At 50.7% G+C, this 442,557-nt stretch overlaps 5 protein-coding genes and 1 long non-coding RNA gene across 10 annotated transcripts; 2 read left to right on the top strand and 4 right to left on the bottom strand.

Moving 5' to 3' along the window:
* Positions 1-1,852: 1,852 nt before the first annotated feature.
* RASAL1 (RAS protein activator like 1) lies at positions 1,853-32,222 on the top strand. Of its 3 annotated transcripts, XM_042961967.1 has the most exons (22): positions 1,853-2,433; positions 3,208-3,413; positions 7,532-7,588; positions 9,731-9,844; positions 9,983-10,044; positions 14,946-15,075; positions 17,138-17,219; positions 17,300-17,431; positions 19,080-19,168; positions 19,872-19,989; positions 20,113-20,266; positions 20,639-20,703; positions 20,973-21,085; positions 22,073-22,265; positions 25,264-25,401; positions 26,227-26,368; positions 27,534-27,703; positions 28,666-28,803; positions 28,889-29,024; positions 29,791-29,911; positions 30,785-30,861; positions 31,121-32,222. In XM_042961967.1, exons 2-22 carry the CDS (start codon positions 3,349-3,351, stop codon positions 31,258-31,260), a joined length of 2,436 nt encoding a protein of 811 aa, XP_042817901.1. In that variant the 5' UTR covers positions 1,853-2,433; positions 3,208-3,348; the 3' UTR covers positions 31,261-32,222. The 3 variants fall into 3 exon arrangements, 2 of the variants coding, with proteins under 2 accessions (XP_042817901.1, XP_042817902.1); XR_006209838.1 differs by lacking the exons at positions 1,853-2,433; positions 27,534-27,703; positions 31,121-32,222 and having other exon boundaries at positions 3,071-3,413; XM_042961968.1 differs by lacking the exons at positions 1,853-2,433; positions 3,208-3,413; positions 7,532-7,588 and having other exon boundaries at positions 8,215-9,839.
* A 686-nt stretch (positions 32,223-32,908) lies between these two features.
* On the bottom strand, positions 32,909-66,420 carry DTX1 (deltex E3 ubiquitin ligase 1). The gene is made up of 9 exons (XM_042961969.1): positions 66,150-66,420; positions 49,807-50,515; positions 36,585-36,646; positions 36,077-36,238; positions 35,754-35,815; positions 35,114-35,272; positions 34,876-35,037; positions 34,690-34,779; positions 32,909-34,043 (listed from the first exon to the last, which is right to left on the bottom strand). The coding sequence occupies exons 1-9, from the start codon at positions 66,406-66,408 to the stop codon at positions 33,819-33,821; spliced, it is 1,890 nt and encodes a 629-aa protein (XP_042817903.1). The 5' UTR covers positions 66,409-66,420; the 3' UTR covers positions 32,909-33,818.
* A 19,411-nt stretch (positions 66,421-85,831) lies between these two features.
* LOC102952232 (2'-5'-oligoadenylate synthase 3) lies at positions 85,832-133,193 on the bottom strand. 3 transcript variants are annotated; one of them, XM_042961509.1, is made up of 21 exons: positions 132,991-133,193; positions 129,768-130,050; positions 127,996-128,171; positions 126,461-126,699; positions 125,270-125,423; positions 124,503-124,847; positions 123,120-123,402; positions 122,615-122,790; positions 121,548-121,798; positions 120,996-121,140; positions 120,096-120,269; positions 118,489-118,774; positions 117,263-117,438; positions 116,721-116,959; positions 115,812-115,959; positions 99,447-99,620; positions 94,319-94,601; positions 91,724-91,911; positions 90,419-90,657; positions 88,883-89,036; positions 85,832-87,984 (listed from the first exon to the last, which is right to left on the bottom strand). In XM_042961509.1, the coding sequence occupies exons 1-21, from the start codon at positions 133,165-133,167 to the stop codon at positions 87,901-87,903; spliced, it is 4,374 nt and encodes a 1,457-aa protein (XP_042817443.1). In that variant the 5' UTR covers positions 133,168-133,193; the 3' UTR covers positions 85,832-87,900. The 3 variants fall into 3 exon arrangements, with proteins under 3 accessions (XP_042817443.1, XP_015391938.1, XP_042817442.1); XM_042961508.1 differs by lacking the exons at positions 85,832-87,984; positions 88,883-89,036; positions 90,419-90,657; ... (1 more) ...; positions 94,319-94,601; positions 99,447-99,620 and adding an exon at positions 112,371-115,636; XM_015536452.2 differs by lacking the exons at positions 115,812-115,959; positions 116,721-116,959; positions 117,263-117,438; ... (10 more) ...; positions 129,768-130,050; positions 132,991-133,193 and adding exons at positions 101,150-101,291; positions 102,011-102,246; positions 103,257-103,435; positions 106,621-106,891; positions 108,575-108,753.
* Positions 123,291-131,397, top strand: LOC122232360. Its single transcript, XR_006209728.1, has 3 exons — positions 123,291-123,375; positions 130,764-130,916; positions 131,038-131,397. It is a non-coding gene; the product is annotated as an uncharacterized LOC122232360 (long non-coding RNA).
* A 6,275-nt stretch (positions 133,194-139,468) lies between the features above and the next one.
* OAS1 (2'-5'-oligoadenylate synthetase 1) lies at positions 139,469-152,319 on the bottom strand. The gene is made up of 6 exons (XM_042961510.1): positions 152,053-152,319; positions 149,718-150,006; positions 147,060-147,244; positions 142,119-142,351; positions 141,188-141,341; positions 139,469-139,976 (listed from the first exon to the last, which is right to left on the bottom strand). Exons 1-6 carry the CDS (start codon positions 152,236-152,238, stop codon positions 139,818-139,820), a joined length of 1,206 nt encoding a protein of 401 aa, XP_042817444.1. The 5' UTR covers positions 152,239-152,319; the 3' UTR covers positions 139,469-139,817.
* A 9,157-nt stretch (positions 152,320-161,476) lies between these two features.
* On the bottom strand, positions 161,477-442,301 carry RPH3A (rabphilin 3A). Its single transcript, XM_042962164.1, has 23 exons — positions 442,135-442,301; positions 441,269-441,402; positions 263,829-263,949; positions 228,895-228,983; positions 215,739-215,885; positions 200,862-200,991; positions 199,395-199,481; positions 198,722-198,887; positions 195,320-195,358; positions 195,085-195,237; positions 189,949-190,035; positions 188,583-188,645; positions 186,652-186,891; positions 183,978-184,057; positions 180,796-180,870; positions 179,274-179,383; positions 176,016-176,142; positions 172,302-172,358; positions 171,444-171,598; positions 167,742-167,823; positions 164,480-164,576; positions 163,534-163,679; positions 161,477-161,897 (listed from the first exon to the last, which is right to left on the bottom strand). The coding sequence occupies exons 4-22, from the start codon at positions 228,963-228,965 to the stop codon at positions 163,549-163,551; spliced, it is 2,097 nt and encodes a 698-aa protein (XP_042818098.1). The 5' UTR covers positions 228,966-228,983; positions 263,829-263,949; positions 441,269-441,402; positions 442,135-442,301; the 3' UTR covers positions 161,477-161,897; positions 163,534-163,548.
* Between the last annotated feature and the right edge of the window lie 256 nt (positions 442,302-442,557).

The following is a 442,557-nucleotide window of genomic DNA, read 5'->3' as shown; positions in this document are numbered from 1 at the left end:
ACTTCTCTTATCAGATTTTCTCCGCTGAGATGCAAACTTCCAGATTCCCCCTGCTCAGCAACCTGCAGCCGCCCGCAAGTGTGGCTGTTCCATCCCTCCCTGGAATTCGGGGTGGGGCCTGGTGTTCCACGGGCCACATCCTCAAGATCCAGCCTCAGAACTCAGCCACCCAGTGGGGCTCAATGTCAGGCACAGCAGGGGGTCAGGAGGTCCCATGGGCACTTACTGAGCCCTTGCTGTATGCCAGGCTGTGCTAAACACCTGATGTTTTTTCCATCCAGTCCTCACACCCAGGCTATCAGGTGGGTGCCATTATTATCCCCACTTTACAGATGAGGAAACTAAGGCCCCCAAAGGGTAACCCACCAAGAAAACCCAGCTCAGAAGTGTAGGTGCCAGGACGCAGTCCCGGGTTGGCTTGGCTGGATGCTAACACCTCTGCTCTTAACTCCTGAGCTCAGCATTTCTTCCCGCTGATGGGTTTAGGGAGCCCTTGTGGCATGCACCCCATGGGTGCTAGACCATGTAGACAGTGAGCAAGGAGATGATCATGGGCTTAGAGGAAAGGGGAAGGGGAGGAGGCTAACCATTTCTCAAGCACCTACTATGTGCCAGGAATGATGCCAGGTGCCCTCCACCGCCTCTTGATTACCTCTCACAACAGCCCGTGAGAAAGGTGAGCCCCTTCCACATGACAGACCAGGCTTGGGTGCTCATGACCCACGCTCCCCTCTCCTAGCTGGGTAGCCACCAGTAGGTCCCACACTCCTCTCGGCCACCGTCACCCATTGGCCCCTTGATAGGAGCTGCCCTGGGAGACCCCAAACCCTATGCCAGTTTCAAGTCAAAGCTTCTCACAACAACAGGAAGTGGCCAAGCCATTCGGAAAGTTTGAGGTCTGTGGCCACAGCCCCAGGCGCATTTCAGGGTCCAATGCCGGATACTGGACAGGTGACAGAGTTAGCTCCCTGGCGGTCTGGCTGGCATAGTCCGTAACCTTCATAACCCCCCTGGGGGCCTGGGGAGGGGTGTTCGGGAATGTGACTTCCTGCTCGGCTCCGGAAGACTGGCCGAGATGGCTGGTGGCAGTTTGGCTGGCATCCCAGGTGGCCCAGGACTAGGTCCCTCAGGTTCCATCAGGGGTCCCTGGGGGCTGGATAGCCTGTTTGAGATCTCTGCAGGGTCTCAGAAGAAAAAGCGTTAGCCAAAAGCTCCCCCCCTAGGTGGGGGTGGGAAAAGAGCCTGTCTTGAAGTAGGTCTCACGAAGCACGTACCGGTTTCCCCTGGTGAGGATCGGGGGTGACCGGTAAGGCTCAAGAGTGGGGAGGGTGGGTGTTTAACACTCCCCTGGGGCTACTACTGCTCTGGATCCAACCCTGGATCACCTCTCGTACCCCGCTGTAGGATGTTGCAATACTTCTAAGCCCGGCTAGACCCACATCCCAGATGGGGTAACTGAGGACCTGTCTTTGGAGGTTGCAGGACTCAGCAGATCGTGGCCAGCTGGTGGGGGGAGAACTCCAGGGATCTGAATCCCTTACCAGCCCGGCTGGAGTCGTGGGTGGGAAGTCAAGGAGGGAGCTTGGGAGGCGGATGGCTACTCCGGTGGCCGGGCAGGGCTCCCCTGGTCCCACCGGTCTGGGCGTTGGCTGCTGCAGTCATTCCGTGGGGGCCTTCCCATTGGTGCCCAGCCCTGGGCTGACCCAAGTGAGTCAGGCCTGGTGCCAGCTCTTCCAAGAACCCTTAGGCGGGTAAACAACAAACTCCTGGCGGGGGGGGGGGGGGGGGGGGAGGCGGGGGGAGAATGGGGGGGGGGTGAGAAACGGTGTGTGTCAGGCGCTGCCCCGGGACAGGCTCTTCCTGTCACATTGTTTCAAATGTGCTTTTCAAACTGCAAGTTTTAAGACTTGAAAAATGTACCAACCTGAAGCTGAGGAGCGGAGAAAAGAAGAAAGCCTGTGTCTGGGGTGGTAGGGCATCTTGGAAGTCTTCCTAGGAGGGCTGATGTTTGAGTCATGCCTCGGAGGACAAGAATAACGACAGCAAGCCCCTTCCGGATGCGCCCCTTACTGTTCTGAGACCTGTGTCTGCTGCTTCCACAGGTGCTTTATCTCACCTAATTCTCGCAAGGCTCTGGGGGCCAAGTTCTATGTTATTCCCACGGAGCAGATGAGGAAACCAGACCGAGGCGCAGAGAGGCTAAGTGACTTGCTCAGCGTCACGGCTACCAAGTGGTTGAGTCAGGCTTCAAACCCAGGAAGGCAAACCAATTACTGACCGACGCCTTCATGGGCCGTCTCATCCCTCTAACCTGTTTCTTTATCCATAAAATGGGGGCAACGGGGCAACGGTACTCAGTGCGTGGAATCATCACGGGGACGGACGACGACGACAGACTGCCTGCAAACCGCTTAGAACAGCGCCTGGCGCACAGTAAGTGTTCCAACGATTGGGGACGACTTGTCACCGCTGTCGTGGTTGTTATCTTCAGGCCTCCCCTCCCCCTCCGGCCGCGGCTGCCTCCCCCGCAGTGCCAGCCCGTGACGTGGGAGCTGCCGCTCGCACAGCCTGGGTTTAATTGGAAACTAAACGACAGGGAAGGGGATGTTCGAGGCCCCTCCCTTGACTCTGAACGGACCCCCCCCCCCCCACCGGGAATGTGCGACTCCCTCTCTAGCGACGCCTCCCGCCGACCGCGGGTACTGCTCCCGGACAGGACACGGAGGTGCGATCCAGGAGGTGGCGCCGGGATGGTCGGCAAGGAAGGGCCGGGGAGGTGCGAGTGTGTCGGAGGGAGGACAGGCAGGGGACCTACTGTGTCTTCTGGGCCCCATGCCAACTCACCGCGAGCCAGCGGCCACGCCCGCCGTGGCCGTGGGCCGTCCCCCACCTGGCGGTCCCAGCCTCCGCGCGCCCTGGTCTCCGCCGCCGGTGCGCTCAGGCGCGCTTGGCTGGGGCTCCGGCAGAGGGCGCGCGAGGGGGCCCGGGGACGGGCGGGGGACACGCGGGAGGCGGGATTGGGGGGAGGGCCCTGGGCTGCCCCTCCGCCCCCTGCCCGCCCTCCCGGAGCTCCAGCCTACGAGGCGAGAGCCGCCGGTGGCCCCTGCGCGCTCTGTCTCCTCAGCGCACAGCTCCTACCTGTAGAGTCCGAGGGGCGCCCCCTCCCCGGACACCTATTCTTCTCCCTCGGAAACCTCCCCCCCCCAGCTACCCGCGTCTCGGACAGGCGGCGCTGGGTCCCCGAGACAGGGCGCCAGGCTCGCAGCTGCTGACATGTAGACGCCCCCTCCGCGGTCCAGCCTCGGCGCCTGGGCACCCTTCTGCCCGTAAAGTTTGGGGCTAGGCGCCATGGCCAAGAGCAGCTCCCTGAACGTCCGCGTGGTGGAGGGCCGGGCGCTGCCTGCCAAGGACGTGTGAGTACCCTGGGGCGGGTCACGGGTGAGGGGCGCACCGGACATGGGATGGGGCGGGGGAGCACCCGTTCCGCATGCCAGGGAGGGTCGGTGACGTGGGCAGGGGCTTCTTGTCTAAGACACAGTGTTGGGGCAGATCCGCCTTCACGGGGCGAGAGGCCCCATGGCCAGCGCTGTCCTAGTGGGAGGGGGTGCCCAGACTTAGCAGACGCCCCACCCTGCCCCCAGGAAGAGGGATGTCTTTGTTCCTGGGATGTGCTATTGGAGCGGGGGGGGGGGGGGGGGGGGGGGTTGGGGGAGGGTCTCTTCCTTAGTGCCGGCAGGTGCGGGAGGTGGGGCTTCTCCAGGCCTGGGTGGGTGCCTATCAAAGGAAACCTGGGAAGGAGGCCCAGAGGGCTGGGTGGCCTCAGCATTCTTCTGTTCGCATCTGGTGGTATCAGGTGGCCCATCAATCAGGCCTGAGGGAAGCTGGGGTCCTCTTAACCCAGAGCCCTGAGCTCCCCAGCTACGAGTTCCCTGGATGCTGAGCGGCTGGAGGGGGCACCCCCTCCCGGGAGCCCCCTCCCCAGCCAGGTGTGATGGGGCAGGAAGACCCTTGGGCTCCCCTTAGTACCGGTCCTTGGCTATGCTTCCCCCAGGGCTGAGTCAGCAGTTGCCAAATCAGCAGAACGGCAGGAGGGGTCCCCCTCCTGCTTGGCCAGGAGCCCAGAAGGGGCTCTGAGGTGTCAGCACCTGGACAGGTGTGGGATCCTTGGCAGGATATCAACTGTGTGACCTTGAACCTTGTTCCTGTTGGGTCTCCATTTCCCACCAGGGCATAGGAGCTCTGGCCAGGAGGCGCCCAGCCCCATGCAGCCGTGGGGGTGGGGGACCTGTTAGGATGTCTCCCGTGGCCAAGGTGAGCCGAGATCTGGATTCCGAGGCTTTGCCCAAGTTGAGGTTGGGGCTTAGCGATGCCCTGACTCCCCCAGCTGTGGGTCCCCAGTGAGGAGTATCCTGCCTTTGATTTCGCGAACCTCGCCCCTCCCCAACACTGGGCTGCTTAGAACAGTTGTAACTTCCCCTCATCCTCATCAGCCACCCCAAATAAACATGCACCTGACATAGAAGCAGAGCGCTCGCTGTGTGAACGCAGCATCTGGACAAGCCCCTGCTTCCCTCTTTCTGGGACACCCTCTCAGAGCCTCCGAGAATGAGATTCTGGAACTGTGGGGGCAGCGGGGCTAGAGTGGGGGCCTGGAAACTGCTGAAGGGCTGAGGGGGGCCCCTCCAGAAACCAGGCGTCCATCTCACAGTCCTGAACGAGGGCCATGAGGGAGTGGGGGGCACCGCCCTGGCCCCTGGACGTGCCTCGTGGGGCTCCTTCTGCCTTTCCTGCGGAGGAAGTTGACTCATACCTGGTTCCTACATCTCTCGGCCACGCCTCCTTCCCCAAGTTCCCGGGCCAAGGTGAGCCCCAGAGCAAGGGGGGGAAGGAGTCACTAAGCCCTCATTGGGGATCCAGCCACCCTGCCTCAGTTTCCCTGGCCGTTGACTCCCTTCGTCAGAGAGGTTCTCTTCAGAGCATGCTGGGATCTCCAAGCCCACGGAGACGCTTAGGTGAGATGTGTTCTCTCTCGTCTCTAAGAGAAAGGGCCCAGACTCTTCCTGAAGCCTCGTCAGGTTTGAGGGCAGCGTGCAACCTGACTCTGGAGAGGCCTCAACTGATAATTCTTGAGTATTACTATTATTTTTTTAAGTTTACTTATTTTGGAGAGAGACAGCGAGCACAAGTGGGGGAGGGGCAGAGGGAGAGGGAGACACAGAATCCGAAGCGGGCTCCCGGCTCCGAGCTGTCAGCACAGATCCCGACGCGGGGCTCGAACCCACGAACCGCGAGATCGTGACCTGAGCCGAAATCGGACGCTCAACCGCCCAACGGACTGAGCCGCGAGGCGCCCTTGGGTGTTACCATTATTACTGATAGCAACTATGAGGCTTCCTCCGGGCCAGGTTCTGCACTTAACATTTTCTGTAGGTCCTGTTAGCAATTCCATTTATAAATGGGGAAACTGAGGTCCAGAGAGGCAAAGTCTCTTGCCCAAGGTCACACAGCTGGGATCTGAGCCCTGACCGCTCCCACGTATAAACCAAACTGGGCAGGCAATGGCTGAGAGGACTTCTTTCCCACACTTGGGTCGGGGCAGGGGCCACGGGAGAGGCCAAGGGTCTGGAGAGATTGAGGGTCGAGGGGCAGCCTCCTGCCACTGCCGCCTCCTACCTGATGGGAGCCTGATAAGGCCCTTGTGCGTCAGAGCTGTGGAGCTGACGTGCGAGCCTGGCTCCCAGGAGGGGCCCCAGGGTCATGTCTGGTTGACAGAAGGGGCGTGTCTCCCGGCTCTTTGCTCCTGGGATCCCAGCCAATCTTCCTCCGAGTCTGCGGTTGGGGAAACTGAGGAAGGGGACTCCACTTAAAAGCAGCTCGAGGATAGAGAACCCAGGGAGAGAACTGAGATACAGGGGTTAACCCAGCCACAGGCATCCAGGGCGGTAGAACCAGGTCGGGAAACTGAGGCTCGAACCCAGTGCCTTTGAGATAGATTCAGAAGGGGAGACTGAGGCCCGGGGCGCTGCTCGGAAGGGGGTTCGGAAGTAGAACCCAGGAAAGAATGCCGGGACACAGGCCACCACCCAATCTGAGGTGTTCAGGGATAGAGGCCAGATAGGGAAATGCAGGCACTGGAGCACCCACACAGAGGGAGTTAAGAGAAGGAGTCCAGAGAGGAAACTGAGGCACAGGGAAGGATTCATCCAGCAGATAAGGCTCAGGCTGGCTCCTGGTGGCCAACATCCCCTTCTCTGAAACCCTGTGGTATTTGTGGATTAGCGACGTGCTGAGCTGGTTGGGGGTGGCAGGGAGAGAGGGTGGGGGCTGGGACATCAAGAGAGGGGGCCACCTGGGGAAAGGATTGTGAGGTGGGGTGGAGGTGTCATCGGTTAAGAGCATGTGTGCTGAGCCCCATCGACCCGGGTTTGAATCCTGACTCAGGCGGAGGATAGTGGGAAAGAGGATACAGGTCCTCCTCCAAAGAGCTCACAGTTCAGAAGTTTGGCGGGGGACAGATACTAAATAGAGAAACGGGGGAGCAAGATGCCTTCAGGGGCTCAGAGGGATCGGAGATCAATTTTACAAAGGACAGAGGTGATCAGGGACTTTGGGGTGGAGGTTTGAATGACAGGACAGAGCCAGCCATGACCAGATCGGGGACAGAGTGTCTTAAGCAGACATCGACAGCAAGTGCAAAGGCCCTGAGGTCAGACTGAGCTTGGTGGAAGGCAAAGGAGGCCTGTGCAATGAGACAGAGGGGAGATGAGGGCCCTAGTGGACAGCTTGGGATGTGGCTGCTAACTCTTATTATGAAGGGGGGATAGAGCGGGTGTTGGTTGGCTCGTGGCAACTCAAGGGGCTGCAGCATATCTGTGCTATTGGTTGAGCTTTGAGATCTGGGTGCCCTGGTCTATGCCAGCAGAGGCCCATCCCCACTGAAGGCTGAGTGTTGGGAGTCCTCTCCCCGGCGTAAGCCTCGTGGAAATGAAAAGCTGGGGAGGGCAGTGCCTCCCCCAGAGGGTGGCGTTAAGGCTCCTGGGGGAGAGCTCGGGGGTCAGCCCGTGATGCATCTCACCGCGCATTATCTCCTTTAGTCCCTCCAACTGCCCCAGGAGGTGTGTGTTAACATTAGAGAGTGGAAAAAGCGGCACCCGTGCGGTTCCGCAGCTAGTGGGTGGTAAAGCCCGGATGCCCCCCCCCCCCCCCCCCCGCCAGCCCAGCCACAGCTCCGGGCCTCCTGAGATCAGCCCTGGGAACTTTCTGGCCTCATGCCTCAGTGTTCTATTTCTGTGAGTGGAAGCCCAGAGAGCCCGTGCATGGTGACTCAGGCAGGCAGCGGGTAGGCTGTGCACCCAGGACATCGCCTGCCGGGCCCCTGCCTTCTTAGCTGGACCTGCCGTGTGACCCTGGGCCAGTCCCCTCCCCTCTCTGGCCGGCAGTTGCTGCCCTCTGTATGTATAATGAAGGTGGATCGGGACCCCCGCTCATGGCTGCCCTCTCAACCTCCTTCCCGAACCCCCTTCTCCTGCAGGTCTGGGAGCAGTGACCCCTACTGCCTCGTGAAGGTGGATGACGAGGTGGTGGCCAGGTGAGGAGTGGAGGGGCCAGACCCGGGGAGGGAGCCACAGGGCAGGGGACGGAGGAGGAACTCCTTCTAGACCTGGGGAATCCAGGCACAAGAGGTCACGTTGAACAGGAGCTGGGGGAGGGCAGTGCTTACCCCGAGGGTGGACACGCGGGGCTGACGGAGGGTGCTTTGTGCTTGGGCCCCTCTGGGGACAGACAGCTCCCCTCCCCGTCCTGCCCCACCGACGGGCCGACACCTTCCCCCTGGACCTGACGATGTCCATGCCGGTGTCCCGGGGCTGACTCAGCGGCTGGCGGCCTGTGCCTCCCATTGTGGCCTCCCCGGAGGCGGGCATCTCACGCTTGGCCGGGCTGGCTGGTTCCAGGCCTGCTGGGTGCTGCGGGCACCGGTGTGTGTGTGTGTGTGTGTGTGTGTGTGTGTGCGCGTGTGTGTGTGTGCATGCCCAGCTGGGCCTGCTTGTGAGTGTGCATGGGGGTGTTGGAGGGCTGGACGTGAATGCCTGTGGCCACACGTACATGTCCCCGGGGGTGTGGGGGGGGGTTGGGGGGCTGCCCTGCATATACCCGTGAGCACCGGTGCCCGTCTGGGTACACGGGCGCCGTTGTGAACATTTGTGAGGATGTGAGGGTGTTGGATGCAGGTGAGTTTTGGGTGGGGGTGGAGGGACACGGGGGCTGGGCCATGGTTGGCTCCCACCCCCACAGGCCGAGGGACATCTCTCAGCCCCTGCAGGCCCCGGGTGGGTGGCTGAGGCCGGGGTTCCTATGGAGACGGCAGGATTCAGGATGCTTCTGATGTCAGTTACGGTCCAGATGGGCTGGGAGCTGGGGGCGGGGAGCCCGCGCGGAGGAGGGTCAGCCTGCGGCACCCCAGCTGACCCCCCCCATCGTTCTCTCTCTGCTCGTGCTGCCCCCTCACCACATGCTGTGATGCTGCCCCCAGACCCACACGCAGATTTTCTGTGCTGTCTCCCCGTCCCTGGGCTCTGAAGAGGGACTTCCAGCCGGGAAAAGGCCCGGGCAGGGGGACGAGGGTGTTTGGGAAGAAGGGTCCCTCTGGTGGCGGTGCCCTGGCCTGGAGCCGAGGGCAGAGCGTGCATCTGCGTGTGCGTGCGTGTGTGCGTGTCCACGCTCTTTGCTGGGGAAGGGTGTGGGGAAAGGGAACGAAGGAGCGGCAGGCGTGTGACCAACTCTCGCAGCCGTCGATTCGGATGTGTCTTCACTGGGCAAAGTAGGCTCCCTGTTCCCTGCTGGGTAAAGGGAAGTGCTTCTGCAGGGGGGTCAGGGTCAAGATGCTCCACGTGCCTGTCTGTTTCTGGGCTTGTCTTGGTCCCTAACCCTCCTGGGACTCCCCTCTTGCTCCCTGAGTGCTCTGGCCCCTGCTGACTTCGTGGTCTCTTGGCCCCTCACTCTTCCCCGTTTCCCGTCCAGCACCTTCCTGTTCCTCGGTCTCACCGAGCTCATTCCTGCCTCAGGGCTTTTGCACGTGCTGTCTCAGCCATCTTGTCCTCCTCTTCTCTTTCCCCCCTTTTTGCCTGACTAGCTCCTGCAGGAAGCCCTTTCTGGCTCTTGTGTCCACACCCCCCAGACCCAGCCAGGCGCCCCTGAGCCAACCCCGATCACGGGACTTCTCTCACTGTGTCATAAGAGCTCAGGAGAGAGCACCCGTCCACTGAAGGGGGCTCTGTGGGGGCAGCAACCTTGGCACCTCTCCCTCTGATTCTCCACAGCCCACGAGGCTCGACACACAGGGTGTTCGTGGAGTGAACACATGAGTGAATGAGTGGAATTGCGCGTGTCGTCGCGTTTGTGGGGTTCCGTGTGCGTGTCTCTGCCCTCTCTCACCGCCCGTGTGTGAGTGTGTGTCTGGGCATCTGTGTGAACGTGTCTGTGTTCCTGCGTGTGTATCTGCATGTGTCTGTAGGTAGGAACACAAAGATGTGTCTTTCTAGAAAACCTTGAGGATGCACGTGTGTATCTGTGTATGTGGGGATGTGTCTCAGGCTTCCTTGGTGATCCGTGAGTGTCTCTTTTAGTGTGTACCCTTGTGGGAGTGTGTGTGTGTGTGTGTGTGTGTTTGGGTCCCCAGGCGTCTGCACCTATGTGGCCCACGGGTCCCCAGCCCCTGTGCCCTCTGTTGCAGGACAGCGACCGTGTGGAGGAGTCTGAGCCCCTTCTGGGGAGAGGAATACACCATCCACCTGCCCCTGGATTTCCACCATCTGGCCTTCTATGTGCTGGACGAGGACACGGTGGGGTGTGTGTGCTGGGGACCGCGGCTCGGGTACCGGAGGGAGGGTGGGCTGCCCCGAAGCAACGTACCCACCCGCCAGCCCTCGATGCCTGGGCCCGCGACTTGATGACGTGGACCCTCACCTTGCCTACCTTGCCACAGGCATGATGACGTCATCGGCAAGATCTCGCTGAGCAGGGACGCGATTGCGGCTGACCCCCGAGGTGGGCGAGGGCAGCAGGCTTCAGCCGGGCGGAGGGCCTAGGGGTGGTCGTGCCTTGGCGGGGCGGGGGTGGGGGGGTATTTGCAAGCGCGTAACCAGAGGCGCAGGGAGGCACGGGGCCTTCAGTGGAGAGTTATTTCAGTTGATGATTTTTTTTTTAATTTAATTTAGTTTATTTATTGAGTGCTGTGTGCTGAACACTTTCCAAGTGCTCTTACAGGAATCAGCTCATTTAATTATTGCAATAACCCCGTGAGGTAGGTACTCTCATTGTGCCCACTCCGTAGGTGGACATACTGAGGCACAGGGGATGGGTTATGGGGCTTGCCCAGGATCACAGAGTTATTCAGTGGGACGTCCAGGATTTGAACCGAGACTGGCCAGTCTTGTGCTCCTGAGCCCGCACTGTGTGTGTTTTGTTCTCTGCTCACAGGAGTGGTGTCCTGTTATTTTCACTGTACCGTATTTTGCCTTTCATTCACCATGTACCTGGGAGATCTTTCCGTATCGGTGCCCTAAGAGCCTCCACATTCTTTGGTCTTTGACTTCACGGCACTCTGCTGTGTGGACGCACCATCATTTCTTTGGCTGGTTCCTTGTTGGGTGGCACTTGGGTTGTTCAGTATCTCTCCCTAGTTCAAACGATGCCGCAACGAACAGCCTTGTACAAAGACGACTTCACCCATGCGCGAGTTGTATCGATCAGTCTGATAAATTCCCAGAAGTGCATTTGCTGGGTCATAGAGTACCCCCATGAGCACATCTGAGAGTTATTGCTAAGTTACCATCTATGGAGGAGGTAACAAGTTGCCCACCCTGTACCTTTGCCAACGATTACCAAACTTCTGGTCTTGTATCTGATAGGTAAAAAAATTTCCTCTTCATGTAGGTTATTTTGTAGTTCTCTATGATTGAGACTGAAAGCCTCTTTACATATTTAAGAGTCACTTTATTTCCTTTTTTGTTTGTCATTTATTTATATTGTATGTGCATGTCCCCCCTGCCCCACACTGGGTTGTTTCGTTTTTCTTATTGATGTCTAGGAGCTCTTTACATATTAGGCAAATTTAACTCTTTGCCATAGTAGCTGCAAACATGTGTTTCTCCCTTTGTCACTTATCTTTTTGCTTATCATTTCTATCTATGTATAAAATGTGTTTCTTTTTCTCTAGTTAACTTCGTCTTTTTTTTTTTTTTTTTTTGGCCCTTGATTTTCTGTGACCCCTAAAAAGGCCTTCCCAAATCTAAGGTTAGATAATATTTTTTGCATGATCCCTTCTAGCAGTAATGTGTTTTCCTTTTTTACATTCAAGTCTTTGATCTATTTGGAACTTACCCAGATTCAAGGTATGGAGAGGGATTGAGCTTTATTACTTTTTATCTAGGCGACTACTAGTTGTCTCAATATCAATAATTGAATAATGTCTTTTTTTCATCAGTGGGGATTCGTTGAAAACCTATGTGCTAATCACGGCTCCTATTAATTGAGGGTGTACTCTGTGCCAGGCATGATGCTAAGAACATTGTATTTAGTCCTCACAAAACCAAGTGAAGTGTGCACTAGAATGATCTCGAATATATGGCTGCTGGGAAATTAGGTTTGGAGAGGTGAGGAGGGCCCTTGCCCCTCCTAGAAGTTGCAGCGGTGGGAGTTGAGTCCAGGCTGTGCCTGCTTCCAAAGTCTGTGTTTTCAACCTGTCTGCTGAGCCGTACCCACTGTGCCCCAAACATCCACCCAAGAGGGTGGCGTTAGATGATCGAAGTACGAGGCCAAGCTTCAAGGAGCTTATGGGCCAGATAGAAACACAAAACACATTCACGCAGAACGAGGGGCAAGAAAAGCAAGGGAAACGGGCCATGCGTCTGCATGTGGGTGCTTTTTATTCTTTTTAAACAGGACAGAAATGTAGGGGTGGAGGCATGTGGAATATCACCGGCTTGACCGTGGATGAGGATAAGAGGGCAGTGAAGGCTAGTGTAGTCAAGGAAGCTTTCCTGGATGAAGGGGAATGAGTTATTTCTTGTTTTTAATGTTTATTTATTTTCGAGAGAGACAGAGCATGAGTGGGGGAGGAGCAGAGAGAGAGGGAGACACAGAATCCAAAGCAGGCTCCCAGCTGTCAGCACAGAGCCCCACACGGGGCTGGAACCCATGAACTGTGAGATCACGACCTGAGCCGAAGTCAGACATTTAACCGACTGAGCCACCCGGGCATCCCGGGAATGAGTTATTGCTTAAAGGTGCTTTGGCAAAGGCACTAAGGTGTGTCTCTAGATTCTCTCCTGGGGCTGGGCCAGATGGAGTACTTGGTGGGTCTTGACTGGAGGGGGCTGAAGGTGCCAGGCCAGAGTCTAGACTTTCTTCTGGCGGCACTGGGGAGCCACGGATGGTCCTTGAGCAAGACAGTGAGGAGACTGGAGCCGTATTATCAGAGGGCGGAGTGATGGGAGAGATTAGACACATTTTCACAAGATCTCTGTGCTGCTTTGTGGATATTGGATCCCAGTGGGACAGGAGTACATGTGGGAGATCAATTAGGAGTCTGTTGCAGTACTCCAGCGAGAGGAAGTTGATGGCATCCTGGATTTGGGGGTAGCAGTGAAGCTAGAGAGAGGTGAGGTGGAACTTCCATTTCTAGCAGCGTGGGGCATTGGATCCTCCTGCAGCATAATAGGGACGTCCTGAAAGAAGGAAAAAGTCTCACCATTCTCCACTCTCCCCCACCCCAACCAGGAGCTAAAACCTGACAGGGAGTGGGGAACAACAAGCAGGGAGGTGGTAAGGAAAGATTCCTCTGGAAGTGAATGTCGGCATCACATCTAGAGTCAACAGAGAGACTGAATCTTGGACCGGGGATGCGGCAGATGTGACCGACCCTGAAATGTTCCCATTTGATTGAGGCCCTTAAAGTGTCCCAGAGTGAGCTCCAACAGACATGACTTTGCAGTCAGAGGTCACCACACACACAAGGCAGTGGGCCACCATGAGCAAATGTCAGCAGAAACAGTAACTACCGGATTTGAACCCACAAGGGCTTTAGATTTTGCAATTATGATACACAAAATTTTTAAAGGAATAAGATATTTAGGGGCACCTGGGTGCCTCGGCTGGTTGAATGTCCAACTCTGGATTTCTGCTCAGGTCATGATCCCAGGGTTGTGGGATTGAGTCCTGTGTTAAGCTCCAAGCTGAGTGTGGAGCTTGCTTGGGATTCTCTCTCTCTCTCTCTCTCTCTCTCTCCCTCTCTCTCTCTCTCTCTCTCCCTCTGTCCTTCTCCCCCACTTGTGCTCTCTCTCTCTCTTTTGCTCTAAAATAAAATAAAAACACAATAGCAACAACGAAAAGGAATAAAATATTTAAATAAATGAAAAAAGGCAACCACCAGAAAGGGCCAGCAATAATCATATTAAATGAAAGCAATACATTAAAAAGATAGGGACACCTGGGTGGCTCAGTCGGTTGACTGTCTGGCTCTTGATTTTGGCTCAGGTCACGATCTCGCTGTTTGTGAGATTGAGCCCCACGTTGGGCTCTGTGCTGCTTCTGCAGAGCCTGCTTGGGATTCTCATTCTCTCTCTCTCTGCCCCTTGCCTGCCTGTGCTCTCTCTCTCAAAATAAATAAAATAAACATTTTAAAAAAGTTGATTGGAAAAGAACTAGATCAAAGTTTTGGAGATAAGGAGTAGTCATTGAAATTTAAAACTGAGTGGCCGAGTTCAACAACAGAGCCAGAGCTGAAGGGAGAATTAGTGAGCTGGAAGAGAGATCTGAAGAAATGATTGAGACTTTAGCCCAGGGAAACAAGGAGGAAAATACAAAAGAGAAGCTCAGAGACCTAGAAAATTGTGGACAAGGTCTGACGTCCATTTTAATTGAAGTCCTATGAGGAAAGAATGGAAAAAGTTGGGGAGCGGAAGCGATTAAAAGAAAATGATGACCTGGAATTTTCCAGAATGCAAGGAAGGACATGATTCTGTACGTAGCAATGGCATGACCTGCACTAAGCAGGACGAAAAACAACAACAACAACAACAACACACACACACACACACACACACACACACACACACAAAACCGTCCTTACGTACATATGTGGTGATATTGCAGACCGTCAAATACATGGTCCTTAAAACCAAAGAGAAAAGGTAGCCCATTTACACAAAATCAGTTACCAGGCTGAAATGACTTCCCAATAACTACAAGGGAAGCTAGAAGTCGGTAGCTGATCTCTTCAAAGCGTTGAGAGACAAGAGAGACAGGGAGGGAGGTTGAAATTGACTTGACTGATTCTGGCAGGGAGTTGCCTGGACGGGGGCTGAGAGGTAGGAATGCCCAAGATCTTTTGGAGGGGAGAGTATGTTGGGATTAAATGACGGAGGCTTTGGTACACCAGGGTGAAGAGTGTGATAGTACATGGTTAATGGCATTGAACTTTACTGCTCGCATTCAAATCCTAGCTCTGTCCCTTACCAGTTGTGAGATCATGGGCAAAGCTCTTCGTCCGCTGTGCCTCACTTTCCTTCTCTGGAAGTGTGGATAATTACAGTACCTACATCAGAAGGCGAACATGAGAAGCCCATGGCTTAATATATATTTCATGAGGGTTTTTTTAATGTTTATTTTTGAGAGACAGAGACAGAGAGCAAGATGGGGGGCAACAGAGAGAGAGGGAGACACAGAATGCAAAGCAGGCTCCAGGCTCCGAGCTGTCAGCACAGAGCCCGACGTGTGGGGCTCGAACTCATGAACTGCGAGATCATGACCTGAGCCAAAGTCGGACGCTTAACCGACTAAGCCACCCAGGCGCCCCTCCCCATGTTTCACGTTAATTGAACTTTTAAGTTAATACAATGCCAGAACCTGGCAGGTGCTTAGTAAACGTTAGCGCCTGTGCCCTCCAGGAATTGACAGCTGGATCAACCTGAGCCGTGTGGACCCGGACGCAGAGGTGCAGGGTGAGGTCTGCTTGGATGTTCAGATGCTGGAGAACGCGCGGGGCCGTTGTCTTCGATGTCACGTGCTTCAGGCCAGGTACGGTCGCGATAGGGGATGGGGTGGGACTGGTCTGAGAATGAGCAAGAATTTGCCGGAGAGTCCCCCCAGCCGTCTTGGCTTTTGAGACCACCTCACTCCTGGGGTAACGACCCCAGGGCTCACGACCAGGATCCCTTGTGGGCAGACAGCCCCAGGGTCGCCAGGTTGGCCAGTTCCTGGGGTCAGAGCACAGGCAAAATCCTTGCTGGGTCCCCAGCGACTAGCAACCAAAGGCCAGGCACTCAGGCTGGCCAGGGTGTGCGTGAATAGGATTGTAAGTGATACATACCCAATTCACGCCAGCTTAAGCAGGTTGGTTTATATTAATGACGAGTGGCTTCAGGCATGTCTGGATCCAGGTGCTCAAACGGTGACAACAGGAATCTACGGACACCGATTTCTCGGCTACCTTTTGTGTTAGCTTCGTTCTCAGGGAGTCTCTCTCCAGGTGTGGGCGAGCAAAGGTGAGGCCAGCAAGTCCCAGGGCCTCCTACCAGTTTGGCAGGTCCAACTGACTTTCTCCTGTCATTTCCAGCCGATGTCCTGGGGCTGATGTTTATTGGCCCAAATCTGGGGCACGTACCTATCTCTGAACCAAGGGCGTGGACTCGGATTGGTCAGGCCTGAGTCCCGCACCCATCCCTGGAGTGGAGAGGTCAGCCTACCTAACTGATGTGAGCTGGGAGCGAGAGAGGGGAGGTCCTGTCGCAAAGAAACAGGAGAAAGAAGACGGATGCGGGACCGGCGAAACCCACAGATGACTGTCCAGGGGCGCCAGCTCATGGGATGTCCATCTTCCTTCCTTCCTGCCTGTCACCCTGCAATCCCCTTCTCTCTCCCTCAGCTCCCCCATCATTTGCTTCCTTAAATACTGCCATCCCCTTTCCCCTCTCATCTCCCGTCTTGCCTTTCTGCCTTGTTTTCACATCTTACTCCCACAACCCTCCCTCTTGGACCGCTCCTCGCTCAGGTCGGGGACGATCTCTATTTCTAGTTTGCTGTGTGACCTTGAAGCCTCTTCTTGCCCTCTCTGTGCCTCTCCCACCACCTCCAGATTTCTGTCTCCAGCTGGGGCTCCCTGGGTCTGGATGGAGTACCAGGGTGGCGGAGGACAGACAAGAGGGCTGGACATGGGACAGGGGCTCCTCATCTGCTTTGTGCTAGTGGCCTCCTCCCCAGCCACAAGGCTGTGCAGGATCCTTGCGAGCAGGAGAGGGACTGATTGCTGTCGCTTAGCAACTGGGCCGGCTCCTAGGAGACCAAGGAAGGCTCTGGATGCCAAGCAGGGGTGGGAAAGGAGCAGCAGGAAGAAACAAGCAGCCCCTGGTGGGGGCTGTCACTGGATTTGGGGGACCTCAGTAAGGAGGGGTTGGGGCAGCTGACGGAGGTGAGACTTTGGGGTTGTCATGGCAACCAGAGACTGGCGATCCTTGCCCCATGCCTTTTCTTGGGTCCTAGGCAAGGCGTGGGTATGAGTATTTGTTGAATGAATGAATGAATGAATGAGTGAATGAATGAATGGGCAGAGCACTCACGTCCTGCCAGCTGCTATGCTAAGCCTTTTATATACTCAGGTCATTTAGACCTTGGCCCTCTGAGGTTGGTCTATCATTATTTCCATTTTCTAGATGAAGAGACTGTGAGGCTCAGGGAGGCGAAGTGACTTTTCTCAGTGTCACCCAGCCAATGAATGGCGGAGCCAGGCTTTGAACCCTGGCATCCAGTCTCCTATCCAGGGGCTCCAGGGAAACTGAGGCTCCCTTCCCACTTCCCACGACGTCTTCACCTCCTGGGCTTTGTGGTTCGGGACTCGACCTTTTGGCGCCTCCATTTCCTCATCTGGAAAATAGGGGCGCAGGGTAGCCCTGGTCAACAGGAAGGGTTTGGAAGGGCAGGATGGGGGGGTGTTCCTTGCTGGGTCCCTACAAGGGGGCAGTTCATCGCCTTGCAAGCCAGAGGCATCTGAATGGTCTGCCCTGAGCCCCTTTTCCAAGGTCCAGCCTGGGTGTTTGTCCTTGGGGGTCCTGCGGCCCTCACCCCTTTCCTCATCTGTCTCCAGGGACCTGGCCCCCCGAGATCTCACCGGCACCTCTGACCCGTTTGCACGTGTGTTCTGGGGCAGTCAGAGCTTGGAGACTTCAGTGAGTGGTGGTGTGGGTCCAGGGAGGGGCGGGCCTCAAGATGGGCCCTCCTCAGCCCTCCCTCACTCCCCCTCCCCCAGACCATTAAGAAGACCCGCTTCCCACACTGGGATGAGGTGCTGGAACTTCAGGAGATGCCAGGTGCCCCGGCCCCGCTGCGGGTGGAGCTCTGGGACTGGGACATGGTGGGCAAGAACGACTTCTTGGGCATGGTAAGCAACCCCCCCCCCCCCCCGACACCCTGGCTTCCCTCCGCCTCCAAGAGGGAAGGGGAGGGGAAGGGGCCGCGCATCCCGGGATCTGGAAGGATAGATGTGAAAGCTGTCTCGACTGGCTCCTTGGCCAGGCCTGAGCGATGGAGTCCCAGCTCCCCATCGTACAGGTGAGGAGACTGAGGCTCTCCGAGGGGCAGGAAACTGCCCAAGGTCACGGGGCAGGCCCAGATTCTCATTCTAGGGTGAGGGTACCCAGGATGACCGCGTGCTAAGTAAGTACTTCCCCAGCATAATCTAATTTCCGTACCGGTAGCGGCCACCCTATGAGGTGGGGACTATTGTCTTCATTTCATAGATGGGGAAACCGAGGGTCATTCAGAGAGTTGAGTGGCTTTCCCCAGGCCCTATGAGTAAGAAATGGCAGAGCCGGGACCTGAGTTCAGGTTTCTCTGACATCACACTCTCAGCCCTTAACCCCTACCCCTGGAAGCCCTGGGCTCAAGGTCTTTCTCTTGGAGCCTCAGTTTCCGCATCTGTAAAATGAGCGCGATTGTCCCTGCCTCTCGGTGGTAGTGCGGATATAGTCCAGGCTGACAGTTTTTCAAAGGAGACGAGATTAGAGCAAGTTACAGGGAGGCTTGGTTGCCCACAGCCATGGAGGGGGGAATGTCAATGGTGCAGCTGCTTTGGAAAAGAGTCTGGCCGTTCCTCAAACGGTTAAAGACAGTTGTCACATGTCCCGATGGTTCCACTTCTAGGTACGCACCAAAGGGAAATGCACGCATTTGTCCACACAAAAGCTTGCTAGTGACAAGCAAGTGTGGAAGCAAAACCCAAATGTCCATCCCCAGGTGAATGAATAAATCAAACGTGGTGTATCTTACGAGGGACTGGGGCCCAGCCATAAAAAGGAAGGGCACACTGGCCCCTGCGACCTCGTCGATGAATCTTGAAAACATGCTAAGGGGAAGAAGCCAGGCCAATAAACCCACAGATTCTATGATTTCATTTCTGTGAGCTGTCCAGAGGAGGAGACGTAGAAGAAAGTAGATCACTGGTTACAGGAGCCGGGGCTGGGGTGGGAGCTGGGGAGGGACATCTAAGCCTATGGGTACAGGCTTTCGGGGGGGGCGGCTGATAGAAAAAGTTCTGAAATTAGTGATGATGGTTGCACAGCTCCGTGAGTGGACCGAAAACTTGTATGGGGTGCAAATTATATCTTTATAATATTTTAAGAGAGAGGGGGTGGGGCTCGGGGGGCCTCCCGGGCTGTCTTTAAGCCTCTTGGCAGATGTGATTTGTGTCCCCAAACAGAGCGGAAAAGGCTCTCGGTCCAGGTATGTTGCCTCCGGCAGCTGTGTGACCTCGGGCAAGTCGCCCCGTCTCTCCAAGCCTCAGTTTCCCCAACTGTAAATTAAGGGTCCCGTGGAAGCCCTCAGGGTCCTGGCAGGAGCTGATGATTTGGGACTGGGGGAGGGAGCGTGGCTGCCGTTGCGCTGATAGGGTATGGTGGGGGAGAGGCGGTGGCCCCTGCCAGGCTGTGCCTCCCCTCCTTGGGTGGGCAGCCCGAGCCCTTCTAGGGCTGGGTGGGGCCTGGGCCTCGGCGGGCAGGGCTCAGCTGAAGGTCTGTGTGTCCCCCCTGCAGGTGGAGTTTCCCCCACCGGTCCTGCAGCAGAACCCTCCCCGTGGCTGGTTCCGTCTCCTGCCCTTCCCCAGAGCCGAGGAGGATTCTGGGTAAATGTAGGCTGAGCTCGTGTTGAGTGCTGTCTTCAGCTTGCGGGCACGTCCTCACGGGTGCCCCGGTCCGCCCACAAGCCGCCACCACGTCCCTTCGTTCACCCATTTGACAAGTGTCTGTCTCGCAACGTGCGTTTCGTATGTGCAGATGGGTTCGCCGTATACCCATCCACGTGTTTGCGTGTGAACGTGTCAGTCCCCACCAGTCGATGTGTGCTCGGAGCCCTGGGTCCCTCCACACCTGTCCACATCTTCTGTTCTTGTACACTGTGGGCTGGCCACGCTGTTTTTATTTTAAAAAAATTTTTAAGTGTATTTATTTATTTTGAGGCGGGGAGGCGGGGAGAGGAGGGGCAGGGGGAGAGGGAGAGTCCCCAGCAGGCTGGTCAGCGCAGAGCCTGAAACGGGGGTGGGGCTGGTCCAAACTCACGAACCCGTGAGCTCATGACCTGAGCCGAACGCAAGGGTCAGGTGCTCAACCCACTGAGCCACCAGGCGCCCCGTGGCCTCACTGTTTTCGTTGACTGTACCCGTCCCTTCCTCTCTCTCCGTGTCACTATCCGTTCGCACCCGCCCACATCTGCCTTGTTTGGCTAACGTCCATGCTCCTTATATCTGTGTTCGCCCCTGCCTATCCTGGCCATCTGCCCCTGTGCACACCCGCCTGATGCTCTTACCCCTGTGGCCTGACCCCGGTCAGGGGGCAGCTGGGTGCCCTGCGGCTGAAGGTACGCCTCATCGAGGACCGCATCCTGCCTTCCCATAACTACCGGCCGCTCACGGAGCTGCTCACGGAGGCTGTGCGGGGCCCGGCAGAGGTGGGTGCCTCAGTCCCCCCCGGGACCCGGCACCGAGGCCTCTCCCTGCTTCGGAGATCCCTACCTGGGCTCTTTTGCCCTCGGGGCCCTGGGCCACCTCTCCTGCCTCCTGTCCCTGCCCAGGAGGATGCCGCTAGTCCCCTGGCCGTGCTGGAGGAGCTGACCTCAGGGGACTGCCGCCAGGACCTTGCCACCAACCTGGTGAAGCTCTTTCTTGGCCAGGGCCTGGCCGGGCCCTTTCTGGACTATCTCACTCGGCGCGAGGTGACCCGGACCAGTGAGTTGCCTGCATGAGCCCCAGACGTCACTCCTCAAGGAAGGGGCCGGCGCAAGGTCTCTGAGGGAGAGACGGGGAGCCTCAGGCCGAGGCCAGGGGCTCCTATGTGTGTGGATGGGGGGGGTCCCTACGCTGTGCACCGCCAGCCAGTGGGGACGCAGTCCCCGGTTCGGGCCCCGGTTTTGCCGCTCTTGAGCTGTGTGACCTTAGGCAGCTCATCTAACCACTCTGGGCTCCTCTACTGTGCATGAAGTTGATAGTACAGCTCTCCTTGGTTCCTGAGGCGGGAACGTCATGACTCCCTCCTTGGGTGGGCGGGGTGGGGTGGATCCAGCCCCCGATCCCAGCGGACACTTCCCTCTGCCCTCCCAGCCGACCCCAACACCCTCTTCCGCTCCAACTCCCTGGCATCCAAGTCAATGGAACAGTTTATGAAGGTGAGCAAGAGGCCTGGCGGGGCCCAGAGGTGGCTCCTTCGAGGGGACTCCCGGGACCCCGGAGCTGGGGTGGCCGAGCTGGGGTGCTGGTGGCTGGTGCCTGGCCCTGCCCTGAGTCGCACCTGGAGAGCGCCCCCCCACCCGCGCTCTTGGGCCTGCCTCAGTCTCCCTCTGAGCCTCTCCCCGCGTGCTGCCCCCCGCCCCCGGCTCATGGGCACGGCTTAGCCTCATCCTCAGCCCCTGCCCCACGCGGCGCCCCCTGCCCTCAGCTCGTGGGCATGCCTTACCTGCACGAGGTCTTGAAGCCCGTGATTAACCGCGTCTTCGAGGAGAAGAGATACATCGAGCTGGACCCTTGCAAGATAGACCTGGGTCGCACCAGGTGAGCGAAGCCCGAGGGGTGAACCGCGACCCTCTGACAGCCCCCTTGTCCGCCTGGGTCTGTGCCGACCGCCTCCCCCTCCCTCTGGCCCGGCCGCTGGGGAGCCCTGCATTCGGGCCGAGAGCCTCAGCCGTGAGCACCGAGCTCCTCCGGCTGGAAGGGGTAGTGGTCGCGGGCGGGCCTCCGAAGCTGAGCCCCCGGGTTCAGATCCCGGCTCTGAGGTGGGCGAGACGGACCCTACACCTGTGTGGGGACGAGAAGGAAGGGGATAAGTGCTGTCCCATCGCCCCCTCGGCAAAAACAGCTGCCGAGAACCTACTAGGCGCCAGACCCTGGCTGAACGCTGATGCCCCGCGGGGAAGAAGTGGATGCCAGTCCGTCTTCTAGGGGGAAGTGCATAATCAACTAAAGAAGGTTATTGAAAGTGATCGGTGGAGTGGAGGAAGACAGAGCAGGGGAGCGTCGTGGGAAGTGCCGGGAGCAGGGGAGAGGCTTGCAATATTCCCTAGGGTGGTCACAGGGAAAGCCTCACAGAGAAGGGGACTGTTTCAGCAAAGACTGGCAGGAGGTGAGGGAGGGAGGCGTGCACAGATCCGGAGGGGGAGTATCCCAGGCAGGGGGAACAGCACGTGCAAAGGCCCTGAGGTGGGAGCGGGTGTCCGGCATGTCCACACTGACAAGGCACCGAACCGGGGTGTGTGATGACGTGTGACGGGGAAGGGATGGCCTCTTTGAGGCGGGCACGCTGAAGCTAAACGTGTGCACAAGAGTGTCCCAGGCAGAGGGGACAGCATGTACAAAGGCTCCAAGGCAGGAATGAGCTCAGCGTGTTTTTTAAGCAGCAACAAGAAGCCGGGTGCGAATGGTGGGAGGGGAGGTTATGGGGGTGGGAGGGGAAGGTGGGTGCTCTGAGCTCGGTGGGGGCTGGCGGAGGGTTTTGAGCGGACAGATGCTGGGCTCTGAGGCACGGCCACTCTGTTTCCCCAGGAGAATCTCCTTCAAGGGCGCACCCTCCGAGGAGCATGTGAGGGAGGCCAGCCTGGGGCTGCTGACGGGCTACCTGGGGCCCATCGTGGATGCCATTGTGGGCTCCGTGGGGCGCTGCCCGCCTGCCATGCGCCTCGCCTTCAAGCAGCTGCACCAGCGCGTGCGAGAGCGCTTCCCCCAGGCGGAGCACGAGGTGGGCCACACGTTCCCAAGGAGCAGATGGGGAGACTGAGGCTGGCGAGGGGCAGTAGCTTGTCCAGGGGCGTACAGAGAGGCGGGGCAGAGGTGGGACAGAATCTGGGTCTGTGGGTCTGGGATCCAGGGGCAGTAATAATGAAAATGATAATAATAATAATAATAATAATAATGGCAGCAGCGAATGCTGTATCTAGTCCTTACCCTGGGTGGGACCTCCTCTTCCTCTCGCATTACCTTACCTCGCCTTCCCATCCACCCTATGGGGTGGGTACCAGTATTCTCCCATTTTACAGAGGAGGAAGCAGAGGCCCAGAGAGATTAAGTCAAATGGCTAGGAAGGGGTGTTGCTGGGATAGACACCCATCCAGGCACCTGGCTGCTGAATCTGCTCGAAACCACCAAATAATAGAATCTGGCACAAAGTAAGTGCTTCTTAACTTCAGCGGTCAGAGAGACAGAGAGAGAGGGCATGTCGGCCCACAGTAGGCGCTTCGTAGCAGACGCCCCAAGTGGTCTAGAGATAAATCCCTGCATGTGTTACTGCTTTGCCAATGTTAATATAAAAGTTGCGAGCGCTGCAGGCCTCAGGAAGGTGAGATCAATGAACGAAGCAGTCAAGGTGTGGGGCAGGCACTAGGGCGTCGTAGGGACTGTGGCAAACTGGAGCCCCCACAGCTTGTCTTAAGGGGGCAGCTGCAGAATTCAATCACTTATTGCCAGGCGGGAATGGGGACCCGGCATGGCCAGCTCTTCAGAGTTTGCTTTCTTTCCTTTTTTCTTTTTTTTTCTTTCCTTTTCTCTTATTTTTGAGACACAGAGAGACAGAACACGAGCAGGGGAGGGGCAGAGAGCGAGAGGGAGACCCAGGATCCAAAGCAGGCTCCAGGCTCCGAGCTGTCAGCCCAGAGCCCGATGCGGGGCTCGAACCCCTGGATCGTGAGATCGTGACCTGAGCCAAAGTGAGCGCTCAACCGACTGAGCCACCCAGGCGCCCCAGGGGTTATTTTCTAAAGCCAACATTCTGGATTTTATGTGAGGTCGCTCATTTTTAAAACGTTGACTCCGGGGCGCCTGGGTGGCTCAGCCGGTTAAGCAGCCGACTTCGGCTCAGGTCACGATCTCGCGGTCCGCGAGTTCGAGCCCCGCGTCGGGCTCTGGGCTGACAGCTCGGAGCCTGAAGCCTGCTTCCGATTCTGTGTCTCCCTCTCTCTGACCCTCCCCTGTTCATGCTCTGTCTCTCCCTGTCTCAAAAATAAATAAACGTTAAAAAAAAATAAATAAAAAGATACCCCCCCCCCCAAAAAAAATAAAAGGTTGACTCCAGTTCACCTAAAAACAAGAACAACATGACAAAACTTTGAGCCAGTTACTATGCGTTGGCGGCTGGCCTGGCCTGTGGGTTACCAGTTTGAGCTCCCCTGGTTTAATGGTCAGCGTGCCTCCCAAGGTGGCTGTTGGCCTCACTTACAAATGACATCAAATCAGGCCAGCTCTTAATGGAGCGCTGATGTAACGGAAATGTGGGCGGGGCGGGGGTTCACTCTGCCGAATAATCTAAGACCTGCTAAATGTTGGAGAGGTAACGGCCCAGTCCCTAGAGCTTGAGTTAAGAGCCCTTGATTATGCCATACTTCTCCCCACTCTCTGCTTACAGATGGGGAAACTGAGGCCCAGAGAGGTTAAAGAGCCTTGGCCGAGGGTGGTGGACTCAAAGTTAGGCCTCTGGTCTCCCCAGCGGGGGTCCCTTCCTTCTCCTCTCAGCCTCCGCTGAGGAGTGAGCTCTCGGCCTCCAAACTGGGACGTCGCTTGATTTACGCCCCACTTTGCCAGGCTGTCGCCTGGACTGGAGGTGCTAAGTGGGACAGAGCTGTGACGGGGGGAGGGAAGGGGAGTGGGAGGCCAGACAGCCTGGCCCTTGTGGGGAACCCAGTATCGGTGACACCCAAGTGTCCCCCGGTCCTTAGCTCCCACGGAGGGGCGGAGGCCATGGCACGGAGCAGGGACTTCCTCAGGCCCATGAGGGTGGATGGGGTCATGGAAACCCAGGGGAACCCCTTTCTCTGCCACCCTGACACCCGTTCCACCTTAAGAAAGGAGGAAGTCAAAGAGCTGATCTCGAAGACTAAACTTACCCTGGAATATGGCAGTTGAGGGGGTGGTGGCCTCGGGGGCAGCTCAGGGGTCCAGAGGAGCGGGGCTGGGGGCAGAGACCCCCCTTCCGGGCGGTGTCAGGCATCCAGCTTTAGGCAGGGTTCACCGTCAGCGCAGAGGAGACGGGGAGAGTATTGTCTCATGTGTGAATGCAACCCCTAAATAAATACCGGAGCACATTTTTGGGCTAAATACAGCTGGGCAAGTGTGAAAGGTGGGTGGGGAGTGATCTGGGGAGAGCCAGAGGCACCCAGGATAAAGGCACGCCCTCTCTCTGCTGGAGCTGGAGGAACCAGCCTTGTCTGCGGGTGGGCCAGGCCCGGGACTCACACAGAGGGGCCAGCCAGACCGGGTTCTCTCCTGAGCCTCCGCTTCCTCATCCACAAAATGGGGATAATAGCACCTACCCCCTAGGACTGTCGCTGGTTCAGATCAGTCCCGACGCTCAGCACAGTACCGGGGGTCGAATGCCGGAGGGTGCGATGGAGAGCTGCGTGTTCAGATCCTGCCTGGGTTCAAATCTCGGCCCTGCCACTCCCAGCTGTGTGGCCTTGGGCAAGTCACTTGGTGTCTCTGAATGTCTGCTTCCTCATCCGTGAGCGGGGAATGATGATGGTGCTTCCTTCACGGGGCTGGGCCCTTAGCACGGGGCTCGCAGTGGAGGGTCGGTATTGTTCCTCTGCTTTCCAGGGGAGGAAGCTGAGGTCCAGAGAGAAAAAGCCGTCTTGGCGGACCAGTGTGATCTCCCGGCCCATCTCCCATCCCACTTGCCCTTGCCTCAGTTTCCCCATCTGGGATGTGGGTTCTGGGGGGCTCTTCTCACCTGCGGCTCCTCTCGGCAGGATGCGAAGTACCTGGCCATAAGTGGCTTTCTCTTCCTGCGATTCTTTGCCCCTGCCATCCTCACCCCGAAGCTGTTTGACCTCCGGGACCAGCATGCGGATCCCCAGACCAGCCGCTCCCTGCTGCTTCTTGCCAAGGTGCTGGAAAGGGAGTCCCACAGCCTGGGTGTTCTTAGCCAGGGAAAAGCACAGGAACGGAGCCGGAAGGCCAAACCTGCCGAAATGGTTTGAGACCCAGAGAAACCCGTCTGAAACACCCATTAGCCCTCCCTCCTGAGTGTGAAGGCGTTCATTCCATTATCCAACTTCTTCTCTTGGAACGAAAATTCTGCCCTTTCAGGAGGAAAGTGGGAAGCAGGCTAGTCGTCCTGTGCGCCTTAGTATGAATTAGGCCATCATTTGCGAAGTGGCCATATTTTGAAGTTCTTTTCCTTTTTAGGTTTTTTGAAAGTTGTTATTCATTTAAGCAATCTCCACAGCCAACAGGGGGCTCGAACTCACAACCCCAAGATGAAGAGTCGTGCCCTTTTTTTTTTTGTCCTTAGAGAGAGAGGGAGAAAGCACAAGTGGGGGCGGGGCAAAGGGAAAGGGAGAGGGAGAATCTCAAACAGTCTCCACGCCCCGTGCAGAGCCTGATGCAGGGCTTGATCTCACGCTTTTCTGACTGAGCGAGCCAGGAGCCCCATATTTTGAGGTTCTGATGGGTTCCAGAGTGTGCATGAGAGGGGTCAGGCGGTCCTGGGCGGGGGAACTGAGCTCCGGAGGGAACAGTGTAAGGGTGCTGGGGGTGCGTATCTGTCCCCAGGGAGGGGTAGGTATGACTCCAAGCAGGTGCTGCTATGAGTCTCCTTTCACTGAGCACTGATTTGGGAGTTAGGACTCGCGCGCTCCGTTCTGGGGCCACGGAAGGCCCTACCCCCTGAAGTGACCTTGGCCCTGGCGTCCCCTGCTTCTCTGTGCCAGGCTGTGCAGAGCATCGGAAACCTGGGCCAGCAGCTGGGCCAGGGCAAGGAACTGTGGATGGCCCCCCTGCACCCCTTCCTGCTGCAGAGCATCTCACGTGTGAGAGACTTCCTGGACCGGCTGGTGGATGTGGACGGGGAGGGTGAGTCCCTGTGTTTCTGCCACATCTGGCCTGTCACTCTACTTGGCCCTTGGGACCCGCCCTTGCTCTACCCCTGCCGGCCCCGGCACTGAGACTGTGGACCTGTGGGTCAGCTCGTCAGTCAGCTAACACTCCCTGGCCCCTTCTGTGCCGGGTCCCAGAGATGAACAGAGCTCAGGCCCCGTCCTCCAGGCCACCGCGGCCAGTGTGGTGGGTGGATACCATCACGTGGTGTCGCGCGACCAAAAAATATCTATTAAGTGCTTACTGGACACCGTTCCAGGTGCCGGGGAAACGGCAGTGGACGAGACAAGAAATTCCTGCTCTCGTGGAAATTTTATTCTCACGGGGACCACAGAATTTGAGTTAGCAAATAACATAGTGTGTTGGGGAGTAAGTAGAAAAAACAAAGGAGGGAAGGAAATGTCGGGGTGGGGGGTGGCAGGGTGAACTTTTAGGTAGGATGACCAGAAGCGGCCCCACTAGGGTACTATTAGAGCAAAGAGCCGAAGGAAGACCGAGGGCAAGCCATGAAGATCCCCGGGAAGAGTATTCCAGGCTGGGAACCGCATGTGCAAAGGCCCTGAGGTGGGGGACAGAGAGCAACAGTGAGGCCCCAATGTAGAGGAATGAACGAGGGGGAGCAAAGGAGAGGTGGGGGCCGGATTGTGTGTGGCTTCGGAAGCAGCTGGAAGGATTTGGGCCTCGATGTGGGGTGAAATGGGGCATGGGACACGTTTCGGCACAAGAGTTGGGGTGAAGTCTGTATCACGACGTGGGGCCCACGTCAAGAGACAGCTGGGTGTGAGTCACACAGGTGCACCGCGTCAGAAGGCGGGGCCCTGGTTGTGACATAGCAGGGTCCTTGTGGCTGGGCTCCCCAGGCGGCTAGATCCTGGGCCCTCCCTGGACTGACTTCATAAGACGTGCCCCCCACCCTCCCACCCCACCCCCACCCCCACCCCCGCTGGCTGCCTGCCCCACTGTCTGTGGGGCTCCAGGGGAGGGCTTCCCCAGGTCGACTTTGTGCTCCCCGCCCCACCTTCAGTGACACCCCTCCTCCCGTTCATCCCCCTGCCTCCGGGCGAGCAGAGAATCCTGCTCCTGGGCGCACTGGCAGGGCAGGATATGAGGGGTTCACTGTCCCCCCCTCCCCGTTTCCCAGAGGCTGGGGGCCCAGCCAGGGCCCTGGTGGCCCCCTCGGTGATTGTTCGTGAAGGTTACCTGCTGAAGCGCAAGGAGCCCGCCAGCCTGGCCCCACGCTTTGCCTTCAAGAAGCGTTACTTCTGGCTCAGCGGGGAGACTCTCTCCTACTCCAGGAGTCCTGAGTGGCAGGTGGGGCCCCAGCCCGCAGTGGAGGGGTCTCCCTCACAGAGCTGCCTCTTTGTAGGCAGGGGGAAACGGAGGCCCGGGAACGGGGCAAAGACTTAGCAAGTCAAGCTCTCAGGCCAGGCTCTGCTCACGCCTTTGGGCCGGCGTGGGCCCAGGACAGGCACAGGCCCTGTACCCGCACACGCTCCCCATCAGACGTGGGCACGCACGGGACACGGACCATGCTTAACCGCCCTGAGATGTTCCCGCCCAGAGGCACGTGCCTGGCCGTGTAGGCACGCACGGGCCGACATTCGTTCACTCAGCCACTCATCAAACATTTGCTGAGCGCCTACTGTATACCACACAGCGTTCCAGGCACTGAAGTACAGCAGTACACAAGGCCCAACGTCCCTGGTCTCACGGGGTTGCCGTTCAAGTCCAGCACCAGCTCGAGCCCGTGCTGGGACGCGTTTCTTGTCCGCACGCCCATAAATGATGGCGAACGCTGGAGAGGGTGCGCAAGCGTATCCTTCCTACTTTGTCCGCAAAGCATGGATTCCAGAGTTCAAATGCCTGGTTCCCAATTCTGCCTCCACTGGCTGAGTGGCCTCGGGAGGGCCAAGTGACCTCATCTGCACACAGGCTCAGCCTCAGACATTGGTGGCCGTTGACAGGCTGGAGTGCGGGAGGCACGCCCCAGCTGCTGCGCGGGTGGTTGCTCTGACGTCTGGTGATGATGGGAACTGATGCCCAGCGAGGTGGTGGCTTACCTAGAGAGTGATGGGGCAGGGCTGGGGGGGTACTCGCGGCACAAGAGCGCGGACACACACGCACAGATCGCAGATCACAGAGACGCAGGCTTGAGTGTCCCCCCCCCCCCCCCCCGTCCCCGTCCCCATTCCCTGATGCACGCCCCCAAAGGAAAGCTGCCCCTGGGCCCCCCGCACCCCGGCCCACCCTGCAGCCACAGCCCTGTCTCCCAGATGCGCTTCTCCATCCCGGTGTCGCACATCCGCGCCGTGGAGCGCGTGGACGAGAGCGCCTTTCAGCTGCCGCACGTGATGCAGGTGATGGCGCAGGACGGCGCCGGGGCACTGCGGACCACCTACCTCCAGTGCAAGGTGAGGCACCGCAAGGATGGGGACGGAGGGCGTCCCTTGGGTCCCCCTCCACCCCTGACCGCCCCCCCCCCCCGACTCCCTGCAGAATGTGAACGAGCTCAACCAGTGGCTGTCGGCCCTGCGCAAGGCCAGCGCCCCCAACCCGGACAAGCTGGCCGCCTGCCACCCGGGTGCCTTCCGCAGCTCGCGCTGGACCTGCTGCCTGCAGGCCGAGCGCTCAGGTGAGGGGGCGGGGCGGGCTCAGGTTCCGCCCTCCCCAGCCGTCAATCAGCGGGTGCCCCGCCCACACCCCCCCTACGGCGGGCGGGTTACTTAACCTTTCTGTGCGCCTCGCTCTCCTCAAGCGGGGAACAGTGGCTGCCTCCTAGGGTTGTGGTGCGGACTAAGTGTGTGTTCTCAGCACTCAGAACGCCGACCGGCACCTAGGGCGCATTGCGTGTGAGAGATTTTGTAAAGCACCTTCTATGGGCCCAGCATCCGGTGGTCAAGGCTCGCTCTCAATGAAGACCGGTGGATAACCAGACAAGTGTCCCACGGTCTTATAAGTACCAAAATGAGGCTTTTGGGGCTCCAGAGACTGCCTCTGAGCCGGCCGCAGGGTTGGAGATCAAGGAGGGCTTCCTGGAGGAGGTGCTGTTGAGACATGACCTGAGAAGAGTAGGCGATAAGCAGTGAGAGACTGGGATGGGGTCACGAAGTGTCGTAGGCAGAGCAAAGCGCCCGAGCAAAGGCCTGGAGGGGGCGCGGGGAGGGCTGAAAGGTCGAGAAGGGCCTGTGGGAGGAGGCTGGAGGGAGGGGACGCTCCTGCTCTGCTGAGCCAGGGCGGTGGGGGGGGGGAGCGGGGGGGGAGGCAGCGGGGCTTGAAGGAAGTAGGAGGCGGGAAGAGTGATTTTAGACGCAGAAGGGTCTGGGCCCGGCGACCCTCTGCCCCGGGGACTCCCGGAGGGGCGGCGGGAGGCAGTGCTGACGGCACCGTGTTCCCCTCAGCTGCCGGCTGCAGCCGCACGCACTCGGCCGTCACCCTGGGGGACTGGAGTGACCCGCTGGATCCCGACGCTGAGATCCAGATGGTGTACCGGCAGCTGCTCCTGGGGCGGGACCAGCTCAGGTGGGGACCCCCACCCATTCCGCTTCCCCCGCGGTGACCAGCCAGGCCAGCTCCGCGCCCCCCCCACCCCCTCCCCCCAACCCTCCCACGGCCTCCCCGACTCATTTATTCATTCTTTCCCTGTGCCATCAGCTGACTTCCTGGCCGGGCAGGGCGTGCGGGCCCCAGGCGAGGCGGGGAGGCGTCCTCAGGCTGGCCCTAGTGCAGAAGTGGGTCCCGGATCTTTTACCATCCCGGGCTCCTGGGACACGGGCACAGACCGTGGATGTGCTCCTTTTCCCCCCTGGGTGGCATCACCACCGGTCAGTGGCAGAGATCTGCTCCAAGTCCTTAGAGAGCGGGTTCTGAAGCTGGCCTGACCTGGGTTCGAAGTCTGAGCCAGTCGCTTACTGGCTGTGTGATCTCGCGCCCGTGGCTTACCCTCTCTGTACTTGTGTCTTTTCATCTGGGAGATAGGGACAGTCACAGCGCCTGCCTCTCGGACTTGTCCCGAGGGTCAAATGAGCTAATACAGGTGAAGTCTTTTTGTCGATGCCTGGTCGCAGTTAGCTTTCGGTAAATGGTAACAGTTACTATGCTGTGCAGCCTTAGGCGAGTGCTTGACCTCTCTGTGTCTCAGTGGACTGTATAATGGACCCAATAGTAAGTACCTACCTCAGATACATTTGTTGGGATCGTGAGGTGAGTTAATACACGGGAAGGGCTGATAGTAGTGTCTGCACTCTGTCTTTGCTGTGATGACGACAATGGTCGCGGTGGTGGTGACGACCGGGAATCCTTAACGCCCCCTGCAACCAGCAGAGAACCTCTGGGGTAGAGAACGACATTGGGGATCGGGGACCAACCTGGTCTTTTCTCTCTTGCAACTTCCAGGATGAAATTCCAGGAGGATTTCAACATAGATACAAGCCCGGAGGCAGATACAGTGAGGGCCTCGGGGGCCAAGGAAGGTAAGGGGTCAAGGGGCTCCCTTTTCTTTGCCTTCTCGGCCGCCTCCTACAACTGGTCAAGCACGCCCCTATTTCCTCCCCCCACCCCCGCCGACTCCCCCTTTGCCGGTCCACCAGCAGGTGCGGTGAGTGGGGAGGGTGAGTGTGTGGGTTCTTGGGGGCACAAGGCCGGTCTGGAGCCTGAAAAGCCACGGGGACTGGGCTCCGGGAGCCTGCCCTGGCCCGGCTGAGCCCCCGTGGCCCCTTGTCTCCCTCCCAGGGGCCTGTCCTGAAGCCCTGGCCCGGCAGAGAGAGGCAGCTGGCCGCCTTCTGGAGGTGCTGGCAGATCTGGACAGAGCCCACGAGGAGCTCCAGCAGCGGGAGCAGCAGAGAGCGGCCCTGGGTCCCCTGGGGCACTGAGGAGATGCCAGAGCCAGCCTGGAAGGAGGAGGAAGGAGCCATCGGGCCCCTCTCAGGGCACCCCGGCCCCTCTCGGCTGCCCTGTACCTCGTCGATGCCGCGGCGCGGACGCTTCTGGAGACCTCCCAGTCTCTGTGCCCCAAGTCCAGAAGCCCAGGCACGGAAGCCCTCTGGCAGGGGGCTGGCCTTGTACTGAATGAGTCTCAGTCTCTGGGCTGAGGCAGCTGGGAGTGGACGGGAGAGAAGGAGCCTGACTCATCCGGTTCAGCTGAAAGTCTCTGCTAAACCGGACCGGCCTCCGCTCACACCGACAAGGCCGTGGCCCCGAGCTGCTGGATACAGCCGTACATGAATCCCTGATGCCCACGTGGCCTTGTTGCCCAGACAGGCACAAAAGAGGCTCAGCCCTTCCTGTTTTCACGTCTGCCGATCTGCGTCACCTCACGGACCCTCCTGAGCCCTGCCTTGGCCGAGAGTCCTAACCGCAAGCTTCCGGAATCGGGTTCCCTTAGGAATAATGGGGGCTGGGAGCCCAGTGCGCCAGACTCAGACCCCTGGAGCCTGGGATACCTTGGGCTAGGCTCTTGTCCCCTCTTTGAGCCTCAGTTCATGCTGTATAAAATAAGGAGGGAGTGTCTAGATGTGTGGCTGTCAAACTGGGTTCCACGGAGGTGGCTCGGGAGCCAGGGAGGGGTTTCTCAGACTGTGGTCCAAAGCTCAGCCCCTAGGTTGTCTGCTAGCGATGCAGCTGCTTGGACCCCACCAGCATCTGCTGAATGAGGATCTGAGGGAGTGTGGGAGCAGGGATCAGGATTTTTAACAAGTTTCCCAGGTGATACGGATGAACACAAGATTGGAAGATCACGGGGCCGGGAGATTTTGCATAGTAGGGTTTGAAGTGAGATTTTGAGAATGAATCACAGAGGGTAAAATGAGAACACCCACTCTGGGACAACCGGAAAGGCTTCCAAGATCTCCTTTCTGGTTTTGTGTGACTAGAGGGTGGGACAGAAACCAAAGTATGTATGTAGGGATAAGGGGGACCAGGAAAGATGCAGCGCTATCCCGAGAGTGGCCAGCAGGTGTCGCCTGGAGCCGCCGCAGCCGCCGCAGTCACCCGGCATTCTGGGACGTTGCTGAGGCTGATTGGAAGCGTGTTGCAGATCCCGGGCTCTGTCTCTAGACAGAACCGGGCCCTCCTCCCTCCTCCTGGAGCGCTGGGGCTCCAGGAGCCGATCACGATGTCGCCCAGCTCCTCCGTGTTTTCTCCGAGGCTCTCAGCCCCCCAGCCCAAGTCCCTCATTCCTAGTATTGTACCAGGCAGCTGCTGTGGGCATTGCCTTGGGCTGTGCTCGAGAAGAGCACGTTCAGCCCTGTCCTCTTGGGTACCCTCTGCCTCGGCCACCTTCACACCCGCTGCGTACCCGGGGACAAGAGAATTATGGAGCCCCTCCAACCCCAGCTGCCCGAGACTGAGAGAGGCAATGGTCCTGGGGTCCTCGTTCTGTTGCAAGCTCCCCGGGAGGGTGGGCCAGAGGCCCCCCCAGGAACAGAGCCACCCACCCAGCCCCCGTCTCGGCAGGAAAGAAAACTGAGTGAGGAGGAGAAAGACCATTTATTTCTCCACCCACAGTGGGACTGGTAGGTTTTCAAAAGAGCAGTCGCTGGCGTCCCTTTAAATCTTGGCTGACTTCCACCGTGGCAGCCAATCAACAGAGGCGGAGCTGGTGAGTTGCCTGGGCAACAGGCCCCTGGTTGGCCAAGACCATCAGCCACCCCACTGCCCACTCCCAAGAAAGGGAAATGGACTCTTTGCTGTCCGGTCTGCTTTTTTAGACCGGCTGGCCTAAGCTCGGCCTCATCCAGCCTTTGGATCTCGGCGTTGGGAGCGATTTGGCGGAGAGGACAGGATGGGGAGGAAAGGAGAACAGTGCCTTTATCTGGGACAGACATAAGGCCTGGGGACGGGAGGGGAGAAGAAGGAGGCGAGAGTCCCAGAAGGATGAAGAGACACAAGCACAAAACAAGGTCCCTCTAGTCCCCCCTCTCTCTGGCCTCTGCCCCTTTGCAAAACTGCTGACTAACTTCGGGTTCTACCCCTGGGCCCACAAGTGCCCATCAGTGGGTGGCAGAGGGGGGCCCCTTTCCCCCAGGCGCTGGAGCTGAATCGAGACGCGGGTGGGAGTCCACGTGGAGGATCACAGGGGTCTTCCGTCTCTTTCCCCCCAGCCCGGGGGTAAGTAGAGGCACGTGGGTGCGCGTGCGTGTGTTCAACAGGACACGTGTGTTTGCGCGAGGGGGTGGGGCTCTGTCTTTTCCGTAGGGAGGTTACTGTGGTTCCGGTGTTCTCTCCGCCACCCTCTCAGGGAGCTACGGGTCGGAGCCGGCTGGCCTGCCATCCTCCTCCCATCATTCCAACCGCCATCAGCCAAACCCCCAGGACGCTTCTGGCTCCTTCCGCGGGCTCCTGAACCCGGGCCACCAGGACGCGCCTGGCAGAGGGAGGCAAGTGCCGGACCAGGGGCAAAGCAGGAGGGAAGGTGGGCCGCCCCCGGGCCTCAGGCCTTGGCTGCAGCCTCGGACACGCCCTGCGCTGTGAGCTCGGCCAGCACATTGTCTAGGTAGCTAGCGTCCGGGTAGCCGTGGCCCGTGAGGTTGGATCCAAACTCGGTCTTGTGGTGGATCTCGTTCCACACCACGGTGTCCGACTCGCCTGTGGTGTTGGACGTGCCGATGGTGAAGATGAGTCTCCGCTCCCAGGCGGTGATGAGCAGCCTCAACACCTGGGGGACAGGAGTGGGGACAGGAGGGGGGGCTGAGCGGAGGGCGCGGGCAGCCCCGCCCCTGTGGCTGGAGCCCCTCCCGCCCAGCCCCCCTCCTTCCTTGGCCGAGCTGCGGCCCTCTCACTACCTGCTAAGCCCTGCGGCATGCCCGCGGGCGCCCAGCCTGGCCGCTTCCTTCCCTAGAGGGACCCCCCCCCCCTCTCCCGCCCGCAGTGAGAGCTCTTTCCAGGCTATCTGCCCGTTTCATCTGGGTCTCCAACTGAAGGCCCTCGGCTGTGTTCGGTTGACTACACAGCCATCTTGTGACTTCTTTGGCAATATTCAAAGGCCTGGGGATTTCACGTGAAAATCAGAATTTCTTGCTTCTCTTGAAAAACAAGGGAGGCAGACGATCCGTAGTGTACCAGCTGTGTGATCTTGGGCAAGTCACTTGCCCTCTCTGAGGCTAAGGTTCTTTATCTGTAAAATGGGGTCAAGACCTTGACCTCCTCAAGCTGGAAATGAGCCCAGGTGTGTGAAGCCACCTGGCGGGGCTGGACACGCACTAGGAGGTGACGGTCAGTGTCGGTGCGGGCAGGAAACAGGGACTGGGGGTGAGGGGGGTCCCCGGCCTGCTCCCACACCCCCGCACCCTCACAGCACCCACCTTCCGGCCCTTCTCGTTGTTGGGCAGATAGCAGTGACGCGGGAAGCCTCTTGCGGTGAACTTCTTGCCTGGGTTGGGGTGCTCAGGGCCCTGTGGGGGGCGGGCAGCAGAGGCTTGAGCCACGGACAGGTGTGGGGGACCTGTGCAGGGTTCCGGGGAGGGGGGCCAGGGGCACGGGGGCCTCACCTGGATGCCTGTGGGGATGTCGTAGACGATGCGGATGGTCTGGGTGTCGGCGAAGCCAGGCAGCGAGTGCGGGATGAGGTGGAACCGCATCTTCCCGGGCGGCTGGGTGCCCGTCTTCTCTCCGTAGATGGCCTTGCACGTGGGGCACTGCAGGCTGCCGTCCTGGGGCAGGGGAGGCCGGCGGTGAGGCCCCACCCCGCGGCGTCCCGGCCCCGCCCCCTGCCCCCGCGCCGCCCACCTTGTTGCCATTGGAGTACATGGCCACGAGGCACAGCAGGTGGTACATGTGGCCGCAGCGGCCCAGGCGGCCCACGAGCTCGGGTCGCACGCCCTTGTGCCGAAGCACGCCTTCGTAGCCGGATGCTGTGACCAGCCGCTCCATGCAGATGGTGCAGTCCTGACGGAGGGGGCGCAGAGGGGACACTGACGACGGGCCCCGGGCACGACACCCTCGGGTCAGCGCTGCCCCTTGGCGGGAGCCAGACCCCAGGCCACCAAGCGTGGCGGACGGCCCCCTCTCCGGTGCCCCCTTGTCAAAGGGAGGGAGAGAGAGGACACCCCCATACACTGGCGGCACACGGCAGAGGTAGAGATGACCCCCCACCCCTCTCCGGGGGGATGAAGGCAAAACTTAGAACGTTGGGTGGAAAATATGGGTGCAAATAAGATTCGAAAGCCGTCAACCATCCAAAGATCGGTGAATGTGATTCTATTAAACCTAAGCGTTTCTGTCCATCAGAAGACACTGTGAAAAAGGGAGACGGCCAAGCCGGAACTGGGGGGGACAGACTGTAACACACGGGGCCACGGGAGGAGAAGGGAGCTCAGGGGCTGGGCCCTCGGTCTGCCCAGGCCAGTACCCTCCGCTGGGGGCTCACCTCATCGGGCGGGTTCTTCACCTTCTGCATGTACCTTCGAACCACATCCTCGGGGTTCTTACCTGCAAGGACACAGCGGGTGGGCTGGAGGGTGCCCAGGGTCTCCGCCCTGAGGGCTTGGCTGGGGGGGGGGGCACAGAGGGGTTGGCAGGAGTCACATGCCAGCGGCTGATGTAATCAGAGTTGGCGGCGGAGGGGGTCAGGGGCAAGGGAGCGGAGATCAGGAGACGGAGGTGGAGGCCTAAGTCCTAAGAACAGATGGGAGTTGAGGGGTCAGGGTCAAGGGTTAGTTAGTGGGGCCAGGGTCGGCGCGGAAGGCGTACTCTTCTTGAGGTGCTTCTTCTTGGTCTTGCGGCACACCCCGGGCACGCCGGGCACGGGCTTGACGTCGCTCTTGCTCACGGGCGGCGGGTGCAGGATGGGCTTGGGGGCCCGCGTCAGGCACACGGGCAGGCCGGCGGCACACAGCAGGATCCCGGTCATCCCTGGGAACGCGGCCGGGGACGGTCAGGGGGCGGAGCGCTCTCCCGGCCCCGCCCACCCAGCCCTCCCGCCGGCGGGAGGAGGCCGCAGGCCTTCCCCCAGGCCCCGCCCACCTGCCCCTCCCCCGAACGTGGGGGCCCCCGGGTGGCCCTGGGCCCCACCCCAGCTGGAAGCCGAGTGGAGCGCCTTCTGCGGGCCCCGCCTACCCCGGCGTCGCGGTCCAACGGTAGGGGGCGTTTCCTCTGGGCCCCGCCCACCAGCCTCGCCAAGGGGCGGGGCCACAGGGCAGACAGGTGGGCTGCCTCCTCGTGGGCCCCGCCCTTCTGCCCCTCTGGGGCTGGATCTCACCTGCCAGGGCCGGATGGACGGGCCCCGTACCATTCAAGTTCTTCACCGGGAGCGCGGGGACCCTGAGGGGAGAAAAGAGGCCGCAGCTGGACTTCAGCCCCACACACCGGAAGATCCGAGGGCTCTGGTTTGGCTTCTGGACATACCTGCACCTCTGTGTCATTTAGAATATGACCGCCAGGGACATAGACATCCTTCTCTTATGGGGTGGGGTGTCATTGGGACCGCTGCCCCAGTTACAGTGGAATGAGTACTGACTCTTCCCTACTCCCTTGTGAGAGCTTGGGGGCCAACAGTTCCCTCCCACTGGCCGCTGTGCCTGAAACCCAACTCCTAGTGATGTAGCCATTCTAGCATTTCTCCAAGTTTCTTATATGGAGCACTAGTGCCTATAAAAGGTTCTGGGAAAGAAGGATTCAGGGAGCACATGAGTTATGAAACACTTCACTGCCTGCTTGGAAATTCACAACATATATGAGCATCTTAAAGGCTCTGATAAGTCCTGCAAAAGGAACTATGATTAGCAAAGATGAATCCAGGTTTTCCAAAGACATTTCACACGGAACACTTTCGTCCCCCCTCTCGAAGATCTACCGATGACAGTTCCTGTAACTAAGGCACTGTCCCCTCCTCAGATGAAAAGGCCCCAAGAAAACATAGCCTGCCTCCCCTCTTCGCCTTCCCCCACCAAAGAGCTCTCTGGCTTTTGAAATCAGCCAGAGCTGCTCTCATATCTCAGCTTAATAAGCACTAACCGTCTGGGTGACACGCAGCCCATCAGGCACCTCTCATAAGCCCGTTTCCCATCTATAAAGCAGCACCTCGTGTTTGCCCTGAGGAGTCAATGACATTCTGCCTGTCAAGGGTCCAGCAGAATTCCTGGCACCTAATAAAGACTCTAATGGCGTTAACCACCACCATCGCCCCGTTGACGTGCAGGCCTGGCTGAAGAGTTCCACCTCCCCGCACCTCGGCCCACTGAGTCACGGAGTGTCTTCTCTTCACCTGGGAGAGGAAGCCGTGCAAGTGTTGCAGTGACGAGCCTGGGCGAGTCACTTAACCTCTGTGGCCCCTGGTCTCCCTACCTGTAAAATGGGGATAACGATACTTCACCCCCAGGGCTGTTGGGAGGGCTGACTGAGAAGATCCGCGGTGACCTGGACAGTGTGCCTGCCTGCGTCTTCGTGACTTCAGTGCTTGGACACGCAGGTGAACTACTGTCTTGCTGTCGACGGGCACAAAACGCTGGATGGATGTCTTGATGGACAGGAGTGTTCTCAAAGGCAGGGACGCCAGAGGGGCCTGGGGGGGGGGGTGTGCCAGGAAGGGACGGGGGCCGCGACAGCTGGGAAATTGCTGCGACAACCCCCTCTGCCTGGCTGCTCAGGTCTGAGCCTGGCCGGGGCTGCCTGGTCACCTGCCCCTGGCAGGCACAGAGGATACTAGGGAGCTGGCTGGGAAGCATCTTTTAGCAAATGGTATGCTTGGCAGGCTTGGGTGCAGCCGCAGTGGATCCAGAAACACACACACACACACACACACACACACACACACAGACCACCCCAGAGGCATGCACACACACACCTCCACGCAGACACACAAGCACGCGGACACATCCACACGCTAGGGAACACAGGCGTGGGGAGCAGATGTCAGGGTCCTTGAACACTATGGTGACCCAAGGCCACCGAACACCGCTCCTGCACGGGTGCTACTGGTGGGCGGGCACCGCGGGACCCCCAGCGCCTGGCCAATCGAGGTGTGTGCGGGGAAAGGTGCTGTGCCTCCGTTTCCCCACCTGTAATGGGCATAAAGCCTTGTGAGGGTCCAGTGAGGTGAAACACGCAAAGCTCGTAGTTTGGGGGCAGGGCTGTGAGTGGAGGACGACTTTCTCCTTCTAGCAGCCTGCTGGGAGCCCAGAGATGGGGCTGAGTTTCCATCCGACCCTCTCGGGGTCTGTCATAATCCTCCAGGACCTGCCTAAAGGGTATCACCTAATCTTACGCCTCCCCATACTCTTCCAGGAAAGCAAGGAGGCACGTACCTCAAGCTTCTCCTCTTCCCTGCCCTGTCCTTCAAAAGAGTTCTAGTGTAGACACTCTGTTAAGGTCCTCGATAGATTTAGGTCTCCCCGACCTCCTTCCTTCCCCTTCCACCTCATGGGAAAAAATCCTTTTCTCCAGGGCTATCCGTAAAACGGGGGGGCGCGGACAATATGTAGCGTGCAAAGCACTACTCCTTATCGCCCACCTGCAGCAGACATCACTAATCCATCACTGCACGCTCTCAAGCTGAGCAGAATCCTTCAGGTCAGGACAGCCCCTACCGATCAGTGAGGACGGTTCGCTACCCGAGGTTTACCTCACACCCAATGTCTGGTCCAGCTCATGCCCCTGGTCTTGCTGAGTCTTTGGCCTGGGAGTTAGGGAGCGGTGGGGGCGGGGGGGAGTGCTCAGAAAGGGAAGGTTTTAAAAATCTCAGCTGCCCTACAATTCCTGACACCCCTTAAAAACCACAGGGCTCGATTTACAAAAATGAGACTTGTTCCCAAGAAGAAGGTTGTGAGTAGGCTGTGACGGGGGGGGGGGGGGGGCTGTTTTTTTATTTACTCATCAAGAGCTGGGGAACAGTCTCAAGGCAGCCCCCAGCCTCTCTTGATGTGCAGGCCCCCCTGAGAGAACCCAGGGTAGCAGGGTTCCCACGATGCCCGAGCGTGGGAGCCACCCGGGGCCTCCTTTTGATGTGGGATGCGCTGTTTCCTCCCAGTCAGCAAGAACATCCTTCTGTCCTGGACAAGAGTCTGCTGCCCGCAGGCCTCCCGGAAGGGGGGTCGGCCCGCACGCTGCGCTCCACCCTCTCGGGGCCCAGCCTGGCAAAGGGTAGGAGGAAGCCGTCAGCACCCCCTTGAGATCTGCTCTGACCAGGAGCCAGGCCTGGCCACCCCAGTGTGGAGAAGGGTCCGCTGCCATGCTGGTTTCCCTGCTGTCGCACCTACCTCTGCCTCAAGGCCTGTTCCTCCTCTGCCCTCAACCTCGTTTGGCTCCTACCTTGCTCAGAGAAGAATCCGACCCCTTTGCCCTATGTGAGCTAGCCGGTACCTAGCCCTTTGCCCTGGGCTCACCCCCCGCCCCTTCTCCCCCAGCCCCCCTGGTCTCCCTGCTGTTCTTCGAACGCGCCGGCCATATTCCCACCCCAGGGCCTTTGCACCTGCTGAGCTCTCTCTCCCAGAATGCTCTTCCCTGGATGTCCTCAAGCCTTGATCCCTCGCTTGACACAGGTTTCTGCTCGGATGTCACCTTGTCAGAGACCTGCCCTCCCATTTTACTCCAGAGAAACCTCTGTCTCGGCCATTACCTTATTGATTGATTGACTTAGCGCTAACCATGACCTGATTATAAAGTCTGGTCTGACCAGGCCTTCCCTGCCTCTGTGACCTCGTCTCCTACCCACTCCATCTCTCTCCCCCGGACACATCTGCCGTGGCTCTAACATAGTCTGAGGCTTCTGTCAAGGCCTTGGCACTTGCTGTGCTGTCTGCCCAAAGGCCCCCCCACCCCGATGCTGAATGGCTCACCTAGGTCCCTGCCGCAATGCCACCTCACGAGAGAGACCTTCCTAGGCCACCTGACTTCAACCCCAGTATACGGCACATAGCAGATGCTCCATAGAGCCCTGTTGCACGAAGGGAGGAGGGCGGGCTGAATTTTGTGGGAACGTCCTGCGCGGACGACTCACGTGTACGCGCTCAGGCACCTTCTCCCTGTGTGTTCTGTGCCCACGGGTGAAATGAGCCTGGAAGCACACGTCCCAGAGAGACACCCTCTGTGGCCTCCAGTCCCCTGGAGGCTCTCTGCCAGCGCTCCTTTTAGAGTGAGCGTGCTCAGTGGGCACCCTGCACGACAGCACAAGCAAACCGACAGAGTCCCAGAAATGCTCCGCGTCCCGCCCGAGGGCAGAGGTTCCCTGGCGCGGTTCCGGGGAACCCGGGCATTACACGGAACCGTCTTCCTGAATGTGCCACGGACAGGCGGGCGGGGGGGGGGGGGTGTTCTCCATGGTCAAGAATTCCAGGTACTCACTATGTGCCTGGCATCATTGTCACAGTTCACTTCCTCATCTAATCATCCCCTAACGTCTGTGACGTCCCGTCTAGAGAGAGGGAAACTGAGGCACAGAGAGGTGAAGTAACTTGTCAGGGGTGGGACCAGGATTCCAGCCCAGGCTGTCAGACTCCAGGGTCTGTGCCCTTAACCATGCCACACTAACCCAAGTTCTCTCTCCATGGCTTGGGGCCTAAGCAGGAGGCTCTGTCTGAGAAAGAAAAGAAAAGAAGAGAAAAGAAAAGGAAAGAAAAGAAAAGAAGAAAAGAGGAAAAAGAAAAGAAAAGGGAAGGGAAGGGAAGGAAAGAAAAAAGAAAAGAAAAGAGCAAAAAGAAAAAAAAGAAAAGGGAAAGGAAGGAAAGAAAAAAGAAAAGAAAAAAGAAGAAAAGAGGAAAAAGAAAAAAAAGAAAAGGGAAAGGAAGGAAAGAAAAAAGAAAAGAAAAGAAGAAAAGAGCAAAAAGAAAAAAAAGAAAAGGGAAGGGAAGGAAAGAAAAAAGAAAAGAAGAAAAGAGGAAAAATTAAAAAAAGAAAAGAAAAGGGAAGGGAAGGGAAGGAAAGAAAAAAGAAAAGAAAAGAAGAAAAGAAAAGAGCAAAAAGAAAAAAAAGAAAAGGGAAGGGAAGGAAAGAAAAAAGAAAAGAGAAAAGAAAAGAAGAAAAGAGGAAAAAGAAAAAAAAGAAAAGAAAAGGGAAGGGAAGGGAAGGAAAGAAAAAAGAAAAGAAAAGAAGAAAAGAAAAGAGCAAAAAGAAAAAAAAAGAAAAGGGAAGGGAAGGAAAGAAAAAAGAAAAGAGAAAAGAAAAGAGGAAAAAGAAAAAAAAAGAAAAGAAAAGGGAAGGGAAGGGAAGGAAAGAAAAAAGAAAAGAAAAGAGAAAAGAAAAGGAAAAGAGGAAAAAGAAAAAAAAAGAAAAGGGAAGGGAAGGGAAGAAAAAAGAAAAGAAAAGAAGAAAAGAAAAGAGGAAAAAGAAAAAAAAGAAAAGGGAAGGGAAGGAAAGAAAAAAGAAAAAAGAAAAGAAAAGAGAAAAGAAAAGAAGAAAAGAGGAAAAAGAAAAAAAAGAAAAGGGAAGGGAAGGGAAGGGAAGAGAAGAGAAAAGAAAAGAAAAGAAAAGAAAAGAAAAGAAAAGAAAAGAAAAAAGAAGCAACCAGAATTCGCCTGAGATACAAGGGATGGAGGACGTGGCTTTCCTCCTTGCCAAGAAAGGACAAGCAGAGATGCTTCATATCTGCACTGGCTGGGAGGCGATGTTCAAAGACAGGAGGAGATAATGTGACATTTTCCTAGCTGCTCGCACTGTTCCTCACACTGTTCCCTGCCCTTTTCCTGCCTGGGTACCTCTGCCACACTGTTCCTCCTGCCTGTCCATACTGTCTATTCCCAATTCACATCTGTCCTTTGAAGACAGGTCCAAAGGCCACTGTCTTTCTTCAAGAGGCTTGTTTTAATCTACCTCAAGTGGATTCCCATCTACCCCTTCTTTTAATTCCCTAGAGACCATGGATGATGTTTATCTTTTTTTCTTTTTTTTAAGGATACAGACATTTTCCATCTCGCTTTCTAGTTGTGTGGTTCCACGCCTACCTCCTCCGCCAGATTGTGAGCTTCTAGAAACGTGTCTGAACCAGCCCTGTGACCCTGGGATGGCAGATGAAACTCTGCGCACATGGGTTCTCAGGAAGTACTGAATAGAGGAAGAAATTGGTCTACTAGCTCTGTGGCCCCTTCGGTGGGGCGGGGGGGGGGGGGCGGTGCCCTTAGAAACAGCAGTTCTAATACCAAATGTCCCCCCGGACACAAGGTGGACACAGGGGCGGCAAACGCATGACGTGAGTGCTACACTTCCGCACCCACGGCAGGCATCACCAATCAATCCCGGCACTCCCTTCCACTGAGCCAAAACGCCACTCCAGACTCCTCCTCAGGAGTGCTCCAGGAAGACGTTAGTTACCATTCAAGCGGAGATGGTGCATGAGATGAAATCTGTTTGTCATCTGTTTTGAGGGACCGAGGCCAAGAGAGGGGAAGTGACTTCACTAAGGTCACCCAGCTGGTTAGTGGTGCACCTGGCACCAGTTCCTGGAATTTCTGAGTCAGCGGCCAGGGCCGACCCCTCCGGGCTGGTCTGCGGGGCCATCTGGAGTTGAGTGGGCTTTCTGAGCCCACTGTGCCCTACAGGCGGGTTGAAGTTTTTGACCGGGGCCCTGGAGCTGGCTCAGGCCCAGGGAGGCTCCATCAGCTGCACAAGTGGACCCATCTGCTTGCTCTGGCCACTCCTCCCTGTCCCAGGAATAAAGGGGCTCAGGACCCCCGGGAGGCAGGAAACCACACGGACACGCCCTTTAGCGCAGCCGAGTTTCCATCTCTCTGCCCACATCTGGCTCCTGTCCTCCCCCGGCCCCCATGGCCAGGGCAGGCCCCAGGCACGTCACATTCTCTGATGATGGTTTCCAGGTCCCATGACTGGCCTCAGGTGCCCTCAGGACACCTGGCACTCGCCCTGGAGTCCCTTGGGAGGCTCCAGCCTCAGTCATTCGGGTCCAAGTGGGTGACGAGGGGGCAGAAGTGAGAGTGCCATGTCACGGGAGAGGGAAGTTGAGCAGCACGCGGGGATCACCCACGTTCCTTGGGCCTGCTCCCCTCGCCCGCCCCCATTCAGTGGCCCACTCCACCTGCACCCGACCCCCTGATGCCCACAGTCCTGGGGCCAGCCACGTCCCCACTCTCACCACCTCTGCAGGGCTTCAGACATCGAGGACATCACAGTGAGCTCCGGGGGCCCCATGGGCCCAGCAAAACCCACAGGCCATCAACGGCTGCTGTGTGGAGGCCTTGCTCACTTCCCCTTTCTGCCTGGACAAGCCTCTGAGCTTCTACGGGCCTCAGTTTCCCCTCTGTCAAATGGGACCCCTCATCCCTGCCCCTGTCCACTCCTAGGGGAGAAAACGGTGCAGAAGTCCCCTAGAGAGACCTTATGAGGGGTGGCCGCCATTTAGGGCCAGATTTATCCAGGGGCCTGGGGGCTCAGCACCACCCTCCTTCAAACCCCGGGTCCCCTCAGGCCCCCAGAGCAGTGCTCTGTCAGGGGAACCCAGGCAGGGGGAGGGGGACGGGGAGGGGAGGGCTGGCGGTTCCCACGGCCTGGGGCTGCCGCTTGCAGACAGGAGTATGTGGTTTGGCCTCCCAGGGAGCGGGGCAGGAAGTGCTTCAGGTCTGGGGCTTGGGGGTGTTGGGTTTGACCTTGTGGTGAGGCGCCCGCCGGGAGGGAGGGAGCGGAGACTGCACACCAGCGAGGCCAGGAAAGGGGGGAGGGTGGGCAGGCCAGAGGCCTAACGGGGACACGGGGACACGGTGAGGATGAGACTTTTCATGTTGTATCTTTCAGTCCTTTGGTGTTTTTGAAGCACTGAAATGTAATGCCTATGAAAGAGCCGGAGAACGAAATACGAATTCTTTAAAATGAAAACACAGGGGCGCCCGGATGGCTCAGTAAGCATCGGACTTCGGCTCAGGTCATGAGCTCACGGTCCCTGAGTTCGAGCCCCGCGTCGGGGCTCCGGGCTGACCCTGCTTCGGATTCTGTGTCTCCCTCGCTCTCTGCCCCTCCCCCGCTTACATTCTGTCTCTCTCTCAAAAGAAATAAACACTAACAAACAAATAAATAAGCAAAATGAAAACGTAAAGTCACTGCTGCAAGTAAAAAAAAAAAAAAAACAGGAGGAAAACACCCAAATACACGTATATCGCCCAGACCGTCTCCTGTCACCCCAGAGGAAACCTGTTACAACAAAGTCACAGCCTGCTGGCTTCCATTTCACACAGAATAAAAGCCAAAGTCCCCCCCAAACCCCACCCCCGGCCTCAGGGCCCTATAGGACTGGCCCCATTTTCATCTCTGACCTCTTCTATCACCACTCGCCCTCTGCAGCGCAGCGTCTCTAGCCACACTGACCTCCTCAAACATAGGGGGCCTGCTCCTGCCTCAGGGCCTTTGTACGAGCTGCTTCTCTGTCTGGAATGCTCTTCCCCCAGTTCTCCGCGTGGCTTGCTTTTTAACCTCCTTTGGTCTTTGCTCAAATGTTACATTCTCAGTGAGGCCTCTTCTGACCTCTTTATTTAAAATTATATCCCTGTCATCCGTGCTTATGTGTCTTCCGCTATTTTTCCTCTGCAGCAGTTACTTCTCCCTGGACCATGTTCTAGAATTTATTTACTTAGTTTATTGTTTGCCAGTCACTAGACTGTGGTTCCGGGAGGGTCGGGATTATCTGCCTTATTCACCCTTGCCTCCCCAGGGCCCCAAACAATGCCTGGCACATAGGAGTTGTTCAATACATAGGGGGTTAATTCATTAAAAAAAACCAAAAAACAGATGAACGTAGGGTATAAGGAAGGTAAAAAGAAACAGCAAACTGTGACAGGTAAAAACATGACGGATAAAGGGTTAATCGGCTTCATGCAGAAGGAGTGTGTGCAAGTCAATAAGGAAGCAGCAAATAGCCCAAGAGGAGGCGAAGCAAAGGGAATACACACGTAATTGGCAAAAGAAGGAGCCACCGGTGGCCAGAAAACAGGGAGAGGTTCTCAGGCTTACCGAGAACCAGAGGTAGGAAAATGCCACTCGGGCGGCACCTCTGTGGCACAGCTCAGGTTGACGTGATGTACAAGTCTGACAGGCATGGAAGGGAGCAGCACGGCTCCCCACCACTGGCGGGTGGTGTAGACGGTGACGACTTGAAAACGCAGGCACTTTGACACCCGGCCTCATGCTGGACAGCGGCCTGGGTTGCCGGCCCCGCTTCACAGGTGCAGACACTTGAGGACCAGAGGGGACAGTGAGTCCCCCTGGGGTCCCACAGGGAGAGGAGGTGCCGAGCCGGGCCCGTCTGAACCCCGGGGTTCCCCGACACCCTGTGGAATCAGGACCGGGTCTCTGGGGCCCTGGCAGGAATTCTGGGGTGGACAGACGGGGAGGGGTCAGGCACCCCGATACCCTGGCCAACTGGGGATTTTGAATCACAGTCCTGACTGGGGGACCCGGAGCGAGTGTCAGCCTTTTGGAGCCTCGTTTCCTCACCCGAAGAACGGGGGAAATCGGACTTGCCAGGTTGGGTTTCTGTGGGCATGAAGACAGGCAATGCCTGTGTGTCAAAGGCGAGAAATGAGGCCTGGGACAAAGCAAGTGCCCAGTAAATGGAAACAGGCCTGCAGCTGTCCCCTCTCCCCTCCACCATGTGGGGTGGAAACTCTGAGTCTGCCCCACAGCTGTGTTCCAAAGTGCTGGACGCTGCCCTCTCAGGAGACAGGGCGGATCGTCCCCACCCCTGCGTGTCCCCCAGGCCCAGGCTGCCAGCTGGCTCCCCGCCCCGTCACAGGGGCAGTGGAAAAATACCCAGGCCAGAGGGACACTCTGGCCCCACTGGGCAAGTCGGTGCCCCTCTCTGGGCCTCTTGCCCTGTTCCCCACCCAGGGCCGAGATGCGGGTGTGAAATGATCCTACGGGGTGGGCGACTTCAAAGCTTTGCATGTCACGGGCCCTCCGGAGCCAGCCAGCACGCATGAGTGGTGGCAGTTTTTAGCTCCGTTTGTCAGATGGGAAAACTGAGGCTAGGGGAGGGAAGCCATGCCCCCAAGGTCACTCAACCGGGAAAGGACTAGACTCTGGGTTCCTCTCAGTCCTGAGGGACAGAAGGAGGTGCAGAGGAGAGAGCGGAGAGGAACAAGAAAGGCAGAGAGAAGGAACGACAGACAGACAGATGGACGCAGAGACACAGGGAGCCACAGAAACACTGTTACCAGTTGAACCGTGTCCTCCTAGAACATCTATGTTGATGCCCCGCCCAGGCCCTCAGACACTTTGGAGACGGGGTCCTTGGAGAGGGGACAAGAATGAGGTCCAACAACGTTAGGGTGGACCCTAACCAAGGACTGGTGTCCTCACAAAGAGGAAGCCGGACACATAAACCCAGAGGCAGAGGGATCATGCAGAGGGCCGTGAGGGCTCTGGGGTGTGGGGGGCCAGGGCGGGGCTGGGGGGGGGGCTGGCTGCCTGGCTCCTCAGAGACCCCCATCTCTCCCCTCGTAGGCTCTGCCTGGGCCTCTCTTGCCCCGGCAACGGAGGCCTCAGCCTGGGGGAGCCAGGCTCTGCTCCCCTGTTCACACGCCCCTCGTTCCCCCTCATTCCCAGGCAGACTCCACTCGGAGCCAGAGTGTTTTTAGCCGGGGTTCCTCGGAGAGGAGGCCTGGGGGCCTTGACACAGGCTTGTCTGGCTGGGCAGGGTCTGTGTGGCTGGGGACAGATGAGAAACCCCTCGACAGTTCGCACACACCCCCCCTTTCTCAGCCAATGTCTGTTCTCAGAGAGGGTAACGACCGTTCCAGGCGGAGGAGGAGGGGGGCACGTGGCTGGGGAGACCGGAGGACATGTTTAATGATCAGCACAACACCCCCAGGGAGAAATTCTTCTTGTCCCCACAGCCCTCTTGAGCTCAAGCACACTCTATAGCTCCCCACTTAGGCAGCACCAAGCCCGGGCTCCCCTAAGGCCCCCACAATCTGGCTCTGTAACCCCCCCACTTGGGAAACATCTCACCCCCTACTGTTCCAGCAGGAAACCCCCATCCTCGTATGGTCTCCAGAACCTGCTGGATTCATTCCTACCTCCACTCCTTTGCACCTGCATCTGCCTGAGATGTCCTGCTCCTTCTGACCGGCCCCTCGCACCTCCAGCCCTTCCCGGCATGTGCCGTGTTCTCCAAGCCCCACTGAAATCGCCTATGCTGTTCCCTCTACCTGGAATAGCCTTCCTCGGATCTGGCTCCCTCCTCAGAGGGGTCTTCCCTGACCGCCCCCCCCCGCCCCGTTCCCTCGCCACCCTACCGCCCTGTCCCACTATCTCCCCGGCACTTCCCTCTCTCTCCAGCCACTGTGTTCATTTACTCATTTATTTGCTTGCTGCATATGCCTGTCTCCCCACCAGTCTGGGCCCCATGTGTCTTGCTCAGTTCTGTGAACACACACCCTCGGTACATATTTGGAGAATTAATATCGGGCCATCAAAGCTGAGTGATGCCCAGCCTGCTCTGGAACCGTGGATGGTACGAATTTCATCAGCGGCTAAGATGTTCACTTCACCTGGAAACCCGCTGAACACGTGTAGGAGAGTTGCACAGGGTTCCCGGACCAGTTCTTATGGTCACTGTGTAGGACACGTGCCACTATTTTCTTTTCTTTTCTTTGTATCCTACCCTATCCTATCCTATCCCATTCCATTCCATCCCGTCGCAAGACAATTCTGGTTGCAACCTTTCGATTTCATAACCCACTACTGGGTTATGACAATACAGCCCCCAAGAGAAGGTTCTCAAATTCTTGCTGCAGAGGTCCCTGAACCTTCCTGGTCCTGCCCCTCCCTTCTCATAACAGAGCCACAAGGAACGCTCCAGTCCCACGACCCCTGGTGGGTGAGTCCCTCCTGCAATGCCTCCCCAAGAGGACTTCTTGACCTCCTCGGGGCTCCTCCCTGTTGGCACCGGGCCTGCCTGAGGCTGGGGCCGCTCAGGGTGCCCCTCTGCCTGTCCCCATGGCTCACGCCCTCCCCCCAGAGGCATGACCCGAGCGGAGGGGGCAGGGAGGCAGGCGGCCACTGCTGCAGTCTGCCTGAAGAATTAGGAGGCATTCTCGGCTCCTCTGGCCCCCGCACCGACCCTCTCCCTGGATGACCAGGGTCCTAACTGCCATTGCCGCACCACTGCGATGAGCAGGCGCTGTGTCCAGGTACATGGTGTCCCCACGCAGTGGAGATTCCGTTCGCATTTGCCAGATGGGGAGGCTGAATCTCCATGAAGGCCACGCCCCAGACCTCACAACTCAAGTGGCGGACAGGGGGTCTGAACGTGAGCAGTCACTTTCAAAGGGACAGAAGGCGGACAAGGCAGACAGCTTTAGGGTCTCTTCCCTTCTCCAGGCCTCAGTTTCCCTTGGTGAAAAAGGAAGCCTGGATGTGGTGACCTCAAAGGTCGTGTCCAGATCCGACCTTGGCTGGTCTTGCCTGGGCCACCCCACAGGGGTCTAAGCAGAGCTGGCACGTCTGGGGCACCACGACCCACACCCCAACCTGGTCTTCTGGTCTGGTCTTTACTCTTCCCCACTCTCTCAGGCTGATGGAGACGGGGCTCTGGGGCCGGGAGCTGACCCGCTGGGTCTGGGGGCCTGGGCTGCCTTCCCCGGAGGGTTTCCATATGTGGTATGACGGGGGTTCCTTTCCTCAGTGAAATCCTGCTGGGAAAGCCAGCAGATTCCAAAAAGGGTTGCTCTGGCTGAAACAAGAGCAGAGAGGCTGGCTCTGGTGCCCCTGACTTCTCCCGGATCCGCCACCCCCCCTGCCGCCACCGCCCCAGGTCACCTGGGCCTCTCCCGAGCTGCGAAACACCACATTCGCCCAAAGTTAACGGTGCCATTTCAGGCGCGGCCTATGGGGAAGATATTCTGAGCCAGTGGCTAATGCTTGCTGGGGCCTCGGGGCGAGATGGGCCTAGTCTAGGGGAGGGGCTGAAGCCCTCTAAAAACTCCAAGACAACACGACACAGACTCTGGAATCCTCCGGCTCTGAATTCCACGCCCCGCTCTCCAGCTGGGGGACCGTCAGGAGGGAGCAGACCGCTCCCAGCCTCAGCCTCCCCAGCTGCAACACGGGCCTGGTGGAGCTGTCTGGGGGTAACAGACGAGGCGAGGCAGACAGGTTAGCAAGCGAGGCACAAGGAACGCACACCGCTCTTGCTGCTGCAGCCCCAGGGCTCGTGAACTGTTACGAGTTATCCTATCCTATCCTATCCCCTTCCATTCCATCCCGTCGCAAGAAAATTCTGGTTACAACCAGAGTTGTTACGAGTCCTCCCTGCGCTTCGGTTCCCTCGGCTGCGAATCGGGGCTGAGGGCGGTACCTACCTCGTACGTAGCGCCCCTGCGCGTGGACGTACACCAGCGGGAACGCGCTAAGGTGCTTTAATCACTGCCTGGCACCAAGCGAATTATTCACTAGACGCTAGAAATCGCTTACGACTGTTCTAAGGACTGTGACCGTGCGCTCGTAGCCCCGGAGGGCAGCCACCCTGCGCCCGGGGCCCGTCTTACCCGGGCGGGATGGAGGCGCGTGCGCTCACGCCGGTGGCGCGCTGGGGCCCGGGCCGGTTGAGGTTGTTCTGCCCCGGGGTGGGCGCGCCGCCGCCGCCGCCGCCTCCGCCGCCGGGGGCGCTCGGGCTGCGCGGGGACGCCCCGGGGGGCTGCGCGGGCTCGGCGGGGCCGGCGGCGGGCGCGGCCCAGAGCGCGGCGCCCGCGAAGGTGGCGCTGGGGCGCACGGCGAGCGCGCCGGGCGGCCCTCCGGGAGGCGGCGGCGGCGGCGGCGGCGGCGGGGCCGCGGGGGGCGCCTTGCGGCGCTGCGAGGCCAGGATGGCGTTGGAGGCGGCGCGCGTGCTGTTGACCAGCAGGCACTGCTGGCACGAGCAGGGCTGGCCCGAGCTGGCGCCCACGGGCCACGACTGCGACTTGGGGATGGAGCCCACGGTGAGCGGGTAGGCCAGGTCCAGGCGGCGGCGCAGGCGGCGGCGCCGGCGCGTCTGGCGGTTCATCTGCGACATGCTGTTGAAGTAGATGAGGTAGCAGAAGCCGAGCGACGAGAGGTCGAGCCACGGGTGCTGCTTCTCGTAGGCGTTCTGGATGGTGATGCAGATGTCCATGTCGTAGGCCGTCCACGCGCCGCCGTCGTTCTCCCACTCCCACACGATGCCCTTGCCCGGCGCGGACGACGGGTCGTAGAAGTTGCGCCGCACCGGCCGCATGGTGCCTGCGCTCACAAGGGGGAGGGGCGGTCAGAGCGGGGGGGGGGGGGCCTCCCCCCACCCCCACCCCCACCCCCACCCCGGGGGCGGCACAGCGGGGGGGCCGGGCCGGGCGGGCGCGACGGGACGGGACGGGCAGGCACCCCCGCTGCCCCGGGGACGGGAAGGGCCAGGGCGTGGTGGGGGTGGGGTGGGGACTGTTCGGGCCAGTGGGGGGCGTGCCGGGGCCCCCGGCCTCCGCGAGCTCACCCATCCCAGACTGCCTTCACCCATCCCCCTCATCGGCGCTCGAATGCCAGCGCTAATTCCTCTCCTCCATCATTCTTCCATTGGCTCCTTCATTCATTCATGCCTTAGTTCCTGCACTCCTATCCTCCTGGGCTCGTTCACTCGCTCCTTCTTTCGTTAGATCCTTCTCCCAAGCCTGCAGCCATCCCGGATGCTCCTCATTGATACTTTTTTTTTTCTTTCTTTCCTCACTCGGTAATGTAATGCAAGCATTCAGTCATCCCCTCATTTACCGCCACCCTATTTAAAAATGTGCCACCCCTCCACATCCTTCCTTTTCTCTCTCTCCATCCCCGCTTGGCTTTCTCCATCTGGCGTAAGTTATATTTTACCTATTTATCTTGTCTTCTGTCTCCTCTCGCTAGAATGTCACCAAGGCAGGGACTCGGTTTTACTCCCTGCTGTATCCTCGGCGCCTGCGCACAGTAGGTACTCGGCAGATATCTGCCGGATGCATGAGCGCATTCACTGGTCCAGACAGCGATCCGTGTGGGGGTTGGTTACTCCCCCTTGCATTCCTCCACGCCTTTTGCTAATTCCTGCATCTGTCCATCCCTTCGCCCACCAATCCTTTTGTTTTCCACTCATCTGTTTGTTCATTTGTGCCTTCCCTTAACGCGCATTGGCCCACTGCGCTTTCGAGGGCTCCGCGCTGAGTGCTCATTCAGAATGCACATGCCCGCGTGATAACCCCAGCCAGGTGAGTGTCTCCCAAAGCTCTAGGCGATCCCCGAGAGCCAGGCTCCACGGGACCCTGCGCGAAACAGAGAGAAGGCAAGGTCCGGGCTGCAGGACTTCTCAGAGGCTTTAGCCTGCTCTGCGCCTCGGGACTACAGTGGAGGGATCGTTTTGCTGGGTTCACTTGGCACACCTGTGGGAAGGCTGTGCGCTCGACTGCTCCTCAACTGTGGGCAGGTCCCTTCAGCCTCCCTACGTCCCGGGGGGGGGGGGGGCCCATCGCGAAAACGAAGGTGCCGCTAACCCATGACCCACCCGCCCCCTCACACAGAGCTGCAGGGAGGATTCGGCGAGAATAGCCACAGAGCCCAGGGTCTGGGTTGGGCTCCAGGGCCGGGAGGCAGACAGACTTCATTTCAAGGCCCAGCTGCCCAGCTTGCCAGCTCTGTGACTGTGGCCAGGTGACTCAACAGCCCTGGCTTCGGCTTTCTCATCTCCAAAATGGGCACCAGCAAAGCCCAGCTGATTCCTTGGCCCCTTCCTGTGGCGGTCCAACAGGCGTCTCAAACTCAGCTCTGCTAAGAGCAGGGCTCTGATCCCTCCCCGCCCTGCATCTGCTCCCCACGAAGTGCTCCCCCTGGCAGTTGCCGACAGCCCTGTGCTCCCGGCTGCCCCCAAACGCGGACTCATCCCTGACTTATCTCACACCTCACATCCAGTCTGTTAGTAACGCCAGTCACCTCCTCCGCCTTCAGACAAACCCCACACCCGACCACTTCTCCTCCCTGCTTTGATTCTACCAGGTCTAGACCGCTGGGTCTCTCCTGCCTGGACTGGTGCAGTAGACTCACGGCTGGTCTCTGCTTCTCCCTTTGCCATCTGCAGTCTGTTCCCCACGTGGCAGCCAGCGGGATCTTGTTCAATGCCAATCGGATTACATCTCCCTCCTGCTCAAAATCCTCTCAGGGCTCCCCCCTCGCTTGGAGTAAAAGCCAAAGTCATCGCCATGACCCGCAAAGTCCCACGTTGTCTACAAAGCTCCTACCAAGCCCCGTGAGGCCACAACGTCCCGTCTTCCTGTCTGACGTATCACCTACCGCCTCCCTCTCTCTCACTCCACTCCAGCTACCCTGGCCTCCTTGTCATTCCTCCAGCGCCCCAAGCACTATCCAGCCTCGGGCCTTTGTGTCTGCTGTTCCCTCCACCTGGAATCTGACTCAGTGGGTCCCAGATGTTCTCATAGTTTCCTTCCTTTCAGGTCTCTGCTCGGATGTCACCTCTTCAGGAAGGCTTTCCCAGACCACCTTTCGAACACGTCTTGTTGCTTTCTTTTTCTTCCCAGTACTCGGCACTGCCTGATATGATAGGTTAATCTGCATACTTTCTTTTTTCCTTGTCTCTTCCCACTAGGCTGTCAGCCCAAGAGGTCGGGGATCTTAGTCGACTGCTTTGCTCACTGCTGTATCCCTGGCAAGCACTGAGCCTGGCAGGCAGTAGGCCCTCACAACATGGAGGGCATTTCCACTGTTAACGGGCGCAATTCCAAGGTGCCTGGCCCAGGGATCTACAACCAGATGGGTGGGGATCCCCCGTGGACCTTCCTGAGGACCCCCACGTCCCCCTGCCTTGTTCAGGCTTCCCTCTCCTGAGCTGTCCGAGGGATCCTCTATCAGAACCCAAGGGCTATGGACTGACTACCCCTGCCCGGTCAGACCCTGAGAGCTGGGGAAATCGAGGCACAGAGTTGTAGCCACTGACGTGAGGGTGATGTCCCTGGACGCCTATATTGGTCAAGCCAATCATAGGCAAACCTCCCCCCGGGGCCTCTCGGGCTGCCTCACTCTGATGTCTGATTTATCATCGTAATCGAGTGCGTGCATATTGATTTTTTTCCCGGACAATGGTGTTCCTCTAGGACAGGCCTGAGAGGGGTTGTAGGAAACCTTTCTGGATCCTGCCCCTGCTCTGCTCCTGAGTGAGGGCTCACGACAGATGATCTTCGGGTCTGATGGGCCTGAGGCACCACCGTTAGCCTCCTGGGAGGGTTGAGGCACCATACCCCTGGGATGGTAAAGGAAAGGATGGGAACTTGCTTTATTTAACCACCCCTGTGCATCCGTGACTTGGGCGGGGCAGGGCAGGGGCAGAGGTGGGAGGTGTAGAATTAAGTGGTTGAGAGAAACAACTCAGAAGTCTCACAGGCCATTGCAGATCCTGGCTCCACACATAGCCTCAGTGTCCTCATCTGTGAAATGGGCGTATTAATACATACGCCAAAGAATCACCGTAGGACAGAACAAGACAATGCCTGTCCTAGGGGCTCAGCAGGATGCTTGGCCACAGTAAGTGCTCGGTGAATGTTACCCGAGACGGCTGTTATTATTACATCACACATTACCCCCATTCCCCCTCTCCCGGCCCTTGTTCCCTCGGTGAACTCCTATTCATCCAACAAAACCCTCCATGCGTCTACCTCCTCCTGGAAGCGCTTTTGTGTTCCTGCCGCTGCGACTGGGACATGCAGCTGTATATTGCACACCTGTCCTTGCGCTGTCATTAATTCGTTTTTGTGCTTAATCTCCCTCGCCGGTTGATGACCCTCAGGAGGACAAGAACCAGGTCGGACCCACGCCTGCGTTCCCAGCGCCAGGCACAAAGCCTGGTGCAAAGGAGGCGTCTGCAACAGAAACAGGCAACCTACTTGGCACGAGTCAGGGAAAGAGGAGGAGAGAGGCTGGTTTTAATGGAGGGGGAGCGGAGGCTTCAGGAGCCAAAGCGCACCCGGGGTCCCCGGGGAAGGGGGGGGACAGGGTTCCAGAGGCCAGTGTTGGCCAGCTCTGCAACAAAGGACTCCGACGGCCCCTCCCAGCAGGTCAGGACCAGCCAGCCCAGGCATCCCTCTCTCTAGGGCTCTATTTACCAGGTATCGATTTTCCTGCCTGTTTACTGGTAGTTATTAAAGGCTGCGTCCCTGGAGTCCTTTTCAAACGAGATTGGAACCTGGAGAGCGGGAGTAATTAGGGCAGCTGCTGTCCTCCCTGCCGGGCCCTGCACCCTGCGGCACCCGCTGCAGCCCGCCCGCCCATCCGTCCACCTCGGGCTCCGGCTGGCCGTGGACCAGGCCGAGGGGGGCCGGCTGGTTCCCCAGTGACCCGTCTGGGCTGCGATCTTCAGATTTCCAAGGGAGCCGGAGTGCTTCTCCTGCCCAGCGGCTTTGGCCTAGATTTTTGGCCAGAACCATGGGTCTAAGATGGGGCCCGAGGTTCTTCAGCCTGGGAAACTGGGGGCCTGGAGGCATAGCTGGGCCTTCTCGAGCAGACCGCTCCCCTCTTGGGTCTCCAGGGCACCCAGCTGTGCCGGCCACGAGGGTCTGTGCCCCCGTGGCAGTTTAGGAAACTGTGTCAAGCTTGGACCATTTCTAGGCCTGTTTCTGTGTGTCTGCTTTGGTTACCTGTCCCCCAAACTCCACTTTGTTTCTTAAGAATGTTTGATTGAGGGGTGCCTGGGGGGCTCAGTCGGTTGAGCGTCCGATTTCAGCTCAGGTCATGATCTCGCATCCGTGGGTTTGAGCCCGGCTTCGGGCTCTGGGTTGACAGCTCAGAGCCTGGAGCCTGCTTCGGATTCTGTGTCTCTCTCTCTCTGCCCCTCCCCTGCTCATGCTCTGTCTCTCTCTCTCAAAAAAAAAAAAAAATGAATAAACATTAAAAAAAAGAAATTAAAAAAAGAATGTCTGGTTGAAAAATTGCTGTCTTCTTCCAGCTGAACTGAGGGGAAAGGGGCCTTGGCCATGCACTGAGGCTGGGCATGGGGGCGGCCACGGCCACTGCGGCCCATAAGCACCTCATGCCTGGGACAGAGGCCACGAAAGAGATGGAAACACAGAGCAGAGCGAGAGACAAGGGGGAGAGAGACACAGAGAGACAGAGAGAGAGAGAGACACATGCCCAGAGAGACTGCCGTAGGGAGACCAAGATCGAAACGGGAAATGCTGAGGTGGGTACAACGAGAGGCCGGGGGTGGGGGGTGGGGGCAGAGAGGGAGGCCGAGGGTGAGAGGCGTAAAGAAACAAAACGCCAAACCTAGACACTGAGACAGTCAGGGAGAGTCAGGGGAGACAAGAGACAGGGGAGAGCAGGGAGCGGAGAGGATGGGGGCAGACGGTAGCTACAGCCAGAACGACAGAGCTAGCATTTATTGAGCACCCACTGTATGCCGGATGCCGTGCCCAGCACTTTCCTTCACTAACTCGTTTTATCCCTCCTTCCAGGGAGGGACCAGAATTATTCCTGTTTTACAGATGAGGCAAGGAGGCCCAGAGCAGTGAAACCTCTGGAGGGCCGGGACTGATGTTCCATTCGTGAAGTAATGGAATGGCCAGGTTACACCGGTTCTCAGGGGTTCAACTCAGCTAAGTGGTAGCCCCGGCCTAGGATACCTCCCACGATGGGGAACTCACTACCTTACCTCAGCTTCACTCACTGTGTTTAGCTGTGCGAGGTTTCTGCCCCGAGAACGTGGTACTGATCTGACCCCCTTCGTGGAGGTGGGCCGTGTGGGCATCTCAGCACCCAGCGTTTGGCATTAAGAAGCAGCTGACTCTGTGGAGAGAAGGGAGGGCCCCATGCCCTCCTGCCTACCCCTCAGACTCCAGAGGGTTCCTCCCTGGACTGGGCCAGCCCCAGGGGCGGGGGGGGGTTGGAGGTGGCTTCCCGGAGGGAAGTGATCTCAGGGTGGGGGCACCCAGACCCCCACGGGAAGGAGGGCTCGGTGGGAGAGGGAGGTAGCCATGGGACTTCCTGTCCGGCGGAGGGAGTCCTGCCCCAGGCTGAGGCCTGAGATCAGGGGTTGGGCATCGGTTGAGCCTGAGTTGAGCACCCACTGGCTGCCAGGCCCCAGTGAGGGACTTTACTGACCCCTCCACCAACCCAGAAGTAATCCTAACACCCCTAGGACCCAGTCAGAGAACACACTCGCATGGCCCAGGTTCACGTCAACTTGGGTAATCCTCATGACGGCCCCATGGGGTAGGGATTTTATTACCCCACGTTAGGGGTGAGGAAGCAGAGGCACCCAGTGGCTTAGGAACATGCCCCATATTCCATGCAAGCGAGTGGTCTAGCCAGACCCACACCCTGACTCCCGTCGCTGCCGCCTTTACTGCCCTGCTCCCACCAGCCCATTTTCCAGAGGAGGAGACTGACGCACGGAGGCTGGGCACGGCACGCGGCGGAGGCTCCAGCCTGCCGTTTGACCTTCCAGGATAGAGGTCCTCTCCCTTGGCCCTCCCCGACTGTCCGCACGGCTGGCCAACTCCCTCTGACAAGGCAGCTACAGGCGGCCCGATTTATCCAGCTCCTGTGCTGGTGGTTTCTGTGCACCACCCCGTCTCCACGGCAGCCTTAGGGCTTTCGAGCACTCCCATCAGCCCCCCTTGGAAGATGGGGAGACTCAGGCTCCCTGGGAAGACGAGGAGGCGTGGCTGGGGCAGAGGCCTGGCTGGGATTTGAACCCCCGGCAGGCAGGGGCCCCAGGGCGCCCCGCCCCTCCCCTCCCACGCTGTGATCGATAATCCCGCCGTGTTCTGTTTCCCTTCAAACTCTCCCAGGGGACTCGTCAGGCTCAGCCATGGCCCATTAGCGGTTTCGGCACGTTTGAAGCTGGCCCAGGCTCCCCAGGGTGGGCCGGCAGCCAGGCCAGGGCAATGGAGAGGAGAGGGGAGGGGTGAGGAAGGCCGAGGGGCCGCGTGGCACTCAGGCTACTGCCTGCGAATCGATTTCGAAAGGCCCTTGTCCCAGAGGCTGCTGGCAGCTGGATGTGCCCACGTTATGGGCCGCGTGCGGGGCCTCTCGGTCACCCGGCTTCTAGCACACTGGGGTTCAGACCCCCTGATACAGCAGTAAGAGCTGCATGAGGGGACAGGGAACGGGAAGGAGCAGTCGGCATCTCCCAGACCGCTGTGTGGCCCCGGGGGACTGACCGGACTGCTCTGAGGCTCTCCTTCCTCGTCTCCTTCCTAACCTCGTAGAGGTTACTACGGCAGTAACCTCTGCCCCGTGTCCCAGCTTCCGCCGCCTGCACCCTGCAACGCATTCTCACGTGGCAGCCAGAGCCAAACTCAAGTCTGACCGCATCACTCTTCTGCTCAGTACCCATCAATAGCTCCCTAGTGCCCTTAGGAATCAGTCTAAGCTCTTCAGCTCATCTCTGACCCATCACAAGCTGTCTGTGCCGTCTCACGCTCTCGCCACACCCAACTTGTAGTTCTTTTCTGAACACGTTGTGCGTGGCTGTGCCTTGGAGTATTTGCATGTGCCATTTCCTCTGTCTGGAATGTCCTTCGATTGATTCCCCCAGCCCATTTTCCTCCCTGCCGGTTCAGCGCAAGCACTGTCCTCCTGGGATCTTCCCTGCCATACTGAGGGAGAATCACACCCTTCTTGGGGCTCCCACGGCACCTTGCAGCTGCAGTGCCCCCATTAAAGCACGTAGCTCGCTGAGATATTGAGACTGCGTTCCCTCCAGCCTGGGCGCCTCTCAGAAGCTGGGCTGGCTTTCAGCCACCTTAGCATCCCCTGATAGCCGGGAACACACGCATAGGCCCTTGGAAAATGCTAGCTGAGGGAAGGAAGGAAGGACCGAATAAATACACACGAGTGAACCTAACTGAATGCTAGAAACGACTAGCCTGAAGATTGCAAGTTAGTGGTGGATGTGTTTGTTGTGGTCGGCATGCTATTTACATTGAAAAAAAAAAAAAAAAGAAAAAAAGAAAGACAAAAATGACCCGCCTTTGAAAACTGGGGTAGACTCACTCAAGTCTGGGTTTCAAACATCCCAAAATATCCAAAGATGTGGCCAGAGGGACTGGCCTCCTTGGCAACCGTTAGCAGAAACCGAGTCACGGTCACCGCATTCATGCTTTGTAGTATTTATTGAACACCTACTGTGTACCAAGCACTAGAGAACAGCGGTTGGAAACCTTTGCCTTCCCAGCCACCGCACACACTTTTACTAGCTGCCTGGACTCTGTAAGCATCTGAATTTTCAGCCACTGTCAAGAAGGGGGAACTGGGTCCCAGAGAGAGACAGGGACTTGGCCCATATCACCTAGAAATCAGAGCCCAGACCCTTCTCTTACTTCCACGGGACCGGGTGACTCACGCGTTGGCATGAATGAACCTTCGTTCCCTAGAACAGAGGCGCCTAGGAGGGCCCCATAATGGTGTGGTTCCAGGTAAGCTGTATGCTTCCTCTGGTGAGTTCTGCTTACAGCTGGAGGGAGAGGGGACAAAGGCCTGTCACCGGGAGAAGAGGTGGCCGTGCTGCAGCTGCTGGCAGGACTGTCCTGGCCGCCAGCACTGCCTCCTTTGATTGCCTTGTCCTTTGTTCTGCATTTCAGGGCATTCAGCTCCGGGGCCGGGTGCCAGACTCCCTCCCATACCCCGTCGGCCTGCTATTACTGCCTGGGCAGGTGGAGGTGGCAGCCTGGAGCCACTCCAGAGCCCAGAGAGGGAGAGGAGCTTGGCCAGGGGAGCAGAGCAAGGACACAGCCACAAAGGATCCAGAGGAGACTGAGCCCCCAGCCTGGTAGCTCCTGGGGGCCCAAGGTCAGGAACAGCCCCACATCCTGGGACCTCCGTGGTGCCTGGCCTCCTGTGTCACACCAGACAGAGAAGGGCCTTGAGGAAGAGGGTTTGTCTGTCCTGTTTACTGCTGCATCCTTAGGGCCTAGGACAGTGCCTGGCACATAGTAGGTGCTCATGACATTCCTACTGCATGAATGAAGGAATTAATACTGACTGCAATCCCATGTGATAGGTACTGGTGTCGGGCCCCACATTCCAGAGGAGAAAGGGAGGCTCAGGGAGAAAGTGCAGCTTACCCAAAGTCACAAGCCTGCACCCCACCCCCACTCCCAATATCAGAGAGCTGCTGGGAAGGGAACCTGGAGCCCGGGCCTCACCCGCAAGGCTCCCTGAGGCAGCCAGTTCCAGGTTTGGGGCCCCACGTCCTCAGCCGGCATCAGCCAGGGGCAGCCAGGGGCTGGTGGGGTATCTGTGTCAATCAGGAGGCCGCGGGGGGCTGGAGGCTGTCCTGGGAGGGGCTACCTGGGGTGTGATGCGGGAGTAGTGGGAGGGGAGGCCCTGGGAGACACAGACGTTGGGGGAGGGGAGGCTGGGAGGGCCCCGGGCACGCTCCACACCCTGAGAACTCCACCCTGGGGAGGGGAACTAGGGACCCCACCATCCACGGCTTGAGTGGGCACCGCTGCTGTGACCAGTCCTACCCCATCACCTCCCCACCCTGACCCTTCCTTATTACCTTCCAATCGCGTGTTCTATCACCTCCCCACTAGAACTCCCATGCCTCCCCCCTCACTGCTTATCAGCTTCTTCCCACCCTCCATCACGGCCGACGGAGCCCCTGTCACCCCACCCCCTCCCCTCCCCAGGACCCAGGACGGCCACCGTTACCCTCCCTGAGGGTTTCATCAAAGCCCCGCCCCACCTTACTGGTAATAGAATAGCGCCAATCGGTCTCATCCCCTCCCCCGCCACAGCGCTCATCACCTCCCTCACCTCTGGGTTAGACTCCACAGCTCCCTTGGAAAGAGGAGGCTGGGGGGTTGGGAGAAAGCAGGGAAGGATGGAGAGGGGTGAAGGAGGCGCAGGGGACAGGAGAAGAGAGAGAAGGGGGCTGGCCGTGAGCGGGATCCGACTCAGGATCCCGGGGACAACCCCCCACAGGCCTGGGCAAGGCGCTGCTGGCGCTGTCCAAGGTGCTAGGGCCGCCCGGCCTCGCATGGGGTGGGTGCCGCAGGCCTGGATCTGAATGTCCCTCCGTCTCTTCCGAGCTCTGGCAGGAGGCTCCCCACCCTCTGAGCCTCAGCTTTGCTGTGTGTAAAATGGGGTGACGCCCCCTGGCTGGGTGGAGGGAGCCCGATGGACTGTAAGGATATGCTTGCATCAGCCACCCTCCCCGCCCCAGCCCCAGCATGCTTCAGCTCTGGCCTCCAAGGGCCCATGATTAACGAGGCTGGTCCTTCAGCATGGCTCTGGGTCCCCTGGGGCCCGCCCGCTAAAGGGCAGCAGCTGGCAGCCTGGCGATGCCCAGTGGGACCCAAGAGGCCTCCTTTACCCCTCCCCTCTTCCAGCACAGCCTCCCTCCTCCCCCCAGGCCTGAGGCTTCCTCCAGGACCTTCCTGATGCAGCTTCCTCCACCTGGAAGTGCTCCTCAAACAATACAGACTCTTTCAGGACTCCTCCTCGAGGAAGTCCTCGCTCTCAGAGCCCCCAGGCACACGCTGCCCGCGTCACTGGCCCAAGGCAACCCGCACCTCTCCTATGAAGCATGTAACCCTCTGTCCTACTTGAGTGATAACTGCGTCCAAAGTAATATTCTTCCTGCTCTTACCTATATTATCTCATTTAATCCTCACGCCAGCCCTCTCAGGTAGGCACTATTGTTACTCCCCCCCCTTACAGAGGAGGGAACTGAGGCTCCCAGAGGTTAAGAGGTTTGCCCACGGTCACCAAGCTAGCAAGGGGCCAGCCTGCAGTTCAGCTCTATATATCCGAGTCAGAGGGTTCGACCGCTATTCCCATGCTATGTGTCTGCCTCCGCCTTTGCAAAGCTCTGAAACCACTCTGGCAAGGGTCCTGTCTCTCTCTCTCTCTGCCCCTCTCCTGCTCACTCACGTGCACGTGTGTGCATGCTCTCTCTCGAAATAAAGAAATAAAAAGAAAAAAAAAGAATCAGCAGCTCCTGAAGCCAGAAAAGCAGCCAGGGGCCAGGGGGTGGGTCCGTAGCGGTGTGAATGTGGGCAGTGTGACAGGTGGTAATGACAGACACCCATGAACAGATTAGTTGGACCTGCTGCTGCCATGGGATGGACCCCCCCACCCCCGCCCAAACACACATCATCCTTCTGGCCTCTGCTGTCAGGCCCAGCCATAGGAGCCCCCCCCCCATATTGGCTGGGAGAGGGTCCCCAGGGGTCCTGTGACTAGGGAGCTGGTGCTGGAGGCCTCTGGGGTTACATAGGCCGTTCCCAGACAACAAGCCCCAGCAGAGCTCTGGAGGGAGAAGGGGGAGGGGACTCTGTCAGCCCGGCACCGAAGGTCACCTTGTTCTCCATCCCTGAGACCCGTCCGAGAGGCCTGGGTTCCACGCTGGGGCTGGCTGGCTGTGTGACCTCCGGCCCGCCTTCTCTGGGCCTCAGTCTCTCCATTGACAATAGCCTGCCTAAGAGTCTGATTTCTGGCGGTGCTTGCCCTGGTGATGGCTGCTTCCCTCTCTGGGCGGACCCACTGGTTTCCCACAGCCTAAGCCTGTCCTCAGATAGGACATCCACATGAGGGCAGTGAGCAGGGCTGAGTGGAGCCCAAGCTACCCAGAGAAGGAATGATGTGGGCTTGGTACCAATCAGCCAGAAAGCTGGCCCGTCCCTCTATCCCCAGCCATGGAGGTCCAGGGAGGAATCTGGAAGTTATCTGGGAAGTGGCTAAGTCATATCTCTGTCCAGCTGTGGGGACTGGGTGGAAACTCTTGGGTCTGGGTGAGCTGTCACCCTGACAGCAGGATGGGGGCCAACGAACCTTCAGGGAAGCTGTGGCCTTGCCAGGGGGGCAGCAAGCGGTTCCCGAATTATCTCCGGGCTGCCGGCGGGAGCCGACCCCGGATGGCTCCCGGGTCCAGCTCTGCCACCGGATGCTGCAACCACCCGGGCGAGCCCACTGACCTTGGCTTCGCATTTGTGAACGCCTGGTTTGCCTGTGGCAGGGGGCAGCTCAACACAGAGGAAGATGAGGAAAGCTGGGGGACACAGCACGCGATACAGCAAGAAGGTCAACATACTGCGGAGCACACACCTATGAAGAGGGCGCCCGCCTTGTGCTTTGCCTGACTCTGGCTCTCCCTTCCAGCCTTGTGCCTGGGATGCCACGGTGACTGCTCGAACATCACGTGGCCCAGGGTTACAGCATCCCCCCCCACACGTGGGCTTGGACCTGCAGGGCTTCAAAGGGAACCTCACCTCCCGCGGGGAGTGATGAAAACAGCCCGGCAGGAAAGAGGTGAGGGGGCACCGGCTGAACAAACAGCAGCCCCCACGGGACCGGGCCTGGCCTCTCTCCTGTGGTCCAAGCCTCACACCTGGGCTTCCTTCCGCCGGCTGCGCGACAGGCACAGAGACAGGGCGTTTGGGCGTCGGTGGTATACAAGCGGGTTGGTGCCGTGTGGGTGGGTGTGCACACGCGTACGCACCTTGGCCCACACTGCGAGGCGTGTATTTCAGTAGAGGCTCTGACGGGTGTGGCAGGGCTGTGTTACCCCATGGGCAGGTTGAGAGCACAACAGGGCAGGGGTCGGTGGGGTTGGTGAACGGTAGCCCGTGGGCCAAATCCGCCCACGGCCTGCGTTTGCACAGCTCGCGAGCTAAGAGTGGTTTTTACACTTTTCAATAGTTGGGGGGGGGGGGACGAAAGAATATTTCATGACTTGTGAACATTATACAAATTCCAGCGTTAGGGTCCATAACGAGTTTCATTAGAACGCGGCCACAGTTGTTCATTTGCTGACTGTGACTGCTTTTCTCTCACCAAGGGAGAGGGTGGTGCCTACAACAGAGACAGTATGGCCCGCAAAGGCTAAGATATTTACTGTCTGACCTTGTCAGAAAGCCCATCGGCTCCAGTGTTAGGGCACTGGCAAAGCTGAGGCACACTGCCCCTTCCCTCCCCCCAAAATTAAAGTTCGGCTTCAGGGAGCTTATCAAGAATTTTACAATTAGAAAATCTAGATAGAAGCTGTGTTCATTTCAGTACATGTACGTGAGCTTTTGGTTTTATAGCTTTATACTGTTTTGCGCGTGTGTGATGGTGGGAGTGGGGTGGGGAAGAGAGAGAGGCGGGGGGGGAGAAAGTGCATGCGAGGGAGAATCATAATCTTTTCCAAGATGGAAACTGAGGCCTAGAGAGCTGAGGACACCTGCTTGGGGCTCTTTCCTGGGCCATCAACAGTGAGGACAAGATGTCCTTTCTTGACTTGTTTTACTTCTGGGAGAAGTGGGGAACACAGAATAATGTGTCTGCTGGGGAGGCATTTTGCCCCTCCCTCCAGCAGCTTTCCACAACCAAGGTGCCCCCCTCCACCCCACAGGTTTCCAGGCCTTCCTCCCTTACTGGGGGGTCTTGGCAGGCTCCCAGGAGCCTGCTGAGGGACGAGTGGTTTTTTCCCTTTTCCGGCAGACAGGGGGTAGGTGTGGGTGAACAGCCCTGGGGAGGAGGCGTAGGGAAGTAGCTGAAGCTGCACTTCTGGGGGATTCAGCAAAGCTGAACCATAAACGGGCTGCCACTGAGACTAAGGGGCCTGCTGAAAGGGGGAATGGAGGGAGTTTGGGGAGCTAGGGGCCCAAGTGGGGGTGCTGGGATTAGGAAAGGAAAGGGGCCCGAAACAGCGGGCCAAGGACCAGGGGGCCAAAGTGGCAGCCTTGGGTGGGGTTATCCCTGCCTCCAAGTGCCCGTCCCCACCCCCAGCCAGGCCCTGGAAAATTTCCACACCCGGAGCTGGCTCTGAACCTGCAGAAAGCCAAACACCAAGCCAAGGAGAAAACCCACTTCCTCCTGATGTCAGACCCCTGCCCTCCAGCAGAGAAGGTTAGAGGATAAACCAGATGAATAGGGCAGGGAACGCCTAGCATTTCTCACTTCTCCATCTGGGGCTCGGAGCCTCTCTGGAAGAATGGGCGTGAGGGTTAATGGTGATTTTCTCTACCGTCAGGAGAAAATTCAAAGCCCTTTTCACGGCCGTCCAGGCTCTGCTCCAACCTCGGCTTGCACCACTTCTCCCTCACTTACTGCACTCTTAACACAGCGGACTTGAATGTACTCAGCTCCTTCCTGCCACAGGGCCTTTGCACGCACGGCTCCCTCTGCCTGGAACACTGCCCCACTCACTCATTCTTCATATTTCCGTTCAAACATCACTTCCTGAGGTTAATCTTCTGTCACCCCCCGTACACGGGGTTCATCTCATGTTCTCAGACCTGCAACCGCTCATCTGTGCGTTACGTGACTGCTCGCTCCCTGGGACCTCCAGTGTGGGTCCTCCAGTGAACCTCTGCCCGGGACCCGGTCTGTCTTGCGCCATGTGTTTTTCTAGTGCTTAGCACAGGGTCTGACGCCCAGCGAGATCAATAAGTGATTGTATGACAGCATGAATGAATGCCTGGCACCACCAGTGACCACACTCAATGCCTGGAGCTGTGGAATCACAGATGTGCCGAAACCACGTATTATGAATTCATCTGCGTCCCCACACTCGGTTAGCACCAAGCGATGTTCTAGTGCGTAGCTACCCACTAGAACTTTCTGTGACAATGACGGTGCTCTGGACCTATGCTGTCTGTCCAATATGGTAGTTCTGAGACACACGTGGCCACGGAGCACTTGAAATGTGGCTGGTGGGACTGAGGAACTGAATTTTAAAGTTTAATTTTAATTAGCATACATTTAAATAGCCGCATGTAGTTAGCGGCTACCGTCTTGAACAGCTCTGGAGGGCAAGGAAGTGTCCTACTATCTCCACGGCTGTTACGTGCGGTTCTGTCGCGCAGGGATTCGCAGGAACTCCCCCAAACCTCCCTCAGCCGGTCCCTGGGGTCAAAGGTGCCAAGGATTCTCTGGCAGCTTCCTTGAGGCAGGCACTCACCACCCCCCACTGCCCACCAAGCTTGTCGGAGACCAGCGAGCGACGACTCCCAGAGACCTCCACAGGGATGGCGTGCTTCCAGAACATGAATGCTGAGCGTGGACCTCACCATTTTTGTCACTATCATTACCTATCACACGACCACCAAGACGGCCACCAACCTCATTCTCTCCATCATTATTGCCCCATCACGCTACCCCTCCCCCCCCCAAGACAACCACCAAGTCCACAGTCAATACTATCATTGACATCGCCACCGACGCTGTCTCCATCACGCCCACCTCACCCCCTCCCTCCATCATTACCAACCGCCCTCACACCCATCCCAACACCACCAACACCTGCAGCCAGTACAGGAAACCAGCCAAGAGTGTTGGCTCTGGAACTCAATTGCCTGGGCTTAAATCCCCGCTCTAAATTTTTAAATCACTTGGTTTCTGTGAGACTCAGTTTCTTCATCTGTAAAATGGGACTAATAATAATAATAATAATAATAATAATTCAATCGTAGTAGGATCTGTGATTGTTGGGAGAGAATCCAATGAGGAAGTGCATGGAAAGCCCTTTCCCGGAGTGCTAAGGTTTTCTAGGTTCTGGGCTCAGTGAGCGCGATTTTACTCGATCCTCACACAGCTGTGGGAGACACTGACCCACCAATTTTACAGGCGAGGAAACCAAGGCTAAGAGAGGAGCTGGAGTTCAGCCAAGGCCCTACCACGCATAGAAGAGGCTGGACTGGAACCCAAGTCTTGAGCTGGACTAGGCGAGGCTATCCCTTTTTGGGGGGAGGTGAGCAAGGCTGGGTCAGCAGAGCAGTCTCCCAGGCTCCCTCCTCGGGGATGCCGCGGGGATTTTAGCATCCCACCACCACGAAAGGCGGTGTTTCGCAACGGTGATGGTGACACTGTCGGTCTCGGCCTGGCCGGCCGGGTGGGTGGGGCGGGGTGGGGTGGGGTTGCTCACCTGTGTCCTGGCGAAACTGGTGCATGGACTGCAGGTCGATGATGTAGGGCACCAGCTGGGTGTCCACCTGCCCCAGGACCACAGAACCACGGGCGTCCTCCTTGAGCACGTTCTCGATGTGGTGGCACACGGTGGCCGTGTAAGGCCGCCAGCGGCTGTGCTCATTTAGCCACTCCCACACCACCACCCGGGCCACATTCTGCGGTGGGAAGCCCAGCCCGTTCACGGGCATCATCACACCCTGGCCTGGCCTTGACATGGCCACTGCTGCAGCCGCAGGGGCCGGGACCCCGAAGGCCTCCTTGCGAACCCGGGGTCCTCTGTGAGGCCCAGAGGCCCCAGTTAAAGGAGCGTGGGGTGGGGTTCCAGGCCCCAAGGACCCCCGCCCCCAGCGCTGTCTCAGATAAACGGTGCTGCTCTGGACAGCAATCGCCTTTTTCAGGATGGGGAAACGCTGCTCTAAATTCCTTGGTCCCTGGGGCTCAGCAAGGACAGCGAGGCAGCCGCCCCTCCTCTAGGTCCAGTCTCTTTCCTGCAGGTCTCCAGTCACTTCTTCCCAGCCAGCCACGCAGGGCCTGTCACCCAGGAGGCCCGGGCCAGCCTGCTGGCTCTGCGGCGCCCAGCCGGCCCTCTGCGCTCCCAACTGCGTCCCAGACCCTGAGCCTGGCTCCTGCGGGGCTGCTCGCCTGGTCTCGGGTCCGCCCCTCCGACGGCTCCTGCTGAAGGGGGCGTCCCTGTCCCCCCTGTTCCTGCTTCACACGGCGTCCTGGTAGGCCTGGCTGGCTGAAGAACGCACCGGAGAGGGTGCGCCGCGGACCCCTGGCCCGCCGGCCCGGCTGCGGCTCCGGAGCTGGGCGGGGGGGACGAGGGGGGCGGGGGCCCGTGGGCACGCCCCACCCCACTCGTGCTCGCGACCTGCCGGGAGACAAGAAGGGGAGAGGGCCCTTTAAGAGGAGAGCGCAGCACCCCCTCCCCCTTCCCGGGAGAGCGATCGGCTGAGAACAATGGGGAACCGATGGGGGGGCTGGCAAGGGGGGCTCGAGGGGTCACCGCCCGCGTTCCCTCGGGGTCGGCCCGAAGGGAGGGCACGGGCCGCGGGCGCGATTTTCCGAGGCTCCACGCCTGCGGCGCCCCCTCCTCAGCTCCCCGAGCGCGCCCCTCCCCCGGGGCCCGCGCCGGGGCCGGGATGCAGGGCGCGCGGGGATGCGCGGGGATGCAGGCGCGGCCCAGGGCCCCTCGGGGGTCGCGTCGCCTCGCAGGCGAAGCCCGGGAGCCGGATGGTCGCGGCTTCCCGCCCTGGGGGTACCAGCGCCCCCCTTCCCCAGCCCAGCCCTCCCCCGAGCGCGCGGCCGGCCCCCCGCAGGAGCCGGGGGTGGGGTCCATAGGCGCCCCGCGCTCTCACCGCCTCTCCGCTGTGCTGCCTCCTTCTCCGCTGGCGCTTCAGCACCGCCGCCTCCTGGGCTCCCCCCGGAGTGGGAGGGAGCCGCGGTCCCGCCTCCGCGCCCTTTCCCTCCCAGGCCCCGCGGCCGCCGCACGCCGGGGCGCTGGGCTTTCCGCGCGGACAGACTACCCGGCCGACCGACGGACGCACGCGCCGGCTCTGGACGCCGGGATCCCGCGGGTGGGAGGTGGCCGCGGCGGAGCTCCGGGGAGGGGCGGGGAGGGGGCGGAGAAGGAGGAAGGGGAGGAGACAGGCCGGGCCCTAAGCGCCGAGGGCGCTGACAAGCGCAACCCGGGGGGGGGGCCCCCCAAATCCTTGGCTAGCCCCCCCTCACTTTGGGACCCCAGGGGGTCTCCTGACCCCATGCGCGAAGCCAGGCTGGGAGAGGGAGGTGTCTGTGGGTCGCCTGCTTGAATCCTAGTCGCCTTCACATTCCAACTGCCCAGTCCAGGGCCTGGCACCCAGTAGGTGCTCAATAAATGCTTGAATTAATGAATGCGGTCTGCCTGAAGGAAGATCTTTGCACATTCTAGGGCATAGCTTTCTCTTCTCCTCCCATTATTCCGGGGGAGGGGAGCGGGGAGGGCTAACAAGGCCCATTTCAGAGCCGAATGGAATCTTTGTGGAGTGGGAAGTGTAGATGCGGGAAGACTGAGGGCCAGAGAGGACAAGGAACACGGCCAGGATCACACAGCCGGTTCAAGCAGTGCCCAGACACCAACCCGGAACTGACTCTTCTTTCCGCACCCATTAGCTGGTTCAGGGCTCACTTCCCCAAAACACCCACCTGCTGCGGGTGAGTGGGATAGCAACAGCATCTTGCCCCCAAGGGGGGTTTAGGGGCCCCAGGCCGGGAGGCAGAGACCTTGGAGGGAGGTAAGATGGGGCCCTCCACCATCTCCTTCACAGATGTCTGCAAACAATAGGTGCTTCATAAATGCTGGGTGAAGGTTGGCCGGCTGGAAAGGAAGGCCAGCTCTCCTTCCTCTGGCAGGCTGGATGCAGCTGAGGACACGCATTAGCGGCGAAGGGGGTGGACCACCCCTGTGGCCTGCGGGTGTTTAGATTAGGGAAGATAATGGATGTGTCCGGGAACTCCAGCCAGGGGGCGGCAGACGGGTGGTGGGGGGGGGGGTCAGCGGCCTGTTTGGGAGCCTGCCCAGAGCGGCCCACACTCCTCTTCCTCCCCAGGGCTGATGGCGATAAACTAGGTGAGGTCAGGGGCCGGCTGCTCAGGGGCGCTTTCCCAGAATCAAAGGCCGCTTCCCCAGCCAGCTGGAGTGACCTCCCCTCCCCAGGCCCCTGCTCTGTCCTGCAGCCCAGTGTCTATGGACTTTCCCAGATCGAGTCAGTGACTGTCTGCTTGGGCCTGCCATAGACTAAAGGGAAAAAGCTCTCTGTGAGGTGCTGATGATCCAGGAGGATGACTGGACTCTGGGATTTAGTCTAGGGTGGCTTTATGGGGGTCCATGAGGGCCCCCCTCCCCCGTCACAGACCGACCGATGTGTCTGTGCCTTTTTCTGGGAAGCAGGGCTCTGGCTTTCAGCGAGTTTTCTCAAAAGAGACTGTGACCCAAAAGATTCCGAGCCAGTGCTCAACAACCTTTCTGTTACAGAAGGGGATCTGGGGACCCCAGGGTGGGGAAGCAGCTAATTCAAGGTCATATGGAAATTTAGCAGCAAGTCAGTCGCATGACTCTGGGACTGTACAATGCTCTTTAAGATCTGATTGAATGCCACGTCCTCCGGGAAGCCTCTCCTGAACCCATCCTGTCTTCCTCTGTGTTCCTTTGCCCCTGCCTTGATGTGACCAGTCTCTATCGCAATTAGCCACTTCAGTGCTGTCAGGGAGACATCCATGAGATCAGGGGCCGTGTCTGATTCGTCGTGTGTGGTGTGGCTGGTGCCCATTACATAATGGTTAGCATTTATTGAGTGCCTATTATGTGTCCGGCACTTGCATAATGCTAGTCTTCATAATTGCCCCACAACGTAGGGAATATTGTCCTCCTGTTACAGATGGGGAAAAAAAAAACCTGAAGCTCAAAGAGGTTAAGTGATCTGCCCAGGTTCCCACAGGGAAGAAGTGGCAGAGCTGGGGTTTGAACCCCAAATCCTTTTGCAACTCCCACAGCACCGCGCTGCCTCTGTGTTTGTTGAGTGCCTAATGAATGGCATCCGGCTAAGGATCCGGTGCGGCACGGCCCTACTGGCCCCTCTCCACTGGGGTGTGGAAAACCCGAAGGTGCAAAAGCCCTGCTCCCAGGGAACCCTGGGAGAAAGGGATTTCAAGGAGGGGAAAGGAATTTGGCCTTCCGGGAGCCACCATCCACTGGGGAGGTGGCTCAGACACCAGTGGAGAAGCCAATAGGACAAAAGCAATTAATCACAAGCTCTTTCAGAAAAAAAAAAAAATTTGTATGTATGTATTATATCCCTCGAAAAAGCATTCCAGCGTTTTCTCTTCTGCGTGTTTTTGTCTTGCGTGCTCACGGCCACGATCCTAGCCGAGGTTGTCAGCACAATGAGGTCAAACTGATGAGTTGGAGGACGTTATTCTGCCACTTTTCTAGATCTCCGAGTTGTACATCAAGTTTCAGGCCAATCGCACTTAGTTTAACCTGCGCACGAGGTTCACCACGATTTCCTCCTTCTGTGATAACTAGGATTTCAAGTTCTCCGACACAACCGTGCTTCACCCTCACGGTTGGGAACCAGACGATGACTCTGGAGCATGGCAGGCAGGAACTTGTGCTTTGCCTTTCTTCGCCTTGTTGGCGCTCTTGAGAGCACCATCCAGGATGTTCTTGCGCGCCATTATGGTGGCACGGGAGGGTGGCAGCTGGAGTTGAACTCAGTTTTTGTTCTTCCCGTCATCTGTTCATCCATTCACCCATCACTCTATCTATCTATCCTCTATCTACTTATCTATCCCTCCATGCGTCCTATTCATCCATCATTTGTACATTCGTCCCTGCAAGTCTTCCTTCCTTCCTCCCATCTTTCTTTCCTCCCCTCCTCCCTTCCTTTCTTTCTTTCTTTCTTTCTTTCTTTCTTTCTTTCTTTCTTTCTTCCTCCCTTTCCTTCCTCCCTCCCTTCCTTCCTTCCTCCCTCCCTTCCTTCCTCCTTTCTTTCTTTCCTTCCTCCCTTCCTTTCCTTCCTTCCGTCCTTCCTTCCTTCCTTCCTCCCATCTTTCTTTCCTCCCCTCCTCCCTTCCTTCCTTCTTCTCTTCCTTCCTTCCTCCCTCCCTCTTTCTTTTTTTCTTTCTTTCTTTCTTTCTTTCTTTCTTTCTTTCTTTCTTTCTTTCCTTCCTTCCTCCTTCCCTTCCTTCCTCCTTTCTTTCTTTCCTTCCTCCCTTCCTTTCCTTCATTCCGTCCTTCCTTCCTCCCTCCCTCCCATCTTTTCTTCCTTCCTCCCATCTTTCTTTCCTATCTTCCTCTCTCTTCCTTCCTCCCTTCCTCCCTCCTTTTTTTCTTTCTTTCTTTCCTCCAATCTTTCCTCCCTCCCTCCCTTCCTTCCTCCCATCTTTCTTTCCTCCCTCCCTTCCTTCCTCCTTCCCTTCCTTCCTCCTTCCCTTCCTTCCTCCTTTCTTTCTTTCCTTCCTCCCTTCCTTTCCTTCGTTCCATCCTTCCTTCCTCCCTCCTTTCTTTCTTTCTTTCCTCCAATCTTTCCTCCCTCCCTCCCTTCCTTCCTTCCTCCCATCTTTCTTTCCTCCCTTCCTTCCTTCTTCCCTTCCTTCCTTCCTCCCATCTTTCCTTCCTTACTCCCTTCCTCCCTCCCTCCCTTCCTTCTTTCTTCCCTTCTTTCTTTCCTTCCTTCCTTCCTCCTATCCACCTGTAACTCTATCCATCTATCCACTCATCTATCCGTCCATCCATCTGTCCAAAAATATTCGCCCCTGCCTATGGGGCAGACACTGGGCTATGTGCTAAGACACAGGAATAACCAAAACAGAATTGGTTCCTGCTCTCTTGCATCTCGGAGTCTAGGGCAAGACTGAGACATGAAGCAGAGAATCATACAAAGTGTGATCACAAAATTTTGCAAGAGCCACGAAGGACAAGTTCAGGATATCATGAGGGTCTCTCACAGGGGTTCTACCAGGTCTCAGGAGCCAGGGAGGGCTTCTCAAAGGAGGTGACATTTTCAGCTACTCCCTGAAGGATTCAGAGTCTTAATGTGGTTAAGTGGGGTGGGAGGGGGAGCAGAGGGGACACGGTTGTGCAAAGGCCCAGAGGTGAGAAAGAGCTTAGTGTGGGTGGGTTGCGATGTTATTTTAGACCAACAAGGGTGAGCGGGAGGCAAGAGGAAGTGGCAGGGCCATGATGTAGGGCCTTGTAAGCCCCAGCATGGGGAATTATGGGAGGGGAAGCCCCACCCTCAGAAGCTCTGACTTAGGTGGCCTGGGGGCCCAGGCATCGGTAGTTTTGGCCAATGGTCGTTTCCCTGGACTCAGGGGATTGAAGCAGAGAGATGAATCAGCCTATCTCCAGGAAATTAATAATAATAATAATAATAATAATAATATTCCAATAATATCTAATATTAGTCCTCAGATCTGATTTTGGGCCATCCATTTGTTCAATCAGAAAATATTTATTGAGCACCTCCTATGTGCCAGACACCGTTCTAGGCACTGGGGAAAGAATAGTGAAAAAAGAGACAAAAATCCCTGCTGACATGGGGGTGCAGGTGGAGAGAGCTAGGGAACAAACACGCAAGTAAAATACATAGTATATCATGAAGTGTAACTACTATGGGGAAAGAGAAACCCCTCTTAACACCGCTGGTGGGGATGTGAGTGAGTGTGAAAGCAGTCTGCTTTTATCTTTCAGAGTTGAGCGTGTGCAAATCATAATTATGACCCAGCCTCCTCCCGCGAAGTATGCACCCCGGGGAAATTCTTGCCCGTCTTCAACAGGAGACACACGGCAGAATATTTCTAAGGCCTCTGTTCACGGTGGCCCAAACGGAGAAACCTCCAAGCGCCCGTGTATGGGAGAGCAGACGAATAAATTCTCACAATGAACTATCACACGGCAGTCAAAACGAAGGGACCATCGCCCCACATCGCGATATGAACGGATCTCTGAAACAGAACAGCCGGTGAAAAATGTCCCATCACATAAACGTGGATTATGTGATTAACTTTCATAAAGTTAAAAGCAACTCAAGTTCTCCACGCGTATTTGCAATACTACATTATGAAAAGGAAACGTGGGAAGAATAAATATGGGATTCAGGGTGAGGATTTGGGTGGCGGGATAGGACGCTGGGATGGGGGACGTGTGGTCAGATGTGGGTCGCCATCGAGATTCTAGTTTTTGTCTTGGGTGGTGAGTTCATGGGTGTTTGTTGCATTGTTAAAAAGGATCATGAAAAGCTGAGGAGAGTGGGTTATGAAGTCTTCTTGGATTTCGTGAAACACTCCAGTCTCCCTCGGGTGGTACCACATACACAGTGAGCAGCTGAGCCAGAGAAAGCCCAGGTCTGGTTGACCTTGAGGCCGTTGGTCTGGGATAAGGGGTCTCGACCCATTTCCGTTGTGGTGTCCTCTCGTCTTTGGATAACCTGGGGCAGGTGACTCCTGGCCACCTTTCCCTCTTCTCCAGCCCCTGGGCAGTCTGGAGGCAGGGCGGGCACACTCCATCCACCAGTCACTGTGTCCCCAGCACAGAAGGAAGGGACCCAGAGGAAGAATGAGGTCAGAGTCAAGGGTGAGCAGTTTGTGGTGGGAGGGTGGTGCAGCTCTGGGGCTGGTCCATCGGGGAAGGGAGCAGGGAAGAAAGAGCTCTAACTTTCTCCAAGACTCTAGTGTTCTTGGTTTTTTGGTTTTTTTTTTACCCCTCTAGAAACTGCCAGCTCCTTCTGTGGAGGAGAGAAGGGGAATGGCTACACAGCGCCCCCTGGTGGCCTGTTTTGGGCCGTTGCTCTCCTGCTGGAAGGACTCCCAGGGAATTCATTTTACCTGTTTTTAATGTATTATTATTGCGGTAAAAATGCACACCATAACATTTATAATCAATCATTTCTAAATTTTTTAAATGTTTATTTCTGAGGGAGAGAGAGAGAGAGAGAGCAAGCATGAGTGGGAGAGGGGCAGAGAGAGAGAGAGAGGCAGATACAGAATCCGAAGCAGGCTCCAGGCTCCCAGCTGTCAGCACAGAGCCGGGCGTGGGGCTCGAACCCATGAACCCCGTGATCATGACCTGCACCGAAGTCGGTTCCGGCCCTGGCAACCCCCACTGTACTTCCTGTCTCCACGATTGTGACTGTTCTAGGCTATTTGTCCTTTCAAGACTGGCTTTTTATCACTTGGCATGATGTCCTCAAGGTTCATCCCCGTCGTAGCCTATGTCAAGCTTCCTTCCCTCTCAGGGCGGAAGAAGATTCCATCGAGTGTATACGTCGCCTTTGATGTATCCGTTGGGCCGTGGAGGGATCCTGGGGCAGCTTCTACCTCTGGGCCGTTGTGAATAAAGCTGCCCCGAGGGCAGGTGAGCCACTATCCCTGAGACCTGCTTTCAGTTCTTTCCAATATACACCCACAAGTGAACTTGCTGGATCATTTGTGCTACGACTGAACTGTGCTCACCCCCCTCCCAGGTCATGTGTTGAATCTCTCACCCCCCAGGAGAACGTATTTGAGACGTGGCATACCTAAAAAGGGGGTACTCAAGGTTAAATGGGGCCATGGGGGTGGGATCCTCATCAGACAGGACTGGTGGACGTTTATATAAAAAGAAGAAACAGGGGCGCCTGGGGGGGCTCAGTCGGTTAGTCGTCAAGACCGGCTCAGGTCCTGATCTCACAGTTCACGGGTTCGAGCCCTGCGTCGGGCTCTGTGCTGACAGCTGGGAGCCTGAAGCCTGCTTTGGATTCTGTGTCTCCCTCTCTCTCTGCCCCTCCCCTGCTCGCCCTCTGTCTCTCTCTCTCTTTCTCAAAAATAAATAGGAACATTCCAAAACAGAGGAAGAAACAGGGTTCTGTTTCCTCCCCTGCCTTCAAGTGGAGGAAAGAACACGAGCGTACCCCGCGAGAAGGGGGCCATCTACAAACCAGGGGGAGACCCCTCGCCAGAACCCGGCCACGCCGGCACCCCAGTCTCAGACTTCCAGCCTCCAGGATGGCGAGATCAACGTCTGTCGTTTAAACCACCCAGCCTGTGGTATTTTCTTCTGGCGGCCTGGGCTGACCGATACGATATGGGGGTTCTGTCTTTAATTTTTCGGGGAGCTGCAGCTACACCCATTTCACATCCCCACCAACAGAGCACAAAGGTTCCCATTTCTCGGCACTCTCACCAACAATACTTGCTATTTTCTGTCTTTCGGTTTTTTCCTTTTTAAAAAAATAACTTTGAAAAAATGCTTATTTATTTATGGAGAGAGAGAACAGGGGAGGGGCAGAGAGAGAGAGGGAGAGAGAGAGAGAATCCCAAGCAGGCTCCCTGCGGTCAGTACCGAGCCCGATGTGGGGCTGGAACCCACAAACCGCGAGATCATGACCTGAGCCGAAATCAGGAGTCGGACACTTAACCGACTGAGCCACCCAGGCGTCCCAGGGGTTTTGTTTTTGTTTTTTTTTTTTTTTGATAGTAGCCATCCTGGTGGGTGTTCCAGGGAATTGTTTCTCCCGACCCTTCAGTGAGGGCCTACTGTGTGCCCAGCGCCGGGCTAAGTGCCTATGTCATTCTTGTCACGATCCAATCCTCACCGGACCCTGCTGGTGAAAGCGTTAGCGCTTGTCCACATTTACGGATGAGGACACCGCGGTTGGAAGGGACAAGTGACTGAGTGCTATCAGCCAGCAAATGCTAGGCACGTCGACGGTTCGAACTTGGGTCCGTGTGACTCTACAGCCCAGGGTCACGAGGACAGCTGGCGGTCACAGAGCATCACCCCTGTGTGGGCACCGCCCTCTGCTCCTCACAGACGTTCCTACGAGAGAGGTGCTATCATTAGCCTCGTCTTCCAGATAAGGAAACTGAGGCGCAGAAAACTCAAGGGCTGCCTCAGGGCCACGTGGCCACTAACTGGTCCAGCCGGGGTTTGAATCTAGTGGCCCCTCTTGCGGTGACATGAGCGCACAGAGCTTCGCGAGTCTCACCTACGAAAATCCAGATTTTCCCGAAGGAAACACGAGGGAGGCTCCGATGTTGAGTACGAGAGGGACTGTAACTGACCCGAGGTGGCTTCTGGGCTTCCAGGAGCTGGTACTCTGGTCCTGGGTTCCCAAGGAAAGCCCAGGCATTACATGAGATAAACCAGATTTGAACCTGTCTGCCTACCCCGCCCCCCCCCTTTTCGGGGGGGGGGGTTAACTTTTTATTTTAAATTCATTTGGGGCATACAGAGAAATTGTGAGGGATGTAATAAATTCTTGTATACCCTTCACCCAGATTCTTCAAATGTTAACATTTTTACCATATTTGCCTTCCCCCCCCTCTCCCCCCCCCACCTTCAGCTGATTGGATCAGGCCCACCCTCATTATGGAGGGCAATCTGCTTAGTCAGTCTACTTATGTCAATGCTAATCACATCTAAAAATGCCTTCACAGCCACGTCTAGACTGGGGGATCCAAACATCTGGGCATCGTAGCTCCAGAAATCACAACCTCAGACAACAGTGTCCAGAGCAGGAGGGGAGAAAGAGGATTAAAAAACTCTTTTCCCGGCCCGTCTCTCTCTTAATAAGAGGAAGACAGTCTTCCCAGAGTCCCTCAGCAGACTTCCCTTGCTGTTTAATTGGCCAAGCCTGGGTCACATGCCCACCTCCAGACCAGTCACTGGCAAGAGGGCACTGGCTTAGACCAATCAAGACGCATCTCCTGGGACTGGGTGGATGGTTTGGGGAGCAAGGAAGAAGGGGGAAGTGACTGCCGGGTGGGTAACCAACAATGTTGGCGGGTACTTAATGCTGTGAACTTCATCACGTACTTGGGGGGCGAACAACGGATGACGGCTGAACTTGGTAGAGGCAAGGGTCCCACAGAGGAAGACAAGCATGGAGAGGGCTGGCTTGGGTCTCCTCAGCGGGATTAGTTTTCCTGGCTCGCCCAGTGCCCTTGGTGGTTACCAGGATATCTGGAGGTCTCCACCTGGTCGGGGAGGCGGGGCGGCCCAGCTGCAGACAAGGAAGTGGCCGCCACCGGCTGTCGTCCTCTCTGGCGTGACAATCTGATTCTGACCCACGGCCGCCCCGCCTGGACTCTGGCCAACCCGCTGACACCTGGCCGGCCACCTGCTATTCATCTAGAAGCTGAGTCTGCAGGGGGAGACCATGGAAGACAGATCGGGAGACTTTCCCAGCACGGAAGCGGGGATGGAAGGAGAGAGGAGAAGGGGGTTTTGACCCCAAAGCTACCAGCCAGAGAGAGAGAGGTCGAGGATACACCGAAATGGGGTGAAAAATCCGATTCTCATTTACAGGACACTTTCCTTTAGGTGCCCCCCCCCCGCCCCTTCTCCAGAGCCCTGACCGCATCACAGGGTCCCTTCCACCGTGTAAGGTTGCATATTCATAGATCGTGGGGATCAGGATGCGGACAACTTGGCCCCACTATTCAGCCTATCACCGTCACCCGGTGAGGAGTGGCGGAGACCTCTGAGCCCCCACGCTGCCCCCTTTCCTTCCCAGCAGGGCCACCGCAGTTTCCGTCACTGACGGATCCCAAGTGGCCTTGCTCACGCCAGCGGCAGCGTGTCCGTGGATCCCGCACTTGCCATCTTTAGGGGAGGGATGGGCCCGCGGGTCTCACAGTCTGGGGTCTGCGTTGAAGTCCTGGCTTCCACCCTTCCTCGCTGTGTGACCCGGGGCAAGTTACTGCACCTCTCTGTGCCTCTGTCTTCTCACCCGTAAAGTGAAAACACCTGTCCCATCGGTGGCGCGCGTGAGGACCAGGTGGCTGAATGAATGCAGGGTTCTCGGGACAATGTCTGGTTCACAGTAACTGCCGTAGGTGTTGGCCAGCTTTATGCACGCGGGCACTTACTCATTCAGTCACGAAAGCATGACCTCCTGTCACTCCCCGTCTGCCTCTGGGGTGGGCAAGTGTCAGGGTATTCAACCCCAGCTGCCACAACAGACAAACCTGGAATCACGGGGGCTGAACACACTCACGGCTTGCCTCTCGCTCACCTGAAGGCTGCTGAGGGCGCGCACCCGTCCTCCCTCCGTGGACAGCACGCGTCCTCCGTGCTGGGCGCGGTGCGGGGAAGAGAGACACCGGACAGCTTTCCTCCATCGTGACCGGCTCTCATCTTGGAAGCGACACGTGGCGGGGGGGGGGGGTGGAGCCTGGGGAGGGACAGAGGAGGCACCTGATGCAGCCCGAGGGGACAGGAGGCTTCAGGGAGGGGGGGACTAGCAACCGCAGCCTCGGACAGAGACGCGTCTGTGATGATCCCGGGCGTGGCCAGGGAGAAACCTTGTAGGGCGCCCAGGTTTCTTCAACTTTCAGGCTGGGATATGGAATCGAGGTTTCGTCTGGAGAAAGAAGGATGGGGCAGAAGTGGGGCGATTCGTTGAGGTTTGGTCGACCTGGAGACCCTGGCGACCGGGTCCACTGACCCCTTGAACTTGGATCGGAAAACACATCTTTACTCTCGTTTACCGCTAACTGCAGTGTGGCGTTTCTGTCCGCTACGGGCGACATAGCACAGACGTAAGTATAGCGGGTTAAGACTGTGGCATCAGGGGAGATGGCAGATGGTTTATGGCACATTTCGCCTGTCGGAGCCACGTCAAAAAAATACCGCGTTTACTCATCACTGCGTTCAAATCATGAGAGTCATGAGGCTAGAATCTTCACTTTAGCCAACAACGCCCGATGGTGGGGTGAATCGGCGGGGGGCCCTGGGAGCTGCAGCTGAGGGAATCTGCCGGGCTCTTGGGTGGCATTGGTGACCCCTGTGGGTGGGCGTCTTTCCCCGGGACCTGGGTCATTGTAGCTGCGGAGGCGGCCACCCGGCCCAGGTCGAGTGGGGGCTGCAGCCTGGGTTCAAAGCTCAGCTGGGAAGTGAGTTTGTTACCACTCGAGGAGAATCTTTGGCTTTTGATCACCCGTGGCCGTTGGAACCTTTGCTCTGTGCGAGCGGAGATCCACAGTGGTTCGCTAGCCCCCCAAAGCGGGGTTTTCAGGAGTTCCTGCGATCAAGGGGTTGAAAGCTTAACATCTGGAGGCAGACTGGCCCCGGGGTAACATCCCACCAGCCCACCTACTGGCTGCAGGCCCTTGGGCCAGGGAAGTGACTTCCCCGGGCCTCAGTTTCCTTGTTTTATTTTATTTTTTTTAAATTTTTTAAATGTTTATTTATTTATTTTGAGAGACAGAGACAGAGCATGAGCAGGGGAGGAGCAGAGAGAGAGACGCAGAATCCGAAACAGGCTCCAGGCTCCGAGCTGTCAGCACAGAGCCCGACGCGGGGCTCGAACTCCCAAACCGTGAGATCATGACCTGAGCCGAAGCCGGACGCTCAGCCGACTGAGCCACCCAGGCGCCCCGGGCCTCAGTTTCCTTATTTGTAAAATGGGAACGGCGGTATCCAGCCCAGAAGGCAGTGCTGAGGCCTTAGGGTGACAAGGCGCTTACCGCCCGAGGGGAGCGGTGCTCGGTACATGGTGGCCGGTGGTTGAGAATGTCCTTTTCCCCGGGGGCCAGACAGAGCCAGCAGCAGGGTCCCTTCCCCTCCTGCCCTCTTTGCTCAGGCTTCATACTGCAGCAACAGAGCCTCCTTCTCCAGGCTCCTAAATCAAGCTGAGCGGTGAAGCGAGTCTGGCCCATCAGCAGGGACATTTCCACTCGGAGCAGCTTTGAGATAGCGGGGTTTGCCGATGGCGTTTCTGCTTGGGCACTGGGCCTGTCTGGGCTGTTTACTGCAGGACGCCTGGAGGATGTGAGCAGGGAGCGGGGAGAAGGACGTGGAGCCTTCTGTTGCCTTCAGGGGCCCCGCAAAGGCAAGGGGAGGACGGCAGGGCTCCGGGAGTAGAGAGTCCCCACCTGTGGGGCCCTGGGTGTGAGCCTGAGAATGCCTCCTGGCCACGACCTGGGCGGGGGCCTCCGGCAAGAGAGCGGTTCTGAGCCTCGGTTTCCCCCTCTGTCGGACGGAGGGAAAGTAGGCAAGAGTCCAATGAGATGGCCAAGGAAGAGCTCCGCGCCAGGCACACAGAACACAGGAACGTTGGGCAGCTTCCTTAGCAGACAGGATGCACAGAGCTGAGCCCCGCGTGGCCTCGGCCGAATGCAGACTGGGGACGGGGGTGCGGTGCGGTGCCTTTGGTCCATTTGGCCTGCCTTGGCTAGGCTGCCCCCGCTGGCACCTGGGGGCCACCCACCTGCGTCTTCTTCTCTCTTCTGTACTTCCGGCCGCAACCCGAGATTCTCAGCAGCTGTTGGCCACCTGCTAGTTCCCAGCTACAGACGGGGCCGGCCGCGGGGGCCCCTCGCTCGGAACTGTACGTGGTTCAATGCTCTGATGTCCTAGTCTTGAAACTCTTCACGTGTTTTGGGCAAGGGGTCTTGCATTTTTATTTTGCGCCGGCCTCTGCAGATCATGAGGCTAAGGTGAGGCTAAGGTGACCGCTCACCACGAGCAGAGCTAAGGTGACCGTTCCTTTGAGTCCACGGCTTCTTCCGCTCTCCGTGAATTTACGATCTTATCGGAGCAGAAGCTTCTAGATGGAAGAGCATTCGCCAGTGACTGGAGTCTTAAGGAATTAGTCTGTATTCAAATATGCCCCCAGGCCTAACACTAGGATGTATCCGTGTGTTCAGGCTTACATGTCTCTATTTTTTTTTTAATCATTTTTTAAAATGTTTATTCATTTTTGAGAGACGGGGGGGGGGAGGGTGGCAAGTGGGAGAGGGGCAGAGAGAGAGAGAGAGACACAGAATCCGAAGCAGGCTCCAGGCTCTGAGCTGTCAGCACAGAGCCCGACGCGGGGCTCGAACTCACGGACCGCGAGATCCTGACCTGAGCCGAAGTCGGCCGCTCAACCCACTGAGCCACCCGGGCGCCCCCAGGCTTACCTGTCTCTAAGTGGGAGAGAATTTTATTGGGAACATGGAGGAAAGAACACTTGATCCTGCCTCTCTTTAAGAGTTAGCGGTGAACTGGGACACAACGTGGGGCGCGTTAAATGTCACGTAAGCTCGTCTTCATTCTTGTTTTTCAAGAGAGCCTCACAATCAGGCCTGTCCTCTCCTCCCCAGTCAGTACGAGAGTTTGGGTTCTTGTTTCAAGGGGCTCCGTCGAAACGGTCTTTTTCCCAGTTGTGTTTGCATCTATTTATTATGTTCCCAGGGCGGGAAAACAGACATTTCGGCCGCTTTCAAGTGCACAGCTACTCGTCACGGCTCACACCATCCTCTGCAACCATCGCCTTGATTTCCAAAACGTTCTCGTCGTCCCGGACGTACGCTCTGGCCCCCTCAAGTTATAACCCTCCTCTGTGGCTTCCCCCCAGCTCCTGCCAACCCCGTATCTACTCCCTGTCTCCGAACTTGCCTTTTGTAGGTATTGCGCGTAAGTGAAACCGCGCCACGGTCGGCCTTCTGGCCTATTCTGGCTTCTCCCACCTGGCGGACTGTTTTCGAGGTCCGCCTGCCGAAGTCGCACGGCCCCGCGCTTCCTTCCTCTTCTGGCTGACGACGATTCCTCTGCTTGGCGAGCCCACGGTGCGCTCATCCGTTTGTCTGTTGGTGGACACGTGGCTCGTTTCCACCTTTGGGCTGCCGGGAACCACGCTGCTGGGGATATTTCTGTGCGTGAAGCATCTGTCTGGATGCCCGTTGCCGATCCTTTGGGGTGTATGCCGAGGGGCGGAATCGCTGGGTCATGGGGTGATTCTGTGTGTCGCTTTTTGGAGAACGTGTCAAACGGTTTCCCCAGCGGCCGGGCCACGTTACAATCCTGCCAGCCGGTGCATGGTTTCCGGTTCTCCACATCCTCCCCTACGCGTGTGTTTTGTTTTTGTTTGTTTCCTTGGGTTTTTTGTTTTGTTTTGTTTGTTTTTGTTTGTCTTAAAATTGTTTTTTGGGGGGGCGCCTCGGTGGCTCCGTCGGTTGAACGTCCAACTTCGGCTCGGGTCATGATCTCACAGTGCGTAGGTTCAAGCCCCGCGTCTGACTCTGCGCTGACAGCTCAGAGCCTGGAGCCCGCTTCGGATGCTGCGTCTCTGTCTCCCTCTGCCCCTCCCCCACCCGTGCTTTGTCTCTCTCTCTCTCAAAAATAAACGAAAACTTTTAATAAAAATAAATTGAAAAAATGCAATTGGGTTTTTGTCTTTTGTTGTTGAGTTGTTGAAGTTCTTTATATATTGTGGGTATGCAACCCTCACTGATAGGATTTGCGAATGTTTGCTTCCGTTCTGTGGGCAGCCCTTCCACTCCCTGATAGCGTCCTTTGATGCACGAAAATTTTTAAACGTACTGAAGTCCGACGTATCTATTTTTTCTTCGGTTGCCTCTGTTTGGGTGTCACATTTAAAGAAAACCATTGCAAAATACGAGATCGTGCATGCTTTCATCTGACAGCTTTATAGTTTTAGCTCCTAAAATCTGGGCCTTGGACCAGTTCTGTTAATTTTCGTCGATGGTATAAGATAAGGGCCCAGCTTCCTCGTGGTGCATACATCTGGTTTGCTCAGCACCCTGTGCTGAAGGGACAGAATGACCTTGGCACCCTTGTTGAAACCACTGGACCAGGGACCTGAGGGCTTATTTCTGGGCTCTCAATTCTATTCTATTGGTCTGAATGTCTATTCTTAGGCAAATCCCACACTGTTCTGATTACCGTAGCTTTGTGTCAAGTTTTGAAATCGGGAAATACGAATCCTCCAACTTTGTTCTTATTTTTAAAGATTCTTTGGGCTATTCTGGGTCCCTTGAAATGCCGTGTGAAGCTTAGGATGAGTTTTTCCCATTTCCGTAAAACGTACCATGAGGATTTTGATAGCGAGTGCTTTGAATCTGTATACTGCCTCGGGTAGTATTGTCATCTGAACAATGTATATATATTTTAAAAGGTGGCCTGTCTTTTTTTTTTTTTTTTAAGTTTATTTATTTATTTTTGAGAGAGACGGCGAGAGAGCACAAACAGGGGAGGAGCAGAGAGAGGTGGGGACAGAGGATCCAAAGCAGGCTCTGTGCCGACAGCAGAGAGCCCGATGGGGGGCTCGAACCCACAGACTGTGAGATCATGACCTGAGCCAAAGTAGGATGCTTAACCGACTGAGCCACCCAGGCTCCCCTGTCTATTTTTTGAGAGAGAGAGAGAGTGAGCAAGGGAGGGACAGAGAGACAGAGAGAGAGAGAGAGCGTGCATGAATGGGGGAGGGGCAGAGAGAGAGGGAGAGAATCCCATGCAGGCTCCACGCTGTCAACACAGAGCCCCCCTTCACCGGGCTCAAACTGGTAAACTGCGAGATCCTGACCTGGGCCAAAATCAAGACTAGGACGCTTAACTGATGGCACCACCCAGGCGCCCCTGTCATCTGAACAGCATTCAGCCTCCCAATCCATGAATACAGTTCCAGCAGTGTTTTAGGATCTCCTGCATTAATCTTTTAATAGGGAATTCTTAAAAGTGGGAAAGCCGACCAGCCTCAAAGACTTGCATCCCTGTTGGTCACACTCGAGGTCAATGGGAAAGGCGAGTTTCTCGCTCGAATGTACTGCACAGAATGATTGCAGAAATACCTCAGCGGATTCATTCAGTAGCGTCCGTCCAGTGTCCCCAGGCCTGTTTCGGAGCCATTGGTCGCCTTTCCCTTCTCTGCTCCTAGTGAGTAGTTAACGAACGGGATGTGGAAATAACAGATTGTTTAAAGAGGCCTTATTGCCTGGATCGCGGTTCAAAACGAACCTCCCTCCCCAGGCACTTTCACTGACTTTACGTAAAGCACACCTAACCGGTTCCTGGGACTTTCCTGCTTCCCGCCCGCGCGAGGTTAATTCTCCCGATCACCACACGATGGCAGCAAAGAGCAAAGGGTGCGGGAGCCGCGAAAGAACAGGCGCGAGAGGAAGGAGAAGGAGGGGTGAGGGTGTGAGCGGGACCCCGGACGCCGCTCAGGGCGGATGGCGCCCCCCGCCCCCGCCCCGAGTCCCACACCCTGCAGGCCTGCGATATTGACCGGGAGTGTGAAACCGCCCCGTGCAAGTGGGTTGACACGCTCCAAGTGAGATCACACAGACAACTGTAAGAAAACCAGTATTTTCCTTTCGCAGGGGAGCGGAGGGAGCACGAAGAAATGAGGCGCACATAGCAAGCCGCTCTCCCTCCCCGCCCTGGTGCGGGAGCTCCCCCACATCTGGTGTGGAGGGCGGAGGAGGAAACCAGAGGGGTGCCTCTCCCACGTGACCTGCCTTCCGGGGCTGCAGGCTGGGCAGGTACAGCCCCCAGGGCGCCCGGTCCCCGGCTGCTTACCTGTCCGCCACCTGAGATGGCTTCGACCAAAACAAATTCCCGCAGATTCAGTGGCTTAAAGCCATGCGAGTTCATTATCTCACCGTCTGTAGGTCAGAAGGCCAGCAGGCCTGGCTGGTCTCTGCACTGGGTCTCCTAAGGCCGTGTCCCTAACCTGCCGGAGAACCCGCTTCCAGACGCCCTCAGGTTGCCTGCTTGCAGGACTGAGGTCCCCGTTTCCTTGCCGGCTGTCAGCGGGAGGCCATCCGCCTTCGCTGACTCAGGATTCTGCATCTCCAAACCGGCCACAGTCACTCCTGTCCTGCTGCTGCTGCTTTAGCCGAATCGCTCCAACTTGGGTGGGAAAGGCGCTCTGCCTTTTATCTTTTGATTTGGAGAGAGAGAGAATGGGCAGGGGAAGGGCAGGGAGAGACTCCCAAGCAGGCTCCGTGCTCTCAGTGCAAGCCTGACCCGAGGCTGGAACCCGCGAACCGTGAGATCATGACCTGAACGGAAATCAAGAGTCAGACACTACGGGCGCCTCAAGGCTCTGCTTGTAGGGGCTCCCGTGATGAGACTGGGCCCACCTGAGCACCCAGAAACCTCTCCTCCTCTCAAGACCCTTTACTCAGTCACATCTGCGGGGGCCCTTTTGGCAGGCCAGGTTATGTATTCACAGGCTCCAGGAAGGAGGGTGCGGACATCTTGGGGGGGCTCGTGTTCTGCCTGCCACACGCATGCTGGCTTTCCCAGGCCTCCCGTGGTTTGGGTGGGGTCTGCGCTTCCTTCTGTCAGAGCTCACAGTGGCCCCTGCTGGCTCTCCCATTATTCTGCCCATCGCCGTGGCCAGGCCTTGGGGAAGGGTCCCCTTGCCTGACCCCGCCACCCCCAGCCCGCATACGCTCTCACAACAACTGAGCCCTTCCCCTCCTCCTGGCCATGACTCCCTGCTCTGGCAGCTGGGACCTTGTCCCTCAGAACACGAGAGGTTCTCCTCTGGAAGCCGCATCCCGGTCCCACAGCGAAGGGAAAGGGAAGAGAGAGGCCTCGGATCCAGCACATCTCTGAGGAACTCCCTCCGAGGCACGCGTGCCGGGTTGGGTTACTGGAGTCCTCCTATTCTGTTCCCAGGGCTTCTCTCCCGGTCTACACCCCACTCTGGGCGGACCCAGGCTAGCTCTCACGGGTCTACACCCCACTCTGGGTGGATCTAGGCCAGCTCCCCCAGGGCAGCCCCAGCAAAGACAGAGAGTAAGTTTTCTTCATCTTCTCCTTGTAGGAGATTCACCGCGGGCACTGATATCAAGAAACAGAACGAGAGTGATAAGTTTTACCTACTCCGACCCGACCAAGCTTAGCCGGAGAAGCCTCGGTTCAGAGCAGCTGAAACCCTCCGGCAGACAAGGCCCCAGACAGCCCTTTCATCCGCAAATTCTCCCCATTGGTGGCCTGACTTGTGGTCTGCCTTTCACACTCTTCCCAAACGCTTCCTGGGCCTTTGGCCATTTTCCCTGCTTGTCAACATCGCTTACTTCCTTTGGGGTAAGTGGGGGGCCTCGTTGCCAGGGAAACTGAGAGCGGATGACGGGCCTGGGATCTTGACCTTGCACTGTGCCTAACTGGATTCTTGCTATGTTCTTGGCTCATTTCCCTTTCACTTGTTTTTTTTTTTTTAAACTTTTAATGTTTATTTTTTAAGAGAGAGAGAGACAGAGAGACAGAGCACGAGCGGGGGAGGGGCAGAGAGAGAGGGAGACACAGAACCGGAAGCAGGTTCCAGGCTCCGAGCCTGGAACCCCTGACGCGGGGCTCGAACTCACGAACCGCGAGATCGTGACCTGAGCCGAAGTCGGACGCTTCACCGACTGAGCCACCCAGGCGCCCCCGTCAGTTGCCAATTTCTGAAAAAAGACTTGGTGCCCTCGTGCCTCCCAGTGCTGACCCATGGCCGTCGGTTTCTTGATGGTGACGAATGAATGCTCTCTTTGCTCTTAATGAACTTAAATGTCTGCTGAATGCTGAGAAGACATTGGCAGAAAAGGACCAGGGTGGTTCCTTCCTTTGGGACTCTGCGAGTCGCTTGCCTTATGGCTACAGGCCTTAATCCGCTCCATGCCGACCGCTTAGCCCGAGGTTGTCAATAGTTCTTCATCTTTATTTGAGGGATTTACGAGATGTACCTCTAGCTACGTCATAAGCTCTGTGAGGAATGCAGCAGGGTCTTATGGTCTCCTGTCTATGTCTCCAGTGCAAGTTCGGGCGTCTAGAAGGGTCTGGTAACTAGCTGTAGACTGCGTAGATGGGAACTCAGTGGTCGTTCTTTCTTCAACCTCGGTCATCGCTCGTTCTTTTGCCCTTGTCCTGGGACAAGAACGGTGGTATATCCCGACACCGGCTCACTGGCATGACCGTCCTGCGGGTCGGTCCAACTCTGACGTTACCTGGAGCTGGTGCAGACCCCATGGGGTAGAGGGCCAGGTCCCGGCAAGACCGCCCCCTCCTCAGATGCCAGCTGCAAGAGGCGGCCTCAGACTACTCGCGCTCCTGTCGGACTTGGCCACAAATTCAGGGCTTTCCCATGACCCCCTGTAGGTTCAATAACCTGCTAGAATGACTCACAGGACTCAGGGGGAACGCCAGACTTAAATCACCATCTTATTATAAAGGATACAGACGGACAGCCACAGGAAGTGAGGGCTGGAAGGGTCCCCAGTGCAGAAACTCCCTTCCCCACGGAGTCAGGATGCACCGTCTTCACCACACCCTGATATGTTCACCAACCAGGAAGCTTTCCAAGCCTTGTTGTCCAGAGTCTGGACTGGAAGTTTCATTACAGAGCCACGATTAATTAAATCGTTCGCCGTGTGCTTGAACTCAATCTCCAGCCCCCTCTCCTCTTGGGAGGTTGGGGGGGGGGGACGCGGCTGGGGGTTGCAACCCTCTAATCACATGCCTGGCATTTCTGGGGCATGGCCAGTCCTTCCCATGAAGCTGTTACCTAAGGGCCCAAACCTAGTTAGCATAAACTCAGGGATGGTTGGAAGGGGCTCCTTATGAATGGAAAAGACTCTCCTATCAGATAATTCCAAGGGGTTCTGAAGCTCTGTGCCAGGATCTGGGGACAAAGACTAGATACATTCCTTATTATATGACAGTTAGTATATGTGGTAGTAATAAAACTTTAAGTGGATGGATGAGGTTAAAACGCTTAGACATTCAAGTATCTCTGAAGCTAAAGCCAGAGCATAAAGCCTTTAGATTTGGCAAGAAGGCACTCATGGATGGGGGAAATGTAGGCTCAGAAGGAAAAGACAACATGTATTATATTATACATGTAACGCATTATTATATTATATGTATGTATTATATATGTAACGCAACAGTTATAACCCAAGCCTTTGGAGGGTTTAAAGGGCCAGAGAAGACATTGGCTCACTACTGGCTGGGGAGACCTTCAATTCAGCAGGTGCAGCAGGGGTGGAGGGAAACAGACAAGAGGCGGGCAATGGGGAGGAGCGTGAGAGCACGGTCATGGAATTATAGGAACCGAGCGGCCGGTGAAGGGCTTCCTTTTGGGAACACGGAGAGATCCCTGTGCTAAGGCCTGAAAGAAAAGGAAGGAGCGACTTGGAAAACATACAACGGTTGACAGAAATATGGCGCCCATGAAACACAATGGCTGAGAGAAATATGGCGCCCACGAAGCTGGATGAGAGCAGGTATTTTTGTTAAGGCGGGTCACTTACAGAGCAAGAGTTCAGCAGGGTGACGCTGTGAAGGACTGAGTGGTCTTGATTTCAAGAGGAGCCGAAGAAGCGAGAGACGGAGTGGTGGAGATTGCCAAGGGATTGCGATTCTACGCAGCGAACTGGTTCTTTGAAAAGCAGCTGCCAGATGACCTCTAGAAGTTTCTTCTAGCATTAGCATTCCAGGATCCTAGGACTTCTGAGTGAGAACATCCACAACTTCCTGGAGTCTGCACTGTCTAGAAAGAAAGAAATACACGTGCGAGAATAACACATACGCTAAGCCGTTACAAGCGTTGGTTAAAAGAGTCAGAAAAAAAAGAAGGAAGTGTATCTGAGAAGGTCAGTATGCCCAGGGACAATTTTTGCGGACTGGCCGTAGTGGGGATCTTGATCACTGAAGCAAACTCCAGAGTTAGCTTCTAAAGCTGGGTTCTCACCCGGGGGTGGGCATTTTGCTCCCCGCACGGCATGAGGCAAATGTCCAGAGACATTTTTAATTGTGGCGTCGAGTGGGTAGAGATCTGGCATGTAGCTCACTGTCCTACAATATACAGCCATGAGATGTGAGAGAATTTACTGGATGAGGCTTCTAATAAGATACCCTGAGTGGTTATTATCTTCCCTTTGGCTGTTCTTCCTGTTGGGATGGGACCTGCCACCTGCCGGTGCGGCACTAACAGAATTAAACTCGACAAATGAAGAGGGTGGAGCCTGAAAGAGCTGGTGATGCCCCAGGGGACATTTGGCAATGTCTGGAGACATTTTTGGTGGTCTCAATGGCGGGTGAGGCTACTGGCCTCTAGTGGGTAGAGATCAGGAATTCTGCTCAGCACCTTACACAGCCCAGGACAAGTCCCAGTGCCAAGAACCGTCGGACCCTTAAATGCCAACAGTGCCGTGGGGAGGAGACCCGCTCGTAGGAAAGCACCGTGGGGCTGCTGCATGAGCCCTGGATGCCCTGCCTTAGGATTTCTTGTAACGGGAAGGAAAAAGCCAAACTGTGTCAGCTCCTGTGTTGGGCTCTCTGTTACTTGTGGCCGAATGAATTCCAAGTTGCTATGGCAGGAGAAGCTCTTTGATTTAAGCTTGTCACAGGGTAATCTCTGGATGACACTCCCTTTAGATTATTCTTACTGGCACTTTCCACGATCGTACAGGATATCCAGTCCCATCTTTGAAGCAGAAAGAGGACAGCCATTCAGTAGCTTCTTTTGCCAGAAGATGCCAACACCATCGGTCCCCTCCACCTACGTCACCAGTGGGGTCAGCCGGGTCCAAGATCACGGGCCTGAAGAAGACACAGGAGCATTACACGCATACTTTTTAAAACCAGTGGCCTCAGGGGCGCCTGGGTGGCTCAGTGGCCCAAGCGTCTGACTTTGGCTCAGGACGTTATCTCACGGTTCATGAGTTCAAGCCCCACTCTGTTCAAGGCTCTGTATTGACAGCTCAGAGCCTGGAGCCTGCTTGGGATTCTGTGTCTCCCTCTCTCACTGCCCCTCTCCTGCTTGCCCTCTTTCTCTCTCTCTCTCTCTCCCAAAACTAAATAAATATTTAAAAAATGTTTTTAAACCAGTGGCCTCAGAACGGGGGCCCCATTCTACTCTTAGCTGTAAAATAATGTGTCCTATGTTTTAGACGCCAGTAACTCAAATATTCTGAAATAGCTCAAAGTAATTTTCTAGAATTCAACTACATTTGTCGGAAGTGTTTTGAAAGGTGTCGCTTAGTATACACAGTATACACAGGATGGCATAATATACACATTTCCTTCACGTTAGGGCAGTTGAAAAATGACGCGGAATTGAATCAATTATAATGTCATGTGGGCCACACCCACAGGAGGCAGCCCATGGTATCTTGCTCTCTCCTTCTTCCCCTCTATTCCTTCTCAAAGCTTTTTTTTCTTTTCTTTCTTTTTGCGTCCTCTGTTTTTGTGCTCTGCTGGGGGCACTGAATGGATACACTAAGGTTCCCCGCTATTCTTGAAGGATAGCGGTCTTGTGGGGTACAGATCTGAAAGGGTAGGTAGAATCTGATGTAATAAAACTCCCTCTGGTAGAATGAATCGGCCATGAAGGAATGACAGCATTATTTCTCAGGGATGCATTTCTACTTCCACACCTCTAAGATCTGCTAACGAATCCACACTTTCCCTTCGACCTGGAAAGATGGACGCATCCCAGGCTCCTGGTACCTTGGTCCTTCCTTCTCTGCTCCTCCTGGATGACATTTTCTCCCATCCCCAAGCCCCGAGGAGTTTCTCCCCAGAGACTATGGCAAGTTCTGTTGGTCGGCGCCTTTCCACCCCCACCAAACTCCCTCTTCTGCTTCAAACATGGGGAATCACGAATCATGACCCCAGGGAGGAGAATCCGGGTCGCTGAAATAGCATTGGAGGGAGTCAGGTTAAGAAAAGGAAGGGGCAGGGGGCGCCTGGGTGGCTTAGTTGAGCGACCGACTTCGGCTCAGGTCATGATCTCACGGTTTGTGAGTTCGAGCCCCGCGTCAGGTTCTGTGCTGACAGCACAGAGCCCGGAGCCTGCTTCAGATTCTGTGCCTCCCTCTCTCTCTTCCCCTCCCCTGCTCATGCTTTGTCTCTCTCTCTCTCTCTTTCTCTCAAAAATAAAGATTAAAAAAAAAAAAAGGAAGGGGCAGGGTTTGGAGCACCTGGTTCTCTGGATCTGGGTCAGTAGGAAGTTCCTCACGGTCTCATCCTCAAAGTTGTAATTGACCGTCCAGAAGACACAGAGCTGCTGGTATTTTGTGACCAATTCCAGGACCGTCCGGAATCCCTCGGCGGTGTCGAAATTCTCTGCCCCGCTCCCGTGCTCCCAGGCGTAGATGGTGAGCAGCTCCAAGGCGTACTTCGGGGGCAGAGACCCCTTTTGCTTCAGTTTCCTTTCACACTGAGGGAAGAGGGGGACGTCAGATGATACTGGCGAGAGCAGGGAGGTGCAGTGAGCTCAGCCAGCCTGCCGGAGACCGCACGCTGATGACCGCTGGGGCCCCAGCAGGGCAACTGGGTCAGGAGCCGCAGGGCCCACGGGATGGTCTGGGGGAGGTCTGAGCAGGGTAGCTTTGCAGGGGCTCCCTCAGCAGCACGTGCAGGTTTCCGCCTTGTGCTCCGACCATCTAGAACTCCCTGGAGTTGTAATACAGCTACCGTTGAGAAAACCCCTGCCGTGTGCTGGCTGTGGGGCCGGACATTCTACGGGTCATCCCTAACCCTCTGGCCACCCCACCAAGCAGGCACAGATGGACGTTTCTGATGAAGACAAGCAGGTGAGGGAGGGGAAGGGACTTGCTCAAGGTCACAGCGCAGCTTCAAGCCCTCTGAGCACCCCGGGGCTGGGGGTGTGGCCATTTCTCTGAGCTTCTGGGATGGAAACCACGGGGCCCAGTGTCCGCCTCAGGCTTCAGGGAGCTGGACGCAGGCAGGAGGCGTCTCAGGAAAGAGCCGGCACTGTGCCGGAGGTCTGCTGTCATGGAAAATCTCAGACACTCCCTTGTGTGCGAGACAAGTGACGGAAGCGAAGGCAGGCTAACGGTTAGAGAAAATGCAGCCCCCGGTCCCGCCTGTCTTCCAAGGATGGCATCTGTGCCTCTTATGGGCGCGGAGCAGAAGGTCAGCCGTGCCGCTGACCTGTAGGCACGCAAATCCCAACTTCATCCGCCCTTTGTACGCAGAGTAACCTGGGGTCCTGCGGAGCTCTCTGGGTGTCAAAGCAAAGGTAACATAAACCACCCGCGGCAGTGTTGATGGGAGGGGTGCTCCCTACCTCGCCCCACTTAATGGGGGTTGGTGACGGGACGCACAGAGACAGTCAGGATCAGTGGACAGATTCCCGAAAGTGGCTCAGCCCCCCAGCGTGGGAGAGCGTGGGCACACAGAGCACTGGTTACGTACTGATGTGAAGGTCACAGAGCATGATGAAAACGATAACCGGATCGCTGGAATGCGAGCAGTCGTACCTGTTTGTACCAATGCTTCACCAGACGAATTAAACCCTTCAGCTTGGTGGGTCGGAAGGCCACGAAGTTGCACTGCAGCTCCGTGAAACAGGTGGAAAATTCTCCCCCCTCGGCGTCTGAGGATTTATACAGGTCAATGAGCTCCGCGTAGACCTTGGGGCTGGGTATAGAGCCGGAGTTCAGCTGACCTAGCACGGGGGAGATATTGAGATTGTGCCTTCCCATGTGGATGCACAACATCACTCGTCATCAGGGAAACACAAATCAAAACCACAATGAGATACCACCTCACACCTGTCCGATGGCTAAAATTAACTCAGGAAACGACCGATGTTGGCGAGGATGCGGAGAAAGGGGGAACGCTTATGCGTTGCGGGTGGGAGTGCAAACGGGTGCAGCCGCTCTGGAAAACAGTGGGGAGGTTCCTCAAAAAGTTAAAAATAGAACTCCCCTACGACCCAGCAATTGCACGAGTAGGAATTTATCCAAGGGATACAGGTGTGCTGTTTCGAAGGGACGCGTGCACCCCCATATTTATCGCAGTCCTATCGACAATAGCCAAAGTATGAAAAGACCCCAAATACCCATCGACTGATGAATGGATAAAGAAGACAGGATATATATATTCTACTCGGCCATGAACAAGAACGAAATCTTGCCATTTGCCACACATGGATGGAACTGGAGGGTATTATGCTGAGTGAAATACGTCAAAGAAAGACAGATATCCTATGATTTCACTCCTATGTGGAATGTGAGAAACTTAACAGAAGAACATAGGGCAAGGGAAGGAAAAATAAGATAAAGACAGAGAGGGAGGCAAACCATAAGAGACTCTTAAATACAGAGAACAAACTGAGGGTTGCTGGAGGGGGGTAGAGTGGGGGAGTGGGTTAAATGGGTGACGGGCATTAAGGAGGACACGTTTTGGGATGAGCACCGGGTGTCCTTTGTAAGAGATGAATCAGTGGGTTCTATTCCCGAAGCCAAGACTATACTGTATGTTAACTAACTTGAATTTAAGTTTTAAAAAGTAACCATTTTCAAACATTTTTCACCAATATAATTAATCCTGGGAAATGACTTGGAACTCTATTAGTATATTTGAATGACTGATGTCTAAGATACTGGGAGCATCTCCAGAGTAATGAGATATTTTTAAAAATTATACAGTCTATATGAATGCAGCTGCTATTACTAAAGTATTATCTAGAATTGCACTGTCCAATGTGGTTATGTGCATCCAAATTAATTAAGGGGAAACAAAACTAAAAATTTAGTTCCTCAGTCCTACTGGCCACATTTCAAGCTCTCAGTAGGTATATAACATTCTCATCACCCCAGAAAGATCTTCCAGACTGAGCCGATGGGCAGTTTGCTAGCTATGGCCTGTAGGCCAAATCTGGCCCACTTCTTGTTTTTGAAAATAAAGTTTTATTGGAACGCTGCCATGCACTTTGTTAACGTCTTGTCCCTGACTGCTCTCAGGGTACAGTGGCAGAGTTGAGTAATTGTGACAGATACTGTATGGTCCTCAAAGCTGAAAATACTTGCCACCTTGCTTTCACTAAAACAAACAAAAAAAAATTTAGCCAAACCCTAATCTATATTGTTATTTCCTCTCTAGAGACACTAAGAACCATTCGGAGGGAAGGTACCAGAGTCTTCTTGATTCTGATTTGAAGAATGTCTGAAATAGCCTTTCTTTTTTTTTCTTAAAAAATTTTTTTTGAGATTTATTTATTTTTGAGAGAGAGAGGATACGCAAGCTGGAGAGGGACAGAGAGAGGGGGACAGAGGATCCAAAGCAGGCTCTATGCTGACAACAGCGAGCCCGATGTGGAGCTCAAACTCGCGAACTGTGAGATCGTGACCTGAGCCGAAGTTGGACGTTCAACCGACTGAGCCACCCAGGCGCCTCACCTTGGTTTCAGTTAATACAAAGTGATGTATCTGTCATTCATGAATTGGATTTCCAAAGTAGATTTTTTTCCTAAGATTGACGGCACTCAGATTTCTTGCCTTTGCTTCAGAATTCTTCCCACAGTCTGTTTGTTAATTTCCTTCACTAATACCTGAAGCGTTTTATCTATAAATGTGTACAGAACGCCTCTGTATCCCATTCTTTGATAGGTATTATGAGTCATACCGCAGGACCCATATAAGATGTGGGTGCTGGACATCCTTGGGATACTTAAGTGACCAAGGAGAATGAAAATGTCCATGGTGGGGAGGGGGGTGCTTGAGTGGCTCAGTCAGTTAAGCGTCCAACTTCGGCTCAGGTCACAATCTCACAGTTTGTGGGTTCGGGCCCCGCGTCGGGCTCTGTGCTGACAGCTCAGAGCCTGGAGCCTGCGCTCTCTCTTTTTCTCTCTCAAAATAAACATTAAAATTTTTTTTTAAAAAGAAAAGAAAAAAAAAAAAAAAGATGTCCACAGGGGTAAGGTGTTGTTGCGATGACTCCTGCTACCTGCTGGGGGCACTAGACCCGTGAGTCATCATCACTAAGTCACCTGGCTTTCCCTCCACCCGCCTGGCCCCATCACCCCAGACCCCATCGTCCTCCTCCAGAAGCTGAGGTCTGGGGGGTCTCACCTAGCGCATTAAATGCAGGCAGCACATCAAAGTCAACCCTTTCGTTGAGCACTCTGGATTTTAGAGAGAAGCTCAGCACCCTGGGAGCCTTCCATTTTGAAATCTCAAACTTCACTTCGAGCTTTTTCTCCTGCTGACAGGCTTCTAGCTGTTTACGGATTTCCTTGATGATCCTGCACCTCTCACTTTTTTGGGAGGTGTAGCTTTTAAGCGAGTCTGGGAACACCACGAGGTCGGCATCGGAGCCCGTCTTCAGAGCCGTGCCTTTGCCGGTCGACCCTCCCTAGTGAAGAAAGGCAAGCTGAGTTAGAGCATTTTCTAGACCCTGAGCCCCTTGCCCCCGTGGGCCGGTGCCAGTGAGGTTGCCAAGGGGGTAGTTCCAGGTTAGGGTCCAGTCAGGGCTGAGTTCAAAGCAGGATGTTCACCTTTTCCTGGGATAGTTTGGCTCCAAAGGTTTTCTCATGCCCTTCGATATACTTATTTGCACACAAACAACGGATGGGCTAGTTGCAAATTACCTGCTGCTCAAGTCAACTTTCTAGAGATGCCTCCTAAAGGGTATTTAGCTTTGTCTGGATTCCTGTGACCTGAGAGAAATCAAACTGGATGCAATCAGTACGCTAAAAGTTCTCGTTTGTTCCCTCATTCGTGTTTCCTCTGGGGATCTGGGGATCCCGGGATGAATATTCATGATTTAGGTACAAGGGTCTGCAAACTTTCTGTACGGGGTCAGATAGTTAAGTGTGGGGTATGTATGTCCCTGCCACACAGGCTTCTCCACTTCCTCCTCCCTCCTCCTCCTCTTCCTCCTCCCCTCCCTCCTCCTCTTCCTCCCTCCTCCTCCTTCTCCTCCCTCCTCTTTTTCTTCCTCCTCCTTCCCCCTCCCTCCTCTCCCTTCCTCCTCCTCCTCTTCCTCCTCCCCTCCCTCCTCTTCTTCCTCCCTCCTTCTTCCCCCCTCCCTCCTCCTCCCTCCTCCTCCTCTTCCTCCTCCCCTCCCTTCTCTTCTTCCTCCCTCCTTCCTCCTCCTCCTTCCTCCTCTTTTTCTTCCTCCTCCTCCCTCCTCCTCCTCCTCCCTCCTTTCTCCTCCTCCTCCCTCCTCTCTTTCTTCCTCCTCCTTCCCCCCTCCCTCCTCTCACTTCCTCCTCCTCCCTCGTCCTCCTCCCCTCCCTCCTCCTCCTCTTTTTCTTCCTCCTCCTTCCCCCCTCCCTCCTCTCCCTTTCTCCTCCTCCCTCCTCTTTTTCTTCCTCCCTCCTTCTTCCCCCTCCCTCCTCCTCCCTCCTCCTCCTCTTCCTCCTCCCCTCCCTTCTCTTCTTCCTCCCTCCTTCCTCCTCCTCCCTCCTCTTTTTCTTCCTCCTCCTTCCCCCCTCCCTCCTCTCCCTTTCTCCTCCTCCCTCCTCCTCCTCTTCCTCCTCCCCTCCCTCCTCCTCTTCCTCCCTCCTCCTCCTTCCTCCTCTTTTTCTTCCTCCTCCTTCCCCCTCCCTCCTCTCCCTTCCTCCTCCTCCTCTTCCTCCTCCCCTCCCTCCTCTTCTTCCTCCCTCCTTCTTTCCCCCTCCCTCCTCCTCCCTCCTCCTCCTCTTCCTCCTCCCCTCCCTCCTCCTCTTCCTCCCTCCTCCTCCTTCTCCTCCCTCCTCTTTTTCTTCCTCCTCCTTCCCCCTCCCTCCTCTCCCTTCCTCCTCCTCCTCTTCCTCCTCCCCTCCCTCCTCTTCTTCCTCCCTCCTTCTTCCCCCTCCCTCCTCCTCCCTCCTCCTCCTCTTCCTCCTCCCCTCCCTCCTCTTCTTCCTCCCTCCTCCTTCCCCCTCCCTCCTCTCCCTTCCTCCTCCTCCTCTTCCTCCTCCCCTCCCTTCTCTTCTTCCTCCCTCCTTCCTCCTCCTCCCTCCTCTTTTTCTTCCTCCTCCTTCCCCCCTCCCTCCTCTCCCTTTCTCCTCCTCCCTCCTCCTCCTCTTCCTCCTCCTCCTCCCTCCTCCTCCTCTTCCTCCTCCCCTCCCTTCTCTTCTTCCTCCCTCCTTCCTCCTCCTCCCTCCTCTTTTTCTTCCTCCTCCTTCCCCCCTCCCTCCTCTCCCTTCCTCCTCCTCCCTCCTCCTCCTCTTCCTCCTCCTCCTCCCTCCTCCTCCTCTTCCTCCTCCCCTCCCTTCTCTTCTTCCTCCCTCCTTCCTCCTCCTCCCTCCTCTTTTTCTTCCTCCTCCTTCCCCCCTCCCTCCTCTCCCTTTCTCCTCCTCCCTCCTCCTCCTCTTCCTCCTCCTCCTCCCTCCTCCTCCTCTTCCTCCTCCCCTCCCTTCTCTTCTTCCTCCCTCCTTCCTCCTCCTCCCTCCTCTTTTTCTTCCTCCTCCTTCCCCCCTCCCTCCTCTCCCTTTCTCCTCCTCCCTCCTCCTCCTCTTCCTCCTCCTCCTCCCTCCTCCTCCTCTTCCTCCTCCCCTCCCTTCTCTTCTTCCTCCCTCCTTCCTCCTCCTCCCTCCTCTTTTTCTTCCTCCTCCTTCCCCCCTCCCTCCTCTCCCTCCCTCCTCCTCCTTCTCCTCCCTCCTCTTTTTCTTCCTCCTCCTTCCCCCTCCCTCCTCTCCCTCCCTCCTCCTCCTCTTCCTCCTCCCCTCCCTTCTCTTCTTCCTCCCTCCTTCCTCCTCCTCCCTCCTCTTTTTCTTCCTCCTCCTTCCCCCTCCCTCCTCTCCCTTCCTCCTCCTCCTCTTCCTCCTCCCCTCCCTCCTCTTCTTCTTCCCTCCTTCTTCCCCCTCCCTCCTCCTCCCTCCTCCTCCTCTTCCTCCTCCCCTCCCTTCTCTTCTTCCTCCCTCCTTCCTCCTCCTCCCTCCTCTTTTTCTTCCTCCTCCTTCCCCCCTCCCTCCTCTCCCTTTCTCCTCCTCCCTCCTCCTCCTCTTCCTCCTCCTCCTCCCTCCTCCTCCTCTTCCTCCTCCCCTCCCTTCTCTTCTTCCTCCCTCCTTCCTCCTCCTCCCTCCTCTTTTTCTTCCTCCTCCTTCCCCCCTCCCTCCTCTCCCTTTCTCCTCCTCCCTCCTCCTCCTCTTCCTCCTCCTCCTCCCTCCTCCTCCTCTTCCTCCTCCCCTCCCTCCTCTTCTTCTTCCCTCCTTCTTCCCCCTCCCTCCTCCTCCCTCCTCCTCCTCTTCCTCCTCCCCTCCCTTCTCTTCTTCCTCCCTCCTTCCTCCTCCTCCCTCCTCTTTTTCTTCCTCCTCCTTCCCCCCTCCCTCCTCTCCCTTTCTCCTCCTCCCTCCTCCTCCTCTTCCTCCTCCTCCTCCCTCCTCCTCCTCTTCCTCCTCCCCTCCCTTCTCTTCTTCCTCCCTCCTTCCTCCTCCTCCCTCCTCTTTTTCTTCCTCCTCCTTCCCCCCTCCCTCCTCTCCCTTTCTCCTCCTCCCTCCTCCTCCTCTTCCTCCTCCTCCTCCCTCCTCCTCCTCTTCCTCCTCCCCTCCCTTCTCTTCTTCCTCCCTCCTTCCTCCTCCTCCCTCCTCTTTTTCTTCCTCCTCCTTCCCCCCTCCCTCCTCTCCCTTCCTCCTCCTCCCTCCTCCTCACTCCTTCTCCCTCCCTCCCTCTCCCTCCTCCTCTTCCTCCTTCCCTTTCTACTCTAACAACTCTGTAAAACGGTCAGTTCATTTTTTAGCTCCCTGGCCCTGGTTTGGCCACCCCTGCACGAGGCAGCCTAGGCAGTATGCCGGCTCAGCCTATTTGGAAGGGCTCAGCCTGTGGGCACAGCTCTTTAGCTTATCGGCATCTTTGAGGGCGAGTTGGAGAGAAGCCAGCTGCCTCACGGAGAACCATCCTAGTGCACGTGTGGTGGGGTCTGCTCAGGGCACCAACCTCCACACTTGCTGCCCTGGTTGTCCCCAGAAAGTTCACCCGACATTTGCAGGGAAAACGTTTGTTTTACCCACGATTAGTAAATGCTCGGCAGCGGGTTAGGGGTGAGGGGAGGGTGTTCGGTTTCCTGTATCAGATGCTCGAGCCTGCTTCATTCACGCAACTGGTCTGCAGGTGTTGGCCTCGGCCGGCCTCTCCCGGGTCACAGCCCCCTCCTCACCTTCTCCAGGTGACACCTTCCTTCCCTGTCACCCGGCAGACAACACTTTCCAGCTCGCAACCAACTTCAGGAAGAAAGAAAACACCTTCCTGTGTGCCCGTGGTTCTCTCTTCTTCTTTTTTAGAGTTTATTTTTGAGAGACAGAGTGCATGCAGGGGAGGGGCAGAGAGAGGGGTAGACACAGAATCTGAAGCAGGCTGCAGGCTCCGAGCCGTCAGCCCAGAGCCCGACGCGGGGCTCGAACTCACAGACCGCGAGATCGTGACCTGAGCTGAAGTCAGACGCTTAACCGACCGAGCCACCCAGGCACCCTCCTATGTTCTTCTCCTTCAGTGTGCCATCGTACCTTTTCTTATTTTCTACCATTGTGTTAATGGGGATCTCGGGAAGGAAGGGAAGAACAGGCCTTGACAATTCTAACGTTGCCCATGAACTCAGCCTGTTTTCACCCCGATGAGCCTCTGTGAGACATCTGACTGACTCCACGTTTGGCTTATGGGATATTGGACCTGTCTCGGGGCAGCAAGCACCCAGGTCTGTCTGGCAGCATATGGGCGCTTCCCCGCTCCCTTCGGGTGGGACGGAGGGGGCGCCTGGGTGGCTCGGCTGGTTATCTGGTCGCTGACGCACAGACGGAGGGAAGCGTGTTAGCCCGTGGCCTTCGAGCCATGGACAAGAATGACCCAGTCTGCTGAATCTCTAGCTCAGTTGACAGGATGAATCAGACTCTGGTGGTCAAGGCAAGAAAGAGGTTACACTTCGGTTCAGCGTACACGGAGCTTGGGACCTGCCGGGGTTTGAATTGTAGCCCCTGTGCTGGGAAGGTGAGAACGTGACAGAAGAGGAGACCCACGGAGAAGGTGATGGGGAGGCAGGGGCAGGAGACGGGCAGGTACCCAAGAGCAGGGGCGGCCCAGGAAGCCCAACGGAGTGCTGTCAATGACGTATGCAGCGCACGGGCGCCCCCTACCGACAGCCAGCGTCCTAGGTGCCCACCTCCACGGCTTGCCTCCCGCGTCCCTTGCCCTCCAGCCGCTGGCAGGGCGGGCCTGCCCGGCTCCGGAACCGCTTCGCTCCCTGCCGGTCAGACCCCGTGGGAAAGAGGCCAGTACTCACCTTGACAGTTTTCTGAACTCTTGTAGCTGAATGTGGAAAGCAATTTTTTTGAAGGAATCTACAGATGATGTCAACAGCTGTCGCAATCTGGTCCAGGAAATTTCTGTTGGGCTGGAGAAAGTCCTTGATGAACTTATCCAGAAGGTGGCCCGGTGTCGCATACAGTGGTGCTGGCTGGGAATGGGGAAGAACGCTCAGTGCTTGCATCCACACACCCCAAGAACGTTCTGGAGAGTTTGGGGTGGCAGCCAGCCCCCAGCCCCCGGGGAGCTGCGTGCGGTGAGCTAAGAGCACGTCCTTCTCTGGCAGCAAACTCAGAGGGCTCAGTGGAAACAACAAATACAACACCGATGATGGGGATCACTGGGACGTAGCTAAAGGGGTAAAAAGTTAAACATTTGGGCGTCTACATAGACACAGGGGTTCCCTGAACCATTTCTGCAACTTTCTATACGTTTGAAAGTTTTCAGAATAAAAGCTGGGAGGGGGGGATAGTTTTTCAAAAGCTGTTTTAGGAAGCTGGGAAAATCGAGGTCGGAGAGCAAAGACCAGAGTCCAGTGAACGTCGGGACAAGGACTGGGTGTACGACATCCCTTCTGGATCCAGGCAGGGAGCTCCCCGTCCGCCGGGTCCTTCCTGTCCAGGGGCCCTGGAATTTGGGAATCTCACTTATATCCCACTTCCTTGCTCAGGTGGCTCTCAACTTCCTGTGCCAAACGCAGTGGTAGGTTCACGCCTACCGGACTTTGGGTGTAAATCAGTCCCGCGTCTGTGAAATGTGGAATTTGGTTGGCCTCTAGCCGGCCTCATGGGCACCCCGTGACCCCCAGAAAACTGAGTGGATTCCGTGGCCTAGACTGACAACGTTCTCGTTGGACTGTCCTTCTCCGACGAGCTCTGAGAGCGCAGGGGCATCCCGTGTTGGTAGATGTGCTTCCCTTTGGGGGATGGGAGGGGAAGCCAGTGTGTCTGCCCCACAGTCGGCCGCTTGACCAGCTCTCCAGCTTCTGCCGGGGCGGCTGCCGTATATCTGCCTGGGGCTCCGCTCCGTTACGTCCTAAACGACCTAACCACCTGCTCTCTCACCTGCAGCCATCGATTGAGATCTCTAACCTGCAGGGGGGCCCAGGGGGGCTCCGTTGGTTAAGCATCTGACTTCGGCTCGGGTCACGATCTCACGGTTCGTGAGTTCGAGCCCCGCGTCGGGCTCTGTGCTGACCGCTCGGAGCCTGGAGCCTGCTTTGGATTCTGTGTCTGTGTCTCTCTCTGCCCCTCCCTGGCTCACGCTCTGTCTCTCTCTCTCTCAAAAGTGAATACACATCAAAGGAAAAAGAAGAAGACAAGGAGGGAGACGCAGAGACAGGCTGTGAAGACACAGCAGAGGAGGCCGTGTGAAAATGAAGGCGGGGACGGGAGGCATAGGGCCACAGGCCCAGGAGCACCAGCAGCCACCAGGAGCTGGAAGAGGCAAGGAAGGACCCTCCTCTGGAGCCTTCGGAGGGAGCACAGCCCTGCCCCCACCTTGACCTTGGACTTCTAGCCTCCAGATCTGTGAGAGAATGAATTTCTGCCGCTGTAAGCCCCTTTGTCACAGCAGCACGAGGACATCCACATGTGGTGCTCTTGGGGTCCGACTCCAGTCTGGGTGTCGGGCCGCCCTCCTTGCGGCGCGACGCGAGCTGCCTTTGCGAAGCCCCCTCACCAGAACATTCCACGACGGCCCAGGTGGCTCGTTCGGGCTGAGACACGACAACCAGATGTGAGCTTCCTTCTGCAGCATTTGCCAGCACGCCTTATCTTTGCCCACGTTGTTGGTCGGGTCGGCTGGGTCCAAGATGACCGGCCTAGGAATTCCGTTAGATGAAAAAAAAAAATCAGTTGGGCTGCACGCAGAAGAAGAAACCCGTGTTGGGGAACGAGGCCTGGACGGGGCGTCCGGGAACCTGGACTCAAGTAGTCAAGCTTCCTCTCGTCTCCTGACGTGCTTCGTCTGAGAGTTTCGACCCTCAGCTCCTGCCGTCTCTGCTTGGCAGAGATGTTCTACGAATAACATAGTAAAACGGGGGCGCCCGGGGGGCTCAGTCCGTTAAGCGTCCGACTCTCAACTTCAGCTCAGGTCACGATCGATCTCACGGTTCGTGAGATCGAGCCCCGTGTTGGGCTCTGTGCCGGCAGCGAGGGAGCCTGCTTGGGATTCTCTCTCTCCCTCTCTCTGCCCCTCCCCTGCTCATGCCCACACACACACACACTGTCTCTCAATAAACAAATAAACTTTAAAAAATAACATAATAAAGGGGTTAGTCCCTTCCTTCTATACGGGAACCCCCTCTTGAGCGTTTGTTTTGGGGACAAGACAAAATAGGACGATGGTTTGGAATGCGAAAAAACGTTGGTCAGGCTCCCCCTTTCGGACAGACCCCGCTTTGCCTCCCTACCCACAGCCGCCGGCATTCTTCTGGTGCATCTTTGGCCGGGAAGAATGGGGCTGAGCCCTCACTCTAAAGGGCACAGCCTGACGTGCAGGCCAACAGGCAGAGAGAGAGGGTGGAGGCACGCTTGGTACCTTGATGACCGGAGCTGGCTCAGCAGAATGTTCCGGACCGTGTCATTCTCAAAGTTGTAGTTGACGATCCAGTAGACACACAGCTGCTCCTGCTGTTTGATCAGCCCCAGGACGGTTCTGAGGCCTTCCACGATGTCAAAGTTTTCTGCTCCGCACCCCTGTTCCCAGGCGTAGACTGTCAGCAACTCCAGAGCATACATGGGCAGCGGGGGTGACTCTTTCAGCTTCGCCTGGCACTGTGGGAGAAGAGAGGGGGCAGTGGCTCATCTGGGGATCCAGGCCCCCCATGCTGGGGGCCTGAAATCAAGGAGTCGAACATCTATGGGAAGTCGCCATCCCCCCCAGTGACGAACATGACGCCATGCCTAAAATGTGGTGGAGGGACAGTGTCACGTCCTGGCAAGGATAAGGGACACCTGAAGCTGTCATACGTTGCCGATGGGGGTGTCATTAGGTACAGCCATTTGGGAAAACTCACGTTGGCCATGCTTGCTAAAGTGAAATGTATATGTTATTACATACGTATTTAATATTATATAACGTTACGTATTGCATATGATATACTTATGTAATGCTATGTGTTTTATATACTATGTAATAACATATAATATAGCCTACGTATGTGTTTATTATATACACACGTACATCTACAAATACGTCGTGTGTACGTGTATCCATCTACACATACGTATCCATACATGTAGCTTATACCCTGTGTGTTTATTCAAGAGAAATGAGTGCTGAAACTCACGAAAAGACGTGCAAGGGACCATCTGTGGCAACCTGATTCGTAATAGCCCCGATGTGGACGCGGCCCAAACGCCCACTAGCTGGGCGGATACAAGCGCTGTGGACCAAGAGAACAGAATCCCACGAGACGGCGAGCGAGCGCGAGTATAGGCAACCGCGGAGACGAACCTCTCGGGCATCACGTCGACCCCAAAGTGGCAGACACAGAGCGCCCGTGGTGCCATTCCGTTGATATCAAGCTCAAAAAAGAGCCCAACTGATTTGTGGGGACGGACGTCAGGACGGTGGCCGTGGGGGGGGGGGGGCATTCACTGGGAGAGGGCTTCAAGCGGCTGCTGGGACGCAGGGAACGCGTCCTATGTCGATCTGGATGCTGCTTACGGGGACATAAAGACGCAGTGGGCTGTATACCTGGGGGTCCTACTTCGCTGGACGGGAGTGCTCTCGCTTGAAAGGAAACGGATGCCGGCAGTAGATGATGTAATTGGAAAGTTACCTGTTGGTACCAGTACTTTACCAAGAGGATCAAATCTGTCAGTTTTCTGGGACGGTTGTGAAAAAACTTCTGCTGGAGTTCTGTGAAGCAGAAGGAGAATTCGCCGGGGAGGGCTTTTGTCATATCCAGGGCTCTTTTGAGCTCTCGGTAGATCTGGGGGCTGGGCTTCTCACTTAAGCCTGGAGCGACAGAGAAGCACAGACCTTCCGGTGTTCAGGGAGCCAACCGCGGGGTCTGTCGTGAATCGACAGCACACGTCCGTCGCCTCATCTGTAAGGGAACTGGTGTGTTCCCCCCAAAAGGCGAGGGGCGGCTTGCCTCGCTAGGTAACAAAACGTGGTCTAGCATTCACCGTCGTGAAAACCGCTGGCCCAAGACAAGGTCAGCAGAAACAGAGGGATCGAAAGCACGGTTATAAATGAGGAAGGGAGAATTCCAAACTAGCAGGGAACGACGGCTTCTTTAACAAGTGCTCTTGGAGCCGCTGGCATTCACCTGGAAGAAAAGAGGGTTCCTGTATCGCAGACAATATATTCTGCTGTTGAGCCCGGCCAGGGAATGTTCTGTTTCAGAGAGCCAAGCGTGCGGGGACTCTGAGGACGCAGGCGAGGTGAAGGCAGGGTACTGGAGGCTGGGGTCAGAGGCCAACAGGCAGGCACACTCCCCTCAGAAGCAGATCCCATGATGCCAGAGAGTGGCTCTCAAACCAGCCGGAATTCTGCCGCACAGCTTCTCTGGAATAGGGCCCAGGAGCCTCCTGAGTCAATGAATATGGGTCTCTCGATCCCCAATTAGCTCTGCAGGAGGTCTGCAGTAGAGACAGCTCCAGACTCTGTTTTTTTTTTGTTTTTAACTAAGTTTCAGGTGATTCTGACACCCACTGAAGTTTGAGAACCACTGGTGTGGGGTGAGGAAGGAAATGCAGTGGGAGGGGAATGTCAGTAGGTCCCAGGATTTCCTCAGGGTCTCCACTCTTGCTACATCGAGCCCTACTGTTTACAAGCACTTTGTACAAACACGTAAACAAGGGGAGCCAGTAGCCAGCTTGTTCCTTTCATTCGCTCTGACAGATAGTTACTGACTTCCTACTTTTAGCCACACGTGGTTCGGGGCTCTTGGCACCCGAGGGGGTCAAGGGAGAGAGCGTTCTACGCTCCTCGATGATGGCAATAATGTAGCTGACCCTCGCTGAGCGCCTACTCTATGCCAGACACAGTTTAAGCCCTTTCAGGTAGCGGGAAATATGCCAGGGCCACAAAAGTCCACGTGGTTGGCGCGATTAACCACTAACTTAACAGGTGAGGAAACGCAAACACTAGGAAGGCACATAAGAGGAAGAGTCCGCCTTTGGGTTCGAAACCCTGGGGAGACAGCCGTGGAGCCGGACAGCAGTGGAAGTTGGCCTGGAGCTGGTGTGCAGAACAGGCCACGTTAGTTGGGCAACTATTTAGCAAAGAAAGGAATTTAAGAATTCACCCCTAAGTTACTTTTCTCAGAAAGCAATCATGGTTTCCTTTCCCAAAAGGATCTCGGTTTGCAAGATGTAAGTCTAGCGCCATCTGGTGGCAGCCTCTGGACACCACATACAAGGAAGAGCGTATTTCTCGTTTTCACACCATCCTTGCAGGTTGGGGTGAACCCAGCAGAGGGCGCTCTGGCCCAGTCCCCAGCCACCATGCTCTGAACAAGAGGAGAGCAGAGGATTTCCTAAGAATTCTGAGTTACACTGGGTCTCTTCACGACTGCAGCCCTTGTTTGAGGTAGGCACGTCCTCTCAACTCTTGCCATCCTATAAAGGGCCAGTAAACTAGCCATTTCTAGTCTGATCTTATAGTGGGCAAAAATGGGTAAGGGGTGGGACCTGGATAGGAACTGAGAGCTGCCTACCTCCCAAATATTTTTCTCTAACTTGGTTGCCTTTCTGTGAATATGAGTCACCGAAGTGTGTGTGTGTGTGTGTGTGTGTGTGTCCATCCTAAAAGCATCCTGGCTTGGGGTTTAGAAGATCTGGGCGTTTATTCTAGTTCTGTCAGTAACTGGCTGTGTGTCCCTGGGACATTCCTTTCCTTCGGTTTTCCTATTTGCTTAAGGAGGGTTTAATTTCAGCTGTGGCATTTAAGTTTGTGATTATACGTACCTGTGCTTGAGACTAAGTGGAAACCATGCTGAGCTTTTTCTTTCCTTCCTTCTTTCCCTTCTTTCCTTCCATTCATCCATCCAATCTATTATCCATCCGTCTGTCCATCTGTCCATCTGCCTGTACATCTATCCATCCATTCATCCATCCATCCATCCATCCATCCATCCCATCTATTATCCATCCATCTGTCCATCTGTCCATCTGCCTGTACATCTATCCATCCATCCATCCATCCCATCTATTATCCATCCGTCTGTCCATCTGTCCATCTGCCTGTACATCTATCCATCCATCCATTCATCCATCCATCCATCCATCCCATCTATTATCCATCCATCTGTCCATCTGTCCATCTGCCTGTACATCTATCCATCCATTCATCCATCCATCCATCCATCCCATCTATTATCCATCCATCTGTCTGTCCATCTGTCCATATGCCTGTACATCTATTCACCCATTCATCCATCCATTCACCCATCCATCCATCCATCCATCCATCCAATCTATCATCCATCCATCCGTCCGTCCATCCATCCATCCATCCAATCTATCATCCATCCATCCGTACGTCCATCTGTTCATCCATCCATCCATCCATCCATCCATCCATATGCCTGTACCTCTATTCACCCATCCATCCATCCATCCATCCAACCAACCAACCATCCATTCATCCAACCAGTTGCCTTTGCCTCGATGTTGACCTGGTCAGAAAGCAGACTCCAAATGCTGCCCCAGCTGAACTTTTCCCAGATGTTTGCCCCGTCCTCTCCTCTAACCAACATTTACTCCACCCAAATCCCCAAGCATGGTTGTGCAGACCAGCAGCATGGCCCTGGTTAGAAATACAGAGTCCTGGGTCCTGCCCCGATCTCTCGAATCAGAACCTGCATTTTTCACAAGGTTCCCTGCTGATTTGTGCACTTGTCACGGTTTGAGAAACTCTGCTCTAGATTCTAGAGTCTAGGACATTCTCTCCAAACTCAATTAGGAGATGGGGGCGAAGGGGGGGTGGGGACGTTCTAGAGAAGAGAGGAAGCCTAGGGCAGGAGGGACCTCCTCTCTTGAAGGTATGTGGTCCCCCGCTTTGGAGCATACCAGTGGTATCTATCTCATCCCCAGCCTGGAGGACCCACATGGCTGTCTGCCACCCCTTTCTTTGGCTTCGCTTTCTCAACACACCCCTCCCGACCAGTGCCCTCCACACCCAGGAGCACTCACCCAGAGCGTTGTAAGCAGGGAGCACCTTAAAAGTGATGCTCTGCCATTTTGTGGACAGCTGGAAGATGAGCCTACCATGGAGCTTCTGGATCTCCATTCTGGCCTCCAGCTTCGTGGTGAGCTGACAGGTTTTCAGCCCCTGCCAGATCTTGCTGAGGATTTCATCTTGGCTTTTTTTCTGATCCTGAAACCGCTCAAGGTCACTCACAAAGATGACAATCGTACCATCGGAGTTGCCCCTCAACACCGTTTTCCTGCCATAGGAACCACCCTGCCAGTGATGGAGACGCAGACGTGAGAATCTGGACCCTTGGGCGTCGCAGGGCGCCCCCGTAGGCGATGACGCTCCTCAAATCAGGCAAAAGCCACAAATGTCACCATAGTCCCAAAATTGAGTGGCTGGCCACCATCTGACCACCCGGAGACCTGAATAGGATGCTCACAGCGGCACTTTTCACACGAGCCTCTGACTGGAGGCCATTCAAACGGCCATTGACGATAGAACGAACCAATGTGATGTATTCGCACCTTGGAATACTGTTCAGCAACGAAATGATAAACACATGCCTACATACAACATCAGTTTTCTACACAGGATGGGTCAGAGAAGCCACACGCTAAAGCCCCACCGTGCGTGATTTCATTTATATCAGGCAACCTGATACAGAGGAGGGTCGGGGGGGGGTAGGTGTAGGTTACACAGGTTATGTTGTTTGTGGCAATCCACCGGACTGGGCACTCAGCCCTGTGCACTTTGGTTTTCTTACATTTTATGTTAATTAGAAAAAAAGTTAACAACACCGAGAGGCAGGATGCACAGCGGTTCAGGGGCATGCTCCCGGGGCGCCTGGGTGGCTCAGTCGGTTAAGCGTCCGACTTCGGCTCAGGTCATGATCTCATGGCTTGTGGGTTTGAGCCCCGCGTCGGGCTCTGTGCTGACCGCTCAGAGCCTGGGGCCTGCTTCAGATTCTGTGTCTCCCTCGCTCTCTCTCTCTCTCTGCCCCTCCCCCTCTCATACTCTGTCTCTCTCTCAAAGTCTCAGAGTCTCTCTCTCAAAACTAAACATTAAAAGAAAGTTGAAAAACAGACTGAGATTTAAAAAAAAAAGGTTCATGCTCCCAACACTATCTGGGCTTAAAGTCCAGCTTTGCCTCCAGCTAGTAAATAACTTCCTCGTGCCTCAGTTTCCTCATCTGGGCCAGGGCGAAAGGACACTGAGTGTCCAGGTATCTTTCCTGCTGGGGCTGTTGGGCATGCGTAAGGCAGAGGCCAGAAATCACTGTGACTGAAGAGAAGCGGGGCTCCAGGGCTAGTGAGCGTGAGGGGGTTGCTGGGGGATCTCTAACTCCCTCCCACCCTAGGGTCCCAGCACCTTCCCAGCACCTTTTCCTCCCCAGAGGCCCGGAATCTCCAGCCTCAGCCCTGGGATTTACGCCCATAGCACCAAACATTTCTACCCGCTGAGAGACGCCCCCTGTTGCCCTTGAGAAACCACAGAGCCACCTTCGGGTAGCTTTACCGAACTCAACCGGCCTCTGTTTACTCCTCTGTAACATGGGGAGGATAGAAACGATAACAGTGGGTAATCACAGCTCGTTTATTGACCACCAACTATGTACCAGACCCTGTACTAAGAACATTATATACTTAAGCCTCATTACAGTTTGAGGTGCGTATTATTCCTCTCCCATTTTACAGATTCAGAGACTGAAACAGAGAGGTTAAGCAACCTGCTGCGGGGCGCGCAGGAGTAAAGGCAGAGCTGGACTGTAAAGCTGTGCCCCTAGGCTCCACACCCTATCCATCACCCCACTCGAGGGCGCAGAGGACAAGGCGAAGCCCGCCTCACCCAAGGCCTGTCACCCAGAAGGTGCTCAGCCCCATGTCTCTCTTCCTTCCGGTGGCCACGGCACCTCCTGGCTCCCAGAAGCCCTGACCCCAGCCTTCCACTCACTTTAGCCACACATATCACTTGGGGGATCTGCCTGGTGTCCTCTAGGAAGGCACAGACGGCGTTCACCGTGTCATCGATCTGTTTCTGACATTCTCCATAGGGCCTCAGGGAGTTCTGAATCAACTCCTCCAGCTTCTCAGGCTCCACGGAGTACAGATGCGACCCCCAGATGCCCATCGCTCCCGCCGGCTGCTAACCGTAGATCTCAGATCAGCAGAGAGGAGAATGCGCCACTCCCTTGCCTAGAGCCAGGAAACGGCAAAACACCGGAAGAGAGTCTAGAAACCGAAACTCACAGGGTGAGTTTCCAGCTGACTTCCTCAATCCAGATTTCTGCCCACCCCCACAGCGTGGACGTCGGCCGGCGGGCTCCTCGGGAGGCAACCCTGTGGTCAAACAGGCAGACTGATACGTGCTACGTCATCTGCCCTATTTGTGCCTCAGTTTCCCCATCTGTGAAATGGCGATGACAACGGTACCTCTCCGGTAGGGTTCGTGTTAGAATGGGTGGCCACTTGGCAAATGCTGTTTGAGAAGCTGTTAAGGAAATACTACTTTACAGGTGATAGAGGTCATCCTTGGAGGCTCTTTTCCTTTTCCCCTTGTTAAAAAACAAAATTCAGGGGCGCCTGGGTGGCTCAGTCAGTTGAGCGTCTGACTTCGCTCAGGTCATGATCTCACAGTTCGTGAGTTCGAGCCCCGCGTCGGGCTCTCTGCTGACAGCTCGGAGCCTGGAGCCCGCTTTGGATTCTGTGTCTCCCTCTCTCTCTGCCCCTCCCCCACTCATGCTCTGTCTCTCTCTGTCTCAGAAATAAATAAACATTAAATTAAAAAAAAAAAAACAAAAAAACCAAAAAAAAAACAAAATTCAATGCTTGTAAATTTGAAGAGCGAATTGGCTTTATGAAGTGATTCACACATTGGGCAGTATCCCACCTAGCAAGTGGAAAGAGCTCCCGGGGTTGTGCTCAATGGAAGGTTTTTCTAGGAAGGAGGGCGGGGCAAGAAGCTTGAGCAGGAAACGAAAGGACTGTCTCAGGCCAGGACATCTGCTTCGGGCAAAGAGACCGGGCTGGCAGGGTGTTTATCCTGCAGATGATGTCACCAGCGCTGACCGGGAAATTTCAGACTGACTTTTCAAAGGTCACATTCCTAGTATAGGTTAAAAGTTTAATTCAGTCTTGGTTTGCTGTCACGGGGCGGGGGGGGGGGGGGGGGGGCAAGTGACTCCATCTGGGGCTTGGGTTTTCCTTTTTAACACCTTTGTCTCCATGGCCTGGGAAGTCAGAGTCAACGAGGGCAGCAAGGAGAAAGAGACCCAGAGAGGGGATTTATTTGCTCAGGGACACACAGCAAGGCAAGGGCTGAGCCAGAGTCAGGTTTTAGTTCTACCACTGGGCACATTCCAGAGTGTTCAGCAGGCATATGCATGTGGATACCTGTAGGTCCTCAGCAGGTACGTCCCCGGCCGAGCAAGGATGGGACACCGGCCCAGGAGTGCACAGGCCAGGGGGAAGACAGACGCACAACTCCATCCAGAGCTGTGCAAAATGAAAACCCCAGAGGGCTCCCACTGGCTGCCTCTGTCTAGCAATAATAAATCATACAGAAGGCAAAAAAAAAAAAAAAAGTCCCTGAGATGGGGAAAGAACGGGGCCCTTCTCTGCTGTGATGATTAGCTTCGTAGGTCAACCTGGCTGGGCCATGGTACACAGATACTCGGTCAAACGTTATTCTAGATCTTTCTGTGAAGCCTTTTTTTTTTTTTTTGAGATGAGATTAACATTTCAATTAGTAGACTCTCAATAAAGCAGAATACTCTTCCTAGCACGGGTGGGCCTCATCCAATCAGTTGAAGGTCTTAATAGGAAAAAAGGCCGACCTTTCCTTAGGAAGAAAGAATACCACCAGCAGATGGCCTTCAGACTCAAGCTCCAACATCAGCTTTTTTTTCCGGGTCTCCAGCCTCTCAGCTTACCCTACAGACTTTGGACCTGCTAGCCTCCACAAATAGCATGAGCCAATTCCCTACTTGGATCTATCTATCCTATGGGTTCTGTTTCTCTGGAGAATCTTAACTACTACACCTGCCCAATAAGGGTCTTTCCTCGTCCTTATGACTGTTCCTACCACATCTAGAGGTAGGCTGGCCAGGGGTCAGAAGGCTCCTTCTCTAGATGAGAACACGAGGGCTCAGTGCGAAGGTTCACACAGCTCGTAGTTTGTCTGGATCGGTTCTACCTCCGAATGACCTGATTCCAAAGTCCCTGCTTTATGATTGTTTTTAAAACATTGCATTTTGCAATAACTCGGAACACTTTGCATTTGCAATAACTCGGAGAAAATGTGCGAGATGAGGACAAAGGAACTCATTGCATTTGCAATAACTCGGAGAAAATGTGCGAGATGAGGACAAAGGAATCCCCATACCCTTCCCCCAGAGTATTTTACCACATTGGTTCTTTATTCTCTGCATGGGCATCCCACCGTATAATTAGTACGGTATTGCCATTTGAGGTCATGTTGAAGACATTAGTCTCCTTTACTCCTTTTTTTTTTTTTTAAATAGACTTTATATTTTAAAGCAGAATTAAGCAGAAAGCCCAGAGATTTCCCAGATACCCCCTGCCCTCCCATGCACAGCCTCCTCCATTAGCAACATTCCCCTCCCCCACCCCTGCCTCCAAGACTGTAGCATTTGTTGGAACTGATGATCCTACGTTGACATGACCTAATCATCCAGACCCCTTTCCTCTTAAATACTCCAATATGTATCCTCTAAGAACACGGATGTCTTGTTACATAAACACAAAGCAATAACGTGATTTAGAATTTTCACATTGATATAATGCTATCATTTCTTATAGCACATATAATGAATAGATTCTTATATTCAGATTTTTAAATTTTTTTTTAACGTTTATTTATTTTGAAAGACAGAGCATGAGCGGGGGAGGGGCAGAGAGAGAGGGAGACACAGAATCCAAAGCAGGCTCCAGGCTCCGAGCTGTCAGCACAGAGCCCGATGCGGGGCTCGAACCCATGAACCGTGAAATCCTGACCTGAGCCAAAGTTGGACACTTAACCAACTGAGCCACCCAGACGCCCCTGAATTATACACTTTAAAAGTTATAATTCATGGCATGTGAATTATATCTCATATTTTTAACTTAAAAAAGTTAAGTTAAATTGAAAATATAGCCCGCCCCCCCCCCCCCCTTTCTTTGGACTCCTACATTGGATGGGGCCCATTTCTTGACTGGGTCCTCATTTTCCTCTGCCTCCAGGAGATGGAACCCCTTTGTGTGTTACCCAGGAGGCCCTCTGGCTCTTGGTTTAGCTTTTAATTGCTGACTGATCACATTTAGCTTTTTGTTATTTTCGTCCCCTTAGGCTGTGGTTTCCTAGTAAGTTTGTTTGGTTTTCATGTTTATTTCTGAAAGCATGCCAGTGGGGGAGGGGCAGAGAGAGAGGGAGACAGAGGATCAGAAGCGGGCTCATTGCGACAGCCACAGCCGAGTGCCCCGTGCAGGGCTGGAACTCAGGAACCTGTGAGGTCATGACCTGAGCTGAAGTCAGATGCTTAACTGACCCTAGTAAGTTCTAATGTTGGTTGGGGCTAATCCCCCCTCCGAGCTCTTTTTTTCTGCATTTTCCAAGCTTTCCTTGCACACATGTGTGTCCATAGAACTTTAGTATCAATTTGTCTCTTCCAGAGAAAAGTGCACGTGGACATTTTTGTGGTTATCCTTGTTGCATCCACACGACTCCTGAAACAGAATGCGACGGGCACCAGTGACAGTCACCACAAGGTTTATTGCAACGAGAGGCAAGGCCGACCGATCGGGACCAACACTTTTGATCAGAGTGCGGCCTTGAACAGCCGGGGTACAGAGTTTTTATAGCCAACCACATCGTTTTATCATCACCTGGGAACAGAACAAGGAAATAGTTCCCAGATGAGGTGGAAACAGTTCCCGGATGGGGTGATTATTCTAGACTTTCTGCCGTTAAGTCCAGTTGATCTCCTTGACCCTGCCTCCGATGCTCTTTTCTTTGAACTTTTGTTTCCTTAATTGGTGAGGCCTAATTTACGAGAGTAAAGCAAGGCTGCTATCTCTTAACCTTCAGGTCAAAACAAAGCTGTTGTTTCTCAAGCTATAGGTTAGCCCTACACCACAATTTAACCCTTACATCCTTAGGGTCACTGCATGTAAGAAATCAACTTAAAATCGCCACCTATTAAGGGTGTGGCTAGATCAGGAAGCCCTCAAACGGGACAGTGGGGCTATGATGCCAATACCAGAGTGGCCGTTGTCAAGGACGCAGGAGCCAGAATAGAATAAATCCGTACCCCCCCCCCCCCCTCAGGTCAGCCCGGACCAGGTGACAGGTCCTTCTCACCTCCAACCTACTGGAGCTACCCCATTTCTCACCATCTCACAATTATCCTAATTCAAGAGCCATTTTGGGGGGCGTGGGGTGCATAGAGTCCACGTCATGACGATGGGAGTTATCGAATTGCGACCCTGCTGCTGGTCCCACCTGGGCCAAGAACCACCAGCTTGCAACGCCCAGGCCAGGTCCCCACCTGCTGCTGGACACGTGGTGGGACGGGTCTCTGCTGCCCACCGGTGTCAGCATTGAGCTCCTGGAGCCTCACCAACGCAAAAGGTGTACCTTGGGGTCCTGCGAACCCCAGCCCCAGCTTCACAGTCAGTGAAGTGAGTTTAAGAAGGCTTTATTAACACCACGTGCCCTCAGTAGCAGTCCCAGCTGCCAGAGCGAGTGGCACAGGGATGGGAGGCACCCACGCGGCCCCGGAATCCGGGGGCTCTGCCCCCGAGCCTCGGCCGCTGTGGCCCCAGGGGGAGCAGAGGGCCTCCTCTCTGGCACTTTCTAAGAATGGCATGGACAGGGGAAGGCTCTTCCCCACCCCCGGTCTGCATCCCCGCCAGGGTGTATGTCCCCCCGGTTCCTATGTTGAAACCCCAATCCCGATGGGATGGTATGAGAAGGTGGGGGTCTGTGGGAGGTGGTGAGGTCTCGAGGGGGAGCCCTCACGAATGGGATCAGTGCCCTTGTTAGAAGAGTCTGGAGAGCTGGCCGGCTCTCTGCCATGTGAGGACACAAGAGGTTTGCAGCCTGCAAGGGGCTCTTCCCAGAACCCGACGGTGCTGACTTCCAGCCTCCAGAGCTGCCGGAAATACATTGCCGTTGTTGATGAGCCACCGGTCTGTGGTGCTTCGTTACAGCAGCCCGAACGGACTCAGCGCCCGACCGGCAGTACCCAGCAGTGGGCCACGGAGAGCCAGGCCATCTGAGACACTCGGGGTGGGGGTGGGGGGGCAGGGAGGGGATGCATGGTGGCTCCTTCCCCTCTGTCTCCTCCTGGTCCTCCCTCTGGGAGGACCTCACCACCCCCTCACCCGCCCAACAGACATTCGCAGTTCACAGCGCATCTGCTGGGGATGCCGTCCCGGACGCCGGCTGTCAGCGCTGGGCATCCCTCCTTCCCTGCGCTGCACGGAGTGGGAGGTGAACCATTCGCTTCCGATGGCCCTGTCGCCAGACTTCTGGCCGTAATTTCGACTGTGCTCCAGGAGGGAGACAGAAGGCATCTTCCTGCAGAGCTGGTGGCTGGCAAGTCCCGAGCGACCCCTGTGACTGCTGGAGCCCACATCCCGGGTCCGGCCCCAGCTAGGTGGGTGTGAGGCAGTGGCCTGGTGACAGGCAGGGGCAGCTTCCTGACCTCTGATTCGGCCACGGGGGTCTAACCTTGAGACCACCAGTCCCACCACGGTCCTTGCCTTCCGCTCCTCCCGACTGTCCAGGGACTTTGGATGGAATCCCTTCCTGCTAACGATTCCTGGACTACTTCCTGTTTTCTGTGCTGAGCCTTGACTAAGAGGGACACAGCTGTTGGCCTGGAGGGCAGGAGCCCCGCCTGCAAATCACACAGTGGATTTGCCCTGGAGGGCGGAGGGAAGCAGGCTGAGCACTGTTGTTTGGGCACCGGCTGGCTCTGGGGATGGAGAATCCCACCGGCGATGTTCCAGCACATCAGGAGAGAAGACAGGAGCCCAGAAAAAAATTCAAGAAGGCAAACAGGCCGTGGTCTCAAGATGTGCAAAGGAGGTAGAAAACAAGGCTCCAGCGAAAAGGCATTCAGTCAGGGGGTCCCATGAGAGGGACTGCATGGTACACACGTCCCCACGCCTTCTGTCTGTGGCAGACAAGACCGGCCCATCCGGGCAGGCTCTTCCTGCCGGTGGCCGAGCTCAGACAGCTGCTCAATAACACCGTTAGCCTGTGAGCCCATATTCCTGCCTTGGGGCCAGACATCGCTAATCAATCACAGCACTCGTGCCACCACGTTCCCCTACCGCATCCATGGCAGACATCACTAGTTGATTACATCACTCTTCCCAGGTATGCATCCATTCTTTAGAATCCTCCAGAACCCAGGCCTCCAGGCGGCCACTGCCAATGGCCTGTGGCTGACAAATGGCACGAAGACTGTCATCTCTGCGAAAGTCTCCGGGCTGGGGAAGGAGGAGAGGCCACTGGGCAGACAGGGATGGGCTTCAGCGGAAGATGTGAACCGGTGCGGACGGGCAGAGAAGGCAGGAAGGAGGAGGACATTCTCGGCAGGGGCGGGACGCAGTGTGGTACGCGACAGTGGCTGTCTGAGAGTGGAGTCATGGCGGCGACAGGCCGCTGCCAGCCCACCGAGTCTGGTGCGCGGCCTCAGGGGGCAGGGGAGCAGGGGAGCCTTGTGGTGGCCAGTGCCCGTCTGACGCAAGGGGGTATTTGATAAAACTCAGCTGGGCTGGGTACGCAGAGCAGGAGGAGGGCAGAGAGTGGGAAGGCAGGGATAGGAGTCGGGAGGCTGGACAGAGGAGGAGTGGATTCACTGAATCGAGGTCTCTCTGTCTCTCACAAGCACACACACACACACACACGCACACGCACATTTGGTAGGTGACCCGAAGTCTCTCCACGCCAACGGCTGGTGTCCATCCCTCCATCTGGTACAAATTCTGGCCTTCACACGGCAGCCTGGCGGAAGGTGACAGGAGAAGTTGGTTTGTCCTAACCTTCCTGGAGAAGCAGAGACCAAGGGACAGCCGGGACGTGGAGGCACGGGGGCCCCTTTGGCAGGAGTCAGGCCCCTCCCCTGAACACACTGTCCCCAGGGAAGGGTGCGCCCTGCTGCGCCATACAGCTCTCTTACCTTCGCTGGCCATGGCTGGATGGGGGTGCCGTCCCTGCCCACGCAGCACAGGGCAGACATGCAGGCCACGGCTTCCTCGGCCAGCAGGTCCCAGCGGGCGTTGTGGCCCAGGTTGCCCGTCGGGTCAGCTGGATCCAGGATGATGGGCCTGCAATTCCCATCAGGGTCAGTCCGATCCCTGGCAACATCTGGGTGCCCTTCTGTGGGACTGGTTGGACTAGTCTCCATCACCCAACACTCTGCACAGACCACTTCTCCCTTCTGTGCCCCGGGCAGACATTACTAATCAATCACCACGTTCGTTTGGGCCACTCTTACCCCTTCAGCATGTAGCGGGCATTGTTAAGTAATCTCGGGACTCGTTCTACCACTCTCCCTTCCTACATCTGTGGTAGATGTCACCACGTCAGAGTCTTTTTCAACACATTGTTCTAGCTGCCATCACCCACTGACTGGAGATGCATCGTGAGTTTGCACAAGAGTCTCTGTTATCTTTGCACCATTTCAGAGGGAGGCAAAATCCCAAAGAAGCAGACCTGCTCCTGTTACCCGGTGGGTTCCCAGGTAGGGTTGACACATTTAACAAATATAAACAGGGGATGCCCAGTGAAATTTGAGCTCTGGAAAACCGTCAGTATGTCCCAAGGACCGCGTGGGGGCACACACATACTAAAAAGCCACTCATTCTTTTTCTGAAATTCAAACTTGACTTGCAGTCTTACATTTCACCTGGCAACCAGGGGACCAGGAAACGGAGTGCCTGTCCCTCAGGTGCTAAGGCTGTCCCTGTTAGAAAGGAGCTCCGTTCCAGGAAAAGGAGTTTGCTGTCCCTGCTCTGTGCCCTGCGGAAGTGGGAAGGGCGAGGGACCCCAGATCTGAGACACTGCAACGCTGAGGGTGGGCCAGAACCTGGGCTTCTGAAGCTGCTGGCTCAGGAAGTCCCTGACAGTCTTGTCCCGGTTGTCGTAGTTGACGGTCCAGTAGACACAGAGCTCACGGTACCGGCTGACCAGCTCCAGGACGGTGCGGAAGCCTTGCGCCATGTTGAACTGGGGGTCCCGGCCGCCCTGCTCCCAGGCATGCACCGTCAGGAGCTCTAGCCCGTGCTGGGGGGGCAGGGAGCCTTTCCCCTTGGGCATCTTGTTGCACTGGGGAATAAAGGGAAAGTGTGGGTTCACACTGGCAACGAAGAGGCACAGGAGGGACCCTTCCAGAGCTGGCAAGACCACCCCAAACCTTTACTGGGCACTTTCATGTGTCAGATGCCCGGCCATGCACCATGCCCTCAAATGCTGCGATGTGGCGACACCAGCCCCAGGTCACCGATGAGCAAACCAAGGTCCCACAGCTACGAAATCTCTCTCAGGCCGCTCGGCCAACCCAGGGTCGCGCCCCGCCTCCTCCCAGGACAGCGCTCAGGGGCCCGGGCGGGGGGCGTCCTCGGGCCGAACCTGCCGGTACCAGTGCTTGACCAGTCGGATCAGACTCTTCAGCTTGGTGGGGCGAGAGACGATGAAGTCCCTCTGCAGCTCCGTGAAACAGGTGGAGTACTCGCCCGCGTTGTTGTAGCTGTGGATGAGGTCGACGTAGACTTGAGACGTGGGCCTCCTGCCGGAGCTCAGCTGGCCTGGAGACAGGGAGGAGGCCACCGTCGGCTCGTTTCCCAGAACCCCCCTGGGGCCAACGGAGACGGGCCTTCCAGGATCTCCTACTCGGGCACCTCCCTCACCGCCGGTGGTCTGGACCCACGGCGGCGGCGGGGAGGGGGCACAGGGGATCTTAGACGGAACACGGACGTGGCGTGACCCAGCCTTAAATCCCCGGTGAGAATCTCGCGGCCCTTCCTGCCCCCTTTCAGCCCCTCCGGTTGGCTGTCAGCAAGAAGTCTCAGCTGGGAGCTGACACATGTTTAGCGGCTCCTGGACACTTGTTCAGCCCTCTCTAACAAAGGCAGAGCCTCAGTCTTAGAGCCTCCTGTAAGGAACAGGACCGTATCACTCTCTGGCTTCACCGCCCTTAAAGGCATTCCTTGACATTCAAGCGTTCCTGCTTTCCGAACTGAGGAACTGTGTAGATTCAGACACATTTCTGGATGAGTCCCTCCCTTGTGGCTTGTTTCCCAAACCTCAGGAGCCAAGTACATTCCAATACACGGGACGTCCTCGCTCTGCGAACTTTCCAGTGCAAGCTCAGAACTGAATAGATAGAGAGGATTTGTGTTTGTTTTGTGCAGGGATGTACCCTTGGTGCCACGGAGAATGCTGGACACGTACTCGGTGCATGTGTTGAACGAACGGGTCCTCCGGGTCCGTGGAAGGTGGAGAAGGTAGCACACAGATCCTCGAAGCTGGGAGTGCACGGAGACACTCGAATACAGTGTCAGGGGAAGACACTGCGGCTCAAGGCAGGGAATTCCCTTGCTCAAGGTCATCTGTCATGCTGAGACTGGGGCCCAGCCCAGGGCCACTGTTAGATCGCATAGAACTGTTGTGTGAATTAGAAAAACGTGTCCTTTTCTCCAGACACCTTGCAGGAAAGTGGCGAGAAACACCCATGTGTACAATGCCTGCCCTGTGAACATGTGTGGTCTGGCTGTGCAGTGCACAACCTCGACTGCTGTCCCTGGCAGCCCTGCCTCTGCTTTCCCCCTTCTCGGGAGTATGCTTGGGTACCTCACCTAAGGCGTTAAAGGCTGGCAGCACGTCAAAGTCCACGCTCTGATCCAGCATCGTCTGGGACATCAGAGAGAAGCTCAAAACGCGGGGATTCTCCCACTTGGGGATCTCGAACTTCACCTCGAACTGCATCTCCTGCTGACATGCCTCCAGCTGGGCTCGGATCTCTGAGATGATCTCAGCCCGCTTGTTCCCTTGTTCGGTGAACTGGCTGAAGCAGCTGAGGAACACCACTATATCAGCATCTGAGCGGCCTCGCAGAGCTGTGCCTTTGGCTAAAGAGCCACCCTGGGGAGGACACGGAGGCGGCTTGACCCTTGCAGGACTGCATGACGTCCTCCTGCTGGAGCCTGTGGGTCAGGAACTTGCTGTGTGACCTTGGGCAAGTCACCTAACCTCTCTGTCTTACCTCTTTAATATGCGGTTAAGACGTAGTATGGTTGCAAGAAAAAGAAATGTGCGAGATGTTAAGTTTAAACCCTTCAACAAATGCAAACGTTCTCATTCCATCAAGTTTGGGGGCTGGGAGGGATTTGAGAGATTTATTTATTTTTTTGACCTGTGGTTCTCAAGCCTGCTTGTACCAGGAGAGCTTTAAAAACTGACTGATGTACGTATGGCTCCTATGCCCCTGTGACTGTGATTTAATTGGCCTGGGAGGGGGACAGGGGATCAGTCTAATTTTTAAAAGTCACCTCGTGATTCTAAGTGAAGCCACGGTTGACAACCGGTGAGCCAGGTTATCATCTTTAAGTGTTATGGACAAAGAAGGTAAGGATCAGAGAGGGGAAGGTATTTGCCTGGGGCCACACAGCAAATCATCAGGCCTGGGACTTTTCATTGGCTGATTCTATGCTGATAATCTTCCAGGGCTAACCTGGGTCTCACTCGTGACTTCAGTTGTGGACCGAGGTTGTATCTGGTGCAGTGGATAATGTGACTTTTTATACACCCCCAGCATCCCTTCTACTTCGATGACCAGCACCCTGGTTTTCTTTGGGGGAATCGCTCCTCCCCCACAATTCGGGTCCACGTGGGACTGACTCAATAAGATGAACCAGGCTTGGCCAGTCAGAGCATGGTGTCTCCCTAGCCCCAGTGATGAGTTTGGGGAAGGGTATATAACCCGAGTCAGGACAATAAGGCTCAATTCCAAGACTTATTTGAATTTTGAGAAAAAAGAATCCCCCTTTCTGGAAGCTTAGAGATGCTAAGAACCATCACATGGAAAGGGCTTGTCCGAAACAGAAGACAGCAGAGCCAAGAGCTGGGATGAAACGCTGAGTCCTGATGACCCCGCATGGGCTCCTGGATCTAGCTGTACCTGATGGTAGATCTACTCCAGGGCTTTCCATTTACATCAGCCAATATACTCCTTTCGTTCCTCCTTTTGAGTTGGCTGTCACAAGCGACCAGAAGAGATTTGTTGGACACCTCTGAGCCCTCCTGCCGCCACCCACCTACAACAACTGCGTTCTGGTTTCCCTTCTGTGTTTGGCCTTGTGCTGATTGTTGTAAGGACCACAGAGGTGGGTCAGGCCTGGCCCTGGCCTGGGAGAGATCCCCAGCCTGCAGGGCCCTCCTTGCCCAGGGCCCTCTGGGGACTTACCTTGACCACCTTGAGCACTTTGATGGGAGAATTCCGGAAGCAGTTTTCCCTCAGGAATGAGCAGATGGCATTGACGGCCTTGTTCACCTGAGCCAAGAACTGGCGGCTGGGCTGGAGAAATTCACTGATGAACTTGTCAAGGTCCCCAGCTGGTGTTTGGTAAAGGAGAGCAGGCTACAGAAAGAACCCAGGTACGCCAGCTCGAGCCAGGATTCCCTAGGAGCGCGCAGGCCCTGCCTCTTGCCAGTCTATGAGGATGAGACTCCCGCTACCTCCCACAGCCCTTTTCTTTCTCAGCTGGTTGGCAGGTCTGTGTGGGAGCATCAGAAGGACCCGAGTTCACGTTCTGGTTCCACCGCCAACACGCATTCTTGGTTTCGCCATCTTTAAATGGGGGCAATAACAAGGCCCGTGCCTCACTGGATTGTCGTGAGTTTTAAGCCCTGGTTATGAGATCCGGCTGACAAAAGCAAGGGCAATAAACTCATATCCCTTCGGGGGCTGGCTATCGCCCTAAGCGGGGGTCCCCTAGAAGCAGAGCCTGCGATGGGGGTTCTCGTGCGTGGATTAACGGGGGGCAGTGCTTGCAGGAAAAGGGGAGTGGGGGAAGCAGGAGAAGGAGCTAAGCAAGGCTCCAGCTCGAGAAAGCTTTCTCTCGATCCCACGGGGAACTCTGGACTCGGACTTGCATCACTGAGCCGGTCTCGCCTTAAAAACGAGGGTGGGCTTTTTGTCCCCCGTGTCACTGCAGCACTGGCTGGGACAGAACAGCAGGTGTCTCAGCTGTAAGCCGGCAGAAACACACACTCCTGGCAGCTGGGGAATGCGCGCACCGGCAGGAAAAGGGGGTCTGGAAGGGGGCACCAACGGCATCCGCCGCCCCAGGGGCTCCCCTCTTACCATCACATCCCAGGGCTGCACAGACGTCCCCTGTCTATTCCTAAAGCAGGCCTGTGTCTCCAGAGCTGCTGCTTCCTGGGCCAACAGCTCCCAGCTGCCCTGGCCCACATTCCAGGTGGGGTCAGCAGGATCCAGGAGCAGGGGCCTGGGGGGCAGAGTGGATGGGCAGGCGGGTGGGGAAGGTGGGAATCAGTGAAGAGCAGGGGGCTGGGAGGGACCGGGAAAGGGTGTGGGGGCTGGGGAGAAGGAGAAGAGTGTCAGCACCTTAGGGCTGGCCCAGTCTGTCCCAAGCACAGTAGGGTTCCCACCTGGCTGCCTCAGTCAGGGATTGGGTGAGCCCTTCATTTCAGAAATGATATTTTATTGTGTTAATGAACCTGGCTCTGGCTTCTTTGGGGGCTCCCTGTGTCCGTGCTTCTTCAGCAAAGAGTCCAGAGCGAGGAGTGGGGTTGAGGCACCCAGATCCCAGCCTGGATCCCTCCTGGGTGCAGTGACTCCAGGGTGACTGTGGGGGTTGGAGAAAGGATGATGCAGTGCATCGTGGGTCCGCACCTGGGTTTCTGAAGCTGGCCAAGAAGGTATGTTCTGATAGCTGGGTCCTCAAAGCTGTAGTTGACCGTCCAGTAGACACAAAGCTGCTGGTGCTGCTGGACGAGCCCTAGGACCGTCTTGAGGCCTTCGGCCGTGTTGAAAGACTCGTTCCCGCAGCCCTGCTCCCAGGCGAAGATGGTCAGGAGCTCCAGGGCATAGACTGGGGGCAGGGAGGCACAGGCTGGCTGCTGTCCTCTGTTCCGAGCTGCGACCTAGGTCACCCAAGGCCAGGCAAAGAATGAGTGGAGTTGAGCACCCAAGGTGTGCCAAGCATGGCCCTAGGTACTCGGAGAGGGAGGGGAATATAAAAAAATAAAGCCCTTTTCATTTTGCGGGACAAAATGAAACCCTTCTTATTTCACAGGTGGACACACAGAGGTCTGGGAACGGGCGTGGGTAGTGACTTGTCCAAGGTCACACAGCGAGGCTAAGAATCTCAGACTTGGGTCTTTGCCCAGAGTCTCTCCATCAAGGGTGTACGGGACAGTTGTACAGGAATGGGGGCTGCGATATATTCAGCTTGCTATCCCAACATCTGGCACGATCGTGACGTTAGTGGCAGCGGGTGCTCAGTATGTTTGCTGAATGAGTACACGAATGCGAGTGCATTCAGATGAGTGTTTTTGGTGAAGGAGCTCTGGAGGAAGCTCGGGGTTTATTTAGTACGCCTTGCACACAAGACAGTGATGGTGGCACAGCATAAGCTAGGGCTTGGGGGTGGGCAAGAACAGGGAATCCATTAGCAGCGTGGGGAGTGGAGGGAAACAGATGAGCTAGAGGTGGATGGTGAACCCCAACTACAAGACACGGGCATTCGGAGCTTGACGGACAAAGAGACTTTCTTTCAGCCAGGGACTTCCGGTCTGTACCGGAAATGGAGGATGGAGGAGGTGGACCTTCTACTTGGGATGGCCAATAAGAAGTGAAGGAAGGGAGAGGGCTGCCTGGGGGTGGCGCTGATTGGCTGAGGCAGTTGCCATGACAGCAGCTACTTCCTGGGAGGAGGGAGGCGGGTATGGAGGCCTCACCTGGTAATACCAGTGCTTCACGAGCAGGATCAGGTTCTTCAGCTTGGGTGGGCGAGTGTTCACGAAGCTCCTCCTCAGCTCTGCGAAGCAGGCCACGTGCTCGCCCCCCTGGCAGCCGCTGTCGAGGAGGCTGGAGTAGATCTGGGGCTCAGGTCTGGCGCCCGCACAGAGCTGCCCTGCGAAATGTGAAGTACTCTGAGTGCCTAGCTCTGACGCAGACAGCAGCATGTCCCCGCCCAGCCACTCCCCAGCCTTTATTAATATTTTAACGTTAATTACATAGCACAGCACTGCAACCCATAATACACGGTCTACGACATGGAATAGCAATCAGAACTTTTTTTTTTTTTTTTCAAGCACCAAATACGTGCTGGGTGCTTTTCAGTAATTTTCGCTCATCCACCCAATAACTCCGCAAGGTGGGTGATCTCGACCCCAGGCAAGCTGTGTAGCCTAGCGGGCGAGGGAATTGGTCTCCAAGGCACAGGCTGGAGGCAGCCCTCACCCGCGGCATCAAAGACGGGCAGCAGGCTCACGTCCATCCAGCTTCCTGGGGCCCGGGACACCAGCTGGAACTGTAAAGCCTCACGCACGGTCTGCTCAGGAAAACGCAGGCTCAGGCCGGGGACTGGGTCTTGCCACCAGGATTCCAACTGTGCCCGCATCTCATCAAGGATCTCCAGGCGGCGGGCCCTTTGGTCCCCGTAGTCCTCGAAGCAGTTGAGGAAGATGACGAGTTCGGCATCACCGTAGCCCCTCAGGTCTGTGCCCCGGCCAAATGAGCCCCCCTGCAGAGGATGGGCCATCTGAGACCCGTGACTGTCCCTGAGCTCAGGAGTCAGACTATGACCCCACCCGCTGTACCCCCACTGCAGTCCCAACACTACCCTGTCGCTGGTGTCGGGTCTGGGGACACCGTGACAGAGTCGGGCTGCACAAGCCCCGTGACCTCTGACTCTTAGAAGCCTGGCAGAGTCAGATTATGTCCGCCTGCACCTGCCTTCTGACCCTCGGGGCCTGCGCAAAGTCAGACCAACATGTAGCAACAGAAAACGGGGGGTGCGGTGATGGGGGCAGGGATTAATGATTTTAGCCGAACATCCGCAGCACCCATTGACTGCCCATCTGGACCACACATGGCACGTTGAGGTCCCGGGCCAAATGGGGCCTGTGGATGTGCTCTGCTGGCCTGCTTCCATCCATCCATCCGTTTATTGGGCACTCACATGTGGCAAGGTATGGGAGTACATAAAAGTTACCTGTTCTCCTGGAACTTACATTCTAGCAGGGGGAGAGGAGGGAGGGACAGTCAGCAAACAACAGCTCCCAGAAGCGCTAAGGGCTGTGTGCAGGCAAATAAAGCAGTAAGGGGACGGGGTGGGGCTGTGGAAGGGAGGTTGCAGTTGTGAACTGAGCAATCAGGCCTCCGTGAGACTCTAGAGGGCTGGGACCCTAGACTTAAAGGAGAGTGGGGGAAGCCAAGTGGATGGGGCGGGGGGGTGGGGTGGTGAGGGATTCCAGAAAGAGAAACCAGCCAGTGCAGACTCTGGCCGGTGAGTTCAAGAAGCAGCCAGGCGGCCAGTGTGGAGTAAGTGAAGTTCCGAGAAAGACCAGGGCCAGATTCTATGGGCCTCGAAGCCACTGTGCTCTGTGAACCCGGGGAGGGTTTTGAGCAGAGAGGAGACGTGCTCTGTTAGTGGTTTAAAAAACTTTCATTAAAAAAGATCCCCCCAAAAAGCTGGTACTTAGATACATACCTCCGGCCAGCAAACTACCCCTCCACGGATGCCCACTTGCCCTGCCCGCCCTCAGCCGCGCTGTGGCTCCTCCCCCTCCTCGCTGTGGTGCCCCAGGAGGGTCCCATCGGTGTCCCCACCCACCGACTTACCTTGCTGACTGTGGACGCCCTGTAGAAACGCTTCTCGCAGAGGCAACGCAAGATGACATCGATGGCCTTGCTGACCTGCTTCTGGAACTGGGGGTTCGGTTTCAGGTGGTCCTGGATGAAGCGGTCCAGGTCCTTGGTGCTGATGCGAGACAGATCCAAGGCCGTCCCCAGAGTACAGGGGATGGTGCTGGCTGTCCCTGAGGGGCCGGGAGCTGGGCGTGAAGGCTGCCTGCTCCCTGCACTTGGGTCCACAGCATCGAGACTGCTACTCTCCTGCGGGGTCCTCTGGGCAGAGTCTCGCTGGATGGGGTGATCCAAACCTGAGCACCCAGGACGTGGAAGGCCCTGGAAGTTTGTTGAAGGAGCTGTCTTACAAGCGAAGAGGCTTCTCCCTCCCTTCTCTCGCCAGCCCCCTCCCATTGTACGGTCAGGGTGACTGAGACTCAGAGAGAGAAAGCGAGAGGGTCACCGCTAGTCCCTAAGGCACCTTCGTGCAGATTAGATAGAGGCGCCCTTCCAGACGGGATAAATTACAAAAAGGTCCCCGGTGCCGGGCGGACACAGCGCGGTAAGCAGACGATAACAGCGTCACCGGAAAGGTTCCTCCAAGCAGGCTCAGCTTGGTGATCAGCTTGTGTTACATGCCTGCAGCCCCCACTTTTCAAGCCTGTCCCACACCCCAGGGCCCCAGCACACAGCAGATGCTCAGGAAACACCGAGTACACGAATTGCATGCGTAACAAGGATCCTGGGAGCCCCTCACTCACGGGCCCCTCCCAGGGCTGCACAGCGCCCCCCGCCGCCTGCAGAAAACACGGGTGCTCATAGCAAGACTCTGCCTCTCGGGCCAGGAGATCCCAGTGCCACGCTGCTCCGTTCCCCACGTCCCACGTGGGGTCAGCCGGGTCCAGGATCACGGGCCTGCAAATCCAGAGGGACAAGAAGGTTCTGGTTAGCGAGATGGTCAGGATCAGGGGCTCCGAGGTCAAGCAGGCCTGGCTCCAATTCCAGCTCTTCTCCTTTCCAGCTGTGTGACCTAGGGCGGATGACTTACCTTCTCTGAGCCTCAGTTACCTTGTGGGGGGGCTGCCGTGGAGATTACGTCAGAGTCATGAGCCTCCACTCTGCACATTAGAATCATCAGACAGGAGCATCCACCCCCGGGGACTCAGAGTTACCCCCGCGACCAAGCAGTTTCATTCCCATGTGTCTAACGGTGCGGGCACACCGAAATGCGCGTGCAAGGCTGTTTAGAACAGCCTCATGGTAACAGCCCCGGAGTGGAAACCACCAAACCATCCATGAGGAACAGGACGGAAAGCATATTGTGATAAATTCACACAATGCAAGTACTCTGCTCGGCAACAGAATGCAGTAAGCAACAGTAAGAACGCCCCACGGTTGGCGGTCTTTTCACAGATGGGTTCACTTTATAGAACGGCATCAAAATGTGCCCTTGGTACCTGTATGCTACGTGTCGCATAAAATGTTCACGTGTAAAATATGTTCACGCAAAAATCTTTTTTTTTTAAAAGGTTTACTTATTTTTGAGAGAGAGAGAGGGTGGAGGGGTGGGGGGGGAGCGCTAGCAGGGGGAGGGGCAGAGAGAGAGGGGGAGACACAGAATCCCAAGCAGGCTCCAGGCTCCGAGCTGTCCACACAGAGCCCGCGACATGGGTTTCCAGCTCACAAACGGAGAGATCATGACCTGAGCCGAAGGTGTCGCTTAACGGACTGAGCCACCCAGGTGCCCCTAGAAAAATCTTTTTAAAAACGCCCCCTAGTGACTGTCATTTCCCTCTGGGGCTGAATCCACTGAATTAGTAAGCGCACAGCGTGTGGCTTTGGCCCCCACGCAGGCCTCCGGGAGAGGAGACCTGTTGGATCATTGATCATTGTTAATTATCTCCTGCGGCCCAAGCCCAGGAGAGTGGGGACAGGGGGGTGATGGGAGGTACCTGGGTCTCTTGAGCTGGTACCGCAAGAACCACCTGACCGCAGGGTCCTCGAAGCCGTAGTTGAGGGTCCAGAAAACACACAGGTGCTGATACTGACCGATCAGGCCCAGGACGGTGCGGAGGCCTTGGGCCAGGCTGAAGGTCTCCTTCCCACAGCCCTGCTCCCAGGCGAAGATGGTCAGCAGCTCCAGGGCATAGGCTGGAGGCAGCTCCTCCCTCCTCACCTCCCCCTGGCACACCTGTAAGAGGGGAAGGGGAGGGGAAAGAGAGCGCTCCCTGGAGAACTTCGCCGGAGCTCTCAGTCTGGGGGGTGCAGAGCCCGCCCACCGGGACGCAGGCGAAGCCCGAGACGAGATGCCGTGTTCCAGGAACAACCTGCCGCGTCTCAGCTGCCCTCGCTCCTGGGGCTTCGGCCAAGCCTCGGGCGTATGCGATGCGAGCCTCTGGGACCGGGGAGCAGTCAGAGAGAGGCCGGCGGGTGGGCAGTCCGAGGCTGCTGCTCATCCTCCAAATGAGCGAATGGCAGAACTTTCCAGGGCCACACAGCGAGTCGTTGGCTGAACGAGATCCGGAATCCAGGATCTCCTCCCCCCAGACTTGCTTTATGATGAGTGGTCCACCAGAAAGACCAAGCCGTGTGCCCAAAGATCTTGGGGGGGAGGGGGCCTGTTCCCTCATCTCCAGGCACAGGCTGGGCACCCCTTCTTCAATACACAACAGTCTGTCGACAGACATGAATGTTTCGGGGGTGGGGGTCATTCCTGAGGCTGAGGCGGGAAGCGTACAAACTCCGCGTTACTTCATACCATAGATAAAATATTCCAGAGAGTTCAAAGCCCTGAACCCACATGAAAAGAAAACTTTAGAACCTTCAGGAAGGAAATATGGGAGAAGAATTTTAGAAAGTCAGGATAGGGGCGTCTGGGTGGCTCAGTCGGTGAAGCGCCCGACTTCGGCCCAGGTCACGATCTCGCGGTTCGTGAGTTCGAGCCCCGCGTCAGGGGCTCGGGCTGACAGCTCGGAGCCCGGAGCCTGCTTCGGATTCTGGGTCTCCCTCTCTCTCTGCCCCTCCCCCGCTCACGCTCTGTCTCTGTCTCTCTCAAAAATAAATAAACATGAAAAAAAAGTAAAAAAAAAAAAAGTCAGGATAGGCAAAGCCTACTTACACAAGACGCACCAAGTACAAATCACACACGAAAAAGATGAACACACCTGATTACATTAAAATCCCGACATTTTCCGTGACAAAAGACCTAAGAACAAAACGGAAGTCCCAGCCTCGTCCTGGGAGAACAGATTGCATTATGTTAACTCAGTAAGAATTAGCACCCAGAATATGTAAAGAGCTCCAACAAGCCAACAAGGAGAAAACAGCTAGCCCAGAAGAAAATGATAAACCAATGATATGAACAGGCATATCTCCCTAAAGAGAAACACGAGTGGCCACGAAACATAAGAAAATATTCTCGCCATCGCGAAATCGCAAATTCCAACAGTCCTATGCCTGGGGGGAGGACCCTCCGAAGCCACCTTACCTGGCGGAACCAGTGCTTCACCAGCAGGATCAGGTTCTTCAGCTTGGCCGGGCGAACGTTCACGAAGTTCCTCCGCAGCTCCGCGAAGCAGGCCGCGTGCTCGCCCCCCTGGCAGCCGCTGTCGAGGAGGCTGGAGTAGATCTGGGGCTTGGGTTTGACATCGGAACTGAGCTGTCCTGTGGGAGTGAAGCGCTGTGCGTCAGGAAGGGTTCCGAGGCACAGGATGGAGAGCCGGGGTCGGGGGGAGGAGGGTAGTTTGGTGGAGGCGGGTATCCACGAGCATGGGGGCTGGAGGATGAGGAAGAGAGCCTGGAGCTTCTCAGGGGGCAGGGAGGAAAGCTCTAGACCCGAAGGAAGAGCCCCTTCCTTCCAAATGGCCAGGCAGCCCCCAGGCCCGGCTGCATTCCAAGCCGGCTACATAGGAAGGATGCTTCCAGCTGAATCAGGAGTACCTAGAACCTGGTAGTTCTTCCCTCCCTGAGGTTCCCTCAGGCAGTACAAAAATGCCACTGCACACACCTTTAATTGGTGCCAGAGGGGAAAGGCACGGTGCTGGGGAAACTGTAAGGCAAAGGATTCTGAGCCCTTGGCAATGATTGTTAATATTTTTTTAGTGCTTGCGACACTAACGTTTCACACCAAGTGCCGCGTCTCCCCACCGAAACCCCATCGGGCAACTTGCCTTCACTTCATCTTACAGCTGCGGACACTGAGGCACAGAGAAATTCAGGGCTCTGCCCCCGGTCACAGAGCTGGCAAGTGACGGACACAGGACTGGAAGTTAAAGCTGGCTGCCTTTGCGGCGTGGGCCTTTCCCGCCACCGCTTCCTGTGGGCCTGGCCTGGGAAAAGGAAACGCGCTCCATAATTTCCCAGGTTCCCCCGACACCGCTTACTTGCTGTGCGGCTTTGGGTGAGTTACCGTCCATCTCTGTGCCTCAGTGCCCCTCTTAGGAAAAGGGAAGACAAGACAGTACGGACCTCATAGGTTTGTTCTGAGGAATTAATGAGATGAAACAGGTCAAGTGCTTGTTGGAGTCGAGCATTGAGTAAGCAGTAGCCGTTATGATTAATATACGTGTACCGAGCGTGGGAGAGTGTGGCTGTCCGTCAGGACGTTGTAACCTGGATAAGTTCAAGAGAGCTGTCTCCCAGGACATCATGGTTAATAAGAAGAACACTGATAATGGGAAATAGTAATAATAATAATAATAATAATAATAATAGAAAGAAGGACAGCAAGCACTCATACAGCCCCATCATGTGTCAAGTTCATCACAGGTATTCACGGACACGGTCTTTCCAAACACTCTGCAAGATGGATTGCTACGGTCCCATTATATTTAACCTCATTTTACAGATGTGAGCACAGGGGCACATTATATATACTATATCATAAATCAAGCATGGATATACTATCAAGGGGGGCGCAAAAATCATATTAATGCTTTTCAGATGAAATACAAGATTTTGCAGAATGCTGGCCTTGTCCCCAAGCCCCCTGAGGCCAGGCGGCTGTGCCTTCCCCCTGGGGTATTTCTGGAAGGGCCGAGCAGCACTGTTCTCGGCAGTGGCTGAAGGAACGTCTCCCCGGCTGATCCAGGAGGAACCGGGCTTTCTTGGCCCACACTCAATGCGTGTAGTCAGGAAACGAGAGCCCAGAGAGGGATGCTCAGGCCACACAGCAGGCTGGTGGCAGGGTTAGGACTGGAAGTCCGGTCCTACTCCTAAGGATCTTGCCCCCGACCCTGGAATGGGTCAGGCACCCCTCACCCAGAGCGTCGAAGGCGGGCACCAGGCTGACATCCATCCAGTTTTCGAGGTCCGTGGATGCCAGTCGGAACCGTAGGACCCTGGCCGCGTCCTGCTCGGGAAACTCAAAGCTCAGACCGGGGATGGGTTTCTGCCACCAGGATTCTAGCAGGACCCGCATCTCGTTGAGGATCTCTGCACGGCGAACGCCCTGGTCCTCGTAGCTCTTGAAGCAGTTGAGGAAGAGGACAAGTTCGGAATCACAGCCACCCCTCAGAGCTGTGCCCCGGCCAGAGGAGCCTCCCTGTGAAGCAAAAAACAATTCAGAATTCTGCACTCTTCGATTCTGGTGACCGAGTGGGCTGGTAGGCAACCTGAGCGAACCACGCGGGCTGTGGGGGAGACGGTGGCCACACAGCCCCTGGCATTTGAAGCCATGCAGAAATGCAGGCCGAGGAAAGCCAGGCCTGAGTTTTCAAGAAAGGCATGTTTTATTTGTAAATCCATATATCAATAAGTGTTGGCCACTAACTTCAAAAAGGTTTTGTTAATTTATAATTTAAAAAAAAAAAAGTTTTTTTTAGGGGCGCCTAGGTGGTTCAGTAGGTTAAGTGTCCGCCTTCAGCTCAGGTCATGATCTCACGGTTTGTGGGTTCAAGCCCCGCATCAGGCTCTCCGCTGTCAGCACAGAACCTGCTTCGGATCCCCCGTCTCCCTCTCTCTCTGCCCCTCCGCCCCTCTCTTTCCCTCTCAAACATAAACACACATTGAACAAAAGCTTTCATTAAAAATGCTGGTGAAACAAATTCTGCTTTGCAGAACACATGTTCTCGGCTTTTGCCTGGGATCAGTTCAAAACCATGATATGACTTGCTGAATGTCCGGGACCTTTCTGACGGGTGTTTCTTTCTGCAAAGCCGTCAGTGAAGGACCTGCGAAGGAAACTCCCATGGTGAGAGTCTCTACCCTGTGCCTGGAGCTCTGTCAAATGTCTGACACCTGTAATCTCACTTCCAGGCAGTCCCTGTGATGTGGTTACACGCGGTTACATGAGCCTCGGGGCTGTGAAGTGAGTTAACACGACCTGGATAAGCCAAGAACCAGATTAGCCTTCCAGAGGGCATCTCCCCCACCGAGCTGGGATGGCGAATTATCCCAATGGCATCCCAGGTTTTTTTTTTTTTTTTTTTACTGCCAGCTCCTCACATGGGGGGGGGGGTGCCAACAAAGGGGGAACAGGGCAGAGCACGGAGGAATATTGTAAACCGAGCATTTCCTGCCTGTTTTGCAGTTGATCATCTCATGGAAGCTCCCTAACAAGCCTGAGAGGAAGGTACTGTTACCGCTCCCACTTTACAAACGAGGAGATGAGGAAACGAAAGTGCAGAGAGGTTGCTCACCGACACCTGACTCAGAGAAGGCACCGTACTGGAACCTGGGAGGTCAGCTCAGAAGACTGGGCTCCAAGCCTCCATTCTTCCTGCACCCCTCCCCATCGATGAATTCCCTTAAAAATACTTATTTTATTGTGCACGTTTCTAAACCTACACAAAAGAAGAGCGGGGTTTTTAAGGAAGTCTGTTGCCACATGTGCTCCATGTATGTTTTTATTTTAGACAATTTTTTGATGTTTACTTATTTTTGAGAGAGAGAGAGAGAAAGAGCATGAGCAGGGGAGGGGCAGAGAGAGAGAGAGGAAGACACAGGATCCAAAGCAGGCTCCAGGCTCTGGGCCGTCAGCACGGAGCCCGATGTGGGACTTGAACCCACAAACTGTGAGATCATGACCTGAGACACTTAACCAGAGCCACCCAGGCGCCCCATCTCCTTCTGGGATTTGTAAAGAAATTTCAGCCTTTGGCCACGCCACCGGGAGACGTTTTTGGTGGTCACAGCTGGGGCAGGAGAGCCCCTTCCTGTTGGCCCTGGGCAGGGGTGGAGACGGGAGAGGGCGGTCCTTCTGACAGGACTACAGAGGTCAGCCACCCCTTCTTTGCGTTCTGGTCCAACTAGAAGCCCCAGGCTCATCTTGCACATTATTCCAGCCCTGGAATTGGCCGTTCTCCAAGGAGTCTTTTCCGCAGGGAGCAGCATCGGAAGACTGGAAAGGTAGCTCATGGCCCTATACCCACCTTACCACTGCCTCCTTCAAAGCTTTGAATGATCCGAAGCCATAAGCTAAAGTCAACCACAAGAACTGTCCCAGGCTTTCCAAGAAAGCTGAGGATTGCCAGAGCTTTAGAGACTCTTAAACTATTGCTCCAAAGAAATTCGTCCTTTCCACCTCAAAGGCAGAAATCTGCCTCCACGTTTCCCAGGCTGCAAGCCTCTCCTTCTTTCCCACCTCCCAAGCTAAGACTCAGCCCCAGGAAACCACCAGCTGCTCTGGGGCCGTCCCTTGCCCTGTGTCTCCATCCCTTCCCTGAGAAGCTCCAAGTCCCCTCTACCCCAGCCAAGTTCCTTCGTCGCAGCCCTAGAGCCCCCGAGTTTGTGCTGAGGACACAGAAGCTGATGCCTGTCCCCTGCCTGAGCCTGTGGGCATCCTGAGGTCACAGCAGCAGGAAGGCATTTAAGTGACAAAACGTGGCCTGGGGCAGTGGCTCACCCACCCCCAGTCCCAGTTTCCCCAGTCGTAAAACAGGGGTAATAATCCCTACCTCGTTGAATGTGAGGATTCAGCGGGATGACTCATTTAATGAGACAATGTTCATTGTTACTGGGCGGTTTCGCAGTAAATTAGGCTCCGTGGCTATTGGAGAAATACTAGGGTTTCTGCATCTTTAGGGTCAGGCATAGTGTGAGGACTGGAGTCCGTTTGGACTGGGTAAACGACTGAGTGAGTGAGCGAGTGAACGAATGAATGACTGAATGGAGGCAGCCTGTAAGAGCACAGATGCAAGAATCAGACGACCTGGCCTTGAATCTTGCCGGGCCTCTTCCAAGCTTTGGACACATCATTTCGTCGCTCCGTGCCTCAGTTTCCCATGCGCCGGGTGGGGTTAATAGTACCCACTTGGCCGGGCTGTGGCGTGCAGTGTATTTTCAGGGCGCTTAGATCAGCGCTGGCGCACCGCAAGCGTGCCTCCAAAGTGTCAAAGAAACGAATGGAAAGAGCTGATACAAACCGTCCGGGGCCACATGGCCCGCGGCAATGGGTTGTTCCCGTTTACAGGTGAGCTCTCCCCCCTGCCCCTGCCCCTGCCCCTGCCCCTGCCCCTGCCCCTGCCCCCTGCGCGGCGCCTACCTTGGCGGTTTTCAGCACCCTCCAAGGCTGGGCAGCGGCGCGGCCCCCGCGCTCCCGCAGGAAGGCCCCCAGGGCGCCCAGGGCGCGCCGCGCAGCCGCCACGAATTCGGCGGACGGCTGCAGTCTGCGGGCCACCAGGTTGTCCAGCGCGGCGGCGGGGGTGCGGTACACGTCCATGTCCACGGCCGGCTGCCTTCCCGCGCCGTCCGCGCGCGCTCCCCGCTGCCCGCGGCGCCCCGACCTGGGCTCTGCGCGGGGCGGGAGGGCAGGGGGTGGGGCTGCCGCCCCAGCCTCCCCGCCGCCGCCGCGCCCCGCGTCCCTGCTCCCCAGCCTCGCAAGCGTTCCGCCCCTCTCCCGCTTTCGGTTTCGGTTTCGTTTCTCTCCAGCAGCTCTGGGCTCTCGCACCCATTTCCGGGTTCCCTTCCCAGCCGAGTTTCGTTTTTCGGCCTCCCGGCTCCCAGCACTGGGTCCGCCTTCCCTGCACCCCCCCCCCCCCCCCAGCTCCGATGCACTGAACACACCTGAACAAAAAGCCTCGGCAGCAGCGGGTCCACAGAGCACCGTCGCGTACCCTGGAAGCATTGAAGAAACGTGCAGGATTTACACGCGAGGACACGGTCACGCCTGGTGGCCTGGAGGAGGTTCACCGAGAGAGCACCCCGCTAGCTCTCTGCCTGAAGGGGGCGTTCTGAGCACCGCTAGTAATGGAGGACCCTTTGCACAACGCTTGTCCCTCGCGGCTTTACACGTCCACCCATCGCGTTCCATCCTCCCGACAGCCAGGCGCTATTACCACACCCGTTTGATGGACGCAAATAATTTACACGTTTAATGCAATTCCAAAATGTTTAGAATCCCAATTTTTAAAACTTCAGACATACTCTGAAGTCCTGCCTGGAAGAAGAATTCTTTTAAAAAGGAGAAACGGGCAAGGAAGATCAGTATACCATGGCATCTCGCGCAACGTTGCATAGCAAGGTGTTATAAAGCTCCCAGAGTTAGATCCCTTTGGGACCGGCGCAAAACTAGGCGGAGAGTAAGCAGCAGAGTGGAGACCTGAAGCTACCGGGGTTTCTATCTTCACATCTGTCCTCGACCTTTCTGGCGGGTTCGCTGGGGCTCCTCTATCCAGAGGACCAGAAGGTGAGCTCTTTCCCAGGCTCCGCCCATGCCACCGTCCAACCCCCCCCCCCCCCTATCCCACTCAAAAATTCTTTAGTCCTCTGTCCCATACGCTCAGGGATCCAGCAGTCACTCTGTCTGGGGTAGCAATGAATGTGAACAAGGACTTTCTGAAGTCTGCCTTAACCTCTAGGAAATAGATGGGGTCAGAGGGGTGAACTGCAGAGCTCATAGCGAACCAGAGGAAGAGAGGGCAGGCTACTGGGGTGGACACCTGGTTTTCTACTTCGGGTAGCGAGCGCCACATCCCTGGGAGGTATTCAGTTGCAGGAAGACGCCAATTTTGTAGGTTTGATATTGTGGAGGGGATTCAAGCCGGGTGCCCTCAGCCATCAGGTCATGCTTTCAAGCTCTCCTATTAATCAGTCGTCTCCCTGACTCACAGGTCACTTGAGAAATCCTCCATTTGTCAGGGCGCCTGAGTGGCTCAGTCGGTTGAGTGTCCGACTTCAGCTCAGGTCACGATCTCATGGTTCGTGGGCTCGAGCCCCCTGCTGGGCTCTGTGCTGACGGCTCAGAGCCTGGAGCCTGCTTCGGATTCTGTGTCTCCCTCTCCCTCTGCCCCTTCCCTGTGCGCGCGCGCGCTCTCTCTCTCTCTCTCAATAAATAAATAAATATTCATTAAAAAAAGAAAGAAATCCTCCATTTGAGATAGTATGCTGAACGCACATTCGCGATCCCACCAAAATGACAGCAAAGATATGTTAAAAGTGTCCTGCAACTCAACAGGTGGGAAATCAAGAAAGATCACCGTCAAGGGACCAGGACAGCTGAGGTGTGTTGAGGAGGGAGAAAGGGAAGGGTCAAGACTGGATGAAGACGGGGGACCGATCACGTACACAAGCTGTCAACTGCCGCCCTAGACTCTGGAAATCACAGGGAAGAGGTGAACACATTGGATCATGCTGCCGGATGCTAAGTAGAGGCCCCGCGGGCGAACTGGGGTCTTGTGGGACGCCCGAGACACATGGGGGCTGGAGGAAGTAGGCCGTGTTGGCCTGAAACACGGGAGGGAGAAAGTGCTTCTGCAGGGCAGGAAGGGCTCTGAGGAGCTCGGGGGAGGGGCCCGATGTGTCACAGACACAGGGGTGTGCAGGGAGGGCTTCGTGTGGGGGGGTGGGGGTGTTTGGGAGCGCTCACTCGGGGCTTCAAAGGTGGCACGAGGTTAAAATTCACCTTCCTTTTTTCAAATTTTTTAAATTAAAAAATTTTTTTTTTACTGTTTATTTATTTTTGAGAGAGAGAGAGAAGAGAGGGAATCCGAAGCAGGCTCCGGGCTCCTAGCTGTCAGCACAGAGTCCGACATGGGGCTCGAACTCATGATCTGAGCTGAAGTCAGACGCTCAACCAACTGAGCCACTCAGGTGCCCTGTCCCCCCCGCCGCCCCCAACCAAATCACCTTCTTTTGAGCCAGGGGTGAGGTGGGAGGGGCTGGGAGCATAGAGGGGTGGGCCTCAGCATCAATTCTGAACATCAATCCAGCATCAATCAGTTTATTGCAAAAAGAATTGATAAAGTCAGAGAATTCAGAAGAGTATAAAGATCGCTTGAAATGTTATAATCAAATACACTCTCTGCAACATTTAGGTCTTCCAGGAACCAAATGCTACAAAGTGCAATTAAAGAGAACGTACTGAGGACAGTAAAATAGAAACAAATATGTAGGAATAATATGACAGAGGATGTGAAAGACCCACGCAGTGGCATATTACAATGGTTACAGCATCATCAAAGACGATTAAAATAAAAAGGACGATTAAAATTAATAAGGAGACACTCCAAGTTCATGGATGGGGATTCTCAATAGAACAACAGCGTCTTTCTTCCTAAACTAATGTATGTAATTCCAATCAAATGCCTCCCCATATTTTGGGTGGGACTTCACACCTCGAGTATAAATTAACATAGAAAAGGTCAGGAGAAGGCTTTTGTGGGTTTCCCCCCTAATATAAGATTTTTTAACAAATGTTTATTTTTGAGAGAGACGGAGTCAGAGCGTGAGCAGGGGAGGGGCAGAGAGAGAGGGAGACGCAGAATCCGAAGCAGGCTCCAGGCTCTGAGGCGTCAGCACAGAGCCCGACGCGGGGCTCGAACTCACGGACCGTGAGATCATGACCTGAGCCAAAGGCAGACGCTTACCCGACTGAGGCATCCAGGTGCCCCTCCTGTAATAGAAGATTTAGTCTTTAATCCATTTTGAGTGGCTTTTCGTGTATAGTGTAAGATAAGGGTCTAGGTCATTCTTTTGCGTGTGGGTGTCCCATTTTCCCATTGCCATTTGTTGAAGGCTTAGCCTTTCCCCATTGTGTATTCTTGGCAAATTGCTGAAGGTCAGTTGACTATATGTGAAGTACAGGCAAGACAAACAAAACTGGACAAGAGGGACGACATCAAACTGAAAAGCTTCTGTGCAGCAAATGAAACTGTCAACGGAGGAATAATGCAACCTATGGAAAAGGAGAAAATATTAGCAAACCGTGACTCAGATAAGGGGTTCCTCTGCAAATCATTAGGTGCTCCTACCACTCAGTAGCAAAGACACTAATAGCCCAATTTAAAAATGGGCCAAGGACTCGAGAAGACTTTTTTCCGAAGAAGACCACAAATGGCCAACAGGTGTATGAAAAGATGCTCACCATCGCTAATCATCAGGGAATTGTAAATCAACACCGTAGAGCTATGACTTCACACCAATTAGAATGGCTGTTCCCGAGCAAACGAGAGACGCGAGTGTTGGTGAGGAGGTGGAGAACACGGAACCTTTGTGCACTGTTGGTAGGAAGTCAAGATGGCACAGCCATCACAGGAAAGTATGGGAGTTCCTCGAAAAATAAAAAACAGGGGCGCCTGGGCGGCTCAGTCGGTGAAGCGTCTGACTCCAGCTCAGGTCATGATCTCACAGTTCGTGGGTTCGAGCCCTGCGTCGGGGCTCCGTGCTGACAGTGCAGAGCCTGCTTCAGATCCTCTGTCTCCCTCTGTCTCTGCCCCTCCCCTGCTCATGCTCTCTCTCTCTCAGAAATAAACATTAAAATAAATAAAAAATAGTACTACTGTATGATTGATGTGGCTTTTCAATTAATCTACTGACGACTGTAACATTGTTTATAATCATGAAACACTTTCAGAAGATGACACAAGTTGGGAATGCAAGCAGGTGCAGCCACTCTGGAAAACAGTATGGAGGCTCCTCAAAAAAGCTAAAGGTAGAACTCCCCTACGACCCAGCAACTGAACGACTAGGCATTTATCCACAGGATACAGATGGGCTGTTTCGAAGGGACACGTGCACCCCCGTGTTTATAGCAGCACTATCGACAAGAGCCACAGGATGGAAAGAGCCCAAATGTCCATCGATGGATGAATGGATAAAGATGGGACAGACACACACACACACACACACACACACACACACACACAATGGAGTATTACTTGGCAATCAAAAAGAATGAAATCCTGCCATTTGCAACTACGTGGATGGAACTGGAGGGTAGCATACTAAGTGAAATTAGTCAGAGAAAGACAAAAATCCTATGACTTCACTCATATGAGGACTTAAAGAGACAAAACAGATGCACATAAGGGAAGGGAAACAAAAATCATATAAAAACAGGGAGGGGGACAAAACAGAAGAGACTCTTAAATATAGAGAACAAACTGAGGGTTACTGGAGGGGCTGCGGGAGGGGGGATGGGCTAAATGGGGAAGGGGCAGTAAGGAATCTACTCCTGAAGTCATTGTTGCACTACATGCTAACTAATTTGGATGTAAATTTTAAAAAATAAAAAACAAAATTAAAAAATAAATAAATAAAAGAAAAATTTTTTTTTAAAAGAATCAGCAAAAAAAAAAAAAAAGCCTCCTAGGATTCTGATAAGAGTTGCTTTGAATCTATAGATCAGTTTGGAAAGAATTGACATCTGAACCATATTAAGTCTTGCATTACATCATACAGTATACCTCTCCATTTATTTAGGTCTTCTTCAATTTATTGTGGAAATCTTGTGTACTTTTCAGGGTATAGATCATGCACACTTTTGTCAACTTTATCCCTAATTTACATATGTCCAATTTCCGATCTTTTTGCCAGTATGTAAAAACCCAATCAAATAATTTTGTATATTGGCTTGTATCTTGCAACCTTGCAAAGTTCATGTGTTAATTTTAGTAGCTTTCTGAAGATTCCACCAGCTCTCTACATAAGCAATCACACAGTCTGTGAATAAAGACGGTTTTACTGTTTTCTCTCCAAAAAAAAAAGGTGACACAAGTGGATTATCCACTTAATTATGGTATAGTGCAATGCAGCCATTGTATGTGATAGCCCAAATTTCCTACTCAGCATAGTGATAATTATGACACATGTGACAAAGCAGGTAACAAAACCAGGTAGGGAGTAGAATCCCATTTTTATAAAAACACCACATACACAGGGAGACAGGGAGAGTCAGAGACAAGGCTGAAGAGACAGGTCCCAAGTGTTCACAGGTTGGCGGAAGGGACCACGGAGTGTTTTTTCTTTCTTTCTTCCTTCCCCCTCCCCTCCCTCCTTTCTTCCCTTCCTTCCTTCCTTCCATTCGTTCTAATGATTTCTTTACTTCGCTAATGTTAAAGACAATAACCAAATAATGTCATGAAAAAGAAATGACGTTTGTGGGTTCAAGCCCCACATTGGGCTCTGTGCTGACAGCTCGGAGCCTGGAGCCTGCTTCGTATTCTGTGTCTCCCTCTCTCTCTGCCCTCCCTCACTCATGCTCTCTCTCTCTCTCTCAAAATAAATAAACATTTAAACAAATTTTAAAAATTATCAGTTGTCAGGCATGTGACGTTCTTCTGTTCATGTGTGTGCGAAGTCTCTGAGACCAGGTATGTGCATTACACACTCACTCACAGCACACCTCCATTTGGACCAGCTGCAGTTCAAGGGCATTACAGCCACATGTGTCTGGAAGCTACCGCATCGGACAGGGCAGTTCTAAAAACTTTCCTAGATGATCAGAAGTGTAGACAGAGGGTGAATCAGAACTGCTGGTCCTAGGATTATTTGTAATTGAAAATTAGAAGGACCCAAAGTGATCTAATTATTACCAGGTTCCATGCAAATGTTGGTCTATGAGGCAAGGATTTTTCATCTGCTCTGTTCATTGCCGTGTTCCCAGCATCCAGAACAATGCTTGGCACACAGCAGGCACCCAATACACGTTTCCGGTTGAATCGGTTCATGTATACACACATGTAATACGCAGATACACTTCTCGATGGTGTGATTTGCAGTGACTAAACATCCAACACACGGTATTTGCTCTTCTTTTTATTGTTACTGACGAGAAATTGGACTAGAACTCTCCTACTAGGAAGACAGAATACAGTTAAGGCTCTCTGGTTGTCTCTCAGAGAACATTGTCAGAGATCAGGCTGGGGTAGGGTGGGGCTGCAGGGAACGTCATCTATGATGGGTTGAAAGACCACCGAATGGGGGAACAGTGGGGGCCAGGAAACCTGGATTCGGGTCTGAAGTCTGACACCCATTCACCGCTGCTTTGGGGGCCGTCTTCTGCTATCTGGATCAAGGGACCCCCCCCACCTCCAAAATGAGGGGGCTGATCTGGATGATTCTGGAGCCCTTCCTCCGAAGATGGGCTGGCATTCAGAGGATGGCACACGTCCAGTCATCTTCCTTCTGGGGAACGGATGCTGCCAGGCTCGTGCTGAGGTTCACAGAGGGTGCAGGACGCCATCCATAATCATGGTGCTGATATGTCCTGTGTTCACAGGTAAACCAATCGTTTGGATAGTTTTCTTCAGGCTAAAAGGGTAAAGCACATGATCACATTGCAGAGCTGATCCTTCCCCCTTGGCACTGGGTCTCAGTGAGCATTTACAGTGTCACAGGCCACCCGGATCCCCCTGGAGGACGGACAAACAAGTCCCAGCTGCTGGGGAGGCGGGCAGCAGACAGACCCCTGGCCTTCAGGGCCGCCTCGGCTGCAGAAAGCCCCATGTCCAAGGCGATGCCCATTCCTGAGTTGCCCACATTCAGTGACTGGTCCACGGGGGGGGGGGGGGTCTAAAGGGCTGACCACCCCAGACTGCGGCAGGGCAACTCTGAAGGCCACGGAGCCCCAGGACTCCCCCTCGGAGGGGCTGGCCGAGACTCACATACGGGCACACCCCCAGCTGGACTTCTCCCTGCGCCCACACCTGCTTCCTCCCCCTCCTTTCCACACTTGTTGGCTCCGATGGTTCTCCCCGAAAACACTCCTTCCCCGAAAACATTCCTTCCCCGGGGAACCCACCTACAACGTCATCACCGTCACCTGCTGTGCAAAAGACTACGGCCCTGGTGTGGGGGGTGGGGCAGAGATCCAAGTTCAGGCCCTTCTGCCTCTTCCCGGCTGTGTGGCACGCCCACGTCCCTCAGCAGTGCGCAGTCTCCCGTGTGTGGGACGATACGCGTGGGGACGCTGCAGTGCACGGCGGGCTGAGCGCTGGCACCGGAAGCCACGGACTTTGGATCTCCGCTCCACCGCGGGAGCTCCCGCGCTACATGTCCTTGAGCAGGTGACTCTCTGAGCCCCTCTTCTCACAGGTAAGATGGGAGTAGGAAACACGCCTCAAAGGGTGTTGTTTTCATGAAATAATGTAGCCATCCGTTTGGGACAGAACCTGAGCCCAGAGCAAATATTCACTAAGCGGTGGCTGTTATTGTTTATTATTATTCGCAGAGGAAGGAGCCCACGGGGGGGGGGGGGGGGCTGTTGGAAGAGTTGCCTCCGGGCGGGGTCGTGGTAGCTAAAGAATGAACTCTGGACAAGGGATATGCAAATCCCAGGAGCCCGGCAAAATGGGGCTAAGATGACAGAGAAAATGGGGCGAATCCTGAAACTCTATGACTAGGGGACCCTGGTAGCAAGAGGCCACTTCTTTGGCGAGAACGTTCTCCAGCAGCATGGGACACACGGTGCGGAGGAGGTGGGGGAGGGGGGGAAGGACAGCAGAGGGGAAGCCGCAAATCACCTGCACGTTCCACGAGACCACCGGAGACCCATCCCTGTTGGTAAAGCATGGGTAACCCAGCCAGACTCTGGCCTCTTCTGCCAGCCGCTGCCAGCTGTACCGGTCTTTACCGGCCACGTTTCCTGTAGGGTCGGCCGGGTCCAGAATCACAGGCCTGGAGAGGAACAGTGAGAGAGGGACAGGTGAGGAGTTAGGGCTGTGTCTGGGGGATGAGAACCTCCTGGCCCAGGCTGGGACTCAGGGCGGGAGCTGGGGGGCGCTGTTCCCCCGGGGGCGTGTCCTGACTGCCCTGCCCCCGTGGCGGGTGGTGGGCAAGGGGAGAAAAAGCCTGGCCCTTGGGTCTGACAGGCCTGGGTTTGAATCTCCCTTCTGCCCTTTATTAGTCGTTTGCTCTTGGGCAGGTCAGTTGACCTCTTTAAGCCGATTTGCTCATCTGTGAAATGGGGAGAGCAGAGGACACCTGTCTCATAGGACATGATGTGAGGGTGGAGACAGAACGTGGGAAATGTTCCGCACAGGACTCGGAATGTAGCAAGAGGTCGGTACACGTTAGCTGTAAGGACCGTAATTTTTTGCTTACTATATCAGAATGCGTTCGTCTTGCCGCAAGCTCTTAATCCCTCGGAGCAACGAGCATTGTTGCTGTAGCTGTTGGTATTTTACTCGTGTTTTTGTTAAGGTTTAGGCAAGCTCCTTACTTCTCAGAACCTCAGTTTGTCCACCTGTAAAGTGGCTACATACTGCCTGCCTCACAGGGCGGGAGGCTGTAGGTTCAATCAGATGGGCAGTAGGAAAATGCTCAGCACGATGACTGGCCAGAGAAGATGAGCCGTGAGCACGGAGCCCTCCCCCTCCCCCCAGTTCCAAGGTGCCACAGGGCACCAGGGGTTCCTTTCTGTGGGGAGCCCACCCACGTGGAGGTGTAGAGTACCTGGATTTATTAAGCTGTCTCTTCAGGTACTGTTTAATGGTAGGGTTTTCAAAGTCGTAATAATTTGTCCAGTAGATGCAAAGCTCCCGGTAGTTCAGGACTAATACCAAGACGGTCTGGAACCCCCGAGCGGTGCTGAAATCTGTCTGCTTGTTCCCGCGCTCCCAGGCGTAGACGGTCAGGAGCTCCAGGGCGTACTGGGGTGGGAGTGGCTTCCCAAGCTTCTCCTTGCACTGAGGAGGGGGGAAAGACCATCAGAAACATGCACTTGTCCCGTCGTGGCACAAAGCACATCTCCCAAGGGCCAAATCCGGCCTGCCATCTGCTTTTGTCAATAACATTTCCTTGAAGCCAAAGCCACGCCCATTCATCTGTGTGTAGCCTGTGGCTGCTCTCGCGCTACAAAGACAGAGCTGGCTGGTTGTGGCAGAGACCACGTACATAGCCCCCAGAGTCTGAAATGGTCACTACCTAAGGCATTTCGGAAAAATTTTACTGACTCCTGGTTAAGAGCTTGAGCTCTGGATTATGCGTGAGGTGGGTTCGAGTCCTGCATCCACCAGTGTCCAATTCCGAGAAGACAACTTAGACTCTTGGAGCCTCGTTATTCTTACCTGCCAGGTGAGGGGTAATAACACCACCAACCCCAAAAGGATACTGTGACAATTAACTGAGAGGAAGAACTTGAAGTGTTCCTAAGAGCCAAACAAAAGTCCCTTTGGAGTAAGATCGCTAACCCAGAGCGTCAAATGATTTCACAAAGAATTTATAAGTATCATGACCTGCACGTAAATAACCATGTACACGAGGAAACGAGACACCAAGAGTAGTAATAACCAGAAGGAAGAGGAAAATAGTAATAAGTTCACAGAACTTTTTTTTTTTTTTTTTTAGGGAAAGTAGTTTAAAAAAAATTTTTTTTTAAGTCTATTTATTTTGAGAGAGACAGAGACAGTGTGAGCAGGGGAGGGGCAGAGAGAGAGGGAGAGAGGGAGAGAGAATCCCAAGCAGGATCTGCACTGCCAGCGCAGAGCCCGACGTGAGGCTCGAACTCACAAAACTGTGAGATCGCGACCCGAGCCGAAAATGAGAGTTGGACGCTTAACCGACTGAGCCACCCAGGTGTCCCAGTCCACAGAACTGTAAATATTGAAGGATCAGATATAGACTTTGAAATAACTAGGAATATTGTGTTTAAAGAAATAAAGGAAGAGCTTGAAATAGAGAAAATTAGAAGCCGTAACAAGTAGCATGGCATACTTGAAAATAAATAAAATAGAAATCATAGTATAAAAAATGACAATAACTGTAATTAATAACTCAACAGCAAATTAGAGACAGTTAGGGGAAAATTAGTGAGTTGGAGAGTATATTAGAATGAACTATCCGGAAAAAAGCACAGAGAGACAGAAAGATGTAAAATATGGAAGACAGTATAAAGATACGGAAGGCAGAATGAGGTCTAACATACATTAACTGGAGTTCCAGGAGGCAAGGAAGAGAGAGAAACAGTATTTTAGGAGAACGGCTGAGAGTTTCCAAACCTGATGAAAGAGATCCATCCACAGATTCAGGAATCCCAGTGAACTCCAAACAGGACAAGTGAAAAAGGAATCATCATTAAGACACCTCGGGTTGAAATGAAACGAAATCGAAGACAAAGAGAAAAATATACATGCAGCCAGAGGAATCAGACAGTTTACCTACAAAGGAGCCACGGTTAGGCTGACAACTGACTCGTCACTAGTGACACCAGAAGACAGAGGAGTGACGTATTCCATGTACTGAAATGACCGCCAAATATATGGCAAAAATACCCATCGGCAACGAAGGTAAAATCAAGACATTTTCAAGCAAACAAAAACTAAGAGTTCATTATCACAAGACAGTCACCAAAAAAATCTTCAAGGGGACATACTTCAGGAAGACGGAACGTGATTCCCGGGGGACAGTTAGAGACGTAGGAAAGAGCTGACAGTAAAGAGCGTAGTAAATACGTGGGTAGATAAAATGAGCACTGATGTTGTAAAATAATAGTAATGCTTTGAGGCCCTTGAAAATATAGAGACTTGAAATATACAACACAAGTAGCATGTGAGTTGGGGACGGTGATGGTGGTAGTAAGTGGGGTTAAAGGACGGTCAGGTTCCTGCATTGCTTTCCAGGAAAGGAGAGGGAGGGAGAGGGGAAGGGGAAGAAGGGTAGAGAGGGAGAGGAAGGAGGGAGGAGAATAAGGGAGGGAGGGAGGGAGAGAGGGAGAGAGGGGAAGGGGAAGAAGGACAGGGAGGGAGGAAGAGACAATTTTTTGCAGGACCATCTTGTTCATCGTAAAACAGTATCCCTGGCTTCTTCCCACTAATTGTCAGTAGCACCCTTGCCCCCGATCACCATGGTTACCAAAAAGCATCCTCATGAATTTCCAATGTCCTTGGGGCCAGTGTTACACTTGTCAAGAACCACTTTTGTAAGTTCTTTTTTTTTTTTTTAACGTTTATTTATTTTTGAGACAGAGACAGAGCATGAACGGGGGAGGGTCAGAGAGAGAGGGAGACACAGAATCTGAAACAGGCTCCAGGCTCTGAGCGGTCAGCACAGAGCCCGACGCGGGGCTCGAACTCACGGACCGCGAGATCGTGACCTGAGCCGAAGTCGGACGCTTAACTGACTGAGCCACCCAGGCGCCCCACTTTTGTAAGTTCTAAAATGCTCAGGCTCCATGATCAAATTTCCTAGATCAGCAAACTTGAGGTGTCTAGCAAATACGTGATTTCTTGCTTTGCCTTGAAGATAATCTTTCAAGTAGGAAGGTTCTCCTTAATTGCTTTCTTTCACCCAATTACTCATCCAAAAATATACACGTCTATTATAAGATGTATATTACATATCAGGCAAAGTCTTCAGTCGGAAGACCCAAGTTCAAGGCTTCGTTCTGCTCCTTATTAGCTGAAAGAGAGATCTGACTCTTACTCCTCCAGTAATACAGGCTTGATAATGACACCTCCCCTCGCTCAGCTCACAGAATGACCATGAAGATTAAGTGAGATATAGGATGTCTTAAAGGAAATGGAAATGCGTATCACATCCACAAAAGATTAAATATGATGAGCCTGGACAAGATGAACACACACTACAGGCTAACTTTTATTATGTGCGCTCCTGTAGTGGCTCAAAGGAACCACATCCATGAGGATCGGCTGTGCCAGGCACCGTGTCATGTTAGGCCACGTCGCCCTTCGCAAATGAGAAAATAAGAAGCACAGAGAGGTTAAGTTGATGGCTCAAGGTCAGACAGCCAGGGAGCAGACGGAAGTGTCTGTGTGTGTGTGTGTGTGTGTGTGGTGATAGCATTCATTAATTTATTCAACAATTACTTACTGAGCACCTATTATGTGCCAGGCACACTGTTCTAGGTTCCGGAGACGCAGCGGTAAATAAAACACACAAACCCCTTCCTTCGTGTACATTTTTAGCGGGAGAGACAGACACTAAACAAACACGTAAGCAACTGCAAAGGTCCAAAGGCTGGAGCAGAGTCTTGCTGTTGGAGGAACGACAAGGGAGGCGGCATGGCCTGAAGGGCAGACATGGGGGTTCAGCGAGGTCAAGGGCAGATCCCGGGAGCCTCGCGAGGTGCCTGGGACCCAGGCGACAGCGTTAGAAGTGGTGACAATAAATGAATTGTGGGTATATTTCAAAAATAGGACCAACACCGCTTGTTGACAGGTTGGATGGAGGTGTGCATGTGAAGAGGTCAAGGAAGATGTATGGTTCAGGCCAGAGTAACTGGCAGAATGGGGTTGTCACGTGTTGGGATGGGAAAGACTGGGACGAGTGTGACGCCCTGGGGCCCCTGGCACCTGTCTCTCCCCTTCCTATCCAACCCCGTCCTCCTCCTTCTCTCCTTCCCCACGCAGCCCCTCCTCTCCCTCGCCCCATCCCTCCCTCCCTGTGGGAAATAGGTTCAAGGATTCCTTACACTTACCTAACGAAGCTGAGGGCAGAAAGCCCCGCGCCACAGGGTGAAAGCGCCCGAGGTTAGTTAGCGAGATACTGTCGCAGGATCACGAGTGACTTGCTACAGGGAGCTACTCTCCATCTGCCGCCGACACACTATTGTGCTCTGACCACAACGTCAAACGCCCCTCGCCCCCCCAGACTCTTGATTCTTACACACACGAGTTCATGCTTTACTATCTGTTTTCTGCACATTCACCACGTGTGTACGATCTTGAGAGCTCAACAAACGCGGACACGAAATCCCTGCTCGGGGCCCTGGTCTCTCCCCAGACATTAGCCTCTCTCGTCTTCGTTTCTGTGTCTGCTCTCTCGCTGGACGAGAGAGAGCTCCAGATTCCTGATCTGAGACACCTCCCCTTCCCCCCTCCTCTCCTCCCTCCCCTCTCTCCCTCCTCTCCTCTCTCTTCTCCCCTCCCTCTCCTGGTCCTCCTCCTTCTCCCCTCCCCACACCTCTCTCTCCTCCACCCCTCCCTCTATTCCATGCCCCCCTTCCTTCTCTCCCTCCTCCCCGCCCTCCCTTCCCACTCTCCCCTCCCTCCCCACCCCCCTCCCTCTCCTGGTCCTCCTCCTTCTCCCCTCCCCTCCCCTCCCTCCCCACCCCCCCCTCCTCTCCTGGTCCTCCTCCTTCTCCCCTCCCCACACCTCTCTCTCCTCCACCCCTCCCTCTATTCCATGCCCCCCTTCCTTCTCTCCCTCCTCCCCGCCCTCCCTTCCCACTCTCCCCTCCCTCCCCACCCCCCTCCTCTCCTGGTCCTCCTCCTTCTCCCCTCCCCTCCCCTCCCTCCCCACCCCCCCCTCCTCTCCTGGTCCTCCTCCTTCTCCCCTCCCCACACCTCTCTCTCCTCCACCCCTCCCTCTATTCCATGCCCCCCTTCCTTCTCTCCCTCCTCCTCCTCCTCAGCTCCCCAGGCAGAAGGAACTTACCAGTTGGTACCAGTGCTTCACCAGGCGGATGAGGCTCTTCACCTTGGTCGGACGCTGCCTCAGGAAGTCTCGCTGCAGCTCTGTGAAGCAGGTGGAGAACTCTCCCTCTCGGTCCAGGTCCCGGCACTCCTGGATTAGCTTGATGTAGACTCTGGGGTCGGGTCTGTGGGCATTGGTCCACTGCCCTGTTAGGGACAAATCCATACATAACTCTAAGATGTTAGCATCTCTGAGGTTCGTCCGGCCACTCTGGGGCTCACTGGCCGTGGGGTGCAGTAGAAAGGGCGACGGGCCGAGCCAGGGGGCCTGAAGCCCGTCCCCAGCCTTCCCTTCTCCCATCTCTTCTGCCAACCCACCTCACCCGGAGGTGAGCCTCCTCACTGGTCCCTCCACAGCCCACTCTCGACCCAGAGAGGACTTTCAAAACCAGCTCACACCGCTTCTTGCTTCCCACATCTAGAATAAAACCCAGTATCTGCACCGTGGCCTAGGAGATTTGCGGGGATCTCACCTCCTACCTTGCTCCCCTGCCGCTCATACCTGGGGCCTTTTTTCTCTTCCTCAAACACGCCAAGCTCACTCCTGTCTCGGGACCTTTGCACTTGCTGTTTCTTCTTCCTGGATCTTCCCATGGTTGGCTCCTTCTCATCCCTCAGCTCCGAGGTCACCTCCCCAGAAACCTTCCCTCATCACACTGTCTGAAAAAGCCCTCCCCCGCCACCTCCCGGTCGCTCCCCATCGTATCGCTCCGCAGGTATCATTCCATGTATCTTGCTTCTATACTTAATGTCAGGCTCCAGGATAGAGGTTCCTTGTCTGGCTCATTCATGGCCAGGGAGCAGTGCCTGGTACACAGTAGGCACTCAGGGGATAATCTGTGTTTATCCTTGTTGACTGAATGTCTCCCAAACTCCGGTCGTACCTCTCTTCCCATCTATTCTCCAGGCTACCGTTGGACTAGGTTTCTAAAACACAAATCTGACCAGGTTACTCCCCTACTTGAAACCCTCCCACAGCTGTTCTGTTGTGTTCAGAAGAAACCCTTGACCAAGGAGGCAGGTTTCTGCAGGATCAGCTCTCCTGGCTCAGTTCCCGCTCACTCCTTCCCTGCCCTCTCCGCTCCCCCCCTGCCCCCTCTACCCTCCCCACTCCCTCCCTGCCCCCCATCCTCCCCCCTCCTTCCCTGCCCTCCACACCCTCCCTACTCCCTCCCTGCCCTCCCCCTCCTTCCCTGCCCTCCACGCCCTCCCCACTCCCTTCCTGCCCCCCATCCTCCCCCCTCCTTCCCTGCCCTCCACATCCTCCCTACTCCCTCCCTGCCCTCCCCCTCCTTCCCTGCCCTCTATGCCCTCCCCACTCCCTTCCTGCCCCCCATCCTCCCCCCTCCTTCCCTGCCCTCCACACCCTCCCTACTCCCTCCCTGCCCCCCATCCTCCCCCCTCCTTCCCTGCCCTCCACACCCTCCCTACTCCCTCCTTGCCTTCCCCCTCCTTCCCTGCCCTCCATGCCCTCCCCACTCCCTTCCTGTCCCCCATCCTCCCCCCTCCTTCCCTGCCCTCCACACCCTCCCTACTCCCTCCCTGCCCTCCCCCTCCTTCCCTGCCCTCCACACCCTCCCTACTCCCTCCCTGCCCTCCACGCCCTCCCCACTCCCTCCCTCCCCCCCCCCACTCTCTTCAGTGTCCAGCCGTTCCCCCAACACATCCTCCCCCTTTCTCATCTCCAGTCCTTTGCTTGTGCTGTTCCCTCTGCCGGGCATGTCCTTCCTCCCCTTCTCTCTCCCCCTCTTATCGCTTTTGTAACCATCACATGCCAGCGCCCAACACCGGACATGGCAACAAGGAGAGCTTCCCAAACTTTCTCATTTCCCGGTGCCTTTAGAGTTTCGGTATTTTTCTCAAGGGTCCCCTCCGCCCAAGAGGAGTTCCATGCACGGGGTTCAGTCTACAACTGAACAGTGGGGGTTCGTGCGGTGTCCCACAGACGGCATTGTGTTTCCCTCAAAAACTTAAAATCTAACCTACTCCCTGTGCTCCCCATGAGTGTTTTCACTGTGGCGTCCTGGGGTGCCTCGGCCTACGGTTGGGGAGCTCACACTCTTGAACACCTACTATGCGCCAGGCCCCGTGTGACAGCTGAACGTGGATGCTCGTTCAATACTTAAGAGTATGACACAGGTGGCACGTTTTTGCCAGCTTCCCGAATGCGGAAACCGAGCCCCTGAGAGGTTCTGCTTCCTGTGCAAATGCGGCTGTGGGGCGTCGATATAGACTCCAGCCCTCAGCACAAGTCTGGCAAGATTTCCTCACGTTTGGGGCAATAGATGAAATTCACACACGGACCGCAGGCTGGATCTACGCTGCCTCCCTTTCAGAAAGCTACAATTTACACGCTTTGCCACAAGTAGAGCCGGCCAGCCCCGGAGGTGTTCCGTAAGGGACGTCTTGCCCCCAAGTTGTGCCAATTTGCTACTTAATGTCGCTCCTGTGGCCGGTCGTGACCTGATCCGTTCTAAGATCTCGACCCACCCCCTTTGAAGGGATGCCCCGTCTGGGTAAGACTCTCCGGCTGTGGGAAAGTTCTGCTCAGAGATATGAAAAAAGAAAGCCGCCCTGTGGGGGGACAGAGGGGAAAGCCCGTGCGTCTGTGAGCGCTCACCCAGGACGTCAAAGGCAGGCAGGACATCAAACTCCACCCCCTCCTGGAGCTGGGGGGACCTGAGCACGAAGCTCAGAGCCCGGGGCCTCTCCCAATGCAGACTCTGAACTTCAAACTGTACTGCAAACGTTTCCTCTTCTTGACAGGCTTCCAGCTGCCTCTTAATTTCCCGGATGAACGTTCCCCGGTGGTCAAGCTGCTCCTGAAAACTTGTGAGGTTACTCAGGAAGACCACGAGGTCGGCGTCGGATCGGCCTCTGAGGGTCGTGCCCTTGCCCGAAGAGCCACCCTACGACAGATGAGGAGAACGAGAACGGACATTTACCGAGAAGGGAGGGCCTCCCGATCGAAAATGATGAGAGCGGCCACTAACATTCTAGAGCATTAGCCACTCATCTGAGGGCATCGCCAGTCTTAACTCCCATAACGCCCTCAGCCTTATGGCTGACCTACACGCTCTTGTTACCAGCTCCCACTTTACAGATGGGGAAACAGGTGCTCAGAGAGGTGACGCAGCGGCCCGGGGGGCACAGCTTGTAGGTGGCACAGATACAATTCAAACCCCGGCTGCCTCGTTCTCCAGTCTGTGTTCTTTACACCCTGTCCTTTACTATCTGATTATAGACTGCAGACCAGCCCTCGCTGGGTGGTCTACATGCATTATTTTACTTAATCTGTATACGGCCCGATAGGGCACTGGGCATGATGGATGAGGAAACTGAGGCACAGAGAGGTGAAATGACTTGCTCAAAGCCAGTAGGTGCTATCTGCTTTCAAAATTTATACTTTTTTTTTAAAGTTTATTTATTTATTTTGAGAGAGCGCACGCACCTGTGTGCACACGTGTGCAAGCTGGGGAGAGGCAGAGAGAGAGAGAGAGAGGGAGAGAGAATCCCAAGCAGGCTCCGTGGTGTCAGTGCAGAGCCCGATGCGGGCCCGAGATCCTGATCTGAGCCGAAATCGAGCGTCAGATGCTCAGCCGACTGAGCCACCCGGGTGCCCCTCAAAACTCATACTCTTAACCAGCTCATGATACTGTAGAAATGGTGAGTCCCCATTGTGGATGGGGGAAAAAAGGGAACCCTCCCACACTGTTGGTGGGAATGTAAATTGGGTGGCTCAGTCAGTTGAGCGTCCGGCTTCGGCTCAGATCATCATCTCACGGTTTGTGAGTTCGAGCCCCGCGTTGGGTTCTGTGCTGACCGCTCAGAGCCTGGAGCCTGCTTCCGATTCTGTGTCTCCTCCTCTCTCTCTGCTCCTCCCCTGCTCATGCTCTGTCTCTCCTTATCTCTCAAGAATAAATAAACTTAGGGGCGCCCTGGGTGGCTCAGTCGGTGAAGCGTCCGACTTCCGTTCAGGTCATGATCTCGCGGTCCGTGAGTTCGAGCCCCGCGTCGGGCTCTGTGCTGACAGCTCGGAGCCTAGAGCCTGTTTCTGATTCTGTGTCTCCCTCTCTCTCTCTGACCTTCCCCCGTTCATGCTCTGCCTCTCTCTGCCTCAAAAATAAATAAACGTTAAAAAAAAAAGACTTTAAAAAAAAAGAATAAACTTAAAAAAATTTAAAAAAAAAGAATGCTAGTTTATCACGGACATTGAAAAGCTGAGCATCTGTGGAGACAGCTGGTGCCTGGACCCCCTTTATGGACCCCTGAGCGGTGTCCAGCTCTGTTTTTGCACAGTATAGACTTTACAGGGGGCAATACCAACAACTTTTCAGCCACACAAAGTCATCGGAACATTTAGCTGTTGTTGGCTGGAGAGGGGCTCTGGAAGTCATTTTGTCAGGAAAAAACAAACAAACACAAAGCAGAAATGGTGAGTCCCCGGCCTGGCCACTAATTAGCAAATTGTTTACTAGAGCTGGGCTTCAGTTTCCCTATCTCTGAAACGGACGCGGCCGAGGATGAGGGTTCCTAAGCTTCAGTCAGGGCATTTGTTTAAAAGCTACAGGTGGAGGGGGGGAGCCTGGGTGGCTCAGGCAGTTGAGCACCTGACTCTCGGCTTCGGCTTAGGTCACGATCTCACGGCTTCATGGGTTCCAGCCCCGCATCGGGTTCGCTGCCGTCAGCGCAGAGCCTGCCTCAGATCCTCTGTCCCCTCCCCTTCTCTGCCCCTCCCGCGCTGTGCTCTTTTAAAAATAAACATTAAAAAAAAATCACAGATGGAGGGTCTCACCCCAGAACCTATTCTGACAGGCTATGGTCATATGTGCTCGCTATGGCTAAGTCAGAAACCACCTGCCCTGAAGACCCGAACCTTTTGCTCTGTCTCTGTCTCTGTGGGAACTCTTGCCCACTCAGCCACCCCTTCCCCAGTCCAGCAGGCTTGGGCTCACCTTGACCACTTTGGACACCCGCACGGGGTGTGGCGCATCCTGGAAACACCTCTCCTTCAGGAAAGTGGAGATGATGTGGACGGCTTGTCTGACCTGCCTGCGGAAACGTGTGTCTGGTAAGAGATAGTCTTCGATGAACTTGTCCAGATTCCAGGCAGGGATATCTTTGAGGTTCCACCCCGACATGATACTCAGGGCAGGCACAGCAGAGCCTGTGGCGGTGGAGCTGGCTTCTGGAAGCTGCTAACCTCCGTCCCGCCCGCTGTCTGAGCCAGTTAGTTTCGTTTCCTGGGAAGGGAGGGGCTTAGCCTAGCGAACCCGCCTCCCACCGGGAAACCTACCCTCGGGTCCTTTAAGGGACGTCAGACCTTTCTTCAGACTGTGCTCTTAAACTCCTGCACTTCAACCCACATTAGTACCTCGCCTGGGATAAATCATAATTAAAAAACTGATGTGTGGTTTCCTGCTTCGTCTTTTTTGGCTGCTGACAAAGTTGTTTTACAGTCTCTTGTGAGCTTCACGGCAGTATATGCACATTATAAAATGGAAAAGAAGTCAGAGAAATCAGGAAGCATACAGACCATCCGGGACCCTAAAACTCAAAAATGTCCACTATAAAGGCTTTGGCATAGATCTTTTCAGAGATTTTTCTAGGTGTACACACACACACACACACACACACACACAGTTACAGTTCTGTCTTTTTTTTTAATGTTTATTTATTTTTGAGGCGGAGAGAGAGAGATATTAGAGAGAGAGAGAGGGAGAGAGAACGAATGGGGGAGGGGCAGAGAGAGAGGGAGACACAGAATGTGAGGCAGGCTCCAGGTTCTGAGCTGTCAGCACAGAGCCAGAAATAGGGCTCACACTCATGAACTGTGAGATCATGACCTGAGCCAGAAGTCGGAGGCTTAACTGACTGACCTGGATGCCTCCCCCAACTCTTTTTTTTTTTTTTTTTAAGGCATCACGCTATATACATTTTTCCTTTGGACTAATAGGCTGAATTTCTTGCAGTGGTTTCGGGTTTGCAGAAAACTTGAGCAGAAAAAGCTCCTGAAACAGCGCTCCGACCGGCCTTAAGGGACAACTTGCTTCTTCAAGCTTCTGCGCTGCTCGCTTGCTGACCTAAGTCCCTTGGTCTGTGGCAGAACTCAGTTTCCCTGAAACTTGCAGACCACCAGGCTCGAGGAGAGAAGGACAGAACTTTCCCAGGCATGAGGCTGACCAAAAACAGCTATCGCGGACGCCAGCAGTTCTGCTCAGGGGCGTGTCGGAGTACAAGTCACGGCCCGGACACCTGCTTTTCCTGCCCACAGCCCCCCTCCCTCTTCCCCTGCCTTCCCCTTTAAAAACCTCTGGCTTGGCCTGGACAGGGAAGATGGTCTTCGAGACATCAGTCTGCCACCTTCCCGGGTTGCCGGCTCCCTGAATAACACAACCCTCCCTTTCCCCCCATGATGGGTCTCCTGAGTATCGATTTTTGAGCAATGAGCCGCCGAACCCGAGTGCAAAACCGATTCTCTGTCCAGTAACAGATTGCGGCGAACGGCCAGGAGCTGTGTTTCTGACTCTCCAGCCTCCCGGGGACTCCCCGAGACGAGCAGGAGGCCCACCTGTGCGTTTCCTGAGCTGGTGGCTGTCACAGTCGGAGCCAGCTGCTGGTGGCTAGCCGACCCAGCGGGACCCCTCACTCTCTGGGAGGAAAAAGCACCCCACGCTGCTGGGCCACCTCCTTATGAGGCTCAAACTGAAGCACCTCCCAGATCAGCTATAGGGGGCCTAGGGCTCCCCTGGACTTAAAGCTCCAACCTCAGATTGGCCCACAAGGGGCCCCGGGGAAACTGACAGGAGTACACGGATGGACTTTTGAGTGGACGCAGGTGCAACATATGAGGTATCCGAGCTAATTCAAGGTTGTTGGTATAATTAAAACAGACATGTTTTTGGAGGTATCGGCATCAAATATAATTCAGATAATCAGCCTTCATTCGACCCGAATTTATTAAATTCATGTTGATTCTGTTACAACTTACCAGCAAAAAGCACTTAAAAGGATGGTTGAGTTTTGTCTGTCTCGGGAAGTTCTCCCGGGTAATTGTTAAGAACAAGTACATTAAGGTTTTTTTAATGTTTACTTATTTATTTTGAGAGAGAGAGAGAGAACACAAGCAGGGGAGGGGCAGAGAGAGAGAGAGAGAACATAAGCAAGGGAGGGGCAGAGAGAGAGGGAGAGAGAACACAAGCAGGGGAGGGGCAGAGAGAGAGAGAGACAGAGAGAACACAAGCAGGGGAGGGGCAGAGAGAGAGAGAGAGAACATAAGCAAGGGAGGGGCAGAGAGAGAGGGAGAGAGAGAGAACACAAGCAGGGGAGGGGCAGAGAGAGAGAGAGAGAGAGAACACAAGCAGGGGAGGGGCAGAGAGAGAGAGAGAGAGACAGAGAGAACACAAGCAGGGGAGGGGCAGAGAGAGAGAGAGACAGAGAGAACACAAGCAGGGGAGGGGCAGAGAGAGAGAGAGAGAACATAAGCAAGGGAGGGGCAGAGAGAGAGGGAGAGAGAGAGAACACAAGCAGGGGAGGGGCAGAGAGAGAGAGAGAACACAAGCAGGGGAGGGGCAGAGAGAGAGAGAGAGAGAGAGAGAACACAAGCAGGGGAGGGGCAGAGAGAGAATCCCAGGTAGGCTCCACACTCAGCACAGAGCCCATCAAGGGGCTTGGTCTCAAGACCATGAGATCATAACCTGAGCCGAAATCAAGAGTCAAGGACGCTTAACCGAATGAGCCACCCCGACGCCCCATAAACAAAGTTTTAAAAAAGAGTTTATAGCTAAACATTTTTTAAAAGAGATTTTGTTTTTAAGTAATCTCTACCCCCAACTTGGGGCTCAAACTCATAGCCCTGAGATCAAGAGTCACATGTTCCATCTACTGAGCCAGCCAGGGGCCCCTATCTATAAACTTCTAAATAGCTTCCAAAATCTATCTAAAACTTTACAGTTTTGCCAGGGTAAATGGTAAATTGGATTGGGGTGCCCAGGGAGCTCAGTCGGTTGAGTGACCGACTTCAGCTAAGGTCATGATCGATCTCGCGGTTTGTGGGTTTGAGCCCCGCGTCGGGCTCTGTGCTGACAGCTCAGAGCCTGGAGCCTGTTTCGGATTCTGTGTCTCCCCCTCTCTCTGTCCCTCCCCTGCTCATGCTCTGTCTCTCTCTGTCTCTCGATAATAAATAAACGTTAAAAAAAAGTTTTTAAAAAAATGATAAATTGGATTGAATTCACTGGATATCTAAGTCTTTTCCAGATAAGATAAAAGACCGAAACATCAATTACTGAATGTCTGTTTTTCTGCTTTTAGCTTCTTACTGTAGGGGAACTAAAGGTACTTGGGTCCAGGGGCGCCTGGGTGGCTCAGTCGGTTGAGCGTCTGACTTCGGCTCAGGTCATGGTCTCATGGTTCAGGGGATGGAGCCTGATGTCCAGCTCTGAGCTGACAGTGAGGAGCCTGCTTGGGATTCTCCCCCTCTCCCTCTCCCTCTGCCCCTCCCCCACTCACACTAAGACTGGAAAAAATTAGCTTTAAAAATACACTGGTCTAAAATTAAATTTTGCTTTTTCTCTCTCTGTTAAAAATACAGGATTTTTTTGGATTGTTGGTCTGCCCTTGATGAGAAACTCTAAAGCTTTTTTTTTAACCTTCCCAGAAAAACAAGGTTTCTGTATTTGTTTCTACTGAGCCCTTGATTACTTAATAAAACTGAATCTTATCAATATTAAAGGAGCTAAGTTTTGCCCACAACTATATACCCTTGTTATTTGCCTTTCAAATCTCTCGTTGCTGCCTTGGTTAAATAAATATTTAAATATTAAGTTTTATAGTAGTCTGTAATCCTACTTAGGCCCGTGCTTTCAAACCTTTTGATATTTGTAACAAATTTCCCCCAAATTCAAGTTCTAAATAAAGTCTTTTTAACTAATTAGGATTGTTCATTGGATTTGTGAGGCACATGGGAAGCAATGTCAAACAAACACTGGTAAACCTTTTTGGTTACATTACATGGGCAAAAGTCATGACTGTTTCAGAAATTAGATAAAATTCCTAAAAATAAAAAAAAATTTTTTTTAATGTTTCTTTGTTTTTGAGACAGAGAGAGACAAAGCACGAGTAGGGGAGGGGAAGAGAGAGAGGGAGACACAGAATCTGAAACAGGCTCCAGGCTCTGAGCTGTCAGCACAGAGCCCGATGCGGGGCTCAAACTCACAGACCGCGAGATCGTGACCTGAGCCGAAGTCGGATGCTCATCCGACTGAGCCAACCAGGCACCCCAAAATTCCTAAAATTTTAATATGTCATGGCATGATGTCACCACTTAAAGTTCTAATTATGAAAGTGTTGTGTGTCACAAAAATAACCAAATTTCCTTGTCAACTGCATCAGAGTAAACTCTCATCAGATTTTTAACTGTAGCAGGATTCTCGCACAGGGAGTTGTGACACCGAGGCTTTTCTTTCCAGGAAGCAACTTTATTCTTGCCGGCCCTGCTCGGTTGGGTTCGTACCCAGAGACCTCAGCCCCGGATGCCACGTGGGGTAGTTTTTAAAGTATATTTTCTGCTTCCTTGTCTCCCATATAGGATAACACAGAAACACGTAGTCTGATTAAGTGGTCATGACGTTGCAAGGTCATGAGGGATGTTGTCACATTCACGTATAGCCAGGTTACCTTGGTTTTGTTTTGTTTTTAATTTTCCCCTTTCCTTAGGGAGGGGACCCTACCACATAACCAGGGCCATTTTTTGAGTCTTCTGCCATTTACAGTTATTGTCCTGACGCTCTTGCAAACTATGTTGCAGCTTCAAGGAAATTCACGAACACAACTTTTAACACATACAGGCGTCCGATATCCTTAAGGTCAGAAAACTAAACTAAGCATTTCTAGAACTAATAGAAAAGCTCCACTCAGAACAAGAATGAACAACACGGGACTGACTGCATGGAGGTAGAGGACTAGAGTTTCTTACGATTCTTGTTTGAAACATTGCTGGTTCTCTAATGTTTGTGTCACGGGAGGGTGGGCGAGACGCCGGTCCTTGTCTCACGGAGTGGAAGAATGAATCTCCAGCACGACAGCGACGGAGTTTGAGAGAAAGGGTGAAGCTCTCAAGAGCGCGGGAGGTCCCGACGGGGTAGCCACTGAGGATTTCTGCCCCTGACTTTTTACTGGGACCTCATCAGAAAGTTTGTGAGACTCCACTCATGGCATCTAGCCCAGGCGGGTCCGGAATATGTTTATCCTTTTTTTTCTTCCCCCAAACCCTGCAGCCTGCCGCCCAGGGGGGTCCCTGATCTCGCCCTGCCTGATGTTGACCTTTTCCCCTATTCATTTGCACTTCCAGATTTAAGGAAACCTTTTCTCCTAAGATAGCCAGGACTTCCAGAAATTTGACAAAATATTCTTTTGTAAAGAAATGGAAACATTTATCTTTTCTCCCTGCCTGAACCTTCCCGAAGTCGGAAACTCTCAACGAGCGTTCTTTCTTCCATGACAAGCATGAGGCTTTGACCGGAATGTCCTATTTGAGAGAGATGTGCACAGACTCAGATATGGCCAGACAGTTTTAAGGAACAAAGGTCCACTTGGGGCCAATGGAGCCCCTTGGAAGTGTTAGCCTCATACCTTGCTTCCAGAGTTGTCAACAGCCTTACCAGGTGCGTAAAGGATGTCACTTCCTCGTGGATACAGGAACCTCAGGAAATTTTGGAGGACCTCACGGAGAGAGGAATTCACCTAAATCTACCAGTGTTACAGGTGAATTGGACGGCAAATATTTGGCTCGGCTCTTGGCCTTAACGTTGTTAAAGGCTCAATCTGAAATTCTTTATAAAAAGTTCAGCAGAGCAGATTAAAAGAAAAAAAAAAAAAACAACCCCCTAGAGTCAATCACTATTCTTGCTGTGCTTATGTAGATAATTAAACCAAGTGTGTTAAAACTGGACTTATTTTACAAACGTATTAGCAAAATATTAGTAAAAGATTATGTTTCAATAACACCGGGGATGTTAGATTCTGGTTCTGGCTGATCATCTTTGAGTGTTTGTTGTTTGCCTATAAAACCGGGCTGCATCCTGAATTCTTTTGGTTTCCTCGAATCTCTGGCAATGTCTCTCCAACCTACTCCCATTCTCTCGTCTCGGAGTCATTGCCCATTTTCCTGAAAGCTGAAGCTTGACATAAACTTCAGAGAAACTGTGACGACAGTTTTCGTGCCTGTCGCTCTATGGACCACTCAAAAGGATCACCAGGGACATCTGAACTACAAACCAGAAAAATGCATCAGATCGTCGATGCCTGCCCCCACTCGCTCTGAGGATGCTTGGAGCCTGACATCTGGAAATCTTCTCACTGGCAGTGCTCGGGATTCAGACACTGGGTTTGTAATTTGCTCTAACCATTAGCCTGTGTTTTTCTTACATTTCCACAGAAATGCCTCATCCGTTCCCTGAGTGCCTACTGAACAAGGCAGAGTCTATATGATGGCTAACACTGCTTGCTGTACCTGTATTATATCCTCCTGGGAAGTAAACATCCATAGCGATAAAATCAGCAAGCCACTTGGCTATGAGAAGCCCTTGACCACCCCCAACCCCATTTCCAAGGTGGCTGGGACTGGTTGACTGATCTATTCTCTAGGATCCCCCCAGGATCAGATCAATTTTAGAGGACATTATAAAGTTGGGCTTGACTACACCGTTACTGTTCCTTGGGACATAGTTGGGGATAAGATTAATGATGTCATGCAGAGCTAAACTCGGCAGAAGAATAGCCAAATTCTCGGACAAGGGACTACCTTCGCTACCTCCTCCATTAGAACAAGGGGGTTATGTCCTGCGTTATGTCAATTCCTTCCATTCCAAAGCCCTGCTATAATTCAGCTTGAAGCGGTTACAGAAGTTGGGCCCCTCTGCCCGTGTTCCGTAGAAATAGGACTAATGGTAGGCAGTGGAGACACTATGACCACACTCCAAACGGTCTTAAGCATTAATTTGCTTCAAGCTTCTGCATCCCTTGCTTGCTGACCTAAGTCCCTTGGTCTATAGCAGAACTTACCTACTTCTCTTGGGATTTGCAGAGCGCCGGTCTCAGGAGACAAGGACAAAACTTTCCCAGAAGATAAGAACTGACCACGGATGCCAGCAAGCCTGGTCAAGGTCATGTCGATCTTCGACTAACCGCCTGGGCACCGGCTTCTCCTTCTCCCCCCCTTTCCCTTGCCTTCCCCTTGAACGCCCGCCAGCTCCTCCTGGACACGGAAGATGGTCTTTGAGACATTAGTTCACCACCTTCCCAGGTTGCCGGCTCCCTGAATAAAACAACCCTTCCTTTCCCACCATGATTCGTCACTTGAATATTGGTTTTCGAATGATGAGGAGGCAAACCTGAGTTCGGAACCGGTTCTGTGTCTGGTAACCACCCCCCCCCCCCCACCCATACTTTCCCATTACTAATACTGGTTCGGTACATTTGTCACAGGAGACGAACTGGTATTGGTGTGTTATTAACTCAAGTCCACAGTTCACATTAGGGTTCACTGTGTGTGCATTCTGCATAATGTCATGCGTCCACCATTATGCAATCATGCGGAACAGTGTCTCGAAAATGTCCTTGCCACACCTCCTCTTTCCTCGCTGTCTAGATCTTTCTTGTTTTCTGATTTATACGTTCAATGCTAACCACTTCTTTCTGAGCACCGCTTCTGCTGCATCCTGCACGTTTTCGTTGGTTGTTGTTCTCCTTTTCGTTCAGCACGGAATATTTTCAAGTTTCTTTTGAGACTTCTTTGACCCGTGCGTTGGTTAGAAGTGTGTTATTACATCTCCAGATACTTTGGAATTTTCCAGCTATCTTTCTTTGATTGATTTCTCATTTAACGCCACCGTGGTAGAGAGTATACTCTGGATGATGTGTATTCTTTGGAATTTGCTAAGGTGTGTTTTATGGCCTCAGAATCGGCATACCTTGGTGAATGGCCCGTGGGAGCTTGAGAAGAGTTTGTATTCTGGTTTTGTTGGAGATGTAGCCTATAAAGGCCAATGAGCTATCTATCTTAACAACCCTCTCTTAACCTGCTCAGCAATTCATTGCCACTTCCTCCCCTTCTGTATTAACAGGTCGACCGTTTGCCTGAGGCAAATGTAACCATGAAGGGGATGGGCTTCCCTCTGCGTGACACCTTGCTTACCAGTTGGATTGGATCTATTTCAAACCCACAGCGTAGAATGCTGTGTTAAGATGGGTTCAGAGGCTGCTAGCAGGCTCTGCGAGAAAGACGCCATATTGATTAGCAATGTTTGCCATGAGCACGGGGCAAGGTTAGTAATGTCTGCATTGAGCACAGGGCAACAGTGCCCCCTGCCACTTTTGGGGGTGCGACGTGGCCTTAACTGGTACCTCTTTCCACCTGGTGGCAGCTGGCTGATTTGTAGGAAAAACAGATGGACTTTAGGGCAGCGGTTTGCAAAGTCACCATGGGCGTGGGAAGCGGAAGGCGATAAGGCGTCAAACAGGAAGTATGTTCGAATGTACACCTTGTCCCCAGTGCACAGGAGAGTCTGGGGGTGGGGTGGCAGGGAGAGCATGGGTAGTTTGGAAAGAAAATATCCCCGGGTGATTCTAACATGCCTACTTCTTCCCCAGGATTGAGAACCCCCCTTTTGGGGGGGAAGAAAAAACTTCTAACATGGCCTGGATGGAAGTGGATGACTCCTTCTGGGAAGTAACCAACATTCCCGATAAATTGCTTCAACCCTTTCGGGATAGATCATAGGGAGATTAATCATCCTTCTGGGAAGTTAGTTACCTCCTCAGCTCACTTTTAGGACCACCGAAGGCTATCTGTGAAGGCTCCTTGTAGGATGGAAGGTTCTAGAACACAAAGGAGGCGTTTGATGATCGGTGATAGTATTAGCCAGTGTGTTAAGGACACTGTGCCGGGAGTCCCATGAAACAGCTTCTTTCCTGGCGCTGCTGTCGTGAGCCGTTGGGTGTGTTATTCCCTTTCCCAGGCTTTGGGTAATTCCTCTGTGAGATAAGTGAGTTGATTGGACTAGGCCCTGGCTCAACTCTGTCGTCTCTTTGGGCATGATCTGATTCCACGTCACCTTGGAATTTTCCCAAGGTTGGGCTAGAGGAGAGAAGAGGAGGGTTTGGGTACCAGGGAACAGCATTCAGCCATCATGGCCAGAAACCACACCTGCCTCGTCCACTGCTGTGTCCCCAAGGGCTGGAACGTAGCAGATACTCACTAAATACTGACTCTCCCAATAGCATCATGGGTCCTGACGGAGAGGAAGCACTTCCAGAAGCCAGAAAGGAAAACCCCAGGCCAACCAGCTTTCCTGGATATTCCTACTTTATTTTTTGGCTACATCGTCACTAAGAAAGGCAGTGGGAGGTTCTGCATGCACTGGAGGGCGTGTGTGGATTCTAGGCAGGGAGGTGGTTACATTTGTCGGGGACAGCGTGCACCCAGACCGGGGACACCGTGAGCTCGCTGCATGCCGATTCCAGCGCCCACACCAGCGTCGGGCTTGAGCAACACAGCCAGCATGCTTTCTCCTAAGGGCAACCGTGGGAAGGTGGGCTGAGAGTGGGTGCCCCGGGGACTGACAGAGAGACAGGGTCAGGGGGCAAGATGCCAGCGAGGAAGCCGTTGGCCATCTTGGGGAAGGGGAAGAGCCATCTCGATGTTTAGAAAACGGTTATTCGAGGCGAGAAACCAGAGTCTTCCGATGAGTTTGTGCAGGGAGCTGGGGGTGGAGGCATTGAATGGAGAGGTTCAAAGGCGTGTCTGGAGAAAGGCAGAGCGTTAGGGTCCATCTGGTGATGTCTATAGGTGATGGTGGGCTGTTAGAAGGAGGTGATTTTCACAGGGGTAGACAATGGAAACTGGGGGGAAAAACACAAGCCTTTCTCGTGGGGCAGTGAAGACTGCCTGACCCCAGCCTCAAATTTATAGCGTTCATTCTCATTGCTTTTTTCCTCCTTTCCATTATTATTATTATTTTTTTGGGGGGGGGGTAGACCGACCGATTCATGATGGGACAATGGCCTTTGGCATCAGGATCTGTCACTCTCGAAAGCTTTCCATTCATGATGGTGTTTTCTTCCCCTGACAAACTTGGTGAAGAAAGTGCAAGAGACACAGAGACTGAGACAGAGACACAGACTGAGAGATTCAAGGTGATTCTGAGTGAGAGACAGGATCCCAGAGATGCAGAGAGTCAGCGAGCGCTAAGGACGCAGTCGTGTGTTCCTTTAACTGACGGCAGAGGGGGGAGGAAGGCTGGGGGCTTTGGAGAGGCCCCCTGCCCCCAGAGCTCTGGTTTCTAAATGCCTTTGGCACCTGCTTGGGGAGCCCAGGGGCTGAGGAAGCCCTCTACAGGATGTCTACACAGCTCCCGGGACGTCGCCAGGCACCCGGGACATCGCCAGCAGCCGGCCCAGCCCGAGGACACCCAGCCCTGCCGGCAGGAGTGGAAGTTTTGAGAAGCACGGCCCAACGGGGACTTCCGGGCTGCGCCAGTTTGGGTCAAGCTGGTGAGGGGCGAGGCTGGGTTAAGGTCTCTGTTTTGCCGTTGCTATTTTACCCCCCTTGGGGAGAGAGAAAGGAGGAGGGGAGAGAGATGGACGGAGAGAGAGAGGAGTGTGAGGAGGTGAGAGAGTTTGGTGGGGTGCAGGGCCCGGGAGAGGGGAAGGGAGGTGGAGGGACAGGGTGGGGGCGCTAGAGAAAGGGTGTTGGGTTTTGCTAGGAAGCAAGTGGGGGGCATCCTGAAAGAGGAGGCTACGGGATCCCGTTGTGTGTTCCGTGCGTGCATTTCTTGACGCATCTGGAGCCAGGAGGGTGTGTTCCTAGGCCCCGGGGAGTTTAAACCCGGTGGTCTGTTTTCCTGGCCATTGGCGGGGGCGGGTAATGCTGTGGAGGGGCAGCCTGGCCCGGATGCTCTGTTTCTGCCCCGGTGCTGGTCCTCACAGCCTTGTCCGGGTCTGCTGACAACTGAGGATATGCGCAGACACGACACGCAAGTTGTGTGTGTGTGTGTGTGTGTGTGTGTGTGTGTGTGTGTGTGTTCGAGGCTAGGAGGGTCTAAAAACAGTTCTAAATGATGAGGAACCTTTGCCGTTTACCCAGAGAGGTCATTACATTCCAACCTCCTTGTCAAAATCGCCCCTTCCCTCTCCCTGCTGCCCCATCCTAGAGGGATCAGAGAGGGGCTGCACTCAGGGCCCGCGCCACAACATCGCAGAGGGAGGGAGGAGAAGGTCTTTGGCAGTGGTGCCCAAGGTGGGGGGGGGGGGCACCTCAAAGGCAGGTGCAGGGAGGGGAGGGGCGGAGGAGGCGGAGAGAAGAGGGACCGGAGTGCAAAGGGCAGCTGGGGTAGGCGGGTGGGTGAGCTGGCATGGGGGTGGGGCGTGGAGCTGGGGACCTGGCGGGGGGGATCCTAATCGCTCGACACGTGGTTCTCATTCTGTAGCTGGTGCCAACGCTCAATCTTCTTGTCCTTGTTTTTCAGACACTCGTACCAGTGTTTTAAGCGCTCTCCCTTGGCTGAGATCCCCAGCTGGCAGCCTCCTGGAGGACGAGATAGGGAGACAGGAGCAGGCAGTCAGAGCGGAGAGATGCGTGGGACTCTCACTCTGGACCCAAGTGTCTAGCTGGGGAAAAACTGCCACCAAGAAGTGACCCCTCCAGCAACCTGGGATCCTTCACTGTGGGGGGCTGTCGTAATGACGCTGTGGTTACTGCTGGCCTTCTCTGCCTGTGCCCCAGCTCCTCAGGATCCTGCCATGGCTCCCTATTGTAGCATCAGGTCATAGCTTCGCGGCCTCATCTTTAAAGACCTTCTGTGAGTGACCACCCCGCTCGGCGAAACTTCTCCCCACTCCTTCTGGGTACTCCACACGGTTGCCTATGCTGCGGCCTTTGCCCGGGGCTCCCTCCCTTGCCCCATGTTTAGCGGCTGTTCTTCCTCATCATTTGAAGGGATGCTGGGAAAATTAGAACCTTCCTCCACGACTTGCAAACAGAGTAAGGAGACTTCCTTTGCGCCCTGTTTTCTGAGGCCACAGACCCCACTCTCCTCTGTGATTCGAGTATGCACTAAACATGATTTGTGCAGCACATAACCAATCGTGACCCAATCGCCCAGCTCTGGAAGCCCTTTCCTGTGAAAGCATCCCCACGTTGGACCCAAACCAGTACCATGGGTCCTGACTTGGTGTTTGGGCAATGTAGCCACAAAAGACAAAGAATGCCCTGACCCCCCCACCTGCCCCCCCCCCCCCCCGCCACACCCCTCCCCAAGAGAAGCCTGGGTAAGGCTCTTCTCTCCCCGGAGGATGGGCTTTTCTCTGGGAGCTGGGAGCACTCACCGATGTAATCGTTGGATTTTCCGATGTCGTAGTCCCAGACCGAGATGTCCAGGGACTTCTTTGCCAGGTCACTATGTTTGATGTCATAGAAGAACTCCTGGTTGCAGCAGAGGGAAGACAGGTGAGTGAGAGGGTCCTGAGCCCTTAGAATCAGAAGCTAAGAGGCTGAGCCCTAAGGGTCCGTGGACCAACGGGAGGCCCTAGAACTGGGCATCTGGGAGCAAGGGGGCTCTCCTGCTCGAGCCTTTACCCCAGGCCTGACAATCCCCTTTCAACAAATACTCTGTATAACAAAGTCCCTCAAGCCCTGTAACTCTCTGTAACTTTCAATGACTCTCTGAAACAGGAAGGCTGATGGGGCTTTTCTAAGAGAGTTGCTCCTGGCCAAGTTTACTTGAAGGCAGATGGCCCGTGAAATCAGTCCTTCCATTCTGGTAGCTTCTGAAGTGGGTTTTCCTTTCACTCCATCATTTAGAGATTAAGGATAGTCGAGGGCCCTGAGGCTAATGTGAGGGACAGGTGCTTAGGTTTCCAGATAATCTGACTTTTATATAGCGTTTCTGCCTAACTATAAAATTCATTCACATTCACCATTAAAACAAACAAGGAAGCTAAAATAAAATAAAACCTAAATACCAAAACTTGCCGTCTAACCACCCAAGAATAGCCACTGTCAACATTCCCCGTGTGTGACCACATTAAAGTATGTTTTTAAAACTAATATGAATATTCATTTGAGTATTATATTATATGAAACATTTGAATATTCTATGAAATATAAAATAAATATACTGCACTATGGCCTTCTTTTCCCATTTTGTAACATATGATAAAAACCAGCTTAGCGGGGCGCCTGGGTGGCTCAGTTGGTTAAGCGTCCGACTTCGGCTCAGGTCATGATCTCACAGTTTGTGAGTTTGAGCCCCGTGTCGGGCTCTGTGCTGACAGCTCAGAGCCTGGAGCCTGCTTCACATTCTGTGTCTCCCTCTCTCTCTGCCCCTTCCCTGCTCATGCTGTGTCTCTCTCTGTCTCAAAAATAAATAAACATTAAAAAAAAATTAAAAGAAAAAAAACAGCTTAGCATGTTAGCAAATCTTTTTCTGCATCACCATTTTAATGGCTTCATTTAATGGTTGTGTGGCTGTTCCTTAACCTAATGCCCAACAGTTGAGTATTTAGGTTGTTTCCAACTTTCCACGCCGTTAATGATATGAGAAAAGGCAAACAGCAACTAAGTCATTGCGTACATCTATGACAGCTTACTTAGGATAAATTCCGAGAAATGTCTTTCCGGGTTTGTAAAATTTTAAGATAGAGAGCAGTGGGCGTATTCTGTGATGTCATCTGTGATCAATAGGAAAGCAAGCCACAGGGGCACCTGGGTGGCTCAGTCGGTTGGGCGGCCGACTTTGGCTCAGGTCATGATCTCGCGGTCCGTGAGTTCGAGCCCCGCGTCGGGCTGTGTGCTGACAGCTCAGAGCCTGGAGCCTGTTTCAGATTCTGTGTCTCCCTCTCTCTCTGACCCTCCCCCGTTCGTGCTCTGTCTCTCTCTCTGTCTCAAAAATAAATAAACGTTAAAAAAAAATTAAAGAAAAAAAAGAAAGAAAGCCACATACGTATTTGTTTTGTATACTTATAAATTCTGGAAACGGATAATATACAGTTACTCTGGAAGAAGACAAGTAGTTGATAGAGGCTGGGAAAGGAGGAGGATTTTGACCGGATACCTTGGGTCCTTTAGGAATTTTCAAATATGTGACTATATTACCTGTTCCCCGAATAAATGGAATTTAAACTTAAAAACTGTAAGGCTTTTGGAGTAGTTTGACAAACATCCCTTAGGAAGTCAGACTGGTTTGTTCTCGTGCGCATGGCGTGTACCTTTCCCCACAGGCTCACCAACACCCGTATCAACATTTTACGGTATTTTTTGCCAGTTTGTGACGAGTATGGTGTCTGGCCTTGTTTCATACTTTCTCTATTGTTAATGAGGCTTATTGGCTGCCTGGATTTCTCCTTCAGTGACTTGTTCAGACTCCAGGAGAGGGTAGGGCAGGTCGGCAACAGTTGCCAGTTGGTTCCTGACTCAAAATTCCTGAGTCTGAGTTGGGGTCCAGCTGAAAGAGGGGCCTGGGAACGGGGTGGGCTGAACTAATGGCCAGGGATGCTCTGAGCTCTGTTTACACAGAACATTCTCCACGCACGCCCATACAGGCACGTGCGTTTTTAAAAACAAAACAACACAAAACACCTGTACTGTAGCTTTCTTTCCCTACCTTCCGACATTTGGTGAAAATCCATACTCGCGGGCTCTGACCCAACATCAGATCATTATATTCAACGTATATTTCCGGACGCCTACCATCTAACAAAACTGTCAACAAATGATGCAGAGGGACAGGGTAAGACGCGGGGGCATGTAAAGCCTGGAAACACAGAGGAGAGCGTACCTGCAGGGTTAACACCCCAACTCCTGAGGGATGAGAAGGAGTTTGCCAGAAAGGAAAAGAGAGAGATGGAAGGCCAGAAAAAGGGAGCAGCGAGGGCGAAGGCTATGAGACGTACCAAGGACCCGTGTGAGGTTACTGTGACCTGAGAAGGGGAGTCAAGATAGGGCAGGGGTGGGACGTGAGTTCGAAAGGGCTTGACTGTCACCCTAAGAAGTGGGGAGGCCACTGCTGGGTGAAGCAACAGGGATGACAAATCCGGATCCATTCTTTAGAAAGCTCATGTTTAGGTGGAGGATGGGCCAAACACAAGGGAGTGAGGCAAGAGTCTAATGCAACAGTCCAGACAGAAAATGCCAGACAAGTAACACTGAGACAACAGGAAGGAGCGCGTTCAGAGGGTATGTAGACAGTGGCCTTGCGGGGACTTGATGCCCAGGATGGACATGGTGGGTGAGGGAGAAGAGAGAAGGGAGCGCCAACTGGGTGGATGGTAAAGGGCATCACTACCCCCATTTATTTCCTCAAATTTCAGTACCACAAACTATTAGAATTGGTAAAGACATTGGAGATGATTTCCTTTCAATCTCTCTCCGAATGCAGCTTCTTCCTATGGCATTCCTAATCCATAGGCTTTTGTCTTAGGCTTGATTCCCTCTGGTGACCAGGAACTCATTACCTATCCTTTAGCTAATTCAAGTCGATCTGTGAGAAAAACTTTTCTTGACGTGCTTTACAACGTCCTAGTAGGGAGCGTGTTCCTCTCTCGCATCTAGGAAATCTCTCAGAGCATGACAAAAATGGGGCAGCCTCACCTCATTAAATTCAGGATTCAAGGTTTTCTTCTTTATTTGAGTCTTGTGTTTGGCTTTCTTTCCCATGTCCGGTTTCAGCCAGCTGAGAGGAGACAGAAATGCTATTGTGGATGACGTTAAACGAGTAAGAGCAGACTCTTGATGACCCCAAAGGTGCCGTCCGGCGTCAGGAGAGTAAATGAACAAATCAGAAAGTGAATCAACATTAACGATGGCCAACGTGCACTGGAGCATCTACCGGGGACTGTGCTGAGGACCGTAGGTACATTTAATTCTCAACAAACCCTAGACGGTGGAGTTACGGCCACCTGTTTTACACACAAGGAAATTGAGCATCCAGAGTTGAGACACGTGCCTCCGGTCACACAGCTGGGGACTTGACCCAGCTGTTGCCTATGGAGTCCATGCTCCCAGCCAGTATTTTCTCCCAAGGGATCGGATTGAAAGCCTAGATGGTGGTGACTGGAGTCTCACTATTACCCCTTAGACTGCCTCCAAGTCCTGGGGAGACGGTGACTGTGTAGACAGAAAGGAGAAGAAGCCAATCTGATTATAGTAAATCCTGCTCAAAACTGGTCGGTGGCCCCCCCTTCGACCTCAGGGTAAAGTTCAAAATCCTTGATGTGGCCTTTAAGGCGCTGTATGATTGGGTCCGTGCCCCAGCCCAGCCTGGTCTTGCACCATGCTCTTCACCCCACTCCCCATTCACTGTCCTTTCCACCGCGGGGCCTTTGCACATACCATTACCTCTGCCTAGAAGGCTCTTCCCCAGTGTAGGCACAATGCCTGGCACATAGTCGGTGCTCAACTAATTTCTTCTGGGCAAATAAATAAAATAGGCCAACAACTCTTAGGAGTGGGGATATCTGGATTCGGATTAAAGCTATCACTCGCTGTGCAACTTTGAACCTGACTGTAGCTCTGGCATACCCCAGGTGCCCAGTCTCTAAAGAGGGCAAACTTTTTTTTTTTTTTCTTACTTACAGAAGGGTTTTGGAGGACAATCTATTTTATTTCTTTATTTCTATTGAAGTATAGCTGACGTATAATGTCCCATTAGTTTCAGGGGCACAACACAGTGACTGGACAAGTCTATGCTTCTACCGTGCTCACCAAACCCGTCACCATACGACACGACTGCAACACCATCGACTCTATTCCATACGCTGTACCTATGATCCCTGTGACTCATCCATTCCATGACTGGAAGCCTGTACCTCCCACAGCCCGTGAGGATAATTTTATTCATCTGTGAATTTTACTTTGTAATGTTTATTTATTTTTGAGGGAGAGAGACATACAGCACAAGTGGGGGAGGGGCAGGGAGAGAGAGAGAGAGAGAGAGAGAGAGAGAGAGAGAGAGAGAGAGACACAGAATCTGAAACAGGACCGACTGAGCCACCCAGGCGCCCTGAGGATACTTTTCAAGAAGAGACACAAAGTTGGTACTGAAAGTATGAGGTGCTGAGCGACGATAAAGATAAGATTGGGGCGCCTGGGGGGCTCAGTCGGTTGAGCGTCCAACTTCGGCTCAGGTCATGATCTCAAAGTTCATGAGTTTGAGCCCCGCGTCGGGCTCTGTGCTGACAGCTCAGAGCCTGGAGCCTGTTTCAGATTCTGTATCTCTCTCTCTCTCTGTCCCTCCCCCACTCATACACACTCTCTCTCTCAAAAAGAAACATTAAAAAAAAATTTAAAGAGATAAAATCAATTCTGATTTTGAAAATCTTTATTTGGTCTTAAACCGATTAATGGCCTCCTTTTAGCTTTCCCACAATGGCCACCAGGGCAGCTGTTTCCCTGGTGACCTCAGCAACGCTCCTTCTTCTGCAGAGATTGGGCAGACGAGAGAAGGGGTGGTAGGGAGAATTATTTAAGAAAAACAATTTGCATGTGCCTGGGATGTAATGGAGGGCAGGACAGTAGTCCATGAGCCAATTTTCTCTATTGGACCGTATGAGAAAATAAAAGCCAATGACTCCCAGAAATCAAACTCACCCCTGACACGTGGGTTCTTTTGTTCACTAACTCCTCATTCGAAGAAAATCTGAAGCAAAATCCACACTGAGTTTTAGCCATGACCCGAAGGGAAGCATTGCTTTCGATTATGAAAGGTAGTCAGTGGGAGGGAGCGTCTCCCAGGCTGGAGGGAACAATGAGCACCCTTTGCCGTGAGTAGGACTAGTGGTGGTGGTGATTTATAACCATAATGGCACATATTTATGGAGCACTTACTACGTACCGGACCCCACGAAAACACACCTCTCAGATCTCCAACCGCAGGGGGCAAAACTGGCTGACAAGCTGCTGGACTCTGATTTCACCCCGATGTTCCCACTGTGGCTGCGCTTGCCCTGGGCAGCTCCCGTACCTGGGCCGGCAGGGACAGGAGGCAGCCCGATTTCTGGGAGGTGCAGGGCCCCTCCGAGTGACTTTGCACTCCAGGATTCCCCACAGCCTGCGTCAAAACTTCCTCAGAACTGCCCTTCAATCTTCGACTTTCCCTGCCCAACCGTCCCCCCTCCTCCCCACCTGTTCTCCTCTGACCCTCCTCTCACTCCCTCTCAAATCTCCTTCACAGGCATGTTCCCCAATAAATCTCCTGCACATCTCACGCAGTCTTGGTGTCTGCTCCTTGGAGGAGAGAACCTCATGGCCAATATTACTCTTCCCGTTTTACAGATGAGGACATCGAGGGCCAGAGATGTGAAGGCACTAGCCAAAGGTCACACAGCTGGAGAACACTGAAGACTACCGGCTCTCAGATTCAAACCCAGGCAGTCTGGACCCGGAGCCCAGGCTTTCCACCATATCGACAGAAACACAACTTGCTTATAGTTACACAGCTAGCAGCTGGCAGAGATGGGAGAGGAGCCCCACGTCTGATTCAGTGGTGGCCACGAGAACGTGCCGGGTGGACCTCCAGCCACAGCATAACTGACCTAGGCCCCAGCTGCTGCACTTGGAAATCCAGCCACGTTCGTGCCAAGACCCTGCTCCCAGCTGATGACTGAAGGTGGCAGGGCCCCCTCCTAGGAGACATGGGACTCGTCTGGCGGCTGATTTGGGCCTTGAGGACTCGGACGGTCTCGCCGAACTTGCATCTAGTATGCTTCCACTGGCTCCCACCTCCCCTCTCCGCTCTCGCACACACGGTGGCCTCTCCCACTCCCTCCCTGCTTTCCCTCACTCAGGCATTTCTCCTAGTGAACCTTTGTCTGTTGAATCCCATCTTGGCATCATTCCAGAGGACCTGGACTAACACAGATAACACGTCTCTCTTACTCCCCATGGTGGCGATTACTGGAATAACCAAAGTCTAAGGCCTGAGAGCATTTCCAGACTGGGAAATGCTGGAATTGCTTCTTCAGTGGTGAGGCTCTGGACTGCTGGAGGGATGTGGTGCTGATTCCAGGGGGCTCCAAATGGGGTTACTGCAACTTGCCGACTGCCTCTCTCCCACTGGAGAGGACAGAGTCACAAAACTCCTCATACGGGCGAGCGACACAGCGGTCTGACTGTCTGAGGCCCCAGACTCACACTCTAGCCAGTTCTGGACATCACCTCATTGTGTGACCCTGGGCACGCTCATTCCCTTCTCTGAGCCTCAACGTTCAATGATCTTGGGGAAATTCTCTAGGTTCTCCCTTTGCAACGATCTAGGACCCCGTCTGGGGTCCATCCACAGTCCCAATGACTCACAGCTTGACAAATGGATCTGAGTAGCCATTGGCATCCATGGCGGCCAGGTGCACGCAGCGTATGATGCCCACGATGAGGCCTCCCTGCTGTGTGCTGTACATGAGGGACACCAGGATCTTGCCGCGTTCCTCTATGTCACCAATTCGTTCCACCTGCTGTAGAAGAAGACGGCATATGGGTCTAGGAAGGGGAGGGGGCCAGGCAACGGGACGGATGACTGGCAGGAGGGAGGAGCCTGTGGAAAGTAGGAGGCGCTGGCCCGCCCCAGCACGGTCAGCACCATGGACAGCAGATGCTCCCCAGACTCCAGAGACCAGAAAGTCGGGCTGGCAGTGAAGGCACCTGGGGGCCTGGGGCTTTACTCTGACTTAGACAAGGACAGAGCCCTGAGTGATTGGAGGTGGGGCTGGACCCTGGTTCCAGTCTGACTCTGAACTCAGATTTGCCTGAGTAAAACAGTTTTCTCACCACTGTAGTCCCTGGGGTCCCATGAGGGACCTGGGCAGAGGGCACAGATATGTAGCCCAACCCCAGCCCCAGCCAGCCTGTCCTAGGTCCCCACGGAGGGAGAGTGGCATTGCTTTAGTCCTGCAGAATTTTTCAGCAGAGCTTCTGCCAACAAGGCAGGGGAACTCAAGGGTGTGCCCCGGGTGTGAGAGGGTGGGCTTTCTTGGCCTTGGGGGCTCCAGACGGGAGGAGCATCCATTTGGTCTCATGTTCTAATGGGAAGGGGTACTTCTCTCGTGGTACACCGACGGGCAAGTGGTTTTGGGGGAAAGAATAAGGAAGGGGCTGGGAGGGAGAGAAAAGAGAATTGGCAGATCCTGACTGCGGCTTCAATACCCACTGAGTGCTCACCTCCTCCTCATAAAGGGCCATGCCTCGGGCTGACCCGGTGGTTCCAGCACGCTTCATCTTAGAGGAAAGAAACAGAAAGGAAAGATAACGTGAGTCTATGAGTCTCATCTCCTTACATGGGAAGGATCGGAAACCCACATCCTTCCATTAGCAGCCAGAGCCACGAGGGTGACTTCTCCAAACTTCTGTGGTCCTCCAGCTCCCCTTGTTTTAGATAAAGTTTATGTAATGTTAACCATTTGACAGACCACGTTAATGCACAATAGCCTATGATGCAGGTTGTATTCCTATCCCATTTGACAGATGAGGACACTGAGGGTCAGAGTGGTTAAGCCACTTGCCGGAGGTCACATAGCCAAGAAGTGGCCGGGCACCCCACTCATAAAACAGGTAAGATTTCATCTGCTTTGGTAGAGTTGGCACAGGGGGCTTGGGGTCTGAACCCCCCTTGGTTCCTAAGGTCCTTTTGTGGGATCCTAGGACTCTGGGGAACACAATGTGGAAACCACTGCCTAAATCCAACCTCCCCACTACAGAGATGAGGAAAACTGAGGTCCGGGGCGGGGGTGGGGGGAAGGGACAGCACTTGCGAGGCCCCTGCTCTTCGTGGGGCATGTGGGGGTAGTTGGCGGTGGGAAGGTTAAGGACAAAGAGCAAAAGATGTCCTGCGGCGGCTCCAGGCCCCTTCCTGTCCCCGCCACCTTTGTGCCTCTGGGGCTGGCTGCATCCCTCACAGCAAGATGGGCAGACTCGGAAGCAGATAACCCAGGTGGGGGCCTGGCCACTGTCCTGACCAGCTGGACTCACTGAGTGAGGGATGGAGGAGGAGGTCTGAAGAACCAGCTGTTTCTAGGAAAAGAGCCAGAGCCAATTCTTCACTCTTAGGATTGTCTTTAATGATTTATTTGGAGCCTGGCATTTGGGGCAAATTGCTTCTTGCAATTTTCCTTGCTCTGTCTTGTTCTTCTGCCTATGCTATAGAAACATGGTGCGGCACATGGGATATTCCATCCTCGGGCTGGCCATCTGGTGGGAGGATGCTGTAGGACTTCCCCTCCCGCCCCCCACGGAGTCCTTGTGGGGAGCTGGCCCACTGCCCAGGGGGAAGAGTCACACTGGTGGCTGCAGGAGAGCTAGGCTCTGGCCGGTGCGTGAGAGCACAGCCACTGACTTGTGGCATAACCTTGGCAGCTCGCTCCCCTCTGTGGGCCCAAGGGGGCCCGTATGTAAAATGGGCAGGTTGTTTTGTCTCTAAAAATACAGAGTGCTGGGTCCCACCCTACCTCACTAAGTCAGGATCTCCAGGGAGATCCCCACGAATCATAGTTTAAGCTCTGGTTTAACATGTGGTTTAAACTCCGGTTTACAATTTGACAATACATTTCATATTTAAAAAAAAAAAAAAAAAAAAAAAAAAGAAAGAAACTCCGGTTTAAAAATCTCCAGTTGAGAACTGTTTGCAGCCTCCGCTGTGCCAGCCTCGCTCAACACCTCCAGCCGTGCTCCAGCCGAAGGAGAAGGCGGGTAAGTAGGGAGGTCTCCGTGCCAGGGCTCATACAAAGCAGACTGCTCGAAAATGGGCGGGGGGGGGAGGGGGGGGGAAGCCTCAAGGAAGCCACAGGTTACAAAAGCCGCTTGCAAGAGTGCGCCCTCTACCGGAGGGTGAAGAAACCTCATCGTCACAGGCCTGGCCCTGTGGCCTTGGGTGAAATCAGACGTTATCAGAAGTCCACTGAACTTCTGATCCGCAAACTTCCTTTCCGGCATCTGGCGCGAGAAATTGCTCAGGACTGCAAAACAGATCTGCGCTTCCGGAGTGCAGCCATTAGACTTTGCAGGAGGCAGTGAGGCCTAGCCGGCGGGCCTCTTTGAAGACGCTCCATGCCAAACGTGCAACATTGTGCCAAAAGGCATCCAGCTAGTGCACCACACACACGGAGAAAGTGCTTAAGAATCCACTATGATAGATAACATTTGGAGGTGCCTCGGTGGCTCCGTCCGTTAAGCACCTGACTCGTGATTCTGGATCATGATCTCAAGGTCGGTGAGTTGACTGTGCCGACTCTGCTTTGGGTGTCTCTCTCTCTGTCCCTCCCCTGCTCATACTTGTGTGCGCTCTCTCTCTCAAAACTATCTAAACATTACAGAATTTTTTTTCTTCCTGTTATTGGTGGCTCTGAACGTTAGGTACTTTTTTTTTTTTTCCCCATGGGAATCAAAAGTTACCTGAGTATACGATTGCAAGGGAGAACACAGGGGACAGAAATCAGGTATTAACAGTTTCTCCATTTTCATTTGTGTGTGAATTTTTAATGCAAATGCAGAGACCTAAAGCATTAATGCAAGTGAACATGTTTCAATGAACACGATTCAGTAGCTTCAACTTTATAACGATCTTAAATAAACCAGTTACATTTTTCTGGACAATGCCAGCATTTGGATTTTTTTTTTTTTTAAACAAGGAAATTTCTTATCGACGGCAGCTAAACGGTGTTTGTGGCTTTTTAAAAAAAAATTTTTTTTAAACGTTTTTATTTATTTTTGAGACAGAGAGCGACAGAGCATGAATGGGGGAGGGTCACAGAGAGAGGGAGACACAGAATCTGAAACAGGCTCCAGGCTCTGAGCTGTCAGCACAGAGCCCGACGCGGGGCTCGAACTCACGGACCTCGAGATCGTGACCTGAGCCGAAGTCGGATGCTCAACTGACTGAGCCACCCAGGCGCCCCAAGTGGCTTTTTTTTTAAAATCACGTGGTAGATTCCCTCCATTCACCATTCTGAGTTGTCCTACAAGTCCTACCTGTTTTTTTAATGTCGTCGGTCCTCTGTGCTGTTCCTGTAAGTTTGCTACTTAAGTACACTGAACTATAGAAACAATCGAAAACAATACAAATCCCCAGTTGATTCCGAGGTATAGATTGGTATTCTCCAATCTCCAAGTGGAGCGCCTTGGTTTGGTTCCTGTTTTTTCCCAAAAGGCAAGCAGCACATAGCAGTAACAGCTCCAATGCTCTATAGGTAGTCTCAGATTAATCCTTCAAAGACCTTATGAAGTTGGTACTTGCTACATTAGTCCATTTTACAGATGAGAAAATTGAGGCCTAGAGAGGTCAAATCATTGGGCTCAGATTATACTAGAAGTGCCAGAGCCTGAGTCTGGCTCCAGAGCCCATATCTTAAGCACTATGCTACCCTGTCGCCCGCTGATCTGCGCGGTGCTTTAGGAATTCGTGACCGACAAGGGGGGTGAGGCAGTATTATTTTCTACAATAGCAACAGTTAATTTACAAATGGCTATTAGACCCTAGGTTCTGTTCTGATTGTATGTATCACACAACCGTCCTATGGCGAAAGTCCTGTTAGGATGCCCATGTTGTAGACTAGAAAATCGGAGGCTCAGAATAGTTCAGACCCTTGGCCGAGGCCAGGGACCAGGGAAATGGCGGAGTCAGGCTTTGAACCCAGACAGGCCACACTGCTGCACCACACTGCCCTTCTCAATGTCACCGAGGAGGACGCGGACGTCAGAGAAGTGATGTTGGTACAGGGTTGAAGAGCCAGGATGCCATCCCGATGTTCTGACCTGAAATCCCCCTCCCACCTCCACTGTCGGGCACCCTGCAGATCTATCACCCCCTTTGCAGGCCCCAGAGGAAGGCCCCAGCCCCCAAACTCTTCTCCCCCATCGCACCCTCGAGGCAAAGGCACTCACCGGGATCACCCGCTCCAGGCAGATGTTGAAGTTCTTTCTCTGGTTAGGCTTCAGTTTCTTGAGTGAGAATCTGGTCTCACCGATAAACTCGTTATGGCCAAATTTGTCCTCGTCACAGACAGAGATCCTGCGATCAACATAAGGAAGGGGTGGGGAGAGAAAGAAGGGCCTATATTGAGCACCTACTATGTACCAAGAGCTGTGATCGATACTGACAAGGAATGTGTCGTGCGCATAGGAATATTTCAGTTTCCTATTTTTTGAGCACTAGGCCAGGTACTTTGTTTCTTCCTTATTACCGTGTAACTTACAAGCAGTAATGTGTACAAATCTTAAATTTATAACTTGCTGAATTTTTGCATAGGTATACACTGATGTAACCACCACCCACCTCAAGATATAGAATGTTCTGGCTCCTGGAAGATCCTCAAGGTCCCTCCTTGTCATGACCTCCCTCAAAGATAAGCTTCATCTACGTCTATAGGCATTTGTCATTTTCCCTGCTGTATAGTATTCCACTGTGAAACTATACCATGATACTTGTGCTACTGATGGGTATTTGCTTTTGATCCATTTCTAGTTTTGAGCTATTACGAAGAAAGCTGCTGCAATCAACTTTTTTTTTTTTTTAAAGGGGGGTGGCCTGGGTGACTCAGTCTTTAAGCATCCGACTCTTGGTTTCAGCTCAGGTCATGATCTCGCGGTTCGTGGGTTTGAGCCCCGCGTCGGGCTCTGTGCTGACAGCTCAGAGCCTGGGGCCTGCTTCAGATTCTGTGTCTCCCCCTCTCTCGGCCCCTTCCCTGCTCGCACTCTGTCTCCCTCACTCTCAAAAAGGAAGAAACATAAAAAAATGAAAGAGAAAACAGTGTTGTAATTAATCATCGGGGAAATGCAAAACCAGAATTGCGACACCACGGCACAGCCACCAGAATGGCCAAAATGGAAATGTGTTGATGAGGATGGGGAAGACCCAGGACTCTCGTGCACTGCTGTTAAGAGTGGCAACTGGTACAATCTCTTTGGGAAACTGGCAGTTTTCTGTTAAAGCTGAACGTGCACATACACTACAATTCAACCCTTACTCTCCTAGGAAGAAAAGCATGCACAATATGTGACTCGAATGTTCCCAGCTATACTATTGTAATAGCCCCCCAATGAAAACCAACCAAATGCCCCTCAGCAGTAGAACGGACACATAAAACTGTGGCATCGTCACCCCAGGGGATACTAAATAGCGACAAGCATCAACGATCTACAGCCACAAGCAACAACTTGGGTGTGTGTCACGAACATAGTATTAAGTGAAAGGAGGCAGACACAAAGGGTCATGTTGTGCCATCCCGTTTATGTAAAGTACAAAACCAGACTGAGTTCATTTGTCCTGTCGGAAGTCAGGACAGTGAATGCCCCGAGGGAGGGGTCCTCACTACGGGGACAGCGCTGGTGGGGCAGGGAGTCTGTGGTCTTGGGAATGTCCTCTTCTTGGATCCTGATGTGTTCATGTGGTAAAAATTCATCAATCTGTGCAGTTTTTTTTTTTTTATGTGTGCATTTTTCTAAGTGGATGTTACCCTGCAATAGAAATGTTTACTTAACCTAATACTGTAGCTGGTGGGAATGTGCATGGAACAGCCAAATTTGAAACGCCGTTTGTGCGATTTGTAAAATAAAACAAACCCCACAACGGCGGATACTATGAAGCAGCAAATGCCTGCTCACTTCGTTTCTATCCTAAGGAAACACCAGTGTGTATACACGGAAGCATAAAGGATACTTGTTGCAACTTTGTTGGTAATAGAAGCTGGAAACAACCTAAATGTCCATCCATAAAGGATACTCGTTGCAACTTTGTTGGTAATAGAAGCTGGAAACAACCTAAATGTCCATCCATAAAGGATACTTGTTGCAACTTTGTTGGTAACAGAAGCTGGAAACAACCTAAATGTCCGTCCACAGGGCGATGGCTGAATAAACTGGCAAACATTTACATAAAATTTAAAAACATGCCAGATAATACCACCATGGTGTATAGATACGTAGTTATGCAGCTAAAGCCTAAAGGATGCTGGGGAATGATATCCATAAAATTCAGTATGGTGTTTAGCCCTGCGAGGGAAGGAAGAGAAGGAAAGGGTATAGAAGAAAAGCTTTGACCTGCTTCTGTGGCACTTTATTTCTTGAAGATAATAATAATTTAAAAAGCAGCACATACAGCGCAAGAGTGAGATTTTCTAAAAGACCGAGTATTGAGTTTGTCGGTGTTTGTTTTATTATGTTCTACACTCTTCTGTGTCTTTGTAATATTTAAATTATAAAAGGTTTTCAAAAACGTGTGATAAGCCATTCTGTACAACTCTCCGAAGCAGTCAAATATTAGGCAGATCTAAATGTCTTCTGGCTATAACGCCAAGATACATTGTTAAGAAAAAAAAGGAAAGTTCCAGATCTATGCAACATGATACTTTATAGGTTCTGAACAGCAGTATGAACATGTGTACACTCACAAAGGGAGGAAGAAGGCCCGGGCTGGCAGACGGGGTTAACATTTAAAAGGAGTTTTGCCTTCTCTGTAATTTTTTTTTTTTTTATAACAAGGAACGTGTATTCATTTATGACTTCTATAATTACAAATGCAGTTTAATAAAACACTGAAGAATATAAAATGGCACCAATATATTGTTAAGTAAGAGAGGCTAATTAGACCATCCTATTGGATGGTCCATTTTTATAAACACTTAATTTTAATTTTTTTTAACGTTTATTTATTACTGAGAGAGAGAGACAGAGTGTGAGCAGGGGAGGGGCAGAGAGTGAGGGAGACACAGAATCCGAAGCGGGCTCCAGGCTCCGAGCTGTCACCACAGAGCCCAATGCAGGGCTCAAACTCATAGACCACGAGATCATGACCTGAGCCGAAGTCGGACGCTCAGCCAAGCCACCCAGGTGTCCCATATAAACACTTAATTTTAGAAGAATTGTTGGCACACACACGCAAGGTCACACGCATGAATACACACACACACACACACACACACACACACACACACACACACAGCCCGAATGTCCAGACACCAAGATGTTAAGAGTTTTGTTTATCGCTGTTTTCAAAAGTTTCTACCAGCACTATACTGTTTTTGTAGAAGTGGAAAAGAAAGGAAAAAGTAAGCAGACACATTTTCCAGAGTGGCCCCTGGCAGCTACAGACGTGTCCATCTGCCCGGCCTCCATGTCCTGTCCGCCCACCCTCCTGCCAGGTACCTGAGCGTCTTCCTCTGCATGTCCTCGTCTGTGATGCCGTGATAGACAAGTGTCTCGTTCCACACGGGGTTCCGGGTGTTCCGCAGGGTTTTTGTACGAAGCTTGTTGGACTAGAGCCCAGAGAGATGGACAGACACCTGCCTCGGTGGGGAGCCAGCCCTGCGGCCCTATCCTTTGGGTTGATTTGGGGGTGGGGGTGGGCGGGTGATGTAGGAGTCCTCTCCCCTTACGAGTATCCAGGGGCTCAGATGTTCCCAAATGCATGTTTTCGGTGAGTGAGGGGCATCCTGTAGGGTGATGGCTACAGCCATCACCAATGCTGGACATTGGGCCACCCCTCCCTCCATGCACTGGTCCTTCTCTTTGAACTTTCCACTAAGATTAGAAAGCAGAGACATCTTCCTCTGAGGAAAAAAAATACGATTTATAGGCCAGAAAGAAAGAAATAAGAGTCCCCCGTTTCTAGGCAGTAAAGAAACAATTTCTGGGGATATTGAAATGGTTCCTTCTGTCTTCCTCCATGCCTGAATTCCCTCGGGGACAAAGTTTTCATTTTGTTCTAAGAGAGAAGGCTAAACACGCACTATGTCCAGAAGAGGCGGCCTGGTGACAAATCTAATTCATACTAACATGTAAATGACTCACTGGGTGCTTTGGCAAAGCAAGTTTGGATTGAGGACTGAGCAAAGAGTCTCAAGGAGAAGTGAATGTCACTGGGGAGTTAGAATGAGTAGTAGCCAAACACTTCAAAGTTTGGCCACGGCCAGGTGAGGGACTCTCCTTGATCCAAGCAAAGAAAGGGTAAGAGAGAGAACATGCATGTGAATGCACGCACGTGTGTCCTCTTTTTGTGTGATGTGGCATTTCCTACTTGCAGAGATTTTTAACAGGCAGTTTCCCAAGATCACATAAGCGAGTGTGCGGTCGCCCTTGTTTTTAGGACATCCATATCAAATTAAGTCAACAAACCAGAAAACAAAACTCAAGAAAGCACCCTTTCCTTTCTAGCCTTGTCTTCTGAGTGGGTCAATCCAAAGGGAGGAGAGTTCACTCCATTTTCCCTTCCCAGGGCAAGGTCGCGATATACTGACTTTCACTCAGTAACAGAACATATTCTCAAATGCTTAGCCCCACAGCCTGGAGAGAGTTATTCATTTCTGTTAAGAGCTGAGCAGTCTTTGGTTGGGGGCGTAAAGTGAGTGGGGGAAGTGAGCCACGGTCAGCACTGGGGAGCCACTGAAGGTGTCTGAGCAGGTGGATCGCATAATCAGGGCTTCTGCTCCCCCCTGGCCTTCGGCAGCTCCTTGGATCCCAGGTTTCTGGGCTGGAGAAATGGGCAGAGCGCCTGCCCCTTGGGGAAGAATGACTCCTGTCTGTCCCTTACCCCTTGCAAGGACTTTGCCGCTCAGGGAGGAGGGGCGCTGGGGCCAGATAAGGCTATTTTAGGCTCTGGGCTGGGAACCTTGGGTGCCTGCCAGGGCCCATGTGCCCAGCCTGCCGAGAGGCCCGGGCCATATGGTACCTTGCTGGCTCCCGGCAGGAGATGCAGCTTAACGTAAGGATCAGCCAAGCCGTTGGAATCCATGGGCTTCAGTCCCTGCAAGAGAACGGGCAACAGCATGAGGGCCTCGGGAGGGCCTGGCACTCAACCGTCATAGGCAATGGACACAGCCCCTGACATCTGTCCTGCCCATCGGTGCACCCGTGTGCTTCCTCTTCCAAAGAGAGAGAAGGGAAGTGAAGTCTCTTGGAAAGAACGCCGGAATCAGGCAGACAGGATTTGAAGCCTGGCCATGTGTGACGCCTTCCCAGCTGTGTGAGTTTGGGCAAGTTCCTTAGCCTCCCTGAGCCTCATTTTCCACATCTGTCAAATGGGATGACAGTATCTGTTTCATGGAGCGGTATGACTTCAACACAGTCATACCTGTAAAGTGCTGGGCACAGAGCCTGGCCCATGGTAACTGCTGCGTTAAGGCTGGACTGTTATTTCTTCTTTTTTAAAAAAAAATTTTTTTTCTTAACGTTCATTTATTATTGAGAGACAGAGAATGAGCATGGGCGGGGCAGAGAGAGAAGGAGACACACAATCAATCCGAAGCAGGCTCCAGGCTCTGAGCTGTTGGCACAGAGCCCAAAGCGGGGCTCGAACTTACAAACCGAGAGATCATGACCTGAGCCGAAGTCGGACGCTCAACCGACTGAGCCATCCAGGCGCCCCAAGACTGGACCGTTATTTCTGAGATGGGAGGCGGTGTTCCAGAACAGGGAAGATGGGAGAGGAGAAGCTGGGGCAAGAGGGCTTGAGTTCTGGCCCTGGCCCCTGTACTCATTTCTGAGACCTCAGTTTCTTCACCCATAAAAAGGGGGATCACAAGGTCTGCCTGGCCCCCCTCACAGGGCTGGAATGAGGCTCAAGGGAGACACTGCGGGGGAAGGGAGTTTGGGGCAGGGATTACACTGGGCTTGTTTATATGAGCAACCCCAAGTTCCCGGGGCCCAGACACATTCTGTCAACTTCCTAGGCCCGGGCTGGGCAGACGTCCCTCCTCTGGGCTCCCGCTGTCCCTTCTCACAGCCCTAATCCCAAAGTCATGCATCTTTGTGCACCTGTTTCCCTATCTGTTCATGTTCTTGGGGGATGAAGACCTCTCCTATGAAGGGCGAGCTCTGGGCCCCGCACTAGCGAGTGTGGACAATGGAGACGGTGCCACAAAGCGGGGTGCAAGGGGGAGAGCTCGCAGAGCAGCATCGTGGGTAAGAACGCAGGCTCCTGAGCTGGACTACACTGGTTCAAATCCCAGCTCTGTCACTTCCTGGCTATGTGATCTGGGCAGGTCCCTTAATCCCTCTGTGCCTTAGTGTGTCCGTCTATAAAATGGGGATGATGATGATAGACCCTTCCTCATAGGTTGCTGTGAAGGTGAAGGGGAACAAAGTAATCTGCGGAAAGCCCCGGAGGGTGTGTGATCCTCAGGAAATGCTACGGCCACAGTTTCTTGGCTGTTTCCCCAAAGTGAGCCCCAAAGCAGGGCCAGCCCTTGTTCACTCTGGGATCGCCAGCATTCGGGACAGTGCCTGGTACAGAGGAGGTATTTAGCCGACGTTTCTGGAATGACTATTGGGGTCCCAACGTTGCAAACTGGCAGACGCTGTGCTTTTAAACTCTGAATGTGAACGTCTCTGTTTGGGGCCTGCTCAGTCCAGTTGACCACAGTTACCATCACAGCCGAACATCTCACGCACCTTCCTCACCTCCGTTACCAGCCCGGCCCGAGAGCGTGTGAGTTTTCTGTGGCCCTGTCTCCAGGGGGCTGGCATGGTGTGGCATTCCCCCATTTCTGGAGCTGAAAGAGGGGACCGAATGCCTGGGCATTGAGCCAGACTCCAATCCAGCTCTATCCCTACCTGCCGGGTGACCTCAGGCTTTAACCTTTCTAGGACTCAGTTTCCCCATCTGTACAATGGGGCTAATAATGATCCCCACCTCGGAGGTTCCCAGGAAGATATAATGAGATCATGAATGTGCTTCCCTCACGGTGCTACTGGAGGCCGGGGGTGGGTGCAAGCACGTGCTTGCTACGGTGACAGATACAAAATACACGCTCAATGCCTCTTCCGAGGACGCGACCTGGGTGTGTTGACCCAGGAGTGGTGCCAGGCACTGCTGAGCCTCGCTTATCTCCCAAACTGGGGCGTTAGGCAAGTGAAAAGGGGGGCTTTTAATCATTACAGCATCACAGGCGTGGCCAGGGACTGTCCTGGGCAGACGGGAAGATGTGGCCACCTTCCTCTTAATACTCAGTCATCCATCCTTGGGACGCCCCGCTGGCTCAGTCGGTTGGGCGTCTGGCTTTTGACTTCGGCTCAGCTTATGATCTCACAACTCGTGAGATCAAGCCCTGCATCGGGCTCTGCGCTGACAGCGTGGAGCCTGCTTGGGATTCTCCCTCCCCCTCTCTGTCCCCCCCCACTTACACACTCTCTGTCTTTCTCAGAATAAAAAAAAAAAAGTACAGTCATCCTTACGGGAGAGGCACATCATTATCCCCTATTTACAAATGGCACACTGAGGCACAGAGAGGCAAAGTAACTTTCCCCAAATCACACAGCCAGGAAGCAATGCTGGTATTTGAACCCGGCAGTCTGCTTCCTGAGCCTTGCTTCTTGTTTGTTCTTCCACGTGGACCAGGCTTGCAGTGGGGGGAACTCTGGTCAGTTACTTTCTGGGATCTGCACTGGCATCTCCAGCTTTCCTCGGGGTCTGGAGGTGAGTCCACTCACTCCCCCTGGGGCCCGCAGCAGGGAGATGTCCTTGCATCTGCAACAATGGTTCCCCTGCCCCCACCCCAGCCGCTGCTCCAGCCCGACAGTCACATCAACAGAAGGAGCCCTCGGTGGGCATGTCAGCTGTCAGGTCAGGCTGTCACCGCTTCCCCGGGCGGCGCCTCTTGGGCAGATTCCAGTTCTGCCCTTGAAGCCCGGCTGCCTCTGCTCCCGGGAGCTACAGATCAGTGAGCCCCTCCCCCCCCACCAGAGACCACCCCTGAAGAAAGTCCTCCAAAGGAAGTGGCCACGGTTACTTCCTGCCCCTTTCTCATTACCGTCACGGTCACAGATCAACAGGCCTGGTAACCCACGCCAACCCCGAGTCCCCTAGAAATGCCAGGGCATCCTAAGCGGTCCCCAGCTGGGCCTCTCACCTACCTTGGCTTTTATGATGGTGCAGTGCAGGGAGCTGTTGTCCTGGTCGTAGAGAAGACTGAACTCCAGGGCACCCAGGGTGGCTGAAGGGGGCAGAGGCAGGAACCGAGAGAACATTCATTCAGTCACTCGACAAACATTTCCTGAGCACTTACTAGGTGCCCAGTCTGGTCCAGGCATTGAGCCTACAGAGAGGAAGACTCGGTCCCTGCTCTGGACTCGCCATCCCGGCAGATCCTCTTCTACTTTGGAGCCCTCAGCACACCTGTGATCAGTGAATCGGGTGTGCGATTGCCAAGTTAACGACTTCCCATCCTGCTAGATTGAGAGCCCCATGAGGGCAAGCGCTGTGACTGTCCTGTTCACTGCTGGGCCCCCACTGGGCACAGTGCAGGAAACACAGTCGGTGCTCACTTACTTGCTAAAGGAATAAACGAATCCGGGCATTTGCCGTTACCTCTGCTTGGAATACTCTCCCTCTAGATCCTCACGTGGCTGCCACCTTCTCATCATCCACATCTCGGCTTAAACGTCACCTCCTCAGGGAAGCCCTCGCCGACCACTCCATCTAAAGCAGCCACCCCCGTGGCCATTGCCTTTATTTCCTTCCTGCTGTGCTATCTCTGTTTGAAATGAGCTCATTTGTATGTTAACTGTTTCTCTCCACTAGAATGTTAGTTCCGTTAGATTAGCCATCTTGGCTGCCTTTTTTTTTTTTTTTTTTTTTGGCCATGGTGTCTCTAGCACCTAGAATAGTTTGGGGCACATACTATGTACTTGATAAGTACTTATTGGTTATGAAGACGAGTGCATGAGTGAGTGAGCGGTACATATAGCTGAATACAGTATAGGATTGTTATAAATCACTGGCGTCAGCTCGTAAGAGGGACAGATCCAAGCTGGGAGGGATCATCTAGGCTCGGCAGGTCAGTGAAGAGACACCTAAGGCCGAAGGAAGGAGCAGTGGATACGGTTCTGGGCACAAGTGCCAGTGTGCAGAAAGGCGGAAAGGTGGGCCGGACACAGTGTGCATTTCCGAGGCAGGAAACAGTTCGTCGCTCACAAGGCAGTGGACCTTCCTACGCTCCTTTCCCGAGACTGCAGACCCATGACCCGTGGGAGAGCACAGGGGACAGAGGGGACAGCTGATATTTCATCCTGATCTATTTCACCCAGCTGATCTGCTACAGCCATACGACCGTCAGCCCCTCCACTCGCTGGCCCTGTGAGGTTGGACGGGTCCCTGAAGCTCTCGGAGCCTCAGTTTCATTATCTGCGAAATAGGAGGAGTAGAAGCAACTAGTCCCAGGCCGAGCAGGAAGACTCAATGAGCACGTGCACTGAACACACTTAGAAAAGCGCCCGGCATAAAATAAGCAAGTATGGACTGTTTTTACTTCTGATGTGCATACCACGTAACTAATAATTCCTCCTGTGTGTTTAGGACTATATAATGATAACGACTGCCAGTTTCACCTCCCAGGGGGTACCTCAGTTTACCACCCCCTCAGCTCCGTGCGGGAGGCAGTATTTGCTTCCCAGTTTACAACAAGGAGGGGTGACACGGGGGGACCAAGCCACGCCACTGATCAGGGCTGTTCGTCCACTTCTTCTGAGTGGGTTCAGTCTGTCCCCCTGACTCGGAGCCCCTGGGACGCCCCCAACCCCACAACACATGTTAGATCCAGACACGTGTCCTTCCACACCTCCCTCCAGCTCACAACGGCCACCCCAGCTCTCCCCTGCCGCTCCACACACACCCAGGATAAGTGCCACTGCGTGTGTGTGTGTGTCCCTAGGACTTCGGGTCCGAGTGGGAGAGGGACACAGCAGGCATTGTATAAATCACTGAAGGAATGGATGCAAGAGGAAATGTCTAGAAATATTTGAATCATGGTTAAAAAATTACTTCCAGAAGACACACAATAAAGAGTTTTGGAAACTAGTAAAACACACACACACACACACACACACACACACACACACACACACACAAATAATTGCAGAAGTGAGATGCTGGGTCGTATAATTCTGCTTGACTTGTGGACCCACCAAACACTGAACATCTGAGCATTGTCGATGTAGTTGAATTGTACTCTTTAAAGTGATTTAAATGAAAAAAAAAAGTTTTAAACAGAGAGGGAGGCAAACCATAAGAGACTCGAATGCGGAGAACAAACTGAGGGTTGACGGGGGGGCTGGGGAGGGGGGGAAATGGGTGATGGGCACTGAGGAGGGCACTTGTTGGGATGAGCACTGGGTGTCGTACATAAGCGATGAATAATGGGAATCTACCCTCAAACCCAAGAGCACACTGTATACACTGTATGTTAACTAACTTGATAATAAATTATGTGTGTATATATATATATATATGTGTGTGTGTGTGTGATTTACATAAGTTGTGTGTGTATATATATATATATATATATATATATAAAAGTGATTTACATGGCAACTTTGATGTTACGCTTTTCATCACAATAAAAAATACACAGCACCTTCTCTTTAGAAAGCAGAGGTCATTTTTTGAATTCAGCAACACAAACTTGTATCTTTATAACTTGATTGATACAGCTTATTAGGCTTCGCATACTGGGGGGGCTATTCTGATGTCCCCGGGGACGACGCCCCGAAGTGACTTTCCCCAAACACTCCTCCCCTAAGTGCCACCTACTTGCTTCATCCGAATCGTAGCTGTTGGCTTCTTCCTCCTCGTCCTCCGGGGGCGGGGGCTGGCGGGCAGGGGCCACGGCGGGCTGGGGAGCCGCAGCAGCCGCTTGGGAATAGGGGCCCGGTGGGTGGCCCCCTCGGTCCTCCCTGGCTCCAGCTGCTGAGTAGCCCCCAGCTCCCCCTGTTCTGTCCTCCCGGGCTGGGGCGGTGGCCCCTGCGTAGCTGGGCTCACCGGGAGCCACCTCTGCAGAGGAGATGGGGAGAGGGCAGGAAAGAGGCAGCTGAGCCTCTGTGTCTGTGTCTGAGCCACTGTGGCAGCATTACCGTTAGTCATGAGCACCTACTGTATACCAGGAGCTTGGCAAACCTTGCACCAGAACTACCCCGGCCCGGCCACGGAGGATCACCATATCCAGTCGACGGGGATGGGGCAGGTGGGGGGGGGGGCCATGATGTCATTCACCAATTCTCAGAATGTTGCCTTTGTCAAAACCACCTAGGGAAGCTTGCAAAAATGCAGGTTCCTGGGCCCCACCCAGACTGAGTAGGCAGTGCAATGGGGCCCGGGAGTCTATGTCTCATAACAAGTCCCAGGAGCTGATTCAGACGTGGGCAGAACAGACCTCAGGGGGGCACTGATCAGCGGTGTGGTTCTGCAGCCAGACGGCCTGGGTCTGAATCTCCGCTGTGTGACCCGGGGCAAGTTACTTAAAGTCTCTGAGCCTCAGTTTCCTCGTCTGTAAAGTGGGAATTATGACGCTGAAGGCACTCAAAGAGTACCGGCTAATATTTTAAAAATTATCTACTACATGATAGGGGCACCTGGGTGGCTCAGGTCATGATCTCACAGTTCGTGAGATCATGTCCTGCATCGGGCTCTTCACTGAGAGAATGGAGCCCTCTCTCTCTCTCTCCCTCTCTTCCCCTTCCTTGCTCAGGCATGCACACTCTCTCTTTCAAAATAAATAAACTTACAAAAATATATAACCTACTACATGTATATTACTTGACATAGTATCTGGTGAGTTAGGAAGCAATGATTAAGCTGTAGCCATGGTAACCGAAGATGATGCATAACATCATATGCAAGAATCACGGTCACTTAGCGTGACCTTAGTCCACTCGAGGCCACGTGCTAGAGTTTTATGTGTATTCGTTTGTCTAATCTTCCCATCAATTCTGTGAGGTAAATCCTTGTGTTATTCCCATTTTATTTTTTGTTTACTTATTTTCGGGAGGGAAAGAGACGGGGGAGGGGGAGGGGCAGAGAGAGAGGGAGACACAGAATGTGAAGCAGGCTCCAGGCTCGGAGCTGTCAGCACAGAGGCTGACGCGGGGCTCGAACCCATGAACCATGAGATCACGACCTGAGCCGAAGTTGGACGCTCAACCGACTGAGCCACCCAGGCGCCCCAACTCTCGATTTGTTTTTAAGAGAGAGAAAGAGAAAGAGAGAGAGCGAGCAGGGGAGGGGCAGAGAGAGAGGGAGCCACAGAATCTGAAGCAGGCTCCAGGCTCGGAGCTGTCAACACAGAGCCTGATGCGGGGCTCGAACCCACGAACCATGAGATCATGACCTGAGCTGAAGTCGGGCACTTAACCCACTAAGCCACCCAGGCATCCCTCCCATTTTAGAGATAAGGAAATTGAGGCCCAGGGAAGGAAGTTAAGTGACTTGCCCAGGGTCACGTAGCTGGGAAGTGAAGGAGCCGGGATTTGACTCCGGGGAGTCCGTGCTCTTAACCACTGTACGCTCTGTCCTTTTCTATTTAATCTTGGTAAGGAGTATCTAGAGTTTTGGAATCAGGGGGTCCCTCAGAGCTCATCCGATGGGTCTCTGGGCACAGCTGGGGAAGGTCTGGCAGCCCGGGCTCTCTCACAGGAGGTGGGAGGGCGTGGCCACTGGACAGGTATGGGAGGAGGGGGAACACTTGCCTGGTCTGTGATCTGGAAAGCGTCCTGCTGGCCCAGGGCTGGCTTTGCCGCCTCCTGGAGGCCCTGAATGGGGAAAAGAGAGAGGGGTGGAGCACAGGTGGCATGATTTCCCTGTTCTTCCCTCTCCCCCCTCATGTCGGGTTGTGGACACAGGCCTGGGGGCAGCAGGCGATGAGAAGGAGCCTCCAGGGCTGCAGGAATGGCCCCACTGGGGACTCTGGGGTCAGAAAGGCCTGGGTTCAAGCCCCAATGCTTCCTTCCTGGGTCTACACAACGAGGATGCCTGTACCTGCTTGTCATGTTTCACGGGCTGTTATGAGGTTGATGGACGAATGGAGTAAGGATTGTTTGTGAGGGGACGGGCAAGTTTATACCCGGAGTCCCCCACTGCTACAGGGCCATTACTGGTCCAGCGGAATTTTTACAACTACATTTCCCAAAGCCTGGGATGGGGCGGGGGGAGAGCCGAGGGGGCACGAAAGATCATTCAACCACCCAGGGAGAGAGTCGCGTCAGTCTCCACTGCCCTTCAATACCGACTCCATCGTGGAAATGTCTCATTCAGCTGTCACTTTGTCTCTAACCTTTGTGAATTTCCCTTCTGAGCAAAAAAAGGACAGAGCTCGGACTCAGAACCTTCCTCAGGCCAGCGTACTGAGAATCTCACTGCGCTGTTTAATTTTCATGACATTAATTTTTAGAACTACCTTCTGCAATGGGTTGAATTGTATTCCCCCAAAGGATGTTGAGGTTCTAGCCCCCAGTCCCTGGGAACGTGGCCTTATTTGGAAAGAGGTTTCTTTGCCGATGATCAAGTTAAGATCACGCTCTGTCTCTGTCTCTCAGAAATGAATAAACGTTAAAAAAAAAATGGAGCAAAATGTTAACAGCACCAATGAGGCATCGCTCCTATTGTTTCATGCAATCCGCATTTGTTTAGATTTTCCCATATGACTCGTCTCTTTGGCCACCAATTTTTCCTGAATCTCACACTACTGTTCTGGGAACCATGTGTCCCCAACATTTGCTTGAGAGAGGAGTTTGGGGATGGCGAGTTCTCTCAGTTGCATTTTTCAAGCGAACCAATTTGAGGAAAGACGCGAAGAAATGAGAGAGAAGGAGGCAGATGTATGAGGTAAGGACGGTGGCGGAGAGTGACCCGACAACGAGGAGGGAAGGGGGCAGAGGCCGAGGCATTTCACTACTTCTGTCTGGCCCCTGCTCCACCTGCCCGCCCGGAGGATTACTCATTCTGAGGGTTTTGGTGGTGGCTGTGGCTCTGCACGAAGCCGGCGGGCTCTGCAAGCAAGGACGGGAGGTCCCAGGGTCACAGCTGGGTGACAGGTGGGGGTGGGGCGGCAGGTACCTGGCTGCCCGGGCTGTGGAGGGGCTGGGCTCTGCACGGAGGCGGGGGCCGGTCTGGAGGCCTGGACTGAGTTTGCCCGTCGCAAACCTGCAGGGGTAAGGAAAGGAGACAGCCCGTCATGTCACACACACACACACACACACACACACACACACACACACAGTGGACACGGGAGGAACCTTGGGTCTGGTCAGCTGGCACGAGGTAATGCCTTCCGGGTTTGAACTGAGTGCAGGCTCCGATGCTCTCTGCTCCTCCAGACCCTCTCCTCCCCCTCCGGTGCCTTCTCTCTTTGCAACACTCAGATGCCCTGAACCAGGTCACAACAACGACACGGGTGTTGAAAAGGGAAGGATGCCACCTCCACCTGTGTGACCTTGCACAAGCGACCTATCCTCTCCGGGCCTCGGTCTCCTCGCCTGCGAAATGGGGATAAGAGTACCTACTTTTTAGGGTTGTGGTGGAGATGCTGTGATGACATACAGGCAACGTGCTCAGAACAGCACTTGGCACGGAGTAAACACCGAATATTATTATTATTATTATTATTATTATTATTATTATTATTGAATCTGGTCTCTCTCTTCACATGGGCCTAGCTCTGCATCCCGGTTTCTTGTATAAGCTGTGTGACTTTAGGATGGTCATTCACCCTCTCTGCATCTCTGAGCTCTACCTACTGATAATAATGAGTTGTCATATATTTAATGCTTACCATGTTCCAGGGACTTCAGATATAAGAGGTTGTTTAATCTCTGTACCCCATGAGGTGGGCGCTGATTTACCTCCATGTTACAAATGGGGAAGCTAGGCACAGAGGGCTAACATCTCTTGCCGGGTTAATGGCAAAGCCAGGATCTGAACTCAGGCATTTGCTCTCCGGAGTCTGCCTGAGACCATGAGGTGCTACTGTCTCCTCCAGAGCTACTGGAGGATCAAATGGGATAAGGTACACAGCAGGTCCTGACATCCAGAAGGCAGGACGTTCCTGGAAGAAAGCCCTTTCTCACTTCTCTGGGCTGGATCCCGCCTTTCCTGAACTCAGCCCTGTGTCACTGGAGAGATGCTTGAATGCTAATGACAGAAGGTGCTTTGCCACGGCTGGCTGGGGGCTGACCCGTCCCTCTGTCTTGTCCCTGGGTCCTTGTTCATTCCTTCATCCATTCACTCACTCATTCAACAAGCGTTCATTGTCTACGAACTGCCAATCCTGATGGACAAAAATCACCTTGATTCCTCCAGGAGCAGATGGCCCTGTCAGAGGAAGGAGGCAGACGCTGAAATAATGAGTTTATAAAACAGCAATAACAGTGAACATCCACTGAGCGCTTCAAATGTGCCAGGCCGTGAGCCTCGCCTCAGGGAACCCTCACAACTTGACACCACGCGTACCGTTATGGTCCCCGTTTGCGGTCAAGAAAAGGGAAGCTAAGTGTGCCCAAGGTCACGTATCTAGGAAGTGGCTAGGACCTCCGACCAGGCTCACCCGGCTCCGGAATCCCGTGAGTAATAATGCACACCGGCCCTCACGGCATGTCAGGCTCTGTTCTGAGATCTGAGGTTTTAGTTTACTTAATCCTTTAGAGCAACCCGCGATAAGAATGATTACCATTATCATTTCCATTTGATGATAAAGGAAAGCCCAGTGCCCCGATCTGTAAAATGGGAACACCCAGCTGGTAAGTGGTCGAGCTGGGGTCTGACCCCACACAGTCTTTGATCTGGTATTTGTGCACTTGGCATTGAACTGAAATGGCCATACAGGTAAAGAAGTAACATCACGGGGGATGGAGGTGAGGGGTGACCTCTGGCTGGGGGGATGGGGACGCTTCACGGTGAAGATGGCCTTTGGATTTGGAGTTTGGGTTTTTCCAACCCAAACGGAGGTCGTCGATGCACAGGCGACCTCTGTAGCATAAAGCAAAGTCAGGATAGCTCTGGTTTATTCCATGGCATTAACTCCAGGTCCCAGATCTGGAGAGAAAGGGGTCCTGGGAGGCATCGGGATTACTGAATGGAAGATGCGGAGGACAGCTGATTCTTGTCAAGGATCTGGGGCCCGAGTTGCAAGTTGTTCTCAGCACTCCTGGTGGGACCCCCTCTGGGGCTTAGGCTCGTCACTGAGGGCTTCCGGCATGACGGAACCTTTTCTTACACAGCAAGGGCAGCTGGCCTACAGATCAGGAACGGTCGCAACCACCCCTTCCTCCGATGGCACAAAAAGGGTGGCACAGACATGTCTGTGTTTTGGAGCAGGAGACCCCTCTGACCGACCTCAGCGCCACTAGGCAGGATTTGCATTGCCATAGCTATGAGATGTGTGGATAATATAAAAATTGCAAGACGCTGGCTCTTCCTCTGCTCAGGATCCTTCTGCGGCTCCCTGACACCCTCAGGAAAAAGTCCAAACTCTTTTCTCTGACTTTTCAGGCTCTCAAACAATGGTTCTCAAACTTCAGCATTCACCGAAATCACATGAGGAGTTTGCTTAAGAAGTGCAGCGTTTCTGGAGAGATGCTTGAATGACGGAAATGCTTCTGGATTCTGGATTCCGGATCCCGGTCCCAGAAATTCTGATTTCGTAGGTCTGAAATGGGGCAGTGCTTTCAACACTCACCTAAGGTGCCTGGATCTGCCGACCCCCTGTCTTCTACTGCTCTCTCAGGGAGAGGGATTCTGGCTACAACACGCTTTAGATGGTGACAAGCACTGAGTAGAGCTGTGTGTCAGAACTCTGGGGACTCGGAGGAGGGAGCAATGAACTCTTCTCAAGGTGAAGCAGGGCGGATGCTACGAGTTTCATAGACGAGGGGACATTACACCGACTCGAGGGACAGGGGATCCAAATGTGGCTCGGGAATACCGTGTGACGGCCTTTTCCCTCAACAGGCAAAATAATACACGGGCTAAAAGCACAGTCTTCAATATACAAAAGTTAGCTAAAAATAGATCAAAGACCTAACTGTAAGAGCTAAAGCTAAAACCACAAAGGTCTTAAAAGAGCACACTCAGGGAAAATGTCACGACATTGGCTTTGGAGCGACTGTTTGAATATGGCACGCAAAGCGCAGAGAACAAAAGAAAATTAGAAAAATTGGACTTCATCGAAATTAAAAACTTCTGTGCGTCAAAGGACACTATCAATGGGGTGCCAAGGCAACCCACAGAATGGGAGAAAATACCTGCGGATCATAGATCTGACAAGGGATTAATATCCAGAATATATAAAGAACTCCCGTAAGTCAACAATAATAAAACAAACATCCCAAATGAAAAGTGGGCAAAGGACTGGAAGAGACATTTCTCCAAAGAGAATATCTGAACAGCCAATGAGCACATGCAAAGATGCTCAATGTCACGAATCATCAGGGAAATGCAAATCAAAAACATGAGATATTGCTTCCCACGCATTACGATGGATACACACACATACTATATATATACATGTGTGTGTGTATATATACACACACACATATATGTATATATCCTACATATACAGAGACGCATGTATGTATATATAAACGTTGGTGAAGACATGGATTAACTCGAACCCTTGTATATTTCTGGTAAGACTGTAAAAATGGTGAGGCCACTGGGGAACACAGTATGGTGGTTCCTAAAAAATTTAAGCATAAATTTACCATATGATCTATCTATTCCACTTCTATACATATATATATATATATATATACCCCAAAATTAAGAGCAGGAACTCAAATCGATACTTGTACACCAATGTTCATTACGCACAACAGCCAAAAGGTGGAAACAGCCCAAATGTCCATCAACGGATGAATGGATAAACAAAATGTCTACCCACAAAAGGCCACATACTGTGTCATTCCATTTATGTGAAATGGCAAGAATAAGCAGATCCACAGTGGTCAGTGGATTCCAGGGGCTGGCGGGGGGTGGGGGGGAATCAGCGTTTAATGGGTACAAGGTTTGTTTGAGATGGTGAAATCGTTCTGGAGATGGTTAGTGGTGACGGTTGCATGACAATGGGAATGGACTTGGGGCCCCTGAACTATATACTTCGAAGTACTTGAAATGGCAAATTTAATAGTAGTGTATATGTTTTACCACCATTAAAAAAGATTTTTTTTAAAGCATCGTCAATAAAAACTTCACCTCTGGAAGGGGAAACTCAAGAAGCACAGGCTTTAATGTCGGACAGACACGGGTTTCATTTCCATCTGAACCAATTGACAGCTGTGTGACTTAGGGCAAATGGCATCAATTCTCTGGGCCCAGTTTCTCCATCTGTTAAATGGGAATAATAGGAATCTTCGCAAAAGGATTTGGGGGTATGACAAGGATCAAATGAGATGATGTACGTGAAGAGCTCGGGACAATGTCTGGCACATGGTAAGTACTCAACAAATATTCCGTGATGTTGTAGACCTGAGAAATTCTTCTTTTTCTGTGAATCTGAACCATAGGTTCACTAGGGGGTGTGCACAGTGGATTAAGCACAAGGTACGTGCCCAGCTCTCCTGCCAAGAAGAAGAGGGACTAAGGGCCTAAGCTCTACACCCACTATTCAGGAAGAGAAGCCAGAGGTCAACATGGGACCTAAATATTCAGCCCATCTAACTTGGGACCTGGTCCAAAAGTCCAAGTCCAGGAATCAAGGATTCCCACCATCATGCACTCTCGCCAAATAAATCCACTCTGAGTGCAGCTGGAGGTGCTGGGACCCAATGAGATGAGAAGCGGCCTGGCCGAGCTGACCTACCCCATCCTCGTGGACAGCAGAGGACGCCGGCCAAGAGAAGAAAGAACTTGGGTGGGTCTGTGAGAGGGAAGCTTCCCTACTGTACTCAAAAGTACGTTGCATTTTCCTCAGGGCTTCCAGGGAGGAGGGCAAAAAACCCACATTTTCCTTACATTTGGCGTTAGAGCAGGAAAGGGATATAACCCAAAGTATGGATGTGCAGGGTAAGAACTGTTTCTGAGCTCTGTCTTTCCTCTACCATAGACTAGAACCAGCATCTAGAACAGAGCGTGGCACACAGTAGATACTCAACAGATACTGAACGAATAAATGAATTAAAACATTGTCCTCCCCGCCCCCCAACTCCTTTTGATTCTCCTCCTCCAGGAAGCCCATCTAGATTTGCCCATGTCTCCTACCGGCTGGGCTCCGGCTGGAGTCAACGGCAGCCCCACCGTGGCCATGGTCCCAGCTCTCTGAGTCCCGGCTGGATGAGCTCATGCGTGCCTCGGAGGCCCTGCGCACAGGAGGCCCATAGCTTCCTCGCCCGGGGGCAGAGGCCAAGTCAGGACCTGGAGGGAAAAGCACGTATTAAATGGAGAAAGGGCCAGAGAGGGATGGGATAAAGTAGAAGACAGAGTGGGCAGGACCTACCTGTCTTCTGACCTGGGCCCCTCCGGTCTTCCGTGTCACCTGGAGAGAGAGAGATGAAGAGAACTTGTTTTATGGTTTCTGGAGAGCTGCCACTTAAGGAACACACAAAGGGGCCCACTGCCACCCCTAGGAACTTCTAAAAAGTGAACTGAAAGTCTCTTCTCCTTTCTTCCCCTGTGGTGTAGCTCCCGTTTACAATCTCACATGATTTCCTTGGCATGCACACGCACATGTGAGCACACACAGGCTTTCAAAACAGCAAACTGGGATCCTCGGTCAATGATCACACAAACTGTTCTAGAATGTGCTCAATTGATTTGATTTTCCCCAGGACTCACTCACCGAGCATGCTCCCACCTCAAGTCCTTCTGCACATCACATTCTCAAACGTTCCATGAGCCCTCTCTACGCTTCTCTCCAAACACCGTCTCCGTAGACAGCCCTTCTGTGGCCACTCCATCCAACACAGACCCTCCTGCCCACGTCTGTCCCCCTCACCCGCTTCATTTTGCCTCTGGCTGTCATCACCACTGATATTCTATTATATTTGCATATGCTGTTTGTCGAGTATCTGTTTCCCCCAGTAGAATTTTAGCTGTGCGAGGACAAGGAGTTTGTCCGTTCCATTTATCACTGTATTCCTAGGGCACAGAACAGAGCCTGGAACTCGTTGGGCATTCAGTAAATATTTGTTAAAAGAATATTGTAAGCTCCTATCATGGGCATAATTCAAAATCTATCATACACATTTACATCATTGGATTCTAAAAGATGCCTAACATAGCATGCTATGGCTAGATCATAATCTATTAGACAATCCCATTAATGAACATTTGGGTTTCTCCAGTGGTTCTGCGATAGAAAATGGCACATAGAAAGTGATATAATAAATATACTTACACATAGATCTTTTTATATTGGTCCTTTTAAACCTTTTTTAATATTTATTTACTTTTGAGAGAGAGAGACAGAGCACAAGCTGGGGAGGGGCAGAGAGAAAAAGAGACACAGAATCTGAAGCAGGCTCCAGGCCCAGAGCTGTCGGCATAGAGCTGGGCGTGGGGCTCGAACTCACAAACAGTGAGGTCATGACCTGAGCCGAATTCAGATGCGTAACCGACTGAGCCACTCAGGTGCCCCTATGTTGGTCCTTTTATTGCTGTTAAATATATTCCTAGATAGGGATTGCTGGATCAAATGGTATATACACTTCAAATTTTAATAAATTCTGCCATAATACTTTCCAGAAGGCTGGAGGTGACTTATAGTCCTACCAATAGTTTATAGGGTATTGATTTCCGCCACATTCATCAGCACTGGATGTTGTTACCAATACTTTTTTAGGTGTCACTGTGCAACGCTGGTGATGTTACTTCTTTCTAGCGACGTGAGTGGGTGTCACATCAACCGTAGTCTTGGAGTTAATGCTTTGTCCAGAGTTTATGTGATAAGCTAATTCATACTATTTATGTGCGTATGTGTCTGTGTCTACGTGATTAACGTGATATAACATTGGCCAACATTTACTGAGCGCTACATCGTGCAAAGCACTTCCCATGTAGTATCTCATGTAACCTTCAAAATAACCCGGTGAGTTATTCAGCCCATTTCATAGGTGAGGAAAGAGTCTCAGAGGGCCAGGCGATTTGCCCAAGCTCATGCAGCTGGTAAGTAGCAGAGAAATGAGATTCAGGTCCTCCTGGTCTCAGATGTCCCAGATCTTGACAGTTATGCCATATAGTCTTCTCAGCCTACGGGGAATAGTGCTTAACCAGGAAGAAGGAAGTCTTGGGGGTGAGTGTGGGGGCTCCTCGGGGATGCAGTGTATATCGAGAATTTGGTATTTCTCTGCCAAGGAGCAGAAATTGCTCATGCCGTGTCAGGAGGAAAACATCTGGTGAATGCCATGTGGGTGCCAGGCACGACCCGGGGCACCTTGAGAAGTCATCTTACAGGAGGCATAGTTGGACATTTGAACTTTTGAGACCTTCAACTATAACTTTCCTTTCAGAAACACTGCCTGCGCTCAACTCCAGAACCATCATTCAGACCAGATTTTATCATTTACTGTTAGCTGAAATTATTACAGGGGCCTCATCTGGTCGGACCTAATGGTCTCACTCAATTATGATATGTTTTGATAGTAGTCGCTTTTTTTCTTTTAACTTTTTTTTTGCCTCTCCCTTTTATCATCATCATTTTACTAATTAATCGTAATGCTTGGGTAATAGGGATAATACCCACAGTCATGGTAATTTTCTTTTATGAATTCCCCTTTTGCTCAACTTTCACTTTTAATTAGTACAATCTCAGATATGCTGATGGTTGATAGCAGAAGTATCAGGGACAAGGAAAGCCTTCTCAGCAAATCCCCCTCGGGCTCCAGTGTGCATTTTGGTGACAGAAGTCTCTCGGCTTCTAGTTTTAATTCCCACCTCTGTTGTACCTCTAAATACTCCATCAGGGATGACGGTGAAAGCTTTTGGCAGCCTGACATTGCTGGAGACTTCCCTGTTCTACCCTCTTTTTAAAAACCGTTTTAAAGTCCACTATTATACAATAGTATTATTGTGTAACGCTATACGATACAGTGTCACATTAGTTTTAGGTGTACGATAGTGAGTCAACACTTCCCATACAACACCCACTGTGCGTCCTGACAAATGCTCTCCTTAATCCCCATCGCTTCTTTCACCCATCCCCCCACCCTCTCTCCTCTGGTAACTGTCAGTTTGTTCTCTATAATTAGGAGTCTGTTTCTTGGTTTCTCTCTCTCTCTCCCTTTGCTCATTTGTTCTGTTTCTTAAACTCCACATATGAGTGAAATCATATGGCATTTGCCTTTCTCTGACTGACTTATTTAGCTCTGCATTATACTCTCCATCTCCGTCCATGTCGTTACAAATGGAAAGATTTCGTTCTTTTTTTATGGCCGGGTAATATCCCTGTGTGTGTGTGTGTGTGTGTGTGTATGTGTGTGTGTGTGTGTGTGTGTATCTCACATCTTCTTTATCCATCATCAATCTATGGACACTTGGGCTGCTTTCATATCTTGCTTATTGTAAATAGTGCTACTATAAACACAGGGGTGAATGTATCCCTTTGAATTAGTGTTTTTGTATTCTTTGGGTAAATACCCAGTAGCGCCACTGCTGAATCATAGGATAGTTCTATTTTTAAATTTTGAGGACACTCCATATGGTTTTCTACACGGGCTCGCTATGCTACCCTCTTGACAAAGGTTCATGGTGAGTTGTGCAGTGGACATAGGGGTCCTAAATCCAGAGGCTGGCTGTCCACCAACTGGGTGGAAACACGGTCACGATGTCAGGACATCCTCTAGGTAGACCAGTTAGCCAAGACCTGTCCGTGGTCCTGAAAGGAGAAACTGTTTTGTTGTACCTCGGGTTGGAGCCCGGGCAGCATGCTTGGGCTCAGGAGTGACCTGCTCAGGGACAGCAGGCTCACTGACAGGCTCCTGGGGCTTGGTCTTCCTTATAGGCATAGGCTGTGGGAGGACCTGTTTGGGGAATCCCTTGAAGAACCACGCTCCAGAACGCTTCCACACCTGGGGGAGGACAGGGAGAGGATGAAGACATGGCAACCATGCACTATTAGCCCTGCCTTCGTGAGTGCCAGTTTTTACCTTTGCTCCCTGCACTCAGCACACCGACACACCACATAGCCTGTCACAACTCCTCTTTGATTCACACAACAACCCCAAACACTCCGTAGAGAGGGCCTGAGTACACCCATCTCCTGGATGGGGAAATTTGAGGATCAGAAAGGTGACGAACTAGTATAAGGTCACACAGCACCTGCCACCTCTTACACGCGGTGAGCTCCCTACGTCGAGGAAGAGTCAAGTCACAGAAGCGGGAGATGAGAAAAGAACTTCATTCAAACACTCACTGAACAGTCCTGTCAGTGTTCACAGCTGAGCTGGTTCCTTGTTACCAATCCCGTAAGACCTACACCTAACCAGGCTCCCCAGCCCTCAATGGCCACCCTGCTTCCCGGCTGGCAGTGAGGAGGGGGGGATTGGACAGATAGGGACGGTGACCGGTCCACTCACCTCTCTCTGCTCGATGCAGATTTTACAGAGCCACACGGAATGCGGGCGGTTATTGGAGGTCTCCACTCCACACTTAGTGCAGACGTTCTGGGGACAAAACATAGCCCAGTGCACACTCACATACACCAGGCTCCGAGCTGCCAGTGATCGGGGCCAAGGGGCTGGGAGGCAACAGAGCCCCTCTCTCTCTTGGTGGATAGAAAGAGCTGGAACTCCCCATTTCTCACCTCCCTCTCATGACCAAGGCCAGCTAGGATTAAAGTTCCAATTTGAGTTTTGATTTCCAATAATGAGAACTGGAGTCATCCTCCAGCACTGGATGAGTATATTCTCTGGAATTTTCCAAGAGTCCCTGTGGGGTCTGAATTTTTGGCATCCATATGGGGGAGATCACTGACATGATTTTTAAAGAGGAAAGCCACATATTTATTTTTTCTTTCTTTCCCTTTTCTTTTTTCTTTCTTTCTTTCTTTCTTTCTTTCTTTCTTTCTTTCTTTCTTTCTTTCTTTCTTTCTTTCTTTCTCTTTCTCTCTCTCTCTCCTTCCCTTCCCCTTCCTTCCTTCCTTCCTTCCTTCCTTCCTTCCTTCCTTCCTTCCTTCCTTCCTTCCTTCCCACATGAATCTGACATTACCTAGATTATGGCTGCACGTTCAGCTCCTTGAAGAGAAGGAAGTTACCTGTGCAAATGCCATGACTGTGATGGAACATTATACTTTTGGCTGAGTTTCCTGGCAGTCAAGACAAAATGGAAAACTCAATAGGTCATGGAATTTTTACTATGTGGCTGACTGCAGAAGACAAGTTTTGGGGCATAAACTTTCCCCAATACCTCATTCTAAATGCTAAGTGGGACCCCAAGCAGGAGATGCCAAGTGACATTCTGGATGTCCCCAGCTCACATGTTCCCCTGAATTCCTTTCCAGGGAATTCAGGCAGACCCAATATCTGTGTCCTGGAACTGTCACGTGCAGACAGCTTGAGGAGAGGGTGCAGGGTGGAGGGAGACTCCTTTAAATACTCAAGAAGCCCAATGGCCCTAACTGGGCTGGAGAGGGCTTTCTAAGCCAGGGTAAGAGGATGCTGGGTAAACCTTCCATGTTCACACAGGTGTAGACACCTGCCCAGCATGTTCTTTAGCCTGACACATAGCCTGCTAAGCTACGACCAGGATACCTGCAGGCTCACCCATAGCCTACATCCTATCTCAGGTTCCCATGTTCATCCCAGATGGAGCTGAGCTCCAAGGGGACAGAGGGGTCAGAACATCTTCCAGAAGAGGAACCAGGGTTCAGGGTTGCCTAGAAGATAGCTGGGCATGGGAGCGTCCCCAAAGGAATCATATTCTGGCAACTACCGTGCAGAATCCAAGCTCCGTCCCCAAGACCCAGGGTCCCCCAAGGCTCGAGCCCAGGCTCAGCCCCCTGCATGTGATGAGAAGGGCAGCAGGGAGGAGGAGGATGCTAGTACCTTTTTACAGTCCTCACACACCACACAGGTGGAGCCCAACATCCCCAGCTGTTCTCCACACAGTATGCAGCGGTTCACCCCGTCCCCAGCCACGTTCTTCCTCATGTTCTCCAGACGGTCCACCAGGCGCCTGGAAGCAGACACAGAGTAATGAGGGCCTCATAGGACCGGGGACCACCGGCATCTCCTAGTATCAGGCTGATGGTCTTGACCTTCTCTGAGTCATGGACTCTTGGGTGTCCGATGAGGACTCTTGGACCCTTCCCCAGAAAAAGGCATGTGTGCATGAAATTCTGATTCGTTTTCAGAACACCACAGACCCATATCCCAGATCTCCCACCTCCTTCTATTGACTTCAGATTAAACACCTTCTCTACACTTACTATCTCACATCACCTCCTCCAGAGAAAACTGCCTTCTGGGCTCCAGATCCCTTTATCTAATTGTCGACGTGACGTCTTCACTCGGATGTCTTCGTTGCCATCTCAAAGTTTACTTTCAGCTGCTCCTCATCTTGGCTGTTCTCCAACCCCGTCCCTAGCACACCTGCTCCCATTCTCAGGAGGGAGCTGGACCCGGCCCACCCCTCCAAGGACCGGGTTCCCGCTGGGGGCACCACGGGCATGAGAACCACCGGGATACAACTTGGGTATCAGAGGTTCTAGAAGGACCCTGGGAGCCACCTGATGCTGACTCTCCCCACAAGCCTCCTCGCTCCTGCCATCCCCTCAAAGTGCTCGGATTTGCGGTGTTTAAAATAGCAACTTCTCCCTTTGTGTTTCATTCAACAGAGAGCCACTCTGTCCAGGGAAGAGCCAGGAGCAGCCTGCGGGCTCCAGAGCCTCTGCTGTGACCCAGATTGGACGGAGCTGCTTCGGCAGGCAGGGCGCACAGAGCCAGAGGCAGCACGCTCCTCCTTTCCTCCCCCTCATCTTCCCTTCCCCCTCTCCCTGTGTTTTCCCTAGAAATTGTTTTTATAGGATGATGGGTGGGGCGGGAACCAGGAGCAAGCCCCCCAGTCCACGGTCTCAGATGACCTAGAATAACAGTAGCCGATGTGCACTGAGCACTTAGTACGTGCCAGCTACAGAGATAAGCACTCCACATCAATTTTCTTAAGGACTCCTTCCAGTAGTACTATACGCTGAGCACTATTCTTGTCCCCATTTTCCAAATGGGAAAACTGAGGCACAGAGAGGCTAAGTGATTTACTCAAGTCGCACAGTTGGGAAGTGGAGAAAGCTGGGATCCAGACCCAGGCAGTTTGTCCTGAGTTCCTATTCTTTTATTTTTATTTTTATTATTATTATTACTATTATTTTATTTTGAGAGAGAGAAAAAGCACAAGCGGGAAGAAGCGGAGAGAGAGAGAGAATTCCAAGAAGGCTCCACACAGTCAGGATGGAGCCTGATGTGGGGCTCAAACCCACGAACTGTGAGATCATGTCCTGAGCCGAAGCCGGACGCTTAACTGACTGGCTCATCCAGGTGCCCCCGGAATCTCTGTTCTTAACTGCAATACACCCTGCTGTTATGTGCCAGGCAGAGCCATGGGGGTCTTCTGGAACAGTCTGATCTCCACCCTGCTGGATCCTTCTGCAGGCCCTACACCAAGGGACCCTCAATGATTGGTAAGTAGGTACCAACTCACACACACCCAGTTACCCTAGCTGGTTCTGTCCATCTCACTTCCCTGAGCTTGGGACAAGACACCCAACAGCTGCCCCACCATTTTGTTTCCCGGAAAAGCCCTTAACAGAGGATTGAGAAAGCTGGGGGTTAGCCCTGGAGTTGGACTCTCTGGGCTTCAATTTCCTCATCTGTAAAACAGAAGGAGTTGGGTTGTCAAGCTGTGCTTTATGGCACCCCAGAGCTCCTCAGAGCCAGTTGAGGGGCCGTGCACTGTAGTGGTGGGGTGATTCTGAGGGGCCAGAAAACTGCACTTAATTCACAGCATGTCTGCATTTATCCATTCTGTTTGTTTGTTTGTTTGTTTGTAATTAGATTTCCTTTGCAAAGCCACAGTTTGAAGAAACAGCCTGAAGTTGTCTAAAGCAGATAAACTTCAGGATGCCTTGCGATGCTGCAGAATTATAACATGTTATGAGACGATGAGGCAAGCTGATGGGAGGCAGGGGATGGTAAACGCATGGAGACATTTTTCTTGTCCACACCCTCTTTCGCGGGTTGCCTCCAGCGCGCACTGCCCTAGCCAGAAAACGGTTAGATTTTGTTCTCCTCTCTCTATCAGTGCGGGTCCCAAAGCACAGAGAAGGTGAGAGGCTTGCCTGGGGTCGCTCCGCCAGGGCTAGAATCTAGTTCTCTGTGTCAGTAAATCATCTTTGCTTTCCATGAAGCCCTCCCGGCTTCCTGCCTCAAGTCAAGCCCCAGGAGGACAGCACGGGACAGGTGACCCAATTCCTAACGGCAGTGCGCTTTGCTTAGGAAACTTAAGAGGCTTTCCTGCCTTCTCTTGTAAAATCGAGGCCATGGATTCACTCACCACTTGCAAAACCCACATGAGAGCCTCCACCAAGATGCCTGTTCCTCCCACAGTTCACTCCTAAATGCCGAAAGGCGCCATTAATGGGTCTTGAATGGGGAGTGTCTCATTAGCTTCTCTCAGTGCAGCAAATGGCGTGGAAAAACAACAGATTTAAGATCATTATTCAGATGTCTCAGCTCAGGGACTCTTGTTATTTGTGAATTCAGTAGAGACCAGTAAAGAGAGAAGCATGTGGGTGGGAGGCACAGACCTTCCTTCTCTGCTCCCAGATCGGTTGAGCAGGGGGTTTCCCGCAGCCTACTCATTTTGACATCCTCTCTGTAGCCCCAAATGCCGGGGCCTCAACGTGGAGGGCTCCGACAGCCAAAGAGTATAAACTTAGAAATGAAACTGTGCAGGAAGCTAGGTCAAAATATGTCACGAGAGACCACGAAGACAAGTGGGTCTTTATCCCGGTGATAAAATATTTCAGTGTTTTTACCCTTTTAACGTTTATTTATTTTTGAGACAGAGAGAGACAGAGCATGAACGGGGGAGGGGCAGAGAGAGGGAGACACAGAATCGGAAGCAAGCTCCAGGCTCCGAGCCATCAGCCCAGAGCCCGACGCGGGGCTCGAACTCACAGACCGCGAGATTGTGACCTGAGCTGAAGGCGGACGCTTAACCGACTGAGCCACCCAGGCGCCCCTCAGTGTTTTTACCCTTGAAGGAATGTTGTCTCGTCTCAGCGGGAAAACCCTATATGCATCATGAAAGATGCCTGCAACCTGCCATGCATGTCAATCACCCAGACAGCGTTCAAAAAGAATACCGACCCGTGGGCCCCCGACTCTAAACCTTCTCAGCTATAGATCTGCTTAAGCCCGGTTTCCAGTATTTCAGCATGCGGCCCTGTTGAGAACCACTGCATGGGGGGACGTTCTCAAAACTTACGGCGCCTCTAGAGCACCTGGGGAGAGTGTTTGACACACATACGATGATTCTGTGGGATTGCGGTGGGGCCTGGGAATCTGAATATTGAAGTGGCTCCCTCTGTGATCCTGAGGCTGGGGAATTCCGGGCCACACTCTGGTAAGCACTGTAGTAAGGAAGGAAGCAGCCGGGCAAACTATACGGGGAAATGCTCTCCTTATGTTAAAGGGATGAGAACCCCCAAAACCCAGGATGTAGAGTCAGGGTGTGAACTTGGGTTTGGAACATGCTCATCTGAATCCCTTCATGGTGTGCACTGGGCAAAAAAGAAAAAAAAAAATGAGAAAGGAAACACCCAAAGAGTCACAGTGATAATCACGGGGTGGTGGGATTATAAGAAAGCTTTATTTCCTTCTTTAATGTCTCTACCACCCACCCTCCTCAAGCACTCAATTGTCTGGACTCCCTCTGCTTCTTTAATTTTCCAAAGTGAACATGTGTTGCCTTTTCTTCCAAAATGTTTATTTATTTATTTCGAGAGAGAGAGAGAGAGTGAAGGAGAGAGTGGGGGAGGGACAGAGAGAGAGGGAGAATCCCAAGCGGGTTACTTGCTGTCAGTGCAGAACCTGATGCAGGGCTCAACCCCACAAACCGTGAGATCACGACTTGAGCCAAAATCAAGAGTGGGATGCTTAACCGACTGAGCCATCTAGGCGCCCCACGTGTTGCCTTTATATTAGAAGAAAAAGTGCATTTGTGAAGATAGGGAACAGATAAGGCAGGGTCAAAAGCCATGGGTTTGAATCCTACCTTTTCTCCAGTCAATGACCTTGAAAACCCTCTATTCTCTGGGTGCCCTTTCCCCCAGACGTTAACGTGAGGGGTTAGATGAGGTGCACCTCAAGTTTCCTCCCGTGGGCAGCGTTCAGGGAGTCTCAGATCCTGAGGCTGAAACATCCAGATTTCCCTGGTGTTTTGAAATAGAAGATCCCTCAAGGACTAAGAGAAGGACCGCTCTGTGTCAGTAGCCTGGTGTTTGCCTGTCTAATGTCTCCACATTAAGTGCCCAATTAGCTGGACACCGTACATGGCTGTCACTCTCTAGTTATGTCTTTACATGCCCGATTAATTTTATGACTACAACTCACGCCTTGCATCCAGGAAACACATCCATCACCAGCCTGGACACTTAAGGGGAGCTGTTGGTTACTCAGCGAAGCCGAGTGGGCACGTCCCATTTCCCAGGATGCTCCCAGAGGTACCAGAAAGGGTGCATCTCTTCCTCTAGGCATCAGCGGACAATCCCTGGGGCTGGCGGGAAGGGGTTCCCAGCTTGGTCTGCCCTTGCTATCCGAATGGATGCAGATGGGCTACTCATTCATTCAATTATTTACGGAGCACCTGCTATGTGAGGACCCACCTGGGAGCGAGACAGGTGAGTCCCTGTTTGCACGGACCTGACATTATAGCGAGAGACTCGGGCATTATCGAAATCATCATAATCATTCTATAGTAAAGTTCTCTGAAGGGCAGTTATGGGCAGCTAGGAGAACGTGTAAGAGAGGGACGTGAACAGTGAGGAAGGGGCCTCGGAGGAAGTGACCGTAGAGCTGAGACATGAGGATAAGGAGGAACTGGACCAGTAAAGAGGGCTGAGGAAAAGTACTAGGAAGAAGAGGGAACAGCATGTGCAAAGTACTTGAGAGATGTTCAGTATGGCCAGTGGGCTGGATGGTGGAAGATGAGGCTGGAAGGGTGGGCAGGGGCTGCTCCGTGCCAGATCTTGATAGGATACCATTACCAGGTTTTAGGTAGAGGAGACTCAACCTCCCCTCTTTTGAGACAACACGTGAATGTAAGAACGGAGCCCATAAGGGGATCACGGCAGTGAGGACTTCAGAGCTGTAGTGGGTCCAGGCAGAACGAGGCAGGTGGGTCCCCAGTCTTTGTCTACCCATGGGGCTGGACCAGGTCTCTTGAAACTACTAGATTGTCCCCTGTGGGTCTAACTCAGTATGGCTAAGAGTACGCTCTCAAGAGGACCTAGAATTCCCATTGCCTGAGACCAGACTTTGAGGATCTGCTCTGTGTTAGTTTCCTATTGCTGCCATAACAAATCACTGCCAACTTAATGGCTTAAAACAACATATATATATATATATTACCTTCACAGTCCTGGAGACCAGATGTCTGACGCAGGTTTCACTGGCTGAAGTTAAGGTGCTGGGAAGGCTGTGTTCTTTCTGGAGGTTCCAGGGACAAACCTGTTTCCTTGCCTTTCCCAGTTTCCAGAAACTGCCTACAGTCCTTGACTCATGACCCTTTCCTCCATCTTCAAAGCCAGCGGTGTGGCAATTTCCAACCTTGCTGTGACTCTGACCCTCCTGCCTCCCTCTTATAAGGACCCACGTGATTACATGGGGTCCACCAGATAACTGCCACCCGGGTCATATTTCCGCCTGATTCACATCAGAATCAGACTTCAGCCCTCCTCTCCACAGCAAGGTTGGGGCAATATCTCCCTGCCTGGCTGTGGATGTCAGACAAGCCAAGCCTGGGACTCTGCAGGATCCCAATCACCTTCTCCTGGCGCTCACGCTCAACTCCAGGAAAATGCAGGTTCCCTACATGCAGGTACACATGCACACACTTGCAGAATTTAGAAATAGGCAGGGACATAAGGATTGGGGTGCCAGTTTGGGGGTGAGTTTGCCTGGGTCTACATTTGGCCCTGCACTTCCTAGCTCTGTGACCCCAAGAAAGTTACTTAACCCTTCTGAGCCTCTGTTTTTCGTCTGTAAATTCGGGAAAACAAAATCCTTACCTCCTAGGACTGTTGCAAAGATGCAGTGAGAGTGTTTGTAAAATTCCCCAGAACACGGTAACTACTGAGTAATGGTTGCTGTTAATTATTTCTTCTAGAAATTTGTGGCTCCTATGGCTCCCCGGTCTCACACTTCTTCTGTGTAATGAGGATGCTATCATCTGCCCACAGAACCTGTCTTTTGAAAGCTTTAGAAGGAGCTGCAGTGACTAGAAACTGACACGGAGAGCACACGTACCCACAGGTGAACACATACGCCCACAGGCACACCCGGAGAGGCACATGGCCACGTGCCCCTGTGAGCACACACGCACACACACGCTCGCACACACACGTGTGATCGTACCTCCGGGCAGAACACATCTTCACACGTACGGCTATCCCTCCACCACCCTCGCCGAGAGCCCAGCCCCATCTGGCTGCCTTCTGCAGACAAGGACAGAAACCAAGTCAAGGACTGACCAACACCGCCTGTTTGTAAAGCTCAGCCTCCCTCAAAAAGTCCAAACTGGCTTCGGAAGCATTCAGGCGACTACTTCTGAGCTTTCAAATGCGTATTGCTGCAGCGGCTACGGATGAATGTTGAGGAGAAGGCTAATGGGTGTGCAATTACACCGGGAAGTAGGCTTAATGTGGCATGCTGTGGGGCTGAGGCACCCTGCCTGGGAGGCGTGATGGCTTTGCGGGCGATTCCTCAATCGGGGAGGGAGATGGCGTAAAGCCGGGGCTGGGTCGGGGCGGGCTGCCTTTAGAGCAGCGGTAGGTTGGATTACACACGATTCATAAAAACACAGCAAAAGGGGAGGGTGGATGTCATGTTGTCTCCCTGTCTCTGTTTTGTCAATTCCAGAGTCATGCTGTTTTTCCCTCACCCTAATTTCCCAGCTGGGGGTGGGGGGGCGGTGGATATTACCATTAAGTTTATTAAACTTGGCGTTTTCTTAAATCAAGATCAGATCATTTGCTGTGAACGGGGACATGGCTGCTCTGACGACGACTGGCCTGAGACTCCACTGCCAAGGTCTCGCAGAAACCTGTCCTTAAATGACTGAGCTGCCCTATCACGAAGCCATTCGGCTGGCATGCGGGGTGCGAGTATCTCAGACTCATTAATTCTCACTGTTGTTTATTACTGGCGACACCTGGGGAGCCGTGGATCCTAATTTCTCTCCTTGATGGATTGGTGAACGGGATTCCTGCCTGGGCCTCAGCTCTTCGGGGAGGGGGGTCACCTCGGCTCAGAGTTGGAGACGAGGGAGCCAAGAGAAAAAGACAGCTGGAGGGTTCAGCCGAGCTAAGGTAATCAATGCCGGGTAAGGTGCTGGGTCATTAGAAACCCAATAATTGTCATGGTTACCAGGAGCTGTGCTAGGTACTCTATATGCATTGTTTTCCTTGGGCCATCTTCAACCCGTCAGAGCAGCTCTAGGATTCACCCCCATTTTACAGATGGGCAACTGAGGCACACAGAGCCTGTAAGAGGAAAAATGGCGCTGGGGGCTAGGCCTAGCTGCCCAGATACTGGCCTGCTTTAGTTTCCCTTCAGTGCTTACGGTTAGAGCTCTTTCTAACCCCTTCCTCGGCCTGGTCTGGAGGAGGGGACAAGGGTCACTGCGGTGGAGAGACATGAACTGTCCCATTGAAGGAACAAGTGTGTGAGCTGGAACCGGTTACCCGGAGTGAGGATCTGAGATCCCCTGTAAATTCTGGACTTCCCTAAATCCCTCAACTCATTTGTCAGCTGCCTTCCCTCCCTGCACCCCAAAAGGCCACAGGATAAAGTGGAAAGACAGATTCAAGTTCCAAGTCTGGTTTGGCCACGCAAAGGCTGTGTGCCTCTGGGCAAGTATCTTAACCTCACTGAGCTTCTTTCCTCAGCGGTATGGCAGGGACAACAGTCTGTCTCTCAACGAGGACATTAAGAAAATGAAAGGAAATATAACATATCGGACAGTCCCTCACACAGTGCTTGGCAATAAATATTTGCTTTTCTATAGAAGAACAGAGTAAGACTCTAGTCCTGGAGCCAGTCTGCCTCAGTATGTAATCCCAGTTCCAGCCTTTATTAACCATGTGACCCTGGGCAAGGTGCTTCACCTCTCTGTGCCTCGTTTCCTGATCTATAAAATGGGAATGAGAATAATGTGGCCGAACGCATAGGGTTGTCGTGAAAGTTACAGAAAGGAATCCGTATAAAGCTTCGAGCACAGAGCTGGCATGTGGTGCTTTGTAAGAAGATCAAGCTACCGTTTTATTTCTCTAGACGCTGAGCATGGTTGCAGGAAAATTTTCAAGTTTGTCTCTTCTCCCTTTTGTGAACCACCGGACAGAAAGGGCGAGTGCTGTGGTTCATTCAGCAGGGAGCATGTGGCAATGGCTGGAGATATCTGGGGCTGTCATAGCTGGGTGAGGCATCACTACAGGCATCTAGCAGGGGAGGCCAGGAATGCTGCATAAAAAAAAAAGATCCTACAATGCACGGGACAGTGCACACCACAAAGAATGATGTGTCTCCAAGTATACTCAGTACGAAGGTTGAAAAACTCCAGCCTGGAAAGACTTGGGAGACGACATGGGCCAACTCCCCATGTTACAGATGAGGTCCAGGAGGCAGTGAGGTCAAAGTGATTCCATGAGAGGCTTACGGGTTAGGCTTCATTCATCATACACTATTCATCTAAAGAGTATTTATTTGTTCTCTCTTTTATGCCAGACACTGGGCTACTTAGGGAATTAAGAAGACTTCTATGTTCATCTTGCACAAACATGTTCTATAAAGTATTAACGCGATCGGGCATTAGAAACCATTGATCCACAAATAAAATTTAAAAAAGAAAGAAAGAAAGAAACCACTGGTCCAATACCTGGGGAAACTAAGGTACTACTCAGTGGTTCTTAACATAGGAGGGTTCAGAGTCTCCCTGCCCTCCTCCAGAGTATGATGAAATCTATCAATATTCCTTCTCAAAAATACAGACACATGCATAAATGCCTCCAAACCCCTGAATCCTATCCACAGAACATTTAGGACTCCAGGTCAAAAAAGAAAAAAAAAGAAGAAAGAAGAAAGAAGAAAGAAGAAAGAAGAAAGAAGAAAGAAGAAAGAAGAAGAAGAAGAAGAAGAAGAAGAAGAAGAAGAAGAAGGTGGTTGTAAGTGGTCCTCCTTTGGAAAGGGGAGAGTATGACCCCCTTACAAATCACAGGAAAGATGTCTACCCAATTCAATGTCGCAAATTATAGGCATTATTACTCACTTCTCCCTCTGTCCACATTTTGGAAAAATTCTGTGCCAAAAATATGAGGGATGATGGAACCGAGATGGGGAGGTGACAGAACCCAACAGATTCTGTCAACAACAGGTCTCCCTGTGTCTCTCTGCCTTCCTCTTCCATGGCAGCGTCTGGGCACCAAGGTTAATGACAAATCCTAATTACTTTTGTGGGCCCATCTGTTTAGGGAAATTGACCTCAAATGGAAGCCACCCGGCTGCCCATCCCTTGGCAGGCAGGATATGTGAGCCAATGCCTTTGAGAGGCTCTGGACAGAAAGAAATGTAATGAGGATGTGGAGGGATCTATCTAACCACAGGGTAAAAACAAAATGAAAGCCGCCGACAGGGTTTCCTAGGCAAAGGTTTAACTCCAGAGTTAATACATGCAACACTTTGGGGGACACCCTATGGGTGTCTGTCCAATGCACGAAGGTTCTTTTCACACTCAGCAGCCGCATCTGTAGCCCGGCGACCCCTGGCCACAGCTGGCTGGAGGAGAGGTGGATGCTCAGGGTGAGCTGGGCCAGTCAGGGTTCCTTCCTTGGGAATCTGGAATTAGGGCTAAAAAGAGCTATAAAAATCCAGGAGGTACAGTATCGGTATGTTTTCTAATATGTCAGATGAGAAGCAAAACTTTCCTGAGGCCAGGCTGTGTTCCTGCCCTCGGATCCCTTGAGATCTCTCCGAATCCTTACGTTAAACTCCCCTTTTTGCAGAAGGTGAAGCCTCCAAAGATGGCCGCCATCAATGCCTTCCTTCCCTGGTGGCCCAAGTCATTCTTCCATAAGGAGAAGGGACCTATTTCCCCTCTCCGGTAGAACATGGAGGGGTGATGCCCTACCAGTTCCAGACCTAGCTGGCAAAAATCCTGGCGAACGTCCATCTTTGCTCCCTTGGGATCTGGCTGCCACCTAGAGCAGCTCAGGCCAGACTATCGAAAAAGGAGAGATCCCATGGAGAGAGCAAGCCACAGAGAGAACACTGGAGCACGGACTTGGGATTGCAGCTCTCAGTGCAGCCCCGCCACCAGCTGAATGCAGCTGAGGGAGTGACCCCAGCCTGTGCCCCACGGAGTCGAAAACCCACCCAGCAGAGCCCTGCCTGAATTCTCAACCCACAGGATCGCGAAACACAATGACTGTGGTTTCTTTCAGTCACTAAGTTGTGGGTGGCTGTTACGCAGCAGTAACAGATGACTCAAGCAGTCTCCCTGGAATTAATTTCCTTTCCTGCCAATAGTAGTCCGGGCACATCAAATAACCTCTGACATCCCACTTAGTGCTTCAATAAGGAATGTGGGGGCAAAATGAGGCTGTTTGATGAATTTCCTTTCTGGTCGCCATCTCTTCCTCCAGGGATGCTGAAGGAAGCAGAGCTGGGCTGTGGGCCGAGCGGTGAGCCAAGGTTTAGGCACTCCTCCCCCCACTCTCCAGGGAGAGAAGCGGGTCCTGTCTGCTGCTTGCCTGGGGCTCCCTGGGGTGGTCAGCTCCGGCCAAATTGGCCTAGGGAGGCAGCGCCTCCTGGGAGGCCTGAGGAAGATTCTTCTCTGTATCTCTCAGAGCCACAGGAGTGCGCAGACCAATGTTGGTAGCTTTGGAGATACAAACAGGTGAAGAAAAACTGGAAGGGAACCGCTAGACCAGCACAGAATGGGTTCCAGCTTCTAGCTCCACAAGGTCCCCTCCAAATCTGGGCTTTAAAAATCTCCGTGTTCTTTGGAGTCTAAGAATTTGGGGCCAGGCCTTCAGGAAAGACACCCAAGTCAGCCGAGAGCTAAAAGCAGAATTCTGAAAGCTAGCCAGACAGAGACGTACATCTTGGCTCCATGTGACCTTGGGCAAGCGACCTTGGGCAAATCGCTTCTCTAAGCCCGTTTCCTCACCTGCAAAAGGGGGTTAAATAATAGCACCTACTTGACAGGGTTGAGAGAAGCAGTTAAGGAGTTAATCTCCAGGAAGTTTTAGATTCAATGCTTGGCACATAGTAAGTGCTCAATAAATGGTGCCCAGTATGATGATTTCAAACCACTTCCTAAAAGACTCCACACCATAGAGCTGGTGTGAACCCAGAAGGGGTCTCACATACATCTGCAATTTTAACAGTTAGAAGGAGCTCATTTGCTCTGAGAGGGGCAGCCAACAGCATGGTCTGGGGTCCTCCATCAGACACGGCCAAATGCTATAGAGTCTGAGCAGGAAGGATCCCGAGAATCAGACTGACCCGCCTCATTAGATGGGTGGGAGAACTGAGGCCCCAAAGCCTCATTAACAGAGAACCTCGGGTCCTGAAATGGGACCCCCGTTGGCACCCTGTTTTCAGACTTGCTTCGTTTCATGTCTGATGTATCATCTTGCTTTCTTCTGACTCTGCTCTGATCCCCTCCAGGGAAGCATGGATAGAACAGGAATGAGGGCAGGTTTGAGATTGTAAGACACAAATAGTGACGGGTTTGCCTCTGGCAATGCTACCAGCAAGAACTGGCTAGAACAGGGCAGGGATACAGTCACAGCCAGAATCCTGTAGGACTGTCCTCCCCCACTCTGGCAGAAAGCACATCTCAGCAAAGGGACACTCTGTCATCAAGAGCTTGGCCCCGGCCTCCCTGGAAGCCTCTCAAATCTCCTTTAGGGGAAGCCAGGGCTGCTGGAATTCCAGGGCTTGCCAAACAGGCGTCTCAGGGCATAATTCTAGAACGGAAGCCCTGGCCGGGGTCAAAAACTGAGCTTCCTAAGCAAATTTATCTCTAAACGACTGCCACCATTTATGGAGCGTGTGCTCTGTCCCAGGCACTACGATAATCCTGTGCCTCCTAACTAAACACTCACCAAGAATTATGCGCTGATGTTGTCCCCATTTTACAGAGGAGGAAACTGAGGCACAGAGAGGCTAACGTGGTGTACCTAAGGTCACACAGAGGGTAAGTGGTAGAGCTGGAATTTGAACCCAGGTATCTCTGACTCTGGGTCCCCAGTTGTTAACCACGGTGCTATTCTACCACGTCACCAAGTTAGTTGAGGCAATATGACAGGACATGGAGGACGAAGCAGGGGACCCATCTATCCTGTTCTAGAATGTTCCAGAATGTTCATGCTGCAATCTGCTCGGGCCACAGAGACCTCCTTAACGTCACCCTCAGAGGCAGCCCACCTGATACATGGCTGGCACCCCTGGCCACAGCTGATTGGATGAGAGCCCCTGACATAAGCCAGCCAGTCAGAGTGTCTTCCCTGGGAATTTGGACCCTCAGCTACAAGATTCTAAATTCTCCAACATCTTGGCCACAGGGGATATCTACAGAAATTTGGGGCAATATGGTCTGCCACGTTCACTCACTTACTCAGCAAATATTTTACTGCACACCTACTATGAGCTAGGCTCTGAGAATTCACTAGTGGACAAAACAGGCAAAAATCTCTACCTATAGGATTCTCACAACCTAACAGGGGAGAGATGTACAAGAGTCAAAATAAATATATAACATATAAAATATGTTACCTGGTAATAAGCACTATGCCAGAAAATGGCTGAGAGGAGTTTTGCTGGTAAGTGTCTACTGTTAAAACCCATATCCCTCACTTCCAAAAGGCTGAGGCCCATTGTTGGGGGAAGTGAACACACACATAGGCACGCGTGTGTGCACACACACACACATACACACACACTCACAGATCTCCCGCCTGGACCACTTCCCACCCTCGATAGGTCTTTTATAAAGCAAAATTAAGGGGAGCCTGGCTGGCTCAGTCGATTAAGCATCCGACTCCCGGTTTTGGCTCAGGTCATGATCTCACGGTTCCGTGGGTTCAAGCCCCGCATCGGGCTCTGCACTGACAGTGCAGAACCTGCTTGGGATTTTCTTTCTCCCTCTCTCTCTGCCCCTCCCCCCCCCCCACTCTCTCTCAAAATAAATAAACTTAAAAAAAATAATAGAAAGCAAAATTAAGAATTCGATCCTATAAGCAGGCCCCTTGAGATCTCTCCCTTCGGCAGCCTCCGGGGTACGCAGAAGGAGGGCGACCCATGAGGCGGACCCAGGAAGTACGTGGCAGGCGCCTGTCATTTGTCAGCAGTGCTCCCCATCCACCCTGAGTAAAATCGTCTGCAGAAACTCAAACCAAAGGCGCCAACTTCCAGTCTCCATCCGAGAACCTCTTTAACCCTTAGCTGAGTGTGTGGGTAGGGACATAAACGGCACCTCGGTGCCTGCGTCCGTTGTAAGCAATTGGCAAGGGCCGCCGCTGGCAGAAGGGGGACTGGGAAGGGGGCTGGGAAGGAGCAAGTCCATTTGAGACCCTGGTCCTGGAGGACCCTCCAGCGGCCCGGCATCCCGACAGCCGGTTTTCCACCTGTACCAAGAGCCCCGCCCCCATACACACATACTGTCCTAGGTCCCTGCCTGCCTCCTACCTCCCCGACCCCACGGTCACCCCTGCTTTCTCCACTCCTCCCTTCGCAAGACCACCCACACACTGCTCCCTCACTCTCTAGCACTGGCCTTGCTCACTGATTTTGTCACTCTCTGACGCACCTGTTACACAGCCTCCTTCTAGCCCTTGCTTCTCTCCCCTATACATTTTAAAACTATCTGCTCTCCAAACTCCACTTTTCCCTTCTTACCATTTATGAAACACTGAGTGTCACCAGGGTCTGGGCCAAGGAGCTTACATGCATCATCTCATCTGCTGCTTGCAACAGTCCTGTGGGATAAGTACTGTCGTTGCCCCCCACTCGACAAGTGAGCAAACGGAGGCTCAGAGAGGTGAGGCATCATGCCCGGGACCCACAGCGGGCAAGCAGGGAACTGGGACAAAACCCTGGGGTTCTTCAAGTCCAGACCCGTCAGGTTAACCTCTGCTGCCTCCCTCTCGTGCTGTCTCCCTCTTTCAAGCTCCATTTCTGCAATTCTCTTTTCTAAGTTCATTTCAAATGCGCTATTTGGCATACCGTCCCTAGACAGACACTCTTCTCCTTAGCTCTCCCTCGGCTGTATATTCTGGTCGATGGTGACTCCAGAGCATATTTCTACGCAACTGAACTTGGCCAAGACGCCCTGCGCTCACAGTCACTGGCCCCCAGGCTCCAGTGACAATCTCCTACTGTCCTACCAGGGCTCCCCCTCTGTATGGCACCCCTAGCCTCCAAGTCCCCTCCCTAGCGAGCCCCCAGCCCATTCTCTCTCCTCCTCCCTGAGCTCTCCCACCTAATGCCACAAGGATACCCGTTCTGCAGGGTCAGCGGTCTGGCAGGTCACGGACGGCAAACCCTCAGGGAAGCCCCGCCACCCCAGCACACCCCTGGGCGGCACAGCCTGCCGGCCCTCGGGCCCCGGGGCTCTCCGGACAGACGGCAGGCGTCAGGCCTCACCCAATTCGCGCCTGCTCCATCTCTTCCATTTTCTCGGCTCGAGCGATCACTCTGTTGATGATTTCCTTCTCCTCATCTGTCAGCTCTTCCTGCTTCCTCTGTCTGTCGGGCGGACCGCTGGGATGGACGGGCCAGCCTGCCTGGAGCCTGAAAGGTAACATGGGAAGGCGTGAGGCTGTGCAGCGGGAAGCAGACTGTAGTTAGGCTCCGGTCCCTGGTGTCTTCAGTTCAAATTCCTGCTGGGAAACTCTCCAGCTAGGAGATGAGCCTCAGTTTGCCCATCTGTACAACGGGACACGTTCCTCCCTCATAGGGTTCTCATGAGTTTCTGTCTACCGAGTGCTTAGCACATGGTAGGCATATTCTGTGAGCAGCATTTGTAGGAAGTTCAGGAGAACCCAGAGAGTAAGGGTGTGTTCTCGGGAGAAGAACCCAGAACAGTAGACTCCACAGCCAGAGGGGAACCCATTCTGGGAGGAGGGGGTCCGAGGCTGACCCAGCTCCTGCCTGCACATATGTTCTGTTTGTGCAGCAGATTATTTCCTTTATAAGTTGGAAAGAATTGCCAACAGGGTTTACAAAAAGCTCGTAATTTCACCAAAACATCCAGATTTCCAGCCTCAGAAGCTCCCGTAGCGTTTTGCATTCCATCTTGTGCTTTTTTTTGGCCTTTCTTTCTTCCTTTCCTTCCTTCCTTCCTTCCTTCCTTCCTTCCTTCCTTCCTTCCCTCCTTCTCTTTCTTTTCTTTCTTTCTTTCTCTCTCTCTTCCTTCCTTCCTTCCTCCCTTCCTTCCTTCCTCCCTTCCTTCCTTCCTTCCTTCCTTCCTTCCCTCCTTCTCTTTCTTTTCTTTCTTTCTTTCTCTCTCTCTTCCTTCCTTCCTTCCTTCCCTCCTTTTCTTTCTTTCTTTCTTTCTTTCTTTCTTTCTTTCTTTCTTTCTTTCTTTCAGTCAGCACTGACACAGCACCTCCCGGGTGCCCACATGATCCCGCTGCCTCCTCACGCCGTCCCTACAGGGCAGGGGCTGTTATTGTCTGCTTACTGCTGAGGAGACCCCAATACGGAGCAGTGAGACCACCGGCCCAAAGTCACACGGCTGGGAGGTGGCAGAGGTGGAATCCAGAGCTGGGCAGGCTGCACACTTAACCTCCACGACACAGAGGGAATGGAAGGCCAGCCCCACAGCCTTGGTGACGGTGCAGAGGGTCAAAGGGGGCCAGGTGGAGAGCTAGTGCTGTTGTCATTATCTCTGCTAATAAGATGGTCCACACCCCACGGCGCTGAGGTGCCCCCCCTGAGTGGAAAGCAAGGTTAAATACTGCTGGAAATCCTTGTCCCTGCCAGGGAAAAAAATCAGTAGAGTAGGAATCCTCCGGCCCCAGCACCCCATTAGCTGTCTGCTTCTATTATTTCCACTGCTCTAATCACATCAGCAGGCATGAAATTGCCTTTTGACGCTCAAAGTTGGAAGTTAAAAGCCCCATCTCCCTCCCTCCCCCGGCTTCTCTTCCATTCTCCCACCCTTAGCTGGTTTGGTCTGGAGAGCGGAGAAGGAAGAGTCTGGAAGCGAAGAGAAGCAGATGTCTTGGGCAAGCCTGACGCTGAGAAAGGGAAGGGAGGTGGGTGGCCTGGGGAAATGCTGATGGAAACGTACCTTGCCTTGCAGCAGGGGCCTCTGGGGATGAACACCCTATCGACGCACTTGGCCCACTCTGCTCAAACCCCTCCAATGGCTTTGCACTGGTTTAGAATAACACCCATGACTACATACAGGCAGTGGGCGAACACCATCGGGAATATAAGTGCCAATGACCTGTACACTTTAAAATGGTTCATGTTATATTATCGTGTGAACTTTACCTAAATAAAATAGGACGTGCTCTTTTGGCCCACGTGCAAAATCCTACCCGGTCTGTCCTTAACCTGTGTCTCCATCCTCGTGGCCTCCAGCTCTCCCTTATCCCCATAGTCAGCTGCACTGGCCTCCCTGCTCAGTCCCAAACTCCGAAACCTTGTTTTTGCCTCAGGGCCTTTGCACTTGCCGTGTCTCCCGCCAGGAACACTCATTATTCAGGCCTCAGCTCAAATACCAGCTGCTCAGAGAGGCCTTCCTTGATCCCCCATTGCCCAGATTTATTTTCTTCATGGCGCCTATCACTAATTCAAACTACCTTTCTAAAATAATTTTGTTACCTGTTTACTGCATCTCTCTACACGCAACCCCCCCTACCCCTGCACCAGAATGTTGGTTTCAGGAGGGCGGGGGCCTTGTCTGGGTCTGGGTCACTACTGTGTCAATCGTATTTAGAATAGTGTGTGAGAGTGAGCACAGAAAGTTATTGAATTAAGACACAGTCCCTTGTGGCCCAAAGGGATGTTAAACGTCTAATCCTAAGGGTGACCTAAGCAGTGGAACTTGGTTAGTCTAAAGGGCCAAGGACAGCTCCCTGGGGAAGTGACAGCCATGTTAAGACCCAGACAAAGATCTGCTGTGATACAAGCAAAGCTTACATCTGGGACTGTTTGTTCGCACAGGTACCTTCCCAGACCCCAGGAGGGGCATTAGCAATGGTCCTGTGAGCTGAAAATTTTGTAAAAGGTAAAGAGGGCCCCCCAAATTATGTAAGCTTCAGGCCCCAGAGCAGCACTAGGGCCCCTGTGGAGACCGCAAGGGTAAGCTGAAATCCGGGAGGGGACAGCAGAGAAAGAGACCGGGCCTGGCGAAGGGAGTAAACGGTCTTTGCAAAAGCTTGGAGTTGAGAGAGCGGGCAGAGTGCCGGAGGAGGTGAAGATCAACGTGGCAGCCAGCCTGCAGGGTGGTCCCCTAGGACCCCTGCCTCCTGGTATTCATGCTGACTCCCGGCCAGTCCCGTGTGACCAAGAAATACAGTGGGAGTGGCGGTGCGCGACTTCCAAGGCTGGGTCGTAAAAGCCATCGCAGCCTCTGCCTTGTGGTCTTGGATCGTTTGCCCTGGGGGAAGCCAGACGCCACGTCATGAGGACACGCTAACATCCCTGTGGAAAAGCCCCATGTGCAGGGGAAGGGAGGCCCCCAGCCCCAGCCAGTGCCATCTTGACTGCTCCGCGGTCCTCCAGCCCCCAGCAAGCCCTGGGAGGACACCAACTGCACGAGTCACCCTGTGGGGGAAGCACCCACCACCCTCAAATTCCCACCAACAGAAACCGGGAGATGGGATGAATGGTTTCGTTGTTTGCAGCCACTCAGGTTGAGGCGATTTGTCCTGCAGCGTACTGGAAAAACTCGGCTGGAGGGTAGAGACAGAGCGGAAAAAGCCCCATCTACAGGGTCTGTATACACTTTCTACATTCTCTATTGCTGCATCACGAGTTATTACCGATTTAGGGGCTTAAAACAGCACACATTTGTGATCTCACAGTGTCTGTGTCCATCCAGGCCCGGCTAAGCCGGCTCCTCTGCTTGGCATCTCATGAGGACGCAGTCAGGTGTTGGCTGCGCTGTGTTCTCATCTGGACGCTTGACCGGGGAGGGGGAAAAAAAATCAGCTTCCAGGCAAACTTGGGTTGCTGGAAGGATTCGTTTCCTTGCAGCTGCGTAACTGAGGGCCTGGCTTTTTGTTAGCAGTTGGCAAGAGGCTACCCCTGGGGTCCTGGGGGCAATCCGCAATTCCTAACCAAGTGGGCTTCTCCAACTTCATCCTGGGAGCTGCTTGCTTCATCAAGTACGCCAGGGGGACCTGGCTCCTGTCAGCTGAGACAGAGTCTTATACAACATAATGTAATCACGAGAGTGACGTCCCGTCCCTTTGCTGTATCCTATACGTTAGAAACAGGTCCAAGGTCCCACCCACCCTCAGGCGCCCTCACCTTGAGGGGACCTTGATTACACAAAGGCATGAACACCAGAACATTGTCTGTCTGCCACGGCCTCCCTAGCAGGGGTCTTTCCAGCCTTGCTTGAATGCTCCCCACAACGGAGACCTCACTTTCTCAGGGAGCCTGTGATGTTGTATTGGAAAGATCTTCCTTACAGTGGGCTAATATCCCTGAGCCTGACGTTTCTTCAATTATTTTTAAAGGATGCACTGGACTCCAGCATAATGAAGATCACCCACCCTTCCCAAAAGAGCCTGTGTCATAACCCAATTCAGCCACCCCTCCCCCAGGTCCCTCTGGCTTTCCCTAGAAATGGACGTCCCAACTGGCCCTATTCTTCCCTCCTTTGCCCCCACTTTTCTTCCTTCTACCTCTCCTGATCCCTCTCCATTTATGTCCTGCCTTTACAAAGCAGCCTAGTGACCAAAAACAGAGCACGGGTGAGATGCTGGGCCATGTTCCCAGTGGAGACCCCTTCAAGGACGTGTTCCTGGAGCTCACCATCTGGTCGTGGGCAGGGTCAGTCACGGGCCAGACACAAAACCAATGCCTCTCACCCCATCACACAACTCACCGGGGTCCGTGTGTGCAGGAAATGGGTGCTGCTGAACACGTGTGGCTCCAGAAACATAAGCAGGGACGGGGGTCCCTGAGAGGGCCCGCCTGACATAATTGCCTCCATCTGCAGACAGGCAGAAGGCGTGCCAGGGGTTGCCAGCACCTCTCCAACCCCTCCCCCATTCTCGGCTCCAAAACACGCAGTTGACAAACAGCTCATCCAGTGTTTGAAAATGTCACCGACTGGTCTCAGTGGGGACTCGCAAGCCTCCTGTGGATTTTCGTGTTTTAATTCCAAAAGCAAACAGAGAGAAGCGAGATAGTGTTTCAGACCAGAGCCTCTGCTCTCAAGAGAGAGACTGGGCCTGTCTGAGCCTCCCCGTGATATGCTGGGGAGCGCTGTCAGCACGGAACCCTCGGGAATGCTCCTATGACAGGACAGTGGCTCCTTTGCCAAGGCCCTCTGAGCACAGGATCCCAGCTCTGCAGCCTTAAGACCAGGGTCCAGTGTTGGGAACTCATCAAAGGCCAAAGTACTGTTTCTTTGAACAAGTTACTCACAGCATTGCATCCAAGCCAGAAAACACCCGGAGGGCCTACTGCATGGCAACGTGAGCCCTCCCTGACCTGGCGGAGTTCAAGATTGTAATCCCGGGTCTGCCGCGTGTAAGCAGCGGGCTCTGCTCCGCTCTAAGTATCAGTTTCTGGATCTGTTAAATGGGAATGGTTTCATTTCTGTTTCCTGCTGGGGCCCTCGGAGGCTGCATGTAGAGAGACCCCTGGCTTGCCGGCTGAGACAGGTAAGGGCGAATTACCTAGCCTGTCTCCACTCTTATCCACACACTTAAGACAAACATCAAAGGATGCCTGCCTCCTATTCCCTCGCCCCGCCACCAAACTGGGCTCAGCAGTTCCCTGGAGGGATCTCAAGGGCTGCAGGGGGGTGGGGGATAGAAGGACAGGATAGGTAGGCAACCAGGCCCCCCACCGTCCTCACTCAGCTGGGTTCTCAGCACTAGCAGAAGACGGATACCAGTATAGAAAACAAGGAGAAAAAAAATGGAAAGTACGTAGTATTTAACAAAAGCATGAAATTTGGTTTACTGCACTGATGACCTCCATACTTCACCCTTCCAAGTATCCATGCTCTTTGCCGCGTGAATTTGAAATCGCTCTCACCCAAGAGTCAGTCTATTTCTCTACACGTGCATCCTTCCCAGACTTTTGACTTGCCCTGGCCAATGAAAGGCGGGGGAGCGATGTTGTGCCACTCCCGAGGCTGAGGCTGCAAAAGTCTTGCGTGTTTGTGCTCACTCTCTCGCGCCCCTGCGGTGACCGTGACAACAAGCCCAGGACAGGGGGCTGGAGGATGAGACGCATGTGGAGCAGAGCTGAGCCGCTGCAGCCATGGTCATCCTAGATCAGCCAGCCCCGCTGATGCATAAGCAAGCCCAGGCAAGCCCAGACCCCTGAGAGTAAGCGACTGTCGTTCCATGCCACTGAGTTTTAAGCTGGCTCGTCACACAGCAAAAGCAAACTGATACAGTGTCCACTGTGGCGACCACACAGATAGGTGAAGCCCGTTAGGGCGTCTACGTTTATTTTACAGTTTGGTATTTTTGGAAATGACCAGCGGCATCAACTTCCCTATAAGAGGTTGAAGGCTTGTAGCCACTAAAGGTCTTTATCCAGCTCTCCTCTGATCTGTCTTACATATCCAGCTTCTGAATTAAATTCATTCAAAGCGTTTCGCTGTTGACAAAAAGTTTAAAGATCACCGTGGCTGGCCTGCAATTTGTCCAGATGCCTGACACGCAGGAGAGGGGAGGAAATTGCTGAGAAACACGCATGAGGCAGAGACTCAAGAAACCGGCATCCGGATCGTGCTTCGGCTGCTACCTGAGCCTACCTGCTCAGGGGTGTCTGGACAGGGACAGAAGGAGCCCTCCCGCCACAGCCAACACCCAGGGCCCCCAACACAGAGGAGATCCGTCCTGACTGCTGGTAGAAGCCCTTCACACATGTCGCTCCCTGAAATACTGCAAAATCCAGACGCCCACCTCCTTTTGGCCTCCCACCTTGATTCTTCATTTCATGCACACAATAGTCACATAATAAATACCCACCAGATGTCTCTATTAATAAATTATAATTCCCAAAAGGAGTAGGACGAGGCAAGTGCTGTCGGGGCACGAAGGCTCCGAAACATTAAATAGCAGCGGTGTGCAGAAAATTAATCCTTTTTCTTTCCTTTCTTACTTCTTCTCCACCCCCGTGTCCCCCAGGATGCCAACACAGGCAGGTGTCGGCAGGAAGTCTCTTTACAGCTCAGTGAATGAGGTTTTAATGAATCCTGGAGGAAAGGATGGGGAAGGAGGGGCGGCTACACCATGGAATGCCATGGAATGTTTTACATAGGCCCTGCCGGCCTAAAGGCGCTTCTGGATGAAATTCACCCCTACTAGACTGAAGGGGGTACAGAAAGGATGCTCGGGTTCCTCCTACCCCTTTTAGACTGCTAAGGGAATCTCAAGTTCCCGCTAATCTTTTAAGCCAGACTGAGTTCTACTCAGTTCTTCTAAATTTCCATGCCGCCTCTCACATTTGGACTTTGCACACGCTGTTCCTCTACCTGGAACTCCTCTGTCTCTTCTCCATCTTGCTCCTCTGTCACCTGGTCTCAGTTTCCACATCACCTCTTCCAGGAACTCCCCTATCAGGATCACCAAGTCTGGGTTATGTGCCTCTCCTTGCATTCCCAAGGCTCACTGTGATTCTGCTATGACAGTTCCTTGCACGCTTGGATATTTGTTGCTGACTGGCTATTTATTTGTTTGTAGACCCCCCTGGATCCATACTCATACTTTGGCTATGCCTGTATCCCTAGTACTAAGCACAGTGTTTGACATGTGGTGGGAACTTGGTGAGGATTTGTTAAGGAAGGAAGAGAAGAAGGGAGCAAGGGAGAAGGGGAGGAAGGGAGGAGGGAAGGGGTGAAGGAAGGAGGGAGACAGAATGAGCACATACCCTACCTTTCGACTTGCAGCACTCAGAGGAGTACCCTCTGGAGTCATGAACCTCTCTTGTGATGTTCATATTTACGCTCTGACAACGTCTCAGCATCTCTCCCTACATGTCTGAATAATATACTCGTGATATTCATCAAAAACAGATTTTGTGTGGCCAGAGTCTTATCAGCCAACATCAGACTGTAGGACATTCAAATGGTCTTCAGTGATCAGCTTGTTCAAAGTCCCCATTTGACAGATGGGGGGGGGGGTCAGGGTCAGGAAAGCAGGAAAGAATTTCCCCAGGTCATCTAGTTAAGTGTTTATCAGTGTTAAGAAAACTTCTAAGGATTCTGGGTATGATGATATGGTCATTTAGGTCCAAAAAAGCTGTACAATATACACACCCCGCACATAAACACAGTGTATATATACACACACAAAGGTAAGGCAAGGTTGTAATTCACACATGCCTCTAATTTTGCTTGGTGCCTTACAGTTTACAAAGCTTTCCTGTACATCTCATTTGATCCTACCACCACACGAAGAGGAAGGAAGGGCAGGGTGATCATTCCTATTTTACAAAGGAGGGAGCCAGGATTCAAGGAAGCGAAGGGCATCACTCAAGGCCACCCTGAAACTGAGCACCAGACCAGGACTCAGACCTGGGTTTTCTGGTGCCAGACCTGATGCTCTGCTCCTGGTTCTGTAATTGCGTCCCCATCTCCGGGAGGGTAGCAACAGCCTTCCAGAGCTTCTCAACGTGCACACACAACGGAAGCCCAGGCTGCTTTGCGGCCTGACTGTTCATTTATTGGACTCGGTGTTCAATCTGTCATGCATATTGAGGAAATGAGTCCAATTTAAAACACAGACGTAAGCAGGGATACGACCTCCGCGTCAAAGGCGCCTCACTGGGAACCCAGACTGACCTCCCATGAGGTGACAGAGACCACATGTGTGGCACGTAACTTCCCAAAGGCTCTGTTCTGTTCCTCATCACCTTTTATTAGTGATAGCAGTTAAGTGAGTGACCATTGTCTTTATCTGAGAACGATGTTCCCAGGCAAAGGCTGCAGAAACGGGCACAGAGGGGTCAGTAAGCTGGCTGGAATCCCGCAGATCACTAAGAAGAATGACAGTGAGGGCTCTCCGAAGGAATGCTTTCTATCCTTTTACCAAGACGGTTTTTTGTAATTTCCTAATTTTTTTCTCCAGAAACTTGGATTTTTTTTTTAAGACGTGTAAAACTTGCTAGTTCCTTTTTTAACCAGCTCTCTTTGGGGGTCAGCTAATTTGAACAGAGAAGAGATAAAATTCAGAGTGTGGAAAAATTAAAGTATCAAAATACTCACTGTTCTTTATCACTGAGGGAAGGCAAAGAAAGGAGAGAGAGAAAAAATGAATAAAGTTAAGGAAACAAATCTCATAAAATACCAACCCTGGATGCAACCACTACAGAGTTGACTTTTTTAGATAAAGTGTCTTTTTAAATGTTTATTACTTTATTTCGAGAGAGAAAGAGTGTGTGTGTGAGCGGGAGAGTGGCAGAGAGAATCCCAAGCAGGCTCTGAGCTAGCCTGATGTGGGGCTCGAACTCACGACCGTGAGATCAGGCCCTGAGCTGTTACCAAGAGTCAGATGCTTAACTGACCGAACCATCCAGGAGCCTCAACAACAACCACAGAGTTTAAATTGCAATGACCTACTTCTGTTTGGTTTTGGTTTCCAAAACATTTTCCAAAAACACTTCCAGTCATTATTACCTTATTTCAGCACATCTGAAAAAGGCTGCTGCAAAGAAGGGTTGTAAAATCCTTCGCTTTGATTAAAATGACTAATCAGTTCAGCTTATTAACTGAGCCGACCATTTATGTAATTGAATAATGGATTTTGGTACTAAAGAGAAATCGCCTAATGATAGCATGGCCAACGTCATCCTGGGGGACAGAGAGCGCACTGAGGTAGGGCAGTGAGCCCTGAACCCTCCGTGGGTCATTCGTTTGCAATGTTCCAGCTGGGGAAAGTCAGTTCTTCCACTCTAGAAAGAAGACCAGCATCTCTATTTACTAGGTGAGCAATTGTAGGCATGTCATAGCCTCCCTTGGTGCCTCAGTTTCCACCTCTGATCTCTGGTACTCTCTGCCTTGCAGACTTGAAAACTACAGAGAAATAGAACTTTTGGACACCAGCATTTCTCCCCACGTGTAGAGAGCTGAACGTACCCAAGCAAGAAGCAGATGTGTTCCCATCTTTCAACCACAATCACAATTGTGCCTCAAACGTTGTCATTAGATTCAAGGAGGCTGAGAGAGGGAGGCATTTGAAAATCACAAAAGCGTTTGAAAATCACAAAAATAGTAAGTGTCTCTGGCTAGCCAGAAGTGAAGCAAGACTGGATTTCTTAATTTCCCAGAGAAAGACCTTAGAAACATCTGCATTAGCTGCAGCAAACTAAGTAGCAAGTGTGATGTCTATAATTCACCCATTAGTATTTATTTGAAAAATAATTTTAATATCTGAAGGAAACGTAGAAGCAATCAAGGCAGCCGGATGCATGCAGGATGCCAAGATGTTTCACAGAAGAGCCCAGGAGCACTTTAAGAAAACTGCATCCAGACTGTTGGAATAATTTTAATTTAATTGTAGGGCAAATTGTTTGGCTTCATATTGACTAAAAGTAAACTCTGATGGATGGTATTTTAATTAACTGGCATTTCCTAAATAAAATAAATATTTTACCCTCATCCACCCTCCGGCAACTGTTTATCTTACAGAAACACAATTTTTTGGCCGATGGAATGTTCTCTGCAAAGTAACTTTGGCTCCAAGAGAACACCATGGAAGGGCTTGGCAGAATAGACGTTTCCTTTGGAAAAGTTCCATAGTGTCTTCAAAACTGTAAAACTCACAGAACTGGAGGTTTTGGACAGAAGTAAGCAGACGGGGGCTTTTGCTTCAGAGAATAGGCGTGGACTAAATACTCAGAAAGACCCTTCATCAATGCATAATTAGGTCCTAGATAAATTAGAGCAGACCCCCCCCCTTTTTTTTAATGCAGTTCTGGGATTGCTATAAAGTTAGGGGAATTCTCCAACACCACTTCCCCTTGCCACGCAAATAAACACAACAGACTTGGTCAAAATGAAAACTTAAATGCTTCTGTTATGAAAAAGAAAAGGCAAGTCAGAGCCAAGAGAAAATTCTTGCGACAATGTGTATCCAAAAACAGGACTCTTATCTATAGCATATGGAAAAAAAAGCTTGCAAAATTTAGTAAGAAGGTGAATGCCCTGATTTTAAAATGGAAAAAAGATTTGAACAGACACTTCAACAAAGAGGTTATGTGAAAGGCAAGCGTTACGTAAGAGGGGGTTCGGCATCGTTAGTCGGTAGGGAAACGCAAGTGAAAAGCACGAGGAAATGCCGCTGTGCGCACACTAGAATGATTAACGTTGGAAAGACTGGCCACGTCAAGGGCCGTGAGGAGAAGGCACAGAAGCTAGAATTCTCATACGCCTTCTGGTGGAAATGTAAAATGGTGCAGCCAACTTGGAAAACAGTCTGGCAGCTTTGTAAGAAGTTCAGCACATACCTATCACGCGAGTGCGGGAGCCTGCTCCTAGGTGATGACCCAAGCGAGAGGAAAGCACCTCTCTACGAGGCTTTATGTGTCCCAGCCCCAGACTGGAAACAGCCCAGAGTCCATCAGGAGACAAACGGATAAACAAATTGTGGTATCGCCACACAATGAGATAGAATTCAGTAATAAAAAGGAACAAGCTATTGACCCGCACAACAATATGGGTGTTTTGGAACAAGACGAATGGATCATGAAAAAGAAGAGAGACATCTCCCAAAAAAGAGTTCACACTGTATGATTCCACTTGCGTGAAATTGTAGAAAACATAAACTAATGTTATAATTACAGAAAGGTTAGCAATTACCTGGAGACGTGGGGGTTGGGGTGGGTGGAGGAAGAGGCACAAGGAAACACTGGGGAAGTAGGGATTTGTTCATTATCTTGACTACTGTGATACCTTCACGTTCTTCCAATGGTCAAACTGGACTTCAAATGTGTACTGTTGAAGGTACATATTCATACTCTAGAAGGCATTTTTTTGAAAAAAAAGAGAAAGAAGACAAAGCAAACTGAATCTAGGACAGCGAGCTGTGAGCAGTAAGCCGATGCGAATACCAGCACTGTGTTCCAGAGTCTGACCTTACGCCCCTAACAGGCGGAGAAGCTCAATCTGAGACCCGGGAGGACGTTGAGCCAGGACCCTCCGAGGGAGCTAACGCCATCCTGGGGGAGTGACTCCCCTGAATCCTGGCAGAAGCAAGAATGTTAATCCTTCCGAAGAGAAATATCCCCGAAGTCGATCCCCAGGATTCTCACAGATTGAACTCACAGTAAAAAACTACCAAGCATTCAAAGAAGCCATTGTGAGCGAAAGCCTACAGGAATGATAAACAACAGACGTAGGTTGTCAGGCTCTACAGGCAGTGGTGTGCTGGTGAACCCTCCACAGACAATTTAACAGTGGAGAAAAAGCCCCGCTGAATGCAAAATTGGGAAGAAATATGCAGAAGCATAGCATTAGATACACGGGTTTAATGGGGGTGCCTGGGTGGCTCATTCAGTTAAGCATCTGACTTGGGCTCAGGTCATGATCTCTACACTGACAGTGTGGAGCCTGCTTGGGATTCTCTCTCTCTCTCTCTCTCTCTCTCTCAAAATAAAACATATGTAACATAACACAGAGAATAACAAAATATAGTAAAATAATTAAGTGATTAATTTTGAGTATTTATATCCTTTGTGTTTAACATAATTTAATGGTAACATTATAAACTTAATTTTTAATGACTGTGTTTAATAACAGGCTTGCAAAACGCCCCAAAATTTATCAGCTCTCATGAGCCAGTTTGGCACAGATCTAATACATCCCTTATTCAGGTATAATAATTACTGCATACAGAATATGACATTACTTTTATGTAAAATTTCCCAATTTTTAAATAATCAGGCCAAAACCAGATAGTAAAAACAAACAAACAAACAAAAAAACACGGTTGCAAGTCACAGTCAGCTGGTTGCCTGCCCGTTTGCAACCTGTGATCTAGTCCAACTTCCTCATTTGACTGATGAGGAAACTGAGGCCCAGAGAGGGGAAGAGATTTGCCTATGATCGCACAGTAAACGAGCTCAGATCTAGAAGCAGAACCAAGTCTGATTTTAACTGTTGGGTCAGTGCTCTAACCACTCCACCGTGCCACCTCTAATATGTGGTATGGAGTTCCAAATTTCACCTTGTTTTTTTTTTAACGTTTATTTATTTTTGAGAGAGAGAGAGAGAGTACAAGCAGAGACAAGGCAGAGAGCGGGAGACACAGAATCCAAAGCAGGCTCCAGGCTCTAAGCTGTCAGCACAGAGCCTGATGCGGGGTTTGAACTCACAAACCATGAGATCATGACCTGAGCTGAAGTCGGACGCTTAACTGACTGAGCCACCCAGGCGCCCCAAAATTTCATCTTGTTCTTCCAACCTTGCGAAGCAGTAAAATCGGTGAAGAGGTTTCCATGACAATACCCCCACCGGGTGTTTTTTCCCCCCTCACCCCAGGGAAGGAAATTCTGTTCCTTTCCTTGCTTTTCCTCTCTTCCTTCAGGTGTAGGACTATCAGGACCCCACTGACCTCACAGAAGCCACTCCCAGGAAGACGCAGGGACTTACTCTGATTGAAGGGGTCGGTCACTGGGACACATCCAACGGCTGGAGCTGTTGCTGAACACGGTGTCGGTCATGGCGGAAGTTCGGTGCTCCTGGAAAACATTAACCCGGACATCACCCAGTTATCCAGCCGCTCTTTCTGAAGTCCCTACTCTACGCCAAGCACTCCGGGAGATGCAGAGAAGACCGGCACATCACCCAGCTTCTCCACTTCCCAGATGGAGAAACCCAGGCCCCAAGAGGGAAAGTTCCTTCCGGAAGTCACAGCTCCCTAGAGGCAGAAATGGATCGGAGCCAAGAGCCTTCTTCCTAAAACCCACATCCTCCTTCTTCACTAACTCAAGGCCACGTGTCCAGCAGGGGGAGGGTCAGAGTTCTTGATTCCAGTCCAGGGTCTTTCCACCGGAGGGTGTCATCTGACTCATTTGCCAGTCACCTTGGCCTTGGCCAGCTTTGAGGTCCAAAACCCTGAAGTCAATCCTGGCTTTTAAAAAAAAAAATACTTTTAACACCCGACCCATCCGAAAATCACGTTGGTTTGATCTTCACAATGGATCCAGAATCTGTCCACTGCTCTCCGCCTGGCTCACCGCTGCGCTGATCCAAACCACCGCTATCTCCGCCCGGCTTACTGTGGTGGCCTCTTCCACAGCCCCCCTGCTCCCATACCCTTGGCTTTCTTCAGTCCACGCTCCACACAGCGGCCAGGGAGATCTTTACAAACACAACTCACGGCTTGTAAAAACAGCACCCCACGGCGAAACACAGAGCTACTGTGGGATCCAGCAATTCCACACCTAAGTATCGACCCGCCCAGGGGAGACGAAAACACAGGTTCACCCAAAAACGTGTACGCGGATGCCCGTAGCAGCATCATTCGTAACAGCCAAAGAGTGGGAATGACTCCGTATTCACCAGCTGATGAGCGTACAGACAAGATGTGGTGTGGTCTATGCGATGGAAGGTTATGTCGCCGTAAAAAAGGAAAGAGGTTCTGACATGCGCCACGCGGATGAACCTTGAAAACAGGGTGCTGAGTGAAAGACGCCACATTGTGTGATTCCATTTGGAAGAAACATCCAAACCTACAGAGGCGGAAAATAGATTTTGGTTGCCAGGGGCTGGGGAGGGTGGGGGGGACTAGGAGGTGATGGCTTTGGGGCACGGGGCTTCTTTGGGGGGGGGGCAGTGAGAATGTTCTAAAATTCATTGCAAAGGGTGAATTGTTATGATATGTGAATTTTATCTCAGTGAAGTGGGGGGAGGGTGGGACCATCACTTTGGGAAGCTGGCAGGCCCGTTAAAGCTGTGGACGCTCACCTCCCCTACAGTTCACGAGTGCGACTCTTAGGATTACACCCAAGGAGAAAATGCTCACATTCTAAGCATGTACAAGAATGTTCATAGCTTCTTGATCCACAACAGCTAAAACCTAGAAACAATCCAAATGCCCATCGACAGGAGAGTAGATAGATCCGTGTGGTCTGTTCACGCAGTGGGATGCTGGTCTGCAATAAAAGACAAACTCCTGACGTATGTAGCGATAGGGACACATCTCAAGACACCATATTTTATGAAGGAGGCCAGCAGCAAAAGAGAACACGCTATATGGCGGTGGCTTTCATGGAAGTTAAGAAGAGACAAAGTTATTTGATGACTGTAGAAATCAGAGCAAATCCATTGCTAACTTGGGGGCTGGGGAGGGGCAGCTGGGGAGGGGCCTCTGTAGGATGAAAATGTTCTGCATCTTGATCTGGGTGGTCATTAAACAGGTACATACACCTGCAAAAGCCGTGTCTGCACTTTATGTCCCTTCCCTCCCTACCTCAAATACAGTAAGTCAGCCCATGTCACTCTTTTGCTCAGAAGTCTTCAATGGCTCCCTATTGCTCCCAGAATAAAATCTACACTCCTTGGCATGACCTTGGCTCCTTGTGACCTCCTTCTCTAACTCTACCCCCCACTCTCCTCTTGCTCCCTACGCAGCCCCCCCGTGCCCTCTCCCCCAGGCCTCTCTGCCCTTCTTCCAACCCTCACTTCCTTGCTCTCCCCTCTGCCCGGAACTCCAGGCCCATATGCCAGGCTCACTGCCGTTTCTTTAGGTGTGTTCCCAGATGTCATCCCCTCAAAGGGCCCTCCCCGACTGCTCCACTTAAAACAGCTCCTCTCCCACGTCCTCCACTCTGGCCTCCTTTACTCTGATTTCCTTTTCTTCACAGCTCGTATCCCTTCCCAAATTTATCGGATGTCTTATTTCTTTATTTGCTTAGAGTTTGCCTCTCTTATGTCTAAAACGTAAGCCCCTTGCAGGACTTACTCTGTTCTGTTCTCTCTTAATCTCCAACACTTCACAGAGCGCCTGGCGCATAGAAGGCATTTAATAAACATTTGTTGAATGCATGCGTGAGTCTCCTTCAACACTAAGGCAGTCGAGCTGAACTGAGCCAGGCTCATGTCCTCTGTGAGGCTCCCGCCCCCCTCCCGCAGGTCTGGCCAAAGGGCAAAGCGGGAGAGGCCACGGAGATTACATTTAATTAATTAAAAAACAAAAACTTCGGAATGTGGGTCACTGTGTCCCGTGGGTCCCGATTTCCCTGAAGGTCTTGGCACCACCCGGCCTCGTTTTCTGGGATGCTGGGAAGTCGGGAGGGGAACAGGGAGAGCACTCTCTCTCCTGTCCTGCAGCCCGTGGAGTTATTAAATCTTTGAGTGCGTGAAGCCAGAGGGGGGCCGAGGGCTGGACACATGGGAGGCAAGCCTCTTACAGAAAAGCCATTTCGCCTGCTCCCCTGTGATCGACATAATCTTCTCAGATTAATATGACCATTTCACCGTTTCCACTTGGAAAGCAGGAAGAAAGAAGGGACATCTCCTGGTGCAAAGGGAATCTGCTGAAAAGAAACTTGTCTCGTTATTGTCTGTGTCAGTTGCTGAGTGAGGCCATCCTGGGCCCCCGGGACCCCTGGCCCCTGCTCGGGCCCAGGTTTTGGGCTTCCTCGGCTGCTCCCGGACGGGGACTCTAAACATTCATTCGAATGCCTTGCCTCCTGCTTTGCAGCAGAGATGTGGTGCTGCCCTCGGGGGACCCCAGGAAGCAGGGAGGGCTGGGACAGGGGTGACACAGTCTCCGCCCACGAACTCTAATCTCCAAATGCTGTTGCTCTCCAGGCGGAACCTGGCGGCCCATCCTCTCCTGCATTCAGTCATGCACACTAGGAGCTTATTTCCCGTTAAAAGTCTGCCTGCAAAGTCCAAGATCATTCACGGAAAGCACCCAGCTCGGTCCTCCAGGCCAGAAGCTACCCTGGACACTACTGGTTAGTTCAGCTTTGCCATCCAGAGAAAGGAGGTCACGTGTCCACAGGCAGACCGTGGCTGGGGGGATGGGGGGACAGATGCAGGTGGAGGGGAGGGGGCACAGCACGCATTGCCGATGTCCTTGACAGGAGGGGCGTCCACCCCCAGCCTCTGGGAGTGTTAGCAGCTAAGGGCTTATGGCAGTACCGTTTTCCAGAGAACTGCCCTCAGCCAACAAAAGCAGCTGCCTCGCCCACAGACACCCCGAGTGCAGCCCAAAGCCAATGAATAACGGGCAGGGGGCAATGTAAAAGCACAGACTTTTTGTCTCGAGGCGGGACAAGCGTGTGCCAGCATGCTCCAGAGCTCCCCATGGGATCAGGCTGAGGCCAGACTGCAGCTGAAGCCCCGTCCTCGCCTGGCATCCCTCACTGCTTCCCGGAGTCATCACTGGTACCAGAAAATCCCATCGCGGGTTCTGCTTCTAGAGTACTTGACCTCACGCGGGAGTAGAATTTTAGGAAATCGGGGTTCTGATCCCCAAGCTCATCATGTTACTTAGCCGTCTTCTAACCTGACAAAAGGCGAGCCTAAGACACTCTCCTACCTGCCTGCAGATGATGCCCCAGGAAGTCCAGCCACGATGTCAGGTTTGAGGGCGAGTTAACGGAAATGGAGAAAGCCTCTGACGTTTTCAGATGACCCCTGCCTCTCCTATTGCACACTACAGAGAAACCATCACCACAGTGGACAGGAGGCCTGCAGCTCCAGGGAGAAGCCCCAGAGGGAAACCAACCATTGGCACCAGGAGCAAAAACAGAGATGCCTGTGTCAGATAAATTACATAGGATTCTGCCCTAGGACCCGCAGAACCTCAGCGTCACCGAGCTGATGAATTTCAGCATCTACAACGGTCCCTGACACACAGTGAGATAATCCCCCCTTCCTACTTCCCCTAGACTATAGCTTATGTAACAACAATGACCAACATTTCTTGAGCACCTACCATGTGCAAAATTCCATACCTTCGTCATTTGCTTTAATCCTTACAAGCCTACTGTCAGGTAAGTGACATTTTACGGGTAAGAAACTGAGGTTCAGAGTGGTTAAGCCACCTGTTTAAAACCACACAGCTACCAACAAGCAGACTCAGGGTTTGAGCTCTCTCCAAAACCCATGTGCTAATCACTACTCTGTTCACACCTACAGAACATTTCTCCCTGGGCTTTAGATTATTGGATCCTGACAGCTCCTGGCTGTATGCCCACCTCTCAGCCTCAGAAACAAGCTGAGACCCTCCCCCACCAGCCCCCTACCTAGAGATGCTGAGAGATCACACACTTTGGCTCGGTGGAGGCCAAAGCCATGGCTTAGATCCAGTCCTGCAGCTGCAAGTTCAGAAAGCATAAACTAACTGCCTCCCCGGAAACCAGAGGCTCCAAGACTTTTTCCTGGGCACAGGTGGTCCCCCCCCCCCCCACTCCCCAGTCCTGGTGCAAACTCCAAGGAACAGTCTGCTTTCAACAATAAAAGCAACAACAGCAACAGCTGTTCACATATCAAGGGCTTACTACGTGCTAAGTGCCTTTCAAGTTTTATCTTGTTCAGCCCTCACAATAGCCTTCAGGATAGATGTTCTTCTTATCCCATTTTACAGGGGAGCAACTGAGCCACGATGCATTTAAGCGGGCTTCCCAAGGTCCTGCTTAAAGTGTTTCAACAAAGCAATCTAAACGCCCGGTACTTAGCGCTGGCTAGCCCGTGGTGTGCCTCTGGATAGTGGAATACTGCACAGCGGGAAAGAATAAGGAGATTATTTATGATGGACGTGGATGCATCACTAAGATAAACTGCCTAGTCGTAAAGACCAGGACGTAGGATGATGTTCTCGAAGAGCACCATCTGTGTGCACAAGGCAAAGCAGGATACGTGCACACGTGTGACTTGTGGTTATCCATGCGTAAGATACATGTATCTCTGTAAAGAACTAGCACGAAACTAGCACAACATTGCTTGCCTCCGGGGAGGGGGACCGTCGCTGAAGCTGAGCTGGGAAGGAGAATTTTCACAACATGCCCCTTCGTATTTGCAACCGTGTGGACATGTTAGCTATGGAAAAATAAATGAACATTTATTTTTCTAATGTTTATTTTTTTATTTTTGAGAGAGAGAAAGAGAGAGAGCTAGCGTACAAGCAGGGAAGGGGCAGAGAGAGAGAGAAACACAGAATCCGAAGCAGGCTCCAGTCTCCGAGCTGCTAGAGAAGAGCCCGATGCAGGGCTTGAACCCATGAACTGGGAGATCATGACCTGAGCCAAAGTCGGACGCTTAACTGACTGAGTCACCCGGGAGCCCGTGAGCATTTATTTTTTTAATGTAATTTTAAAATACTAAAGTGCTCCAATGGCTGTCCATCATAAGAGTTAAGACCTCCCCTGTAACTTCAAAGGAATGTCATGACCCTCTGCCTGCTACCCTCCCCGTATCTCTGACCACCCTCTGGTCGTGCTGGCTTTTCCAGCTACCAGGCCTTTGCCTCTGCTGTTCTCTCTGCCTTTATAACACCTTCCTCTTCCTCTCATGTGGCTAATTCCTTCTCAGGCTCCCCTGGTCTCTGCTCAAGTGTCACCTCCTTCAGGAAGCATTCCTTGACTACACTAAGTTACCTCCTTTCACCCCATTACTTGCTGTCACTGTTTGTTTCATTTAAAATACTTACAATGATTTGCAATTATCATTTTTTCTTTATCTACTGTGTGTCTCTTCACCTATTCTGTAAGATCCATGAGAGCAGGGCCTGGGTCCAAATTTGTTCGATAACTGTACGTCCAATGCATGCAGGGCCAGCTTCACGGGCCCACAACCTAGGCAGCTGCCCAGCACTCCAGGCCTAGAAGGGTCCAGAATTTGCCTTAATGCTCTGCTGTCACTATCTTGAGATTCTTAACAATAGTTGATCAGGGGGCCCTGCATTTTCGCTCTGCAGCCGGTCCTGAACGCGGTATACAGTAGGTGCTCAATAAATAAATCCTCACCTAAGCTCAGTGAGTGCAGTAGGCACTCCATAAACCTGCATGTAAGCGGCAGAGCCAGGCCTGTTCCAGATCTGCCCACCCGCACAGCTTGGTCCTAACCCGTATGCTGCCTTGCTTCTGAAACTGCCAGAAGACTCTGTCCCAAGCCCAGAGAGGCCAGATTCCAGAACCTTCCCTCCCTCCCCCTTTGCATTTTGTTTCTGCCTACTTCTCCTTGGCTCCCGTCAGCACCGTTTGCTCAGGAGCTGTGCCTCGAACCACCAAATCTCCAGGTCTTCTGTCAGTTTCCGATGAGCTGAGAAAGGAACTCTTAAAGCCCATTTAGCCGCAAGTGTCTACGCGGCTGGTGTCCTCGGGCTGGGCCGGGCTGGCAGGGGAGCTGTACAGGCCCTTCAGGGCACAGCAGGGAACTGACGTGAGCTACAGCTGTAATTCAATGCCACGGGTCAGCCCCCCAGCCCCACAGTCTTGGAATTAAGCCAGATGCTTCACAGCAGACCCCGCAGCCACCAGCTTGGACAGCCCCCACCAGTTCTCTCTCTCTGTCTTTTCCTGTCTCGCCCTTCTTTCCCTGAGTCAGGCCTATCACTGCTTATTAGAAATCTAGAAAAACCACGCAGACTATGTGATGGTGTGGGAAATGCAACTTACACCAAGGGCCTTAAATGGTGGGGGCGGGGGGTGAATGGGAGGTTCCAGGAACAGGGTCCAGGCTGAAAATATGTTTTGTTTGGCCCATGCAGTGTTTTTGAAAAAGTTAAATCAAGCCAATATTCTAAAAGCATGGGATTTAATTAAAAATACAGATTGCCGGCTTCTGTTAAGAAATAGGAAGAATCAAAAAAATACTTATAGAACATCTATTACTGTGTGCCAGATACTGTTCTAGGCACCGGGGATACAACATCAAAGCAAACAAACAAAAAAGAGGAAAATCGCTGCCCCCATGGAGCTTAACGTTTAGTGGGGAATCCAGAGGATAACCAAGCAGTAATTCAAATGTAAAAGGCATCAGCTAGTGACGAGCACTTTAGAAAAACAAGACCAAGAAGGGGGATTGGTGATTGAAAGGGAAGTGTGAGTTTTAGTAAGTAGTCAGAGGAGGCTTCAGTGAGATATGTTATTTGAGCAAAGACTTGAAGGGGGTAATGGACTGAGCCATGTGAATATTGGAGGCAGAGCATTCCAAACAGAGGGGAAAGCAAGTGCAAAGGCCCTGGGGTGGGCATACGCTGGTAACGTGGAGAGATGACAAGGAGCGCATAGTGGCTGGAGTGGAGTGAGCAAGAGGAAGATAGGTGGGAGCAGAGGTCGGAGCAGTAGTGGGGGCAGGGAGGGGGGCACGTCAGATCACGAGGACCATTTGGGCTTCCACTCTGAGTGATGGGGAAGCCAAAGAAAAGCTCCGAGAAATGAGCTGAATATTTCTACTCTGCCCCAACCACGCATCCGGCGTTGACTATTTGCCGGGGTCTTAGGGTTCCGACACATCCCCGCCGAGGCAAGGACATGGGCCAGCAAGGGGAAAGATGCCATCAGCCACACTTGATGGAGCCAGGCGCGGCTCCGCTTGCCCACCCGCCTTGCCACGCCAGCCCCGTGTCTCAGAGCTACAGCGTCCCTCATGCGGCCAGCTACATCCAGCGCCTACAGGCTGCCGTCGGCTTCTCTTTGCTCCCGAAGCCAGCTGGGACATCCCCAGGCTCCCCAGAACCTGGCCACAGGCCTGGAACGGTAAGGCCTTGCTTGGCTCCTTCCCTGCAGAGCCTGCTGGTGCCTAAAACAAGGACAGAGACAGGCCAGAGTAACACTCGAGACGCAGGCACGTTTGTGCTCCTGGCCTTGAAACAAACGAAACTCACCATCACCTCCACATGCTTCTCCCACAGCCACACAGCAATAACGGATGATTCCTGTCATGAGCCTTCGAAGAGGCCCACGGGACAGTCCCCCTGTTAGAGAGTTTTAAGGCAGGCAGAGAGTCTATCCCTCACCGTTGTGAGGGTCACGGTCATCCTCGCTGCTGCAGCCGCCCCGTCGTAAACCAGCCACTCCCAGCCCGACCTGCACGCTGGCCACAGATGTGAGCAAGCCCAGACAAGGTCATCCAAGTCTGGCCTAGACCAGAGGAACCACCCAGCTGAACTCAACCCAGTCGCTGACCTAAACAATCGTGAGATAAATGAATGGTTGTTGTTCTAAGGCACTCAACTGCGGGGGGCTTGGTTATGCCCCAAAAGCTGACCGAGAGAGCAGCCCATCGTTACGGTGCAACAGCCGGCCTTGGACCCGGAGTCTGGGAATCCAACCTTAGCTCCCCTGTTCGTTTTATTTTCTGTTTGGTCATTCTGGGCCTCAGTTTTTGCATCTGTAAAATGAAGACATAAAAATGCCCACCTCTGTCATGTTTGCCTTGCCGTGTTGTTGGGGAGGGCTCACGAGTGAACACACGTGCGGGGACCTCGTAATCCAAACTCCTTTTCAAGTAGGAAGCAAGGAGGTCACTGCTAATGTTATCTGAGGGTACGGCTGGGGAGCAGAACAAAGACGTAGATTCCAGATGTTTGTTTAGGCTTGAGTGAGACACTGCAGTGGATATCTGGGATCGAGACACCTTATTTTTGCCTGTTTGGCATTTCTCTTTGGTGGGGGGAACAGCAATTTTCCCTTGGGAAACCCTCCCTCTTTCACGATCAATCTGTGTCGCTTAAGAGGAGCTCATCCATTCTGGTCCCTAGAAGTGGGCCAATTTCCCTTGCCTGGCCAATCAGTGTATTACACCCCACGGGCTACACTGATTGGTCCAGGGATAGGCACATGACCCAGTCTGGACCAATGAAGACCTGCCCTTAAACTTTTGCTGGAACCATATGGAAAGAAGCATTCTCTTTCCATTGGGATTGCTCAGCTGGTGGAAGAGAAGCTTGGAGCTGCCACTGGTCACTTTTGCCACCACGTGGGAAAGGCCTGCCAAAGCATAAAAGTAGAGCTGAGAGATGGAAAGAGGTTGATTCCTGATGATGCACTGGAATGCTGGATCCAGCCACGCCTGAATGTATCCTCCTGGCCTTTTTAGCCACCATGAGCCAATATGTTTCTCCTTTTTTTCATTTTTCAAGTCAATTTGAATTGAATTTTTGCCACTACAACCCTCCTGAGCAATATGTGTCTTCACAGACCAGCCACCTTGGAGCAAAAGGGGACCTCAAAGGCAGCCTGAATTGGCCAAGGCCTGGAGAGAAATACACCAGCCTTCAACAACCCCCTGGAGCCCCCCTCCCCCCCCCCCGCCCCCCGCTTCGGAAGCACTGCCACCCGAGCTCAGGCCTTGCAGGAGGACAGGAAACGTTTGTAAAGCACCCTCACCAAGGCCTGCTGAGACCCTGCACTGACAATTAAAATTCAGTGACAACAAACAGCACTAATTAAAAGCAAAACTAAGTACTTAATAAGACAAATGAGGTGGCAGTATTAAAAGCCAGGATGAGAGAGCTGGCATTAATTAAAAACAAAGACTAATCTCTTCCCTCCTCTGAAAAGGCTGTGTCTGTGTGTGTCTAGAAAATGTTCAGCTCTGTTAATGTGCTAAAGAAATGCCATGGGAACAGGCAGGCTCTGGTATATGAGGAATTCATGGGAATGGAGCCTTGGGTGATGGGAGGGCAGGGGGGAGGGGGGGAAACAGGACTGAAAAGAGAGGATGGGGCCGTGATTCACCCCTGTCACCCAAAGCAATGTCCACCAGGCAACCCTGCTTGCATTTAAAGATGCAGGGGCGCCTCGGTGGCTCAATCGGTTAAGCATCCAACTTCGGCTCAAGTCATGATCTCACGGTCTGTGGGTTCGAGCCCTGCGTCGGGCTCTGTGCTGACAGCTCAGAGCCTGGAGCCTGCCTCGGATTCTGTGTCTCCCTCTCTCTCTGCCCCTCTCCCCCTTGCACTCTCTCTCTGTCTCTCAAAAATAAATAAACATTTAAAAATTAAAAAAAATATATTTCCAGAGGCTAAGACCACATGCTCTTAGCAGACAGTTCAGCAGGGTGATTTAGGGTATGGGCTTGGGGGCCAAGCCCATCCAGCCATCTACCAGCCTGATAAGCATATCCCCATCCCTGAACTTCAGGGAGGTTCCTCATCTGTCGAATTAGATCTCAGATCATAATTATCATGAGGCTTAAATGAGACGATGCATGGGAAGTTCCTGGTTCAGGACCCGGCAGGAAACACCCGCTCGTCAAGTGGGAGCTATCATGAATTTATGTTATTATTAACAACAATGATCTCAGTGACATTTTCCTAAAGAGATGGGAGTCCAGCTTTGGCACTAGAAGGAAATATCTCAGGCTTTTTGAAGCCAGAATAAGCCAGAGTAAGCCAGAGTAAGTACAGGGAGCATACTAAAGCAAGGGTCGGTTGTTGAGTGCAATGGTTGTTGTCAGTGCAACGACTACGTTTCTGGTTTTCCACCGTGTGATAGGATGGTCCTTCCCTCTCCCTGGGAAGCCGGGAGAGGCCACATGATCCGTTCGGGCCAATAAACATCCCCAGGTGGAAACTGAAGCCGGCGCATGCATCACCACATTCCCCTTTTCCTGTCTTCACACGCGCGGATGGATGATGGAACCCCCCCTCAGCCTGGGTCCCTGGGGCAGGTCAAAGGCAGAGCAGACACCTATCAACCCACCATTCCCAGAAACCATGAGTGAGAAAGAAATCTCTGTTGCTTCAGCCAGTGAAACCTTGGGGATTGTTTGTTACTGGAACAGCCTAATCCGCCCTGTCTGTGCGTCCTACCGGCCAGGAACTGCACGAAGCGTTTCCCATGCAACCCCTCGTTTGAGCTCCACAACAATCCTAGGAAACGCGATCTTCTATTACCCAGCTTTACAGATCAGGAAACTGAAGCCCAGAGAGGTCAAGTTCTTTGCCCAAGGACAGGCAGCCAGTAAATCACAGCAGGGTGTGCATTCACACACGAAAGGCAGGAAGGATCATCCAGAATTGACCTTCCTGGGGGAGAATGTCTCCTGCTGGGCAGGGGTACCCCAAACCTTTCCTTCCTTCCCTGAGGTATGAATCTCTCTGCACCCTGAGTCTACAATCCCAAACACTGCACTGCACAAAGAGCAGACACTGTTACGGAACACTCTCCAGGGCTCCCTGCACAGCTCAGCCGATTACCCGATTCTTTGATAAAGTGGAAACTTGGCCTTTGCTGTGTTGTTAACCCAGCTTATCTCTGCTCCAGCTAGGCTGTGGTGTGCGAGGGAAAGAGGAAAGGTTCGGGACAGATTTCTGCGTTTGCACATGCATGCCCAGACACAGGGGGCCCCAAACGGGAAGATGCCACGAGCTAGGTCTGCATATTAAAACGAGTCATTTAGCTTAATGGGCCCTGGCTGCCACTCAGGCCTAAATTGCAATGAAACTCATTCTGATTAAAACCCAGCTAGAACTGACTTATCTGCAGCCCTAAATCTCATCACGCCACAGACCGCAAGTGCCATCCTGACCCCGCCTGTACCCCGGGTACGAAAGAGAGCAGAGAGGAGCATCTATCCATTGAAACGATGGTGGCAGGCCTCATCCTCAAACCTGAAGAGCATTTTTGCATTCCCATTTTACAGACGAGGAGACTGAGGCCCCAGTTTGTCAAGGTCACACTGGCAGCAGGTGTAATATCCAGGGATGCAGACCAGGGTCTTGTATAAATGAGCCTTCTAACCACCCTGCTTCATTGACTACTGATGCAAATAACAGAACATTTGGCTAAGCATATTAGTTTGCTGTTTTTATATGGCAAATATGTTGCATAGTGGCAGTATTGTATGGTCTAACTCAATAATAAAAATAGCTTTGCTGGGTATTTTCTCTTCACCCCTGCAGACGCAGTCACCCTCCACCCGGCTCTGTGCCCTGGGAGAATGACCTGTGTAGGCGACATCAGTGGCCTCCTTGCCCTCCGGCTCCTCGTCGGGTTTGTCTGATGGGAGGCACCAGCAGAAGGCTGGAGGGAGGGAAGAGAGAGGCCGGGGCATTTATCCCCTGCTGGTCACCCTGGGTTGGCTGTTGGGGGTCCCAGCTCCCGTCAGGAGGACCCCTCCGTACAACCCTTTCTCTTCTGGATCCACAGCTGTTCCCTTCCTGCCCCTCCAGGCCAAGAGATGGGCCTGCTGGAGTGCTCATGTGACTCTAAATATCTCTTCGTTAAACTCACCTCGTTCCTTAAACTGGGCGTGCAACCAGCTTCTGCTGCTTGCCAGGCACTGTTCGAGGAACTTAGCTCACCTAATCTTCACGGCGACCCAGTGAACGATGATCATTCACCTTTGGAGTGAATTCACCTCTCTGGAGCACCGAGAGGTCAGGTGACCTCTTCCAGATCACACAGCTAGGAGATGACGGGGACACATTTGGAATCCCTGCCGTGTGGCTCCGGAGCCTGTGCATTTGACCAGCTCACCATCCTGCCCTGAGGGTCTGTCCTTAGCAAAGGTAGGGTGGCACAGAAACGAACAGCACCGGCCTTCTGATGGGCAATTTCCAAGTACCACCTCCTTCCGTCTTCAATACCATCCTGTGAGGCAGGCCCTGACGTTACTCCTGTGCCTGGGGCTCACAGGGGTGCGTTAATTGCCCAAGGTCACCAGCCAGGAGTGGTGGAGCCAGCCAGCTTATGAACCCCGGTTTGTCTCCCTTTAATGCCAACACCCTTGACCGCGACTCTGGACAACACCTCCTAGAACGTGGCCGCCTGGCGGCTGGGAGACTGGCTTAGGTAAAGAATGGCTTTCTAACCGTCAGAGGTACCAAAAGGAGGATGTGCTGCTTTGAGAGGTGATGAGCGCTCACACCAGACATCATCCACACAAACAGCAAAACTGCCTGTTGGGGCTGCTGTAAAGATGGTGAGGTGCTTTTCTGAAACGGCCTCTCCTTTCTGCATTTGGGGAAGAACAGCTCAAGCTCACGGACTCTCCCCGGTCAGGTGCGGGCAAAACTCCTTACGCTAACTCCCTTGCTTGGCCTGACTCTCTTTTAATGTTTATTCCTTCTTGAGAGAGAGAGAGAGAGAGTGAGAGAGAGAGAGTGAGAGAGAGAGAGAGAGAGAGAGAGAGAGCACGAGTGGGGGAGGAGCAGAGAGAGAGGGAAACACAGAATCTGAAGCAGGCTCCAGGCTCTGAGCTGTCAGCACAGAGCCCGACACGGGGCTTGAACCCACGGATCGTGAGATCATGACCTGAGCTTAAGTCAGATGCTTAACCGACTGAGCCACCCAGGCGCCCCGGACTCTCCTACCAAGCAGGCAGAACCAGTCCCTTCAGATAGCAAGCTTAAGTCCTCTGGCCTCAGACGCTCCCTGCCCTGGGAAAATGCATATTTTCACTTCCTCCTTGTGAAGCAGAGGCAATCAAGGCCCCAGGAAGGGCTCTAACTTGTTTTCTCGCCTCAGCACAACACACACACACACACACACACACACACACACACACACACGTCTCATTTTCACCCATGGTACAAATCTCATGATAGAATTTTCCATCAAGGGCTTGGGCTTTTGGAGTCGCATGGTCACCCTAGCAAACTATTTGGGCAAACAGTCTGCCCAAACTCTGGGCAAACTATTTACCTTCTCGGAGTCTCAGCTGGCTCATCTGGAAAATGGGGGCTGTAACAGCACCCGCTTCATTGGGCTGGTGAGAGGTGGGAGTGGAAAACAGAGTAATGAAGGTTACCTAGCCCAGGGCGGGTACAGGTGCTACTCAGGTGTTCTTCCAGAACCTTCAACACCCCAAAAAATAACACGAGTTAGAGTCTCTGGCCAGGAAGGATACCTCTTGCCTTGCACCATCTGGCAACAGCCACTTCCCCGGGGCGTGGATCCTAAGAAAGCTGAGGCCACTTCAGAAAGAACAAAAAGCTCCTTGTAGTTGCCATGAATAATAGATCTTCAAGACCTGCCTCCCTCCAGTCCCTGCCCCGCCCAGACCTTCGCGGCGCCAAGTGGGAGAAAGTAACAGAAAAAGGAAATCTCGGTTGGTGTTGGCCGGAGAATATGAATGAACCACAAAGTTCCTGTCCCTCTCCCGTGTCCCCATGGAAATAGCCATCAGAACACCGAGTATGGATGGAGTCCTCTGTAATTTACAAAGGCCTTCGCCTTCACAATCCCCCAGGCAGGCAGGCATTAGACCCTCATCACTGGAGGCAAAAGAAGGCAGAGAGGGGCCGAGCCAACAGGGTTCAGCTCTGCCTCTTTCTATCTGTATGTTGGGCTAGTCACTTAACCTCCCTGTGCCTCAGTTTCCTCACAGGGAAACCAGAGATGAGAGTAACAGTGATAACAATACCTCCCTCAGAGGGGCGTTGAAAGACTCAATGAGCTGATACTTTCAAGTGCTTAGAACAGCGTCTGGAACGTGGCTAGCACTAAATAAAGTGCAGCAAGTTAGCTTTGCCACACCTTCGGGGTGAAAAGGCTGATAATAACAGCCGTAATGGTATTTATCATCTACCGGGTACCAGCGGCCGCACTCAGTGACTTACATACTCTGCCTCATATAATGCTTGCATAGACACCACTGAGCTCATCTCACAAGTAGAAACACTGAGATTGATAAGGGTTAACTAACTTTCGCCCTAGACCGAATTGGAGCCAGAAAGGCACAGGGCTGGGAGTCAAGTACAGTTCAATTCTAAACACCCACCTACCATCGCCTTGCTCCTCCCCATCCCCCTTCGTTGGACCCCTAAATAAATAGAGAGCATTTATTCTGTTTCAGTGCCCAGTTCTCCACACATGTTGGTGCTCAGCGCAGCCGTATCTAAATTAATCCTCAACTCAACCTTTAGCCCCATTTTATACCAGGGAGCCGAAGCAAGGCGAGTTTAGGTACTGGCCCAAAGTGTCCAGCAGAGGCAGGATCCAAACCCCAGAGGTGAGGGTCCATTTTTATACACAGCACACACACGCACAAACGCACACACAGGCACACAACAATACCTTCGAGTTACATCCGATACGTCACCGTCCATCCTCCGACTCGAAGACTTTCTGGAGAGACAGGACATTAAAACTACATCCGAAGCTGGTCTAGTTTCTCTTCTTTGCAAAGCCACTCGCTCCAGGAGGCGAAGCATTTTATTGCGTTACCGGCAGACACAGACTTACCCTCTCAACATCGAGATTTCCAGGGAGGGACTTACAGGAGCTCTCAAAAGTACACGACGCCAACGGCAAAGAAAAATGCGGAACGCAGGTCACGGTCCAGTTTGTCCTGGGTCAAGCAGGGGAGACTGTTCAATTGGTGTCCTTCAACGGACACGCCTCCCACCTGGTGTGGTTCCTTCCACACTCGCTCTGGACTTAGCACGTGGCTTTCTGTGGCCCATGGGAGATCAGTGAATAGGACACAAGCAGGGTTGGGGTCAGCCCCATTAGAGTGCCGTGCACCGATTTGACATGAAGAAGAGGAGGGAGAGAAGTCCACTCCTCATCCCCCGTGGAACCGTCAGTCTTGTGGAGAACGATCTCTGTGAACCACGGGAGGCTGGGCCCTGAGCTTCTGAGTTCACAGCACATTGGTCAGGTGGTTCTCCCAGGTGGAGAAAGCCCGCCCGAGGGAGAGGCCAACCCAGAAGAAAGCAGAGCTGGGTGATCGGAAATCAGTCTGAGTGCTATTTTTGAGCCACTGAGTACAGTCATGCCTCATAGCCAAGAAACGTCCCCCTGTATCACTCGAACTAGACGCAGTTAGGTTTACCATTAATGTAGTTCTGATCGACACACACATACTCACGCCCAGAATCGATTCACGTATTTGCAGATTCCGTATTTGTGAATTTGCCTACTCAGTAAAATCTGTTTGCAACCCCAAAATCAATACGTGTAGCACTTTCATTTTTCACCGGTAACAATACTTGTGAGTGTGCACGCACGCACGCGCGCGCACACACACACACACACACACACACACAGTGGCCAGAAAAAACGGAGTTGCCCGACAAGCATGTTACCAGCTCAAGTCCACCGGCAAATGAGCTCCAGCTCTCACAACATACACAAGTCCCTTTTTCAAGGTCTCGTTTAGCACAACGCTGTCTGCATTATTGTCGGCGATCGCACTGTTTAAAAACGGCCCCCGAGCACGGTGCTGCGGTCTGGCCCGTGTTCCTCAGTGCAACAAGGCTGCGATGTGCCTCAGAGAGAAAATACGTTTGTTAGGTGAGTTCATATGCCATGAGGTATAGTGCTGTTGGCCCTGAGTTCAACGTTTATAATCAACAATACGATATACTGGGGCGCCTGGGTGGCTCAGTCGGTTAAGCGTCTGACTTCGGCTCAGGTCATGATCTTGTGGTTCCTGAGTTCGAGCCCCACATCGGGCTCTGTGCTGACAGCTTGGAGCCTGGAGCCTGCTTCGGATTCTGTGGCTCCTTCCCTCTCTGCCCCTCCCCTGCTCACGCACACACTCTCTCTCTCAAAGATAAATAAACATTTTTTAAAAATTAACAATACGGTATACTGTTACAGACTCGACGTTTGTGTCCCCTCGACATTCAGGTGTTGGGACTTTACCCCCACAATGTGATGGTATATGTGCAGGTGGGACCGTGGGAGGCGGTCAGGGGGTGGGACCCTCCTGATGGGATCGGTACCCATGTAAGAGTCACGAGAAAGCCGTCTTGCTGTCTCTGCCCTCTGCCACGTAAAGACACAGCGAGGGGTCAGCAGTCCGCAGACCAGAAGAGGATCGTCACCAGAATCCGATGCCGCCGGCACACTGACCGCAGACTTGCAGCCTCCAGAACAGTGAAAAATAAATTTCTGGGGACACCTGGGCGGCTCAGTCGGTTGAGCATCCGACTCTTGATTTTGGCTCAGATCATGATCTCATGGTGCATGAGTTCAGGCCCTGCGTCAGGCTCTGCACTGTCAATGTGGAGCCTGCTTGGGATTCTCTCTCTCTCTCTCTCTCTCTCTCTCTCTCTCTCTCTCAAAATAAACAAATAAAAATAAATAAATAAACTTTCATTGTTTAGAAACCACCCAGCCAAAGGTAGTTTGTTACAGTAGCCTGAACAGACTAAGACATGTATTGAACCAGATGTCTTTACACAGAAACACACATAAAACAAGGATGTGCGTGGACTGGTTGACGAAGTGTGAAGAAAGGCTTGTAGGAACTAACCCTGTATTTCCCTCAGGAGCAATGATTCAGTCTTTGCTGATTCGGTGATCACGGTAACTTTGCACAACGTGATTACTCCAAATAATCAAATTACCTCCCTCTTTCTCTCTCTCTTTCATACATATGTGTATACATGTAAAATCAACAGTATATTACATGCACCATATGTAATGATATATCTCCTGTGTATATGCAGATGTTTATATATATAATATATGTATATATTAGACATATATATGCAACATACTAGGCGAATTGGCAAGTGCTCCTAGCTTTCCACTTTTCCTTTTACAATGGGGACTATTAAGTGGGACAAACGCTTAGTAGTTTGGTCTGTTTTCTGTTTTATTTTTTCAGACTGTGGTTGGGGCGAGGGGCAGATAATAAGATAATTGATGTCAAGAGGCAATTTGGGAGGAAAAGCACCAAGGACCTACGAAGTCCCGTCACTGTGGCTTGTTTCCTGGCCAGCTTCTCCTACAAGATGCCCAAGGTGCGTTTCAGACCCCGTTCCCCCAACCACCCCCCTTCCGGAGCAGAACGGGGTGAACTGGGAGAATGGAAACCAGCCAGGAGCAAACACATTGGTTTGGGGATTCACCAGGGACGGAAAACTTACAGGAATCGTCTAGCACATGGCTCTTCTGGAGTCTGACCAGATAATGACCCGGGACTGGGAGCAAATGGGTTTCTAAGTGTCTTTGTCATCTCTGGCATCCACGACACACGCTCAGAGGGGAAAGGTTTGCGGGGCCTACGGTGGCTGCCGATGGGTCCTCTCAAACCAGCTCGGTTTCTGCAATAAACCGGGTCACTGATGAGGGCTGATCTGGGGGAGCAGGAGGGTCCTCATCTTTCACAGCTTGAGGACGGAGTCCCCTTGGCCCTGATTTTCAGCTCTTCTTGAGAGAGGAGACTTGAGGAAAGCAAGGAAAACGTGAAGGTCATTTCTCCCTGAAAGACGGGTGGAGGCTTTGCGGCGATCTGTGAGTTTTCGGTCTGGTTTTGAACGGCCAGGCTGCCGTATGAAAATCAAGAAAGGAAACAAAAGTGTCCCCAACAAGCCTTCATGGGACCTGGTGTAGTGGGAGATGTGGAAGCCTTGAGTAGAAAACCAAGCCCCCGTGACGCAGAACCAAAGCCGGGGTCTGAATCTAGAGGCACAGGGAGGGGGTGACGCTCAGCCCATGAACGGCCACTTGACCTGGCGCTTCCGGAGACATCTTCAGGACCTCTCCTCAACAATCACCCCTCCTAGAAAGCCAACCTGTGTTCAGCGTAGGGACCCGTGAGGCACGAAGTGGCTAAATCCCGACACTTCACCGGTGCCATCTTGGCTCAGCCCCTTGCCAGCCTTGGGAATTGCCAACCTTGGGCACGTTCCTGTCTGCACCTCACTTCCTTTGTTTGGAGAGTGGGGGCTACCGATGTTCCTTCTTCTCAGGGCTGATGGAAGCGTCGGGTGGAATGAGGCATGTACAGTTCCCGGCACAGAGCCGGCCCCGGGGCCCCAGGATGCTGAGCGGGGTGGCTGGGGCAGCCGGGCAGAAATGGGCAAGAAGTGCCCCAGAGACCCTCATCAGCTCTGCCATTGGCACAGCGCTTGGAGCCCTGCAAAGATTTCACACCAGCATCCCTCCCAAGCTTCACAATTTCCTTGCAAGTCACAGAACATGGGAGGGTAAGGGCCCGCTTCACGGGTGCCAGAAATAAGGACACACGAGGTGAGATGACTCATCAAAGGCACAATGGTAGGGAACAGGTGGGCTGCCTTAGAATGTCCCTCGCTGCACCCTAGAATCAGGGATTTGGGGGGCAGTAAAAATACTAGTTCCAGTATACTGGAATTATAGTATTCAGAGTATATAAAGTTAAAAACAAACAACGGGCACCTGAGCGGCTCAGTCGGTTAAGCATCTGACTCTTGATCTCGGCTCAGTGCATGATCTCATGGTTTGTGGGTTCGAGCCCCGTGCTGGGCTTTGCGCTGACAGTGCAGAGCCTGCTTGGGATTCTGTCTGTCCCTCTCTCTGCCCCTCCTCTGCTTGCTCTCTGTCTCTGTCTCTCAAAATAAATAAACTTGGGGCACCTGGGTGGCTCAGTCAGTTGAGCGTCTGACTACGGCTCAGGTCATGATCTCACCATTCGTGAGTTTGAGCCCCGCATCGGGCTCTGTGCTGACAGCTTGAAGCCTGGAGACTGCTTTGGATTCTGTGTCTCCCTCTCTTTCTGTTCCTCCCCTGCTTGCGCTCTGTCTCTCTCTCAAAAATAAAGATTAAAAAAAAAAAGACTGTTAATAAATAAACTTTATTTTTTTAAAATTTCCTAATGCTTTTATTTATATTTGAGAGACAGAGAGCAAGCAGGGGAGGGGCAGAGAGAGCGGGAGACACAGAATCCGAAGCAGGCTCCAGGCTCTGAGCTGTCAGCACAGAGCCCGACGCGGGGCTTGAACTCATGAGCTGTGAGATCATGACCTGAGCTGAAGTTGGACGCTCAACTGAGCCACCCAGGCGCCCCAAAATAAATAAACGTTAAAAAAATGCTAAATTCCAGAATCCCAAAGAAACCACCTTTAGAAGAAACTTGTGGTGGGGACCCACATCATACTTTTGAAAGTCCTCCTGGTGATTATAATGTGCAGCCAGGACAGAGAACCACGAGCTTAGAACCATGTGCCCCACTCCATACTGTCTTCAGGTCCCCGTCCCTCCTGCCAGGACATCTTAAACTTGGTCGTGCATCAGTCACCTCGGGGGGGGGGGGGCTCCTGAAAGTGGACTCATGCTCAATTGCCAGCCCCGGAGTGTCTGTTTCAGGAGGTCTGGGACAGAGCCCGAGAATTTGCATTTCTAGTAAGTTCCAGGCGCCACTGATGCTGCTGGTCTGGAGACCACACTCTGAAAACCACCACTTTATGCAGCGTTAGCCAAAGGGGGACCCACGAGACCAAGCTCCCTGGTTTGTGGGTTTCTTTCCACGGGTAACACTCTCTTGCCCTGGGTCAGAGCAAACGACGCTGGGGTGGGCTGGTCAATGTTATCAGAAATCTGGGAAGGCCAGGGAGAGACTGAGGGCGTTAGGGCTTTTCCTTCTCTTGTTTCTCTCCTTTTAGAAACGATCCACCGCTTACGAGACTGTCCCTGAGCATTTGCTGGCTGTCCTTCTACCTGCAGCCCAGACCCTTTGCCTACAATGCAGGTCTTCTTAAATATTGAATAAGGCTGCTTCCATCAGCTGCCGCGGCCAGGGCTGAGGGAATGTGGATATTGACAAAGTCTTAATGCGATTAATCAGGTTAAAAAGAGCAGGCTGCAGAGCTGGTTTTATAAAAGACCTTCACTTTTTTCCCTGTCACAGAAATCTCTGGTGCCTCAACACCTTCCCTGTCCACCCCCCACCCCTTCTAGGGCTCGGGATTTTTGGATTTTTTTTTTTTTTCTGCTGCTGCTTTTGCTGTTCAATGAACCGTTAGGTGAGTTACAGCAGCCTGGGGAGTGGGTCAGGTTTTGAACAAGAGCAGGGAGCATTAGATGGACACTGTCAGCCTTCATTTATCCAGCAAATACTTACTGAGCACCTACTGTGTGCCCGATGCTCTGGGATACAGTACCCTGAGCACAGAGTGGTAACTAAAACAGTCAAACATTCCTATTCTGTTGGAGCTGGTGTTCCAGTGGGGAGATAGACAACAACAAAATAAATAATTTATGTATAAATAAACTTAAAAAAAAAAAGAAACAAAAAGGCTTCCTGGGTGGCTCGGTCGATTAAGCATCTGATTCTTGGTTTTGACTCAGGTCATGATCTCATGGTTCATGGGTTCAGGCCCCACGTCAGGCTCTCCGCTGGCAGTGCGAAGTCTGCTTGGGATCCCCTCTCTCTCTCTCTCTCTCTCTCTCTGCCCCTCCTGAGCTCTCTCTCTCTCAAAATAAATAAATGAACTTAAAAAAAACCAAAATTAGTAAGTAATATAGTAAGATAGTGTGTCATATGATACTAAGTGCTGGAAATATGAAACAGACAAGGAGGAAGTAGGATTCTGGCATGGGGGTGCACTTTTAAATAAGATGATCAGAAAAGGCCTCTCTGAGAAGGTGATGTCTGAAGAAAAGACCCGTAGAAGGTGAAGCAATAGGCAGAGGGTGGAAAGGATTAACAGGATCCCTTCTAGAATGTTGAGCCCTGAGATTTCATTATCATCACCTTGATCATCAACATAAAAATGGTACTAGCTAATGTTTATCGAGCATCCCTCCTATGCTACGCCTGTTCCAAACAAAGACTATGTACATATTGACCTGTTAAATCCCCAAGAAAATCCAGTGAGGTCGACGTTATTGCTGTCCCCATTTTCCAGATGAGAAAACTGAGGCACGGGGAGATTTTTTTTTTTTTTTTTTTTTTTTTTTTTTTTTTTTTTTTTTAGTAACTTGCTAAAGTCACACAGCAGCAGAGCTGGGATTTAAACCCAGGTGGATTGCCAACTGTCCCTAGCTCGTCTCTCCAGATTTTCAGGAGAAAATCACCATGATTCACTGCAGAACAAAACCTCTCCCTGGTTGGGGTCACACTGCCCTCCCTGCTTCCAGGAAGTAGGTGCTGTGAAGAGGGTGGGGCACAGGGGGTTCGGCCAATAGCGAGGCTCTCTGTTGTCAGCTTAGAGTCTGTCAAAAGACCCCAAGTCCTCCCCTGGATGTGAATCCCGCACAGCCGCTAGGGAGGTCTCTACAAAACTGATCCGATCAGGTCACCTGCCTGTGAAAACAGAACTTCCCTCAGAACTGCTCTCAGAGTAAAGACAAGTGGCCACACCACGGCCCTGCACACTGACTTCATCTCACACTGGGCTCCCCTCAACCTTGTGCTCCGACCACGCTGGCTTTCTTTCAGATCCTTGAATGCCACCTCAGGGCCTTTCCACGTGCTGTTCTCACGCCACAACTGTTCTGCTCTCTTTTCTTTACTCATAAACTCCTACTCAGCCTTCAGCTGCTCTCAGGGCAAATGTCACTCCCTCAGGGAAGCCCTCCCAGCTTAGGTCAGATTTCTTTATGAGACTCTCTCATAAATATGTTCTCCCCTCTTTGGAATCCCTTGTCTCGGGTTTTAATGATATATAATTAAATTTTTTATGATAAGCATTTTAATATAATTTTACATAATAAACATAAAAACATGTTATAATATATCTAGATATAATAGCATATATATTATCTATATGTAATAATATATTATCTATATCTATATTATTACATATAGATAATATATCTCCATATGCATGATTACTGATTCATATCTACCTCCTCAAGAGAAAGGACCAAATCAAAACTGTTTTCTACTCTATTCTAGCACTGAGTACAGTGCCTGGCAAATGCTTTCCAGTGTTTGGTTACGAGACCAAACAGAAGGCAAGGGTTCCTCCCAACCAACAGGCCTCAGAAATTCACCTTCTATCCAAACTGTTTTTCACACTGGCAGGTGTCTCTCATTCTCTCTCCCTCAATTTGTTTTATTTTGCATAACAAAATAGTTCAGGTAAATTCTTCCTAAACTTCTCAACCACCAAGGCAACTCCAAATGGTATCTCTCCCTTTTCCTGTTCTTCGACAAAAAGTATTTGCGGTAGATGAGTTTTGCTGAAGTCACAAAACTTTGTCTATTTGTTTGGTTTGTTAATTATTTTCTAACTATGTATCAGCAGCAGAAAAAACATTTAATTGATTATTTGATATAATAAACATTTTTAGACAATTTTATATAACAAACATATAAAACCATATATAATTTTATATAATAAACCTTGACTCTAGAAGTAACTTAAAAAAAAAAGTTCCAAGGGTGCGGGGATGGCTAAGTTAGTTGAGCTTCTGACTTCGGCTCGGGTCATGATCTCGCGGTTCGTGAGTTCGAGCCCCGCATCGGGCTCTGTGCTGACAGCTGGGAGCCTGGAGCCTGCTTCGGATCCTGTGTCTCCCTCTCTCTCCGCCCCTCCCCTGCTCACACTCTGTCTCTCTCTCAAAAACAAATAAACATTTTTTTAAAGTTCCATGTAATAATAAGCAGGGGACGTCTATGCAGTGGAGCAGGTATATGAATTACCTGATAGAATCCTCACAGCGTCCCTGTGAGGGAGGCGCATTATTCCCGTCTCACGGGTGGGTAAACTGAGGCCAGGGAGGCCGAATAACTTGCCCGAGGTCACAGGCTGCCGAGTAGCACAGACCGAATTGCAAGGAATTCTGGAGGCGACGGCTGTGCTCCTAATCACTGAATACTGCCCCCTGCTGATCAGTGTCGCCCCCCCCTCCCCGCCCCCCGATCCTTCAGCAGAAGGACCTTCCTGCTTAACGTCAAGATCCAAGCCAGGAGGATCTGAAGACTAGACAATCCACGTCAGCAGAGCTTCACATCAAAGAAAGAAATTCCAAGCTGCTCGAATTTCACAACTCCAAACAATAAGTGGTGATTGGTTATTATCTTATTTTGCAGAGCAGAAGAACGAGGCCCTGGGAGGCTCACTTCCTGGTTATGAAAATTCAGTATTCGACTTTGGTGTCCAAAAGATCAGGGCTGGAATCCCTGAATCGACTCTTGACGGGCAGCAAGAATTTGGGGAACTGAGAACTCTCTGTCCCCTGTAGCCTCGGAGTTCTGGTCTGCAAAATGGGCATGGTAACAATGCCTCCTTCACAAGCCCTCTGAGGGTTACGGGCGATCACTTATGTAAGGGCAGATCGCAAGGTCGAGCCCCCCGTGACTGCTCTGTGACTTGGTGGACGAGGCTCCAATTCATTCACTTCCCGTATGACCATGCAGCTCTGGGCTACAACCACTATGTGGCATAGCTGGGATTCGAACCTAGCTGGATACTCTTAGCTCACGGGTCTTTTTAGCAAGAGGATGACGGAATGTTAAAAGCAGGTGGGGAGCCTCCCCAGGGCATCAGAGACCACCCTGCGGTAGAGACCTGAGGCCACCCTGCAGTCTGTCAACAAGAAATGACAGCCTTGTGGTGCCCCATTGGGATGAAGGGTTCCATCCCAGACTTGCTGCCATGACGACCAGAGGGAGAATGTCCCAGAGCTGGAGTCTACTCGGTCCCAGGGCCTTGGACTCTTCCGGGGGCCTCTCCAGCCACTTGAAGACTCCCACTACTGGTTTCTAGGGTGTTTTAGCCTCTGAGCGTGCTCAGGACCAACATGAGCCTTTCTGCTGCCACCAGTCTGTTTCCAGAGGCCACGTCAGTGTTTGAGTAGAAACCCCAGTCCTGGGGAATGCACAGAGGCAGCTCGTGTGGCTGACGCTAGAAGGGATCAGGGTCTCTCCACATAGAGGGGGAAATAACTGTTCCACAGGGCAGACACTGTCTTGGCCTCAGCCAGGAAACCACGCCCCAAAACACACACACACGCACACACACACACACACACACACACACACACACACACACACACACACTGACACAGATCCAGCAGAACATGGAAAGGATATAAACATCTACTTATGCAACTCCCCTCGCAGGGTGCCATTTTAAAAAGTTTTATTACACAGGGGCACCTGGGTGGCATAGTCAGTTAAGCGTCCGGCTTCAGCTCAAGTCATGATATCACAGTTCGTGAGCTCGAGCCCCGTATCAGGCTCTGTGCTGACGGCTCGGAGCCTGAAGCCTGCTTCAGATTCTGTGTCTCCCTCTCTGTCTGCCCCACCCATGCTCACACTCTGTCTCTCTCTCTCTCTCTCTCAAAAATAAAATAAACATTAAAAAGTTTTATTACACAAAGCGATGACATATTATCATCTACTTCACTTTCAATAACCTTATAAAATGAATAGCATCATTCTCCCCATTTTACAGAAGAAACTGAGGTTCAGAGACGCAAAGTCACTTTGCCAAAGGGCACACAGCCATTGGTGGGTATCACGGTCTGATTCAGACCCAGATCTGCCTGCCTCCAAACCCCACCAACTTGACCACTGTCTCGCTCTCCATACCCACGGGCACCATGAGTGGATGCTCAGTGTTTGTTGAGCAAACAATCAAAAGCTAAACAGTGAAGCATCTCCCTACACCTCCCAAATGACTATTAAATCTCTATTAAAATAAGTCTCCGTGTCCCGAATCCCAGAGGGTTAGTGCAGGAAAGTCCCAGGAATATTCCAGGTTAACTGGAATTAATGTAAGAGAATGGGTAAGATGTGGGGTATTTATGCTTTGGAGCATGTAACAATTAGAAACAAAGGATTAGATGCACGTTTTGCAACATGGAAGGATCTTAAAAACACAGTGCTAAGTGAAAAAAAAGTGGGCAACAATGAAATTTATAGAACCATACCATTTATATAAGTTAAAAATGCATATTTTGGGGCACCTGGATGACTCAGTAAGTTAAGCGTCTGACTTCAGCTCAGGTCATGATCTCACAGCTCGTGGGTTCGAGCCCTGCGTCCGGCTCTGTGCTGACAGCATGGAGCCTGGAGCCTGCTTCAAGTTCTGTGTCTCCCTGTCTCTCTCTGCCCCTCCCCTGCTCATGCTCCCTTTCTCTCAAAAACAAATAAACATTAAAAAAAATTACTGCATATTTTGAAGGTGTACATACAAACAAAAGAGTAGTCCATTAAATGGAATAGAAGGGCTGCCTGTGATCGGGGGCGGGGGGGGGGGCGATGGCATATGAGGACAAAGAGAATAAGTAGTGAAAAATTGAGACAGAAACCTTTAGGGATCAACAGTGGTCATGTGCTAGGAAATGAGAGAGAAAAAGAACTCCATTCTCAGCGCCTGGGCTACAACAAAAATTCCACGCTAATCTACAGAGCAGATGAGTTCTCTGTGGAAAACTGAGAGGCTACAAATGAGGCCAGCTCTCCTCTCACTATAATCAGAAGCAAAGCCCCCTCCCGGTCACCAGCACGCGAGCACTATTGATTTTTCCCTGGGGATTGCTCTCCAAAGAGGCATGTGCTGTCCGGAAGTGGACACGCGTCCAGACCCCTCTGCAGGTAAGACACCAATAATACTAGGCCTGCCCGAGCCAGATAAACCCTCCCAAGGGAAAAAAACAAACCTAAAGAAACAGCAGCAGGTCTCTTTCTGAGAGGCACAGGAGGCCTGTCATCAGTCTGAATGTTCCCTCCAGGGCTGAATCGTCTTGTTTTTGGCTTCTGGGACAAGCCAGTGCTGATGACTCCCTCTGGCCAGGGCCGGGCAGCCCTGGTGAACAACAGGACATCTGATGATCAGATGCCAGGAGCTCTTGTCTTTCTTCCTACCCAGCAGCCCTTCCCACAAGCCCCCCCGCCCCTCAGACCTTTGGGAGAAGTACTTGGCCAGACATCCCTGCCCGACACGGCAGCAGCAGCCACTTTCGGGGGCTGTATCACCTTTGCCAAGTCCCAGTATGTTGCTTGGCCCCTGGCAGATTAATCGAGCCACTGCTCGTGGAAGAAAAAAAAAAATTCTGAGCTGCTGCCTTTTCCTCTGGGGAGAGAGGGGTGGTGCATTTTACCAAGCACGGAATGGGCATTGGCGATCTCCCTGAAAGGCCCCCCTCACTTCGCACACGCTGTCAGTCTTGCTTCTTAATCCACTGGCCCCTGGTGGCAGCCAAGGCCCCTCTCCTCATCCCCAGAATCTCAATGGCTGCACCAATGCCAAGAACAGGTCCTGTGTCCCCAGGAGTGGGCCCTGGCTCCTCCCTCAACCCACATGTGATCCGTCAGTAAGACCTGTCTGTGCTACTGCAAAATAAACATACTAGAATCTGACCACCTCCTTCCCTGCCACCACGTGGTCTGCGGCCCTGTCACTGGTCCCCGCCCTGGTCTCCTGTCTTCCACCCCTGCCTCCTGCAGTCCTTTTTCCACTAAGAAACCAAAGCAATCATTACCAAGGTTATAAATTAGATCATGGCACTTTCCTGATTAGAATCCTCCCCCCAGAGAAAATCAAATCCAGACTCCTTGCCTACACGGGCAGGTCCTGCATGACCCGGCTCCCCGGCCCCCCGGCCCCCGGCTCCCCGGCCCCCCGGCCCCCCAGCCCCCGGCCCCCGGCCCACCTCGTCCCCTCACTTTCCACCACAGTTGTCTCTGCCTCTGCACTTCTGTTCCCCTGGCCTGAATTGTTCTGGCTCCTTCTAGAAACTCAACTTTCAATCCAAATGTTACCATCTCTGGAAGTGTCCCCTGGCCATCCTTTTTTTATAACAAAATTAACTTTCTTCCCCCTGCCCACGACTTGTCTTTCTGTACCTTGTCATACTGTTTGCTGAAATCATCTTGTTGATGTATTCATTGGCTTTGTCCCCCAACTAGACCGTAAGCTCTAGCAGGGCAGAGAATTATGTCTCACTCACTGCTGAATCCTCAGGGCCAACAGCACTGCCTGGCACATGGTAGTAAACAACACATATTTGGGACTGAATTGGTAGAAACCAGCGGTTCTCAAAGTGGGGTTCCTGGAGCAGCAGCAACCACGTCGTTGGGAATGATGTGTTAGGCACGCAAATTCTTGGGCCCCGTACCAGCCCCAGTAGAATCAGAAACTGCCTTAATAGTCCTTCAGGGGATTCTGGCATAGGCTCAAGAGGGAGAACATCTGGCATAGGACCGTCTACAATCTCTCACTGGATCCCCTCTTGTGACAAATGAGCGAATAACTGGCTGGGTGGTCAGTCTTGCCGGGGGAAGGGGAGGGGAGGGAGGAGGGAGCCAGCCCCCTGCCCTTGACTGACCATTGGCTCTGCAGACCCAGGTCACCTTCACGCCCCAGAGCCACGCAGTGAATGCCAAGGCTGGGGAGGGCTCCAGAAACCACGGTGTCCCTCCCCCTGAGCAGGAGAGCAGGTGACTGCCCCTCCCATGGCCCCTCCCCCCCTGAAAGCCACGTCTCTGGTCTTGGAGAGTTCTACAAGATTCCAAGCATTTGACATAGAGGTAAAAGGACCTACTTGTCCTGGTTTGCCCGAGCCTCTTCCAGTTTGAACACACAGAGAGTCTGGCATGCCCAGAATCCTCTCTGTCCCAGGCAAACTGGATGGCTGGTCACCCTACCTGGGGCCTTGGGGACTCACAAATGCTTTCCCCTCCCAAGCCACTCGATATATCTGCACAGATGGGATGGGGCAGGGCAGGAATGAGGAGAGGAAGAGAGCAAGAGAGTGGGGAGAAGAGGGAGAGAGACAGGCAGGGAGACCGGAGAGATGGGACAAAGAAAGAGGATTTTAAAAGGGTGGAACAGATGGGCGAGGGGACAGGGCAGGTGAAAAGGGGAGAGAAATCTAGAGAGAGAGGCACCTGGGGACACGGCGACGCTACAGTGACGGAGGAAAAAGCCGACAGGTAGAGGAGGCCGGGGACAAGGGGCAGGTGGAGGGACAGAATGCACCACACAGATGCTTCTTCGGCAGCATGTCGCGTGGAAGGCCTCCCGATAAACTTGGAGAAATCATTTCTCCTCTCAGCAGCCCCGGCATGCCACCCGCCATCGATGGCTGGCACCAGCACCCGCTTACATAATCTGTTCTCTACTGAAAGCTGCTTCCATTCACAAGTCGCTGCCTGTCACTGTGTAGGTGCATTAAAGAGGGAAAAAAAAGGAAAGAAAGGAAGAGAAAAAAAAAGAAAGAAATAGGCAACTGAATGAACTCACTCAGATTATATTGAGAGACGAGGAGACTCTCCCCCTCTGCTCTCCAAATAAACCCTTCACAAAGCACACATCATGACGATGCTGCCGGATGGTTTTCCTCGCGTTGATTAATAGCAGAGGGGTGGGCAAAACCCCAGCTTCCGGGGGCATATGTCATCTTGCTCCCTAACTGGATTACTGAGCCGGGGGCTGACACGGCTCCATTACAATGAGATTTAAGCATGCGTTATGTCATTAAAACTAATGACAGCAAGACAATTACTTCGAGGAAACCACGGTGCCATCGCATACGGCAGCCTGGTGCCTTGGTGCTGCACCCCCCACACTTCCCTGGCCCAGACGGAAGGCCAGTTGGGCTGAGAACCAACTCTGTTCTCTCAAACCCCAAAGGCCTGGCCAGGCTAGCAGGCTGGCTGGTCGCTGCTACCTGGCCACTAAGCCATCTGATAACCTAAGCCCCTGGGTCCTTCCTGCCTGAGAAAGAAGTGCCCCACTGGGGTGCTCAGAGGTTAGCAGGGAATGGGGTCAACACGGCGAGATCAGGCTCGTGCTTCTATGGGAAACAGGGATTCAGTGGCAGAAAGGACATGGTGGGTGCTGGGGAGGCAAGAGGCCTGAATAGCACCCTGTTCAGCCCCTCGGGGGATGGTGAGCCGTGTTGGGAGGGGGCCTTGGGAGAAGGTCTGAGGCTTGCAACACCCCAGAACTGTTGTAACTCCCACCTGTAACAGTGTTCCGCATTTCAAAACCACCCCTTTATCTATAGCAGGCGGAGGCTTGTGCAAACACACGTCTCAAGGCCCTGCGCTCAGAGTTTCTGATGGAGCGGGTCCAAGGTGCCCCCAGGAATCTCCCTTGGATTCTCTTGGGCATCAAGAGCTTTCTAACCCCAGCAGAAGGTGAATCCAGCAACATTTGCCTTTCCTGCCTTTTGCCCCCTTCTTTTACCCTCAGGCTCCACTCCCCACCCCAAAAAAGCTCCCCCCTCCCTTTTTGGAAGGGATATTTCCAACTCATCTTCAGTAAAGTATACACGACGAAGAAGGCTGGATGTGTTATCCCATCCCAGGCATCTGCTTTTTGTCTAAGAGCAAAGGCCTGAGACAAAAACAAAAAACAAAAAACAAAAAACCCCAGAAACTTAAATGATGGAATTTCGGATGTCATTTAGCTGAGTGAAAACACCCCAAAAAGGGTGACTAAGGAAGCCGTCTCTCTGTACCACCCCCCCACCAAGTTTACATTTTGTAGGCAGCCACTTACTTAATCTAAGTCCCAAAAGACATTGTGTCTTTGTTACCATTTTTTTCCCAATACCCACCATGGTGCCAGGCATACTGTAAGCACTCAATAAATGGACAGCACTAGACTAAGCGTCGATGATACTCCGTCAGGAGGAGACAGAGAGGCCCGTCCTTTGCCTGTAGCCGATCTGAGATGAAAGCCAAAGTCTAAACTCTGCACCAATGACTCATCATAATCAGCACACACTAAGTGCCTACTGTATGCGGACCTCTGGCTTGGACCGTGGGCCAAAGATACCTCCTCAAATTGATCCGTCCCCTAGTCATCCAACTAAGGTTTCATTCATTTATTCATGCATGCATGCCTCTGTGCAAGTCACTGCTGAACAGCTGCTGTATGCTAACCTTGACTTTAAACGCTGAGATGCTGCACAGCCTTGGCCCTTAGGGATTTGGCCTATGGTGCCTCCGGAGCCCTATGCAGGAGCACCATGGCAGGGAAGCAAGGGGAAGCTCAGTTCTCCTAGGAAAGATTCACGGGCTCTGAGCTGGTGAGTTGGAATGATTCAGCAAAAACCTCCCGAGGATTTGAAGAAACAAAAGACAGAGTAGTCAGTATGTGTATTCTCCTCCCAGACCCCCTCCTCCGGGGCCCGACCACCACACTCACAGGGCCTGTTTCCTCAGGGCTTCACAGGCGTTAAGGAAAGGAGGTCATTATGCCCATTTCACAGATGAAGAAACTGAGGTCCCGGGAGCCACTGGAAACTGCACAAAAACCACACAGGGAATAAGCGGGACTGGAAGTGTCCTGTTTCCAAGCCCTGTCTTCATTCCCCCAGGGCCCCAGAGCTGCACAACTGGCTCACAGGATTCACCTTCCTCTATCTCACCCCCATCCTGTTCCAGTCAGAGGTGACTTCACCGCCATCACCCCTGTTGCTAACGTATGTTGCCTACTTACTTACTCCTCCCGGGCTCAGTACTAAGTACTTTGCAAGCATTAACTTTCCACGGTTTTGCATTTCCTTAAGTATCCTCACTTTACAAGTGGAAAACTGAGCCTCGGGGAAGTGTAGTGACCCAACTAGAAGGATCAAAACCCAAGGGGTCTATTTTCAGAGCCCACACTCTTGGCCACCATGCTGTACAACCTTAACATACTTATCTGGGGAAACCGAGGCTCAGAGAGGTTAAGGGTCTTGCCTGAAGTCACACAGCAAGGAAGCACTGGGAGTCAGAATTCGAACTCAGGTCGTGGCTTCTCCCAGAGTCCCACCCTGCAGCCCCTCAGACAGCTAGTTAAGGAGGCGGAGCGGGGTGGGGAACAGGAAGGAGAGGGGCCTATTTCTGTGGTGCTTCCTTCACAGTCCCAGCACAGCAGGGCTCTCCATCCTGGGTGGCAGCTGAATCATTTAAGCTCGTTGGCTCCAGCCTACCACGACTGGGTCCTGGATTTATTTTTATCCCAGGTTACAGCCACAGCACTTAACAGAAATCTACCACACCGTTTGCTTGATTCGTCTGCATTTATGACCAGCTCCCCACTCAAAGGGGATAAAGAGCAGAAGACAGGACCATATGTCATTGTGGTTCTTCTTAGAAAGTCACCCACTCTCTATGACCAGCATGGCGGGGAGGGGGGCGGTAAATAAAGAGTAAATACCACATCTTACACGCAAACGCCCAGAGCAGCCAACCTGTCAAGAACTCACAGCCTCGGACAGGTAGCCAGGATGTATATGAGCGGTATACCTTTCCAGGCAGAGCAAGCTGGGGAGAGTGACTTCCTGGGCCACGTTTTGGAACTGCAGAATCTCTAGCTGCTGCCTCTCTCCCCCCCAGCGAGAAAGGCAATGTCTGCGTTTGTCTCCACAGCTCTGCTTCCCAATCACCCGCACAGGCTAGTGCCTAGAGAGGCACCACAGAACGTCCTCCCTCCACATCCGGCCGGGCGAAGCGAGTAGGGGCTGCCAGAGCTGGGAGTAAAGGGATGATGTCTTGTCTTCATGATGGTCGATTTCTATGTTGCTCTGCCGTGATTTCCTGTGTGGTCTTAGACAAGCCACTTTTCCTCTCTGGGCCCCCTTGAAGGGGTTAGACTAGATCAGAGATTCCAAACCTGAGGTGCTCAGGCGGGCATTAGGGAGGCTCCACGGATCCCCGGGTGTTGTGTGTTTGTGGGAATCTGCATCTTTTCTGAGTGGAGGCTCTCAAAGGGGTCCTGGCTGCCACCCCTGGAATAAGTCTCTACAGAGCCTTCAAACGCTGTAATACCTGTATGTCTACATATCTGAGGCCACAAATAAAGCAGACTCCTCTCCAGCTGAGCCCAAGATTCTAGGAACCTAGTGAAGTTCTCACAAGAGACCCCCATCCCGGCTCACCCCAAACAGGACCTCCTTGACACATGTGATAAATTCCCAAACACAGCGCAAACCCCTCCTAGAAGCCAGCCTGCACATACACTCCTAATACACAGCCACAGAGCTGGAAGGAGCTGGAAGGAGCTCTGGAGTCACCTAGACCAGGTGCCTCATTGCACATACAGGGAAACTGAGGCCCAGACAGGGGAGGCAGAGCTGGGACTGGAACCCAGGTCTCCTGGTCCAAGTCCAAGCCTCTTTCCAGAAGCTTCTGTCTCCCTTTCCCTGGTGCACCACAATGCACCATTTCAAATGTGATGGGGGAGGAGGGAGGGCAGCCTTTTGGATGTTAGCCACCCCCAAGGAAATAAGGCTGAGAAGCAGCAAGGAGATGTTTTCAAAGCACCCACATGTTAAAAAACCCAGTCCCAGCTACCTCAGCTGGGCTAGCATCCATGTTCTGCCTGGCTGAACCGGTTGTTAAAACACTGAAATACTCCTGTACTACATGGTGATGTTGCACTGAGGCCCCTGTGGCTCCCCTGATACTTTCCCAGTTCCCCCCTAAACCTCTCCATAATCCAGCAATTAAAGGGTTAACACTCAGCACACTAGGGAACCCCCACTCCAGGGCCCCAGCCATTGCCCGGTTTGCCCAGTGATTGCCGAAGTTCAATATTTTAAATTTCACCCGTGGCCAGACCTTGCGGCTCCTCATCTGAACCAAATCTCTTCACGTCAATCATCGCACTTGAGGCTTCCTGGGGAGGAAGCTAAGGCAACTTCCTCCTCAGAAGCGTGGGATTTGGCGGACCGAGTCTTTGACACTAACCACTGAACAGCCCACCCCCGCTGCCTCACACGCTCTACCTGAGCAGGCACAGGTCCCAGGATTCTGGCGTCCCCACTTGGCTCCGGGGCCGGAGATAATCACTGAGTGGGCCCTGCCTCCATTTCAGGCTTGCCAGTCTCCGGGGCTGATGTTTTATTCCTCCCACCACCGAGAACAAGAACCTACAGAGAAATCCTTGGGGGTACAGAAGACTGAAGTGGCCCCTGGGATAATAGTGAAGATGCTAAAAATAAGGACATTCACTTCCAGAAAGATAGATGTAATCAAAGCAGAAAGCAAAGAGAAATCTCCTTTTGATGGGCCACAGATCAGCAGCAAAGGCATTTTAAAATTAAATGTGAGTTTCTGGATTCGGTTACAAGAAACCTCAACTTCCCACTCACTAACAGGTTGGTGCAGGCTTATCCCATCAGGATCTCAGATAAAGAAACTAGATCGGGGTTTGGTCTGCTCTGGAACAGATCCGAAGCCGGAAACTGGAGTCTTTCCCCAGAACCTGAACAAACCCTCTTCCCTTCTTTGCCTACTCTGAGACAAGCTCAGGATGGAGTCCCCCGGGCTGGTGCCAGGACGCACCCCCCACACAATCACTTACAGGTTACACCACCTGTGAAAATAAAACATCGTCGGCTCAGCAGGCTGCTGGCTGCCCTCCTCTGGCCTGCCTGACCGCTCAATTCCAAGCAAAATGTAGTCCTTTCATGGCTCCCAGATCTCCCATCTCAGGAAGCTCAGAACAGCCAAGCTTGCAAAAATCACTACAGTTGAATTACTCAGCTGTACCTGGAAGGTGGTAGCTTCTGAGCTCTGTCCTACACAAGCCTCACCTGGTGTGCCTAGGTGACCCTCGCAAGGGTTAACCTTTCAGCCTCAGGTGACCCTTTCCCCTCCAGGGCCAAGGTGCCCACCCACTAGATCAGAACACTCAGAGACCCTCCATACAGGCTAGCCATCCCATGAAGGGTTAATCCACCCAGAGACCTGCTGGCTACTTTCAATAGCTTCTGCTGCAAGGGAGAGGGTAAAAATTGGGCAGAAGCCACAATTTTGATCGCATTGCCTAAAACAGGAGTGCATTTTACCCCCTCCCTGGGCACCGAGCCAAAATCTCATTTAGCTTTGGGGTGCCGCTTAGGTGATCAAACACTGCAGAATGTGGGCAAATAAATGTGGTCATTTCTCAACACTCCTCCCCCCCCACCCACCCTCTATCCCACCGGCTCAGGTACACTCCTCATCCCCACTGGGATCCCAATACCCCCTAGCCCGTTTACACAATTGAGAAGAATAGCACTTACCACCACACCAGAGGATTGCAGAGGGAATGGGTGAGCCAAATTCTTGCCAACTCCTCCCTTCCCTGCCGGGTGGGAAGATGCTAACTCCCGATGACTTGATTTGAAAGCTCAGTGGAGGTGCCTGAAAGAAAATTGTTCATTTGATTCCCCTACTCTTCCCAAAAGAAAATCAAAGCACCGACACACACACACACACACACACACACACACACACACACACACACACCCCAACGACCCCTAAATCATGCAGGACCAAGACGAAAAGAAATACCACTGCCAGAAGAAGAGAAAACTCAGTGGACAAGGCAAAGACAGTGGCTCCCTCAGACTGCCCTCCACATGGATGAAGGTTTTTCGCTCCGAGCCCTCTCCCCCCCCCCCACCCCTCTTCCTCTCTATTTCCCTTTCTCTCTGTCGTCCGCGTCCGCGTAGGCAACTCCGGGCTGCTGGCAGTAGACGAATCAATTGCTTCTCCAGTGCCTGAATCAGTGGCAGCTGCCACCACTGCTGCAAAACCCTGTGTGAGCGAGGGAGGGGGCAGAAGCTTCCCGGCGCAGGGGGAACCGAGCCGCCCTCCCACCCGTGATTTATGTGTGAGGTGCCTGGAGAAGGAAAGGTGGGAAGCCAGGAGGAGAGGTTGGGCGCACCAGAGATCCCCGCTGGTCGAACCGGCAATCAGGAGATTGGCGATCAGCACCGCGGACAGCGCTAAGATGCGGCGGGCGGCGGAGGGATGGGCGGGAAGCGAACCCTCAGGCGGCGAAGTTAAGTTATTGGATGGTTAGAGCAGAGAAGGGGGAGTAGTGGGAGGCGGGAGGACGGGACTTCTCGACATCACCACACACGCCCCCAGACCTTCATTGCTCCTCTGTGCCGGAAAGAGTTTGACCCCAGTGTGGGAGCCTCCACGTGGTTTTTACCCCCCAAAACTCAGCCCAGCTGACCTGTCCTCACCCACATTACTTCGGATTTCTGACCTGCATCTTGAATGCCTCAGAATTCAGAGCATGAAAGGCTTAGCAAACGTACATTTCTAAGGGGATTAGTTGAAAACGCATTTGACAGATTTCTGGGAACCAGTTCTAGCCCCCATACAACCCTGGGAAAGTCATTTAATGTCTCTAAGTTCCAACTGTAAAATGAGGATATGACTGCCCAATTTTCCTAAACATAAAAAGCAACATGAAGAACATCAAAGTTGTGGGCTGCTAGGATCCCATAATCCATAAACTGTCCTACAACTCAAATGTCTTGACAGAGGGAGAAAGGATGTGCCCAGGATGTGCCAAGCCTCACCTTTCAGCATGTGGTGTGAGCGGGATGAACTTGGGAGATTATAGGAGGTCTAAATCGTGCAACTGAGCCTCCCCCAAAGACCCATCCACAACAGATCTGAAGTGAAATCCAGAAACAAGAAAATAAAATCATTAGAAGGAGAAATACAGGGGCACCTGGGTGGCTCAGTCGGTTGAGTTTCCGACTCTTGATTTCAACTCGGATCATGACCTCGAGCCCCACATCAGGCTCTGCACTGACAGCTCAGAGCCTACTTGGGATTCTTTCTCTCTCTGCATCTTCCCTGCTCTCTCTCTCAAAATAAATAAACACACAAAAAATTATATTAAAAAGGAGAAATATACAGAGAAAAATTTATTCCCATAGCTTCCAGTGTTCCAGATCTCAAGGGCCCTATTCCTGCTTTCTATGGGAAAAGGAAAGGCTATCTCAAGCAGACCAAGATCTGTTTAGAACAGCGAAGTGAAGAAGAACCCTCTCTACTGGGGACCCTTCTAAAGTGTCCCACTCAGATGGCCCAGAATGAACTACCACATTTGTCACTTAATTCTCCCCTTGAAAAGTAAGGCTTAAAATGTCAGAGTTTTAGAGATCATTTAGAGCTTCGCTTTATAGATGATCATGATCATAATGATCACAATGATGGTGACGATGATGATGGTGGTGGTGGTGACCTTGATGGTGATGATGGTGATGGTTATAGTGGCAGCGGTAGCAACAGCAGCTATCATTTATTAAGAATGGACGATGCACCAGTCATTCTGCTACAAAGTTTACATGTATCATCTCCTTCAATCCTCACCATGACCCCTTTGAGGGTATTATTACTCCCACTTTAAAGATGAGGAAACTGAGCCTCAAGAAATTAAGTCCCTTGCATAAGGTTACACAGTAAGTGGCAGACACAGAATCCAAACCGAGGGTTGTATGATTCCAAAGCCCATGCTGCAAAATGACTCTCTCACAGTCAAGTTCAAATACGTTCTATGGTTTTTTGGCAGGATCCCACTGAATCTTTGCTGGGAAGACCCGATGACACAAGTTCAATCCCCTCACTTTACACATGGGGAAAGTGAGGACCAGGGAGAGGCAGGGAGTTGCTCAGACACAAAGAGCTAGGAAGTTGCAGAGATGGGTCTGGAACTTAGGCCTTTCAGGTACCAGGGCCTATGTTCCAGCACCTAGGACAGCGCCCGGCACATAATAGGCCCTCAATAAACATCTGAAGAGTGATCCAAAAAGATGGGGATTAAAGTCACACAGGACACTGGTGGTAGAATCAGGACCCAATATTTCCCAGGTCTTTTGGCTCCTGGTCCCAAGGAATAGTCTACCCTACCTCACAGCTTCCTTGGGGATTAGGTACATATTCCGAAGGGTCTGTCTCTAATTCAGATCTCTCTGAGGAAATGAAAATAGCTACACCTGCTAAATTCTTAGACACCTACTGTGCACTATGCTAAGCACTTTACACTCCAGCTTACACAAGTGCGTGAGGTGAGTGCTATGTATTTATTATCCATTTTAAGATGAAAAGACTGAGGCTCAAGCAGGTGGAATGAAACCCCAAAGCTCACAGTTAGACAGTGGCAGAGGCAGGGTTGCAATCCTAGGTCTGTCTGACTTCAAGGCCTGTGTTTGTGCCACCCTGTTAGTTTTTTTTTTTCCTCAAACTGGGCCCCCTGGAGGCCCCTGATGGAGTGAAAAGGAGGCCTGAGTTGCCCCCCACATACATCCTGGTTTCAACTAGAGCAGCTGTGCTTTTAAGTATTTTGCATACTGGGCATCTGCCCAAGCCTTCACTGAAACACAGGGCTTTGCAGCAAATTTTAAAAACGATAATATGGTTGAAACCAGAGCTCTGCACCTTTCCTGATGACCACGCCATCTAGGAACTAGCCCCACCTTCTCTGGGGATTTTGCCCCAGCCTCCGCGCTGCGCTGGTCACCATCTCTAAACCCTTATTCTGTTCTGGGAGCTCCTGGAGAGCTCTTAGTTCAAAGAACCAGCTGCTGCTGTAAGTTCCGACAGATCTGCAGCAGGGAGGTACCTCGAAACCAGACACCTCAAGGCTCAGCCCAGCCAGGCTCTGATCCTCTCACGAATGGAGCACTGCCATGTGATTTCTCAGGGTCCCAGATTCAGCAAGCTGTCCCGTCCTGTCCTTGCTCTGCTGGGGCCAGAGGCAGCCCACCAAGCCTCTCAGTCACCCCCAGGGGGGATGGGCAATGATGGTGATGGTGACAACTATAACCACAAAAGCGACCCACTATGTTTTGGGAGATTCATGGGCACCACCCATGTTGTTCATGCTCACAACAAGCCTAGGGGTTAGGGTGGTTACAGTTTTATTTCCATTTGACAAGTGAGAACACTAAGATTTGGATGCCTAAAGCAACTAGCTTGAGGCCACTTCCTTCAGAAGTGGAATTGGGATTTGAACAGAGGCCCCTGGAGTTTATAACTATTATGCTACATGGCATCCCTAATTATAATGATCTCTCCCATTTTTATTTTTGGTGTTTATTATTCACCCAGCGACATGCTTTATCACTCCAACACTATCCATCACTTAGTACAGTGAAGTTTTACCCATCTTAGAGATGAGGAAATTAGACACAGAGACGTCAGGTGACCTGCCCGAGGTAACACAGCTAGGAAGAGGGGGAGGCTCAGGGTGTGAATCTAAGTACTTTCAGGCCCCAGTGTGATGTACTGTCTCCCAGCAGGACAGGTACTGAGCTGGCGGGCAACCAATGACCCCATTTTACTTGGCAAGTGGGGCAGAATAACGGCCCCCAAAGATGTCCACGTCCTAATCCTCAGAAGTGGTGAGTATGTTGCCTGATGAGGCAAACGAGACTCTACAGGTATGATTAAGTTAAGGATCTTGAGATGGAGAGATTATCCCGGGTCATCTGGGTGGATACAATGTAATCACAAGAATCCTCATAAGGTAAAAAGGGAGGAGGAGGGTGGGGGTGATATTGGAGTGTAGGATTGAGAGAGAGAGGGAGAGAGAGAGACAGATGAAGGTAGTATAATGCTGGCCTTGAGGTTGGAGGAAGGGGCCACAAGCCAAGGAATGAGGACAGCCTCTACAAGCTGGAAAAGGCAAGGAAACAGATCCACCCCCCGTCCCGCCCCACCCGAGCCTCCAAAAAGAGCACAGCCCTTCCCACACGTTGATTTCAGGACTTCTGACATCCGGAGCTATAAGATAATAAATCTGTGTTGTTCTAAGCCACTTGGTTTGTTGCCACCTTTACAGCAGCCACAGGGAACCAATACAGCCTGTCTGCCAGAGGGACCTACGATGAGAAGTCCACAGCAAGCAGCCGTAGGAATCACGACTGGGCCAGAGGACCCAGTGCTTCACTCATAACACAGCCGTTCTAAACAATATGGTGTGTGCGCATGTATGTGTGTGTGTGTCTGCGTGTGCACACGCATCTGCACACACGTGCACACGGATGGAGGCCCTACAACAGAAAGGACTCGACCTCAGGGCGCCAGCCCGACCGCCAGGCTCTGTCGCCGGACGGCACTACCGGGGCACGCGGCGCTTTATTCACTCCCTCCTTCTCTTTGTGAGCCCCTGGGGAAATGCCATCACCAGGAACACAAAAGGGAAGAAATGTCACAGGGCAGCTTTCCAGGAGCACAACTCACCACCAGGGATCAGTCAAAGACAAAACAAGTAAACGGAACAGAGAGACAGGAGAGCAAGAAAAAGTGAGAGAGAGAATTGCTGGGTCCCTGAGACCAGCCTATGTTCCCCGCCAGATCCCTTCCCACCGAGAAAAGAGGCAAGTCTTGGGGAAGTGCATTAGCCCCCTTAGGAGAAAATAGGGTAATTACGGAGACGATACTGCAGGACTTGGCCAGGCAAGCTTTTATGACAAGTCAACAAGTATTATTTATTCATCAGTCAGTCCGGTGTTACCAGCGAGGTACTGCGAGGGGTGAAAGAAGCCTGGGCTTGCCTTCCGGTGCTCTGAGCTTGATTCTTGGCTCTCCCACTCACCGGCTGTGTGACCTTGGGCACGTCGGCTGCACGCTCTGTGCCTCAGTTTCCTCAACGGTAAGATGGAACTATAATACCTTCCTCACCCACTTACCAGCACGGGCAGGACGTTTCGTTGAGCTAATGGACACAGACGAGTGTCCCTTTCTTCCTCAACGAGTCTAGTTAAGCATCCAGCCCAGAATTACCATAGGCGCTGGAGAAAGGGCATTGGCAAAAACAGAATGATCGAACGGTTACAAGGGTAAGGCTGCCTAGCTTCCAGGCTGGCTCCACTACATACACACTGTGGCCTGGAGGAAGTTGCTAAACCTCTCTGTGCCTCAGTGTCCCCATCTGTAAAGTGGGGGATCATAACTGTACCTCCTCACATGGTTGTCATTGGGATCCCATGAGAAGATATATGTAAAAGCACTTAGAATGGTGCCTGGGATATGGGAAGCCCTATGTGTATCATTTTTATTTATTACTTTCATTATTGGGATGATTATTATTGACGAGATGCATTTTCCAAAGGGTGATACACGTTGGACTGAAATGCAAAAGATGATGTTAGTGATATGAGGATACATATTTTTTTAAGGTTTGAACGTTACATACGTTTTTTATTTAAGTCTACTTATTTTATATTTTGAGAGAGAGAGAGCAGGGGAGGGGCAGAGAGAGAGGGAGAGAGAGAGAGAATCTCAAGCAGGCTCCATGCTGTCAGCATAGAGCCCAATGTGGGGTTTGAACTCATGAACCATAAGATCATGGCCTGAGCATGGGGCGCCTGGGTGGCTCAGTCGGTTAAGTGTCCGACTTTGGCCCAGGTCATGATCTCACAGTGTGTGAATTCGAGCCCCACAGGGGGCTCACTGCTGTCCTGCCAGCACAGAGCCTGCTTTGGATCCTCTGCCCCCCTCTCTCTGCCCCTCCCCTGCTCATTCTCTCTCTCTATCTCTTTCTCTCTCTCTCTCTCAAAATAAATAAATAAACTTAAAAAAAAAAAAAGAGTTGGACGATTAACCGACTGAGCCACCCAGGTGCCCTGTTACATATGTATTTTAAGGTGCATAGAAAAATATTGTATTTCCATTTCCAGTAGCAACATAATGTTTTCTGGTAAACAAATGTACTTAAGTTGATATAGCACAGGGCAAAACTAAGTTGGCTTTTCTCTTTTCTTTCCAGCACGTTGATGGCATTATCTGCCCTGAAATCAGCCCTCTAGGTGTGCTGGGTTCACCTGCCTCCCCTCCCCTTAGTGACTGCATCTCTCAGGGGGCAGCTCTAGTTATTCCAACAAATCCAGAAGCAAAGTCTTATGCCAAGAAAATAAGGGAAGAATTTACTATCTTCCCTTCCCAGTTCCCCTCCAGAATCTGCTTCTGGTCTATAAAGAAGAAATAACTAACACTTGCTGAAGGGCGACCCTTCAATTCAACCCTCAATTCAACAGTTGCTGAAGTGTGTCCCTCACCTGAGCTCCTGCAATACAGCTAACCCTCTCCCCGGGTCCAGCCCACGTAACCGGCCCTCCCATCACACTGGATATTCCAAGAACCGGCTCAGTCTTGTGCATCTCTGAGCTCTCAGGGCCCAGAACCGACTTGATGTCTGATCAATGCTGAATAAGTAAATCACCAGAACTATTGATGCCTATTTCTCTCACCTTACTGTAATCTCAGGCAGGGGGAATGTGACCAGCCGAAACTGCGTGCGTAGTTATGAGCGGACTATGTCAGCAGTTCACGGGATCCTGCAAGGAGTCCCGTGTCTTCGAAACGAACAACTTTACGAAGACCTGGGCCAGGTCATCATCCCAGATGATCAGCTCCAGAGTTGCTGGCCACAGGGAGAGAGCTGAGCAAGCTGGGAGAGGCTGGGAAACCTGCCTGGGTAAGATTTGAGCTGGTCGCATTTGGGCAAGTGGGGAAAGGAGTAGAGAGAGGAAAAGCTGCTTGAGAAAAAAGCTTGGGCATCCGGACACCCGTCAAGGCATTAAGGATGGAGGAGGCTAAGGTTTGATGGGAGAATCTACATTTCCAAACGTAGCTTTAAAAGCTGTGATGAAAAAGGAATGAGTCCAGAAAAAGGGGGTGGTAGGCACGTGACTGGAGGAGGCGAGGTCAGGAGACGCAGAGCTATTTCCTGTTAGGTCTTTCAAAGCACTCCTCCAAGAAGACCCTCGGGCTTTTCCCTGCAATGAACAAACCAGATTCCTCAATTCGGTTGCCCTTCTGTCAACATCTCCTGATCATCGGCTAGTGGTGGGAGGGAGCAGAGTGAGAGCTGGCCCTCATTTAGTGGCTGAGCTACTCACCAAGCTCCTAGCAGAATGGTTGAAAGGGAGTTGGCTTTGAGCCTCACCTCTTCTACTCACTGGCTGTGTGACCTTGGGCAAGTCACTACACCTCTCTGAGCCTTAGCATCCTCGTCTGTAAAATGGGATAAGAGTAATACCGACATCATTAGTTTATGGGATCATTCAATGAGATAAAACATGTAAAAGGCTTGATATAGTCTTTAAAGTGCCTGGCACATAGTAGGTGCTCAACACAGCAGTTGCTGTTGTTACTTTATTATTATTTTTTAAGTTTATTTATTCATTTTGAGAGAGACAGAGAGAGCAAGTGAGGGAGGGGCAGAGAGAGAGAGAGAGAGAGAGAGAGAGAGAGAGAGAGAGAGAGAGAGAGAATCCCAAGCAGGCTCCAAACTGTCAGTGTGGAGCCCAATGCGGGGCTTGAACCCACAAAACACGAGATCGTGACCTGAGCTGAAACCAAGAGTCAGACACTCAACCGACTGAGCCACCCAAGTGCCCCTGTTATTTTATTAGTATTAATCATCATCATTATCATCATTCATTCGTTTTTTATCATTACCGTCTGCCAGATGCTGGGGATACTCTGAAATGAGTAAGACTTCACCCCTCCACACAGGCCAACGGGAGGGAGAAGAAAGAGACCCCCAAATGATAAAAGAGAGTGGCGACCACTATAAGAGAGCCATGAGAAGCATGCCATGGGGAAGACACATATATTTGCGATGCGAGCGCGGTGTGGCGAGGAGGAACAAGGCTACCTCTGCGGGAGGTAGAGGGAGACCTCGGAAAGTGGGTGGGTGGAAGGTGGCAGGGGGCACGCCGCGTGCCCAACATCTCGGTGCCCCGAGTGTTTCTCCCTCCCTACTCCAGCCCTTGCTCCAACATCTGGGGACCATCTTTCCTCCAAGGAGATTTCTCAACATCACACTTACGTAATCCTAACATGACACGACAGATATCCAGCAGGCTTGAAAAAAGAGAGGCTAGCTCTCCCCATGAATCTCATTTGGCTAAGCAGGCAAGGCAGTGAAAAGTGGCATAGAAATGGCGGGGGGCCAGCTTGCAGGCAGCAGACTAGTGGTCAGATTAGCTGGCGGGTAGAAGTAAATTGTCACAGCCTACCCGGAGGGTGACGTAGTCCTACATGGCCAAAACCTTAACAATTATATACGCTTAACCATCTGACCCATTAGACTCTCTTGAGGAATTTAACCGAAGGAAATAATTACATGTGTAGACAAAGATTGACATCACGGCGTCACTTATAATAGTAATAGACTGGAAACAACGTGACTGTCCAGGAATAGGAGGGTCATTTAAATAAACTGTGGCACAGTCCATATTAGCAGAAGTGAAACAGCCCCACGCTGTCAGAGTCTTGATGTAACCCTGAAAAGATGTAATCTCCGTATTTAAAAAAAAACCTACAAAATTGTATATGTAGTTTGAGCCCACTGATACACAAGGTCCCTGGGAAGACAGAAATGCAGGAAAGACCCTTCTGCATGCACATCCTACCCCTCCTTCAAAGTCACTCATTTAGTCAGTCAACAAACATAAGCTAAGGACAGACTTACTTGCCACATGCTAGGGATACAGAAGGACGCAAAAGTGATATCATCCCTTCTTTGGCCAAGTTCACTTCCTTCAGGGAGATCTCTCTGATTATACCAGTCCAGACTGAGGTTCCTCTTTCTTGATCCCTGGTAGTCCCCCTAGAATTTATGAAGGACGATAGTAGCAATTTCCCAAGACATCAGTTAACTTCCTTACATGCAGGATATTGTCTCATACTTACAGCATCCCTGGAGAGTAAATCCTAGGATTGATCTCCATTTCCCAGATGAGAAAACTGAGGCTCAGACAGAATAAAATATGTGTTCAGACTCACACATCACCACATGACCAAGCAGGGACTCAACCCACGCCTGTCCGACACCAGACCCTACGCCCTTAATTAAGTGCCGTGTTTGTGCCAAACAAACACTTAAGGACTTGCTTGGGCGGGCACAGGGCACCTGTCCGCGCTCCCAAGACCCTTTTCTGGCTCCTCCCGACACAGCTGGACCCTCCTCTTCTCTGCCCCCAGTGCACATAATTCAGTCACCGTAACAGCCTGTCTCCTACCATGACCCCCAGTGTGGAGAGGGGGAGACCTCTGACCATCCTAAATTGCACGTCTAGTTACCATAAATGGTTCGTGCCAGTAGCGAAAGGGATTCTCTAAGGAGCCCCATGCCTTCCGGATAGTGCTATCCATGCACAAGGTTAGAAGGACATAGACTAGACCATCATTCCAGAAGATGAGTGTCAGAGTTGCTGGCTACAGCCTAACAGTTCCTAAGGACAGGGCACCCCATCTGTCTCTTATGTCCCTCACACAGGGTCTGGCACAGGATAAATACCAGATAAAAAAGTGGCTACATGAATGAATGAATGAATGAATGAATGAATGAATGGAAAGGGGCATCATTGTTGCCAGCCATTTATCTCCTGGATGAAAGGTTCTTCCTCTGGGCTGGATGCCTACAGTTCGCTGAGCCTTCTACCATCATTAGCACACCCAGGAAACTGCAAAGGATTTGGGCAGATATTCAGGCCACCCGTGCACTCACGGCCCCTCTCGTGGCCCCCACCACATGGAAGAAGAGTCTTGCAGAAGGAGATGAGGAGTGAAGGCTGCATGTCCCCTGCCCGAGCTGCAGCCCATGGAACGCTCCCGCTCACTCAGACAGCAAACCCAGGAACCTCGCACCAGCCCTCTCGGGCACAGGAACCCAAGAGAGAAGAAGCCTCAGGGGACACAAGTCTGGCTGCATTTGAAAATGCCTGCTGGTTTTTCCGGGAAACCAGATAAGTTCCAGAGGGTACTTTTCATAAGCATGTGTGTGCCATTCTCAAGCTAACCTTGAGGGGCAGCAAAACAAGATCGTTTCTCCTCATTGACGGATCCTGATAGTCCCCTAATTCATTGCAGGAAAAGGAAGCAGAGGCTCTCAGCCTCTCTATCCTCCTGTAAAACGTTTATAAGGATGAAGGGGGATTGAAACACATGAAAGGGGGCCGCTGGATGGCTCAGTCGGCTAAGTGTCCGACTTTGGCTCAGGTCATGACCTCTCGGTTCGTGGGTTCGAGCCCCGGGTCAGGCTCTGCACTGGCAGGGATATTCTTTCTCTCCCTCTCTCTCTGCCCCTCCCTCGCTGTCTCAAAATAAATAAATTTTTTAAAAACTTAAAAAAAAAAAAGAAAAAGAAAGAAACCCATGGAAGGACCCAGCACAGAGCTCAGCAGCTAGAAAGCACTTCAGCAAATGTCTGTTCCATCTGAAGGCAACAGCAATCACCACGAACACGCCAACGTCATCCGGAAGAAATGCCACTTTCCAGTCTAGCAGGATAACATTTATCAGCCCGTCCCTCTCAAAACACTAGAAAGAATGGATGCAGGACAAGAAAGTTTTGAAGGAAGAAGGGGGGAACTTAGGGATCGTGAGGGGTTTTCTCAGACATCAGGCCAAAGTGGTCCCCAAGAAGAGAAGATATGGGTACTGGACACACAGAAGGGAGTAAAAGGGATACGGACAAGGAATAAAAGAACCAAAGACATAGTAAAGGAAGGGTGTGCTAATTTCACTGACGACCTCTGAGCACAGCGAACGACGTGAGATGCAGCGTCAGAAGACCTAGGTAATAACCAGCACCCAGGTCTCTATTTGGGGAGATCCTCAACGGGATCTCATGGAATCCAGCGTCCAGCCTCCCAGCCACCATCACCTCTCACCTGGACAACAGCAGTCGCCTCCGCCAGCGAATGCTATCTCTCTACAATACATTCGCTGCACGCGACCCACCCGTGGTATAGCCCGAAAATCAAACCAGGACCTATCATCCCTTCCCTTGAGACCCTCTCCGGGCTCTCCCCATTGCCCTTTTTTTCAAATGTTTTACCTAGCCCCCCTCTCCTCTTTTGCCCTGTCTCCTACCACCCTCCCTTTTCTCGCTACGCTCCAGCCTCAGGCCTTTGCTCTGTGTATCAAACACCTAAGCTTGTCTCACCTCAGGCCCTTTGCACCAGCCATTCCTTCTGCTGGACTGCACTTCCTCCTGTTCTTCGCACGGTGAGTTCTCTTTTTGTCATTCATGTCCTAGCTTCGGTCACCTCCTCAGAGAGGCCTTCTCTGATCACCCCTCCCTCATTGCCTATCTTAGTTTTCTGCATTAAGTCGCCACTTAATGGTTTACTATTTATTCAGAGAGATGGATAGAGTCTGTTTCTCTTACTACGACATAAGTTCCATGAGATCAGACACCTAATACTCTGTCACAGCTGTATCCCAGGGCCTAGAGCAGTGTCTAATATACAACAGGTGCTCAACAAAAATTTATTGGAGGGATGGGTGACAGATGTATCCAAAACCAAGATATGAAATTTAGCCAGACCTCATAAGATATGGAAGATGTCCATCATAAGCCAAGTTTTCTCCGTGTCTCTGAGAGGCCCTAGGGTATTTCTTTGCTCTGCTTGCCTATCTCTTGACTCTTTCTTTCTTTTAAAATACCCTTTTTACGGGCTCTGTGCTGACCGCTCAGAGCCGGGAGCCTGCTTCAGATTCTGTGTCTCCCTCTCCCTCTGCCCCTCCCCTGCTTGCGCTCTGTCTGTCTCTCTCTGTCTTTCTTTCTCAAAAATAAGCATTAAAAAATTTCAAGACCCTTTTTATTTTGTAATGATTTCACATTTACAGAAAAGCCGAGCCCCCCATAACCTTTGTTCATCTTCTCCTAATGTTAACATCTTACATTACCATGGTACCTTTGTCAAAACTAAGAAATTAGTGCTGGTACAATACTGTTAACTGACTTCCTTTGGATTTCACGAATAGCTTTTTTGGTTCTTCTAGGCTCTGACGTTGCCTTCAGCCGTCACATCTCTTAGTGTCCTGCACTCTGTGACAGTTCCTCAGTCTTTCCCCGTTTCATGACCTTGACACTTTTGAGGAGTGCTGGTCAGGTATTTTGTGGAATGCCCCCCACCCCCCCACCCCCCCCCAGTTTGGGCTCGTCTGATGATTCTCAGGATTAGGCTGGAGTTGTGGATTTGGGGGGAAGACTCCCACGGAGGTGAATGCCCTTCTCATCACCTCCCATCGGTCGGGGGGGGGGGGATGGGGAGGGAGTCCATGATGTCAACGTGACTATGTCTCGTTTCCAGCCACATTCTTCAGACTTGCAATGATCTGAGTCTTTCTGGCCAGCATGGCTGTCCTTGTACCATCTGAGCACAGGCTCTGTCACTCTGGATTCATCGGCTCAGCAGTGCCCCTGGGTGGGGGGCAGGGTCACACCAGACAAACAGAGAGAACCAGAGGGGCAGCAGGTTCTTTTGGGGGGGGGTGTTGGTTTCCTACAGCCACTGTGACAAATTACCACCAACTGGATGGCCCGAACAACAGATTGACTCCCCCACGGCTCTGAAGGCTGGAAGTCCGAAATCAAGGTGTCGTGAGAGGGCCACGCTCTCTCTTGAAGGTCAGAGGGAAGAGTCTGCTCCATGCCTCGTTTCTAGCTTCTGGTGCCTGCCGACAGACCTTGGTAACCCTGGCCGGGTGCACCGCTCCCGACATCACATGGCCTCCCCCTATCTCTTCTGCCTCTGTATCTTCCTCTCTTCCTCCAGTAAGAACACCAGCATATTGGATTCAGGGCCCACCCACCCTAACCCAGTATGACCTCATCTTAACCTAACTAATTATATCTGCAAAGATCCTATTTCTAAATAAGGTTATGTTCTGAGGTTCCACATAGGCACGAATTGGCGGGGGGGGGGGGATGCTAATCAACCCAGCGCAGAGCAGGTACGATAGATAGGGAGGCAACGGTCAGGCTCTGAGTCCGAGCTCTTCGCTGACTAGTGGAGAGGAGTGGCCTTGGACAAATCCTCACCTCTCCTTCCTTACCTTCCCCATCTGTAAAATAGGAGAAGGTGGTGATAATATTGTTTGCGGAGCAGGGATCAACTAACAACTAAGCTGAGAACTATTACAGCCTCTTTTAATCTATCACGAACTTCGTAACTACGTAACTACGAGGTATTGTCAGTGGAAGCCGTGAGAATGCCTTGCAGGCCTCCAGCTACAGGAAGCTTAATGAACCAAGGGCCCCAGCTGCATCACTCTCACATCCATCCGTGCAAACGAGGCCACACTTCCCATGGGCCGCTCCCAGCCAATGACTGAGTGCAGCAGGGAGACTAAACGAGGTCTGATCCGGGGGGACAAGGCCCTCTTCTGGCAGCGCGAGGACTCCTGGCACCTTGCTGGAACTTCTTGAGACTGCACGGCGGTGGGGGGGTGGTCTAAGACACGCCCACCCAACCTTCCCTTCCTCTCCTCTTCACTCAGGGTCTGATGGCTCTCCAAGGCTTCCTGGTGCCCCTCCTATTTTCTCCCGTAGGTGCTTCCCCTAATTAAATCCTTGCACATTTAATCCCAGACGCCTGTCGGAAGGACCTGAACCAGTACATCATCCCAGAAATCATCGGTCGCCTTTGCCCAATCAGCACACTTATGCCTGCTCCTGATTACCCTTTGAGTAAATCACACACTCACCCCCATAGTTGATCTGTGAGGTCTGAGTGGAGCTGATGCCTCCCACTACTCCAGGGGCTGGTATATGCCCAAGCCTGACCAATCCTTCTATTGGATTGGCCACGAGGCCAGTGTTTGGTGCAGGGAAGGGCATGTGACTCGACGCAAGCTATTGGATCCCTATTAGAAACTTTGCTACTGCTTTTAGGAAGGAGGTGTATCTTTTCCAACGGGGCTGCTAAGCTGGTAGAATCTGGAGCTGCTGAAGAGCATCTTTGCCCCCCCTCCAGCCTGAGACTGAAAATCTATGTATGCAAAAGAGAGAGGGATGTGAGAAACTGGTTCCTGATACCATTATCTTAGCACCTGGATCCAGCCATGTCTGAAGCTCTTACACTTATCCATAATGTATGTCAGTACATTCCCTTTTTTTTTTTCTTTTAGCCTATTTGAGTTGAGTGTTCCAACTAAAAAAATTAAATCCATAATTTTCCTGACATGATTCCTCACGGTGAGGGCCAGAGATTGTGGCTTTGGGAGAAGAACTACAAAGTCAAGTAAACATCAAGGATGGACAAAATGGATTCTTTTAATTCAATGTGTGAACTACTTTCAGAGTGTCAGAAGGATTAAAGAGAAAAAAAGAAACAACCAAAGAAGCATCAGTGGGAGCCAGTTTGGCTTTAGGCTGCTTTTTAAAGAAAGCCTCTCCACAATTAGGATTTCCAAATATAATCCCTCTCTCGTTCGACAGAACCCAGTACCTAGACAGCTACTTCTAAAAATAAGAGAAATAAAATCTGTTTTCTGATGAATCACAAACACATTTCATCTCTGGTTCTTCTTCTGTTTGGGAATGAAACTCAGAAGAAGGTGTTTCCCTTCTTTTAAAACATTAAAATTTGTGGGGATTTCTATCAATAAATTCGTTCTGCTCTTCTCCCTAAACGGATTACTATTTTTTTTTTTTTTTTGCAAATGCTCCAATTTGGAGGGAAGGCTGATATCAGGCCCATAATATCAACCACTGTTGAGGTTGATCCTACATAGTGAAAAACATCTTGGCCAACCGTTTGCTTGGCAAGAGACAAGAACCCTAACAAAACCAAGACTCAAGAATCCTTTTTCTCTTAGCTAAACATAAAAGCACTCACCCAGCTGAGGGACTGTGAGCAGAGCTACAGAATTTAGCAAAACTGTGGCCTGTGAGGCATTTCTAATTCAAGGCTCAGTCTCTCTCCTTTGGAAATAAAAATACATAATAAACCATTAATGTTTAACTGCAGGCACCATTAATTAACATGAGGAGCCCAAACCTGACTATGCAATTAATTCCCCTTTGCTGAGTAAATGCAAATGGCAAATGGAAAGAAAGTCTGTCTCCTATCAGGACCCTTCTGCCCCTGTTTCAGATGCGTCTCCGTCCACGGCATGGTTTTGATGACAAAAAGGCAAAGGCACCTACATTTTCTTTAAATAGATTTCTGCCCTGGCTGCCTTGACAGCTAATGGCCAAAGGATGCTAACACACTGTGGCATCTGTGTTCGCCAAATCAAGGAAGTTTTCCATCAACTGACTCGCTCCTTTATTCAGAGGAAAAGCAATCAGGCATGCAGAAGCAATGCTTACTAGGGGATTTGAACCTCTGAGCTGCACTGAGCAGATGCCCAGGGATGAAGAGGACTGAAATCAATAATAATAACAGCCTTAATGATCATAGCAACAGCAGGAGTGGTAATGGCTATTATTTACTGAACACCTTCTGCAAGCCTGGCTCAAAGTCACCATTTTATATGCATAATTTCGCCAAATTCTCGTAATTAACTCTAAGAAGTGGGTGCTAATGTTACTCTGCATAGCAACACGACTGCAGCAGATTGGTTGCCAAAGTGGCCCTAATTCCTCCTTCCCCTGCACCCACAGCTTTTGCAACGTGACTTCACAATGCAAGGTGATTCTGCAGCTCTGTCCCTCAAGAGATGAAGTCCATTTCTCTGCTCCTGAAATCAGGCCGGCCTGTGTCTTGCTTTGGCCAACAGGATGCCAAGATTCTGGACTTCAAGGGGACCTTGCAACTTCTACCTCCTCTCTCGAACTCCTGCCCAATAACAAGCCCAAACTAGCCTGCTGGAAGATGAGACGCTTCATGAGACAGGCTCTCTTTACCCAGCCAGCTCCCAGAGACCCACAGCCCCTAAGCAAGCCCAGAAAGATTAATCAGGCTCTGTCCAACTTGGCATTTCCACCCAGGCATCCCACAGACTAGTGCGCAGTAATAAATGTTTATTGTTATGTGGCACTGAGGTTTTGCGGTTGTTTCTTATATATCGTTACTGTAAAAATAGACTGATGCAACAAGGAAACGAAGTCATGGAGAGATTAAAGTGACTTCCTAGGGGTGCCTGGGTGGCTCAGTCAGCTAAGCATCCACTCCATTTCTCACGGTTCGTGGGATCGAGCCCTGCATGGGCCTCCATGCTGACAGTGCGGAGCCTGCTTGGGACTCTCTATCTCCCTCTCTCTCTCTGCCCCTCCCCCACTCATTCTCCCTCTCTCTCTCTCTCTCTCTCTCTCTCTCTCTCTCTCTATCAAACTTTAAAAAAATAAAGTGACTTCCTAGCAAATTTCTTATCTCGTAGTAGGTATTCAACAACTATTAGCTGAATGAGCAAATAAGTGAATAAATGAGTTAGAAACAAAGTCTAGGTCTGTCCGACAGGACAGTGTGAGCATTTGACTAATAGGCTAGACCAGAATGTACATTTCTATCCTAAGTGTGCTCTCTTTCAGAATCACCCAACACAGTACCTGGCTCGATAAATGACCCTTTCCTTTCTTTTCTCTGCCACCCTTGATTTCTCCCCAACCAATTTAACTCAATCCCTGCCCTATTAGAAAGTCCATAGAGAAGAGGAAATGCAGTAAGTGAAAAAAAAATGTGTTTGACACAATTATAATTCATTCCTGGAAAATGAATAGATTTCTGTTGAACCCTTCTCTGTTCTTATATGTTCGACATAGCTGGGTTCTGCCCACATGCCCGTGTTTAATCTCTATCTTTTAACTGGCAAGTTTAAACCATTTATATTTATTGTGATTATTGATCTATTTGAATTTCACTCTATCTTATTTTGCACTCTTTGTTTACCCTGCTTTTTGCATGGTTCTCACTCTGCCTTTCCTGGTATTCTATTTCCCCCAATGCTAGTAGGAAGGTCTGTTAGAAGGTCAGGGGGAAACAATAAAGTATCCCCTAAACTAAGAAGGCACTTTCAGACTGGAAAACGAAGGAGGTGATGCCATAGAATTTACAGAGGTTTATTCAAGGTAACTTGCTGACAGAAGGGATAGGTTGGAGGATGATCCACAGCAGCTGCATAGCTATTCTCTGCAAAGTCTGGACCTTAGTCCACAGATTTATAGAGTGAGGGGACGTGCAGAAGGGCCTTGTAGTGAGATCAAAGGGTTCGCATGCACCCAACTGGCAGCTAACCTTTACTTAGATCTTGTGGTACCACCTGTGCATCAGGAAGGGGCAAGGCTGTTGTCTCCAAGAGATTCATGGGAGGCCAAAACAAGTCTCCTCCAATCCCAGCCTTGGTGGGCATTTCTAAGGTATTAATCTCCAAGGTGCCTGGAACACTTAGCCCCCAAGAGAGGTCATCAAGCTAACATGAACAAGATGGAGGGAGTCAGCACTTGTACAAAGTTGTATTTTCTTCCTATTCTTTCAGTGTTTATCTTCCACTTTTCTAACATGCATATATGTGACTTCGTCTAAAATGAATCCACTTCTCAACCCTCCTTCAAGGTAATATCTTAAAATAGTTTCATTCTAATCCCTGCCTACTGTCTTACATACCTTGCACTGTTTTTTCTCTGTCCCTCAAAGTAGTCACTGTATCCCCAGAACCCGGCACCTGGCACATTCTACAAATAGATACTTATCACTTACTTGTTCTTACCCCTTATACATACACTATATCCCCGGGGCACCCAGGTGGCTCAGGTGGTTAAGCCTCCGACTTCAGCTCAGGTCATGATCTTATGGTTCATGGGTTCGAGCCCCACATGGGCTCTGTGCTGACAGCTCAGAGCCTGGAGCCTGCTTCAGATTCTGTGTCTCCCTCTCTCTCTGCCCCTCCCCTGTTCACACTGTCTCTCTCTGTCTCTCAAAAATAAATACATGTAAAAATTTTTTTTAATTAAAAAAATTTTTTTTAATTAAAAAAAGAAATATATACTGTATTTCTCATTCAACTCTATATTCTTCAAAGGATTTTCACTCTCATCAACCCAAACTGAGCAAGGTAAGCAGAGGAAATATTATGATCAGGATACAAGGCTGAGAAGCTCAGTGTCTTAGAAGGGTAACAAGCCAGAGAGAGGGAGCCCTAGAGGGGGAAGCCAGTTCTCCAGACTCTCAGCTCAGTGCTCTCAGAAGTCTCCAGGACATTGGCAGCTGAACCAGATTTAGTGTTCCCTCTCCACAAATATTTTGTGCACATATAATCATTGTAACACTTTTTATGCCGGTGACAGTCTGCAAACTTGTCTCTCATGCCCGAGAGAGTTCTCTGTTAGTTCCAAACTCTTTGCCCTTATTCAAATTTTTTTAATACAAAATATCTATTTATCTATATCTCTAAATCTGTTGTATCTATCAAGACAGATTTTTTTCACAGCTTGTCTGTTTCCTTTCTCAGGCACTCCATTCCATATATATCTCTGCAGCCTTGCCCTTCCTGGTGCCTTTCTTTCAAAGCCGATGTGTTCCTTGATTTTCCTTCCCAGCAGCCTCAGCCATTCCCCGCCCCCACCCCATCTCTCCTTTCACTGTGACCCCGGTGGTGATGTGGACAACGAAATGTTTCCATCCACTGGGTGCCAGGAAATGAAGGGGGATTCTGTGGAATGCTGAATATAACTTTCATTAAAAAAAAAAAACAAAACCCAAAACCAAAACAAAACAAAAAAAACCCACCCTATCTACCTGCTGTAAAGAGCTTTAATCTTTCTCTTCAGGGGATTGAAACACTTCAAAGTAGTGAATGAAAACTCATTTAATCTCTCCGCTCAAATATGTTCCATCAGCCTATAGATTATTAAAAAAAAAAAAAGACAGTGCTGAATGTGAGAAAAAAATAAATAAACCCAATTTGTGCTAGCAATCAAAATTTCAAAGCTGGGGTCAGGTCTCATAATGGAAAAGGAGAGGGAGATCGTTTTCACACCAGGGAACCAATTCCACTGTCATTATATTTTACTTCCTTTTGCTTCGGCAAAGCCCCGTCCCTCAACAAAAGGTCTTACTCATTATCTCCTCCCCGTTAGATTTCTGTACAAGCCTAGGAGAACGGTGTCCTAAATGACAGTAAGAGCTAACACTGATCGAGCACCTACCACGTGTCACCCGCTAATCTAAGGATCTGACATGTTATATAACCCGCTCGATGCCCTATGAGTCTATGCAGGGGGCACCTCCAGTGTTCCCACTTTCCAGATGAGGACACTGAGGCACAGAGAGGCGACCTACCTAAGGGGTGGAAGAGGCAGGATTTAAACCCAAGCACTCTGGCTCTGGCACTCCACGGCCTCTCATGGCCGTACCACTGCTGTCCCTTGAGATAACTCACTGTCCGAGGCGTCCTGCTGCTCCTCCTCATCCACCCTGCTCAGTAGACCCGGGCATCTAGGAACTGACGTGTGCACATCGCAACTCTGGGCTCCCTTGTGCACTGGGTTCACCGGTGGAAGGTTCCGACAGGAGATCAGAGGATGAGGGAAAAAGAGACGTTGGGGTCTTTATTCCCACGCCCCCTCCCTGCAGGGTCACCACCGGCCGGTCAATCCCCTTGGCCAAATGCCACACAGCCCTTGTCAGGTGGCCATCTGCACAACTTGCTCTCTCAAGGTCCAGGTAACTTTTCTCTCCCCTCGCCCCCTTCAAAATACTCCGGCTGGTTCCAGCCCCTGGCCTGATGTGCAATGTGGCACATTCCCTGAACCCTGCCTCCGCCCTTGTAAGCAGGCCTTTCCTACTCTGCAGACCCTCCGGGTTGAGTGCTCCTCTGTTCCTGCCAGGCCCCTGGCTGATTCGCCCGCCGAGGACAGTTCATCAGAGTTTCCTCAGACCATCTCTTCACGGATGGCAAAGAGCGTCGGTCACCAGAGGGAGAAGGATTATTTAGTACCCTTACAAAATGGCCAGGGGTCCATCGGTGCCTCTCCCGAGACGGAATGAAAACATCCAAGTCGCTCTTTCTAGAACTATCTATGGAGTGCCTTCTAGATATTAGACACTACCCGGGGGGATACACCTATGGGTGGGACAACCAGGGGCCTTCCTGGAGGAAGTGCAAACGTTACAGGGAGATTCAGGTCCAACCCAGAGTAAACGAGAAACAGAACGGTACTGTGGCTGCGGACGGTGAGAGGGGGGAAGGGCTTCTGACCGAGAGGCCTCACACTTAAACCTGAACAGGGAGAGGCCACGGCCACGCGGCAGGTGTGTGAGTTGGGAGCGTAGCGTTCCAGAGGAAACCGTGCTCTGGAAGGCGCAGAGGTGGGAAGGACAGCAAGGGTGGTGGGCATTTTGGATTGGGGTGGTGGGCATTTTGGATTGGGGGGGGGGGTACCACTGTGAGGGGAGGGGGGCTCAGAAAAGCAGGAAAGGGGCATTTTCTTCATTGCAGCAACTAGGAGGGCACTCCTGACGTGCTGCGTCAAGGCTTCTGAGTGGCCGGAAGGGGCAGGACAGCCCCTCACCGTGAGGACTGCTCGGCCCTGAGCGGGAGCACCTCCCTCCGGTGAAGTGAAGTCAGCAGCTACACCAGCCCTCCGCGGCCCTCCGAGAAGTCCGTCTACACCAGCTCTGACAGACTATATTCCCTACGCTGGCCTTTCATCCCCGGACTTCTTCCTCCCATGCCTAGAAGCCTGTGTCTCCCTTCACCTATTTTGCCCATTCTGCCACCTCCTCCCCTCTGGCAACCACCGGTTTGTTCTCTGTCATTACGAGTTTTTCTTAATTTATTCTGGGGAGAGCGCAAGCGAGGGAGGGGCAGAGAGAGGGGGACAGAGGACTCCAAGCAGGTTCTGCACAGACAGCAGTGAGCCCAACGTGGGGCTTGAACTCATGAACCGCGAGATCATGACCCGAGCGGAAGTTGGATGCTCAACAGACCGAGCCACCCAGGCGCCCCTGTAATTACGACAGTATTTTAAAGATAAAAAATGTGGTAACACATTATGCTGATGAGCATGTGGGGAAATGAGCACTTTCATACACTGTTAGTGGAAGCAAGAATTAATGCCATTCCAGTAGTGGGCCATTTGGCAGTCCTTATCAATATTTTAAATGCACAGGCCTCTGACGCGGCAATTTCACTTCCAGGAACCTCTTACACATTTATTCACACGTGTGCCCAAAGATGGATGTGAGAGAATGCTCGCTGCACCGTTGTCTGTAGTGACATCAGGTGGCAAACAACATAAACGTCCAATAGGACACTGATACAGTGACTTCTGGGACATCCTTACGGAATTCTAAGCAACCATGAAAATAAACGAGGCAGGTTTGGATGAACTACAATGGAAGAAGGTCCAAGATGTAGCATATAGTTGAAAAAGCAAGGGCAATAGGCTGATAATTGTCGAGCTGAGTGATGAGTACAGAGGGATTTACTGTACTCTTCTCTCTACTTCTGTATATGTTTGAATTTTGCCGTGGTTAAAAAGGTAAAAAAGACAAGTGCCCAAACTATGTTCAACCTGCTACCATTTGTGTTTAAGCCCGTTTGCTTTAACAGACAGGAGGGTCCACAAGAGACCGGAGGCAGCACGAGTCTCTGGAAAGAGACCTAGGGAACAGATGTGGGAGGGAGATTTTTAACCTTATATGCGTTCTACTCTTTTACTTTATAACCACAGGTACCTTTTATCTATGTGTGTCTGTGTACGTAAAAAGAAGATAAAAATAAAACTGATTTACTAACCTCAACAAGGATAAACACCATGCTACCTGAACCCAAAATAATCAAGGATTTCATCTGAAAATCAAACAGGCTAATTCACGACGCAGCTCGTACTCCTAACCCTGACCCCCCCCCCCCACTATTCCCTACCGCATCACGACCTCTGGGGGTTTCCTGAGCAAACAGCTCAAAAATGGAACCCAAGTGTTTCCACCCAAGTGTTGTTTCCTTGAATTGATGCGGAACAAAGATGGGTCCACAGGGGACCCTGATTACACCCAGATTATAACCGGAAATGATTTCAAGTTTAACTTGTTCGGTTCCCTCACTTTCAGAATGCCAGATGACGATACAGCCATCCCATTTCTCAGTGTCTACCTGAGAGAAGAGGCCTGAACCAGGCTCTTCACCCCAGCACGGTTTATAACCGGGAAAAGCTAAAAACAGCCCAGATGCTCATCAATAAGAAAATGGCTGCGTAATGATACATCATGGAATACCGTTATGGACTGAATGTTTGTGTCCTCCCCACCCCCCACCCCTCTAACCCTACCAAATTCACAGTCTGGAGGCCTGACCCCCAATGTGATGGTATTAGGACGAAGGCTAAGGGAGGTAATTAGGTTTAGATGAGGTCATGAGGGCCCCCATGCTGGGATCAGTGGCTTTGTAAGACTGTTCTTCCTTTGTTCTCCATTCTCATTTTCCCTTTCTTCCCCTCTCTCTTCCTTCCCCCCACCCCTACCCCCACTGTGAGGACACAGAGAGAAGTCAGAAAGAGGGCCTCACCCAGAACCAAAACAGCTGGCACCTTGATCTTGGCCTTCCTAGTCTCCAGAACTGTGAGATATAAATGCCTGCTATTTAAGCTACCCAGTCTATGGGCATTTTGTGATGGAAACTCAAGCTGACTCATAGAAATAGCATGAAGCTATTTAAAAATGTAAGAATCAGGGCACCTGGGTGGCTCAGCCGGTTAAGCATTTGATTTCAGCTCAGGTCATGATCTCACGGTCCGTGAGTTCAAGCCCCGAGTCGGGCTCTGTGCTGACAGCTCAGCGCCTGGAGCCTGCTTCGGATTCTGTGTCTCCCTCTCTCTTTCCCTCCCCCGCTCATTCTCTCTTTCTCTCGCTCTCTCTCTCTCTCTCTCAAAAATAAATAAACATTTAAAAATTGTTTTTAAATATAAGAAACATATATGTACCGACTCGGAAAGAACTCTTAGACAGCTCCAGGTGGAAAAAGCAAGTTGTGTTTATGATGTTATATGATTTATGATGTTATGTGAAACACACATTCATATAATAATGTATGTAATACAATACACAAATGCACAGAAAATTATCTGGAGATGTAAACATCTAACAAATGACGGGATACTTCAGGACCACAGAGGAGTCACGGTCAAAGGGGATATTAGCTTTGTCGATTCTTATTTTTTATAAAAAGCTATTTCCGTATTACTTGTGTAATTAAAAACGATTTCAGAACATACCCCTTCCAAGTGTTCAGAGAGGATGGCCTAACCGCAGGCCACACAATCAGTCAACTCCAGGGCTAATTCTAGAATCCAAGTTGTAAAATCTGCCTGGCAACCTGAGAGTTTTCGCTCCACTGTTAAGCTCTCCGTCTTAATTTTGAAACCAGCAAAAATTACATTCTGCTCAAGAGAGAATAGGGCAGGACTCGCATCCCACCAGACACCAATGAGGAGATAATGTTTTTATGCACTAAACGTAACGTGGTTAGATCTCAACAAGGTTAGCTAAGACAATTAATTTCAAAGCTTTACAACTGACAGCAATACACAAATTAGCTTCCGCATCAGCTTTGGGAAACTAATTGCATTACAATGAAGAATTCAGAAGGGAGTTCTGATGCCTTTTTAAAAAGTGAGATGAAACTTCAAAGTGAGAGGAAACTATTTTCTAGAGCAACTTTATAATTATGCCACAAAGACAATGTTTACCTTGAAACCCAACACCCAGTAGGGATAAGATAGAAGGAGGAAAGAAGCCTCAAAGAAATGTCAGCTTGAAATCTGCAAGAGACATTTATGAAAGAAAAAGAAAAGATTAAAAGTCCCAGCAAGTTTCGTATAAATTATAGCAAGGGCTAGCAATTATTTATTCAGTCAAAAAATAACTGAGTACTGACTGGACCAAGCTCTGTTCTAGGCACTGGGGAGACAGCAGTAAACTAGATGCACAAAAATCCTGCTTTCGTGGAGCGGATGTCCTAGCAATAAACCTAAGTGTTACAATAATCTGGGCAGGTGAATACGGAGTATCAGGGCAGGAGGTTTTGATGTGAAATACACTGAGTGGTTGGTTTGGGGGGGGGGGGTCTCACTGAGAAGGTGACATTGGAGCAAACACCTGAAAGAGGCAAAAGATGGAGTCCAGCAGATATCTGAGGGTAGTTTGTTCCAGGCAGAGGGAGCGGCAAATGCAAAGGTCCTGAGGTAGGGACATAGCTGGTATATGCTTAAGGAGCAGCAGAAGGCTAATATGGCTGAAGCAGAGAGAGCAAGGGGCAAATCTCAGGAGGCAAGATGAGAGAGGAAGCCAGGAGTCAGCCGGTGTGGGGCACCGTAGGCCGTTGTAATGACCTGGGCTTTTACCAAGAGAGATGGGAGCCACAGAAGAGTTTAGAGAGCAAACATGACATGCGCTCACACAGTACTGGACAGTTGGACGGGGAGCGAGGGAAGAGGTGGAAAGACCAGTTAGGAGGCCACTGTAGTAATGCAGGGAGAAATGGTTCGCGGAGTATTTTCGGTGAGCTGGGGACTTCACAGACCGTATCTTCCGGTTTTATATGTCTTCATTGAGCTATAATGCACATGCCACAAAATTCATCATTTTCAAGTGTACAATTCAGTTGTTTTTTTAAACACATTCACAGACATATTCAGTTGTGCAACCGTCAACACTCTCTAATTCCCGAGCATTTTCATCAACCCAGAAACAACCCTGTGCCCATTGGGAGTCACCCCCCATTCCTCCTCCCCCACCCCTACCCCTGGCAACCACTGATCTACTTCCCGTCCCTACGGATTTGCTGATTTTGGACCTTTCATAGAAACGGGATCACACAACACGTGGTCTGTCATCTCTGGCTTCTTCCACCGAGCAACACGTTTTCAAGGCTCCTCTGTGCATTCCTTTCTAGGGCTGAAGAATATTGCAGGATGTTATTAAATCCCCCACAAAAGCCCTACGAGGACGGTACCATCATCATCACGCCCACTCTTCGGACAGGGAAGGTGCAGCCCAGAGAGGTCCAGTAAGTTGTACCAGGGCAGCCAGCAGAGGGGACGATCCATCACTGAGCTCAGAAGTCTGGCTCTGAGACTCGCCCACCTGACTACTTTGTTAACCGCCTTTCCGAACGAATGGCGGACCTCAGTCAGGCTCCTCATCAGACGGGGGACACGGAGGCCCTGAGGTCATGGAGTCTGAGCAAAGCTGTGACTGAAACTCAGATGCCATGACTTCCTGTTCAGCCGGGGCCCCCTTCGGCATGTCCTTGTGGCACCGGTGGGGCCCTCTCATTCTGGGTGGAGTCAGGTAAGATCGGGAGAGTGGGCCTGGCAGAGGGGAGACCCTGGAGGTGGGGATGGGGGGGCGGGAGGGGAATACCAACAGGGCTGCCTTCTCCCACGGCCCAAGTCACAAACATCGGTGCCGCTCAACAAGCATTTATTAAGCTCCTACTGTGCGCGAGAATCTGTGTGAACAGAGATGTCAGCATGATGTGGACCCCGCCCTTAAGAAGTTCACAGGGCAGTTGGGGAAACCGTTATGCCAGTGCTACCTCAAAGAAGAGGTTGTGTGTTCCTGTCTGGGCCCCCTTTGCATTACTAGGAACCTGGTACGGCGCTGGGCACACAGCTTTCCTCCAACAGACATTTGCTGGCAAGCATCTACGTACTCAAGGTGCCACTCCTCCCCCTTGGCTCTCTCTTATTAACCTTGCTCTCCGCCTTTGGCCTTCCCTGTCACCCCATCCTCTTCCCAGTCTCCCCGAGAACACTTCCCGATGAAGCCTTTCACGTGAATCCTGGTCTCAGGTCTGCTTTTGGGAGCCACCCAGGCCAGGAGGTGAGCTGGAAAGTTACGCGAGAATCACCGTCACCGATGTTAACCGAACACTTACTAGGCACCAAGAAGTCAGTTATTACAAACACTTCACCTGTATGAACTCGCTTACAGCACGGCTAAGAGGCAGGTGCTATTACGACACCCCCTTCGCAGATGAGGAAAACGAGTCGCAGGGAGTGGTGGCTGCACAGTGAGTGATGGCCGAGCGACGATTTGAACCCCATCTGTTTCAAGCCTGGGCTCTTGACCGCTCTACGATCTGCTGCCCTTTGGGTGGGCTTGGGGAACAAAGCTGCCATTTGGGAGGCCAGGCGCCACAGGCAAGGTGGCATCTAGGTATAGAGAGAAAAACAAAACTGGGAAAAGCACTGGGGGAAGAAGGGCAAGAGGAACGTGCCAGAAGGCATCATGAGTCTTTAGCGGCAATGAAGCCCAGCCACGGTTCTTGCCCCTGAGTTCTAAAAGACTTGCCCGATTCCCTACAACCCCCTTCGTTTTTGTCTGAGCTGCCTTGAATGAATTTCTGGTCCTTGGAACTGAATTAATTCCTATATTCCTATATTAATTCCTGAATTAAGTCCTATAAGACAAGGTGTGGTTCCCACCCTTGCAAAGGCCTACGGTCGGCTTCAGTTTGAGGATCTCGGATTGGGTTTGTTTGTTTGTTTGATCAATCTTTTTTTTATGTTTATTTATTTTGAGAGAGAGAGAGAGAGAAAGAGAGCACAAGCAGGGGAGGGGCAGAGAGAGAGGGAGAGAGAGAATCCCAAGCAGGCTCTGCACCGTCAGCACAGAGCCGGATGTGGGGCTTGATCTCATTAACCATGAGATCAAGACCTGAGCAGAAAACAATAGTCAGATGCTTAACCGACTGAGCCACCCAGGCATTCCCTGGGTGGTTTTTGTTTTTGTTTCTTGAGATAATATTTATAGGTTTATATGGTAGGTTACATCACGCATTCCACGGAGCTCTTTACATGCGTTCTTTTTTTTTAATGTGTTCAATATTTTTTGCATATAATTTATTGTCAAGTTAGCTAACAGACAGTGTATACAGTGTGCTCTTGGCTTCGGAGTAGATTCCAATGATTCACCGCTTACATACAACACCCAGTGCTCATCCCAACAAGTGCCCTCCTCAATGCCCATCTCCCCTCTCCCCTGCCCCCCGCCATCAACCCTCAGTTTGTTCTCTGTATTTAAGAGTTTCTTATGGTTTGCCTCCCTGTCTGTTTGAAACTATTTTTTCCCTTCCCTTCCCCCATGGTCTTCTGCTCAGTTTCTCAAATTCTCAAAACATGCCTTCTAGGGGGCAGACGCTATAACGAGCTCCATTCTATAGACGAGGAAATGAAGACCTCCGATGTTGAGTCCTTTACCCAAGGTGATGGTGTTAAGGGGAAAAGTAGCCCTTCAGCTTAGGTGTGACAGGCTCTGTGCGCCACAGTCTGAAGTGCTAAGCTTCCCCACGTTGTGTGTTCATGCTCTGCTCGGTGAGGCAAAGTAGGGCTGTGGGGCCTTCACTCGCCCAATCCTACCCTTGTGCTGAGCGGAAATAGGCTCACAAGCCACGCCTAACTTCTCAGAGCCAAAATTGGGGGAAGCTGGCCTTTCTTCTGAAAAACTGGAATTGGGGCATAGCATACAAGAGTAATGACACATACAGTTAAAACATTACACCCGCCTCCTTACCACTTCCATGTTGAATTATCCTTTGACTTCCCACAGATAAGCCTCTCCCTGACTGGCTGGGACCATGCAGACAAGCAGCAGGGATGTTTGATGAATGGAGAACTTTCAGTGAATACAGAGCCTTCAGAGAGAGCTGACTTGTCTCTCTCACACCAGCAGCCGAAAAATTCCTCTCAGAGCAAACCAAAGTCCCTTTGTGCATCAGACAATTCCACAGAGCGAGCATTCTCCCAATAGTTTGACAGTTCGAAATGAAACCCTCTAACAGGTTGGTATCAGTCAGACAGCAACCAGGCAAACAGACACCACTCTATTTCAGATGAAATTTAATGCAGGAAATTGGTTCTATGGGGGATGGAAAAGGTCAGAAGCTGACAGGGGATGGCAAGACCACCCAGAGATTGGCCACAGCAAAGAGCCACAATTGTCCCTAGGTCTAGATAGACAGAGGGAGGAGGAGGTTATTACTAGAGCTGAGGAACCAGAGTCACAAGGCAAAAGCTGGAACTGTAGGAGATACAGACATTGCAAAAGACAAACAAACAAACAAAAGACTCTCAAAGTAGAGCGAGGTAGGGAAGGAATACCCCAGATTCTCTCTTCCTCCTACCCTCCAATAGCCAAAGTCTCCCACTGGCTGCCCCCAGGCAAAAGTAGGGACCCTAAGAAATGCAGCCCAAAGCACCCCCCGCCCATGTTAACAGAACAGGGAAAGAACAGCAATGAATCTGAGGACACACAGGCCCAGAACCACCACAGTGTGGCTTTACAAACACATTCATTCACTCAGTGAACATTTCTTAAACGCCCACCCTGTCCGAGGCACTAAGTCAGGTGTCTAGAACCTACAACACTAATGATACTCAGCCCCTACCCTGACAGAGAGTTATTTATAATTGTATTAACGGTGAACTCATAGCGGAGATGACATACGACTCAACCTGGGAGGAGCCTTGGATCTGGAGTCCCTTCGCCGAGATGACATTTAAGCTTCATCTCGAAGGAGGAGAAGGATCCACCATGTGTGGAGGGCACCTGTTGTTTTCATCTGCACGGTAGCCAGTATTCTTTGGGGGATGACCTTTAATCTACCCTCAGTGCCCGTGGTTTCCCACGGGATGAGCACATGACCCAAATCTGGCCAATCAGCACATTCCATTTTCCTGGCCACAACAGTTGGATGGGGCGTGGACACCCAACCGAACTGACCCAATGAGCGGCAATCCTGGCCTCTCCCAAGATCCTTACGTGACACGGAGCCCTGTGTCTCCTGGCGTTGTTGCAATGCATGGAGGTGAGCCTGGAACGTGGGTGGAAATGTTGTCACTAGCAAGAATCAACATACCGAAGGACGAAGGATGAAGCCAACACGAAGGAAAGTGATCTGAAAGAGAAAGTCCTGATGGTATCTTTTGAGTCCTGGGATCCAGCCATTCCTGAAGCCAATAATTATGCAGTTATTTGAAGAAAAGAAAGTGGCTTTCTGCTTCAGCCCTTTTATATTGGGTTTCTGTCACTTGTAATTAAAAAGGCCTTGACTGGCAAGATGAGAAAAGGCAGAGGAAGTAGGGCTTGTGAGGAGAAGCAGGAGGGGGTGGCGTATTCAAGGAACCACAGATAGTTGGGTGTGCCCGGAGGCTAGAAATTTCTATAAACAGGGGCGCCCGGGTGGCTCAGGCAGTTAAGCGTCATGATCTCTGTGTGGGTCATGATCTCGGGGTTGGTGAGTTCAAGCCCCGCATTGGGCTCCGTGCTGGCAGCTCAGAGCCTTGAACATGCTTTGGACTCTGTGTCTCCCTCGCTCTCTGCCCCTCCCCCACTCACACTTTGTCCCCAGCTTGTGCTCTCTTTCTCTCTTTCAAAATAAATAAACATTTAAAAAAATGAAAAGAAAAAAAAAAAGAACGGGGGCAGAAGGTGTGTCTGAGAAGGTGAATGTGGACCTAAAGAGCCTTGAGGCCTCAGTGGAGGACCCTGAACTTCCTCCCCAGAGCCCAGAGGTTCTACAACTTTCTACTTCTATCTCAAATAATCAGCAGGAGTTCTAAGTACCTCAGGTTACGTCCAGTCTCGTGGTGAGTAAAACACAGACGGTACCTTCCCTCAGGGGCTTACCATCCAGCTGGGGGACGATGAGGCAAAAGGGGGAAACTATCACTGATGATGTAACTACGTGGATATTTATCGGGTATTTACGATGTGCCGGATACGCACCGTGTCTACGTAGATTTTTTTCATGGAACCCACACACCCCTCCGCGAAGTCGGTGCCATGCCATATTTTATTGATGAGGAAACTAAGGCTCTGAGAGGTTGAGTCACTGGACTGAGGTCACACGGTTTGGGAGTAGAGCTAGAATCTGAACCCAAAGCAGTGTGACTACAGAGCCCACGTTCTAGAACCATTTTGCCGAGCAGTCAACTGACTCGCAGATGGAGTGAGAAAAACTGGAAAAGGAGGTCAAGATCGAGAGTCTATAACCGAGCTGTAAATGGCTCTGCCCCAGGTCTCATCTTGGAAGACAGCCCCAGCGAGGGTCACGGGTCTGTGTGGCAAACAGCCTTTGTACCCACCAGTGGGCATCCTCATGGGCTCGGGGGCCACACGGCCCTGCTGAGGACACAAGCGGAACCCTTGTCGAAGGACACGGAGCTTGAAATGCAAGGAGAAGCAGCAGCAGGCTGCCATTGACCCCACCTGTCACATAATCCCGTCTCCCCTGGATGGTACCCCTTTTTCCATGGCCGTGACTGCCTCCTGGCAGGTACTGCAACTTGACCTCCCACTGCAGACCTCCCACCCCAGAGTAGGCTGCCCAGGGTGTGTTTGCTTTTTATTTTGGAGAAAGCAGACGGGAGTAGATTCTGAAGGCCACTCACTGCTTACCCGCCACAGTCCCTCACACTCACAATGTGCATGCGTGTGCTGGCTCACATGCACACACACACACACACTGCCCCCTGTTGATGCAAATTATGCCCATCCTTCAAAGCCCCCTGAAATCCCGCCTCCTGTGGTAAGCCTTCCTCGAGCACCCAAACTGGAACCCCCTCTCGTCTCAGAACTCCAAGAACCAGACTCACTTGGAGGAAACCAGGTTCAAAGAGACCTCATGGCACAGAAGTGTCGAAAGCCACAACCAGATTCCCAAGTGCCTCATGCTTCTCCCCAGACAGGCTCTCTTCCATGAGATCCAGAGCTCTGATCTTCTGTATCCCGCGGGTGGATGCTTTTTGGTGCCTTGAAACACCTTTTAACTGGTGGATGGCAGGTGGTATTTATCATGTCGGTGTTGACTGACTGGGAACAGCCGTCCAGAGCATCGTGTTGAGAAGGATACAGAGGACCATCACTTCGTGACCGGGGCCACGGCTGACGACTGACGTCTACCACGGACACAAGAACGGACAGTGACATCATACACGCCAGGCATTTGCCACCTTCTTTTCCTATCAGAAGCCTCTCCCACGTGTTCCAGGCAGAATCAGCTGGATTCCCATGCATTTGAGTGCCCTTCCCATTGTGATGCAACCGTCTGTTTGCACGTCTCTCCTGTTAGATAGTGAATTGCATGAGGTCACCGTCATTTGTGCGTCCGCAGAGCCTCAGTCGGTGCCTTGCCTGAACCAAGCAGATTTGCAATGACTCTGTGAACGTTGCAAAATTGAGACCTGTTTATGTAATTATAACTTCACTAGTTTATATCTTTTTTAAATTTTTTTAATGTTTATTTATTTTTGAGAGAGAGAGACAGAGCGTCAGTGGGGGAGGGATAAAGAGAGAGGGAGACACAGAATCCGAAGCAGGCTCCAGGCCCTGGGCTGTCAGCGCAGAGCCCCACGCGGGGCTCGAACTCGCGAACCATGAGATCATGACCTGAGCTGAGGTCGGACGCTCAACTGACTGAGCCACCCGGGTGCCCCAACTAGTTTGTATCTTTAAACAACTTTCATGATATCCAACATCATATTGCACATGTTTGGTATTTTCCTACCATGCCCAGCAGGGTGCTGAATTCAAATTTTAATTTAATTTAATTTAATTTAATTTAATTTAATTTGCTATCACTGGTTGAATGCTTACTACATGCAGGTGCCATGGTATGGGCTTCCCATATATTGCTGTATTTATCCCCCATCTGTACCCTGCAATACAGCTATTAATCCTATTTCAGATGATGACACCGAGGTTTAGAGAGGCTATTCAGCTTGCCCAAGGTCACACAGCTAGTAAGCAGCAGAGGTAAGATTTAAATCTGAGTCTCTGCGACAGCAATTTTGGCTGACCGATCACCATGACAATAGAGTAATGGCCAGTGGGGAAGCAGTGAGATACCTACCTTTAAAATCTGGAAACTGGCGAGGTGGATGCTGGAGGTGTCGTGTTTTAGCTCATTAAATGTGGCACGTCAGCTCAGGCTTCAAGGGGTGGCTGCCAAAGTCTGAGCCAGGCTGCGGTGGCCGCCGTGACATGAACGTCCACGCTGCCTGGACAGGAGCCTGCTGGGCCAGCCCAACGTGACTCAGCACCTGGAAACATGTGCTTCTTTAAATAGATCCTGCTCTCAGCTGGTTCTCGGGGCTGATCAATGCCTTACCCGTCACTGGAGGGCAGCAGCCTGGGGCTCGTTAAGCTGCTGTGCTGGGGTGAAGCAGAGGGACATAAGGGGCAGTGGAGGAAGGTCGTTGGTGGCTGTGACTCTGCCAGAGAGTTAAGAGAATGACCAGGTGAGACAACATCCAGAAGCGGGGAGGGGGGGGGGTTGTCTGCACCCATCCCCCCAAACCGGTCTGTAAGGGTTTAGTGCCACGCCCCTCCTTTCCTCCAAAGCCCCTGCAACTTTATGGAGGAACCATCAACAAGGTGGACCCGGGTCAGGAGACCCAGGTTCAAATCTCAGCTTTGCTGACCTTGGACAAGTCCTTCGCTTTCCTATCTTCTCCTCCATCAAGCATACGGTCTAATTACAAACGTGAGACAGGAGGCAGAAGAGAACCCAAGCGCTCTCAGTGGAGGACGGCCAAACGACTTACAGTCCGTCCACACCATGGACACACAACTGACAGGCGCCGAGATGAAACCATGTCTGGGCAAGGTGTGGCAGTGAGCTGCCACCTGAGTATTTTACGTGGTGTCCTATATAGACACGTACCCCAGAATATTCATAGACTAACTCTAAAAGAACACACACACACACACACACACACACACACACACACACACACATTCTGGTGAATGGAGAAGACTTAAGTTTTGTAAAAAAAAAAAAAAAAATTTAAGGAGACAAAAATAAGTCTTTAACTTATCTTTTACTCTATGCTTTAAAAAAAATTTTTTTTTCACTATCGCATGTTTCCGAAATAGCTTCCAAGTCGGCAACAAGAATCGCACATCCGTGCTCCACAGAGAGCAAGGTAAGCCCTAGATAAACAGGCACGCCAAAGACACGGCCTGTTTCCAGGGGCCACAAGCTGGGTGTTGTGCACAAGTCCCCAGCCTCTCTGAGCTTTGGCTCCTGCTGCTGATAAACAGCGGCGTTCGCCCATGGCTGGGGAGGAAGATCAAATGCAGAAGGTGCCCACGGTCATTAAGAACTTCTCTGAAAGAGAAGAACGAGTCTATAAAGGGTCAGCTGGATACATTTCTGGGACTTTCTCTTTGAAGGCGTTTGTCTTTTCAAAGGCATCCCAGCGTTTTGCGTGGCCTGAATTTCACAGGTACTGGTGTAGGGCAGAGCAGAGTGGGGCTGAAGGCACAGCTCCATCAGCCACAAATGTAAACATCCAAAGTCTCGGTTCCGTTACTGGGAAAATGGCAACCATAATACTTCACAGGGATCTTGCGGGAATTAAGTATGTGAAACTTTTGAGCACAGAGCATAGCACCTACTATGTGCTCCATGGGTAGTAGCATTTTTCTTTTAAACTTTCCTTAATTACACCACAAGCCATTTTGCTTTTAGGACCTAGGTCTTCCATATTCCCTTTAGAAAACCCGCAACGTCTGCACGGGGATGAGCGTACTTTCTGTCTTATCCAGGGTTCCCTGGAAAGCAGAGCGTGGGGCAGAAGTGGATGCGTTCTGGGGCACGCGATCCCGGGGAAGCAGGAAGGGACACGAGCGAATGGCATGCGTGATGAAGCTGTGGACAGGGTGGCTGCTCAGGATCACAGAAGGTCTTCAGAGAGGCTGCACCTCTGAAGGGGCCAGAAATCATTTATCCACCAGCTCTCATGGGGTGTCAACACCCCCCGCCCCCACCACCCCCCCCCCCCGCCACTCTTTGATTTCAGAGGGGGTATCAACTGGACTTCACAATCCTCATGTCTCAGTGGATATAAGGGACCAGAGCAGCCGTCATAGCAAGAATGACAATAGCCAGGTTGGTGGCAACAGCCATTGTCTCTCAGACCATGAGAACATCGCCAACTGTCGTTAAGCCCACTCTGGCCAGAAAAAACAGGCAGGGGCATAGTCCATGGAAGGCACATAGGCTCGGGCTGCTGCGACTTTCATCCAGGTGAGAGTCCAGATGTGCCCCCCTTATAGTCACACGAGGATGTCAACCTGCCACCTGCTTGTCTAATGTCTAACGTGTATAGATCCTCTCCCGACCACCCATCTCAGAGAATGAATAAGGTCCTGGGGAGCATCCACTCCCACTGAAGGTCCCACTAAGGACTGACACAGCCCTCTGGATATTCTCAACTCTTTGCTCCAAAAGGCTGCTTACTTGGACCTCCTTACCTCCAGCCTCTTGGAGAGCTGTCCATCGGGAGTGGCATTTAAATGTGAGATCCTGGGCTTTTTATCAAAGGACACGATGAACAACCACAGCCATGCCAAATCTATTCTTGCTTCGGCTGGCTTTTATTTGGGATGGTGAGCCATGGCATTCAGTGCCCCCTATTTAAATGCCTCTTGTTTTATTCATTCATTTATTCAGCAAATATGTACTGAGGGAATCAGTACCAAAAAAAAGACAATCTAATTGCAAAAATGATTAAAGGGTAATAAATAGGCAGTTCGTAGAACTAAAACACAAATGACTCTTAAGCATTTGGAAAGATGCTCACTTTCACTCAAAAACACAAAGAGAAATGCAAATGGAAGCCACATGTAGATACCATTTTCCCCATCAGATTGGCAAAAACCCAAAAAGTTAATGACACATTTTGTTGGCAAGGTTGTGGGGAAACAGGTATTCTCAAGCACTTCTGGTAGGAGTGCTCCTATGGTGCATAATTTGACGACATCTATCAGAATTATGAAAGCAGATATTCTTTGACACAGCAATTTCCCTTCTGGGAATGTATCCTACAGAGATGTTAGGACTTATGCAAAATGATGTATATACAAGATTGTTCACTGCAGACTTGTAAGAGCAAAAGGCTGGGGACAATCCAGATGCCTTTGAACAGAAGACTATAATAAAATTAAATTATATTACATATATATTAAGACTATAATAAATATATGTAATATAATATATATATAATATAAGAATATATCCAAGCAATGACATGCTATGTAGATTTTGTTTTAAAAGAATGAGATATGTCTCATGGGGCACCTGGGTGGCTCAGTCGGTTAAGCATCCGACTTCAGCTCAGGTCATGAGTTCATGGTTCTTGGGTTCGAGCCCCGCCCAGGCTCTGTGCTGACAGCTCGGAGCCTGGAGCCTGCTTCGGATTCTGTGTCTGCCTCTCTCTGCCCCTTCCCCACTCTTGCTCCGTCGCTCTCTGTCTCAAAAACAAATAAAACATTTTAAACAATGAGATCTCTCTCTATTCACTGATATAGAAAGACCTCCATGATATAGTGGCAAATAATAAGGCATGCCCACGCTAACACTGCTTAATAAGCCACCCTAAAACTTAAAAGAGTAATCCATCACTCCCACGCTCTCAGATTGGGGGTTCTGTTGATCTCGACTGGGCTCAGCAGGGCAGCTCTGCTTCAGGCTTCAAGCTCCAGGTTCTGCTGAGCCTGTTCAACATTCCTCATTCAAAGGCCAGGCTCAAGGGGACAACAGTTAACCTCCAGGGTGGATCACGGAGCACAAGAGAGGAAAAGTAACGACACAAAAACTTTCCGAGACTCTCATGCCTTATCAGCTAGCATCCTATTGGCCAGAATGAGTCACATGGCCAAGTCCAAAGTCAAGGGGTGAAGAAGAACACTCTCCCCACAATGAGGTCATGGCAAGGGAGTGGGCATATGTCACCACCAGAGGAGAGTGGAGAACGGAACCAACAATTCAACTAACGGTCCATAAATACACACACACACACACAAATGATATTCAATTTTACTTCCTTTTTAAAATATTTTTTAAGTTAATGTATTTATTTTGAGAGAGAGCAAGTGAGCAGGGGAGGGGCAGAGAGAGGGAGAGAGAGAATCCCAAGCAGGCTCCGCGCTGTCAGCGTAGAGCCTGACGTGGGGCTTGATCTCATGACCATGAGATCATGACCTGAGCCGAAGTCAGACGCTTCACCGACTGAGCCACCCAGGCGCCCCTAATTTTACTTATTTTCGCCCAAAGACATCCTGGCAAAAAAAAAAAAGCGTTAACAATGATATCCTGGACTAGGGGGCTGGGGAGAACCGGGTGGACAGAGGATGGGCAAGAAAGAAGATATTCCACTGTATATCTTTTGACTTTTTTTTTAATCAGGTGAAAGGTTTACCTGTACCAAAAAAAAAAAAAAAGAATTAAAAATGCACAGCGAGTGCCAGGCTCTGGGCCAGGTGCTGGGGATAAAGCTGTAGGTACAGGTGACTCAGGGAGGTTCTAAAAAAATACTGAGGTCCAGCCTCACTCCCAGAGAGTCAGACTGTAATTAGTGCGGTGTGGAAGAAGGCATATGTATTTTTTCAAGGTCCAAGGTGATCTTAGTATGAAGCTAGGGTTAAAAATAACTAGTCAAAAATAAAAATAAAAATAAAAATAACTAGTCCAGTAAAGGGAAACAGATTAAAATAGATAATCAAATAATTAGTTGGCCTCATTGAACACACCACAGGAAAAATATATAGATTTCTTAGAGAAGGAAGAAAAGCTTTGCTTTCCTTGAATAACTAAATTTTCTCTCTGTTATGTAAAAGTGTAAGATTTGGTACACCTCCCTTTTCTCTTTGGCAGCCAGGAAGCTCAGCACCAAGTCTGAAGTTCAACTGGAGCAGCTCCCTAAAGCCATAATGTCTACACATGTGTAGTCTTTTCTCTGAATAGAATTTCTGCCCTTACTTATTTATTTCTTTGGGTGGATCTTGTATCTCTATTTCTATTTTGTCGCTGGTTCATGGTTTGTGTTCTTATAAGGTGTCTCAAATTTTTTATAATGTGGAGGAACGAAATTATCAACAACAACAATAATATAGTGCCTTGTGTTTACTTGCTTGGCACCTATTATGCTCCAAATGCTAAGGTAGGCACTTTAAATGTTTTATCTCCAATCATTCAAAAAAAAAAAAAAACCCACAGGAGAAGTATCATTAAGTTCATTTTACAGATGACAAACTGAGACTCAGAGAGATCAACTGCTTGCCTGGAGTCACACACTTACGTGGCAGGGCTGCTGTGTTAGTTCTCTAGTGCTGCTAACAAATTACCACAAACTTAGTAACTTAAGACGACACAGATTTATCTTACAGTTCTGAAGGTCGGGTGTCCAAAAGGGTGATCAGGGCTCCATTCATTCTGGAGGCTCAGGGATGATCTTCTGCCTTTTCCAGCTTCTAGAGGCTACATGCCTTCCTGGGCTCAGGACTCCACATCACTCCCGCCTCTGCTCCTTTTGTCCCGTCGACTACTCAGTCTGACCTTCCTGCCTCCCTTGTGATGACATCCCTCCTTCACCCCAGAAAACCCAGGATTAATCTTCCCACCTCAAAATCCTTAACTTAATGGCATCTGCAAACTCCCTTTTGCCATGCAAGAGCATAGATTCCCAGGTTCCAGAAATGTTTGGGACCGTTACTTAGCTAACCACGGCTTGGATTCAAACCCCAGACTTCTCTAACCTCTAATTATGTGGTCTTCCGCAATACTTTGCGGCATCCACAAAATCCAGGCTTTATTTCTGTGAAATCATGGATCCCAGGGCCTCTCTGGGTCCATGAAGAGAGTGAAACACACTTCTCCACAGATTGGACAAGACACAGGAGAAATACTGGCTCTACCAAAGAGACACTTCCCTGTTCCAGCTGGAGCTGGTCAAGCTGTTCGTAAGGTAGGACACCTAAGGAACAGTCTCCCACTATTCCCTGCTGTTAGGCAGGTGAGGCTTCACGATGTGGCTAAAAGTGGCTTTTCTGCATTATTCATCTGTTTCCTTTGCTGCCTCCTCCACTAGAATGTCAGCCCCAGGACAGTGGGGTGACATTCACACTCACCATAATATCCCAGAGCCTAAAGAACTGAGTAGAAAATTAGCATTCCATTGATGAATGCACACCCCAAAGTCGCCTTGATTCCGTGGACAGGATTTCACCTGGGTACAAAACTTGAGGGTAAGAGAGGAGGCCGAGTGGGCTGCGCCCCCAGTCCCCCACCTCTGGGAAGGGTTAATGTGAAAGCTGAGGTCCCTGGTCAGGACCGTAATGGGGGGAAACATGAGCGAGATGGAGTTTGCCTAGCTGTGCCCTTCTGAGAACAGAGATTACATCTCTTGAACATTCTACATGAAGCATTCCAAATCGATCGTGCTCAGACATCAATAAAATCCACCTATGAAAAATTCTCCCACAAGGACACAAAGATAGATGTCCAAGGATATTCACTGCATTGTTTGTAACAGCAAAAAAATTGGACACGACCCAAATGTCCATCAATAGGGGTTGAGGGAAATGAATGATCGTATAGTCTCAGTGATAGAATGCTAGGCAGCCATTATAAGAATGACATAGATGGGGGGAAAGGTCCAAGGTGCAGCGCTCAGTGAAAAAAGCAAGTTGCAGGAAAGTATATAAAGTATGGTTCTATGTCCTCTGTCTCTCTCTCTCTGAAAAATAAACATTAAAAAAAGATCTGTACATTTTACTGTATGTAAATTATAACTCAATAAAGAAAAACCAATATATACATACATTCTACTTCTTCGATCTTTAAGAAGCAAACTTTTTCAAGTTATTTTTGAAATTAAGACTTGCCTTCTTATATAATGTAGCATGTTATGTTTTGCTAAAAGGCTATTAAGTCAAAGGGTAGCTTACCATTGGGGGTGGTTCACAAAAGAAGAAATGCAAGAGATACATTTGCATATCCATAGAAAGTAAACATAAGATTAGCATATGCATAGAAAAGCTAAAAATATACCCATTTTGAATTTAGGAGTGAAATAATGGAGAATGGAAGGTGTAAGAACTTTGTACCTAGCAACACAAATTACTTGAGTCCTGAGAAACAAACTAGGGTTGAGGAAAACTCTTTCCGTGACCTTTTGTGGGAAATAGTGCAAACCCCCTGTGAATTCGGGGGGGGGAAAATGCAGGGCATCAAAGGGGCATCTGACAATGTAACAGATCAAGAGAATTGAACCTCATTTGTGTTCTTATTTTTTTTACATTTTATTTATTTTTGAGAAACAGAGTGAGACAAAGCGCGAGCGGGGGAGGGGCAGAGAGAGAAGGAGACAGAATCCGAAGCAGGCTCCAGGCTCTGAGCAAGCAGTCAGCACAGAGCCTGATGCGGAGCTTGAACCCACAAACTGTGAGATCATGACCTGAGCCGAAGTCGGATGCTCAACGGACTGAGCCACCCAGGCGCCCCTCATTTGTGTTTTTAAAACAGAAAGAGCTCTGTTGTTGTTTTCTGATTATAAAAGTAATTTGGGGGGCACCTGGGTGGCTCAGTCAGCTAAGCTTCTGACTCCTGATTTCGCCTGGGGTCATGATCTCACCTTTGTGAGATCAAGCCCCATGTAGGGCTCTGTCCTGAACGTGGAGTCTGCTTGAGATTCTCTCTCTCCCTCTCCCTCTGCCCTTCCCCTGCTCATGCTCTCTCTCTCAAAAAAAAATAAATAAATAAAATAAATTGAAAAATTGAAAACAATGATTTGTGCTCATTGCATAATTCAACACCCGAATGACATCAACCACCTCCCATAATCCCACACTCCACCCCCAAGGAGAGCAAAGCTTAACACTATGGTGCCCATAGTTACAAAAGCAGCACTAATCTTTACACACTGCTTTAAAACCCAATTTTGTCCCACTTTACATATAAAGAATATCTTCACATGTAATAATACTACAAATATACATCATCTTCTTAATAACCCCAAGATATGATATTACATAGTCTCACCATTATTGGTAGAACAGAGACCCTATTGTTGAACAATTATATTTATTCCAATTTTTTGGCCAATTGAGATCATGGTACAAAGAAGATTCTCGTACATATATCTTTAGGCCCTTATCTGATTATCCACTGAGGATACATTCCCAGAAGTCCTTTACTGCTGAGTCAAGGAGTTTGTACATTCTGAAGGCGTCTGATCCTTGTGACCACATATTTTATCATAACGAGAATAATCATTAACATTAGCAGTTGCTGAACGTGAAGTTCATGCCAGGCCTTGTCTTCCTTTACCTTTTGAGCAAACCCATGAGGCTGCTGTTGTTATTATACCTCATTCTACAGATGGGGAGACTGAGGCTCCGAGGGGTTTAGAACCTCTCACTGTCGCACAGCTAAAAACTGGCAAAGCCAGGAATAAAACCCAGGTCTGTCTGCCTTCAAAGGGCAACGTCACACTCATAGCTCTGTGCTGCCTGCTAATCACACGGCTTCCAGAACAGTCCTCTTATTTCGTTCATCCGACCAACAGTGCACGGGGATGCCGACGCACCCAAACCGAGTTTCTCATCTGAACCACGTAAGGGGTGTGCAGTTGCAAACACCAGAAAAACTCAGTTCAAACTGACTTAACTAATAAAGTGATTCATCGGCTCAAATACCCAGAGGTCTAAGGGAGGCTAAGTGTCAAGGACGCCTTGACTGAGCAGCACAGTCGTGGCACCAGCGTGGAGGTCTCGCTTTTTTCCCCCTTGTCTTCTACGGGGCCGGCTTCAACCTCCATCTGACTCTCTTCCACGGTCTGAAGATGGTTCCCGACAGCTCCCAAGGCTGCGTGCCTTCTTCCCCAAGTCCAGACAGGAGAGAAGGCCGGCGTTGTAAGCCCTCTCAGGAGCGTGGGCGACTTTCCCAGCATCCCTCAGCTCCTCAGTGGCCTGAACTGCCCTGCGTGTTCATCCTGAACCAGTGCTGTGGCCAGGAGGTAGGGTTATGGTGCTGAGTTTAAGCCTGAGCTGCCTATGCCCATTCCCCATCCCAGGGGGAAGGGAAATTTAGCTTCCTCCAAGGAAGCCCTTCCTCCAAGGGCTATTAAATAGAAAAGGTGAGGAATGAAATTCAGGGCGCTTGTCAAGAGAAGAAAGGAGACTGGACATTGGCTATTGGAGCATACACGCTCGGGCCCCACCCTTCTCCTCTCGGGCCTTACCCTTGTAGGGGGACCCTCCGTGCCACTCGACCCTTGCTCCTGGCAGGGAATTAACATCCCCAGGGAGCAACTTTCGACCCATGATGAGAGAGTAGATGTGTCATCTGTGGCCATACCACCCTGAATGTGCCCGAGCTCATCTCATCTCAGAAGCTGAGCAGGGTCAGGCCTGGTTAGCACTTGGATGGGAGAGACTAGGTACATAAATACCCAGCTCCCTCAACCCTTAGGTGGGTCACAGTAGCTCCCAGAGTTCCCCGGGGGGACTGAGCTCCTGTTGCCCACAGCAATACTCGTTCACCCTGTTTGGGCTTCCTCCTCTTCTCACGTGTCAAGTTCCACGCGCGACCCCCCACCCCCGGCCCCACCAGTGTCTCCTAGGACCACCTCCTGGTAAACCACGTACACTTGACTCCCTGACCTGGGATGTACATCTAGGGGACACGAACTAAACAGTAACACAGTGCAAAGTCCACCACGTGTTGGTTTTGGCCCCTGTCTAGTTTAGGCACATTCTAAAAAGACAAAGTCGCAGCGTCCTGAGGCCGACGACAGACGTGCATGCGGTGGCTCTCCAGTCTGCCGAAAGAACAACACCTACCACTAAACTACCTCCTTCACCTTCAGTGTGAAGGAGGAAGGAGGCTGCCCTCCTTCAGAAGCCACTTTGCATGCACAAGGACCTCAACAGTGACCCGGCGAGAATGCTTTACTAAGCGCCCCATCGTGAGACCGTCCCGCATATACAGACATCTGGACTCCGTGCTGAGATTCCTTTAGGAAAAAGAGAGAGAACTCTAAAAACCTGACTCAGCCCTTGGTAAATCGGGGTTTTTAATATTTCTCTTCCTGGGAGCATTTGCTACAAATGCACTATTGGTCTGGTTGAGAGATTAAAAAAAAAAAAAGAAGAAGAAAAGAAAAGAAAAAGAAAAAAGATGCCCTTCCTCAAAATATCCCACACATTAATTTTTAAGCTCGCTCCTCAAAGATGCCATCTCCCCTTTGGTGCCAGTTAATGGAATCTGTAGGACAATAATTTATTTACTGACTTAATTGCCACGTAGCTTTGCATGGCTGGATGCAGCACTGGCCAGGGGCTGATTTCTATCAGGAAAGGGAGCGTGAGCTGCTTTGTCTCAGGGACAAGCCCTAAACTAAGCAGATTTCTAGCTCAGAAATGGTCCTTTTCAGAGGGAAAATCCTCTAAATTCTTTAAAATGGGGCCTGATTCCCTGAGTCCGAGACGAGGAGGGGAACCGAAAGCTCACTGAGCTCGACTGCTCCCTTTTATAAACAAGCAAGCTGGAGCCAGGAAAGAGAAATGGCCTGTCTCTAAGATTACCGAGTGAATTACTGCAAAGCGCCCAGGCGGACTGCCTCCCAGCTCACTGCTTGTCCCACTAAGCCCTCTGCCCACACCCCAGGGTGCTGATGAAACAGACAAAATGTGTTCCCAGGAGGAGAGAATGTGAGCTGTTGGCTCAAATGAGTTGAAGGCAGAGCCGGGAAAAATGCTGGCCCAGAATGCTCTTGAGAGCACATCTCTCTCCCTCCCTCTCTCTCTCTCTCTCTCTCTCTCTCTCTCTCCCTCTCTCTCTCTCTCTCTCTCTAAGGAGACTGAGTCTGGGATAAACAGGAATTCTTGAGCTAAGTTGCGGAAGGTTACTTAGACCAAGAGAATCCAATACAAACGCCTTTAAGCTCTATGCACGCAGCAAACGGGTGAAGGAGGTGGTAGGCAAACATAAGGGAGTGGTGGGGACTGGGGCAGACATGGCAATACGTGCCCACCTCAAGGATCTCCCTGCTAACAAATCGCTTCCATTTTTTAAGAGAGGCCAAATGTTATGTGAGAAAAATATTACAGGATATCGTCCAGCTTTTAAATCTTGGAAAATCGGGGGGCGCCCGGGTGGCTCAGTTCGTTGAGCATCTGCCTCTTGATTTCCGCTCAGGTCATGATCTCACAATTGGTGGGTTCAAGCCCTGTGTGGGGCTCTGCGCTGGCAGCATGCAGCCTGCTTGAGATTCTTTCCCTCTCCCTCTCTCTCTGTCCCTCCCCAGCGCACGTGCGCTCTCTCTCTCTCTCCCAAAATAAATAAACTTAAAAAAATAAAAATAAAAATTTAAAAATAAAAATAAATAAATGAATCTTGGCAATTGGCATAATTTTAAAAAGAGCAAGGTTTAAGCCGCCTATAAGCCAAACACAATGTGCCATCTCCGAAGATGTGAGTTTATAACTGCTGGTACAGAGTATCGACGACAGATGGCAAATCTGGTCATTCATTTATTCAAACATTCATTAATTCGAGGTTGAGTGCAGTGGTCCTTACATCTTTCTACACATTAGAATCACCTAGGAAGCTTAAAAATCTCGATGCCCAGGTCACACATCATAGCAATTGCACCAGAATGTTCGAGGGTGGGAGCCAGGATGTTTTAAATACCCCTGGATGATTCCAACGTGCAGCCAAGTTTGGGACACTGTTATTCTACAATGAGCCAGGCTGTGGGTTAGTTAGCCCCCAGGGACACAAGAATGACGAGGACAGACATACTCCCCACCCTCCCAGGGCTTAAGCCCAAGTGAGGGACTCAGACAGGTAAGTATATGTGGCCAAGGCTGCTGGCTGTCACCAGACCTGATCTCCGCATCTTCCAGGGCACGCGGGGGGCCCAAGTTTCCCAGTCTCTTTTGCAGTTAGATGTAGCCTCGGGTCTGAATTTTGGCCAATACGATGTGAGCAGAAGCCACGTCACTTCCAGGGCTGGCCCATGAAGCCCCCCCGGGTCTGCACCTCTGTATCCTTGATTCCTGCCGCCATATGTTGAGGACAGCAGAGTCACCATCAGCCCAGGTCAATGGGTCCATGGATGACTGAGAACCACTTACTGAGCTAGCCGTCACCCTTGAATTATTGTTGAGATCTTAGCTAAGCAACACACTAAGCCATTCTAACAGAAAGACGACAACAGCCACAGTACCAGATGCTGTGGGGACACAGACACAAGTTGGGAGCATCACAGAAAGCCTCCTACATATTCACGTACTCATTCATTCAACAAATATTTACTGAGCACCTGCTATGCACCAGGCAGTGTTCTAGATGCAATGAGTGAAATCGGCAAATCATTTATTTGTCATACAAATCCCATTACACGTTCTGACAGCCACAGCAGTGAAGGAAAGACTCAAAACTCTGTGTCCTTGTGGAGTTAAGGCTCCTCAAAGTCCAACTCAACACTGACACGCAGACCTGAAGGCTGAATAAAGCAGGCAGGAATCTGGGGAGGGGGCACAGATACAGTGCTCCTGGAGAGAGGCACTAGCTGTGGGGGTGAAAGAAGGGGCACTTCGGGGAGCGTCCAGTAATTGGGCCCCGCTAGGAGAGGAAGGGTGAGACAGAAACAGAGCAAGACCGAGGACGAGACATGTCCAGGAGACAGAAAAAGACAGAAACTGGCAGAAACGGAGACAGAGAGGGAGCAAGGCAGAGCAACTGTCAGAGACTGAAACGGACAAAGAGCCAGAGAAACAGCAGAGTGGAAAGATCTGACGGGGACAATGAGACGGCCACCACAGAGCCACCTCCTCCCGATCCCCAACCTCGTGGCCTTATTGTTACACAGAAGACAGATGTCTGCATTTTACTTAAGTTTACTTTGCTTTGTTGAGAAGGTAAATATTTGATCTCTCACAGTGCCCAGCGGTTTCTCCTACACAAGGAGGGCATATTTAATTAGCCTGAGAGCAAGCCCCATGCTTGGCTGGGGCAGAGCCGGCCTTCAGGTCCGTCACAGCCCCACCTGGGGCTTGGGTTGAGCGACGGAGGGCAGGGGGTGGGCCTCGGGAGACGCCAGTTCTAGACACTCCCTGACTCTGGGTGGCGGTGGGGTCTGTGCCTCAGTTTCTTCACTGGGTAAAATGAGTGGGTACTTTTCCACCCTGACCTTCTGTGGCAGCACTATCAAGGTCTGTGATCAGATATTTAATTCTGAAATTGTTTAATGGATGTCTCCCGTAGGAGAGCTTGAGAACAGGTTGTGTCCGTCTTGTTCACAGATAGGCACCGAGTAGGTGTCTGAGAGCACTGGTTTGTTAGAGGGAGGGAGGGGAGACAGGGAGGCGGGGAGGAAGACAGAAAGGAAAGGAGGAGGGGAGAGAGAAAGGGAGGGAGGAAGGGGAGGAAAGGAGAGGCGGGGGAGGGATGTTAAACATGTCATGAGTTCTACAGCCAGGAAGAAAGGAAGAACAGGCTATAAGGGAATGGCCCTCCCTGGACTTAAGGAAGAGAAAGCCAGCAGGATGGGTCTGAAATGGCCTCTCTGCGTTTCCCCAGGAAGCTCATAAACATTTGTGCCTCCAGTACGGGCGTTCACGGCTCGGCAACCGTGAGCGGATGGAGACTGGCGTAGAGAGGTGGCCACCCCCAGGAAACCACAGTGCTGCGTGCCCGCCGCCGTGCCCCGCAGTGCGTGCTGAGGGGTAACTGCTAACAGAGCAGCATGAGGATCCTGGCTCCCCGAGACTTTGGAGCCCAAGCTTCCTTGGGGCTTGGCGATGATTCCCGAAAAATCCCTAAGCGTCCATTCCTCTCCCTCCTCCTTCTTAGGGCAGGAGTCTAGAATTGGCTCCTTTCTAGCTAAAACTGAGTATTTCCAGACAGTGGAGGCCTCCGATTTCCAAAGGGTAGAAGAGGTGTTGAATTCACACCGGACCACATGAGGAAGTGACAGCTCATGTAGCAAAAGACTGGGTGGGGATCCAAATGCACAAAGATGCTGATGATCCATGGGCCCAAGTCAGTCTAAGTAAACACGAAAAAATGAGTAAATGGGAGAAAGAGAAGGTCCTCCTTACAGGAGGACCAACAAAGAAATGTTCTTTAAAAAAAAGAGTCAGGGGGCGCCTGAGTGGCTGGGTCGGTTAGGCATCCGACGTCGGCTCAGGTCATGATGTTGCAGTTCGTGAGTTCCAGCCCTGCGTCCGGCTCTGTGCTGACCGCTCGGAGCCTGGAGCCTGCTTCGGATTCTGTGGCTCCCTCTCTTTCTGTCCCTCCCCTGCTCATGCTCTGTCTCTGTCTGTCTCAAAAATAAATAAAACATTAAAATTAAATAAATAAATAAATAAAAATAAAAAATAAAAAAAAGAGTTAGAAAATCCTGGGTGGCTCAGTCAGTTAAGCGTCTGACTTCAGCTCAGGTCATGATCTCAGGGTCTGTGAGTTCGAGCCCCACGTCGGGCTCTGTGCTGACAGCTCAGAACTTGAAGTCTGCTTCAGAATCGGTGTCTCCTTCTCTCTCTGCCCCTCCCTGCTCGTGCTCCCTCTGCCTCTCAAAAATAAATTTTAAAAGTTGAAAAAAAATCTTCAATAGCTGCTAAAACTAATGGGTGAAATCTTGATGAGCAGCAAGATATTTACATAGTCTCAAAGCCTCTCCTCCAGAGCTTACTTACTACAAAAGGGGAAACAGTAACCTTACAGTGGAGAAACCTGTTGACCATGCTAACCGAGCCATCTAAGTGAGCCTCACGACAAACAGGACAAACCAACAGCTGATAGGAGGCGCTGAGGAAAAAATTCAGCATCATCTCTGCGCTGTTACTGGCAAAAGTATACAGCCTGAATCTCTAATCATGGTCATCGGGGAGGTTGAATTGAGGGGTGTTCGACAAAATAACAACAAAATAACAGGCCTGAACACTTTGAAGATGTATAGGTCGCGGAACAGCGAAGGGCTGAGAAGCCGTTCTAGAATAAAGGAAGCTAACAGAGAGACGGCAACCGAATGTGATGCAGAATCCTGGATTGGATTCTGGAAAGAGAATAAAAGGATATTACTGGGACAGTCGACGAAATTTTAAAACAGACTGTGGATGAGACAATAATGTTATAGAGAGATGTTACATTTCCTGATTTTGAAACTGAATTGCGGTTATGTAAGAGAATGTGCTTTTTTCCCCGGAATACAGACACTGAGGTATTTAGGGGTTAAGAAAACTAGAAGGATCTGAACATCAAAGCATCAGGGATGGTTTCTGGAGTTCAGGGACCTGAGTTCCAAACTCAAATCTACCATATCCTGGCTATGTGACTTTGGGCAAGCCACCTGACATTCTGAGCCTCAGTTTCCTCGTCTGTAAAGTGGGGCTACTCATGGGGCCTTTCTTCATGGGATTATTGAGAAGATTTGATGAGGCCCAAGAACGGCCTCTGGCGTGTACAGATGCTTGATGAACGTTAGCAGCTGTGAAGCTACAAGTACAGAGACGGGTGAGACCCTCAAAGTCTTCTGGTCCAATTTCCCTTTCAAATATGGGTCTCACCAGGAAATGCCCTCCAAGCAAAGAAGCAGGAATCTAAATACCACTGAGACAGTCAGGGCGGTAAATGCCTCAGTCTAACCGCTGGTTTCACAAAAGGCGAAATCTGAAGCCTAGAACCTTCAAGGTCAGGTAGCTTACCAGGTTCGGTCTGACTCACCAAAATTTTAATTAACACCTACTATGTTCCAGCCCAGTGCTAGATACCGTGGGAGTTTCAAAGATAATCAGGCTCAAAGACTAAAAGTGTAAAAGCGTAGGTGTACGATTGTTATGAAGTGCTGACGAAGACAAACTGGAAGGAAATCTTGCCCACATCTACCCGTGAAACCTCACCAGTCCCCAAATATGCATCTTTAAAATGCCCATCTCTTGGTCTTTACTCAAAGCCTTGTCATACTGGAATGTCAAACCCTTCCCCATTTCTCTCTCCAAATTTTGCCATGCTCTTACTTTAACACCTTCAGTGGCTCCCTACTGCCATCAGAATAAACCCCAAACTCCTTTTCAGGGTGTACTTCAGCCCAGCTACTCAGAACAGCCCTGTGAGTAGGTCGACAGTCAAGCCAGGAAATGTATTGAGCACGTACTGTGTGTGCACGAGTCCCTGTGAGGGTACCAGGAGGATACAAAGTTTGCCTCGTTGCCTTTACTGTTGGCAACTTGCACCTCAAAGGAGAGGGAGACCTGCTTTAAAATACAGTCGGCAACACTGCGGAAACAATCTGCAGGTTTCCGCAGGTGTGATCCACGGAGAAAGCCCTGCGTCTCACTCGTGACACTAATGTCACACGAGGACGCCTGACTCATGGCAGCACATATGTTGTCAATACTCACATCAAACATGCTGTGGTGTGGGCTGCCTGGAGGGAGCCAGCATAAACGGCGGGGGAGGGGGGAGGCTGGTGTTTCATGCTGTGCCGGGCAGAACACCACCCCCCCCCCATATGTCCACAGCTTAATCCCCAGAACCCTCCATGGTCAAAGGGACTTTGTGAGATGTGGTCTGCAAGATCTCAAGATGAGGGAGTTCTCTTGGATCACCGGGGGTGGGGAGCCCTGGATATAACCCAGGGGTGCTTATAAGAGGATGACAGAGGGAGCTTTGACTTCAGAAGAGGAACCAGGAATGAAAAGACAGAAACGGGAGGCTGGAGCGATATGGTGGCTGTGGACTATGAGGCAAGGAATATGGCGAGAAGGTGGAAAAGACCAGGAAATGAAGTCTCCCCTGGAACTATTGCCAACACCTTGATTTTACCCCATTTTTGGACCTCTGACCTCCATGACTGCGAAATAATAAATCCGTGGGGCTCAGTCAGTTAAGCGTCCAACTTTCGGTTCAGGTCATGATCTCACCGTTTGTGAGTTCAAGCCCCACGTCAGGCTGTGTGCTGACAACTCAGAGCCTAGAGCCTGCTTTGGATTCTTTGTCTCCCTCTCTCTCTCTCCATCCCTCCCCCACTCAAACTCTCTCCCTCTCTCTCTCTCTCTCAAAAATAAACATTAAAAAACTTTTTAAAAAATGAATAACAAATCTGTGTTGTGTTAAGCCACCAAATTTGTGGTGCTCTGTTACAACAGCTGTAGAAACTAACAGGCGGGCTTTATTCCACAGCTCCTTGGTCCCCATGGTACTGTGAGGTCAGGAGTAGCATTTACCCGGCAAAGAACTTGTCTTTCTTCTTCAGACCTGGAGGGACAATGATTGCACTGATAGGAGCCCAGGATAAAGCGCCATTTCCTGTTGGTTCCCCCAAACCTGCTCACGGTTTTGGAAACAGCGTCACATTAAAACAGTCCCTCAACTAACCCAGGCTGAGAACGCCAGCTGTTTCCTGCCAAGACCCTCCCTGACAGATTCTCATTAATCCCACTGCCTGGGGAAATCCAAAGGTTCATCCCTAGACTTCTGCATATTCCGGCACCTTCCAGAACATTCCTATCCCTTGATTTCTGCACATCCCAGAGGTTGGTTTCCTCATGGCCCTCTCAGCATCCTCGAGCCGGGTGCCACAGATGCTTCCTCAGATACACGAGCTTTATATACAGTACTGGCAGCCTGGTCACCCCTTCAAAGCTCCGGAAGAATCTACCGATAGCAAAAATTTCTTCGCTATGTGATCTCTAACTGAATATTCCACAGGCGGCACAAAGAAGAGCTGGGTATCACAGCAACATAAACACTGATTAGTGGTCACTGTGGACATCACCAATCCTAAAAGATTTATTAGGCTTTCACTTGGGTCTTCAACTGCCCCGTGCTTCCCTCCAGCTTGCTCAGGCATCTCTTCTCTGTCTCCCGTCTCTTCTTCCCTGCACCGTCCTCAAAGCTTTGGAGAGAGTCCTAGGATGTGCAGGCAGAAAGCTCATCCCCTCCCGCAAACACTCATCAAAGCAATCTCTATGCCTATGAGGAATTCCGTGCGGGGAGAAAATGCATCTTACCCCTCAATGCCAATGTAGCATGAGTTTGGAGCTTGGGGGTTGAGAAGCAGACCAAACTGAGAGAAGGTGGGAAGAGAGAGATCAAGGAGCAAGGAACCCTAGCAATATGGCAGCAGGCGGGAGCCCAAGAAGGAAGACAACTGATGAGAAAGTCCCTGTCGTGGGGATGGCTAAGGAAACTTACAATGTTGAACATCAAATTTTAACCTGTTTCTTTGTCTGGCTTGAGCTGTGATCCAGCTCGGCCATCCCAAAACTTCCATGAAGGTCTGCTGCACATAACTGACACAAATTGTCTATTTTGAATTAGACAATTTTGAATTAGAATTTGTCTAATTCTTTGAGGCATCCAGGAGAGGCACTGTGTTCAAAGCAAGGCAGAGAAAAGACAACAGCTTCGGGAAGCAAGACGGCACATGAAGCCACCTGGAATTCCAAACAAGAAATGACCGAGAGTACAGGAGCCCTCCAAGAATTCTCAGATATATTCAGGAAGGTCGGAATTCCCACAATACATAGGATGGGAGCTTGGACCATTCTGATTTTGATTTTATTTTTTTTTAATTTTTTTAATGTTTATTTATTTTTGAGAGAGAGAGAGAGAGACAGAGCATGAATGGAGGAAGGACAGAGAGAGAGAGAGGGAGACACAGAATCCGAAGCAGGTTCCAGGCTCTGAGCTGTCAGCACAGAGCCCGACGTGGGGCTCAAACTCATGGACCATGATATCGTGACCTGAGCTGAAGTTGGATGCTTAAACGATTGAGCCACCCAGGCGCCCCCTGATTTTGATTTTAAAGTGAAAGGTGTCCCCATGGACGAACAGGATACATCGAAATAGCCCATGCGAGTAGCACTTTCAGACTTTGAACATGAGTCTAATGGTCAAGGTCTCCCAACCAGAATGCAACACAGAGCTGTCCTTGGATCCCTGCTGAATTGGGGTATTAATTACATGCCTGCAAGACAGTCAGAGAGAAGGCTAAAATTAGCCAACAATCTGATATGTTGACACCTGGCATCAGTAACTGAAGCTTCTATGAAAGACAGATTTATAAGATGAGCTTATGTTTCGTGGGGCTCTCAGGAACCCCAGGACATTCTGAAAGTTCAGCATTTTCTCTGCATCCACCTGGCTGTGAGTGGAGAGGAGAGATGTTGGCTTGCCCACTCCTTGAGGTCGAAGAGGGGAAGAAAAGAGATGGGCTGAAGCAGTTGCATTGAGCCCCTGGTCTTAGTCACTGGAATGTGTTTTTCTGGTGATATTCATTCATATGCATGTCCAGAACCAATGCTTTTCAGAAAAGTAAAACAAAATACAGCTCTCTGGCTAACTATGGAATTAATGATATTGCTTAAATTGCTGAAAAGTCATGCCTTGGGTCTCTGATAGGGAAAACCAGTCTTATTATGTGCCAGAAACTGAGCCAAGGGTTTAACTAAAATGATCTCATTTAATCCTCACAAATAGGTGGTAGGTGCCACCATTATCCCCATTGTACAGATAGGGACACCAAGGCTCCAGGAGGTGAAGTTGCTTAGCTGGCTGTCTCAGGCAGGATTCTAATCAAAGGGTTAGGAATCATTTCAAGGATTTAGAACAGAGAGAATTTAACACAGGGGATTGCTTACATGGGAGCAGAGATGCAAAGACCATCCAGAGATTAGCTATAGCAGAAAGATGCTCCACCCCTGGCTGCTGGGATGGAGGGAGGAGGTGTTGTCCCAGAACCCTGGGGCCAGGGTCACCTGTTGGAGGCTGGAGACTCGAAGGAGTTTAGCAAAGCTGCCAGAAGCAGAGAGGGAGGGGGAAAAATACCCCGGATGGAAATCTGAGAAATGCATCCTGTTGGGATGAGCCCCCAGGACCAGGACAGCTAACAAGTGGCTTAGCCAGAATTTGAACCCAGGTCTGATCCAGCCCAGTAAACCACTGCTCCCTTCATGGAAGAACACAGCAGCCAGCTTCAAATTTCTCCAGGATGGCACCTGTAATCCCTTGTTTCCACAGGGGATGCTCAGATGCTTCTAGGCAACACTCCCTGTAAACACCAGGGGGCGGGGGTCACACAGAGGCATGAGTCTGAACCCTGGCTCATGTGATAGCTCTTTGTATGACGTTGAACCAACAACTTCACTTCTCTGTGCCTCAAGTTAACTCCTCTGGAAAATGGGCGATAGAAACACACACCTCACAAAGTGGATTTAAAATTTACAGAGCACCTGGTTCACAGCAGGTGCTCAAAACAATAGAGCTAATTACTACCACCATCATCAACAACATTATGTAACCTGCTCACAGAATTATCATTTTACTTACAGGTTGGGTGCTCTCATGAGAGGAGACAGGGCTGGCAGAGAAGAAAACTGAATTTCTCAGTCACGTCTACAGAGCTGTCCCAGGCATTCTCTTCAGAGACCCCAGTGCTGTCAACCAAACTTATTCAAGTTCACGAACAGCTCCCGGGAAAGAATACCTAGGGATGCCGCAAATTCTGTTTAATTCTTCTTGTCTTTAATGAGTGTACTTGCCTCACGCTGTGACCCTGCTTTGCTTTCCTTAGAAAATTATTCGTTAGGAAAGGAAGAGAAAGCCAAACACCTAAGCAAACAAACCCAACTCGCAGAACCTGCAGACCTGTTAGAGCCTTGGGTTTAGAAGGCCTGGGGTGGGGGGGGGGCGGGTGGGAACACAAGGATGATGAGATGCGTGAGGCCGGCACAAATTGAGCTCGAGGCTGGCTGAACTGCTTTGCTGTGGTGGGCAGGGTTTTATTAGTTGAGCATGAGACCAGCCATGAGTCACGTACTCTTTCTGATTGGGTTGGAGGTACTGCGGCTCGCCAAATGATGCCCCCACTCGCCTTGTAGGGGGACCCTCGTCGACCCCTCTACACCCAGGCAGGTGAGGTGGAGGAATGATGGAATCATCTAAGACATCCAAGGGCTACTCAAAGTGTGGTCTAAAAAATGCTCTACTCTCGGGGCGCCTGGGTGGCTCTGGCAGTTAAGCATCCGACTCTTGATTTTGGCTCAGGTCGTGATCTCACAGTTCGTGAGTTCAAGTCCCGCGTCGGGCTCTGCGCTGACGGGGCAGAGCCTGCTTGGGATTCTCTCTCTCCTTCTCTCTCTCTCTGCCCCTCCTCTGCGTGAGTGCATGCTCGATCTTTCTCTCTCAAAATAAATAACTAAACTTTAAAGAAAAACAAAAGTATCAAAAAATAAAAGCAGAAAATGCTTATTCTCTGTACCGGGTTGAATAGTGTCCCTGTCTGCCTAAATGCGGGTCCACCTGGAACTTCAGAATGTGACCTTATTTGAAAATAGAATCTTCACAGGTGTAATTGGTTAAGATGAGGTCACATGGATTAGACCAGGAAGTTTATGGACCAGCATAGGTGCACGGACCACACTTTGAGTAGTGCTGGTCAAAGGCACAGTGAATGTGGATTTGGCCCCATCTTTCTCCAGTGGTTGGACTCCCCAAGGGAGTTTGTCATGTTGGCTTCCCTAGGGCCTGGCACTGACATTTGGGAGTTTGGGGGTGACAATACACACTAGGTACAATAGCAGGAGGAGGGGCGGGAGCAAGTTCAACCCTGAGGTCTAAGGAAACTATTCTTCGTATCATTAACGCCATGGTCTAATGTACCTTCTCCCTTCCCCCCCACAACTTAGTACTTAATCAAGATTCCTAGGGATACTTAAGGCATAGTGATTTTGTTTTTTAAATTTTTTAACATTTATTTATTTTTGAAGGAGAGAGAGACAGAGTGAGAGCAGGGAAGGGGCAGAGAGAGAGGGAGACCCAGAATCTGAAGCAGGCTCCAGGCTCTGAGCTGTCAGCACAGAGCCCAATGTGGGGCTCGAACTCGCTAACTGTGAGATCATGACCGGGGCTGAAGTTGGATGCTTAACTGACTGAGCCCCCCAGGCGACCCTAGAGCTTGACACAAGATCCCCAGACAAGATGCCAGATAAACAAAGAAGCGGCTGCTAACACTGGCTAAGCAATATTCTCAACCAGGAGTGATTTTGCCCCCAGAGGACACTGGGAAAAGTATGGAGGTATTTTTAATTGTCCCACCAGCAGTGGTGGGTGCTACTGGCATCTGGTGAGTAAAGGGGGCTGCTGTTCAAAGTCCTGCACTGCCCAGGACAGCTCCCACGACAAAGAAACATCCAGTCCAAAATGTGCCGAGGCTGGGGTGCCTGGCTGGCTCAGTCGGTGGAACATGTGACTCTTGACATTGGGGTTGTGAGTCTGAGCCCAGTGCTGGGTGCAGAGATCATTTAAGTTTTTTTAAAAAATTAAAAAAGCAACAAAATGCACCAAGGTTGAGAAACCCTAGGCTAAAGGAGTCAAAGTCAAGGTGAATTTGAGAGTCAAAGTCAAGGTGAATTTGAGAATTTGAGATGGGCTTTGACGGAAGTGTAGGCGTTTCTCAGGTAGAGAAGATTGGGAAAAGCAGCCCAAGCAGAGGGAATCACTTATGCAAAGGCAAGGAAGAAAGTAAAGGATGAGGCATGTTTAAAGAATAGGAACAGTTAAGTATGAGCCATCAAGTAGGGTAGGGCTGGATCCCAGGGTGCTCACTACATAGTTTGAATTTCATCCTGTAAGCAAGAGGGAGCTATTTTTTTAATGTTTATTTTTGAGAGAGAGACAGAGAGACAGAGAGACAGAGAGACATAGAGTGTGAGCAGGGGAGGGGCAGAGAGAGGGAGACACAGAATCCAAAGCAGGCTCCAGGCTCTGAGCTGTCGGCACAGAACCCCACGCGGGGCTCGAACTCACGAGCTGTGAGATCATGACCTGAGCCTTAACCGACTGAGCCACCCAGGCGCCCCTATGGGGAGCCATTCAAAGTATTTGAGCCAGGTGGACAACAGGCAGGTCAGAAGTGAGAGATAATCTTGCAGGAAGAATTAAGGGAGGAAAGGCAAGACCGGGGACGGGAGGCCATGAAGTCAGGCTAGTTCCCCATACCACCTCTGCCCCCAGCCTCTAATTAATCCCAAATTCTGAGCGCCTAATCTCTGGCAGGTCCAACTGCAAAGTGTCTTTCTCCACCCCAGACTCTGCCAGGCACAGATTCAAAAAGCAATTAGCCTCTGCTGACACGGCAGTGACAAAGACCTGCCGTCCCTGTGAAATCCTGATTTTGACAGGAAAGAGCAAGCAGATTTCCAAACCCCTGCCTGGGGGCATTTCCAGCCATTTTCATCTAAAACAGACTTTTTCCTGCTCAGTTTAACGAAGGAGGTAAGACAGAGTCTAATTTGAGCTCTCATTAGAGGCTCACACATACACATACACACACACATACACATGTTTCTAAGGGTATGTCCCCAACACCTCTGCCTGCCTTTTCCCCTTCATTACTATTGACTTCGCCTGCAGGTGGTTTGAGGGTCCTAGTGGAACTCACTAACCTTACAGCCTCCCAGATATCACCGAGGCCCTCCCTCTGGTAAATCAGGCCACTGGCCATTTCTGCCATCAGCCCAGATAATCGATACTGCACTCTCAGATCTAGTCTCCTCCTGGGGAGTTTTCCTGAGCCCTCTATGTCTGCTCTGTGACAGACAGGGCTCCAAGTGGCAGAGCCGACTTTCTAATTCGGGAGCCTGGAGTCATTCGCTGTATGACTTGGGCAAATGAACTCCCACTGTGGGCATCGTTTCCCCCGTCTGTATAATGGGAACTAAAAGGCCTCTAATTTAAAGGCTATTGCCAGGATTCGTGGAGATTGTGCACGCAGGTTGCTTAGTGTGGTGGTCGGCATGCAATAAACACTCAATAAATCAATATCGTTGTTAACAAAGTCACCTAATGCTGCACGGCTTTTCACATTCTTCTATTCCTTGCTAAAAATTCTGAATGCACAATAGAAAAAGGTGGAAAGGGACGAAAAATTGCCAAAGTCCTTCTACGCATCTGCCGTAGCTGCTCTGTGTATACGTGTCTTCCTTCCATCCCCTCATGGCAGCTGTAGAGACCACTGAGACCTTCAGGAAGGAATTTCCTTCAACTCAGAATCTTCCAGATCTGTGACAGCGTTCAAGCCAAAGCCGCTGTCTTCCTAGGCAGCCCGCAGCCAATGACTGAGCACGGCAGGGGTGCCAGGGCCGGGCCATTCCTGTCCTACCCAGGGTACCTCCAATGAGCAATCCTTCCTCCAGAGCCCCCACTGGGTTGACCAGGGCTTGGTCCTGTCTGCGTTATGGCCTGTAGGCTCTCCTTGGCCAGTCCTGCTTCCTCCGCCCCCCTTGATTTTTCACAGGTGTTAATTCCCAATAAACCCCTTGCACCCACAATTCTTTTTTTTTTAATTTTTTTTTAACGTTTATTTTTATTTTTGAGATAGAGAGAGACACACAGCATGAACGGGGGAGGGGCAGAGAGAGAGGGAGACACAGAATCGGAAGCAGGCTCCAGGCTCCGAGCCATCAGCCCAGAGCCCGACGCGGGGCTGGAACTCGTAGACCGCAAGATCATGACCTGAGCTGAAGTCGGACGCTTAACCAACTGAGCCACCCAGGCGCCCCCCTTGCACCCACAATTCTATCAGTGTCTTCTTGGAGGACACAACTGATGCACCTCACAACCCTTGATGGTGTGTGTGTGTGTGTGTGTGTGTGTGTGTGTGTGTGTGTCCCAAGCTTGTTTCTTTCTGGTAGCATAGAATTATCCTGGGCTACCCATCGTATGAATTAACCTTGTGGATCACAAGATCCTCATGTAAAGTGGGAGACCCAAGAGAACAAAGGGAAGTGTGCCAGCACCCAAAATGGTGCCCCGTGCATTGCAGGAGCAGCTCGACACGTATTTGTTAAATGAACGTCTAAACTGATGGCTTTAATGCAAGGGCGGTGCTCTGCATCTTACAGAAATGAAAAGCATTCAGAGAGTCAAATTTCCTTTTTAGCCTAGATCCAGTAACAAGAGCAGCCAGCGTCTGTTGAGGGTTGTGCTGGACGCAGAGATGTGCCACCCAGATCCCCCTTCAAGGAAAGACGTGCCTCCCCAGCTGTAGAGCCACTCGACCAAGGTCATCAGCATTGATTGATGTGGAGCCCAGGGACCCAGCCATCTTGGCCATCCCCACTCCAGAGCTCCCTGGGGGCTCGGCTGAAGCAACCATTGGGCCTCCACTGAAGCTTCAACTCCTCCCCCTCGGGTTCTCTCCCTTCCACTGGTGTTGATCTCAGGAGCCCTCCCTAATAAACATCCTGCCGGCAATCTCCAGCTCAGAGTCTGTTTCCCGGGGACCCTGGACGAGGGTTAACTATGCTAAGAGCATTCGTGCTCATAAACTCATTGCACTCTCTCTAGCACCCCAGAGCTAGGAGTCACTGATCCCACGTTGCAGATGAGAAATCCGAGGCTCAGAACGGTCACACGGCTAGCAAGCAGAGGGCAAGTGTGCCCGAGCCTCCCAAGTCGGAGATTTTAAATCTTCAGAAATGAACGTTACCACCCTTCACCTGCACACCCCGGCTTTCACAAATAGCCCAGCCCAGCCCTTGAACATCACCCTGGGGAACCCCAGTGGAACCCGCCGCAAACCAGAAATGCCAACCAGGTAATGCTAAAGGTCATTTTGAAAGGCGTCATTGCTGAGTTGATAATGAGTTCGAAAAGATGTTTAATCAAATCTATTTATCTGATTGAAGCCTGAACGTGAGAAATGAGCTTGAGACTTTCCACAGCCTGCTGGAAGCCTGTCAAAATAATCAAGCAAACACACAAGATATGTAGCTTCTTTATGGGCTTTTTTTTTTTTTCACTGTCTCACTGGGCAAGAAAATGGGAGAGAGAAAAAAAAGGACAAGGATTGCACCAATTTGATTGAAATATTTGTTGTCTTTGGGACCAAAAGAAAGCCTCTCTTCATAATTAAATGCCATTTTTCTAGAAGACTTAATTAGAAAGCCTTCAAGGGAGAAATCCCCCCCACAGCTATGCCACGATAGGACCATCTGAGATTGCTAAATTAGAAGCTAGGGGTAGAAAGCAGGAGGCTGAGGAGAGTCCCCAACAGAGCAGAGGTGGGGAGCAAGGAAGGGGGGCCATCTTTTCCCGACTCACCATTTGTTCCGAGGTCTCTAAAATGCATCCACAGGTGATTAGGCATTTCCTTTACGCTTAGTAGAAATACAGAGCTGGACACTTATTGAAGCTCAGAGGCTGCATAATAGGTCATTTATTTCACGCTTGATGGGCATTTTTTAGCATGCGGTGTTGGGGGGAGGGGGTCAAATGACTGTTACTATCTGACTCTCTGACTGCCTAGCTTACCAGGCATTGACTCTGCAAAAAGACAGTGATGGAAACCTACTGCGTGTATTTACTGGCATATTTCTCTCTCCTCGAAATTTCTCCCTCTGTCTCCCTCCCTCTCTCTTGTTTTCTCTCCCTCCTTTGAAATCTTTCTCTCTCTCTCTCTCTCTCTCAAATACACACACAGAATGAAATAAACTACAGAGATTAGAACTTCCCTTCCCCCCTCAAATGAAAACCACTCCATTACTGCCCCATCTTCCATATTTAGCATCTGAAACTACAGCCACTCCAACACGGAACTCGTACAGGGGATTACGGACAGGCCAGGATCGCTCTGGAACCCTGCTCGACTCCTCCCTTGTAGGAAATTGCAGAGGCTTCCATAGTGATGCAGAACCGGCCCTGCCTGTTCATCTCTGTCACCACTCCCCCCTGCCCCCGCCACCGCCACCGGAGGCCCCATAAACCAGCCCTTAAACGAACGGCCACCACATGCCCTGTCATGTTCTTCCCTCACGTGGGAAGCCCTTTCGTGGTTCTCACCTCCTTCTTCGGTGGCACGGGGAAGGGAATGGTCAGAAACTCAACTTCTACAAACACTGGCTAACGCTGAGCTCCACGTGCCAAGGGCCATGCCAGGCGTTTCCAGGGTCGCGGATGAGAAAACTGAAACCCATGTCACAAATTGGGGTCTCCAAGAGCAGGCACTAAAATGGAGTTTGGGGGTGCAAGATGTTCACCAGGGATCAACGGTTGTCAAAGGAAGAGGGAGGACGCAGGAAGGGGCAGAGAGCGATAGTCGTCAGCCTGCGACGCTGGCCCAGCAAAGCGTCAGCCACCTACCCAGGAGCTCTGGAGCCAATACCGTCCGCAGGGGTCGTCCCACGTAAGGCTGAAATGGCCAGGCTCTGAGCTTCCAGGAAAGGCAAGACCTCAGACAAGGTGGCTCTCTGCAGCTGAGGCTGACCCTTGACGGGTTGAAGGCCAGAAGCCCGCTCCCCGCAGCCGGGTGGGAAGCCCAGCCATGCACCCCGCGTCTGCCTCGCCCACCCAGTGCTTTAGACTCCTGGGGCTGCCGTACCCAGCACCACAGAAGAGGGGCTTAACCCACAACAATGCACTATCCCATAGTTCAGGAGGCTGGGCACCCAAGATCAAGGTGTCAGCTAGGGCCGTGAGAGTCTGTTCCAGGCCTCTCTCCTAGCTTCTGCTGGTTTGCTGGGATCTTTGACGTTCCTTGGCTTCTGCTGCCTTCTCCTCATCTCTGTGTGTGTCTGTGTCCAAATTTCTGCCTTCTTTTCTACAAGGACACCAGACCTACTGGGTAAGGGGCCTACCTGCTCCACTAGGACCTCATCTCAACTAATTATGTCTGCAATGACCCTATTTCCAAAGAAGGTCACATTCTGAGGTACCGAGGGCTAAGGTTTCAATCTATGGGGGGGGGGCGGTAAATACACACAAAAAGGGTAAATAACATGCCTGCACTCACACAGATGTGAGCAGCAGAACCGCCATTCAAAGATCGTTCGACTTCTGATGGTGCCATGGTCAAGATCGTATTAGATGACACAGCCCACTGGATTCCACGCTGTATCAGGAGCTGAGCAGCTTGATACCCTTCACTCTAGTAATGCAACCAGTCAGCACCCAGGAGTCAGTGGGTTCCTCGGCGCCACCCAAGGTGGGTGGTGAATTCTTTCAAGGTTAAATACTGGGAACCGTCTAATAATTAACAACCACCTAGAAGACATTGGGTCTTGAGTTTTATGGCTTTCAGGACATTTTGGTTCCCTAGTAAAAGCTATGACTGCTGGGAAAATACATATATAAATTTATATGAATTTTATTTGCAATATATGAATAGGCACAAAAATTTTTTTGCACAGAAGTTCAGGGCATTCAGAATGTCCATCTATGATCACCAGCTTGAGGGGAAAAAATAGAAGCTGAAAAGAGTGTGCAAGAAGCTATGAAAATATGAAAGAGAAGTTAAAAGCTGGGATCTTCCCACTTTGTCCCACAGATCTGGGGACAGTGTCTTTCATGAGTCTAGTGACCTTGGAACAGGTGAAAGTCCTACTTTTGTGATCTGCCACTTCGAGCCTGATGTCACCAGCAGGGAAGGAAAACTCTACTTCTATAAGAGAAGGAAATCCACACACAGGATCCCAACCTTGAGGGGCTCTTAACTTGCATTTGAAAATAAAGCCACGTCAAGGTTTCCCTCTTAGAGGATGAGCTGGCAGGAGAAAAATGAATACTTTGGTTTTCCTCTTCCTCAATTTTTATTTATTGAACTGTTGGGCTAAGGTCCGGCTTCAAGATCAACTAGGTAAGAGAAGAAATCATCATCCCAAGGGTTAGTATCCAAAATAAGTAAGGGACTTATAAAAGTCAACACCTGCAAAACAAATCATCCAATTAGAAATGGGCAGAAGACAAGAACAGACATTTCTCCAAAGAAGACATCCAGATGGCTAACAGACACATGAAAAGACGTTCATCATCACTCTCATCAGGGAAATCCAAATCAAAACTACAATGAAATATCATCTCGCACCTGTCAGGATGGCTAAAATCAACCACACAAGGAACAACAGGTGTCAGCAAGGATGTGGAGAAAAAGGAATCCTCGTGCACCGTTGGTGGGAACGCAAACTGGTGCGGCCACCATGGAAAACCATATGGAGGTTCCTCCAAAAGTTAAAAATAGGACTACCCTGTGATCCAGTAATCACACTACGGGATATTTACGCAAAGAATACAAAGACACTAAATCGAAGGGATACATGCACTCCTATGTTTATAGCCACATTATTTACAATAGCCAAGATATGGGAGCAGCCTAAGTGTCTGTCGATTGAGCTGAAAAAGAAGAGGTAGTATATATATACAATGGAATATTATTCAGCCATAAAAAGAACAAAATCTGGCCATTTGCAATGACATGGATAGAGCTAAAGAGTATAATGCTAAGAGAAATAAGCCAGTCAGAGAAAAGGCAAGTACCATATGATTTCATTCCTACGTGGAATTTAGGAAACCAAAAAAAAAAAAATGAGCAAAGAGAGAGAGAAATCAAGAAATAGACTCTTAATTATAGAGAACAAACTGATGGTTACCGGAAGTGGGGAGATGGGTGAACTTGGTGATGGGGATTAACAGGTGCACTTGTTGTGATGAGCACAGGGTGATGTATGGAATTGCTGACCCGAAACTAATATAACAGTGTATGTTAACCAACTGGATTTAAAATTAAAACTTTTAAAAAGATTTTTAAAAATTATGCAGCATATATGAAACCAGAAAAAAAGAGTATTAAATACTTTATGAGTCCAATCATATAAAGCTCTAGAAAATGTAGTGTACTATAAAGGAAAGTATATCCAAGTTTGCCAAGAAATCCAGAGAGGGTAGGAAGAGAGATAATAAAAGTATGAGGTAAAAGAAGGAGAAGGAGAAGATGAGGAAAAGGAAGAGGAAGAAAAGAAATCATCATCTCAGGAGAAAAGTTAGTGAAGACTTTTTGTTGTTGCAAAGACCCCTACTCTAACTGGCTCAAGGAAAACAGAATTTGTTGTTTCATTTACTGTACTGATGTGGTCTTCAGGTAAGGTTTGATCTAGGAACTAAAATCACATCATCAGTACTGTCTTCTTTCTAACCTTTAGACTCCAACTTTGCTACTTGATTTTATTCTTTGACTTCATGCAATGCTTCCAAAGTTTTTAGGGTCCCAACCCTCCAAGTTCAAGTCCACGGGAAAAGAACCCCGATATAAGTTTTCTCATTTGGTTCGAAAAAAGTCTCATTGCAATAGTCATGTAAGAAAATGCTTTTATATTTTAGAGAAGCAAACAAAAATACTTAGGGGTAAAATGACAAACATTTGGAATTACCCTTAAGAAACCACAGCAAAAATACAAAAGTAAGGGAAAGATAAAGCAATGGTGGCCAAACTTGTATAATTCCTGACTCTGGGTGATGAGTATGAACGGGCTCCCTATACTATTATTTCTACTTTGTGCTGACTTCCAAGTTTTTATAATAAAGATGTATTTCAAGAGTCCTGCACCTCAGAGGCTCTGATTTTATCACATGCCCCTCCTGTAGCCAGTCGGGGTGGCCCGTGGAATGCATGCCTTTGATTGGTCACACCTGAGCTGATTTCCTGCCCCTGAGCCAAGGATGGAGCCAGTATCACCGGAAGCATCTTCAGGAAGTAAATCCAGGGCTTTTTACTGGAGAAAGGGATGCAAAACCACAGGTGTCTTACCTCCTCCCACCACCTCGACCAGCATGGGCTGTGGCCCTGAGAAAGTGACGGAGGTCCCTTTTTACCACCCAGCATCATAAAGCTCCTTTCTTTTCTCCCATCTCCCCATCACCTTCCTAAGAAGTCGGGAAAGCGGTACAATGAGGTCATGGAGAGCAGCCCTTGAAAGCTGAAGATGCAGTGAGTCGGCAAAACATATTTACTGCTTCTCTACTGTGAGGCAGGCACTGTGCTGGGCAGGGGGCGCACGGCAGTGAACAATAACACAGTTGGTACTTTAAACAAGTACTTAATATCTCCAAGCCTTGGTTTCCTCATCTGTAAAATGGGAATAGCAACATAATAATAGATTTAGATTTATTGATATGTATATCTATTGATAGATGAAATACAGATAGATATAGATATAGATATAGATATAGATATAGATATAGATATAGATATAGATATAGATATAGATATAGATATAGATATATGGATATAGACATTAGGGTTACCAGACAAGAGACAGTAGATATGAAAGATTTCAATAAATAGTAAAGTTATCATTATTTCTCCTTCTCTGTCTCCCCTTCCTCCTCATTGATTCTTAGAGTCCCTCTCTTAGTATCTAATAAGTGCTCCCCCTTGACACTTCTTTATTATTTAAATAACTTCTATTTTTTTATTTGATTGTTATATATTTTTATTTTAGATTTACTTACTATTATTTACCTGATAAGTTTACATCAGTTTAGATTTAGCTGAATGTTAATAGAAACCAAGTAATAATAATAATAATTAAGGCTCAAACAAGATGGAGGTTATTCATCTTTTGTGTAAAATGATTCCAGAGATCGAGAGTCCAGGGCTATTGTGACAGCCCTTACCAAGTCACTATCAACGCAGGCTCCTTCCATCTTTCTTCTCTGCCACCTTTAGCATGTGGCTTTCACCTTTAAGGTTGCTTCATGGTCACAAAATGTCTGCTGGAGCCCCAGCCATAACATCCACATTCTAGGCAGGAAGAACTGAAGAAAAGGAAATGGCCAAAGGGCTCCTATCTCTCAAAATGGCTCAGACTCAAAAAAAAAGAAAGAGAAGAGAAGAGAAGAGAAGAGAAAAAAAAAGTCTCAGCCTCCTTTAAAGAATTTTCCCAGAAGTGCCACCCAACACTTCCACTTATATTTCACTGGCCGTTGCTGTCCACAAGTGAAGGCGGGGAATGTAATTTTTCAAATTATGCTAATGTATAATAATACTGATGTCCAAACACTGTCAGGGTCTATTGCTGATTACGAAGTGGAAAATGGGTATGGAATTTAGATAATTTACAGTAGAGTATTCCTTAGCATTCCTTAGAAAGTACAAATGCCAGAAACCATATTTTCACTTTATTAAACCACTTCCTTGCAAAGCTTTTTCATAGCCTGCATTATTTATTCCTAAGTGAGAATTTCTTTTGGGTCTGGGCACATTTAGTCCCGGATCTGCCTACAGAACCCGATCAGGATGCTGTCTCTGACAAGCCACTCATTCCTTTCCAAAGGAGATGATCTCCATGACCGATTTCACATCTCTCAGACCCAAGGAGAGCTTGCCAGCAAGATCCAGGCCTAAGGAGCAAAAGTTCTCCCAACCAGCCTCAACTCCATGTCCAGGGCGAGGAGTCTTCTCATCTGTAAGTGAGGGACAGGGCGAAGGCAGATTCCTCTGGCCCCTTCCAGCTCGGTCATTCTACAGCACTTTTATATAGTCAGTCATCAGATCACCACAGGTGCAGCCACATTTGATCTCAAAACCGCTTGGAGAAAAAAAGATTCTCTATTTTTAAAAAATCCGTTTCAACTCGACTTAGTAAGAGCTTTTTTTTTTCTTTTGTTAATGGAACTTGGAAATGCATGAAAATTGGAGACCTAAACTCTTGGATTAAAACACACACACACACACACACACACACACACACACACACACGTTAAAAGTTCCATTTCCCAGCTGCCTTATCATCATTTCACTGGGTCATATGTAGCTTGGGATTACAATATCTAATGTGGCCATATCTTGAATGCAATTACCGTTGCTATGGTGGGTTCCATAAGTATGCATTACTGAGACTCACAGTTCTTGCCAGTGAGTTTGAATATCTAAATAAAGTAGACGACCACTAGGAAAAAAAAAATCATTATCTAATCTTATTATTCATTTATACTGCAAAGAGCCATTTAAGTACAGCAGCCTACCTTCATTTTTCTAACAAAAGGATCTTATTTTGCTTACAATTGTTAGCCCAACAAATCTAAAATATTTGACTTGAACAAATACATTAATGTTTTCTAATATATTCCTTGGAGTCACAATCTGGCCCCTCCATCTGTTTGCTTCCCTGAAATATTGCTACCCTGAGCTGTTGTTTGTTTTCTTGCTGATCAATTTAAAGCTTAACACGCTTCCTATTCCAAGGGTCAGATCTGTTAAGAGCATCCGTTGTGACCCAGGTGAGGCACATCTGGAGATTCAAAGACCCCCTTCGGGCCACTGAAGTGCCAGGAAAAACAACAAAGGAGTAATTTTCATGGTGGCTAACACCGGGAGTAGATGTCTAGTGCATATCTACACCCCTGGAGGAATTTATTCTACTATTTAGAGCTTTTGTTTTCACCTACAATTTATTGGGCACTTGCCAATAAGCCAGACCTCTGATAAGTGGCTTATGTGTATCAGTTCACTTAATCCTCATAGCACCAAGGTATGGATACCTTATTATACTCATTTGTCAGATGGATGAGAAACCAGAGCTCAAAGGGGCTAAGTTATTATTCAAGTCCTAGCGGTCAGTGGTGGAGCTGGGGTTTAAATCCATGTGTGCCTGACTCTGTAACTCCAGCCCTACATACTGTGATAGAGGGGACTGTTGTCATAACTCCTCACCCTTTCCTAGATGCGTGCCCTTGGACAGGTAACTCTGCAGTTCCTCCCACAGAAAAGAGTTTCCCTTGACTTTGAGCTTGGCCATGTTGCTTGATCTGGCCAATGTGATATGTGCGGATATTACACAAGCATGGACTTGAAATGTGTTGCACGGCTGGGCTTGCCCTCTTGAGATTCTGCCAATACTGAGAAAAGAATATGTCTTGGCTGGCCCACTGGTCCTAAAAGGAGAATAAGAGACACATAGAACAGCCAACCTGCAAACTTGTCAGCCAAAATTAAATGTTTGCTGTATGCCACTAAGATTTTGGGCTTGTTTGTTATACAGCAATAGCTAACTGATACAAAAACCATAGTTTACTGTGTCTTGAGTATCATAGATCTTCCTCACAACAGGGAGGAAAATCTATTCTCTTAATTCAGTGATGGTCACTGATATTAAAGGACAAAGAAATTATATAGCCACCAACATATGGAAGATAGCACCTGCCCACCACAATCTGATAGCCTAAGATGTGTTGGGCCCATGTCATTCATCATTATGTTCAGATGCCTGGGCATGATTAGCTCACATGAAACCTTCGAGTCTGACATTGAACTTTGCAGGATTTAATCAATTCTTCCAGAAATCTCCAAAGACACACACACACACACACACACACACACACACACACACACACACGGGTCTCCCTATCAATCAGGGAGACAGTTGCCAGTCTTAAACCTCAGTCTGCTTCTCTGTCACTGCAAAGAGATTCAAGAAACTACTTGAGGGCAGAATAAGCCTGAAATATACTGTGAAGACAGTAAGTCTGACATCTCTTTTCTTCAGAAAGTCTTTTGGTGCAGTGAGAAGGAAGAAAGGGGAAACGCTGCAGGCTCAAAGAGAAAGGGGCAGGAGGCAGGTGATACATGAGGAAGAAACTAACAAACAAAAACAAAAGAGTGGTCAGAGTCAGCCAACAGGATGCTAAAACGTCCCCTATTCCACTGGCTCGATTCAAGTTCCACAGAAGTCAAGGCTGCAGTTTCCATGGAATGCTGGAGTAGCATCTGCTGTGGTTCCTATCAGTATGAAAAGATGGGCAATCCCTCGATCAAACACAAGAACTCAGACGGGTCAGCTACTCTCATCTTCTCCGTTTTAACATCCTATCCAGTAGTCATAAAGTATTGGTCAACTGCCCTGATTTATTGCACACCACTCTTGCATGCAGACCAGCTGATCCCAAGGCGGCTGCTAGCCATCCATTCGTTCCACAAATCTTTATTGAATGCCTGCTCCTTGCTGGAGCTGCAATGGTAAACAAGGCAGGTGTGAACAAGACAGAGATGGCCCTGCCCTTACAGAGTTTTCAATCTAGTGGAAGAGAAATTAGACAGGCTATTACATAACATGTGATGTGTGCTCTTATCGGGGAACAAATGGAACTCAAGAGGCAGGAGATGTCTTAGGCTGGGTTCGTCCAGAAGCAGACCCTGAGATATTTATTTAAGAGGCAATCCCAGGAAACCCTGGTGGAGAAATGGGGAACTGAGACACGAAAAGGAGGACACTCCATAAAGGGCCCATTGCCAACTCATCCAACAGAGCTCATTTCTGCCAGGAAGATGTAGGAGTCAGTGTAGAACACATGCCCCGATTATCTTCTCTGTGGGGTGAGGGAGCTGGGGTATGTATACACCAACTCCCACACAATCATTGCTTGAAGGCTGCTTCCAGGTGGCATTAATTCCCTCGCACCAGCTGCTGTGGGAAAGTGAGCACAGGTGGCCTTGAACGGGCAGTTGGAAGCTGGGCCAGTGTGCACTGAACTGAGAAGGGGTAGGAGGTTCTAGGCAAGGCACAAGCACCTCCAGTTTATATGTGAAAAAAAAGTGAGGTACAGAGAGGTTAGGTATCTTGCCCAAACTACACAGCAGAAGAGTGGCAGAGCTGGGACTCAAGTCTGGGCTCCTAACCACTTCCCTACCACCTCTCATATTGTCAAAAATCTGAGCTTTATTCTAAAGGCAATGGGAAGCCACGTAAAGGTTTCAAGTGGGGCTGGACGGTGGAGAAGGTCATGTGCTCGTGTGGCGGCCACATGGAGAATAGACCAGAGAAGGGCAGAGTGGAGGCAGGTTTGAGGAAATCAAGGTAGTTAGATGAGTGGTGGTGGAAAAGGTGCTGGGAAAACCACCCCTAGGTTATTTGCTTCACAGCCAAGTACAACCAGAGATTTGAACCTGAGGACTGTTAAATCGTAATGTCTTCTCTGGAAGCGCTCAGTGTATCCAGAGCCCTGTTTTTGTCCTTCTCTTTACTCCGTGCCTACAGAGAAGAACGGATTTTAAGCGGTTGGGGATGCCAAGGATAGCATATCCCCTCACCTTCGTCTGACCACTCTTTTCTTAGAAAAGTCCTTTATCCCACACAGTCATTCCATGGCCCCCATATAATGTTACTGAACCCGTGTCATGAGTCTAAGAGAATGGCTTACTTTATTACAATCCAAAGACCCCCACCAGGCTGCTCTCAGCCCTCTAAGCAGGAAATCCCCTACCCTAGAAACAAGGACTGGATATAAGAAGGAACATGAAGCAAGGTTTCTTAATTTTGACACTCTTGACATTTGGGGATAATAATTCTTTGTTGTGGGGGGAAGCCTCGTGCATCGTAGGATATTGAGTAACATCCCTTTACCCACCAGCTGCCAGTAGCACCTTCCCAGCTATGACAACCAAAAATGACATTGCTAAATGACCCCTGGGGGACAAGACTGCCTCCAGGCGAGAACCACTAGGACAGAGAGTTATAAATGCGTCTCTATCCTGGGAAACCATCACCAAGATGAAACCCTACCAACATCAAGCACAGCCATAAATTCTGTAAAAATGAAATCAAACACCTTTGGAAGGTTATTTCAAGGAGAGAAAATCCATGGTGCAGACCTGAAAATCACCTGGCTTATACCCACGGCAGACATCACCAATCAACTACTGCTCTCCTTCCTTCTAAGCCTGAAGAGACCTCTAGCTTTCCCTGTGCAGCTCTGAAGGCAGCCAGTGCCAACTGATTGAAATCGGTGTCGGAGAATCACATGTACTTTTGTCCTATTGCTTCCCTTGCCACCCCTGCATTGAATTACACCCTTAGGGGTCTCCACCTTCTATCTCCCCCAATACAGCCAATAGATGCAACTCCCTCCTCAGCAATGCAATGGCAATAATTCTTGTCTGAAGGAGGAAATGCACACTCCCCTATGGAAAAGTCCACGTTCTGGGAAAGGATGGGGTGTGTGCATGTAATGAACCCCACCCCCACTCTCATCCCCATAGCCTTGGCACCCTATCTCCCAGTCGGGAGTCACTGCTATAGACTGTAGACGTGATTCCTCGGGGAGAAAAAATTTCTTCCCTTCTCTACGTTTGTCCTCTACGAGACCACGAGAATGTTACATATGCACGGAGCCCTTGATATAGTCAATTTTCTTTAATAATCCAAATATGGATTCAAACATGCTTTTAACTTAATGCAATGTGAGTTATGACTTTTTAGTTTGAATAGGTCAACGTATACGGTTGGCTAATTGAAAGCAGATCTTTCTCAAGCTCTGGGCTAGAATAAATTTTTCTCTCGTGGCACTCCTTCCTGGGAAAAACTAAGAGCTATATTTGCCAAGTACAGTTAAAAGGGGGAAAAAAAATCGCCCTCCCCTGTGACCTGTGTAGATGACACGGGAGGACAGGCTCAACTGTTAATGAGAACCTAAGCTGTTGCAAAATTACAGAGAATGACTTTTGTCTGAAGGAGAGAATTCGAGTTTCCAAGCAGAGCCAAAATGCCTTCTAAATATATAGCACATCTACACACTATTAGAGTGTGTAAAACGGCAACAAAATGACAATCCCAAGGGCTAGCGAGACTCCAGAGCAAACCGGAACTCTCATACGTGGCTGGGAGAAATACGAGAAACACAAGAAATACCGCCACCCTGGAAAACCGTTTCCCAATTTCTTACAAAGTTAAGCATAGAGTCCCGTTCAAACCAGAGAGCCCACTCCTAGGTACGTATCCGAATGAGATGAAAACCACACGCTCGCACAAAAACCCACGTACAAACGTTTATGAGGGCTTTAAAAACTGGAAACAGCCAGAACATCCCTCAGCTGGAGAAAGGACAAAGAACCTGCGGGCCATCCATCCACAGCATGGAATACTACCGGGCAACAGAAAGGAATGAACCACAGATTCGCACAGCAACACGGATGAATCTCAACTGCGTTATGCTAAGGAAAGGTGTCAGCTTAAAAAAGACAGATATATAGTGCATTATGCCACTTATATGACATTCAGGAAAAGCAGAAGTGCAGGAATAAAGTGCAGATCGGTGGTTTTAAGAAGTGGAGGGTGGGGGAGGATTTTAACCACAAAGCAGCAAAACGAAGGAGTTTGGGGAAGGGTAGTGGCTCCTGGATCTTGACTAGGGTAGTGGTCACATGACCGTGTATTTGGCAAAACTCAGAACTGTGTACCTTAAAAGGGAATTTCACTGGACATAAATTTAACAATGAATGAAATCAAAACAAATTGAGAGTAGCCTCTCATCTGACTGCACCATCTACAAATCCAGAATGTTTCAGGACGTTTCTCTGAGCCTCATCTGGAAAACAGGGTTACTTTGTAGGCTCTTAAGAGGAATAAGTGGGACCAAGAATTCAATATGCCTCAATAATTGGTGTTTATTAGGGGCGCCTGGGTGGCTCAGTCGGTTGAGCGACCGACTTCAGCTCAGGTCATGATCTCATGGTTTGTGGGTTTGAGCCCTGTGTCGGGCTCTGTGCTGACGGCTCAGAGCCCGGAGCCTGCTTCGGATTCTGTGTCTCCCTCTCTCTCTGTCCCTCCCCCGCTCACATTCTGTCTCTCTCTCTCTCGAAAATAAATATTAATTTTTTTTAAATTGGTGTCTATTATTCATTTAACCAACCCTTAACCTGGGCAAGGCTCCAGTTACTAAGTTTACTTGTCTGTGTCGTTCACTGGGTTATATAGACTTCTACTGGTCAGGGAATGTGCCAGACATATACCTGTGCACACCACGGTGCCCATTCTCATACTTCACACAGGCAAAATGATCCATACGTTTTTGCCAAATGGAAATGCTGTGGGAAGAGACTGATAACTGTCCCCCAGCATCCATTCTCCTCAATTTCATCATAGAGTTTTAGCTGGAAACATGGCTGCCCAGCTAAAGACTACATTTCCCAGACTCACTGCAGCTAGGTATGGGCATGTGACATGGTGTAGCCAATGGGGTGTGAATGAAAGTGAGAGGCACCCTTCCCATTTGTGCCCTTAAAGGCACGAGGGTGATGCTGGCTGGAGAGGCAGGACCAGAGCCATTGCCTTGGACCCAGAGACAGAAGTGACAAATGAGGATGGCAGAAGTGTCCATCCTCTATATCAACAGACTATGGCGAGAGTGAGAAATGTATTGTTCTTTTCCTAAAGCCACTGTTAAGGCAGGCAAATGAGTACCCTAACTCACACAAATGGATGTCCACTGTGCATACTATTCCTTCATCCAGTTGTTCAAGGATGTTTCATTGTTGGCAGCTGCTCTGAGGGGGTGAAAAGAGGTCTATGCCTGGTCTTTGACCATTGTGACCTCATAGTATAGTTGGGAAGGGGAAAACCCTCCAGCCAAAAAAAAGTGGTTTTTTTGGGTTTTGTTTTAATTTTTTAACATTTATTTATTTTTGAGAGACAGAGAGTGAGCAGGGGAGGGGCAGAGAGAGAGAGAGAGAGAGAGAGAGAGAGAGAATCTGAAGCAGGCTCCAGGCTCTGAGCTGTCAGCACAGAGCCTGATGCGGGGCTCGAACCCACGAACCGTGAGATCATGACCTGAGCCGAAGTCGGACACTCAACTGACTGAGCCACCCAGGCGCCTCCCAAAAAGGTTTTAAAACAATACACAAATTAAGTCTTGAAATAATGCAAGTGACCTTCATTTGCTATTATCTGAATGCCTTCTAAGTGCTGGGCACTGTTTTAGATACTAAGAACATAACAAGGGAAATAAAGTCAGAGTCTTTGCTCTTTTAGTGCTGACATTCAAGGGAGGAGAGAGGAGGAGACAAGACAATAAGCAAGTACATCAACGAGAAAATGTTCGAGTAGCAGTAAGTGCCTGGATACGAATAAAACAATATATGCCGACAGAGAGGGACTTGAGGGTTAATATATACAGAGTGGTCAGGGAAGGTTGCCCCAGGAGGTGGCATTTAAGTTGAGACCCTAATGATGAGAAGGAGCTAGCCATGTGAAAATCTGGGAACGGGTGTTATAGGTAGAGGGCACAGCCGATTCAAGGGTCCTGGGGCAGAAACAAACCTGATATGCTTGAAATCTATAAAGAAAGCATGCCCTCCTCAATTGGCCATTTCCTTGTCCACGGCAGACATTGCTAATCAACCACAGCACTTACAGAACCCTCGCCCATCACTCCATCCGTTCCAATCAATCCAAGTGGCATATGAGGCAAGAATTGAGTCAGCCTCGAATGGATTTAAAGGCTCCCTTCACTGACCAAGAAAGGCAGAAGCAGAAAGTCCCACACTTGAAAATAACATAATTGGACTTTCATACTTTCTTGCAAACAGCTCCGTCCAGAGCCTCTCATTCAGCAACACGCAAATGTAGCGTTCCCCTGAGTCCTGCACAGCACAGAGACCCAGACCTGAAACTAAAATAAGGCTTTGTCCCTCCTGCTCTCCCGCTGGCAGACTGATGATGATCGTGCAGGCTGAATCTGTCTGCCTGGAGTGAAGCTGGGGTCCTTCCCCGTAGCCCTGGCGGCGGCTCCTCACCTCTTATAGGAGTCTGCTCTTTGCCTCACGGATCATGTTCTAAATGATACCCTCTAACACGTGAGGTCCTGCCTCGAGATGCACCATCATGACTACATGATCCAATCCCAGGCACAGGCGCCCTTCCGGGGTCTGAAGCCCCTAGGAGACTGCTTGTGCGCCATCCATCATGCGGGGTTCAGCCCTCGGGGATGGGCACGCCGGGCCAGATCCTTCATGCTAATGACCTTGGTCGGGCATTTTCTAGAGGCCAGAATCTATGCCAAACACTTCCCATGCCAGCCTCCCCTAATCCTCATATTAACCCCATGAGATGCTCTTATCATCCCCATTTTACAGATAAGGAAACTGTAAATAAGATAAGGCACACAGGGTCCCCAGGGTGGCTCAGTCGGTTAAGCGTCCGACTCTTGACTTCAGCTGAGGTCATTATCTCACGGTCCATGGGTTCGAGCCCTGCATCAGCCTCTGCGCTCACAGTACAGAGCCTGCTTGGGATTCTCTCTCTCCCTATCTCTCTCTCTGCCCCTCCCCCTCCCTCTCTCTCTCTCTCTCTCAAAATAAATAGAAACAAACAAAAAAAGATAAGGCACACAGGGAGGTTAGTCAGCTTGCCCACTGTCACCTGAGAAAATGCCAGGAATTGAACCCAGAACTCAGCACCTGAATACAGCTGCCCCCGCTTCACTAATTCAATTCTCTTATTTCAATTCCCCAATGAATTCAGTTTCTCTTAGTTCTCCTCCACACTTCCTACCCCCATCCTGTAACACAACTTCACTCAAAATAAAGAGAAAAACTAATTTCAACTCAGAGCTACCTTCTGCCATTACTTGAGTCCTTTCAAATTGGGTGCCTCTCCCCTTCAATTTATTCATGCAACAAATATTTATTAAACATCGACCATATGCTAGGCACGGCCAGCTGGTGGGACTCTTGTGACTTTGTAGCAGATAATTCTTTCACTCTTGCAAAAGCATGATTGTCAAAAATGGCAACATGGCTCCAATATTTATCGTTAGGCTACACTGTTCTCTGCACCTCTTACGGAATCCTCCTCAACACAAATATTTTCCAAAAACTTGGGCTGAAACAAGCTTGGGTTGATGTCTGGGGAAAAGACAGTAAAAACAAAATATGCTTCCTTTTCCATGCATTGTTGGTTTTACTGCAAATCCTCTCAGCTACTTGATTTTTGAAAACAACATTAAACTAGAGCCACACAGACCAACACAAATGGAGCTCAGCCATGACACTGAGTAAGAAAAGCTGGTTACATAGAAGGATCTGTGTACTTTGTTGTCATTTCAAGAAGGCAATGTGCAAAATAATACAATGTGTTTTGTTGTGGGATGCACACATAAGAACAAAGCATAAACACGCGTATGAGAATTAAAAGCACCAATTTCAAGATGTGGGTTACCTCTGGTGGGGACACAAGGGAAGAAAGACTAGGGTGGGGACTCCAATTGTTTTGGTAGCGTATTATTCCTTAAACTGAATGCTGCATTCAGTAGCCCGAATATATATATATTTTTTTTGTAGGCCTGAATATTTTACACATTTAAAATGACAGCTTCAGGGGTGCCGGGGTGGCTCAATTGGGTAAGCGTCCGACTTCAGCTCAGATCATGAACCCGTGGTTTGTGGGTTCAAGCCCCGCATCGGGCTCTGCGCTGACAGCTGAGAGTCTGGAGCCTGCTTCGGATTCTGTGTGTGTGTGTGTGTGTGTGTGTGTGTGTGTGTGTGTGTGTGTCTCTGTCCCTCCCCCACTCATGCTCTGTCTCTCTCAAAAGTAAATAAACATTTAATAAATAAATAAATAAAATGACAGCTTCAAAATAGACACCTAGATAAGTTACACGGTTTCTACTGGGTGGACCCATAAGAAAGAGATTGCTGCTGGAAGACCATTTTAACCTACCAACGGGCAATTTCATATGTTCATCACACAACGCAGATCTGCAATGCACCAGTTCATCCAAGCTCAGCCTTTCCAATAAATCTCCGTTAAGAATAATTAAGAATAGAAACTAGCGGTCTGGGTGGTGTTTTGTGTGTGTGTGTGTGTGTGTGTGTGTGTGTGTGTGCGTGCACGCGCACGCTCCTGAACTCCAGTTAATGCCAGTTTTCAGGGGACAGAACTGAAATTAATCTCAGAGCTAAAATGTGCAGAGAATAGGAAAGAGATCTTAGCAAAGAGCAGACCAATGGAGCACTTGCACCAGCAATCAGCGTGGATACACCGTCATTCCTCTCGCTTGCACTGGTCAACAGAACCCACCGAGCGACCGGCCCTGAACCACCGTGCTTTGTCATTTCTCAACATCCTGAAGTCCAGGGAGGCAAACCCTTGGCCATTAAAACCATGAAGAAGGCTTTATTAGAATTCTAAAATAGGCCACTCGTTTCTAAGGTGCTTGAGTAGACTGTCATTATCTTATCCCCCTCCCCAAATCTATTTATGTCAAGTAATGGAACTTATTCCAAGAACAGAGGAATAATGAGAAATCTGTATTGCATGGCTATCATTTCACCCACTTCTCAGTTCTCTCCAATTGAGAGCTGTCCCCAAAGTGATGTGCTTTTTTTTTCCTCAAAGCTTTAAAGAAAAAAAAAAGAAGAAAGAAAACAAGTTTTAACAGAGAGCGGGAGGGAGACCCAAGATTGCAGTACAAATGATCAAAGTGAAACAAACCATGCTTATATAGGGCAATTGGGGTTTTAAAACTGGAGTGCACACAAGAAACACTCCGGGAGCTTATTAGAAATGCAAATTCGTGCCCCTGCCCAGGTTCTGATTCAATAGGCCCAGCCAGGAGCCCAAGAACTGTGCGGTGTAAGAAGCATCCAGGGTGATTCAGAGGCGGGGTGTTTATAGAGACCTCGCCAGAAGAGAAACGTGGTAGGAGGGTCTGGCCACCCTAAGACTGACCTGTGTTCCCCCAAACATCCTTCTTGATCAAGGAAAGGGTAGAGCTGCCGTCTGCTTGGAGCTCCCTCTGAGCTTGAGAAAGCATTCTGAGCTAACGCATTCCAGCTGCAGAGTTATGTAATCGCTTGTTCATTCACTTATTTCCTTCAATTACCTGCTCCACAAATATTTTTGAGCACCTACTATGTGCCAGGTGCTATGTTACAGCAAGAGACCCATGTTCATGATAAAGGGGGGGGGGCGTGAAGCATAAAAAAAAAAAAGAAAGGAAAAAAAAAAGAAACTACAGATCACCGAAAAAGGGAAGGATTTTTTTTTTAACTTTTTTAAATCACCAGGCAGCCTACTGTGGAGACATAGTACATAATTTATAATGACTACTTTACATATCTTTCTGCTGAATGTACCTAGGTCCTTTTTATTTTCTCTTCCGGACGATAAGCTCCAGGCAAAACCATCTCATTTGTTACCTACGGCTGGAGACTCAGCACACTGGGGAAATTGTTGCTTCTAGCTTTGGGGGCCTTGAGGCTATGTCACAGCGCGGCAAACATGATTGGTCCCGAAAGGGAATTGCAGAGGCCAGGCACTGAGGTCTTGGAACATGTAATGACCGCCTGGGGACTTCATGGGGAATAGGAAACAGCCTGATTCGCCTTCGCCTGTGAGCTTAGAACTGCCCCCTCGCGGGCCTCTTTGCTTGATCTCAGCTAAACATTCAGTCCTAGGATGACCGACAGTCCCTGTTTATCCAGGAATGGTGGGGCTCGGGGGACATGGAACGTTGAAGGAAGTCCCAGGAAAACCGGCACAAGTCGGCCACCCCACCTAACCCCCGCTCCCAAGGTGCCGATTAAAGGATGAGAAAGACAGCCATCGGTGAGCACAGGGACATTGCAGGTGCTTAATAAATATCTGTGGAATGAATGAGCAATGCATAGCCCAGCATCTGACACAGAGCACAGCTAGCAACCTTCTTATTACATCACTATTATTATTATTATTGAAACTAATGATTAAGCACCTACCCAGCACTCTTCTTAAATACCTAGTGTGGCAGACATTATCCGAAGTCTGGTTTTAAAATTTTTATTTTATTTTATTTATTTTTGTTTATGTTTATTTATTTCTGAGAGACAGACAGAGTGTGAGTGCGGGAGGGTCAGAGAGAGAGGGAGACACAGACTCCGAAGCAGGCTCCAGGCTCCGAGCCATCAGCACAGAGCCCGACGCGGGGCTCGAACTCACGAACTGAGAGATCACGACATGAACTGAAGTCGGACGCTTAACCGACTGAGCCACCCAGGCGCCCCTGTTTTTAAAATTTTAAATGAAACCTCTGAGGTCATGCTGGCCACACACGCCCATCCAAGTGGGCTGCAGCATAAGAGATTAAGGGTTCAGTTGCCTTTTGTTGTTTGGGGTTGTTTGGGTTTGTCTGGGGGTGGTGGGGTGCCATAAAATTAAAGGAAGCTGTTTGACAAAAACCTCACCTAATTGCTGTTGACTTGAATTCTCTGCATTATGTATAACTCAACTGCAGTAAATGACAGTGAACATCACAGCTGTAACAGAGCTTTTGTTTATCTTCGTATCTATATAGTTCTTTATAGGACTAGGTCTGGGAGGGAAAGAAAACAAGAAACAAAGGGGAACAAACGTGTCTGTGAGGTTTCCTGACTGTCCCTTCCGCCGGGCGGGTTTAGGTAATTCTGTTTCCACATGAGGGTCTTGCCCCCCTGGACTGTTTGATAATTCCTTGAGGTCATGAAGATTAGATACTTAGAAGCTCACCTACCAATAAAGTCTATTTTTTTCTTAATGTTTACTTATTTTTGAGAGAGAGAGACAGAGCACAAGCAGGGGAGGGGTAGAGAGAGAGGGAGACACAGAATCCAAAGCAGGCTCCAGGCTCTGAGCTGCCAGCAGAGATCATGACCTGAGCCAAAGTCCAACGCTTAAACAGCTAAGCCACCCAGGCGCACCCCCCCCCAACAAAAGGTTTTAGGCACAAGGCAGCCCCCTAGAGCCGAGGGGTCCCACCCTGCCGGTCACTACAGAAGGCCATCACATGACGTCCCTTTGTCAAGCAAATGGACCCACAACTACACTGTTTGCCTCCCTGTACGTCCTTCCCTCCCACTGGGCCTAACACTGTACTGAGCACCGTGTGGGCTCTCCACAAATGCTTAGTGACTGCACAGATCCCTTCGACGCCCCCTTCTGAATCTCATTCATGACCAACCAGCCACCTTTGAAGCCAGTTCCAGGGCTGGCCCTCCTTTCCTTCGCAAGAGCCCTACAGATGCAGCTGTCCACCGGGCAACTCCATGCCGCTTTTTTCCTCCTGGCCCCGGAAGACTGTCCTGTGAACACCGCGACTGCTCCTGGCAGAGAAAAGTCAGTGAAATTAAGATTAGCTGCACTTCTTGGGTACACAAAGCCTCTCTCTGCTATGTGAATGTCCCCAAAGACCTAGCCGTATCTTGGGGTTGCAAATACCCTGTGATGTGACCAAGGTGAGTATCGTAATTGCTACAATATATATGCCAGGAACAGAGCTAAGCAATATACATATATCCTCATTTATCCTGACAAGCACTGTGTTAGTGGTTACAAACACAAGCTTTGAAGTCAGATCTGGGCCTATTTAGATCCCAGTTCTGCGGCCTATTGGGTGTCCTTGGATCCAATCCTCCTAGACTCCAATTTTCTCGCCTGTAAAGTGGGGGTTAAAGATACCTAAGAGGCTTGGAGTGAGGAGTCAATGACAAAATGTATCTACATCCATGATCGCAGTCAATGTTCAGGCAATGGTGTTCGTGCCGGTGATTAAAAAGAAAGAAGCCAAGGAAGATAAATCAATTCAGAGAGGCTACTTAACTTACCGAAGGCCACACGGCTAACCCGTGACAAATATGGGACTCAGAGCCAGGTTTAGTTCATTTCCAAACAACTTTTAGCACCAGAAGATTCTCTTCGAACATCTCACAACTCTGAGCGTTTGCATCCCACCTCCTATACAGTCCTACTCTGAAGGAAGCCCAAAGGAACACTTCGGGTGCCAAGGAACACTGTTTGAAAATGGCTGCTGCTTTTAATAATTAATAACCACTCTAATTTCAGATCACTTCCTAGCTATCACAAGAGATACGACGCCATCTATTGCCGTAAAAATGCTTGCGACAACCACCAACAACATTGGCTGCTCACGCATCTGGAGTCCGCCGAGGGTTGACCAGTCCAAGGTAGGTTCAACACCACCTGTCTCTCATCTTTCTCGAACCAACGAGCAACCCAAGAAGGGCGACGGCAGAGGCACAAGAGAACACGAGGGAACACACCCAGAGAAACAGACTCCGAACAGGCACATTGTTGCCTCTGCCTTGTTCTATTGGCTGAAGTGGGTCACATGGCCAGGTGCAGAGTCAGAGTACAAGACTGTAAAAGCAGACAGGCAACGGAGCGGTAGCTTAGGACTCACCAGGTCCTTGGATGTGCCGAGAAGCAAGTTCAGATCTCCAGGGGCTGACGTGTGCCACGCTGGATTGTCAGAATGTTTTTTTCAGCCTCCTCGCAGAAAGTTTGGCAAAGGCTCCCGTGAGAAGTGTATGTCCGTCTCTGGCTCAGCTATTCTCCCTGCTTTCAACCCGGCCAGTTACGGTCATCCCTTAAATAGGGCCAAGGGCAAGGGAAACAGTGTGAAGGCTGGAGAGCTGCTCCCCGCCAGCTGTGTGATCTTGGTCAGGACCTTCCATTTCTCTGAGCTTCAACGTCTCCGTTATAAAACGGACAATTACCCCTGCCATCATCTCTCTGCCTGTGGCCACATTAGACCATCTAAACATGTTTGTGAGGCTATAATAATTCCTGACCTCCTCGGCAAATCTTTCGAGGTGCTCCTCTTAGCCCAGCTCCTAATACCACACTCTGCCTAGAGTTAACTCAAAGGGAACTTGTGCAAGTCTGAAAGTCTGGCCGTTTTCTTTGACCTTGACAAAGGGTGGGAAGGGAACGCTGTTTCTCTCGTCGTTTGCCCGAAGACGTGGGGAGTGGGGACACGGGGGACGGTCCCTGGAATATCCTGAAACCTAAGACAGTCTTGGCGTGGCTCCTGTCTGTAAAATGGAAAGGGAAGCAAACACAAGAAATGCTGAAACTAAGCCAGCTCGTCTGCATCCAACGGCAACTTTTGTCCTCCAAACCTTTCCAGACGCACAGGCAGCTTAGTTGGTATTCAGGTGGTGGCGGTGCTTGCTGAAGCCATCCAGCCTTTATCCCAAGTGGAGTTCCCTAACCCCCTCCTGCTTTGTTCTTAATCCCCGAAAACTAGGGGAGTGGAGGGAGGGGAGCTCGTTTCTGGTGAACAGCATATAGTACTCTCTGCAGCTAACGTACTCAGAGCCCAGATTAGGTGACATTGTAATTACAGGAACGTGGGCCCTGATACGAGTGTCTGGGTGGATGCTGAAGGTACAGGAAATGTAAGGATGGACTATTGCATCCAGGTTCCCTCTGCTCCTAACACCACATCGCCTCTTTGCTGTGTTTCATTATCGTGTCCTTGTCCTGCGCCCTGCAGCCCCTGGTCAGTCAGTCCTGGGGATTGGAAAGGGCGTTAGGACTCATTCAGCTAAACGGGGACATTGTGCCCACTCTATCACTCCCCAGCCCAAAGCTGACATAAACCCACCACACTCCGGGCAAGTATCCTCCCACGCTCTGCTGAAATACCTCCGGTGACGGGGAACTCTCTAAATCTCGAGGCAGAATGGTCTGTTGTAGGGGATCTTTAGACCACACCTTCCTTGGCTTCGACCAAAGATCCCTATACCCTGATTCTGGTCACAGAAGCCCCTCAAATTTCATTCCGTCTCTCCCCTATGACTCTCCTGGGGGCATATAAAGGCAACTATCACCTCCTTGCTGAGAAATTATAGGCCATCAAGCTTGATCTTTTTCGGCTTCTCACCCTCTACCCGGTCCCCATCGTCATCCACCATTACGCCCATGCCCTTTCCTTACGTCTAAGGAGTACGGCTGCCTCTCGTTCTGCTCAAAGCAACCTTTCCACCTGTTCTCACCTCCATCTCCTCCTGCCCTCTCTGTCACCTTAGTGATTGAACTGGACTAGGGAATCGATTTAAAAAGAGGAAAGGTTCACACCCAAAGTTTATAGCTTGGGGGACTGATTCAACGGTGAAGCCATCAGTGACAACAGAGAAGAGAGGAGCAGGCTGGGAGGGAGACGATAAGGTCGGGGTGGGGCCAGACTAAGTTTGAGGCACCTGGGGACATCCAAGTGGAGACGTGTAGCAGGTGGCTGGACATTAAGGTGCGGAAGCCTTGAGGGAGAGGTCTGGGCATGGGGATTAGGGAATCATCTGTGCAGAGAGGTTCTTGGAACATGAGGTGGGATAAGAGTGCCCAAGTAGGTGTGAAGAGTGAGAACATCAGAGGCCCAAGGATGGCATTTGGGGGAACCTCAACGTCTAAGAAATAAGCACAGGATGATACAGAGATGGGAAAGGTGCAAAGACAACCAAAAGGATTTAGTAAAATGAAAGCCAGAGGCGTAGAGAGTAGGGGAGGAGTGTGACCAACCTCGTGTCAGATGTGATGTGAGGTCCATCCATCCAAAGAGCACATGCAAAATGTCCAACCTAGTGGACTGTTGGAAGATTGGGGTGAGTTTGGAGAATGTGACTACAACAGAGGGATGGGACAGGAACCAAACTGCAGGGGGTGAGAACAGGAGGAAGGGCAAAATAGGTTCCCCTTTTGAGCATATATGAGCATAGGAAGAGTTCCGAACAGGAGTTTCTGATCCAGGGGTTGCATTTGTTGCCTTGGGTTGCCATACAAATAACCACAAACTCAGTGGCTTAAAACAAGAGAAATGCACCAAGGTGTTGACAAGGTTGGTTCCTTCCACAGGCTCTGAGGGAGGATCCATCCCATGCTTTTCTCCTAGCTTTTGCTGGCTGTTGGCAATTCTTGGCATCCCTTGGCTTGTAGACCTATCAGTCCAATCTCTGCTTCTGTCTTCACATGGCCATCCCCTTGTGTCTCTGTGTGTATGATTTGAATCTCCCAGTCTTCTGAGAGAACACCAGTCATTGGGTTTAGGGCCCGCCTCAAATTCAGAAGGATCTCATCTCAATATTCTTCTTTTTTTTTAAATAATTCAATATTCTTAATTACATGTGCAAAGATCCTATTTCCAAATAAGTTCACATTCACACGTATGAGGGGTAAATTCTTCAACATGTCTGTTGGGACCCCTATTCACCCAGTACAAGGGTCCAAGTGTGGCTGTGCAGATAGAAAAGAAGCTTTGATAACAAGCCCCTCCTCCCTCACCAATCTATAATGCCTAGAACACAAATCATCATATCATCATATTAATAACTCAGTAAAGATTTATTTGTTTGCGGGGGGCACCTGAGGGCCTCAACTGATTGAGCATCCAACTCTTGATTTTGGCTCAGGTCATGATCTCATGGTTCGTGAGACTGAGCCCCTCATCGGGCTCTGAGCCTGCTTGGGATTCTCTCTCTCTCTCTCTCTCTCTCTCTCTCTCTCTCTCTCTCTGCCCCTCCCCCACTTATGTGCATGCTCGCTCTCTCTCAAAATAAATAAATAAACTTTTTTTTTTTAAAGATGTATTCCAGGGGCGCCTGGGTGGCTCAGTTGGTTAAGCATCTGACTTCAGCTCAGGTCATGATCTCATGGTTTGTGGGTTCAAACCCTGTGTCGGGCTCTGTGCTGACAGCTCAGAGCCTGGAGCCTGCTTCAGATTCTGTGTCTCCCTTTCTCTCTGCTCCTACCCTGCTTGTGCTCTGTCTCTGTCTCTCTCTCTCAAAAAGAAATAAACATTAAAAAAAATTTTTTTAAGATGTATCCCTTTGAGTAAACGGTAATGTGAAAAGCCTCAACGGGGGTAATATTCGTTCCACACTTATCGAACTCTTCCTACGTGCCACGCATGTTCCTTAAATCCTCTGACCCAGTCCCACCATTCTTCTCCCCAGAGGTAGGCGCTGTAATTATTTGGATACTGAATGAGATAAAGACAGAGATGGAGAGAGATTGGGGATGAGGAGGGAGCAAAAGGAGATCATGTCTATCGGAAAGGAAGACCTTAATCTGCCATTCAAAAAGGAAAAAGAGCCTCAGTTATCTAGAGCCGCAACTCTTTTCCAGGGGAAATCTCCTCTTCTCCTGGAGTTTTACCTGAGCCCAGCACATTCCAATGCAGCTGTCTTCCAACGAACACTGTTCTTGGAATCGGTAGTCAGCACGACCTTGCAACTAAGACCCTGAGCATCAGAGTCAGTCACCCACGACTGCATCTTTGTGGTGATGCTTACTGACACGTGGCCGCTCTGGGCCTCTGCTTGTGCATCTGGAAAAAGGGCATGAGAACAGGATGCGTCCCATAGCACATGCAGGACTTTACCTGCTCAAAGCAAATCCACCCTGGATGTGGGCACTCACTGGATGTCTTTGGGCCAGTTCCTTAACCTCTAGGACCCCATAAAATGGGGATACCCCCACCTGTCTCCCAAGATTATGCAGAAATGAAACAAGAGTATAAATATCAAAGACAGAGATAAACAATAAAGTCTGATCAGTGACTAGCAATAGGAATCAGAACTTGGTTTACAATCTACGTTGGTTCCTTTCACTCAAAATTCATTTTCCTATGAGCTCTAGCACCTGCCTCTTTCGTGATCAACTTTGGAGACTGGCCAGATAGGCGATAGCCTCGATTTATTTTATTTTATTTTTTTAGCCCCAATTTTTAAAGTAAGGATGAATTTATTTACTCTGGAATGAATAAACTCTGTTTTTTCCCTTCCAAAACGGTCACCCTCTTCTAAAGAAAATGAATCCCCAAATGAGGTTCCAAATGGAGTCCCAAAACGGCAGAGTGTTGGGTAAGCCACACGGCCTCATGGATTTGGTTTAGGACCTATACCAGAAGGAACACCACTTACCCAGGAACCCATAGCCCCAAACCTTGTCTGTGGGTTAGGGTTGCTAAAGTTAGTAAATACAAACAAAGGATGCCCGGCTACATTTGAATTTCAGATAAACAATGAATAGGTTTTCTTGTCTAACCATAACCCATGCAATATTCGGGACATACTTACATTGGACTAAAAAATTACTCGTTGGGTGTCTGAAATTCAAATGCAACACGGGAATTCTGTATTTTATGTCACAACTCCACTATGGATTTCATTCCCAGATTGCATCTAAAACTTCCAACAAATTGCTAGGATGTGAGACTTCAGATAGAAGGGAACAACGTGGATGAAGTGACTTCTGAATTTCCTGGACGGTCCTAGGTACTCTGGATACTTTTCCTCATGGCATCTTCACACACCTTTAACAAAAGCCATATGGGTCAGCATTATCTCCCGTTTTACAAATGCGGTGATGGGAGGCTGACACAGATCCAGTAGTTTGTCTTAAAAATCTAAATTATCTGGGGTGCCTGGGTGGCTCGGTCAGTCAAGCGTCCAACTCGGATTTTCACGGTTTGTGAGATCGAGCCCCACGTCCTGCTCGGGGTTCTCTCTCTCCCCCTCTCTCTGTCCTTCCCCCCATTCACACACGTGCTCTATCTCTCAAAATAAATAAACTTTTTTTTAAATTAGAAATAAATCTGAAGTAATTATCTAGGAGAGTTTCATGGAAGGTGAGGCTATTTCGAGCAAAAAAGAATGAGAAAAAAGGGAGAGGATCCAGGTGTGAGAAGGCCTTGTCCCGGGGATATTGAGTGGAGGGAAGAGGACGTTTCTCCCGGCCCCTCGTGGGAGAAGCTACTGACCTGAGGACTTGTCAGAGCCTAGGATGCCGCCTCGGCCACTTTCACCAGTGAACTGTAACACTGTGTTTCCTAGGTCTCTCCCCTCTCTCTTCCTTTCCCTTTTGCTGCTGCTGCCGCATGATCGTGTCGGCTTGGTGGGCAGCTGGTGCTAAGACTGTCACCCGGAGGAAAGAAGAGGTCCTACTTGGGCCTTGAGACTAAGTCGTTTGCCTCAAAGACCCACATCATGGGGACAGGGCCCTTGTTGGCTAATAACCAAATGAAACTTTGATCTATTTGTCACTGGCCCTTGTGTGTGTAAAACCAGTTAGGGGATGGAGTGGCTATAGGCCGAGCAGGATCTGCGCGCTCCCTGGGTCCTCCCACCAGTGCCACTAGACCAGCTTGAGTCTGGTCTAGTCGGGGAGTACGGGGAGGAAGGGGCCAGGTGAAAACGAGGCACGTTCGGTATCTGAACAAGGCAGCAGCCCTCCTAAGAGGGGCTGATGTGCTAACAAGCTTGTTGACTTAATGGTGAAATGCCTTCAGCTTTAAAAGGAGTTCCGTAAGGGTGTGCAGGTTGGATGGGATACCAGTTACGAGGCCCCTGAAGGACTCCTGGCCTTCAAACAGCAAATGTGAACTGGGCGTCTTCTAACTGTTGAATGCAAGGTACTATTCTAGATGCTGGGGATACAGCAGAGAATGAGAAAGACCTGGTCCCTGCTGTCCTGGGGGACACAGACGATTAGCCGATAAACAAAAAAATAAGCACAATTTTTTTTTTTCAGTTGGCAGTAAGTGCTTCGAAAAAATAAAAGTGAATGATGGGACGATGGGGGCGGGAGGGGAGCGAGGGAGCATCTCTGGCTTTAACAGACACCTGAAAGGTCAGAAGGGGCCGGCCATGCAAAGATCTGGGGATAGAACATTCCAGGCAGAGGAAAGAGTTAAAAAAAAAAAAGGCAGGGGGTGGGGGTGGGGGGGACCTGAAGAGAGAACAGACCGACCATGTGGCTGCAGCAGAGCAAGTGAAGAGGACAGAGGAAGGGGTCAAGGTCAGATTGGTGGGAAAAGGCCTATTCATGCCGGGCCTTGCAGGCCAAGGTGAGAAATGCAAACTTACCCCAAGTATAAGGGTGAGTCTTGGGCTGCACAGCAGTGGGGAGGACAGGTTCTAAAAGTCACTGAGAAAGTGGAGCAGAAAGGGCCTTAGGACACAAGGAAGGGAAGAGCCCAAGAAGAAAGCTGTTCCAGTTGGGTTTGCTTCCAGGATGCTGATTATGCCATGTTTCCCAGTGGGTAGGGGACCTACGTCAGAAGAGGTGTGTTCCTGTGTCTTCCTCTTCCACTGGTCCCATGTGGTCAGAGAGGTGTGGGATTCCGGGACGCATACCGAGTTTGGGAAAAGACGGGAAAGCCCTGGTAATAAGCCAGGGATCCAGCCAAGCTTCCCAAAGAGCCCATCCAATCAGCCAAACCCAAGCCGATAATAAAATGGCATCTCATCCTGTGTCCCCTACGGTTTCACATTTACTTACCTCCATCAGGGACCTTGGGTGAAAAGGGCTGACTGGTCCAAGGCTGAATTCAGGTATCGAATTCAGATACCATCTAAAGCTTCCCAAAGCTCACAATGGCCCCTAACGTGCATAGAAGAAATTCTGAAGGATACACTTCAAACTGGTTTAAAAAAAAAAAAAAGCAAAAAAACAATTGTCTCCTTGGAGGTGAGATTACAGATGGTTTATACTTCCTTTCTAGGCTTAACCATATTTTGCAACTCTGCTAATATCTGTTACCTGAATGGCAAAAATAAATATAGCAGAAAGACGACAGCTTACACAAGTAGATGGGACAACCCCCCTGTGTTGTAAGTGCTCCCCATAGTTTGCGAAGAAAACTAAAATATTCTTAAGGAAAATGTTCCCTCTCTATGTTTCAAAAAGGTACGAGCTCCTCTTTTGCGAAATGCATGGTACCCAACAAGTTAAGATCCGCATTTCTCCAGGATGTAATATTCACAGAACATAACCTTATCCCCCCAAAAACTGACCTTTGAGCTTTGTGTTTTATTACCTTATTTGCTTTTACAGCTCTGTTGCAAAGATGTGTATTTTCAGCAACACGGGTGATTGATTCTCCCTCATCTTTCCCTGTCCGCCTTCTCCCAGTCCCGAAGTGCCTTTGAAAGGCCCAGGACAAAAACCAGCTGTCAGTAATGGTAGATGTGCTTCCCTGTTATGGCAGTGTCTGTGCTTGTGTTCAAAGGACTATTTCCTAAATTTTCTTTAATGTTTGTTTTTGAGAAAGAGAGAGCGTGAGTGAAGGAGGGACAGAGAGAAAGGAGGCACAGAATCTGAAGCAGGCTCCAGGCTCCGAGAGGTCAGCACAGAGCCCGATGCAGGGCCCGAACTCACAAAGTGTCAGATCCTGACCTGAGCCGAAGTCAGATGCTTAACTGACTGAGCGTCCCAGGTGCCCCCAAAGAACTATTTTCTTTTCTCATCTTTCTCCTGACCAATTTCAAATGGTGGTTAAAAAAAAAAAAAATGAACTTGACAATTGTCTGACTGAAATTAATGCAGGTTTCCATCTTGTAATTGGAAATCATCATATATCAAATTTCTCACTGAGAAGCCAAAACTCAGAGCTCACAAACCAGCAGTCTCAGTGGTTAAATTTGGCTGCCACGTGTGTTTTATTTAGCGCCTAATATATATAGCCTGAATAGTGCTTTCAGTTGGAATTTGTTATCAATATTTACAAATCGGGAGATTTTACTCCCCAGTCTGGATTCCCAGTTTCTCTTGAAAAATCTGAGGATGTAACAATCCTGTGGGTTCATACAGCCACTTGGCAAGCCCAGCTTAGAGCTAAATAACAAGGCATGGGCTCTCCTGTTTACCAAAATCCCCACCACTCCCTATTGTCTGCCAATTCCAGGACCAAGTTTCAATTGTCATTTATCTTCTTAAATCTGGATCATTTACTTTACTTGTCCAGGTTACCTGCCAGGCCTCTGTAAACATCTGAGTTTGCGATGTGTCATCTGAGTCAAATAGAACCAAATCAGAGATGTTGTTTCATTGTTTCCTTTGTATTTCAAAATTGTATCTGTGCTTTAAATTGCATAAGAACAAAAACATTGTGTAGAGGGGATTGATAGAGAATGAGAAACATATACAAAGACTAGCGGGAAGCCCCTGAATAGACACATCGTCTCTCTATGACTCAGCTTCTCTGATTGTAAATTTTCATTTAACAAATGCTTAGTGAGCATTCCCTATTTTCAAGGCGCTGTGCTGAGGAGGGAGGGGAGGACGGCTTATGCATTAGATCAACTTTAAAGCATGCCTGCAATTCTTTGATATGCCTCCCAGTGCTGGCGTTGGTGAGGATTAGAGATAATGTATATAAAGGGTATACATATGCAGAGTAGCTACTCATTACATGCCCAGGACTATTATTACCTCCCAAGACTCTGGACATGATCAAGTTGATGCTACGTGGTAACAGGTTTTGGTAATTTTAAATCCGTTGTAAATTCAAGGCTTTATTATTAATAACCTCAAAGGAAATGAAAACTATGTTGCCACTACTCTGCCTACTTACTACGTGGGATCCTGTTGTTTTGTTGAAAGCCGTGGTTGAGGCTCTGAGTTGTATGAGGTGAAGAGTAGGCAGAACCCCAGTGGGCAAGGCAGGTCTAAAGAATGTAAAGCCTGTGTGGCTCTAACGCGGTCTTGAGTCCCTGAGTTAGGGCACAAGACAGAAGGGAGCATGGTTTCCCTAGTTTTATCAGAACTCTGCTCCCTGGCAGGTAGGGGCAAAAAGAAGTAACCAGGACTTGGATGGAAAATCCAGGAGCCAGGAAAGAACATAAACACCCAGTGGCACACAGGACTGCCACATAGGCTTGTATAGGTTGCCCACTGCACAAGAGCACTCAGCTAACACAGCAAGTAGGGGGGTGAGATCCAGGGCATACTACCCTTGCAAAGGCATCTTGGCGTGGGCTACATCCACCCGGGGAAGGGGCACCTTTTTCCAATTCCCGTGATCAAGCCATATGAGCTAGTGATGTCCTTGGTGGCACTAACCAGAGAGCTGTATGGTATAGGATTGGCACTGACCATAAATCCATCACTGCTTTGGTGAGAGTGGGGGAGGGATCATATGCCAATGCCCTACTATCGGGTAGAAACGGGCTTATACGAGCATAATGACTTAGATGACTACCATTAACAAGCTCACATATTGGCTAAGAGGGAAGACTTTGGTCTCAGACTAGCAACTGCATTCCACCTGGTCACTTACCAGTGACTGTGACCAACTTGCTGAGCCTCATATTTCTCCATTGATCAAATGGGAATAAGAAAACCTACCTCGCTGCAGCACTGATCCAATGAGTAGATGCAAACAAAACCCACTGTACAGGGCTGAGCTAGTAGGTGCTGAGTAAAAGTTTGTTGCTGCTGGTTTTTATCAGTATTCGTATTTTCAAATAGAGGATGAAACCTAAGCGCTTTAACAGGCATGTGTGTTCAGCGGCCTCATCATCCAGAGATAGACACTAAAGAACAAGAACATGGTGGACTATCCTTTGAAGAATGGGCAACCAGTAAAAACCATAGTCCCTAGGGGCGCCTGGGTGGTGCAGTCGGTTGAGCGTCCGACTTCAGCCAGGTCACGATCTCGCGGTCCGTGAGTTCGAGCCCCGCGTCGGGCTCTGGGCTGACGGCTCAGAGCCTGGAGCCTGTTTCCGATTCTGTGTCTCCCTCTCTCTCTGTCCCTCCCCCGTTCATGCTCTGTCTCTCTCTGTCCCAAAAATAAATAAACGTTGGAAAAAAAATTTAAAAAAAAAAAAAACAAAAAACCATAGTCCCTAAGGTCCCCATCAATGACAGATTCCAACCACTTCTGATTATCCCAGCCTCCAGGAGTTCCTCTAAGTCGGTGATTCTGACCTCTTTTGGATCACAGCATCTCAAAGCTTGGAACTTCTCCCCCAAAATAATACACACCTGCCCCCCCCCACACCATTTTGACTTAATTCTGGGGGTACTGGGCGATCTTCTACTTCTGAAACCCCGCGGACTGACAGTTCATGTATCTCAAGTCAGGACCCCCCAGTCTGTAAGTGTAAGGGTCTGTCCTTCAATTCTAGATGTCGGGTCCTTTCTTTTTTTTAGGTTTATTTATTTATCTTTAAGAGAGAGAGAGAGAGAAAGAGCATGGGAGGGGAGGGGCAGAGAGAGAGAGAGAGAGAGAGAGAGAGAATCCCCAGCAGGCTCCATACTGTCAGTGCAGAGCCCGACGCGGAGCTCAGTCTCATGAACCATGAGATCACGGTCTGAGCCAAAACCCAGAGCAGACGCTCAACCAACTGAGCCACCCAGGTGCCCCAGATGTTGTGTCCTTTCAGCGATACCCGAGGTTCACAACATTTTCCATGCAAATGATTTGAGGATATAACTATGCATTCATATCCCACTACATGATTTTGTATCAAAGTGTTCATAAATAACACTGAATGAGACTGAGAAATATTAAACTATTCTGCGACTCTCCCCATGCACCCTGGGGCTAGACCACAGTGTGATTGTTTAGGCTGGAATGTTCAGGAGTTGAATTCCCACTAGCAATTATCTCGGCAAAAAGTTCTGGATAAGCAAGGAAATGAGGTGGGCCTTGGGACTAGGGAAGGAAAAGAATCTCTTTCTATATCTGGTCTGAAGGACACTGGCCCAGATGCCAATACAAGAAGAGCCAGGCATCACCTAGTGTCCATCAGAGGTGAGCAGGTGGGGCTGGGGCAAATAGCAACCCCACACGTTTGCTTCTGAAGCAGTAGCAGCCCATCAGGGCAGCAAGAGCGGTGAAAGGAAGCAGGCCATCGGTCTGGGGTCGGGGATGGAAAATTAATTATGCACATGTATTCCCTTCTCTCCTTCGACGATAGCGTTGAGTGGCAGATAATATTCACTGGTGGCCCAGTAGCCATTCCAAATCTTCTTCTCCCTCACCACCTGTGCCAGGACCTCCCTCTCCCAGCCTCTGCAGCCCAAATGCCCATGTGACTCTGTCCTGGCCAATGAGGGCCTTTGGGAAAATCTCTGACTTCCCAATAAAAGGGACTCACATGGCCACGACAGCCCTTTTCTTCCTTCCTTGCTTTGAATGCGAACATGGGGCCCAGAGGTGAGGAGTTCATCTTGGGAACACGAAGTGACTAGCGTAAAGATGAAAAATAGACATGCTAAGGAGGCCAGAAAAGAGAGATAGAAAGTGCCTGGGTCCTTGATATTCCCACTGAAAAGCCAAACCAACACCAGCAACTGCCCATCTCCTGACGTCATTTTGTGTGAGAAAAACTAAACCCTATTTATCGCAGCCTCTGTCAGGTTTTCTGTTACTTGCAGCCAAATGCATTCTTTTAGGATTCGATGAAGGGGTTGAAACTGAAGAGATATTCACGGCCTGCCACTTTTCTATTGCTGCAGAGGAAATCACTCCCAAAACTTAGTGGCTTAAAGCAACAACCATTAATTTAGCTCACAATTCTGCAGGATCAGGCTTCAATTATTTCAGCCAGGCTCTCTCATACATCTGAAGGCTGGAAAGTTGGCTGGGGGCTGGCTGGTCCTGGATGGCCTCACTCACATGTCAGGAAGGTAAGTGAATGTCAGCTGGGGGGATGCCTAGGCCATGTTCCTCTCATCACCCCCCAGGCTAGCCCAGGCTTACTCACATGGCAGCAACATTCCAAGAGCAGAGAGAGAGGTCAAGCCCCAATGCATACACACTTTTTTTTTTTAACGTTCATTTATTATTGAAAGACAGAGAGACACAGAGCATGAGCAGGGGAGGGGCAGAGAGAGGGGGAGACAGAGAATCCGAAGCAGGCTCCGGGCTCTGAGCTGTCAGCACAGAGCCCGACGCGGGGCTCGAACCCACCAACTGCGAGATCATGACCTGAGCCGAAGTCGGTCGCTCAACCAACTGAGCCACCCAGGCACCCTGCATACGCACTTTTCAAGCCTCTGCTTATATAATGTTTGCTAAGTCCCCATCAGCCAAAGCAAATCACATGGACCACTCTGATTCAAAGGGTGAATAAACAGACTTCAGATCTTAGGGGGCCGTGTAAGGTTCTGCAAGGGCACGGATACCGAGAGGGGATAATTTGGGCTATAGTTCATGATCTACCACACATGTGATACAGAGAAGGAAGGGACCATCGTCTGAACAAATTTCAACCAAATTCTGGAAGATGGAAAGTAGAAGAAATTGATATCACAGTCAGAAGAAGCCAATTTGTAGTAGTCATAGAGGGAGTGAACTAAGGAATTAAGAGCAGGCTGGCGACCCACAAAACCCCAGAAAGGCTTGGAACTATGAAAAGCAAGACATCACTGGATGTCTGATTCCCCTGCCCACAGTCACTCCCCGCACCTAGACTCACAGAGCTCAGACAGGAGATTCTAGGTTTCGTCTCTGGAGAAAAGAGTGGCCTCTGGGAAAATCTTCTATGCTCTGAATTTGGGGACAGCAGACTCCCCATCCAAACACCCCAAACAAAATCTGCCAGTTGGCCACAACTCACAACTCAGATATCTCCCTCCCTCCCTCCCTCTCTCCTTCCTTCTCTCTCTCTCTCTCTCTCTCTCTCTCTCTCTCTCTCTCTCTCTCTCTCTCTCAAGTGTGGGGAGGTAGCCACAAATCACCAGCCATCTGAGAAACCCCTCCAATGTAAAAGAGATCGGTTCAAGATATGCCACAGCAATTTCTATCATGAACAACTGTGCCCCAGAGAAGGGCCATTCCATGAGGGTCAGCTGCCAGCTCAAAGCCTAGGAAGGTCTGGTAGATATGTTCTAGACCTGCTCTGGGTAACACCAGACGAGGCTAGAGGATCCTTCCAAAGACACTGATTCCTGGCAATTAATCAGATAGTAATTCATTCAATAATAATGTGTACAGAAAAGGTGTGATCTCATTGTCATCACAGATCTGTGAGGCTGGGGGTGGCAGGTCACACTTCATAACATACTTTTAAAAGTAACAAAACAGGGGCGCCTGGGTGGCTCAGTTGGTTAAGTGTCCAACTTCGGCTCAGGTCATGATCTCACGGTTTGTGGGTTCGAGCCCCACATCGGGCTCTGTAATGACAGCTCAGAGCCTGGAGCCTGTTTCAGATTCTGTGTCTCCCTTTCTCTGTCCCTCCCCTGCTTGCTCTCGATCTCTCTCAAAAATAAATAAACATTAAAAAAGTTTAAGTAACAAAATAATGATAATTTGTTTCTAGGAGGAAACGAGAATGTCCATAAGCAGAGGTAGAATCTTTGTCCGTAACATTCTAATTGTCTATTCATAGTGTTATCATCTATCACAATGGAGTATCAACAAACCATTTATGTTGTGTTTCCAGACTTGGAAGCCACCGTGTACAGCCAAGCAGATCCTCAACAAACAGAAGGGTCAGTTTGGAGAAGCAAAACGAAGAAAACCAAGTCTAAGATCACAGGACAGAAAGGAGGGACAACAGGATTCAGAATAGAGGGGAGGACGCTGCTCACTGGATTGGGCGATAATAGACAGACGCTTGTTATAGGCTACGTGCCCCTCAGCCGAGGACATACAAGAATTTCTAAAGGGATTCCCTGCCTAATACCCTTTTTCCTTAGTTACAGAATTCTGATTTCCTTCCAGAAGTCAGTGTGCCTGACTAAAATGTTTCCCAGCCTCCCTTGCAGCTAGGAATGGGAAAGACTTCCCTAAAAATCTCCTAAAGAGGGGAAGTAGAACTTTTTCCACTCCACTCCTTTCCTGCTTCTCCCTCCCTGATATACTAACCAGATGCTGGAGCTCGAACTGCCATCTTGGATGAGGAGGCAAATTTGAGCCCCCCACCGTCACCACTCAAAGCCACCTGTTGTGAGTGTTAGAGAAGAAAACCAGGAGGAGTCTGGGGTACCAAATTTGTGCTGCTGACTTAGCTCTTTTGCTGTTTTTGCTGCTGTCTGGGAGAAACAGAATAAGCTTCTTGTATCAGACAGAATAAGCTGGTTTACGATGAAACAAAGAGTCCCCCAAATCTCAGTGGCTTAAAATAAGTGGCCACTGCCAGTCACCACGTGGGAGGGAAGGAGAGAACGTGCCAGATCATGCACTGGTTCTTAGAGCATTCGCATACAGCCCTTCTACTAATGTTCCATTGGCCGAAGAGAGTCACATGGCCATACTCAACTGCCAAGTGGGTAGGGAGGACTGATTCCACCATGGGTGTTGGAAAGCAGTGGGAAAACAGGACAAGAGCAATAGTGACCGGGACTTACTGAGCCCAATAGCCACCCCCACTGGTGCTCCCGGAGGTCTACAGGCACAAGGGCACACAGCTAGTCAGAGGCTGAGTGAAAATGGAACCCACGCTGACTGACTTTGGGACCAACCAGACCCCAAGGCCTGACCTTGACTGCCCAGCTGCTTATACTCACTAACCTCTGTCTTACATTTTGCCTTAAGCTCTTCTTTCCAGCTCACCTTTTAACTCAGGCAAATGAAACCCAAAACTGCCCCTCAGGTGATGGCGACTGCCCTTACAAGACCTCCCGCCAGCCCAAAACACCCAGATTCTGTGAGCTCACCTTATTTGCTGCAAATAAAGTTTACTTTCTGCGACAGCTCTGCTTAGTGCATCTGTGACTCCCCAAGGAGCAAACTCACATTGGTTCGGTTACAACTTGACTTAATCTCAGTGCCTCAGAGCTAGCTACCGGCTAGATTCCCCAGATGCCCAGATCCCAGTCCAGACGGAGCCTGCCGTGCTCCCCCTACCAGCCAGAGCGTCCTTCCTGTCCTAGTGCAGACAGGTCGCCCTGATGGCCCTTTCCCGCTTCGCCTTCTGACCCAAGATGCTGCACCAGAAAATCTAAAGGGTCCTCTTTGTAAGTTTTGCCCTTACAAATAAATCTTCTCTTCACTTTCATTTCCAGCCAGAGGCCACCTCCTGGCTTCCTCCCCCTATTTCTCTCATTTGCCCCGGCAATATGGCATTTGTTAGTGATAGTAGCTAAGTGGGGTTCAAATGAGGGCTCCTCTGAGTACTTTTCCAGCGAAAACAGTGCTGGAACAGTGCTGGCTTTAAGCCAGGAGTCATAAAGAAAAATATTTCTAGATTTGAACACAAGTTTCTTTCTGTACAAGTTGGACATCAAAAAACAAAGTAAAAGACAAACACGAAATCAGAAGAAGATAGGTGTGATGTATAGGATAGAAAATGGTTTGGGGTGCCTGGGTGGCTCCGTTGGTTGAGCATCCGACTTCGGCTCAGGTCACAATACCATGGTTTGTGGGTTCAAGCCCCACATCGGGCTCTGCGTTGACAGCTCAAAGCCTGGAGCTGGCTTGACACTGTGTGTCTCCCTCTCTCTCTCTGCCCCTCCACCTCTTGTTCTCTCTTGTTCTCTCTCTCTCTCTCAAAAATAAATAAACATTAAAAAAGAAAGTGGATTAACATCCATAATACATAAAGAACTGAAAATCAACAACAAAAACAACAAGAAAATGGAAAAAGGAGCACCAACCTAGGAATAGATACTCAGCTTCCCTAAAAACCAAATAAATACAAATTTTTTCATCAGATTAGCAAGAGAATGATCTTCTGCAGAATTGGTGACGGTCATTAGAAATGGACACGCTCCTGTATTGTTGGTGGAAGTCTAATTAGAACAATGTTTTGGGAAAACAATATGGAATGTCTACCAAAGTTTTAACATCAAGTTGTATAGATTGAGTATCTACAGCTTTTTGCATGCGAATCACTTGTCAATAAATGGGTTACATTTTAAAACAAATAAATAATGTGCCTACTTCCTGGGGTGGCTGGGACACAGTAAGTGCTCAAGGAATATGCAGGAAGCAGATCATGGGGCTGCCACCGGGGCTCTGTTAATAGCGGAGGAACATTTTTTCCCCCAATGGCCTAAACTCTGCAGGAGGAATTTTTCCACCCACAGTGATCTTTCTGAAACTAAGGCCCCCCCCTCCAGCCTCACTTCCCACTGCTCTCCCCCTCATTCACATCACTGCAGCCCAGAAGAACTTTTCCCCATTCTTTGACATCCTGCCTCAGGTCTCTGCCCCTTCCGTGCCCTCCACCCGGAACACCCTTCCCTGTCCTTCCGGCATCTTGTTTCCCCTGTGCCGCACATCTCGGCTGAACCGTCCCATCCCAGGCTTCCCTACGACCCACTCCAAAGCTGGCTGCCCCCTGTCAGTCTCTATCAGACACTTTGCTTCCTTCTCCACACTTGGTACACTCGGCATTCCACACGTGTTCGCGACACGGCTTCTGTCCATCTCCCCACCCTCACTGGACTGTGGGCCTCAGGGGCGCACAAACATGTCTGACTGGCCTCCACCCTTGAATGCCAGGCATCTGGCACAGCAGGACCTCACTGAGCGTTTGATACGGGAAGGAGTGTCTGACTCACTCCAGGATCTCGCCGACTTAGAGTGGCTTCCCACCAAGAGAGAGAGTGGGACCCGTCACACCCGGACGAGTGTGCTCCAGCCCGCAGGAGAGGCAGCCTTCTCCGTGGAAATTAAGCGGGCATTCCCACGTTTGCAAGAAAGAGACAAAAGGAAGCAGGGTGGCTCGCAGCCCCGGAGCAGAGTCGCAGAGCCCCAGGATGCGGACCCTTTACTACGGGCTGCGGGGCCCTGTCACGTCTGGCACGCGGAATCGCGGCCCTCTGTTTTCTGGTCTGCTTCCCCGACCAGACTGTCAGCGATGAAGGCGGAGACGTGAAGACGCTGTGACAATGCTGGTTCCCTCCATTTCTTCTGTCTGAACACACGCCTGACATGGAGTCGGCAACCAATCATCACTTGTGGAAAGGCTGTGAAATCCTGCCTCTTGCTCCCTCCCTGCTTCCAGCCCATTCTGCAAAACAGGTGAAAACTACTACGATGTCCAGACCCTTAAAGATTTTAACAGGAGATCAGTCCAAACGGGGAAGGGATAAAGGTGTTTTTCCTGATAGAAAACCCTCTGTGGCATTGATTTTGTTGTCGCAGACCGCATTGATTTTTGTTATCTCTGCATTAAAGGCAGAGTGAGATCTTAGATAACCAAGGCAGATCAAGCTCCAAATATCCTTTTTCCCCTTGCCCTCACGGCCACACTTGCATTTCGAATTTCTGGTTCTGGGTTCTGAATTGTAGGAAAAACCAAAGAATAGGCTTGATCGCCTGGACAGAAAAATTTATTCTTGGGTTTCTTTAGTTAATGACAATAATAATGGTTGCCTGGATGGCTAAGTGGTGGTGTGGCAGGCCCTGTGCTGTGTGCCTTGCAAGCCCCACATCCCACTGAAGCCAGGGCTCCATGAACCAGGGGTTGTTTTATTCCCATTTTACAGAAAAGGAAACTGAGGCCTGGAGGGATGAACAGGCTGAGCAAGGTCCCTCAGGGAGAAAATGGCCGACTCATGCCTATGTGATGCCAACTCCCAAGTTCAACACCAGGTCCCATGACGCTTGCTTTGTTTTTGTTTTGTTACCCTCGACAAGAGCTGGGTCAGATCCCTCCTTCACCTGCAAACAAGACCCGACCTCACAAAAGGGCTCTCACAGGTCAGCCTCTGGAAACCACAGGGTTACTTTGCTAGACGGAGTTCTTTTTCCAGTTGCCTGATTTTGCGGGGTCTTCACCAGACTGGAACCTTCTTTTTCTGAGGCCATAAAGAAGTTCCATCACAGAAAACCAAACCCCACTGCAACCAACAGTAATTGCTGAACTAGAGAACCCCATGTGAGAAGAATCCAAAAATCCCAGGCTGGCTGGGACGCATTCTGCTTTTAACAGGGCAGAGAAGTTATTGCTACCTTCTCCTCTTGTTCCCCCTCTCCCTCCCTCCCTAATACTGTCCTTTCGTCTTTTCCATCTGCCCCCTTTCTGTCCACCCCAGTCTCTTAGAACAGCTCGCCACAACATCAGGATGTCTCTCCCAACATTTGCACAGAGCAGTTCATTTTTCCGAGCTGTTATTAACACTCCGGCGGTATGCTCTAAGAAAGAGACAGGCCTGGTCTTCTCCAAGCCATTAGAGCACCTGAATAATTTACTACTCCCAGAAAAAGGGCCCTTCCCCAGCACAATTTCCTCCCACACCTTCAGATTTCCTCTAAAGAGCTCCTGTCACGGACAGGAAGGAATGGAGCGGCCTTTGAAAGGAAGGCTCAGGCTGGTTCTTATTGGCATCTAAAGTTATTATCTGGGGGCCAGAATCCAATTTGGAGATCAAATAAATTCACAGCAAAGTTACGGTTCAATTTGTGAATTTAAGCCTGCTGGAGAGAGAAGCAAGAGAGCAAGTTGGCGAGAAAGCCCAGGGCGGCTCTAACGAATGGACGCAGCTGAACGCTCCTGCACCAAGTGTTGATGGCTCTTTGGGAAAAGCCAGAAATGAACACGCAGCCTGGATGATGTTGTGAGACCAGTCGGTGGGAAAGCGAGTTCGATTTATAAACATTCAGCTGGCATCTGTGCCAGCCTTGGACCCATTTGCCCTCAGAGCTATCCTTCCCCCACTCTGCTCTGTGTCACATGGACTACATTTCCCAGACTCCCTTGCTGTCTCCAGGTTGGGTTAGCCAATGAGAGCCCCTGGAGGAGATCAGAGGACGGGAGGAAGGGAAAAGTCAGGGCATTTCTCCCTTCCTCTCTGCTTCAAGCGGCTTCTCTGGAAGGAGTTGCATCTCCTCCACAACTTCAGCACGGGCTAGGCAGGCCTGCCCTGGCTCCAGCTCCCACCTCAGGCTCTCGGCTCCTGGACTCTATTGACACCCACTCTGTCCCTCTAGTTGTAGCGACGGCAGCAGCTTCCTGTGGGGTTAATCTGATTCCCTCACCACCACCTGTTTAACCAATACCTGAACTTAATTCTCTTTTAAATACTCAGAATAATTTCTATTTTTCTTTTTTTTATTTTTTTAGCGTTTTATTTATTTTTGAGAGAGAGACAGAGTGTGAGCGGGGGAGGGGCAGAGAGAGAGGGAGACACAGAATCTGAAGCAGGCTTCAGGATCTGAGCTGTCAGCACAGAGCCCGATGCGGGGCTCGAACTCACGAATCGTGAGATCATGACCTGAGCTGAACTCGGACGCCCAACCGATGGAGCCACCCAGGCGCCCCTAATTTCTATTTTTCTATTAGGACCATAACTGATAAAACCACTGATACTAACACAATAATATAAGATTTAGGAATGCAATTTTGCACAGAAAACAAAGAATACCTGTGCCAATAATTCAACTCTACAGGTATACACAGAGCTGAAAAACAAGACCTCCCAAGGTCAAGTATTCTCTTTCTCTCTCTCTCTTGCTCTATCTCTCCCACACACACACACACACACACACACACACACACACACACACACACACCTTCCAACCAAACTTTTCCCTTCTTTGGAGTAATACAGTGAAAATAAAAAGAATGGATTTTTGAATCAAGCCAACTTGGGTTTGAACCCTCAGCTCTGCATTTACTAGCTGAAGGACCTTAAACAGGTCATTTAAGCCTCCTGAGCCTGTTTTCTCACCTGTAAGAGGGGGAAAATAATATCTGTGTTTTATAAAGTTGTTTTAAAAATGTAGAGAGCACAGTTCCTGACGTGGAGTTAATTGTTAGGCAAATGTTGGTTCTTTTGACCTGAGAAAAGTTTACAGTCATAACAAACACATTCTGGGGGTAGCAAGCTACCTCTGACACTCTTTCTAACATTTCTGGTCCTCTGAGGACCTTCAAAAAACATGAACGGGTGCCCTCAGCCCCTTGGAAAAGCCACGGTGCCTCCTGAAAAAATTCTGGAGATAAGCCTAGAGATAGGCTTATCTCTAACTCTAAATAACTCTAAATAACTCTAAAAGTTATTTCTTTTAACAGGTACGTAGCAAGTTCTGCCAAATCATAAAACTTTTGACACGTAAAACCTGCCCAGTGTGGTTTTAACTTTGACAGAGATGAAAGAAAGAGACTCAGCTAAAATGCTTCTGCAAATGCCATCCCCTTAGAGCTGGGGAGAGATCACCACCGTTTTACGGGTTTGGAAGCTGCCCCGTGGGACCTTACTGCTCAGAATTCTTTAGTCTCTGGGTGTTGTGACAGAACTGAAGAGCCGGCCCTGACTTTCTCTTATGATGTTTAAAATAAACCAAGGAAGGAAAGCCCCCGAGTGAGGATGTTGATTGGGTCTTGATTTTTTTCCAAATAAACCCCGCTTAAAACTTTCTACTGCCCATCAGATAAGGGATTATACCGCTTCCTACATAAACACTCTGATAGCTGGATCCTCAGGATGAAACTCTGATTCTGATATCTTGATGGATTCCTGGACAGGGTCAGAGATAACAATTCTAGACATTCTCTACCTCCAGATGGTCATAGGAAGGTAGCCTGGGAGGGCTGGTATGACTCAGGAGACTTGAAACAGAGAGAGAGAGAGAGAGAGAGAGAGAGAGAGAGAGAGAGAGAGAGAGAGAGATTGATTCTTACTGGTTCTATTTTTCTGGAGAACTCTAATACAAAAGTCCCCGTCTGTTGGCCTCCAAAGACTGGGCTCTTGTATTCTGCCACTCTTTGAAGTGCCTCTAATTTCCACACTACAGATATGGTCTTTAGTTTATCAATTGATACTTCTTCATAAACCTCCAGCTTGCCTGGGGAAAATGCACAAGGGAACACAGATCCTGCTCTTCAATACCCATCCTTCCCTTCTTCCTTTAGTAAGAGAGTCCTTCAATTTAACTAGGCACATAGCCACCGACACTAAAGACTATCCTTCCCTTACAGCTAGCTGTGGCCATGAGAAGTCGGAGCTAATGAGATGTGAGCAGAAGTGGTATGTGCGACTTTAGAGCAGTTCCTTTAAAGGGAAGCGGCATGCCCCCACCTCCTCTTTCCTCCTTACCACTGGAATGTAGATGTAATGGCAGGAACTGGAGCAGCCATTTTAAGCCATGTAATGATAACCGTGAATTTGAGGATAGCAGAGCAAACAAAATTTTTAAATGCCTGCTTAGGACTCTACTACTGGGAAACAATCACATCAATCCTGACTGTATTCCCAGACTTTCCCTGAATAAAGAAATAAACATTTATCTCATTTTTACATCTCTTTTTCACAGCAGCCGAAGCTGCATCTTAACTAATATAAAGAGTCCAAGTAGGAATTGGCCTCTGCCAATTGCTTCTATGTCCACTTTTCAAAGTCAAACACAACCCCCACTACCTTTTTAATCTGTTAATCATAAAAATAAATGACTCATGGTTGGTGGCTCAGAAATCAGGACAATGTCTTAATGCCAAGATTTGTTTTAAGTTTATTTATTTATCTTGTGGCGAGGAGAGGCAGAGAGAAAGGGAGGGAGAGAGAATCCCAAGCAGCCTCTGCACTGCCAGTGCAGAGCCTGACACAAAGCTAGAATTTGCAAACTGCGCGAGCATGACCTGACCCGAAACCAAGAGTCGGACGCTCAACCAAGTGAGCCACCAAGGCGCCCCAATGCCGGGATTTTTTTCACAACCAAACTCATACATCTCCCCTAACGGTTGATTAATTGCATTCATGGTCTCAGTCAATGACTTCCCAGTATCCCTCAAGAGGTGGTCTGCTTTCCCAGCCCTTAAATCTAGGCTGGCTTTGTCTTGGTCATTAGCACGTAACAGAAGTGATAGCATGCCAATTCCAAGCCAATGCTTCAGAAGACTTTGGGTTCTTCTGTGCTGTCAGCCTGAGAACAAGGCTGGAATAGAGGGTCAGACATTAGGTAAAGCAGATATTCATTCCACCCAAGACATTCCTGTTCATCTCCCCTCCAGCCAATCACAAGTATTTAAAAAATCTGGAAGCAGACCAAGCAAGCATTTAATAGTGACTGGCTTTGTGCAGTTTAAGGGGATTGAGGGTGGGGTGTCACTTTTTATTCTATTTCTTTGTGATTTGGATTTATTTATTTTAAAAATGGGTATTATCTTTGTAATTGAAAAAAATAATCACTGGTAAAACTTTTAAGCATCAATGGTCACAATGAGCTGGTGGCAATGGACTTCTAAGGCTTTTTCACCATCATTTTTTTTTTTTTTTTACCACAAGCCAGCTTTGTTTTTAATTATTATTTTCAGAGTCACTGCTAGTTCATCTAGCCTGTCCAAATTAAGAAAAGGAGCCCCTTTTCTGACTCCATCCAGGTGGTAAGCAGAGTATGGGCTGGACTTCAACCCCCATTCACAACCTCTCATTTGGAATAGTAAGCATCCTGCAAAACCATACCCACTAACTCTGGTTAGCAGTGATGCATTGCTGCCTTTGGGGATTTGGATGAAGTGGGGAATTTGAAATAGAGAGTAGAAGAAAAATTCTTATTCATTTTTCATTGCTCATGAACCTACTGAGAAGACAAATGTCTGCATACGAATCCATGTTGGTATTTTGCTCCAAACCCAAGAGAATAAAAGGCATATGGATTTCTGAGAGGGCGAAACAAGGTGATTCCTTCCTCCACCAAGCTCCCTGACAGGCATCTCTTTGCCATGCTAGCCACTGCTTTCTCACTCAGTTCACTTAGACCAGAAAGAATCTTGAATTTGGTGGAGGAGGGGGCGTGGAGCCCTTCTGCCTCTGATTCTCCCAAATCTCAACTATGAAGAGGGAAACTATCACAGCCTGATTTTGACACCCTCAACTGCCTGGCTAGACTGTAGCAGTGAAACATGAGAGGTTTGGGGGTAAGGCCCGTACCAACTATAGGTGTCGACCTGGGAGGCATGAGCTGGTTCCAAAGTCAGGGAAAGTTGATGGCAATGAGGGCTAAAGACTGTCCAGGGAAGGAAATTCAGAATATGGTCACCAATCTAGTGGAATGAACAGACCCCTAAGAGGCAAGGCTTTCAGACATACCCTCCACTGTCCCTGAATCATTAAAATGCCCTGGCACCACACAGCAGAGAAAAAAAGACATAAGCTATTAAGTTCCGTTTCTTTCTGAAACAGCAGCAAGATAATTTCCTGTCAGTGACCTACATTGTGACTGCAGCCATGGCTGAATCTGCAGAACCTGACTCCCAGCTCAGGTAAATGCAAGACATCAGAATCCTCTGATGTATCAGTGCTTGTTCCAAGTGAGTTGAAAGGGGGGCTGGTCTGCTAGCCTTGAACCTGATGCTTTGGACTCTAGATTCACTTAGAGTCACCTGACCAGAACATGCTTTGTGCCTTTACTGTGACCACACAAAGGTCACATATAGCCCAAGAAGGCTTTACAATAGCATAGTAGCTTTCCGGGAATCTCCATTTTTTTTTTAATCTGTGTTTACAAAAACAGTTAAGGGTGACCGTTTGCATTATAAGATGATGATGTTTCTTTCTCAAATGAATTCACAACTGGGTTCCGATAAATAAGTGTAATCTCCTTACACAATTAAGCTTTTGTTTATAGACCATAAACTCAGAGGATAAAAGAAATCTGAAAAAAGACTGCTAATAGCCCCAATCAAGCAAACATTTAAATGCAGGCAAACAGTAATACTACTACTACTAATAAAATCTTATAGAATATCTAACCTTATCCAGGCACTGTTCCAAGCCCTTTATTTGTATTTATTCATTTAGTCTTTACAACATTTAACCTCTGAGATAGGGACATGTATTATCCCCATTCTACAGATGAGGAAGGTTAGGCACAGGCTGTTAAGTGGTATGTCCACTTCTAATAAATACAGCAGATAGGATTTAAACCTGGATGTATTGAATCCTGTAAGTCAGTGGGAAAATATGGCCCCCTGACACAGAAGATTCAAGAGTTCAGATAGGATCAAATCGTTTCTAACACCACTTTCCTTGCTGATATTCCCTGTGGGTACAAGTCATAAGGAGCCATATCCCTGTTTCACACAAGCATTTGTTCTTGGATTTTCTTTTTTTTTTTTTTTGTAATGTTTATTTACTTTTAAAGAGAGAGACAGAGACAGAGCATGAGCGGGGAAGGGGCAGAGAGAGAGGGAGACGCAGAATCTGAAGCAGGCTCCAGGCTCTGAGCTGTCAACACAGAGCCCAACGTGGGGCTTGAACTCACCAACCATGAGATCATGATCTGAGCCACAGATGGATGCTCAACCAACTGAGCCCCCCAGACACCCCTGTTCCTGGATCTTAAGGACGGCCATCCTACTTTTCAGACTCCTTCAAAAGCAAAACCTGAGATGGGGACTGGATGCAGAGTTTATTTGGGTGGTGACCGCAGGAAGAAGGATGAGGGAGTAAGACAGTGATATGATGAAGAAAGAAAAGCCATTAAAGGTGTGCTAGTGAACTGGTTATCTCTGTGTGTAAGTAGGGTTCAATTTTGCTGGGGAGCCTCCAAGGAACTATGGAGAATGCAGAATTGATCCATTGGCTCTTGTCTCCCACTGACTGAAGGCTACTCCTGGGAATATTAATGCCCCAGCCCCTCCAGCCCGTGCATGGCCTTAGTGGCCTTCTACACTATGGAAAAGAGCTTTGAAGCACAAAAGCATAGAGATCATGCAGTTATGTGCTTGGGGTGTGGAGCTGTCCGTCACTGAGGTGCTGAAATCAGGTACACAGAGTGGGTGTAGCGTTGAGCACAAAACTCCTCTCCTACAGTGACTGGTGGGCTACATGTCTTGCTACCATTGATCCAGAACTGAAAGTTGCCCTCCTCTCTAGGTTCCCTTCTGAACAAAATGAGTTTTTAGGTATGGACATGTGACCCAAGCTTAGTAATCAGAGGCCTTCCTTGGGCTTTTCTTCCATGTGATGAAGACAAGAACAATTCACTAGAACTCAAACCCTCAGTTAGTCAATCCAGCAGCAATACCTGTGTGGCTCCTCCAGACCTCTAATAAATTATACAAAGAAGTGGTGTTTTTTCCAACTATCACACCTGAGATCCACTTCCACATACCTGGGTAACTATAAATAATCCTTACTGGCTTCCCTGTATCTAGTCTGTCCCATTTTTCAACCTACCACTAAAGGCTGTTTTCTGGAGAGATAATCTGATCAGCCATGTTGTTTGGAAATCCCCCAAATAGATCCCCACTGCCTTAGGTGACATAGTCTGACTTACACTGTCCTTCCTTCTTCCTTCCTGATCTGACCTCTGTCTTCTCTTATCTCCAACTTCATTTCCTCTCATCTCTCCATATGTACTTTATCCTTTTACCTGTAAACCACTTGAAATCCCAGCATTTCCCTTATACTTCTGTCTTTACACTTGCTGTTCCTTATGCCTGAAATATTTTGACCTTTCCATGTACGTCCTTCAAGATCCAACCCAAGAATTATCCCATTTGGAAACTGCTGGCTTTGGCTTATCAGAACACACCCACAAACTTCTTTCCCCATCCCTAGTCTATCAGTCAACCAGGGTCTTCCATCCTTCTGAACAAAATGGAATCTAGGAATGGACAAGTTACCCAACATTCACAATCCGAGGTCTTCCTTGGGATTTTCTGTTAAAACTAGTGAGGAAGACAACCTCTTTTTCTGAGTTACGATGTTAGAGAGATGTGACTCTACAGCTGTCTGAAGCGATGCTTCTAACCACATGGGAACACTGAGCCTGTATTCTGAAACTAGGCCAATACACTGGGGCTATTAGTCTGGACACTTGGTTTCAAGTGACAGAAACCCAATTCAAACATATTTAAGCAAATAAAAAGGAAGTTTATGGGCTCACATTATTGGGGAATCTAGGAGTATATATTCAACTCAGCTCAGGAGTGGCGGAATTCAGGAGCTTAACCAATAATCAATCAATCAATCAATCAATCTCTCTCTCTCTCTCTCTCTCTCTCTCTCTCTCTCACACACACACACACACACACACACACACACCCCTCCTACCAACTGCTTGGCCATTTCTTGCCTCTGCTTGACTTCACTCTACATGATATGGCCACCTCCACCCCACACACCCATTCTACTAGCTTAGCAACAATGAAAAGCATACTTCCTCTCTCTTTTGTCATCATTTTAACAATCCTAGAGAAGACTCTGATTGGCCCATCTTGGTCATGTGCCCACCTCTATATATAGCTTGGGGTTCAGGAAGAATGGGTCACCATGATTCACAACCCTCAGGACCATAGGGCAGGAGTTGGAAGACTATGGCCCAGGGGTCAAATCTGGTCTGCCTCCTGCTTTTTTAAACAAAGGTTTATTGGAATACACTCATTCATTTGCATATTGTCTACAGTTGCTTTCATGCTATGATAACAGAGGTCAGTAGTTATGAAAAGAACTGTGTGGCCTTCAAAACCTAAAATAACTACTCTCTGGTCCTTCACAGGAAATGTTTGCTGACCCCTGTCATAGATGATGGGAGGTTTGAGTTCCCCTTCTTGCTTAAAGCAAACTCCAGCCCTTCTTATTGGCTGTGTAACCTTAGGCATATCACAGCCTCTGAGCTGAGGGTCCCTTACCAATATGTTGGAAACAGCAATACCTTCTCCACAGGATGGATAGGTAGATGGATGGCTGGATGTGTGCATGCATGCAAGCAAAGGATCTCCTACTAAAACTTATTTGTCCAACATTACATTCCTTTGGAGTTAGGTTTAATTGGGGAAATGGTTAATCTGGAATGAGTGGAATGGGAGACATGCCAGGAAAATGCTCCTCTACAAAAAATAAAGAGCTTAATACAGGGTCACGGCATAGTAAGCACTCAATACATAGTAGACAAGAAAAGAAAAAAGTTAATGGAAATCCAAAGAAAGCAAAGCTGCCCCACTGAATGAAAACAAAATAAATAACTTTGTAAACGTACAGACTGACTTTCAGCATTTTGTCCTGCCTCCTCCCTGCTGAGATCCTGAAACAATTATGTCTCAATCAGAAGAATGCAATTTTTCCCCATTGTGAAGACAGGAAAGGAAGGTCCTGCTTTGATGTTCAAACACCTCATGATTTTTGGGTACAGCTGCAGGTAGCTACTAACCCAGAATGCAGTGGGTTGCTTATTTTGATGAGGGAGGGAGGTTTGTTCAAAGCTACTGTGGAAACAGAGCGTTTTCATTTTAATCAGAAGTGCTTCCAGAATAACTCTTCCTTAATTGCTCACAGAAGGTAGCACATCCACTTTTAATGGAACATTCTGAAGACTGAACAAGAGACAAAACTTTAAATGCCACATCTGCTTCCTATCAAGAGCCTCTTACTCTTTCTGGGACTCAGTTGCCTCGCTTGTAAAATGGGAAGACAACTCTTCACTTCTGTGACGATCTCTCTCACAGGCAGAGACCGAATTGTGTCTCTAATTAATACTCCCCCCACTTGAAAGAAACACAATGTTTTCTGAGACCTAAACAATCCCAGAAGCACATTTACCCCTGACTTACCATGGACTAGGTTCTCTGCTAGGTGCTCTATATACATTGCCCAGCAAAATCCACATGTCCACCTGAGAAAGCAGATGCTGTAACCATTCCCTTTTTCAGATGCAGAAACTAAGGCTTAGAGACCTGCTCTGCCTTGCCCAAGGCCATCCACAAAGTCAGTGGTAGATCCAAGATTGGAACTTAGGTCTATCTGACTTGAAGTCTCTCATTCCTAACCATTTTATACTAGAGGAAACTGAGGCACCAAAAGGCTAGGTGAAGCAACTTACAGTCAGATGATTCCATGGGAAAAACATTTTTTGGTACCATACTCCCAATTTCTCTGTAAGTGTGTGATTATTTCAAAAAAAAAGTTTTCTATTTATGTAACAAAGAACATTTATCTACTGTATAAGATGTGAGTGCTAAGAACAGTGCCTGACATACAGTAAATTCTAAGACTAGCTGTTCTCCTTATCAGTATCTTCTTCCTCCTCTGAACCTGAGTAGAGAGACCATGAGGCACCCGCAGGTAAAAGTCAATTAATCTGGCCATCCAGGCACCAGCCCAGCAGCAACATTATCTATTAACAAATTGATCTTGCCCCAATATACCAAATACTTAGCAGCCACTCCTACAGAAGCAGCAAAACATTTGTTTCCTTTAGAGCATTTTACTGGCAAACAAGTCACACAATCCATCAGCAAATTCTGTCGGCTCAGCCGCCAGCACATATCCAGAACCCAAACGCTTCTCATCCCTCCGTGGCTAACACCCTGGATCCCGTCCCTGCCACCTAACTGATCCCCCTGACTTTACCCTGGTCTGCCTCACAGTCTACTCTCAACACAGCAGGTGGTATAAATCCTGCTTTTAAAAGGAAAAAGAAAATCAGATCCCATTATTCCTCGGGTCAAAATTTTCCGGAGATGCCCTACTTCGGCTCAGACAGGAAGTCACTGACTTTGCTGTGGTCCGTTAGGCCCTACGCAGTCCGCCCCCAGGATCTCACCAGCTTCACCTCCTCCCATCCTTCCTCCTGTTCACTTTACCCCAGCCACGCTATTCCCAGAGCACGCCAGGGAGGCTCCTACCTCAGGGCCTCTGTACTGGCTGTTCCCTCTGTCTGAAATGCCATTCCCCTTAATCCACACAGCCAACTCCCTCCCCTTCTTCAGGTCTTTGCTCAAAAGTCACCTTCTAGGCATCTGACCCCCCCCACCCCCAGTTTAAAACCACACCTTTGTCCCTTTCGCTCATGTCATTTTTCCCTGACCGTCTTCGCCTTCTAAAGTCTCTGTATGATTTACACATTTTACTGGTTGCACTGTTTACAATTATCATAACATTAGCTCTTTGAGGGCAGAAGTATTGGCTGCTTATTTTCACCAAATATCCCAGCACCGAACACAATGCCTGAAATATGGAAAAAGTAATCAATACACATGTGTGAAGAATGAATGAATGAATGAGTGCTTTTGGATGAGGCAGAGGAAAGAAAGAAGAACAAATGGGCATGGAAGCCACCGCAGGTCAGGGGTGCCGTCCAAGGCCAGAGCTTCATGTTCTCTCTCGGGTCCCTCGTCAGCCCGCCAACCCGCCCACCCACTGGGACCTTGTGGTTATGGACACAAACACAGGGAGTGACTGGTGTTTCAAATGAAGGTTCCAGTCTGGTTGTTCCTCAAAAAGAATTGCCATACGATCCAGTGACCCACTAATCCCACTTCTCACTATATACCCAAAAGAATTGGAAGCAGGAACTCAAACAAGTATTTGCACACCCATGTTAATGGCAGAGCTATGCACAACAGCCAAATGGTAGAAACAACCCGAGTCCATTGACAGACGGACGGACGGACAATGCGTGCTTCACACATACAATGGAATGTTATCTCAGCCTTTCAAGAGGAATAAAATTCTTTTTTAAATTGTTTTTATTTTTTATATTTCAGAGAGAGAGAGAACAAGTGGGGAAGAGGGGCAGAGAAGAAGAAAGAGAGAGAGAGAAAGAGAATCTTAAGCAGGCTCCATGCTGAGCACAGAGCCCAACAGAGGTCCCAAGCCCATGACCCTGGGATCGTGACTTGAGCCAAAATCAAGAGTCTAACGCTTAATTGACTGAGCCTCGCAGGCGCCCCTGAAGAGGAATTAAATTCTAATATATGCTGCCACGTGGGTGAACCTCAAAAACATGCTAAGTAAAATAAGCCAGACACAAAAGGACAAACATTGTATGATTCCACTTAATTGAAGTACCTAGAACAGGCACGTTCATAGAAGCAGAGAGTGGAACAGTGGTTCCCAGAAGCTGGGGGAAGAGGAGAGTGAGGAGTTATGGTTTGTTTGGGAGAGAGTTTCTGTTTGGGATGACGAGAAAGTTCTGGAATTGCATAGTGGTGATGGTTGCACAACATTGCGAAGATACTTAATGCCACTCAATTGTACACTTAAAAGTGTTTAGAATGGGGGGCTCCTGGGGGGCTCAGCGGGTTGAGTGTCCCACTTCAGGTCAGATCATGATGTCGCGGTCTGCGAGTTTAAGCCCCATGACAGACTCTGCTGTCGGCACAGAGCCCACTTTGGATCATCTGTCTCCCTCTCTCTCTGCCCCTCCCCTGCTCGCTCTCGTTCTCGCTCACTCACTCTCTCCCTCCCTCAAAAATAAATACACATTAAAAATTTTTTTAATTTAAAAAATGTTTAAAATGGTAAATTTTGGGGGCGCCTGGGAGGCTCAGTCGGTTAAGCATCCAACTTCAGCTCAGGTCATGATCTCACAGTTCGTGGGTTCGAGCCCCATGTCAGGCTCTGTGCTGACAGCTCAGAGCCCGGAGCCTGCTTCGGATTCTGTGTCTCCCTCTCTCTCTGTCCCTCCCCTGCTCACTGTCTCTCTCTCAAAATAAATAAACATTTAAGAAATTTTTTTTTTAATTCTAACGGTAAATTTTTATGTTATGAGTATTTTACTACAATGAAGAAATGAAGGTTCATGTGCCCGATCGCCTGTAGTCAGCATCTCTGGTATTAAGGGAAAGGTGGTTCTACAGCACTAACATGCAGAAATACCAACATATAATGAAGTTCTTTTTAAAAAATTCAAGCGGTATTTATACTATGAGCCCATTTGTATTTGTTTTTAATTTTAATGTTTATTTTTGAGAGAGAGAGAGACATAGCATGAGAGGGGGAGAGGCAGAGAGAGAGGGAGACACAGAATCTGAAGCAGGATCCACGCTCTAAGCTATCAGCACAGAGCCTGTCGCGGGGCTCGAACTCACAAACCTCGAGATCATGAGCTGAGCTGAGGTCAGACGCTTAACCCAGGTGCCTTGAACTCATCTGTATTTTTAAAAATTAAAGATGAACATATATTCTTTAAGTCATTCAATATATTTATGGAATGCTTTTAATATTTATTCGAGAGAGAGAGAGTGCCTTCAGATGTTAAGCCTTCTGTGTGCCAGGCACGGTAGTACGCACTAACATACAGCACTAAGAAACCATCAAAACTCCCAGCTCCCATGTAGTTGGCATTCTTGTCAACAATGTTACCTCTGGGGGTGAGAAAAAAGAGGTTTTTTCCCCCCTTTCTGCCTTTCTGCACATTTGAATTCTTGGACCATGCACATATGTTACTGCTCTAATTTAAAGGCTATTTTTTGTAAAAAGACATATAAAAGGGGTGGGAATCTACCCCCAAAACCAAGAGCATACTGTATACACTCTATGTCAGCCAACTTGACAATAAATTATATTTTAAATAAATAAATAGATAGATAGATAGATAAAATGTAAAAAAAAAAAAAGTATGTATAAAGGGGGATGAGAAGACTCCACTTTTGGACCCCCCAAATCATTCCTCACTGTGCAAATATTTCTCCTTGGCTTCCTCTTACCCAGTCTGATAAGAAAATCTTAGTTCAACAAAGAAGAGATTTCTAGAAAATTCTAAACCTTCGTGAACTTTCATTCGTGGAATGCAGACAAGACATCTGACCTTATGGAGCTTATAATCCAATGCAATATCCATCAAACAGCAGGTGTGCGGTTGCTAGAAGAACCTGTGTCTGTGAATGCAAATAAAGCACATGCTCTGAACACGGCCCTTCTGCACTCTTTATGACACATGGGGAAACTGAGGCCCCCAGAGAGGGTGGGGCCACCTCAGGTCACGGTGATTTCACCCCATCACTCCTGCAACCTGCTTCACCTTCTAGCCAGTATTACCAAGAGTCAGAAAACCTTACCGAGGCAGTGGATGGAGACAGTTTCTTTAATAATTTTTTTTTTCAATGTTTATTTATTTATTTTTGAGAGACAGAGACAGAGCATGAGCAGGGGAGGAGCAGAGAGAGAGACACAGAATCCGAAACAGGCTCCAGGCTCCGAGCTGTCAGCACAGAGCCTGACGCGGGGCTCGAACTCACAAACCGTGAGATCATGACCTGAGCCGAAGCCGGATGCTCAGCCGACTGAGCCACCCAGGCGCCCCGTTTCTTTAATAATTTAAAATGAAAAGTGCCATGGGGCGTCTGGGTGGCTCAGTCGGTTAAGTGGCTGACTTTAGCTCAGGTCATGATCTCGTGGTCCATGAGTTCGAGCCCCACGTCAAGCTCTGGGCAGACAGCTCAGAGCCTTGAGCCTGCTTAGAGTTCTGTGTCTCCCTCTTTCTCTGAACCTCCCCTACTTGCTCTCTCTCTCTCTCTCTCTCCCCCCCCCCCAAATCAATAAACATTAAAGAAATTTTTTTTAATTTTTTTTAATGAAAAGTGCCAGGAGCACCAAATAGGAAATCTCATTACTCTCAGAGATCAGTGGACATGAACTTTCCCGACTCTAAAATGGAATAAAATGGAAGGTAGCCCTACCTGAGGGCCACCAAGAGAGCTGATATACTCCACATCAAAGAGCCACCCAAATAAACATCGCTGGTTTTAAATTCCTATGAGTGAACAACCAACCACCTTGAATTTTGAATCAGTAATCTCGTATTTGAGAATGTCAACTAAGAAAGCAACACTAAGTACAAGGAGGGGGAAAAACACTGGGCACATGATACGTATAGAGAAAAATGAAGACCTATCTAAATGTCTGTGAACGGAGGAATGGGTTCGCGTGTCGCACTCAGCAGAGCATTCTTCAGCCATAACAAGTTGTGTTTGCGATACATTTAGATTATGGGAAATAGTTATGTCATCGGGTGAAGTAAAAAAAAAAAAAAAAAGCAAATAGAATTGCACCCATACACTGTAGTGAGTGCGGTTGTAATGGATTAAAAACTAAGCGCATAAAAATACCAGCAGGAAACACACTAAACATTAACAGTGGTTGTCTCCATCTGTCTCCATCTGGATTTTCCAAATTGCCTACAACGATCATAGACCTATTCCTTTCACATAAGAGAAAAGTGAATTTCTTTTTTAATATGTTGAATAATATCGTGAAGATGCATAGTCCAGGTTTCCCTCCCCTCACCAAATGAGTCTCGTATCCTGAAGACTGATAGCAATAATCATCGCGATGATCGGGCACATTTATGAAGCACTGGCAATTGAGTCAGGTTACTCCTCTGAGCACCTGACTTTTATTAACCCACTGAAACCTTTGCTCACTCACTCTGTTCCACCTGCACTATCCTCCTTGCTGTTCTTCAAGCTCTTTGCTGCCTCAGGGCCTTTGCACTTACAGTTCCTTTTGCCTGGAATGCTCTGACCCGAGACGTACATCCACACGGCTCACTTTCTCCAGGTCTGCTCAAATGTCGCCTACCAGCTGGCACAGTATACACTCTTCCTCTCTAGCCCCATTACTCTGGTTTTTCTGCGTGGTACTTATTCCGCCTGTCATATAATGTAGTTTGCTTACTGCCCATCTGTCATCCCCTGCCCATTAGCACATCTGTCTGTTTTACTCACTGCTATCTCCAGCACTGAGAATAACACAACAATCACATAGATGTACAGTAAAAAGTGAATAAAAACAGCAATCCTATGAGGTAGGAACCTTTATTATTCCCATTTTACAGATTACAAAACTGAGACACAAGTTCTAAGCTACTTGTTCAAGGTCATAGGGCCAGTAAGTGGCAGAGCTGTGGTCCAGATGCAGACAGTCTGGTGCCAGAACCTACATTCTTTTGTTTTTTAATTTGGGAGAGAGAGAAAGAGACAGCAGGGGAGTGGGGCGGGGGGAAAGAGAGAGAGAGAGAGAGAGAGAGAGAGAGAGAGAGAGAGAGAGAGAGAGAATCCCAAGCAGCCTCCATGCTTAGTGCAGAACCCCACACGAGGCTCAATCCCAAGACCCTGGGATCACAACCTGAGCCAAAATCAAGAGTTGGACCCTCCACCGACGGAGCCGCCCAGGCGCCCCGCCCCCCAGAACCTACATTCTTAACCACGAAATGGCTTGGGGTGGAGTTATGACACTTAAAGTATTGATGAAATGGAACAGATTTTACAGAGATATCATCAGGAAAGACAGGCCAAAGGAAGCATAACTTCCATTCATTAAGCATAAAATTTGGGCCTTGGAGACAGAAAAAAAAAAAAAACTGGTTTGTGCAAGGGCATTGCACACAGTCTCCTTGATTCTTGGCATATTCTGGGCTCAGGAAGAATCAAGGCTCATCTCTGGCTAAACCCGCACTTCAGAGCACGCCGGGGCCTGAAACAATTAGCAGTTCCCCAAATTAGGGGATGTGGACCCTGCAGCGTCAGCAAAGCGCCCATTCACAAAGTGACGTCTGCGTTTACCTTCAGGCCCCACCTGCAAGCTGGGGACTGGGGCCAGCCGCCAGCAACAGGAGGACAGTGTGCCTTGTTCGCTGCTGAGTCCCAGGCCCCTCAAGGGGCATCTATCTGCCAGGCAATCAGCCAACAACGAATATCAAAAGTGCAATGAATACTAGAGATGAGACAACGGAGGCTCAGAAAGGACGCCACTTTTCCAAAGTCACTCATCACTCACGGGCAGCCAGTTGCTTTGATTCCGGCTCCCCGGGGAGTGTTGTTTCTCCTGCAGGACAAGGGCAATTCAAACTGCCAGACAGACCTCACGGCACACTTGATGATTTTAAGGTGGAGAGGAAGGAAATTCCGCAAACCTTTGGGGGCACCGCCCTGAGGGCCATGACGGGCACAGTTCAGATCTCCCGGCTGCCAGGACTGGGACTGGCTGACAGCCTCCAGCTACTATGCCTTCCAGAGACCTCCCAAAACCCCGGGGCTGCTCCCACCCAATGACTGAGCACGGCATGAGTGACACCACTGGCCACTGATAGTGGACACAGGATTCCTTGAAGGGCAGTCCTCACTCTGGGGCTCTCGATCAGCCTGACCGAGGCCTTCCCACTCAGCCCTCCTTCCTGCCCCTTCCTTTCCACAGCTCTCAACCCCCCATCACACTCTGTTCTTGTTTCCCCTCCTCCTCATCCTTCACAGACACTCACCCCCGTAATTCTCTCCTGACATCTGAACTGGCACAGACGGATTCTCAGATACAAACCCGATTCATCCAATAGGCTTTCAAAGGATTCTGGGTGATCGCAGAAGGGTGAACAGCGTCTCCCCACAAAGATGACTATGCCCTAATCCATGGAACCTATGGATATGTCACCTTATATGGTGAAAGGACTTTGGAGATGTGACTAAGTCAGGGATCTTGAGCAAGGGAAGAAAATCTACCTGGATTTTCTAGGTGAACCCAGTGTAATTACAAAGGCCCTTGTAAGAGGGAGGTGGGTCAGAGAGAGAGAGAGAGAGAGAGAGAGAGAAGTTACACTGCTGGCTTCAGAGATGGAGGAAGGGGCCGTGAGCGCCCTCTAGCGCCTGGCAGAGGCAAATGATGGATTCTTCCACGGAGCCTGTAGAAGAAAACTGCAGGCGTTTTTAATTTTCTTAATGTTTATTTATTTTTGAGAGAGAGAGAGAGAGAGAGCCAGGGAGGGGCAGAGAGAAAGTGAGACACGGCTCCAGGCTCTGAGCTGTCACCACAGAGCCCGATGCAGGGCTCGAACTCACGAACCGCGAGATCATGACCTGAGCTGAAGTCAGACGCTTAATGGACTGAGCCACCCAGGCACCCCTGGTGGAGCAGCCTTTGTAAACGAAAACAGTAATGAAGTAAAAGGGGGGAGTAGCTGGATCATCACACGGAGAAAATTCTACACTCAAGACACTCCAGCTCTATCCTAAAGACATCGTATTTCAGGGACGCTGCTGCGGGAACAGCAAACTGAAATCCATCTCGGACATTCACACATGCCCTTGGCTGGGTGGAGGACACTGCTCAAATTGACTTGGTCTTGGGGGCGCCTGGGTGGCTCAGCCGGTTGAGCCTCCGACTTCGGCTCAGGTCATGACCTCCCGGTTCGTGGGTTCGAGCCCCGCGTCGGGCTCTGTGCTGACGGCTCGGGGCCTGGAGCCTGCTTCGCATTCTGTGTCTCCCTCTCTCTCTCTCTCCCCTGCTCATGCTCTGTCTCTGTCTCAAAAATAAATAAAAACATTTAAAAAAATTTTTTAAATTGACCTGGTCTTGGGTGCTTTGAGGCGGTTGGGCCCCCAGAGAGACACATCTGCTCACGTTGCCACTGTCAAGGTCGGAGGCCAGTCTGGATTTCAAACCCCAGCTCTGCCACTGTGTTTAGTCACCCAGCAGCCTGAGCCACCATTCCTTTCCCAGACTCCAGAATCACGGGGCTGGTCAGGCCTGCGTCTAGGGGTTCTCTAGACGTGTGAGGTCATGGAGGGGCTAACAGAGCGACCGGCCCGAGAAGGGCTCCGGAAATGGTGACGATTCATGACAGGACTAACCAGCACTCCTCCAAGAAGAAAACAGGCTTCTGGAACCTGCATTTTTTTTTTAAATTTTAATTCACCCATTGCACAAATATTTATGTGGACAGTCACCGAGGTGTTGTCCTAGAGCAGGGCACAGCAAACTTTTGGAAAGGGCCAGATGGTAACTATTTTAGGCTTTGCAGCACGTATGGTCTCTGTCACCACTCAAATCTGCCATCATAGAGAGAAAACAGCTATGCACATAAATGAATGAGCGTGGCTGTGTTCTAATAAAACTTTATTTACAGGGGCGCCTGGGTGGCTCAGTTGGTTGAGCGTCTGACTCTTGATTTCGACTCAGGTCATGATCCCAGGGTCGTGGGATTGAGCCCGAGTCAGCCCCTCTCTCCCCCTCCCACACTCACTTGCTCTCTCAAAAAAAAAAAATGAGAACCATCATCACACCTACTCTCTAAGGTCGGATAATTGCGCCCATTTTAAAGATGAGGAAACAAAGGCTCAGGGAGGTGACATGACTGGCGGAGCCACACTGCCAGTACGCCACCCGATTTTACCCCACTTGTGTCCGGCTCCGGAGGTGGGTGCCCTCGGTCACTATGCTCAGGAGCCCCACGTGCTTAACTCACGTCCTCTTCTCTGATTTTTCAGGGAAGATAGTAACTATTCGTGTTTTGGATCCTTCCAACTCCAAAGCACCAAGTAAAAAATAAATTTAATTTTGAAACCCTGCTGAGGTCCCCGGATGTGCCGGCTCCCTGCACCTGTTGAAAAATTTCATGAGTCTGCTTGGGGAAGAGGAGGGAAGATTCATATCCCCCTCAGACCCTCCCTCCTCGCTGCCCCCAAGGCGTTTTGACCAGGCACAGAGCACGTGAGATCCAGCCCCTGAGTCTTGACCGTCCCCAGCTTCACACCCTCCCCACCAATTCGGTGACAGCAGGCTCTTTTTACTCCTCTCAGCTAGACTTCTCAGCTGGGCTTCTGAGAGAGCTGTCCGAGCTCCCAGCCCTCCCTCTCCTGCTCAAGCATTCGTTCATCCCTTCAGCAGGCATTTGCTGAGCGCCTACTGTGTGCCTGACTTCATGCTGAGTGACGGGGACACGTAGTGCCCAAGACAGAGCCCACCCGCTGTCCAGAGGGGAAGCCTGGCGTGAATGACGACATCAGTGGGGAAGCCTCAACAGGAAATGCCAGGTATGGGAGCAGAGCTTCAGTCCCGCTGGGAATGTACTTGACCCGACTGAACCGCACACTGAAAAATGGTTCAAGTGGTACATTTCATGTGCATTTTATCACAATTTTTTTTAAATGCCCTTCAGGGGTGCCTGGGTGGGTGGCTCAGTCGGTTGAGCGTCTGACTTTGGCTCAGGTCATGGTCTCGCTTCCGTGGGCTCGAGCCCCGCATCGGGCTCTGTGCTGACAGCTCAGAGCCTGGACCGTGCTTTGGATTCTGTCTCCCTCTCTCTCCCCTACTCATGCTCTCTCTCCTTCAAAAATAGGTACAATAAAAACATTTAAAAATGCCCTTCAGCAATTGGTGAACCTTTCTCCTTTCCATCTCCTTTCAAGGTGCGTCCCTGGACAGTGAACTATACGACGTTTACCCGCTCTCATTCAGGAATTAAGTGTTCCAAATCTGTGAATTTGCCAGATACTTGAAGCTTATTCCCACAGTGGAAAGGAATCTAGCATGTGCTGGGAGCCTGCTGGGAGCCCCTGAGGAGAAGCTCTCACATTTAATGCTCACGACCGCTCGGCCACGTAGGTATTTTTTCTTCCCATTTTACGGATGACACAACTGAGGCTCAAGAAGCCTGAGGACATCACTTGACAATTCCTAGCTAAGAAATGGTAGAGCAGGACTTGGACCCACATGTGTCCGGTCACGGTGTCTGTGATTATTTCTCTATTCACACTGTCTTTACAACACCGAACTTTCAAAATAAAATTCTTTCTTTCTTAAACAGAACACATATTCCCCAGTGAATGTAAATTAGCCTCAGGACGCCAGCATTTCCCAAAGCACGTGTCATGCTTTAATTTCCAGAATGTTCATAGATACGACATGAGAGAAAAAAAAAAAATGTCACACGCACAAATGTTTGGGAAACACTGGGTAATCGTACTTTCTTCCTGGCAGGACTTCTCAGAACCTTTATTAGGCAAGCTTGCGTTGTGAATCCGTAAGAGGAATCCTAAACAATGCAGTTGCCAAGACCTGACCTCAGAACCCTTTTCGACACAGCACCTTGAAGTACATGTTGAGAAACTGGTCAGTCGTTCTCCAACTTCCGTGGGCATGAGAACCCCGGGGATGCTTGTGAAAGGGCAGGTTGCTAAGCCTCACCGCTGAGGGCTGTCCTGGAAAGTCAGACAATCTGGGGAGCATCTGGAGCCTGAGCCGCGTCCAACGCTGCTGGTCTGCAGACAGTCCTGTGACGGTCACTCACTAGAGGCTGGTGTTCCGCTTAGTTCTGGAGCTGCTCTAGCAGTGGATTTGCTCAGAACAAGTGAAGACATGGGATTAAGAAGAAATCAGAAGGCTAGTTGAGGCAAGCCTCAAACATGAGTGAACGAAATGAGTTAGCTCTCAAAAAAGGCGGGGGGCACCTGGGTGGCTCAGTCAGTTGAGCGTCCGACTCTTGACCTTGGCCCGGGTCATGATCTCACGGATCATGAGTTCGAGCCCCACTGGCAGTGCAAAGCCCACTCAGGATGCTCTCTCCCCCTTTCTCTCTGCCCCTCCCCCTGCTTGCTCTTGCTCTCTCTCTCTCTCAAAAATAAATAAATAAGCATTTTTTTTTTTAAATGAGTTAGCTGTCAATTGAACAAAGATCCAGGATGGTCCAGAAATTCCATGTGGTTTTTTTTTTGGGGTTTTTTTTTTTAATTTTTTTTTTTAACGTTTATTTATTTTTGAGACAGAGAGAGACAGAGCATGAACGGGGGAGGGGCAGAGAGAGAGGGAGACACAGAATCCGAAACAGGCTCCAGGCTCTGAGCTGTCAGCACAGAGCCCGACGCGGGGCTCGAACTCACGGACCACGAGATCATGACCTGAGCTGAAGTCGGACGCTCCACCGACTGAGCCACCCAGGCACCCCCAGAAATTCCATGTTTTAACAAGCAAGAATTGATCAAAAGGAAAACATATCCATCAGCCAGAACTCTCAGCAACCGGGAGAAATCCAAACCATTTTCACACTTCAGTGCTCTTGGTACACTGACAAATAATGCAGAAAGGCCAAAAGAGAGGAACAGAAACTGTGGGATAGTTTGCATGTGGACACTTAATAAAGTGGTGATTTCCAGCCATACATGCGACTGCATGTATAACCTAATGCGCAGAGAGCACCAGAAGTCTCCATCTGAATCCTTTCCTAAAAGCTAGGCCAGACCTGCCTCCCTTGGTTGCAAGCCCTGGTCTGTTGGACACACAGACGAGAACCTATCTACCCACCAGTGCTAGAACCGCAACTTACTAAGCTCCAGTCGGTTGTTACAATGAGCATCGTTCTCTTTAACTGTGTAGCAAATGCAAGTGGTCCTTCCCAATATCATCTTCCTTCCTCCTCTCTGTTAAAACTGCACTTTTGGGGTGCCTGGGTGGCTCAGTCGGTTAAGCATCCGACTTCAGCTCAGGTCACGATCTCGCGGTCCGTGAGTTTGAGCCCCGCGTCGGGCTCTGGGCTGATGGCTCGGAGCCTGGAGCCTGCTTCCGATTCTGTGTCTCCCTCTCTCTCTGACCCTCCCCCGTTCATGCTCTGTCTCTCTCTGTCTCAAAAATAAATAAAACGTTAAAAAAAAAAAAACAAAAAAACAAAACTGCACTTTTGCCCAGGGGTCTGCTCACCTTAGTTATGGTTATCTTCTGCTGTATAAGAAACCACTCCACAACTTTGTGGGGTTTCTTTTCTCAAAGTTTATTTATTTTGAGAGAGAGAGAACAAGCATGAGCAGGGGAGGGACGGAGAAAGAGGGAGAGAGAGAGAGAGAGAGAGAGAGAGAGAGAGAGAGAGAGAATGAGAATCCTAAGCAGGCTCTGTGCTGTGAGCACAGAGCTCGACGCGGGGCTCAAACTCACAAACCATGAGATCATGACCTGAGCCAAAATCAAGAGTTGGATGCCTAACCGACTAAGCCACCCAGGCACCCCAAACTTAGTGGTTTAAAACGACAACAACTGGGGCAACTGGGTGGCTCAGTCGGTTAAGGTCTGACTCTTGATTTCAGCTCAGGTCCTGATCTCATGGTTTATGGGATCATGCTCCGCATCGGGCTCCATGATGACAGCGTGGGGCCTGCTTGGGATTCTCTCTCTCCCTCTCCCTCTCTCCCTCTCTCTCTGCCTTTCTCCCTGCTTGCTCTCTTTCAAAATAAATACACTTTAAAAAATAAAATGATAACCACCATTTATTTTGCTCAGAAATCTGCAGCTTGGACAGATCTCAGTGAGGATAGCTCATCCTTGCTCCATACAATGTGGGGGCCTGACCAGAGGTGGGGGACTCACTTTCAAGATGGCTCACTCACGCGGCTGGCCAGAGGGTACTGGCTGTTGGGTAGAGCTCGGCCATGACTGTGGGCTGGGAGCCTTGGCTGCTCCAAAATGGAACTCTCCATAAGCTGTTTGGGCTTGTCACAGCATGGCAGCTGGGTTCCAAGAAAACTAGATGGAAGCTATGCTGGGTTTATATAATCTTGTCTCAGAAGCCACATGGTTTCACATCACCATGGTCACAAGCTTGCTCAGACTCAAGGGGAGAGGGCACAGACACTGCCACTTAATGGAAAGAGTACCAAGATCACATTAGAAGGGAGCATGCAATCCACCACAAGGTTCCGGGGTGGCCCATCCCCCGTGGTCATCTCCGTGGCCCATTCCTGTGGTCATCCCCGTGGCCCATTCCTGTGGTCATGCCCGTGGCCCATCCCCCGTGGTCATCCCCGTGGCCCATTCCTGTGGTCATCATTCTGGCTCCATCCCCTGTGACTGGCTGAGGCTTGTGATGTGGTTTTAGCCAGTGAATTGTGAGTTGCTGAGGTCTTCAGAAGAGGGTATGTTTGCTCTTAAAAAAGAGACACACAGAAGGAAATGGAATTTCTTTCGTGACTGGACATTAAACTGCACCTGAAAATGACATCCAGAATGAGGAGAGCATCTTGTGACCATTAGGGTTGCGGGCGTTAAGGCGGCAGAGGAGAAATAAGAGATGTACGTTGGTCCTTGGTGATGTTATCAAGGCACTGAATTGATCCTGGAGTCACTGCGACCTGAGATAATAAATTTCCCTTGGTGCTTAAGCCAGTTGCATGACATTTTTGTCACAATAAAAGCATCCTTTTGATACAAACAGCTACCATTTATTGAGCTATTACTACGTGCCCACAGCACATAGTACCACAACTCTGCTACTGAGCCCCACGTGGTATGTTTATCCTCACAGCAAACCCTCAAGGCAGGTACAGCTATTAGCCTCATCGTATAGAGAGAAAACTGAAAATCAGAGACCACACGAACACTGCTCAGGTTTCCGCCGCAAGGGGGAGAGCTGGGATTTGAACCTGGGGTGGAAGCCCGTGTAATTCATCACTCTCCTCTAAAGCTGCCTCAGGGACTGTTGTCCACTGGCTCTCTGCCCCCCCCCCGCCCCCTCCATTCAGAACCCCAGTCCTATTTGCAAGTTGATTCAGACAGCAGCTGTTGCAGCCATGAATCAGATCTACGAGAAGCAATTGCAATCTTCAAACAATTCTATGAAGATACTTAAGGGCCACACTGTAAAATCCAAACCAGATGTGATTTACCACCGAGCACGGCGGTTCCAGCTGGAAAGATGGGGGTTGCCGAGGAGAGCTCTCTCCGCTTTGAAACACCCTACACCTGCCTCCTCAAAAGTGAGATTCCAATGTAGATTGAGTACTGCTTACAGAATTTTTTTTTTGGTTGTGATAACAATCTTAAAAACACAGATCGAGGGCTTTGCTCAAGTGTTTAAAGCACACCTTTCAGAAAAACAACAAATCTTCCTGGCAGTAAACGGAGCAGATCCATAAAGTGCTTGGATGATCTATACCCAGAGAATCTAGAAAAAGCCACAGAGATAAGAATATCATTTGACGAAAGCAAAGAAACCAGCAGACGGTTAATGAAACCATGTGCATTGGGGGCGCCTGGGTGGCTCAGTCAGTTGAGCATCCGACTTCAGCTCAGGTCATGATCTCACGGCTTGTGAGTTGGGCTCTGTGCTGGGCTCAGAGCCTGGAGCCTGCTTCGGATTCTGTGTCCCTCTCTCGCTCTACTCCTCCCCCACTCGTTCTCTCTCTCTCTCTCTCTCTCTCTCTCTCTCTCTCAAGAATAAATAAAACACATGAAAAAAAATGAGGGATGCCTGGGTGGCTCAGTCGGTGAAGCGTCCGACTTCAGCTCAGGTCACAATCTCGCGGTTCGTGAGTTCGAGCCCTGCGTCAGGGGCTCTGGGCTGACGGCTCGGAGCCTGGAACCTGCTTCGGATTCTGTGTCTCCCTCTCTCTCTGCCCCTCCCCCACTTACACTCTGCCTCTCTCTCTCAAAAATAAAATTAAAACATCAAAAAAAAATTTTTTTAATGAAACTACGTGTACTAACTTCAAACAAGGCAGAAACACACATATTGACATCAGACAATATGACCATTCACTGTGGGGTCAAAAGAATCAAGGGTGACATTACAATGGATAATGCCTGGTAGTTTGATCTAATAACTGTCAGTTCAAATTCCAGACCTCGTCAGCTTCATTTCTGCAACTCTCTCAGTTATCTGCTTATTTAACTTATCAGTCAGAATGCTTTATGTTATATCTGAACAAAACCCCACTTTATAAGTTTATTTTAATTTTTTTTTAACGTTTATTTATTTTTGAGACAGAGAGAGACAGAGCATGAACGGGGGAGGGTCAGAGAGAGAGAGAGGGAGACACAGAATCTGAAATAGGCTCCAGGCTCTGAGCTGTCAACACAGAGCCCGAGGCGGGGCTTGAACTCACGAACCGCGAGATCATGACCTTAGCCAAAGTCGGACGCTTAACCCACTGAGCCACCCAGACGCCCCTATAAGTTTCTTTAAAATGAGAGTCTATTGTTTCAGGTAAATAAAATGATCAAGGGCTTCAGGTACAGCTGAATCCAGGCACTCAAATGATCTGATGAGGGCTCGGTCTCTTCCCAGGTCACGATTCTGTTTTTCTCTGTGTGGAATGAACGAAGGCAGCTGTATCTTTACCACATCTCAAGCCACACAAGAGTCCACTTATCTTTCTTCTAACAATATAGCCACAGATCTCCACAATTTCCAGCACTCGTCTGAGATGAAGAGCCTGGCCTCCACATTCAACCGCATTTACTATCCCTCTCTGATCCCACAGGGTTACAGCATCCTATTCCAAGCCTCAGCTAGAGTCCTGGGATACACTCACCAGACTAAAGTAAGCAAGTAGTGATTTTACTGTGCAGCTTTGAATTTAACAGAGCTGAGATGCAGGCTGGCTGCAAGAGGCAAAAATTAAATGATGACCTTTTCAAAATTTGCTTGCTCCGATGCAAATGTTAGCCCATGGCTGCAACCAGACATTTATCATGTCTGATTAGTAGATTTATAGTCAGACAATTCTAAACACACAGAAAACAGAAACATGCCCTCATGTAACTGTACCCAGCCCCCTTTCTTAACCAAGCTGCTTATGTTTCATGGCTCAATGTGACCAGTCACTTGCCATGCCCCAGATACACAAATGTCCCATTAAGAATGACTGCATCGGGGCGCCTGGGTGGCTTGGTCGGTTAAGCGTCCGACTTCGGCTCAGGTCATGATTTTGCAGTCTGTGAGTTCGAGCCCCGTGTCAGGCTCTGTGCTGACGGCTCAGAGCCCGGAGCCTGTTTCAGATTCTGTGTCTCCCTCTCTCTCTGCCCCTCCCCTGTTCATGCTCTGTCTCTCTCTGTTTCAAAAATAAATAAACGTTAAAAAAAAAAAAATTAAAAAAAAAAAAAAGAATGACTGCATTTACACGGCTGCTACTTGTTTCCACAACAATGTTGAGGAGCTGGGGGGAGGGAAGGTACGTCAGCGGAGAGAGCAAGAAACTGGCACAGAAAAGGGAAGGAAAAATCTAGAGGGTTAAGAGGGAGACATCAGAGACTAAAGGATTCCCGCTTGTCACGTTCATCGTTCTTCAGGCCCCTCCGAGAATTTCCAAAAGTGACGGAGATTTGCCAAGGGTATTAAATTTCGTGGCCACCATCCCCTGTCTCCGCAGAGCCTGCACGGACTCAGATTTGTTGGACAGTTGATTCAATCAAAATTTGGTGAACTAAGCATCTACTGCTCCAAACTGGGATGCTATTCAATTCAAACAATATTTGTTGGGCATTGAGTGTCCCACGATTACCGTCCTGAGAGGAAATGAGAGAAGGGAGAAAAGGAAGAGACGGGGGTTGGGGGGGAGAAAGGGGGGAAGAGGGCAGGGAAGGGAAGGGAAGAGGAGGGACAGTTAGCGAGCATCTGTGTGATGTGTCACGAGGCTGTGTCGTGCGGTGGGTAAGGTCACAGCCTTCAGCCAGAGCCCGATCTTGATCTTGAGCCCCGGCTCCACTGTTCCCCAGCTGCGTGACTCCTGATGGGTCACCAGACCTCTGCGAGCTTCCGCTGCCTTCTTTGCAAAATGGAGATAAACCTAAGCTCACGGTACAGCAACGTGTGTGGATAGGGCGTGGATCCGGAGCTTACCCTGGGGCCTCAGCCCTTCGGGGGCCTCCAGCTGCCAGCATCTACACCTTTGAGGGGCTCTTTGCAGCAGCACAGAAATCTCTCCGGCTGTGTAAGCAGAGTGTGCAACGCCAGGCGTTAGCCACACCCCCACCCAGGAGGGAACCTTTACCCCTTGGCCCACTCTGGAGGTGGGCCTAATGCGTCCCCTGTTTTTCCACCCTCCCTCCCTTTACCACTCACACTCTTGTAGCACCTCCCAAATAAACCACTTGCACAGGAATCCTTGCCTGGGGATCAGCGTCTTAACAGAGAGGCTCAGAGAGGCTGAGGCAATTGCCCAAGGACACACAGCTATTAAATAAGGGCAGCTCTGAACTAGACCCGTCTCATTCCCTAAAGGCTGTGATCACTTGCGATCTCTCCCTAAAACTAATGACATGTCCGCGTTGAGGGAGGGTAGCACCGATCAGAGGTTCTCCTAAGTACCCACGTTAAACGGAACACCCTGCCGACCTCGGCCATCTCCTCCTCGTTCCACGGAGGACACGTTGCATTTCCTCTAACATCTCGAGTCTCCTCATCCCAGCGCAGGGCAAGGTGGTAATCCTCTGCAATCCCCATCTTAAGGTACTTGAATAGATGATAAGGGAGCACTTCCAGAGACCCATTCCCAAAAATAACGATCCCATGAGATGTTGGTATTAAAAAAAGAAAATAGTAACAGTTCCGGGAGTAAAACCCATTGGGACAGTTCTGGACTTGCTAACCCCCTCTTGGGGCCTTACAACACCATGAAGACATTAAAGCATAAAAGGGTCTAAGAAATCCTGTGGAAACAACTCTGTTTAACCCAGTGCTTTCCAGGTTTTTTTTCCCCCCAATAAAACCCTTTTCAGGTTATCATTTATCAAGTTCCCTGTAAAACCAGGTTCTGTAGAACGTTTTGACAAATAGTAGATAAGGGGTCGATCAGAGGTAGAGGCCATCACCTTGCTTGTTATGTAGGATTTAATTAACCTGGGGGGTTATCTAATTAGCGTGTGTGGATCTGGCCATGGGGATACGATGTGCATGGGCTTATGTAGCACACTTAAGGCCAATAGATCCATCCAGGAATATTATGATGCCACTGGCAGGTACTTACTATGTATTCGCGACATGCCGATAAGCCAAAGGATGTGGGAGAACCCGGTGGACCTCTGGAACAGACCATCAAAAACTCTGTCCCCAGGGGGCGACTGGGTGGCTCAGTCGGTTGAGCGTCCGACTTCGGCCCAGGTCACGATCTCGCGGTCCGTGAGTTCAAGCCCCGCGTCGGGCTCTGTGCCGACGGCTCGGAGCCTGGAACCTGCTTCGGATTCTGCGTCTCCCTCTCTCTCTGCCCCTCCCCCATTCATGCTCTGTCTCTCTCTGTCTCAAAAATAAATAAACGTTAAAATTTTATTTTTTTAAAAATTTTTTTTAATGTTTATTTATTTTTGAGACAGAGAGAGACAGAGCATGAATGGGGGAGGGGCAGAGAGAGAGGGAGACACAGAATGGGAAGCAGGCTCCAGGCTCTGAGCCATCAGCCCAGAGCCTGACACGGGGCTCAAACTCATGAACCGTGAGATCGTGACCTGAGCCGAAGTCGGACACTCAACCGACTGAGCCACCCAGGCGCCCCAATAAACGTTAAAAATTTAAAAAGCACAAGGCATATACTGGTCTGAGCAGAGCACTGGAGAACTGGAGAGAGCTTTAGAGACCCGCAAACACCCAGCAAAGACCCTCTCCGCGGCCTCGCCTGGAGGACCGAATGCGATTTGAAAAGAGAACACAGTGTTCTCTATGCGATGCCTGGGGCTCTGTAATGCCGGCCATCTCACGTTCCACGTGCAGGGGGCACACATCCCACATCGGGGGAGACACTCCACAAATTCATCGTATGAGTCGCCAAGGAAACAGCGACAGACATGGATGCCACCCACTCAAACCGGCGACCCGTTTATTTTTTAAATTGGCACTGAACACGACCATCACCGCCAGCCCTGAGAATCCTGTCCTTTGGGCAGACGGCACTTCCTTCCTGCTGGACTCGGAACGTGGAGACCGTCTTTCAGACGGAAAATCAGGGAGCAGAGAAGTTCAAGCAGGGTGAGTCTGGGAGGGGGGGGAAGTCAAGAGAGATCCAGATAACTCGCTGAGGGTCACCTGGCTGAACGGAGATGTGGATGGACCCCACCCCAGGTTTTGAGACATTCATAAATTCTCAGCTTCGAGAAACATGTAGTCTCTAAGCTCAAAATCATAAGCAAAGATTTGTTGTCTCTCAACGAAAAACATGAGTCCTCATGAAAACAAAGATAACATGACTCACAATTGCTATTTTAGGCGTTTGGGGTTTTTTTTTTTTTTTTTAAGTTTTATCTATTCATTTTGAGAGAGAGAGAACGAGTGGAGGAAGGGCAGAGAGAAAGGGGGACAGAGGATCTGAAGCGGGCCCTCTGCTGACAGCCCAGAGACTGGCGTGGGGCTCGAACTCGTGAACCGTGAGATCATGACCTGAGCCGAAGTCGGATGCTTAACCACCGAGCCACCCAGGCGTCCCAACAATCACTGTTTTGAAAGATGATTCATGAAGATCAAGTTTTTAAATATAAGCTCCTTCAAATGGCCTAAAGGCCCACGCGATTCAGCCCCGTCCCTCTCGCAGACTTCGCCTCTCCCCTCCCCTAGTCCCCATGCTCTGGCCGCACTGGCCAACAGTTACAGGGGGCTGTCCTGTGGCTCCAGGAGTCTCAGTGGCGCCCCGGCCTCTACCTGCTAGATGCCACCAGCACCAGCTCCCTCAATTACGACCATCAAAACCGTCTCCAGGCATGGCCCAATGTGCCCTGGAGGGGAAGGAGCCCCAATGACACCCTCTGTTGTATCGTGTGTGTGTGTGTGTGTGTGTGTGTGTGTGTGTGTGTGTGTGTGGATATAAAAGCTGATCTCGAATGCCTCTAAGACAGGCATTCTAAACAAGTTCAGCCCTCCAAGGAGGGGGGGTTCTATCACTTGGAGGACCCCTTGGGCTTTATTCACTGTGACAGATTTGGGGCACACAGGCTCGCGCCCAGGCTGGGGCGGGCTGGCTTTGCTTGTGTGAGAAAGGGGGAGGGATCGGATGGGGCGTTTCAAGAAAGAGTTGGACCCCTCACCCCAGTGGGAAGGGAAACTCAATGGCAGGTCGTTGCAAAGAGAAGAACGGAAATGTCCGACGAGGACTTTTTCTTTGAGGTATCAATACCGGTTTGTTTTGCAAGGCGGCCTCTGTCTCACAACGAAATCTCCAGCAAAGTCCACACTGCTCAGTAACGCTTTCGTGTGACGGGTTTCTCCCGGGGACCCTGAAGAGACACCAGGTTTTGTGTCTAAGCTGCCACGAAGTTAAAACAGAAACAACACGAGCAGAGGCAGAGGCCAGAGGACAAGGGGGCGGTGGTTATCGGAGTTGCCCTCTGAGCAGCGGTAGAAATTCTACAGACAGAGGCAGGTTGGGGGCAAGGCAGCTCCCACATCGCCCTGTTTCCTCCCCAGAATATCCCCCCACCCGCCACACCTGTCTACCCTGCCAGTCTGTCAGGCCAGCCGGGTGCCTGCTTAGCCATCACTCCCCACCCCAGGAACTGGGTGCACCATGTCATAATAACCTGTCGCATGTCTGTCTCCCCTCCCCCGCTGCCAACTGAGAGAGAATGGTGACAAGGACTGTGTCTGTCTGTTCACCCCTGTAGCTCCCCTGCCTACCTGGCCCCGAGGGAGCCGTCGAAAACTGTTCAGCACTGCACGCCCCACTGGCCGGAACAACAGGAGATACGGAGAGGAAGCAGATGCTGTTGGTGTCCTAAAACCTCCTAGAACCCCAGAGCCTCTTTGCCAGGTGGGTACGCCATCCCCCGGCTGCCAAGGGCTTACAGCCGCACCCTTCTCCAAAGAATTGTGCTCCAAATGGGAGCTCGCCCAAGAGGCCACACCCTAAGCCACCCCTGGCAGCCTGCAGCCAACAGCTGGCTGACGTGGTGGTCCAGAAGGCTGGTCCCCTGTCTCAAGGCGCACCAACTCTGGAGGGCAATTTATGCTCCAGAGCTCCCCGCACGGATCAGGCTGAAGAGCTCTCCTCCTGGGCTTTTTTCTTCCTGCTTTCCCTAGCTTTTCACTCTTTCTTCTGAGAACTCTTCCCTCAAAAAAAAAATCACTTGAACAAGAATCCCCACCTTAGAGAATCCCAAAATGGGAATAAATCATTGTGGCATTAGAAAAGGAGAGGAAGTCTGGACAAAGCATCATGGTATCGCTCCCATTCTGCCTAGCACATACGGGCTCCTTAAAGATTTGTGAGATGACTGGATGGATGGACAGACAGGAGGATCCATTACCCTATGAGGGCAAAAAACCAGCATACTGACTTCATACCTAAGGAAGTGGTAAAAGATCATCAGAGAAACCGGGTCTGAATCTTTCTCTACCTCCTTCTAGCTGTGTGAACCTGGGCAAATTACAATACATCTCCGAGCCTCAGTTTGCTCATCTGTAACATGATACCCATTTCATAGGGTGGTTGTAATAAGCCAGTGATTTAATGTATCTGTAAAGCTCTTAGCACAGTGCCTGGCACATAATAAGCCCTTGATAGACAGCATCTGGTATTATTACCATCAACTTTTTTTACCTTTTAACGTCTATTTATTTTTGACAGAGAGTCAGAGCATGAGTAAAGGAGGGGCAGAGGGAGAGGGAGACAGAATCTGAAGCAGGCTCCAGGCTCCAAGCTGTCAGCACAGAGCCCGACATGGGGCTCAAACCCATGAACCGTACAGATCGTGACCTAGCCGAAGTTGGACACTTAACTAATTGAGCCACCCAGGCGCCCTGAATCCTTTTTTTTTTTCCTAATGTTTATTTATATTTTGAGTGAGTGAGAGAGAGAGAGAGAACAAGCAGGGGAGGGGCAGAGAGAGAGAGAGAGAGAGAGAGAGAGAGAGACAGAATCCGAAGCAGGCTCCAGGCTCTGAGCTGAGCTGTCAACATAGAGCCTGATGTGGGGCTCGAACTCACGAACCAAACTGCAAGATCATGACCTGAGCCAAAGTCAGACACTTAACTGACTGAGCCACCCAGACGCCCCCCCCCCATCATTTTTATTATTACTATGGACCCAACTGAGAGTCAAATACAAAGTGCCTTCCCCTATTGCATCACAAAAGAGTCAAACAAGCTAACTCTGGTTTAAAAAAAAAAAAAAAAGCAATCATCAGTAGCTAATTGTTCAAAAGGGAGAGATTAAGCTCAAGGAAGCGAGCTTTTCCTTGTTGTGGTAAAATGAAACCCAACACAGAAAACCAGGTTGATTTCTTGGGGAAAGAAAGTAGGAATCTCATCACCGGGAGATACCCTCTATGAGCTCGATGAGCCTGAGACCTCCAGGGAAGCGTTTATCAAGAATTTTAACACCCTGGCCTTTTCATCTAGAGCCGATCGATAAGCATCTCCAGGTCCCTCTTAGGTTGTGATTAGTTGTTTTCATTATTTATAATTTGCTTCATACTGATGGGGTAAAGTTTTCACAAAATCCCTAAGTGTCAGGAATAGCACAGAAAATTCTGAAAGTACGAGGCATTGCACCAAGCCTTGACGGCGAGCAAAAATAAATGACACACTGTTTCTCTCTTCGACCCACCCCCACTGCTACACCAGGGTCCAAGCCACCATCAGGAGCCTCCTCCCTCGTCTCTCTGCCTCCTCCCTCACCCCACTGCTGTAGATACCCGTCACAGAAGCCTCAGAAATCCTAAACGTTAAGCTGTAAAGTCTGATGCTGTCACTCCTCTGCTCTAAAGCCTCCTGTGGCTCCCCATCTTAATCAGAGTTAACGGCCAAAGTCCTACAGTGGCCCCAAGGTCCTACCCAATCTGTCCCCCACTACCTCCCTGACTTTGCCTCTTATCACTCTCCCCCTTGCTTGCTCTACCTCCAACCAGACTGGTTTCTTTGCTTTTGCCTAAATATTCCAGGTATACTTCAAACCTCAGGGCCTTTGCACTTGCTGTTCCCTCTGCCTGGGATGCTCTTCCCCAGTTACTAACAAGCCTCATCTTCCCACTTCTTTTTTTTTTTTTTTTTTTTTTTTTTTTTTAGTGTTTATTTCTTTTTGAGAAAGTGGGAGACAGACAGAGCATGAGCAGAGAAGGGGCAGAGAGAGAGGGAGACACAGAATCTGAAGCAGGCTCCAGGCTCTGAGCTGTCAGCACAGAGCCTGACACGAGGCTCCAACTCATGAACTGTGAGATCGTGACCTGAGCCCAAGTGAGATGCTTAACTGACTGAGCCACCCAGGTACCCCTCATCTTCCCACTTGTTCAAATCTCTGCTCAAACGACACCTTGTCAGTAAAGACTCCCCTGACTTCCCTAAATGGAAGACACACCCACCGCTCCTCCCTACTCCCAATTTCTCTTTTCTCCGTTCAACTTCCCCCACCCCAGCACCTTCTTAATCCCCGCCCATTCAATATGAGTATCTGCCCCACCAAAAGGTCAGCACCATGTGAACAGGAATCTCTGTATTTTATTCCCTGTTATAACCCCAGCACCTAGAAGAGTGTCTGGCACAATAGATAAATAGACTAAACATAATACGTACTCTAAATATAAATAGTATCAGTATAATATTTAACATATATAAATGCATATATATTTAAGTTATAATGTATGCATTTATAATTATGCATCACAATTATAACATTATATATACATGATACACAATATGTTCATATCAGAATATGTCACATATATGCGTCTTAGTTTGGCCGGCTATAACAAAAATATCACAGACTGGGGAGCTTAATAAAATTTTATTTTTCACAGTTCTGGTGGCTGGGAAGTTCAGGATCATGGCAGATTCTATGTCTGGGAAGGACTCCCCTCCTGGCTCAGAGATGGCCATCTTCTCCCTGTGTCCTCAAATGGCAGAAGGGACACAGGAGCTCTCTGGGACCTGTTTTATAAGGACACTAATCGCGTTCATGAGGGCTCCACCCTTATGACCTAGTCACCTCCCAAAGGCCCCACCTCTTAATAGCATCACCTGAGCGTTAGAATTTCAACATACGAATTCAGGGGGCACACAAACATCAGCCCATAACAATACGTAATACGTAGTAATGCATGCAATACATAATAATATATAAAATATATTACCTAAAATTCAAATAAGTTAAAAATAAAATGTTACCTACAATAGCAATATATAATTTTAAGATAATATAAATATATAGTACATAATATAAGTAGTACTATTGAAAAGTAGCTGCTTAGTAAATATTCACGGAAGGAATCCATTAATTGTGGAAATCCATGCCCAGAACAACTCTTGAGAGCACTCAACCTCCTTTCCCTCCCGCACCAGCCCCATCAACTCCCCGCCAGCACCCCACCCCCCTCCTCCCCGCCACCCCAGGTCTGTGTTAGTGCCACTCTCCTTGCCCTGAAAGCTTTCTCTGCCCACATGTCCAAATCCTAGTCCGGCGGTCCCTCCAGCCCCAGTTCAAGTACACAAGTCGTCTGAGAGACTCTTCTCATTATCCCAGCCTCCGCGACAATTCCCTTGGCTAACGGAGGCCGCACTCGCCCTGTCTGCCAGGCAAGCTGGCATGCGATCATGTCCAATTTAACACTTCATCACTTCTCTGATCACTCTGTGTGTATTAATCATGCCTGCCTCTACCCAGTAGAACTCGATAAATGCGGGTGGTTTTGCTCTGAGATCAGAGACCAAGCTACATGACTTGCCCCTCAAATTTTCTTATAGCGCCTAGACCCAGAGTAAGATTTCGGCGAACATATCCTGAAACTTCAAATGCCCTAGGGTAGAAAAAATTCGGCAAATATTCACTCCCTCCCGGCCCCTACCCCCATCGAAGGAGTGTGTTTCCCTCCCCCCTTGGATGCTGGGAGCGACCATGAACCTGCTCGGGCCTGTGGAATATAAACAGAAATGACAAGCTGACATGGGCTCTCACAGCATCCCTATGGCTGCTGGGTGGAGAGCGGGCTGGCGGAAGGCAAGTGGGTTGGCCCCGGGAGATAGCGCCTGTGGCAAAAGTGATCAGATCCTAGAAATGGCTTCCGTGTGGAGCAGACAGGACTGGCGGGTGGACTGGATGGGGGATGTGGGGAGGAGGAGGGGAATCAAGGTGACTCCACATTTGGAGCCAGAGAAGCTGGAAGGAGGGAGTTGCCATCAGATGTGGGGAAGACTGTGGATGGAGCAGGGGTTGGTTTGGAGACTGATTCTGAACAAAATTAGGTTTGTGGTTCCTACCGGACACCCCGGAGGAAGGGGCAGAGGAGGCAGAGGGGCAGAGGCTGTGTACGTCTAGAGTTGAGGAGACTGCACTCTGGAGACATACATTTCGAAGTCACGCACTGAATGGTACTTTAAGTCAGATTTAGGTGGAGAAGAACAAGGGTCGAAGGAAGGACCGAATCCTGGGATGGCACACTGCTTAGAGGTAGAGGAACCAGCTAAGGAGCCTGAGAAGGAGCAGCCAGGGAGGTAGAAGGAAAGCCAGGAGGATGTGCTGTCCTCATGCCAACTGAAAACTTGGCAAGTGTAATGGGTATTTGTAACTTGCCTCCTCAGCATCCATCCCCCTTCTTCCAGAAATCGCCTCTCTCGCCAGGAGAACTACTCCTTCCTTACTCTGACCACCTGATCTAGGTGGGGCTCTACTCCCAGCTCTGAGCACAGAGGATCATGACCCACACTGGCCAATAAAAATGCTGCATTTCACGGGCCGGCAACTGGCTTAGCGACGAGCATGTGACTTCAGCCAAATTAATCAGACTGAATCTCGGGACTTCTGCAGAAGCAATTGGGACATGATTTTCAGCAGGATTTGAGCTTTAGGGGAAGCAACCACCTTACCACCATGAGGGCAGTTTATCTGTGAATGAATCCCACACAAAGAAAATAGAGTCTGGAGGTAGAGAAAGTGGATCCTGGTTGACTTCAATGGAACCTGGATCAAGCCGCACCTGAAGCCTAGACTTTTGAGTTATATGACTTTTTTGGTTTATGCCAGTTTGGTTGGATTGTTTTTGTAACTTGAATGAAATAATTATTTTTTTTTAATGTTTCTTTATTTTTGAGAGAGAGAGAGAGAGAGCACCCACAAGCTGGGAAGGGGCAGAGAGAGGGAGGGAGGCAGAGGGTCTGAAGTAGGCTCCTTGCTGTCAGTGCAGAGCCCAGTGCAGGGCTCAAACTCAAGAACCATGAGATCATGACCTGAACCAATGTCAGACGCTTAACTGACTGAGCTATCCAGGCGCCCCAGAAAAAATAATTCTGACTAATTCAGCAAGGGAATGGACAAGATCATTAGGATGTACCCATCCTATAGAATATTATTAGGTAAATCTGTACTTGCCTGGAAATATGTCCGTCATCATTAGTAAGAAAAAAAAGCAAATTATACTTCACTCCCACTATGCTTGCTATAATCAAAAAGATAAACAGTAATAATTGTTAGGGAGGATGTGGAGAAACTGGAACTCTTATACAGTGCTGACACAGCCTTTGAAAAACAATTTAGCAGTTCCCCAGTTTCCATCTTCTATCAAAGGTAGAAATTACCATAAGACCCAGCAATTCCACACCTAGGCATATGTCCAAGGGGATTGAAAACATATGCCCACGGGATGCCTGGGTGGCTCAGTCGGTTAAGCATCCGACTCTTGATTTCAGTTCAGGTCATAATTTCACGGTTAGTGGGTTCGAGCCCCGCGTCGGACTCTGCACTGACAATGCCGAGGCTGCTGTGGGTTCTCTCAGTCTCCCTCTCTCTCTGCCCCTCCCCACGCTCATTCATGTGCTCCCTCTCTCTCTCAAAATAAATAAACAGACCTAAAAAAAAAGAAAACACGTGCCCACACAACAACCTGTACACAAATGTTCAGTAATAGTGTTAGCAGCATCAGGGGCGCCTGGGTGGCTCAGTGGGTTAAGCTCAGGTCATGACTTTAGCTCAGGTCATGATCTCACGGTTCGTGGGTTCGAGTCCCACATCGGGCTCTGTGCTGACAGTTCTGAGCCTGGAGCCTGCTTCGGATTCTGTGTCTCCCTCTCTCTCTCCCCCTCCCCTACTTGCACTCTGTGTGTGTGTGTGTGTGTGTGTGTGTGTGTGTGTGTGTGTGTGTGTGTGTATCTCTCTTTCACAAATAAACGAACATTAAAAAACAGATAAAAATTTAAAAAATAGTGTTAGCATTATTCATAATCGCCAAAAAGTGAAAACAACCCAAATGTTCATCGTCTGATAAACAGATAAATCGAACGTGGCCTATCCGCACAATGGAATGTTATTCTGCCACAGAAAAGAAGGAAGTGTGGACATCTGCTACAACACGGACGAACCTCGAAGACAAGACTCTCAGCGAAATAAGCCTGGCGCAAGAGATCATATATTGTGTGATTCCATTTATACGAAATGTCTAAACGAGGCGAATCGATGGAAACAGAAGATAAATCAGGGGTTTACCAGGGGCTGGGGAAGGGTGAGGGGAAGTGGGGAGTGACTGCCCATGAGCACGTGTTTCTTTCAGAGAGGATGGAAATGTTGTAAGTTTAGATTGTGTTGGTTTAGATGAGGGTTACATACCCTGTGAATATACTAAAAACATTGTACACTTTAAATGGGTGAATTGTAGGGTTACTTGGCTTATGTCTCAATGAATCTGCTCTTAAAAAAAGCAAATTGTGGGGGCACCTGGGTGGCTCAGTCGGTTAAGCGTCCGACTTCAGCTCAGGTCACGATCTCGCGGTCCGTGGGTTCGAGCCCCGCGTCGGGCTCTGTGCTGACGGCTCAGAGCCTGGAGCCTGCTTCCGATTCTGTGTCTCCCTCTCTCTCTGCCCCTCCCCCGTTCATGCTCTGTCTCTCTCTGTCTCAAAAATTAAAAATTAAAAAAAAAAAAAAAGCAAATTGTGGAACAATGTGTGTAGCAGAATCTCACCTTGCTAATAAATAAATCTGATAAGCGGCAAACCAACTGCAAGTCTGAGTCTCTGTGTTGCAAGAGACTGTGCCATTTAGTTGCACAGAATTCCTCTTGAGATGAGCAGCGGATTTGCGAGGAAGAAACATGTCAGCAAGTGACTTGCGGAGGGCAGGAGCCCAAGGCGTGCCCAAATAGCAAGATGTGGTCCCGAAGCTGCCACTAAGGGGGTGGGTCCTGTTAACTGGAGGGTCCCTTGCGAGGGGCAGCCTGGAATGAACACGGCATGCCATCGGGGTGGGGTCCGGTGCTCTGTGGGGATGCTCTGCGCAGTAGAAGGAAGGGGACTTGGGGACTCAGGGGGGATGTGGAGGAGGAGGTGAGCCTGGGCATTGCTGGAGGGAACAGACAGAGAAGCAGCAGCCCCAGCAGTGACAGGGCCAAGGGCAGGGCTCGATGCTGGCTGGGGTATGCCTTTGAGGGATACTGGAATGCGCCACCCTCAAAATATGCCTCTTTCAATTATTTTGAGCCACAGGCCATTAAGAACAAGCAGACACAGGAAAAGCTCTAAACCCAGGGCACATGTTTTCTCTTTGCAAAGGAAATTTCCATTCGTGGAGATGGCTCCCTCTCCTTAACTCTGGCCAGTGATGAAGGCACCCTTAAATCCGCAAAACGACCCTCACTCAACAACCCTTGTTGGCCATACTTCTCCTGCTCACCTACCTTCCCCAACTGGCCTCCCCCTCAAAAAAGCCCCAAACTAGCCCCTTTTCCTTGAGCTGAAGATGGGCTATCAGCCCAGCTCTAACTGGGAGTGGCCACATGTTACATGCACGGTGCCCGTGTTAATAAACGTGTTTGTGTTTCTCACGTTAATCTGTCTCTCGTTCCAGAGCCCCAGCTGCGAACCGAGAAGGGTAGAAGGAAAAGATTCCGTGGCCTCCCCAATCCTTTGCAACGTAATCCCTTCCTGTGCCTCCTCTAAGAGGGTCCCAGTTAAGTCACTAGAGCTTTTGTGCACGTGGAGAGATTCTTCTAGAAGAACTCAAAGATGTGCTAGGTTGCACACTTGGCCTGGGGACAACCACAGATCACCCCAAGATCTGGGAGCTGACATCAGGGATACACATAGAGGCAAGTAGTGAAAAAACTCAGGGAGGAGAAAGTCCCACACCGGTAATAGTGGTTTCCTCTGGAGGTAGGACTGACAGCAAGGAGCACGAGGACTTTGATTTGTTTCTGTTACATACTTCCGTGTTGTTTAAACTTGTCACAACGAACATGAACTATTCTGTCCTTCTGCAAAGGTAAAAAAAAAAAAAAAAAAGGCAACTCAAATGCCACCTCCTCCAGGAAGCCTCAGAGGCAGATAATTGCAATAAAGCTGCTTCTTCTGCTGTTTCGGTGCCACTTGAGGGGAACTGACTATTCTGGTTGCCCCGGAGAGCAGAGGTTGCTCGTTTTGTCTCCCTGATACTGAGCCTATCAAAGGCACCCAGTAATGCTATCTGGGGAATGAATGAATGGGTGCTGAGTGAGTGAGTGAATGAATGAGCGCAGCCATGCCCACCAGCAACACTGGATCCCACCAGCCTTTGCCCAAGCTGGTCCCACGGAGCCGGCTAAATGACAAGAGTGGCCATTTGGGGACGCTGGGCACACCCCCTGCAGGTGCCTGAGATTAATTACGCTGGCTGCCTCAACACCTCCCGGGCTCGGACTTGCGAGGCTTAATTACATGCAGGGGGGCGCACGCTCCCAAACCCAGACACCAGAGTCTCCCGTGTTATTCTCTGCCCCCTCTGTCTTCTCCTTCCGACACCTCCAGCTCCCTAAGGAAAGCAAGGGACAAAGGTGGGGCAGAAATGTGTTTCAAACAGGGAGGGAGACAGGACTCGGCTGCAGGGGGCACCTCCACTTGGCCTCAGACGTCAGGGCTCCGGAGGGGGAGAATGTCTTCTTGTATTTTTAGGAAATGGCTCAGCCAGTGGTGATGGTGGGGAGCTGGGTCCTTGCCCGGAGTCAGATCTGCATTACAAACGCCTCTCTAAGCACCCGTCCTCCGCACCACACGCCCCCTCCTGCAAGGAAGATGGGATGTTTTTGATAAGGTCTATTCTCCCGGCTGAGCTGAGAGGGACCGAAGCCATATCTGTCTCCACCAACCTCCTGGATTTTACCTACTGGATCAGCATCTGACTGATGATGCCCCCCATGCACCACTCTGGGTGAATAATTAAGAGATCAAGTGGGAGGGGAAAAGAGAACGTTGTAGGAGACCAACAGAAAAGCAGAACCAGGTTCAAATCCCAGCTTTACCACTGTGCCAAGTGGCTGTGTAGCCTCGAACAAATTGATTAACTTCTCTGAGCCTCAGTGCCACCATCTTTTTTTTTTTTTTTAATCCTCCCAAGGCCTGGTGCCCAGAAACTTTTACCCTCCCAAACTTTCGTCTTGGAATTAAGGCATCATCATCAGAGACAATAGACAGGTAAGTTTTGATTGGGGGGGGGGGGGGGAAGAGGAAGAAGCCCAAAGAAGTTGATCCCAGAGGAAAGGAGAATAAGGTTGATGCCCGAGAGGGTGCTGGGGACAGCATCCAGGCCTCAGTTTCCCCATCTCAAACAACAGACAACATAGAGTCAACTCGATTAAGTGCTTACTAGCTTCCAGGCATCATGCTAAGGATATCACAGGTCCTCTTACACGTTTACAGAAACCCCATCTACAGATGATAAAAACGAGGCCCGAAAAGGTTAAGTAACTTACTCAAGGTCACAACACCAGCAGGTACACGGGGGGACTCAGCTTGAAATTCCGGAGTCTTCAGTTGGCAGCAGTGGATTAGGGACGGTTCTCCAGAGGCCCCTGGGGTCCTCGGACAGAGTGAGGGAACGTGGGACACGACAAAAGCAGGGAGCAAGTATGCACAGAAGTCACGAAACCACAAGGCCCAGCCACTGCCGCTGGGGGTCTCAACGGAGACACAGCATCCTGGCAGGAGCGGGGCCCCGAGAAGGGCTGGCTGGCACGGACACCCTTCCCTCCTCTGCTCCCTCTGGCTCCAGGTGGCCCAATGCTCCCAAAACTGTTACCATGGAGACCAGTCTCCAGTGACCAGAGCAGGGAGCTGGGGCTGGTGGCAGGAGGCTGAGGGCAAGGGCTGGCACCGGGTCTGGGGAGCGAGCGCTGGGGGCCCCGGGGAGGTGGTGCCAGGGTTTGCCAGATGGCTGGGGGCAGGGGGCCAGCCCATCTCCATAAGGCAGGTCCCCCGCGATGCCAGGGTCTGCCAGACTCTCCAAAAAGCTACCGAGAAAAACAACCAAAAGCGCAGAAACACATTTTCCTGTCCTTAGTCACGCCTTAGCCATTTGTGCAGCACCTACTGTGCGCCAGATCCCGTGCAAGATGGAACGGAAGGAATGCACAGGTCCTCTGAAACTCATCCATGATTCCCCATTATAGAATGAGTCCCCCCAAATCAAAGAGTGTAAGAACCCCCAATAGAGAGGATATGGATTGGCCCAATGAGAAGTTGTTCCCAGGGCTGGCTGTTATTTGGGGGTTCTTCACCCGTCATGCTTATTTTCATATTAGCACTAATACTAATAAATATCAGTGTCGGCGGTAGTAAGAGCTGACATTTAATCAGCACATACTATGTGCCAACGATGAAGGACCCTATGATGGACTCCTTTCATCTTCACTACGGGGCGAGGATGTGGGCATTATTATTATCCCCCTTCCATAGATAATGAATTGAAGCTCAGAGAGGTTCAATCTTCAGCCCAAAGACACACATCTGGTGTATTGGGTTCCTATTGCCACTGTAACAAATGACCATGAACGTAGGGGCTTGCAACAATGCAGGTTGCATTGTTACCTTACATTGCATTGTTGTCTTACAGTTCTGGAGGTCCGAAGTCCAAGATTAGTCTCCCAGGGCTAAAGTCATGGTGTCAGAAAGGCTGGTTCCTTCTAGAGGCTCCGAGGGGAGAATGCTTTCCCTTGCCTTTTCTGGCTTCCTGTGGTTGCCTACCTTTCTGGGCTTAGGGCACCTCCCTCTTCCTGTCCATTCTCTGCTCCCATTGTCACCACAGACTGCAATTTTGTGTCATCCCCCCCCCCACCCCCGCACACACACACACCGCAAAGTTCATGTGTGAAAACATGATCCCCAGTGTGAGGGTATTTGGAGGCGGGGCCTCTGCAAGGTAGTCTCATGAGTGGGATTAATGTCCTTATAAAAGAGACCCCAGGGGCGCCTGGGTGGCTCAGTCGGTTAAGCGTCTGACTTCGGCTTAGGTCATGATCTCACGGTCCATGAGTTCGAGCCCCGCATTGGGCTCTGTGCCGACCAGCTCGGAGCCTGGAGCCTGCTTTGGATTCTGTGTCTCCCTCTCTCTCTGACCCTCCCCCGTTCATGCTCTGTCTCTGTCTCAAAAATAAATAAACATTAAAAAAAAATTAAAAAAAAAAAAAAGAGACCCCAGAGAGTCCCTCTCCCACCATGGGAGGACACGGCAAGAAGGTGAGGGTCTATGAACCAGGACGTCGCCAGCAGGAAAGGATGGACACAGCCGTCACTCTTCTTTTTGCTCTGACCCTCCCTCGTGTCTCCCTCTTCCAAGGATCTGTGCGATGGCAGTGGGCCCACCAGATAATCCAAGAGAGTCTCCCTGTTCAGATCCTTAACTGAATCATATCTGCCGAGTCCCTTATTGGGTGCCCTATCGGGTAACACTCTTGAGTTCCAGGGATCAAGACGTGGGCACATTTGGGGGCCATTATTCAGCCTACCACAGCTGGTGCTGCAGAGCCAGGATCCAAGCCTCCCAGGGCTGACCACAGTGCCCATTCTGTGAACGACCAGGCGAGCGAGAGCATCCCTCACTCGTTCCCCGGCTGGGGAATGCCTGTGCGCTCTGACAAGCACGCGTTGGGGATTCTCATCCGGCCAGGCCCTAAAGGTTTAAAACTCAGCCTGGAGGTCGAATTCCCAGATTAGCACCCTCCTGCATCAGTCTGGAGCATGCCTTTAGCAGGATGAGGAAGACCATGGGCTCTGGAGTCAGGCGGTGCGGGGGGTGCTGGGCTTCAGTCTCCACATTGACCTCTACCGGCTCTGTGACCTTGAGCACGCTCTCTGCCTTCTCTGAGTCTCAGTTTCTCCGTCGGCAACGTGGGCATAATTAGACCCACCTCCCCGGGCTGCTGTGCAGGTTTGAATTTCACCCTAAAGATCTTAGAAACTAAAAAGCAGGGGCTCCTGGGTGGCTCAGGTGCTTGAGCATCCAACTCTTGTTTTCGGCTCAGGTCACGATCTCATGGATTCACGGGATGGAGTCCCGCATCGGGCTCTGTGCCGACAGCGCAGAGCCCGCTTGGGATTCTCTCTCTCCCTCCCTCTCTCTGCCCCTCCCCTGCCTGCGCTTTCTCTCTGTCTCTCAAATATAAACAAATATTTTTTAAAAAGAAAGAAATTCAAAAGTCAAACTCTCTCCCGGGGCCAGATTCTCCCCCAGGATACACCCTAGGCCCAGACCCTCCTCGGGGAACCCCAAGGGCAGGCAAGAGAGCCCCAGTCCCAGGTGAAAAGTTTAACAGAACAAATGTGAAGTGCTAACAACTTCCTGAGAGGAAACCAATGACAAGGCTTCCACCCTGATTCCCAGCCCCATTAAGGGGGTGTACGTTCTGAGAACCAGGGTAACAGCGCATGTAACCTTGACCACACCAACAGCCTTTCCAAAGCCAGATAGGTGACGTGGAAAATAAAACGGGAAGCACACGGACTCGTTTCCGCCCTGGAAAGGCACTAAAGGCTGTGATTCAAAGGCCCCTGGGGTATTTCCAGATGAATAGCCCACCCCCACCAAAAAAAAATATTTTGACAGGCGGGGCTGAATTATTCAAGTGACATTGCTCCTTATAAAGCAGAGCGTGGGTGGGCAAGAAGTTGTTTTGTTTCCACTTTATTTCTTCACTGGAGTCTTTAGAGTCTGGATTTCATTGCAGTTCCAAGAATGCCACACTGCAGAGCCGGGGAAATGTGGTTGCAGCAGCTAAGATTCTGGCGGATGCACCTATATTTGACAAACGCTTCAGCCACTAGCCATATGCACATCCATTTAAATGAAGGAGTAGGAGGGACGGTTACCCTACTGCAGGCTGCTAATTTCATTGAGGGGACTCTAATTATTTTTCCTTTTTGTCTCCTTCCTGGGCAGAACAATGCCAGTTATATAAGAGTATTTCTATTTGCTGGAATTAAACAGTAAGTAAGAAATAATGACGGTGATTTCTCTCCAAGATGCTCTGGACGGGATGAGAAAGGATCTCGTCGGGGCTAAAACAGTCCCAGAAGGGTGGCAGAAATGACTTTCCTAGAGCAGAATTCTTCTAGTAATAAAGAGAATGTTCAGCTGACTGTATCTGATTGTAGTGGTTACATGACTGCATTTATTCGTCTAAACTCCTAAAACTATGGGACCGTGAACAAGCTCTACCGTATTAAAATGAAAGCACATAATTACAACTGATAAATAAAACTGATTAACAAACGAGAACATAAGAAAGAAAGAATGCTTGGGATCTGCCTAAACTGGTCCCGGGGAGTATTTCTGCTCCCTGAAAAGCTTATTTCTCTAAGTGTGCGTCGAACCAGTATTTATTGATCACCTACTATGTTCCCACTAGGCAGAGGGAAAATGGCAATGAATGAGATGACAAAATCCTTGTCCTCAAGTAACTGACTTTCAACTGGGGAGAGACAAAGTGTAAATAAGAAAGTATACACATACATCATAAGACAGTCTCAGACAAGTCTACGTGTTACAAAGGCAATAAAATAAGATAATGCAACGTGGAGGAACTGGACAAGGAGCTCCTTTCGATAGACCAGGGGAAGCTTCTCAAAGGAAGAGCTGTTTGAACTGAAACCAGAAGGACGGGAGAGGCCAGCCAGAAGGAACGGCAAGTGCAAAGGTCCCGGGGTAGAAACAGAGGAGATTGGTATAGTGTGGCTGGAGCCAAATGAGCCAAGGGAAGGTAACGGATGAAGAAGGGGAGGGGGGGAAATGAGATGGGAGAGGTGGGCAGGGTCAGATCACTCATACCTTTCAGGCTATAGAGACAGCCTGAGTTTTATTCTAAATGCAATGGGAAGCCACTGGTAAGTTTCAAACAAGCACACAAAAGTGTGACAATTACTCCAGTGGCTCGAGGGACACTTTGGGAGGTATGCTGGCCATCCTGTCAACACAGACACCAGGGCCATTGGCCCACTATGTCTCAGACTTGCCCTGGGGATTAATTTTCCAGAAAGGTTGAATCTGCTTCCCATCACTTTGGATACTTCCAAACAACAGGATGCAAATGGCAGGTTGGTTCGGGGGGCATGGTCTGTAATTTACTCAAGATGTATCATCAGGCACCCCTTCTTGCACTGGGGATACAACAGTGCAGAAAGCAAGGCAGTGTGTCCCCACATGGAGCTCTGTCGTCAATGCCAGAAAGGTGGCAGGGGAGGGGAAGTACCCAAGATGTGAAAGCATCAATGAGGACGACCTAATGCAGACCTGAGGAAATCTGGAGAGGCTTCTCAGAGGAGGTAAATCAAAGGATAGGCAGAGGGCAGAAGGAGAGAAGAAACGGCATTCCAGACAGAATACCATGTGCAAGGGCCCAGAGGTCACAGGGGAAACTGAGGAGACAGCATTACAACTTGACTGGATCAGAGAATGTGAGGGTACGGTGGTCAGCAGGGCCTCGTAAATCTCATCGAGGGACTTGGAATTTATCCCAGGGATCGTAGGGAGCCATGGAAAAGACTCAAGCTGCAGGAGAAGGAAGGAGTGGACCATCAGATGTGCATGTTAGAAAGACAGAGCTGTCTGCAGGTAGAGAAGAGACTGGCAGTGGCTGGGGTGAAGAAGACAGGAGGTGGGGACTCCAGTGACGAGGCTGGTGTGGTCATCAGGTGAGCGACAGGTGAGGAGCCCCGTCCAAAGAAGTGACCCTGCGCATGGGAGAGAATAATGGATTAGTGAGCCACAGACGAGGCCGATCCAATAGAACTCCCGACCAGTGGGATGCTAGGATGGGAGACGTGGGGTCAAGGATACCCCTTGAATTTCACAGATTAATTGTGGCACCATTGGAGAAGAAACCATCTTTGAAGGGCTGGGGAAGATGAATCACCCAGACCTGTAATGTCTAATATGATACCTACAAGCCACACCTGAAATGTGGCTAAAGACTGGGGGCGCCTGGGTGGCTCAGTCGGTTAAGCGTCCAACTTCGGCCCAGGTCATGATCTCACGGTTGGTGAGTTCACGCCCCGCGTCCGGCTCTGTGCTGACAGCTCGGAGCCTGGAGCCTGCTTCGGATTCTGTGTCTCCTTCTCTCTCTCTCCCCTCCCCCACTCATGCTCTGTCTCTATCAAAAAATGAAAAAACATTAAAAAAATTTTTTAATAAAAAAAGGAAAAGAAACGTGGCTAAAGATTAAATGACTAAAGACATGAATTTCCCATTTTATTTCATTTTAATTGCAAAATTCGATTTGGCCACTGGAAAATTTTTAAGTGTGTTCCAGGCTGAGTTAGGTGAATCTGCTGTGTCAGATGCCAGTTTCCCCAAATATCCGAATGAACGGAACATCTCACTCGAAAGCAGAAGTCCTTAATTAATGAAACGAATCATTAACCCCGAGAACAAAAGTGTTTCCCAAAGCCCAATACATGAATTTGCTAATTTAACACAATCAGTGTTGACTAAGAAACTACCACTGGCAGGACACTAGCTAACCCTGTGTATTCATTAACCGTTGCTAGGTAACGAACCATCCCGGGTCTCAGCCAGCAACCACTTACTTCTCAGGCACAAACTGGTCTGCTGATGAGGGTTAGGCTCAGCAGGGGCGGCTGGCACCAAAGTGCTCTCATCCCCTTTGGACCAGTGGTAATGACTTCCCCCTCACTCTTTGTGCCAAAGCAAGACATGTGGCTGAAGCCAACGCCCAGGGGTGAGGAAATACAGGGTGTCCCAAAGGTTTTAGCGCAGCTTTAAGTTTCAACCACTGTGAAAGTATAAATGCTACAAACTTACAAAACACATCACTTGAAATTTTCTTTTACGGTCTTTTACGCTTGTTTAGTATTGTAACTTTGAGGACAAAACTTCTAATTTTTGGTTTAAATCCCTCCGATTGAAGATGCCAAACGTTGACCGACACAAGTCACTGCGAGGTCACACGACCAAGGGCGTGGCTATAAGGAAGGAGAAAGAATTCAAGTCAGTGATACAGCGTAGCACACAGTGATGTAACGAGTGTGCAAGGAGCTTCCGTTCTGGTTGGATGGAAAAGACGGGCACTGATCGTGGTACGTGCAACAAAGAAACACTAATAAACACACGTACAAAATATTACATTGGACTTCCACTGCGGAAAACAAACATGAGCCAGACAGCACGCGGTTTCATATGCATCATTTCATTTACTTCCCACAAGAAAATGAAACAGATAGATGTTAAATCTGAAGATCAGAGAGAGTCAGTGGCTTTGTTAAGATCACACAGTAAACATTCAATCCCAGATCTAACTACAAAGCTTGCGCTCTTGACCTCTTAACTAGATGCTGAGTTCCCAAAATTAAATCTAACAGTAATTCACTGAGTTCCCCAAATTAAATGTAACAGGAGAGAGAAGGAATTGAAAGTCTTCCTGGAAAAGAGGGGCGCCTGGGTGGCTCAGTTGGTTAAGCGTCTGACTTCAGTTCAGGTCACGATCTTGGAAAAGAGGGGCGCCTGGGTGGCTCAACTGGTTAAGCGGCAGACTTCAGCTCACGTCATGATCTCACGATTTGTGAGTTCAAGCCCCACTGTGCTGACAGCTGGGAGCCTGGGTCCTGCTTCCGATTCTATGTCTCCCCCCCTCTCTCTACCCCTCCCTGGCTCATGCTCTGTCTCTGTCTCTCTCTCTCCCTCTCAAAAATAAACATAAAAAAAAAAAGGCTTCTTAGAAATGAAACTCTTTTTCTTTGGGTCCCAGAAGTCTGAGTTTGTTAAAAAGAAAACCACAGGTCCAAAATGGTGTCACTTAGGCCAACTCACCAAACTGGAACTTAAATACCTAACCTACCTGAACTTTCAACCTCCCCCAGAAATTTCAGGAATTTTCTGGTCGGCACCAGTAAGGTAATCTGTCACACAGGCCCTCTCCATCCCCCAAAGGAAGATGAAGTAATCTACCTACTAAGACCTTTATGTCCCCAAACGAAGGTGACCTCCCCTGAAATAATCCTTTTTTTTTGTTTATGACTTCCTTGTCCTGTCTTTAACATCCCTTCCCTCTCTGCAGCCCTTTGGAGCTCCCTTCTACTTGCTGGGTAGGATGCTGTCCATTTAGTAATTAAACAATTATTAATCACTTAATATGAATTTAATAAGGGCAATTAGATCTTCAAATATACCGGGTTGAATTTTTTTTTTAACAAGTTTGATGCTGATAGGTAGGAAGAAAGAAAAGAAAAGAAAAGAAAGAAAGAGAGAGAGAGAAAGGGAAGGGGAAGGGAAGGAGAGGCACAGAAAATGGAAGGGACAGATTGAATCTCAGCATGCACAGGTAAAGTTTAAGGTCCCAGGGCACATGCAGGTGAATGGAGCCACCCAATTTGGCTTCCCAAGCAAGTTGAGACCAGATTCGGGGCTGAAGAGTCCGTGTTCAATGCACGGGGAGGCCCTAAAGGTTTTAGGGCAGGAAAGTGAGCTAACAGCAAACCGTCTTTCTGCTTAGCCATAAAATGAACAGTGTGCTGAGTGAAGAACAATGCATTTAACAGACAAGAGACCAGACCAGAATCACAGCTAGGCATTTGGGGAGGCAGGTGAAAATGGAGAGAGAACCCATGAACAGCACCATTCACCAAGAGCCCCTCTGAGGGAACCCCCTCTGTTCCTCAATTACCGTGAAGACGGGAAAAGCATTTCCACAGGGGGTGCCAGGCTTGCCTTCAAACCCCTCAGACACTCAACTTCAGGTAGATGATTCAAAACCACTTTTCTAAAAATGTTTTATTTATTTTTGAGAGAGAGACAGAGCATGAGCAGGGGAGGGCCAGAGAGAGGGGGAGACACAGAATCCCAAGCAGGCTCCAGGCTCTGAGCTGTCAGCACAGAGCCCGATGTGGGGCTCGAACTCATGAGCTGTGAGATCATGACCTGAGCCGAAGTTGTACGCTTAACCGACTGAGCCACGCAGGCGCCCCTAAAAAGCACTTTTTGCAACGGAGTGCTTCTCTTTCTCTTTATGCCATTTGGTTTGTCGTCAACATCAAACTGCATTAGCCAGTTCCTGGAGCCAATGGGAGAGGAGAGAAATTGCTGGTTGCTTTTCACTAAGCCTTGTTAGACTGCAAAGGGAAAAGGGGGGGGGGGGTGATTATGTACATCAGTATACTGCTCCACACCCCTGCATTAAAAAAAAAAAAAATTCTGACCAATTCCTCTGGCTTCTGTTAATTCTGCGCAACTATTATCTAAAATTACTACAGCAAGCAAAGGCAAGCAGGAAATAATGAATACATTTTTTTTAATAAATAGAATGCTATAAAGGCAGTCTGAGGGTGGTGGATTGTTAGAGCTGAAAGGAACCTCAGAAATTATGCAAGCGGGGAGCCTGGGTGGGTCAGTCAGTTAAGCGTCTGACTGTGGCTCAGGTCATGGTCTCACAGTTTGTGAGTTCGAGCCCCATGTCGGGCTCTGTGCTGACAGCTCAGAGCCTGGAGCCTGCTTCAGATTCTGTGTCTCCCTCTCTCTCTGCCCCTCCCTCACTCATGCTCTGTCTCTCTCTCTCCAAAATAAATAAACATTAAAAAGATTTTTTTTAATTATAAAAGGGGTGCCTGGGTAGCTCAGTCGGTTAAGCATCCAGCTTTGGCTCAGGTCATGATCTCATGGTTCATGGGTTCAAGCTCCACGCTGGGCTCTGTGCTGACAGATCAGAGCCTGGAGCCTGCTTCAGATTCTGTGTCCCTCTCTCTCTGCCCCTCCCCCACTCGCGCGCGCTCTCTCTCTCTCTCTCTCTCTCTCTCTCTCTCTCTCAAAAATAAATAAAACATTACAAAAAAATTTTTTTTAAAGAAAAGGTGCCTCTGAACGTTGACTGCCACTCACTAAGCTGAGCAGTTCTTAGGTACGGTCTTATCTAATCTGTGTACCATTCCAATGAGGTGGATACTCTTTATCCCCATTATACAGATGAGAAAAACCAAGATGTGCAAAACAGGAAACTTGCCTGGAGTACATGCTGTACACGCTGCAGCTAGAACTTGAAGCCAAATCAAATACAAACTTACGCTGCATTCACAAGAGTATACGCAAATTAGGATATTAACTCTGAAGGAGACCAGCATAGGGCACCTTAAATATCCCACTCTGGCCTAAGGGTTATTTTGAACTGAAGGCAACTGAGAAAACAACGGACACAGGAAGAGCTCCCCCTTTCTGCCTAGAAGCAGGTCCTAAACTTCCCTTTGTAAGGGTGACTTACGTTTCCATTTGTAAAGTGCGCCCTCCCCCAGGCCAGGGAAAGGAGATCACCGGAGATAACTTGAGTCTGCATAACAGACCTTACCAAGCAACCCTTCTCCGTTACACGCTGCCTCATCACCTTTCCACAATGTACCACCCCTAGGAGCCCAAACCCCCATTTCCTTTGTCCAGTCATTTCTCTGCAATTTACCACCCTTTATTAAAATGAGTCCCCAATCTAATCTCTTCTTTGGGTTTTCACTTTTTTTTTTTTTTAATGTGTATTTATTTTTGAGAGAGAGAGAGAGCACGAGTGGTGGAGGGGGCAGAGAGAGAGAGAGAGAGAGAGAGAGAGAGAGAGGGCGACACAGAATCTGAAGCGGGCTCCAGACTCTGAGCTATCAGCACAGAGCCCGATGCGGGGCTCGAACTCACAAACTGTGAGACCATGACCTGAGCTGAAGTTGGACATTTAACCTACTGGGCCACCCAGGTGCCCCTGGGTTTTCACTCCTTTCTATGAAGCCCTGTGCACACAAACATATTAGTATAAATAAAGTGTGTATGTCTTTTCTCCTGTGAATCTGTCTTTTGTCAGTTTAATTCACAGGCCTCAGGGATAGAATCTAAGAGGGTGGAGGAAAAGATTTTCCTCCCCTGTAGCTCCAAGAACACGAGCTCTCATGGCTCTATCCACTGTAGGACTGAGTAGGAAGACAGAGAAGCGGCCAGTGGGGGAGAGGGAGCCCATGCTAAACGAGTGCTAAAAGAAGGAAGATACATAAATAAGTGATGACTCAACACCCAGCTCGTCCAGAAGATTCTATCACTTGCCCCACATTATTAACAGGGTTTTGGGGAGAAGTAAGCATATAAGTTAGCTTTGAAAACTGAAGAATTATACAAGGAACCAATAAACAGACCTTTATCATCATTATGATTTCATCCAAAAGTTACCCAACCATCTCAAAAATCTGAGAGATCACGAAGAATCAGGAAAAGAATAAGAAAGCTCTTTGAGCGCTCCAAAATGTTATAAAAGCTACCTGTTAAAAGGAGAAAACCCAAATGCACTCAGAGCCTACTAACCCTTGGTTTATACACAATTCACACTAAAGTTATGAGGAGAAATCACAGTACAGTGAAAAGAGAAGTGTGTGGGGCCACCTAGGCTTGTGGTTGAATCTTACCTCCACCATTTACAAGCTGTATGCACTTTGGTAGGTCACCATGCCTCTCTGAGGGTGCTGGTTTTAAAAATATGTCTATAGATTCACTGATTTTCCCCTTTTGAAGAGGTAGGGGCTTTTTTTCCTCCCCATCTAACAAACAGAATAAAGCAGAATCAACAGTGTGCAGCTTTGGAGACCAGGTCATAAAAGGCACTGAGACTTCCATCTTTGTCTCCCCTGATTATTCACTTCAGGGGAGATCAGCTGCTACCACGTGAGGTCACATAGGCAGCTCGATGGAAAGGTTCATGAAGCACAGAACTGAGGCCTCTAGCCAACAACCATCTGAGTGTGCCATCTTGAAAGGGAAATTTCCGGCCACGGTCAAGCCTTCGGATGATGACAGCCCCTGCCACGTTCTGACTGCAACCTCATGAGAGATCCTCAGCCAGAACCACCCAGCTAAGCGGCTCCTGAAAGACTGACCCTCAGAAACTATGAACGATCGTTAAAGTTTGTGGTTTCACGGCGCTACATTTTGGGTTAATCTGTTACACAGCAAGTAGGTAACTAACACACCAAGCCACAGTTTCTCCATCTGTAAAATGGGAATAATAACAGAGAAAAGGGAACATAAATAAGAATACATAAGATGTCTTGGAGATGTCTGGCATTTGGTGGTCGAAGATGTTAGTTTCCTTTCCCACCTTCCCCTCAATTACACGTGACAGCGTGTGTGCAGAATGGGTGCAGAGCTGACTTTCACCACACGGAGAAATGTTCAATGGTTTCTGTTTCCTCTTTTAGAAAGCAAAACAATTTTTAAAGGGGTGATTCTTAGAATGATTGCCAATGAAATCACCCTCAGTAAAATAGAAGTTTTATCAACACGCTAGCAAATACTGAAGCACACAATCCTTGACTTCAGACAGATCTAGGTTCCAGGTTATCAGCTCTGCCACTTTATCAGCTGTGCACTCTTCGGAAAATTACTTAACCTCTCTGAGCCTCGGGTTCTGCATATAAATATAGATGCCCTCAGGGGAGTATGTTTCAGTCACCTGGAAAATACACTTATTTAGAACTCCTCCTGGGGCGCCTGGGTGGCTCAGTCAGTTAAGCATCCAACTTCGGCTCAGGTCGTGATCTCACAGTCTGTGAGTTCGAGCCCCGCGTCGGGCTCTGTGCTGACAGCTCAGAGCCTGGAGCCTGCTTTGGATTCTGTGTCTCCCTCTCCCTCTGACCCTCCCCCATTCATGCTCTGTCTCTCTCTGTCTCAAAAATAAATAAATGTTAAAAAAAAAAATTTTTTTTTTAAAAAGAACTCCTCCTATCTTGGTGTTCCAGATAAAAGGGTCAGCTGTTGCAAGAAGGCCAGAGCTGACTTTCTGGAAAATGTGGTTCATCCTATCTCCCACAAACCAACACACACACACACATACACACACACACACACACACACACACACACACACACACACACACATATACACACACACACTACTAGGCAGCATGCTGGGGATTGGTGGGAGGGCTATGTAATTTCCCCTTTTCCCTTCAAAAAATGCTTTTCTTCTCATTTTAATCAATTGGAATTGGAGTAGGGGAGCCCCATCATATACTGTGACTTGTCCAAGCCCTGCCCCTACTAAGGTTGGCCCTGTTTCTGTGGTAATGAGATTGCCTCTCTCCTCCCATCCTCCCTTCTCCCCCTCCAGTGGAATAAAAGAGCTTTTTGGGTGTCTGGAAGTGTTGGGTGGAGGTGGGCAGGAGGAAGCCAGGTAAAGGGTAAATTAAAACACTGGTGGAGAGGGGTGCCTGGGAGGCTCAGTCGGTTAAGCCTCGACTTCAGCTCAGGTCATGATCTAACGGGTTCGTGAGTTCGAGCCCTGTGTCGAGCCCTGTGCTGACAGCTCTGAGCCTGGAGCCCGCTTCGGATTCTGTGTCTCCCTCTCTCTCTCTCTCTGCCCCTCCCTCACTCACACTCTGTCTCTCTCTCTCTCTCAAAAATAAATAATAAACATTATAAAAAATTTTTTAAAAAAACCACTGCTGGAGAAAGCTGAGCTCCTCTAACATGCAAACTGAGACCCTGGCTGCCTGGAAACCCTGTTTGGAGCCAGGTGGACTGGGGCTTTGTTAGCGAGGCACCCGGAAGAAATGGAGGTGGTTACAGAGAAAGTGTGGGTTCAGGAAGGTTAAAGAACCTGGTTTGGGACAGGAGGTCTCAAGAATACAGAGGGAGCCCCCCAAACCCTCTCCCCATGGTTGGGGTGCAATTTTTTTAATTATTATCACCTACTTGAGGCATATTTTGAAAGGCATAAAGAATAACAAATGCCCTCAGCAGCAGATTAAGAAATAAACATCCCCAGTATATCAGAAGACTCTCATGTGCCCCTCAGCAACCATACCCGCCACTGCCTCCAGAGAGAAACCCTGCTCTGAACTTGGTGTTTGCCATTCCAGGCACATCTGTGTATTTCTGTACCTATCTGTGTAATGTGCATCCCTAACCTCATAGAATTGCTTTGCATATTTTTAAACTTTATGTAAATAATATTCCATGTGCATTTTGTGCAACTTTTGTTTTTTAATTTAAAAAAATTTAATGTTTATTATTTATTATTGAAAGAGAGAGAGAGAGAGAGACAGAGCACAAGCAGCAGAGGGTTACAGAGAGAGGGAGAGAGAGAACCCGAAGCAGGCTCCAGGCTCCGAGCTGTCAGCACAGAGCCCAATGCAGGGCTTGAGCTCACGAACCACGAGATCATGACCTGAGTCAAAGTTGGATGCTTAATCGACTGAGCCACCCAGGTGCCCGTGTGCAACTTTCTTCTGTTGCTCTTGATGTGTTTTTGGGAGGAGTCACCCCTGTTGATTCGCAGAGTCCTACCCAGCTCATTCTTTTTCAGTGGCAAGAATCTAGTGTATATATCCACATTCCTGTTGACAAGGGGCTAGTTTATATCCCCACCCCCAAATACACTGTGAAACATATTATAAAGGGAAATGGAATGAAATATTGAAGGTGCCTGTTTTTAGAGCTTTGCCATATGAAATGAGCCATATATTTTTCCTATCTACCTCAAAGGGTCGCCATAAGGATTAAGGAACATGATAATAATAAAACTAACGTTTATCAAGTGCTTGTGGCCTGCCCGGCTTCAGGCTTAGACTTCACATTTATTGTGCACTGAATCTTCAACACAAACCTGTTGAGCAAGCAACTAATCTTGTCCCGCTCCCAGAGAAAAGGGAAGGGACTTGCCTGAAGACACATTGCTTGAAGGAGGCAAGAGTGAGAGACTCAGAGTCCCTGAGAACACCTAACTCTAGATCCTAAGCTAGAAAAGGACTCGGGGCAGAGTCAGGCACAGAAGGAGCACTCAGTAAACGGTAGTTGTTGTCATCAGTCGTTCTCTATTGAGAACCATTGTGAAGCCAGGCAGCATTGTCCAGAGCTGGCATTAAGTGTTCCGCTCGCCTGGGGAGTGAGTCGCACTAGAGTCTGTATTTAAATTAAGAGGGGGGCGCCTGGGTGGCTCAGTCGGTAAAGCGGCCGACTTCGGCTCAGGTCACGATCTCACGGTCCGTGAGTTCGAGCCCCGCGTCGGGCTCTGTGCTGACAGCTCAGAGCCTGGAGCCTGTTTCAGATGCTGTGTCTCCCTCTCTCTGACCCTCCCCCGTTCATGCTCTGTCTCTCTCTGCCTCAAAAATAAATAAACGTTAAAAAAAAATTTTTTTAATTAAAAAAAATAAATTAATAAAATAAATTAAGAGGAAAAATGTAGACGACTGAGTGAATCAACCTTTCCCCAAATCTGACTCTAATTCTACCCCCAGGGAGTGCCTTCAATGCACAAACACTGCAAAATTTGCACTACCGTTCAATATTCAGAATATCCGTTATACAATCTTGTTTCACCAGACTGAGGGTTCGGGGTTAGGAAATAGAGCACTTATCTGAGTATATGTGCCATACCGGTGTTGGGGAGAAAGAATTTTCTCTGCCCTTCAAGGTCCTTCTAGCTAAAGTAAGAATCAAATTGACGTGAGACAGATTAGCAGAAGAAAACCAAAGTTAACAGTGTGCATGTGAAGAATCCACACAGACATGGAAACTCCAAAGTAGGTGAGGCATCATGAGGCTTCTAAGAGCTCAGGAGAGGGAATCTGAGGACTCAAAGGGGAGAAGGATCATTGTAAGGAAGGTGAAAGCAGCTATTTGGAAAACAAAGGCTGCCCTGTGATGCAAGCAAGTTTCTTAGGTAAAGAGGAATCTCGGGTCAGTAGCTCTCTTCTTGGTTAATCGAAGGCAGTTGAGCAAAGGTAAAGAGATTTCCCTGAATCTGGTGGGTTTTGATTGCTTTTAACTCAAAATAACGTTCATGGCAAAGGAGCTCATCTTGGGGCCTCAGACCCTACACCAGGCACGATATATAGTGCTGAATCCTCCGTGCATAGTAACTCACTCAGTCCTCACAGCAAAGAAGCAGGGACTGTTGTCATCCCATGATACACACCAGATGCTGGTGCTGAGGGGGTTCAAGCTACTCATCTAAAATCGCTGGGCTAGTTGGTGACTGTGACATAATAAGAAATAGTTCCTGACAACGAGCTCCTAAAACTCTTGTGATTTCCTGAGTGATGGGATGCTAGGAGCATCTTTTGTAATATTTGGTCTCAGTCCCCTGTTCCAGGAGCTTCTAAGACCCTTTAAATCCTTACAGTGATGAGTGTCTTTTTTGTATGCTAATGAGATTAAGGTGAGGGGGGTGACTACCTAGCTTCAGGATGGAGGCTGCTCACCAGAAAGACCACCAACGCATGATCAGAAGTTTGGAACTTCCAGTCCCAACCTCATTCCAACGTCCAGGGAGGAGGAGTGCTAAAGACTGAGTTAACTGCAACGGCCAACGATTCCATCAATCCTACCTATGTAATGGAACCTCCATAAAACCCCTAAACAGCAAGGTTCAGAGAGCTTATGGGTTGGTGACATACCCATTTGCCAGGAAGGTAGTACCCCCCAACTCCACACGGACAGAAGCTCTGCACTTAGATATCGCACCATAGGTACCTCTTGATGTGGCTGTTCACCTGTATTTTTTACAATATCCTTTATAATAAACCAGTAAACATAAGTAAAGCATTTCCCTGAGTTTCCCTGAGTTCTGTGAACCATTGTAGCAAACCATCAAACCCAAAGAGGTTATTTTTTTAATTTAATTTTTTAACATTTATTTATTTTTGAGAGACAGAGAGAGAGCACGAGCAGGGTAAGGGCAGAGAAAAGGAGACAGAATCCGAAGCAGGCTCCAGGCTCTGAGCTGTCAGCACAGAGCCCGACACGGGGCTCAAACCCGGGAACCACGAGATCACGACCTGAGCCGAAGTTGGACGCTTAACCGCCTGAGCCACCCAGGTGCCCCTAACCCAAAGAGGTTATTGTGGGAAACCCCAATTTATAGTCAGTTGATCAGAAGCACAGGTCACGACCTGGAATTTGCAATTGGTATCTGGGTCGAAGGAAGGGGCAGTCTTGTGGGACTGAGCCCTTAACCTGTGGTGGGGTCTGTCCTAATTAGTGTCAGAATTGAATTGCTGACACCTAGCTGGTGTCCAGAGAGTTGGAGAATTGTTTGATGTAAAGGGAAAATCCACACATTTGGTGTCAGAAGTGTGAGTAGAGGGAACAAGTTTTCCCTTTTAGAGGCAGACACAGTATGTCTGACTGGTGATCACTCGGCAGGGGACAGGAGCAGGGCAAGTAAATGCCAAATCTCCCCATCCCCTAGGAAAGTTTGGAAACACTGCATTTAAATTTTTAAAACGTATCAGGAGGGGGAAGGGTGATGGGACACCACTAATAATTTTTCTTTATGCCTGATTGTATTTGTTATGCTATTCCAACAAAAATAAATTCACTTTTGCAATTAAAACATGAAATTCTAAAGAACATCCAAAATATCAGATGACCAAGTTGCAAAAGGCCATAATATCCCAAACTGTAAATAACCCATTCATTTGTAAATTGAATTCCTACAAATCAAATTCTGATCAGCAAGCTTGAAACCCTGCACAGCTTGACAACAGACACCCTCATCTCAAATATAAAAATGTTTTTAATGTTTATTTATTTTTGAGAGAGACAGACAGAGTGTGAGCAAGGCAGGGGCAGAGAGAGTGGGAGACACAGGATCCAAAGCAGGATCCAGGCTCCGAGCTGTCAGCACAGAGCCCGACGTGAGGCTCGAACCCACGAACCGCAAGATCAGAACCACAAGATTATGACCTGAGCCGAAGTTGGACACTTAACCGACTGAGCCACCCAGGCACCCCTCAAATATAAAAATATTAAAACATAACTATGTAAAATATATAGAGAACCATAAGTTGAGTTGCCATTGACTAATCAACATACAGCTTCGTGAAATGAGACATGTATCAGTCTCAATTGTATGAAATCAAAGTCAGAACCAGAGAGTAGAAAGGTGATTGTCAGGGACTCAGAGATGGGGGAAATGAGGAGATATGGGTCAAAGAATATAAAGTGTCAGAAAAATCAATTGCTTCTGAAGATGTAATGAACAGCATGGTGGTTATAGTTAATAATACTGTATTGTCTGCTTGACATCTGCTAAGAGAGTGGATCTTAACTGTTCTTACCACACATACACACACACACACACACACACACACAAATGGTAACTATATGAGGTCACAGATGTGCTAATTAACTTGATTCTGGTAATCATGTCAAATGTATACACATGTTAAATCATCACATTGTACACATTAAGAAAAATCATGTTGTACAACCTAAATATATACAATTTTCACTTGTCAATCATACCTCAGTAAATCTGGAAAAAAATAAATAAAATTGTAAAATTTTTTAATTGAGGGCACCCGGGTGGCTCATTAAGTGAAGTATCTGACCTCGGCTCAGGTCATGATCTCGCGGTTCACAGGTTCAAGCCCCACGTCGGGCTCTATACCAATAGCTCAGAGACTGGAGCCTGTTTCAGATTCTGTGTCTCCCTCTCTCTCTCTCTCTCTGACCCTACCCTGCTCACATTCTGTCTCTCTTTGTCTCAAAAATAAATAAAAAACATTTTTAAAAATCTTTTTTTAATAAAAATAATAAAAAATAAATTTTTTTATTGTTTGGTTTTCTTTTCATATTTCAGAGGCCACACTTCTTTTTAGGGTACACACATTCCCATAGGCCCTTGTGAGACTCATATGCGCCCAGCCCTGGACCTCATGGTCCACTGGACCCCTGGATAAAGCAGCTCTCATCCGGGCCACATAAACAGAAAGTTCTCTACGTCTTGCTGAATGGACCCTATGACTCACTTTTGTATTTCTTACATCAGCCCTGCTAATGTGTCAAAGCCAATGCGGCAGGCGACATGGAAAGAGCTGACAGCGGAAGGCCAAGAAGACAAACAACGAATGGCTGCCCCCTGGAACAAAGAGGTTAATTACTGGCACCTAACTTATCTGAGGGAAGACGTCACACACCCATATTACCAATTAACCTCACCTCTACGAAACCGCCATGGCCACAATTAATAGAAAGTGACTGTCATCCTAATTACAAGGTCTATACAAGAGGCCAGTGTCAGGCATGGAGACTTCTTTTATAACCTCCTCCTGGTGAGTTTCCTAAATTTCCTGGCATCTTTTCCCTAAGTTACACTCAGTTCCGCTTTCTCCTTAAAACCGTCCCTTGAAATAGTTGCTGCTGACTGCTGTCCTGTACGTTACTTTTATTGAGCATTTACTACACGCGAGGCACCATGTAAGCACTTCCCCCTCCTCCTGCCCACTTCACGCACTCATGGTCCCTGGTCCCTGCCTGCTGCAACTTTTCACTTGTCAGCTTCCGAACTTGGTCTTAAGAAATTCAATGTTGCCACGTACCTGCATAAAGGAGCCGTCTCTCTTGACTCCTACCGGCGGCCTAGCTCACAAGAGAGCAACGCGTAAATCAGACTGCCAATTGATTGGCCGCTGTTGAGAAGCAGAAGTGCTAGGGGGACACAAACTCATCTTCGCTACCAGGCACGTTTCTTCTGTTACAAACCTGTACGGGAAGCCATTGCGTCCACTGTTAAGTGTCCCCCTTCACCGTCCCTTGCTCACCGAGGTGGTAACTTCTATAAACACCTGTGATTCTTTGCCAAGACTTTCTCTGGTTCCCAAAACAGGTCAATCCATCGTGGAGGCTGAAGTGTCGCCGAGACAATGCCCCCAGGAGAAGCTTCAACTGATGACTGGTGTGAATTGAGGAATAAGTGTTTCCTCATCCACACAACTCTGTGCACCATGAGCAGCTTGGAAGCATGTGCGTCAGTCTCCCAGGGCCCTGAGCGAGAGTGAGCCCAGCTGGCCCTCAGCGAAACCCCACAGCTGACCGCCCTTCTCTGGCTCACTTCTCTCCCCAGTTAGCACTTTGGAACCATGTGCCAAACGGAATCCCTGTACTCAAACCCGTGTCTCTGGCCTGCAGCTGGGGGGGGGACCCAGCTGAACAAAGACGTTATAGGCTGTCGTGCAATCACAGAGTCAGTTGGGCGGTCATAATACTGAGCCCCTCCATCCTAGGAATCGATCTGATGCACAGGCAGGTTCTCTTGCTTGTAGGTGTAGCAACTCTCTCTTCTGAACAGGTCTAGACACACACACTGATCAGTCTGGCCTCCTCGGACCCGCTTCCACGGATGCTCAGTTGACTCCGTCTCTGTGCAGAGGACAACCCAGTTGATCAGACTTGTGTGCTTTTAATCACAATTCCCATCCAGGTGCCTTCCTGACATGGGTGGGAGGGAGTCCCCGGGCTCGTCCAATTAATTCATCAATCACACAGGCTCCCAACCAGGCTTGGGCAAGGGGACCCTTTGTTTTTTCTTTTCTTTCAATAGATATTTAGTGACGCAAGTAACACATTAAAAAATTCCGTTTTATATAAGAACTGAAACATGACAGATAAGGCTAATGTCCGTCTTGAACACCACCTTTCCCTAAGAATCCCAGTCCCTTTCTCCTCCTCGCCCCACAGAAGTCACCTCTGTGGTCCAGTTCCGGGCTTTTTCCTATGAATTTACACACAGACTAAGTCACAGAAAAGGTTTGGGTAGGGGGAGGTTAACATAAATGGCATCCTATTGTACACACGTTACATCAGCAACAAAGAATAGAAAAAGGAAATTTAAAATGCAATATCATCCTCACGGTTTGTGGGTTCCAGCCCCACATCCGGCTCTGTGCTCACACCTCAGAGCCTGGAACCTGCTTCGGATTCTGTCTCCCTCTCTCTCTGCTCACGTTCTGTCTCTCTCTCTCTCAAAAATAAATAAACATTTAAAAAAATTTTAATGCAATAACATTGGGGCACCTGGCTGACTCAGGCAGTGGAGCACATGACTCTTGATCTCAGGGTCGTGAGTTCAAGCCCCATGTTGCGTGCAGGGCTTACTTATATAAATAAATAATAGAGTGCAATATCATTTACCACAGAATCAAAAAATATTTTAAACCTAGTAACAAATTTAACAAAAGGCGAGGAAGATTTCTACATTGAGAACTCCAGATACTGCAGACAGAAATTAAAGAATATTCACATAAATAGAGAAATGCCCCATGTCAATAGACTCTTAAGATTTTAGTTCTCCCCAAAATGATCTATGGATTCAGCGGAATCCCAATCAAAATCTACTAGGCTTTTTAAATTGAAATTTACTGGGGCGCCTGGGTGGCTCAGTCGGTTGAGTGTCCGACTTCGGCTCAGGTCACGATCTTGCGGTCCGTGAGTTCGAGCCCCGCAACAGGCTCTGGGCTGATGGCCCAGAGCCTGGAGCCTGCTTCCGATTCTGTGTCTCCCTCTCTCTCTGCCCCTCCCCTGTTCATGCTCTGTCTCTGTCTCAAAAATAAATAAATGTTAAAAAAAAATTTTTTTTTAAATAAAAAAAATAAATTGAAATTTACTAGCTGATTCTAAAATTTATACGGAAATGCAAAGAACCTAATAAAAATCAAGCAATATAGAAGAAAGGCAAGGAGGAAGGAAAAGCTCACACCACCAGATTTCAAATCTTATTTAAAGCTTTAATTATTAAGGTTTTGCGGTGTTGGCACATGATGGACAAATAGACCCGTGCACAAAATAAAGTTCTGAAGCAGAACCACACGTAGACACTCATCTGAGTTACAATAAAGGCATTGTTATTGTCCAAAAGGATCACTTGAATAGATGGTCCTAGATCAATTGCATATCCATATGGGAAAAAAAAAACCTTGATTCCCTACCTCACACCATACACAAAACTTAATCTAAAAAGAACACAGACATACTTAACATATTCTTCATCTTGCTTTTCTCACTCAGCGATACATTCTCTGCACATCATCACCCTGCTTAATTTTTTTTTAATGGCTACAAGTAGCCCATGCCAGGATGTAGCAGGACGGTTTATCGAGCTATTCCTCTCACACAGGTGTATGTGCATTCTCCAGTAGTGTCCGAGAAGTGGGGTTTCTAGGTCGTTTCCTTCAGATCAGTTAGTATCTCCATTATATGTGGTTTCTCCAAGTTCACTCTCAGTTAACATTAGTGTTTTGTGGTTGCCCCATGGAAGGTAGAATCAATACCCTACCCAAAGCTGGTTTGGAGTCAAGACTGATGAGGCCACACATGCACCAAGAGAGTACATAAAGATTTGTTACTCATATCATGAAATTTTTCTGGGGAGAATAAGGCAGGCACTCAAGCTGGTCTGGAACATCTTGACCAAAGAGAGGAATGAGGTTCTCATTTTATTGTGGTTAGGGAACAGAGCTGGGTGAAGGTTCCCACATATGTGGTGCCACAGGAGACAGCACGTGGGATTCCTTACTGGCTTGCCCAGGTATGAAGCAAAGGGAAAAGGGAAAGGGAGACAGTTTGAGAGCTGTTGGTAGTCAAACATCAAAATGGAGTCACACTTTATTATAATTGGTTTATGTCAGCTTGGGTCAGTCAGTACCTTGCTACATGAACCATATACCCACTAGATCAATGAATAGTCACTAATCAATTTATCACAGACTCTGGGTTTAGCTGAGCATGTCAAGTTTGGCTAGGTTATGCTCCTGACTCAGTTTCCCTCCCCATCTGAAAAATTATTAAAGAAAACCACCAAATGCAGATATATCTAAGCTGCTCACTAGTCCTTAATTGAACACTTACTATATGCTATGTACTATTCTAAGAGCTTCTGCACTGATTAGCCCTTTGCCATATAACAATCTATGAAGTGACAATTGTTATCCCTATTTCATAGGTGAGGAAATTGAAGCACAGAGAGGTGAAGTGATTTGACAAAATTGCATAGCCGATAGGTGACAGAAATGGGACTCAAGGCCAGGCTGTCCAGATCCAGAACCCAAGCTCTTAATCGTTATGCTAGGCTGTGGACTCCTTTAAGACAGTGACAAATGCACAGTCCCACTATCCTGTACAACTCCAGGATCAAACAGAACACAATGTGAGTGATGCCTTCTAGAGCTACAGAACAAGATGGGTCTTGTGTGCACCTAACACAGTGCCTGGCATATAGTAAGTGCTCAATAAACATTGGTGAGTTAATGTACTTACATATAATAATAACAATACAGCATTATATTATCCATGAGGATACAAAAATCAATACAATAAAGTCAACTGAAGAGCTCCAGCTCACACATTGGGCATTATTTCAATGTCCCATATTAATAGCAGCACAGGAGAAACCTCTCTATACCCATGAGATTGAGACTCCAGGAGGGTAGGAACTGAGTCAGTTTGTTCCTGTTGGACCCCAGTAGCCCAGCACAGGGCCTGGAATATTCATTCCAAAAGCACTTGTCAAAAAATATATGGGTATTTGGACAGAAGATACCTGATGAATAAATGGATATATGCATGTGTGCATGGAGGAAAGGATATTTGGGTGGACGTTTGGATAGATAGTAAGATATATGGATGGATGAGTGACCCTTTGAGTGGATAGATGAATAATGATCAAACAGAAGGACAGGTGGGGGAATCGATGGGTAGAATAAGTAGTTAAAATCATGCGCTTTTTTTTGTTTTTTTTTAAGATTTCATTTTTAAGTAATCTCTACACCCAACATGGGACTTGAACACACAACCCTGAGATCAAGAGTCGCACGCTCTACTGACTGAACCAGCCAAGTGCCCCTGTCATGGACTGTTTAGTTAGACTGCCTGGGTTCAAATCCCAGCTCTCTCATTTATTCCGGGAATAGAAATGGAATTAAAAGGATGACAAAGTAACCCAAAACAAGACCCTGAGGAGGCACAAGAGGGTAATCTGTGAATGAAATATTTATGGAACACCAGAGTCAAACACCTTCCTTGTACAAATGGGAGCACTGGAATTCACAGAGGCAAAATCACTCATCAAAGGTGACACAATTGATTAGTGGTAGTACCAGAAAAAAGAAGTCCAGGTTTTCTGACCCTTTTTTATTCATTCAACAAACATCTATTTAGCACTTCCAATTTTCCAGGCAGTATACCAGGTGCTAGAGATCCAGCACTGGGCAAGACAGACACAGGACCTACCCTCAGAACCCCGAAAATCTAATTAGAAATGATATTGTTATACGGGGAAGCTCCAGGAGTTAGGAGAACATATAACAGTGAAAAGTAATCTAGCCTGGTGATCAGGGAAGGCATTAAAGTTAAAACCTAAAGACAACTGAAAAGATGGATTGGAGACATTTAAGCAGAACGATGTATTAAACAGCTCTATGACCCTCAGCAAACTGCCTAATCGGCCTGGGCTTGTTTTTCCTCTTCTTTCAATGTAGATAATAACTGCCAAAATAGATGGTGCTCAATAAATGTGTGTTCTCCTGCCCCAGGAGGGTGTCCTTTCTAATCTAACTGCCATCCCAGGAGGGAAAAAGAGTTGGGTGTATGTATAGTCTAAAAACACCACGTGTGTTCGTTTATCCATTCTATAACATTTATTCAACCCTGGCTATCTGCCAAAAGCTTTTGGGGACATGAATGTATAATCGCTACTCATCAATTCTAAGAGGATGTATCAGTCAGCTTAAGCTAGGGTATGCTGCAGTAACAAGCACTTCAAAATCCCAGTGTCTTAACACAACAAAAGTTTACTCTTCTGTCACAGTCTGTCGTGGGTCCAGGTAATTCAGGAATCCAGGCTGAAATGATACTCTGATCTCACATTTTGATCATGAGGCCCTCACATTCCACAGGGCATAGAGAGACACAGTGAGAACTCACAGCCTTTCCTATGCTTAGACCAGGAAGTGACCACACCCCTGTGCTCAGAGCTCATTGGCCAGCACTGATCACATGGCCCCACTTCACCACAAGGGGGCGAGGAAGGCGGCAGAGCATATGGAATATCTGATGAGCATTACTATCTCTGCCACAGGGAGACACATACGAATAAGCTCACAAATAAGGATATAGTTACAATTGCAGCATGTTCCAAGAAGGGTCTGGTTGCAGATGGCCTGGCCAAGGCTCCTAAATTAAGACTTCAGATGGTGCGCCTGGGTGGCTCAGTCGGTTAAGTGTCCGACTTCGGCTCAGGTCATGATCTCACGGTCTGTGAGTTCGAGCCCCGCGTCGGGCTCTGTGCTGACAGCTCAGAGCCTGGAGCCTGTTTCAGATTCTGTGTCTCCCTCTCTCTCTGACCCTCCCCCATTCATGCTCTGTCTCTCTCTGTCTCAAAAATAAATAAATGTTAAAAAAAAATTTTTTTTTTAAAGACTTCAGAATGCAGCCGGCCACACACATAAAACTACAGGTAAAAAGAAATAAATGATGGTCTATCATAGTCCTGGATTCTCAAGACGAGGTTAGGAGTCTTGCCGAGTTGTCTGTCCCTGCATCCTGGCAATGATTTCATTTCTAAGCACAAGCCACCAAAAACAATGCAGAGCACAGAAATTCAGCCCCACAATCCCCACAGCACCTGTAAAAACAGCCTGAGTGGCACAGTGCCCAGAATGTATTTACTGGATCCCGTTCGGAGGCTGAAAAGTTCAGCACGTCACAGCCTGTGCCTAACTGGTACCAGGCTTCAGCTCATACACAATAAACTCGCCCAGAGGTCTCGAACTCAAATGCCCACAGGGACCACTAAATGAGAGGAGGTGGTCTCAGGGGACAAACAAGGAGACGGTGCCCAGTGAAAGGGACAATTGCCCCTCGACACCACCTGCGTATTGCTACTGGGGCTTATTTTTACATTTCTAAGAGACATTGGAAATCTGGATTTTTGTGTGTGCGATCTTAGTTTTTGTTTTTTTTAATGTGGGAATTAAATTAATTTTTTGATGTTTTATTTCTTTACTTTTGATAGAGAGCATACAAGTGGGGAAGGGACAGAGAGAGAGAGAGAGGGAGAAAATTGAAGGAGGTTCCAGGCTCCAAGCTGTCAGCACAGAGCCCAGGGCGGGGTTCAAACTCATGAACTGTGAAATCATGACCTGAGCTGATGCTTAACCGACAGAACCACCCAGGCACCCCTAAAATTAATTAATTATTAAAAACCCTCTTTAGGGGTGCCTGGGTGGCTCAGTCAGTTAAGCAGCCGACTTCGGCTCAGGTCATGATCTCACGATTCGCGAGTTCAAGCCCCGCTTCAGGCTCTGTGCTGACAGCTCAGAGCCTGGAGCCTATTTCAGATTCTGTGTCTCCCTCTCTCTGACCCTCCCCTGTTCATGCTCTGTCTCTCCCTGTCTCAAAAATAAATAAAACGTTAAAAAAAAATTAATAAAAAATAAAAACCCTCTTTAGTTTGAACGAAATGTACCTGCCATCCAGATTCATGCAGCTGGACCCCAGTTGTCTGTTAAAGCTCTAAAACAGTGCAGAGGGGCCTTAGACAAATCTGAGTCTCCCCAGCTGAAGTAGCCAGAAAAAGAGAAAAGCTGATGTCAACAGGGAATGGTTATGTACATACAGGTGCTGGATGAAATATTATGTACCCATTAAAAATATTCGTAAGACAGAAGGACTGGGAGACATGCCCAAGGAGAAAATTCTAACTGAAGAGAAGAGCACACCCAAGAGTTACACACAATATAAACAACCCACATATTGAAACTACGTATCAAAAAAAACCTGAAAGGGAATGCATCAAAATGTTCACAGTGCTCCTTGGGTGATAGGAATATAGATAGTTTCCATTTGTTTGTTTGTTTTTTTAATTGTTTAATGAATATGTCCTCTTCATAACAAGGGCAAAACTGCAGATTAAAAAAATTAAATATTGGCGAGCCTGGATGGCTCAGTCAGTTAAGCATCTGACTCGATTGGGGCTCAGGTCATGATCTCACGGTTCGTGGGTTCGAGCTCCACATCGGGCTCTGTGCTGACAGTGTGGAGCCTGCTTGCGATTCTCTCTCTCCCTCTCTCTCTGCTCCTCCCCTGCTTGCACTCCCTCTCAAAATAAATAAGCAAACATTTTTAAAAAAAATTTTTCAGTAAACATTTGTTGGGGTGTGCTTCAAGGAATTTTAGACCTGAGAAAAATACTAGTGGCCATCTCCTCCAGAAGCTTCTTGCTCAGCACAAGAGGACACTGAAGCCCAGGGAAGCTGAGTAACTTTCCCAAGGTCACACAGCTGGTAAGCAACAAGGCTGGGGTGGAAGCCAGGTGTCTTGAATGTCAGTTCAGTTTCAAGCACCATAGGCTACCGACCCAGGCATCATATAGATGGGAGGAATACTACACAGAAAGGAAAAGAAAAAGGAAAGAAAGGGAGAAGAAACGGAGGAAGAGAAGGAGGGAGGGAGGAAAAATCTTAAAACTCGTCCCAAGCTTTGTATAGGTGGGGGTTTTTTTCCCCCAACCATTTTATCTGTGGATCTGCTCATTTCCATAAAAGCTGATCATCTTAATTTTGTCAAGACTCTGCAGAACATTTCCTCTTGTTCATGCTCCCCGAGGTAAGAAAACTTGCAGGAAGGAACCGAAGAACAATTTTTACACTTCTGATTTAATTACTACTGTTCTCCTCTATTAGGGTGCTCATCAAGAACTTGGGTTTGAATGTTCCTCCTCAGAACCAGTGTGTAACGCGGTGGACACAGAATTAAGAAAAAATTAATTTTAAATGTCGGAATTCCTGTGGGAGAACACGCTTCTATAATTTACCTTCTGAATCCATTAGTGCTCTGGCAGTGTAGGAATTTAATATTTTAGTCACATCTTACATCTGGTGAACCAATCCACACGCATTTGCTAATAAAAAGGCTGTCTTGACTAAACTATATCAAAATCCACAGCAGCTAACTTCCCCCACTGCCCTCAATACAAAATACAAAAATGATGTTGGCCAAGTCCTTGGTTACAAGTGGTCTTGTTGAGGGGGCTGGACTATTTTCGTAAAATCATAGAATCCTAGAGCAGGGCTTGAGGGGGCACCCGGGGGGCTCAGTCGGTTGAGCGTCCAATTTTGGCTCAGGTCACGATCTCGCGGTTCATGGGTTCAAGCCCCGTGTCGGGCTCTGTGATGACAGCTCGGAGCCTGGAGCCTGCTTCGGATTCCGTGTCTCCCCCTCTCTCTGCCCCTCCCCTACTCGCACTCTGTCTCTCTGTCTCTCTCTCTCAAATATAAAGAATTTTAAAAAATAAAAAAATTTAAAAAAAGAAGGGCTTGGGAGATGGAAGAGATGCGTGGGGCGGGCAGGGGAGACAGAAAGAGACCAAGAGATAAAGAGAAAGAACTTAATGTTAAGCCTGGAGAAAAATGGAGAGATGAGCAGAGAGAAACAGAGACAAAAGACTGAGACCCGGACGGCAAAGAGACATATAGAAAGACAAAGAGATAATGATAATAATAATGGTAATAATGACGATGATGATGATGATGATGATGATGATGATGATGATGGAGACTGAGAGGAAGACAGAGGCAGAGACAGATAGGAAGACAAACTGGCAGAGACAGAGTGAGGCACAGAGAGGGAGAGAGGCACAGAGGTAGGGAGAAAGAGAGAGGGAGTGACGGAGAAATGCTAGTCTTCCTGCAGCTTTAATGCCCACATCATCATCGTTGTAACAAACCATAGACAACCCGTTACCTGGGTTCAGGGTGCCCACCAAGGTCAGGGGCAAGGTCAAAATAAAGTGGGTTTTTGGAATCCCAGACAAGACAGAAGGAGAATGACCAGCACAGCTGTCTGGCCGAAAGGCTGGACTCTCAGATTCTGAGCCTTGGACGTGGCACCAGAGTCTTGTGATGCACTCTAGGCATGTCTGACCCCAAAGCATCCATTTTCTGCCTCCTGCCCAGACAGTCCTAACAGGCAGTGAGAGATTCCACACAGCTCTGAAGCACTTCCTATAATCAGGGCTAATGGCTGCAGACCAGGAAAACACCAAGCTCAGGGTGACTTTCAAAATCCATGCGCTCGCTCTCTCTCTCTCTCTCTCTCTCTCTCTCTCTCTGCTGCGATCTGAAAACATCAGACGTGGTCACCAGCTCAAACCGAAGCTTTGTTTGCCCTCCAGACTCTGCTAGCCCTCAACCTCAGGATTCAGCCTAGATTTGCCCCATCTGCTGACATTTAGAGAGAGAACAAAAATGATGTAGTGATAATATCAATGAGCATTTTTTGACCACTTCTCGTATGACAGGCACTGAGCAAAACTTTACAAGAATTGTATCATTTCATGCTCATCACAGAACCCTCTCCCTTTTAGAAACCGCATTTTAGGTAAGAAAACGGAGACTCAGAATTTAGGTGTCTTGTCTGAGAGCAAACAGCTAATGCGTTGGGGAGACAAGATCTGAAACTGTGACCCACGTCTTAACCACAATGCCTGTCTTCCAAGTGTCCCCTACGAAGGTTCATTTAGAGACTGCAGTCCCAGGTGGGCAGGAAAATGGTTTCTGATATCCACCATACCCCTTCTCTCCACGGATTTTGCATGCGCTGTTCCCTCTACCTGAAATGCTTTTCCTTTCCCCTCTTCCCTCTCTCCCGGGGCTTTTACGACTGCTCACTTTTTAGATCTCAGTTCAGTCGACTTTCTTCAGGGAAGCCTTCACTGATTCCCTTGACCAGATCAAATTCCCCTTTATGATCTCTCAGGGTGCAACATACCTTTCCTGGGTTTACTTACAGCACTTGCCATCTTACACACAATCGTGTGATTCTTTGATTAATCACAGATCAGCTTCTGGTTTTGCTCATCCCTCTATCCATCACGGTGTGGGCCCCTAGCCCATTGTAGGTGCTTCCTGTATATACGTTTAATTAATTAACTGGTTAATGAGTGAGTGAATGAAATAACTAGAAATATATGCCAAACTCAAGAACAGAAATATGAACATGGGTAAATTCCCTAAGAAATAGCTAAGGGAGTTGAAAGTAGTTGTGTCTAGGGATGGACCAGGACAGGAACAGGAAACTAATATTTTGATGTAAATGTTATAATCTTTTTAAATGTGTAGTTTCATTACTTTGATAGACTAATTTTTTAACTGAGACTGTGACAAACTGAAATTAACTACTTTACCAGATTTTTTTTTAATATAAAAAGATGAAAGGGCGGAAGGAGGGGGTTTTCCAAACGGAAAGAGAATGGGGGGATGGAGGTGTGTCAGCGAGAAGGCATCCTGGAGAACAAGTCATGAAATGCAAAGGATCTGGGTGCCCATTTCTGCGTCTGAGAAAAGTAACCCGTGCGGGAGATACTTTGTTCTGAACAGCAGCCCTGCAGCCACTGGCCACACCTGATTGGACGCAGAATCAGTGCCCAAGCTAATGGCAACCAATCACAACATGAGAAGGAGACCATGAGTGAAATTCTATCCAATAGAAGTGCTGCACATCTGGGGCGCGTGCAGTGACTCAGTGGGTTGAGCATCAGACTCTTTTTTTTTTTTTTTACAAGTTCCTTTTTTTTTTTTTTTAGACTGCTTTGTTGGAACTTTTTTTTTTTTACATTTATTTATTTTGAGAGACAGAGAGAGACAAAGCACAAGTGGGGGAGGGGCAGAGAGAGAAGGAGACACAGAATCAGAAGCAGGTTCCAGGCTCTGAGCTGTGAGCACAGGGCCTGAAGTGGGGCTCAAACTCACAAGCCATGAGATCATGACCTGAGCTGAAGTCGGACATTCATCCTGAACCACCCAGGCACCCCAAGCATCAGACTCTTGATTTTGGCTTGGGGCATGATGCCAGGGTTGTTGGACCTAGCCCCAGATGGAGCCTGTTTGGGATATTCATTCTCTCTCTCTCTCCCTCCCTCCCTCCCTCCCTCCCTCCCTCTACCCTTCTCCCCCTATTGTACTCTCCATCTCTCTCTGATAGAGGGATAGATAGATAGATAGATTGATTGATAGATAAAAACAAGTACTACACGGTTCATGATGGCAAATTCACCAATCAGATCCTCTCTTGGGAAGTATAAATGGCAGAGGAGGCGTTGGTTCTGACGTACAGACACATAGCGGAATTGAAGGAGGCCCTCTATGAAATTGTGTACAAAGCAAATTTCCCGGGCTCTATAGCTTTGATCAGATTATCAAGGGAAACTGTGATGAGCAAAGGTTAAGGACTAGTAGATAAAGCAGGTAATTTTTTCTCTTAATTTTTGGAAGATTTCATGTAAAAATTATTTAGATTTCCATCTTCTGTTCCAAAAAATATGGTAACACTGAGCCTGTAATTTCTCATGGTAATGATTGCCCAGAGCTGAGTTGCAGCCGCTCACTGTGGACGGGGCACGTGTTCTCCAACTCATCCTATCCCTACCATTCTTGTATTTTCCTGGCTCACTTGTTGACATGTGATGCCTGGACCATGTAAACCGTTGAGTTTACAACTCTTAGCTATCAACAAGTGACTAGTTCAGACTGAAATGTGAGTGGCTGATACTTTTGCCTTTGGTTTTTTTTTTTTTTTTTTACATAGGAGCTTAACCCATTAAGATCTCTAATGATGGAGAGAAAAAAAAAGATCTCTAATGATGGAATTCATAGGACAAATAATTTTGAATCCCTCTCGGGTCACGTTTACACTCCCTACTATCTCTCCCATTCAGGTTGGACCAAAAGAACAGAAATCCAATTCCAGGCATTGTACCCCTCTAAAAGACTTCTAATCTTCTGTAGACCTTCCTAGAGTTCTCTGCATTCTATTTGTTTGTTTGGTTGGTTTTTGTTTGATTTGGGGTTGTATCGTTTTGCTTTTGTTTTTGGATATGGGAAGGTTGTTTCTGGTTGGGGTTTTTTTGTTGTTTTGAGGGGGAGGGGTTGGTGATTTGAGGGGCTTTTTTGTTATGTTTTGTTTTCTTACGAGCTGCCGGAAATTACAGTTTTGCCTCTCAAAAGAATCTTGGCCCCTAACAAAATAGGGAATCAGCACCTCCCTCTGATTGACACATACTATTGAAAGCTTCTGTTTTCCTTCCTGACTCTGAGGTAACAATCATAGACAGGCACTATCGCTGGGGTCACGCTGAGAAAAACCCTGTTACCTTTGCATAACAAAATGCTGCGCGGTATGAAATGGTCTCATGCTGGGCCCATTTTCCTAGACAAACTGACTTTGAATTGAGCGGTGGCGGTGAGAGAAACAAAGGCATCCGATGCAGAGTCTGTGATGTTCTTTATACAAGCTTGAGAACAGTGACTTCCTCTGTAACTCAGAGGGGGAGAGAGATTGCTTGCCTGAGGCTGGTGTCTCAGAGACTCAATCTACTTGAGTCAATTACATTTGATTCAGTACTTCCTGAGCATCATTATGTGAAATGCACCACATCTGACATGTGGGGATACAAAGAGGAGGAAGACAGAGCCACAGCTCTCAAGGAACTTGAAATCTACTCGGGGAGATCAGACAAAACCACAAAGAATAATAACAAATATCGTTTCTGACTAAGTAAGGACATCTGATCCTTCCACGCCAACAATTTATTTCCCACATTTTTTTTTTCTTTTTGGAAGCCACCATGCTCCCAATGTCAACCTTTTTGGTCCAGGTTTTGGTCCAGCCCCCATTGTCCAAGTTCCAAGTATCTGAGCCTCTGGATCCAGCCGTACCTGTAATCCTCCCTTAGTCTTTTCCAAGTCTTGAAACTATAAAGTCATTTACTTATTTATTTATTTATTTAGTCTAAGCTGGTTTAGGTTAACTCTTTTCACTGAAAGAGTCCTGACTAATAAAAATATATACAAATGCTCTTACTTATACTACCTCCTTTCATCTTCAAAACAATCCTATAAGATTTACAAGAGAGAAGGAGCTCTGGCAGGGCCCTGAAGAAGGTAAGACGAGTGTGAACGCCATGAGTTTTACTATGGAATATAACCAGGCTTTCCTAAACAATATTCTCCCCTCCACCAAATTGTCTGGAGATCTGAGCCTTAGGTTATTAAGAACTCCGACTACAATCAATTAAAAAAAAAAAAAAGTGTGACCCTGGAGGCAGGAAGACCAATGAGGGAGGAGGATGATAAAATTCGTCCAGGCAAAAAGGCCTAGAGCAGTGCCTCTCAAACCTTAACATGTATATAGATCAACTGGGGATCTCATTAAAATCCAGAGTCTAATTCAGTAGGTCTGGAGTGGGGGTTGAGATTCAGCGTTTCTAACCATCTCCCAAGCGGTGCTGACGCTGCTGGGGTCCAGGGCCACACTTTGAGTAGCCAGGGCTTGGACCAGGGCAGTGAGCAGCCAGAGGTGGCCATTGAACATGTTTTATTTGACTCATACAGTATTTTAAAAATGAAAATTATTTTACTATACTAGCTTCCCTATTTTTCTGTATGTTCCAAACTTTTCATTATAAAAAGTGTTTTTAAGTTTAATTGCCAAAATCTATAGGTGATTTTACATAAATGTCTCGCTTTCTGGCTTCCCGAGAATTTGGCGGTTCTGGCCGCACCGCGCGCACAATCCTGCCTACAGCAACCTTGAGTCTCCCCGGTGGGGCTCCAGCCGGCCCCGCGGTCCATCCGCTCGGCTCAGCACCGCACAGCGATCGGCAACCCCTGGGCCCGCGGGTTAGGCGCGCATCCAACACCCTGGGGCTACCCTGGCGAGGTGTTGACCCGCTGCCGGCCTGGCGAAGAGGGAAAGAGGGGCACTGCCGCGGTCGGTGCCAGGCCGCTGCGCCCCGAGGGACCGCTCGCACCCGGCGACCACCTGTTTTCCGCGCGCGGATGCAGCCACTCGCAGGGACCCGCCCCCCCAAAACCCAGGGGATCCGCGGGTCCTGTGCCTTCGCCTCGCCGTCCAATTCCGTCGTCGCCCCACCCCCAGTTCTAGCGCATCCTCCAGCTCCAGCAGTCCCATTCCCGCGGACGGCGTCCTGCGTCCCCTCGCCGCCCCACATGGCTCCCCCACGACCCCCTACCCGGCGCAGGCTGCCGCTCCGGGAGGCCAGACCCGCGGCGGCCGGCCCCCTTCCCTGCCCCGCAGCTCCCGCCCTGCCCACCTTACCCGCCCGCAGCGATGGTGGGCCGGCTGCCCGTCCTCCTCTGCCTCCAGCGGTGTCGCCTCTGCGACCGCCGCCACCGCAGCGGCAAAGCCACCTGCGCGTGACCCTCGATCACCAAGTCCCCCCCCCCCCGACACACACACCACGCACACAAACACACACATGCGCGCGCGCGCGCTCTGCCCTTAGATGTGGGAGCAGTGGCCCCGGGGGGAGTCATAGAGGGTTCACGAGCCAAGCCTAAGGCTCAGGAAGACCACCACCCCCTCTGCCTCCTCCGCCCAGAAAAGTTAGTTGTCTCTGCAGGTGGGTGGCTCAGCCGGCAGAACCCATTCGCACGGTCCTCCAACCCCATTCAGACAGTCACTCCCTCCCTTTGCTGATCCCCAACAGACAGGGACGTGTGCTTGCACACAGGAACCCTCTGCCCTCAAGGAAGGGTCCCCAAAGGAAAATCAAAGGGCGTGGGGTCGGGCCCGCGGTGTCCGCCTTCATCTCTAGTCTCTGAAGGAACATCTGTGACTTAAACAGTGCTGAAAATGGACTTTCCACCAGGTTTTTTTTAACCCCTTTGTGACCCAAATGAAGTAAGAGTCGTAACCGGAAGTCTTACAGTAAATGTTTCAGGTGAAGTCCTTGGAACAGAGTCCGGCTCGTGGTAGGCACTCAACAGCGTTAGTGGTTATTCCTGTCGGCTTGAGTTGGGCAGGACAGACTGTCACCAAAGCCGAAACGGAACAACACATCTTTCCAGCATGGAAACCATCTCATTCTCTTCCTCTTTAAGGCAAGTGATGCAAAAACCAGAGCACTGGGGCCAAGTCTGCCCTGCAGAGTCTGTTCTGCGTGGTTTAGCCGGTGTTTTAGAAACATGTGAATCGGTTGCCAAAACTTAAAAACCGGAAGATCACATAAACAAGGGGATTTTCAGTCGTTCTTTGAAAAGATAGAAAGTTTGGGGGCGCCTGGGTGGCTCAGTCGGTTCAGCGTCCGACTTCGGCTCAGGTCATGATCTCACGGTCCGAGAGTTCGAGCCCCGCGTTGGGCTCTGTGCTGACAGCTCAGAGCCCGGAGCCCGTTTCAAATTCTGTGTCTCCCTCTCTCTCTCTGACCCTCCCCTGTTCATGCTCTGCCTCTCTCTGTCTCAAAAATAAATAAACATTAAAAAAAAAAAAAATTTTTTTTTTTTTAAAGAAAAGATAGAAAGTTTGGGCCAAACCGAGCCTACTTTTCTGGAAGCAGGAGCTCACAAGCAGGGGGCTCTTTAAAGAGGGGTTGCCTCTGATTAGTCTGCTAGGCTCCCTCGCTCCTTTAAAAGATCTTCTTGGCCCCTGCAGACCTTTTGAGGTTGGCCTAAGGCCTAATGCTGAATTTTGTCCAGTTTCCCCAAGAAGTAGCTTTCATTATCCCCATTTTACAGAAAAGGAAACTGAGGCTCAGAAAGGTCGAGTAAATTGCCCAAGGTCACACAGTTAATATACAGCAAAAGTGAAGTTGGAACCCAGTCTTTATGCCCTGAGCGCCTTAGCGTGGCAAGCGATTTACATCAAGCCTTCCTTTTGAAAGGAGCATTTTTATTAATAGCACACTTTGAATGCCAATTTGTTGGGATTGTTGAGCAAGAACTTAAATTTTTAGCTTCATCTAAATTGGCAGTGCTCTCTCCCACACTGTCTCCACCTCCTTATTTTTCTCATTTAAGCGCTCTGAAAAATTCTAAAGGTTTAACTAAAATCGAAAATGTTTCTTATTTCATCCATCTCAAGTTACTGGCAAACGTAGGTGTTCTTTCCTTTCCATTTCTTTCTTTTTTTTTTTTTTGTAGCTTCCTTATTTATATTTTACTCTTTGTAGTTTGTAAATTCCCTCTTACCAGCTGCTTGCAAAATCGAAATGTCTTTACTGTTAAGTTTCTGATTAGGGTTGTACAGTCTTGTAACCCAATAAACACACATATGAGGAAAAACTGTGTGCACATACACGCCTACATACACACACACCCAGGGCGCCTGGGTGGCTCAGTCGGTTAAGCACCCAACTTCGGCTCAGGTCATGATCTCGTGGGTCATGAGTTTGAGCCCCATATCGGGCTCTGTGCCGACAGCTCGGAGCCTGGAGCCTGCTTTTGTGTCTCCCTCTCCTTCTCGCTCTCTGTCTCTCTAAAACAAATAAACATTAAAAAAAAAAAAACCTGATACACACCCCCACTTGTAATAGATTCTTGGTGTCTCTCCAGGTCTCCGTGTCCCAAAATGTTTCCATAGATCTTCAACCCAAATGCCAGAATCACTGACGGCATAACTGTACCCTTGTGAAGTTTTAGGACACCTTGGTTGCAACCATTAGCCATAAATAGGATCCTACATTACTGTCGATTTACAAATGTTGAGAACTCATTCGAAAGAATTTTGAACATGGTGGCAACAACTCCCCACCACCACCACCACAAAAAGAGAGAGAGAGAGAGAGAGAGAGAGAGAGAGAGAGAGAGAGAGAGACACAAATCCAGGAGGCCAGGTGCAACAAGTTCATGACCTCTGTTCTCAACTTTCAGGGTGACTGCTGTGTCTACCCCTTTGAAGTCAGTGGGCAAAGATCTCTGCCTTGATGCTTTTCCCTCTCCTCCTTGGTCCCTGGGGCCCCTGGATCCCTTTAAGCCTCTCCATGTTGACAGTGTGGGTTCTCAGCCATTCTATCCCATAGATAACCACTCTGCGAGCAGGGTGGGTGGGCAGAGGAAGGGAGGGGCTTCAGAGAATACACACTGGAGGAGAAGAAGAGGGAGTAAGAGCTCTTCGCTGTGGTCTCACTTAGCCTCAGTCATCTCTCAGGTGCTACTCAACGTGTGGTCCCTCAGCCAGCAGCTTCGGCGGCAACCGGGAACTTGTTAGAGACGCAGATTCTCGGGCTCCACCCCAGACCTACCTATCAGACCTTCTGGGGCAGGACTCCAAGGGAAACTATGCTTTAGTCCTCCAAGTGACCTTCATGGGTACTAAAGTTTGGGGTTAACCTCCCCCTCAGTGCTTCTACACTAATCTCTGTCCCTCCACCTTCGGTTCGATTACCAAAGCCCCACCCCCCCATCCCCCCATTATCCTGGCCAGACCCCAGAGAGAGAGGAAGGCTAGGAGCCTCTCCTGCCACACTGAGAATTTTGTATAACTTCATTCCTTGCCTTTGGAACATCATCTTACAATTCAACAATCAGCAAATAACCCAATAATATGTGGGCCAAATATCGGAACAGACAGTTCACAAAAGGCGGCACAGAAGTGGCCAATAAGCACCTGAAAAGGTGTTCAACAGCACTAATCTTCGGGAAAGTGCAAATTAAAACCTCGATGAGACACCACTATGCACCTACCAGAAGACCGACAATAATAATAAGACCGACAATATCGAGTGTTTGTGAAGGGGGTGCAGCAGCTGGAACTCTCATTCGTTGCCGGTGGGAATGCAAAACTGTACGACTTTGGACAGGCATTTGGCAATTTCTTATAAAGCTAGATATACGCTGATAACCGCAATTCCATTCCTAGGCATTTACCCAAGAGAAATGAAAACCTATGCCCACACAAAGACTTGCACATAGCAGCTTTATTCACTAAAGCCCAAAACTGGAAGTGACCCAAATGTCCATCGATGTGGGCACAGAGAAACGAATTGTGCATATCCGTGGAATGGAATACTAGTTAGCATCAGACGCAGGCAATACCAGGGATGAATACCAAAACCACGCGGGGCAAAAGAAGCCAGACAGAAAATACTACACATTGTATCGTTCCATTTATATGGAACTGTAGGGATCTACACTGATGGGAAGCCAATCAGTCAGTGGCTGTCCGGGGTTGAGGGGATGGTGATTAATGGCAAAGAGATATGAGGAAAGTTTCTGGGGTAATGGAAATATTCTGTATCTTTACTGGAGTGGCGGTTACACAGGTGTATAAATCTGTCAAAACGCATCCAACTGTCCATTTAAAATGGGTGCCTGGCTGCACGTAAATCGTACCGCCATTGAGAGGATTGTTCTCAGCCTTACTGCCCGTAAATGGCACTTCAAGAGATGTGATTATTTTTAACTGCCTGTCCTGGCCTAGCTGTGCCCAGGAGGGAATCACTGACACGGGAAGCGACAGGCGTCTCTGGCATTCGGTCTACCTTGGTGCCGAGCCTGGGCTCTCTGATTCCTGCTGCAGCTTACATGCAGGTCAGCAGTGCAGAGGTTTTTCCCACATCAAATAACTTCAAAAGTCCAGTAATTGGCAAGCGAGCGTCTCCAGCTCAGTGCAATTACCAAACACTCCTCACTCTGCCCCTGGAACCAGCAGATAACTCTGGGATGGAGATCCTGCAGGGAACACAGGGGCCCCTCTCGGGGCCGTCTGGGGACTCTCACCAGCCACCTGCAGGCACCTGCGTCCCAGCCTCCAACACTGCTTTCCTGATTGGAGTCTGGACCATCAAGGCCACGTTCCCTGGTTCCCGAGCCTTCCTGAAAAAAGAAAGCCACGGACATTCCAGCAAGGCGGATCCGCACCTGACGGCGAAGCAGACCTGCACGTCCCTCGCCTCTAGGGGGCGCCTCTCGTGGAGAATGAACACTCCCGGGATGGAGACCTGGGATCTGAGCAGCGCGGCAGCCCCACGCGAGGCCCAGAACGGTGAGGGTCTCTGGCGTTAGCTTGACTAATCCCCACTAGGAACCAATTCTGTTTAGAGGCGCTTTTCTTACTGTGGTGAAATTCACATAGCATAAAATTAACCATTTTAGAGTGTTCGACTCAGGGACGTTAAGCGCGTTTGCAACGTTGTGCAACCGTCACCTCTATCTAGTTCCGGCGCACTTCCACCGCCCCAGAAAAGAGACCTTGTACCCATTAAGTGGTCCCTCCCCTTCCTCCCTCCCCTGGGCTCCTGGCAACCACCAATCCTCTCTGTCTCTACGGATTTGCCTGTTCTGGATGTTTCATATAAATGGGATTATACAATATGTGGTCTTTTGTGACCGGCCTGTTTCACTGAGTGTGGTGTTTTCCCATGGTCATACTCTCCTGTAGGGATATAGGTCACTTTTCTTTTCTTTTCTTTTTTTGGTAATGTTTATTTATTTTTGAGAGAGAGAGAGAGAGAGAGAGAGAGCATGTGAAGGAGGGGCACAGAGGGAGACACAGAATCCGAAGCAGGCTCCAGGCTCTGAGCTGTCAGCACAGACCCCCATGCGGGGCTTGAACCCAGAACTGCCAGATCAGGACCTGAGCCGAAGTCGGGCTCTCAACTGACTGAGCCACCCAGGCGCCCCTGTATGTCACTTTTCTTGATCAACTCATAAGGTGATGGGCAATTGTGTGTTTACGGTTCCTCCGACAGCCTCTTATCTCAGTCCTAGGAAGGCAGCAGGCCTGGGAGTTCCTTGGAGGACGGGTCCATGGCTTCCGAACGGTCCACAGATCCCTGATGCTCTAACAGAATACCGTAGCCTAAGCAGCCTCAACAACAAACGTTATTGCTCACAGCTCTGGGGGCTGGAAGTCTGAGATGGGGGCCCTCCTGCTGGTTATGTCTTCACAGGGCCTTTCCCTGATGCGTGCACACAGAGAGGTCCGGTGTCTCTTCCCCTTTTTACAAGGACCAGGAGGGCCCCCCTCTCATAACCTAATCACCTCCAAAAAGCTCCACCTCCAAATACCATCGCATTAGGGTTAGGCTTTCATCACTGGAATTTTAGGAGGACACAACATCCAATCCTTAAATAGCACCTCCTCTGGCCCTCTCTGACACCCACTCATGCTTCCAGCCAGTTTCTCGTGGGGATGTAAAATGGTACGGGAGCTTTGGAAAACAGTGTGCAGGCCCTCATAAAGTTAAAGATACACTTACCATATGACTCAGCAATTGCCCTCTGAGACACGTGCTGAAGAGGAAGTGCCGGGTTTGAATGCAGACCTGTTTCACTTTCCAGCTGTGGGCTCTTGAGCCAATGATGAGGCCACCCTGAGAGTCGACTTACTCATCTGTGAAATGGAGATAACAGTAATACTTTATTCATTCATTCAGTCAATATTTATCGAGCGCCTCTGTAACCAGGCGGTGGGCATGCAGTGGTGAATGAGACAGATACGGCTGTCCTCGAATAGGGTCACAGTTTGGGAAGGAACGTAGACATTAAACAAATAAGCAAATACATGTATCATTACAAATGGCGATACATGCTAGGAAGGAGAAGAGCAGGGAGCTACCAGAGGGGATAACATGGGGTGCTGAATTCACTTACTGTTTTTTATTTTATTTCTAAGTAATCTCTGTACCCAAGGTGGGACCCAAACCCACAACCCTGAGATCAAGAGTCACCCGCTCCACTGACTGGGCCAGCCAGGCGCCCCAGGGGCACTGAATTTAAATTGAGGAGTGGGTGAAGGCTCTTTTGGGGAAATGACCCATAAATGAAACCAGCAGGGCAGAAGAGCCCGTGAAAAGGCCCTGGGGCCACAGAGCCTCAGTGCGCCTGCAGAAAAGACGGAAGGAGGCAGTGGCCTGGCACCAGGTCCTAACTCCACTGTAGACCAGATGCGACATTTGGATATTACCTTACAAGCTAGGGGGAGTGTCTGAGTTCCGCTTTCCCCAGAAGCAAATGTTGGTTGGTAACCTGCCCCCCGCCTCTGCGCACACGGGGGCAGGGAGAGACCCAAGAGGCAGACCTTCCAGAGCGCGCGGCGCTCGCTGTTCATAAGCAGGGGACTTACCAAGCTTGTCTTGGCAGCCACAGGGGCAGGAGGTCTCCCCACTGCGACCAGAACCTTAAACGTTTACCCTGAGCTCTTAACGGGGGTTCAGTCACCTCGGTCTCAAGCGCACCTGACTCCCTCGAGGACAGCTCCTTGAAAATGGCTCCCACCGCGGGATCGGTGGGCGGAGCTCCCATTTCAAGGGCAGGGGAGGCGTGAGGAGCCTCAGATCACGTGGTGGCTCAAGGATCAAGCTGGGGTCGCGTCCCCTCTGTGACCTCCAGCCACACTCCACCCCTCATGACCCCGACCGGCTCTGACCGTCTCCCCCGCCACCCCTTCTGCAGTGAGCAGCGTGACTGGAGGCAGAAACCACCGCGACCGATATCCACACGTGGAAGACACAGATCATGATCATGATTTCCAAAATAAGAAACAATA

This window comes from Panthera tigris, chromosome D3 (genome assembly GCF_018350195.1).
Source record: "Panthera tigris isolate Pti1 chromosome D3, P.tigris_Pti1_mat1.1, whole genome shotgun sequence".
In the NCBI taxonomy this organism is placed as follows: domain Eukaryota; kingdom Metazoa; phylum Chordata; class Mammalia; order Carnivora; family Felidae; genus Panthera; species Panthera tigris.
This window is presented reverse-complemented; position numbering and strand designations above follow the sequence as displayed.

Bases quoted from the DNA above. Each gene is read 5' to 3' on its own strand.
- OAS1 (XM_042961510.1), bottom strand. From the start codon at position 152,238: ATGTCGGGGTGGAACCTCAAAGATATCCCTGCCTGGAATCTGGACAAG. The intron at 150,007-152,052 runs GTGAGCCCAAGC...CATCTGTCGTAG, and splicing joins GGGTGTCCAAAGTGGTCAAG to GGTGGCTCTTCGGGCAAGGG. The intron at 142,352-147,059 runs GTAAGTTCCTTC...CCCCCTCCTCAG, and splicing joins TGAAGCACTGGTACCAACTG to TGCAAGGAGAAGCTTGGGAA.
- DTX1 (XM_042961969.1), bottom strand. From the start codon at position 66,408: ATGTCAAGGCCAGGCCAGGGTGTGATGATGCCCGTGAACGGGCTGGGC. The intron at 36,647-49,806 runs GTAAGACGGGCC...TTCTCCCCTCAG, and splicing joins CGCGCCTCCATCCCGCCCGG to GGTCCCCGCGCTCCCGGTGA. The intron at 36,239-36,584 runs GTGAGATCCAGC...CCGCGTTCCCAG, and splicing joins CGTCCATCCGGCCCTGGCAG to GGATGACCGGGATCCTGCTG.
- RPH3A (XM_042962164.1), bottom strand. From the start codon at position 228,965: ATGACCGACACCGTGTTCAGCAACAGCTCCAGCCGTTGGATGTGTCCC. The intron at 215,886-228,894 runs GTAAGTCCCTGC...GTTACCTTTCAG, and splicing joins GACCGACCCCTTCAATCAGA to GCTCCAGGCAGGCTGGCCCG. The intron at 186,892-188,582 runs GCAAGTGTTCCC...TCTCCTCTGCAG, and splicing joins CTTTCCAGATCACAGACCAG to AGGTGGCTCCCGGTGAGCCC.
- LOC102952232 (XM_042961509.1), bottom strand. From the start codon at position 133,167: ATGGACGTGTACCGCACCCCCGCCGCCGCGCTGGACAACCTGGTGGCC. The intron at 122,791-123,119 runs GTGAGGGCTGCC...CACATTTCGCAG, and splicing joins GCCCGTCTTTGATGCCGCGG to GGCAGCTCTGTGCGGGCGCC. The intron at 115,960-116,720 runs GTTCTGGCCCAC...TGGGAATTGCAG, and splicing joins CAGCAGCTTCAGAAGCCCAG to GCCCATCATCCTGGATCCAG.
- RASAL1 (XM_042961967.1), top strand. From the start codon at position 3,349: ATGGCCAAGAGCAGCTCCCTGAACGTCCGCGTGGTGGAGGGCCGGGCG. The intron at 10,045-14,945 runs GTGGGCGAGGGC...TGTGCCCTCCAG, and splicing joins GATTGCGGCTGACCCCCGAG to GAATTGACAGCTGGATCAAC. The intron at 20,704-20,972 runs GTGAGCAAGAGG...CCCTGCCCTCAG, and splicing joins CAATGGAACAGTTTATGAAG to CTCGTGGGCATGCCTTACCT.